Source organism: Apteryx mantelli, chromosome Z (assembly GCF_036417845.1).
Source record: "Apteryx mantelli isolate bAptMan1 chromosome Z, bAptMan1.hap1, whole genome shotgun sequence".
NCBI lineage: Eukaryota > Metazoa > Chordata > Aves > Apterygiformes > Apterygidae > Apteryx > Apteryx mantelli.
Window position 1 is genome coordinate 44,305,835 of NC_090020.1, and position 515,982 is coordinate 44,821,816.

The following is a 515,982-nucleotide window of genomic DNA, read 5'->3' on the forward strand; positions in this document are numbered from 1 at the left end:
GCATCACAAATAAATCACCTAATTAAACCCCCATTTTATTTATAACCTGGATCTCTAAGTGAATCACAAACTTGTTACGTTGTTAGAAGTCATGTCATCCTGCACATCTAGTAGCATCTGGGAACATGCAAGAAGGGAAGCACAAAGTCCTTGAGCATATTTCATTTGATTGTAACCTAACAGATGGATGTCACGGTAAGTCACCTCAGGGACCCTGATAACATTTACTCTTCCGCTTTACAAATGGCAGCAGAGCCCAAGAGTAAAATAACCATAACCAAGTTTCAAAAAGAAACACAACCAGCTATGCGCTTCGGGGTTGTTACTCATGAACAGACATGAAAAAAGGGGACAAATTCTGCTTCTGGATGGAAGCACAAGGCATCGTTCCCTTTGAAGTTTAAAAAGCCCATTTTTCATGCGGTATCAAACTTCCAGGAATATCTTCCCAAGGCAGGTCTCCATTGCAGCGTTCTTTAGGCAGCCCTTGAGAAAAAACAGCCTAGTATCTAGCTGTCTGGGAAACACATTCCAACAGAAATGCTTCCAATTTAAAGCATGCTGCATTCCAGGTTGTCTTCCAGCAAAATCACTGAGTTCTTACTGTATGTCATGGCATACGCTCATGGAAGTTTAGTTGCAAGCTACTCAAGACGCAGACACAAATATTACTACTATATCATAGTGCAGGCCAAAACATCCACAACAGTCATACCCCTCTATGTTAGGCATTGTGTTTTAATACGCTTGTACTAGTAAGAGCTTACAATTTAAAGGAAAACAGGTTGCAGTAAATGAGAACAGCAAGACAGCTGTAGGAGATTAAAAAGCAAGTATACAAATTAAGAACAGAAAAGAGTTACATATGTTAGCTTTACAGTTTACCTGTTTCAGTTCCTAGTTCTGGTGTTTCCAAGACAAAAGAAAAAAATATAATACAAATTAATCCTAGATGAAGACATAATACCAATGATCCTTCATGGCTTCCTGATCGCAATCCCACCAGCAGCATTCAATATTATGTTTCTTTACATACCCCATTACAGCTCCACTGTGGTCTCATATCACTTTCATAGTACAAAATGAATTCCAGTGCAGTGTCTGTGGCCAATGCAAATAATAAAATGATGACATTTCATCATACCTAGAAAGCCTTAAAACTGTCATCTGGCCTGCGAATATTGGGTCTTGCATATTGGTGGATAAACTTGTGGGAGGAGAAAATACGGTAAACTAGATGTGGATCAAACAAATCATATCTGGTAGGGAAGAAGAAATGAAGAAGGAAAATTTAACTTTAAACTGACACAAAGTGCTCTTCAACGCAAAACACAATGATTTCTCTAGGGGCTCCCTAAGCTTCTTGTTTCCTAGAGTGAATTTCCAAAAGAACAACCATTCTAAACTAAAAGAATAATGCCTCAGTTTTCAAAAAATTTCCAAAATTTTTATCCCAAACTTTTCATGGTTAAAATCAAACTGACTTAGCAAGTACTTCTTGCACCAAAACTGTTTTCATTAAGCTTACTCTTAGATAAAAACATTTTGCTTAGCTATAGTTACAATAAACCCTTAAAAGAGGTGTAGTGCTTTTCTTCACAGTAACGATACAGTAGTTAGGACAGGTACCTAGAAAGCTCAGCAGCAACCCCCTTAGGAATGTTCTTAAAGATCTACAGCTTCCAGGAGGAGAAAGTGCCAGAGGCAAGCAACCGATGATTTGCCATGAGAGACCTCCTGTAGTTGTAAGCACATGCCCATTTCCCCCCCAAGCCTGGTTTAAGAGCTGTCTAAATAATTACTGCACCAGCAGAGTACGGCCTGCAGAAACACAGATCTGCCTCCCACGGTGCTCGGTGCTGCCCACTGCGTACCACAGGTTGCAGGGGCGGGTTGTGTTTTGCTTTGGTTTTGTGTTATCTCTTGCCTAGAACAACACAAATCTGAAAATTGAGTCCAGCTTCCAAACCACAGTTATTACAGAAAAAGAATATATTACATTTGTTGTACCTCAAGTGTACTCTGGAGGAAACACGACTACAGAAAATGCCTAGCTATCTCTAGCAGCAGGATAAGCCTTCAGGTACAAATCAGGTCTATGTGTATCTTTTGTGCTAGGTCAAATTTAATGGTCTATACTGTACACAAGGTCAAACTGCACAATTTAATGGCCATTTCTGTCTTTAAAGATTGCATAAAGCCTGAGAATATCCTGAGAAGAATAAACCGGCAGTCTCTCTCAGAAAACAGGAGAGAGAAGGCAGCCCTGTGAAGGACCAGGAGTTATGTGAGCCTCTGCTGAAATTCAGAGAAAGGAGGAAGGTCAGGTAGAGGCAGTAGTGCATGACTTCCTCTGCTTTCCCTAACTCAACATTTTTTTCACTGGCCTTAAAACTCTCTCTCCTCACCTTGCACAATCAGGCAATAATTAATTGGCGCTGGGATTCTTTGGTAAGAGCATGCAATACCCGTCACAGGCAGAACAAATAAAACAGAAGCTAGAAGCAGCCGCACATTCCCAAATGCAACATTTTAGCAGGAAAACAGAACTTCTGGCAGTGACGAAAGTCAATTCTTTGCTAACAGAAAACACAACAAGCAAGATTTATACCTGAGCACTCAAACAAGATGTGTGGCAAGCACAGCCTAATCCTGGTAAGCAACAGCCAGGAGCTGACTGCTTGGACCGACTTCTAGAAGTTGCTCCCCAGTTGCATCTTGGCACATGTGTTCGTTTCTCCCCCTGGCACAGGCCCAAGGAACTTCAACCAGATATTCTCTAAGCTCTCACCACATGTCTCCAGGAAGGCCTATTTGTTTTCCTGCCTACTGTGGCTCCCTCCCCCGTTGCTCTGCAATTAGCTCTAAGATCACCACCAAAGGAGCCAGGTTGGGCAGCTGATTTTTTCCTTTGATTTTGGCATCTCCACAAGTGATGTATCAGCCAGAATCACCTCTGCCTGCGTTCAGTACTAATTACTTGCAATCCAGGCAACCAGGATTCCTCTGCCAAGAATGAAAGGGGCCCGACTGCAGCAGGGTTCACATATTATGCTTTAGTAAAGGGAAAGACAGAGGTATCCATTTCAACAAACACAGCAAAGCAGAAAGCATAGCGAAACTCTTGCTTCTCCGGGCTTGGTTCCATGCTGCACTTGTCTTCACCTAGCACTAAAACAAGCGCAGGTGAACAGATGGGAAGCCTTTCTCATGGCATGTCCAGCTTTAGGACTATTACCTTGTTCTAACTCTGCTGCTCAGCCCCTTTACCCAGTTAGCCAATACAAAAGGGAGCCTCAAAGTTTCCTGATTCCCTTAAACGACAGACAAAATGCAGGTATATTCTGCTTGCCTCACAGCCTGCTGAAGCAGTATTCCAGGACACTGCGGAACTTTTCATAAGGATTGCCTCAGGCCAGACCGATACGAAAACTTTCATCTATTGTTTCATTACACAATGCTTCATATAGCTTCCACTTTGACAGCATGAAGACAAAAAACAAACAAAAGGCTTAAGGCTGGAGATTAGTCAGAGACACCAATCCACAAAACCCACAGTTTATGTCACGCACGCAGTACATCGTGCAAGAGGAACACTCAGAGACTAAAACCAGGAACATTCAGAGATTAAAAACTTAGTTCAAGTTGTCTCTCTCCCCTTCAGTACATCAGCTGATTTCAGAGAAGAAAGCAGGATAAGGAAGAAACAAACACAATCCACTTTCTGCTCTTATGAAGATAATTTATTTGCATAGGGGACCTTGTATGCAGGTTTCCTCAAAGTGCCATGTTAATGTACAGGAGTGACTGTTTTGATCACACTGCAGAAGTACATTGCTTAGTTGCAGTCAGAGGAAACTCAGCTAGTACCTTATTTCTTCCACAGCAGAACTACACATCCAACATAGGCTCAGTCTCCTGGTTTGCCATGTACAAAGCTCAAGTTTGTAATTCCACCTTTTGATCTCAGTATTAGAGCTGATGCATCTCAAGATTCTTCAGCAAGACCACAGGGAAGAGAGTTATCCCCTACTAGTCCTCACTTCAAGGGCAAGAGCTCTTCCTCACCACATTCCTGCAGCCAGATCCAGACAAAACCACAGGTTATCTAAGCTAAAGCAGTTATGGAGATAGACAAAGTCTACCACAACAGACAATAATAACAACAGTCTGTTTCTGAAAAAATGCAAAATAACCATTCTCCATATAATAAGCTGCTCTCTCTGCCCCATTCCAACCCAGGGGATGAGAAGGCTTCTGAAATGCTGGTCAGAAACAGGTCCATTGTCTTCCCTCTCTCCCAATATCTAGTATGATTTTTCTTAATTACTGTTCTGCAGATGTCACATAGTGGCTTTCCCAGATGATAGGATTCATTATTCACCTTCAAAGAAAAAAGAAAAAAAGAGAGAAAGAGAGAGAAAAGAAAAAAAGAAAGAAATCTTTGGAGAGTCAAGCTGCTTCTGCCCTCAGAGAAGACAGGGTAACAGATGGTGGCATTCTGAATATTCATCGAAAGCCAAAAGCAATCGTATTTCCAGTGAAGTGGTGAAGAAGGAATGATGGAGGTCAAGGCTTCTGAGTCTTCAGAAGCAGCTGGGGAAGAGGGAAAAAAATCAAGAGCCCTCAACTGAGATGTTCACTGTCATATTCCTTCATCATAGCTGTTTTCTTTACCTACAGAGAGAGGATTAAATACCGGAAACTGTCCACTTTGTGAAAGCATCAAAGCCCCACAGTGCAGCAGTAGAGAAAGGCAAAGCCTTTCCAACTTTTTAAAAACACAATTCACAAGGATAATCTAAGGCTGGAAGCCAAAACTTGCAATAATTCCATAAAATGCACACTGTCAGGAGTCCACTAATGCTCCCATTAAACAGGCTCATGTGTGATTCAAAATAATGAAGAGGTTATGAGCAGTCCTGACAGGACTATGACGGTGGAGAACCAATACATCTTCTTTTGTACACAAAGTTCAAAGACATTTCATATGATAAGCCTCAAAAAATGGGTTCGGTTGATTTCTTACAGATTTTTTTTTTTTATAAAGCTGTCACAAAAAATCTCTTTTTGCACTCTCTTTTGCTAAAAACTAATAAAAATTTGGTATAATTAGTACTTAACGCTAAATTTTAGGGGCAGAACAGTAGGCCACATACTTCCTGATCTAGGGACTTTTTCGTTTATTTCTCATTCACATTAGCTGCTCATTTTCTGTTTTTAGCATTCTCAACAATTAACTCGCACTAAAAAAAAAAAAAAAAAAAAAACTTTGTTCAAACCAGTGACAGAAGACTGTCCCATTGAAAGAACCGATTTTCACCAATTTCAGAAATAATTGTTGCTGTGCAGAAGAAATGCCTTTCACTTTCAAACTATCTGCTGCCTCAGCTGAACAGTTCATTGGAGGACAACTTGCAGAGCTTCTTTATTGCTAAGGCTGTTTTTTGAAAGCATTAAAACTTGATTGGCTGAGAAAAGTAATAACATGCTCTGTCCAAGCTGTTCAAGTACAGTTAGGGTTCTTGTAGACTATCTTCACCACTCACTTCAATTAAATAGGCTGTTAATGTAATGATAAATCTATCCTGAGGGATAAAAAGGAGGGAGAGATGTTTTTAAACAACACTACTTGATGCAAATGAGAGTTCAGTTTGGGGTTCAAGTTTAAAAAACACACATTGCCTTGATCCCATCAGCATGCTTAAAACTTCCTTTTCTTTTAAAGCTTTAGAAATCTCTTCTTCCTCCCACTTTCTGATCCAGCAAGCCATTCATATCTCTGGTAGCCTTTTCAGCAACTGCAGCAGGTCCTGCAGTAACCTGTTTTAGGTCTTAGCTTTCTAACGATGCTGATGAGTTCACTGTTACTTGATTGTTTTCAAAGATCCCAAAAGAAAAATCCAGTGACATTGGTCTAAACCCTTTAAGCTTACGTATTTTACTTTTTTTGTTGTTTTACAGTTGCTACAAATAGTACCAGGGCATACTATTGCAAAGTCTCAAGTAAATAAAAGACTACAGAACTTTCTCATTTCTCTTCTGCCTATTTATAGCAATATTTGAGAACATACATTTTTCAATGCATGCAGAATGCATCTTCCCTCCTCCCAAAGACCTAGTCACTGGCTCCTTACAGGAATAACAGAAAAAAAGTGAAAGAGAAAACATTTTCCAAGGTTACAAACCCAAGTACAATAAAACAAAAATGCTCTGGAAAAACTCTGTTGCTTGCTATTTCTGTTGTCCTAGATTGCTAAGAGCAGAGCTCACGATTTTAAGCAGCCTAATGTTGGCACTTCAGCTGGACAAGGATTTGCATTCTCTGCATGCTGAGGGTCTGAGAGCTGACTTAGCTCAAGCATAAACAAACCTTAAACTGTACTTATACACGGTATTTCAGTAAAAGGCACTTAACAAGCATTCTCTAGAAAACTCCTGACAAGCAGTACGGATAAACACCTCACTGGCTGGGAAGTGATTCACTGAACAAATTATACATGGTCATGGAAAGAGGCCAGGTCAGGCCTGGGAGCTGGATCCTGAACTCTGACCAGAGCAGATCTTTTTACTTAGAAAACCATCCTGACATCAATCATTTCTTGGAGGTAAATAATGTTCTTACCCCAGCAGTGTTTACAGATAAACAGTATTATTTAAAGCCTTTAATAACTAACATGTCCATATTGCCCTAGTCTTGCACTGTCTGCTTGCCGTAGCAGGAAAAAAAATAATTAAAAAGGGACTTTTAAGATACATCCTTTAATATCTACCTATAGCCTAAAGGAAGTATCCCTTCTCCTCCTCTCCTCTATGGAAGTAAAAACTGATAGATAAGTGAGTCAGATATAAAGCAACAAGTTACTGTGCAATTTCCCCACATCCTGCTGCTTTTCTTGGGGTAAGGCCACTTCATTTGTATGCTCTCATAAATCTAGGTTTCGTTTTAAAATGTAAGTCCCCAGCAGAGAAAAGCTCATACACTAGCCAGCTGCACCACCTAGCTTCTCTCTGAAGCATCTTCAGCATCCTATTTTTCATGACAGCAGTGTTTATATTCCTTCAGGGTCAATGCTTCGTCCAATCTACCCCCTACTCATCCACCGTCTCGCACCACTGATTTTACAAACAATTCTCCAGCTGTGACGCTTGGAGATTTCAAGAAACCTTTCACCTAACCAAGGCACAGTATTGGTGGTCATAGGAGGGTAACGGAGCTGCTTTCATCTTCCCTTCTATTCTTTCATCTTACACAGAACCAATGTGACCTTTCAACCCAAGGTTACTTCCTATGACTACTGTGTCCACATTAACCAAAGCCTCACACCATCTTTTACTGGTTTGATTCATTATTGAGTGAAGAGTCATCAATTAAAACAAACATTGGAATGAGGGCCAAAGATCAGAATAACTCCCTTGATCCCCTTTCCAGCAGTATTTCCTTTCCTAAGAGTATTAAAACAGGGCACCTGTGATCTCTGACTTCAGTCAATTTTTCCTGCTTTTTTAAATGAAAACTGGCACATCCACACTAAGCCTCAGTTCTGACAAAAGCTCCTCCAAATCCCGTTTTTGAACTTGAGTGCTAGGAAACAAATATCAAAATAACAGACTCTGTTTATCCCCCTTGGGCAAATGCATTAAGACAGGGTCTTCAATTACTGTCTTGCCTCATCCATAAAAAAAATGCAACACTTACCTTCAAGGCTCTGAGCAGGAATGAAAACAGAAACAATGTCTCTACATGAGACAAAACTGCAATATAAACATGGCTACAGTGCTCTAACATCCACGCTGGATCATGGTCCCCTGTAATACATTTGCCTGGTGCCTATGAAGACACAAGGCCCAAAGATAAATTCACACGTGAAAGAGACGGATGATGCCTGCCACATACACATTAGGTTGATCAGTGCAATCCAGCCAACATAGGTAACTAGGAGAATAATCTAGAGCATCAGCTCATGAGTCTCTTGAAGCTTTACAGCCTACCTGTAACACTTCTGAAGGTCCTACAGCTCTTCTGCTCATCTCTTTTCTCTCCTTCCTAAATTGGTACTTCTCGTCAAGTCCCAGGGAGTCCCCTAGAGCAAAAGGTATGTCCCTCTTTTGTGTAAAGGCTGTGGATGGAGCATAGTAATTCTCTTACAGTGATAAAACCTCTTTTAATATCATCTTGTGACATGTCAAGACCTAGCAGTGCCTAAGCTGCTGAAAGCAGCAGCCACTGAAATGCTACCCTTGTGGAGTTGACAGAATTCTTCATTAATGACTGCATTTCAACTAGTAAAAAAGCATGTGTACAGAGAGTTTTTTAATTTGAATAGAACCACGAACTAGGGAAAAAAAAATAAATAAAAAAATGCAGAGTAAAATTTTGAAGCTCATATAAATAACAGAAGTCACACTTAAAATGATACTGTCATTTAACAATTTCTCCAAGCTCCTCAAAAGATATTTAAGATCTTAAGGCCTCCTGCTTTGTTGCAGAGTTATGCTCCTAAATCAAATCCTTGAGACATTTATTCATGTCTCAAAAAGAAATTCAGAAAAACTTACACCAAAATACGTCTACAGTTCATTGCATCTTGGTGCAATTTTATACAATTTGCTGATGAAGTTTATCACAAGGGAAGTTTGTTTATTTTACATAGGAAAGTATTGATGAAGATAAAGCAGACTACACTTGTTTCTTGGAAAGGCAGTTCAGGTTATTACCAGACCCTTGTACAAAGGAAGCTATGCAGTTACATTTACCAAAACTCCACTGAAGTCCAGTAATACATATTAACAAATGCTTATGCTAGCAAAAATTTTATAGAGCACCCAAAAGAGTTGGTAGTTTCTCATTACGCACCAACTAAAGAAAAAACTTCTATAAGCACGTAGTACCCTGGCAAAGCTCATTAAAAGCAAGGGAAACGGTATATATTTGCAGTTTTCCTTTCATTAGTTAAAACACTCCCACTCAACTGAAAAATTCCACAATGTCTGAAAGAGGAAAGTTAATTTTTTTCCTCCACAGGGAAAAAAAAAAAAAAACAAAACTGCCCACACAGCAGAATGCAATGCATTTTCAATTAAAAAATGGCAACATGCTTATTAGCACGTTGACTTCAAGAGCAGTATGCATTTTTTTGTTCTCTTTAGGAGAATAAATTTTTTTTAGACAATACGGTACATTGTGTCAAAGTACCATATTGACAGTAACAATTACTGCCATGAATAAACTAGTCAGTTCATGAATATCAACCAAATGTCTCATTTTCTGCCTATCTGCATCTCACTGGACTGAGCTGAGTATGTAGGAAGACAGAAAGTGCTCCAACTGGAAGTCTTCAAATGGTTTGCCTCCTGCAGATTTTTTCACAACTATCAAGGAGCAAGCTCAGGAAATCTAGAGGTTTTTAAACCACCTTTTGCCACAGAATTTATAAGGCCACTCCTCTAAGTTTAGTTAAAATTGGTGAACTGCTTCAAAAACTGCTGTGGAAGGAAGCATCATTCCTGCAGCAAAGCAGGAAGAAAGTAGCAAAAAACAATCAAAAAGTGAGGTCTGTGTTCTTACTTTGAGAGATAAGAAATAAAGGTGGTACACTGTAAACTAGAAAGGTCACAGTGAGTTTGCCGGCCCACAGAGAGCAGGAACTCTTCTCTACACAGCTTGCTTTTAAAAAGATTCTCAAGATACTTTACAAGAGCAGAAGATATTAAATCTATTTTACACATGTCACACAACTGCACGTTACTCTCGGTTTCTGCCAGCATCCAGAATATGCTCAGATAGAAGCAATTTTGACAATTGTGTTTTGTTCTGTAATCTTATTTGATTGCTGTTGGCCTTCACCAGATATTCCCTACAGAGAGAACAAAGAGGTAGGTACTTTAAGAGCCTCAAGCTACAACCTTTACTCATGCATCAGCAGTATCAAATACAACAGGCCTATGCACACAGGCAAAGTTACAAGATCAGGCTGCAAATCTGAAAGCTGTGCACCATACAACATAAGGCAAAAAACAGTTTAACATACACACACACACACACACACACACAGGGAGCAGCTTTAAAACTCCTTATGGGTTTGACATAAATAAAAACACAGCCTCCTTTCTGAGTTGCCCAATTCAATAATGTGCCATGTTTTTTAGTATTTTCAAGACTCCAACTTTGTATTCTGTAACATGATACAAGGTATTCCCTCAATTTGATTTCCTGAAAACTAATTTATCTTTAAACCAGGACATTTATTTTCATTTTAGGTACTGGCACCCTTTCAACAACAACTACAAAAAGAACTGTAACAATAAATAAAGCTTTCAGTTTGGAGAAGCACCTACTGCCTGTACTACACTGCCCACTAAAGCTGCAACAAGGAGAGCAGCAAGAGAGCACCAATGATGGCTGAAGACAATCGAGTAAAACCCACAGGAGAAAAAAATAATGCAGCTAAGTGACAGTAAAAGGATGTAGGGCAATAGGAAACAAACTAGTAATATTATTTAGATAGTAAAACCTAAGAGTGAATTCATCTAGAAAGTGACTGCTCTGGAAAAACCACTTCAGATCCACAAGGGGAAAAAAAAAAAAAGAGTAGCTGCACAAACCACACTTTAAAGATCAGGTACCTTAGGGGTAACTATGAACTGATCCAAACACAAGACACAGAAATTGGCCTACCAGGTCTGAGCCATGATTTCATTTTGACAACAGCCAATATCAAGCTTTTAAAAAGGAAGCTACAAGGAATCTCATAGTAGAAATAAAACCTGCAAGCACTAGAGGAACTGTCTTGAAATGACTTTGTAGATTTTGTGATCAAGGAGCAGAAATGGTATCAGGTCAGCAATGTGGAAAAAAAATGCAAAAAAGAAAATATTCAAAGAAACAATTGCAACAAATAACCAATTTCAGGCTACAAATTAACAAAGAACAGGTTTTTAGAGAAAGGAACCAAGTTCCATCTGTGGCAAAAGAGCTTGCCATTTTTACCTTATTTTCAGAAGCACATTATTGAGGAGACAGCACGCCTCAGCATTTTCTTACATGAGACAGTAGTATAGCTCTGATCTACTGTCTTGAGCAATATCACTAGAGTTAGCCAGAATCATCAGTGCTCAGATTAGCTTTGCTCATATACAAACACACTTTGCAAACATGTGGCTGTAATCCATAACCTCATTTCTTCCCTCCTCACTCTAATGTTTAGGCACAAATATGTAGCTTGCAAGAGGGCTGTATCTGAATCAGAGTAAATCCTGGCTGACAGCCTCCAAACTGGGATTCTTACTATTGCACAGAAACCGTCTGGGTGATGGGCCATTTGTCATAATAGGACAGAGCTTCTGCAAGTCACCTGCTGTTCCTACCCTGGAACAGCCCTGGGGCTCTTCCAGGGACTGATGATACTTCTAGTTGCTACACACAGCAACCAAGATAATCTCTTTAGAGACCAGGAAGATACAAGATGCAGAGTGAAAACAAAGAATGTCAATACACAGTCTCAGAAAATTGCAGTTTGCTCAATGGCTCAAAATAGCACTTATTTTCCAAAACATTCAACAAAGTAACATGATCCCTAAGGAGAGGACTTCAAAAAGAACCATCAGAAAGGTCACTGCTGCAGTGAAATAACCATACATTTTGCATGGATTCAACAAATTAACGTGTGTCCATAGACAGAATACACTTATTTCCACCGGATGAAACCTAGCAAAATTTAAATGGATGACAATGCAGAAAATTAAGGGAGATTATCTGAGAAAAGAAGAAGGTCACTTACCACCGAGTTTCAAGAGTGGAATCTTTTAATGTAGACATGCTTTTAGATTATATCAAAACAGCGTTTAAAAAGGAAATCCAAGAGAATCCCAGCTAGATTTATCCAAAAATAATTTACGCTAATGTATTACAAGTTACCATTCAGAAATGCATATTTCTATGGTACTACCAGAAAACAGCTGCTTAATTTAGATGTAAAAGGGACTGACAGCACACAGGGTTAATATGTCTTTCTTCTGTATTTTTATTTAGAAATAAAAGTATGTCTGCAAGTGACTTTGCACAGCAAAACAAGAGTACCATGCATCACATTGTTCAGTGTTTCTTAGTTCAAAATAACCTTAGTAATTTATTTCAAAAATAAAAAAGGAAAACATTTACATCTACTATACGATACTCCTTGCAGACTGTAGCATAGACAAGTTGTAGTATTGCTGTTTACAGAAAAAGCATTTACCTTCAGTTTTACAAACCATACGATATTGTTGCTGAATGTTGAAAGTCCACAGAATGAGCAGCAGCAATTCTAACTACAAACTTACTGGTTGATTCTGTCTTGTAAAGGTGGTCTCAAAAGTCAGTTGGAAGCACTGATACACCATAGCACTGAGCTTACAATTGTATAAATCAGAGGTAAATATTTTTTTTTTAAATCATCATTTAAAAGCTAGCATAAGCATCTCCTTACAGAGGACCTTTCTATGCCTCACCTAACGTCAAGACAGTTCCTTTGGATTTGTGCTCAAGACATTACTCATCTCTGATTTGGTCTTCCCTGAGTTCAGTTTTTACTCAGGCACTGACAGCAACAATCCTGAATGTTTATCCATGAAGATATGTGCAGCTTCATGGGAAGAAAGAGAGAAGGCAGAAAATACAAACAGTAAAGTAAGGTAAGTACAATGGAACAACAAATTGTCAGCTTATTGGAACCAGAAAATAACATGCAAGCATCCTCACCGTGAGCACTGATTTATCCTGTTCTGTCAGTATTAAAATTAGTAAAACAAGCAAAAACATGTGAACCTTGTTTTAAAATAATTGCTTATCTGGTAAACTGAAACCAACTGGAGGAGGTCTGATCACCATGAAAACATTCACAAAGAAAGAAAAGGAAAGTTTTAAGTGTACAGTTTTAAGTCTCAGTACATAATTAGCTCCTGCCTTCCCTCCTAGAGCTTTAAACTGAGTACAATATTACTTTTGTGTACAATACTGGATTTTAAGTGCTAACTCATTGCAGTCTGAGCATTGAATTTAGTGAAAACATTTTAAAAAGCTCATTTTGCAAAGCAACAATTTAAAACCAAAACTAAAACTGAAAACAACTTTATTAGAGGCTTTTGTATTTCAAAACGCTAAACAGTCAAATACAAAAATATGAATTCTAAAGTCATTGCCGGGAAAATTTAACAGGATAAAACATAAGCAATGATGCAGAATGGGACCCAATTGTTTATGACCTCAAATCATGTATTTGTCAAACTGAAACTTGAATTAATAAAAAAGAACACATAAAGTAAAAATCAGTAGATATCCTGAAAGTTTTAGTTGATGTAGATAATCAACATAAAGTTTTCCTGAAAAAAAAAAAGCATAAGGATACTTACAGTCTACTACTTCTTCCCTTACTGTTAAAGGCCACTCAAGACTTTTTGTCTCCATGTGTGTTTGAATGTAGGACTGCTGTCCCTTCCAGAATTTAAATCTCTCTCTCTCTTTCTCTCTTAAACAGTAATTATTAAATACTGAAAGGAGAGCACACCTAATCATGCTTTGATCATACTTCAAGTTCAGAGAAACATCTATAAATTCTTCTTCCTCCATCTGCCCAAAGTTCTAAGGAAACTTCCTGCATACATCCTTGAAAGCCATACAACACAGCAGCGAGCCCACCGCATACCAGAGAACGTATACGAGGTAGGGAAAAAACAAACAGAAGTGTAGCATCACTTGCTGGAAACCAAGGTTTTTAGGAGGACTCAGTTACTCTTACAAAGACAAAGCCTATTCTCTGTGTATGGAAGTCACTACACAGTAAACAAGAAAGAATACACAGCGTATCCTGAACTCCGTGTGAATATTCCTAGCAAACATTAAGAGCATAAGCCTGCTCACAAGCAGGAAAGCTCTCAGTTTATACTAAGAGTGACCACAAAAGTAAGTGCAGAAAGTGAGCAGAGTGAATTTATATCATCCTTACACTGCAGTAATTTAAACTCTAATGACAAGCCCAAGAAAATAATAATTAAAAAAAAGAAATAGTAGTATAGAAGAAGAAAAAAAATTGAAAGAGATATAGAAAGACTACATTATCCAGACTACATTAAAAGATGAAAAAAGTTCTACAGGTAATTTTTTTTTTTTTTGGGGGGGGGGGGAATCAAACTCTTCTTCTAACAATGTCCATGTTATTGATTTACTAGGATATCCCTTCACATAAGTCTTTTGAAAGGTTATTTCAGCTTACCAAAGTGAGACTACATTTTAAAGGAGATAAATAACAAACTGGAAACATGTGTTGGACCAACTTTCTCTCAAAGAAGTCTCACACTCCTTTTATGTACTGAATGGAGCTTTGATATTCTCCTTCTACCTAGCTGTCTGTCTGAATATATCTTGCTCTCTCACACTGAGCATATGAAAATTCAAAAAGTACTTCATGGAATCTTCAAATATATTTGGAAACATCTATTCTCATTTATTCATTTTAAGCAAAGTGCAAGACTAATTAATATTACACTGGTTTCTCTCATACTTTTTACTGTGTTGAGACTGTTTAAATGTAAACTGTGTATTTAAACTGTCTGCTGTGCGACTCTAAGTCCGTAATGAACTTATTGTGCTCCATTTTTTTTAAACTTCATTTGAACTTAACCCTGTTTTTAAAAGTCAACTGCACACTGCATATATCCTACTCTAAAAAAAATTGTCATTCAGTCAAAAACAGGCTGGTGAAAACTTATGACATTTGTTATCACAAGGAAATACTGAAACTAACAGAATTCCCCCTATTTTTCCAGTGCTAGTTGTAGAGCATCACCAGCAACTTCAAGAGCTTGTTGCACCAGCTTCTTCCTCATCTTTATATCGTAGGCATGCTGCTGGTTCTACTGGTTATAAAAGATGTTTTGACAACCATAGCTGAAAAATTAAGAGGAAGAAAAAATTTAAAATTAAGTAGACCTGTTCCTCACCAAACTGCAAAGGAAAAAACAAATACTGTAACAATACAATGTACATAGATAACTTTTCCTCTATCACTATCTATCAAAATAAACTGAATAATGCATGAAGTATCTACCTCTGGCACATTACTTTATATGGTCAATCAGTTGAATTTTTCTCTCCTAAAGGAATACGATCCCAAAGCTGTAGCAACTGCTCTCCAACTTGTGGTTCCAGCTCCTAGAAATGAGCAGGAAATTAGGAAAGTTATTTGCACTGCTAATGCAAAACATACAGAAACCAATTAAAAAAACCCAGGTAGATAAAGTTAACAGTGCTTGCTTTTAGTCTTTTGAAAGAATTAATCCCCTTTACTATTCATATATATATCAGAACTGGCTTACAATTTGTTTGGGCTCTCTTTCTTTCAGAGTAAGTTGTCAGTTCTGGAGAGAAAAAAAAAAAATCGAAGTGGACAAGACCATATGTGCCATGTATCTTGTACCTTCCATAGGCCACTTGCTTATGAACTAAGGATCATGACTCTCCACATCTTTTAAGCTTAATTCAGTTGAGTGTGGTGGAGAACCTGGAAAGGTGGTCACAGGTAACACAGCAGCTCTTAATGGAAGCATGGACAACATTAATATAAACCAGTTGCATAATGATCCTTAAGACTTTGTCTCTGAAGAAAAACTTATAGCAGAAGTACTGTTACACTCCATCACCATCACATGCTACTGGTATATTCCTTTCCTCAGCCATAAAACGACAGAAGTTTGGGGGAAGTGTAGAGAGAAGATGATACAAGAAATTTAGAACAAGTGTCTAACATTGAGGAGATATTTGTACCTTTTTTGAGGAAGTGGGGAGGTCACAGAAACTGCCATAGAGAGCTCCTGTGTTAATTCTCTTCCAGCTACTTGTAGCTACTTCTGGCTTTAGAGAATCTGTCCTAAACTCTACTCTACCTCAAATCTCAGGATTCTCTATAGATTTCAGAGGAAACTCAAAGGTGCAATTTTGAGCACTTATTTGGGTGTGACAGAATATCTTAGCAGCAAACAAAACTGAAGAGCTCCAGAAACAAGATTACAAATTCTGGAAAACTTTAGTTTTTGTGGACATATATTAAGCAAAAGGCTGCTTTGATTTTATGAGACTGTATGACCCTGACAAAAAACAAGCAATATTTCAGAAAAGCTGTTCATAACTTAAAGCAAAAAAGCCAGCACAGTTTCAATGCCTATCACACTACTTCCAAAAAAGAGAGTGGATGAATATACAAAGGCTTTGTATACTGACAGTAATTCAATCTCTGAAATGCCTCAGTTACTACAGGCAAATTTCCATATGTTCACTGTAACTAGTAAACCTGGAAGCTAAAGGAACAAAATCCTTTTACAAGAACTTTTAATTAAAACTACACAATTTTGTTAAAAGCATAGATATAATTTCTATATCTCTATCTATCTAGAAAGAGCAGTCAATTTCCATGGTTGGTGGGCAGCTTTAACTGCCTTCTAAATTTAATTCTGTATTATTCTCTTACAGTTTATCAAAGTCATACTTAACGATTTTTTCCCAATGAATTAACATGCTTGATTATAACATTTTAAAAGTTGCCTATAAATCTGTTTACAAATGGAAAAAACTAAAATTGGTATTTCTAATCCCCCCTCCCCCCCCCAAAAAAAAGAAGAGAGAGTATGAACGAAGTCTTCCACATCTTTTTAAACAACTGGGGCAGAATACACAAAGGGTGAAGAATCAATAGAGCTTCTATAGTTTGACCTATTGTTCCAAAGGTCTGGTTGCATCAAAACTCTAAGTAAGGCTCCTTCTGTCAAATATACATTTTCTTGTTCTACAGTAAATCCTCCGTTTCCTCAACAGTAACGCACAAGCGGCACACGGTGTGTGTGTCAATGAGCTGTGACTCAGATTAACAGATACATGAGGAGAGCTGACAGAAATGTCAAGTCTAAAGAAGCTAAAATAACACACAGTTCTGAGTAAAGGAGACTTTACAAGGGAATAACATTACCTGGCCATCTCTGCTTATTTGTACTTTCTTATTGTCATTCCAAGGGTTGAGCAAATGGTGCGCACAATGAAAAGGAAGACTTTCTTTTCGGATCCACTCCACCTTAAACACACCTCCTAAACCTGTAGATCCCCAGTCTTGACTTTTCTCACGTCCTATCTCTGAAGACATTCTAGCAAAACCCTGGAGTAAAAAATTGAAGTATGAAAGGAAGAAACACAGTTAGAGGACATCTGGTCCTGGTTTAATTTGGAATTAAATAAATGATTGGACTTCATACTAAACTTTCAAATTAGTTTCAAAGTGATTCACACACTTTTTCCCATGAGACAAGATACTTAAATAATTTTCTAGATGTAAACACTTCAAGAAGTGTCAGTCTTTTTTCCACTTGAAATATGCATTCGAGGGTTTGACCACTGAGAACATCTCTCAGTTAAACTCTGACAATTACCATTAAATTTTTTTTTAAACTTTGCAACAGAATCTTTCAAAAAAAAGTATAGTAAAAACATTTGAAGTGTAAAGAATCAAGATGAATGCCTTATTATGTCATACTCCATTATCTATTCCTTCTTAGCTGTAGGCTTTTTTTTTTAAGAGATCCATTCCCTTCTTCCCCTCTCCCCTCTAGTTTAACAACCTTTTACATAGTATTAAGAGAGTGTAGCTGTTCTTTCTGAAGAAAAGACAAGTTAAAGTTGCTGTTGTTTTCTTCTTCAAAGTGGGAAGAAATTCCAAGACAAATGTCCAGGAAGGGAGGGAGAGGGGGGAAACCACAAATTCAGGACTGCTTCTGACTCTTATTTAAGCAGGACACCCCTCCTGCAGGGGGAAGGGGGGGTGTCCAGCAAGTATTTCGGCAAATCTGTAAGACGCTGTTTCTGTTGGACTCCCTGGTTGCCAATCCGCACTACTGCTGTAAGATACGCAACCCTGGATAACTCAAGCCAGATTTAAAATGTAAATCAACAAAAAGGAAAAGAGGAAGAAAAACAAAAAGACGCACGATGGAAGAGCATGTTAACAGGAATGTAAGGCTCACATTCTCATGAATGGCCAGTGTACTGCCAAAACTGGAGGGCAAGGCAACATCAACCACCTACACTCCTGACTTCAGCAAACTAAAACCTTTCGCTCCCCTTCTTTTTCCTCTAAGTGCGCAACTAAAAGAGCCCATTTACCGTTTTCTTATTACAGAGCAGAAAACCACAACTGACAGGATGAAAATAACTTCCCAATATTCCATCTGTGTTTACCAAATCATCATATATATCTCCCACCATAATCTTGCAGTGGTATCACCAAGACTTCTGTATTTGAACTAGTTCATTATGTTTTAAGTTTAGCTGACTTTTATGAATAAGTTTATATAACAAGATGAGTTCAACTTTGTTTACTAGGAACAACCGAGTTTAGCCTTCTCTACGACACAGCTAACATGCAACTTCACACAACCAGCTAAAGCCTTTAATTTGAAATTGCCTGTTTTTTGTCAATGACTATCTTGCTAACTAGAATGTATTAAGTAAAATATTGTAGTAGGGTTTTTTTTTGTTTGTTTGTTTTCTTAAAACAGGTCACACTGATCACACTTTCTGGCCTAAACATCTGTGAAGTCATGACATCTCTGCAAAAAAGCATGGCCATGACTTTCCAGCCACCTGGCTTTTAGAAATTTCCTGTTCAGGAAAAGCAGATTTTACTGACGTTTATTACAAAGACATCTGGGAGTCTTCTGACTTTAGAAAGCTGCCATTTGATAGCTGCTTATTACTTTATAATATTAATTTTTGAATGCAAAAACAGAAGCAGCAATCCTCTGCTTTGCTTAAAAAAAATTTTTTTTTTGAGAAGATTAACTTAGGATATAAAACATTACTGAAGAAGCCTGGAGGCAGTTCAGTCTTAGCTTTGAGTGACAAACTGAGTTAGCTAAAAAGGTGTATTTCGGAGCAGAATGAAAGACATTTGCACCTTAGCAACCACATACACTTGCTTTCCTGCACTATTTTTTTAGATGGTCAGAAGTCATAACCAAAAACCTCCACACTATGCATAGTCATCTGTTGCACTCTCTTAAACCATTAGCCGAAGCTAACATTTAACGTTAAGGACTCACCTGAAAGTGTCCAGATCCTTGGACAGAAAATATTAAGTAAACCATGCTGCTCTCCCAAAAGGCTCTATTTAGTTTTCGCTCATTACTTGGCGTAGTAGACCATATACCTTTCTGCTGAGAAATATCAAGGTTTCGCAGGTTGCTACTTTTCATTATGAAGTACCGAACTGGCATATTTGGTCTTGGTGAAGGAGATTTGGAACCCTGGAAAAAATTAAATTAAAATACAGTACAATAAAATAAAGCAGATTTTAGTTCTAAAGTTTAGTTTTAAAGCATTCTAGTGCATGAAGATAAAAAAACCCTGAGTACACTCCTGCCTTCCTCTCCCAGGTTCTAACAGAAATACAGAAAATCTCAGCTGGTACTGTCTGCCTTGGTTTTTAAATGTATTTCAAATCTATTTTACATTTCTGAAACACCTTCCAAAATGATCAGTCATTTTGAAAAGAGGATCAGCAAAAAAGTACAGCAGAGTAGCAGTCTAGCAATTAAATATAATTCTTTCAAGTTTTACACACCTTCAGGTGAGACAAACTTAACTGCTCTAGACTGTAGCCTAAGATACACTGTTCACATTTCCCACCTTCAGAAAACACGCAAGTTCTCCCCCTTTTACATCACATAAACTTAAAATTTGAAAGATTTAAGAGGAATTATTAAAGCCTCCAAAGAGTCAGTGCCTAGAGGAACAAGAGGTTTTCTTCTCAGTGTTCTGTGGTTTACTTTTCAAATATGCAGGGAGAATTAAGCCAGCAACTTCAAAAAATGTGTGCTCTGTTAAAATAACTATCCTAAAAAAGCAAGCAGTCATAATAAGACAGATAACACAAATTTAAAGAGAATTAGCATCTTAATGTATACTATTAAAGAAACAGGGAAGCAGAATCCAGAGCAAAAAGGAGAATTCAGAGAAATGTGAGTTCTGCATATTAATTTAGCAAGAAAATGAATACACTTTCACTGGTGATTACACAGTTAAAAAGAAAAAACACAAAAAACACCACTACACAACAGATTGTTCTGTTCTAGATAGCTTTAACTCAGCACTCTGCAAAGAATAATATTTTACTGCATTCGACCAGCATAACAAGGGTATTTAGTCTGGATTTTAAGTTCCAAAAAGAAACAGGATTATGCAGGTTAAAAAAAATGAAAATCTATTTTAGGCTCCTAATTTATCAATGTAATATAAGACAGCTGCTGAAAGATATCATCTAATTTATTTCTGAAATACAATTAATATTGAAAAGTGGGGTAATTTATTTATGAAAACTCTACCTTTCCAGATAAAGGAGGAGAAGGACTGGCACATGGGCTAGGATAACTACTGCTGTCTGTAGACTTCACTGATGATTGATCTGACCTCTCATCTGAAGTTCGCTTGGAGTGCAAAATGCTTCTTTCTTTGTACTTCTGTGCCTGGTGAAACGCCGGAGGTGTAGATTTCATTAGAACCCTAAGAGGCAAGGGTGGATTTAGGAGAGTTTAACACGCTAAGAGTTTAATAAGCAGTCACAGTAGAACTGAGAGCTAAATCTCAGCCTGTTGCATGACTATACATATTACAATAATTACAAACCATATTAAGTACTTTAATTAAAAAAATTACTTATTATTCATTGTTTTTGAATGCTGGGGTTATAGCTCTTCCGCTACTTCTTTCCGGAGATCAGATTTCATGGAAAACATATTTCTGACTGACTGTCCCCTCAAACAGCAGGCTTATATATGAAATATTTAGCAATGAAATCACTACTATAACACAACATAGGACAGCAGCATTTCTTCCAACAGTATTGTCATCCTTCTGTTATGAAACACATGCAATTCCTATTCTTTTTTATTACTAGCAGAAATTCAAGTGCTGCTTTTACATCTACCAAAATTACCACTTATTATCTCTAGAAGGTTTCAAACAGCTTACTTTTCAGCATTAGAAGAGTCATCAGAGAATTCTGTTTCTGCTGAGCTTTTCCTGCTGTTACTTGACCTCCATGAAGATGCTAAAGGAAGTTCTTCAGAAGACATAGGTCTTGGTCTCTGCCCAATTCCTGAAGGCTGCTGCAAACCTACAGACTGTTCTTCAGTGCTTAGAACAGTTATAATTGCTCTTATAGTTGCTTCATCAACTTGAGACCACGGTTTAGAAGGAGCTCGCATACGACGCAGAAATAAGCTATGCCACTTCTGTCTGAGTTGCAACAGCAGACCAGCAGTCTGTAATGAATTTTAACTCTGTTAAAGACTAATCAAAATTAGATCAGCCAGATACAGGCTGCCTATGTCTCTCTTGAACAGAGAGTATCTGGCATTCTAAAACAAACAGGACCCAAACTGACTGGCAAGACTAAAATTGGGGGGGAGGGGGGAAGAGGGAGAGGGGTGGAAGGGGGTGGTCATTTGAAGAAAACTTTTAAGAGTTATTCTTTCTTCTCTGGGGTATCTAAAGTTATTTTTAAAACCTTCTATTTCATTTCACTCTGCACCAAACTCACAACCATACTGTAAACTTGCAGGATTTATTATTGCTCACTTTAAAATTCTCTTCATTCATACCTGAGGAAAAAAAGATCAGCCCTAAATGACATCTTTCTCCTAATGGAGCAGACTACCGCTCAAATGCAAGGACTGAATTTAGAACACTATGGTCTAATTTCCGTGCTATGAAAACAAGCTTTAGTTTTCAAAAACCCCACATTTGAACATCTCTACAAAAGATATTATTATTGTTGGATCTGAATGGTCTGAGCATTTCATAATTCATAAGCAACTTCTCTTCCTACAATGACCAGAGTTTCTCAATGACATGAAGATTTCTATCTTCAATGTATTATTTTCCTTTTATTAAATGTGGCCTTTCTTACATTATCTCCAACTTCAAGTGCTCCATCTTGAGTTAGCTTTAATTATTCTCTCAGAGGAGGAAATACACATTTCTTTTTAAAGGAAATTCTCTATTACCAGAACATTTAAGAAATTTTTATAAATATATAAAAAAAATTAAATAAGTAATAAATATATGATAAATACAAATATAAGTATTCTTTTTCAATAAAAAAAGCATTGAACAGATACATTACTTACTTCAGGATCCAGTTTGAAATGGAGCCATTCATCTAGCTTCAGTACCGCCAGATTAGCAGTTGTTTTGTCCTCCATCTCACTATCACTGCTATCATTAGGTAGCCCATCCACTAGATGAAACAAATATAAAGGGTGCATTAGCATTTCAATATTACTTCCACTTGCATATAAAATACTGAACATTATTGTATTGCCTGAAATAAACCCATTTCCCTTCTAAATTTCAATTCCACTTAATATTTCTCTCTTCATCTACTTCTAAACACAGAAATTTTATTATCTTTTTTATTTTTTTGTCAAAACATCTCAGTAATAAATCTGTTAATCTGCTTTTAATTCAGTAGCAGAACTCAAATATTCAGACCCACTGAGGGTCTTGTTATGTAAATCCCTGTGATCTGACTCACTCGTGTATCTCCAATAAACCATTAGCACACAAACTTATGCCTAAATCTATTTGCAAAACCATGTATTGCTCTGTGCTTTATTTCCTAGTAATGCAGCAGATTCAAGACCCATATAAAAAAATACATATGGCTATAAAGTAGGATTCCCATTTTTCATAAAAAAGGTTTGATTCCATCAGTATGAATACTGGTTTTAACAGTTAAACAGTAAGACAAGAAAGCTTCAGTAATTTAATATAGGTTCTTTCTTTGATTCTGAGATAATATTTCTAGTGAAAATGAACAGCAGGATAGATTTTTTTTTCTTCTATTCCTACAGCACTCTATTTAAATAACAAAACAGATTCCTTTATATTCCCAATTACTTCTAGTTTCTGGTATAGCTAACTGTCATTAAAAGTTATATGTAGAAGACAATAACTGATTATTTTTAAATCCATGTTTTGGCTGGAAGCAATACGAGTATATTGCAATATTGGTAGCTTCATTATTATTTGGTTTGAATAATCTGGTTCAAACAATATCAAATAAACTGGTCTCTAGAAAAAAAAAAAACTTTTCAGCATTATTATCATTAGACATCTCACTTTAATCAAATAAAAATGTATATGTTAAGAATTATACTCTGCTATAATTTGTGAGATTTCAGAACAATGCAAATATAATTTATGCATATGAGCCCATGAGGATTCATACGTATGAATTTAACTGATGTAATATGATAATACTGCTTGCATTTCTTTTGAAAAAAAGATTCACTATTGCTTGCTGTAGAAATATTAGATGGAAAAAGTTGCAAGTTATTCTTAGAATTTTATACCTAATACCAAACTAAATACTTCCAGAATAGGCACTGTGATATGATAATTATAGCCATTCCTAATGTTCCAGACAAGTTCTTTCCAGCCAAAAACATGCTTACCATTGCCATGAAGTTAAAAATAAACTTCGTGTTGGCCCTGCCTTCAGAGTGACCAGACAGACTGGCCTCTGCTCTTGGTTAGACCACTGAAGTTGTAGGTATAGTAAAAGAGGGAGGGAAGAAGTGAGGGTATTTGGAAGGAGCAAGAAAGGAACACAGCAGGAACAGAGGAACTGCTAGCGGCTTCTACAGTCTAGGGACAACTATCATAGACATAGTTCAGAAGAGCCTTCGATCTCCTCTAAAGCATGTTGGATAATTATATCTAGGGAAAGAGCAGGGGTCTGGTGTGCCAAATGTATAATCTTTGTTCAAAAGGAAATAAATTCCTTACTACAGTGGGTCTAGATCATCCAGTTACTCTTCTATATCAAAGCCTATCCTAATTAGGCTCTTCATGCCTCTAGGAGGCAGCAGTGAATCTGACCCACACATGGTATTTCAAATTAATTTCAGAGATTAAAAACAGCAGATCTTCAAGTTAAAAGCTACACAATCTACATATCCTCCAATAATTAACTAGAACTGCATTAGTCAAAAGTAATTTAGTATTAATTATAAATTCTAAGATTACGAATTAATTAGTAAAGTAGTCACATTACCTTATTCATCAACTAAGTATAAGGCTGTCTCAAGTCAGTACAAATTCACTCAACTTTAAGACAAAGTCACTTTGTCCTGGACAACACTCAGCGGTATATCTATTTCTCACTCATTTCTCTCTCATCTTGGAGAACAACCTTCTATAAATCTATTGCTTTATTTTTCATAACCCGACATGCTACTAGAAGGCTCTCAAATTAGGTATAACGCAGAATAATTATTTATATATTCTCCACGGGACTTCAACACCAATATATTTGTTCACAAATCCCTTATCTGGTTAGCTAACCTCAGATACATGAAAGCAAAACTGATTCTGTCCATTAAGGACCCTATGGTTTATTTGCTGCGTCTCCGCAAATAGATCAGGCAATAAGGAAGAAGGTGAAAGAAAAAAAAAAAAAAGAAAGAAAAGGAAAGAACAGAAGACCACTGTTATATTTCAACAACCTTATACTAGAGAAAGCTGAGACTTCAGGCCTTAATGCACTAATGATATCCACGTGAATCACACTTGGCTCAGGTAATAAAGATGGAGATAAAGGAAATAATACTTGAAGAAAAAAATTTTCACAGAAGATTATGATCATTGATGAAATGTAGGTACAACACAGGAACTAGCGCTCCCCTGGTGCAATCCACTAACATCTACACAGAAAATCAACTCTTCAACTCATACAGGTCTACTGTAGACTATGACTGTAGATCACTATCCCTGTCATAACTTCATAAGCTTTATATATGACAGAACACTAACAGAACACAAGATCAGGGATGGGGATCCTCTCTGATGATACTGTTGAAGAATTAAGCTCCTAATTTTGTATTTTTCATTATTTATCTTGTCAATAGTAAAAAGTTAAATTCAACAGAATCAAAATGCAATACTTAAAACTATTTGTATATAACTCTGAGACATTTACTACAGGGTCAGTAAGCTATTCAACAGCTACAAGAACTCTGGTGTTGTACCTTTGAGATTTAGCAAATATATTAGATATTCTCGAAAAATAAGCCTTCCATATCACATACTACTGCATATCAACAGATATATATACCTCGAAAGGATGAAGGCTCCTGCAAAGCATTACTTGGTAACCTAGCTGGTCCGCAGAAGAGTGACACCGTGACAGGTGTTACAACTGAACAGCATCTGATATTTGCTATCCTGTGAGCCCTTGTCATTTCATCATATATAAGCCAGTCTGTAGGGAGTGCCTGAATGGCTGCAGCTTGCCCATTTGCTGGAGGAATCTGTGCAAAAGCAATTAAGACTTTAGGTTGTTTTACCTTTTATTTGAAATTAAAAGAGTGAGTGTGTGAATAAAATACCTTGAAGACAAGTATTTTGCTTAAATTAAAAAAAAAAAAAAATCTAAAAATCACTGCTTCAGAGCAGAACCCCTTCTTGCTATCAGCAGGATCATTGTATCTTCAAAACAGTTTCATAACTTTTTTTTTTTTTTACCATTTTGTCTTATTCTACACAAGCAGAGGACCAACTGAAGTAAGTTCTGATGAAACAATACTGTAAAAATAAACTGACTCAATTCTTTATTTCAGCAATTGAAGGAAAAAATGTTTTGTAAAAAGCAGTGTTTACGCATGCACATGCTGCTTTTAAAATACTGACAACTATGAAGAGAAATTTTTAAAACTTTCATAAGCTTGTTAGACTCTGCTCTTGTTTGTGGACTATAAATTTGAAAAGATTTTACCTTTTTATACTGAGGTTGGCTAAGAACAGAGGTAGGATGAAACCGTACTTTCTTCTCCTTTGGTCCAGTCAAAATGAGGCTTTCTCTGTCCACATGCACTAGATTTGGATACATCCCAGCCACTAAAGCACCTTTAACTACAGCCCAGTTTTCAGAGTTAGTGTTAACATCTCTGATATCTCCTCCTCCTCTGGCTCTAACAAAACCTGAACAAGGAAGAAGACAAAGATGTATTATAGTGGACTTCATATTTTTTTTTTTTTTCCTTCTCAAAACCCTGTTGAGAAACAAAGTGAAATAAAGTACAAATTTGCTGCATTTTTCACACTGACAACCTTACTACCACCAAGAAAAAAACCATTAGATTGAGATCCTTCTAGATAATGAATTTTACTATCATAAAATAGTTATTTTTACAGCAGAAAGGCATTTCATGCAGAAATAATTTAACAGAACGTAAGAATCCAAGAAAACTAGTCTTGCACCACAAAAGCTAGCGAACTGTGGAACAATGAGGGTGCTTTCAGTTAGATCAGGATCTGACTCTGTTCCCCAGCAACACTTCTTCAGTCTAGAATTTGCACCCTGCCCAGAATGAATGGGTATCAGTCTCCTTCAAATTAAGGAAGGAACTGACACCAGTGAACACTATTCTTGTTAACTTTCATACTAGGCTGGACTCCAAACCTATGCTAAGGTTTTTTATGAGCTACTTGCCTGAAGCTCTGAGCTGACCAAGCAACTGTGTTCTCATTCCTATGATGATTTCCATCGTGGCTTGAGAAAGAAAGTTCTTTTCACAGAAGGCTCTCTCCCAGCCATCGCTTCGTGCCTTCTGCCATGCCTGTAAACAATGTTTTTACATTTGCCTATAAATTTGATCAACTGAAAAACAAAAATGCACTTTTTGTTTAAGTACAGTGAAATTTATGTCAATAAAGTGAAGACAAAACCCATATCTGAAAGGGGAGATACATACTGAGTCAGATTTATTCTGTCACGTAAAAGTTATCTTTATCCGTATCTTTAAATTAACATAAAGCATCTCCAAGTTATTTTATAGCCTATCATGCTGATAACTTAAAATGACATCTTGTTCTAACATTCAGAGTTTAACTAGGCTAGCAAGTAATATGAGAAAAATAAAAATAATCTGAAAAAATGTTTCCTACAGATAAAATTATTAGTGAGTCCAATAAACAGGAAAGCCACTAGGCAAAAACAAAGTTTCTTCACTGAAGAATTAATTATAGTTTATTCATTCTATATCCAACTCTGTAGGTACACCATTTCCTTTGATATGAAATCTATGGTGATTAGTACTCTTTCTGAAGATGAAACAATACCTGGAAAGCCCTGAGAAGCGCCATATGGTCACTAAATGTTCCTGCAGTAAAACGTTTTCTACACAGCATGGCTGCACGCTTTTGAGATGCCTGTGTAGGTAGGACAAAAGGGTCTCGATAGGCAAGAGTGCAAGCAATGGTAAGAATAGGATCCAGGCACTTCAAAACAACAGCACACAACACCATTTTACCAAGGTGTGGCTCTACTGGTAAATCAGCCAGATGATAACCAAGTTCGGTGAGATCTTCCCAAGTATCCATAGCATCTATTGTCTGATTTAAAAAGAGAGGGAAAGGGGGAAAAGTGAGTTTACAACAAAAGCAGAAAGGAAATCAATATGGGACATTAACTAGATTAGTTGCCAAACACTAAGAATGCAAGTCAAACCGTGTGAAATTTGAGATGAGAGTTTTAGGCAGTCTCTCTCCCCTTAACAAGGGGGCACCTGTCCACATTACAAAATTGAAACAAAAACCCAAAGCATCCCGAAGTGACTAAACAACAAAGTTTCTCTACACATAAAACTGAGAAAGACATATTGACACATCACAAATGGAAGCAAATACAATTTCCATATAAATCTACACCACTGCTGACCTTAAGCATTTGCACAGCATTTCTCACAATTAAAGCTGGTGGAGGATCTGGAGCTTTCATGAGAAAGTCAGCAATTGGGCAATTAATTGGAGCCAGCAATTTTGTGTGCAAACAAAGTTCCTGTAAGTTAAAAAACAAAGAATTTGTTAACATTGTGCAAAAATCAGTATTTTGTAGTTAATAATATGGTGTAGTGACACCACATAAAAAAGGTATGGTTTATAACCAAATGTGTACCTGAAGTGGCATTCTCAGAAGTTCTGGAGTCTGAAATTCCAACATATTCTGAAACCGGATCTTGCTGAAGAGACGGAAACAGACTCCAGGCCAACAGCGACCAGCCCTTGAAAATAAAATATTAAACATTGTTGATAACTACAAATAAGTTGTGAGGTTTTTTTGGTTTTATTTTAGGTTAAAAAAAAAAAAAAACATACTGGAACATAGCAGCAGGTCTAACACAAAGATAATTTTGTCATTAAGCAAAAGCCCCACACATGAAGTGAGATTTTTCCAGTAAATGGATTGTTTTTGATAATATGGAAGTTTGTTATTATAACTCTACCCAAACACCAGAAGATTTGGAGAAACAAAAAGAAGTCTTATTTAAACAGGTGTGGGGGTTTTGCTAACATAAGATCAATCCAAATCTCACTGTCCTTTCCTGTAAGGAATATAAGTAATAAACTTCATTTCTTCTGAATCTGGAACAGAATTTGGAACAGAATGAAGTTATTCCAGGAGTAAAAGGCAGACAACTTAAAAAGGGAAGGGACAGAGACAGCAAATGCTCACATGCACACCCAAATTCCTGCAGGTTAGTACTGATATTATATCAGCAAACATGGGTACTTGTCACTACATATCCTCTTAGCCCTCACCCAGGGTTGTTAAGAATATGATAAAGGACTATAAGATCAGAAGCGTGAATAAGGAATGACTGTTCAATATTTCTTCTAATATGGGGATGAAGAGGCATCAAAAAACTAGCAAAAGGCTGTAAAGCACAAAATTATCTTCTATTTTGGGTTCATAATCTTTTTGCTGCCTTCTATTACTAATGCAAGCAAAATATTGGGAAATGAGTAAACCACATCAATTATGAAATATTTTAAATTCTGACTTTTTTCATTACTGTATGGTAATGTATGTTACTTTTAGGGAGGATATTAACTGTTAACTGTTTGATGTCTCTTTCTCAAGATGATAAATCCAGTCCAGAGTTCTGACTGCAGAGTAGTTTTGACTGTAAGCCAAATTTTGTATCTCTCTCTTTAAATATTCAGAGAAATAAAGTCACAAAGACTTAAAAGCAGCAAACTAGTAATATTGTAAATCAAATCAAGCAATACTATATTCACAATAACAGTGAGTAAACAGACAGATAAGTTGTGTAACACCATCTAATCGGATATTGCAGGTGCTACACATGAGGAAGAGGAAAGTGAATATATTCATTTAAAAAAAATTTCAAGAAAACAGATCCAAATGGGGGGAAAAAGACATTTGTACATAAAACAAGGTTTGGAAAATCCTTGAATCACAGTTTTCTAGGACTTGGGAAATTCTGACAAAGTACATGCTGACCCTATCCTCTCATTCTCCCACAAAGAATCAGTATTGGCCATTGCCAGACAGGAAACTGATAGACAGGAAATAGATTAGTGATGTGATCCAGTGTGGCTGCTCTTACTTTGTGGACTTTATTTTAAGCTTGCAAGATGCTAGAGGTTTGCAAAATAAAATTCAGTATGAACCATTTATTACCTGCCTTTTCTCTGGATAGCACTGGCTTTTGAAATCCACACCATTTTTAACATAGTAACACAATTCAATGCATCAAAAGACTTCTATAACAGAAAAGTAAAGAACACAAAAATAAGATTTAATAAGGTATATGAAATAAGAGATACTAATGACTTAGCTCATCAAAACAAGTTCTCTAAAAATAAAAATAGCAGCAGCAGCTTCTGACACAAGGGTATGTTTTAAAGCAGTTCAGTTTCAAGTGAATTTGTGCTCTCTTCTTTGCAATATGTTTGTACTATACAGTTTTCTAAATCAGAAGTTTTCCAGTCACTAAGTAATTTGTAACATGGATTGTGTTTTGCACAATATCGCAAACCAAGCAAAAATATGTTATTATATGCAATAATGTTTTCTTCTTTGCCACACTTGGAAATTATTTCCCAGTTTTCCTAAATTTGGTGCAAAAATACAAAACACAATTGTATTACTATGAGAACTTGAAAAATTTGATGACCATACGTCCTCTGAAATTCAGTTTGATTTTCTAAGTCATACCCTAGGTCTTAAAAATGTCTCATTACTGTATGTTATCTCATGTTTCCTGTACAAATAATTAGGAAAGTGCCATTCAATATTGTTGTCAAAAAACAAGCTTAAAAGCTTAGCTATGGATTAGACCTGGTCTGGATACAGTAACAGGACAGAGAGAACTCCCAGCTTTCTCTGACTTAGAAAGATGGGAGGTCTAAACAGATGAACATTTCTTGAAATCGAACAGAAGATTGCATTTAAAAAAAAAATCAGCCTGCAGCAGCTTTTCCAGGGTTTTAAGAGCTGGCTGTTTACAGTATTTGTCATAAAACAAACGGATGTCAAAACTGCTCATGAAGTTTTGTTCTTGATATGTATTTCCAACATGTACTAGCACTAAGCCTACTAATAAAAAAAACCCTTCAAAGTTTATGTTTTCATATTAGTATTTTAAAATAATATTAATCAAAAGGAAGTTTAAGCCAACCATACCTCTTTCATCTTCCCTGAATCAATAACAAATACAACATCATTGACTGTGATGCTGGTTTCCGCAATATTAGTAGAAAGAATCTGTAATTAAAAAAAAATTGTAGTAACTGTAGAGGCAAAAGACTGTATAAATCAATATAATATTGGAAAAAGTCATATGATACTTGCTATTTTGCGAATGCCGGAAGGTGGACTTTTAAGCACCTTCTTCTGATCTGAAGTCTGCATATTTGAATGAAGCATGAAAACTTGGTATCTAATGCAAGACAGAAAGCACTTTTTAATCATCTTCACAAAAAACAATAAAAACTCAAGTCAACAATATAAACTAGAGTTTTTACCTGTGAACATTATCAGCAAATCTTTTGTCATCAAAAAGAATACGGTCTCGCAGGCTAACAATCTCATCATATCCTGGAAGAAATATTAAAATCGCTCCTAAGGGGGGGGGGGGGGAAAATTTGTATACAGAGTTAAATAACAAACTCACTTCAAGCACACAAAAATATACTTAAGAACCATGTATATCAGCACCCAAAAGGTTTTACCATTTTGGTATTACTGAACAGAAAGCACAATTTATCAGAAAAAGCTGAATCTACAGCAATTTATTAGAAGTGTGTATATATACTTACCAGCATCACAACTATGACAGATGTTGTAAAGTAAGTGCATAATCAGATCCAGATCCACTTTTTCATCATCAAAACTGTGATGATAAGCTTTCAACAATTCTCTGTCCTCTGCACTAAGGTCACTGCCACTTGTTTGGACCAAGGAACTTTCATCCAGATTTCCAAATTCCAGTGAAGCACTAAAATATGTAAATACACAGGCCAAATTTAGATCAAGACTAACATGACTACTATACCCAATTTTAATAAATATTTAAAACGTAGTAGCACAGCATCTCCACAATACTATTACTGCTCAGTGACTTAAGTGCTAACCCAGCAAAGCATGCAACTTGAATGTTTAGCATTAACTTTAATCATCTTATCCTTCATTAAAACACAACAGTAAGCAACCCCGAAAGAACTGAAAATATAAATGCCATTTGTTTTATTGCTTAAAAGGGAAAATCCTAAAAAGAAACATGTATTTTCTAACTACTTTCCTGCCATGGAAGTATAAGCAGGTACTATACTGACAGAAACTACACTAAGAGAAAGTATAACAAAATAGGGTTCTACAGAGCTGTAACTATTACCTGTAAGTTAATCAAAAAACAATTCTTGAATGTTTTAATGGATGTATCGCTTATCTGTAATGTTTCTTTCAGTATAGATACATCATGTATTGACAATACACACACCTAAAAAACCCACCCCACTACAGAAGACAGATTTGCTCCATTTTAATTACAGAGCCTTAATTTGGGAACATGGTAGCACTTTAACTATAGAACAGCTATCATCACCATACAGATAGGCTAAGTTAATATAACCACATCTTGTCTAGATGTGGATATTCCTGTCAGGGAAGAAGATCAACGTAAATGACATAAAAGAAGTCCTAACCATTAGAACTATATATATCCTAGGACCTATGCCATCATAATCACTACGATACTGAATATAAAACATACTGTTGAGTAATAATAGTATATTTTCAAAATGTTCCTATGCCCAAATAAATCTAGCTATTTAGATCAGATTTCAGAACCCACAAAACTACAAACTGTTCTGATTAAAAGAAGGCAAAACACAAACTGACATTCTCCATGTTATTCCCGCAGAGTAATTACAGCTTACCTGTAGGATTCCAAAAGGTCAATAACCTCTGTCTGTCCAAAGTGCTTAGCCCAATCCAAAGCCATCCTGAAAGAGTTACACAGTGATCTTTATTATTTCTCTCTTCAAAAGATGCATATGAATACGTTCTGTCAGTAGAAAACTGACAGAGTGCACTTTTTCTTATCAATTTCTGCATTATGGTTTAATCAGTACAGTTACTGCTGGACCTGAAACATCCTGCTTGCACATGCATAAATGAGTGTAATAAATAGCTACATGATTTTTAGGCAGCTACAATTCTCTACCAAGTAAGAATACCCATTCTATGCAGAAATACCTGCATGCATTTCTCCCCCTTCTCCCCCCACGCCCCCTGCAGGGGGAAAGGGCGGGGGGAGAAGGAATTTGCCAATTCCTTTGAAAAACCACACACCAATGAGCAAAAGTAAGCCGTGCCTTTTGCAGCACCCTTTCACTAGCACCCAGAAGTCATCCTGAAAAGTCACACCCCAGATGTTTTCTACAGTAACATGTGTTTCGGTTTGTTTGATGCCTTATGGACATTACCCCTTCAAAAGGCAGATCATTCTCTTCCCCTCTCTACTTGTATTCCTTTCCAAGTTTTTTTAAATAGTATTACCAAATATCACAGTCCTGGAATCCTAATTCTTATCTTTCCATATTACAATAATTTACAGTAATTCCACATTTATCTTTCTAAAGAAATAATTAATGGTCAGAAAAATCTGATACACAGATATTTTTACACGACATAACATATTTATAGCTATACTACTGCAAAGGTCCTTGCAATTGTAGTATATTATTTTTTCAGTTCTGTAGAGGTTACTTTCTTATACTACAAGTGGCCAAGCAATTTGGTTCTAATTCAGTGAACGCAGAAAGATTTCCATTTCTTTCCCAGTGTGTTAAATCGGATTCATTGAAAACAGAAGTGTATATCTGTATATTCAAGACTGTTCAACTAAGAATTTAATTAAGATTACAGAAAAGAATGATGAAACAAAAGTTAGAAACTGTTTAGCCTGTCAAAATGTATTACTGCTTACAGTACTCTGATAAATTGGTAAATTAATTCATTCAGAAAGTGTAATAGAAATCTTTCATTTTATATGAAAAAAAAAATTTTTAGTTTAGTTGTTTGGTTTTATTTATTTACTTATTTTATTTATTTTTTTTACCAGCCATTGGATGATTTGCAGTGGATATTTGCTCCCATACTGATCAGTTGCTCTACTTGACTCAAAAAGCCTCTCCCTGAAGCAATCATTAGTGCGGTCGCACTGGTTTCACTGTGCCTATAATCAACTGATAAGTACAAAGAAAAAAGCAAAACACAATGCAAATGTTATCATTTCATCTAAATGTAATACAAATATGACTTACAAAAGCCAGCCCAAACAGAATTTATTTCCTTACGCCATCCCACAGTCAGTTTATAAGATTTAACACTATTTTAGAAACATACTATAACACATCTGCCAATACTTCAGAACAAGTCCAGTAATGAGTAACTACACAATTCACTAATCCAAATCATCCTATTCAGTTTTTCCCATTAGCATTAGAAATAAGAAGTAACAAAAAATTTGAAACTGGAGATAATGACTTGAATTTCTGGGGCTTCTTTGACTAGTTTTTTTTCCTTTATAGAATTAAAAAAAAAAAAAAAAAGAGGAAAACATACCACTGACATTTTCAGTTAAAATGAGATGAAACACCTGAGCAAAGGCATCAACATCTTTATGCAACCAGATGTCAGAAAGACAAGAATCCATTTCTTTTACTAGCCACGGTTCAAGGCAATTTACATCTTTTTCAGTCTAAAGAGAAAAAACAGCATTGAAAAACGAATCTCTCTAAGTTCTTTTGTCCCTTTTCTCATCATATGCAGGTACCTAAAACAATAACTGTTGTTTAAATCAACCAACTGCTTTGTACAACTGACATCACCATCTAATAAACCATACCTTAGCTATATCCTGGAACAGTTAAACTAACAAAAAAAAAGAAACTAATATTTTAAAACATGTTAATACCCTCCTAGAAACTCAGCAGGAGTAATGTCTCTATAAACTAGTTTTTAATGTCTACTAATATAACGTAAATCTAAATTTTTCCAACAAAAGGAAATGCTTACCAGTTGATTGAATACTGTGTCACCACCATCATCTAATAGATCATACTCTTCAGCCACACTTGGCACAGGTCTTTGCCTCTGAGATTCTGGTTTGCTATTATTTTCTTGAGCAGAATACCACTCAGTAAGAGTGTTTTGCTGCTTTTCTTCTAGAATGCATATTTCCAAAAAAAGTTTTAAAGTGATTTTAGTCATCTGTTGCTTTCTGTTACAAAAAGTAGTTAGACTAAGCCAAAAGGTTTTACCTATTAAATCTTTTATTTAATCTAGAACACTGGTACCAGTCTAATATAAAGTTTCAGTGATTAAGGGCTCCCAAACTCCACCACTGCAAACCTCTGCTTTAAGAGCAAGGTAAAAATACCATTTTGGCATTAAAACCTCCTCCGCCTCCAGTATTCCAACTCAGTACATTTAAAAGTTTCCTAAGTAAATAGTTTCTGCAAAATTCTGAGTCCAGATCTTTTTCCAGAGGTGAAAACAAAAGGAATGAAATAGCTCCTGCATGTAACAACTGTTTTTTGTGTACAAGCAGATGAAAGAGTACAAGACATAGCAGTGCTTTAGCTGAACTTTTCCATCCACAATAATCAAAGCTGAGCAGCATGATAACCATACAGTTAGGACTGTATGTTATATACACTGGGATCATTTTGCAATAGCTCTTAATTTAAGAAGTATGCTTCTTATGTTGTAAATTAGGAATTCTTTTTCTCAAATAATATATCTACTTAATCAACCTAAAGACAACTGTACTAAGTTTAAGTAGATTAATGTTTCTACTAAACACATTCATGTCTGAGAAACACAGTGAAAAAATGTTACCACTAGGAACCACTTCTGTGTAATATGTTAAAAAAAAAAATCCTGCCTCTATAACAGCTGCAGTTTAAATTGCACCCAAAAGCCATCATATAATAGTTTCTGTTTCTACATCTTTCATGTGGACAAAACACAAAATTATATTTCATTCTGTTCCATAATAATTAGGAAAAATAAAACAATATTTATCAAAAGGAGACAAAAAATGTGCAGCTATCAAAAGAAAGTGAAAATATTTCATTTTTACCTAATCTACTTCAATAAGGTAAACATCAAGAGCTTAAAGATACTTGCTTTCATCTAATCTCGTCTCAGATAGTATCTTGTCTTTGGAATTTTACATACAGAATCACTATATTTAATTGTTCAATGAATCAATGAGCCTCATTCCCTACACACCTCCACTCCCCTCCAAAAAGTATACCAACCTCGCTGTTTCTCCTTTTTGTACTTTACCATCTCTTTATTTGTATATCCAGTGCTTCGTAAAATGTCCTCCAGAAACATCTCTTTAACTTCAAAAGGTCTTCCTTGTACTGAAAATATAAATGATTCATACTACATTAGATATTCCCTAGGTCCATTGATAATCTTAATTTAAAAAAACCCCACAATTTTGTAGACACGAGAAATCAATTAAAAGTTAAAACAATCTAGTTTAAGGAATAACTATTACTTTCCTTGAAAAATCTTGTAAGAGTATCTTTAGCAGGCATTTCTCTTCTTAACATTACTGGACTGCAAAGCAAATTAACATTTAAAAAGGCAAACACCAGGTGGGTACACTGACTTTCACTAACCTCTACTGAAGTACTATGGGAAGAGATGCACATGATTGACAGTTATTCATTGCTATTTTATTTAAAATAGCCATTTTTGTTTAAGGTTAAAGAAAAGAATTCACTGTCAGGTACCACTGTACAACTGACACTTAGGCTACAGATATAACAGTAATACAGCTTTTGTGCAAGATGCCACAAAAAAGCTGAGGCTTTTATATTAAAATACTTTCAAGAGAAGTGTACGAGGAGATGCTTGCTTTACTGAATACTTCCTAACAAAGGAGACATTCCAAGTGGTCTGCATCTCCTAACAATCTACCCTGATTTCTTTTTCAATATTGCTTGTTTCTAGACCACCTTTATGGACATTAAAGATTCTTCTGCACAGGAAAATTTAATCTCCAGATTTTAATTTCTGCTCCCTTAGTAGACTTCTGCCATAGCCCAGTTGAAATCACCCAGGACCTTTCTCTCCTTCAGACAGCCCCAGAAGGACCAGCTTTGGTTCAGGTAATTTAGGAAGCTGTAAAGTGGGAACTAGAATCTACTGGAATGAATTAATGACAATCAGACTCTTGTAGATCCTAGGATCTGTAACACACCGGAGATCAGGGCCTCCAGAACTTTTTCCTGCTCCTTGATCTGAACACCCACATGGGGGGAGGATTGGGGATCCCCACATTTACAGTACCTCCTGTGACAAAAACACTTCACTCTGGGTTTTTTTGTTTGTTTTTTAAACTATTTGCAAGTATTTCAAAGAGCAACATTGTTCTAACTCTGATTAACTTCATTCAATGTATTTACCATGTTCCCTTACTCAGAATGATTTGCTATGGTTTAGTAAGATTTATAAATCCTAGGCAGGTATAGTCAGACTTAAGAGCTGACATACATACTTACTGTGTATTATTGGACAACTTCCAAAATACCTAATAAAGAGATTTGCATCTAGAGCAGCACTAGAAAGAATTAGTTTTAAACCAGTCTGTTTCTGCAACACATCTCTCAGTTTTATTAACAAGAAATCACTGAATCTATCCCTCTCATGTACTTCATCCTGTTAAAAAAAAAAAAAAAGACAGAGAGAGAGAGACAGAAGCATCACAGATCCAGGATTACAACCTATTTTACTAAAATAAGTATTTTGTTGGTACATTACAGATATATTAAGTAGTAGATATCACTGACTTTAAATAAGGATTTTTTTTTTAAATACCCAGAAGTCAAACTGTTTCAAAAAGTATCATAAAGATATCAGAGCAGACTGTGCTGTTAATGCACAAGCCACATATAGCTTGATTTCAGAGGCTGAAGTGAGCTTCTGGAATTTTTCTAATACTTACATTTGAATGCATCTCATCTCCAAGACACTGACACAAACTGCAATCCTATGAAACTTACTTTAATAAACTCTCACTTCACACAAGCTATCCCACAATTAGAAAAAAAGTCAGATTGCTTAGATCCATTAGGTCATGTACAAGCTTAGCTCTCAATCATATGCCTTAATTGATGTGATCATCTTTGTTGCTGCATTCTTCTATTTCATTTTACATTATGAACTTAGAGTAGAGACCCAAATACAAGATTTTTAGACTGAAAGTATGAGAATGTTTCATGCATCCTTGCCTGTTTCATTTTGGTACTTAAGCGACTAAAATTATGCTGTCTTCAGCAGTGGAGATCTTAATTTGGCAAAGTGATAAATACTCTGGTTCCACTGACTTCTCAGACTCCACAGTGGGAGTATTCACACAATTGTAAACCAACACACTTAAGTAATTTTCTGAAAATCAGACCGCTCATTATCTTGAAGACATTTGTGCAAACCTGGACTTCAAAAATAAGTACAAGATACAAGAAATTCTGACACATTCACTTTGAATCGTATCTACAAGATCCTCCCTAACACACTTCTGCTTGCTGACAGAGGATGTTACAAACAATTTAGGGTTCTATTCTCCCCAACTGCACCATGACACCCAAAATCAATTATCAGCATGAACCTAAGGGAAATCAATAAAATTATTATTTTACCAAAAAAAAGAAGTGTACATGCTATAAGAGACACCAGGTAAGGACAAAAAAGCACCACTTGAATTCAGTTTCAGCCCAAACAAGAACATCTTAAACGCTCTGCAAATTAATAAGACCCCCTAGAATCTCCTCTTACAATTATCAGTATGGACCTGCTCCCCCTCACATGAAATATAAGATCCTTACCACAATAACATGTGTCACTGTTGATAGAGTGCTGTCTCCTGCCATTAGTGTGCGAAGTAGTACGCCATTAGTGCAAAATGTTAACAATGTCTTCGGAGAGACCCTATTAAACAGTTCATAAAGATATTTCAGTTTCTTGCACCATTTAACTGTGTAATGTTATCTTTGCTCTATTTATTAAAAATTAAAGGACTGAATAGCTGCTCACCAGAAGGGGGATTAGATTATAGTTCTTTTACCAAAAAATTCAGGCTCACTATGTGTTTTTAAAAAATGCCTATTCCCAGAAAGTTCCTAAAGAATCTTAGGGCTTATGCTCCAAAACTTAAGATAATGAATTCATTGACAAAGTCATATTCAAATTGAAATAAATAAACAAAAAAGAAAGTCTGGAGAGCCTGTGTTGTTTAATTTACTGGAAAAATCAGTGTGGACTGCTTTGCAAAAGCAGGCTCCTATTCTTCAACATATATTTCGACTGCAATATTTGCATTTGCCTATAATTGACTGGATGACATAAAAATCAGTTGATACATCATTTTTTTCTTCAAGAATTTCAATATCTGTAAAAGCTATTTCCATCTCTCCCATTTACTCTTCCAAATACTATCAAGAATCCTATTAATTCCTCTTAAGTAATATTTTCCACACTGCTTCTAGTAGCTCATCCACTTTGATCTGACTTTTACTGGGTTTTTCTTCAGCTATCATAATACTTCCACACATCATCCACCTCATTTGCAATTCATCTTTAGTACCTCTTTAAATCCCTTCATAGGCTTGTGAGCTTTTGTATGCATATTCAGATTCTTCCATAACTTGGCTTTACTGTTGCATTGTGTTTGTCTTCTTTAGCTACCTATTATCTTCATTCACACAAGCAACATAACCAGCCATACCCTTTGTTATCTTCTCACTCATCTCCACACTGCTGCCAATCGCTGGAAACCCCACCAACTACACAGCTCAATGAATCTAGAAATTCCACTCAGTTTCAGACTTTCATCCACTCCCATTTGCTTTAGGAAAATATTCCTAAAATGACCTAGAAATCTCTTTTTATATCACTTCATGCTTTAAAAATCAAAGATAAAGGTGAAAAATAAACCAAACCTAAACCAAACTAGATAGGTAGGTTATGCTCAACTTCATCGTTCACTTTCAGAGTTTTGTTTTTTTCCTGTTAGATCTCCTATTAACTCTCACTATATAGCTTTTGTTAGAGCATCCTGGTCCTCCTACCTATCTCCAAAAGTTGTAAAATTAGAACCTATGCATTTTAAAAGGAAAAAAAAAGGGGGAGGAGGGAGAAATAACAAAAAAAGAGGAAAAAGTAGGCTTGATCTGCAAGTAGTACAAGAATACCCCTTCCCACCCCTGCCAAAGCAAATTGAGTGAATGCTCCTGCAATTCACTTATGTAAGACAACCTACTACATGGAACTGCAAGTCTACAATAGTAAAACTGTTTTTCACCCTTAAATATTTCATTACCTGAAATAACATATACTATACTTTACAAAGGATGAACTCTTTACTCCTTTGAGTCTTTACTAGGCTATATCCCCAATATACTGTACTTTAAAATGCACACAAGATGGAAGATATCTACACAAGATCAGTTAACTTTAAGAAATACTGTTACTACCTGCTTTCTAATCGGATCTGATAACCAATTGTCTGGCCAATCTTTTCTCTTCTTTCTGCTGCCACTCTTTCAGCAACAGCAATAGCTGCCAAGCGTCTTGGCTGAGTGCAAAATATGCGACAGGGAATTCCATTTTTGTAACAGTCATCAAGAAGAAACTGAGGAATCTATAAAAAAAGTGTTTGAATTTATTTTTTAGTGTGATAAAGTTATAGCTTTCTACCATCATGAAGAAGTTTAATTGCATCTCAATATTACACAGGTTGCAAAAGAATTCACAATAGGATTACTGTGTCAAACACTTGAAGGGGCAGAAAGACAGCAAAAATACATTTCTAATGTCAAGTTTAAGCTCCCTCACAAACAGAAGTTGAAACTTTTCCCTCCCCTTTCAGAGAAATCTTTAAAAAAATACATTGAGAAGAAAACCAGAAGGAAAAGAGCTAAACAAAACGATAGCTATACTCCTTAAATACTCCTTAAATACTCCTTAAATACTCCTTAAATACTCCTTAAATTAAAATACTTTAAGTTATTTTAATGGAAAACTTATCAGAAAACTGTGCAGAACCATTTACTCTTTTAATAAGTATCTGCTGGCTTAGTAATTCAAAAGCAAGAAAGTGAGTTTTATTAAAAACCAAGACTTTCTACTACAGAAAAAAAAGCTAGAAAACTAGCATAAAAAAATCCTCTATTACAGAAATTAGATTAGTTTTGTATAAATACTGTTATTTTTTTTTATTTCATTAAAATAACATACTTGAGTAGTTTTTCCTGATCCTGTCTCTCCTACAATCAAAACAACTTTATTTTCCTTAATTATTTTGACAATTTCTTCCTGTTTTTCAAAGACTGGTAACGATTGCCTGAAGGAATCAAACTCCGATTCCCCTCTTTTCACTGGAACCTGAGGGATACCGTTGTTAAGCCGTCCACTAGTCTTGCTCATTTCTCTGTTTTCTGAGAAGAGAAGTTAACAATTCATGTGAACAAACAGATACAAAAGTCACTAAAATATTACTGAATAATCCTAAAGAAAAATGAACATTCCTGACTTTATATGCATCCCTGCAGAGTGACACACCCATTACACATTTAAAGAACACATTCATAGTAAGGTATCCTGTTACTATGCTTAAAATGAATATTTTTCAAAGGAGTTATTACTTTTATAGCTATTTTGAGAAAAAAAAAATTCTCAAAACATTGCTCAGGAAGTCTAAAAACATTTATTACACATCAAAAGCAAAAAGAGAGCTAGAAACTAAACCCGAGAAAAGCAGACTGGCATATTTTCTTGGCCTTCATATCACTTTTACACATTCACACTTACACAGTTTGCACAGAAATAGTCACTCCATAGTTAAATAAACGATTTTTAATTTATTCCAAACTGACAAATATGTCTCCTCAGAAAAAATAACTTTACTGTAATTCATACTCCTCCTTTCACATTATCTCTTATCTTCATTATCTCCTTTTAGTCTATCTTATATAGTCTGATGCTCTGGTCCAAATGATTTATCTTAAATAACACAAATTAATTATGCAGAATCTATTACCCCTAGACCCACAATGTACACCATCATGTATTAGAAAGTAATACATAAGTATTCAAAGAACCTGTAAATCTTCAGAACTAGAGACTACTTCAAATTCGGTGTTAGTAAATACTATCCTAAAATTGCTTAATAATTATTTTTTAGAAAAATGAAAAGCTTGCTGTAAATTCAATTATGTCTATGTAATGTGATTAACAGCTTAATATATTAAATTACAAGAAGCATTGTCTTGCCAAGAATGATGCAGATTAACACATTAAAAGGACCAAAAACCATAGAAGTAATATCCAGGAGTAGTAAAGAGATTAATTTTACATTCTTTATTAGTTTACACCTTCCCTTTCTAAGGAGCTGCTGTTAAGTACTTTTACTATTGTTTCCCTCCGTTTATTAAACAATCTGTTAACCTATTAAAATATCACCTAATGAAAATTAATAAAAGAAGCACTTAAAAGCATGAACCATCAAAAATCTGAAATACCCAATGAAACAACGCATATTGATGGAAGTATTTTTGTGCACTACACCTAGCTTTGTGCACAGGAACAGAATGCAACACTTACACACATAACTGTTAAAGCAATAGCCTTGTTAAAATCATTCTGTGTTAAAAAACGAACAAAAAACAACAACAAAAAAACACTGATATATCAAAAGTATGTCTTCCAGTGAATTCTTTCATGTTCTGGAGATGCAGTCTAGGTAAGTTTTTAGTTCAGAATCAAGTCCATTGTTAGAAGATGACAATACAAAAATAATTTTTTTGTTTTATCAAGAACATGAATAACTGTGAGCAGTAGCACAAACTCTGCCTGGTTTCCTAATAAAGGTGTTCTCACACAGCAGTCCTGAGAACCCTTCTCTCTTCACTTCCACCTCAGAACTTGTAGGAATTCATATCTTTGAAGAAATATACTTTTCCAGCCAAATTTTGTTGGAATTGGCCAAAAGATTCAGAAGCAACTTGGCAGAAAAGGAGACATCAGAATGTGGGTGACATGATCACTTAAATTATACTTCCTCAGGAAAACATGTTTACAAGACCTTTAACTAAAAATTAAAGGCCAAGAGAATTAACTGTTTGGTTTGGGGCACTTTTCCATTTGGGATGGGAGGAGAAACAGAAAGAAAAGTTTTTTGTTTTGTGGTTTGGGGTTTTTTTGTTCTGTTTTTTAAACAGTGTTGATTTGCAAGTTCATATCAGAACACACACTGAACATACCAGCTTCAACAGCAAATGCATTTCCTCGCTCAGTCTTTGGTAGAAGTTCTGTCCGTTCTTTATTTGTGACAGGAAACCTCTGAATTAAGCTCCGCACAGCATGTTTCGTATTGGGAGTCAAACAGCAAGACATTACTGCATGTGCCAGTTCTGATCCATCTTTCTTCCTTACAGTCAGATATCGATTTGCTCCCTTCCTGAGAGGAAAAGAAACTGTATGTTACAAATAAGTAACCTATTTACCTCTATGTAATGATATGTGACAAAAACTCTTTCTTGACTACTTTAATATTATTTTCAAATAAAAAGTCATATCTAGAAACTTCTAAGTACAATGCACTAAAACATCTACCACCAAAACCACACGCTATTAACATGAAGTAGTGCAGCGCAAACACTGGTGACTTCTGATGTCTAAATCCAGTATAGCTTTACAGTTAGGCCTCCATGTTTGGTTGTAACATTGTTTGGTTATACTTTCTTTTAAAGGACTATCATTGCATTTGTTTCCCAAAAGATAGTAGATAGCTCCATCACTCACTGTATCAATCAATAGTGACAGGTATTATACACAATGATTTCTAGACAAATTTAAGAGAGGTTGTTAAAAATCAACAAATAGAAGTAACAGAAAAATGACCTGCATTTGAGTAATATTTAAAGCCTTAAGCAAATCCAGTAAAACAAACAAAAGGCACCTACATTCCTATGATGTTCATTAGCAAAGTAAGTTTCACAATTTAGAATTAGAGCCAACACATTTAATCATAAAACTTCAGTGCAAACAGTTATTGCTTATTTGTTCTAAAACTGAACTCTGATATTGAAATGCAAAGAACTGTTGTAAATATGTCTGAAATCTAACCGTTTTGTGCCTGGGCTACAATAACCTGTCAACACACTTCGAACATGACTTATTAGGATAACAGCTAAGGTCATACCAAGAGCAAAATACCCTGCCTCTGACAGGGGTTAAAAGATGCACTGGTGGTAAAGTGGTGCACACAGCTGCTTTCTAAACTATTGGCTTGTGCTCAGCTCCTTGCCAATACAAGATTTAATTTCAGAATAACAAAAATACTGAAGTTGAAACAGTGATCAAAAGAGCACATCTAGGGAAAAGTTGTCCAAATAGAAAAGAAACATACAGCAATACTTCCCCTGAGTATGCTCCTAGCCTTCAGTAGCTTGCATCTCAGCAGCTTCTTGTACACAACTATATGTACACTAACTCAATGTTGAAAGAAAAACATACTAGAAACCTTATTGTAAACTCTTCATAGCTATAAGTAATTAATATACGCTTGGTCAACTCAAAGGAAAAAACTACGGACACAAAATACTGTCCTACAGTTCCTAAGAGTTTCTGTTATTTATTCACTCTATGCAACAAGTACAGGTATGGTAATGAATGTTAACATTAAAACTATACTCTGTCAAGAAACACAATGATGAAAATCAATCATGATCAAGCTTTTAAAGACTGAGCATTTCAAATGTTATTTCAAGAAAATTATTGAAGAAATTTGATGAGACTAAATCCAAGTAGAACAGAAACAAATTTCCTTTTTAAATCACGTGCAATGTATTATTATAGCCCAAAAAGATAAACTTTATATTTTCCTAGATGAACATTCCCTTTTTCCGAGTTGATTAAATTTTAGTTCAACTGTTTTCCAAGATTCCTGTCACCCTGAACACTCTGGATAATGGAAAAAACCTGCAAACAACATACCACAGAATCTACTAGGAAGCTGCTTACAGACACTTAAGTAACTCCATAAACAATCAATAAGGATTCAAACAGGTTTTTATCAGCTACAGTTCAGCACAGGCACTGCACAACCCAAGCATGTTTCTGCTGACCACATGGGTGTTTCTGACATGGCTTTCCAACACTCCTTGTTCCCAAAACATGATACAAAAGTTCAGCTAAACTTACTGGCTCAGGGATTCACAGCGAAATCAGCTGTAACACTCCTGAGATTGGAGCCAACGTAGAAGCAACATAGCTTCACTTGAACAGCACTGTGCTTGAATAAGCTCTTCTGAAACCAAGATATGCATCCAGCATGAACCCTACTGAATTGTGCTTACCCACTGAAAGTTGGCAGGTAATTATCGATCAGAGAATTAGTATTTTACACTACCTCTGCAAGAATCATGAAATTTCACCAAAATTGAAGAACAGCAAATGCTGCTACAGCTATACAACAGTTCACAGAAAACAAACAAACAAGAGAGTTTGACATGGCACTCCAGCTGTCTGGGTCTTTTTCTAACTTTTCCTTTCTTGTTGCTCTGCCACCTTACCTCCCAAGGGAAATGCATTCTCAGCTTTTATCTAAGCTCATCAGGTAAATAAACATGGATTTTCTCTTCAGCAAATCAGAGTGGGACAAGAGAAAGAAACATCATAATATCTGCATATGAACCCTTCTTGCCTGCACTTCTCAACAGACGCACTGTTTTGGAGGTGCTATTCTACATGCCATTTTACTCTGTCAAGTTCTCAGATGCTATGTAAAAACCTTGGGCATACAGTACTGCAGTTAAAGCAGAACTGAACTTGGTGAGGAGCCTTTTCTTAAATGAACGCATGAAAACCCCAAGAGAGTAAAAGGGCAAGCCATCCCAAACTAAGCATGCCACAAGTTTCTTTAGCTAGACCTAAAACAAAGCTAGAAAGCGCCTTATTTTGTCTTTCCTTTTAGCCTTTTCTCCCTAGTAAATCCCTTGTAAAAATGCAGGATACACGAGAAATACAGGTAATTTTACAGCTAATAATGAAATTCCATACATTTACAGCTAGTAATGAAATTTCATACATTTACTCTAAACTAAATCAGATTCCAACTTACCCTTTACTTTTAGAAATCAGACCAAGAGACTGACTGAGACGGTGAATAAAAGCTCTTTCAGTACTAGTCAAAGAAGAAGGAAACTCCATTTCTAGAAACGTGATAAAAAGAACAATATGACAACACAGTGTGTAATATTAACACCATCACCTAGATGTTATGAGCTTTTCAGTCCCCAAACCTAATATGCTTATATTTCCCTGAAAAGGGAGACAAATCCCATACGTGCAAAAATTCTCCGGTTAGCCGCAGAAGCAATGGCAGCGGTATGTCCTCACACCCGCAAAGCGGGAAGGTCTATGCAGGCACGGCGTTATTCTGACAAAAAGGAGCTGAAAAAAGGCTTCCATTCGGGGCTTAAACGCCTGTCATCTCCACCCCCCGGCCCTCGCCCTCCGCACCCGGAGGCAGGTACCGCGCGCGCGGGGCCGCCGCACCTGCGGGGCGGCGCGGAGCGGGGCGGCGCCCCCCCCAACGGCCCGCCCTGCCCCCCCCAACGGCCGGGCCGCCGCGGCCGCCGCGCACCTTTCTGCTCGCCGTAGCGGAACCGCTCCAGGGCGATGTTCACCGCGATCTTCACCTCCTCGTCGATGCGGATATCCTTCAGCCCCCTGGCGCGGCCGCGGCCCGCGGCGGAGGCGGCCGCGGCGGGGGTGGCGGAGCCACCACCCCCCGCGCCGGGCTGCCGCGGGGAGACGCTGCTGGGCCGCGACATGGCTGGGCGGCCCGAGGGGACGCGGCAGGCCGCGCTGGGGCGGCGCTCGCGCCCACCTGTGCGCACCGGGGCGGCGGGTGCCGGCGGTGCGGGGCCCACCAGGAAGCGACGGGGGAGGGGGGAGGTGCCGCCTGAGGGAGGGGGCGGGACCGGGCAGTGTCGTGACGCACGCGCGTGCGTAGGGCGGCGCGGGCGAGCGGAGCCGTCCCGGCGCCTGAGGACCCTCCCTCCCGCTCCCGCCCCAGGGTACCGCTGGGCGGAGGCCCCGCCCCCAAGGGGGCTCTGGGAGCGGGGCGAGGCCGAGGCCATGGCTCCCCCCGTTAGAGCGCGCGTCCGTTAGAGCGCGCGTCCGGCTGGCTGCTCCCTCGCGTTCCCCCCCTCAGGTCCCGCAGCCGCAGGCGGGCAGGCGGGCGGGCGGGCGCCGTGCCCTCCGGGCAGAGGGACGGGACGGGACGGGACGGCGGCAGGAGCCGGGCGTGATTCCCGGAGGTGATCCGGGAGCAGGCTGTGGCCCGGGGCAGCTGCGGTAGCTGGGCCGCGGAGTTGCCAGGAAACTTCGGATCCGCTGCAGAGCGCAGCTGCTGGGCGATGTGCAGGTGGGTAGTAAGCTCACCGCAGCCCTCAGCCTCTTCGTTGTGGAGTACTACTCGCTGTACATTTTGTACGAGTTGTTTAGTCACTGAGTCGTTTGGGTACTTCGCCGGTGTTCTGAGTATTCCTTAGGTCAGTAAATAACTCTTTGGGTAGAGTTATCGTCTTTTCTGCCATTTCTTTCGACTTTATGCCGAGGATGTGGAAAAAATAAAGTCTTAGACCTGGCACAGGATCAACAAGTGAAGCTTGCCTCTTTGGAATGAATCATCATTCAGTCTTCGACCACACTTTGAAATTTTGAGCGTACTTTGACCAAGAGCAAACTGATCCTCAGGTGTGAACTTCAGTGGAGAACTGAGTGGATGGCAAACACTCACTGTCTGATGTGGCTGCCTGAAAAATACCTTTTACGAGAGTTCTGCCAAAGTTGTATACAAAGCTCGCTTCAGCATAAATCTGCTCGGAGAAGTGGCATTGGAATTGAAGGTTTGCTTGGTCGTAGGGCTATTTAAATCTTCTCAGTTTTTTAGTCTGGCTTCATTCCTACACATCTTCAACAGAAGCATTTAATGCTATTTAGCTATAGATATTTCTGTGATATTCAGTAGTGTGATGTTTAGGCACATCACATTTATTAATGAATTAAACTTTATAACATCACAAGATAAGGATTCCTTTTCCTTACTGTTGACAGTAATAAATGAGAGATGATACTTGGTTTGAAAGAGTCACATTGGAAATCTATAATTATGAACATAGATGTGTTTCCAATTCCTGTGTCTTAACAGCATCGTCTTGCCTTCCTACAGTATATGAATATGATCCTGCAAAATGATTCTACAGGCCCTATGGTGACCTCAGATTTGCAATCCTGTGTATACAGCAGCTCATAGACATAATTCTTAGCTGTTATATTAAATTAATCTGTAAAGCTAAGAGCATGATGGGGCACAACTGGATCCTGCATAACAGATCTCTTAACACATACCTTGCTCCTTCCTTTGCTGTGTTGACTCTCCAAAGCTATTAAATGTGAAAAAGCAGGAAAATATTATTTTAGTAACTCAAATAAAAAGACATGATTCGAAACACACACAGCGAATATACACACTGAATAAGAAGGAACCATTTTTATGTAGTCCCTCTTGAAAATAAAGCTGCATTTTAAGGAATGTGGCCTGAATTCACAGCTAATGTAATTCCATTGGTAGCATTATACCAGGGGTTAATTTGTCTCCAGGAATTTAAGACAGGAACTCATAAAATATTAGTGAAATAAGGGGAAGCTTGACTCACTAAACTAATAATGTTTAAATTTCACACATTGTAAAGATGCATGGAGTGCTGGCACATTAAGCATGATTTAAACTATCAGTTTGCTATCGATTTTTCACTATAAATATGCCTAAAAAACCCTCAAACAGCCAGTAAGTCATGCTCCCCAAACTGATGATATAAATTGGAGGAGTCAGCATTTATGTAACAAAATCTCCTGAACACAGAGTGGTTCCATGCTACAGTGAAGCAGAAGGAGGGTTTTCTCAACGAGTAGTTATCCCTATATTGCATGCTACAACAAGTGCCTAGTCCTGCTAACTGGTTGATTACAATCTGTACGGAGTGCACAAAAAAGAGTGAAAACAGAAGTTTGCTGTAATGTAAGCCTGTGTGTTAGGGGGCGGTTGTGCAAACTGGCCTCCTGATTTTGAACACCTGTGAATATACTTCCAAAAAGTCACTAAGGGTGATTCTGGACCACCTCTGTGGCTGCCCTCCAGCCCAGACCTGCCTACATGCAGGCAGCCGGCCTGGGAAGGACAAGCAGCAAGCAGCACACTCTGCAGCACGTGGGATCCAAATGTGCCATATTATCGTGCCATAGAACATGCCCCCACAACCTGTCTGCCAGGCCAGAAGAGAGAAGCAGAAGACTGTGCATCATGCTTGCTGGTCTTTGAGAGGTGCTTTGTCACAGCCGCCTAAGTTTTCTGCTCTGTGAGGAGCGGCACAATCTTCCCTTTAGTAATGGACACATGGATCTGTGTGGTTAGGCTAACCAAAATATGGGACTTAACAGTCCTGTTTCTTTGTTGAAGTTAGAGATTGACTTGTTTTGTTTGTTATGATTAACCCTAGTAAAGCATTATGAGGTTTCAAAGTTTGTTTCAAATTTAAGTCTGTTATATGTGTTTTCCATTCAGGAGACAGTATGAAGAGAGGAGCAGATTAAACAACTCGTGAAAAATGAAACGGTAAGCAGCAAAACAAATAAGCAGACCATGACTAACAAGTCAAAGGTTTTACTGAGAAAAATTCTAATGAATATATATGTCTGGTACATGTTGTTTGTGTATGTGTAAATTGTGTATATATGTATACTACATGTCTAATCCCACCCAGCACGACCATGCCAGCACAAGGGCCCAGTTCTCTGCAGATGCTGCCATTGTTTTCACCACCACAGTTTATTATCTTTCTGTAGTCAAGAAAAGGTTGTAAGTGCAGTTCTGACAGCATATACTCTTTTCCCTATAGGAATGCTCTGTCATTTTAACATACTGGTTTCTCAGAATTACTTGCTGAGTAATGTGGTCTAACACTTAGGTCCAGCTTCTCATTAGTTGTCTTCTCTCAGGCATTTGCTAGAGAAAGGTCTATGTCTCTGAACAAAGGAAATGCTATACTGCATTTACTCATAACTTCATGCAGTTTGGTATTCTGTTTCCAGCTGAGGTCAGTATTAGATGTGGATTTGTAACAGGAAGATATAACAGACCATTCTGAACAATATATATACAAAACAGCTTTTGTCTTCGTTTCTAAGTTCTTAAACATTGTGGTTTATATATAGTCCTTAAATATTTTATACTAATAAAATTTACTAACTGCAGGTTTTCTTATTATAATTAATAAACCATAAGACTTTTTAAAACCTTATTTCATGGTTGGCCTCAGAAATACCTTCTGGCTGAGGAGTTCCACAGAGCAAATATTACTGGAATAAGAATTATTTCCTTCTATCACCATAGGTCCGAATGCCCGTATATATATTTATGAAGATTGGTAAGAGGCAGCAGAGTTTTATGCTAAACATATCTGCATGTTCAAATACAATTAAGTGTTCTTATTTTGCCCTCCTCAGAGGCACTTTTATTATGTAACAGTTTTTGCTGGTTTGTTTTTACTTTGCATAATATTCTCCTTCTCCTGAATACTGTAAAACTCCACAAAAGATGCCACTATAGCAAGAAAAAGAACTTTAAAGGGAATCTGTGAAACAAATTTAGCCATTATGTACTAATTGTGAATGTGTATTGTGTCAGAGTTGACTCCAGAATAGTTAATCTTTGTCATTTTTTAATGGTTTTAGTGGTTAGATCTGTAAAACTTGTTTTTTCCTTTGAAATATCATGCAAAGACCACTGATGATCTAATATTAATCTGCAAGATCAGGTTAGGCAAAGAGGAAAAGATTTCAGTTCTTCCATTATAAAAATGGTATTTTTATTTCAGGCATCATAGTAAATTTGTAACCAAATAGTTATTGGTTTATTAAAGTCCCATTAAAATGAGTTATGTATTTGTACATATTTAGGAGGGTATGGCTAATCTGAAATTATAATGAGAGATGTTCGTTTAAGAACTGGCATCTGGTGAAAATAGGCCTCTGGTGCTTTACTGCACAAAATTGTATGCACTGATAGTTCCCTAGGATTTTGCTGCTGCTGTGGGATATATATGGACGATTACCTCCTCCCCATTTATGTTATCACTTGTACCATGTATTGACACATTTGCCATAATTTTTCCTTCATTTGTCTCTTCATCTGCCCTTACTCACTTTAATTTCTATTTATTTTTAATTTATTATTTATTTTTTAGACATAAGGCAACAAGTGCATTGGTCAGTTTAATCAATAGTATATCAGTGTGTATGTAGATATATAAATGTATTTACATGTATGTTTTTGTCTGTCTGATCTCATTCCCTCCCTGAAATAATATTTGAACATCTTGACCAATTTAAACCAAATTTAAAGGGGGTGGGGTAGCAGGGTAGAAGTCTTAGATATTGAATACCTCAAAGTTTAATGAAAATAGGCAGCAGAGCAGAGGATAGAAATCCTGTTCATATTCAGCTGAATAGAAAGGTTGCAGCAATAGCTCAGTCCTTATGAGGTCATGTAGACATTTAAAAATACATGAAGTCAGGGAGAAATTTTAATCAAAGTTCATATCTTAGTAGACACCAGAGCATCCAACTAATCACACAGCTCTGTAGGGACAGCATGACTCATGGAACTGATTTTTTTATTCTTTCCTACTCTTTTACAGGTTCTCTCTGCCCTCATTCACTGCCAAAACCTGTTCTCACAAAGGGTTTCAGGACAAGGGATGTAGGAGGCTTCAGAGGCAGGGCAGTATCACCTGGTGACATCGAAATTTGCCGGCCATGAGGTAAAGAATAGGTGACAAGCTATAGTTTAAGCCTGCAGTCTTCATCCTTGAAAATTGCTCACTTGGCTACTTATATTAGAGTCCATTATGGGAAATGGAATGCCACTGAGTGATTCAACTCACCTTCTATAGGCACAGAAGGTATATGTGGGTGTCAAAATCATACTGTTGTTCTGAGCCAAGACCTGGGAACTGCAGGAGTTCTAGGGACCCTCCTTAGACACTCCCAACTCATCTCTGATTTCTGAATCATTTGGCTTTCACTTAAGTTCCATTTCACTTAGGTTCTAAGATAGGAATTCATTTTGATTTTTCTGAAAATACTCAGAAACAACAGCCTGAATCTAGAAGGTAAAGTCAGATTTTTTCTCTTCAGTGGAGGGAACTGCCAAGAGCTGGACTTAGCATCAACCTTAGCTGGTACATCTGTACAATACAGGGAAGCCTAATGCAAAGGTATTATCTCAGCATAGAAAGCAGTACAGTTGCACTAGCATGATGCCATGCCTGAACCAACTGAGGTCAAACTTAGTTTCAGTGTTATAGTGACAAACCTGATTCCAGAGCTAATATTCAGTTTCATTAAGTCAGTCTTTTACATTCTGAGGATGTATAAGCTAAAGAAAAGCTCACAAAAAAGGACAGGAAACTTTCAGAGTTTCTCTGTATATCATATTTTGTAATTTTTTAGTCTGCAGCAGGATTTTCTCTCCAGTGAATATACTGAACTGTTTGTCACTGTCTCCTGTGTCAATTTATGAAGGAGATTCTCTACCCTATTCTCTACCCTACTGTGGAGAGGGAAATTGCCTAGGTTTTGTTTGTTGTATTTTTTTTTTGTTGCTTGGGAAAAAAAGTTGCAAGACTGCATCACGTAGCAGAACTGCCTATGTCTTTCTTCTATAACAAGGTATTTGTTACACGGATTCACCATTTAAAATCTAATCATGGGTGTACATTTCTTAGATCTTAATGAGCTTTTCTTGCTCATAAATTAAGTATTCATTTGGTGCTTCTTTTTTTTTATGGTTTTCATTTCATATAATTTCCATTGTCAAATAATGTACATTTTGTCACAAAAGAGAACTCATATAACTGTTTCCTCACTGATGGGTTGCTGGTCTTCCATCCAAGATTAGTGCTTAGAAAGCAAGTTGTATATCCAGTGAGAAGTCATCATCTTTGGTTATAAATAGTCTCTGTTCCGTAATAATGATAGTTTTGTCTTTGATTTGGCTATGCATATCCTGTATCACTCTTTAACTATGTCTAACTTTTGCATAGTAAAATTATATCTACTATACTTAAGATTTAGCTTTAAAGTATAAAGGATTAAGCTTTAAATATAAAGGATATTTTCTACATGAGGCTTAGTTAGAGCAGAATCTGTTTCACTGTAGCTGATCCAAAATACTTCTCTGTTTAGATCTTCCAATGTGAAATAGAGTGACTTTATTGGGGATTTTTATTTTACAATTGAATTACCCCATAAAACCTGTAACACAAAATCACTTTCAATTCTGCATAAATTCTGCATGCTCAGTAATTTAAAGGCAGAAATCTACTACAGCTGCAGCAAAATGTGGACAATATTACACATCAGAATCCTTTTATTCTTTGTCATTTTCTATTTTAGTATCCCATGGAACTTGCAAATTCCATAAATACCGATGTTGAAGGTTATACTGATGTCTGATTTATTCAGTGGTTGTAGGATTACCCCTCTCAGGCCCCCACTTTGAGCAGTTCAGAACTTAGAGTGTTGAAGCTTCAGGGGAAAATAACAATCTCTTGTGGAGCCCAAGGCATCCAGTGAGTTCAGCAGTATATCCAAGGTGAGGGCTGGGAAGAGCATGGTTCCAAACAAGGTCAAATATGCCCCAGTTCTTCCAATAACTGTCTCCACTGCTACTCCCTCCTAAAATATGAAGCTGTAGTTCCTGGGTGAGCAAATGACAGAGGGCAGCAGTGAGAGTGGAAGGATCCTGTTTAGGAGTGTAAAGTGATGGAGAACATGGAGGATGGATAGAGCTGCCTGATCACTAGCAGGTTTATTATGTCTGAAATATTATAAAGGCAGTACAAAAATTGCAGGAATCACATATCTTATCAGGTCAAGAGGTGAACTGAAGGCAGAAAGATTTCATACCTGTCATTCATGTGCTTGTGTCTGTTGAAATTGGAATTCAGTGGAATTGATATGTTCCCTAGAGAAATTTAATTAGGCTGAATCAGCATTTCCTGACAGAACACTATTTCACTGAAATATTTTGACCAACATTATACTTGAGTTGCAAAAATTTTCTGGAGCACAGAACTTGTTTAACTATTGCAGCCATCAGCATTCTGCAGAAATAAAAAGTTATCAAGGTTACCTCATAGCCACAGTCTACTAGAAGACCATTTATCTTCAAAACTGTCCCTACTTTTTTCAACCAAAGTAGCATTCGGTTAACAGAGATATAGATTCAAAGAAAAAAACTTTGATAAAAAGCAATGAAACTGTTCAATATCTTTGTCTAAATATATATCAAAGAAATTCAGGAAATAAATGTTCTGTCATGTACACACATCCAAATTGTGGACTTGTATGCAAGATTCAGGACTGTGCCAGGTTGTATTTAGTAGGAGAGTGTTTTAGGACATTGCTTGGAAAAAGACAAACCTTTCCCCATTCACATTCATTATCATCAAGCAAAAGTACATCCTTTAAAACAGAACAGTTTTACAAGGTGGCTGAGCATTATAAAGGTGAAGAATGAATAGAAGGGTTGTCAGAAGAGTGGCATAGAGACCCCTAATATCATATCTAAATGAAAGTATTTTTATTTTTAAACAAAATATATCATTTTAGCCAATCATGTTTTGGAGCAGAAGATAAAAATCACAAAGTTTCGTCTAATCAAAAAAAATTGTTTTCCTTTGAAAATACTGCTTTGATGAAGAATTTTCAACTGGCTCTGCTTGATAGCAATTCCACAGTAAAGGCTGCATGAGATTTGCATTTCTAGCAGGAGTGAATTACTATGCCTGTGATGTGAGATGGATCTAAATGAAGTAATGTGAAAAGGATAATATAATGACTCTAGACATCAGGATTTTGGTGAGGATTTACATAGCAATTTCCTAGCTAAACCATGGCTCTGGTGGTGGCAAAGGCACTTTGCTGTATATGGGAATGTTTTAAATATTATTTATTTAAACTCACATTATATGTCTGCTACTTTTAATTTTGTTACAGTGAAGACCGATAAACAAAGATGGTCTTATTGAAGGCTACTGAAATCAAGGATAATCTTTCCTTTGATATCAGCAGCCACTGGTTTCAGTCCTTGCCTATGTTATAAACTTCAGTCTGAATACCTAGGCAGTTACAGAAATTTAAACAGCTAAAACCCCTGAAATGCATTACAGTAACATCAGAGTATGCATGTTTTAAGTTATTTGTTAGAAAATAAATAATATGTATTAATGCACACTTCCTTTATTGAAATTTGTTTACATGTAAAAATATTTACATAGATGTTACGCAGATCATTGCTAGGCGCAGATTTAGCTAAGGCCTATAGATGCTGGCATATCCTCCACCTCTTATTAGTGTGGTATACATGTGCCAGGTCATATGATGTGAAAGTGACTGGTGACTGCGCATATCCACTATACATATTGCAACTGGACCAAAATCCCTGCAAACCAGATTAACAGCCTCCATACCTCATTTTATTGCCTCTTCCTGGTGAGATTATGGCAGGGCCCCGAGGGCACCGCAAGCCTTCCCCCTCCCAGCCCAGGGCTGTCAGTCCCTGCCCCACAATGGCACCCTGCCCAGCCAGGGGCCCCCCCAACCCCCACCCCGGCCCCAATCCACAGGTGCCTGCCCAGCCTGGCCTCAGTCCTGCTCTGTCCCCGCTCCATCTCTATGGCGGTGCCCAACGCTCGGGCTGGGGCTGCCCCTGGTGCCCTGCTCCCTCGTGGGCGGTGGGACAGGCCCAGGCTGCCAGGCCCTGCCCTGCCATTGCTGGGAGCTGCTGGCCACATGGGGCCCTGACAGATTAAGTCATTCTCCATAGGAGTCCTGGATGTATCTCACCTTGTGTGCACAGACATGGTGGGCTCCAAAGGCACTTAATGCTCAAGTCTGGGAAAAGTAGCTCAAGATATAAAAGAAGGGAAGAGAAGCAGCTCAGATAGGTAGTTTTCACATCACTATTTTCTGTCTCTGGCTGCGCATTCTCCTTTTTCTGCATGGTAAGCAACCATGAGAAATTTAATGTTTCTTGAGTAGTATTAACATGGTTTCTGTCTCATTATATATATGTGTGTTCCTGTAAGTAAACAGGTAAATACAGAATTGCTGGCCAACAGCAGAGTGGACAGAGCCATGACCCCAAAGGAGGCAAAACTTCCACAAGTTGTAACTAAAACAGTGCTTGAGACGTCAAATGGTTGTCATTTATTAATTGCTTTAAAACTGTTTTCTGTAATATTTGTAATGTGTTCTTAAAGCATGGCATTTGCTGCTCTCTTGGCATTCAAAATCTTTTCTGCATTTGGCAGAAGTAGCAGTACATTAAACACAAAGACTTCAGGGATTTTGAAGATTTTGAGTGATCTGGACTAAGTGTGCTAAACTTGACGTTACCTACCGAGCGCTTTTCCTATATTCTCATTTCTCTGTCCTCATTCTATCCTTGCCTGAATAACTAGGTAATTGATTAACTCTTAAAATGTGCTATGTCTTTTAAAATTTGCTCATAAATGCGGCCTGAGGTGCTGGCATGCACAGGAAAAAAAATGGGTATCATAAAGCTACCTGTCCCTCTTGCCTCATTTCCATTTATTGACAGAAGCTAGGGCAGAACACTGGTGTCCCATCACTAAAGTGTAGTCTAGGGCTTAATTACTAAGTACAGCTAAAAAAAGTGGGTAGAAAGTTTGCTTAAGTTAGCTAGTAGCCTGCCAGTTTGCACTTTCTGTATAGTGGTGTCAGTCAGTTTACAGGGAAATATCGGTTACCTAAGAACCTCATGGAGAAACATGGAACTTGAGAAGGTAAGTGTGTCTGGCACAAATGAAAAAGGGTTTGGTGCAGAAATTATGAAAAGGTAAGGGCTGTTATTCTGGGGAATCACACTCCTGATGCTTTAAGAAAGTACTCCACTGCACACCCTGGCTATCTTGCTTAAAGGAGTATTACTAAATTAGAACTCTCACTTACTGCTTGAAATCTTAAGTTACTGGTTGTTTTGTTTGCTGGTTTGTGGGGAGGTTAATCTTAGAGTGCTGTGGCTGAAACGTGTGTAGCAGGAAACTTTTTTAGTCGGCTGACTTGGGTCATTTGGCAGCTTTCTATGTACAGAAAACAGTTTACCTGTTTTCTTATGTAAAACCAGCTGTAGCTAAATTTTGATATGTGTACAACAGTTTTCTTCTCCTATTGTTGGATACCTAACTTTAGATATTCTAGACCTGACTTTTAGAGATCACAAGGACTTAAATTTCCTGTTGATTTGGTGGAAGTCTTAGGAGTCCTGCATCTCAGGAAATCAAGTAGCTCATGCCTATCTTTGAGAACTCAGATTTTGTCTACATAAATATTGGAGAATAAATGCAACTAATATTGGTGTAGCATTGCTCTTCCTGCTTGTAATGGTTGTCAGGTATATTTTTGCATTTGAGTTTAGAAATCAGGATATTATGGACAGTTGACTGTAGAATAACCTAATGTTGAAAAAATTATGGGTTCATTTAACTTAAATGAAAAGATAAACAAAAATTGATTGACATTTAAGACCCTCAGTTTCAAAAAGAAAACCCACAAACTCTTTCCTTTTGAGAAATATCAAGCTTGTTTTCTGAGAGGGGATAGACTGAGGAGGATGGGCAGTGGTATGGACGTCTTACTGCTTGCCCTCCTTCCCTGTTCTCTTTCCACGTCTTCCTGGACACCACTCACGCTTCCCACCAGGGACAGTGAGAATCCACTTCAGGAAGGATAGTACCTTCTGCTGCAGAGCTTGTTCTCTGCTTTAAATAAGTTTTTTGCCATCTGAAATTCATATTTTTGGCTGCAGCAGTCGACTACCACATGAGTCATAGCAGGCAATGAGAAGTCTGGGGAACTACTGCTTAGACTGCTGCTTCCCAACTGATGTGATACGTCTTCTTTTTAAAGTTTGGATTTGGATCAAGATACCAGCCAGTAAGCTCAGATGGTTTTATTCTCTTTTGTTCCATATCACAGCTAGGATATCAGCTGTTCATATTGGCTAGATGAAAGTGTCTCCAGTGAGTTTTGTATAAGGAAAAGTTAGAAACTATTGTAGTAGGTTTAAAGAAGAGTCTTGGGGTTTACCTTGAAGATACAAAAACTAACTGCAACTTTCATCCCCCCCCCTGCCCCTCAAGGGGAAAAGCTGTTAGAAAAGACTCAACAGATATATATATTCGCTTATATTTGCTCTGGTCATTGCTGATGTCTTTCTGAAGTTGATTATTTACCCATTTCCTTTTAGGAAAATTTTCCTTTTAGTCCTTTTAGGACTGCTGTATGGTTAATAAGAAAATGTGTGCTATATTTGCAGAATGTACGCAAGAATTCTTGTGTGTGGTGTTGAACAGCTACAATCTCTGGGATGTGGCTGAAGAGCAGTGGTCTTGTGACTGTCCAGCTGATCCAGCAACATTCTGTTTTCAACAGAAGAGAAACAGCTGCAGTGAGCAACTGGACTCTCGCACTAAAAACATCCTTCACAGGATGGAGAAAGAGCAACTGTTGGTAAGACTAAGAAAGAGGTTAGATGTAAAAAATGGAACATGATGTAAATCTTCAAAGACTACAGACTGTATATATTCTGAAAGAAGAAGGATACTTGTAGGCATTCCCTGCTTCAGTTTTCTTGATGGAGTATGCAAACGTGTTGAACAGGAGCATGGTGCCATATCCCCATGCTTTAGCCATCCACCAAGCATTGCTCTGGATATTGGAAACTGGAAGACTGCAGAGACTGAGAATACATGTGTGAGTGTATATTTGTACTTGCAAGCAGTTTTATCCTATAAAAGCATAGAGGCTCTTTGCCTTGCAATGACTTAATCAAGATGCAATAAATATTAACAATAAGAACTATTGGCATCAGTTATTCTACTTGAAAGGAACTGTGTGCTAAGGGGAGTTTGATTACCTTGTTGATATTACAAATTCATGAGCCATTGTCAACAGCCAGGAAGATCAAGCTGTCATGTAGGAAGAACTGACTGTCTTCAAAGACTGCATAGGAGCAGGATAGTATTTGATAGTATGAACAGAAATGGTATGTCCTTAATAAGAAGAATTTCTTCCATATGCAGGAAATACGATAGGAGAAGACTTAGCTGACCTGATTAATCACAGGATGGCAGAATGACAAATGTAATGCTACTGTGAAACAGGCAAATACTGTTCTAGGCTGTTTCAAAATAGGTATTTCCAGTAGGTGTTGATAAGGGTGTCAAGGATACTAAAGGAAATGAAGAGGCTGTCCTGTATGGATGAGATGAAAAGGCTTGTTTAATCTGGAAACATGAAGACTGTAAAGGAAATTAGTTTTCTCGAAATGCAAAGGAGACAAAAAAATCGGGATGGCGGGGGAAGTCATAAATAAGTTTGGAAATTAAATGTTTTTTAAGCACCAGAGCAGGCACCATCATGCCTGATGATGAACTGTTGGAAGAGAAAAAAATTACCACCCTTTGAGGTAAAATTTGATCAATGTAGAGGAAATAATTTGTATCAATACCAACAGAGGCTGGTATTGTGTGCCCCAGGACACTCACCTGTTCTATCCACCATCAGAAAAGCTGAAGCTTGCACATAGTGCTACTGAAAAAGTTAATTTTTGTTGTGGTTTGTCTAAGCTCAGCTTTTACAGGCGAGCCAAAGTCAAAGAAGGCTGCAGCTCTCCTGAAGCAGGGAGCAGGGCCTGTGGGAATGCCAGGGCCTGCCAAGTGACATGGAAGGAAAACAAGGCCCCCAGACCCCCAGCTGCAGTGAGATTTGCCCAGCACTCGCTTGCTGGTCCCTCGTGGGCTGGCCTCTGAGATTACGAGTGCACCTAGCCCTGCTTTGGCTAGGCCACTCGCTCTCTCACGTGCCACAGTGGCTTTTGACACTGAGAGAGGCCGGAGGAAAGGTGGAGGAAGGATGGCCGTGCTCTCCCTTGGAGCGTGCACAGGAGGCGAGCGGCGAGGGCGAGCCGCCTCCCCCCGAGGCCCGGCCGGCTGTGCCGCTCCCGGAGGGTCCCGGCCGAGGCGGGAGCCGGGAGTCGGGCCGCGGCGCGCCCGGCCAGGCCGCTCGGCCTCGGCGCCCCGCAGCCCGCCCCCCGCGGGCGCGCCGGGGCTGCGCGGGGCGGTGACGCGCGCGCCGCGGAAGGTGCAGGGGGGCGGCGGCCGGCGCGCGCCGCGGGGCCGCGCGCCGGGGCTCCCCACCCCCGCGCCCGCATTGTGCTGCCGCTCGCACTTTGCAGGCGCGGAGGGACTGGGAATCCCGGGAGCCTCAGGCAGCCTCGCTGCTGCTGCTGCCGCCGCCTCCTCCTTCTCCGGAGCTGGGCGCATGATGGCGGCAGCCGCGGTAGTGGAGGTGAGCGCGAGCAGCGCCGGGAGTAGCAGCAGCGATACCTCCAGCACCGGCGAGGAGGAGAGGATGAGGCGCCTCTTCCAGACCTGCGACGGCGATGGGGACGGCTACATCAGCAGGTAGCGGGAGCGGGGAGGCGGTTCCCTCCTCCCCCCGAAGTGGCGTCTCAACTTCTCGGCAAGTTTGCCGCGGAGAGTTTCAGCAGTTTGCAAAGCGCAGCACCGCGCTGGGGGCGGGGGGGAGGGGGTCGGCGGCGCCTCCCTGTCCGCCGGCGCCAGGCCGGACCGTCCGCCCCCCCGAGCCGCGTGCGGGGCGCTGGGCTGCAGCCGGGGCGGCGGCGGGGAGCCCCAGGGCAGCGCCCGCCCTGCCCCGCTGGGGCCGTGAGGGACCGGCACTGCCCGAGCTGGCGTCCGACCCTGTGGCTGCAGAGTGTCCCCTGCAGCACTGCGCTGCCAGCGCGAGGCTGTAACGGCCGTTATCTCCTCGGGAGCGCGCGCAAGCCGGGGCGGCCGTGAGGAGGTGCCCTGCCTGGGAGCCCCTCCGCCCCCCCCCCCCCGGCAGCCGTTGGCGACCGTTGGCCCCCGCAGCGTTCCTCAGCGGCTGCCCGGCTGTGCTCGGCGCGAGGAGCGCGCGGCTGAGGGTGTGGGGTTGGAGATCCGCGCTTCGGTTGTGTGGTAGAATAGCTCTATGGTTTTACGGAAAGGCTTGATACGGAAAAATGTAAGACCTTTAACTTCCACTGGGTCTGGAAGTTCAAGTCTTCCAACCTAGATGTTTTTGATGACTTAATGCATTAGGCAGGTGATTTCTGTAAGTAAACAAAGTTGGTCAAAGATAAAACTGACGCAAGGCTTGGGGGAAGACGTTTCTATCAGAAACAGTTCTGTTAGATCAGCTGACATGCTTGGGAAAAAATGAATGTTCTTTTGGGCCCTTCCTCAGGTATGTCTACTTCTAAATATGTCAGTCTAAAAAGATAAGACTTACTACTATAATTCTTGCCATGCTTAAATCTGTGGTAGTGGGTGATGCCTTAGATATGATAGTCTAAGATAAAAGTCATACCAGTTTCTGAGAATATGTAATTTTCTTTTGTTTTTATTGTTGTTCTTATAACCTCATCTAAACTCCTATACCTATCCTTCCTCTTAGTTTCAGGATTGCGGCACTAGATGCTTGTACAATGCAGTAGATTGTAAATAAGCCATGATGAGATGTTCATATATCTGGAACTATTGGCAATATATTTTGATCAGGATGGGATTTGATGGAAGGTATTTCTGGAACTAGCCCTTTTCTCCCACACCATAATTTAAAAAATAATTGTACTTCTAAAGGCAAGATTTTTCTGAGATGCTGGGAACTTGCAGCTTCAGAACGAAGCCAGTGTTAGCTATAGTTATTAAGTGCCTCTAGAGAGCTGAGTCGAAGTGAGGGAAAGTTTCTAAGTTTGTCCTCTAACCTGAAACCTAAGAGTATGACCCTACAGAAGGGCTAAGTAAACTTCAGCCCACTCTGTCATCTCTTTGGAACTAGAAAATTGTTGAAAATCTCAAAGAGCTGGCAGTCACTAAAAAATAAAACTTCAAGGTCATGATATTTCTAATCTAAAGGGCTCCCATACACTACTTTTTCCTATTTAATCATTATTTTGACAGCTGTAGTTCTGAAATGAAAACTTTGAAAATACATGTTTTCCTACCAGTGTGCTAAGATGACTTCTCTTTTCACCTGTTAACCCTGTTTATGGAAGTTTTTCTCGAGTCTGAAAACTCAGGATGTTCACTCACAGCACACACTGCCTCCTATGAGCACGCTCTGTGATCTGTACTGTAGTGTTTTTCTGCAGCATAAACTGAATTAAAGCACTTACTAAAGGAATGTTAATGTTGTCGTGCTTCGTATGGACGGTTGAGAGATGCTACCACTACACAAGCCAGTCATGTTTTTGATGGAGTTTTCTACATTTTTTTATGTTTTGTTCCAAATTAGTACTCTGTGTATTTCAAAATGAATGTTTTTGAATGTTGCTTGAACTACACTGTTAAAAGTTTCCAAGACTCCATGACATATCCTAGGAAGGACCTTGGATTTCAGTAGGAAACAGAATTAAAGCTCAGGATAGTGGTTGAAAATCCTTTAGGATTTAGCGGGTCCATTGTTGGTGGTTGCTAATACCTTGCTTCATATGGGAATGTGCCTTCAAGGCAAATATTGGTATAGCCGTGATCAGAATATAGTATCATAACTTGTTGTTTTCCCTTAAACTTCCATATTTATGAAAAAGTGTTGAACAAATATTTGACAAGTGATCTTTGGCATCAAATGGAGTGATTTGCTTTTCTTGACTTCATTAACTCACCGAGGTAATCAGTCTGGTAAATGGAATGCATTCCTCACTTTGCTTTGCTTAGTGTCTCAATTTCCCTCATAATCCATTCTATAGCAATGGTTTATGCAGGAGCGGACTTGCCTAGCGGTTTTTGGATGCTTTTGTAATGCACGCACCACCTTGGTCTCAAGGCAGCTCCTTCTGATTCATGGGCACACAGTATACCTATGAAAAGTATAGCAACTGCTTTTTCATTGTTTACAGTCTCAGAACAGTGTTTGGGTAAATACACTTTTTTTAATGTACCAAATTAAAAAAAAAAAGCCAAAAAATTCACATCTGCTTTTGTGTTCAACTTAATCTTGCCATCGTGTGCATACTCTTTGTCTTGCTTCTGCTTTTTCTTTTTTCATAGAGGACAGTTGTTTGGCTTTCCTGTTCCCTCTTACCCTGCTTCATTGGGCTTTCCTTTCCTCCTGGGACCACTGGTGTTTTTGATCCTTGAGGGTAATGCTGCTTTCTTTGTTGCCTTTCCTGTAGCCCCAGTGGAGATGGTAGGCTGACTTCTCCACGTTCCTGCACCATCTACAGGAGGTTAAACATTGCAATAAATGCCTGGGCATTTGTATACAGAGCTGAAAACAGAGAAGCCGGCACTGTAAAACCAGCTGCTTCCTTATGGACTAGAAATGATCTATAGACTTTTATTAGTTTGAGCCTCTTTTCTGAACTTAATTTATTTTCCATGTAATAGAGTTGAAAATTGTTTGCAATTTTTCAGCTATTGCTCAGCATAAGTTGTCATATCTTTCAAAATGAATACCCCTTCTGCTCTGCTTACAGGGATGAAGCTTCATCAGTCTTTTGTTTGCATAGTGCATGCAGCAGTTTGTTCATAAGACTGCTTTTTCTCCAGCTCTAGCTCCATTGTGGAAGAGAATATCTTTATTCTTGCAGCAAAGGCAGGCATTTTGTATGCATGTTTATTTAGTTCATATTGCATGGGGAAAAGAACTATTTGCATTCCTAATGAAGTTATATGGTGTCTCAGCTGTGGAAATGCTTTGTTGTGCATCTAACTGTAAACCTCTTCAAATAATAGCAGGGAAGTAGAGGCACAGATGGAGAGGAGGAGCATGTCCTGAGATACTGATTAATTTTCAGGCTCTCAATAGTTGGGATGATATTAAAATGAAAAAGCGTAGGTACTAAGTGTGTGCTGTTGGTGGTTGTACTGGAGAAGAAATTGAATGATGGGGTGTGGAATGCTAGGCCTGTGTCTATCGCTGCGCATTATGTTTTGTAGTTGTATTAGAAACTTGCACGTTGAAATCTTGCTGCACCTAGCTAGATAAAACTATAAAGAGAACACAGGAGTTTTAATTTGTTGGTTTCTACAGAAATGGTTTTTGCTCCTTTGGGGAATGATAGTAGTTAATTATTTAGCATCTCATAAGGACTTGGCATGTTTGTGATATGTCATCAATAATGAGAGGTAATTACAAACAAATATATGCAAAGCAGTCCATGATTAAGGCTGGATCCTCAACTCTTAAGATCAGCTGGATCAGCCTCACTGGGAGGGGGAGTCAGCTTTAAACACTGTTTACATGAAAACTTAATTTTTGCAGCTGTAGCTGGATTGTGTTGTTATTAACAAAAAGCTGTTAACTGAAAAAGCACTGCATTCGTTTGTTTTCTTCTGTTTGTTTTGAGAAGCTTGAGAATCTGATGTTATGGTTATAACTGTGTTCAATTTCAGAGGGTCAGTGCATTGGGGAGTGTGCCTGCTGCTTTTGTGTGTGTGTGGGGGGGGTTGTTTTTGTTTTGTTTTTGTTTTAAATGAGGTCAACATATGTGGTCTTGGTGGATGTCAGTTAGGAAAGTGAGAACATGCTGGGTTTTTACAGGTGGCAGGCTAGATTAATGTCTCTAGAAACTTGATTGCCTTGTAGTTTTATTGTATTTTGACTGTACTGAAGTTCTAGTTACACACATAATGAATTTCACCTTTACTGCAGTAGTTGCTAAGTGGGTTTCCAGATTATTCTTTTGCAGCACTGCATGCTCTAAATAAGGTAATTTTGTATCTGCAGTAGATGCGTTCATTTACAAAAAAATGAAGCTATGAGTTATAGAGATGATCCATGAAGAAAATTCTAATTTCATTATTAAGTTACAAGTGTGTGATAGTTTTATAATTTTAACTTTTAAACGTGGATAAATACTTTTTAGGATTATGAAACAACGATGAAGTTAGTGTTGAGTACGTAAGGAGAAATTTCATCATGATATTTAGAATAACAAAATAAAGTTTTCTCTGTAGAGTTTGTTTGAAAATATTTTCTTCTGTATATGCTAGTATTTTTACATTGCAGTCAGTGTTGGTCATACTCTGCTTTTAGATGGTTGAAAAGCCACAAACCTGCTAATTTTTGCAGTGAGCTTGTACAGTCCATTAAAAGCACATGCTGAAAGAGTGCATCCTTTGACAGCCCTCCTCAGAAACAGTTAAAAGAAACTTGTTGGATTTGATCTATTACGTGAATGGTTTTAGGGGTATATAGCTTTGGGAACTCTCACCACCTTTGCAATGACAAGCTGATATTTCTTTTTTTTATTGGGCTGCAATAGTTTTGTAGCTAGGTAGTTGTAACCATGGAAGAAACTGTGAAAGTGTTTACTGTATTTCTTTAATCCAGGTTGCACACTAGTATTCTTGTAAATTCCTTCATTAACATGGTGGAGCTAGGTCTGTGTATTTACAGGATGCTTAATGTGTGTGTGTGTGTGTGTGTGTAATTTTCTGTAAGTAAGATAACTACTGTTGAGAAATTTAAATGCCCAAACTGACTGCCTTGGAATTTTTTTTAAATAAATGGGTAAATCAAATATTTTAAAATCAAATTTGTTTTTTTCCTAAAATGTTTTTTGTATTCTCCTTTTTTCCCTCTCCTCTTTAAAAATAGGTAATTATGGCAAAGTGTCTGGAGTGAATGTGGATGATGATGTTTCCCAGGATAGAAATCTGTTTTTTTTCCTTGCAGCTGACTGAGGAGGAGATTTTGCACTTTAGGGTATAGCTCCCTATGAGCTATAAACCAAATTCATTCAAGACATTGTCAGAGATCTTGACCAAGCATCATGTGGTTTAAAATTTATATACAAGTTGGAGGCAGTGATCTGGATGTCATAGAAGATGCGTAAGTAATGAGCTCAGCACTGTGCTTCAAACTATTGTTTTAGGGGGGGAATGGGTAAGATACCGGTGTAGGGTAAATCCTGATGAACTTGTGACAGATCTCATAAATAAAATAGGTAAATGTAACAAGAGAGAAGTACTTAACATAGATTTTAAGTAGTCCTAGGTTCCAAATTCATTGGTATGATAACTTAAGCTTTTAGTAGAATTAAAGACGATGGAAGTTTGGCCTTGTGTCGTCACTAGCCTATCTGTTACGCTACTCCTCAGTGTGCAGAGGAGAACCATGTTAATTTTGAGGTGAAAAGTTTGTTGTTCCCAGTGGAGCTGACTGCAGTACGTCAAGGTTATCAGCCATATAAAGAATATGCCCACATCATGGCTATGAGGTTCTTAAACTCCTACTTTGTGCTGTGTGTTTGAGTATTGCAATTCGTAACTCCAGTACTTGTGACAGTTGTAAAGCAGAGTACAAACAACTCTTTTGACAAGGAAAAAGGGTGTTTTTCTCACAGGTTGTACTTGCCAACATTTGTTAAAGGCTTATACGTTTCAAAGTTTGTGTTTGTTGCAATTAATACAAAGTCAGAAGAAGTTTAAACTTGAGCTTTCAGAACTATTCATATTTTAGAAGGTTTATTTTATTTTTTTCCTCTTTTTCTCTTTCTTGGGAGCTTAATGTCCAGATAAACTGTAACGTGGAAAAATTTGAGCAAATAATCAGTTACTTGAGAATACAATTGTCAAACTCTTTGTTCCCTTTGAATGCTACCATTCAGTTAACTTTTAAGTGCTGAAGCTCTTTCTTACCTTTAATCATTTTTAATAAATTTGTTGCTAATACCATGTTACTGGTATTATGACTGTGAGGAAATTTAAACCTCTGTATAAATTCAGTAATCTCCTTCTTGTGGCCTTGGGCGGGGCGGGGGTGAAGGTAGTTGCTCAACTTTTTCTTGTGATCTTCCAGAATGACCATCAAGAAGCCCAGAAAAACATAACTTTACCAATATGTTGGATGTCCCCCCTCCATTAGGTTATAGCATAAAGATTACTGGTGGCCATTTTCATGGTGTGACTGAGACTGCAGTAAATACTTGAATTTCTCTGATTCCATATGATTGCATTTTCTTCTGCTTATGACAAGGCAAGGTAGTTAGTATCCTCCATAACCACTGTTGCTTAGCTCACATTTCTTTACAAGCAGGAACTTTCTAGGGGTTTACAGAATTAAGTTGCCAAAACCTATACTTAGAGACTAATGGATAGGTTGACTGTTTTGGGAGGCTCTTGGATGAGAGAAAAATCCCACCACTAGGTGTGTAACCCATTATATTTTTTTATCTTCTATTGTTGTCTGTCCAGTTTGAGGATGCCCTGTGGAAATATTTAGCTGGCCATTGTGGGTGGATTCTAAAACAATTAAAAAAAATCTTTGTCTTAGATTTCTGATGTAGGATAGTCAGTGCCTGAACTTAATTCAGGCAACAGGTCATGGATGTTGTGGTTGGGAGCAGGGAGCCTCACAAGATACTTGTGCATCTGGCCTTTCTAGCAAATCCACAGCCCTGAGCTAGGTACCTGAACTTCTTATGAAATGAATTGTGAAAAGTAAAGTGGAGATTTCATGGCAGTTTGAAGTCAACCTAAGCGCAAGGTGTTGCTGAAAGAGTTGTTCAACCCTATGCAGTCTTGAAATCTCTTGTGGATGTACTAGAATTTGTTCAGTGAGCCAGATCAGAGAACTGAAAACTAGCTCGAGAAGAAACACTGGTTTTCAGCCTGGTTAGTTTGTGCTGCTGGTTCAGCGTATGCCTGGGGTTTAGCTGTGATCCTTCTGGTAATGTCTGATTTCTTATTTATTTATTTATTTATTTATTTGTAAATACAGTTTGCTTTAAATGCTCTGAACTAGGAAACATTCCTAAAAATTGATTTGTGACCATAAAAATGACGTTGTTTTAAAAAGTATAAAACCATAACAAAAGTTTTTTTAGACTCTTAGCACCTCTGTTAGTGAGTGAAAGATTAACAAGGACAGTGCTGTGCCTAATTGACTGTTGTCCAAAGGATGGACTGAGAATGGTGTTTGGAGAAAAATGGTTAGGGAAAAATGGCTAGGGATACATGGCTTTGGAAAACCACCTTGTCTTTACTGTGAATATTCACATACGTCTTTGAAAATAAATAGTACATGTGTGGAACTTATTCTACAGTGACTGTTCCCAAGCACTTAGCATGTTAACTAACATGGTTAGCTCTAATGAACACATTTAATGTCTCATTTCTTCCGAGAGGTTTTTGCAGCATTACTTTCTTAAATTTAATACTACATAAGTACTATTTTGTTTTATTAGCAGTAATTTAGCCAAGGAAATTCCTTCTGACATTTGTAAGGGTACGTTAGATCAGACTGCCCCTGAATGAAGACTAGGCTCCTGGTTGTTCCTACCATGTGGTAGAATCTGTTGGCTGAATTGATACTGTGTTTTAGTGAAACTTCAAACTGGTAAGCAGCACAAAGGAAAGCATAGAATGGCAGAGGTTCTGTTGACAAGCAATGCTTCTCTGTTGATAAACAGACCTTTGTTTGCCTGTAACAATTCTGTCTCCAGAGAAGACAGCCTTGGCCAAGAATGGATACACTGTTCTCCCAGGCTGTGAGATGCACTTTGTGTTAAGGGTTTGACATAATGTTCAGAGTACACCATTTAATTACTTTATTTCTAATGAGTAAAATGTGCATGCTTTATGCCTACTGTAAAATGAACATATCACTTCTGGAGGTTCATGCAACAGACTGTCAGTCTTGTCCATATCTAGTAGCAAATGGGGAGGGGTGATCCTGCTGGGAGGTACTGACTGTTGGAGGTAGCTTCCTACTGCTTTCCCAGGAGAAGGAGTGTCATTGAAGACTGTGCAGAACGTGCCTGGAATAGTGCTGTGAGAGTTAGCCAAGCTGGGGTAGAGCTCTGAAGTAAAAGCTTTGTTGGTTATGAATAAAGCCAACACCCTGAAACTGGAGTGAATCTTCAGCTGTGTTCAGCATGTGGAGTTTTTGAGCAGGTTGACTCTTTACCCTTCTTTTTCCTTGTTACTGCTCAGCATAGTGGAACTAGGTTGGGTTGCTGAGGTTAATTGTGAACTTACAGAGCAAGCATTGGAAAATGCAGGGCAGAAAATGAAACTAGCAGGGAGTTTCAAGAGTAAGAAGTTATTCCAGCGTGCATAAGCAGTAAGAGGAAAATCAAGGAAAGGGTACCTAAGGGAGGGAGGTAGTAAGCTCTTGATGGCCAATGCTGCGAATTGTGAAAAGCTTTGCCTTTCTTGTTTCTGACAAATTTCAGATCTGGTTAGATGGTTCCTGCAAATAGCATTGGTGACAAAGACCTTGGAAAGATGGGGAAAGAAAGAAATTGGAGAGTGCTTGGATTTATGTTTTAATTAGTTGTACTTGATGAAGTTGATGTAGGGTTCCTAAAGAACTCAGAACTATTTTGCAGTTTTTTTTCTGAGGTCTTTCAAAAGGTAGCAGGGGAAACGGTAAAAGATCAAATATGGTTATTCTCTTTAAAATTGTGGTAGGATGGGGAGAAGCAGGAAAATGGATCAGTCTGCATACAATCTGTCTGTAGTTACACATGAGATAACTAGCTGAATATTGTTTGTCAAGAATAAGTTTCATCAAACCCATTTGATTTTTCTGAAATGTAGTAAGAGCAGTTGTTGATAGAGGTGAAACAATAGATGCCTTTATTTTGTCTTTAGTAAAGCTTTTGATGTTGTTTTATGACATAGGCAAGCCAGAGAAGGAGAGTATTGGACAGATGATTGGGATTTTTTTGTTTGTTTGTTTGTTTTCCTTCCTAAACTATACTTGGAGATCATTGGATACTAACAGTTTGTTTTCCAAATAGAAGGTTGTATTAAATTGAAATTGGCAGGATGTCCTGGGCCAGATCAGTACTGTTCAGGATTAATGATTTGGGTGATGTGATAATGAATAAGCTTAACTAAATTTGAGATGACAGCAAACTAAGGAAGACTGCAGATATGCAGGAGAACAGGATTGGAATTAAAATTGGTGTTGACAGATTGAAGGTATGGCTTGAAAAAAATCAAGTAAGATAAAGTAGGGATAAGTGCACTATAGTACATTTAGTGGTGCACATACAGGATGTGTAATTGAGAAAATGATCTGAGATTTATAGCAGGTCTTAAGTTAAACATGAATTAATGATATCTTGCTATTTTAAGATAAGAATTTTGTTTTCAAATTTTCTGCTCTTTTCAGTGCCTTTAAGGCCTAAGATGATGTTCCAAGTCTAGTTTTGCATGCCACCATCCATCAGGTCTGTGGATCAACTGGAGAGAGCCCACAGCAATTCACAGAAAATGATCAGAGATGCAGAGATTTGAGTTCTTTACTCAAAAGATGAGACATCTGATAATGGTTTTAAATATGTAATGACTATTTTTGTCTTATCCACCATGATTATAGAAAACAGATTGTTACTTTCCTTTCTGAAATAAAGTGTTTTAAACTGCAACTGGGGAGATTCAGATTAGGAAACTGGGGGATAGTTAAGCATAGGATAGATCACCTGTGGAGGTTGTGGAGGCCTTAAGAACAGGTTAGACAGCCATCTGTCAGGAATGACATAGGTATATTTGTTCCTGCCTTTGGGCAGAGGGTAGGATAATTTTCTTTTGCAGTTCTTTCCACGGTCTTGTTGTGTGCTGTATTTCTATGGAATGACATCTTAATAATGTAAGACTTCTTCAGTCCACCTGTGCAGAACTCCATTCTCAGAATTGTACTACTCCTCTTTAGTTTTAAAACACAACCAAAACCTCCTTTTGTTCCTTGCTTTTCCTTCACCTTTTCATCCAATTTCCTAAAACAGACTCGAGTCTGCTTCCCTCCCTCTGTATGGAGTTTTGTCATGACTGGCTATTGGGAGGCATAGTATTTATCATGATGAACTGAGATTTTGGTTGCATATCTGATTTTGGAGACCATTGAATGGGGTTAGAAGGTTACTGCCAATAGGTCCATATTGCAGCCTGTTGCCATCCACTAAGATCTGGTAGCATAACTGTATGTGTAATTGCATCTGTAACCTCTTTCTGTCAAGACATTTGGCATCTGAATTGTTTTGTGTCTTAAAGCTATCAGTTTGACAAAACCAGGTTGGGAGTTACGGTTCTGAACCTTATTCTTTGGTTGTTAGAACAGGATGTCTGCCCACACCTTATGTACTGTTGAAATGTCATGCCTTTACTAAAAGATTCATATAAAAATATGTAAACATTGCTGAACCTACATCTAAGCACAATCTTTTCAGTCTTGTGAGTTCAAAAAGCTGTAACAGCACAGACCTGTCTACTAGATATCTTCTTAGTAAAGCAGTACCAAATATCAGAATGCTAAGTGGGGAAGTTAACTACTTTTTTACTGGTGTAAGTAAAGATGAGAACAATGCTTTAATGAAATCAGACCAGAATCAGGATTAGAGCTAGTATCTGCTAATGTGGATACTTGTCTAGTACTCTACCAGACAGCTCTACCTGCTGGCAGGCTTTCCTGCATTCTTTTTCTGTTCTGTAAGATCAAAACATCTATTAGGCCTTAGGTGGAATGCAAAACTAGATAGATTCTCCCTCTAGAGTCATATGTAGGTAAGGACTTTGTTTTAATTATATTTTACAGACAGAGAAATGGGCATAATCTTTAAGGCTGATAATTTTTAAAAGTAATATCTAAATTTGGGTGCTTACTTTGAGACACTTTGTGTCTAGTAAAAAAAAAAAACCTTAGGTGTGTGCAATTCCCATTAGCTACAGGTGAAGTTGTAGACGCGAAGTGGTAGACGCTGAGCACTTTTGAGGAATGGCTTGAATTGTCTCGGAGTGGACATTCAGTTAAGATGCTAAATTTTGAAGAGTTTGGGAAAGAATTTCAAACAAATCTTCTAGTTGCTTCTGAATATCTCTTCACTTGATCTGAGCAATTGTGAGAGTCAGCTTCTGTGTTTGCAAAATAGTTTTATAATACTTATCTGTTGTGAAGTCTTTTTGTGAAGGATTTTAGAGATACAAGTTAAAATTGCCTAGCAGTGATAGATGCAGAATGTGAACTGAAGATTTCTGGGTGCCCAGCCCTGAGTTTGTCATGCTAAACCAGTGTCTCTCAGGTTGGCAGGTTGTGGCCCACTGGAGAGCTGCAAAACTTTTCAAAGACTATCACAGACTGTTAGCAAATAGCCTGAGAAATACACTTAAGAGGTTCTGCCCATTGTTAAAGGCTACATGAGCCAAAAGGGGGTGGTTGTGCTTTTTACTGTTCTGTGTATAAGTTTTGTGTGCCCTTCCTGCTTCTGTGGATCTGAGAAGCAAGGAGTGTCCTCTCTTGGTCTTGTAGCAAAAGTTCACAGTGTAGTATGAGGACTTCTGTAATATATGTTCTGTGTTGCTTGTGGTTCTTAGAATGTCAGATGGCTTTGGAACTGTAAGGATCCTGTTAATTAACTTACTCCTGTTGGTACAGTTTGAGGGATAAGCATTTTATACAGCCTGCTTCCTGTGAAACATGGGGCATGTTATCTAGTAATTTCTTTCTTCATCTAAAATGCTGATGCCTAAGAATTTCTAAGCAAAAGGTGTCATTCTGTGAGCCTTCTGGAATTTTTCCTGAAGGTCTAGCTCAGTGGAAACCTAGATTTACTTTTCTTTTCTTTTTTTTTTTGCATTTTCTTTTTTTTTAATTTTTGGTGGCTCTTGCCCCTACTTCCCTTCTGAAATTTTACAGGAGGTAACTGGTCCATACAGTCTTTCTGTGGTGTCACAGTTTATCACCTGTGCATTTTTACCTGCTTAAAATAGTAAGAATGAGATGATGAGCTTTTACCTGAAGGTTTTTTCATTTCAGGCTACTAAAGCAAGTGAACTGGAGCACAGCTGTTCTTATAAGGTCTGATGATGGAAGAATTTGTGTAAAATTTGAGTGTTGATCAGTGTGATGGAACTATAGTGGCAGTTGAAGGTCTCCGCATGTATAGGAGTTGCCATAGCTCCTATGTCACAGGCAAAGATAGGCTTGCTTGCCCTGGTGGGGCAGCAAGTTGCAGAAGTTGAAGAGAATAAGGAGGAAGTCTGATACGGGTGAGCTGGGCTGACAGCTACTTTGCCTCTGAAGGGAGTGGTGCTGTTGCTGATCCAGTGCGGGCACTGATGCTTATCTGCCTCTGTAGTGAACTAGTGCAGGGAGCTAAGTCAAGAAAAACTATTCCCTTTAGTATGATGAGCTTTATGTTAGTTTAACTGCCTGCTGAGTCAGCCCTAGTAGAGGAAAATGGAAGGAGATGTGGGGAAATAGGACTGAGAGTGGGATCATCCCTTTTGGCAGCAGCAAGCTGACAAACTGTATCCTAAGCTCTTGCTTCTTTGTATGGAGGGAAAAGTAGAAAGCAGAGCAAAGAACTGTTGACAGACTGCTTTGGGGGGCCAGAATGATGAGCAGCAAAGAGAACCAGAAAGATACATTTTCACAGTAGAGAGCTGCTTCTCAGACAGAAAGAAGATGATATGCAGGGCAGAAAAAGGATCTGTGATTTGTAGGAAAGCTGTGGACAGCAGAAATGAATGAGGTACTCCTTGGAGGATTTTGATATGGCCTAGGTCTAAAGAAAGACTGGTGAAAAAACAGAGGCAAAAGGTATGTTTTTGGTTGGATCCATGCTTTTATGTGCTGTCTCAACTCAGAGCAGTTTGTTTTAGAATTCTGTGTGCAGCACATGTCTTACGGATTTATTACAAATGCTACAAGGTGAAATTCTTGGGGGAGTGTGTGCTTAAGCTGTGTGTGAGTCTTTGTGGTCTTGCTTGATGGTCTTGAAGCTTCACAAAGGCTGCAGCCAGTGTCAGCAGCTGGAATCTGCGGTGGCCACATGTCTGGAGCCCAGGCATAGCAGTTTGGTGAGTGCTCAGAGGTAACGGGCCTCTGTTAGCATTGTGTGTGACATGGCAGCATCCATTTACGCCAGACTGCCAGTGCAGAGAACTCTTCTTCCTTTTGCAAGGGTCTGCAGCTTCTTAAATGGAAAGCAAAAAGCAGATGTTTTAGGTAAGTAGCAAAAGGAGTAGCAAGTGTGAACAATATGAGGAAAAAAAACAGTTCTGAGATCATTCCCATGACTGTTTGCTTGCTGTTGCTCATAGAAAAGTGAAAGCTAGGGAACTGCTGTAACTCAGTGATTTAAGTAGTAAGGGGTTTGACTTACCGAGAACCAAGAGAGTGTCAGAGTGGACAGGCACCATGTGAGGCCTAGAAACACAGCAGTCTGGTAAGTGTCCAGCAGAGGGAACTCCAAAGATGGATAGTTGCACCAGAGAAATAGATTATGCACACTGCTACCAAGGTAAAAGTAAACAAACTCTAGTGATTCCGGGAAAATATTTTATATTGATAACCCCTTATTGCTTCATTTGCTGAGGGTATTACAGAATGCTCCATGAGAGAGACATTTTCAGTTTAGTCTTAGCCAGCAGTCCTACTGGCTGTCCACAGAATTGATCTTGAAGTGACTCATAATTATAACGCAACTATGTGGAACAGGTTTTCTTACAGTTTACTGTTCATTTACTCTGTCTGCCTGTAGGGAACTTGAGTGCATCTTTAATTTTAACCTTTCTTCTTCAAAGGAGTTTCTGCACCTAGACTGCAGGTTGCATAAGCAAAGAATAAATATTTCCTAGCAAAGTGCCCTTAAAATCTTTGTAGTAGCTGAAAACTTAAATAATTTTGAATGAATTTATAGTTGCTCTTGGTGTTAGGTAGTGACAGTAGAACCAGCATTCCTTTATAGATTTGGTATCTCCTCTTCATATCAGAAGAGATAAGAACAGAAAAATGACTTTACTCATTCAGTTAAGTCTCAGAGCAACCACTTGTAGGTACTGTGCAGCATGCATGCATGCTTACCTAGGGGGTTCCTCATCCTTACTAAAGCAGTAATGAGAACAAGGTAGAGTACAGCAGGAAGTATGGCTGTGCTAAGAAAGAAAAAGACTGTGTCGCTGATCCTGTTTTGTGGTCTAACAGAATTATCACCCTTTTAAAGTTTGATCTTCGAATTACAAAGAAAACTGATAATAAATATGAACACTTCTCTGTTGTAATTTTTAGTGTGTGCATATGTATGCTTGCTTCACATGTTTAGCTGGCCAGTATTACTATGCTGTGCAGTAGGCATACTATATTTGTATTTAATTTCTCTTGGGGGAGGAAATCTAAATGTTCCAAATTTATATCAAGTTACAAACTTTAATTGGACTCATTTTATAATTGTTACAGAAATTCTGTGCTTTTAAACTGAATTAGTAGGAATTAGGAAAATGGCGTGTGTAAGGCTTCTCGAAGGATCATTGTGGTAGATAGGTGGCTAAATAATTAAAGCGAATTATGGCAGAATAACCTGGATTCTGATGCCATCCTGTTAAAAGAACAGAGTTTCTTGTGGCAGCACGAGTTCAGCTTCAAAGCTTCTTTAGCTCTTTTTCCAGTTGTCTATAAAAGTCTTGCTTAGGTATCATTGGTATCATAGCCATTGTACTTAAAACCTATTATATGGTACTTTTTTGAGATTTTTTTTTCAGTGAAAGTAAAATTAATACAAGATGAAATTGAAAGAATCTCTTTAAGCATATGATTTTCTTCTCCAAGTATTGAGCTGCTTAATCTAAAAATATTCCAAATCATGTATTTCGGAGAAAAGGTTTATTTTGATATAGCAAGCTTGCTAAATCCAAAGTGGAAAATATCTTTCTGATTCTTGGAGTGAAAAATGACTTAGTAACTTTATTCTTGCACTGATGTCAGTAAACATTTTTATATGGAGTTTTTGATATGCTTGGTGTATAGTTTATTGAGACTATTAATTGAAACTGATGCTATGCAAAGTCCAGATTGGTTGATTTTGTATGTAAGCTACTGTATTCCCAATTTGGTTGTATTTTATGTTTCTTTGTTGCCCCAAGAAGCTAAACTTTAACCTAGATTGAAAAAATAAAACTGATGGACTAGATTCTGCTTTCCAGTTGGGTGTACTTTGAGTAAAAACAAGGAGAGTTACTAACGTGAAAATGGGGCACCAAAAGTGGAATGAAGCCTTACCAAGACTGAAAACTAAATGTTTAAAAATGTTATAAGTTATGGTACTCATAATCATTCTAACTACTCTTGTAACTCTGACTACTCCTCTAATCCGGTAGCTTTTTGAAAACTGTTCTCTGTCATCTAATTGTTTTTTCCAGTGCTCATCAGCACAATATGAGCAGAGATGGACTTGTCATAAGTCAGTGTTTAATAAAATAGTTATGTCACATGGTGATGTGTGTTTGTATGTTACATGTTAGCTAGTATTTTCAGAAAGTTTAAGAAGTTAAATGCCCAACCTTTTGGACTCTGAAAAATTCTTACCTGTGAACACAGGTAAGAATTCATTTGAAGTGTGTCTGGATGGTATGACTGGATTCTCCAAAATAGAAACTTCCTGTTACCAACTGTCCTGTGTGTCTGTTACCATAAAAAATGGATCCAAATTTTGTAGAAGTCAGTGAAAAGATGTCAGTTGACTCCAGCGGAATGAGGGTCAGTTTCAAGAGAAGAAATGTGATCATTTTTAGCTTTAAAATATGTTTTTTCTTTGGACACTCAGTTTGATTTGCAGTGTAGTATTTGCATAGGCTTCAGTTCTGCAAAGCACCTGAGAATATTTAAGAATACATGTACCGGAATTATGTACATTCGTCTGCCTTTAAGCTTTTGTGTGTGTGTGTATGTGTGTTGAATGAGTTCTCAGGAGCAACTTTGATACTCATCCTGACATTAAAAATCAGGTCAAAATAGCTGGCTGAATTATTCTATAAATAAAGATATTTTCATAAAAAAGGATTCTTTGTTTTTTGTTGTTAAGCAATAGAGCTAGATTGTTTCATCTCCAGTAGGATCCTCTGGTGTTGTAATTGCTCACTGTGGAATTTTATGTTCTCAAAATTTTTTCTGTTTCAGAATGTTTTTGAGATTCTTTTTTTTTTTTTAAAGCTACTAGAAGTTCCGATTAGTTGTGCTTCTCAACATGCAGATGTTTACATGGAGAAACTCCATGTAGATGTACAAGGGGATGTTTGTAGCATGTAAACAGAGAATGTTTTTCTTTATTGAAAACAAAAAGACTCCTTTTGATAATGTTTGTGGCTGGAGATTAGGAAAGCTGAAAGTCATTTCAGATTGGCTCACCCTGAGTAAATGGAATCTGTTTTCAGTAGTATTGGTAGTCCTGAGTTACTTCACTAGACTTTGATTTCATGTTTTTTGTAATTCATTACATCTTTCCTCATGCTTCTGTAGTTTGTTTCATGCTATGTCCTCAAACTGCAGAAGTTGCAAATGATATTTAGTTAATATTTGCATGATTGGAGGGAGCTCAGCTGAGCACAGCTCAGTACTGACAAACCTTTTGAACGTCAGGAAGCAAACATCAATTTGGAGATGTACTTTGTGAGCCTTATGGAGACAGTGGTGACGGAGACTTGCAGTTGTCAGTAACAGGCACCGTGTAAAGCACTCCACTAGTGCCATAGCCTCCTCCCACCTGTGTGTGGCAAAACGGCTCTTCTGAGACTAGGGCAGCAGGCCTTGGTCCTGGAAGCCCCTGACAGGTTCACTCCACACTGCTTTTGCTTTTTTTCCTTATTGCAAAGATTAGTCCTCCTCTGGGCAGTCCATCCCTCTGTTGTGCTACATCTGTTCTGATATAAGAACATATAACATTAAGTACATGAATAGCTCCTTTGTAAATAGGTGTTAAAACATTTGTTGCTATAGTTAAGTGAAGCCTAAAGCAGTTGCTGCCAATCTTACCACATCACTACTCTGCTTAAGGTTGAGGGTTAATTCAGATTTAACTGTTGGCACCTGATATGCAGGCTAGTTTGACTTTAAATTGCTAGTGTAGACATAGCTTAGTTGCATCTGTGGTTCCTCTTGTGAAAATTTGAATGCCTTGTGTTCCTTATTTTTCTTTACAATGACCTTGTGAGATTGCTCTGTATTATAATTCTTAAAAGCCAGGGAACTGAGCCATAGTAAGATTTCTTTATTTTTTTTTCCTTGACAAGATTAAAAGCTAATCAAAACTTTTACAAAAATTTTAACTACAATTATCAATCATTTAGATTTGGCACATATAATGAAGATTAAGTCTCTTATAATAAAGTCATTTCTTATCCTAAGTGGAGTGTTGTGGGTTTTTTTGGCTAAAATACATAGTCATAATGTGGCTTATTTATTTATTTATTGTATTCCAGTTTCACTGTAAACATCTCTGCCAAGATGTCTTTGGGGCAGCTGTTCTGGATTTACTGCATGGAACAGACTCCCAAAGCTCCATCCAATGTGTGACTTCTTTTCTATACAACAGATGGACATTGATTGCGATATTAAATAGCTTTAATGTAACATTTGATGCAAGACTTTTGGATACTTCGGTATTTACAGAAACCTTCTGAATGATGTTCAGATACTAGTACTGAAAGGCTAATAGTGCTAAAAATGAAAATAATTTATATAATACTAATTTTATTACACAGTTCCTCTTCCTTCTTCCTATGGAACAGTTTTGTACAACATAAAAATGAGTAACAGGCAAAAGAAGCCATGAAATAGTTGTACCATTTGTGGTATGAATCACTGTGGTAGTGTTGTGGCAGTCTAAAACAAAAAGTATTTAAGAAAAAGGTGAAGGAAAGAAATGGCAAAGTGTGAGAGTGTGCCAGTAGTGGGAATTTTTTAAACTTTGAAATCAGACAGAATGCAGCACCAAGGAAATCTTGATAGTATAGAGCAGCTATTGCTTCAGATGTAAATTGGGTCACCCATGTTTCTTTTTAGAATCTGACTAGTTGGCATTTGACAAATAATGTATCTGTCTTCCTTCAGTTGCTGGAGAAGAGGTTTCAACATTTTCTTTCCTGCTCTGCCCCCATACCCCTCGCTCTGTAAAATGGGATATTCCATGGGTGGGAGGGGAATAGAAAGAAAAAAGGAAGAAAGTGAGTGTTTGGCTCTCCCTTTTGTTGAGTAGATGACTCTTGTTTTAAGCAGCAGCGGAATGAGGCAGGCCTGAGTCTACCAAATCTGTCTCTGGCTATTTGGGAAAACTGAGCATCTGGAAAGGAAGAGATGCACTTTCTCTGTGTGCTCAGGAAGACAATGCAGTCTTGGCTTACAATTGCAGTGTTGTGTTTGCACAAGAACAGCATTTTGGGGTTTTTTTTGATGGTTTACATTTTGAAAAAGGCAATATGACTGTTTGCTGTTCAGAGAGAACCTCCCTTTTTTGAGGGGTTGATTTAGTCTTTGATGCAGCAAATTTATTTAAGCATTTCACTGAGCTGGACATGCATCATTATTGGAGAATATCAGATGTTTGTCTAATAGTCCACTTACAATACATTCTTTACTGTTGTTCCTTGACCAGACTTGTTAACGGTTATTCACCATTCTTTATTTAGTAATCAACTTCTAATTCATGCAGTGCTTTTTACCAACTGCTACTGTCGAGAATTCTTTCAAAACCTTCAGCTTATCTCAATTTTGAAAAGGAAAAAGGTGTAGAGAGTGGTGGGAAACAAACACCTCAGAATATTTTCTCCTCAGAATAATTGTCTCCCTCAGATTGAGTCTAAAGTATATTCCAGAAGTTCTTTTCAAACAAAATAGAAAATGGTATTGGTATCAGTGTTCTTGAATATCTTCCCCCCCCCCCCCCCCCCCGGCAGTATGTTTAGGGTTATTTGCATGCATCCATCCTAATAGCACTCTGTACAAATTTGTAAATGTATTGTATTTTGGAAGTATCTCTCATGTTGATTTGGTTGCAGCTCTCTTTTGGCCTCTGACACTTAGTGTCAGAGTACTTTTCAGAGAACTGCCTCCTCCCTCTTTTGTGACTCTCTTTAAACAGTTGGACCAAGCAAGCTTCTTAAAAGGCTTTGGTAGTCAGAACGTTTGGGAACAGGCTTGAAGCCAGTTATTCAAAGTATTATTTCCCTTTTGACTCTATTTTCTTTGTCCTTCTTGGGTTTTTCCTATTTAACTTACTGCTGTTTAGTGGCAAAAGAAAATTTTTTGGCCTGTCCTTAAGAAAATGGAAATTTAAGCTCTCATCTAGAAGATAATTATTTAAATTCTTATGATGTCACATTCTTCAGAAGACACTATGAAGATCAACAGCAAGTTTCAGCTCTCCCTTGTTGTGTATTTCTCTGCTAGTAGAAATGTTAATAATTATATGAAAATAGAGGTTAATGCTTAAAGAAAAATGTTTCCTGCCTTTCTGTGGTCTTTCTCTGTTGAACTCTGTTGCCATCCTCATGGTTTGGACAAAAATCATGGTTGACTCATTGAGTTTAACTGTCTGTGCGTTAATGCATTTCCAGATTAAACAGAGTTAGTGTTCCTTTTCTTCTAAACTAAATTGCTCTCTGTTTTTTCTTTTTTTCTCCTTCCCCCTCCCCCTTTTTACCTCCCTTTTCATCCTTCCCCTCCCCCTCATTCTCCCTCTAAAAATATCCTCAGGAATGACTTGCTGATGGTTTGCCGCCAGCTGAATATGGAGGAGTCTGTTGCTGAGATCATGCACCAGCTGGGAGCAGATGAAAATGGAAAAATTTCCTTTCAGGATTTTAGTCAGTGCCGCATGCAACTGGTGCGAGAAATCAGGAAGGAGGAAGTGGAGCTTTCTGTGAAATCAGATGACTCTTGTAAAAAGAAAAATTTAAGGGATAGGATGGCTTCCTGGCCGACTAGCAGCGATAACAGTTTAGGTAGGTATGACTTTTAAATGTTCTGCTGGTGTGATCTAAGAAGAGGTAAACTCCTGGGAGTTTTGCTATCATTTTTACTTGCATCAGGATTTTACCTGCAGGGTTTTGTGAATATGCTTTGGCATGATTTCCTCATACATTAGAGTGCTGTTATAACTGTTTTTGTCTAGTCATCCTTAATGTGAACTATGGTGTGTGCAGAACATACTCTTTTAAAAGCCCTAGTTGCTCAAGACAACAATCTTCCTTGAAAATACAGGAGTCGCAGAGCGCAGCTGGTAACTGAAGACCTATGAGCTCATCATTGGCTGGAAAGCCCGGACAGGTAGGTAGTTAGGTAGAAATATTAAAAACAAGGAGAGAAATAATCTTAGTCTCGTGTCTTTGAGATAATAATATACTGTAGGAATATGGGTGTGTCTGGGATGCTTTAGAAAATTTATCTAATTAGTTGGGGATCTGAGTGCTGGAAATTCTTTGAGATTTAGAGAATACTAACATTGTGCCTTCCTTTTGCCCTGCCTCCATGCAAAAAAGGCAACCAAAAAAACCTTCCTGTGCTATGTGCAGGAACACAGGGCATAGGAAGGGATTGTCTGTGTTATTGAGTCTGGTTGTCTCTAGCATTGTGATCAGCTGTCATTAGATTGGAAAGGTTAACACCTACAAAATGCTTCCTTTCACCCTATAACAAATGCAAGAAACCAGAAGACAACAGCTTCTGTGGCCAACACTGCAAGCGCAAAGTGCTGCAGAAAGGGCTGAGGACACTGTCAGTGCTCTGACAAAGGTGGGTATAGCTGAATATGACAGCTGGTTTGTGATCTAGTGACTGACCCATGCCTGTGCTTCAGAAGGTGGCCATCAACCTTTGACTGTATTTAGAGATTTCTGTATCCCCTCAACCTTTTTTGTTTGTTTAGACTACATGAGCCTAGATTTTTTTTAAATACTCTTTTAATGAGAGATCCTCCATTAATCATCACAGTAGACTTTCTTTGCATATGTCTCAATTTAAGTTAAGAGTATTCTTTACCATCAGATATACATCATACATCATACATCACAGAGAGCTTGCCTGTCTGTGTTCTGGTTCCTCTTGTAACTGACCTATCTTTCCTTTTTAGCAGTCAGTCTCCTAGGACTGAAAACCTGATGTGTGTGGCTTTTTTTTTTCCCCCTAGTTTCTTAGCATGGTTCATGTTGTTCTGTCTTCCAATACTTCTGTCTGCACATGTTGTTGGCTTGTCATCTCAGACACTTGAATTTTCCTTGTTTGCTTTGTATCCTTGACGAATTTCATATCTTCCTGCTTTTTAGGTTGACTGCACTTCTCCCTCAACATCCCATCATCTGATGCTTGTTGGTTTTCCATCTTGGCTTGTCAACACAGCAGATCTGTTTCACAACTTCATTTCTTATTTGCTATCTGGTCTCTTTTCCTGTCTTGGTTTCATAGTCGTATTTTGTTGTAGTCAGTATTTCTTCTGATTATCCTTTTATATATGTGTTTGTGTCTATGTATATGTATGAATATATATACACACATATATATGAGATACAAAAGGATTAACTCTTTAGTTATGAAACTCCTGTTCCCATTCTCCGTCACTGTCTACACTGCATCCTCAGAATCCTTGGCCTCAATTGCATATTCAGCCCATGAATCTTCTCCAGGAGCTGTATCAAACAACACTTCAAAACCAAGATGGCTCCTACTATCTTTTTTTATTGGATTAAGGATAATGCATGTTTCACAGCTCACATTTATAATTATATTTACTGCCCCTTTTATATTGACTTTTTTCAATACTGCCATAGATGATTTTTTTTGTCTTTTTGGAAAAGAAAAAAAAACTTCTGCCCTCAAACTGCCATACAAACTTCCCCTGTTTTCTGTCCTTCTCTGGCTGTCAGAGGCTTCTGGCAACTTCTGCTTTAAAACCTTCTTTCCTAGACTATCCTGCCTCATAATTAGGGATTGTAATAATGAAGGGTAAAAGACACATCCTAAACTTTACAGGAGGTGGCTGTATATTACGGTCTCCAAATGCATCCCACAAAGAAATCTTACTCTTACTAACTGCTGCTTAAAAAATACTGTCATATGATGAACATTCAAATTTGTTGATGTCCCCATTGCTACCAGGACAATCCATACTCTTTTTTTTTCCTCCTCCCCCTGTTTGCTAGTATCTTTTCGTTGTACAAGAGAAGTCTAATGCATATTTTTAAGTCTATGAGTTGTCCTATTTCTCTTGGTAATTTTTTTTTGAAAGTTGATTGACCTCAGGAATAGTTTTGAACATCCTGCCTTGGTATATTCTGTGCCATGCTCATGAAGCCTGACTTTGCCATACTGTAGATTTAAATCTATAGAGACTTCATGTTTTCCTTACTTGCCCTGGCTTGACTCTTGCAGATTCTGTAAGACTTGCTAATAATTGGAAAACATATGGACATGTTCCCCCACATAAACAAAAAACAGAGTGGGAGGAAATAAAAATAATAATGAACATCCAGAATGCAGCTGGTTTTTATATGGTTGTAAAAGAAAACCACTGTGGCAGCACTGTCCAAGATGTTCTACAGATCTACTCTTTAAAGAGGCCAGGAAACATCACTGTAATGGAACTCAGTGGTATAAACACTGCACAGAGCATGAACATAACAAGAGCTGAGGAATGATACCTGCAGTCAAGCTTGATTTATGAGCTGTGTATGCTTCCATGCCTTTCATGTCTTTGGGGGCTCATGCACTCTTGTTAGTGTTCAGAGAGTTGATTTTCTTATACTGGCCAGCTTGCTTTAGCTATTGTTTTAGACAGGAGACATCATAGTGTGCTAATACGTACCTATAAACTTGATGGATGGTCTTTGTTTTGTGTCTTTTTTTTTTTTTCTTCCAACAGGGTACACTGTTTTTAATAATGGTTATCTTCAAAGACTGTTTATAGGCCTTTTCTCAAGACTTGTTTCCATGTGATGTGTCAGCTGCTGCTATCCCTTGAAAGCTTTTATCATGTATCCATATGGAGTACATAAATTACAAAAGTTCCAAATTCATTTAATTGCCACTGAGCAGCAGGAATCCTGGTTATCTGAAGCAAAGGAATCCAGCTTTTCCGATGGGGCTTTTTACACCGCAAGTTTGTATGTGATTGTATGGAGATTACCAGTCAGACAGCATGTTGTGCAGGCTTTTCTTGTAGATGTTCACAGTTCCTTCACAGAGTGTGAAAATTGATGTGTATATCTAAAAAAAACCCAAGATTATCTTCGTTACATATAATTATTGCACTTCATTAGGAAGTAGAGTAATAACTGGAGAAGTCCTAATTACTTATTGAACTTTTTTCTCACCTGTCAATTTTTATCACTGATGAAAGGTTATTCTAATAATCTTGCCCTACAAATGTTTCTTCTCCTGTGTGCCCAGGTGGGATGCAGAAGTAAAGAGACTCAGTTTTAGTTAAGATACAGGACTCAAGTTTCTTAATACCCAGTCATATGTGTGCTCAGTAAGCTAAACCCACATCTGTTTCTGCCAGTTTGGCAATCAAATGAGAGAGTGTAAGACTAGATTTAAAAAATTAATCTTGTATTAAATTGCATGAATAAGGACACTTTTCATGTTATTAGAATGATGCTTTTGCTGCTTGAATATCAGCAACTCAAGGATATTAAAATATATTTTACTTCTTTTTCTGCGCCACTAAACTCAATGGGAAACTTAACATTAATTTCCAAGTACTAACTAGTGATTTTCATGCAAATGAAACTGAATGTGAACTCTGTTAATTTAATGTTCTTTTGGCATTATTTAAAATCTAATAAAAATGAATTAGATAACTTTTGAAAGTAGTCTTGCAATGACTGTATGCTAACCTGACTCCTTAATATTATCACTTCAGGAGAAAATACAGGGAGAATTTCAGTTGAATGAGATCTGTTGATACAGTTCCCGGTTTTGGAAACAGAGGCACTGTGATAGGCACATGAAATCTGTGTGTATAGTCTAGCCACTGATGGAAATGGATCACTCAGCAAATGCAGCCTTGTAATACAGCACAACCATACCTCTAATGATTTAAGGTAGGAAGTTAGCTGAATAGGTGTGGCTTCTGTCAGTTTTTTGTGTTGTATGGTTTTACATGTTTCATGTAAAAGCCAGAATTAGATTTGTTTGTTATATGTTGTATAGATTTGCCTAGCTCTTCACAGATAAATGACAATTTGCCTTTTTTTCCATGATAAAGGTAGCCTGTTTCCAGTATCTGTTGCTTTTGAGGGTGAACAAAATACGATAGCTTATCAGTAAATTCTTTCTTCAGGCAGGTGAGTAGTTTTCTGCACCTACTGATCTGATTTCATATGCTAGGTGATCAGTTATGAAAATAGGAATCCATAAGCAGTCTTTAGCTGTAGGATAGTGATTAGTAATTCGTAGCCAGCTCCCCTGTTCTCTTTACTAAAAGGAAGTTCCTTGAAAATCTGATACAGTAATTTACTTACATTATGTATCAGGCATGAGAATAAGAGATCGACAACTGATGGCGAGAGATGGGATCCACCTCACGAGGCGGGGCACACAGGTCTTTGCCAACAGGTTGGCCAACCTGGTAAGGAGGGCTTTAAACTAGGAAAGATGGGGGAAGGGGAGAGTTATAGTGCCAGGGTAGTTGGCAAAAGACTGCTCAAGTCAGGATGCCTCCAACAGGTGAATGCAGCCAGGGAAGTGCGCATGGGATGTGGCTATGGAGGACCCTCTTTTATCCCTCCTGGGAAACCTGCATGCTCGATCACCTCCCTGAAATGCCTGTACACCAATGCACGCAGCTTGGGGAACAAACAGGAAGAACTAGAGATATCTGTGCGGTCGCAGGGCCATGATCTCATTGCCATTACGGAGACATGGTGGGATAGCTCGCATGACTGGAGTGCTGTCATGGATGGCTACGTGCTTTTTAGGAAAGACAGGCCAGGAAAGCGAGGTGGTGGAGTTGCTCTTTATGTGAGAGAGCAACTGGAATGTATTGAGCTGTGCCTAGGGGTGGATGAAGAGCGAGTCGAGAGCTTATGGGTAAGGATCAAAGGGCAGGCTAATAGAGGTGACACTGTTGTGGGTGTTTACTACAGGCCACCTGATCAGGATGAGGAAGTTGATGAGGCCTTCTACAGACAGCTGGAAGTAGCCTCACGATCCCAGGCCCTGGTTCTCATGGGGGACTTCAACCACCCCGATATCTGCTGGAAAGACAACACAGCTAGGCACAAACAGTCCTGGAGATTCCTGCAGAGCATTGGTGACAACTTCTTGACACAGGTGGTGGAGGAGCCAACAAGGAGAGGTGTGCTGCTGGACCTCGTACTAACAAACAAAGAAGGACTGGTGGAAGATGTGAAGGTTGGGGGCTGCCTTGGCTGCAGTGACCATGAGATGGTGGAGTTCAGGATCCTGCGAGGAGGCAGCAGGGCACCAAGTAGGATCGCAACCCTGGACTTCAGGAGAGCAAACTTTGTCCTCTTCAGGGACCTACTTGGAGGAATCCCATGGGTGAGGGCCCTGGAAGGAAGGAGTGTTCAAAAGAGTTGGTTAATATTCAAACATCACCTCCTCCAGGCTCAAGAGCGGTGCATCCCTATGAGTAGGAAGTCAAGCAAAGGAGGTAGGAGACCTGCATGGATGAGCAAGGAGCTCCTGGCAAAACTCAACCAGAAGAAGGAAGTCTACAGAAAGTGGAAAGGGGGACAGGCCACTTGGGATGAATATAGGAATGTTGTCAGAGTATGCAGGGATGCGACGAGGAAGGCTAAGGCCCGTTTGGAATTAAATCTGGCTAGAGATGTCAAGGACAACAAGAAGGGCTTCTTCAAATACATCAGCAGCAAGAGGAAGACTAGGGAAAATGTGGGCCCTTTGCTGAATGGGGTGGGTGTCCTGGTGACGAAGGATGCAGAGAAGGCAGAGTTACTGAATGCCTTCTTTGCTTCAGTCTTTACTGCTCAGGCCAGCCCTCAGGAACCCCAGACCCTGGTGGCAAGAGAGAAAGTCTGGAGAGAGGAAGTCTTTCCCTTGGTGGAGGAGGAGTGGGTTAGAGATCATTTAAGCAAACTTGACACCCACAAATCCATGGGCCCTGATGGGATGCACCCACGAGTGCTGAGGGAGCTGGCGGACATTATTGCTAAGCCACTCTCCATCATCTTTGAAAGGTCATGGAGAACAGGAGAGGTGCCCGAGGACTGGAAGAAAGCCAATGTCACCCCAGTCTTTAAAAAGGGCAAGAAGGAGGACCCAGGGAACTACAGGCCAGTCAGCCTCACCTCCATCCCTGGAAAGGTGATGGAGCAGCTCATCCTGGAAGCCATCTCCACGCATGTGGAGGAAAAGAAGGTGATCAGGAGTAGTCAGCATGGCTTCACCAAGGGGAAATCATGCCTAACCAATCTGATAGCCTTCTATGATGGAATGACTGGCTGGGTAGATGAGGGGAGAGCAGTGGATGTTGTCTACCTAGACTTCAGCAAGGCTTTTGACACTGTCTCCCATAGCATCCTCATAGACAAGCTCAGGAAGTGTGGGTTAGATGAGTGGACAGTGAGGTGGATTGAGAACTGGCTGAATGGCAGAGCTCAGAGAGTTGTGCTCAGTGGCACAGAGTCTAGTTGGAGGCCTGTAGCTAGCGGTGTCCCCCAGGGGTCAGTCCTGGGTCCAGTCTTGTTCAACTTCTTCATCAATGACCTGGATGAAGGCACAGAGTGCACCCTCAGCAAGTTTGCTGACGATACAAAACTGGGAGGAGTGGCCGATACGCCAGAGGGCTGTGCTGCCATTCAAAGAGACTTGGACAGGCTGGAGAGGTGGGCAGAGAGGAACGTCATGAAATTCAACAAAGGGAAGTGCAGGGTCCTGCACCTGGGGAGGAATAACCCCATGCAGCAGTACAGGTTGGGGGTTGACCTGCTGGAAAGCAGCTCTGCTGAGAAGGACCTGGGAGTGCTGGTGGACACCAAGTTAAGCATGAGGCAGCAATGTGCCCTTGTGGCCAAGAAGGCCAATGGTATCCTGGGCTGCATCAGAAAGAGTGTTGCCAGCAGGTCGAGGGAGGTGATTCTCCCCCTCTACTCAGCCCTGGTGAGGCCACATCTAGAGTACTGCGTCCAGTTCTGGGCTCCCCAGTACAAGAGGGATGTGGCACTACTGGAGCAAGTCCAGCGAAGGGCCACAAAGATGATTAGGGGACTGGAGCATCTCTCTTATGAGGAAAGGCTGAGAGAGCTGGGCCTGTTTAGCTTGGAGAAGAGAAGGCTGAGAGGAGATCTTATCAATGTGTACAAGTATCTGAAGGGAGGGTGTCGAGAGGATGGGGCCAGACTCTTTTCAGTGGTGACGAGCGACAGGACGCGAGGCAATGGGCACAAACTGAAACACAGACACTTCCATCTTAACATGAGGAAAAACTTTTTCACTGTGAGGGTGACAGAGCACTGGAACAGGTTGCCCCGAGAGGTGGTGGAGTCTCCTTCTCTGGAGATATTCAAAATGCGCCTGGATGCAATCCTGTGCAATGTGCTCTAGGTGACCCTGCTTGAGCAGGGGGGTTGGACTAGATGATCTCCAGAGGTCCCTTCCAACCTCAGTGATTCTGTGATTCTGTGATAACTCAAAGGAATGGCAGACATTCAGTCTCAAATTAGGCTTATGGATAAGTATGAGAGGCAGGCCAGTTGGGGCAGAAAGTCGTTGCTTTTTGCCTTGCATTGACTCCATATTTGACTGTACTGCAAATAAATTGCTTCCAAGAAATTGATGCAGTGATTAGATTTATTTAGTCTATATTTAATTAAATGCTAGGGGGTTAGAGCTTGTACGGACCCATAGGTGTGCTGCAGTTTCTTCTGGAGGCTTCTGAGCAAAGTTTCACCCTAGAGTTGTTTGATGTGAAAAGCTGTTGTGAATGTCTCCTAGGCTGAATTTAACTACATGTGAACTTGCATTAATTTTAAGTGGTTCAGTTTATTGCTTTTAAATATTTCTTTGATATTGCTATCTCTGTGCTAAGCAGGAGAATATAGGGGTTTTTTTGTTTTTTTTTTTTGGTAAAAACTTAAAGCAGTTAGTTCTATGAGCAGCTGTACAAATGAAGCTGGATTTCCAAGGAATTTGTATCTGACAGTTGATTAATCTTCTTGCTAAAAATGGAGTACATAGTATACTAGGTATTAAATACCAATGAACCTACACAAAACAGAAGTCTTTCCTGAAGAATGAGTTCTTTGGTGTCTGATAGGACACAAACTTGAAGCTTTCTCATGGTTTGTGCATTCATATAAACATAACAGTTGTACTGCATCAGACCAAAGATTCTTCTGAAGTGGTATACTACCTCTTAGAGTGATAAAAAGCAAATGCTCTGAGAAGATTATAAGAACAGGGCAAGTGTTACTAAATTTCAGTTCAGGGGCTTTGAACCAGAGGCAGTTGCATGCATGTACATGCACTTGCTCACACACAGATGCCCTCCCATCCTCTCTTCTCCCTCCCCCGTGATATTGTCTTCTAGAAATGCATCTTTGAACCCATGCAGTTCTTTAACATTCACAAAGTCCTGCAGCCAAGAGTTCCACAACTTATCTTTATGTTGTATGAAGAATTAACTCCTTTTCCTTTGCGTGGCCATCTCCTTCTATGCTTTTTTTTTTTTTTCCCCTCCCCCCCTCGGCATATCTAATAAAGGTGGAGCTCACATTGCTTTTTTTTTTTTTTCTCACCAAGAGCACTAATAGGGTCTCTTGGTGTCTCTTTCCACGGAAATTGTAGGAATTTAGTGTCTTTGAGAAATTGATGCCACTATCAAATGTCTTTGAAAATACCAAATAGCTTAAAAAAAAAATTGGAGGGAAGGGGGAAGAATGTCTGGGGTCAAAGCATGCCTACAGAGGGAAACCTGAACCAGCTGGTGCAGCTGCTGCTACCAATAGCCAGTGCAAGTAAGGACTGGCTGAAACATGAGCATGCAGCTAGTGCTGGAGCCTTGGCCTTCTGCACACCACGCCGCTCTACAGAGCACCACAGCTCTGGCTTGTTCCAGAGTAATGTTCCTGCATGACCAAGTGCTGTCTATGCTTTTTAGGCAACTCCAGCAGTGAGACAGGGAGCTGTGGCTTGTCAAATGGAGTGTGGAACTGGGTTCCAGTGTCATTTGATAACTTTTGTCCCAGCTATGCTTTCTACACAAACTCTAATAAGTTTGAGTAACCAAAGGCTTTCAGAGAGAATGTGCTTCGTTTGGCTGGTGCTTTTTAGGGATGAGCCTGTTTGATGCATCCCCACTCTCCAGCTTCAGTAAAATAGGGATTGTCTTGCAGAACATTTCTGCTTCTCCTTTCCTGACTCAGGTAGTTACATGCTCTCCACCTTGCCTATCTCTAGCGTTACCAATGTAGATCTGAAATATTACAGTTCCTAGAACAGCAAGCAATAAAATGAGGATGTTTTGTTTGTTTGCTTTGGTACATGTGAATTAAGGTCAAATCCAAATTGAGAGCATCTTGAATGGAAGTTGGGGAGGCTCCTTCATATATAGAGAAAACTGTAATGTGAGAGAAAATAATACTGCTTCTTCAAAAGTACCTATCAGACTTGTGCATTGTGTTTTATGTTCATAGTGTTATTCATGGCATATAAAATGCTTTCAAAGTATTCTTGCTTGTCTTGGCATGATATGAAAGTATTTTGGGGATTTTGTTCTTTGAACTATTTAGAGAACGCTAAATCCAAGCAAAAATTATCAGAGGTGTCAGATGCATTTTTCTGAGAAGTCCAAGTCTTTTCTTTTCTAAAGCAAAAATGATTGACTTGGTTCATTTCTCCCCTTAGATAATTTCATGAAACAGATTTCTCCCATGGAGTAAGTTGCCTTATTTAGTCTGGTTGGGGTTTAGGTGTGGTTTCCTTCCTTTAGAGCTTGTTATCCTCACTTCCAATACTAAGGAGAAAAGGGCAGAAATAACATAGCCTAACATGGCATCTTCTGTGCAGTGTTCATCAAACCAGATATGGGTATGGTGGGAAGAAAAAGGTCTAGTAGTGATCCAACAGGCTAGTCTTAGAGGGATTCTCAAAATTTAGTGCATCTCCCATAACTGTTTCTCCCACAGCAAATTGTTTCCTTCTGGGGCATTATAGAAGTCTTCCGCAAAAGTTCTGATGAAAACTTTTTCTAGGACTGGATGCTGAGTTGAGAGTTCATTTACAAAACATATCTGTGTAGTCTTTTTCAAAAACAGAGAAGCTATTTTATTCTAAATTCTCCTAGAACTGGTAATGGATGTTTAGGAGAAAACTTTCTGTATTTTTGAATAAACATTCTCACCCACCTGTGCATGAGAGGTGATTTGTAGCTATATGGAATAACAATGATAAATAGAAATTATTTATAAGCTATAAATTCCACTGTAGTTAAAGTATTTTTATCTTGATGTCCTGAAATGCTTATTTGAAGGAAATGATGGGAATAGTCCAAGAAGATGTATGTTTTCCTGGCATGTAAGTAGTTGAGCAGTGTGTAGGAAGCTACTACATTCTCAGCAGAGAGAACTAAAGAGCACATTTCTCTGTTTTGCAGGTGGTAAGCAGTAGTCCTCCTGGGAATAAAAAAGCTGCTTTTCTGTTAGTCTAGAATATAAAGACAAGGGTTGCTCAAAAAGTTTTTGACCAACCTTTTTGTAGAAAAATTCCTGTTTGTGAAAACTGAGATATTTTGTGGAGATAGCTTTGGTGATGTGTGAGGTACTCTGACATTTGTCTTGCTTCTTGCTGTCTCAGGTGGTCTAGGCCCTTTGGCTTTCAGGGTCAATGTTGAGAAGTCAGACTGTGTGCACCTCCTCACAAATCCAAGGGATTTCAGGTCCCTGCAACAGTGTGAAGAATCTGGAAACCCAGGTGGTGGAAGTCTTGCAACTAGGACTGGAGTATGGAAAAACCTGTACTGCTGCATTCTTGATGGTGGGCAGCGTAGAAACAAGAAGTGTGTGTTTCATTGGGCATGCTTTCTTTTTCTTTTCTTTTTTAATCAGAAGTCTGTATGTTGGTATTCCAAACATGTACAGAATTTGTTTTTGTGAGGAGAGTAGATATTTGGCAGAAATTATGGACTAAAAAGCTCAGTTTTTGGCAGTCTTAAGTTTTGATCATTTTTATTTGCATATGTTCCTTGTTCTATTTTAAATACTTCTCCAAAAACAAAAGCTTGAGACAAATCAGTCATCATCATATATCTGCTGCCTTGTTATCCTTCGTACTGTTTTGTAATATGGTTTAACATAAATAAATAGATTTTAAAAGTGTATTTCCTGTTAAATAGGAAACATAGTTACTCTAAGTGATGAGAGGCTTAGGTCACATACAGTACAATAACCATTGACAGTGAAGCTGGAGCTTTTGGTCCTTGGTTCCTGCATGGGAGTGGGTTCCCTGACTTGCACAGAGCCTTTTGTGGTTATCTCCTTGTGGTTTCAAGTAGGTTTTATTTCCATTCCAGCTGCAAACAGTTCTGCCAGAAGGTTTTTGAGAACACAAAGGCACATTTATTCATTCATCCCGCCACCTTTTCTTGTTAGATTCTTATAGCTCTTCTGATAAAAATATCGCAGACAGCAGGATGTAAGAAAGTTTACATTCTGTTACAGAGAAAACAATAGAAATAGTTGTAGTTAGCTCCAAATATAACTTTCTAATTTTCACTTCTCTGGTTGGATTGGCATAGTATGAAATTGACCCTTCTGGACTTTGGAACACAGCTTATTTGCAGTTGTTTACTGTACCTCATGTGAGCAATTAGAAGTCTCTTCAAATCTTCAGTTTTCTTTAAAATGCATTTGGCGCTTGTAATTGAAAATGTGAAATTAAATGTCTGAATGTCCAAAGGCTTTTTCTCCATTCCTCTTTATTTCCTCCCCCCCTACTTTTATAGCTGAGCCGACTCCTTGACATCTTACCCAGCTGACTATTTAGTATGAAATGACCATTCTTTGTTAATTTTGTAAGTCTTTACCTTCATCCACTAGTGCCTTTATCTCCAAAACTGTGTGTATTATTGAAGTTAGTAGGGAACTTGGAAATGACTGGTGCTTTTCACAGATATCCCTGTTGCCTTCTTTGAATAGCAGAATAAGTGGTCAAAATTCCCACTGTTTTTAAGAGGTTGTCACATTTTAACTGTTGAATAAAAGTTTAGCTAAAAATAAAAAGATTTGTGTGCTGAAAAATAGTCGTTCTTATGGTAAGATTATGCTTTTGGGAATGCAGAAAACTGTCTTCAGTCAGTTAGTACCTAAATTTTGAATAGCGAGAGAAATGGAGGTAGAAAAAGAGGGCAAATGTCTGGCTCACCTTAGAAAACTACAGTCACTGATTACTTAAAGTTATTACCTGTTTATGCCAATTGAGTGATCTGGTGTGTGAAATAAGGTAGTGGAGTGAGGTGGAAAGTAGCTCCAGGAAGTGTTATATACTTGTGCTAAGACATGAAGGAAATGCTTATGATAATAAAATAAATAAAATATTTATTCAGCTGTTGATTAGAAAATCATGACTAACTGAAATAGGTTTTGAGACCAGAGGTTAGGACTGAACAGAGGAGTTAACTATCTGCCCACTCAGCAGTAAAACCATTAGACTCTAGAATGAAATTTCTGCCAGAAACTGAGTGCTCTGTGCTCTTATAAATTATTTTCTGTATTAAATGTAAGAGTTCCTCAAGTGAGTTCAAGTCAAGTCACTAAATGTCACTAGTACTTCCTGGAAAACAGTGATAGGACTTTGGATCCCTGTCCTCATTGAGTGAGGTGTAGCTATGGGACCTAGCAGTTGGTTGTGCTTGTCTCCTCTTAAATTGTGAACTGTCTTCATGTTTGCCATTCATAAGCCAGGCTCATTTGAAAAGTTGATACAAGGCTACTCTTACAATACCTGGCTTGCTCTGATATCCCAGATCCTTTCAGCAGCTAATGTGGCTTCAGTGCCTTACCATCCTGATGAATGATCTCTTCTACCTCATGAACAAAAATAAAATCACAGAATTCTGGGTCTGTCAATAAGGTCTGGTAAAGTTGACCTTCACCAAACCAAAAAGCCTGGCTGTATGGATAGACTTGCAGTCGTGGTTGGCATCTGCTTCTCTGTTGCAAAGTACAAGGTTTCTAGAAAGAATGTTAATTGTTCTAGAGAAGATGAAATACCATTTGCTTTCAGGTTAGCGGGATGAGATGACACCGGCACAAGAGCATCAGAATTCTGTGCCATTGCTGAGAGCTTTACAGGGAGCAAAGGAAGATTAACTAGCAAGAAGTCTCAGTGCAGATGTGCAGGGTATCCCATTAGAGTGACATTAGTCAAGGGAATTGCTTTAAATTACTTTAAACAACTTTATGGAATCTCATATTTGTATGTGTCATTTGCTGTGATCAGACTAAGCTGTTCTTTGTTTTTTATAAATGTGATGTTATAAAATGTGTAAAAGTTTAAATATAAACTGTAGGTAAATAATTAAGAGCAGGGGCTAACTAAATGAACAGCAAAACCTGCAAAAGAGGAATCCTAAATGTTTCAGATAAGCATTGGGTTTTCCCACTGTGTGATTGACCTTACTGCTACTAGTGTATACAGACGTATTCTAGACAGTCTACAAAACACTAGAAACAAAAACTTCCCCATGCATAATGAATGTTTGCTGTAACAGGAGATTTCTCATGAATCAATTGCAGGTCAAGACAGACAGTGCTAGTAATATTAGGAAATCAATTAAAAGAATATTTATGTAGAAGACACTCCTGGGTCAAAGTGTCATTTCCGAGGTTGACATTTACCCTTTAAATGTATAGGAGGCTCCACTGTATGCACTGCAATGTGTTTTCCAAATAGTTAAATTCAATCTTTTTTTGTTTTCCATTTGTGGATGTCAGAACTTCTCTTATTTTCTGGGGTTTGTACCAAGAGACAGAATAACTGACAAGTTACAGGTATATTAGCTAAACTGATTTTTATATCCTGTTCCAGGTTTTTGGGGAACTATTTTGTTTAGAAATTTTCTGTACTATGTTTGAAAATAAAAGATGCACTTGTGCTAATAATATGCCTTCATCTCCATACTTGCTAGATTTTTTCCTTTTCCTCTATTTGTAACTTTCCCCCTAAATTGTGAAAGACAGCAAATGGGACAGGAATTTTTTCTGGTTGATAATTTTTTTCTGTGAAATTGCCCTTAGGCCTTTGCAACCAACCACTGCCCACTTCCATGGACGTTAGCATATGGATTGGGCAATGTCTCAGGACTTGCCTAATCAGAAAATGATTTTTATACTGCATTTTTAGAGAAGTCTGGTGTATTCATTCAGTCCGTTAAGGATGTATTTGGCTGTCCTACTGCGTAATTGAAACTCTGATTATATAATTTAATAACAATGATGTGCCTTTCTGTTACTTGACTGATACAAATATTGTACAACTAAATAATTTTTTTTCGCACTTTGTAGTTGTAATATCATAATTTCTGCTGCATGCTTATTACCTGGGAAATTCCACAATGATTTTGTTTCTTTTCGGACAGAAATCTCATGTTTGGTGTGATCATATGTAAGTGTAGAACAACAAGGAAAACTACTATGGAATGTATGCATTTCTGTAAAGACTAGTTCTTAAACATAGATTTAAGAACTATTGATTCCTAGTTACCAGATCCACTGTCAGCTCTTGGTGTGGCACCATACCTAAAGATCCTTTCTTTCTGGCTACTACTGTAAGGAGCAAGAGCTAGGATCACGTGTATGTCAAATACAGTATACGTCCACACTGAATTATTACCTGTATTATGAAGTTCCAGTTTTGACAACCCTAGAATTTCTCCACTGAGCTAAGATTTAAAAGGTGCATATCCCATGAGGACGGGATTTTAAAAGCCATGAATTCTGGAATCTTTTAGGAAAATATTGGCCAAGTTTAGGATTAAGCCCAAAATAAAATACTGGAAATGTTTTCTTCCATAACAGTCATCTTCCTTGCACTTTTAGAATGTATATTTTATATTAGGAGTACAGAGTTGAACTTTTAAGAAAACTTCTTGAGTTAAAAATGGTTACATCTTTCCTGGAGGGCTTGTATTCATCTGTGACTGATAGGTGACTTCTGAGCCAGCACAACGTCAAAAGTGATTTTGGTATCATAGCAGATGGTTCAATCTATGAAAACCCCTTGGGTCTTTTGGGAAAAGCTGATGTTGTTAGCTTTAATGGTGGTGTGAGCTCTTTTGCAGACCAGTGTCTTTTGACCAATAGTCAGTTACAGTGCAGATACTCTGCTGAACATACATTTAGCTCTGTGAAAACAAGAGTATCTGTATGATATAACCTACTCTCTTAATTCTGTGGCTATGCCTGGGTAGATATCCTGGTTGTCTCCTGTGTTCTTGTCTAGCTGGCAGAAGGCAGAATTGATTCCTCAGCTCCTGAGACATCTCTGCTGCTTCAGCTCCCTTCCTTACAGGAATTTTTTTTTGTGATGCTGTAGCCACAAGAGGGCAGAGATACCTCATGCTGTGCATCGTCACTAGTAGCAGTACACAATACACACACTGTAATGTAGTCAGGCTTTGAATGGGAAACAGCTGTTAGTAATACCTTAGCTTGACTGTTTTGGAAAGCTTGCAGAATGTAGTTAGATTCAGTACACTGATGCATAGTCTTGATGTAAAAGTAACTGAATTAATCTCTAAGCATTACCTGTAACCGTGATAATGAATCATGTTAGTTATATTAGGACAAAATGTAGTTTTGTACTTAGTAATTAGTACAAGATAACTGTTTCCTGTTATTTTCTATCTACATTTTAAATGACTGGCGTATTCTCTTTGCCGTAAGTCAGGGAAAGCACCTTTGGGTTTAAGTCGATTTGTCATGCATAACTGCTTTACAAGGGAATTGATCTAAAGCTACAGATCAGTTGCTGTCATGCTTCTCTTCTGGCTGTTTTTCTCATTGCACATTTGCAGCTTTAATTTTCTTGGTGGGGGGAGGGAAAGCATTCTCCTAATTGTTCATTATATAGTAGATTACTGCTCTCTGGCATTTTACTGAATAAGTAATAATCACTGATTAGTAAACGCTCACTTAGAATGCTAGTGAATATTTCAGAGAGGGAAAATAGCTCATAAGAAGGGAAAACTTTTGAGCAATCATGGTAGCATTACTGCCAATTATGGTTTGCTGGTGGCGTGATAGATTTACGGTTTTGCTCTACCTGTAGATCTTGATTCTGTGTTGACTTTTCTATTAACTTAGAATGTGTTCTTGGACAAGTCAATTGTTTATAATCTTCGTTAGTCTACATATGAAATATTACAATGCTGCCAGAGTTATTAAATAATTTAGTGACTATCATGGAATGCTTTAGGAGATTGTTGAATATATAACATAGCAGCATTTTAAAAGGAGTCAGTTGTATGGAAAGCAGAAACACCTAAGGATGAAGTAGTTACCAATAAAACTTAAATTAATACCAAAAAAATAATACCAATAAAATTTAAATTTCTTGTTTTAGGGTTTAAGCCTGTCTTTGGCTATAGGGAGTTGAGAGTACTCTACATAGAGAAACAGTAACCCTAATCTTCATGATACAAAAACTTTCTGTGAAGCATTCGTTGTTTGTTACTAGATATATGATATCTATGATATATGGGAATATCTTGTGCTTATTTGTAATGAAACAGCTGGTGATTGATACTTTCTAGAAACTTGAACTATAGCAAGCAGTCCTGAGATAATCAATAAGAAGGGCAGCGCTAACATAAAAAGGTGATAAATTGCACATGCAGAAGATTAATTTATTGTGTTGATACTACTTCAGTGAACAAAAATAGGTGAATTATATTTTTCCTGTTTTGTACTTAGACTAATGCTGCCCTTTATTCTGAAATAATAATTGTCACTTTTTCTTTCTGTGGTTTGTAGCTGTTGTAAATTATTCCATTTTTACTCTTACTAAATAATGTATGCAAATGCTATTATTTTCCCTCCTGGGTATTGTAATTTGGTAAATGTCCTATGTGTTGCAAATGTTCTTAGTGTTTTTTTTTTGTTTTTTTTTCCTTCTGGATTTGCTAGCATGTGTAAGATGTGGAATAGCGGTAGGGAAGCTATTTGCTTTTGTTTTCTTTGTGGAAAGGCAAACAATCTCGTTTCTGTATTCTTTACACGCAGCCCATACTACGTTGTTTTTCCATTTATGCATTTTAGGTGCCCTGTCAGGAGCCAGAGAAAGCTGGGAGTATGATTCAGGAGCAAGAGACCTTCAGAGTCCTGACCTCCAGAGTCACTTCACCCTACAAAAGCTGTTGGAATGTGGCGGAAGCAATGTGATTCAACAGACTGCTCTGCAGAGACTTCTATCTCAGGCCTCAAATCTTAGCAACTCTGTTGGAGGAAGTTATTTAGAACTTGCCAACACTGTAAGTGCATTTTGCCTCTGCTTTTAAGTTCTCTAGAAATTTTTTTTCTTTTTTTTTCTCCAGATCAAGCTTCTTAATTCAACCTTTGAGCCTTTGTGGAAACAATATCAGGCTGCTTTTGTCTTTCATTTACCAGAATGCCATTTATGATTTCAGCAGTTGGTAGGTGTGTGTCAGCTCTGAGATAGGATAATTCTAGTTTGAAGGGAACCTCAAGAGGTCATCTAGTCCAGTGTCCTGTTCAAGAGTTAATGTCTAACAGAAGTGATTGCTGGCCACAGAGAGAAATTAACTTTGCTAAGCTGCTTTATTTAAATATCAACAATAACAACAAAAAATCTTCTAAAAGTGTTTTTAAAAGCCTTTTAAGGTTTACATTTGTGGACATGATCAGATCTAGAACCTAAAGTTTCCATGCGCAGAGTAAAAATTTGTAGGTATTAATACATATCTAAAGAAGAAAGGAGATCAGAAAAGTCGACGATTCCTTAAAGGAATTACGTTCTCTTTTTCCCTAGGAAGAATAGTAAGAGATCAACTGAGGTAAATCATAAGCTCTTTGATCTTCTAAGTTAGACAGAAACATATTAAACTAGAAAGAGCAGAAAATGAGTAGACAAAGTATATATATTATAAAGAGGATAAGATGGGAGGAACGGCGATTACAGGCCAGTTAGCTTCATTTATTGGTTCCAGTATTTTTCTGGAAATGTGAACAATTTTAAATGAGTAAGAACCAACATCTAGATCTGTAAAAGAGCAAATCATGTCCATCCAGCCAATCTAATATGTGTTTTAACAGAATAATAGACTTCAGAGATAGATAAGGAACAGTAGATGTCATGTATCTCTGGCAACACATTTGACTCTGCCTTGAATAACATTGTCATAATCAAGCTAGAGAAACATGGCCTAAATGAAACTACTAATAGGTGAATATGTAACTGGTTTGAAAATTGTGAGGCACAGGTTTTTGAATGTCTTTTCAAGCTCTCTTCTAGGCCTGTGTTCTCTGATATCTATAGAGACACTGCCAAACGCAAATCAAACTATGCTGGTAAAATCAATACTTAAAACTTCCCTACACTGAAAACTGTTGTGGTGGTCATTCATTTAAAAGGTACAAATCTAGTTCTAGGGAAGGCAGTGCTGCAATATACAATTTCCTATTCAGTTTTACACATTCCATAGCTTTGATTTGATTTGCTTAAAAATTACAATTTCGGAAAAACATGAGCTGTTTCCCATTTGAGTATTTTAAAGGATGCAAAATTCACTTTTACAGAAGCTTAAATGGAGCTGCTTAAGACCAACATAGCCGAGGAAAAAAAGTGGCTTGCACACTTTTGTTTGTGGTTTATAAACTGTGAGTTGCTATGTCCATATTGGATCTGGTAGTTCATTTAGGTTTCAAGGTGGGTATGTACTGATATTTTGTCTTTCTATATTCTCCTGACTGCTGATGATTCAGAAGCGATTGGCTTTGGTAACCTGCATTTGCAAATATGAAGACACAGGTGTGCAGTGTTATTCTAGAATGCAAAGCATGAATGCTGCTGCATTGATCTGAAAGTAGAAATCTTAAAAATGCTGAAGGCTCATAAGAAATAAAGGTCCTTAGGTATTATGGCTTTCTCTTTATTTTCATCTCTGAATTCCTTCTATATTTACTGCCGTGAAAAGCATGTGATCTTTGTTTTAACAAGCATCTGTCATGCTTCTGCTTTTAAATATTCTTCCTATGGTCTTTCAAACCATAATACAATAAGCAGTCTCTCATTTATATGTAGATGACTACAATAATGTCTCCATTTGACTCCTGCTAAGCATGGTGTCATGAGTCATATGTAAATTTTTGCTTTGGCTGTATTAAAATGGAGAGAGAAAGGAAATTATGGTTTATTTTGTTTTTCAGTGTATTTCAGTTTATTTCATTTACGCTGTTCTTAATACTGGGGGACATGCTCAGTGCAGTCCAAATTTAGACTCTTTAAAGAGACAGATGTAGCCTTCTTAGGGCTGCGATTTGTTATGGTACTTCCTTCTCTGTCTCTTTCTGAAATTGTTTTACCTAATTACATTTGCCACAATGACAAGCCTAAATGCTCTCCTGCATTCATCTTCAGAAATAACAGATCTCAGCTTTCCTATTTTTATGGGTTGAATCCAGGGGACTTTCCTGTTTGCAGATAAGGAGCTGGGCAGACCCCTTTGTACTGTAACTAGGGTTACTTCAAAAAAACTGATGGAGATTTAGTACCTCCATTTCTTCCTTTTGGGAGTTGAGTGTATTTCTTTTGGAAAACTGTGTAATAGAAGGATAAAGATTTTAAAATAGACAGTGCGGACATTTCTTTCTAGAACTTCAAATGCTCCTACAGTTAACCAGAGAGGTTTTTCTTCTTCAGAGTGCTTATGAAAAAGCAGAGCAGAGCCTCTCTGTGTCATCCTGCTCTGAGGAAACAGTTCTTGACAGCTGAACATCTTTTCCCAAATACATCTACACAGGCCATATGGATGCACTCTTGAGAGCAATGGTTTTTACATTTCTTTATACACTTTTAGACTTTAAACCCACATTTTTAACAAAGTAATTACTGTTTTGCTGAATATAAATCAGCTAAGTGCTTTCTGGTTAGCAGCCATGTAATTTTTTTTTTTCCTCTGGGCGCCTTGAAGTGTTTTTCCCTAGTGAAGTGTCATTTCTGGTTATTTAATTTCCTGGTTCGTTTTTCTAACGGCCTTCTTTTGATTTAAAACTATTCAGTCAGGCTAAAGACATCCCTGTGGTGATTGATTATATGCTTGTACAGCATAGATAATACTCATCAGTCAATACAGGGTGTCTCCATGCCCCTCTCAACGTTGATATAAGTTTTCCATGTGCAAAAGCTAAAGGAACATCAATCTACTACCACTTGGCTCAGTTTCTATAAAGGGGAAAAAACTGCATTTTTTAAATCCTGTGAACATACAACTCTGCAGAGCTTTATAAAAATATACCTGTTGTGAAGCATTATGCCTATTCCTTCAGTTGCTTTTGTCCCTGGTCCAATGTTGATTTATCCCAGCACGTGCAAATATCTCAACAAGAAACTTCAAACTATTTTTGGAAGTATGGAGTGCTGAATACTCAAAGGATCACATAATTAGTCTTATTATTCTGGCTTGGAATTTGGTTTCATGTGAAGTGAAAAAGATGCTTTACTTTGAGAAAGATTATTCTGATTGCCTAAAGGGAGTGATGCAAAAATGAAATTGAAATGTAATGATTCATACTCATCATTGCTTATGTTTTTATCTATTAATTTCATTTAGCTATGTTTTGATTTATTTACATGTGTTCAGATTCAGCTTTTGTTTTACCTGAATAAATTATCTGTAGTCTCTACAGGGTATGTAACTCTTCTAACATTTTTCAGATTAACTGTTGTTATGTTTAAATAGTAAGAAAACATTTCTCTTTATAGCTCTTCACTTGTATATCAGTATTTATGACTAACATATTAACCTTTAACTTGACATATCACTACTTAGTGATGATGTACTTGTTAATGCCAGTTGGTTAAATACTATTGTAAATATCTCTGATAGGAACCTTTGTATGTGCTCCAAATGTAATCGTTTATCAGCTTGGTTTTTATTTTGTCTGGTTATAAATAATCTAACTATTTTTCATGGATAGGAAAGAATTCCAATATTTCAAAGGAGTTCTGTCAGGAATTTGCATGTTTGGAATTTTTTATTTGTACTTGAAGCTTCAAAGTTGGACATGAATTACTAATTTGGATAGTCATGTAAATGTAGTGAAATAACCGATTTGTGCTGCCGCATCTGTTTACTTCCCAGGAGGCCATGCAATCTTGATTTGTTCCCTGTAGTGCTAGCAGGAGGAATAGCACTCATTTCTAGGAGATGAAGTATTGCTGTTCTCTGAAAACTTCACACAGGGCAGCATGTAGATACATATCTTTCACATTAGAATTCCAGTGAAGTTTAATAAGCTGAAGCAACGAGATTTGGATGTGTTTAATTCTCTTTCCCATTCTCCTTGCACATGGTTAAAATAGACTGATTAACTTGAGTTCTTTTTTACTTTTTGTTTTTGAGTAGAATGTGTGTGCTTTTGGTTTGTTTTTATGTAAGTGTTCATACACGTCTGTCTTCTTACTATTAGTTTCTGTTGTCATAATTCAGCATTGGTAAGATGATAGATTTATGCTTGTTGTCACAAGTAGCTACATTTACACATGTAAATCCAATTGGTATGGTTTGATTTGGCATGATGACATGATTTCATGCCTCTCTTCTGTCAGCTGTAAATAACTGTTTTGTTCAGAAAGTCTTGGCACATAGATCTTATATTTTAAAATATGGCCCCAAGTATCTCAATATGCATGTTTTTTAAACTGTCCCATCTCTGAACTGGTTTGGTGCAGGATCCTTTAATCTCTGATATTTCTTTCCAAAGACACTCTAGCTGTATTAGAAACTGTTGGACTAATTTCCTCATCCACTTTCTACAACTCTTTCTGACTGAAAACATTTAGGAATAGGTTTGATGAGGATATAATTGTCTTGGGAAGGGGAGGAGTACAGCTGTCTTTTTGACAAGAACGTGGGGTAGGATTTCTTCATGACCACTTACTTTTAGAAGCCTGTGTTGCTGTTTCATCTTTAAAGCTGTGGTGTGAGTGCCACAGATTTGCCTGTTATTACTAACTCAGAGAAAAGGGCATATTTACAGAGTTTCCAGCATCACTTCCTGCAGCAGCTCATTGTCCCGGCCAACAAATAAGGAGGCATATTCCTGCTTACTTTGTGCAGGGCTCTCAATGCAAGATGGATGTGTCTAGGTGGGAGACATTGGCCCAGATTGCTCCAGTTGCCAAATCTGTGCTCACTTCTCAACTTAAGGGAAGAAGATTGTGGACTGTCTCCATAGAGAAAAAAATAGAAAGCTAATGCAACAAGATTTCTAATGCATCTTCTTTTAACTATTCGGGAAAACAGGCTTCCTTAGCTATTGTTGTCTGATTTGCATGTAGGTTTACCTCATTTGGAAGTATTAAAGACTTCTAATGAGCTTAGGAATGGACTGTTTTGATCCTGTATCTATGTGTGACAAGGTTTGTTTTCTGTACGGTGAAATTAAGGTGACTAAACCAAATTTAGTTCTGACTGTGAAGATTCTCTGTGTGAAATACAGATATCATCTCAGTTGTGTACACAACTCAAAAGTTTATAAAAAACAAAAGCAAATGGAAAGTAGCAATTTCATAGCAAAGCAATATGTATATGCTTTGGCATTAGCTTCTCAGCATCATCACTAATAGATGAGAACTTTGTGCCTCTCTCTTAGGAAGTATCATGTTTTCTGAAAACAGATATTGTTACTGTGATACTTTTTGTTAGGCAGACTCAGCACATTGTTGATTTTTCCTCTTTAACACCATTGATCTGCAAGTTATGACAGACAGAACTGTTGATTTGAGAAAGCTATTCTTTTTAGTTGACATATATTATAGGGAACGATAATATGCTAGAAACCACTATTACATTTTTCAGAGACAGATGGCTTTTTCTTTCCCACCTAGAAGACCAGCCCCATAATCAGCCAAACTTAAATTGCAGTGGTCTATTTTATAACCAAAAGTTATTTATATAAATAGCACACTTAGGATTATCACTATTATGTTTATTTCAGACTGTAGTGCAGCTGATTTTGGATAACTGCCTGAAACAGCATTAATGGCCTGTTTTATGCTGAGTCATGAATAACCATTTGTGTGCTCAGAGGTGCATATAACTTTAGTACTGCTGTCGTAGTACTTGGATGTAAGACATAATAATTTCTTGCAATGCCTTAATGTGTTAAAATGTACTTAGTACTTTAGAAAGAGAATAATGTAGAGATGCTCTCTGCTTGGGGTTTATTCACACATGACATTCTGTTTTGATATTTAAAATGCTGAATTTAGTCTCTTTCTTCTTCCAGCCCTTTCTCTGGCACTTCAAACCATATCACATTACATCAGTTATTTTGTTACTTTATATCTTACCTCCCAGTTGCCCTCCTAGGTAAGAAAGCCTGAAGTTGAATATTAGTCTAGTCGTCTGGACAATGGAGCCTACTCTTTATAAAATATTTGTGCTCAAGATAACTTATCTTTTGTGCCTTTGCTTCCAAGCTAGGCATCATTTCCATTCTACCAGGCTTAAAATAGAATGTGAGGATTCCATTAAAGTGAAAATTGGTTATGGAAATATAGATTCAGCAGGCTTGGCTTGTCAGAAAGCAGGCATAAAGATGGTTTCGGTTGACAGGCATTTGTATGTTTGGGGATCTGGGAAACTGTTTCAGTCTTTGATTTCAAGGCAGCATTGTAATGGAGTTTATTTGTGTGAAGCAGGCATAAGGTGTAATAAGATTATACATTGTGTTTATGTGATCTTGGCTTAATATCCCTTTAATAGTGCTCATTTTATTCATTTCTCTTATATAAATTAAAAGTGGAAATTATAGATTAGATCTGCCAGGACTCATCAATGCTATATAAACTGTAGTTTTTCTGTTCTTTGAACTTACTACATCATAACATAACAACAGATGAAAAAGAGGAAAACAATAAACGTTCAAGAAAACTCCCTTCAGTAGCATATTGACACCGTTTCTTTCTCTGTGGTAAATTATTACTGTTTAGCCTCTCTCTAACAACTCTATGCTGGTTTTTGTGAAATTTTTTGAGAATCCTATTACTATCCATCTGCAGATGATCAGAGCACCAAGTGACAGGTGTCAGCATGGGACACATTTGTTCAGACAGCCTTTTAACAGGTGCTCTTGACTGAGGCTTTTAACTGGATCTTTTGTGTTACAGTCAAGCAGTATCCCTTACAAGCACATAACAATGGTGCAGTACACAGAATGATGGGTTTGGAACCATCTCTGCAGCTGTAATTGGGTATTGAGAACTGGCATGGGGCGATTGGGTGCTATAGGAAAGAGGCTGTGAAGCAGTGTGTGTAAGTAGACATGCTGAACGTCTAGGGAGCAAATTTCTTAACTTCTAATTTAACTTAATTGCAAGGACTTTATTCTCTGCCCCCAAGTTTGTCTACTGCTTAGAAACTGGCCTTATGCATCTCATTTTGTTTCTTTTAGCTAAGAGGAGAGCTCCAACTCCGATGCAGATGTTCAGATCTTTTTATTTTTCCACGTTTTTTTCCAGTTGTCTGAAATGAAGAGCAATTCACCTGGTATGCTGGGCCAGCGCCACTGCACACAACTATGTAGAATATAGTATTAATAGTGTGCCTCACTTGGCAATGGCAGACTGAATCCGAGGCCCAGGATCAATCTGTTGTAGCAGTGTTGACCTCCTGGATTCCCGTGTGCCAAAAAGATTTCTGCGTAGCTTTAGTCATGGGAATTTCTCTCTTAACCTGACATAGCTGCATTTGGCAATGCTGAGCTTCTGTGAATCCTCATCTATTAAAAAGATGAAAAGACTTTCTCCCCCTCCCCTTCTACACACATACTAAACCTTTATGTTTTGTTTACATGATACATAAGAATTGTGAGAATAAAGTGAAAATCTTTTCACAGTGGACAGTACAAAATGGACACTGGGTGTTTTCCAAGTCAGTGCTAGTTCTGTTATAATGGAGTAGCCAACCGTTATCCTGCCAACCAAGTGAGACAAGGCAGGTTTCCATAAAAGCCTATCAGTGCCATGATTAAATTAGTCAAGAGACTCCTGCTCTCTGGAATCATCTCTCTGCCACTGTCAGGTCTGGGACATTGACCTGAGCCAATGCAGAATACTGCCACCATCCAAACTCCCAGCTCCTCTTCATGTTTGGTATTTTTTAATGAGTGTATGGTTGGCAGCACAGCTGTTTTGGGGAACTATTTTGGTGCCAGTGCAGAGAGAATGGGAGATGAGCAGTTCTGCACATGCGCTCTCTAGCTTTCTCTCTTTCTCCATTTTGTGAAGAAATGTTTCAGCATGATTGCTTCATTTAGGACTACAAAAGTGTATTGTCCCTTCTCAGCTGGGAGACAGATTATGATAATAGCTATGTTGCAGTGTATTGGTAAACTCTGTTTTTCATCATGGTAGGAAGCAATCAAAATAAACTATTTGATTTTCAGGAAGGGCAATTTCTGTTCTGTGAAGAGTTCATAATGAAATAAGAACCCCACTGATGTACCCAAGCAAGGTCTGTGCCCTTAAGCTAAATAGCCAGCTCTAATTTCCTACACTGAATTTCCTATTACTTTACCTACTTGAAGCTATAATTTTAGGAAAGTGATTGGAGAAAAAGACATTGAATTTCTCTGCCCTATGCATTTTTAAAGAGATAGTAAGTGCCTGTTATTGGCTGAATCTAATTTTTATGTGAATATTGATTATCTGGCATGCATTGCAGAAAAAGAGAAAAAATCTTTGTTCTGTAGGGCCCACAAGGATGTCAGGTGTTTCCTTATACTGATGAAAGGTCTTGTGCCGTAATGATAGAACAAACACATTTTTTTTTAGAAGGAGGCTGTTGGATGGAGTTATTTCCTTTGTTTTAGTTCATTGATAGACCCTTATTTGAGCAACTAAATACTAGCAATATTTAGTAAGTCATTTTTAAACTGAATGAAGTAAGTGGCTGTTGAGGCCTGAAAGAAGATTTTAGCTTTGTAATCCTGCTGAAGAGTGGTATTTGCATGAACGTGAGTGGGATGAGAAAACTGTAAACAGATCTCAGGTTGTAGAACAAACAAACCATACAAGAAAGAGGCTTTGTAAATGACGAAGCAGGATTGTTCCCTGTCCCTCCCAACATAAAATGAAACTGTCAGATATGAAGGGCAAAGTAGAAATAAGTGAGGCAGAAGTAAGGTAGTCTTGAAGACTGTGATGAGAAGCTTGAATGTAGGAAAATGCATAGGGAGAGAGTCACTGGAAAAATTCAAAAGGTAAAAGAGTGCAGTTGGATGGGCAGGAAATTGCGTTTCATAGATCAGATGCGGGGGTTAGAATACAGAGCTTGGATTTTAAGTTTAGCCATCTGGGGAGCGAAAAAGGAGAGACCTTAGAAAAACAAAGAAACATAAATATTTACTAGATACTGAATATGTAGGGAGCTGAGAAGTGATCCAAAGACTAACTTGCAGATCTTCATAAGCAGCCACTAAACTATGTATCAAAGAAGATAGCAAGTAAGAAATTCAGATGAGAGCAGTAGGAATTCAATTGTAATAAGCTTAAAGTTGTTGATAGTAAAATAGATGTGGTTGAAAACTAGGGTTTTCAATTCAACAGAGGTTTTATTATAGATCATTTTAGCTTGTATAATGGTTGAAGTAATTTTTATTTGAATTTCTGCCAAACTGAAAGCTCCCCAAACCTCGTAAGTACTCAGAGAAGTTGACACTCTCTTATTTAAATGGTTATGCCAGCAAAAAATCTTGGAGGATGCTGATTTTAGGTCATATCTGTCAGCAACTTGCCAAAGTTTCAAGTAGGGTTCTGTCAGACACTTGCCTTGGATTTGGCAAAATTCATCTGATTTAAAATAGTTCATACAAAACACTTCAGTCTAAGTGAATCTGTATTTTGTAATGTATTTTATATACACGTAAAAAAAACAAAATATAAAAAATAACTATATTAAAATATAACATTAAAATATATTTTATACACACACACACACACATATATATGTAGTCAGAAAGTATCCATCGATTCATCTTTTAAATATTCTGCAGAGATATTGAGCACAGATGCTGAAACGTGATGTTTGGATAGATGGAGGAGGGAAGAGTGCAGGTATAGCTCTGATGTAAACCAGGGGGCCAGGTTCTCTTCCCCCTTCTTTGTGACACCACTGGCATTTATGTGGTCACTGATCCAGCTCAGGGAAGTGTTAGATTGATATGCTAGTGGTAATGGAAGTCAGAATGGAGAGAAATCTTGTTTTGATTAGAGAAAAGAATTAGACTGACTGCACATAGATGGCTTGAAAAGTCTTGGGGTAAAAGAGAAATGGGCAGCAGAGGAGTTGGATTGCTGAATGTTTGCAGAGAGAGCCAGAGCATGACTGTGGAATTGAGACTGGAACTGGAAATGAGGGAGAAGACAGAAAAGCTTTGAAGGAGAAGTACAAAAATAAGAGTTTAGGAATGAGGAGAGGATGCAAATGAGGAGATCTCACTATCAGGGACTGGGAAAAACAGGAGAGACTTAGAGGAGGAGTCCTGGCAAATCTTATTTAAGCAAGTGAGAAATTTTGAAAGAAACTCAGTTTGCAGCTGATGAAGGGATACCTAATTTCCCACTTCATCAGAAACTGTATCTTTAAGCTAGGGCATATTGCTAGGAATGGTCTTATTTTTAGTACAATAAGTATGCAAAACCACAGGGCTATTTCTAGGTGAGTTAAACGGGAATATGGGTACCAAGGTTCTAGAGACTGGGAATAAATTGGGTGAATTTACCTTGTGGTGAATAAGTGGAGGAGTGCATGACTGAACAGAGGGACGCTGGATGTTGAAGGGAAGCTAAGCAGAAATATGATGACCTGAACTGTAGCTTACAGACTGGCCTCACTTGTGTTTGTAAGCAAGGAGCAAATGAGCAGTGATGATAATTAGGTGGCTGCAAGACAAAAGGAACTTAGAAATTGCTACCATCTCTCCCAGTTGTCCTCTCAGATGAGTCTCATGAATAACAGGCACACATTGACTCCTTGGTCCTTTTCTCGTTCTGATCCTATGTTTATGGCTCCGTGAGGTGAGATGGAATCACAATGAATGTGATGGCTGTGGATGAAATGACAGAAAATGAGAGTGGTTGGTTGACAGCTTGGTGAGTGGCTTGGTGGCATAAAATACTGGAGGATGGAAAGAGGGATCAAATGTAAACTCCCAGGGAGACTGGTCAGGTCAAGGACGTGACATTTTAAGCGGATTAAGTATTTGGAGAGAGGCGAAGGGGTGAGAGTAGCTGACTGAAGTGCTATTTGGAAATTCCATTATTCTAGACATGTTATCTGTTTTAGACTAATCAAGATGGTGTGATTGAAGGAAAGAAGAGAAGTTTACTTGTGTTTTTCAGAGTGAGTGCTTCGTTCTTCAGTATAAGGTTACTTGCATTTGTTTCAAATGAGCCGGACTTTTTTCTCTCAACCTAGGTGCATAACCTTTAGTAGCATTAATGATAACTGTTTGCATCAAGAAGAAGAAACCATGCTTCTCAACCTCTCCCTTTTAAATCGTAGTGCATTAGTGCTATTGAATAAAGAACTGTCTGGAAACATTATCCAAGTATTGTATTGAATTTCCACTTCCAAGTTTAGCCTTCATGTTAACCTTCTGAGTGCTAGTACTTTGTCTGTGGAAATGCAGACCCTGGCACTACACCTGTGTACTTTGTGCCAAAGGGAGAACAAGAATGTGTTGTCCTCTAGCTGTGTGTAGTATATTTGTAATATTTGAGGGGGTAATTTATTTGCATGTGAGACTGTGCAGGGTACTATTCCAATTGCAGAGATGATGTTGAAATAAGCAAACATGAATTAAGTGCTTAATAGACTTCAGTTAGTGACATTTCCATCATAAAGCTAACTAAACAGAACAAACCAAAAATGCCTTATTTCATACATGCTTGAATTGTGATCAGCCAGTCATTCATGTTGTATGCGGAGTGAAATTGCTTGCCAGAGAATGGCACACACTATATACTGAAGAATGTGATATATACATATTTAACACATAGCTGCTTTTGTGGTGTAGTTTCACTCTGCAGCTGTCAAAACAAGACTGATGGAAAACTCATGCATGGTGATTGTGTCAAAACTGCTCCAGTAGCTGTTAGGAAATAGAGTATTGTAAATACTGAGAGAGATTGTGAGGGAGAGGCCTTGTAAAATTTCTACAGTGCTAATTTTTTTCCAAATTCTGTGGGAATTTCAAAAGTAAAGGTGAGAAGGGCAGCGAAGTTGTATCTTGTCCGAAAAGAATGCTGTTATGCCAGCTGATAGAGTAAGCCTTGCTGAATGATTGTCCAGAGACAACCAAAAGATAGACTCCTCAGTAAATATCTGATACTTTTCAATGATTCTTTTAACACAGGTTAAGAAAAAAACAGTAAGGAAATGGAATAGAGTGGCCATCAGATTATTAGAGCAACAGTGAGCAAACTGGCCACGCTAATGATTGTTACTGGATAATTCTGAAATTTTCTTGGGAAGAATCTGTCAGTGCAAATGCATATACCTACAGGCAGTATGCAGCTCGAGTGCTTTAGAGGTACAGAAAGCACCAGTTGGTCAGAATGCAGTGAGGTTGGCTGGAAGCTCAGCCCAGTCTTGACCGAATATGTTTGGCATATACTTTTTCTATCCACCTCAGTGACAGTCAGGTTCATCCAGTTTGTCATTCTTGTTTGTGTTATGGTAATACAGGCTGAGGCATCCACTGAGACTAGGCCCTCTTGGGCTAAGAAATGTACAAGTGTATATTAAGAGATTCCACCCCCAAAGGCTGTAGAGGCTAAATAAAGAAGGCAGACACAAGGTTGAGAGCAAGGGAGCGTTGTTATCCTAGATGAGGAACTGAGGAAGGGAGAGAGTAAATGAACAGTCAGCAGCCAAACAGAAATGGATAGGGATCGAGCCTAATAGGCACCTCTTTCTGTCTGGATCGCAGGGCTCTCCCTTCTCCTTCTGACAATACTAAATTGGCATTCTCAAGATTTTTCTTTGTTTTCCTTGAAGCCTGCCTGTGGCACAAGCCAGTGGAAAAATGCACTTGGGCTTCAACAAAGTTCTTAGTACCCCAGTACTGTATGAGATCACTTAGTGTATTTGAAAACAGTGAAACTGCCTAGAGACAATTGGTCAGACCTATCTGGGAATTTAATTCTGTGATACAATACGGTTCTTACTGAGTTAACAAATGGAATTGGAGAAATGCTAGATAACCTTAAATTTCACAGAGGAGCAAGATCTAAATCCTAAAATATTCAGAAGATGTTCAGATGGTATTGAGTCATGATTTAAAAGTTTTGATATAATGATAATTATTTTACAAGAGTGATTACATTTAGTCTTAGCTAACTCTCTGCAATGAAGAAGTGCCCACAAATCAGGTACCAGATTCTCATTTCACAATGGGAAAAACAAAGGCCTCTTGTAATTAAGATGAGCCTTGCTACCGGTTTATCTGTATATGTATCCTTTAAGGCTGTCTTGTAGCTTTTTTGTATGGTTACAGTTCAGGGGAGGAAAACAAACAATCAAGGGAGAGTGCTGTGCTTACACAAACACACAGTATCCTGTATCTGTTAAAATAGATGATTAGAACTAGAGCAGACCCACTGATCAGCAAGAACAGTGGCAAGTCCATAGACTCCCAGAAGTATCAATGCATGTGGGGATTCCTGCAAAAGTATCCAAAATAGAAATCCATGAACGGGTAAAAACTGCTCTTTATCACTCTAGAAGTATTGATTCAGGAGTTTCTAAGGACTTTAAACTAAATGGAAACTGGCAGTAGCAGTATCTGTGGGTTAGTTAAAGATAATGGTGGATGCTTTCCAACTCAGAAATGTGCGTGCCTGTACCATCTGGTATGAGCATGCAGCAATTGTAATGGGAGTTAGCTGGGATTAAAGTAAAATAATTTTTCGTCCCTGTTTGGTTTATCTGTTTCATTAATTTGCAAGTCAGTTACACCTCTTCTTAAATTTAAAATAAGTACTGCTCTGATAGTATCTGCATGTACCTGCTGTGTTCTTGTGTACATCTGAAATAATACAAATTCTGCTTTTGTTTTGCAGTCAATGACTCTCTTTCTACCATGTTAGTGTTTGGATTGGAAGGGAACAGAATAAAATCCTGTGTAACATCTGGGTGCAGTACTGTGTGGAGCTAGTTCAGATCCTCAGGTGTCCTGCACCCTTATGCTTGGGTGTCCATGCAGTGTCATGTGCCCTGTCTGTCCAGTAGCTAGTCTGCCAGGAGTTGACAGCAGTGGCGAGTGATGAAGGTGAATCAAAGCTATTCTAATTTCTGAGTGCCTGTTTTTAGTCAGGTAGGAACTATTTGCCAGTATAGGGGTATAATATGGAAAATGCAGTGGTTTAGAATCATAATTAATATGACCTTCCTTTAGATAAAGAAAACCTTACAACTTTATTCTTAAGCAATTCTAGGGCTCATCTGTGTTTTGGAGAACCTGTGTTGTGTGTGCTAGAATTGGGCAGAGATGAGATCAGAGATTTTAAGGAGTTGATAGAGAATATAGGAGTTGTTAGAGATACTGACCCAGAATGCAAGAAGTTTGTCATTCTTCTATTTGGGAAGGTGTAACCTGGAAAAGATAAAGCGTTTTTAAATGTACCGTGTCAGCTGCAGCAGGTTTTGAACCAAAGTTGTTCTTCCTCATTTATGAGAAATGAGGTAAGTCACTATTAAATATCTCTGTTTCTAGGAACAAAGCACTACTTATCCCATTGTAATGCACAGCAAAGCAGTGTGCAAAACTACTTTGTTCCAAAATTATACTGTTCTGTATGGCCATCTGTGGTCTACAGGACTCTGCATCATCCTGGCTCCCTACCACCTGGAGGCAGGTTTTGCTGTTTGCCCTGTGCTGTGTGTTTCTTTTGGCTGAGACAGCAGCAATCTGCCACAAGAGAGCAGTGCAGCCTGTTGCCGGTATTTGAGGGAAAGTAAATGTGAACATATGTCGGGAACAAAGCACATGAATAAGGACGATTACGGGGAAGCAACTGAACGTACAGACAGAACTGAATGTAAAGGTGAGACTGGGCAGATGCTCTCCAGGAAGAAAATCCTGAAAGATGGAGGCAATATAGGTGGACATGAAAAAAGAAGGGAAATTAAAAAAAAAAAAATTACTAGAAAGCAACCTGGAGAATGGGAAAAATACAGGAAAGAGAAAGAAAAGGCTGGAAAATAGAGCTGGAGGATGGAAGTAAAAAAATGCATGTAGAGACTGTGGCATTTCTCCTTACCCCCTGAGTTGGAAGGGAAAGCTGCAGTTTGTGATCCTGGTACTGAGGAAGGACTGGGGGCCTGAAGCTTAGACCCAGAAAGTAGTGCTAGTGCTTTTCAGTATAAGAAATTGATATACATATGTTTATCTTAGTCCTCGTTCTTAATCTATTTTCTATATTGTCATTTGGATGAATTATATTTATCTGCATACTGGTATTCATCTGTGATTAATATGATTAATAGAGGAGAAAAAAATTAAAATCACAGGGTGATTTTCAAAGTGTTACTCTTGGAGAGCATTGTTTGCCACGTAAACGTATTTGCTGGGGTGTGAGGATTGTGCCATGGCTTATATAGAATTTATTTCTGTTTCTTATTAAAAAAAATTAACTCTTAGCAGGATTTGATGCTTTAGTAATATATTGTATTAAACCAAGATGATCAGGTAAATTTCAGCTGCAGCGTGTGGTATTCCCAACTTCTAACTTCAGAAGTATATCATAACCCTGCAGCACAAAGCATGTAGGGCTACCACCATATTTTGGGGGATTGGTGGGGGGAAAAAGGAGGTTTCTTTTTGCAATGAGCACAACATGTCCACAAACCCATCGTGTTAAGGATTTTTCTGGATTATTAGTTGGATGTTGAAATCAAATGTTGGGTTTTTTTTCCTTTATTCTGGTAGCATCTTCCCATTTGTAAAACATCAGTGTGCTGTGTAAAATCTGTGGCTTTCTAATGGTGCTCTGGGGCTTCCTGTGACCTTTTGAAATCATTACAGTTCCCCCCCAGTCCCCCCCCCAACTCTTCTTTCTTAATTGTACATGGGAATAGGGAAATATGAATCCAACTTACTGTTATCCAAGTGGCTTTTCCTGTTAGTTACTTATCTTTATAGTTTTGAGTAATTAGTATACAGAAAGCTGGAAAGATGCCTGTAATTCCAAAATGAACTCTCTGTAGCTCTCCCTCCCATTTACACTCTCCTTTTAGTACCGCCCCTTCCATGCACCCTTTAGCCAGCAGCAAGACAGCTGTGTTTGATCATAAACCACTTAAACTCCATGCTCACTGGCAGGGGAAACTTTAGCGTGAAGTGCAGGATCGGTTTGTCTCTGGAGGTGGCGGTTTCCTCTCTGGTGCCTTCTCTCTCCCAACACGAAAGATCTTCACAGCGCTATTGTCATATTTTCACTGTGAGCTTGTATGAAGCTCACCAAATTGTTCCGAGTACGTTAAACGGCTTTGGGAGATGCCCTCAAACAGATTTGGGGAAGAGGGCAGCATAAAACGGACGGCAGAGATGAAGCACAGCTTACAGATGGACTAGGAGAGCCGTAGGATCCGGCGAGCAGTACTTTCCCTGCATTCTGCAAGCACTCCACAGTGTTAACAAGTCTTTTGCAGCAATGAGTTGCCTGTGAAGTGAAAACTAATTTGGCTCTTTTAGAAGATCTTGCATCATTAATTTGAACTGTATCAATGTGGAGTGAAAATGGCTGTCTAGAGCAAAATGTGCAAGACAGAAATCTTGGAAAAGAAGGAAGTATTGAATCTGTTAAACAAAGCTTGGAAGCATTAAAATCTGTAAAAATCGTCAAGCTCTGAAAAGTCTAATCATGAATTCTGGAGTTGCTATGAAATATGGAAATGACTCCCCTGCAGAGCTGAGTGAGGTAAGCAGTTTCAGTGTCCTTCTTTATGCTTAAAAAAAAAAAAAAATCCTCTCCCCTTTTGGGCTTTCAGACTACAAGCAATGCAATTAAAAATTAATAGAATGTGTATCTTGCTGTAACTTGCTGTGCCAGTCAGGAAATGACCTGTACTTGCTTGCTGCTTTAGTCTGAATAAGTGGTGAAAAGCAAATGGTTGTAACCATGTAAAGACATTTTTCTCCTGTAGTATGGCAGCACGGATTCCCTCACCTCCCAAGAGCTGTATTTATACCCAACATTCATCTTTGCAGTAGGTGAAATCTCAGCTGGAGATCTCAGCTGAGATTAAGTGTATGATGACTAATTTAGAAGGGAAGTGGGGTGAGCGGAAGGTGACAGATATTTATTGGTAAGACAACAACATTGGCAGAAGTTGTGTTTGATTGTGTTTAGCTAAGGTGATGTTGTTCCTTTGGATTAGATGAATATTTCCTTGCCTAAAAAGAGAGGAAATAAGCCATGGGAAACTTTTTGCTTTTCCCTTACAAACCAAAGTAAGGTGTTATTTCTTATAGTTGCAGGTTTATCTGTTTTTTTCTACAACATTGCTTGTTTTTAATTAATTTGAATTTAAGGCCACATCAGATACTATGTAAATGTTTAATAAATTTGTTAGAAGCAGTATCTTCTGACAGTTATTGAAATGTCTTAGATGTGCCACCTTAATGGGCTTATTTGTCCTGAGAACTGCTAATTTTAGTTGCTATGAAACCCTGAGCATCTTATTAAGGTCATTTTGTAGAAAATTGAATATGCAATCTATATTGCCCCAGTTTAAATGAAATCCTTCTCTTTCCCCTTGCCCATTTCTTTGATGTACCTTTTATTGTAATGTATCATTTACTTATTTTGTATGTTTGTTTTATTAGAAGCAGTATGATACGCTTGACAGAATGAAAAAGTTCACAATTTGTACAGGAGAAAGCAGAGTAGGTACTGAGCCAGTACAGTATGCTGCCATAAAGAGAAACAGTAGGTTTGTGACTGTGGAGTTTTAATGAAAGAAATTTCATAATGTTCCTACTTTAAGTAAAAAAAAAAAAAAAAAAAAAGTTCAGTTTAATTAACTTTGTGTTACTCTCACAAATGATTGCTTAAAAACAGTATATTGGCACCTCAGCCTAAATTAAGTTCATAAACTCAGCATAAAAGCCCAGGATATTTTTGGTAGGAGTCTGCCATGGTGTTTCTGGCTACAGCTGTATTAATGGCTTATTGATCACTGCTTTCTATCCCCTCAACATTTAATTTTCAGGACTGTGTAAGATCACATAAAACCTGGAGTGTCAGCGAGGTTGGATAGTTATTTGGAGCAGGCAGTGTTTACTGGTAACACGTCTACCTAACTGGACTAATTGAAATTTTACCAGTTCAAATTTACTGTACTCGTTCACAGTGTAAGACTTTTTTGTAACAAGATATTTCTTATCTTTTTCTTCTGACATTTTAACATGGGAAATATCAAAAGAAGGCTGTGACCATGCATCATGGCACATTTTTGTTTGTTTATTTAGTTTAAAAAAAAACCAAAAAACTTGGGTTATGTTTGTACTCCAGGGCAACTGATAGGCCCCCTGCTGACTGCAGACAAAGTGGTGAAGATCTTAAACTCTTAACTTCCCCAGCTGTTGTTCATCATCTTTACAGATGGTTTTCACCTTTGTGATTTGAGCTGCTGGTGTGAGCATGCTTTTAGCATGTTTCACTCAAAGGGCCAGGTTAGTTTCAGCATTGGTCTTTGATAAAGCAGCTCATTTTGAATGAAGTATGGAGGGCTTACAGTGGTATCATATCCTCCATGGGAGAGGAGCCGTGAGAAGATCTGTAAGTACTCTGAGATGCAGTTAGTTGTTCACCTCTAACCTTAAATTATTCAACCAACTTTTGTCTCCCTGTAGTTTGTGTGCTCATATTAGACTTTATAAGGTTGATTGTTGCTACAGAGTCTCTTCAAAATCTTTCTTTTCCTACTAGTGAATTGAACTGTTTTTTCTTGCTGTTATTGAAGATTAAGAAGCCCTGAGTAAAGGCTGTACATATATTATTTAACTCTGTTTCTCACCTCTTCTTCATGCTTTTCCCCTTTCCCTTTTTTCTGTCTGTATCTTCTTGTATGGCATGTTTGGTTTTGGTCACTGGAAGACAATAACAACACGTTCATTTAAACAACGGAAAAAGGTGGAATTGACAACAATGGGAATTTGACGAGACTAGTACAGTCTTAGTGAATTTTCACATGCACCTCTATCTCTACTGTCAGCTTGTATTTTCACATTACAGTGGGCTGTTACCAGTATATATGGCTGAACAGCAAATATGGTAACAGACCAAGAATGACCATCATAAGAACATGATGCACATTGGGGTTTGGTGTGGGTGCCTGGGTCTCTTTACCTGAGTACAGGGAGCTCTAGGCATGAAACTACTGTTATTAAAATCAACAGGAAGACTTCAAAGCTTTGGAGATATAATGCATTCTTCAATGGATGCATTAGACAAAATAGAAAATGAAATTGTTGCAGTGCTTTCCATTTGTATTGAAACTTCTTTTTGCTTGAGAGGTACATCTATCTTTGGAAAAAATGGGCCACAGCTGTAGTTGTAGAAATTGGTGTGTGGATATTTGCTATTCCTAAACTGTTGTCTACGTAAACATAGGTCTTGATAGTCTTTATTTACTCCTCACCACCCTTCCTCCCCCCCCGTCCAAGTTCATGCTGAAAGTAAAAAAAAACCCCAAACCTCAAAACAAAACAAAGAAAAACAAACAAAAAAACCCCCAACCTTGATTTCTTTCACTGGTCACTCATACTTCTACAAAACTCATGATTTGTTTTCAGTGGCCCCTAACTGCAGAGTTCAAGCTATTGTTATTGATACATGTATTAATAACTATTACCCTATTTCCTCTGCTTTCCCTTCAACCTACTCTTTTTTTGCTCTCCAAACAAGGAATGATTAGTCCATGTGCTCTTTTTATGGCAGATTCAGAGTGTTGCAGAGAGAGGTAGAAGAAGCGTTGTTCTCATTATACAGTAGCAAGGCTTGCAGTGGTGCTGTTAGCGTTTTTCTTTTTTTTAATATATGACACATTAGGAGAGGCAAATCTAAAATTTGCTGATGACTGTTGTACCCAATGAGAATGTAGGAGAGGTTTTGATACCTTTGAAAATACAAAATAATGTCCAACCAAGCTCTCTTTTACTTTTATGAAATGGGCTTTCAGTTGTCAATATTATGGCATAATATTATTTGCACACTTTGCTTTTTAAGGCTTGATTAAGAAAGAACGTGATTTTTATACAGTATATGACAGCCAAATTAGGTAAATACTCTGTGGATCCTCTGGATTCCCTAAAAAAAACCCCAAAAAACTGGGGTTTTTTTTTAGTCATATGATACTGTAAACCTTGAGTGCAATCACAGAGTATATTTTTAAGGCCAACACTATGAATGGTATTGAAAGCATGTACAGATATAGTTCAGTGCACAGAAACTGCAATTACAGATTTGTTTTTATGTAGTTAAAAATGAAACTATGTCAGAATTTATACACTTAGTACATATGCGGTTAGTTATTCTGCAGGGAGAGGTATTTGTATGGAAGGAGTTGGAGTGCTTAATCTGTATTTTCTTTGTTTTCCAAATTCAAAATACCACCTTTTGACTCAGCAATTCCCTGAGCCTCGAACTGCATGATGGTGAAACAGCGCTGCGGGGAGGTAGTGCTACATGCTTGCTCCCTAGTCACCTGCTGTTGATGTGGCATGCTGAGGTGGGGAGATCCGTGGTCTGACCTAGTACAACTGTAGGGCTAAATCTTGTCAGTAGTTATGCACGTGCCTAATTTTGGGACTATTCAAATTAGTAGTGTAGGAACAAGAAAGGAACCGAAGTACCGTGCTTCATAGTGTCCTTCTCAGTTGTATATTAAAGGGCTAATTATATCCTTGGATTGAGAGTGAAATTCTGTCCTTGGATATAATTTTCACTAAAGTGAGTCTCGTGAATTTGCTGATAGTAAAATTATGCCTAAGAGAACTTGTCATGGGCTAAGAGCTGATATCTTATTGCAATATATTCAGCACTTTCGATGCAGCTGTTTTTTCTTAATGTGATTGTTACTGTGTTCTTTTAGCACTTCTTGTGATGGTGTATAATTTTTGAAAAGGATGTATTCTTTTCTGCACAGCAAAATTAGAAGATAACCTGCTTGTTTAGGTGCATACTTTATACCTTCTGCCTCTTTCTTTGTGCCGGGAAGTCAGGTGTTTAGAAGGTAAATGTTGTTGTTTGCAATCTTAAATATAGCTGCGCTTTCTTTAACCATTTACATTGCCTGGAACAAACAGCTTGGCTCTTCATCTTTGAAAAAGGACCTTTTTTTTTTTTTTAACCAACAAGGTATTTAAAGTTTTGGGGAGGGGAAGGAAAGATAGGATTCAAAGTTTTTCTTTGGGTGGGAAACAGAATAGCGAGTTCATAAAAAGGGTTTCACCAAAATTTTGCATGTAATGCAAGATGTGAAGAGATAAAGGGATAGCCAAATTTTAGAGGCTTAAATTACAACTTTCTTTATAATTTTAGTGTAGGACAATATTGTGCTTTTTTTTAAGATTCATGTTGCACCATTGCTATACTTTCAGATTACACTTCAAGAAAAACAGAATGTAGAAGAAAAATTACAGAAAGAAAAGGGGCTGTGTTGCTCGAAGTTGTATTCGTGAGGCCAGTGAATGAGCTGGAGGTGGCCCTGGAGTGGAGGGGGTAGCCAGTGGGAGAGCAGCGTACTGGGGCAGAGCTGGCAAGGGAGGAATTCTGCAGTGGCAATCCCCACCTTGAGGTAGTTTTACATGTTCTTCTGTTCTTTTAGAACATGTGTCAGCTTGTGCTCATACTGTACATACATGTGAGGAAATAGCACTGAGGGAACGGTGAACAGGTTTTGTACGTATTTAAGGCTTGGAATAAAACTCAAACACTTGCTTTAGCTTCCTGAGTTTGGTAGTCTTATCATTAAAATGGTGAGTAAATGTCACACTAATATTGCATCTGCTTTCTGAATGGTCTCTGGCCATGCTGGTGTACTCTCAGTACCCCTTTTGTAAGCAGATGGATGCACCATTTCCCACTGGAATCCTCTCTCTGATACTGGACATAACTTTTGCCTTCAATATCAAAGATGTATGGAAATTGTAATGAAAAGGCAATGTGTACATCATCTTGCTACCAGAGAGGGTACAGTTTCCCCCAGTCAGAGGATGTTTTGGGGACCATGATAAATTGTTAATGTTGATTCTTTAAAATATTGTGGTCTTGCAGTGGAACAGAGTGGAGTGTGATTATCAAATACTAAACATGGCATATTTTTTAATTACTTTAACCTTGAAAAAGTTGCATAACGGATTTCTTTGGTAACAACAGACAAACCAAAACAGTTAACAGTTTGTGTGAACTGCTGACTAATGACTGATGTTAAACATATAAGTCTTAGGAAAGGGAATGCACCCCAGATGCTTGGATCAGAGTATCTTCGGGAGAGACTAAATGGGTTAAATGGGTTCTAGTAGAGATCTGAGTAAAAATTTTATTTGTTGGGTAGCAATAATACCCCTAGCCTTACAAGTGTGTTCTCGGCTTTGTTACTGCAGAGACACTGAGGTACGGTTTGCTGCACCTCTTTATAAATGTTTTCTTTGGGTAAACTCTGCCCAATCTCTTTCCTCTTTCCTGGTTTGCGTGGGCTTTGTGAAGTGCAAAGCAACCTTACAAAACTGACATTTTCCTATACTGTTGCCTTGTGGGATGTTGAGACAGTAAATGTAAAGTATAACTACAGAATTTAAAATGTTACTATGAATCTCAGTTACCTTGATGTAGCTATCTCATTTAAAGAGAAGATTTTAGTGGAGAATTTTAATGGGCAAGCTTCTGGATAGTAGCTATGAAGTCTGAATGTAACTTTTAGATTAGATAAACTTCTGTCCTATGCCATAAATCTACTACAGATTATTCATCTCTTTGAAAAATCTAATTTATTTTTATATTTGATTTTTGAAATTTTATGATGAATTATATAGGTGAAAGCATCCTTTAAAAGGGGAAAGTCGGCTTTTCCAGAGTTATTTGGACATCCACAGTTTATTAATGGACATACGGTTTAGTCAGGCGAGCTTGCTGTTATGTTATCAATGAGCTGAACTGCTGATTTGAGAAACATGGATTAGAACATGAACTTGGATCCATAGTCTAGCTGAGGGGGCTCTATTTCTGGCATGATCAACGTATGTAATTTCCAGTGTGACTGATGCATGGTATTTCCGGTGTAAAAAACATAGGGACTTCAAAGAAGGTTTATTTTCTGGATTTGTGTGAGCTGCTTATCAGACACAGAGTATGTTCCAGGCTAAGATGTTATTAAATTGAAGCACTATAGAAAGATTACTTGAAATGCCCAGACACTGTCAGCACAGATAATGCTCTTCTGCAGCCTCCTGTTGGCAAAAATAAAAAAAGGCAAAGGTTATGTAACATATCTGCCTGCCTGATATTTTAATATACCTAGCTATTGAAAAACACTTCTGAAAAATGCGCTATAGGCTGAGAATTTAATAAGGACAAATACATGTTATGAAAGTACCATTAGCAGTGTATTGGAATCTGTAAATCTTGGAGATTTGATGTTTTTATTCTTAGATCAAAAACCCAGAAGTTCATTCTTGGGAGAGTTTTGGAGGTGAAGGTGAAGTCACCCTTCCTCTAGTCTCCTTCCAAACTTTGTTGGAGTATTTCTTTGTCATTGATCAGTCTTGGACCTACCAGGACTTGTCTGTGGGTGCTGTGAGGCAACTGTTGCAAGACTCTCCTTCAGAAGCTTTTGTGTGCTCCTCTGCAATCTATGGATCTATGGTTTGTAAAGGGAAAACATGAGCAAAAGCTTGTGAAAGAGGAAGAATCCATAGATTGCAGAGTTGCTGTTTCCAAAGATAGAAGCGTCCATGTTGCATGTGTATGTGAAGGAGGAAGGGGCGCAGAGAGAGGTTTGTGATGAAATTGGACAGCTGTGGTAGGATATAATGAGATATTTTGTTCCGGTGCTCTGACTTCTGTTTTTTATTTGTGCTTCAGTTTTATTGTCTTTGTGACACCATATGGTATTTAAAGTCACAGGTTTTACTTGTGTGGCGACTGCTACTTTCTAAACCCTGTGGAAAAGCCTGTTGGAGCTCTTATGTTGCATGTAGCAATAATATGTCAACCTATGTACTCTGTAGGGAAACGTGGTGAGCCTCGAATTCAAAGATTCTTTGTGATAGATGGAGGGAGGTTTGGTGTGCAAGGTGGCATCTGGTGCTGGTAAAGAGACTGCCTTGACACTAATAGCAGTCTGTTAGCCCGGTGTCAGGATTTGCCGTATAAATGAACCTTCTGCATGAATGATTTGTATTTCCTGGAGATTCGAATTTCTACTTTGTAACAGTAGAGATATTCATGACTCTGGAAATTAGCTTACATCTTCCAACTCTGTTGTTATCATACATGAAAAATTTGTGATTGAAATTAAAATATTAAATGACATAAATCTCTTCAGTTGTGACAAATTCAAGAAATATGGAAAAAAGTTTTTTGTCTGTGTGTATAAACATACCCAACTTACCTATGTATAAATTTTTGCCGTAGATTGTAAAGCTGGCTAAATTGTATTGGCTTTTTTTTTTTGCAAGTGAAAGATTGTAAAGCTGACTAAATTGTACTGCCTTTTTTTTTTTGCAAGTGAAAGCTTCTGAAAGTGTGTAGTTGGTATCTAAAATTCTAGGAAAAAAATAACGTGGTTTATTTTCCCTTGCTTTTTCAGTATTACTGTTTGTGGTGCCCCCCCCCCCCCCCCAGATAAGGCATTAAACCAGCCCCAGGTTGGGAAGGGCGGCCTTTGCTGGTGGAATAGGGATGGTGCCAGAGCTGTGTGGGCTTTAGGCTGCGTCTCGTGTTGACTTTGAGTAAACCTCTGTGCTTCTTCATGCGCATCTCTTTTTTTGCCTTGTCTGCTTTGTAAGCTCTCTTGAGTTGGAGATTGTTTTTTGTTGATTGTTTGTATGGTGATGCTGTAAGGGAACTGCTGGCCATTATTTGAATGTGCATAATTAATAACGATTTGAGTCATTGAAAGATCCCAGGATACTTGTAATAAAAAGTGAGATTTTCACGTGGAGTTGTGGTAGAATTTTGGCATTACAGATAAGTTGCGTGAGCTGGAAACAATGAGGTAACAGCTAAAGGTTTCTACAGCTTCACTAAGGCCTCCACAGTCTACCTCTCTTTTCATGTTCTGAAATTGTGTTCAGAGTGCTGTGTGATCTTAAACTGCTGGCTTAATAAGCACATGGAAAAAGCTGCTTCTTTTAATGCAGGACTATATTATACAAAATATTTTTAAATAATATGTATGTAAATATTTAGATGTAGCAGGTGACCCAAAAAATTAAAGCAGAAATGCTTGTGGTGTTTAAATTTGTTTTATTTTTAAACAGGATTTAACCCTGTTCAGGTGTTTCTTTCTGCAGCAGCCAAATGTCTCTGTTTTAAAGTTAAATACATGTAAATGCAGATAAAAGTGTGGTCAGTGTGGGATGACTGAAGAATTACTTTTTTGTTGTTTTTTTGGTTTGAGTACATCATTGTTTGTACTTGTGTTGCTCCGTTATTTTTGATTAAATTCAAAGGTGTTGTGAAGAACAGTGGGCTATTAATGGCTGCTAATGTAATGATAAATACGATTTTATTATTAAAGTATAGAATGCTGAGCAATATAAAGTAGAAATAGATTACCCGTTAAAATATTAGGTTTGTTGTTCTGTGTTAAATATCTGTATTCATTAAGGAAATTCCAAACTTTTGGTCTTAAAATAAAATTTAAAAAAAAAAATGGTATTGTAATGCAATGACAGAGTTAAGCATTTATAGGTGGGACTGATATTGCCCTCTGTTAAGGTTCCTTCCTCATACGAATTCCTGTTGCATTTTAGCTTTGCCAGACTTTGGCCATTCAAACTGAAACTTTGGCCATAAGCTGAATTTATTGGGAAAATTATCAGGCAAAATATTGCATTTGTTTCCACAAACAAAGCTAGAGAAACAGACAAAGCTTTTTTTTGTTTAAAAAAAAAAAACCTGACAATTCTTTCTGCTGTCACCATGCTTTGAAACAGTACTTGAAATTTGCCAGTGTATTAGCATTTATATGATTTTTCTTTTAACTGATCCTGCAAAGATATTTGGGAAGGGGGCAAAAATGTTTGCAAGTCCTCAGTACAAGACTTGTCTGGATCACTGCAACTAAAACTTCTGAAGATTTCACTAAGCCTCCTTTATCTCAGAGGAGTTGGACTTGAAAATTAGAAAAAGGCACAAGGGAGAGTACAAAAGGAAAAGCTGGAAGGTGGGCTGGAAGGAGAGACCAGAACTTGGAGTGAGGAGATTGGGCGTGAAAGGAGAGGGGAGCTGAGGTCACAGGGGAAAGCTGGATGTGTTGCAAGATGCCCAGGCTGGGGCATGAGAAGGGGACCTGTGAGGCTGGGGAGAGAAGAGAGCTGAAAAGGGTGTGGGTGAGACCTGGATATGAGCTATGGAACACAGAGTTGAAGACAGAGGAGACTGGAAAAGAAGCCAAGATACGAGAGACTAGGACTGGATATGTGTGGGGACACGAAATACATGCACGCTTCCCATCTGTGCAGAGGAAAAACATCATGCAGTTTTAGTGTCTGTTTTAATACATTAGTGCAAAGGCTTTGAATTAGGTTTGCGCTAACACTGTAAATCTAGCCTTTCTAATTTTTGAGTGCTGGGCTTTGAACCATAATAATGCTGCTTTTTTTTTAAATGCTGGTTGTTTGCAGTATTATTGTGATTGCATGGTCAATTTTGTACATTACCATCACTAACCTTTGTGGAATTCTGGAAATGATGCAGCAGGTGGTGGCTGGATTTTATTGTAAATTACCAGGATTTCAGTAGAACGTGATACATCACAATGTAGAAATTTGCGTCAGGCTTATGGAAAATAGCCATCTGCTGATAACTCAAATGAGATACCATTTTAAAAATAGGCCAGTTAAGAGCTCAGAAATATGAGGATCTTTCAGTGTTAGCTAGAATCATAACAGCACCTCTAGTTTCTGGCCCACTAGAGCAACTTGTTGAAATTTGTTCCAAAAAGACTAAATTTTTTAATTGCGGTAACGGAATTATAACTGTCAACATGGAACCATGACACATGGTTGTGATGACATTCAAATACAAGATGATGACTGCAGTCCACTGCTGATAAGCCCAAAGTTATTTCATTGACATCTCAGTGAACTTCTGAACCCTGTTTATAGAGGTTTGGATGCAGTTCCTGGTTTGACTGGTGTTCCTGTAAAACTGAGCATGGGTGGCAGTCTTACTAAGTCAATCCTTTGCAGACAGTAAGCCCAAATGCTTGCAAATGAAGATATTGTGATAAGCTGGCCTTCATCTACAAGAAGCTGGGATGACCTTACCTCAAACTGTTTTCACTTGCTGCCAAGACTTGCTCTTCAGAGGTTTGAATGCATCTAGTTTGATAATCCTTTGCTCTTCTTTGCGTGGTATCTAAACTGTGCAGGTTGCTTACTCTTAGACTGTAGCCTGCTATTAAAAAATGGAATCTAGTTTGCTGTTAACAATAGCTAGCATTCGTATTAGCAGCTGGCTTGTCATAGGTATCAGCTGTATATATTATTAGATCTCCCTGATGTTACCTCATCAAGTGGTACTTCTGCTATACCATCCTTTCTTGGACCTGGCTGGGCTAATGTGCTTGAGATGTGTTTTGTAGCCAAGTACAGAAACCAAAGTGGTTATTATCCCAGCTGCACAAATGACCAAGTACCCACTTATGAATGGTCAGCACCTTTGATGCTGATAAATCTGCCTGAGATGCTTTCATTTTTTTCTGCCCCTTCATTTCTTTTTCCCTTTTGCCTGGATAGCATACAGCATAACTTTTGCTGGTTAGCGATGCTGCTGTTACATGATTTATCAGCTTATTTGGTTCTTTTTATTTGAACTGATTTGCAGGCTTATTGGTTCTTTTAATTTAAATTCATAATGGTCTACCTTTGTTTATCAGCTGGTTCTTTTTCTTTACTTATGTTGAGCAAATGATTACTTTGAGATCTGAATGGTTTGAAATTCTAGAAGCTGAAAAGATATGCCAAAAGTGTATACTCAGTTTTTGTCTTGTAATGTTTGGTATACATGAAGTCATGATCTGCCAGTTTTTACTAACCTTGTAGAAGGTCTGGCACTTGCTAAATAAGCCATGTTGTTGCTTTCAATGAAATGAGTAAATGAATTAAATCTTTGAGGGAAAATTTGTCTGTAGCTGTAACATGGTATGTCAGCCAACTGCTGTGAATATCAGTATGATAGTAATACTGAGCTGACTGCAGTATATGAAGGAAGGAATTTGTTACTTTATTTCCTCTGATGATTTTCATGTCATGTGCAAAAGTGGTTTTAAGAGTGGATAGAGTCTCTCTATTTCTTCTCCTCCAGTGATGGACATTTTCCCTGTGGTGTAAAGTAGAAAAATGTGTTGGCTCATAACAGTCAAGCCATTGTGGCATGGAGATCTGTATGAATTTAGTTATTCTATGATGGATCTCTGCAAAACTCAGAAAGTTTTTTATGCTTTTTTTAAATATGCAGACTCTGTCTCCCATACTGCAGTACTACAGATTTCACAGTAGCAAAGTTCAAATTTAAAATTTGTTTTTGTTATTAAAAAGCTTGCTCTCAACCTTGATTATTTCTTGTGTGAAACAAACAGAAGAGACCTTTAACAGTTGTATTAATGGTTGTAAACTGCAGTAGTAATGTGGAGTTACATAAAGTTTCTAATAATAAAATAGAATTCAAATTACTTTAAATCAGTTTATCATTTGTGAACATTTGCCATTATTGCTGATTCACAACTTTAAAGTGGTTTCAAAACATCATTCTGACAACTGAGTTAGTGTTCTTTTTATAAATCTAACAGTAGAGAATTTTTTCCCCTGCTGACTGTTCAAACTCAGACTGTGCCCTTATATTCAAATGAGTCCCTTTCTTTTTCACATGGCATCACCAGAGCTCTGTTTCACTTAATGTCTCTTAGTGTGTATATATATATGTGTGTGTGTGTGTGTGTGTGTGTGTGCATTGTTTACCCTTTTTATATATATATATTTTATTGAAAACTTGAGAAGCAGTATCTTTAGGAAGTTGCTGTAAAACAGTACAGTATCTGTGGTAGAACACACTATATCTATGTGAAGCTATGATATTATAACATATTTAAATAAATAAATATTCCCTCCTTACAAGAAACACATAAAGGCATAGAGGACATTCAAGAATTCTAAAACTATTTTTGAAAGGTTTTCTTTAGCTTTTTTTTTTTCTGCCTGTGGATTTCCCGTTCCTTTCTTTTACAACTGAAATACACAGTCGCAACCAGGTTTGCATCAAGAAAACATGCTTGTTTCAAAATATCTACTCAGAAAATCAGTGTTTCTGATAATTGTTAGAAGGAATGCTGAGAAATTAAAATGATGAATTATATGTTTTTTTAGAGTTAAGTCATTCACAATCTGGTAGCGTTCCAGTTTTAGATGTTTTCTAGATTACTTTCCTCCCATTCAACTGGGCTGTGGCTAAAGGTGCCCCTTTTATTTGGCAGAGCAGGAATTGCAAACAGTTGGTAACCTTAAATTGTCTATCTGACTTCTTATTTTAGATTGGCTAAAGGACCAAATTGCCAAGCATCAGTGGGTATTATTTAGGCCAAAGTGCAGTGGTCTTCTCCTTTGTACAGAAAAAGTTAATAAAGCAACTGATAGAATAAGCTTTGTATTAAATCTGAAATGGCAATAATATACAGTAATACTACAATGACAGCAAGGCTTTGTCCTTCTGTAGTGCTTTTCATTTGCAGATCTGAAATAAGTTGTATACCATTATTGATGCAATTATATCACTGTAGTATATGAGAACGTAGGTTTCAATTTGCTATTATGTTGCATTACATGCTTTATCTGAAATGTTATTAGTCAAACTGGTAACTCAATTCCAGTTGCCTGGCTTGGTCTTGCAGAGAGAAGTGTATCTTCTCAGATCATGGTTATGAAAATTATGCTTATAAACATTTTGGAGAAAGGGATATACAGAATTTTAATGATAGGCTGAGTTTGGGACCATTTCATATTGTAAGAATGACATGGTTGCAACCTTTAAGCAGACTTCATAGCATTGCTTGTGGAGGCATTGCGATTTAGTAATTTTGAGAAAATAGATTAAAAAAAAAAAGACCATGACATGTAGGATTTGTAGATGATGGTGCATCCTATTTGTGTGTTTAAGGAAGACTTGTTAGCAAAACCATTGGCAATCCTTTCCCTCCCACCTGACAGTGGTTGTCTCTGGAGCCCAGGGGCTCAAGCAGCAGATGCTTGTTGCGCTTTGCAGTTTGCATTTGGGTATGCTGTTCTGCTTGTCGTTTGTCTGTGCCCCCTGCTCGTTCTCTTCTGTCTTTTTGTCGCTCCCCTTTATTCCCTTGGTCTTACCTGTGTCCACTTCCCTTTTCCCCGGCTGTCTGTTTATACTACACTCACTGTTTCTGCAGGGAACTCCAGAGTCCCCACTAACAGTCTTTGTTAAAAGAAAAAAAGAACTCTGCCTCTTGCAGGGCTAATGGTATAAGGCTGCAATGCCTTTGGGAAGGGGGCTGATTCTTTGTTGGCATAATGGTATCTATCTGCTGTGTGAATAATAAGCATTATTTTGTACCAAATGAATAGTCATAATTAAACCAGTGTAATTATTAAATATAATGAGCAGTAGTGCTAAGGCTAGCCCAGACCTAGGCAGGGTGCTCCAGCCATAGTGCAATGCTGTGCTTTGACTGGAAACCGCTTGTGGCTGTGTAACCGTGGAGTTCAAGTTCTGGAGGATTACACAATACTTCACAGCGTAATGAAAAAAATAACGGTTTCTGGAGTACCTCTGGTAGAGAATTACTGAGAAGCAGATTGCCTTGAGACTTGCTTTTTATAGTGGAGCACTCTGAAAAGTCAAGACTGCCTAGCAAATTTTGTCATTGTAAGGAGTGATTTTCCTGGGGAACTCACAAGTGTTGATAGCCCAGGTCAGTTCTGCTGAAATTCCAGAGTGTCAGCCTAATATTTTTCACATTGCTGTTTTTTCAGATTTTATGCTGGGTTACAGCTCTGCTGACTGGAAGTGATAATAGGTCTTAGGAGGATCTCTCTACATTTTTAGTGCTTCAGTCAGTTTGAGCACTCTTATACTCTGCTGAAATATCTTCCCCCTCCTGATAACTTTTTCCCTGCTGTAGCATAAGAGAGCTGTCTGAATATAGTTGATTTTGGCCACGCTTAATCTGAACTGGATTCCCAGCAATAATTTGCAAATGTCTTATGTCTAGCCATTTCCTACCCCCAGTGCCACTACCAGTCCACAGCCAGTCTTTTGGCAGCTTAAAAGGGAAAACAAGTTATTTTAAACAGTGGAGAAAACATAACCAAGTCTTTTGATGTTATTTTACAAAATACTGTGCTCTTTATAAGAGTATAAATGGCTTTGTAGTTTAACTTAGTTCTGTTCAGTCCAGCAGTCTGCTGACTTCTCTTTGGCATTTTATTAGAAATTACAAAAAGCAGTTGACCTAGATAAACTGAGACCTTCATGACTGGAGTGAAGTCATTGACATTTTGGCACTGCTAAACTCATTAACAGTATTAACCCAAGTGTTTTGCTTTCAGCACTGCTGCATTTCATGCATAAAATTTTATATGCAGAAAGATAAAGACCTTACAACCTCCTCATTAGCAAATCTAATAAGTGGTATGCAATTTAGGGTTATGCGCCAAGTACATTGATTATGATTATGAAGTCATTGCAATTTAATAATGTAATTTGTCAATATCAGTCAAAATCTTGCTCATTATGAGAAAATTTTTACAAGCCAGAGGAAAATATAGTTTCTCATTAGGCTAAAATAAAATGAATGTGAAAGTAAAAGGAGAATGCCAAGGAGAGAAAATACAGTTCTTTGGTAGGCCAGGTTCCAAGGATACTTCTTGCAAGCCTGGCACTATGTTCAGATTTCGCTTGAAGCATACTTATTTATGATATGGCAAACATATGAATAATACCCTTCTTTTTGTTCACTCCTTTTGGTCTTGGCTTCACTCTGTTTTTGTCAAAGTACTTTAAAAAATAAAGTGTGGTCCTAAAGGATCTGAAAACTGCAGTTTCTATAGTACTGCTGAGATAGTTCTGTTTGGTTTTAGTAGATAGAATTCTTGTAGCCAAGACTGGATCACATGACAAAAAATTAATTCATTGACTGTTATTTGATCAATAAAAGATATTGATTGACTTAGTAGCCTAATAAAGATCAGATGATTTTATATCAGTTGACTGGATTGGGTTTCACAATCCTGTTTCCTTGGAACAGTTTTCTCTTTATTGCTCACTTTTATTTGAACTCTTATGCTTTCCCTGCATTCACGTTCATATGTTTGAAAGGGAACTCACTGCTTGTTTGCCTGCCTGACCCTTAAACCTATGCTTTGGGAAACGAACGAAGTGGTGCAGGAACCAGAAGCACCATAGAGAGCTTAAAAAATGCTGTGTGTAGGTTACTAGAACCACCTCAACAGCAGCAGGAGGGCTCACCATGTCTTCCAGTGTGCTGGTAAATATCATGCATTGAAAAAGATGCCATTGCAGACAGCAAAGGGAGTCCACCTCCGGGATAGCAGAGCCCTAATAGGCAATGGCTGAATTAGTGTTGCAATGCATTTCAGTTGGTACTTAGACTGCAGTTCAGTGACTCATTAAATCTAACTTTAGGAGGCCTAGTATTTGATGAAAAATAGTGTGGCCACCTGGTGGGAATCAGTGATCCAGTTAAAAGAAAGAGAGAAAGAGAAATTGCAGTCATTGTTTGGAGTTGTTCAAAATATTTTGACATGCTAATTTTGTACCAGCAGGCTTTATGACAGTTCAGGCATTGTCTGCCTGAACTACCTTACCTTTATGCCTGATTACCTGATGTCTGTCCTCCAGTAGTCAATACAAAGGCCCAAGCTGGTGTAAGTGCTGTTATCATGTCTTCTGGATTATTCGGCAGAAATACAGACATGTGTCGATGCCCAAACCAGATGGAATTTCTACTCTTAGGAGGTCTGGTAATGTTGAGAAACAGAATTAATAATTGTGGAACCGCAATCTAAGCTGTAGCTTTCAGATATCTACAAAATACAGAGGTAGAAAGAGGTATAGAGAGGCTTGAGTTCCAGTACCCAGCTTCGACTATTGCCCTCCTACTGCTACTAAAGGTTCAGTGCAAATTTTAGCATGGCATTTTCCAAGTGTTTTGCGTCTGGATGGAAACTGAACTGATCCAGTGTCGTGTGATTCTGCTGAAAAGTTTTTTATTTGAAGGTTGGGAAATGCTATACCGACATAGACTGGACCCAATTTTTTAACATTTTCAAAAGACAGATTTTGTTTTTAATTTGAAAAAAAATAAAAATGAGCTCATTTCCCATGTCAGTTTGTGATTCCAAATACAATGGGTGGAATTCATACAGAGAGCAAAATGTACATGTGTATTTTAAATTCTCTTAGGAAGAGGCAAATTGGTTTAATGAAGCTGAACATACATGGAAGATAACGTCCGTTCCTTTTGGGTCCCAGATGACAATGTAGATAATGTATTACAGAGCTTTCTGTTAGGGCAGCTGCAAGTCATGACCAAAAACACATGGTAATTGCATATCCCTGAGCCATCTGAAGTTGCAGTCTTGTCAACTGTTGTTCATGGCATATAGTTTACAAGAATTGCAACAGGATTATTTGGACCTGTTTTAATGTGCAAGGTCCTTAGCGTGAATTCCAGCCTAGGTGGAGCGGAAAGCCATTAGACACAGCAGAGATTCCAAATGGCTGATTGTTTTAAAAGGAAGAGCAGTAAGTGCCTGTAGTTTATTTGCCCCAGAACAAGGGGAAACTTGGTGATTCCTCCCTTCCCATGCTTAGTTTAAGCAGAAAAGAAATGAATCTTGTATGTATCTATTTATCTACCTTTGCAGAGTTGTTCTGAGCTTTAATTAGTATTTGTACAGTGTTTTGAAAACATGAAATACTGTGTATGTATTATATATTAATCTTACCCCTTTTAAATGTCAGTTATAATGGTAAAAAGCCAGTCATCTTTAAGTTAGAAGAAGGTCCTTGGTAGGAAAGGGATTTGCTGATGAAAAGAACCAACCATTTGGGTTTGGGTGTTTTTTTTTTTTTTTTTGGAAACTAAATTATTTGCAGAATCTTGTTCTTGGGAATGAGACTGACACTTTCTGCTCTGTAAGTATCTGGATTTCATCTTCTCCTTCTTTGCACAATTGATTTGAACGTTCAGGAGTCTGGCCATTTGTTTCTCATAAACTGTTGCTCAGTAATATTCTAACTTTTTCCTCATCTTGTTTTAGTTTAAATAGACTCCTGTACTATCATTTTTGGCTTTTGAAAATTTTTATTTTAGGCTTCATCAGCCTCTTTAGAATGTCTCTTTCCCCTCCATTGTGAATCTATGAGAAATTCAAGTTTTTGAGGAATACCAAGCTCTTTTTGGTTGCTATTTTACTGATATATTTTCTCTTGTTAACAGGGCAATATGAAATATGTTTTCTTCCCTGGTCGTCTTCATGTTTTCTTATTCCTTTGAGCCATGCTTTCTGTGGCAGTGTTCCAGAGGATGTTGTTTCCCTGAAAGATTACTTAAAAATATATATATAATTTTTAAAATGACAATCTCAAGGTCTGTTTCTTTAAATCAAAATACTGGTCTTTGTTAGACTGCGCACATTAGAGATGTGTCTGAAGTTTCACAGACACCATGATTGTGTATGAAAGTAGGTAGGATTCATTAAAAAAAAAAAAGAAGAAAAAAAAAAGTGCCATTTTTTTTGCCTTCTGGTTCTCATCCTGATTAGTTTTGGGTTGTTTTTGAAGGCTGATCATTTGACCTATTAAGTGAATCTGCTATTTTACTGTGCTATTAAAAATAATCAACACCCCCCCCCCAAAAAAAGAAAAATTACTTGGGCAGCTGTCTGAAAGGCTGTGGTATTTTGAAAACTGTATCTGCAATGAATCACAGAGCAGACTTAGCTGTTCTTGAAAATCCAGACTTCACAGTGTTCCAAAGTAATGTCCTCTTGGACATCTACTGAGCAGGGCATAGTTATCAGAGAAGCTGGAGAGAGGTGGCAATAATTAGGCAAAGTCCCTACCTCTCCTCTGGTAGCCAGCTAACAATAGAGGAGGTGGGAAGTAAAGGTATTCCTATTAATGCATCAATTTTTGAAATGGGTCTGTGCTTTAGAGCGGTACATGACAGTTTCCACTCTCTTAGTAGATTTTAGTTTTAAAGGATTTGCTTTTTCATAAACTCAGTACTTCTGTGTTTATCTCTGATTTAAATGATGCAATTTGATAATCATTTACTACTTTAGCTTTGGCTCAGGTTCTTAGGATGAGAATCTTCAACACTGGGGCACCTAATCTAACATTTCTCCTTAGCACTTGCTTCTCTCCAAAATTGTTAGTTGTATTGATGCCTGTTTAATCTCAATCAAGAATTTATTTTTGCATTTAATTTTCTTCATTTTTTTATCCATGCTTCATGGTTACATCGTGCTTTCTTGACTACAGCAAATTCAGTATCTTGGTATATCAAAGAGTTAAATGAGTTTCTCTCCCTTGATGATTCATCTCCTAAAGAATAAGAGAAAAGGGCTTGACATAAGAATAAATCATTCCTTAACAGACAGTGTTGGTCCTGATGAAGATGAAAACAGTGGAAGAAAGAAAATGAGAATGCCAAGCTCATTTTGTAAAAACTATCCTGGTGTAATCAGCAGGGTTTTCAGGGGTTTGTGCAAGTCATGAGGAATCATAACTTGCAAAATCCATGTCCTTTTTGTGCTGCTGACTGTATCTGGTCTTTCTAATGCTTTTAAGAGCCCTAGTTATGCAATGTAATTAATAGTCAAGGGAGTTTGTGTTTATGGTATATTCAAAGTAAACTTTTTTTAATTGCTGCAACTTTGTTTGTGTTGTATTCTCTGGGTAAGTGCAGTAATAAATGCTTAGCTTAAAGGGATGCTGTCAACTTGAAGCATAGTTTTTTTGGTTTTTTGGTTTTTGGAGCTTCAGAAACCATACCAATTCCCTTGCCAGTTTTATGATTTCATGGCCACTGTGTTTTTTTGGTTTCTTTCTCTCTGGTGCAGACAATGAGAAAATTGATTAGCTGTATAAGGAACTCTGTAAAATATATAAAATACATAAAATTAACTGTTTTTCCCAGGTAATAGTTCATCCTGTTATCTGGAGTTGTGTCCCTGTTAACTTTTTTATTTTTTATTTAAGGAAATTTTGAACCTTTTCAGCATTCAGATCCTTCATCTTTTTGTGATAGCAAACTATGTTCACTAGTTCCTTGAAATCTCAGAGTTTGGAATACAATATTTAAATATGACAGCGTTTGAAATACAGTATTAAAGGGGCTGACAGACAAGCTCAAGCAAAGCTTGCTACAGCAGTTTAAGAGACTAGCATTTTCCAGCTGTCTGCACCCCCTCTCTGCTGGAGGTTCCCATTCCAACAGTTGCGTATGATTTAACCAGCTCCTTTTAGTTTAAATCCCCCTTCATCAGAAGTGTTGCCCTGCCTTCAGCAACTGGTAAAGAAATCCATTAACTAGGGCATCCAGAAGTGTTTGGGCTCACCACTGCTGGGAATGTTTGTTCTGCTGTCCATGTCTGAGAAGTTATAGCTTCCCATGGCAATATGATTCCCCATATATAATACTATGGTTTCTGTTCATGCTCAAATCCAGTCTGGCTGGTCTGTTGTAAACTCCCAACTGTATCTTAGACTCTCATTCTTTCTAAAATGATTCTGACTCTCAGGTTTTATCTGTACTTTTCCTTCTTTATAGACTGGCACATAATTTACGTGCCATGTTGCTCTCTGCCACTTCCTTTCCTTCTTTCCGGAACAGTATGTGTCCTCCAACATCTACGTTCAGCTTGTTGTTTTCCTCAAGTGCCTGCTAGCTGTGTGCGCCATGGATGTGCAGACACATTAGTTGGTTCCACTGATCTCCTCCAAGTCCTGGCCTTGTATTGCTTCCAGTTGTGGGCACAGCTCAGCTGCTGTGGGGTCTTGCCACTCTGCACCATGCTTTTCTGTGTGTGGCAAGTGTGGCCACTGATGGGTAAGTTGGTGGCTGCCTGAGGTCAGAGGCCAACTCCTGTGGTTTTTGTTTGTTTTAAAAAGCGTATCCTAACACTGTAACTGCATTGAAATCAGGAGCAAGCTTTTCCTGCAGGATGGAACAAATTGTCACTAGCATCATCTAAGTATCACTGCAGCAGCTGATATTGATGCCATGACAAATTCTCTGAGCAAAATAATTCATCAGAAATTTATCTGCTATGTTACTCAGTACCTAAAAACACTTTAAAGATATTTTTGTTACCAGAATTTTTGTAATCTCTGGATTTTCTTAAGAAGTAATTTTTAATAATTTTGTGGGTTTCTATGCCTGTTAGTGTATTTGTAAATACTTTCAGGTAAGACATAAACAGTACTTTATTGTATTGTCCTGCAGCAAGATCTGTGTATATTGTATGTGTTTTTGTGGAGTTTGTGTAGTAACAGCAGGGTAACTCTTTACAGGACCTTGCAATATTTCTAAGAGCAGTATTATGTTTGTATTGCTTGCTGTGAACTTGCATTTTGGGAAATGTCCATTCCTTGCCTCTGCTAAGTACCTATTTGATCAGCTGTCTTAATAGTGATTTTGCAGTGGTCAATAGTATGATGATGATGCAGTTTGACAGTCAGAGATTGGGCAGCTGAACATTTTTTCCAAGTTCAGAGGAATCTTACCATAATTTTCCCTTTGCAGGTCACAGTGTGTATTGCTTCAAGGCTCCACAAGCTGTTCTACAGACTTTTATAACCATGCACAAATAGTGTTCTTTTGTCTGAGATTTTGGAAGTCTTGGCAAGACAAAACATTGTAATTTTATTTGAATGCGTTTAAGGTTATGGTAGATGATCATAAGGGGAATTCAGCATCTGTATGCCTCCCATTTACTGCACAAGTAGACTAATCTGAGATTTTTAGGACGTGGTATTGTGCCAGGTATCACCAGCATTTGCTGATGTCAAAGTTCACCATAAAATTTGATGTTTTGAAGGTTTGGAAGCTTAATTACCAGTTCTGAACTTGATTTTACATGACCTGCAGATCTAGGGCTAAATTCTAAGCTCTTAGCAGGGTGTGTAAAGCTCAGGCTGCTAGTGTTGAAAGCTTTGCAGAATATAGCACCTGAGCCAAGCCTACTTTTAAATAAGTGAGAATCTGTTCATTGATTTTAGTGAAGTGCATAGCACAGAAAGCACTAATGCTTTTAAGCTGCTGGTATCCACCTCTGTAGCCTTTGGTATTAAATCAACTCAGTTTTTTAACGATTATTTCTGAGGGGGGAGGTTAAAGATAGAAGTAAAAATACAATATGTAGAAGAAAATAGAGTTGACTTGCACATATGAAAAGTATGTTATTATGAGAGGTTATGTTAAAACATGCACCAGATTTATATGTGCTGACGAAGGAGCCCTGGTGTTCATTGCTGCAGCAGTACAAACTGTCTACTCATCTGTTGTCTCCTGCCTACTGTGCTGAAGAGAATGTGTGCTAATACCACTACAGCATAAAGCCTGTCATTTTGGTTTGAACGCGAGATAAACATGGGATTATATAAGACATCATGTTTTTTAAGGAAGTGACTGAGGCATTGGCATGCGACTTCTGCTGACTCTGCTGTAAGAATGGCAACCTGTGGCAGAAGGGATGTCCCAGCTGGAGGACAGTAGTGTTTTAAATTGCTTCCGTGGGACTTGTTACTTCTTTGTTACTTGGTCTCTGAGTGCTGTGAAGCCAAGTTCATCGCTAACATCTCTGTTCAGTTGTGTTACTCAGAACTGTAAATGCCACATTGAGGGACTGCATACTCTGTATATGTACATGCTTGGGGGGATACAGTGGTTACTGACACAAGTAAAGTACTCTTGTGTTACATTCTCTAGCTGTTACCCTTGATATGGAAAGCTGAATTCTGCTTGTCCTGCAGCCTTTGCTTGTGTCTTGTCTGTGAGTAAATGGATTTGCTGACTTTCTGAATAGATGTGTCATTCATGCTATGTATCCAGCATAACTAGTCTTTGTCATCTTGCCAATATAACTTCATCTATGTTAAGGCTTTTTTCAGCTCAGTTGTGATAGCTAGGAGCATGCATTCTTTTTGCTGTTGACTAATGTATGTGTGCTCTCAAAATTGCAAAAGTGTAGACCTGATGCAGAATTCCCATTTACTTCTGTGGGGCCTCTACCTGAATGAGGAATGTAAAGTTATGCTCTGACTACCTTTGGCTGTATGGTGTAGAAAAACTATGCAAATATATTGATACCAGGTGAAGAACCCCCCCAAAGCAGCATCAACCAGTCTCTGCAACAAAAATCACTCTTTTTTTTTTCCCCTCTCTTTTCAGTGTAAATTGTGCCAGGTTTTCTGGAAATATTTTCATGGGGATTGGATCTTCTGTGAAGGCTTAGTCTGTGCCAAATGCAGATTTCTCCTGATGTTTGAAGGTTTATGTTTACAGTACTTCTCAGCACCTAGAAAACTATGTGAAGGAAGCCTGATAATATGTTTGAGGAGGCTAATGGCAAACAGACTGCTAAAATAGCAATGCTTAGTTGCTTCCCCCCCCCCCCCCCCCCCGTTTCTTGTACATATTGGCATGCCTAGTACCTTAACATTAGGACAGAAAATGTTCTTTAAATGATGAAAGAAGTTCACAGCTTAGGGAGAGTTACGAGAAATGCCTAACAAGCACAAACTGAATGTGCTTAAAAGCAGTTGTGGAAACTATGAATTGATACCACAGTATCTGTAGTTACCTGTAGTAACTTTTAGCCTGTCAAATAAGAATCTCCATTTGCATTGAAGTGTAGCATCCCTAATATATTTGCAGTTTCCTAACCTATTGTCACTTGTTTTACAGTTCAGCTCATATCAACTGCTAGGTATTCTTTTATTGCAGTTTCCCCAAATCATAATAGAAACTTTTCTTGTTCACCTGATTTATTATTTTTCCAGTTAATCTGTGTGGGTGGCATAAGAGACAGCAATAAAAGTGACAGTCCATCTGAGTACCACATCCCTTGTACCACAAGGACCCTGATGTAACACCAAGTAGAGAGACTGTGTGAGAGTGCACATCAGACCCGATAATATGTGAGTCATGGTTTTTGTAGCCTTACTCTGGAAAATAAAACCTTCAGATCTCTTTCTGCAGAAATAAGTCTTGACACGAAGTGTCATGATTTCAAATGTACTTAATGCAAACTCTGTTCCAGATGGAAGTCCTTGAACTCTTCTCTGGAGCCTCTCAACCAGGTGGACTTTTTGTCTGTGTGTTAACTGGTGGATCTTTCCTTGTGCCATTTTACCCTTGCGACTAGAAACTTCTCAGATCTACTTGAATAAAACAAAAAAAATCTATTACAAGCTCATATTATTAAATAAAATATAGATAATAGAGCTCTCATAATTGCTGCAGAGAAATAATTTCCAAAACACATGAAACCATCTGCTTTAAGTAAGCTGTTTCCTATATAGGATAACTTTATTATGCCAACATTTAATAAAAAATTATGATTTGTTTTCTAACACACCAGTGACTACAGTTATTTACAGTATATTTCAGTAGAACAAGTTAAACTTATAGCCTTTCTTCGCTTACAGTTTACAGTCCAGACATTCCCTTTGAAAGTACGCAGCATTTCTGAAAATATGACCTTGTAGACTCCAACTGACTAATTTCAGACTGCTCTGATGTGGTATAACATCTGCCAGTCAGAAGTGGGCTGCTTACTGCACTAAACTAATTCCTGTCTACAGCAGATTCCTGAGGTTTAGAAGTTAATGGAATGAATAACTTTATTCTTTTCAGAGTAGTGTTAGTATTTTAGCCTTCTGAAGGTGGCAGGGGGGCTGAGTAGCAACTGAAGCATTGCCTTGAGAGTATCTTCTGACTAACGGTGAGCTTACTCTCCAGCATTGTTCTGTAGCTTACTCTTTTCGAAAGAAAGAACCATTTTCTTTACAAAAATATTGGGGGAGGGGACTTTTTTTCTCTTAATTGTTTTGATGAGAAGTCATTGCAAAGATAGTGAAATGTTCTGAAGGTTTCCAGTCATCTTGAAAACATCTTTAAGGAGGTTTAATACTACTGCTTGTACACTTAGGGTACTCTACCTAATAAAAAAAGTCATAAAAGTTACCTAGCTTTGGGCACTTTGCTGAGTCATTTCTTCCTTAAATGAACTTTCAACATATCCATTTTTTATAGGGGCTCATGTGTGTATAACTTTTTAGTATTGTATACCAATTTCCAGCTCTCCAGGTTTATATTTCAGTAAAGAGATCACTGAAAAAAAGGGGCGCACTTCAACAATTGCTGCCCTGAGTTGATATTAAGCTCTAGTATTGTACAGTGCCTTGTACATGGGGAGTGTATTTTCTCTGTCCTAAGGTGTTCATAATGTAAGAAGGAAAGCAAAAGTGCAAAAGAACCACATGATAAAAATAGTATTCTCCACTTATTTTCCATTTGGCATTTTAATTTAAAAGCAAATATTAAGAACTATTGCCTGCCTTGGGAGGAAAAAGTTACAGTTGCACATTTATATCCCTAAAATGGCTTGTTTTGTCTTACGGATAAATTTATTTCTATGAAAATAATATATATTTTAGGCATTTTAAAGCCAAATTTTACAGCTATGAATATATAATTCATTTTCAGATAAACCCTGAAGAATTGCTTATTTTACAAATAGTGAGACTGAGCCACAACATATGTCAGTTATGAAACTATTCCTACTTTTCTAATTTTTGCCTCTCTAAAGTTAAACACTGCTGCAGTGATATTCTATTGCCAGGTCTAACTACAGCTTTGCCGTTAATTCTGTAAGTAGTTTTAGTTAAACTGCTTAATTTCTGCTTCTGAATTCCCTCCTTTTTCATGGATGCAGATTTTTGACAGTTGGTATTTTTCAGGAGGTTCTTGCCTTTTCTGTTTAACCAAGATGCGCAAGCATCCATATGTGGGGGGGTTTTTTTTGATTTAAAAAGAAAAAGGAGCCACACATCTTAAAAACACTGAAGTGTAGAATGAATATTGAAAGTAGACTTTACCTTAAAATATGGGGAGTTCTCTCTTTTCTTTTTTTACCCTGCTGTTCCTTTAAGAGATTCCAGGTGAGATTTTCAAAATGAGTCTATAGAAGTTAAATAGCTAATTCCCATGGAAATCAGTTTGGAGTCTGAAACTCTTAGACTCCTTTCTGGAGGCAGGTTCCAAATTGTCTCTCTAAATCTTTGCAAGACTCTGATCCTAGTTCAGCTGAGCTGTCTTCACCAGTATCTATTCAGTTCAGGAAAAATCTGTTAAGTTTTCTTGAGATGTTTAAGGGAGATACCAGTACTGCCCGATGTCACCTTCCATATATAAACAATAGGGAGGGAGAGTTATTGGTGAGTTTGAGCTCTACATTTCTCAACATAGAAAGCAGAGATGTAGTAGTTACATCTACTGATATGTAGGTAGCCAGACTGCTAATTTGGAGACCTAAAGTCCCTGAAGTTAGATGGCTAAATAACCTTTTGATATATGTATTTAATGGCATTCACTAATGATAGTAAGCCAAGTCAGCGTCTATTCCTTTCTTAATTTACTTCTCCAGAAAGCAGTGTATCCTAATGCTCCACAGGAGAATTGTTATTCTTTCAGGAATTCTTTGATCCTTCCAAATCTGTTTTCCCGTTTGTCTACTTATAGAATATTTTAACTCTTGAGCCATTAGAAGGTTCAAAATGGTGCTGATTTACACTTGAGGTGGTCATCCTTATACTGGTTCAAGTTTATCTTCCTCTAAATGGGGCAGTAGTCAGTGTAACTGTTTGAATTGCTTTTTGTTTTTTGAATTTCTGCACGTTCCCTCAAGTTAGTATGTCAGATGATGATCAGAGAGGTGAGTACAACCTTTGCTCGGCAGTAAAAAGCACTTAGGCTTTAAAAATCCTCCAGTTAATTTCAAGCATTTTGGCCGCAGAGTTTTGCTGACTATGGTCTGCTCGTTTAACAAAAGATCACGGCAGACTGTTTCATAGTCTCTTGTCTGTGAAGCCAGTCGGGGGTTGCTGACTCCTTGGTAGTGTGCCAGCCTGCCTTTGGCGTGCCTGGGATGGTGGGAGCTGGGAATGTTCCAGGTGCAGCAGCAGCTATTTCAGTTACTTTGCGTGCCAAGTCACTTTCTTTAATGATCCTTCCAGGTGACTTAGGTGAACGACAACATCAATAATATATCCAGGCCAAGATACATCCTGCTCTTAGCTAAAGGGAAGAGCTGTTGTTTTGTGGAACTGTTAAAGCTGGTGTTTTTTGGAAAAGGGCTTAAGAAAGCACTCTGCTCTGAATAAAGTTGGTGAGATTTAATGTCCACGTTAAAAAAAAAAAAGAATAAAAAAGCGAACGTTCTGTTATCTAGAGTATTGTTATTAATGAACAACCTTGTGATGAAAGGGAGGAGAGATATTCACATATTATATGTGAGAAATCAGTAAGGGCTTGTCTACACAGGGATGTGTTTCAGTTGTGCTGTTAGCCAGTGCACTGTTGTGTTTAAACAGCTGTAATCATATTGGTAGAATTCCCTGTGCAGAGACTCCCCTCTGAGTATAAGCATGCCTTTTTCTAGTCCGAGAGGAATTGCTTTGGAAGCAGTTTGAACTAAGGCAGAAAAGAAAGAAAACTTTTTGGTTTAATACAAAAATAAGAGCAAATACACAGTGAGTTACACCAAGTGACTACAGTATTTTAAACTTGTCCCTCTTCCTCTATGGGTATCTTGGCTAGACAAGCCCTGGATAGGCCAGTAATGTGCTTGTGTTGCTGCTCATCTTGCTTATTAGTACTGTATTACTGTTTCCTAGTGTTCTCTGTCTTCTTCCTGTATCATAACTGTCCTTATTCTTTATATGTAGTTTGTAGATCTTTTGCATAGTGTTTGGCCTCAAGGGGTCCTTTTGCAGAAGAGTTCATAGGTACAACAGTAATTCAAAAACAGTAGAGCGGAAATCAGATCTGAGGGCAGTATTCTCACCTCTAGTACCCTTATTTATTTATTTGTATTATTTGTATTACTGTTGCATGTAAAAGACAATCCTATTAACATTTAGCTGAGATTAAAAATATATGTGTGGAAAGCTCTGCAGCTCAAGTCCAACCTATTAGATCATACCCACTCCCAGGAAGCTATGAAGTGTACTGCAGACCAAGCTAATTTTGGCTGATAAATAGAACTGGAGTAAAGTTAAAAAAACAGAAGACATTAACTGCAGCGGGAATTGTGTTTTAATATATTTTTCTGTATTCCTTTGGATCTTTTGATTATATGGTTAAGTGAAGTCACTTCAAAGGTATTCTTGGCCGTCTGGTATAGCTGGTATTTTTGTTTTTTGGTTGGAAGATGCAGGTAATTCTTTAAGATTTCTTGACGACCTTGGAAATCGTTATGTCAACTGAAAAAACTATACAAATTATGGATGTAAAGATCCTTGAAATCATCCATTCCATGTCTCTGCCAGCATAAGACTGTTTCCTGAAGTATGTTTTGTTATCCAATCTAGCTATACACTTTTCAAGTCATGGGGCTTTTAGCACTTCCCTTGGGAAGCTGTTATACAGCTCTTGCATCCCTTTTTTGGAAACTTCCTTGAGGTATTCTTAGTTTCACTCCAACAGTCTTATATCTACCTTTTCAGGCATTCTATCTGTATTTGTTTTTTCAATATTTTTAAACTCTTCTGCATTTCTGTATTGGCATGTGCATAAGAGAGTTGTGATATTTTTTATTGCCACAGCAGCAATGCTAATGCGAGTGTAGCAGACAAGTTTTCAAGTTAACACTCTGCTTCCAAGTAGTTCCTCCTGGACAATCATTCATTTTCAGTCTTAAGCTGTTGCACCTCTACTTCATTTCTTTCTTTCCTTCTTTCCACCATTAATATGGTTAAGTTCCATGGTTGTTTAGAAAGCTTCGTGCACCTAGTAAAACCTGCTAATAGTAAATTAGTATTAACTGAAGTACTTACTCAGTGGAGTAACCTTTGTCTCTGAAAACTGTAGTTATTATCTTGCATTTCAGTGTGATTTCATAGTGCTTGTAAATGCTTATGGTCATATTTTTCATCATCTTGTTTGGTTCTTCTTAAGTACTGCATCTTGAATGAATTGGCACAAGCCCATCACTGATAGAAAAATGAGCAAAGTGGTCTCTTCTCCTCCTAGCGAACGGAGGAACATGGAAATTACTTCTTTCAACTCTTAGGAAAGGCTTACCTCCTAGGGACAGGAGGGCAATGCAGAAGGTGTGTGCCATCGTCTGAAAAGAGAAGAACGGATTCAGAGAAGCAAAAGGAATGGGTCCAAGGGATCCTGCACTTTTCAAGATTAAGCTTCAGTGAATTTTTCTCTTTCAAAAAATGAATCCTAGTTTTGTATCTGTGCATGGCTGTGTACATCTTTACATCTGAGTGCTGTTGGAGAAGTCTTTAATAGTCTTGCAGTCACACTGTAAGAAGATAAGAGAGGGCATAGAAGCAAAAGTCTTTCTTGTGAAGTGCACTTCTCCCAACTCTTTAATTAAGGAACTTCACATGGTTACAGTTGCTTAATTAAAAACCATTAATTATAGAAGGAAGGGAAAATATTCTGCAAAACATTTTGTCCCAAATAAAATTAGGATGGATGCTGGAAAAGAAGGTACCTAAAGGTATGCATATTTGTTTCCCTACTGAAACCACAGTGGGAAAGTTGTTCCAGGATGCAAGTTAGAGAATATTTCATCTTTCACTATTTATTCTGTGTATTTTAGTTTCTTTTTTTTAAAACTAACTTCTCGTGACTGTCTTATCTCAGAAGAAGTAACTGGTATAAATGTTTGTCTATGATCATTTTAATATGGTATTTTTTGCCATTAATCATGTTGGCAGGTTGAAAGGAGAGAGGATAGAAAGATGTGTGTGTGTGGGGGGAAGTCTACTTGTTAATTTTGGACATGGATGAGCCAAGATTTTTGTTTGTTTTAAAAAAAAGCAAACAGTGAAAGAAAATCTGTGTTAGTACCCAGCATGCAGCTTGTTATTACTCACCAGTTTCTTGGCTTGTGCTGTCTGACTCATTGGTGAACGTTTCCAGTCTAAGATTGCAAAGAGTCATTGAATATTCCTGGTCCTTTCCAGAAAATAAGATCGTGAGTTGGTGCGTTCCAGAGCATTCTCTCTGTCTGAATATTATTATACTCTCGGGTAGCCACCACTGCAGACATAAGAGAAAAGATGTCAAAATGTTTGTTGGAGAATTTCGTAAGCAACCAGTCCTTATTGGAAACAGCCTTTGGGAATCGTCCCCTCTCACCACCCAGGTTACACCCCGTCATCTCCTCTTGACCCATACGGGACTTTCTGACTGAAGGTTAGGGCAGCAGAGTTGGCTGGTTGGTTGTGCTTTGATCAGCCTTTATGTAATCTTCAATTATGTGAAATTGCAACGCCTCAGATTTTTAAAAACTGTAACCAGAGCGTCCTTGTTTGAAGAGCTGCTTGTTTTTCTGAAGGTTAGAACTGTCTGTTCATTGGCTGATAACTGAGGAGTTAACTTTATGAATCAAACTACCTTTTCTTCGTTATTTTGCTGAGGCCAGAGACTGAAAACTACTTGTGATTTGTTTACATTGCCTGAGGGAGAAAATTGGCCTAGGATATCTTGAATTAAACCAATCTGATTATAGTTAATTTTCCTATTTTAGTGTTCAAATATATTGCATTTTATTATAAAACATAATGTATTGGAGAAGAGGAGGTATGTTCAATTTTGAACATGTAGCATGCCTAAAATTAGATTTAGTCTAATGAGATGAACACTTGTGCATGTAATTGATTTTGCTTCTTTGGCTTCATCGACACTAATTCCAGGTTTCAAAGATAAGCCTAATTCTTTATTTTGCTCATAGATACAAATTCTGACCTGTGTTATAGAAAGTTGGGCCTTTCATATCATTACTGAAAACTATCTACAGGTATTCAAAAGCAGGGTTTGATTCTAATCTTTATTGTGCTTACTGCTGTTTATAAGTATGTATGTATTGCTAGAGAGTCATGATACTGAAGCTTAAGAAATTGTCATTTTTGGGAAAGATTTCTGGAATGAGAGAACATAAACAACATGCCTTTGTCCAAAAAACAAAACCTATTTTCTTTCTTCTTTATTTTTATATCATTGTTAATATGTAAAAATTCGGGATGCATAGTAGAATATGATATCATTTTTATGTGCTGAAAAATTATTTTTTGCCTTTTACCCCTAAGGAGCATGCATATGTATGTTATCTTGACTAATGATAATCCCATGCAATGATTTAAGCAGAGCTTTCCTTTCTTGATGTCTGATATTAATCTAGTCAGAAATAGTTTAGTGCTGATTGTAGTGGAAAGGAAGAACAGGAAATACTGAGAGAGAATTTATTTTCCCATTTCATTTGATTTTCTTGCTATTGTTGAAGGATGTAATCCAGATAATTATTTCAGAAGCCCAGGACAACTGCAATAGGATTTCCATTTCACTTAACAGCATAAGAATTTTTCAGGTTTTTCTTTACTCTCTGGAAAAAAGTGGAACTTACAAAAGAAGCTGGGTTTGGGTGTTTTTTTGCTTGCAACCACAGTTTTTTGTTTAACTTGCCTAAATCAATATTTTTCATGGGTAAGGAAAGGTCAATGAGAGAAAATCATGTTTTTCTCAAATTATGAAATGCTCATATATGGCTGTGTTTGTATGCATATATGTTTAGGGCATAAACTGTTTTGTGCTGTTCCTTTTCTCAATGTCAAGTCTAAATGAGTCACTTTATTCAGTCTCTGATACCTATTTTGAGATCACAGTCTACAGTAATGTAACCCTGATGCAGTCATATATACAGACCTTAAAACCTGTTGTGCTTCTTTCCAGTATCCTAGGGTGGTACTGCATTATTTAAAGATCTAAAACCATTTTGCTAAGACATGAATTCTGCTCTGTCTGCTCCTTTTGTTCGGGCTCTCTTGAGCAGAACATAGAAGCTGGCCCTTTCTCTAAGATAAGGGATGTTATCAAAAATCACTTTTAATAGTTTTACAAGTAGTACACAAGGGATACAGTAAATAAAACTTACTCTGGCAATCCATAAATGTCTGATAATTCTGGGCTTATTTAATAAAATCTATTTACACAATATAGCTATTTTAAAATGTTTTTCGTTGGTCAGTTCAGTTGTTCATGAACATAAAATACTTTGTGATTGGCGGAAGATAATGTTTCAATTGAACAGCTGCAGAGTACGTGACAAATGCTCTTCTCGAACTAGGCGAAGGTGGAACATCAGCACCCACCGCTAGTGGGTCAGGTCTCTGGTATGGAGACAGGCTGCACATAGGCGGGCTTCTGGACACTTGACATACTGACATGGTTTCCCTGAGACCTGTGGAACTGTTGCAGTCCATACAGCAGCAGCGAGTCCCTGGGCCAAGAGTGCAGCAGTGCCTCCATATGTGAGCTGGACTGTGTAAATAAAGAACAGACAATTAGGAATATTAGGCTCCTGGCCTTGTGTTTGGACCATTTTCAGATTTCAGACTGCAGTGTTCTCAACTGTAGCCTCTACTGAGGGCTCATTGGCTTTCATGAATCCAGCCTGTGGTGGGGCTGGAAGTAGCTTCTACTTATCCCATACTTCTAAGCAAGACAGTTCAGATCCTTGTTAGGTGAAAAGTTTTTTTCAGTAAAATGTCTACTTTTGATGACCACATATAACCAAATAAAATAAATTGTCAATGACTCTGCCAAGTTTAAAGTAAAAAAAATAATAATAATAACAATTCAAAGTTTACTTTACTGCTATAAGACCAGAATAATCAAGCCTACTGCAGAAAAATGGGAAGTAGGAGTCCATTCAAAATGGTACAAAGGAAACTGTAAGGAATCCTGTTTTCATTTGTGTAATGGAAAAGAAGCATGTTCATATAAACTGTTGGATTGTCTGCATCTGGGCAATTTCCCCAGTGCTGCAAGGCTTTTACAACTTGGTTTAGTATGTCAGCTTTCCCTGCTGAAGGGGAGCTCTCTTGTCATTTTAAGAAATATCTTTATTATTCTTTCCATTTACTCCTCTGAAGGCTTTTGTAGTCAAATATATTTCAAGAGGAACAGGAAGTTGCCTTCTCTGTGCTCCCCTCCCTTTCCTCCTATCCTATGATTGTTATCTCCTATGATTGCTATCTCCAAGCATGTGGAGGAAAAGAAGGTGCTCAGGAGTAGTCAGCATGGCTTCACCAAGGGGAAATCATGCCTAACCAATCTGATAGCCTTCTCTGATGGAATGACTGGCTGGGTAGATGAGGGGAGAGTGGTGGATGCTGTCTACCTAGACTTCAGCAAGGCTTTTGACACCGTCTCCCATGACATCCTCATAGACAAGCTCAGGAAGTGTGAGCTAGATGAGTGGACAGTGAGGTGGATTGAGAACTGGCTGAATGGCAGAGCTCAGAGGGTTGTGATCAGCGGTGCAGAGTCTAGTTGGAGGCCTGTAGCTAGCGGTGTCCCCCAGGGGTCAGTACTGGGTCCAGTCTTGTTCAACTTCTTCATCAATGACCTGGATGAAGGGACAGAGTGCACCTTCAGCAAGTTTGCTGACGATACAAAACTGGGAGGAGTAGCGGATACACCAGAGGGCTGTGGTGCCATTCAGAGAGACCTGGACAGGCTGGAGAGGTGGGCGGAGAGGAACCTCCTGAAGTTCAACAAAGGCAAGTGCAGGGTCCTGCACCTGGGGAGGAATAACCCCATGCACCAGTACAGGTTGGGGGTTGACCTGCTGGAAAGCAGCTCTGCTGAGAAGGACCTGGGACAGGTCCTGGGTGGACACCAAGTTAAGCATGAGGCAGCAATGTGCCCTTGTGGCCAAGAAGGCCAATGGTATGCTGGGGTGCATCAGGAAGAGTGTTGCCAGCAGGTCGAGGGAGGTGATCCTCTCCCTCTACTCAGCCCTGGTGAGGCCCCATCTGGAGTACTGTGTCCAGTTCTGGGCTCCCCAGTACAAGAGGGATGTGGCACTACTGGAGCAAGTCCAGCGAAGGGCTACAAAGATGATTAGGGGACTGGAGCATCTCTCTTATGAGGAAAGGCTGAGAGAGCTTGGCCTGTTTAGCTTGGAGAAGAGAAGGCTGAGAGGAGATCTTATCAACGTGTACAAGTATCTGAAGGGAAGGTGTCAAGAGGATGGGACCAGACTCTTTTCAGTGGTGCCCAGCGACAGGACGCGAGGCAACGGGCACAAACTGAAACACAGACGCTTCCATCTGAACATGAGGAAAAACTTTTTCACTGTGAGGGTGACAGAGCACTGGCACAGGTTGCCCAGAGAGGTTGTGGAGTCTCCTTCTCTGGAGATATTCAAAACGCGCCTGGATGCAATCCTGTGCAATGTGCTCTAGGTGACCCTGCTTGAGCAGGGGGGTTGGACTAGATGATCTCCAGAGGTCCCTTCCAACCTCAGTGATTCAGTGATTCTGTTAATTCTGGCAAGTGTGTTTTTCTTAACTATCCTTTTTCCAACCACTCTTAAAGTGTTAAAAGTCAAAGCCAAAGACCCATTTAGCCCAGTATCCTGTCTCTGACAGTGACCAAAACCAGATGTCTGGAATAGGGTAAGAGTGGAGCAGACATCTTTGCTACTTCCCTCAGATATTTTTCCACTTTTCAGCCACGTGTGTCTCGGGGACTTCATGAGCCAGATATGTTTTCTGTTTTTAGTAATCCTCAGTATGTTTTCCTTCTGTGATCTTACCCAATCTCCCTTGAGCCTGTGTAAACTCTCAGTACCCATAACATACTCTGGCATGGAGTTCCACAGTTTAAAAACAGATTGAGAGAAGAGCTGTCTCCTTTTGTCTCTTTTGAGTGTTTCCTCCTAGTTCTAGTTCTTTCACTGGAAGAAAAAGGGAGCAGTTATCCTTTTCAATTCTTCCGTGCCATTCAGGGTTTTGAATACTTGCTTGAACAATGAAAGGAGTCTGATTATTTTCATTTTTGTTCTACAACTAAGACTGTTTTTTTCCTGTGCGTGTCAGTAAAGAGTGGCTCCATCTTCTTGATAACCTCTTTGTAGGTACTGGCATGCCGCTGTTAGGTTTTCCAAAGCTGTCTCGTCTCTAGGCTGAACAAGCTGAGTTCCCTCAGCCTCTCCTGAAGTGCTCCAGCCCCCTGACTGTCTTGTTGGCCTCCTGCTGGACTTGCTCAAGTTTATTAATGTCTTGCATGCACTGTAGAGCCCAAAACTGAACACACACTTCCAGAGGTGGTCTAAAGAGTGCTGAGTAAATGGGAATAATCACTTTCCTTGATTTACTGACTGCATTCCTGTTGATACAGCCCAGGATGCTGTTAGCCTTCATTGCTGCCATGGTGCACTGCTGACTTCTGTTTAGCTGACTCTCCGCCAGGACCCCAGACCCTTTTGAGCGTGCCTTGTTGCAGGGGTTAGTCCATCCCATATGCAGAACTTTGCATTTGTCCTTGTTGAATTTAATGAACTCAGTTGAGTTGCTGTTGGCCCGTTTCTCCAACTTGTTTATGTCCCTCTCAGTGTCAGCCTTGCCCTTAAGGGTATCATTGAAATGGAGATTGATAAAGTCCCTTAAATCCTGGAAACTTGTATTCTAAAAGTGGGCGTGAGGGAAGGAAGTTGTTAAAAGAACTTACAGATTCTGCAAAACAGATACATAGGGATATATCTCCTATAAATTGGTCTGTAGAGTAGTGCCAGTAGAGAAATGCTCCAGCATACTTAATTTTAAAATGTCATATAAATATCAATTAAATAGACACTGTTAATACTACTTCTGATGTTTGGAGATTAATAATAATGATGAATGAAGTTCTGGCACCTTTAATCAAAGAAGGAACAAAAGACCATAACTTTTATAGAATCCTTTCTCCATTAAAATATAGCCATTTTCTGGCACAGTGCTACAGTGTCCCAAACAGTCATGAATGATAAATTGGAGGGAAATTAATATACCTCTTTAAATTGAAAAGAGCACATAATTTTTGAAGAAGTAGAATATATTTGCTAGTATTGAATTTTGGGTAGCCACTTGGTTTCAGTTCTCTTTAAAAGATCTTTAATAATTGCAAATGGCATATCTAGTCATATGTCTTTGAATGAAACTGGTTTAAACTGGATGAACTGGAGTGTCGTCAGTGTAGCTTTGTCTGTTACAATCCCTTGGAGTTCTGGCTTTTTACTTCTAGCAGTCTTGGGACCAGTCATTTTAATTCTCTCTACTGAGAGAAAACATAGGCTTATGTTCAATGTAAATAAATGGATTCAGAAATACTCATTGTCACATAGTTTCTGTGTTATCCCTGAACATACTTTGTTTGCTGTTGCCTTCCATCGGTTACTGTTTTGTTTTCAGCCATCAATTTATACATATAAATTATACTGTTATGTAGGAGAAATTGAGTGGTATATTCCTACATTTTTCTTTATGAAATGGGCTAGAAGATAAGCTTTTTTTTAACTCCGAATTTCATACATATTTATGTATACATGAGTCACCAAAGCTTTATTTAATGTCTGTCTGTCTTGTCTGAAATAGGAAGTCACAAAATGTAGTGAGAAATCAAGAAAAGTAGAAAGAATGATTAGCTCTGTGATGGGCTGCATATAGGTTCTAGAGAAATGTTGTTACTAAATGCTAAACCACATTGTCAGAAGTAGATGGCTTGGTCATAAAGCACTGTGAAGGGAGTTGTCAGTACTCTTCTAAAGATTTGATAAACCTTTATAGATAATGAAATGGGAAACATTTATGGGACTACTTCTTCTAAGGATGAACCACTTGCACTATTGGGAACCTAAGATTAAAAAAAATATTTGAGGAAAAAATCTTTCTTTTTTACAGGCAGCCTGGATGTTTATAAAAATTTCTAAGAAAAAAGCATACTTGATAGTAAATGCTTTCAAATTACTTTGAAAGCAAAAACCTTGTTATGGCTGAAGTATTGAATTAGAAGAATTGTTTAAAGCAATTCCAAAACATAAGTAATGCCATGAAGATCAAAGCTGGTAACTGTCCTCAGTAAGTGCCTGTTAGATGCAGGTTATGAGCACGTACTTCAGCAGGGGGAGGTATCTGAGAGGTTTTTGTTGTTGCTGTTGCTTAAAGCTTTTGCTTAAAACGGCTTGCTTAGCCCCTTTTCAGTTTTCCCACTAATAGAAATAGAGCTGTGGAAACGAACAAGTTAGTGTCAATGGAAGGCACTGTGTAAGCTGTAAATATTATGGTGTTGGTTATTACCAATAAATAATAGGAAATATTTTATTGAAATGAGAAGGGAATCTTTTAGTTTGGGGCATTTCCAGCATAATGGGAAACTGTTTTTACTAGAGTTGCTGTCTGAGCTTTCTTAGTCTCCAGTAGCCACTCTAGATTGATCCTGATAGGATACCCCTTTCCTCCAGAGTTTTTTTTTAACTTTTGATTGAAAGATGCAGAGTCCTGAAATTATTTTGAGAAAGTGCTAGGCAGAATGCCTTTTGTAGAATACACTGATTTTGGCTGACTGAATTTAGGTTTAATTTAATAAAGATTTTGCCCAAATTAAAAAAAAAAAAAGCCACCTTTTCTGAGACTGATTATTTTATGGGTTTGAGTAGATTAGGGAGGTGTTCATCAACACGTAGGAAACAACTCATTAAAAAAAATCAACTGTGTCAGAGGTTGGATACCTATCCAATTAAAATCCCTGTTTGTCAAATGACAAGAAAAAATACTGAAGTTGAACCTCACTGAAGAGACAGGCTACTTGAGTATTATTTGAAATTAGTTGATTGGAGGCTTTATCACTATTGCAATTCCAGCAGTGCTGACTTTAGCTCAGATTAAGGGCTAATTTTGAAAGTACTGGAGTCATCTGGAGTTTGCTGGAGTAGTTGAACAGCTGGATACAATATTTGCTGCCATGAAGGAGAATATGGCAGAATACTGAAACTTGACTATGACTTTTCATGCTGGGATTCCTTTTTAAATTGTGTTATTTTACATGGTATCGTAAGCTTTTTCTTTATGATTTATAGGTTTTTTTGTTTGTTTGTTTGTTTCCTGAAAAGCGTGAGATATTGAAAAAGACATGTGGTTCCTGGTGCTACCAGTGAAAATATAACTTTCAGGCAATTATAGCTTAATAAACCACACAAAATGAATGAAGGATGGTCTCTTTAAATTCCAAATTTGTACAGGCTTTACAAGCCATAGTGCCAATTAATAAGTTGTTCAGCATAGTGAAGACCAAAAATTAGTACGAAGAGGGCTAACATGCATTGTAGTTAGTTATAGCTCGAACGTTTTTAAGATACACTGACCAGGTTAAATAATCTCAAAGTAAATTTAGAATACAATACATACTAAAAACTTCAGTTCTAAATCATAACCTCTCAAGCCGTTCCTTTCAGAATTACTGACAAATTGGCCAGAATAAACTGTGTTACACTGTTTAAAGTTTCACAGCTGTCAAGAAAATTTGCCTGAATTTAAACAGGATTTCCTTTTTTTTTTGGGGGGGGGGGAGTAACAAGGAAATAGCAAAAGTGGTTAAATGATGTTTTGTAACTTACTTGGCTTCACAGAAGGAATGTAACAGGTAAAAGGTCATATCCTGTAAATTAAGCTCTCATTTTGCACTTGCCAATAATCTATGAATTGTAACCAGATAAAATGTGCAGCGTGGTTGATCAGGGATTTCAAGAGGAGATTTTACTGGATAAATTGAATTCTGTGGTGCTTACACAAGCAACATTTAGAAGTCTTGGACTAGAGTAGGGAGACAAGAAGACTTTTCATCTCTTATGATTAGAAGAGACGGTGCTAGTCTTGATTGTGCCACATAATTTGTGCCTAACATGGTCAGGTCAATTCTTTTTTTTCTTGCAGCATCAGAAAATAAGGTGGAAATAAGCAAATAATAGCATAGCCTAAAAGACTTTGGAAGTTGCTATAGAAATCAAAGATGTGTTTCTAAAATAATTATAGTCTTCTCTTTGGCAGTAGTGCCCTAAGGTTGTTACAATCATGTGAATTTAGTGGATCCACAAGTGCTGCTTTTTTTTGTACCTGCTGTGTAACAGAATCACTCTATAATGAGAAGAACTGCACAGTGAAAAAATACAGGCTGTTTCACCTTTTCTGACTCGCTGGAAAGGTTGGGTAGAGAAGTGTGTTGTTGTTTGTTCCCTGATGCTTTGTGTAAGTGGAAGTCATATTTTCTTTTTGTTCCATATATACTAAATATTGGTTTTAATCAGTATTACAATTTTTTTTAATAGGAAGGAAAATCTCAGTATACTGCTTCATAGGACAATATTTAACTTTGTCTTTTGACAAGGGAAATTCAGTGATTTTTTTTTTTACCTCAAAAATAAAGCAAGAAATTTCATTAAACTGTTAATATGTAGATAGAAAAGTTCTCTTGAAAGTTAATTTAGAAGTTAAATTAGTTCATTTAGGTTTAATTTAGAATGCAGTTAATTCAGAATTGAGTTTTAAAAGATGAAATACTATACTGATGGACACTTTTCATATCCTGAATACAATGAGACAGATCAAATAAATGCAAATTTGCACAGAGTAGACAATAAACTTTTGATTTTGTAACTCCTTATTGTCTTTAATCCAATTTTTTACAGTTAGCCACTTTGGCAAAGCCAGATTATTTTCTCATTCTTTTAACGTAGGGGTGTAAGAGAATCCTACGGCATTTAGTTCTATTAGCCTGTGTCACTGCTGACAAATGGCATAGGCAATTGGAAAATGTCAGCCTGCTTCACAGAGAGGTCCCCAGAGGACCCAGCCAAGCCACCCTCTCCCAGGAGGGAAGAGATGAGCAGCTGCCCTGCCCTTTGCTAGTGCTAGCAATTGCTTGGCTGATACCTTCTCTGGGTTGGGGCTGTTAGGAGATTGCTGGCCAGAGTAGTTTGTGAACTGAAGTCTATTTACCCCTAAAAATCTCACACACAAAATCTGAAGGATAATAAAGCAAACAGCAATCATCTCCAAGGGAAGTAGGGTTTATGAAGGAAATATGCCTTTGAATTAAAAACAGATTCCCCCCCCCCCCCCCCGAGAATCCTTATGTTGTCACTTTATTTCTGCAGCCTTATACATCTTGTTTCAGTTACCTTTGTGTTTTTTCTTTTTGGCTCTCATGAGAAGGTTGATTCACAGATCATTTAAAGTTGAGTAGCGTTCTGTAGACCAGAACGAAAGCAAGCCTTGCAGGCCATACTCTCCAGGGCATGATCTTGGGAAAGTGGCCACCAGCAACAGTATTGCTCATCAGTATCAATAGAATAAAGTACAGATACTCTACTAAATGAGACTCAGAATGGCCCTTCTCTTTTGCTTTTAGAAATTTCTCAAGCAATACAGGTGTGTGTGCTCCCTTGGGTCTCTTCACGCTATCTCCCTCTAGGTGAGACTTTAAAGTAATGGCATGCACTGCTGCATATAAAGAAGAATGGGCTCCTTCCCCTTTCCAAAGGAGGAGAAAATAAATGTTGGTATGTGATGCTGCTTGCTTTCTGCTGCCCTGATTGATTGCCATTCCTAATGTACTGTGAAGACTGCTGATCATCTCCCACTTGAATAAGCAATGCAGGAGTTAATGATTTGCACTCTGCAAATTATGCTGTCACTAGCACCCAAGCTACTTCCTGTCTGAGATCAGTCATTCACATCTCTCAAAGCTGTTGATCTCGCCAGTCTCCAGACTTGCCTTTGCATCAATTATGCTCACATCGCATTTCACAGTTCTCTCTGTCATGGTTGCAGCTGAAGACCGGTTATTATTTTTAAAATTTGCAATCTAGGGGAAAGAAAGCAGCTTTGCAAAGGTACTGATGCAGCATTGGAGCTCAGCATGCCTGCTTATGAGCCTTGCTTTTCCTTTGCAGGATATAGCATCATGAAGTTATATTCTCTGAGTAGAAGTTGAGTGTAAAATTGAAGTCCCTAAGATAGCAGAGGAGCTTCTGAACTTCCCATTCTGTTAGAATTGCAACTTATGTATTTAATTTATTTTCATTGCCTAGTGTGGAAGAAGTATTACTATGTGCTAGAGAACCAGTAAAGGCTACGTAGCAATAGAGTACCAACTTACACCAGTGTGCCATGATCCTTTTTGTAACAGATAAATACAGAGGTTTTAGAATAGTAGGCAGATGAAGATATATGACAACTGAAGAATGGAAAATAGGGACTAGTATTCCTTTGCAGTATCTCAGTATAGCATGAAATGCTTTTATTGTTAAAAATCAGAAAAACTTCTGATATCCACCCAAGAAAAGAAAGGTGGATATGTGCTCCTCTGAGAAATGGGCTAATGACATATGTAGACCACTGCATCTATTAGACACTAACAGAAAAAGCTTGCAGATTACTCCATGTGTATAACTTATTATTCTTAAATGAAGCGTGTATATGTATTTAAAGGAGACTTCTCAGTGAATATTACTTTATCATAGCAGAGCGGTAGTCTTTGGATTTGAGTTTTACTAAAACAATAATAGTAATGGCATCTTCTCCAGATTTAGCTGAGGTTTTGTTGGTTTTTTTTTTTTTTTTTTGGTATGTTGCTGATCACTCTCTTAAAAATAAAGACCAAGTCAAACAGTACATTTATCTCAAAGGCCGTGATGGCACTGTTCAAATATATGCATACTTACAGAGCTACTCCCTGCTGTGTGTGATGAAGTAGTACTATTGTTTTTATAGCTTAGTTTTTTACTTTTTACTTTCTTTGATTCCATGCAATTGTGGAAAGCCTTTGCATAAAGAAAATTAATTCTTTTTGGTGCTCTCAGTGGCAGTGAGAATTGGTCAAAAGTAGTAATTAATTGTGGTTTTGGCTACTATTGAGATTGAAGATTAATAATTTAGGAGTGTTGTGTTTGGTTACAGACATATTCTGGGCTCTTGATCCCACTTTAATACAAGAATTGTTGACTGAAATGTTGTGCATATGTGCTTGCATGCATGCTTATTCACTTGCACTCCAACTATGGAAGCTGAAGAAATGCCTCGTGTGGGTATTGCTGTCAGAACTCTGTCCTTCTCCTCCCACTTTAACAAACAGTCCATTCCTTAAGAGGCGAAGAGAATAGGTGCTCTCCGCATATGAAAAATAAAGTAATTTAGAAGTTTGTCAGACGCAGTGCCAAGTATTCCTATTCCAGTAATCTTATTTTAAATGGACATTGAGAGTTGGAATAAGAAACTGCTTTTGTGAACCTGAAAACGTGATACCTCAAAAAGTATTTAAACAGAAATCTGGCAGGTTAATACTGCAAGACTTTTGGCTATTAGGAAAGGCCTTTTTTCTTTTAAAATATTTATTGTGGAAGATGGCTGACAGTATCTCTACTCCCACTTGCAGAATATCCTTCTCCTCCTGACACTTTAAACTTTGAAATCATCTGAACAAAATTAAGGAATAATACTATGTCAGGTACTTCAGTTAAATGGTGACTTGCATGCTTGCTTGTTTTTGGAACAGTAGTATTTTGTATTCAGAATGGGTATTATTTGGAATTGTTTATATATGTATAAGGTTAAGGTGAACCTGGCTGAAGGCTGGCTTGCTACAAGTTCAAAAGGTTTTAAACATACCTGGCACAGAGTTTCGGGATTGCTCAACATTCAGAGGAACCCTTCTGTTATTTTTATGCCTTCTTGTGATGGTTTTTCCTCAGATGATTTCCACAGTAGTTGCAAAATGTAAATACATGGGTAGCTTTCACAAAGCTCACACATGCACTGTTTTTTTCCTGTTCATGTAGATGTGTTATACACGTGGTCGTGTGCATAGCTTAAGTCAGAGAAAATGGTCTTAGTAATAATCCTAGTTATTTAGAAGAAATGGGGTGTGGGGGGGACTCTCTCCTAACTTTAGCCAAATTCATGTAGCTGTTATTTCCATAGAATGTTTCGGTTATGGGATATGGCTAGGAATTTTACTATTTAGCGTTTCTTTAATTAATATCAAAAAATATTCTTGTATTGCTCCATATGAGCGTTGTGATCTGTGTGGGTATGACCCCTCTCCTTTTGGATGACTGAAATGCAGACATCCCAATGGCCAAACAAGGCTACATCTCCCTGTTGATGAGGAGGAGGTATCATAGACTCTTGGGGCTTGGAGCGGGTTACCCCCTCCAGAACAGGTTGTCTTGCTTTATTCCCTGCTTGTATTTGAGAGGCCCTCAGGAAGAAGGGTAGCTAGAAACAGGCGGTGTGAATTGTTCTTGTGTCAGTCCTCTTTCTGATGCCAGAGAGATGGTCAGGAAATCTAGGTATACGCACCAAAACCTCCTCTGGGCTGTGCTGGATTTCCTGGGTATGCCCAGGCAGGCTGTGTGAGGCATGGGTGTGCCCATTTAGTGCCTGGACAGTGGATGGCTTTAGAGTGGCTTTGTAAGAGTCTTGAGATAGATAGCTTTCTGCTAATGGAAGGTCACTTCTGTGGGGTATTGGCCTCTGTTTCAGTATTCACAGGGAGTGCTGTGTTCCTTCATATCCTGAGAAACTCAGAAGTGATATGGCCTTGGTAAGGGAAGGATCATCAAGCTTGGGTTCACTGGAAGTGAGTTCTGTTCAGGTATGTGCTCAAATGTGTCATCTTTGATCTGCTGATACCTCAGTGCACAGATGATGACATTTTCGTATGCAAAATACCTTTGGAGTGTTAGTTATATTAAACTCATGAGCAAGTACGTCTGTGATCTTGGGTTCACACATCAGACCATCAGCAAATTCATTTTGAGTTAGCTCTCTCATGTTGACTTATTTCTTGAGCTTTAAGGACTATAATTATGGACAAGTATTTCCTTCTTTTGAAACATGGCTTGAAACACAACGAAGTCTCTGAAAACCTTCGTTATCAACAGAGGAATCTACCAGCATGTCTGGTTCAATCCTCCTCCCTATTTTGAATGTTTCCGAATAAAAATTGGTAGCATATTGTCTTTTTTGGGTCATTTTGAGCCATTGTCAGTTGCTTTATTAGGGAAGGAGAAGCGAAGAGAAAAATGGAAAAACAGAAACAAAGATATTCACACTTCCAGTGTCTCACGCTGCGAGGATCCTTCTACTTCTGTTCTCACTTCAGTGCTGTTGTTTATCACTAGTGGCATATTGCTGCTGTCACTGCGTGGCAGTTTTTTTAATGACACAGTTTTTGTGTGGTGTTTGAGCTCCTGCTGATGTGCTGCTAAACGTGCAAGGAAATTTCTTTTTTTTTTTGGTAAACGTAAGTTGCCTGGCTCTGGTGCATTTAACAGAGTTGTGATTTAGCTTTCCGTTGATCCAGTTTGGGCTGAACTTTGACAAGGGTGTAAATCTTCGTGAGGAAGCATCTGTTTTGCTGTTAGATTCACAGCGCTGTTACATAGTCTACCTGTCTTCCTGACCCCCTCTGTGCTAATCACGTCTGGCACTTCAGTTGCAATCCTGTCTCCAGTAGTACTTCTAACAGTATTAATCTCATCAGGGGACTTCTTAGAGTGAGAACAGCTAAAATGTTCCTGATAGCAGCAGCAGTATTCTCGGGGGCCTGGTTCATTTAATTGGGACTTCAGGGAATTTGAGAGGTGTAAAACTTTCACTTCCACTCTTATTCACCAGTTTCCATATCCATGTTTGTGTTGCTGAGCTGCTCGGGAGAAAGCCTTGAGCAAAATATGTCTTTTATTTCTCTTGTCTTTAGATTAGGTCTTCCCTGCCTTATCTGGCTGTGCAAAGAAGCTGTACTATGCTTAGCACACCAGTGAAAAGTTTCCTTCTGTAGGCACAAACCTGCCTCTTCTGTAATGTTTGCCAGATGGTTTCATTTGACATCACTGAAGTGGTAGCTGAGACAGTAGCTGGGTGGAAATACGCTTTCTGCTCATCTCTCCTCTCTTCGACTGTTCTCACAAGATTCTCTGCACTTCCTCAAACGCAGGTTGTTTAAAACCGAGCTGTCTGTAGTTTCTCCACATGCTGTGTTCTTGGGTGGTTTCATGTATGAAATCTGTATGGTGATGAGCATTCTCCCAACTGAAAACCCTCCTTTTAAAATTGCTTCTTTTCCATTCCCTGAGTGTTTGCTGCTAAACAACTGTGCTGTTTAGCTAGCTAAATCCCAGGTCAAACCTCAGTGTGGATGCTGTAAGTGCTCCTTTCCTACTTCGCTGATTTGTCACTGATCACATCTCCGGCTTCTTCACTTGTATTGGAGTTGCACTTCCATTCCTGAGCTCTAAATTTCTAAAAGAACTTCACCTTTTCTGTTTTCCTTCCCTCTTCCTCTTAGTGCTCCTCCAGACTCTTTTACCTACTAATATCACATCCCCTTGACTGGGGATATTCATTTACCCTAGTGAAAACAAACAGCACTGAATTTGAGGGAAAGGGGGGTAAAAAAAATTATTCTTGCCCACTGAGGCAGCAGCCAAACAAGCCGTTGATCTGGCATGTGTGAGGAGCTGGAGCGCTCAAGGCAGAAGGCAGGAGAGGGTGTCGGGGCTGGCGCTTTCCTGTTCTGAGGAATGTAGAATGTTGTTTTTAACAAGAAAGATCTAAAAAGGTGCAAAATGATTTGCTGCATCTACAATAATTTATGGTGATGGCTGAAAGCCTCTAATCAGGATCCTGTTATTAAAATTAGACCTTTTCATTTCTATTCCTTGATTTGTAGTAAGCTATGATATTACTGAGATAGGGCTTTGCAACACAGCATGTCTGTAGTTCACTGGAGATCATACTGCATCTCCTCAGGGTTCTTCCTAACAGATTTTTTTTAAAGGGCTAATGTTATGATGAAATATTACCTTTGACACATAATAATCTGGGAAGCTGCTTTTACCATTAATAAAGATTTTACCAGATACTACTGGGAATGGTGTAATTGAGAACTGCTTAGCAATAGAAGGAAAGGGCAATCGGGGTTAATTATGTCAAAGAGCTTTAGAAAAATTATTTGCTTTACAAATGCAAGATGTAAGGTTGTTACCTCAGATGAGTAATAGTGATAGGAGCTGGGCTTGATTCTGTAACTACTGGTTTATTAAAATATTCCAAAGTAAGGCTAATATGACTGTTGATATGAGGAAATGTGTTCAGGGTCCAGGGTGTCTATAAGTGTTCAGTTTAGTGCATGAGCAGACGGATCTTTGTACATGGATGGAAATACCGAAATAATTCTGGGAAATGACTGAAACACCACAGACAGAAAGTCAGGGTGGAAAGGTATCGCTAAAGCAGTAATTATTCTCACAAAGCAATATAAAAGGGAATAACTTTGTGATGCCAGTGAGAAGTTAACTGTAAAATGGGGCTATTTGTAATGGGAAAATATTTTTGCAATGATCGTTTTTGAGGGATAAACAACGGATTTATATTTGGTGCCTCTGTTTTTGATTTAGGTTTAAATTTAGTCTAGAATCATGTTCCTCTGAGTTGCTTATATGAATATAACTCATTTGAAGAAGGTACAGAAGCTATCAGGACCTTACTTTCCAGTATTTGGAGTAACTCAATATCGGATGTGATTCTCACATTCTTTAAAAATGCAAGTGTAAAATTTAGTAAATTACTATTTTATTAACTTACAGCTGAGTAAACCTTGTGATTTGCTCTTAATACATATGCATATAGTGGATATATATCTGTACACAGTGCATGTAAACGTCTTGGGGGAAAATCCAAAGCGTTTAAGAGAAATTATTTTGAGCTCTCACTCAGAGCTCTCTGGCACAGTTAGGTAGTATGGCAGACTCTGTCCAGCTGCTCTTACTGCCTTTCTGAGATTGCTGCTGTGTTTAAGAGGCCTGGCTCATCAGTGGGCCATGCATTGGGCTTCTCAACAATATCATTTGCCTTGTTAAACATTGATACAACCAGAAACTGGGAGTGATTTGCATTTGGTGGTGATGGCTGTGAACTGTGATGGCTCAGGAACAGGTACACATCCTTAAGGTGATCAGGGAGGTCTGGCAGGGGAAAGAACTGCTCCAACTAACTCTTTGGGGCAGTGTGAGTCAGAGACATTAGCCATATCCTGTGCTGTTTGAACAGTATGGGAAGAATACAGGGGTAGGTTTTGTTACAACAGGAAATGAGTTGTTGTATTTCATTATAAATTCCTAATGGTGAAGAGACATGGTTGTTTTCACAACAGTTGAGGTAAATCCCTATATTCACCTACTATAATCTACCTTACCTAGTTTATCCAGTTTATAAAAACTGCGGTGTCTTCCTTCTATGACAGTTATATGCTGAGTTTTCAGAATACTAGAACACATCTTTTTTGTGGTTAAGATGGTGATATTGTCTTCCATCCGACCTTGCTGTTTCAACCGTACATCTATTTTGTACTATTTCTCCATCTGAGTTGTGGGAAACAGTGTGATGTCAAGCACATATGGAGTCAGAGCAACTTAGCTGGATTAAAAAAATGAGAAGCTTCAGTAAATGAAAAATGAGAGCACTTCAGTAAATTTTTACAACTAAATCAGTGGCTTGTAATCAGAGCATTCTGCTGAGAACCTCTACCTCAAACCATATTGCTTGTTGGCTTATAAAACCACATCTCTGTTTGGTTAAGGATTCTTTTCTTTTCTTTTCTTTTCTTTTCTTTTCTTTTCTTTTCTTTTCTTTTCTTTTCTTTTCTACGTAAAAATTTAGGAGCTTGAAAATCATATTGCTGCATGAAATATATTATGATGACTCTTCCACTGTATTTGAAAAAGAATGAACACAGTTGTTTTCAGTATATATACTTGTGAATTGACAATGTCTGCGATAAACGCCAAAAACATTCGGCCAGAAGTTTTGATAAACCAAGTATGATACTGAGGAGGGATTAGACAGACGTGCCTCTAGAATACAGGGTCCTCAAATACCTTGTCCCTGAGTGTGATAACTGTGAAATTGGAGGCTGCCAAAAAGCCTATCTAAACATCAGCAAAATAGAGAAACCCTTATACTGTGTTAAGGATTTTGTCTTTGTTTTTGTGTCTGTATTCAAAATGTAACTTGAAAAGAAAACCTGGAATGCAAGAGGCCGACTGTGGTTTTGTTCCATGTCTTGAGCAAATAATTTTAGAACTTAACTGACAGTTTTGTTAGTGATAGATGAAGCAGAATAGGATTTAGTAACTACCTTATTAGTTCATATAACAACAGGAAAAAAATCATAAATGCATTTTAACAATGCAGTTCAGCAATTGTTACTGAATGGATGCAGAAGAAGACGCCGAGAGTTAAGTGGTAGTTTACAGCACTGTCAGTTTTCTCACGCTAATCACACTCCAGCTGTTTTACCTTCATATTCCAAGCAACTTGTAGCGCTGCGGCTCTCCCAGCCAGTTTTGATCGTGTGAAATGACTAGGAAGAGAGGTACAGTACGTGAAAGCTTTCTGCGTAATGTTTGGTCTTCTGCTGATTGGGGCAGGCGAGTTGGTTAACTTGAAGATAGATTTCTGAGGCTGACCACTTCAGTTGTCTTCTTTTGTTTTGACTTGTGATAAATATTGAAGGAGAGTGAGCATGTGTAGGTTGCAGTTAGAAGGCTAATGTTTTTCTGGGTTTTCTTGGTATTTAACTGAATGCCCATGGGTGTAAGGAATGTATTGAATTCAAGTTTTTCTAAAAGCTTTTTAAATCTTGCAGATTTGTAAAAGATAACAGTTGAGAGACATTAATCACTTGGAAAATCCTCTGTTCCAAGGAAAACAAGTGTTTAAAACACAATCTTATATACGTTTCTTTCTGTATATGTGTTCAGGCTGCCAAACAAATAGGTTAAAATAATCATACAAGAAGTTAGATATGTACAAAACCTAATTTAATGAAGAATATGAAAATTTGAAATAATTTTGTTTTCTAACTAATCAGATTAGTCTCTGGGATACAAAAATGTCTTGTATTTACAAAATATACTTGCAACATAAATCTTACTAAAATGTTTATATTGAAAGGGCAGATGTCAACTACTATATCTGAATAATTTGTTTATGCTTTCCAGGTATTAAGCCAAAAAAATTTAGAAGTTGAAGAAATGTTTTGCTCACGTTATTTCATGTAGGTGTTACAACCTTGGAACACCTTGATCTTAGGTGGCCTGTGGAAGCCCTCTGATGTCACGCTGAAGAGCTGCCCTGAGTCTTCCACGGGTTTTAATTGTAACCCAGGGGACGTCAGTCCTTGAGCTGAAACAGTGCTGTTGGTTTTATCTGCTGTGTAGAAAGCGCTGGCTTTACAGTTGCAACTGTTGCCATTATCCTATCCTGTAGCACAGTGCTACCACCTAGATGTTGCACTGAATTTGTGCACTTTATGAGGCACTAGACAGACATTTGCTCTGCTGGAGAGTGAGCTAATTTGGCTGACTGCTTTGTGCAAGCTAGCGAGTGTTCACAGGGCCTGCCCTGTCAGCACAGCTGTGGCCTGGTAGCTTGTGGGGCAGTCATACCTGGATTCAGAAGAGGGCATTGCTCCGTGGTCTGAGAAATGTGTTTGGGAGGCGCACAGTCTACCTGATACAGCAGGCTTCACAATTAGCGTTGTAGGTGAATGTTTCAAAATGGATCTGGCAAAACCAGTGTTGATGAGTTACCATATCAAACTTGTCACAAAGGCAAGTAATTGCTAGGTGGGGTTATATAGCCTATATTATGCAGGAGGTCAAATTAGATCATCACTATTTCTTCTGGTTTTAAATTCTATGACTCTAATGTAACCAGTTGTTCCATGCGATCGCTGTCCATACTTGTTTATCAGCGACACACCCCGATCAGCTTGCGTCCATATGTGGCTCACGGCGTAGCAGACCTCTCTGGTTTCCAGGGGATGAAGAGCTCTCCCATAGGTCAATGTGGTAAGGAGAATGAAACTTTAAAAATATACTAGTATGACATGGAGTTAATTTAGAGGGCTTGGGGGGTAGGGGGGGAATTGAAAATTACAAAATTTTCAATTAGGAACGGAATTCAGGTATTCTTGACTAACTTAAGCTAGATCAGTAGAACCTGTTTTAAACTGAAGCAGTACTTCACTTAGTTTAGTTTAGAAACAGGCATAATAAAAATACATTCCAAATTTTAACTGGTTTAAATTCAGTGTATACACAGTGGCTCTGCTCATTTGTTTCCTTGTCCAATTTTTTGATTGTAATCGCATATCTACTCATAGAATTATAACACACAAGATATTGCATCAGTTACTGGAATTGTCAGTTTTTCTATTTTTTTTCTCCAATCTTACTGCAAATTTTTTTCCTAGGTAATGCACTGAGAGTACACCTGTCAGAGATAGCCTTTGTTGAGAGTTGCAGAATTTTGTCCATAGAACCTGGAATAGGATAGTATTGAGCTTGTCAGCACAAATTTGAACTAGATATTTGGGGGGGGGGGATGGGGCAACACTAGTTCTGTGTAAATATTTAAAAATAATTAATGATATTTTATTGGAAAAGACCAAGATCATTCCATTTATTAGTATTAGGAATATGTTAAGAGGAAAATACTGCTTTCTTTAACTCAAAACATATTTTGTCTCTAAGCAGCAAGAATGTCAGCAATGCTGAAGTTTTGAATTAATTTGCAGCAAAAGTGTGTCAGTTCTGTTTATGCCAGGTACATGTGTTATGTAGAAGAATGAACAATGATGCAGGAAAAGGTTTGCTTGGACATTGCTCAGGTTTTTTTGAACTGTCAGTTCAGGATAGGTCATGCTTTCAGCTTGTGTTTCTGCATCATTAGAAAAAGATGCAGAACCAGTTTAAGTAACTATGAAGGGATTGAGCGTGCGAATGAAGTATTCAGTATTTACTTCCATTGAAAGCTTTCTAGTATTTGCACCCTGTTGGACACAGAATCAAAGTTTGATGTCCATGTTTATGTAATACATGGGTATTTTTCACATATATGAGGAGTTGACACTGATGCATAATTGCTGTATGAGCTTTATGGATGGGCAAAGAATCACTGTATTAACTCTCTCCTAAGCCCTTTCATAAAGAAAGGAGAAAGAGGAAAAATTAAAAACTCACTGTTTTGATTCATAGGCACAAAACTGAAGTAATGCAAAATTAAGGACAAAATAGATGGGTCACCTTGCAGCAAACCGTTGTTGCCTGAAAGCTTTCTGTGTTATCTTGACTGTGTTGGAATGAACATTTAATGGCAGCAGTGCAGAGTGTAGGTCAGGAAGTGAACAAATGATTGGTGGAATCAGATATATTTGGTATTTTGAAAATACGGCCTTTTGCAGTTCTGATGTGTGTAAGCAGCCCTATACTTGTTCTGATAAATCTTCAGCTCTCCTGTTGTGCTTGCAAGTGCTGGTTATAGGCATGAGTTTACCTGTGTGTGTGATTTTAGGCCAAATCTGAAGGCCTGAGTAGTGAAAGTTTAACCCTGTTGGCATAAAAACAGTCAGAATTACTGAGAGAGAGAGATTAAAGACTAAGTTTTCAGACAGAGTTTGTGTGCATGGAATACGTAATAGCTGTTACTTAAATATGCATATATAAAAACACAAAAGAAGGAATTAATTACTGAAAAAAGTTGTTGATTTGTTTTTTAGCTTACATGAATATGGGTTAATTTTTAGTTCTGCAGATTGAAATTTTTTGGTCATATTTAATGTGTCTGATTAATGTTACTGCTATGCTGTCTCCTGTATTCATGAGATATAATGCCCTTCTCTCTCTGAGTTCATTGCTTCCTGGAAATAATTGTTTTGCCAGGCACATTGCCTTTTGAGGGAGGGAAAGGAAGGCATGATTTTCAAAGAGGATAGGCTTGGAATGAACTGCTCACATTTTAACCAGGTTTGAGGTGAATGCAGCCAGGGAAGTGCGCATGGGATGTGGCTATGGAGGATCCTCTTTTACCCCTCCTGGGAAACCTGCATGCTTGATCACCTCTCTGAAATGCCTGTACACCAATGCACGCAGCTTGGGGAACAAACAGGAAGAACTAGAGATATGTGTGCGGTCGCAGGGCCATGATCTCATTGCCATTACAGAGACATGGTGGGATAGCTCGCATGACTGGAGTGCTGTCATGGATGGCTACGTGCTTTTCAGGAAAGATAGGCCAGAAAAGCGAGGTGGTGGGGTTGCTCTTTATGTGAGAGAGCAACTGGAATGTATTGAGCTGTGCCTGGGGGTGGATGAAGAGCGAGTCGAGAGCTTCTGGGTAAGGATTAAAGGGCAGGCTAGCATGGGTGACACTGTTGTGGGTGTTTACTACAGGCCACCTGATCAGGAAGAGGAAGTCGATGAGGCCTTCTACAGACAGCTGGAAGTAGCCTCACGATCCCAGGCCCTGGTTCTCATGGGGGACTTCAACCACCCTGATATCTGCTGGAGAGACAACACAGCTAGGCACAAAGAGTCCCGGAGGTTCCTGCAGAGCATTGGTGACAACTTCTTGACACAGGTGGTGGAGGAGCCAACAAGGAGAGGTGTGCTGCTGGACCTCATACTAACAAACAAAGAAGGACTGGTGGAAGATGTGAAGGTCGGGGGCGGCCTTGGCTGCAGTGACCACGAGATCGTGGAGTTCAGGATCCTGCAAGGAGGCGGCAGGGCACTAAGTAGGATCGCAACCCTGGACTTCAGGAGAGCAACCTTTGGCCTCTTCAGGGACCTACTTGGAGGAATCCCATGGGTTAGGGCCCTAGAAGGAAGGAGTGTTCAAGAGAGCTGATTAATATTCAAACATCACTTCCTCCAGGCTCAAGAGCAGTGCATCCCTATGAGTAGGAAGTCAAGCAAAGGAGGTAGGAGACCTGCATGGATGAGCAAGGAGCTCCTGGCAAAACTCAACCAGAAGAAGGAGGTATACAAAAAGTGGAAAGGGGGAGAGGCCACTTGGGAGGAATACAGGAACGTTGTCAGAGTATGCAGGGATGTGACGAGGAAGGCTAAGGCCCGTTTGGAATTAAATCTAGCTAGAGATGTCAAGGACAGCAAGAAGGGCTTCTTCAAATACATCAGCAGCAAGAGGAAGACTAGGGAAAATGTGGGGCCCTTTGCTGAATGGGGTGGGTGCCCTGGTGACAAAGGATGCAGAGAAGGCAGAGTTACTGAATGCCTTCTTTGCTTCAGTCTTTACTGCTCAGGCCAGCCCTCAGGAGCCCCAGACCCTGGAGGCAAGAGAGAAAGTCTGGAGAAAGGAAGACTTTCCCTTGGTGGAGGAGGAGTGGGTTAGAGATCACTTAAGCAAATTTGACACCCACAAATCCATGGGCCCCAATGGGATGCACCCACGAGTGCTGAGGGAGCTGGCGGACGTTATTGCTGAGCCACTCTCCATCATCTTTGAAAGGTCATGGAGAACAGGAAAGGTGCCTGAAGACTGGAAGAAAGCCAGTGTCACCCCAGTCTTCAAAAAGGGCAGGAAGGAGGACCCAGGGAACTACAGGCCAGTGAGCCTCACCTGCATCCCTGGAAAGGTGATGGAGCAGCTCATCCTGGAGGCCATCTCCAAGCATGTGGAGGACAAGAAGGTGCTCAGGAGTAGTCAGCATGGCTTCACCAAGGGGAAATCATGCCTAACCAATCTGATAGCCTTCTCTGATGGAATGACTGGCTGGGTAGATGAGGGGAGAGCAGTGGATGTTGTCTACCTAGACTTTAGCAAGGCTTTTGACACCGTCTCCCATAGCATCCTCATAGACAAGCTCAGGAAGTGTGGGCTAGATGAGTGGACAGTGAGGTGGATTGAGAACTGGCTGAATGGCAGAGCTCAGAGAGTTGTGATCAGCGGTGCAGAGTCTAGTTGGAGGCCTGTAGCTAGCGGTGTCCCCCAGGGGTCAGTACTGGGTCCAGTCTTGTTCAACTTCTTCATCAATGACCTGGATGAAGGGACAGAGTGCACCCTCAGCAAGTTTGCTGACGATACAAAACTGGGAGGAGTAGCGGATACACCAGAGAGATGTGGTGCCATTCAGAGAGACCTGGACAGGCTGGAGAGGTGGGCGGAGAGGAACCTCCTGAAGTTCAACAAAGGCAAGTGCAGGGTCCTGCACCTGGGGAGGAATAACCCCATGCACCAGTACAGGTTGGGGGTTGACCTGCTGGAAAGCAGCTCTGCTGAGAAGGACCTGGGAGTGCTGGTGGACACCAAGTTAAGCATGAGGCAGCAATGTGCCCTTGTGGCCAAGAAGGCCAATGGTATGCTGGGGTGCATCAGGAAGAGTGTTGCCAGCAGGTCGAGGGAGGTGATCCTCTCCCTCTACTCAGCCCTGGTGAGGCCCCATCTGGAGTACTGTGTCCAGTTCTGGGCTCCCCAGTACAAGAGGGATGTGGCACTACTGGAGCAAGTCCAGCGAAGGGCTACAAAGATGATTAGGGGACTGGAGCATCTCTCTTATGAGGAAAGGCTGAGAGAGCTTGGCCTGTTTAGCTTGGAGAAGAGAAGGCTGAGAGGAGATCTTATCAACGTGTACAAGTATCTGAAGGGAAGGTGTCAAGAGGATGGGACCAGACTCTTTTCAGTGGTGCCCAGCGACAGGACGCGAGGCAACGGGCACAAACTGAAACACAGACGCTTCCATCTGAACATGAGGAAAAACTTTTTCACTGTGAGGGTGACAGAGCACTGGCACAGGTTGCCCAGAGAGGTTGTGGAGTCTCCTTCTCTGGAGATATTCAAAACGCGCCTGGATGCAATCCTGTGCAATGTGCTCTAGGTGACCCTGCTTGAGCAGGGGGGTTGGACTAGATGATCTCCAGAGGTCCCTTCCAACCTCAGCGATTCTGTGATTCTGTGAGTCAACACTCTAAGTTCTGACGGCCCTGCCCTAATTCATCCCTCTGTGAGTACTGAGTTTTAGTTGGAGTGATTCAAATAAATTCATAAGAGCAAGTAAAGTTGCTGTGGGTAGACTTAGTGTCATGTGATAATAACTGGTGTGCTGGTAACTGTTTGCTAGGTTTCTCTCCTTCCTTTGCGGGGCCTGGGATAGGAGGATAAGTCTGTAGGTTGTTTTCTCTGTCAAACAAATACTGCTGCTGAGATGCTATGTAAACTTTACTCAACAAAGCTCATTAAAAGTTAGTAGGAAGGCTTATTTTTAATGGGGAAAAGATGTATGAACTCACAGTTGTCTTTGGTTGTTATGATGCAACTTTTTTTTTTTTTTTTTAATGTCTTGCTGACAGATGGTCTGCATAGCCTGTCCTTGAAATCAGCTATGCCCATTAAAGGAGGGAACATGGATAGGTCAGCTGAAGCTGTTAACTGTGTTGTAATGTATGAGAAGAGCAATTCCGTCATGACTTCAGGAGCACCGCACATAGCACAGGGTTTTGGTACAACAGCACATCTTTTGAGTTATTGTACCAGGAAAATGTTGCAACCTGTCCAAAAGAAAATTTGTGTACAGAACTGTTCCTTTTACTGTATTTCTCTCCGACACCCCTCACTGGTTTTCTTCATATGGTTTGGCTGGATATTTTGTGTGGTTTTGCTGGATATTTAGATTCTCTGGAACAAAAATACCAATTTAAAAATAATAATTAAAAAAATCTTTTTAAAATCCAGTTTGCCTTTAGAAGAACAGGAAATAGGTTTAAAGGCTGGAACTGAAAAATAAGATCTGCTACAGAGACTATTTTTGAGCTTCCCATTTGTGCAAGGTACCTAGGAATTACTCTGGTGTGATTATTTTGTTAACTGTAAGCAGATATATTTGGGTAGGTGGGAAGTTGGTTGTAGCTACTTGCATACAGCTTTCAGGGGTTACCGTTACTGGTTGGCAGGACGCCTCTCTGTATCTTATATTGAATGCATTCCAACTGCGAGTGCCCCAGAGGTTGGGCTGCTGTAACCCGCACGCTGGTGTGCTGCTTTGCTTTGGCCATTTTGCTGTTCAGTATATGTGAAGTTCTTATCCTTCTCCTTCAGAAATTCCTTCTGATAATAAGAATTTGTGGCTCCTAGTGGCATAAACCACTGTCAGAAGCACCCATCTCTTGTCTGATTGTTTCAAAACAGTTTTATTATTAAAATTTTTTGGTGATGGCAATGTACTGATCACAACAGTATTTTTTGGGGGGGATATATTTAAATATGAGGATACCAGACAGAGTTTTTCACTTAAGTTGTTAGGAGGCAGTTTTAGCAACTTTATTCAGCTGATTTGAATTGGTTTATTCATTTATTTATGTATAACACAAAAGGAAAAAAAAAACAGACAAAATGAGGCTTTTGAGCATGCAAGTCTCAGAAGTGAATAAATCCTGAGAACTTTCATGTCATTTAAATCATGTTTTAAAATATCAGCAAGCCCACTGGTGGAGCAGCTCCCAGGATTACAGAGGCTGGTGTCAGCTACGAGGAGGGGCATTGGGGCACAGCTTCACATTGATCACGAATGCACAGCTTGGCTGTGGTATGGCATTTGGGGCAGGGCAGAGTCCAAAACAGCCTTGGAACAGAGCAGTTACTGAGAAATTATTAAGAACAGAGTTAAGATTCCCATGTGCTTACTACTGGCATATTAAAACAGTAAAAGGACTAAGTGGATAACATTGTGTTTGTATATGTAGAAAAAAGAATATTGGTGTAATGGTGACAGTTTGCAAGGCAGGACGGTTTTAGAATGTGTGCAAAGGCAATGACTCAAAGAGGCAGAATTAGATTGGATAAACCCTGAATGATTACCACTTTCTTTCATCTGGTGGGTGAGCAACAGTAGCTTGGAAAACAGTCTGTGCAGGGAAGCTCCGTGTTGCTCAAGATGATTAAGAATCGTTACTGATGGAAACATATGATCCTGTGACTGAAGAGGAAAATAACTCAATAATGAGCTGGATTATATCATTCCAAGATAGAGAAATCCTGCTTTGGTTCATGTTTGTTTAAATATACTGGTAATCTCGAAGTAATAAACAAAATTTAGTTGCTTTAAAGTTTTCAGTCACGTTTCAAGTTTACTTGCTTTTAACAGGAACTTGTGTCTGTACAAAAGTATTCATGTATTACAGTGTTTAACTCCATGTGTGTGAGTGTATGTATTTAGGGAATTTTTTCAATTAAATACCTCAAAACTGAAATTTGTCATTCATATTCAAATCAAACTTGTGAGCATTATATCATGCTAAGCCATGTATTGCCAATTAACACTGGCTTTAAGTGCCATTTGAGGTTCAAGTTCTCATGTGACTGTTTTCCTAACTCGATGCTATCATTGATTTGAAAAGTACAATTATAAGCCAGTCAACCAAGCATGCCAGCTCTTCTCCCCCTGCCCATTAACTTAATTGCTACATGATATGATTCATGATAACATCTGACTAGCATATTTTAATTATTTTGAAAATTCAGAGAAAACTGCATTCAGACTAAACAGTTAAAGTGTGCTGCTGTTCCTGTACAGTTGGGAATGGTTAGCTGGACAGGCCATGTTTTTTGCTGCAAGGCAATCCAGGTAAAGTCTGATTTTTAGTTTTTGTTTTTTTTTTTTTTCTCTCTCTCTCTCTTTTTTTTTTTTTAATAGAAGTATGCGTATTCAAAATACTGTCTTTTTAGATAGTCTTTGGGTTGGCTGACTGAACCAAGGAGGTGCTCAGTCCCCGGCTAAGGTGTGCAAGTTTCAGAAGTGCATATTTCTGCAGTTATGAACTGCTCAGCGTCTCACTTGTTTTCACAGTACTAGATGTTAAAGTCCAGATGTCACTCAGTGGTAATTATACTGTTTAGTTGTTTAATATAACCTTAGTTTGTGAGCTGCTGTAGGTAGGCTCTGTGACGCTTGTTCAGTATAGCAGCAAATGCTGAGCGTGGATCATTATTGGGTTTAGTCCATGCTCAGTTTCAGCTAACTTTATGTAGCCTTAGAATTACATCTCAACAGAGCTACAGGTTCCTCAGTACCATTGTTCTGTTAAATTCTCTACATAAACAAATTCTCTACATATACAAAAAAAAGGAGTGTTTTGTTTCTCTTTTATTAATGCTTTTGCTGTGAGGATTTGTGCATGAGATGGGCATTCTCTTATGAGTGTTTGACTCTCTTATGAGTGGCTTCCTTCTGTAACAAAGTGCTTAGTAATGTGTGTGCACTAAACCATAGGGAAAGAGGCAGAAATATTAGTCTGACCAGTAATTAATTACCTTTGTAGAAAGACTTGCAAGCAGAAGTGACAAATACTTTCCGTTTGAAAATACAGATGTTATCATGTGCAGATAGTAACATAAGAGTCTACATTGCAGTGTACTGAAGATGGCTGTGTTCTTTGAGCCTGGAAACCAGAACTCTATTTGGAATGGATGTTAAGGTGGTGATGTTTGTAAGCCGAGTATTGATAGTGATATGTGTTCATGGTATCGGTCTTCAACTAAGCAGTGGCATCTGTATGCATCCTGTATGTGTGATGTTTTCATGATTTCTTATTTTTTCATTAATGATGATGACTGACAGATTGTGTAGTGTTTTTTTTTTTTTTTTTAAGAACTCAAATACTTTACCAAAAAAAGAAAGTCTTCCTGTATGTTTTTGTACTTCTAAGATGGGGGATGTTTAGGATGGATGTTTTTGATGCCTGTTGAATGGACAGAATCATGTCTCTTAATTTTCTTTATTAAATAATGTAGTATTAGTTTGCCAATGTGATGTTTAGCACTACAAAAATAGTATGTTTAAATGAATGTACGTGTCTTGTGATGAGATTGATAGTTTCCCTTTCTCCTCCTTTTCTAACCTGCGACTTCTAATGTTATATTGAACTGTAGAGCACTTTGTCGTCTGTTACTGTATGTGCATATTTATTATTGTAGGTTTGTTACTTTCAAATTTACTACAAACATGAGTACCTGAAAATAAATCTTTGCGTGTCACATTTCCAGATTAGCAAAAGTGAACACTCTCCAGTCTCCAGAGAAGGTCAGCAAAGTACCATTGAGACATAAAGTAATCTGTGGTCTGGGTCATGCTGAAAGCTCTTATTGATATGAGATTAGTCTCGATGGAGATGTCCGGCTGTCACATGTTCATCATACAGATTGAGAGCAGGGAGATCGACTCAGAGTTGGGTCAGAAGGAGAGAAGGCTGAAGCCGAGATGCATCCTATACTGCAGAGACTGAGAGTGTGAAGGGAGTTAATGCTTTATTAAGCTACGCTGAATAAAAATTGCAAGGCTTGTTAGGTGTAAGATACTCAGTTCACTGCTCATGGGACAAGGAAGCAGTTAATTAAGGTAAGGGTGTTGTTCTTCAGAAACAGATTTTGGAAGCTTTGTTTACTGTGTATGCTTTTTTATTTTTATTTTTTTAAGTGCAGTTTGTTGCTTTGCTGTTGGAAAAAGTTGGCTGCTGTGTAACATAGCATTGTCAGAAAAATAACTGGAATGCAGAAATGCCTTTGAACTCAGGATGGATTTGTTTTTGCTTCCCAGGCAGTCAGCATCAGTGTTTTTGAACAAAAGGGAGGAGGCTGATTACCAGAAGGTTTCCTGTTCTTGTGGATAAAAAGCTTTGAAAGAGAAACAGGAAAAAAGAAATTCTCACAAATAATTAGTATTCTGCTGTGTTTTGTGACATTCTGTACAAATTGTAAATGAAGCAGAAATAAGTGTCTGCAGAATACAGCGGGCTGGGCAGAATGTCTTGAAGCGCTTCCATGGGGGAAAGAGAACGGCTAAGAATGCAGAATTATGCAAAGTGCTTCTCCTGTGTTGGACTTGGGTGCTTGAAAGTACTGGATGTGGGATGTGTTAACGGGGGTACGTGCCAGTCCCTACAGAAGATCCAAGATAGGCTGAGGTTTATATATGAAAAAGCATATGTGTGTGTTTATGTTGGGCAGGGGGATGATTTTACTTAGGCTTAATATTTTGCATGTCTTCCCCTTGTTGGAGAAAGCAACTTTATTGCTGTTTGGGGAACGTGGCACGTATGCAGTGTGCCTGAAGGACTAGTTGCTGGACTAGCCTCTCCTCTCTTGCAAGGCATTTAGATCTCACCCCTTCCTCTCTCAAATACGTATACATGTACAGGCACACACTCATAAACAAGAAAGGCTTTTGCAGAGGAAGCAGCTGTGAACACACAGTTGCTCAAACAACTCATAGCTGTGGCTGGAATCTGTCTTGAAAGGATTAAAAAGGAAAGAATTGCCCTAGACAGACAGGAGACTAGCAGAGTAGTTCTGCTGGTTAGTGGGTTAGTAGATTACTATGCGCCTCCCGGGGGGTTTGAGTCATTCATCCCTCCGTTTCATGCTGCAGGCATGCAGGGGAGAGTGGAAAACTAGCAGCCAGAAGTACAACTCCAGGTAAAAAAAAATAAAACTATGTACTAGGTGAGTTTATTGATTTTTCTTTTTCTTTTTTTTTTTTCCCCCTTCCCCCCTCCCTAAAAATAGCATGGAGTGGTCGTTATTTCCTGTTGTGGCTCTGTAGGCATGAGGGCAGAACACTAAGGCATCTTTATTTTTAATTCTGCGTTTCCCTGTTCTTACTCCTACACCTTTATTTTGCTTAAATTGTATGCTACAGTCAACTCACCAGGATTTGCTACATTTTTCTTGACTCGCTGCCTTCCCTTTGTGGTACTGAGAAGTTTGGCAAGGTTGGCTGCTTGGGAAGAAGGGGGGAAGGGCAAGGCAGGGAAGGAGGTGGGGGTAGGGAAGGACAAGCTAGCAGAGGAGAGTCTTTGCAGTATTTCTGCTGTGTGGATAACTTGTGCTGTAAGGAGCTGTGTGCCGGGACAGCCCTTGTCACCGGCCATGAGTGCTGGCTACAGTGCTGAGAATGAGAGCTCCAGGTAAGGCAGTGAGAAAGCAGATGGTTGCTAGCTGGGTGGGATTTTTATGCCGTCCCTCTTCCACCCCAGCCATTACTTCCCCTTGTATTGTTGGGGGTCTTTCCCTGCTTTATAATGGACTCTAGGACAAATTTCTAGGGAGACTTCAGACAGATGCCAACCTGTGCGAACAGAACATAACTCTTTTTATAAATGTTAACATCTGCTGGATAATAATGTTTTCATCCTGCTTTTTTAGCCTCTGCATGATCTTAACTGGGAGAAGCAGCAACTTAAAGCATGATTCTGTTTTTTCACTGCGCTGTGTAACTACCTTATGTTTATATGAACATGAGAGTAAATAATTAGCTCAATGAATATCTCAGAAGGGCTTGGGAGCAGTCATAAAACTTGTAAATTCTCTCTCTGTTGTGTGTCGAGATTGCTAGATTTTATATCAGAGGTAAATGTAGAGTACATTGAGCGAGAAAGTTTTAGTATTGTTGGTGGCAGCGGGTGGTCATTAAGGGGCTTGGGAATAAAGATTTTGGACACTTGAGAGATTGGGATTGTGAGTGGAGCTTCACTGAAAGAGCCAAAAGAGATCTCATATTGGAAATGCAAGCAAGGTGAATTACATGGTTGAGCTGACCATTGTAAACCTTGAAAATAAGAAAGCATTTTGACTTACTGAGAAGGTTAAGTCAGTGAAGGACCGAGAGAGTTACAGGGGAACTTTGTGCTCTTAAAAAAATAAAAATAAACCAAACAAAAACTCATGTCATAGTAAATCTGTTCCCTTTGATCTGAAAGCTTTTCTGTAACTTTTAATTGCTACCATCCCCATAAGTAAGAAAAGACAGAAGCAATTATATAAAACATTCAGAAAAATTTTGCTGCAGTCATGTAGTGGAAATAAATTTAATATTTTGAATTCCTTATGTAAAAATGCCAATTCCTTTAAAGTAATTATTTACCAAATTCTGCACTTGAGTTTCAGTATCATTTGCAGTGAATGTGGTGTTCAGAGAACTTCAGAATGACTTTACTTTGCCTGAATTTAAAGATTTTATACCACCCTATTTTCATTGGGATTGTACTCGTATTACCAAGTGGAAATATGGAGAGGTGGTCAGGTGCAAGAATAGACCTGTTTTCAATTATCAATCCTTTTAATTCATATCACTACATTTATTGCAATGTCAAGTACAAGTGTTTTGTAGATAGTATTGTGATGTGAACCTACCTGGCAGCACAGAATAGCTAGAGACAAACCAAAAGTAAGAGGTAATACTTGATTACAGTAATCATTAGCATTTGGACCACCCATCTGAATATGCAATTTTTCGGTGAAACTTAATTTCTGCATGTTAATACCTATCTTGATTGTAAGGTTTTTTGGCCCAGACTGCATAGCTTGTTCTGTGGGCAGCAGGGCATATGCACACCAGTCTGTTGCAACAAGTAATGGTAGTAAAGGTTTCTGATAAAAAGCATATGATTTTTTTTTCAATAACCATTTTCTGTTTGATCTTAATCATTGTATAGTAGCTACCATTATAGCCTTAGCCTGCTTCCACATCTTTATATACATTAGATTCTCCTAGTAGGAAACAAAACAAATCTCAACATTCAGCTCTTGTGCCTGCTAATATAGGGAAGCCTCAGCAGCCTGTGATGCACTTGCTTTTTTCCCATACCATGAGAAAGGGTGCATAGGACAATGTTTAAGAAGCTGTCAAGACTCCTGGAACCGTCTGGTTCAGGGCTGCTCTGACAGCCACAGAGCTCACAAGGATTGCAGCAAGGGTGGGAAAGGGAGGAACAGTGAGTAGTTTGATCAAACAAAAGAAGTACTTACTACCAAGTGCAGAATCAAAAGGGTAGAGAAGGACTGTTCATTTCACCCTCTCTTTCCATCTGTGCTTTAGGAGCAATGAATTTCTGCAGTACATCCAGGATTGCTTCTAAACCTTGGTCTTCACTTTGAATTGGCCAGCTCTGCTGAAGATGCTGCGAACACTACCTGTGTTCTGCTGTATAGTTGTTATTTGCTTTGGGAGGCTGAGACAAGGCAGGAAGAATTTATGTTACAGGATCTTCTTCTCCATTTACTTTCCTGTGTCTTAGCTACCTTCCTGTTGCTGAGGAAGTCGGGAGCGAGCTATATCCAAAACATGCTCCTGGGAAATTCCAGGAATCTTTTCCTTTTTTTTTTTTCCTCCCAAAGACTGTATAGCAAATATTTGAAAAAGAAAATAAAAATAATTTTTTTTTTCCAGGCTAGTTCTCAGGTTTGAAGACTTTATAACAGTTATGATATGAGAGAGGTGTACAGCAGCCTTTCCTCTCACTGTGTGTTTCTTTGACATCATCTAGTCAACACAACAAACAACTGTTGATTTGTTTTATATCTAGCTTACTGCTTTGTTGGTGCAGCCTTTTCAAACCATGAGGGTTTTTCTTTTCCACTTCCTTTAGCTTTTGGAGGTGCCTGGGCTGGTTCAGATTAGCATCGCATCCATCCCATATGAATCAGCATATACCAAAACCTCACACCCAGGGAAAAAGCCACCATCTGTCTTTTTGTTATATTCCTTTTCCTCCTGTTAAAGGAGGCTCTTTCCTAACTTTGAATAACAATGAGAGTCATGATGGATGCAGGGCCTTTTGCTGCCCTGGACTTTGAGATGTCACATTCACCATTAATCACTTTATTATTAAGTCAGTTCTCCACCTGGCATCAGCAGTGACAGAAGTTCAAAACCATATTTCGCTTTCTTCATTGCTATCACAAGGGCAGCAGTAGCATAGACAGAACTCAGGTATTTTTATTTTTACCAGTACATTGTCTAATACTATTTACTCTTAGAAGATGATGTGGCACAGATTACTCCAGCCCAAATACAGTAGGGAATAAGGAATAATTTTATATTCCATGCAGAATATTTCATTGACTATGTGATCTTTTTTTCTGGCTTCTTCTGAAATGTTGGCTTTTAATCAAAACTGAAGACAGTACCCCAGACCTGATAGGTTGCTTTTCCGATCCAGTGTGGCAAACCCTCAATTTCTAGCCAAAATGTATGCATTATTGCTGTTTTTGCAGACCTCTTCTCCCATCCCTTTCTCACTGTGTAACACTATATGGCAAACCAAACGATGAGAGATAGTCTTTGAGGTCTAATTGTTCAGCCATGTCCACGGGCCTTCCTCTTGTGCATTCTTCCTCTTCCTTGTTTGAACTCATTGCATATTTTACAGCTGCCGTGGGGACACCTTGCTTGTAGCTGATGAAGCAGGCATAGACGCTCTTGCTTGCTCATGTGCTCTCTCTGTCTGTCATTACCATCCCCTACCCAGTTGTTCACACAGCCTCTCACTCAGAAGATAAATTTCACCTCCCTGTAGGCTGGATGCTGTAGGTAGCACAAGCTGTTAGATGCCAGGAATGTGAGGCCACCACCCAGCAGCACACTTGCTCCTTTCTCATTAGGGTCACTATTCTGCTTGTCAAAATTTGGATACTCTGTATTTATTTTTACACCATTAATTTTCAGGATTAAACTTGGGGAAATCTGTCACAGTCCTACCTATGTGACAGCTTTTTTTTTCCTCCTTGAGAGGATGGGTTCTGCAATAACAAAGGAGGGGCAAAAATAAGCCATTTGCCATGGAACTTCATAAAGACCCAAATAAAACACATGTGAAGACAAGGTCTTCAAGAACTTGCAAACCACATTTGATCTTTTTAAAACAATGTGACAGTTAAAATTCCCATAGGAGAAGTCATAGAGAGACCAGTATAGAAAGATCTTGCTGTTAAAATGAGACTTAGGGGAAGGGGGAAGAGAGCAACTTGACTCCTTGCAGCTGAGGGACTGTACCAGGTGAAGTGGGCCTGTAGGAAAGAAACTGGTGCGTATAACAAAAGAGAAATGGGGGTGTTCAGAAGTGTCATCCAGGAAATGAAAGTGGGGGAGTGTGTGGCTGAAGGAGAATGATGATACAAAAGAATGAAATTGAAGTCAGTTCTGTGCTATTAAGAGCCTGTACAGTGAGGGTAACTACATGTTATGGGTAAGGGAAACAGAGCCAGTGGAGAGGTTTGCAGCTGAGGGGTGCTATGGACTAGTATGTGAAGACAACAGCATTTTTCCATGATGTTTTAGGTATCCTGAGTCAAGATGACCAAAGCACAGAGCAGGTATTCAACAATAGAGAAGGGTGCTGGAGAGGAAGAAGTGACAAGCTGCAGGAGGAATCTCCCAGTGAAACAAGCAGAGTTAGCCCTTTGCTCCTGCTGAGAGATGTTGACAAAAGGATGGTGCTAGTTTTCTCACACCAGTGGAAATGGAGATCAGGCAAAGGGATAGATTACTGATGTGTTCCTCACTAGTGATGGGAGCCAGCCCAAAGAGGAGGCACAAATAGCACAGTGGGATGTGATGCAGGCTTCAAACACAATGCAGGTGGGAAGCAGCAGTAGAGATTTATGGGGGTGTATGAAGGCACAGGTATGCATTGAAAAGAAGGTGATAGCCATGAATTCAACTTAAAAGTAGGTGTGATCCATTGAGATTCTGGACGACTCCTGAAGGACAGTCTTCAGGATGAGAAAACAAAAGGTGTTTTCTTGAAGTACCTCAGTTGAGAGGGGGTTTTTTTTGTACTCTTAGAGAGTATTTCAGAAGAGTTTCTCTGATGCCGATGACAGTGTCTGTCCCCTTCATCTTTATGCTGCAACTTGTTTGATTGCTGCTGGTGATGTAACTTGATTAGTGTTGCATTTTGAAACTGAGAGCCTGCCCATGTGCACACACAAACACACACACACCATGTTTGCTAGGGGAGGGTGGGAAAGAGGGCATTTTCTGCCCACAAAAAAGGTTTCAACAGGGCAGCAAAAGGCCTGTCTTGGCAGCATTTGTCTGAGGCAGCTGCTGGTTTGTCCGTGGTGAAGGTTCTGTGGCTAATTCTTGTGGAAGACTGCTGCTAATCAGGAATTATAAATCATTAAAAAAGGAAAAAAAAAAAAGAAGTCTTTTTACACTCTTCTCTCCCTGCCGTTTTTGTCATTTAGAAGACAAAAGTTTTAGAAGTTAGTGAGGGTGGGCATATACTACCAGTTTTCTTAATATTCTGTTTCCTGAAGAAATGTGGTGATGTAAAGTTATTGGTGTATTCCTGGAACCCATTTGGTGTGCTTATGTTCAAGGCAGTTTGACATGATCAAAGTAATCAAGGTCCTGACTGGCCTAGGGGGGAAGTGTTCCAGCTTCAGTAGGAAATTCTGGCCTGAATGATTTTTCAGCCCTCAGTACCTCGAGGCGTCTCTGGGGATAGCATGGCATCTTGTAAGCCTTTGAAATTTGCTGTCTTCCAGCACTTTCTTTTGAACTCTGGTTTCTGTTTTGTTGTCACTTGCAGGTGTTAAGGCAGCCCTTCTGATAGCTGCTGCTCCGTACAGAAGTGCTTTGAGAACTTTAACCCATCCCTCTTCAAGGACCAAGGTTTTAGCCATAAAATCTCCTGGACTTGCTTCCTAAACAGAGTTAGCTTGGCTTCCTCTATGTTGTGACAGTTAGCTTTGCCATCATTTTTGTCCAGAGTTTTCTTCCATTAGAGCTTCCATAAAGAACAGAGGTTTCATCTTTCAGAATCTGGAAAAATTTTGATGGCCATGGCCTTTCTGTCAGTTTTCACTCCAGTAGAAGGAATCTTTTGGATGTGGTAAAACTGATTTCAGATGAGTTCTGAAAGGCTACAGTGCATGTGAACCCTTTGTGCAGTTATACTTGTAAGTCATTTTGTGTTATGGCCATTGTAAAATAAGAAACAGATTGGTATTTGATGATTTTTCAAGTTGCTTCTCGCTGAAATTAGTTGTGCAGTAGTCAGACCTGCAGAGGCAAACCTCATTTTTGCTGAGTTGGAATAGAGCCAGCATGAGAGCAGCAAAGTCAAAATCATTCATTCGAAAGCAAACTCCCTCGTTTTTTGTAAAGCTATTTTTAAGCGATTGTTGAAGTTTCCTCCTCTGGCACCGAGTGTTTTTCTGTGTTTCACTGAGTTACATAATCTCTCATTTATGTTGGAAACTTCATCAACATTGTTCTACTTTAACAAGCTGGATTCAAGCATCTCTTTAGATCTTAAATTTAGATAGATTTTTAAAAAATGTTGTTAGACTTTGTTACATCCCCCTTCTACTAACTCTGGCCTCTTTGTCATTCTTGTTGTTTTAATCATATATTGAAATGAGCCTTAAAAATATATTGGGAAGAATAGAGAGCGTCCAGATTTTGTAAATAAGATGTATTCTTTCACTTGTCAAAACATTGGATTGCTTAGTGCTATAGAGCATTCTGAGGATGTCTTCTGCAACGAGCCAGATACAATATCAACCCAAAGAAAGATTAGAATACCAATCAAAACTATCCTAGGTGATCCAATGGTTTTACATGCTTTCCAGAAGCATAACTGATTTATGACAGATATGCTGACATGAATTTAGGCATGTAGTGGCCTACGCATGAGAGGGTGTAATACAACAATAATGATCTGTGGGTATACATGTAATCATGCTGGTAAGTTTCGTTTGTTCTAAATGCAAGTTAAATTTTGTAGGGCTTTTAGGGAGAGAATAATTTCATACTTTCATTTTCTCTGGGCCTTTTCTCCTGTTTTCATATACACTTCTATGTGTCCTCTAAAGACAAGAGATCAAGAGGATTAAACGCAAGGACAGTTTTTAAAGGTATCATAAAATGCTAGCTGTGGTAAAGGGCTCATAGGTTATTTGCTCACCTGTTGCTGTTAGTACAGGATTGCTCTCTACAGTATATTTTAGGGCTTTTTCCAACTCTCCAGCGTGTTTTAAACAATGGAATTTCCAAAATGTCTCTTGGGTGACTGTTCAAACTGAAAGAAATCTTATAGTCAGACAAATTTCATGATATGCATCCCTTTCTTCCCTAACTAAATTCTTGTGGGCCAAAATGCGTTTCTCCTTGGGTCTGTGTCCTGGAATAGCCATGTCATTAGCCGCCCCTGTTGGTTGCCATTTATCCAGATTATGCCTTCAGCTTCACGTGTGTACCTCACAGATGCGCAGACCCTGTTGTGGTAAGCATGGCATTTGAGGGTAGGTAGACAGATACGCAAAGCAATCAGGTCAGTGATTTAATGCTTTTTATTGTGCTTTCTGAATTCTCCTCAGTATGTCAGTCCATCCTTGGTATTGAATTTCTCAGGACTGAAGGGATTATTCCAGAGGGCTTCTTACCTGAGCTGCACAAACAAGAGCTGTCACCTCCTTGACTCCCCAACAAGATCCCTTTCCACAAGGAGTTCAAGGCACGCTTCTTTCTGCGGCTGTTTCACTTCCCCTCTCTGCCTCCTTCAGGGCCCTCCTGCATGTTAACTCTTTGTGTAATATCCCCCCATCTTATATTATCTGGCCTTTTCCCAAATTCAATTTAATATCCAAACCATCTGTTGTAGATCTTTTGTATCATTTCTCCATCTTTACTGATGTTTCCAGCCCCACCCAGTTTGCTCTCTTTTGCAGATGTTGTTGCTTCATTGTTGGTTCCCTTTTACCTTTAATAGGAAGCCGGAGAAGATAGGCCCGGTCAGTTAATGCCTCTGCACAACTCAGTATCTTGTTTGTTTACTGTGCTGAGGTGGTGTTTGTGTCCAAGTTTAAGTTAGTTAAATTTAAATCAGTTTTTCTGAGACAATCTCTAATTAAATAGAAAATATCTACTGTGACTGCAACATCTAGAGGGGTTTTTGTAATAAAGTGGCAGTGGGGGGAATGGAATTGAAGGCACTTTCTCCTGTAGCCTTTTCCCATTTGTTCCTGGAGTTTGCATAAAGGTGATCAGGAAGAATTTTTTAGCGGTATGTTCTGATTATTTGTTCTTTTACCAGCTGGGTATTTTTGGTGAAGCTGTTTGGCTATAATGAAAGCCCTGGTGTTTTTAAATCCATTGTGCCTTGTATTCCACAGTGAGTGGAGGGCACTGAGATAGTAGGGACTGAAACACCTGCCCTGTGAGGAGAAGCTGAGAGATGGGGCTGTTCAAGCTGGAGCAGGGACAGCTCCAGGGTGACCTAACAGCAGCCCCCAGTGCCTCCAAGGTGCTTACTGGGGAGATGGAGCGAGGCTCTTCCTGAAGTGCATGGTGGGAGGATGAGAGACAACAGACATAGATTGAAGTGGAAGGTTCTAACTGAATATACGGGGAAAAAAAACTTTTCCTCATGTGGATGGTCAAGCAGGGGAGCAGATTGCCCAGAGAGGTTGTGTAGTCTCCATCCATGGAGATTTTCAAGCCCCAACTGGACAAAAAGCTCTGAGCAACCCGATTTTAATTCAGTGTTGACCCTGCTGTGAACAGGAGGTTGGACTAGAAACCTCCCATACTCCTTGAATGATTCCACAGTTCTGCGCCACTCATCAGCCATATACCACTGCTGACGTTGCAGATCGTTCATGCCTCAGTATTTGTTTCCCTGTTTAAATAAACATAAGTACATTGCATTAGCTGTAGTTTCATAAGTCTTTTAAAATCGAAGTTGCATCTCCAAATACTCTCCTTTTGTAAACTGATAGATGTATTTTTATCTGCTGATAGGTGTTTTGTGACAAACTAATTTGCTTTTCTTTTAAAATGAAGATAAGAATGCTGCTCATCAGCTGATCCTGTATTTCCATGATGTCCGACAACAGAGTTCATTACAATGATTAATTTATAACAGAAGACAGGGCATTCTGAAACATCCGCAGGGCTTGCATGAATTCTGAGCAAGTTGGAACTAACATAAGCTATATCTGTTATTTCAATTCCCATCTGACATCCTGCTTTCTTAACTATAAATAATGTACCCCTTTACATACTCTGTTCTGAGCATTACTGCTCTGTGTTGCTTGTGTATATCTTGGTTCTGTTTTCCATATCTTTAAATAATAGAATTGGGATGCAAACTTTATTTATTTATATTGTTCCTCTGCATTACAGCTGCTGCATTAAGATATTTAGGTTAGAGGATGGTGATCTACAGAGTGTTTTTCTTTCCTTTTTTTTTTTCTTCTTTTTGGTACAGTGGACCTGCACAAACTCTTGTTTCTCTATTCAGCACAGATTGAAATATCTTAACTGCAATACCTGCTATACAATTTCCAAAGTAAGTGTTAGCAAATTTTAATGTCTACAATAGAAAAGCTCACTTCCATATTCATCGTAGTGTAACAATAATAGCTTTTCTTTTGTTTCCTCCTCCTTTTGCTTTGAACAGATATAATCATTGGTGTGCTTGTGGTTTTATGTGAATGAAAGGTCTTTTCTCAATTACTGTTGCAGGACAATCATGTTAATTCTCATGTTCCTAATTTAAAGAACAGTATTTGTCACCAAATCCCTGGCAAATGTCACCTGACTTTTAATTAAAACAAAAAAGTGAGTACTGACTTGAGAGTTTATCAGTTTCTAAGAATTAATCATTTTAATATCAATATTGTAGTGCATAATTCATGCACAGCAGAATAAGATAGTAAGCAATATTAGCACTGTGCTGTGCTTGCCAAAATAAATTCATAAAATACATTGGGGGACAAGATGGCTGAATGATTAGAGCACTGGTCTGGGAAATGAAACACCTGGCTTCTAGCGCTAGGTCTGCCATTCTCTGTCTGATGTTGGCAAAAGAAATCTCATTTATTCTTGTCTGTGGAGAGAAATATCATTGCCATTTTTGTAAAGCATTTATATCGTGCTTCTCACCCAGATTTCCAAATATTACTGCTTTTGTTTTCTGACTCAGCCTAGGAAATCCCAGGGATCCTTACCCAGCAGCATATGGTGTTTGCAGGCTCTAATTCAGAAGAGTTGACTGTCTGTGATGAGCTTCCCCCCTCCTTGTTTAAACAGATACAGCAGTTTCTAGATGTAGTGCTATTGTCTGTGCTGGGTGGAAGGTCAGACTAAATGACCTGGCCTTCAAGTCTAAGAAATTATCTGGGGTTTATTGTATTTTATTTTGTTATGTAACATGGAAACTGCCTCAGTTAAATGCCACGACGCTATTTTGTTTTTACTTAGCTGAGCGACTTGGCTGAAGAGTGATTGAGGACTTTTTCTTAAAAGCTCTGCCTATATCATCATTTTAAAAAATGGTTTAAAAGGTTGTAATGTAATTCTGTTGTGTGGGGCCATGTGAGCCTTGTGCTGGACATGGAAGCCTCTCTGGCTGGTCGGTCGGTCTGTCTGCTTGCCTGCTTGGGGAGGAGGTGGATGGAACGGATTCAGAAGTGGGGGATTCAGAGCGTGCAAGAGAAACAGCTCTATCCCATGTGCAAGGATTAGAAACCCAAGATCAGCCCAGTTAGATATTAAGCTACAATGTGTAAGGCCTGCTGGGATTTCTGAGGGCTGGAATGTTCCCATCTGTGTACACTCTGTCTCTGGCTGTGGGGTGGGTTCAGCAGACTGTGTTTGATTCTCACAGCTTCCATAATTTTTTTTGGCAGTTCAAATCTGCCCATTGATAGTCACATAGCTGAGCATGTAAAACAAAACCTAATTTTCCATTGGCTGGTTCTGCAGCATTTATATCTCCTGCAGGATACAGTCACAGTTCTGGGATAGGGGATAAGGCTGAAGCTGTGGGAACCTTTAAGTCTGCCTGTCAGTAGCATCAGAAAAATGTGCATGAGTTGCACAGAAAGATGTTTACGTTTAAATGTAATGTTCTTGCCTAGAGCCATCTGGTTTATACTGTCCTTGAATTCTTTTCCAGATCTCTCTCTCATTTTCTGATTTTGTAAGAGAATGGAACATTTGCTATTAATTAGAAAAGAAAAGCCCTTAATGTCCCTACTCAAGGAAAACAGCTAGCTTAAATCTCAGGAAACTCAAGTATATTAACTCAGAGCAGGGTGGTCTAACTGGCAGCACAATTTACAGAACAAGTCCACGCAGCCTGCCATCATAACCTTGAGAGGAGGGGAAGTGGCTATAGGGGCAGCATGTGAAGCCCTGCAGCTGAATGTCTCCTTAGGTGCCTGTGCACAGGCAAATACGGAAGCTATGGGCTGCTGTTGCTGCTTCCTCACACAGCAGGGATGAGAAGGTAGAGCTGGAGATGACACAGTATGGCTGGTGAGCCGCACTCAAATACTGAATATATAGCCAGCTGCTTCTGCCTGCACAGGGGATCATAACACAGGTATTATGTAAACCTTCTGTCACCACTGGGTAGTTTGAACCACTGTGACTCAGAAAAGGCTCTGCTAGTCTCAATACACAAGTGTGCAATGTCTAGGGATTGCTCTGTGGGCTCTGGACACTGCAGGCGTGTTTCCTCCAACATGGAAATAGTAGACCCTCTGATGGGATTACATGGAAGAGGAAAAACAGTGATGCTCAGAGTCCGTTGCTAAAATGGAAAGACTTAAACCAAGCACAGGCTGCCTGTTCCGTGATTGTTCCCAGAGCGAGGAGGTGAGCGGGAGGAGAGGCACGTGCCTTTGATTGACTGGGTAGGCACTTTGAGCTTTGCTCCTTCTACTTAAATGAGAGCTGTGGGACTTGTTTCAAGCCTGGCAATTTTTTAATAGTTTTATGTATAATTCACTCTGAGTCCTTTTAATGACAAATTGAAACTTCAGAAAATCAGATGAGATACCTAAGGCTTAGCTATGTAGGACAAGTAGCCTGCGGTACCTTCTTGTGTCGATTCTGAGAACAGACAAAATGCTCTTTGGTTGCTTTTTGTTACTTGAAAATAGACTAAGCCAAGTGGCGGATGGGGACAGAGGAAGACTTCTTATTGCAAAGTAAGAATATCCACATAAAGAATTGTCAGTTTAATTAATGTTAGTTTTCCCAACCTGTCACTTTTTTTTGTATCTGATTTATCTCAGCACTATATTAAAAGTTTTGTTTCGCATCCTCTTCAGAGAAATGGGGATCAGAAAAAAACAGTTCTGTATTTTCTGAAATCTACTGGTATGTGATTTGGCTGTTAGGAGAGTTCCAGCTAAGCTGAATCATGGAGTGGTCTTGTATAGAAGACAGTCCAAAATTTTGAGCAAGTTTATTCAAGAAAACTGAAATGACAAGTTACTTTTTAATATTGTGCCTCTTTTCTAGCATTAACACATTTTAAACTTGGCCTTCAAGAAAAAAAATCCAGAGAATAAACATGATAATTCTCAGAATAATATTTTCATAAGTCACGTTATTGGAATCTTTGCAAGAGATCCATCTGTCTCTCAAGGACAAGATCTGTCTGTCTTGGTGAAAAGAAATGTTCAATAATAAAGTGCTCAGTGTGTTTTCTTTTGATTTAGGGTATGGAGCTGGGTGAAGTGCTTCTACTTAGGTTCCTTTAGAAAAAGACATAACCACAAGATTTTAAAACTATGCATGAAGCTAGCATTGATTGCAGTGGAAAATTGGCAAAAATTCAGTTATCTCTCTACTGCTGTAAATCTGATCCTTGTTACAAAGTTTTGTTTTGTGTTTGTTTTTTTTTAATGTCCATTACAGTTGATAACTTATATTTCTGGAGACAGGATTTGAGAGTTTGGGCAAGGTGTCCGGGGCTGCTGAGCATACTGCTCCTTGCTGCGTACTCAGCATTGCAGCCAAAATAGGCAAAAATGTTGCCTGCAAATTGAGGCCATATTAATTGTCACCTGCAATTAGGTAAATAGCTGCCTCTGCATGTAACAGCAGGAGGGAGAGGGTTAATGAGGGGCTAATTCTCTCCTTGGAGGGACCACAGAGCTGACTGGAAACAGCTGCTGGAGCTGCTGGGCCTAGACGGAGCAGGGGAGCAGGGTAGTGCAGGCACCGTGCCACTGTGGAGAGGCCTCAGAGCTACAGCCTTGCAGCCAGCTCAGTGAAGAGGAGACACAAGGAAAAGACCGATAAGGAAAGAAGGTAGGAAGCAATCCAGAAAAGAAACAAAAGGTAGAGAAAAGTGTCCTTGGCCTGGAGCCCCGAGGGATGACAAACAGTAACTGAGGCCAGATAGACTGATGGGAGTTCAGGCTGGAATTGTGGACCTGAGGAAAGGATGCAGCCCCAAATTACTCTTACCCTTTCTGTGTGAACATTAAGGCTTAAGATTATGTCAGCATCATATAGTGTAGGGGTAGCTTAGGCATTAAAACTGCATAGCTGTGTTAATGGGATGCTCAGCTGGGCTAGCTGGCCCTGTTGAAGTGCAGGGGAGTGTTACCCAGGATGGATGCTGAGTGCACGTGGCTGTGTTTCCCCAGAGCTGGGTGTTTCTGATGGTACTGGTCGAAATGTGGAGTTTGGTTCATTGGAGTCTGCAACACGAGAGTCAAGTTAGCCAAAGTTGTTTACGATACGAATAACTTGGATAATTGTCACCTCTGCTCTGTAATGTGGTGTTTTTACCTTACCTCTTGGCTGGCTTACCTCTCTTTCTACATCTGTCGTGCACTTAGATACACATTGTGTTCCTGCTTACATATTACTAGATGCTGTCAATATTCACAGACAAAACCTTGGAGCAGGTGCCTGCCTGTAGTTTGAACAGATGCTTGCTTCTGTGGCTGGGAATATTGGTTAAAGCTCAAGCAATGCTTTAGCTTAAGCTGGAGCCTACCCGCTCTGTAGAGGGGAAACTGCTAATGCCCTTCCCTTTGTGTTCTCCTAAAGACAAAGACTTTTTCCTTTTTTGATAGAGTCAGCTGAACAAAATAAAAACCTTGGAACTTCTCAGCACAAAGAACTATGGACTATGCCCCAGAGAGATACTTGGGAACACAGGGATTGCTTATATATGGGCTGGATTGACCCAAATGTTCATATAGCAGTTGCCAGTGATGTAATATATCCTTAGCTTTAGCTTGCCAACAGCAAAGAATGGTTAGCCCTGTCTGCTATGCAGTCAAGCACTGTCCCACAGGGCTGTAATATATATATCAAGCACTAGTACTGTAAAGCTAGAATGCTCCAAAGAAAGGCAAAAGGGAAAGAGTGCCTTCTGAACAAGGAGCTTGTAAATAGATTAGGGCCTTTCAGCCTGAGATGATAAGGGGGAGAAAGGGGTATGTGTTTTGAGAAAGCATTATAAATTCGTGAATGATACAGAGAAGGTCAGTAGGGAAACAGTTGTCCTTGAGTTGCAGAACACGGAAAGCATTACCAGGGAAGCATTGCAAATGTGTGCCCTGTTCTCATGCTTTTTCTTCCACTTTTGTTATTGAGCACTCTCAGAAACAGGATACTGGGCTGACAGCCTGTGGTCTGGCCTGATACAGAGCTGCTTAATATGCTGCTTGAACTGGGACACTACTTTAAGAGGGGGAAAAATGGGCTCCTGTTTTTTGACTGATGTTTCTTTGGTTAGATTGGAGTGGCTACTGCTTCACTATTAGAATTATTTTAAAGCTAATGCTTTTATTCTATCAAGATTTTAGAGCCCACAGAAGGTATTTTTGATAATGTAAATTAAAATAATACAGCAGTGTAACTCTCCACCTGAGTTGTGAAGTATCACATTGCAGAAATGATGAAACCATGGAATACCAAAAAGTAGACTTTCACTTTCATTCTGCCAAATTATTTGAGTAATATGCCATAAGCTAATGAATATACAAATGAGAATGCTATATAAGTGAGGAACACTCTCTGAAGAATTCTACATGGAGTAGGTGTAGCTTTGGTATCAGCAAGCATTTGGGCCTACATAGTGTACAGGGGTGAAAAATAAGCCATGTGTTAAATGGATTAATGCAGTGTTGATCCCTTTCTGTCAGGACAATTAACATGAGTAAAATGTTTGCCCTACTTTAAACAGATAAGGGAGTACTGTATTGTGTTCATCTGAAGATTAATGTTCCTATATGTGCAGCAGAGAGCACAAGATTTATTTCCTGAACATTATGTAGATTTATAGCTGTGCCAGTGATTGCTGGAAAGCTCTTTATGAACCATATTCACAGTGAGTCTTTTTTGGCGTATGTTTAGTGAAAGAGGTCATAAGAAGGATGCAGACGTTTTGAAGTGTTAAGTGGGATGTTTGTGACATGTACAATGCCTTTAAATTATAAATTTTGACTTGTCATGACCCCTGGTTTTTCTATATTTGTGCATGTGTGTGCATCTGTTATATAAACATAAAAAGTATATTTTATTAAATGCTTAAGCAGTACCTTCCTTTGCTGTCCTGACTTCCTTAGGGAATTAGTAATGTTTTTGCGTTATTATTTGATGATTTAAAACAAAGAATATTACTCTTAAGGAGAGAATGACAACCTCGGGACCATGCTCTTAGATGCATTTACATCTGTGCAACTCTTGTTTGTTTAATAGGATTGCATGGGTGAAATACAAAGTCAAATTTAGCATTCAAAGTCTAAGAAAAGGAATGAACCTGCCTTTGGCTTAGCAGAGCCAGAATGATGCAAATACTATGCATATAAAACTCAAAATGTTAGAGCAGTTTTTACTTTTAATTTTTGTTTGACTGAAACTTTGAGCTTCTCTAATTATAAGCTTCTGTAATTTAATTTATTAAGTGCAATTAAATTTTGAGAATATGTGTACCAATTGTAGTGAAGATGAATTGTTCATTAGGCACACCAAAACATTTAAATCTTAACTTCTATTCTTTTTCTGAGAAATTGCAGGGAAGAGGCCATAGAAAATGCCTAGCCTAGCCTTAAACAACATACATGGTAGTCTGGAATAGAGAAGATAAATTTTCTGTTTGCAGAAATTTGACATTAAAAAAATGTTCATCCTCTTTTCCATGATGAACAAGGGATTATTTTTACAGTAAAAAGGGAAAAAAAAAAAGAAAAAGCATCCTCACTTGAAGAACTATAACTCATCTGTCGCATCCCTACATCTGAATTTACAATACAAAAGGACAAAAAAGGGATCTTATTGTTGGAGAAGCAGTTATGAGAAACAGATTAAACCTTGTACTAGAATTTACAAGACACCTTTTCCCACCCCTGACTTGTGCAGACAGAGCTGTGAGCTCGACTGCAATGAGTCTGCAATGACTGCCCATGAGGTTTGGGAATGATGCTTCCCTTGATTAGCTTCAGGTTTGATTTCAGTTACTGGTTAATTGTACCTTTGAATGACTTCGGATGCTGTCTTTACAAATCACTGTTAGTAGTTGACTCAGAAGTTCTGGCATGACTTTGCCATGTTGTACAGACTCTGCAAATTTTACAGCAACTTGCTTTTAAATTTGGAGAAGCCCACAAAAAAAGTGGCAGAGGAAATACTAGGCCACCTGAACAAGACACTATGCCTGACACTAAATACCAAAATATCATGTTAGATTATTAGTCCGGTGCACAATGAAAGAAAATATTTCTCCCAAATAGAATAATACATCCAGGTGTTACTGAAATACAAAAAAAATATTTATGTAAATTCCTATTCACTGAACAGATTGGAGTGTGCCAGCTGTAGTCTCTGTGCGCTTGTCCATGCTAGTGCAATGGATAATAAACATTTAGTAATGTTTGTTTTTGACCTTTTCAGTTGTTTGTGCGCGGGAGGTTCCAGTGCTTAAAGTCTGAGTATTACAGAGACTGAAAAAGAAGAATACATTGATGCAGCTTTCAAAAAGCCTGGTTCACAACTGCTACAGTGCTCGGCCTCTTTCTGAAGGTAGTTGAGGCAGGAAAGGAGTCTGGGGCATCATGCAGAAATCTTGCATGAGATTTGCTGATAGTTAGCACCAGAGATGCGCATGCAAATAACTGGTATTAATTAGACAGAGACAAGGTGTTGGAGGGCATTTTCAGTTTCTCAGTTCTTCAACTCGTTGCTCTGGTCTGACAGAAAACCTACTGTTTTTCACTAATGCAATTTTTTTCATATTTTTCAAGAAAGAGAAAGAGATTTTAAGTGAAATACTTCAATGAGAAATTTATTTCAAATGGATTATACCATAGAGAGTAAAAACTTACTTGGATAGACCAATGGACTGTCTATCTTGAGAAGGAAGAAACTTTGTTAGGATAGAATTTAGGAATTGTACTTGATATTTTTCATAACTATTTAACATGCTGTTGTCTAGAATTAAGGATAGTTATTTCTGTAAATATAAAAACTAGTACCAGTTACTGACATACTAAAAACCAGCTAAGCAGTGCTTTTTGGTTTTTTTGTTTACAAGAAAACTTCTCTAGCAATATTGCAGTAACTCATGTTTTGAACCTCTTCTTTCTAACAAGCCCATCTCTCAAGCTAAATCATCATAGACTCTTATCAGTGCTGTATTGTGCAACAGTGATAATTTTCTATCCAATTTGTTCAAATTGTTGTTTTACTAATAACATCCAGTGCAGTAGATGTAAAACTCAACAGAAGAAACATGAACTCTCCCATAATTTGCCATCTAACTGTAAAGCTTTGGGTAAAATCAGTCAGCTTTTCCCTGGGTATTGACCAGGTAATAAGAAAAAGGAGGCAATGACAGATGCAGGACTTTGGAAGTCTGGAAATGCTGAAATATGTTGCATGTTGTTTACACATAGAATACTCAAGTATAACAACTTTTTACAAAGATTTGTTGTATGTGACTAGAGAGGAATTATAGAAGCTTCCTACAGGAACTAAGATTATAACACAGGTAATTTTCCTACCTAGGGATTTGCCTTAAACAAGTTTGAAGAAGTAAATTCCCCTTGGGGAAATTGCTCATCCAGGTTTGAACTGGTTGGTTGGTAAAGATTGCCAGACAAAACAACCGAGATCTGCCTAAAATGACACGACTGAGCTAGGGGATAGTACCTTGTGCCGAGAATTGACTAGAATAGCGAGACCCTGACCTGGGAATGCAGCATTGACAGGTCAGACATTTACTGCCAGGAGTGTGTATGGCCAGTGAATGAGACCTGGTAAACCTTATATAAGTTGAATATTGCTTATGGTATGTTACCTTTCTAACATGCATTAAAAAAAATACAGCTTTCTTTTAACTTGGGTGGTCACTGGTTAACTCTGTCACTCTGGAGAAAGTGTAAGCGGAGGACTGAACTGCAGGTGCCGGTAGTGCTGGCGAGAATTGCCCTCACAATTGCTGTGAAGGGCAGCAGGCTGGTGGCCTGAGCTCTATGGGGCAGCAATATGAACTGTTCAGAGATGCAGTTCACAATGAGAGTAGTTAAGAAGAAAAACTGAACTGAATGTAAATTGTTCTTTAAACGTGCATGCATGCTTGTCCAGAGGATTGTGCTGCCACATCTGGAGACTCTAAAATTGTTTAGTTCTGTTTGCGAAGAATTGCTTTAGTGTTGCGGCTTTGGAAGCTGTGGTATAGACAATCGGTAAAGCACTTCCGGGCATGAGCTGATCAAGAATCAAAGATGTTTTCTTCCTACAGATTTTGAATACTTGGGCAAGTACATTGTAGGGGGTTTAGCTCTTTGGATTTCTGTTTCGTTTGGGGAGGGGGGGAGTTTTGTTTTTTCCCTTTTTTTCTTCTGAAGCATCAGCTTTTGGCTTATGCCAGAAGCAAAGTGCTAGATTTGGTGGATCACTGATTTCACCTGGCATGACCTATTTTGTCTCCCTAAATTTACAGTGACAGCAGATCATATAGGTCATTCTGGAGACAAAGATCCTTATGTCACTGTAAATACAGCTTTGTTGCAAGTCCATAGTCTTGTCTTTGGAAATTGGACTTAATTTCCTGTTTGAGAGGTTTTGAAAAAAATACAAGCTCCATGGAATACTTCTTAAATTTTGTTATTATTAACATAATAAGTAGTATCTGTTTTTTGAGTGTCTTTCACATGAGTGGTAGTCTCTGTTTTAAAAGATCTGGATTGTCCTCAGTCTCAGACTGGAGGTGAAGGAGCAAGTTAATGTGGTGGATAAACAGTGGGACTGTTAAAAAACAAGTCCACGTGCATGAACTTATAGTCCATCTGTGACAGTTGCTGCATCCAGCAGTAGGATGTGGGTCACCTTAATGCTAAAAGCAGAGTGCTGCCTAGGGTTACGTTTTCTGCTCCTTTCTTTCCTGAGTGGTATGCCTGTCCCAGAGGTGGTCCTGGCAAACTGCAAGGAACAGAGAAAAGGCCTTTGGCATCCTGAGGTTTCCTAGGAATAAGGAGCTGCACTGAACCTCACAGTTCTCTCCCTTCATTTTCTTCAGCTGCTTTGAGCAGAAGGGAAGGATAGAAAGAAATAGATATTTCCTCTTTCCATCAATCCAAAGTGCTAAAAACAGAGAGGAAATTTGTCTTTCTTAAGTTGCATTGAGAACCCTCCCTGTCAGTAATTGTAAGAAGGGTGAGCATGTTAAATGTTAAATAAATTGATCAAATCCTGCTTAGCTAATAGTGTAGACATACCAAGCCCACCCCATCTCATAATGGTGTTTGAATAGCACTTTTTAAATTTTGAATTACAGAAAGGCTATCCTGCAGTTGCAGACTGTAAGTGTTGAGACCGAGGTGACGTGAAGACAGTATTTTGTGCTAGCGTGATCCCCCAAACCCCCATTTCCGTCCCCTGTATTATTTTTATCTTGCTCCCTCCTTCTCTGGAGGGCACAAGCAAGGCTGAGCCTTCATACGCGGTGCAAGAGCCTGGCAAGAGGGTGTCAGGGGGGCCATGTGGGCTGCCTTGCCATGGGCCAAGTAATGCTGTTAAGAATCTGGAAAAAGTTACCTTTGCAAAGTACGGTTGTTTCATGCTATCTCCAGATTCAGACACTTCTGTCTTGATTACTTTCAGGTCATGTTTTTAGGCTTTTCCTCACGTCGGCTAAAATTTTCTTTCCCATGAAGGTATGAGCATCTGTTGTAATAGAAATAGTCCTGAAGTCCTGTACTCAGATAGGGCCTAAGCATGAGTCTTGCCCTCAGGCAGACTCATGAATTACAAATTAGCACTATGCTCCATTCATCAAGTGTCATTGTCAAAGTAATTTTTCAAAGGAAGATACTTTCCATGACTATGTCCTTTTTGTCATTTTATGCTGTTCTAAAACAGATCCTACTCTCAGTAATGTCAGTGATAGCATTGGATTATCTGTTGCTTGACATTTTTGAACAACGTTGTAGTGTATTTTAAAGCAAATGCTGTATGTTTATCAAACACGTCACTGTGATTAAGGCAGGAGTTAATATTGTTTAGTTTTCTTTTTTTAAGAAATAGTTTGAAATAGTCATATGTATATGAAGTCTATGAAATGTTAATTTCTAGATAAAAAAAATCATTTAAAAATGTTTTTAAATAACAAACAGATTGAACATAGCTGCAGATTTTTCAAATTAAAACAAAGTATGCCGTATGAACACTTGTTCCTTGATTTGCTAGGATTTGGGAGACTCCATCCTGGCTTGTTTTGGCACATCATTTGTTTAACCCTGCACAAACATATGAAATAACTGTCTAATGCCTAATATGACCTACTTACTTTAGCAGAGTAGTTGCAAAATGTCCACTTCTTGAGTCATTTAAAAAATTGATAGCTTTTTATATTAGTACGTAACAATTGTTTCAAACATTCAGTTTTAGGGCATGTTTGTAGACACAGCCAGCAATTCAATGGTATTGCTTTTTTAGTCATTTGACTTTGCCTTGGGTAATTACTGAAAGGACAGTTGGCTGTGGTATTTCAGGGTTATGCTCTAGAGATGATACAACTGAAATTGTCTAGGGAATATCAAGCTATCCTGTCACTACTTCCGGGAGATGGTTGTTCTTCAAAGTTTTTTCCATTCCACCTTGCCAGTCCATTTACCAAAATGGACTTCAATTACGTTTATTTTGTCACTTGTACCATAAAAATGCACCTGTCATGGAGCATGGCCAAGAAAAGGAGGCATAAAAAGTGCAGGACTGAAAAGAAAAATAAATGGTTGAGAGTAGCTGTACATTTTGATATCAGTCACTTGCAAATCAACACATTTATTTAAAGTAGTGCTGTAGCTATTTGTGGTCCTGATAAAATGTGAACTTGACAACTCCCTTGAATTTTTATGTACAGCAAATGTCTGCAACACCAATTGCATATCCTAACTTGTTTCATATGAAAGTTATTTAAGCTTTGCCTAGGTTTTCTTTTGTCTTTAATATTTTTTCTTTAATATTTTTAATATTTTTGTTCTTTCTAAGTTTTTCCTCTTGTACCTTTATTGCACAAGTCTTAAGTATACATGCCACACGCTAAGTGACAGGTCTTCTTTCAGTTCAGCAGATTAGTGCTAGCCATGCCTAAGCTTTTACTGGGCTAGCCCGGCCATTGTTTTCTATTGCCATTAATGGAAATTAGCAATGCACAACACAATCACCTTCGTAAATACTGAGATTCCTGAATTCAAACTTCAGACGGTTCCCCCCCCATCTTAAAATGTGTTTTTCATTATAAACTTATATTACTGACCTTTTTATTTCCTTGCTAGTGATTATGGTTTTAGTCATTTTTGTCTCAGCTTGAGGAATAAGAAGGGTGTCAGAAAATACAGTACAATTTTTTTTAAATTGTCATTTATTGTTGTTTTGCCAAGCAGCTTGGGTTTTCAAATCCAGTGTAATGTCATTTGATAACAAAAAAAGGTTATGTTTTCAGAGATGAGGTGAGCTTCTGAACATTTGATCAGGTGTGTTTGCTTATACTGCCTGTCACTAAAATTGGTAGTAGTGAAACACAAAAAAAGTCGCTACTATGAGTTTTTTGCACTAAACCAGGCAAAACACAAGTGATAGACAAAATGGAAGAGCAGATGAGTAGAACAAACTGGTCATTTGGTGTTTGGCTGTTTTGCATTGGTACAAAAGGTTAATATCTTCTTGCCATGATTTTGATGCTTTTATGGCTCACTTGTTATATCAGAGGTTACATTTCTGAACAGCTGTTCCTGAGCTGCAGTACTGTAGCTGGGGAAGCAGGAAAGGAGATGGAGAAGGTAAGATCAGCTCTGTAATTTCTCAGAGAAAAGGATGTGCATAGGTCCCTTTTGTAATTGCTCTGTTGAAAATAGCAAAAATACGCCATGAGTGAGACTGGGTTTAGTTATATGATTTAATTTGGCTGGTTCCAGGTTGAGGAAGAGAAAAGTGTGGGTTAAATTCAGTGGTCAGGATGACAGTTCACAATGGCAGGAAAAATGCTGTGTATAATAGTAACTGTAATGCTTTGCAGTGCTTTTTACCTTAACCTGTCATTTTCTCAGTGCCCTCCTTCATCGCCCTTTAGATCTTTCTCTTACTTTGTTCGTGGCATCAAAACACTTGTAACAATATGTACTACAGGCCTGTTACCGGCTTCCTGCTTCCTTGTCGCTCAGCTCACATGCTGTCCCATCTGCTTCTGTATTTTTGTTTTCCCTAAAAATCTTGAGAAACCTGACTGCCAGCAAACATTGATTCTAATTGTACTTACATAGAAGCACCAAAAGCAGTGTTTAAAGCACTGTGCAAACAATACATCATTAAATCATGTTTGCCATACTTTATGAGATAACGTAGAAGCAGGTATAATTGGGAGGAGTAAGGCAAAGACATGAAGGCTGCGAAGGAGGCTGGAAGAGAGGTCAGAAGTTTGCTTCTCCTAAGACTGTGCTTATTTTTTGAATGTTTATATCTTTCAAGACTTAGCTCTATAGTGGTTTGCAATTTAAAAGACTGCATTCTGTGCATCAGTTGGTAATGATGATTTCCGTGAGTGAACGGGCAGAATAGTGTCAGGCACAGCATGCGGTATGTATGTGTTAGAGTAAGCAGCCTGCTGTGGTCCTTGCAGTAGATTTCATAGAAACTATAGCTTCTGATGTAAGATAGGTGATATATTAATCCCATGCCCCTCATTCCTTTACTGGAAGAATTCTGATTTCCTTGGATGATGGTAGAGGGACAAGTAAGGGGTTTTGTCTGAGCCCTCTTCATTCCTTACTTTCGCATGTGTTGACCTTGCCTGGTCTGTTGGACAGATTGGGTGCATTAGCATCATGTACTGTTTTTCTTTAGGTGGAACATGAGGATTCAATACTTGCTGTATTAGATCAATATGAAATGTATGAACGATGCAGGCTTTGTGAGTCAGCTGTTTTCCTTGGGCTCGCGTAGAGCTCCTTGGGAGCTGCTGCTCGAAGGCTCGGAACAGCGCCTAGTGCAGACAGAAATCTTCATGGTGCCTGACTTAACTGTTGCAAACTGCGGCATTTCTAATTTGCTCTATAATCTCAGGCCATTAAGAGGCAGCCCACCTTGAACTATAAATGTGTGATAGGAATGTATGTTAGTGATAGGAACTCTGCCTTGTCTCTCGTTGTTTGCTGAGGAAAAAAAAGCGGTTTGCCATATGGCTACTTCTGTTCTCTTCCCTTCCCTCAGTTCTCATATCATGTAACGCTCCAGTACTGCAGAATTGTAATAATGACTTGCTTATTGCCTTCCAGTTGAGGTTTTTAGATTGAGTCTTTTCACGTTTAATAGCTTGTATTATTAAATTTGAGTTCTATTTTTTTTTTTTCCCTGGAGTGACTTTTTTGTTGGCTATAGCTCTTTGCTCAGATGTTTGCTTGTTCGTGTTATAGCAACATCCAAAGATTCCTGTCCCAGTTCCCACCCTACCATGTGGTTTACAAACACACAGGGAAGCACAGTCTGTGGGAACTTTCACAGCATAACAGAAGATGCAACAATATTTTGTAACAACTTTTTTTAAAGAATCAGAGGAGGAGACCTTGGTACCGCCAAGAATACACTTATGCTAGCTGTGTTAACTGTGCTTATTTTTTATTGCAGTAGTATCTAGACGCTCCACTTGTGTATTACTTATTGCTCTGTGTGCCGGGAAAACATGTGAAACTGAAGATTATCCCAGACAGCCCTCCTCTATATGTGAAAACTTTGTATTATCTAGTCTGCCATTTCGTTACCTGTCATATGTGTTGTGTTATCCTGTTGGACTCCTCTTTTCCATTTTTCTGTTGTTTTAATAGCACTTAGAAAATGAGCTGGGCCAAAGCTATGAAAGTAAAGGATCATTTTGGATGGTAAAACAACTAACAAACTTTGTTTCTAATAATAAACCCCTTGGTTGCTTGGAGAAGAGAGACGTGTATTAAAAGGGAGGCTGGTGTAACTCGCCTGTTTGACACTCTCCTTGGCAGGAGTTGTCAGGCCAGGCAGCAGTGTCACTGCAAAACTAGACATGGTTCATGCTGTTTCTTGCCTAGTTTGGGGTGTGCTGGGGGCATGAAGACAAGCTCTGGCGACTGTAGTGTGGGAAGGGGACAAAGACACGAATCCGTAGGAAGTCGGCCTCATTAGTTCCACTGTTCAGAGGACAAATTGTTTTTCAGTTAAATTTTTAAATTAACGGTGTCCTTCTATGCTACATCTCCATGTCTATGAACATTATTGGTCTGGTATTTAATTAAAACCACAGCTGGTGATCATTTAATTTAATGTATGAAAGGGAATGATACTTACTTGGCTATGTAGCATGGGCTTATTCAATTTCGAGAATTGTAGCCATTTTTTGGTCTACTATTTGAAGGCTGTGGTGAAGGAAGCAAGATCTGATGAACAAGCTAGCGAGCTTCATTGCAATGCTTCACCTCCATAGAGGGAACAAAGTGAAACGGTGGCTTAGAAACTCACCAGTGTTCCTGAAGAGGGGACATGTATAAACGGATTGGTAAAACTAGGCTGGTTCTGGTTTGTCCATACTGTAAAACTAGTGCATATTTTCCTGTGGTAGGAAAAAATTATTCAAATGGCCAAGAATACTTCAAGATTCAAGGAATGTCTGGGTTTATTAAGCAATTTCAGCACACACATTTGAAAGAAGCAGGGCTGAATTATTGCTTTTTTACTTGAAAAATGAGGCTGCCTTGAGATTCTTAAACTTACTGCAACATAAAAATACATACATGCAGATTTACACTGACATGAATAACTCTGCTTGTGCGTATGACTTTTTTTTGCAGCTGACTTAATAAGAGTGTTTTAGGCTGAGCTGACAAATGAGGATGCCCAGAGCCTCTGGCCTAGCTGATTATACTGGTATTAACGCTGCAGAAAACACATCTAAAATCTTTATACAGTTACTGTTTTTGTCTTGAAGCCAGAATTGGCCTTTTCTATAACAATTGGAATACTCTATATGAAGGAACTGTTGCCAAATAACCTAGTCTCTTTGCTGTATTACAGCCACTTTCACATGTCGGTACATGAGAACACCTATGGTTTTGCTGGCTTCCAGTATTGTAAAGTGTTCCAGTATCGATATAAAAATTGGATTCATTAGCAGATTGACTGGAACTGGAACAAAAAAATAACTTAAGAGACCCACCCAATAAAATGTCAACCTGAGTGAAAAACTGAGGTAGTCTGGCTGGAAGACTAGAAATAGGGTTTCTGTTTCAGCCCGAGTCTTGGCAGCAGAGCCAAGTTTGCCTTGTTACTCAGTCCAGTGTGAAAGGTCATTTTTGTTTTCTCACCCAATATAACTTGGAATTGTTTCTTTACTACTACAAAGAAAGACTTCTGTATTACTGGCTGTTTTTTCCCCCCTGGACTTTTGAGTTGTAGCCGTCACTACGGAATATTGAATTATAACCCATGCGTTCGGTGTAACAGCAAATGGGGTATTCAGGAGAACAAGAGAGTGTGAATGAGTTTTGAGTGTTGGATTTTTTTAAGTAAAAATTGTAGATTATGCTAGTTATCCTGGTCTGATATATATTTCCACAAGTTATCTGTTAAGTACAGAATGAATCTTTCATCCAAATAAACTATTAACAGAAAGAAAAACAGTTCAAGGGTTTCATGTGCAGCTTCAGTAAATTAGAATCATTGAAACCCGCTGACATGAGACTCAGAAAAATGGCAAGTGTAAAGCAGTAGCTTGAAGTGGAATATGCATTAGCTGTAAAGTAAAACTGAATCTTATGAATGGAGTTATTCCCTCCACCCAACTGAAAACCTCTATATGTCTGAAGGCATTAAAATGTGATATACTTTTTTTTTTATAATGCAAATCTGAGTCAACATTTAATCTAAGGTTTTATAACACAAGGCTTAAACTACTTCCTATTAAACTAATGTTAGAACTAATGTACACATTTCCAGCTTCATTACACTTCATTGTATTTATCCTTGCAATGTGTTTTCTGAAAGAAGAATGTGTGCTGTCTAGACAGAGAATTCAGTTGTATGTGGATTACTTTTAGACTCTTTTGTTATATGAAAACTCCTATTAACCACTACAGAAAACCACCAACACTATAACTGCTATATAATATTCTCTCTCCTTTCAAATACTGCTGCTACATATGGTATAGAAGTTGATTGATTTGGTTATTCTTTCCCTTTTGTTTTCTAGCTCCATTTAGCAGCCCTGGCATCATTAAAGGGAGACATAGTGGAGCTTAATAAACGCCTACAACAAACCGAAAGGGAGCGTGACCTGTTGGAAAAGAAGTTGGCAAAAGCACAGGTGAGCAGCAGGTTCAGATTCTGAAAATGGTCCTTGGTTTTCTGTTGTCCTTGTTCTTCAGAGAGGAATGTGCTACTTGGCAAGGGGATGAAATATGACTTAGTCATGAGTGAAAGAAGATTTTAAGACTGTGTAAGAAAAATACTTGCAGTGATTTTAAGTTTTGTGTGCTGATGGCATTATTAAAAAAAAAAAGTCAAGAAATAATTAGATTAGTTTTGTTTTCAAGTCAACATAAACAACTTGTTTTAATAAAGAATGTTTTAAAATACCTTAGAAAAAAATTGCAGAATACTCTTACTGGCTTAGGTGACTGACCACAGAGTCTTTAGCTCATGGGTCAGATTCAAATACAGCACAAATTAACAGTAATAAAAAGTTACTGTCTATTGGCAGTGCTTTGGTGGTATATGAAAAGTGTTTTTGTGATCTCAGTTCAGCTTTCAGTAAGCCATTTTCTACACATCTGTTGGGAAAACACTCTCAGTGGAAAGCCAAGGGTTAAATAAGAATAAGGTCTGAACTATAATTCTTTCTCAGAAAAAAAAAAAAAAAGTCTTTTCAAAACTGAACTGTTCCTTGTCTTTATTTCTTCTGTAAATGAAACTTTTGTTTTTGGATACTGTCATTCTGGCAAATACCTTTTGTAAGTACTTTACAATTAAAAACATACACTTGAATTTATTGGGATTAGAAAGAGAAGGGAATGTCCGATCATCTAGTGAATCACAGACTGTTGTTTTTCAGTCATTTACACTTGCAGAGAGCCAGTCAAAGCATTTTGTCCAGTAAAGCATCCTATCTGATAGCATCAAGAAACTGTGACTGTTTCATTGTTAGATTTTTTTAAAGACATTAAAACATACTTAGATTGTTTCTTTTCAGCTTCCATTCACTGTTTTTTATTATACTTTTCCCATTACTTTAGAGTCTTTTAGTATTTGGCATGTTCTTGATGGGGGCTTGTATCTTTGTGAGTATATATATTGGGGCATTGCCTAGAAAAAACACAGGGGTTACTTGTACTCAAGCCAAATGTACAAATGTTTATGGAGCCTACATTTTAAATCTTTTATTTCAGTCCTTCAATCATATTTTGGCCCTCATCTGCATTTACTGTTTTGGTTTTTTTTTCTTTTTAGGCTACCTTTAGGGTTCACAGGCTTATAAGTAATATTCTTATTGCAGCTCATCAGTGCAACAGTTATACTCTTTATTTCCTTAGATATATGACCCAGAGTCACACTGGGAGTTCATATTGAATCATTTGTCAGCTATAATCCTGAGATCCTTTTTTAAATATATTGTTGTCTGAGATAGACTCCTCTATCCGAGGCACAGTTTGATAGGAGAGAGCATTTGGCAATCGTTAAACAGTCAGATGAGTCCACTGCACCCAAATAATCTACATCATCTTGTACAGCTACGCTGACCTTGTTGTTTATCACTCTGCTAGGCCTTGTGCTAACCACAAATCTTTATTAGTGTGCAATATGTATTTCCAGATATTTGTAAAAATGTGTGTGTGTGTGTATGTATGTATATATATATGTGTGTGTGTGCGCCTCAGTCTATAAGGAGTGCATTGCAGGTGCTCCCATGCGATGGCAATTCCCCGTTGGCAGTGACTTTAGGAGGTTTTTTTGGTTAATCAGCCCTTAGTCCCAGTGAACACAGGCTCTGGTGGTATTGCATGAGACTGGGGTTTTGTCTGATGGGTTTTCTTTGTTACCAAAGCATGCACGCGTGCAGTGCTGAGTTTGTAATGCTGAGTGAGGGTTTTCTCATGGTCATGTGCTGTGTGGTTGTGAACACCAGAGTAGTGATGACTGCTATCTGTACTATGGATATGACAAAACCAGAATATCTGGCTTCTCAGAATATCTGAAAGCTAGCGTGCTTTTGTCGTACATTTTCTCCAAGCTGAAATAAATACTTCTGGGGACACACCAAAAAGGGAAGATGCAAAGGGTGGGAGTGGAGCAGGAGAGGAAGGCTGATGGGAATAGAGAAACTTTAAGATGTTTCTGGACTGACTGAGCTTTGTAGTTATTCTGTGGTGGTTATTTAGGGCAGTCCATCATTGCTGTAAAGAGAAGGATAACTGGAATGCCTTAAGTGTTGTGTAATGGTAGGGTTGTGGCTGGTTACAAACTTTGTCACAGCGGGGGTTTTTTTGGGAAAAAAAAAGTTTTAATGAACAATTTCTATAAAGTTTTAATGTTTTAGTTCTCTTCAAATTCTTTTTTAAAAGCTCTGAAGTGGATAGAAAATCATTTGGGTGTGACTGAAGTTTTTAAATAAAATACAGTCCATCATAAGGAATAAGTCATTAAACAAGCACAGCTCAAACATTCAATATATTGGCTATGTTTAAGTGCTGAGACAGACTCTAGTGATACCACCTCATATTTTCTTATTTTTCTAACTGCGTCACTTCCTTTTTCAAGTAGATGCTCCATTTAACATTTTTTGAACTTTTCCTCCCACTCCACAGAGTACATCCAAATGCGTATCATATCATATGTCATTTTTTCTCTACTACCTAATGCATTTCTTCCTCACTAATGTGCATCAGGGGCTCAGAAGGCACAAATTAAGGGATGTTTGAGGTTCTGTGTAACCCATATTCAGGTGCTAGTGGATCAGTATTAAATCTCTCTTCTGCATCTGGACTTTACTTATGAAAGCAGCTCTTGTGTCCGCTCCGTTCACATGTTAAGCTCTCTCTGGAACAAACCACATTGTGGTAGCAACTTTCCTGTCATTTCGTGAGGCATATGAGACACCTTGGAAGAAAGGTTTAGTGATTTGCAGAACAGAGGTAACCTGGGGAGCTGTGGTAAAAGAGTTGGAGATGGCAAATGGTCAAGAAAGATGGCTGGAGAGCTCATGCTTAGAATTTTTGTGAAAGGAAGTAATTGCTGGTTTGGTGGAGTAGAGAGAAGGAGATCAAAGGTATGTGGTCATACCTGTGCTGTTTGTTGCTGCTACGCCACAGAGTCATGTGGGGATACTGGGCCTCGGTGGCTGCCCTGAGCGCACGTGGCAGTGGAGGCATGTTAGTGTGGCAACCTGCCGCCCCCCTTCTGCCCTCCGCTGCTCTTTATAAAGAGGAGCCCTTTGTCTGCTTCCCCTTCCCTGTGCTGGGGCTAACGTATTTCTGTTATGGCACCGTACCTTGCTGTTTTCCAGTTTTTCAGCTGCTTTTATGATTGGGACACATAAAAGCTTGTGTTCCCTACTTTTGCCCTGCTTGTGTTCCTGCTGATGCTAATGTAGATTATTTTCCTGATATCATTTAAGGGGGGTACTTTTATATGGTAAGGCCCTAACAGGAAACATAGAAACTGATAACCGTAGCCCTACCAGATGAGGCCAAGGCTTCATCTTGCTCAGTGTCCTGTTTCCCACAACAGTCAATAGTGAATTTCCTGGGCACAAGACAAGTAATAGATGCATCCCCAGACTGCCCACCTGACAGCCAGAGGTTGTTGACTTTGTGTGTAAATAACCTTTTTACATAGTAACCCAAAAGAGCATTTTATAATACGGCTGTGTTTGTCTAGCCATGTATAATGAATGTGTGTATGCCCAAGATGAACAGAAGATCCTGTTACTCTTGGTGATGAGATCCTTAATATTTGGATCCTTTCATGTGGTATTTCATGAAAGTATTGTCAAGTGAGGCTCATCAGAGAGGAAAGATGGTTATGGCTGCTGGGTGTCTTTCCCCCCCCCCCCCCCCACTGTCATTACTGTGATCTAAGGTGTATTTCATGGGTCAATAAAACACCATGTATTATTCTAGAGTGTGAGGCACCAGTGCACTGAAAGCAGCACAAACCAGGATTTCTGGTTATTGCACCATGGTAGAGTTGGTGTCCAAAGCTACAGTCTGTGGAGACCCTGCTGTAGCATTAGCCTATGCCCTTCTATTATTTCAGTATGACAGCAGACCTGCTTGTCTATGTGTTTGTACTGGGGTGCGGTTTGGCACTGACCTGATCTCTTGAATGTAGTATGCTGGAAAGTACTGGCCATCCGCAACTAATGTCTTTTTTCAAAATCTTTCTATGGTCATGAAGAGAAAAGTAGTGATTTCTACTAGTTCTGTCTGACCCTGTGTCCTGGCTCTGATAATGATAAATAGCAGATGTCTGAAGGGAAAGCATAAGACACACACACAGAAGGTTGTCCTCCTCCAGCATACTCCCTCATCTTTCAGCCCTCAACAGCATAGGAACTTCCTGAGCCAGAGGCTGCGTCATACTTCACAGTCCCCCATGGTCCTATCCTCCATGGATTTATCTAATCTTCTTTCTAATCCATTTATATTCTTGGCTTTTGCAACATCCTGTGTCATTGAATTGTAAAGTTTTATGGTAGAACACAAGATTTAACTACATGCTGGAAGTTTCAGCAAATACAACAGAAATAGATGCTTCACCTGCTACATTTTTCTTACCCTTACATCTCTCTCTTAAGGCACTTCTGTTCTCTTCACTCTTTCTGCTTTATTCCTAGTAATTTAGGAATTTAAAAATAACTCTAGACACAGAGTAGTGAATCCTGTGTCACAGTGGCAGTAAGTTCCATCAGTGCAATAATAATTCCTTACCATCCTCTTAATTAGTCAGAATTGAAGGCAGGTGGAAGAATTTCATTATAAGAATAAAACTAACACTGTGTAGGCATATAAGAACAGAAGACTTCACTGGAAGACTTCAATTTCTCATTTAACTAAGTAATTTTAAATAGAAATGCGTTGTCTTCAGATCAACATTGAAATTAGTAGTTCTGTTGTGTGATGCTCTTGCTTCACATGGATTAGTTCTGTTTACTTGTATTCTTCTTCCAAATCAAGTATACACAGAGTATACCATCAAACAATTGAATTCTGACCTTGTGTGTTTGCAGGATTGAGGCTTGGGCATGAGGGATGTGTGTTTATACATAAAGTTAGATGAGCTGATTGCCACTTTAAAATCTGCCACTCCTCTTAAATTAAAACACTGTGTTGAGCAAAGATTTTTAGCTTCTGTGAGCCTGTTAGACAGGTTTATCATTGTGATGACTTGAATTCTTCCTGCATGCCATGGCAGAGTTGTTTGTGCCTCCTGCAGGGCCCAAGGCACCGCGGGGTCTGTTACTGTAGCACTGCTGCTGGTGCTTCCTTGCTGTCCTCTGACTGAACACAGTAAAGGTAACACAGAAGACTGCAGCAGTAGTGTTTCTTGTGTTAGGGATTGTGTACGTTAATAGGCAGTAATATCACGTGCCAAGCCAGCATCCTCAGGTTGGAATACTTTCTCTTATCTTCTTTCTCCCTCACAATCTTTTTGCTCTTGTGGTTGTTTCCCAGCATCAAGAGGTCAGACCAAGGTGTTCCCAGGCATTGTTAATTTATTCAGCAATTTAAATAACCTTTTTAGTCTATCCCCAAAACCAACCTAAAGTCACTTCCGTTAAAAACTGTGCTGGAAACTTTTCTCTTAACCTCAACAATGGCTCATCTTTTGCAGCCTCTCAGTAGATTCTCCCTGTATTTGCTTTCCCAGTGAATTGGTGCCTGTGTATTTGTTGGAATTTAAGTATGAGGTTGGAAGGAGGATGAGGAAAAGGCTCTGAGGTATTTATCTTAAAAACTGTGTGATGTACACGGTTTAATTGCAAGAGCTAAGTATGTACACCTTGGAAAGAAACAGGAATTGGTGGCAGATAGTTGTTCTGAGACTCAAAAGATGCAGAAATTAAAGAGGATGATGAAGAGACTGAGTATCAGGAAAAAAGCACTTTAGTAATGTGTACCAAAACACACATGTTTCTTATCTCTTTTAAGCTTGCGATAAATGTGGCATAAGAAGGAGCAAACCTCTATAACCAGATGAATATTTCATTGCTGTATTTTGGGATTCATACTAAACTATATTTCCGTTGTTTGGATACTTTTGCCTTTTTTAGTTGAGACTTCTCCTAACTGATCAGAACTTACTAGAAGTAACCCTTTACCCTCCTCCAACCTACAACGGTCCTTCTCAGCTTCACTCCCTGCCTTTCCCAGAGGTTTTCTTTCTGCCTTTTCCAGTTAGTCTTGCCCCAGATAAGCGGAGAGCCCTTTTAAAAACAAAATGTGAAGCTGCTCTCTTTACATCTCCAGACTGCTGGTTGTTCACAATGTCTGTCTGTTACTAAATGACGGTTTTTCTGAAAAATGGTGACTGAGAAATGGCTGGAGAAAAGGGAAAGTAAGTCTGATAATGTGGCTGAGGTCCATTAGCAAGAGTCCATATATCTTCAGTCAAGATAAACAATATTCTGCTCTTCAGTGCACTGCTTAAAAAGATGAAATCTGTTGTGACAGGCTTTTTATTTATTGTCTGAAAATAATTGCAATGAAATTGCATTTGACTCAAATTGGCGATTTTGAACGTAGAACACCACAGAATGGGCTTTGGGGACAGTGTCCTTGAACTGTATAGTAGAGAGGAAATCTTTCAGAATTTAGTGCAGTCCAGATCTGATCTTGCGTGGAGAGAAAGATCCTATACTGTGGATTAAATGGTTTTAAGATTTCTGTTATTCTCTGATGATAAGCCTGTGTTTATATTTAAAACAATGTTATTTACTCTGTTTTTAAAGGGAGGGATGGATATCTCTTTCCTCTGCACCTTTTCCAAAAATAATGAAAACCAATTTAACGCCTTTATGCTACAAATCTTCATTATGGTATGTGAGGTAAATTCTTATGGTAGTTACCTATCACAAGATGTGTGCGTTACATTCATGGTGTGACAGTCACCGCATGTTCCCCTGAAGTTAGGAAGAAAAGACCCTTCCACAATAATCCTGAAACAAAGTATGAATAAGGAAAGATAGAAAAATTAAATATATAAAAGAGGTACTATTTTGTTTCAGCCTGTGGATGAGTGCTCTAATGCCTGGAACCACTATCTTTGAAAGTGTCTATTTCTGGAACTTAAATGTATCAAAATAAATTTCATTAAAAACATTAAAGAAAAATGTTATTGAAGTGCAGCATAGATTTCAAATTGAAGAAAAATCATGTAGATGATGTTCTCAAGTTGTGAATGTAATGGGCCCAAAAATCTAATGGCAAATGATGAAAATTCTGGCATACCTGTTAGTACAGGTATAAGTTTCATATGTATGACATAAAGGGTTGGGGGCATTACCCCTATAAAGAGTGTTTATTTAATTTGGAAAAACACATTTTGGTGCAACAATGTTAGAGGATTTCATATATTATTATGAGTTGTAGTTTTAAGAAATGCTGCTAAGGATCTTACATTGCAGGTCTTCAGTTAACAGATGTGGTTTTTATGCTGTTGGTTGGTTTGTGAGTTTTCTTTTATTCACAGCACAGTACATACCAGCGTGTGGTTGCAAGGAAGCTTGGCTGAAGCCTGCAGGGAGTCAGAAGCAGAGAGTTAGATGTCTTGTTCTTTCCAGTCTACTACCAAGCATAACTCCAATGAACATGCGCTGTCGAGTGGCTGTGGTTGTGGTACAGTGGCTGCTGGCATCAGGAGTATGCCAGAGAAGCTGGAATTAAAATTCTGTTGAAAAGAAAAAGGAGGATTTCGTGATACTTACGGAAGCCAAGCAGCAATCTAGTCATTTAAATGTGCAAATAATAAGTATTTTATTATAGAGGTATAAAGAATATACATGTAAGAAAAATATGATATGTTATTTTTAAAGGCTAATAAAAATAAATATTCCTAATGGCGAAGAAGAATTGTTTTCTGGGTTTTACCTGGCTTTAAATTCATTTGCCCAATCCTGCCTTTTCCCTCCAGAATGACAGGAAGAGAAGTGGCTATATTTTACAGTCTAGCATGAAATACTCAACTGAGATGAAAAATATGGGTGATCAAAGGTACTTTTTATGCTTTAATAATAGGCTGTTCTCGTTTGGAAGTGACATTGTGTTTCTGTGACAGTGTCCAATGTACCAGGTCTGACTGCTGTAACTTTATGAAATGATGTTAGCCTGTAACACTAATATACATGGTTTTTCTGTTTTGGTGGGTTTTGAAACCTAGGGCATAGGTAGTGAGAACTAGAGGACTATGCTGGTAGAACTGTTTTTGCAATAACAGAGGAAGAAAGATGACCAAGGAGAGGGGCATAAGGAATGATATATAGACAGCAGATAGTAAATCTTAGATGTCAGTCTGTGTGATGGTCAGGAATTGTGTCACAGGGCTGATTTTGTATGAAGGGTATGAGGACAGGGAAAGTTGTTTTTGAAAGCTGGTGGTGTGTCACAATCTCAAAGTCTGGTTACTTTTGTTTTTCCTAATGCAGTTTCTGCCTTGGGACTTTTTCTAATCCAGGCAATGTTGGGAAGATCCCTGAAGATTATTGATGCATCATGAACCTCACAGAGATTCCAGGCTGAGATATTTATAGCTGTTCTGAGTTGCAGATGAGGATTTTATTCAGGCAGGAAGGGCAGCTGTTTGATATGTTTAAAATAATAATAATAAAATTACATTGCATAGTCTTTCAGTTCCTAAAAACTTGCCAGTTTTATACCTTTGTGTATCAGTCAGTATTTTGCACCTGATATTTTTCTTGCTAAGGCAATGTCAGTTTGATGGGTAAGAAAGCCATTAATGGTGTGCAGTTTTGCTTTATATCGTCTCTCTGGAGTTATTCATAAGACTCTTCCTGTTCCTTTGTACCCTTGCTTCTCTGCTTTAGTGTGAACAATCCCACCTAATGAGAGAGCACGAAGACGTGCAGGAGCGAACAACACTACGCTACGAGGAACGAATCACAGAGCTGCACAGTATCATTGCTGAATTAAATAAGAAGATTGATCGACTGCAAGGAACAACAATAAGGTACTGTAGCTTCCTGGAAATTCTGGGCTAAATGCAGGAATGGTGCAAAATGCCGTGTGACGTATGTTTTAAATATAAGTTGATGATAATTTTAAGGTATTTAAACTTGTTATGACTGGTACTAAATAGCTATCCGTAGTTAGGGCGTGTGTCCTTGGCACAGTCCAGTGTTCTGTAAGGTACCCGTGTCATCCCAAGGATAAAAAGCCCTGTATTCTCCCTGGTAGAAATACACTCTGCTCAGTCTAGTGAGTCCTGTAAAGAACTGTACTGTGCCATCTAGATGTTCCTTTAGCTTAATATACATGCCGGGAGATTGGGTAAGCGATACCAATAGTGGAAAAAGAAAGATGTAGCCACCCAAACTGCACCTCTGTTTTTAACTTTCTTCTGTGGCAACCTACACACAGCCTAAGCCAAATCACTTCTGATGGGAAATACAGATCATATGGATTTTGATAGGTTTTGAACTTGTGCCAGCAGTTGTGATGAAACACAAAATGATATCACATTGTTGCCTGTACTTGGAACAGCAAAGCTTGGGACATTACATTAAGTCATGACTTGTTACTGTTTTAAAAGAAACTTTACATTTGACTACAGGAAAATACTTATTTTTCCTCCCATGTTTTTATCCATTATTCTCATCCTAGAGGAAGTCAGACTAGAAGAAGGAAGGAACTTTTTAAAGCTTAATTTTTGGGGATGCATGTAAGCCACTAGAACCTAGGAATTTTCCAGAGAATATCCAATTAGAGTTGACACTTTTGTAGGTGAAGTTTACATGATGCTCTTCCCATGTAGCAAAGTTTGAATTTTTTCTTGCTTATTAGCTGCTTGCTTTTAAGAAAAAACTGGTGTACCATGAATAATAGAAAATATCATTATGCATGTATACCATATAAAACTAGTGATAGAATCACATGGCATTAATCTTATTTAAAAAGATAAATACTGCAAACTCTACTGGTTATAACTGGTGATAGTCATGGCAGTATTTTTCAGGTAAAGATGTTCTAAATTGATTGTACTTCTCTGAAAAAATCGCTATGCCTCCATGTTTGTTCTTGCTTGATAACTCTATAGTCAAACCTTCCATTCATTTTGTGTAGTCACCTTTTGTTTCAGCATGGCACTGGCTACCCAACCCATCTTGCTTTCTGGTAAAGTTTTGGTTGAAAAGGTGGGCTGAAGAGCAAAATATGGGAAGTATCAGAGCTGCACTGATATTTTTTGGAAAGGCAGAAAAACTCTGTGGAAATTTAGAAAAATATTACATAACAACCACAAGAGATTTTTTGGATGGAGTCCTTGGGCCAAGCTAAATGCCAAATTATATGTCAATTATGAAGTACTGGAATTTGGTGGATGCTGTGAATGTTCTGCCACATCCATAAAAAAGTCAGCTCTGGCATGCAGCGTTAAAACTGAGTTTGATACCAAGTGCATGCTGCTTCTCGTGAAAGTGCAGTTGCTGCTGAGGGGTGCAGACCGTTGAAGGTGTTGGAACAATATTGCTGCAACAGATGCCAAGCCGCTCTTGTGCCCGACCATTTGGTCATGTCATATGAGAACTCATTTGCTCAGACTGCTGGGCGGCCTCCTCTTCTTATTTTTGTTCTGCTTTTGTTAGGAAGAACGAAAACATGTATGAAGTTTGTGGTTTTATTTCCTTTAATGATTGGCATAACTTGTTTTCTTTGACAGCCCAATACCTTGGTGTTTGGGGAATGGAGAAGGAAAATTCTTCCTAAAAATGGCAAACAGAGGTAGAATTGGAGAGATTCTATCCAGTTTATAAAATACAACTAAACAGAATTAATATTAATACTTCCTGCTGGGACTTTCTCTAAATTTACTTAGGATGTTCTTGCCTCACTCTTTGGAAGGTGTAACATCTCGCAGAACAAGGATGGTGTAATTGCTGTCTTTGCTGGGACAGGTGTGACTCATGGCACTCCATCCTTGGCTGTTGGGAATGTGAACTAGGGAGCTGGAACAAAACAGTTCTGCGAGAAAGAGTCCTGGGAACATGGCTGCTCTTCTAGGGCCTCAGTATTTATAGCTTTCTGCTAAATCAGAATGCAAGAGGGATTTTATTTTTAATTTTTTGGTATGACTCTTGGATATCTGCAAGTACGCATGCTGAGATAAGGCTTTGCTTGTAATATCAACAAAATTTAGGCTTTCTGAAAGCAGTTTCTTGAATGAACTTTAACTACAGAACAGAGAAGTGTCTCCCCAGCACTGACACAAAGATTGTTCAGTATTTTCATGTATAGTTTCTAGGCTGTAAAAATAAACTAACATGCAGCCAGATGTACTGCTACTTTATGACATTCTTAATGGTTCCTCCCAGTAAACAAAAATATTCTGGAAACAATTAGAAAAAGCCGGAGTTGCACAGAGAGAATTTGACTATCTACTTGAAACCGTAGTATCTTTAAATTGGTAACTATCAATTTGAGGGTAAGTAAGTACATAAGCAGCAATAGTATGTAAGTCTGAATAAGCTATTGCAACAGCTTGAGGAGTTTTGACAGATTGTATAAGCTAATTAATGTTCTCCATTCAGATTTTTTTAAAAAAAAACATTAGGTGATGTCAGGGGGATTTACACAGCTTGCAGTGTAATGGCTCTTGCTTGCATGGTTCGGTAAGTCCAGCTGTAGAAGAGAACTTAAGTCACATGCCCACATCTATGTCTCTTCCCAGGTATATTTGATAAGCTACTCTTAGTAACAATAACCCGATGGGAGTATTTTAGAAATTTCTGGTGATGTTCTAGTGATTTGCTAGGCATTTCTTAGGCACAACAAGTTACATGTGTGTGGCCACATGAAGTTAGCTGCTGCTCTTGCACTACGTTCTTCCAACATTCCCTAATGAAATGAGGTCACTATGGTTATGGGAGCAAGCCAACGTTCATCTGCAATTGTCTCATCTCCCTGCTGTTGCTCTGGACCCTTCAGCTGGTTTGGAAACTCAGCCTTGCTAAAAAAGTTGAAATACAGCTGTAACTGATTAGGGCTAAAAGAGAGTTTCCTATACTCATACAGTGTAAGTAGACTAGCTTGCTTACTTGCTCTTACTTGCTTAGGTCTTGAAGCCTGACAATGCAGAATTTACCCTCTATGAGTTCAAGAAGGTAGCAACTTGGGGGTGAAAGGATGCTGAAAAGTGGTCCGCTGGGATGAGGATAAAACTGAGTAATCTGAAGTCATAAACCTTGGTTCTGTTTGTTCTTGGAAAATTTTAATTGGATGACCATGTTTCACTGTTCTGGTCTACGTTATTGGGGAGGAGTTGGGAAGAGGTGGCTTGTATTTGGCTTAAGTTTGTTGTAAAACTCAAGTCACAGACCTTCAGTCAACTTCTGAGCAAGATGGTTGGACTGAAGAGTGTCTGATGTTTCTGCAGAGAAAGTGCAGGCTCTGAGCTCCTCTTAATGTATCAAAGGATGCAGGTGGTAATGTTATCCCTAGTTCTTCTGTTCCCAATTGCAGGAGAGAGTTTGGGGGGAGGGGGGTTGTTTTTGTTTTGTTTTGTTTTTGTTTTTTCCCCCCATTCAGTAATTCTCTGTCCTTTGACAAGATGTATGCCTACTTCCTCTTCCTCTCCAAGTGCGCACAACTTATAAGACAGGAAAACCAGTCAAATGGATCTTTCCAATTGCAGCAGTCCTATTGTAAATATTTGGATATAAAGGATACACCCTGATAACATAACTTTGAAACCCCCAAAAGATTTACAAACTACATAATAGTGTACTAACAGGGAATTATGTGTATATTAAAGGTGAATATTCCTGACTTTAGAAGCTTGGGGTATTGCTATAGATTGATTCAAGCTCAACTTCTTTTTTCTTAATCATGTAATTGGCTGGAAAAATTATCTGTAATCCAGTCACGCAAAATAACTTTGGCCTGTGACTGACAGTCTTCCTTAGATGTCATCTTGATATTCAGCAAAAGTAAAAAGGGAGAGAGATCAAACTGCTTTACATTCTAAAGCAGTTGTTGTTTGGTTACATCTGTGCAACTCTAAAAATAATAAGCAACAACACCAGAAGGACATAGTCTCTCTGGCTTATTGGTGCCTGCTAAGGATTATTTGAAACAGTTGCTGAGAATTTTGTAACCCTTTGCTACAAAACCATTAGTCTAGAATTACGGCTTTTGATCTGAAATAATACGTAGTCAGAAAGTAGGTTGTCTTGGGATTCATGAGGAAGAAGGAGAGTGAACAGACTACAGCATCAAAGAAATAACACGTGGCGCGCAGGCATATCTACACAGTGACCTAGAGGTGTGACTGTAGCTCCTGAAGACGTGCTAGGTTGAAGCTATTTGGATTCCATTCAAACAGCAGTGTGGGTGTGATAGTGTTGGCTTCAGCATACAGTGCCCAGCCCCACCTGTCTTCAGTGATTGATTCCCAAGCTGTCTCAAGTGTATTGCTCTTTGTTCGCAACTGGTTTAGAGAGATGTCGAGTATGTACGCACAGGGAGCAGCCCATCCGTGGGTTGCAGTGTACGAGTACCTGTAGTGTTCTCTATCTGAAGGTCTCAGAATGCTTCAAAAGTACTTGTTAAAGCAAAATGGTTGTTGAAAAACAGCTGGCCCCTGAAGTATGAAATCATCCAGTGTTTTAGACCTCGGTCTGTGCCCTAAGTGGCTGCAGGTGGAGGGACTAATTGACCTTGCTGTTGCTTACAGAAATGGATTTCTGATCCTTCTGGGCAGGTCTTTGAGACCTAGAAGCATGCATTCATCCAGAAACTGGCTTCTGAGTTGAGTCCACAGAAATGTGTGAGTGCTGCCACATAACGTACTTTTCAAATGCCCGAGTCCTTTAAACTGAAAAAAACAGCTTTAGTGCTAGCTAGACCAAGCTGTGTTGAGTTTTAAATGGAAAAGTTTCACAATAAGAGCCAAAAGGAGTGTGGTGAGAACCGATTACTGTGTGCGTACAACAGGCATCGTTTTATGATCAGTGCAGCCTCTCATCCATCTGCAGAGGTATTTTAGATTTTAAAATGTAGGACTAATTGTAGAGAAGGCTGATGTATAAATGAAAAAATGAATTACCTTCGGACCAAAAAAATGCAACTCTTTGAGTACACAGTAATTGTTTTTGTCTGAAGCTAATTATTGTTGGCTTGTGTTGTGGTTAATAATTAACTTATTCATAGAACATTAACTCATGCTTATGTGTCTTTGTTACTCTGTTTTGATTCCTGCTGTTCATGATTTAGTTCTCACACTTTCCTAAACATGTATTGCATAGCACCTTAAAGACCTTGCTTTGATCTAAATCTTAATTTTAACCAGTTCACCTGCATTTCTGTTTAATAATAGTCGCTAACTGCTTCTGAGAAAGTCTAACTTTCTTTGCACTAAAGCAAATGTAAGGGTTAGAAGAGCATAGTAGTTCCTAAAGAAATTGCGTTTCAGTAATTTCGAAAACCCTGCTTGGCAAGCAAGCTGAAATTCCCTTTTTTGCATTGTCCTGGTCAGTTGTCACCTCTGCCACTTTTGCAGAAGACTTTTCTTCAATTTGTGTTCCCTGTATGTATGGGCCATATTCTCTGCTAATTTGCCTGGCAAATCCAGTCAAACCTTCAGGCTAAAATCTGCAAGATTTCTGCATGAAATACTCATCACAGTATAGTGCACACACAGCAGACTTAGATTACAAATGCCCCTCCCAGAGGCAGATCCCCAGATAGCTCTTGCTGTTTCTTGCTGCCTCCGAATCCAGACAACTCCATTCTCACGCTGTGTTTCTTATCCACCCTTCTGCTGAAACTGCAGCAAAATGAACTTCACTTAATGTGTAACAAAATGAGGGCTGTTTGCTCACTTATCAGAGGGCCTTTGCAGCTGTATAAACTGATGTTTTTCTCATGTTCAAAATGTACACCTTACTGTCAAAATAATCATTATAGAGGTAAAATTTATTTTTCGAAGTTGAATCAGCAAGTGGATCAAAAGAAGAAAAATGTTTAGAAATGTTCTCAGGCAAAGCAATTATTCATTTACTTATCTTCTTTCCCAGTGCTTTGAACTCTTCATGTGAAGACAGGAGGGAAAAGCCCTAATTTTTTAAGCTCATTAGCTTTAGCTAAAGTCTTCTATGGCCTAAATTATTTTGGTAGAACCAGCTTGACAAATAACAGTTAGAACCCAGGTAACTGAGGCTTTTTGTTTCCCAGTAACTGCAGCAGTTTGATACTGTATTCGCTTCTCTGTTCCCTTCCTTTTGAAAAGGGAAATGAAAACCTGCCTGTCCCTGGGAGAATTCAGATGCACGTGTGTAGGTACATGCATGTGTACACTTGTGTCGTGCACGAGCCTACAGCAGGCTCAAACCGAGAGACACACCCAAACTGGTTATTGCTAGTCCCCTCTAGGGTCAAAAGCTGCCTGTGCAGATTAAGAATGGTCAGTTAGGGAGTTACTGCAAAGCATGTCCTTCTTGCACACGTCCTCACTTATAGATATGTGAAAAAAAGCCCTGAGTTCCACTCATTATTTAGTTGTATGGTGATCTGGAATAATAAAGACCTTGGGAATAAAGAAATTGAAGGCAGACACTGGCTACCACAAGTGGCTGTTATGGGTATAGCACAGGGGCAATTGCTTTGTGGTAAAGGATACAAATCCTTCTTGACTGGATGGACAAAACCCTGTTACCCTCTTGTGGATTGTATCCTGTCATTCTGATTACAAGTCTGAAATAAGTGCCATGGAGTTGCATATTTCAAAGGTTTTTATTTTTGCCTTTGCGCTCTCTCCCAGGGAGGAAGATGAGTATTCGGAGTTGCGGTCAGAGCTCAGCCAAAGCCAGCATGAGGTCAACGATGACTCGCGCAGCATGGACCAGAATTCTGTTTCAGTACCAGAGAATCAGTCTACCATGGTCACTGCAGACGTGGGTGAGTTATGCTTCTTAGTAGAGGTGATCACAGAATCACAGAATCGCTGAGGTTGGAAGGGACCTCTGGAGATCATCTAGTCCAACCCCCCTGCTCAAGCAGGGTCACCTAGAGCACATTGCACAGGATTGCATCCAGGCGCGTTTTGAATATCTCCAGAGAAGGAGACTCCACAACCTCTCTGGGCAACCTGTTCCAGTGCTCTGTCACCCTCACAGTGAAAAAGTTTTTCCTCATGTTCAGATGGAAGCGTCTGTGTTTCAGTTTGTGCCCGTTGCCTCGCGTCCTGTCGCTGGGCACCACTGAAAAGAATCTGGCTCCATCCCCTTGGCACCCTCCCTTCAGATATTTGTACACATTAATAAGATCCCCTCTCAGCCTTCTCTTCTCCAGGCTAAACAGGCCCAGCTCTCTCAGCCTTTCCTCATAAGAGAGATGCTCCAGTCCCCTAATCATCTTTGTAGCCCTTCGCTGGACTTGCTCCAGTAGTGCCACATCCCTCTTGTACTGGGGAGCCCAGAACTGGACGCAGTACTCCAGACGTGGCCTCAGCAGGGCTGAGTAGAGGGAGAGGATCACCTCCCTCGACCTGCTGGCAACACTCTTCCTGATGCACCCCAGCATACCATTGGCCTTCTTGGCCACAAGGGCACATTGCTGCCTCATGCTTAACTTGTTGTCCACCAGGACCTGTCCCAGGTCCTCCTCCACAGAGCTGCTTTCCAGCAGGTCAACCCCCTAGTGATGCTTTCTAGTAGTAAAGACAGCCTATCCTTTGAAATGCCAGTCAAACATTTGGTGAGGAAATAGATAAATATAGGCCGTGTTAATCAAAACAAATGTTGGAACTTCTCCACAGCTGTGAACTTGCATTTGAAGTAATCTCCATGCCTTTATGTGGAATAGCTATAGAGTCTAAAAGGGAATGACCTGTTCAGGAGAGCCTATGACTTTGGGGGAAGAAGGGGCTGGGGGAGCTATGCACATCCCTTACATGTACCAATGAAGTAGTCTAACCCTAGAAAAGAATTGTGGACTGAGTAAAAGTTGGGGGAAAAGGCCTGGGGATTGGAACTATCTATCTAGTTCTTCTGCAGTCTTGTTATAAAAGATGTCTTCAGTTTTTGAAAATTGAGAGCCCTTTTAAAGTATTATATAGAGATAAACTGTTCAATTGGATTTAGACCAGGGTAAATCTGACCTAAGCCTGTGAGTAATGTTTTGTGGTTAAGAACTAAGAGGACAAGTATCTTTTCTGCAGAATTTCATCTCTTTGGCCATCCAGGCACAATTAGTGATCATTTGAAGAACCTGCAAGTACAAAAAAGTTACTGTAATCCAAAAATGCACATGACTAATATAAGCATTAGGCCTTAAATAATGATGACATTCTAACTGTCTGGACACAACTGCAGCCATGGTTAACTGCAGGCTAACAGACCTCTGCTTTAATCCTCACTGTGACCAACTTCTAGAATTCTCTTCAGAACATTATTTCTCTTAATTTATATTTAAAAACAAATAGTTTGTCTTCCTTTTCTTCCCTAGGTAAACTACCTGTGTATGTGGGAGCTTCTTTGGGCTGACAACATACACAAGCAGTATTTTAAGAAATCATTGAAACAGCAGTCTTAATCCCTGTTGCAGAACTTGTGGTCCTTAAATATTAGACCATTAACTTGATGTGAGGCTTTGGTTATAATGCAACATGTAATATTTGCTTCCCTACATTTGATAAACTGTATTTAAACAGTTTCTATTTATTTAGAGCAGTGCACTTCATTAGTGAGAATTTTTTGCTGTTTTTTTTCCAAGACAGTACTTTCTAGAAGAATTGAACTGAGAACAGGCTGACCCTTGGGCATAGTATTTGCTGCCCTCAGGTGCAGTATAACAACTTAGAAAATATGTTACTATTGTAAGTAACCATATAAAATAGAGATTTTTCTGTATGACTTCATAAACTGAAATAAATGACACCAACTCCGGAACTGCATTTGCTCATAAGTGCAAGACCTGCTGCAACACACTTGTATTTCAGTGTCTTGAATTTCTAGAAGCACTGACAGAGCAATATTAATAATAATATAATAGCTAAGTATCCCATCTCTGGAGTTCAAAGAATTTTTAAATATTTAACAACGGATTGTATGCAGTCAACTGAACACTTTTGCTTTCAAAAGTAAATGCTTAATGTTAAGTTTCTAGTTGAACAGGTTCTAACATGAGTTCTGTTTTTCTTTTCTTTCTTTCTTTTTTCTTTGACAAAGTTTTCAAACTAATTTGCTTTTCGGCATTTATTCTGTGGTTGGGGCTTTGATTTTGTTGCTCATGGGGTAGGGTTTGTGTGCATTACCAATAAGTTGTCATTTTAAGTTTCTGCTAATGGTGGGAAACATGGAAATAAGATGAAATATAGCAACACAAAATAAAAAAGAATGTTAGCCCTAGGGTTTCTTTCATTTATCCATGTTTGCCTTCCATGTGTAGTCTCTGTTTGGGGGGGGGGGGGTGTTTCAATTTTCCTTTGAAAGTAAATCCTTTTGTGTGTGTGTGTGTTTTATTTTTATTCATACATACGTACATACATATACATACATACATATATATACATACATACGTGTGTGTGTATAATGTATGTATAAATGGTAAATAATCCTGATCTAATAACAGTATGTATGGCCCTGCTTATTGCACTAATGGAATGAGCATCAGTGACTTAGAAAATACATTAATATGTCATGATACACTAATGCATTTTAGATATGCTATTCTGCTCCTATAAGCAATAAAGCGTTAAGAGCTAAAATTATTAATCCTCTGTGGTAAATCTTGCAAAGCTCATGATTGGATTGTACTAGTTTTCTGAGAGAAATGTGTGTCTAACATTATTGTCAACCCTTACTTTTCAGGGGAAAAAATGATGCTGTAGGGCCAAAATTATTATATGTGGTCTTGTGTGAAGGTTATTTGTTAAAATGGGCAAAATGTGTATTATATAAGATGTTATGGAGATTAAGGAATTAAATAAAATTTTTTTTACAATTAAACATCCTCTGTGGTATACACCACTCATAAATGAGTTTTATTATTAAGGGGTATTTTTTATGTTAGTACAGCAAATGGGTGATTGTTAGTCAGGAGCTACATTCAAGAGTAATGTTCTGTATGTGTGTTGCCCATTCACATTTGTTATGTAATACTGTGACTTCATTATAAATTCTTTTTTTTTGTCAGCAATAGTTTCATATTTATGCATACTAGCTTGTGGAGTTAGATGTGTGGTAATGAGTTTACAGTTACTTACTTTCTGACCACCTCTTTCCTTCATTGCCTATCTCTTTCAGTCTTCTCTTGAGCTGAGGTTTTTCAAGGCAGTCTAACTTGTCTCATGCTTGTTAAGTTTTAGATTCAGTTCGATGCCAAACTCCTTTAGGCCACTTCAAGAACGCCAGCTATGAGGCTTGTATTTGGAAATTCTGACTGTAGTGAAACCCTCGGAGCAGTAGTGTAGAAATAACATCATGCAGCAAGAGTGCATGCCACTCTTCTTAATAAGCTATAGGAACTGATGACACACTGCTGTCGCATGATGCACCATTTGTGTACTGTGCAGTGAGCAGTTAATGTAAAAGTCCTCTTAATTAGTAACCTCAAAATAAATACCAACTAATGCATTTGAGAGACTGCACAAAAGTGAATTCTGCCATGTGTCTGCCTTGGGGACTACTGCTATGTATCACTAAACGTGAGCTTAAGAGAGATGAAAATAAAGTGGGCTCACAAGGTCAGGAGCCCCACTTGTTTTTTACAGAAATGAAGAGCACCATGGCAATGCACAAGGCACCAGAAAAACTTTGCCTAAGAACCACAGAGGAAGCAATTCTCTGCCACATTTTGTAATTCAGATAGTGTTCTTGTATATGTTGTTGTTAAACTGTAGTATGGAACAGCAAAAAACAAGGACTGCTCTTACAAGTCATTAATATTCTGCAGTTAAATCCGAAGAAAAAATAGGTGTAAAAACAAAACATGGGCTCTAAGATAGTTGCTATGGATCTCTTTTGTAAACACAAAGATTTTTGAAGTTGGGAGGTGTCTAAGTGCAACCGCAAAAATTTCCTTGAGAAACATCAAGTGATAATGTCATTGAATGGACTGGATGGAAGAACAGTTGAATTTCTGGAGAAAAACCTTTGAAGAAAATCAGGATAATAAGGACTGAAGAGCAGAAAGAGTAACAAAAAAGAAATTGCAATGTCTGTTAGCATGTGGTGCAAGTTTTGCCCCTCAGAAAAGAAAGCTTTCTGAAGTAAGAATGAGCACACTGGATAAGCAGGGGGAGTGTTATTTTTCAAGCTGGAAGTAACTTGTGATTTGAGTTGAGGTAGTTACGGTATTTAAGCCTGTTGGCTGGTGAGGAAAAAATGTCAGATTAGCTTTACAGGACATACCTTTAACAAAAGGAGGATTTAGCAGTTCTGCAACAGGTACTTTCTGGGTTAGAGTTTGTTGTTTCACTGAGTCACTCTGTTCCCATCAAATATGTGTTCTTTTTATTTTGTAGATAACTGTAGTGACTTGAATTCAGAACTGCAAAGAGTGCTGACAGGTCTGGAAAATGTTGTCTGCGGGAGAAAGAAGAGCAGCTGCAGTTTATCTGTAGCAGAAGTGGACAGACATATTGAACAACTCACCACTGCCAGCGAACATTGTGATCTAGCCATTAAGGTATCAATAACATTAAACACTAAATGCAGTGAGCACCTTGCATGAGATGTGATAATATTCTGCAGAAATAGCACTTTATTTACAAACATGTTGAAGTACTTTGCAAAAAATCAACTCTGGCTCATAGTATCTGTTGGATAGGTAGTCATACACCTGTTAATACACTAAATTCTCCAAAGCACAGGAGGAGCTACTAATAGATTTTTTTGGTCTCAAAACAGAGATGCGTTTTTCTCATCCTCACTTCAGAGATGAGAGAAACTGGAGCACTCAGCAGTTAATTTACTTTCTGAAGGTTATCCAGCAAATGAGTTGTCTCTTGCTGAAGGTCAGAGACTGGTAACTGAAACTACAGTGTGTAACACTTTCTAAAGTTTGAGGATGAAATGCCATAAACTACATATAAATTGTGGTTTTGCTGTCTTATAATATAAAGCTAGTATTTAACACAAAGCACAGAGCGACAGATTAATTCTAACAAGATAAGCCAGCCACAGAAACAGGTAATTCAGTCGATACTTGTATGTCTTGGTTTTATTGTGCATGTAACAGAACAGTAAAAGGAAAGCCTGGTAACATGCGTAATTAAGGGGTTGTAATTCAAAACCTTAAAGTAAGGGAATAGCAACGTATCCTACTATAGAAAGGGAAACAGGTGAACGAGTTTTTTTGCGTCAGATGGAAAAGCAGCAGTGACTCGTTTATCTAAGAGCAAGTGTATTGACACTTTGCCCTTGAAGTGGTGAGATCTGTGACCATTCTGAACTGCTCAGGCCTTTGGCATACTATGGAGAAAGGTCAGTTCTGTTCCTGGTGATGCCTGAAAAATATAATTGCCTGTAAAGAACTTAATGTCAGGTGGTAGGTTGGTGAATGTAAGTATGTAAGACAGAGAGACTCCTGAGTCTCTTGCGTTTTCTGGAGCTTTAGGATTACGTATTCCCAGTACTCAGTGTTCACAGAGAAGGAGATTGTGGATCTTAGAAAACAGATGGAGGTTGGTCTGTGCATAGTCCACAAAATCCCTGAAGTGAGAGGAGATGAGAATTTTTGCAGGAGGTGGATTCAGTAAAATCACAAAGTAGCTGCCAGAAGCTTAGTTCTCAAGCTTTTTGTTTTAACCCCACTGTTTACTGTTGATTCAAAGTAACTACAATCAAAGTTTTATCACTGTGAGTAACTGTCAGTAGCTTCTTCCCAATACAAGATACGATCCCTTTCCTTCCGTGTGATCTCTCCATGCACAGCTATTTTGTGGGCTGTGGAAAAGGGAGGTTTCCCCACTGCCTATGCAGTAGAGCCTGGGATTGTTTGTGTTGGACAAGTGATAGCACACAAAGGATATTAACCTTTCAAGAAGATAAGGAAACTCTCTGACGTGCTTGGATTATGAGTTGTAGAAGCATGTCACTGATGTGTTTAACGTAGCAAAAACATGCAGAGCTCCTCTGCAATTCCACCTATTGCTGCAGGTTGTTTCTGCTTTCCTGCTTCGGCAGAGAGAACTGAGTTCTTTAAAGTGCATAAAATCATGTATGGAAACCAGGCACGTTCTGATATTTAATCTTTTGCTTTTACTGTTGATGATTTTCTTCATTGGTGAACTAAGGTATTAGTGTTTTGGATATTTTGAATCCTCCTGCTTTGATGGTTAGATTTTATTATTGTTTTTAATGTAGTTTCTGGTAAATTTTTTGCTGACTTTTAAACAAATCAAGTGACTGTAGCTAGCTTAAGTGTTTCTGCCCTGCAAATAAGAAAAGACCTTGAAATGAGCAGAGCGTCTTGATAAACTGCAAAATTACAAAACTTCCCTTTGTTTGAGAAAATTTACACAGAATTGACTGGTTAATGCTTAGGATATTTCAAAGAGTAACTATTAAACCCAGTAACTGATACTTAACACTAGCAAACTCTAAAGATGAAAAAAGCTGTATATACTTCTCATCATTAACCATTTAGAACATGAGAACAGTTGCACTGGGTCAGACCAAAAGTCCATCTGTCCGGTGGCAGATGCTGATGGAAAGACCGTATTGATCAGGACACGCATAGTATATGTGGGGAGGGAGACAATAAGAAATATGATTTAAAGGAGTAGACCAAACCTCGCTGCAAAAGTTTTGTCCCTGCTTCTTCCACAGAGGCTTATGGAGTAATCTTCGACTAGTTGTCAAAACGATTTCTTTTCTTTTGTATGAGTGTTTTTCCATGCCCACTAAGGATGGGACTCTTGCTATGCTCCAAATTTGTTAAATAATATTAATTTATTAATTTATTGATAACAATAAATAACAACAATTCTGGACAAACAGTAAAACTTTATTGATACTTCAGTTTGAGTCACTGCATTGGGAAGATTTCTTGCAGAGAAAAGTGGAGTTGTATTTTCAGTGTGGCTTGGTTTGGCATTTTCAGCTATTCTCTAGTTGGTCTTTTTATTCCCTCCCAAATTAAGGGTACTCACCTAATTTAAATAATCACCTCTATTATATATGAAAAATTAAGTCCTTTTAGAAAAAAAAAGATAAAAAACGAATTAAACTATTTAAAACCTTGGAATATGAGTTATTTACCTCGCATATCAAACTTTAAAGTATGGGTGTTAGCTATAACTTGTTCTTGGGATATCCAGTGAAGTGAAACTTTCCAGATTTTCAGTTACATCATATACTCATTAATTTTCTGCCTTTCTTGCTACCATTTTAAGGTGGACTGCTTTAAGAGAGGTTCAAAAGCTTATTAGCAATAATCGGGGTTTTTGCTTGATGCAAAGGTCTTTGGATAAATTACATTTAGCACAGGTACAACTTATGTTAACTGCATAGTAGTAGAAGAGCTGCATGTAGTTACACAACACCTTGAGTGTTATGCTGCGTTTTAACATGTTGGAATGACCAGTCTCACTTCATGTTTAGCCATGGCAGTGTCTGTCCCCTTGCTGGTGGGGTGGGTGAGTGTGCGGGTGTGGGTGTGGGTGGTGGTGGTGTGGATTTTCAGTTTCACCTGGTGGAAGTTGCTCAATCTCTTCTGTGCGGGGTGGTGCCTACAAGGCACAGTTCTGAGCAAGGGAAGGGGGTGTGAAATGCTGAAAGGCGTTATGTCCCAGAGAACCCTAAGGGTTTTTTTAGGCATTAAAAAGGCTATAACATTTCTGACATAATGTAAGCCTAGCCATTGTGCGTTTTCTTTCTTTTATTTCTTCATCCCCTCTAGGAAAGAATATGTCCCCGGGGACAGAGAGAAGGAGAGTGTCCTCTTCTTTGCTCTTCCCACTCTTTTCCTTGCCCTTTTTGCAAAGTTGGTCCAACATGAAGAAAGGCCCCATGCCCTGCACATACAACCACAGGCACGGGCCTGTCTGTTACCCTGGCAGGGAAATGACATTGCTAGCCCATGGCAAGGAGTCATTAATTTGTTTTAAAGTGCTTTGAGAAGAAGTTGCTGGGATTACTGTCATTAATCATGTTTTATGAAAGTAAGACAGCTGGTTTGTATATAAAGGATCCCTCTGCTTTCATGTTAGACAGTATGAAAAATTTTAATAAAATGGCTGACTGTAATTTCAGACAAAAGAAGCAACCTAATGGTGTTGCAGGGGGAGGTGTATGCATATATTGCTATATTTGCCCTTTACACGTTTCTGTGCTGTGTACCATTAGTCTCATTTAATCACCTTGGTCTGGTTCTTTCTGTTTTATGGTGACTGTATTTTTGCAGACAGTAGAAGAAATTGAGGGCGTACTAGGACGGGACCTTTATCCAAATCTATCTGAAGAGAGATCTCGATGGGAAAAGGACCTAGCTGGCCTGCGGGAAGAGAATGAGAGCCTCACTGCCATGCTGTGTAGCAAAGAGGAAGAGCTGAACAGGACCAAGGCCACCATGAATGCTATTCGGGAAGAAAGGGACAGACTGCGCAGAAGGGTAAGGCCTGCCAACCATCTCAACACTGCATAGAAAAACACTTCTTGTTACAGAGGACAACTGAGTCCTCCTAGTCCATGTAATTTTGCCATCAGGACAGGCTTCTTTTTCATCTCTCTTCCTGTACTGTTTTTAGGGTTTTTGTTTTTAAAGCCAAGCTATGTGAATTACAGAGCTAGGACAAAACTGAACATAACTGAAAAAACGTATATGATGAACAGCCAAGGTGTACAACAGTCTTATGTCAGAGATCATGTGTTAACAGAAAACCTGTTATTCGTCTCCAAGGAAGCATATGTAGCTTGTCTATAGAGAAAGCAGATGTTCATTTAGTGAATTTTCCTGTGAGGCATGGTTTTTTCCTGTAAACCAGAAATATGTCTTTGTTTTTGAAGAGAATTCAATTTGTGATTAGGAGAAAGAAAATGAGCAGGAGTCCTGTCACTGGGTAATAATTCTCTGAACTGAACAATGAGTAGCCCCAGCCATGTCCTATTTCCCCATCTCCATTTTTTGACTCTGCTATGTCAGATAAAGGCCTTGTGTTTTGTGTGGAAATAAGAAAAATGAAAATTGTTTTAAAAAAGATGAAGGCTCAGGAGAATGTGAGCTCAATCCCTGTTACCTTTTAAATTAGTTAACCCCATCTCTGTTAAACCTATAGTGTTTTAGCTACATATCAAATAATTTCAGTTTTAAAGCATGGCTGTTTCAAGTTTGTGCTCAGCTTGGGTGACAGTTTAGAGGACCATATCTTGTTAAAAATTGTTGATAGTGTTACCCTTTACCTAATGACAGCAGAGCAACTTTTTATGCAAGCTCTGTGTTTCTAAAAGAGCATTATTCTTTAGCAGCTTTATCATTTTAGGATGAAGTTATACTGTTTGTCACCTCTAATCTTCAGATATCAAGCTGCGAATTATTTTGGCAGAACGCTCTAGCCTCCCTTAACCCTAAAAAAAAAAAAAAATTCTTTTGAAGGAAGAATTGTGATCTGCTGTCATATAAAACACAAACACTTCTCCGGCTTTTCTTTTGTAAAATTTCCTTCTATTATATGCCATAAGAGTAAGTAGTTTTCAGTCCTGATGATTTTGGACTGGCTTTGTACTGACTTTTCTCTTAAAGTAGAGTCACTACCACCCCTTGAACTACAGAAGTAGCGTTTAGTGACCTGGTGAGTTACTGTAGGATTTGGGAGGAGGGAGGAATAGAAGTGTGCACTTTGGAAATTTGCTTACACAAACTCAGATGATAGCAGTATTGGAACATCATACAAGAAAAATCAGATGACCTTGAGGACAGAATTAATAGAGGTAGAATTAAATTTTGAAAAGTATGGAGTCCAGGTTTGTGTACTTAAAAGACTTGTAACAAGAATTTATACTGACAGCCAGGAGCTGCACAGTTGAGAAAAGGGGAAAGAACTGGTGTTTGTACCCTCAGGTATCAGGATGACTGAGCAATTGATGCATGGTGGCAAACACAATCGGAGGATGTGCCCAATAAGGTATTTCCAGTAGAGAAAAGAAAGACTGTTGCAATTTATATAAAGAGTGGTGAGATCTGATCTGGAATGTTATATGTAGTTCTAATCCCTTGTGCTCAAAAAAGTTCAATTTGAATTGACAGCAAAAGATGTAGAAGTGGTCAGAGAAATGGGCAACATACTTGGAGAAGCGACCAAAAGAGATTGTCATGTTTAATCTGACAAAACAAAATCTGAATACAAATTTGATTTCTCTTAATGAATACCAGAGAAAGCAAACCAGAATGGGAGATAATGGCTGTTCAAGCTTAGGGACAAAACTGGAGCAAAACCAAATTAGTATATACTACCCATGACTACATTAGATTAGAAATTAGCCTATGAAGTTTCTAACAGACCAGAGGATTGCAGTTTTGAAGCAACAATAAGGTGTGATGTTAATGCCTAACTACTTTTAAAATGGAGCTTAAAATATTTAAAAGTATGTTTGAGTGCTATAATATATGACTATGTAGAGATACCCATCAAACCCAGAATTGTTACATTAGGACTGTATCTCATGCAAAGCAAAAACCCTCCTTTTAATTGGCCCAGTTAATACAGCTGTGATATTCCTAGAGCTAGCTGTAGTATCTCTACAAAACTGTATTGTTTTGTCTGCTTGCCTGTGATAGCAGAGGATTGGGTTAGATAATGAAGAAAATGCCATCTAGTCCTATGTATGTGGATAATGCTCGAATTGGTGAGTTTGCACTGGGATTTCCACAGGAATTCTCAGTGGAAGCATTTGTGGAGCCACACAGGTGCTGCTTATGTTATGAAATATGCATACAATTTCCTTAGTGCAGGCAGGGGCCTAGGCATGAAAGGACAGCATGTTAATCATGTTGATCTAGTAATGTTGGCCTCTCTGGAGCTGCTAACATGGATGCTGCACGCGTTACTGATGCGTCTCTGTTACGGAAGCAACTCGGGTGAAAACAGAATTGAGATCATCAATTTGTTTCATGTCAGTAACTAGAAGGATTGTCAGGTGAGAGCAGCAGTGCGACGTGACTGACCTGGATTTTGTTCAGACCAGAGACCCTAGAGATGACAGGTCTTGAATTGCTCTATAAAGATTGTGAGCTTCTTTCCTACAAAACAAGCCCGTTATGTAACGTCTGTTCACTCTTTTTTAATTAAGGAAACTCTTTTGGTAGAATGGATAGATATGTCTTGCCGTAACCTGCCGATGAGTGAATGACTAATGTTGGACTGGCACAGAGCATAACAAGATCAAATGGACTATATTGAGACAAAACTGGCAATTTTTTCCTTTTTCGTTTATTTTGCAGTTACAGAGGACTTTATTGAAATACAGTTTTTAATATCATCCTTAACTTGCAGAACAACTGGTTTATTTTCCCCACCAGAGAAGTCTGTTCATGGCCTATGACTGTGTCAGCAATACTGTGTAGTTTGTGCACTGGAAACCATATTTGCATTTGTAATGTAACTTTGTGTCCATAGTTGCAACAAAATAAATGTTTTCTTTGACTTATTAAATATTTTCTATATGCCACCTGAACTCAGAGTTACTTCAGATTATTTCCCTGGAGAGTGGAAAAGGAAATCCAGCTAAAATTTAGTTACTGTTCTTAAATTAAATTGGGTAAAGAGAATAAGCTGAAGTTGGCCAGATCAATAGGTGCGTTACTTTAGCCCAATGTCTGTAATCAAACAGAGTGCTCTCGATAGGTTTTTCTCAGGCTTGTTAGAGATTTAATTTAATTAGGTATTTAATGTGTTCAGTTAACAGATTGTGCTGCTTTCTAGAACAGTAGCTAAGAAACAACATGCATATGGAGTTTTGTTTCTCACAGGTCATTAGTAAATGAGGTAATCACTTATTTCTGTAGGGTGCCTGCAATGTAGCTGCTAATTTCATAACAGAGGTTTATTTTACCTCTGCATGACATTGTAATATTAAAAATAAATTTTATTTAAGTCTGGCCTAGTCAATACCCTAGAAAACTGCTTACCAGCATACATAGCTGAGTTTAACTCTGAATCCACTAATGCAAGTAAGAGGCTGGAGAACTTCTGTATCAGTGCATGCGATTAATATTAGAATAAGATCGGAATCAGAGCAGTACTATTTACAATTGTTAAATGTAGCAACACACTTACATAGTAGCAGAAAAGGTTTTGGTGTTCTCAGACAAAATCTTCTCTGTCCACCATGGGGAGTCGGATGAGCAATACCGGTATAGTGTATAAACTCCAGCATGACTGCAAAGTAAAAGATGTTTGGGGTTTGTAATTGCTGCCCATGAAGGCTACCAGATTAGTAGTGCCTTGGCACAGTCCCAAGCTGTGTGTTGGCCTACGAAGTGGTAGGTGCAGGCAATGTTCAGGCTTCCCTGGGGCTTTTCTGAAGAACTAAGTCTAAAATGAAAAGGCAGGTCCACCTTTGTGGAAGCCTGTTAAATCTTTAATTCTCTGCATAAGCCATATGTCACCATTACAACTTGTGCAGTTAATCAAATGCTGCTAGTTGTGATGTTTTTCTTGTATCTGTTCCTAACTCTGCTGAATTCACCAGACTGATCAGAAAAGCAAGAATGTTATATTTTAGCTATATTTTACTTATTGAGACCTTATTGAAATCATAACCTCGAGTGGAGTGGAAAAGCATGGTTTTAGTATGTGATCCCTACAGCTGCCCAGATTTCTCCCACTCCAAGAAATACAATTTTAGCATGAGGGCTCTCCCAAAATACGTCATTCTTGCAAGCAATTGAAACGGACCCGGACGACAGAAGGGATCAGATCCTTTGCTCCCAGGAGTTGCTGAGCCCGCGCTCTTCTCTCATGACACAAAGTTGTCATGAGCAGCTCGACTCTCCGCCTTTTGGCATCCTTCATGTTGGGGTCAGAAAGAATTGCTCCAGATTGCTATGTTATGGGTCTTTAGAGATTATTATAAGCTTGCACAGTTTAAAGTGATCCTTGAGTTCTTCTGTCTCCTTGTCTTTTGGTGTGCACCAGAGACCTGAGGTAGCAGCCAAAAGCTATTTCCATTCCCCTTCTCCTTCAGCTGCATAGTGTTTGCTTACACAGCTGTATTTCAGCTTAGCTGTTAAAGAACTAGAGTTTTGCTTCTATTTCCAAGCTTGTATGCAAATTATCAGTGATTAATCTGAAATTCAATGAAGGAAAGGCTGAGATAGGCTTACTGCCCTCATTTGTGTGTGTTTCTACCATGTGCTAGCCTGGTTCATAATACTTCAGCTTTGTTTGAAGCTTTCAGAGAATCCACACTTTGCATCCGATGTCACGTCCTGTCATGTCCTTGATTTTCCTTGCTTTGCATCTTTTATGGAGGTGCAGCACCCAGATCTTTCTGCACAGATCAGTAGGCAGCGCTTTGTGAGGGACTTCTGTCTGAAAGGTGGCAAAAGCTATAGAGCACTTGGTAACATACTTGTATCACCCAGTGAACTGTAGCTTTTCCTGATACTTAAAAACCCGTATGTATAAACCTGTATAGCATACCTGTTTTCCCATAGCTCTGTGTGTGTCTGCATTGTTCCCTTTCTCTGTCCCTCAGAATAATTTTCCAAGCTGTGGATTGATTTTCAGTTCTGTCAGAATAACGGAGCTCCCAAAGACAGTTAAATTATTTGGAGCTGCTTGAAACAACGCATCTGGGTAGAGGGGAGAGATTCTCTGAGTGCCTTAATTGAAGGAATGACTACAGACCTGAGCTGATCCAGCTCCAGAGCATTCAGTGAGGAGACGGGCCCTTATAAGTACCCAAAAAGCCTTCCCTCAGAGCATAGGCAGTTCAAGACCACCGCATTCAGTCGTCCACAACAGGCGGTCTCTGGGAAATCAGGCCTCCTTAGCTCTGGCGCTCAGGATTGTTTTAAACATTTGAGAGAGGTTACATCTGGCTGACAAGAATCACTGTGAGGCCTCACTGAAAGCTGCTCAGTGCTCAGAGGCTGGGAAAGGGCCTTGCCACTTAGAGCACCTTCAGTTACCACGTTAGTGCTTCATTTTCCATCCTCTTCCCCGCAGATTTGCAGTATGCGTAAGTAAAATAGAAAGTGGGAGAAGTATGTTCATCTCCTGTGGTTTGTTGTACTTCATCTTCCGTCTCTTTAATACCACTTCCAAATTGTTTTTGTTATAAAGTGCTGAAAAAAACCTTCATTGCTTAAAGAGTTAAAAGATACTGCATGATAAAACAGATCACAGACAGGGTAGAAAGAAAAGGATCACAGGCATGACCTTTATTTCAAAACAGGTTAAGAGCAAAAGCCACAGGTGTTCTTTGAATGTGAAAATCAGTGATAAAAACGGAGTTTGTAGTGGTGCGGTTTTTTTATTGAGAGAATGTTAAGAAATTGTATAGTTATGAGTATGCATGTGTAAAATACAAAGAGTAAAATGGATCAGTATGTTTCTTAGAGTCATGATTATAGATAACTTGAGCGTGTTCCACTGAAGTATTTTCTATGACCCGCTATTCATGTTTGCAAACATGTGCGTGGTGCCTGTTAATCACTTATGATGTCCTTTATAAATCCAACAGTACTGTAATTTGTCAGGCCCTTTTTGCTTCCACCCTGACTGTCTTTTTATTTAGTTCTTAAGGCACCCACAAGAAGTTACGCTTTTTTTTCCCTTGTTTTTCACTCCAATTCTCAACATTCAAGGAAAAAATTAGAAATGCAACTAAACAATTGGTCCATGTTGCTAAACATCAAATATTAATAAATAAAATGTCTATTTGCATCTGACTTGCTCAGTATCTAGGGTATCCTTTGCTCCCAAGTCTCATGGCTGTATTGCCCTGTGTATCGCTTAATCCCCCTGCTGTTGCTGTTTCCAAAGATCCAGCACATCTTTACTTCTGGGATTTCCACAGTTCTTCTGGCTTCCTCCAGGCATGTTAAAGATCTTTGCTCTTTCCTTTTTTTAATGTTGTCTTCCCAGGTGTTTCCACAGTTGTTTCCTTTATTCCTCTCTGTTCTTTCCTATGCCTTGTTTTATCTGATACTGTAATTTGGTCTGCTTGTCTGCCACTTTTCATCTCAATTGAGAGTTTTAGGACAGTAGTTTTGACATCCTGCTAGATGTTGCTTTCTTTAAACTAAACAGGAGGCAAAGGCTGAGGAAATATTTCTTTAAATCATTCCTCTCTATTCCTCACTGCCTCACAAATCTACTCCTCTGTGCCTTTCAGTGGAACTTTGGGTTTTTTTTCCTTTCTTTTCTTTTTTTTTCTTTTTTTCTCTTCATCCATAAGATTTTGCCAAATTTTTGCTGATTCCTGTAATATCTGCCCTTCCTTTCTCTCCCATTTCCAAATACTTACTGTGTCTCACGTTCAATACCGTAATCACCTTCTTTCTACTGGTAAACATAATTCTGAACAGAATAACAAAACAAGTTTGTCTTACCTGTTGAATCACTGATCTCCAAATGAAGGAAGACCATGCATTCACCAATACAGAGAAGCCACCTCTTCTAAACACTTTTTTTCATGATTTCTGTTCTTTGGTCTTCCTTTATTTTTCCTTTAGAATTACTGTTAGTTTGGAAAAGTGCTTTCTGAGGAGATGGTGCATACTGTCTTCTTTATGGAGGAAGCTTTGGTGGCCAGAAGTAGTGATCTGAGTTGTCTCCGGGCAGTCGGGTAGGTGGGCAACCCAGCTGGCTGGTGATTCTGCCTTGGTGAAGTGAGAATTTTGAGGTCAGTGATTCTACAGGTAAGACAGACTTGTCCTGTTATTCTGCTCCAGAGTTATCATCCGGTACTCACTGCTACTAAAGTTAGTGCAGTAATATATAGCAATTAATTCAGCCTGTAATTTCTCAAATGAAGGACTGAATTTGTAAATACATCAAGAAAACAGACAGCTTATTAATGCTTTTTTAAGTTGGGGTTGCCTCTCTGGTACAGTATTAAAGCAGTGACTAGCATAGATTGATAACTGTGCTGTGCTTTGAGTTTTCTTTTATAAATGCTTTCCTAAACAGAACTTTTCCTGGCTATGGTTTTAGTTGGGTTAATTTTTCTTTCTGTTGTGAATGTTGTTTTATGGACCCTTAAGAGTAATTGGCTTTGTAACTGTGGCCAATAATCACTGCTCAGTAATAAAACACAGATCAAAGGAAACCTATTGGTGTTAAAGTTTTATGTAATATTGTCCTTACATAAGGTGGTTTTAAAATTGGGAGTAAATGAATACACAGTATTTTAAACAATTTTAACATGCTGTTTCTTGGTTTACTTACCCTTAACTTTACAATGTTACTTACTTTTGTACTGAAATCTTTCAGGACTGGCTTCTGGGCATAGGTGTGTATTATAGTAATTTTTAAGTCAGACATTGAGACAGGGGTTTGATTTTTCTGATTAATAAATCCATAGTGTTTTTTCTGTTCGTTTGCTTTTAAACAGTATTATAACTTAAGTACTTGGGAAATTTATTTTTTTATACCAACAGCCTGGGTTAAGAAATAGTAATAAATGTGATTTCAATTTAACAAAAACCAGTCTGTTTTTTTTCCCAGTGTTAATGCAGCAATACAAATCCTGTCTACACTTGCACACCACATCCGCAAGCAGCAACATACATACATGGTTTATTTCAGTTTTAGACTTACCAGGAGGTTAAAATGATTGTTTTGCATCAATGCAGCACTTCTGTCCTTAAGGTTTGCATTGGTGCAGCTGTATCCATGTTGGAAATCGTATCTGAACAAAGGAATATCGTATGAACAAAGGAGGCCGCAGCTGTGAATATCTAGAAGATACGTGCTATGAATGTACTTTACACACATCTGCTCAGTTAACTTTTAATGGAATTACACTTAGAAAGATCTATAATTCTGGGGCAAATGCCCACATCCATTTTTCAGTAAGTTACTTTAAACACTGGGGATTTGGTTTAGAAGTTTTGTGTACTCCTCCTTTTTGTAACCATGGGCGATGTTTGGCTTCACTTTGGTTAAGGTGTAGCACTCCTCCACAAACAGGGAGTGAGCGTAGTTAGCCTTTTGTGCTCTTACTGTTGTTACCTACAACCTTTTATTAGTAACACATAATTGTTATGCTTTGTTTTGTGAAGCATGGGGTTTTTCTTCTTTTTATGGTTAGCACCTACCTACAAATTCTGATATTTGACAGTAAGTCTTCAGACAACCTGACCCTCAGTTTGCATAAAATCTGAAGCAGAAGCAGGAGGATTCTCCAGGGAAGTAGAAGCAGACTGTAGGGGATTGTAGGGATCATAAGATCCTGCTCTGGGGAGAGGGAAGAGTTCTAGCTCGAGCCCCTGCCTCAGTGCAGTACCTTGAAGGGATCTGTGTAAGTTGTGCAGAGAACATCCTGACTGCCACTTCTTCAAACACTGATCTCCAAAGCACTAACAGTGAGCTTATAGCTGAGGAAGGCCCAAAGCTTTAATGCCACTTTAATTTTGATCTCCGACTGAGAGTTTCAGCTTGCTTAATCAGTTCTTTGCATAAATGTATTATATTTAGTATAAGATCCCGCTTTGTTCTATAAAATAGATATCACAGCTGTATTTCATGCTACAAGGTGATACCAAGTGGGCTGAACTCTGTTCTCGTTTCACTGGACTTCTGGTGAAGTTTCACCATTTCTGTTCTGCAGTGTTCTAGCAAAATCCACACAGAAACTTTCATATTAACATAAACATTCTAGTGTTCAGGGAAATTGCCTCTGCAAATGGTTTCCTCTCCCTTCTCTCCCTCCTCATGCTTTTTATTTGATACCAGGACACTAGTTCTGTGGGAAAAATGAGTTCTGCAACTTTCCCTTGTGGCATAACTGTGGTGTTAAGCAGACAACTTATTCTCTGCTTATTAAGAATTATTTCAAGGTAAACACTGTAATTGCATACTCAGCAATACATTTTGGCTCCTGCAGGCCTTTTTTTCCCCCTCTAGTCCTGGAGCTCTTTTGACATCAGTTCTACAAGTATTTGATATATTATGAGTGCAGCATTCTGCAATGTATGGTTACAGAGACCTTCTGCAAACTTAGTTGGGCGCTTTCCTAGTGTTTTCTTGTCCATGTAGTACTCACTTTTTGGTAGCTCTACTTAACTGTAGTTTTGAAAGCATGATTAAAATTTCAGTGTATTTGGCCTTTAAATACGATGAAGTCATCCTGTGATATTTTTATGTCAGGTGTTTCTTCCACATTGGAGCTTTCCATTAAGAATTGGATCTTTGTCTGTTTTACTTAGGCATCATAATCTTAGACTAGAGCATTAGCTCCCCCCTCCCCCTGCCAAAAATATTTTTTATGCATATAGTATTGCTGCACTGAAGGGGTTATATAAAGCAAGCTGGAACTAATAGTAATTACTCTGCAGCATTGCATTTGCCTTTTTACAGATTGGAAATAGTTTAAAAAAAAATAAAAATAGGATTTTAAAACAGCCTCCCCATGTGAAAATTTTGCAGCCACCACAGGGCAAAATACAACTTCTGTGCTCAAGCCAGAAGCAATCAGGTTTGGCAAGACAATGAGAAAACTTCTGAAATATTTAAACCGTAAAAGTGGGAAAACAGAATATTGTGTTTTATTATAGGTTCGGGAACTGCAAACACGTTTACAAAGTGTGCAGGCAACAGGTCCATCCAGCCCAAGTCGTCTCACTTCTGCAAATCGACCCATTAACCCCAGTACTGGAGAACTGAGCACAAGCAGCAGTAGCAATGACATTCCTATAGCCAAGGTAAGCTGTTGTGTATTGCAGTAATGCTTCTTATTATCTGGGAGAAATGGGTTTCATTTTGCACAGCTGCTCTGCGGGCATGTGATTACTTGGGAAATATCGTCTAGAATCCCAGGAGAGTTTTCTGGGGTCATAAGCAGGCCCATGAACTTGACCTGCAGAAAGAGATAAGCAGTAATGATTTTACATCTCTCAGTTACAACACAGATATCAATCTATAGCAGTTTGCTTAAGGTTTCCAAAAGTAGCCAGTGAACAAATGTTGATGTATTTTGTATAATGTGCATGGAGTATGGGGTGTCCTGTGTAACTTGTGCAGCATTCTGACTTCTAGATTGCTGAAAGAGTGAAGTTGTCAAAGACAAGATCAGAGTCTTCATCGTCTGACAGACCTGTCCTAGGATCAGAAATCAGCAGCATAGGAGTAAGGACTAATAAACGTGTGCATGCATGCTACCTTCTAAATATGACTTGTGTTCTGTTAAAAGCAGCGTTGTTTTTCTAAAAATATGAGCTAACTTAAAGGCTATTTTGAGAAAATATTTGAACAGAGTATTTCACCCAGCATTAAGAACTCATGGTGGCTAGAAATCATACCTTGAATGACTTTAAGGGGGTAATAAACAGAGTCAATATTACTCACCAAGCAAAGGCTTTTCAGTTGCATTCCACAGTTTCTAAATCAACAGAGAACTGCATTCTGCTCTGAAATGCCAGTGTAAATTTAGGTACAGTGTTGCTACTTTAGGTTAATATTTATTTCACTGAAAGAACAACTTGGGTCTGACATTTGCTTAGCTTTCAAGGAAGTATATTAACATTTTTATATCTATGGTGAACTTCAACTTTTGGTTAGCTAGAATTTTGAATCAAAGTAACTTCTCAAAGCAGAAACCTGTAAATGTCCTATTCTTCTTAAAATTCATAGAGAAAACTGAATAATGAATATCTTGAAGTAAGTACATCCAAAAAAACTCAGCTGTCAATCCAATCTATGGGAGGAATCCAGTTGCTATCCATTCACAATGATCTATTAATTATCCTGTGCAGGTGTCTAGCAGTGTGGCTGAACACTTGGCACATTCCCTCCAAGACTGCTCAAATATCCAAGAAATCTTCCAAACTCTGTATTCACATGGATCTGCTATCTCCGAAAGTAAAATCCGAGAGTTTGAAGTGGAGACAGAGAGATTAAACAGGTAAGATGAAAAGTTAGATATGCTCAAATATATTGTCTGCTGTTAGCTTTGTTGAAGTTACTGCTTTTTGTACGGCTCGTAGTTGAGTCCCAGCTCAACTCTGACAGCTGCAAATAAACATAAAATGGAGTTGAGAAACAGGTGATTGAAGTACACGCTAAGGATTCTTTCCATCGGTATGACAATTTAGCCATATATTACTATTCAAGCGTGGCACCATCATCTGCACTGTGGAGTGTCCTTTGCTATGGCTGACCAAGTGGACATGACATCTTTTTTCATAAAGCACATCAGTGTTAAAAATAAGGTATCCTATAACTTATTATTCATCCTTCTAGAATTAGCTCACTTTTTTTTCTCTTGGAGAAACAGAATTCTAGCATTAACTGTATCAGTGAGTGCACACGGATATGTGTTGGTGTGGAATACATATATTTAGACTTCTGGCAGCAGAAGAAAGATTGTAGCTTTCTGGTTGTAGTTAAAATATTGCTGTTAATTGCTGAATAAGCTCTATCTTAGCCAAAGCTTCATATCCTGCTTAGCACAGAGGATCAAAACTGTGGATTAGGAACCCGAGAACTGTGTCTCAGCCTGCTTCCAAGTTCTCTCTTTTCCACTACTATCTCAAGTTTAGTCTAATCAATACAGTATCTCCTGATTTGTAGCTCATGTTTTTGTAATGCTGCAAAATGTGATCTTTTTTTTTCTTTCTTTTTGCACTGCACAATTTTGCATTGACAGCATGTATCCTTATATGAGGTGTCAAAGACAAGATAGGAAGTTGAAGCAGCTGTGAGTTTTAGCAACTAGAAAGATTGGGGGGTTATTCTGATCACTAAAGAAGTGGTATACTAGCCCTTCTCTTTTTCCTTGTGGTTGTTAAGAAGTTAGTGATTTTAGAGTTGTGGATGATACTGATTTCTTTGTTAGTTACTGTCCAGACTGTGAAATCATTTCCCTGCTTGCCCTCATTGTATGTCCAACCCTGATGATTAGGTATAGTCCATTGGTGTGTGTTGCAGTTACCAGCAATGATAATAGTCAGTAATACTGATATTTTGAAGCTTTGTTTTCAGGTCCATAGTTAACCTCATTGAGAAGAATATTGCAGCTAAGTTCTGATAGGAGCTGTTGTTTGACAGAATTGTTGGAGATTTCATTGCATCACTGAAACTCAGTTCATATTTTGGAAGTTGCCTCTGTAATCATGACTAAAATATTACTTTAAGCGAAACAGTCATTCTGGATGCCCCAAAGAGAGGGGGCATCTTTGCAGCCTCATGATCGCTCCACACCCCCACTTAAAACAAGAAGCAAATGTGGCAGCAGGTAGGGAGGAATGGAAGCAGAAAGATAAAGCAAAAAGTTAAGATAACTGCCCCATACATTCTTGTGGCTTCAAAAGAAGGCTACAGCTCTCTGATTGCTGCTCTTTCACAGAGAAATGTTATATTGATTGCATTTAATGGGAAGGAGAGGAGCAGAAGGAAGTAGGCTGTCCTAGAGAAATGAGTATCCTCTTGGCTCTTGCTGGGAGATATGGAACAGTTAGATTTTGCTGTAGTCATTTAAAAAAAATGTATAGACCAAATGGTCTTTGTTGTTTTAGATTATGATTGTTTTAGAGTTTTCAAGAGAGTGTCTGCAAGCTAAACTTGAAGGCTGTAAATTATTTTCTTTTCTACAGCCGCATTGAACACTTGAAATCCCAGAATGACTTGTTGACAATAACACTGGAGGAGTGCAAGAGCAACGCTGAGCGGATGAGCATGCTTGTTGGGAAGTATGAGTCCAATGCCACAGCCCTCAGGCTTGCACTGCAGTACAGGTATGTACTTACACAGAGAATGTCTTAGCCAGAGAAAGAGAGGGGGAAGACTTGACGGAGGTCTCAGAGAGTGAAATTGTTAGTGTGCTGTACTAAAACTCTTTAATTCCTCCCTGAAAAATGCCCCATTGGTTAAACTACTGGGCAAACTATGTAACTGAAGTTATTGGTACAAGTGTATCTCAACCCTAGTTCAGCAGCAACGGTGAACTCAATCCAGTCGTGAGACATAGGTTTTCTGCATTATTCAGGCACCTTTCACAAGGCCAGTGGACCAAGGAATACCATTTTACTCTAGATAATTTCAAGTGACTTTATATGCCATCGATGGGAATTGTGGGTGAATTGCTTGGTATTGGTTTCAAGTGTCTAAATTTGCTTTAATCTGTGTAAAAAGAGGGTGTCACTTGACTCCTGCTGCTGCAAGTATTTTGGAGCAGGCACTTCTGGCATTAGGACAAATTGTGTGCCTTTTAAGGAATGTATTCTGTTACTGTCAGCCTTGAGCAAATTATAAGGAAATGTAAATTACAAATAGGTGCGGTAATGTGTATATTTTTGAAAACATTAGACTGCAACAGGAACAAGTGACTCACAACTGTCTTTAGTAATTGTTGTCTTGTATGGAGGAAAATATTGTAGCCAGGACAGAGAAACAAGTATTTTTCTAAGGTTTCTTGGCATAGTAAGAAGGCTTGAAAAGACTGTTTCTCAAAGAAATAACATCTACCATCAGTCACATTACTGACTGTTTCACCAATGCTCCCGGAGCTCACCTCACACTAGATCATTCCCTCTCTTGCTTTTCGTTGTTACATTACTCAAGGCCAATCTGAGACCATCGTATGGAAGGAAAGACTTTTGAATGCTTGCAGTAGAAGCTATGTATGTTATGTCATTTAATATCCCTATTACCAGACAAGCAGTAGGGAATCATGTAGTTCATCAGCTACCTCTTTTTTGTTGCTGATTGCAGACATTCTTCCTGTCTAAATTGCAAATATTGTGTGATTTTTGTTTTCTGTGGTTTACTTTCTCTTTTAGTGAACAGTGCATAGAAGCATATGAGCTGCTGTTGGCATTGGCAGAAAGTGAGCAGAGTCTCATTCTTGGGCAATTCAGAGCTGCAGGTGTTGGTTCTGTTGGTAAGATGTCAATGAATCACTTTATTTAAATTTGATTCTGCATGTCAATTAGCATTCATGAGAGTTAGTTGCAATAGTGAATCATCTCATGACCCACCACTTAAGAATGCTCTCTGGTCTATTTTGTTTTCAACTGAATAAGTAAATCATTTTTGCACACCCAAAAAGGAGGGGGAGGAAGGGAGAGACGGGAAATAACTCATAAAATTTACCAGCAATTTCAATTAACCTATGTATGCCATTACAGGGAATGCCTATTCTGGCTATGGTGAGGCTGCTGCAGGCATTTTCGCCTGTACAGAGTGGAATGATTAAACTATACTCATGAGCAGTACGAGGCTCTAGTTTTTCACCCTACAGTTTAACTTTGCCCTGAAATTTTAAAACTTTCTACATGATGTTTTACTATGTTGTCTGGGATATCAACCTCCATATTCTGGGTTAATTTTATTTTGTGGATAGTTAATTTTGTGACTAAGTTTTTTGAGTATGTTGTTCTCCAAGTAATAGATTAAGCCACTTCTATAGGTGTAGTTCTAAATTGTGTGGAACTTCACATTACTGCTGGCTACATTTTACTAATAGAATGACACGTTTACACATTGAACATTAATCCGGTTTTTATAGTCTCATTCTTCTTCCTGATAGGAGGAGGTAGCAGCAGTAATCTTGGGTTAGGAAGTGGGGAAACCTTTGGAGAGGAAAGCTTAGCTTTTCATGCTGTGCTGAGACTTGGTAACAGCCTGATTGAGACAGTAATTTATAGCACTAGCTTCTCAGCAATCACTGAAATGTAAACTGAAAGCTTTTAGAGCCCAAATGACCATCTGGCATCAGAGGCACAGGGCTGGTGGGTTCAGCCTCTTGCTTCAGGAGGCTGGATGCACTCAGTCCACGGTCACTGTGGTGTTACCGTGCAGCTCGTTTTGCATCTCTTCTAGTGCTAGGGGCAAGCCTTTGCCTAGGTGAGTTTGCCCATGCACAGTGGGCCATGGAGTAAATGTCAGAGTGGATGTTTGGGGTTTTCACCCGCTTTTCTTCCAGAGGCTGGTCATTCCTTTCCAAAATGTGCTATAGAGCTTTTGCTGCTGGAAGAGATTGGTAGCTAGCAAAAATGAGTGTAATCTTAGATTTTCTCCTTACACAGGTGACAAAGAAATCTCAGAAAGGGGAAGTATATTGGGTATGAGCAGGACTTTATCCCACGTGCATTTTATGAAAGAGAGGATGTAATTTAATTCTATATAGGTGTCTGTCAACAGCTCTTAATTACAGTATTATCAGTTACAGACCTGTGATAATAATGGTGCCAACTTCCTGTTACATAACTTTGGGGGAAGTTGATGTTTGGTTTACATACCTTTACTTCACAGTGAATTTTGGTTAGAACCCTTAGATAAAATATCATATTTTTGGTTTGAAGATCAGTCAAGTTTTGTAGCAACGTATGTGAGTAGAAAATGCCTGGGAATTGCTTTTGCATCACTTGGAGCTGAGCACAACCGGCTGCTCTTAACAGAATATTCTCACTATCTTTCTTCTGCATTAATGTTATTTCTAATGCGTACAGTTTACTTAGCAAGTGCAAAGTATGGGTAAATAGTCTTTGATTTGAATAAGGATTAAATGAAAGTCTGGCATCGAGCAAACTGTCATTTGTTTATGCTCTCTGACACCTTTGCATTGTATTTAGTGAACTGTGAATATACTGTAGCTTTGTTCTGCCTTTCGGTGTAGCCACTAGTGTGTCTTACTGTACTGACTTTACTCCAGCTGGAGTCAGAGTTACAAGAATGGTAACTGTGGTGTTTTCTGCCTGGCCTCTGCTGAAGGGATGGCTCAGTAGCTGCACAGTCTCTGCAGAAACTCTGCAAGTTACAGCAAGTTAATTAATTAATTAATTAACCAGTGCTGGTTTTCTTTTGTTTTAGTATGCAGGACTGTAAACTCTGTAAGTTCAGCTGCTGCTTCTGAGCAGCAAAGCTGTCCTTACAGGTGGAAAGGTAACCAGTAAGAAGGTGTTCTGGCAAACTGTTAGGGCTGAGGTGAAGGTGTTTGTGAGCAAAGGCCCTGCAAGTGACCACACTGTAAAATATCACTGGACTGATGGAAGTAAGAGTTGTAATTTAGGTTGGTGCTTTCCCAGTACATTATTATCTTGAGCATCTTGGACTAATCTTAACCCACAGTGCATATCATTACAAACAGACAAGCTAGTTAAGGTAAAACATGACTTAAAACAAATACCTGGATCTTGTGGCTGGGAGGGAGATGCATTGTGGCCAGAAGCCCGATTATCACTGATGCTCACACAGCAGTGAAGCTGCTTTTACATCACAAATTGATAATTTATCATCATCTCTTGATATAAACTGAAAGCACATGGAAGCATGTCTATTCTTGCCTTAATTTTTATCCCCCTCCTCAAAGATCTGAAACAGATTGTTTACTTGCAAACTAGGGGACCAAACAGGTGATGAAAACGTTACCCAGATGCTTAAGAGAGCTCATGACTGCAGGAAGACAGCTGAGAATGCAGCAAAAGCCTTGCTGATGAAACTAGATGGGAGCTGCGGGGGAGCCTATGCAGTCACTGGCTGTAGTGTGCAGCCCTGGGAAAGCCTGTCGTCCAACAGCCACACGAGGTAACTGCGACTTATTTTCTTTCCTAATCCCCAAGCGTTTGATTTCAGACTGAAGGTTATGTTGCATTCCATCTGCTGAACTGCCTTCCTCACCTCAGTCTTCTGAGTACTCTTAACTACATTTTCTAAGTCACCATGCCTCAGTGCTCCAATTGTCTTTAGACTTTGAGCAACTCCAGGCGAGAAGGATCTTGTATAGATTTGTTGCAAATGGATGAGTCTGAACTTTGATCTTCATCATAAAGGGTAAAAACATTACATTTGTTTTACCCCAGTGACTCTCTTGCTGTCTCGCTGAAACTTGGAGCATGTACTTCTTGTTCACATCTATTGTATAAGGGCAGCACAAATCTACAGAGCCAGAGATCATAAGTGTGCTTCCATTAGGTTTTTGGAGTGTTCAAGTATTGTTTTCTAAATGTCACAAACCCAGCCATTTCATCTTGAACCATTTTCTCTCCTTTCTCCTTTCCCTTTGCACCCCTCAAAATTCTTCCTTCCCATGCTATTCTTTTTGCAAGAAGAATGGCAAACACGCATCATGAGGGACTGAGTGGATTCTTCCAGGAAAGGCCTGGATATTGCAGTATTTCTGAAGACCTGTAAAATAATAAAACTTAAATCAACTATTATTGCGGAAGTGTTCCAGTTCAAATACATCTGCCAGCAGCTTCATTTTGAGTCTTTGTCTGCCTGCAGTGTAATTGTACTCTGTGCGGGGAATATGTGTGGATACAAAATTGGCAAGCATCCTGGATAAATGTAGACAAACATTTTTCTGTGTAAAATTTATTTTGGTTTCTCAGATTCACTCTAAAACTTTGTTTTAATTCTGTCTTTGAGCCAGTTTTTATTCAAATGCTGTCATTTTTTTGACACTTTTAGAAGTTTATTTTAGTACTTTATCATTTCCTCTTCTTGCCACCGTCTCCTCCAAATGATCTTATTTCCTGCCTTGTTGACTAGCATGGAATAGCTTAAAAAAAAAATCAGGAAAAAAGATAATCCAAGGGAATGAGATTCGAATGGGAGATAAAATTTAAAAAAAAAATAGCCAAAGAAGTTTTAATACTGCACTGTCAGTCCGAGAAAGTAATATTTTTGTTCAGAAATTAATATGACACAATCTGCACTAGTAACACATCAGTCAGTCATGGTACCAAAGTACTGACTGGCCTAGGAAAAGGTTATACAAAGCTGTTTTGAATACTTGACTTGCCTTAGTGCGTGTACACTTATGCTGTGTGTGCACCTGCACATGAACATGTTGTAAGTGGCCATGCATGGCAACACCTCTGGCTAGGCTGAGCTTATTTACCCTTCTTCTATTTAAAAGCTTCATTTTCAGTTGTTTATAACTACCTCAGTGTTTTTCTTTCTTATGAGTTCTCTGGTACACAGTCAATGCATAATTTATTTTTCTTTAAAACAATTAAGTTAGTTGCCAGGATTGAACTGGGAAATATTGGAGTTTTTTTCTGGTTTGGGGGGTTTGTTTGGGGTTTTCAGCCTTTTTTTGAAAAGTATTTGGTGGGAATACAGTCTCTACAGTCCTTGATTTATTGACCCTCATTTTCATTTTGTTAAGGGGGAGGATGAGGGAAGTGTGTGGGTTTGGAGAGGAACATCGTCCCTCCTGCTCGTTGTTTACAGTGAACTTCTGGTGGTTGGCTGGCAATATGCGTATGTGTGCATGTAATACTTTGAGTAGATGAAGCTTCAGCAGAGTATGCTTAAAATGGGGTGGATTTCAAATTTCATCAGTATAAACTGTGGCATGTAAAAATGCAAAAGAAAATGCTTGCATATGCAAGAGAAATCTGTTAGCTTGAGTCATCATTGCAGGCTAAACTTTTCTGGCATGGAGCAAGACACTGTACTGAATATGGTAACCACTGCTATCTGCTTTGATATGTGTGGAACCTGAGAAGGAAAAGTTGCCCTTACTTATCCAAGGGACACCCAGCAAGTCAGAAGTTTGTCATATGGACCTCCTGATTTGATCATCCCTTATTCAACCCCCCAACCTCCCCAACAATGTAATTTTTCTTTGTCTAAGTCCACATACCAGGAAAAATACTTCTGAAACTTTAGCTTCTCCATATAATACAAACCTTCTTTTCTTTCCTTCTGTTGTGGTCAAATGATACATGATAGAGGTGTTTTCCCTGCTGTGAACCCTATCTCAAAAGAGAAGCATCCCCTCTTAAGCTCACAGACACATGATATCATTGTGTCAGTCCATAGATGGAAAGCTGTGCTGGTTCAAAAGGCACACACTCTTCTGTATTTACATCAGTAAGCGTTCTATCCCGGGTGTAAAAAAAAATTGAAGATTTTAACTCCTCTCCCTGTCGTTCTGGCCTTTGTTTCTTTCTTTGTTTTTGTCTCCAGGAGCCTACTCATGCTTTTTGTTGTTATCCTGCCTATGTTGCCAGCTCTCTCAGTCCATTCCCGCGTGCTCCCTTGTCAGCTGGCTCCCTGCTGCTCTGGACAGATCTCCCACTGCTGCAGATCTCTGGCCTTCTGTGATTCTTTGATGTTGGTGGCTTCCATTTCCCTTCCTCTGCCACCGCATTAGCAATACAAGCAGAGATAGGACGTCCGACTCTGGATTTCTAGCTGTTCCTGCAGGCTTCATGTTTTTCCTTTGTCTTAAAGAACTTGGCAGTTTATAAAACGGGAGCGAAGAGTGCTATGTGAGCCACCATTAGGGGACCACTGTACTTAAAACATTTTACGTTATGTGATTCAAACATACTCTGAATGTGCAAGGCTGGTCTTTTATCATAACTATTTTAGTGTGGGGGCTCTTGGTTGCAGATATGTATTGCTACATTTTTTCTTTGTAACCAGAGTGAGTAGAGAGGGAGGGAGGGAGGTGATGAAAGTTCTCCTTCACTGAGACTTGTGACAAATGAATAATTCTCCCTGCTGTTTGAAGCCCTGTAGAATAGGGGCTTATAATGGAAGTGTTGACCCATCTTTAGCTTTGGCATTTCAAATGAGATTCTGAATGTCAAATCACTGAACGCATTACTGAGAACAAATGCTCAGAGGGCCACCGGTGACAAGGGGTTAAAGACTGTAAAAGGGAGCAACTGAAATGAAATGAAAGAGCATCACAGAGGTTGTTACTAGTAAAGTGAATAAAAATAATAGCAAGCATCTCAACTCATTTGGCTGGCAGCAACAGCAGCAGCACAATAATGTTGCCAATTCAGTTTTGAAAATAAAAATAGCTCTGTGGTATAGTAGGAAGTCATAATTGTCTTAATGGACAGAAGCTAACCATGGAACATACATTGCCAACGAGGTTTGACTGATTGCACCTTGAAAAAGAAGGAAACAAAAGAGAAAGGCTGCAATTCTAGTTTTGACTGAAAATGGTGTTTTGTATTCACTGCAATGCTAGTAACGCCAACCTTATATCTGGATTCATGGAGGAAAAGTCTGGCCTCTTATATGCAAAGGGAATTCTTTTCAGTATTACTTAGGACCACTAAATAGCTAAACTCAATCAAACACAGGGCTAAATCTCCCAGTCAGAATCACCTCAGATTTCAGATAAGTAGCTGACATACAGGATTATCTTGGCTGAAGTGTGAAAATAAGTTATTTAGAAATATCCCAATAAATATCTTAATGTCATCTATGTAACACTTCATTGCTGGAGCAAATTATTCTCAGAAGGAAGAAGCGTGGTTTCACCAAGGTGTTCTGATTTTAGCTAAAAATACTGCTGTTTCTATTTTAGCTGGCTGGAGTATTTTTCAGTTTCTGTGGAAAAGCTTTTATCTTTTGGCACTGTGCTGTTTCAGATATTGAGCCATAAGACTCACCTAGAAGGGCCTATGTGTGCTTTGTATCAAATGCATTCCTTAAAGTGTGAGGTTGTATGCAGACACTCAAGCAAGTTGTGTGGATTTGGTACTGACAGCATTATTTTAGTTCTGTCAGCTTTGCATTATCTGCACCATTGCTGAATTGCAGATTTATTTATTGGCTTGATTTTTTTTTTTTTTTTAACAGATTAACCAAAGACTATGTAGGGTCATAAGGATAAAATTTTGTAGCATACGAAAAATGATACACTCAAAGACACTCTAGGAAGATTTGTTTATATCCATGCACTGCATATAAATATTTATGTGTGTGAGTGAATGTGTGTGTGTATATATACATGCATGCTCGCACACACACACACACACACACACGCACACACACACATATATATATGCTGGCAAATAAATCTGCCAACAGTACTATACCAGCCTGTGTTTTTCTATAGGCTGTATATGAAAATTAATTTGACATCATCCAGGCATGACATCATTGTGTCAGACTTGAGGAATGAAGCGAGTGGGCAGAACATTTCTCTTTGCTTGTTCTGAATACAGCAGCTGGGAGAAGGTGCAGACTGGTGTGTCCTCTCTTGCTGTGATGAAACTGTGACTCCTGCCTGTCCCTACCTACCTGCTTGAGAACTGAGAAACGCTGCACACTTATTGCAGCAGCTCCATGTATTTTCTGGATAGATGCATCACGCTACATATGCATTGGGTCAGTCTCTTCTCCTTTGCCCTGATGGCCATTAGAAGCAAGAGCAGTACCTGAAACTGTGGCTGATGTGCACACCAGCTGTGGGTACTTACCTGGAGCAGGAACGGGCCAGCATTATGGTTGCGGAGAGTCCTGGTGTCCAGGCTTTTGGGGGAATGCTGCCGCCAGGGCGCTGTGCTGTGGGAGCTCAGCAACACTGCAGCATATCTTAGTGGCTCCTCGCACAGCCTGGTTCTCGCAGCAGTTCAAAGGCAAGGAGGGCAAGTGCAGGGCTAGGCTCCCTGCCCCTGCTTGCTGCTGCCCAAACTGCTGCTTTGCTCCTTGGTTCCTCAGCGGGGGCTTGCTACAAAATGTGGGGGGAGAGGGAATGTGCTTGTCCCTTCTTGTTGGGCTGGCTAGCTGAGACCCCTTCTCCATTAAACTCCCCTCACCTTATTCAAAAAAAGAAGCAAACAAAAAAAGCATGCTAGCAATTCAGCAGAGGAGCCAGCTCAGCTGCAGACGGGCAGGCAGGCAGCCAGGACTGAAGTAAAAGCAGCCTGAGTATTGCTGGCAACCGCCCAGGCTGCCTTCCTCGGCTTGGGCTGCTCTCCACAAAAGGCTACGTGTATAGCCGTAGGTCTTCAAGGGCCAGACCTGTGAATATCCTGTGAGGATGAGGTTCAACAACACAACAATATACCACAATAATAGACTTCCAGCATTTGTGCTCAGGTTTCATTCCCAATGGGAGGGCTAGATTTTCTTTTCTTCATAAGTGGAAAACTAAGATGAGCTGCTTGTGTCCCAAAATTTGAAGCCTGTGTAGACTTTAAGGGCTATTCTTTCTCCAACAACAGCCGTTTTACATTTAGTCCAAAAAAACTCTGCGAAGTCTCTGGGTGCTGAGGAAACTTGCAATACCACTCAGTGTAGAATTAAGTATCTCTTATATCATCTATCCCCGTTTTTCCTTATCAGTATCTACTTCAGAAGGGTGCCGTTAGTCTCAGTAAAGCAATGTTTATAAAGTGTTTTGAGATTCTCTGATGAAGAACCAAATATGAACAAAAATTTCAACCTGGAAGAATTTCTAAGTATAGATACAGGGTGTTTTTAGCTTGACTGCAGATGGGAATGGATGAAAATGAAAGCAGAGACTGGTTTGCACTTCAGATAAATATGGCACCTATTATCCCGAAGAGAAGGAAGGAATAATATGAAATTAACAGAAAAATGTAGTAAAGACCTGTAATGTGATATTTCACAAGGGGGAAAGATTTTGAGAAATCTTTGTAGATCTGCCAATTCTCTTTCTCCTCCAAGACTGTGCTTGGAATTTGTGGAAAGATTCATTGGCAATTATCTGAGGCACTTTAAAATTAGCATAGCTTTAGCTGAGGTATAGCTGAAGGAAAAGAGAAAAATCAAGACTATCTTTTCTCACATGCATAATATATTTTAGGAGATTGTTCTGACTCTCACAGCATGTAGTGGGTGGGGCTTTTTCTTCCTCCAAAAATGTTGAACAACAGTGCAATTTGATACAGAAAGTGATTTATTCCCCTGCTGATAACTGAGATCATCTAGCATTCCAGACAAGCACAGTTAATGGATGACTTATCCCTCACCCAGCAGCTGATTACAGGTCCTCAGGAGACAGTAGGCAGCTTTGAATGAGGTTATAGAAACAGGGCATTTTATTTTCCTTTTAGTGTTATTGCAACTATATTCAGCCCTGGAATGCTTAGGGCTGTGTCGGTCTCAGCCCCCTACAGCACTGGCATGCATATAGGTGGGGATGCAGCACTGAGGCACTCGCGCTCTTACCAAGACATTGGTTTTCCCTTTGTAGAATTGCTTTGTAAACATTTGTGGCGCAGGCTAATGGGCAGTCGCTCGTTTGAAACCATGCCCTTAGAAAAGGAATGCTCCATCAAGCCTGATGACTTTTTATTAAAAATCCTGCTAAATTATGGGCTTGTTTTAAACCCCTGCAGGCCTGACGGGATTTTGGTGTTGTGTGAAATTAACCTTATCATGAATTGAAAGATGCTGTCGTCTGACATCTGCCAGTGGATTTTTCTCGGGTTGATTCCTACAGGTGTCCATTAAAAAATTCCCCAGATAATTGGTATTACCATCAGCAGATATAAATAAGGGTTGGGCTGATTCTCTTTTCTTAGCAGATGCTTCATAACAAAAAAGATGAAGAGACAGTAGCAAAGCAGCACCCAGAGGCTTTCCCTGCTAGGGTATTCCTGAGAAATCTTAAGTAGCATTTTTCTTTTTTTTTAATTAAAAAAAAAAAATGTTTCACAAGTCACTGTTCCAGGAAATCTAATTCAATTACATGTCGCTAAATATCTGGCTTTGCAGAGAAGTAGCCACTGACTTGATTTTCTCACACAGCTTGAAGAATTAAATTTCTTTTCTGCATTTGTCATACCTCTCTGCATCTTTTGAACATTGCAACATCCAGTCAACAGTACCTGTGTCCTTTCTGTGAACTTTATGCATGTGTTGATGAAAACAAATCCCAAGTATTGGGAAGGTATTTCATACAAAAACGTAGCTCTGATTCCCAGTGTATTTTAATGCTGTTCTTTCTCTTTCCAGTACTACCAGCTCAACTGCAAGCAGTTGTGATACAGAGTTTACAAAGGAGGATGAGCAGCGGTTGAAGGATTATATACAGCAGTTGAAGAATGACAGGGCAGCAGTGAAGCTAACAATGCTGGAGCTGGAAAGCATCCACATTGATCCCCTTAGTTATGATGTTAAACCTCGTGGAGACAGCCAGAGGCTAGACCTGGAAAATGCAGTCTTGATGCAGGAACTTATGGCAATGAAGGTATTTTTTTTATTTCTAACAGGCTAACTGTGCTGCTGGCAATCCCTCTGTGCTGCAAAACATGCTAAGAGAGTCACACTTATGGGAGGTTTATGATAGTGATCCCTGGGTGGTAAAGGGTTACTTTGTTGAAGCAAATAAGCAGGGCTGAAAATTGCTTTCCAGTAGTCAGAAAGTGACAGAAGGCAAAGCATTAGCAGTGACGAGATCTGTGTTTTGAATTAGGCAAAGACTTCATCCATGGCTCTAAACTTGGAATGTTCTCCTTGACAAACCAGATGCTCTCTCTAAGAGATAGGGCAGCCAAGTTGCTTGAGGGTGACCAAAAGTATGATACAGCACTTCCCATGAAACAGTTCATTACTTGACTTAGAAGCTTGCAAATGTGCATCTCCAGTATTTGTGAACTGAAGCAGAACAAATTCACCTCCTTTTAATATTGCCCTAGGAGGAAGAATGGTCTGTCAAAAGCTATCATCCTTAATGTTCTCAAGCGGTTACTAGTCTAGAGCTGCTCTTGATGCTTTGCTTCAATATGTAGCTCAGTTTAGAGTAGGGACAAAGGATATATGGTGATGAGTTGCAATAGCAGAGGTTTTAGGAGAATACACTGCTACCTCAGGCCTGCTTTATATGTCCAGTTGTAAAGTTGAGATCTGGACAGACCGACTTTTACCAACCAGGTATAGACCTTATATCATTTTAAACCTGGCTTCTGTATTGGCTTTGTAAATTTAGAGAGGTGAACTAAAACGTGGGAACATATTAAAGGCAATGCAAGTGTGCGTCTGCATTCAGAAATTGTCTGGTTTTAGTCCAATTTAAGTAAGTTTAACTCCTCTGTTTTCACAAGTCCTGCTGTAGTGAACTAATGGCAGATATGTTAGGTGATGGCATCATCTGGGACAGCAAATCCTAATAATTTTGAAAGCTCCTAAATGTATAGATTTTTGTTTAGATCTGATAGTGTTGGCTAGTTGGTAGCTTAGTACAGATAATGGTATTCTTAGTGGTGCTGCCTTTCCATCTGATGACAAACTTAATTTTGCATTACAGTGTTTAATATTTACAGGCCAGAGAAAAAGATTCCCTGGTAACTTAACACTCAGAAGTTTTAAAGTTATATTAGTTGTTTGAAAGACTCTTGCAAATTATTAGATGTGTATTTCAAACATCATACTTCTCATTCTCCTTCTTTGTCTCCAGATCTTCGCTGAAATGTCTTGTACACCATACTCACCTCTAGCTTTAAATTGATTGGTAAGGGCAAACTACAGAGCTATCCCTGTGATTAATGCCCAGGTGTTCCCTAACTTGGCAGGAACACAAATAGTTGCATATCATGATTTCTGGCACACTTTTGAGTGATAGCGATCCTTTCAGGCACTAAATGATCAACTGCCTTTTGACATGTGTTTTCCACTCATAACTAGACCTAGCACACTGGGTTTTCACTGCAGGAATTGTCCCCAGAAGATGATAATATCTTGATGGTTTGTGTGCAGTGCAGCCTGGAATAGATACACATTTTATGTAGGTGGCTGGAGTCAATGTCAGTCCTTTCAGACCTGGAGGAACTGACAGCAGTCTGTTGGTTGTCATTTGTTGTACTTTGTGGGAATTCACAGCTGCAGAAAATTTCTAAGTTTCTGAAAGGGACATGTGGTGAAAAGTCTCATGCTTGTCGAAGCTTGGAAAGCATTTGTTGATAACCACTCTCCTGCTACAGAAATTGAAGACTCCCACCTTTCTTCTCTGTGTGAAGCATTACAAAAGGCAAATAGGCAGAGCTGTGCTCTGCATACTTTGGGTCCAAGAAGAAGTGCTGCCTGATTATCATCCATGATTTCTGCTCAGGTCTGCTTTGCAAGCAACTCGTATGTTTGATGAGCTATAGCAGAGATGAACTGAAGGGCAGATCACAAGGATGCTTTCACCTCTGAGTTTATTATTCATGTCTATTATTTGGAACATGCAGCTCATATAAAATAGCATATTTATCTGCCTTCTTCTGAGATGATTGGAGAATTTCAATTTCCTTATGGTATTTTTTTTGTTTTACTTGAAGCAAATAGTCTCATCTGTGCTGTGGAGGACTTTGTCATGTAGTATCTCTTTAATGTGTTCACTCCCTTCCCTCCATTTTTAGCAAGGTCTGACTGGGCTACTCAAGGATTTTCTACATTTTTGGGTCTTCTGATCTGCTGCCGTGTTCTTGAAACATGCATCTGTGTTGGAACCTCTGCTGTGTCTTTCAGCACCTTTCATTTATGACTCCCATTAAAAACTGATCACCACATGAGTTATATTGCTTCTTGCATCTATGTGTTGTGCTGATGATGTTATACCATTCATTCTTTATTATTGATGAATCTGGTCCATAAAAAGATGGCTTAGGAGTAGTGTCAGGAAGCCTCATATTTTGTTCTCTTCCAGTGTGTAATGTTGCTGTGTTTATTCTCTTAGTGATCCAGTGTATAAAGCCTAGTAGGTCCACCAGTACTTCTATAAAATCCAATTCTGTGCTTCAAGCAATAATTAACCATGTTTCCAAAAATATTCTTGTCTGCTGTTTGTCATCATTCAGTGGGTCTTGCTTTGAGGTCGGTTGTTGTTGTCATGCCCCAGTTAGCAAGGAGATTACTTTTGATGGGTGTAAACAAGTCATAGTTTGCAGCCTTTTTCTGCATTTCAGTGGACTCGGAATCTAGATAAGAAGTCTCAGCTTTCTTCTCTGATATTTTTTTCCTCTTTTGTATACAGATGGTGATAATATTGCTTGTAATGTGCTTTGAGACTACAGTCTCTCTGCTGAAAATGTTAAGAGTCCTTTGTTAAAGCATTTTGTGCTCAAAGTAAAATATAGTTAACCAGAACTTCACGTGTCCTTTATCCGCTCTGGTATTTGTTTTACTTCTGAAAGATGATATATTCTACTGTGTGTATTGTGATCCTCTTGGAGCTCCTTTCCATGACTTTCTGGAACTTTTGCCATGTAAGAGTCCTTGCTGTTTTATTCTTCTGACATGAGTGCATCCAACACAAATTTTAATTTTGAGCATGCTCGTGTTAAGGAGTTCCTCACCATTGATCCTTGAATTAATTTTGAGCTAGAAAACGTGGTATAGATAAACATCTAGTCTTTAAGTTAAAACTTTGGATGATGAAGAACACAGTTCCATAGATTCATTGTTCCAGTGGTTAAATTCCCCTTTTTCTTTTAAAAAAATAAATGTTCCTTATTTTTAGACTGAATTTGCCTAGCTTCAGCTTTCAGCCTTCAAAGATCTTGTCATGCCTCTCCCATATAGGTAGACTATAGCCCCCTGTCAAGAAAATCTTTTCCTCACGTCGGTGCCAAAAAACTGCTCAAATTACTTCTCAGCCTTCACTAAGTAGATTAATGGCTTTATAAAGAGAGGCTTAAGAAGCTCAATGCCTATGCTTTAAGCATACCAGGCAATCCAGTTCAGCTCCTATAACTTAACTTTCTCCATCATTATTTAACAATATTATTTACATTTTTCCTGTTGACAAAGAAAATTGATGGTAGGTCTGCCTAACAACTGAATTTCTGTAAATCACACTGAATGAAACTGATTGTGCTTCCAGCCTTCAATTCATTTATAGGTAGATGAATAAAGGAATTAATTCAAAGCTCATATTAACCTTTCCAAGCCTGGAGGTTTTTTGGGATGTGTTTTTTATTTTTGCAAGGTTGGTATTGCTGAATAAGCCAATGATTACCTGTGATTGCTCTAACTGTACTACATCTGTGAGTACTTCCTGCACTTAATCTGGAGAGTCTTCTACAGAGAAAGTTAGTCTAAATATGTGCCAAGATTTTTGTTTATATGGTCTTTGTTAACAGTGGATATCATGCAAAGAGAATTATATTTGAAGGATAAGATAAGACACTTCTGAGACTTTCGTGACCTAGAATATGCTTTCTGGTTTAAAAAAAAAAAAGTGATTTGTTTATAGACTGGCCACATAACAAGGAACTTGTTTCTTTCAGAGATGTTTACAAAGTGAACAAGTCTAGAACTGAACTGTAATACAGAAAACAGCTGTGTGAACTCAGTGTTAGAGCCCATGAAGTGAACTAGTGTGTGACAAGCTCAAAAATGAGAACAAACTTCTGGGGCTTTTGGTTTGAGAGTTGGTTTGTTTGTTTGGTGGTGGGTTTTTAATATATAATATAGATTAAGTTTTAGGACTATTTCTCAAAGTATTTTGCAGATGCTGGTTTTTCATAGGTTCAGAAAATAACTAGACATTTCATAGAAGAAGCTTTTCTCAAGAGCTGTTAAACACAAAGAGCCCTCTGGTTCAGGAAGCCTGTCAGCTGCGATTCACAGGAGGCCGGGAGCATGGGCTGAAAGGCAGGCCGCTGTGCTCTTGCCTTGTTCTTATACTTCTGCCCAGGCAACTCTGTGAGCCGCTGTCAGAGAGCAGATGTTAAAGCAGAAGTCTGTCCCTGCATAGCTGTCGTTAGGTTGCAATAATTGACAGCCCTGTCATAACTATCAGAGTGGCAGAACACAAGAACCAGCTCTCAGAATTGAGCTTCTTTTCATGAAGTGCCACTTTCCGTCTTTCATGGATCATATTTAGGGAAGAATGTAAGCTAGTACAAATTTAATAGACCTGGAATTGTGTATAGTTGGGATTCTGACCATCTTGAGAAGGGAGGTTAAAATGGGACATCTGATAATGCCATACCCCTGTTGCCCTTTTGGGCTAATTCATTCTGCCACAGGAGCTGGCAGTATGGTCTGTATTTGCTCTGCTAGTCCCTCAAATTTCATTCCAGTGTAATGAGATAAACAGACACTGATTCTTATTTATCAATTGCCTGGAAACTGTGACACTTAGGGAGCTCTTTCACAGCAGATCAGACACTCCTGTTTGTGGGGCAACAGTCTCTGAAGGGTAAGGTGGAACCACAACAACTGCAGCAGCTGTGGCAATACTCTCAGATCCGTGATACTCTAATTTTGGCACATCAGCTGGTCTAGTGATTCTGTGTTTATTTCTGAGAGACTGACTAAGGGATGGCACAGCTCCTGATACTTCGTCTCAAGGTATAGTAGCCCTTTGAGTCTCAGCTTTGCAATGTTTTTCAGTTACTTTTGCTAACAAATATGCTATGTGGTCATATTCAATAAAAAAAAGCCTTCTAGATGTTGACGGTGTTCTTTGTTGAAAGAACACTCTTAAGTAATAGGAGTGAATGAATCCCTTGTTTGGATGTGCCTTCCTTTGGGTATGTAATCCTATGAAGCAGCATGCTGATAATTTTTCTTCCACAGGAGGAGATGGCAGAGCTGAAGGCTCAGCTTTATCTGCTAGAGAAAGAGAAGAAGGCATTGGAATTGAAACTGAGTACCCGAGAGGCCCAGGAACAGGCCTACCTCGTCCACATCGAGCACTTGAAGTCTGAAGTGGAAGAGCAAAAAGAGCAGAGAATGAGGTCTCTCAGCTCTACCAGCAGTGGCAGCAAAGACAAATTGGGCAAGGTCAGGAATTAAAGCAAGTCTCCAAAACCAGTGTAAACACAGTTTATTGTGCCCCTTCCTCTCTACAATATTTAGCATGTTAATCATTCTGCTCTTCTTCTATACGTGCACGTCTTTTCCTCCAGTTGTTAGATGGTTCCTTCCATCCTGTGATTTATGAGCACTTTGCAGAATTACTGTTAAACCTGGGAATAAAGTTGTCATTTGCGGGAGGAGTACAACAAAGCCATTCACAACTAACATACAAGCTGCTGTGGTTGAGCATGTTGTGTCTTGCTTGTTGCCTGCCCTTGGAAGCAGATAGTGGTTGAAGGTCTAAGCAAAACACCCTTCCCCTTCCCTCCCTCCAAGACTTCAAACCCAAAATGTGATAAATTGGAGGTCATTTTTCTATGAAGCAGCTAGAGCATTGTAATTATAATCTCTTTTTGCAAATCAGTCTGTAATGATTTGAGAATGAATATTTTTCCCCTTAATATAAAATAAACAGATTTCTGCATTTTCATTCATAATTTGCATGAAGAAATAGTGATACCTAAAAGAACCTAAAGAATCCTGTTTTTTTAGTGCTGTGTCCCCATAAAACCTCACTAATGTATATAAAAACGAAAACAGAACTGCTGTAAGACTGTGTCCTTCTTATTTAAGTGTTTTTGGCGAAGCATCATCTGAATTTTTTTGATCCTGTGCTGCTTTGCTTCAAGTGTGGTGTCAAAAGCATGTAAGGCACCAGGAATTAGCTATAATCAAATTCTGCAAATCAGTGCACTGTGGTGATTTGGAAGAGATATAGAAGGATCTTCAGAGTGTTAATCTGGTAGTCTCTTTCTTGGTATATTGATACACTGCCATGTTTTTGTGACACTGTGATGTTTATTGCACCTCCATTTTTAAAGTAGATGGGAATTTAGAGGTTTTCAGAGTTCTTCTGTTAAGATAATAAGTACCTTCAAATTAGATAATCTTGCCTCATTTCTCAGGAATGCAGCGATGGCACCTCAACACCGTTAACATTAGCTGAGCTGAGACCGTACAGTGAGAGTGAACTGACTGCCGAACTGACAAACGCTCTCAGGAGGTAAGCAATTCCCTTTACTGGAGGCATGACTTGTTCTGTAGGTCTCGGGCGAGATTTAGTTCTGAGCCTTAACTTGTACCCCGGAATGATTTTAAGAATTATCACAGATTTTTCCTTTGAGAAGGAAAAGGATCGAAGTTTGTTTTTCTAACCTTCCCCTTCCTTCTGCTATTGTTATTCAGTAGCTAAAGTCCTTCCATGGTGCTCATCTCCAGTGTCATAAAGCTTTTCTCAAATCCTTGATCCTTAAGAAACCTTTGAAATGTTGGGAATTATTGTTCCAAATTTAGGCAGGAGGAATATGAGGACAAAACCAGCAACATGGCTTTCTTGAGGGCATGCAGAAAGCCGATAGCAGAGACGGGATTTGAACTCTGATCTTTGTTTAAGAAGGTTGGTTGTAGATTAGAACTTGCATGGGAATTACAGTGATTTTGGTGAGTCAGAGACTGCATTCACTTCCCTGCGTATGTAAGCAGAGCCATGGCTCGATTACAAAGGAACACTGTTGTGTGAAACATTAGCTTTCTGACAAGAGAAAAAATTGATGTCTTGACAAACTGTTTTTATCAACAGCCAGGTTTTAAGGCAAAGCTTTCAGTACGGTTGTACATTAACTAGGTGTTTGTGCAGCAGTTTTCACTGCACCAGATACGCGGTAGCATTCATGACAAAGACACTGTTTCAGTAGTCATTTCAATGCATATTCCGCTTTTTGTAAGACATAACCATCTAATGTCTAACCTAGTTATTGTATTTTGAACCTATCTAAAATGCTGCTAAGGATTTTGGCTGGAAAGAGTGTGTTTTGCTTTTCTGGCCTTTGAGCCCTCTGTAATGGTGAAATGTCCTCTCCAACAGCTGTTGCGTTTCAGTCTTGAAGCACTTTTTGCACAGGTGCAGCCCGTAGTGTGCCTAGGGACACTTAAGCCTAAAAGGCATTATGTAAAAATGCGAGATCGTTACGGCTGCAAAATCAATACAGCTTATACCATTTGCTTAATAGTCTGGCAGTTGCTGAATATTTAGTTTGCCTGATGCAGGAAACAAAAATTCTGTGGTTAAAAAAATCAAAACTGTCATTTGTGTGTGGGTGGATAAAACCCAACAACAAAGTAATTTAAATAAACACTGCACAGAGCCATTGGCTTCCCCCACGCCCCCCCCAGGCTCCAGTCCTGGTGTGAGCAGCTCCGCTGGCATTTTCTATCTTCATTCACGCTGTAGCTTTTTCCTGTTGTTCTTATTTGCCTCTGGTTTCAAGAAGATGCCAGCGACCTTAGTTAGCAGAGACTTGAGTAAAGTCATGAAATGTGGTTTGCTGACTACACAGAGAAAAACTTTGCTTTATCTACTATGCCTTAAGTTGATTAGCATGGATTTCCAGCTAGGGGCCTAGCAAGTACAGTTTGTCAGGCAGAAATGGGAAAGAAAAATAATCAGATTAAACTGTACATAAATTTTGGAGTGAAGGCTCTCTGTGTAATGGAAATATGACTGTACTAAATGTGACTGCTGCTGCCAGCAGGGCCCAAGAACGGTTTCTGTGAGCTGTGTGAACAAGGCGTTTTTCTCTCCACTCGGTGTGCCAGCCAAGTCAGGCTGAATGCTTAGTTTCTTTACCCTGAAGTCTTCTGTCTGAAAACCAGTAGAAAGTTTGTCTAACGCTTGGGGAAACCATGCTGGGACCTGGTTAGCAACAGCTATGCTAAAAAATACCAGCAGTTCTTAATTGTGGTCCTGGTGTAAACGGACTCTCAGATATCTTAGTGAGATTTATATTATCACAGATTCACAAAAAGGAGTTTTAAAAATAATTGAGGTATATTTTACCCTGTGCAAGTGCTACAACACAGAACGGTCGGGAGTAACTGTGGCATCTTTAGGAACAAAGTGGATTTAACTCCCTGTACTTAGCAAATGCCAATTCCTCAACGCTGTTTCCACTTGTGTGGAAAGAGGAGTACCGGCACCCTGCATAATCCAGGAGGTCCTGGAGGCTTCCCCAGCACCCTCCTTCCCCACCAAAGGACTGGGGCCAGTATTTAAAATATAACATAATTTTTCCAGTTACTGTTTTTGTGGGGAGTCGGGGGGGGAGGTGTGAAACTAGTGAGTGCTTCCACACTGAATCTGAAACCTAGGGGCAGTATTTAAACATACACGCTTGGGAGTATTTCATTGCTGGTTCTAATTAGTGCACACATCCAGCCATTGGGCCTGTCTGTTGTAACTCCAGGCAGTAGATCCTGGTGCAGGGAACAGCAGTTGCTAGGACAGGGGGCTCAGACTTGACACCTCCCCAAAACCCAGTTGCTTTTGAATCTTTCCCCCAGAGTGTGATTTCCATCAGCAGCCCTGCTTGCTGCCCCTCTCCCCGTGCTGCCTTCCCAAAGGCAGAAGCCCTGGCAGCTCCCCCCTCGCCGCTTTGCCGCTCTTTCCTTCTGTTGCTGCAGGGCTGTCACATCTTTCTCAGTTAATTGAAACAGAGTGAAACCCAAATAAAACTGCAGGAGGCATTTATGGCCTGGGTTTTGGCATGGTTTGGAAGCATTCGTGTGTTCGTGGTCTGCAAATGGCTTTGCAGCAGAACGGTCTCGTCTGCCAAGGTTGCCTGTCTTCCCCCTGCAGACACAGATTTTCTCTTAGGCCTGGAGTCCACGTCTTGGAGCTCCCTGAGGTGTCACTGGTAGTGCCCGCGAGGGGAAATCCAAAGGAGGGGGAATTCAGCAATTCTTCATTTACTGTTTCATTACGTATTTCTAGCACTCAGGGTATCCCATAGCTGTGTTCAGCATCAAAACCAATCTTCAGGGTTTTCCACAGAAACTGCTCTTCTTTTCCATGGCCATCCATGTGTTAATTAACAGCAATATAAGTTATCTGCAAGTTGCACGTTGTAAAAGTTGTGTCTAGATTACCAAGTTTCCAGTGTTGCAGACTGGGACTATGGATTTGGGGACACATTCTGTTCCAGGCAAGTGCGAATATTTTCTGCCAAAGATTCTTCAGCAATTTTTTCCCCTCCCTCCTTTCTAACAGGCTGCTGGAATGTTTCAATGGATATGAAGCCTCTAAACTTCATTTTCTTGAGTCTGACACATTCATAAATGAGTTTTTTGGCAGGAAATACTTTATTCTTGGGAGAGTAAAAATGCATTCCCAGCAGCCTGATGGCCTGGCGCTGACGTCCTTGTGGGCTGTGCCAGAGGCTAGTTTTATGAGAGAGGATCTGGTTTGAATCTCCAAAAACCAGGAGTGTTACGCAGTCTCTGAGAGGAACCTTAAAATGACATGTTCTCTGCTGGCAAGTTCTGCTCTGCTGCTGCAGGGGAAAGGAGAACTGTAGATTACTTATTTAAGTTTCTGACTTAATAGGCACATATCAGGTTATAAATGCATTAGATAGGGCAGGGAGGAGGAAATAAGAAAACTTTCTGGAGGGAGCACTCTTGTTTTCGCAGGTGACACAGAGAGTCTCTCGCCCATCTCAGTTCTTTCAGTCTGTGCAAAATGGCCAAGCTGGCCAGGGCGAAGCTTCTCCCTCTCCCCAGGCTTGGCAGAAATGTTCTGATCATTGAGGTCCTCCCACAGTCTCTCATTGTATTTCCACTTGCTGATAGCTTTTGTGTCTGCACAGAGCTGTATTTTATTTATGTATTTAAAGAATCCTTTGCAACCATTAGAATATTTGGGCAGGAAGGACTGTGACAATAGCAGGTATAGGTCATGGCGGACACAGCGCTTCATATCTAGACTGGTCAGATCTCAGTTGGGTCATTTTTGGCACTAAATGATGATCTCTAATTGCTGTGCAGGGTTATATGAGCTAAGAGAATTTTGTCAGTTAGCTGTGTTTCAGTATCTACCTTGCAAAAGGGTGACTTTCCGTCTGGCATCACAGCAGAGAAGCTATACATTTACCATGCCTGATGACTTTTGAACCAAAAGAAAACTTGACAGTGATGCTACCAATGGGGAAGTAGCCATGTAGATAGAAAAGGGTAGTAATCAGTAGGACTGGCAGTTATCTTCTCTAAACAAAAATGTCCTGGGTATTATATTTTGCACAAAGCTATTGTGCTGCCTCTCCAGAAGTGGAAACTCCATTATCTTTCTAGTAGCGCACAGAAAAGTTGTCATACTGCAATAGCTTCTGTATTGAGGCACAGTAATGCTCTTTGTAGTCCCAGGCCCTTATGCCTGCCCCAGGACCACAATCTGTGTCGTGTCAACCTTCTTGGTTTGGGAGAACAACTGTTTCAACAGAAAGCTGTGCTAAGGCATGGCAGCAACTCTTTCTGGGCACAAAGCCAGTTGGAGGAGTATCAGGCCACTTTTTTATTTCAAACTTCTGCAGACTTCAAGGGTGTTGACATCTTAGTTTAACTTGGTTTTCAAGGCCCCCCTATTTTTGTGATAACAGGATCCAGGAGTAGGTAGAAGCATCTCTGAAATCCAGCCCCATCATGATCATCAACAGGGCTAGCTCTTGGAAATGAACACAGGAAGGCCTAAAGTCCGTCATATGATAATGTTTCAGACTTAAAATGTCTATTAGGAAGTGAATCAGTAAAATTCTCTTTCTGTTTGGCCAAAACAGAGGATGAACATACAGCAACTAAAGTGGGGGGGAACAATGGTATTTAGGAGCAACAGGTAAGTTTGTCTAATGCCTTGTCTGCTGCTTTTTGTCAGAGTTGCGTTATGTTTGCCTGTTTCTGTCCTATCACTATCATATCCATTAAACAGGGAGATGTGGAGCTCTGAAGTGTTTGCAGGCCTCACACTGGCACGGACCGCAGCCACAGCAGATTTCGGGGATCTGGGTTTTTTCATGACTGTGCAGCCTCCTGCTGTGGTTTCCCTTGGCCGCCTGAGGGGCTCAGGAGACGTGGGGTGTTTGTGGAAATTCCCGAGGAGCAGCTTCCCTGCGAGAAGGGAATGACTCATGGTGATACAAGGGACAGACTCCTCAGATGCCTTGGGTAGCTATTTTTTCTACATGCTTCCCAAATAACTGTCATTTTTCTTTTCCTCTATTTTTGACATGGAATAAGTAGTTCTCCTTACCACTGGGTGGTTATCTGAATTGCTGCACTGCTGTGCACTTTGACGTGGTTGTCACAGGGAGCTCCAAATAGCTCCAGGTCTGGAAAACTTCCAGGTCGGACTGGCAAAGCTGGACGGGAGCTTTGAGCACTGAGAGCGGCAGGCACTTGGCTGCTTTCCTCCAGGCCTGTCCTCCCTTTCTGCTCCCAGCCTGGGGTTTCCATGACCGCTGCTGGCCTGTCACCCTGCTGCCGAGGTAACACGTGTGTGTGATACCCACCAATTTCAGAGACCAGCTCCAAGCTTCTGACAATCAGGTAAAGAGTAATAAAACATTGTACACCAGCAAAGCGTGTTTTAAAGCATTCACCGTCTTCTGAAGAGGTTAATTTTAAGACTCTTTTGGCATTTGCGTAGTGTTGTTCTGTTGTTCCTTAGAAAATTTGTTATGTATTAGGTGTTTTCCTCAGTGGGCCAACCCAGAGCAGTGAGGCAAGCGTGCTCTTGAATTGGCTTGGGGATTCTGCATGCAAGTCTGACTTAAGATGTTAGTTTAAACTGCTGATGAAAAGAGGATTAATCTGCATTTGTTTTAAATGTCCAGCTGTGATCTCCTGAGAGAAGAGGAGTGGAACGCCTAGAAAAAACTGTGTGTCATCCTATTTAGCTGGAAGTGGAGGAGAGCTAAGTGAAGCAGGGTGCCGTATTTTTGACAACAGAAGGATATGGGGAGAGGGCCTGGGAGCAGAGTGGTGCGTGCCTCTCCCTCAAAGTGGCTTCGCAGCTTGGGGCCATGCAGGAGATGCTCCCCTCCTCCCCCAGTGCCGCGAGTGGGGGCTGGCCAGCCCCCGCTGTGCTCATGCTCGGGGGCAGCCTGGGTGCATGCACAACCATGGGGCCTCCAGCCCCTGGGCCGGCTGCTGCGACGTGGCCTTGTGTATGGGCCGCCGTGAGCTGAAGCTAGTGGTGCCCTTCTGGCGGGGGTGCCGGCCTGTGATGGGCTCTGCTGCTGGCAGGCAGCGCTTCCTGGTGGGGAAGAGAGGATGTTCCTGGGCACGGCACGATGGAGGGTAGTCAGGCCCCAAAGGCCCCCAACTCCCTAGGCCCTGCTGTAGAAACCTCTCTCACCTCCTGATTCGGAGAGACCTTGTTATTCCTCTTTTGCTGCAGGTTTGGCAGGAGCTGTGGGTGCTCTTGACCGCAGGCAGACAGTGCGGAGGGGTGATGGCTCATGCTTGTTCACCAGGCGAAGAGTTGGCTGGGCACAGGTGAAGGCGGGGGCAGAGCAACAAGCTGCCTGCGAGCCAGGGGAGAGCAGCTTCCTGTCTGCAACGTGGGGGAATTCTAGATAAAGTGAGCAAGGGCAGGAAGATCTGCCTGGGAAGAATTTTGGCATATAAAACCTGAACGTGGCTAGAAAAACCCAGAAGGAAAAGAACGCAGAATTCTGTCTTTGTTACCAGCATATCAGATGTTTCACTGAACCTACTGTTTTTTAGTGGATGTGAGTGTAAGCTGTAGGGCTCTGATTACACCTGTTCTGGGCTTTTCCTTGGGAACAGTGCAGTTGGGGATTTCCCCAGCTGACTTCTCAAGTGCCCTGCAGCAGGGAGCCCTTGTAGCGCAAGTGAACCATACTCTCTGATCATGAGCTTGCTCCCTGTTACTTGGGTTATGCACTCGTTTTCTCTGAGTGCATGAGGTGCCACTGTTGTGTTTTCCGCAACTCCAGCAGCCAGTCAAAAGAGGAACTGTTGAAAGCAAAAACTGTGCTGACTTCTGCAGTCCAAATGACTGAATTTGGGGATCCTAGAAATCATGTTCTTCTGGAAATGTTTGCCTCTCCCTCTCTTTTTCCCATCAAAGTGCAGACAAAAGTGCTTTCTCAGGATCCCTATTTGTCTGTGTCGCAGCCCAGGGGCACGGTAGCAGTGTGGATTTGGCACATGAGCTTCTGTGCTAGCTCGTTCCCTGGACTCTGGAAGATTGCCTGGCAGGGGGAGGCCGTGCCGCAGCCGCAGAGCTATTCCTATCAGGACGATGTTCGTATGGGCGCATGACATGCAGTTGCAGCCCGGGTTGGCAGTTCTGAGACGCTCTCATTCTGGAAAGATACTGCATTATGAATAGGACTATCATTTTTAAATGTTCCGTTTTATTAAGTCTGGGCTTGCTGATTCTTCATTGCCTGCTGATTTGTAAGAGCAATGAGGAAAGTGAAGCGGTGCTGGGGGCTCCATAAAGTCACCTAACCCTGTAATGCAGGCAGGGGGTACAAAGTGCACCACGAGATTCATTATCACTCCCATACATTGCCAAACTGAAGGATCAGTATTGGAAGGACACAAGGAGGATTCTCTCTGCCCAAACGGAGCTAATTAGAGGTAGAAATGGAAGTGAAAACAGTCAGCATTAGCAGGCATGGGATTTTATGAAGGGATGGAGCTTTTGCTGACTGCCCAGCAAGGTGCAGCTCTGAGGTCTCTGATCTGCTGCTAAAATAGAAGATGCAGCACTGTGGGAGAAAACCTTAGTTTTCATGTAATGGTCATTAAGCAAGTGTTTGCATCTCCATTTCCCAGACTAAAACAAGGTATTTACTGTCCCTTTGCTGTTGCTGATACAGGGTCCATATGCCTGGATGAAATGCCTCTTGAAGTGAGGACATATAGATAGATGTGTTTTTAGGCAGGAGTTGTAAGTCCGGAAGCGTTAGATTGCTATGTATTGTTTTTGCAATATTTGGGGAGGTTTATGTAGAGCTCCAGCACATGCTCTCAACCCGCTGCATTGCTTTCCGTGAGAGTAAGGTAAGAGCAGGCAGCTGTGCTCTTTTCACTGACTTCTTGACATCAAGACAAGGCAACAGAACTGTCTGGATCTTGCCGCTACAAATTGGGGAATACATATGCTTTACAGGTATAATGTACCTTTGAGGCCCCTAGCTCTGAGGCGTTACCCCTTTGTCCAAAACCTGTTTAGCTAGATGGCTCAGAACTGGCATGTGGAAGCTGTTTAACTAGCTTGGGGCAGCCAGCAGTGCGCTGGTCCTGCTTCTTTGGCAAGCAGCAAGACAAAGATATTACAGGCCAGATGTGAAGAAATATTGTAGATATTTCAGTTGAGTTGAGAGTGAACATTACTGTTTGAGAGGATTGTTTGCAGAAACAGAAACAAAAGGTGATGCAATTGTCTTATTGAATAGCACTCAGCAGCCAAATCTTTATCATGCGGGAAAATTTCCTCCAAGTCTTTGTTGTTTCTTTCCTGGTGCCTTGTCCACTAGGTTTTTGTTACAGCTGGGGTGTTATGAACTTCAGCTAAAATAAACTGTGGCTCCCACAGGACAGTGCATAGTGTTTTCAGGCCAATACCTTTTCTTGTACTTAATGTTAAATCAGCCTATGACTTTTAGTTTTCTTCTTCATTCCCCCTCCCCCCAAAACTACAAATGTTTGTTCTGGCCGAGCTGCAGTTCCTGCTGGGTGGCAGGGGAGGGTGCTGGGCTGCTGGGCCTCCTCCAGAGCCCCTGCTGCACAGGTCTTTGGGGCGGGCAAACACCACATTTATGCTGCTCGGTTCTGTTCTTACACGGCTCTTACCAGTGGTGTCACGCATACAGTAGATAATAGGTCTGACTTCTGCTGGGTCTGATCTGTTCTCATTTGACCTTATTTTGCAAGTAGAAACTCCTGGGTTTTTTAGTTTGTTTTCTTTGCAGAACACAAATTTCAACTATAGACTGTTCTAAGTCCTTCTATTAGCTAAAACAGGGTATGAGAAATAAAATTTATATTTGGAGTAGAAGATGGTGAGCTCTTAAAGGAAAAAAAAAAGTAACTCGAAAGTTAGTTACTTTAATGAAAGAATGCATTAAGAACACTGAGGATCCTTTATCAACAAGGGCTCTCTTATGTCCTTTTTAGTTTGTCTAGTAAAAAAGTGTTGGCAGTGCGCTGGGATAAATTGCTAGCTTGGAATATTTCCCTGATTTATTTTGTCAAAGCCCTTCTGCTGCTGAAGATGGGCACAGTGAAATGTGCCACAGGGGCTGCCTGTGTCTCTGGCTATAAAATGCTGCCGTTGCCAGGCCGGCCTTGGAACTGCAAGGCAGGGCAGCGGCGGCTTCGGAGTACGGTGTTAGCATGGTCTGAGTGGAACTTCGGCAGGTTTCACAAACTCTGGGGCAGTAAACTGGTGTCAGGCTCTGCAAATTCTAGAGAAAGTCTTTTGCTGTCTCAGCGTAGCTTGAGTTTGGAGAAGTGCTTTTCTCTAGTTTTCAATGATCACCTATAAAATGAAGTACGCTGACAAATCGGGGTGTTCATTTTGGTTTGGGTTGGTCTTTTTGCCCAGCTGGCAGCCTTGCAAATGCAGCCTTGGCTTGGAAAACTGTACGGAGCATTTTTCTTCTGGAGCATCCATTCGAGCAGTGAGGGTCTGCAAGCCAGATCATGCCTCAGTAATGGCTTTTTCCGCAGCTGCTGTTTTTGAAGTGAGCATCATCAGCGCAGAGCCCTCGTGTTGGGATTTTCCATCTCCGATGAGTGTCCGTTCCCAAGGGGCTCAGTGAGCTTGTGTGGGTGCTAGTGGTAGCCTTACCACTGAGATGAAATCCAATTTACTCTCTCAGCAACACTGACTTGTGCCAGGAAAACAGAAGGAAAAGCCTATCACAGCAAGGTGGTTCTAAGCAGCAAAGCACAGACGTGTGGCTCCATACATGCAAAGCTCCCAAATGTAAGGCTCGGCCTTACGAAATGTGACTTTGTTCCCCTTTTTTTCAAATCTCATAGTTTTGTCTCTGTGCTGCCCATGCCGTGAGGGTGAGTCACAGAGAAAGGCTCCTTGCTGTCCGCTCCAGAGCCCCTGGGCGCGAGCCGGGGCGGCCCGTCTGGGTGTGGGAGAGGCGCCAGCCCGGCGGCTGGGAGCTTCCCGGGGGGCTGCCCAGCTGGGCGCTGCCGCGCGGCAGGGGCCCAGGGCTGGGCCTCGCCGTCACGGACCCGCAGGCCACCCGCTTGCTCGCCTGGGCCGGGAGGTGCCTTTTAAAGATAGCTTAAACCCCAAGTGTTAATGCTCATTCCTCCCCAGAGCTTCTGCGCTGTTTTTTTTTTTCTTTGTCTCACAGATCACGAGGTACCTCACTTCCATTTCAGCACTCTTCATGCAATTTTTTGTTGGTTACCTCACTACTGTGGGTTATAGGAAGGAAAAAAAGAAGAGTATTTCATATAAGACAATTCCTGTGCGCTCATTTCTTCTGTATTTCTTGTGCTTGCCATTTATGTCTGTACTCCCTTCTCTTGTTGTTCTTAACCTTTTTTATGTCCTGCTGCCAAGTGCATTGGACTCACTGGCTCCTAATAAAAACTAGGGAGCTACAATCAGACTGTGGTATAAATTATTTAGGTAAATTTGAGGCAGTAACTGAAACTGATGGAATTTCTCTGGATTCTGGTAATTCATAAATAAATTTGATTAACTTTAATAGTAATCCTAGTGTGCTATTTTTAATTAAATTTTTTGTATGATTACCATTGTTTCATTTTTCTTCATAGTTTTCTTTACTATCTCATTCAAGATACAGGTGGTGGCAGATGCCAGGCATTACATCTTCACAATTATTTGTTAGTGTGATTCAGTACATACAAGACCATGATCCATCAGAGAAGGGGTTTTTTTGTTTTGTTTTTTTTTGTTTTTTTTACCTTTTCTGCCTACTGCAGCTCTGATCCTATATTCCAAAATGGTGACTTTTATAAAATCAATCTTTGGAAGAGTTGAACATAAGAACTAAAATCTTGTATCAAAGTAAATAAAAGAAAGAAAACTCTGTATTATCCAAGTAGTATTAAGGAAAATATTTTCAACCTGCCAATCTACCACAGGGAAACAACTTGTTGGCTGCCATGCATGCTCTTGCAAGTTTGAGTGTGATTTCTGTTTTGAAAATGATTTTCTCACTCCTTTTCTCCTGATCCAGGGAGAAGAAACTGAAGGCTAGAGTGCAAGAGTTAGTGAGTGCTTTGGAGAGGCTCACAAAGAGCAGTGAAATCAGGCATCAGCAGTCTGCAGAATTTGTTAATGACCTTAAAAGGGCAAACAGGTAAAGGATCTACTAGCAAATGGCTGCAACATTGATTGTTTTGCGGTGCTCTGGTAATGCACTGTAATCCCCTCCCTAGCTTAATAAGCAGCTTCTGGACCCTTGTCTTCACATTCATTGACTCCTGAAGGTTATAGTTAGACATGGGAGAGGGTATAAACCTCCCATGTAGGATACTGAAAACTACATAACTAAGAATAGAGTGGGGGAAGTAAGTTAATCTTAATTGAGTTGTTGTTATTAAATGTTTATTAAAAATATAAATTTCTCCATCTAGTCAGATTTATGCATTGCAGTTATTTTGTTTAAAACTGCTTCCTTTCCTTCGGCTCCAGCCTCCTTATTAACAAACTGGCTTCTATAAACCCTGTGTTATTGCTCACTGAGGTACAGCCGATACTGTAAGCTCTCAGTAGGCTTGTATTGGCAGTAACTTTGGATGGACTGAGAATATTATGGACTGTAGCTCCCCCTCCTGCAAAGAGCCTATAGCTCACAATGTAATTTTCACTAATTGTGTTTATGGGAGAGAAAGAAACACTAGTTTGCTTAATGGTGGGTTTTGTAAGCAGATACTGGCTGTGAGGGAATCTTTTTGTAAAACATTAGCTGATTGATGTTGTAGCGTACTGATTCCCAGATAGTGCTCTCCAAAGTCATCATAAGCAACCCGCTAGCTGGTTCTTTAAACCATGTTTAAAAAAGTGTTTTCAGTAACCCGTTTACTGGTAAAGGTGCATGCTTGCCCAAAAGAAATAGATTAGCACTGATATGAATTTGGAAGCGAGTTTTAAAATACAGTTAAATTTTAGGAAGAGGATCAGCACCCAAATTTTGGAGTGCCCTCATGGCTTTTTTTTGGTAACGTTTGCTGTGAGCAAACTTTGTTGAATGGTCTTGTATTGTCTTGTATTTCTAACAGTAACTTGGTAGCCGCTTATGAAAAAGCAAAGAAAAAGCATCAAAACAAGCTGAAGAAACTGGAGTCACAAATGATGGCCATGGTGGAGAGACATGAAACACAAGTAAGGATGCTCAAACAAAGAATAGCGTTGCTAGAAGAGGAGAACTCTAGACCGCACACCAATGAAACTTCTCTTTGAATGCATCTCTTTCAAGGATGGTTAGTGCCATTACAAATCTGTTTCTTTTGGAGGCTGGTTTTTAGGTAGCTTCAAACTCTAAAAGCTCTGACCCTCAACACAGACACAGTTCATCACCATCTCTAGGATTGCAGGTCTCCAGCCAGGAGCCATGGGGAGAACCTAAGCATTAAGCAAGGACTCTTTAATAATGTAAATGGACAGTGCCTGAATTATCATGCCATGAGTATGTACATTGTCTGTGTCATTAGCTCTGTACTCATACAGGTTCTCTTCCATCTTATGCCTCAAGGGCAACAGTGTCATGTAACAAAATAATACATGTTAAGAGATTTTATTTGAGGCAGTTTGGAGATAACTGGAGAGTTCTCCCAATCCCCAAGCTCCCTCTGCACACACCTTCTCTCTGTATTGTACTCGAGCCTTGCTGCTGCTATCAACTAAATAGGCAGACTGGGGGTGGGGGGGGGAGTCTCTTTAAGCTGATTGGCTGGTTTGCTGTTTGCACCACACCTGCAGTACTACTGCTCACTGAGCAGAGAGAGTAGGAAAAACTGTTGTTTGGCAAAAAACAAGAAACCCTGGGCATCTCGGGAAACTAAGATAATGATATATTTCTTAGTTTGTAAGAGGGCTAAAGGCTGTGAGTTTCACCACGCCAGATAGTCTGTGCCAAGGTTGGGTAAGAAAGAAATTATAGGAAATCTCCTGATATTGCATGTTGTAAGCAATTATTTTCTGAGACGGATGGATTTTCTTATTAATACATTATAGCCAAGGTTTTCTTTAAGAGGCTGGGCCATCTTTGTCATGTGTATAGTTTTATTACATCTTTCTATGATCAAGAGGTAGAATGTCTTTTTTTTATATACTTTTGACCAAAAAAGGTACTTATTTATTAGGAATGTACCTGTTCAATATTAAATACATATGCACAAGACTAGAAATGTGTATCTGTATGGATGTACAACCACAAACAGAATGTGAGTGGTTATGTCTTCATTTAGCTTCTTAGGCTAACTTTGTTACTGTTAACATTCTTTTCTTTTGTTTAAGTAAGTCACATCATTCTAATATATTATCCAAGTAAATGAATTGAAAATTTTGGCCTGTAATAGTCATGAAGGCTATGCAGAGCATGGAGATGAGGTTGATGTCTCTAGGGAGCAAAAAATGGGAGTCTGACATAAGAGCAGTTTCATATAGAATTTTCTTCTTTTCAACGTAGCCATGACCAGGCACATAAAACACAACTGCCAGTTTGGCATTGTTAAAACAAGCACGGAGCCCGATAACTTTGTTCAGCTGTTACTGTGTTACTTCTCTCCTTTGTATTTTTCAAACCTTGTTTTCTCCAGGAAATCCAATATCAGGAGTCAGCTATCCTTTCCGTTCAAGATATGACTTGTTTTACGTTGCACTGAACCTCAAGTTTGATTAGTGTGTTTAGAGCAATAAGAAATTCTTTCATCTGTTACTGCAATTTCTAGTACTAAAGAAGTATTTGTAAGAGGACTTGAACTGGTTTTGTCTATTCGTGGGTTAGGCCAGGCAGCCAAAGCAGTTCTCGGACTTTGTGTTTAGAATATGGTATTATTGTTAAGTCTTGTCTACAACTGAAACTCTCATGGTTGGTGCTCATGCCATCTCTCTTATTACTGTTGCTGCTGTTTTCTTCTTTCCTTACAATATAACTTCTTGATACTTCTTTAGAGTCTGATACATCCAGCTACAAAGTCAACACTGGAAGTGGTTCATTGCAGTAGTGTATGTTAAGACAATGCTGACTTCCAAATTAAGTTGTAGGTGGTATGATGCCTTTGGGTTGGTTTTGGTCAGTCCTCTTTATTAAGATAACTGCACAATTCCCACTTAATTCTTTAAAATGCAAATGGAAATTTTTGCAAATCAGACTGTTGAGGCAATAGCTACATTGATTTCTTACTGTCTTTATGGTTTTGCCAAGTATCCATTATGTTTCTTTTTTGGCCAACTTTGTCAACAACAGAAACATGTGTTTTGCCATATGTGTGCTTTAGTAGTAGCTGTTCACACTTGTTTCTGAAGAAACATGAAGAAAATAATCCACTGTGTACTCTGGTAAAAATGTAATTACAGTTTTGTCTGCTTGTATCTGAAACAAGTAACTGGAAGTCATCTCAAATTGTCAATGTGAAATACCTTTCACCTAAGGTAGCTAGTAACCATTGTTGCACTGGATTTCCTTTTTGGCTCTATTTTTTTTTCAATTTGTTAGTACCTAAAGAAATTGTTAAGCCAATTAGGCTTGAAGCATTTGAATTGAAACGCATCTTTATAGGCAAGATTGTACATTAAGAAAACATGAAATGTACCTGGATTTAAAAATATAAAGCTGCAGTGTCCTTCAGTGGACTTTAAATAGGCAATGATTTGCTGACTCTGTACAAAGTGCTGTTTACTACACTTACTGCACATCTCCCTGGCCAACTGTGCTCCGAGAGTGTTTTAGATAAATCACGTCATCATTAAAGGTAAGTCGCTCTCCATTTCTTCCCATGGGGCTTATAGATAGAACAGCAAGACTGGTATCGCACAACCTCTGCAGTAGCTTATCTGTTTGCCAAACCAACAAGGCAGCTTGCCTCAGCAAGTAGCTACTGCTTCATTTGCTGGCACACTGGAAAAGGCTGGTAGGAGAGCGGTGAAAGCTTTACTGGTATCATGTTTCATATTTTAGCAGTTAGCTGCAGTTCCAGCATATCTATTAAAATGGCACTAATCCTGAGAGTAAATGCCAAAAACCTAATTCCTTTTATGCAAATTTGAAACACCAGCCTATAGACAAGTGTGCATTTTAACTTTACAGTTGATGCAAGTCATCTCAAATCACTGCAACTTAGCTCACTTAACACTTGTTGCAGAAATAGTACATTTGCAAAGCAGGAAAAATAGTTGTTGACTGATTAATTAATCTTAGTTTGTATTTTATTTTTTGACTTTCTAAATTGCCGGAGTGCATGAGACCTTATTTTGCATTGCGTTCAGAAAAAAAAAGTACTTTTTCTAATTAAGTGTATAAATCTTCACCAGCTTGAATGTACTGTTAGCTATTAAAAAGCACATGCGACTAAGTTTGCATTAATGTCAGTATTGTTCTACTGTTTTAAGAGTTTCTCATTTAAAAACTCATTTAATACTGTACCATACGTTGTAAGTTTAGAAACTTTTCAGCTTACTGAATTAGTTTTAAATGTGTTGCTGCTTTTTAGTTTCCTAGACGCTGTAAAATAGCTATTTTGTGTTTATTTGATATAGAATTGTAAAAACTGCATTTATTTATACAGAGACATTTATAATACTTTTATTTTACAAATGTTCTTATATTCTGAATAAATTTCTAATGCTATGTCTTTTTCGGGTATTTCTTCAACATACCTGTCATCTTGTTGCTGAATGGTTCTGCTAAAAGGTAACACAATCCCATAATCCTTCTCCGCTAGAAGTTGGTAAGGGAGATGTTACGACACTGCAAGGAGTTACTATAATGGGGGCACGAGGTGCTGAGGTCAGCGAGATCCAGTCAGTGATTTTAACTGAGCTCAAGAACATTAACACTTGCCACAAACCCTCTACAGTTTCAATGAAAACTTTACAGAAATGGAAAAGCACATATGAAACTGTTTCCACACATCCAGTTCTTTTAATGACAAGTTATATGGACCAAAACCTCTCATTTCATAAATACTTTAAAAGCACTGATTAAGCTTGACATACTTCCTTTCTTCAACACATGAGACACCTTTTAAAATAAATTTTGCTTCCCATTGTTTGATGGGCCCCTGTCCACCTTCACAATTGGCTTTAAAAAAGCCTTCTTTTACTGGCACATACATATAAATCAGTGCTGCTAATTGGCTTAAGGCAATATTAGTTTAAACATTCTATCATGAAAGAATACACTGTACCAGCAGCACAGGCTTTACATTTCACACTGCAAACAGTAATGTTCATATTCATATTTCATAACTACAGTAAGTTATAAAGTCATTTACTTTAACTTTACAGAGAAATTACAGTAGAAAAGAAAATGTCAGTTTAGTCATAGCCTCTTAAATGACGTGCTTCAGTTTCTGAATCAGTGAATAACAATTAAAACCACAGCCATTAGTACAAGATGTTACAGGTAGTCACAGATTTTACCTACTAAAATTGAAGAACTGACCAATGCAACTGCTCTTCAAGATAACATAATGGAAGTTGAATAAAATCTGCAGCTTTCCATGGGGTTTAACTCACAATTAGCTGTACATACTCTCTACTAAGCTAGTACCGATACACACCAGATACAGACCAGTGAGGAAAATGGATTAAGTTCTTGAGCTTTAAACAATCAAGAGGAAGACAGGTCCCCCTTCATGCATGAGCCATATAATAAAACAGTGGCCCCCTATTTTTCTGCAAGGCATGCAGAGCTGCACAGGAAGTGTCGTCTTTGGACAGCAGTACCTGAGCCGGTCTGGATCCTAGAACACGTACAGCAATATAGCATCACACCAAAAATCAATAAACAAAAATCCACCTCTCTCTGCTAGGTCTGTTTTGTTTTTTAATGTTACTGTGCTGCAGTAACCCAGCTGCACTGATGCTCGTTTGAAGTAGTGCTTCCAAATACTGCAGTGCTGTGCAGCCATACCAGCTCACTTAAGGATCATGCTGCAAGTACAGGCTTGAGAAATATTTGCTAAGAACTTTTAATCATGCGATTTTATATACTTTCCTGCATAACATAAATGTGTACCCAACGAGTAGGAATAAATGGATCATCTTCCTCATTTACTAGTTTTACTTAAACATGCTTAAAACATTTTATTCAAAGTAAAGTTTTCTCATAGTGGAACATGTGTTGTAGGGAACTGAGGTTGTAGGATCTGTGTCTTTAAAAGGTATAAATACTTGTTTTAAAAACAACTAACACTTCATGAGCTATAACTATTTTCTTAAGCATATTGAACCCATAATGGAAACAAAATGAAAAATAGTTCTGATCAACAATTGAAGTGTTTAAGAATGACAAAATACTTATCTTTTGAACAAATATACAGATAAAGTTCATGGTGGACCTATTCAAATTTAAATATTCTGTACCCTGTGAAGCTTTCTGACAATTACTTTTAAGTAACTGTAGGTCAGCATGCTTCCTTTTATTCTGCTAGTATTGAAGAATGAATTGCAGTCACTTATACTTCCTTCCCAGAAGTACCCACAGGTGAGAACTCTAAGCATGAGAATAGGTGTTTCTGTAAAGTCAAATCTATACAATAGTCTACTTTAACCTAACATTTCCAATAAAAAGACAAGTTAAAACCCAAGCATTTAATTTTAATGTACTCCTACTAATCCAGATCCTTCCTCTTGGTATGATCCTGAATATGGCCAGTGTAATTGCTACATGTACTGTCTTGCTTTAGGTTCACAACCTACTTGAAACAGTGAAAATGCACACACAGCACAAATCCTACTACTGCATCCCCTATCAGTGCGTATGTACAGTATTAAGAACAGTGCAAATCCTAGCAGTTAGTTAGCCCACTACTTTCATTCTTGAACTAGACTATTGCTACAAATGCATAAGAACAAAAACAAGAGTATGCAAGAGTAGTGACATTTCCAGGCCTAATTTACTGTAAAAGCACCTTCAGTTAGTTTGTAGAAACTTACCACATCTTAAATAATTTTGGTTGTTTCAAAAGCTGAAATACTGTAATAACAAAGGCAATCTTAAATTAGTATGAAGTCATGTATAAGCACCAGATTCTTTAACATTTACAGTGCAAGTCTTAATTTCTTTAAGTAGAGAAAGTACTTTTAAATCAATGAGAGGCTATTCTACCAGTTTTCAATAGTTTTGAGCTTCCTAAAATGTGTATAGAGTAACCTCCTAATTTACAAGATGAAGGCACCTGATTTTAACTTCTGAAAAAAACTGTTGTTCAGAATTTATAAAAAAACAGGTAGCTGAAAATTAAAAAGCCCACGGACCCAACAACTGGAAAGCCAGTCACCCACAGACCAGCAGTACTATTCTGTACCACAGGATATTAGAGCTGGGATTCTTAATGTAGACTCTTGCTCTTCACACCAGAGGGATATGAGTGCTGCTATATACTACAAATCACCAAGAGCAAGCTTACTATGTTGAGTAAGTACAAGAGTTGGAAAAATAATTTCCTCTATGAACTCACAATCTGAGTAGCCAGGTTGCAAAGCCTGCTTTGTTTTTAAAAGGAACTATTACATATTTAACAGCCACAAGCATGTAAAAGCAAGACCACAGCAAACATATTGTTCTCAACTCTGCAAAATAAATCACAGGAACTTTGGAGCACAGCAAAGAAGCCTGGAACAGTGATGAGGCCCAAAATTTTAATAAACACTATTTATGTAAGTTTGGTCTAAAAAAAAATTTACATTATGTTAAAAAAATACTTTGATTGTGCAATAAATAAAGCTATTTCCCTGCTTCTTCCTAGTACCACTTTCTTCCAGACTTCAGACCATACAAGACAGCTGCTTTCAAAAGCATGCACACACATCAAGGAGTTGAAGTTAATATTTCAGCACAGACCGTACATAACATGATCAGGCAGATCACTCTTCAGAGTTCAAAGCATTCTGGAAAAGAGAGATGCTAGAAATCTTGCACTACTAACACAGGGAGGTTACGTGGTACTAGAAACTGCAACCTAATAGTCTGGACTCTCAGGACCCACGTTTGTTGGTTTTTTTTTGTTAAACATTTAGTCATTTTATTAATTCTTTAATTTCAAGGAGACTGACTGATAGATGACCATTCACAATTTGAATAACCCCCTTACAGGCAAGCATTCTGACTTGTTTTAGCTCCAAGCATAAATAGAGCAATGTTTATGCTTCAAGTATCTTGAGATCAGCTCTAACATGCAAACAGTGACCCTTGTTTCTCTGTATCTATCCCCCACACCTATGAAATTAAAAAAAAAACACAAAAACCAAATTTAATTCCATTACCCACTTATTTTTTCCACTGTTTTACAGAAATTCATGTAAAATGTACTCCTAAACTTGGAACTACACTTCACTTACTTAATTATAAAATGATGGTGAAATAAGAACATAAACTAGTGAGAGTAGACAATCCAAAACATTCACAGTGCAGCACACCATGGAGCCTAAGGTAGATCACATGACACCACCACACTTGCATTGCTTTAGAAACCTTACAGAGACAGCAGAAAGCAATGCTAACACAAGAAACTGTACCCTTACACAAAGTAGTAAAAGTTATTGCATATTTAATCATCACATTTATTTGCAATTCACGTTAAGGCTGGATTTACTAAAACCATGACATATCTATAAGCCCCACTTTGGGCTTAATGAAGCAACCAGTTTCTTTTATACTGACCCAAACCTTCATTAAGAAGAAAAGAAAGACCCAGTGAATGCAGAGGAGAGCCAGCATCTCCTATTCATAGGACACATTTGCTTCATTTTAAAGACTGCCTCCATCTGTGACATGATTTAATATGTCAATAGTTCAGTTGAAGTTACAAGTTCAAAGTTTACACAGTTTCATCAACTGTCTCCTTATTTCACAGAGCATGAGATAACAGTAATTTATCTGAAAAGTCAACTTACTTATTAAAGATTTCCACAGTTTGCTATTTAATTATGCCTTAGGAGAGGCTTGTTAACTCCATAGGCAGCAGCAGCAGCCTAGAGATATGAATACAAACTTCTGCCTTGCCATGAGTAAAGGCACTTTTGCTGGGAAATCAACTACTTGCACTAAAAAAGAAACTAAAAGTTAGTTTTCACCTGGAGCTGAATAACATAACATCCTCCAGCATTATCTCACCCTCTCAGTTGCTCTACTTACTTACCCATTTACTGTTTTGAACAGCCTTTGAATACTATTCTTTTTACAAGGTAAAACAAAGCTAAAATGAGCTATTTCACAACTTACTCTTGAACAACAAGGCCCTCAGGACTCTTGTTCTCCAGGGGGAGGAAATGCCGCAATCTGTTTCTCCTGTTAACTGATACAGAAGTTCAGGCTTCCCACAGCCAAAAGTGCTACAGCATTAAAAGTCCCAAATCAGCTGGTGCCAAGCAGATAAATAAACCAGAAGCTAGTTCTAAAGCCATTTTTTGAGAGAAAAAAAAAAAACTAGGCAATAGATGATGTAGGGTAGTTGAAGGAAGACCAGGATTGTGAGATTTTTTTGGATACCCCATGAGCTGTGTAAAGACTCAATGCATGAACATACACTCTGATGAGAGAAGAGGGCTCAGTTCATTCAACCTGTCAAATTATCATTTGCTCACTCACCCTTATTTTATAGAAAAGTCCATTTTAAGATCTGGGACAAGACGCTTTTGTTACAAGCTGCTGTGACAAATGAGGAGCACATTTTTCCCAACTGCAAAGCATGTATTCAAAACGCCTTAATTTGAATCATGAAGAACAGATTTAATACTTACAGTTTGTCACCTCAACTCCTACTGCTACTTTTTTTTCCCCTCACATCTTTGATACTGTTATTAAGAAAGTGTTGTAGCTGAAAATGACTGAGGCTACATCATTCAAATGCTAGTTGCAAGTGCAATTCAATACTATTGGATATATACAGAACACACGCTACACTAGAGATCTAGAAGGACAACAGCATAGAATATAATAATCGGCATTCTTAGAATAGTTATTGCAAGCCTGATTAAAAGCCATTTAGTGTCACACAGTGTTTCTATTGTCCATGCACCTGCCTTCTTCCTCTCTCAGCAAGATCCACAGAGGCTTATTTACATTCGATACAAATGCTACACAAGTAACCTCCCCCAGGAAAAAAAAGTTTAAACTTTCCTTTTTTGAAAGCAGCTGTAATTAGGTAACACAAAACTTTGTAACTTCTCCCCAGCTGGGGACAGTTCTTAGAACTGAGGCTAGACATTTCAAAAGGCCAAGTTCTACCCAGTTTGTGCATCCTCACCGAAGACAGAAGCAGAGTAGGTACAAGAAGGCAAAACGCTATAGATTTGACTGCAAGGGTTACCAATTGCTGGCCAATGAAAAGTAACTTTCACTGTGAAGGAGGGAAGATATTTTGGGGCAAAAAAACAGAAAAGAAAAAGAATGAAGGGTTGAAGCTATGTTTGAAATGTGCAACTCAGGGTTTCGAAACTACTAGGACAGACATAGGAATCCTCTGAGATTCAGTTTCATTGCCACTGCCATAATATTGCAATGTACTAGAAAATGAAGACTTAACAATTCCAACAACTTTACAATAGACCAGTTAAAAGTTTAGCAAGCTGGTATACTGTCAACAGTTTAAAAAAAAAAAATCTAAAAAACACAGAGCAGGTTAAAAAAAACAAGGAAAAAAAAGAATGCCCTCTAATGCACAGCTAGGAACTAGTGAACTGAACACTGGAAAGGTACTTTTGTGGACAAAGGCAATACTGCATTTAAAGTGCAACATTTCACTATGCCACTCCCATACTGCAAAGAGAACAGACCCTTCCAAGCCATCAGTCAGTCCCTGCATTGCATTAAAAAAAAAAGACAAAACGTGCGTGCACACACACACACACACGCAAATCATTTCTCCTTCCCTCCCCTGCCCCCCCCCCCCAAAAAAAACCTCCTGAGAAAGAGTAAGGCTGGATTAGAAACCCACTCAATTGCAACAGGCAAGGCTGATTTTTGTTCTTAACAAGTTTGCTGTCAGAGGTCAAAACTTTTCATTATGGCATCATGGTCAAACTTGAAGCTCAAGAAAGCTCTTGATGAGAACGCAAATTTGTAATGGCCATTGCATGCCACAGAGTGTCCCTCTCCATGTTCTAGCAGTGGGTCTTCACTGGAGCAACACATCTCATATGCTGCATCTGCTTAAAGAGAGAGAAAAAAAAAAAGGCATGGAACAAATTTTAAACAGCTAGTTAGCAATAAGTGGATCAATGACAGTATTTAAGTCTACAAAGCTATACATGAAATGCATATTCAATTAACATTTACAACAAAGTCTGTGTCTGGTCATAAGCTGAAAAGGTAAGTCAAACAGCCATATTTACCAGGCATCTAGTGGCTAGAACAAAACTCATGGCAATCTGGAGACACTTTCCATAGCCAATTTTACCCACAGGTTTCTGATTTGCAAATCACATCTTAGTAAGAAGGAAATAAATGTGGCTCTATTTCCCGAACAGAAGTAAAAAACTCTGAAAACACTCAAGAAGCCCTGGTTAATCCAGACTAGTCCAAGAGCAACTGCAGAGGGCAGGAAGTATTATGACTAGCAGGACAGAAAGCCTTGAACTAATACTTAATTACCAGCATTGTGTTGATTCAGATGCTATTTTCTGAATCAACCCTCAGTTATTTTTGCCCAGCAACATGGTGAAATTGGACAGGTTTCACAATTAAAGAGAAGAATTGCAAAACCACACAAAGTTGATAAAAAAACAAAAAACAAAAAAAGACTTCCTTGGAAAAATAAGGCTTCATAACATTTGGCAGGCTGTCATACAAGGGGGAAAAAAAACAAAAACAAAAAACAACAAAGAACAAACATCATCTAGTGTCTTCAGCCCTAAATGCATGACACTGGATGGAAATTCAGAGTGTACTTGCCTGTTTCAAAGTTATCTTGAAGTCTTCTTGGATTAAGCCTTTTTTCACATTTCTAGTTAAGAGAATGACCACACATTACACACTTAATTAGAAAATTGCATTTATGTTCTTGGGGGTATTGTTGAAGTGTCAGCTAAGAGGCATGCTGGTTACATTTGCTTTGACACGCTTCCTGATGTGGGAATTATGTCACTTATAATGCAGAACATGAGTTCTGTGATGCTGCTTTATCTAATAAGCACACTCCAATTCCACCCGAGTGTTTCAGAAGCACACAGTCTTGTGAGTCAGCCAACCATTTTTAAGATGCAGGCTTTTAAGGAGAAATTTTGAGCATTTTCTAAATGTTTTAAGCCAGAAAGGGCTTACATATGATGATGTGGAAGCAAAATGGCACATGCATATGCCTATTCTTAAATCTGCCTGCCCTGAAAAGCTGGGGGTAGAGTGTTTGCAAACAGGCAGCTACTGCCACTTAGATTACAATGCATTAAAGACAGAAACTTAAACATCTCCAAGAAAGAATTATGTGCTAGCCCCAGGTGTGCCTCCATAGGTATACAAACAAAAGTATGACCCTGTGCACTCCATTAAAATTAAGAGCTTCCCGGCCTCCAAATTATGTTAGAAAATATTCCTGGGAAATGAAGTGTTTAAACTAAAAGATCAATAATCATGAAAACACAAACAAAACAACACAGAAATATTTAGCCAAGTCTATAAAGAGCTTGCACAGTAACTGTGGAGTATTAACAGTTCTACTCGTTTCTATAAAGATCCTACAGACTCCCACCATCATAAAATACAGCCTTTTCTATAAGGCCACAACATTTCTGGGAAGTCAATCCTCCAGCTTTTCATTCTTCTACTCTCAGACCCAAATGCAGCTTAACCGTTGCTTTCTACAAAAATGATTTCACAAGGATGAGAGTTTATGGTTTCTGCATTTTTACATGAAAATGAGAAAGAAGGTAAGAATTACCAGCCAGAATAAGAAGAGTCTAGCTTACAGCCAACAAATAAGAAAAGTTAAACCCTGGACAAGCAGTTCTCCATGCAGTTGAGCTTGGGGCTCAGTTGCTGCACAAAAGCCAATTGAGCAGAATTAGAGAACTATAAAGAACAGTGGGGGAGGAATCAAAGATATTAAAAAAGCAACTCAGTGAGTTCTCCCAGGCAGCAGAACTTTGGGGGCAAGGCCAGTTACAACAAACAAGAGGTAAGAAAACAAGAATGTCATACTGGAATTCACAAATTGCTGAATAAAGCCTATGAGATTCTGGCATACAAGTCAAAAGTCTAGTTTGTATCTCAAAACTCATGCCAGAGAGGAGGGAAATAACTAAGCATATGCTTTATAGTTTCTTAGCTAACTGTTGCATAAAAAAACCTTGATACTTAAGATAATACATGTCTGACATATTAATGTATTATATAATGTATACATTGACTTATTGTGACATACTATAGTAAGCTATTACCTGACAGGAACATGGAAAGCTGCAGAAGGATTGTCTACTGAAAGGGCTGATGAAATTCTCATCTACTAAAATAAGCCTTATTTCCAAACTGCTAACTTAATAAGGTTTAGTATGCTCACCTATAGATGTATATGCATATAAGTTAAGAAATGTCATATTCCTACAACATACCTACTGAATATTCTGTTCAAATATACTTTTGATAGATATGCACTCTAGCTATTACTGGAACCTGATAAATGAGACAGCCACTACACATTTCTTACCAAGGTGTGGTTTTGCTTAGCTGGTTGACTGTGGACTCCATTTGTTCGCTTCTTTTGGCTGGGAGTGTCTTGATATTGCTTTCTGCCATTGCCCCTCAAGTTCTGACTCAGTCATTACATCCAAAAAGTAGTAGAGACAAGAGTTTAAATGGCAGCATTGAGCATCACTGCACTGTGACACTTCCTACTTATTAACTTAACTTACCTCCCAAGACCTCAAAACATTTAAACAATATTTTTGTAGACAAACTGAAGCACACAGAAATTAACAAAGCAACATGCACCCAGGTTACAAAAAGTTATCAGCTTTTACGCAGTCTCTTGCACTATTACAGACACATCGCTATACAATAAATACAATGCAGTAAGTTCCCACACACTGATACGCACATACTAGTGGTATGCAAACAACTTCAAAGAGGTATGTGAAGGACACCCAAAGGGTGACTGCCAACTGCTGCGCATATCTGAAACACCACAGCTACTGCCTGATACCCACCCCCTCCAATGTCAATACCAAGCAAGTCTGAGAATTCCCTGCAGGTTTTTTTTTTTTTTTTGCATGTTTTTGTTTTGCATGTTATGGAGACAAAATTCTTTAGTTCCAAGGTGGAATGATGAGCCAAGACATCTATTTTAAATAGTCCAGATAACATGTTTGCCTGGAAAATGTAACATACCTTTATTTTTAAAACTTCAGACATCTCAGGATGATTATATGGCTTCTGCAGCTGTTTTGGCTTTACCCACTGCTCTCCTGAAAAGCCATCTGCAAACACCTGCTGACTACAGCGAAGTTTGGATCTAGCACATGAAAAGAAAAAGAATTTACAACACAACTTCAAGGGCATTAGTAGAAGAACAGAAATATATTAAAGTTTTCTGCCCCTCCAGAACAACCTGGAAAACAAGCTGAAGTGTTAAAACCATAATGATGCTCACTTCATTCACCCAACTTTAATTTGCCTGCTGGCAGGATGCCCGTGCTCTGTGCAGACAGTAGGCTGTACCCACCTTAGCATCTTTAATACATCAGTGGTCAGTGCTCAACTCACCCGAATTACTGGAGCGTAGCCTCCCCCATAGGAATCCAGGTTTGAAGACGTGCTCTACATTTTTAGCTTGGCTGAGACAAGAAAACAGTAGCACTTGTTCCCCTACCGACCCCTTCCAGTATTCTTGAAAGGTTTCACTCTGATTGATTTTAGACTGTTTTTCAATACTCCTCTCATTTTAATGTAGGTTTTATCTAGCTACTTCTGAAATTACTTTACAGTACTACTACCTCTTTCAAAAGCCTTATTTCTCTTATGGAAGTGCCAAAGCATTGAACAAAGTTATCTACTCATTCTAGCTTGTTTTTTGGATTCCTATAGATAGGACTCAATAAATTATCTCAGTTCTGGCACGATTGAGAATTCACACACCGCCTCCCCAAAAAGGCACATCAAGACAGTAATTAACCTTCTAACCTATCTAGAATCCTCTGAGATATTCCTGTAATCTTATTAACCCATTCTATTCCTGAAACAGGAATACTCAGAAAGAAAGGATGATCAGCTTTGTATAACCAATGTTTGATAGAAAGGCTATAGATAGGGGTGTTAAACTGACCTGGATCTTACCTCGCTTTTTCCATGTTAAGCTTAGAGGGTGTGCTCCCAGCAGATGAAAATCCATTGTCGCTATCCGAGGAATCTCCATTCCTTTGAGAAAGCCATTCCCTCAATGGCCTGTGACCAAGCAGAAGGTCAACAAGATTCACTTACTAAAACAAGTCTAAAGAAATTAAAGTCTTCTGAAAGGTACTGCCCTAGTATTTGGCTCATCTTGAACATACCTGATGAAGGGAATGGCCATAAAAAATTTGTTAGGTGCCAAACCTAGCTTGGACTTTGGGGTCATGTCATTCCTGTGGCATGGTAATTTGTCGATGGAAAACCATTCGATATTCTAAAAAACAGAAAAAAAACACCACACTGTTGTAGCATTAGAAAATTTTACAAGTGCACACCATCCACAATTATTTTCTTTAATTAAAAACTGTAACAAAAGACTTGAATTAACAGACTAAAACCAAGTTTTCCACATAAGGCTGATTAATGACAAGTTATTCTTCTGACTGCAACTACACAATAATGGTTGCTACAGCAGATATTCATTGTAAGATATATCATCTAAAATACAAAATGTATTTTCCAATAATGAAATTTTGAATAAGGTTTTCAAAAAAAAAAAACCCCAAAACCATAACAAATCACCATGCACTCGCCACAATAATCAGGCAGAAACTTTAAGTAACTTTCAAAGCCACTACTGTTCTTGCAATTTGTAAAGTGCAGCCAAAAACAGATAACCAATACTAGTTCAAAAAACATCAAAAACAAGAGAACTTAGTTTGCAGAATACATTTCAGCTTCTGTTACAAAAGAAAAAAAAAAACACGGGACGAGGACAGAATCTGTGTTAGAAGGATTTTTACATTACAGTTTTAACTAGCATTATACTTTGTGGAATACGGGGAGAAATCAAGAATTCTGAAAATGCATAAAAATCCATATAAGCTTTTATATTAATGAAGCTAGCCCCAAAACCCAGCTCCAGGTAAGATAAATAAATTCAAAAGAAGTTACAAGCTGAATGAGTTTCTAGAACAATTCTACAAGAATTAAAAAAAAAATGACATGCCAGGTTGAATTAGATCAGATGAAGAAAGTGCTTCAGCATGGAGACAACAACCCATTGTGGTAAGAACTCTACATAACATTGACCATGTGCATAGGGGTGAAGAGAAATGGAGAAAGTTACTGTACTTTTTAAAAAAATTAGCAGTTCCCACTCTTTCATTTGGTATTAAAATTGTATTACTGGAGTTCAGAGTTGCATGCTACCCTACTACTGTAAAACAAGTCTTTAATGCCAAAAAATGAGATTCCTGTCCAGTCAACCACTAGCACCTTTTCCCATTTTGAAGCCTGATACCCTGTTCAGTGGCACCATGTGCATAAAAATATGGGGATCGTTGTTTTAAAGCGAATTGCAGCCCTAGAAGAATATCCAGATTTCAAAGGTGATGTGGGTCACTCACAGTAACAAACTTTCCAGCAATTCTGACACTTGAGTATTTGCTTCTCCCTTTCACAATACCTTTTAAAAGCCTAATGGTACAAAGACCACCGCAAATAGGTCACTCCCATCATGTGCCCCCTCCCCAACCTCCTCTTTCACACATCACATTCACTAAGTCCAGACTGTATTAGCTATGAGAGAAAGCACACAATACTTAGTTCCCTCTTCTAATATGTAGGGGTTTGCATAGCATCAATAAATAATTTTATCTTCAGAAGAACATGAACAGTTATATATGCAGTTATAGATAGGAATAACATGAAAAGATTAATGCATACACCACTTAGGTGAAAAGAAAGGGAGAATTATTGTTTGCCTGCATGTTCTAATGTTGTTTTCACAAGGAATGGAGATGTCGGATAAGTGGTCAAGTATCAGTCTTTGAATCAGAGTTGCAAGAAGTTGGTAAGACCCTACGGTGATGAGTTGCCATTTATTTGAAACATTCATCACATCTGGTAGTGACAAAACACACCCAACCTCCACAACAAAGCACCCTCACAATTAAACAAACCAATACATACCCGAATTTCCCTTCTAGTTTTGGGGTTGAATTTTGTGTTCTTTGGAACTCCTGGAATGATGTACAGCCGTGCTAACTGATCATTAATTCGCAGCTCAATGTATTCTTCCTTGCAGATATAATCTTTTATGTCAAACCCAGTTTCTTCAAACACCTGAGAGGTATATAGACGATACGAGTGTGTACATAAAGATTTATCGTTTCAAAACCTATCATGAGGGAAGGCATGACTAGTTTTCAGATCTACCCAGGAAAGCAGGCCATGGCTGACAAAAACCAAACTTTTACACAGACATACATCTATTAATTGAAAGGATATTTAAGATCCTATGCACTTCACATTTCTTTAAGACAGAAAGACCTGTAATAATAAATAAATAAATAAATAATTGAAACAACCTTATCACACTTTCATGTATCAATTCACTAATATGAATGGTGAGTCTCTAGCTGGTCCTTCATGCTGCTGGATGCATGGAAGTCTAATTCCCAGCAAAAGCTAATATATTAGATCTAAAATACAAACATCTGCAAATTCTAGTAAGTTTTATTTACAGCTCAATTTTTCTCTTCATTCAAATGATCTTTCTACCTTATGAACCTCCTACCCTCAAGATATATAACCCTTTTCAAGTTCAGAATAAAACCCAGCAATAGGGTAGAATTACTTTGACTACTAAATTCAAGCCGGACATTAACACTGATAACAGTCATATTTAAAACTGCATTGTCTGCTAATCTCAAGAAAACACGGAAGTGTTATACCTGCGGGAGATTACTAGAAAGACAATGATGTTTCAAAAGAACATTTTTTAGAATATTTTATGGTCTATGTTTGCAGCAAAAGATGGTTACAAGTTTCATTTCCAAAATGGAGAGGAAATTAAGCACAAATAAGAAAAAGATACCATTAATAAAAAGCAAATAATTGATTAGTTAGTCTTCAAATTAGTACATACAACCCCTCTCATAAAAACAGAAAACAAACCATCCTCCCATATAACTACATTAAAAGCAGTTTAAAAAAAAAAAAAGAAAAAACACAAGAAACCCACAAAAAACATGCTTCTTCAATTAAGAGAAGATACACTTTTCCTCTCATACTTAATCTTATTACTATAACCAGTGTTTTCCCTTCCTAAAGGATCTTTCCAGATGGTTCAATTGAATTCAGTGTAGATATTCATCTCACCAAGAGAATAATCCATTCATTGTTGCTTTGCCCTCAACATCTGAAATACTACTGAACCGTGTTCGTACTGCCCAGTGAAGTTGTCTTAAATTAGACCATGTACAGTGTCACACAGATGCAGTTTGTGGTTTCAGACATGTGCCGACTCGAGTGGAAGCAGTTAAAAGACTTAAGCACAGATATTATGGTCATGCCAATTTCTAGCAGTATCTAAGCTTAGAAGAATTTGCCAGGTTTGCCACAGTAGCAGTCTGTCTTGGAGGAGACAGTTCATAGCAAGAGTGTTGTTCATTCGTGTAATTTAAAGCAATTCTCCAAATGAAAAACACCATCAAAAGGGTTTTTGCCAGTATCACTGTGCCTACATTAAGGCTGTTGCTAGCATGACACAAAGTAAAGGGAAAGGGATATTTCACATTATCCCTTCCCAAACTAGTTATGGCAGCTTTCAATAAGCCCCTGTCCACTGTGTTGCGGTCCACATTTTTATGGTCTCCTCTCCCTTCATGCTGCAGTCCTTCAGACCAAACCTAATAGCACCTGCCTAGTAAAAGCTGAACTCAATACGCTCTTTTATGGGTGAAGGAAAGATATGCACTGAATAATAAAGTTAACTTTATTGACTTTCTGCTCATCTTTCCCAACCCTTGAGTTATGCAATGACAGTCCACTGTATCTATAGCTCAGGTATTTTACTCTTTGGTGAGTCATACAATACTATATAAACAATGTTCTACACTCTGAAATCAGTAAGGGATCACAGGAAAGTTCACTTCACATCTGACTACTGCATGTTATAATGCACTGTTAAGATGAAATACTTGATTTTGCTTTTCCAAGTCCCTATTAAATAGCTGAAGGCTGTAGAAAGCATCCTCAGGAAGTCAGAAATAAGGAATTTTTCATTCATGTATTTTCAACACATACACACTGGAAGAAAACCCATGACTTCTCAGATGCTCACTCAGTCCAGTCAAGAAGAAAAATAACACATCTTACTACTTTCCTTCATCAACTTAATTCTTTCTCAATTCTAGGTGTATTATGAGACTTTCAGTTACAGGAACACTGAGTTTATAACCAGTAACATTCTGGTTATATATCAGACTGTGTCGAAGAAAAGAATGGTTTTCTTCTGTCTTAAGTGAGTTTTCATTTTAATGTGATAGGGCTTGAATTGTGCATAGTTTTTTGGAAGAAAAAAAAAGGACTCAATCTGGGGTCTCCAGGCTTTGGTTGGAAAATGTAAATTCTCTCTTTGTTCATAAGCAGGAATAAAATGGCAGAGTTAGATGGAAACAGTTACAAAGTTGATTGTTGTAGAACAGTAAGTCCAGATCTAGAGTCCAGCTCTTTTCTGTGCCTAGGCTCTTGAATTTACAGTTTCCTTTCAGAAGATGCCATCCCAGTTGCATATGCTGTTCATGGACTCTTGAAATGTAAAAGTGATGAATGATAAAAATATTTCAGTCGTGACTTCGGTGGGCAGATGGGGGAGGAGGGATGGAAAAGTGGTAGGCCTGATCTTTGCCCAGCCATGCAGTTTAACTGTGGTCTTCATTGCCTTCTGGCTCTGTCCCAGCTCCCATCCTAAAATAGACTGTATATAAGAATATACAGTCTATTTTTTAGTATACAATTCTAGTATAAATTTCAGGTTTCCTGCAGCAATAAATCCCATAGATTATTTTAAATTGTTCAGTGATACAGGAACAAGAATCACTGTATATGGCAAGTAGACTATAAAAATAAAATAAAGTTCTTTGCAGGTTTTACATAACCTTCTACAACCTCCATCAACTTCACATAGCCCATCTTACCTAGGCTCAATTCCCACTCTTCTAGTATCTTATAGTTCTGGTGGCTCTTGCAATTAACATTCCAAAAGGCACAGAGCAGCCAAATGTTCACAAACACCAAAAATAATACTTAAAAGTTGACTGATATAGAATAGAACTTTAAAACTAGTGTTCACTTAACTTAGCAAGTCAGTGCAAGGCAATCAAAAACATCAAAGTCCTGTGATTTTAAACCAGATAAAGAAAACCTTGATAATCATAACTAGCAAATCAGAAAACAACTAAAAGTTACAGCAGAAGAGTCCATCAAGAATAGACAAGTTATTTTACCTTTCATATACAGATACCTAACTAAAACGTCTTATTATCTAACAAATATATATCCTGCTCTCAGCAAGATTTCATTTATCTTAAAAGAAAATTTCAATTTAAGAGAATCAAACAGAACTTACCTCTCTAGCAGCACAGTCATGAGGAGCCTCTTCTTTATTTACCTTCCCTTTTGGAAATCCCCAACCAGACTTTGCTAAATAGCCCTGGACCAAAAGAACCTGCAGAATACAAGGAATGCAACTGTCAAACACCCACTATTCTAATCAATTTCTAGGAAACCTCTTTCCTTTAACCCCACAAAGAAATTTTTCACTGGAGGAAGGAACCAATCCTTAAGTTTCATTACCACTACAGCTTTCTGATAAAGTTTTCTGTGTTCTAGAGGAAAAAAAAAATGAGTAGGAAAGAAAGCAAAAGCGTACCCCGTCTCCCATATTTTACTCACATATTATATTCCTGTACACACTTCAACAGAGTCATATTTGTCAGGTTTTTGTGAATCTGAATTGCCTCAATTTTTTTTAAGATGACAAAAGTGAATTACAAAAAGATTACTTTCGCCAGCACACACTCCATGTGTCCCGCTAGTCCCTCACCATTATTTTCCTACTTACATTTTCAAGTGTCTCATCAAGAATAATTGCACCATAGGTTGGCACTCCCATTTTATATTCCTTCCACTCATCTAAAACCTTTTGTACATCTTCACCTTGAGGCAGTAAAAAAGGGCAGTGATTGAAGAGTAGAGCAGCATGTTAAGGATGCTAAATTTATTTATCCAGTTTCCAATCACATGCAGTCATACAAAGATACCCACTCAACATTTACAATAACCACTTCCTCCCCAGAGTGCTTTTCAGATACATTCTCTCTGAAGTAAAGAGTATTACAGATTCTCACCACGCAGAGAAAACACAAACAACATTTATAACTCCAGAACTTTGAAAGCAAATCTACAAGTCCTTAAAAAAAATCTTATCAAAACACCAAAGATGATACCAATAAAAATTACTCTTCAGTACTATATTTAAAAACAAACACTACAGCAGAAACAACACTTCTGGCAAATGTAAGCCAGAAAGGAAAAGATGTAATGAACAAGTATCATCTATTACACTATTTTTCCTGTGCTGCCTACAAGCACTAGAGGAACTGCTTTGGTCTGAAAAATACTGTTATAATTTAAAAGTCTACCTCAAATTAATTAAAAAACCTACATAGTATCCACTGACAGAAAAAAAACATTTTTACAGTTTTTTGCTAAAATAAATACTGTCACCCTTCCAAACTAAGTCTCTGATATTCAAACTGACATGGAATTATTTTGGATAGTGAAACCACAGATGATATTATTATGAAGGTTAGAACCAATACTCCAGTTCCATGTCAAAAATGTATGGGAAAAGGTTAAACAAAAACACTGGCTGGATGTTGGTATGAAATTTACTTGACAAGTTTTTCTCCAACAAGGCATAGATCATGTAAGTTCTGCTTTTTTTCATTAAGCGTCAGGCCTGGCAGAAGACAGCCATATGAGTACAGTAAAAATGCATCCTCTCCTCTATCAACAGAATGGCTTCTAGAAGAATCCTGCAGCAACTGCCAGAACTCCCAACAAATACATACCATTTCCCATCAGGGAACGCGCATCATCTCTAGCTACACTCACACCAGGGGTTGCAATGAAAGACTTTAAATAAGTAGAGCGCATACCCTGAAGAGTTCTAACAGCTCATGTGAAACCCACTCAGTCTGCCAACCTGCAGCCATGAGGAAAAATGAAAAATCTTCCTTGCTTTCCGTAGTTCCTAAGCAGCAAGAGAAACATCTCTTTTGCAGAAGCCACAAAATTATGGGAGTACTGAAAAGTTAAAAATCATGTCTAGCAGATAATCACTAGGACAGGAACAGCCATTTTCCTGTTGCAAGTACAAGATACAAAGTTTCACTAACAATATGCAGTTTGCACTTTATCCACAGAGTCTGAAAACATTTACAGTAATAAAAAGGATATCAGCTTTAGCGAAGTCTCTTATCCCACACTGAGGTAATCCTGGTGTGTTTTGCATGTAGAAATCCAAGTAAAACCAATGGGCGAGTTCAATCTGAAAACATACTCTGATTGCATTGTCTCTCTCTTCACTTGGAATGTGCAAAATAAATCGGCTGCCAGGAAAGAAAGAAAAATAAGATTAGACAAATCTATCGATTTAAATAAACCTAACAATGAAAATGTACTACAGCTGCAGTTTTCCTAATCTACAAGTGCAGAGCAACAGATCTTCCTGGTGTCTGCACAGCAAAAAGTTTTCATGTGAAAGATACAGCTTTTAAAGTTAGTAAGGAAAATGGGTCATGAGGTTCTTTCTCTCCCAAAACTTGATTACAAGAAACTAAGAAATTTAACTGTTGTGAAAACAAAAAAGGTGAAGACAGTCTATGTAAATGTCTATATTACAAAAACGAAACAATTTTTAAATGCCCAGTAAAAAAATTTCTGTGAATTCCAATATATTTCTTCCGGGCACAAGTTAAAACACATCCATGTATTTTTTCCACTTAACACCACAGTAAAATATTAATTTCCATAAAATTTAAAGTTTATTTAATTCTGGCAATATGATCTTATTCATTTCCTCAGTCTGAAGTAGCAAGTGGAAAACTGGTTTATTTTTCAAGTCTATTTTATGCTTCTTGCCCACTACTTCAGATATGAACACAAAAAGGTGAGACTTCCAGAGATGTATATTTGAGAAGTAGCACTGTATAATAGTTCTTTTTATTCAAGTTTTTTTTTTTTTTTTTTTTTTTTTTTAAGATCAACAGTGCTTTTTTTTAGAAGTGTAAAGGTCATCCACCCTATTGAACTTAAACCATTTGCCAGAGCTCTTCTAACTTCAGCAAGTCCCACAAGTGCATAATATTGTTGCTGGAAATAGAACCATTTAAGATGTCTTTAGTTAAAATTTTACAAGTATAAATAACCTTATTCACTTTCACAAGTAACTTTTCCTACTTGCCAATTTTCAATAAGCAATACCCCCCACACTGCTTCCCATTTTTAAGGCTCTATTACTACTCGAAGCAACCCTTATATATAAGGCTGCTGTACCTCAAAGGTATAAAAATATATTTTTTTATATATTTTATAACTAGCTGACAATGCTTCCTTGTCCCAGCACTGCAGGTGATCAAGAAGTTGAAGATGTAGTATGCAGAAGCAGTACCAAAGAAGAACAAGAGCATGCCAGCATTAGGCTTAAGAATAATATGAACAAAACCAATTAAGAATGCTACTTATGAATCAAAAAGTTAACTTTTAAGTCACTTGTGGTACCTGAATCTCAAAAGAGGGACTGAATTGCTAATAACAGGTACCTCCAGTTTGTACTTCCTAAAGTTAAAAGATGAGGCAAGAGTAAGAAAGTAAGGGAAAGAAAAGAGAAAGTAGGGTCAAGCAGCCCAAATCCTAAATTAAGACTCTGCAATAAGATGCTACATTAAGACTCTGCAGCTCCACTTATTTATTTAGCAGTCACAGAGTATAATTCAGCAGCAAGACAGCATGATGAAAAATTACTGTGCGCATAAGACTTGTTAGTTAACAAAAGGGGTCAGAGCAGTCCTGCTATTGAAGCATACATACAAATTGGCCAAAACTAGAATTATCTTAGCCTTCTGTAATTCTAAAACAGCCTAAGAGGAACTCTACAGCCACTCAAAGACATTCTATACCTGGCTTTAGCTCGTGACTTGTTTTTACAACCTGACAAGTAACATTTCACCCTCTGAATAAGAATTAAGGTGCAGAAATGTCTTATTTTAGTTTACTAGCAGGTAAAAGCTGTGATATAGCTTTAAAAAGTTTCATTGCAAGTGACATTAGACTAGTGTTTTTTAATCTTATTTTTGTTATCCTTCAGAGAATGGCTTTGCAATTAAAACATTTAACAATAGTCACCACCACCTATACTCGATTCTCACACAGATCTCTGAAATGGAATATAAAAGACTACTTATTACTTCCTACAGTTGAAAAATGTTTATTTTTAGGAGCTAGCTTATACTGGTTCCTTGTTATGGGCCTCAATGCAATATAATTTCAGTACTAGATTTTGTGAACTCACAGCTATGAATGTTTGACTCAGAACTTAGCATAAATGTTACCTACAGTAACGGGTAAGTTCCACATGGGAAACAAAGCCTAGAGTCTGAAAGCCCTTCATCTGATCTACTTGATTTAATAAGCCCAACATGCAAGAGAACTTTCAGTAACATGCAATAAGAATCCCACCACATTTAAGCTTAACTATAACCTGCATGAAATTATTATATATTCCACTGCTGACAGCCTGGGCAAACACTGATGGTAATTAATATCAGAGAGAACATCCACAGGTACACATTGAGCCTGAGATATCGTTTTCTTCTACACAAGAAATCAGTGTAATAATTTCCCTTTTTCAATTAAACACTTAGTTTGGTGCTAAATGCTATAGTTGCTACTAAATTGCCAACCTTTACCCCCAGCAAAAAACATCATCACAGAAATGCTGCAAACCACACCTTATAAATACAGTAGCCTAATTAGTAACGTTAGGCCATAAACCCTGCCTAAGAACATAATTTAGGCCTTCCTACAGAGTAAGTTTATATATTTCAAAATTAATTTGCTTCAAGCCACTTCAGAGAATAAAAAGTTGGAGATTTGGCCCAATTAACCATACAATTTAATGGTATTTGGTAATTTGAGACCAAAATTGTTTGATACGAGAAGAAATTCACAGTCATCCTGCACAGCGCACAAGAACTTAGAATCTATAACCCACAATAATAAAAATAAAATAATAAAAATATATCACACCCACCCCTCAGGTCATACAAAATTAAAGAATCAGCTGAGGTGCCTTTGGTGCTGGCAACAGCCACAAGAATTACCTGCAGGCACTAAACTAGCTGTAGCTGCCCTGCCCTGAACAGTGGAATTATTATTTAGACTAATTGGCTGAATTAGGTGGCACAGGTGCAAATGATCTGAGGACCTGTACATGAACCTCTTTGACTGGCCTCTGTGTGGGATCAAAGGAAAGTGATTTGGCTTAAAAAAAAAAAAATCTAAATGCATTTTAATTCAGCAGTGTGTTACATTGACTACCTCTACAACAGCTCACAGTGGTCTTTTTGTCACAGGGAAAAGTATCAGATGCCAAGCAGGTCAACAGCAAATATAGGCAAAGGTACTTAAGTTGATGGCATCTCTTGACACAATAGTGCTCTGCATTTAACAAATAGACACTTTTCTACAGAAAATCCAAGCCTTTTGCTTCAGATGAAAGGAAAATATTCCTGTCCAAAGACAGCACAAGTCTGAAAGATACTCTGACACTCTCAAGATACACAAAGAGAGTGGCTGTGTTTTGTGTTTTTATATATATATATATATATATATATATATATATATATATTCACACACACACAAAATCCTAAACTACTGGGCAAGCTTGACTTGAGAGCAAAAATTTTTCTCTTTTTAGCTTGATAGAAGAAATATACATTTTTGCCACTCCTAAACATTCAACAAGTTATTCAGATTTTTAGTTGACACACTGGTACAGTCCATATAGAAATAGCAGAGATTTTCTAAGGGTCCTGTAACCTTCCAAAGCTTTTATTCCACTGAAATTATCATAATACTTTAAATATTGAAGGTTCATTTGCCAGCAGGATTAACAACAAAAATCACCGTGGGTTGTGTTAAAAATGATGTTAAGTCTAATGTAAGCTCAATAACTAAGGACGAAAACTTGCAAAGCTCCTTCTACTAAAATTTCCACATCATACAAAGCCTGAAGAATGCAGAAGTAACAGATCTTCTAATATTCCATTTACAGTCAACCACCCCAAGTGCACCAGCACTGGTCTTCCACTTCCTTAATTACTCATCTCCCTTGAGCCAAGGCCTATAAGGTCCTCTGACTTCTCCACTTTCTCTCCTTGCCAAAGCATCAAAGGCCAATTGTGCCACTCCTTTCAGTTGCTCTGTCCATGTCCAAAGCAGGGTAATTAATACAACTGATACAGGGCTGATCTGTCAGCACTAATGAAAGTCAAGCCCCTAACCTACCACTCTGTGGCTTTTTTTTTTTTTTTTAATTAAAGTCACACCAGTAGATTCATGCAATTACAAGACAAAACAGCAATTTAAAGGTAGAATATGACAGCAGTTCAAAGAAACACCATTACATAGACAGTGGGACCAAGCCTGGTCCTTCCACCAGCTTCTCCACAGAAGTCACACTAATAGGCTGGCTATTTCAGTTCTAGAAGTATTGGAATTCCTCCTCCTGATTCTCTGGAATAGTCTTAATTCATTCTTCATATGCAAGCAGGCATCTAAAAGAAAAGCCCCATCTCTGGGGGGTCTCTTTAGGGAGCTCAAAGAAACACAATAGATTCACAAACATGTTTCAGTGGCCAGATTTACAGAACTAAAATTAATACTCATGTACTACAAACTCTGACTCTTGCATTAGACACAAAATGAAACAGTAATGTGCTGAACAGTTCTAGTTTTCTGTGGTATTCTCAATTGTAAGCACTCTCATTCATCTGAAACTGGTAATTCCAGGTAAGTGGACTATCCTTCATCTCTGGCAACCATTTTCCATTGCACATAAATACTTCAGAGAGGTCCTTTCCATGTAATAAGACACAATGATTATTTTGTGTGATATACCACATCCAGTTTTAGGCATCAAATTCCGGGGATGATACAGATGAATTAGAAAGTCCAAAAGACAGCATTAATGATGATCAGAGATTGAGATCATAAGAAAAAAAAAAAAGCCCTGTTACGGAAAATTAAGCTCACCGGTCACCATAACAGGGTCCGAGCCTAGGTTCCCGCAGAAGTTTGAAGTCAGATCGGAATGAAATAAGTTTTAATGACATGCATGCAATAATTACAGCTCAGGCTGGGGGCCTCCGGAGAGGGACCCTGAACAAAGAAATTCCTGGGCAATTATACCCTTACAATCTAAGTTCCCCACCCCTCATGCAATAGTTCAGACCAACAGTAATATTTAGATCTGGGGTCTTCCCCGTCTTCATAGGGCTCCTTCACTGTCTCTAGCGGGCTGCTTCTTATCCTATTTTCAAGGCTGCAGCTTTTACTCTCGGTTGCAACTTCTTTATCTTTCCAGCTTGAACCAGCTCTGGGGCCCTCTTTTAAATAACTAGGTAATAGCTAGGAGAGAGTTCACAGCTTGTGGCCTAAGGCTTCAGCAAATTTAGCTACTAATGCTAAGCAAGTTATGCTAAGCTATCAACTCTAGACAGCTTCAGTCCAACATTCTTTAACATCCCCCCAAAAAACAAAGCTTCTGTGTCTTAGGGCACTATGAAAACTTAAATGTGTAGCCTTTAGGATGAGAAAAACTGACTATTCATTCTAAAAGGATCAGCAAACGAGAGAAAACAATTTTGGAGTGATGGGTGTTCCCTGACCCCTTTTTTCCATCTCACCCGAGCACTCTTTCCTAGCAGAGGTAAATCAGCAGAAAGGACTCCCCACCAACCCCTATCAACCAAACCAAACTTTTGAACTATACACATGACATTAACTCACCACAACACGCACCGTATCAACCTTGCACTTACAACTCTCCTCTCACTCACACAAACGTTGCCGATGCAGTTTTACTTCCCTGGCCAAACAGCGTAAACTTGAACCTCGAAACACTGGAAGAAAAACATGAAGCATCCTCTGCCACTCCAACCCTTTCCTCTGCCCCCGATTTCTTCCGCACTGCTAATTTAGCCCTACATCGCTTTTCGACTACGGTGCAGACTACAAAGAAGCAGGTACCTTCTCCGCCCTGCCAGGATAGCTTTCAACAGGCTTCTTACGCGGCGGCACCTTGTGCCAAGAAGCCGTGCGGGGCACCGACACGGCCCGCGAGCACAGCGAGAGGCTGCTCCGGCAGCACCGACGCCGCTTCCACCTCGCGGCCGCCGCAGGAGCCCCAACGCCCCTTCCTTCTCGGGGCTCCCGGACCGCCTCCCTCCACGTCCAGTCTCATCCAAGAAGAGCTCCAAAAAGCCCCGAACAACCTGAGCCGGCCGCGCTGCCGCCGCGGGGAAGGGGTGGTTGGCGCGCGCACGCCCCCTCCTCCCGCAACGGCCGCGCGCCCGGGGCACCATGGGAGGGGGCGCCGCCGCCGCGGGGAGAGGGGGAGGGGAGGAGGCGCTGCCCCGCCGGGGCTGCCCGGTGGGAGGCGGGCCCGGTTCTGCCCGCGCGGGGCGGCCCAGAGCTACCTGCACAGGTCGTCCAAGACGCTGCTGGGGATCTCGGCCCGTTTGGTCTCCATGGGGAAACGAGGCTCATCCCGACGCGACGGAGCCCGATCCACAGCGCGGCGACGGCGGGACTACGCGGTGCCCGCCCAGTGCGGAGCGAGTCGAGGAGAGGGGAGAGCGACAGCCCGCTGCACCAATCCCCGCGTGCGCGCAGCACCGGGGGGGGGGGCCCCCATGGGGGGCAACGCGGCTCCAAAAGCAGAGCCAATCAGCTCAGGAGTTATTGGGGTACAGGACCAATCAGGCGATGGTGGGAGCGAGCCAATCGGCGCCGCAGTGCTCCTAATGCGCCTTGCGCGCGGGGGCGGCAACCCCGGGTAGCCGCGTCGCTGCCACCTCGGCCCCGCTGGGCGGGGAGGAGGCTTTCGGGGCCGCTCAGGCAGGCCCCGCGCCGGCTGCGCCCCCGGGGCTCGTCCTTCACCTTCCCAGGGGCTTTGTGCAGGGCCGCAGCTTTTGCGTTGGGTGCCCGGGCTGCTGCGCCGAGCACCAAACTCTCCTCATTAAACGGTTTTACCTCCTCGGGCCCCTCTGTGAGTTCCGCAGCTGTGCATGGAGAAGTAAACTTCTTTGAAGCCTGCCTTTGCTTCACTCTTCTCATCTCAAATTCACTTTGGATGGGGGAAAAAAAAGCATTTGACAACTTACGGGCTTTAAACAGATGATGCAAAACATCAAGTATTGCATTTCTAATATTTATTTTCATTACCATAAAGACTTTATGCTAAAGTCATAAAGTTTAATGATTGGAGATGTTTAAACCTTACACTGTAAATAACCATAAGCACAGCAAGTATTTTTAACTCTAGTCAAGACCAGAGGACAAGAAATACATACCAAACAAAAACGTCTCTCAGTTTACATTCATGGAAAATGATTTCTGTTGCAGTTACCGCCACCAGAGGGTGTCCGCTGCGCTTTTCAGAGAAGTTGCATGAATGGTAATGAGGATACAGCCCTCTCTTAGGGAGCCACTTCAGCTGCAGCAGCTGTAAGCCAATAGCTGTTGTTGCCTTTGATTTCAATTAAAAGTGTATATTTAAAGCTTATTTCCCAGCCTTGCTCCCTTGGCGGCCATGGTACTCCTGTCTCTAAACATTCCCCTTTGAAAAAGCTGCATCCATCTGTGCGTCCCTGTGATGCTCCCACCCCACTCCGTTCCTCAAAGTGCCCAAGTGCTCTCAGACTCTGCTTCCACACCAATCTAATTAACACTGCTGCTGCTGCATTTCCTTCCTGGCAGGAAACCCGCTGTAAGAAACGGTGAATAGTTTTCTACTAGTTTAGCTACCTGAACTAGCAGAATCAGATATGTTGAGATTAGCAGAGGAGAGAGGATAAGAATGGACAACCAGGAGGAAGATGGGAAGCTGGCAGCACCAGCCCAGAGTGGCTTAATTGTTTGGGTGAATTTACTTTTATGACTTACTAAGATTACCTCCAGAAGGGGGAAGTCTGACTTTATCCTTCCCTCTGCTGCTCTATCTCTGGCATTCCACCAGGCCTTATACTAAGCCAATTCAACTCCCCAATTCATCTTTCAATCTTTTCAGAAGAAAACTAACCTAGCAAAGAAAAAAAAAAATCCCAGAAAATGCAACTTTCCAAAGTTGAAAGAAGGAAAAAGAATCCATGATACCCCCACAAGTACAAGAGAAGGGCATTCAAATACGTATGGAAGGAGCAGTATCGCAAGAATACTTTGGAGCACAATCCTAGTAGAAGAAGCAGATTTGCATATATTGGTGCCTCTCTTCGGCAAACACCGCACAACAGTATGACACACAATGACATTTGCCCCACTCTTTTGCTGCAGTATTTGAGATGACGGGTGGCTCACACTACTCACACAAGTACTTTGACAGAGGAAGGGAAGTCAAGCACTAATAAAACCCTAATACTGCTAGACACAGGGACAGATAGGAAGGTCTGAGTGCAAACTGATAAATACAAAGAGATACAACGTACTATAAGAGATACATGATTTGTATTACTTTCAAGGTATCTACTTCAAGGTACCCACTTTTGTTAATTGATAAAAACAAAAGCTGGTCCATAAGTCAATGAGCAGAGGCCCAAACCCAGTTATATACTGTAAGAATCACTCTGCTGGAGTCCATTTCCTTTTCTCTACCTTTTTCTTCTCTTGTATGCCCATTTTCCACTTCTTGATTACCTGTCATTGCTGGGGACATATATAATTATAACACAGAATACAAACATGAAATATATCTTAAGCTTTTCCTACAGAAATTGTTGTACTTACAAGTGCTTACATGAAAAAGGCTGAAACTCCAAACTGCAGTTTCCCTGGTGGAGTAGAACCTATCCTGAAGCAGGGATTGGGGAAAATCAGCTCTTCCTGATAATGCTTTTCCCTGATTTATTACTTTTTTTTTTTTTTTTTAATGCATATATGGTACCAGGAACCCCCCTTGTTAAAGGGAGAAAAAATATTTTAGAAAATGCACTTTGACACCGTAGCCATCACCTATGCTACTATTAGCCCATTCATGGTTTCTGCAAAAAAATTGAAATGTGGCAGATAAAGTAAATGTGTCTAATATTATATAAGTTATGAAACACTGTTTGATAATAAGCTGCTTACTAACTGAAGAACATAATGAAAATTTAAACACAGTACTGCCAAGCCCCTAGGACAGGGGAGCTGGAAGAGGGCCCACTTGCACATTTCTGCTTGCTGCATTTTTGAGACATGTCTGAAAAGATTAGCTAGAGCAGAAATCTAAGAAAAAATCTGTTGTTAAGTAGAATTTGGAACAGCGTATCACTGGGTTTTTTGGGTTTTTTTTCCCCCCCTCATTTATAACCTTGTTGTCAATGTTATCCTGTCAAGCTACAAGGGCAGTTGGGTATTAGGATGTCCAGGTACAGAGCTGGGAAATTTTCCCTAGTACCCACAGTGCCTCACAGCTCCAGGCAACCTGCAGAATAACCCAATGATGTAGTCAAACAGGTTTTTAATTTTTGCTTATCAGTCAGTCCTGATTCCACAGCAAGGCTATAATAAAAAATTTGGAAATGAATGTTTGTTTGCTTTTTGCATTGCGACAAGGAAAGAAGGTAGCAGAAAGTAAAAACAGGTAAGCAGTTTGTGCAGTTAGAAGGGAAGCTCAGAACAGGAGCTACATTGCCCAGGAAAAGCAACAGTTGTGGGTGGAGATAGTTTTGCCTGGAGAAACTGGCCAAGGGGGAGGATAGGATTGTGTTGAATAGGAGGAAACTCTCAGAAGCTAAGAACCAGCCAAACCCAGATCTCAACAATATGCGTTCACAGCTCAAGTTAACTAGAACCAAGACTATGGTAGCACCTGGAAAGTCTGCAACCAAGTGACTTGGTCTGAGGCTTGCCTAGGTTATCAGAAAAATCCATCCTTCCCAATCAACACTCCAATAAACTGTTCCTATACCAAAATCTCCAATAAGGGATAGCTAACGGAAGTAGCAAGGGGGCTGAGAAGCACTGACTTACTTTTGTAAGCAACAAGTTAATGCAAAAGTCTTCTGTTAGAGGAATGTATGTAAACCAAATGGTATCTAAACTAAAAAGCCCAGATTAGTACATTCAGTATTGAGAGTGGGCATCCACAAAGGGCCAGTGTTATCAGAGAGCTGTGAGCTCAGCACTCCCAGTTGCCCAAGCTGATACTCTGAGTCATATTTGCTTAAAAGTTAAACGATGACAATGTGACTCTACTCCCCTGCTCTGCTCAGTTAGTGGGTGTTACATGGCACACAGTGCGAGTGGGAGGGCTGACACCATCATGCACCTCTGATGGACAACAGGAATCAACCAGTGCTATACAACCCATGCTGAGAAACAAATGGTTAAATATTTTGAAATGAGGTTTAGGTATGGCAAATCAGCCACCCAAAGTTAATGAAAATGTAGGCCTAAATCCATGGATGTCTCAGTTCCCTGTTTCTAAGGAAAAATAACCACAAAGATCTGAAAACAATATAGCAGGGTTTGTGATTTTTTTAAAATGAGAAACATCACAGAAAATGCCACACATGGTGTGAAATGCAAGAAATTATAATAATTAATAAGATGTATTCAGTAGAATATTTGGATGAAGTATGGTAACTAAATCCTGGTGAGATTCCCTGAACCCTGCAGAGGAGGTCAGAAACCTGTGGAAGTCTGTGATCATGTAGTTACTGGATATATAAAGAGCTGCCATAAGTCTGCACAGAAAATCTGCATTTAGGCTTTTCTTAATATTACAGTACTTTACTCAAATAATCTTCTGGTTAAGTCTTTGCATGTAACCATTCATTTAATTAGAATAACATGTATAATGTTATATATACAAACAAGCATGCAGTAAAGCACAGTGCATGCTTATAGGGCATGTCTACATGATTTACTTAAGGCAACGCTGAGCTCACACAGGCTTAACTGGCTGATCCAAATAACAATTTACACATCCCTTGGGCAGGATCATCCACTCAAAGTCCAAGTTAAGCAGATTGTTGGAGGAAGTATGCACCTGTGCTAAAGCCAGAGGCTAACCTTTAATTCTTACTGGGCGGATGACAGGAGTGGACCATAGCTCAGGGTGAAGACATAAACAAGAAAACAGAGTAAGTAGTTGGTGAGCACATCTCATCTCTAGGCCTTTCTGATCATAAAATCAGACTAGATAGTTTAAACCACCAAAGTGGAGAAGCAGAGGAGAGGCATGAATTTGTATTAATTAAAGAATAAAAGTAGAAGAAGAAATAGTGTAAAAAGGGAAACAGAAGAATGGAGGAAGACCATAGAAAGGAAATAACACTGCTGTGTGCCATTTTCTTTCATTTCCTCTTTAAAAGCAACCCTCAGGGGAAGAGGAGACAGCCTCTTAAGTATGTGGCTTAAGGGTGAAATTCTCCCAGCCCAGGTGTCTCCGGTAGCCCATGACTTTAGATGTCAGAGTTTGGCATGTCAGGGTAACCTACTGCTAAAGGCACAGTACCCTGGACAAATTGGCTACCATTGCATGCACTTTTATTCTGAGGACACATCTAGGTCACAGATACCTTCCAAACTTACAAGGTAGGAAGGTTCTCTTGGCCCTCCCAGAGATTGTCTTGTTCCTTTTTTTGTTTCTCCTCATCTCCAGTGAAGGTTCCTTAAACAGTTCACTAAATCCCTCCTATAGTTTTCCCCTCTAGGCTAGCACCCTTCAGGCTGCAGTATCCTTCTTTGATCTTAGTATCAGGCTTTGCTGGGAACATGAAGGAGCACTACTCAGTATGTTCTCCGTATTGTGCTGGAAGAGCTTTGGTATTCTCTAGTACAGCACCCTTTGTTTCTGTTTGCCTTTCAGTTTGATTGTTTTAATAACCCATTTTGCTCTTGCTCCATAGCAAATAATTCATTATAAACACAGGAGTCATACACATTATTGTTAGAAGTAATTTTCTCAACACATTGTAATACACAAAAACCTCTTGTTTAGCACAGATCAAGTGGAGGAGATATTAGTTCTGTGTCGAAAAGCATGTCTTTTCAATCTCGTGTATTCGGTTCCCTTTTCTATAACAGTTTGTGTCTCGTGCCCTTCTCCATAGTCCTTCAGTTTTACAAATATGATGAGATAGAACAGAATTTTACAGGGAGCCTAGAAAGTGTGAGAAAAGAGAAAGAGGGTGCATGAGAGAAAGCATGAAGGAGGGAGAGACTCTAACAAACAAAGACTGAAGGAAGTTTCCCTGGGACTTTTTGCACTCCTGCAAAATGTAATCTAACTCAGCAAACCCTTCCTCAGTTTGAGAAATGCTGATTTAGAACTTAGCAAGTCCATTAATTTTTCCACACCTCAACTTACCCATAAGCAAAATAAGAATATTACTGCTTTCTGCAGTATTATTTTATGCAGTATTGCAGTATTATTTTATGCAGTATTGCAGTATTATTATGCAGTATTATAGTATTTCTGATGCTTACCTTATGTCACTTTTAAGCCCCTGGGCACATCAGAATAGCAATGTATTCTTACACAACTGGGGAGTCTTCATACCTGGCAAAAAAAGAGAATCTCAGTGAAGTTGCTAACATTTCTAATACTACCATATTTTAAATTCAGGTATAGAGTTTTATTCTGTCTGAAGCTGAGAATGAAATCTCTTGACAAAGCTTGTTAATGACCATTTCTTAAGGATATCGAGATATTCATCATTATTGATTTCACTGCAGCAGCACCCCTTCACGCTACATAATACATATGCCAGCAGTCCTCTACATTCTCCATAAAAGCCAAGAAACATCAGGTGGATATTGCAAACAAAGAGAAGGAAATGAGGGGGTCTGGAGCACATGATATATGAGAAGATGCTGAGGGATGTGGATTTGTTGTGCTCGTTCTCAGAAGAGAAGACTAAGTGTGGGTATCTAATTGCTATCTTCAGCTACCTACAGGGAGGTTGTAGAGAAACAGATTCTCCTCAGCGGTACAAAGGGCCAGGACAAAGGACAAGAGGAAACGATCACAAGTTTCATCAAGAGAAATTTCAATTTCAAGCATAAGGAAGTCTCCTCTGTGTGTGCAGTTAAGCACAGGAACAGGCAGCCCAGAGAAGGTGCAGAATTTCCACCCTTGAAGATTTTCACACGCTGCTGACCAAAGCCCTGGGCATCCTGGTCTTTGACCTTAGGCCTGCTTTGAGTAGAAGACTGGGTTACATGACATCCATAGATCCTTTCCAAATTAAAGTATTTTATGATTCCATTAAATAAGATGAAAACTTTTACCCCAATAAAGTAGAAATTACAGGATGAACCTTTGACCTGGGGTTAGAGAGTAGACATTACTCTCTCTCTCTCCTCCACACCTCTGCCCTACTAAGAGAGCTACTTGAAAGAAGAAAAGGATTTTCAACAATTAGGCAAGTTTGTCTTCAATTCCTTGCAAGATGCATTCCCCAAAGACAATGAGAGATTGAAAGGATGATATGCCACTTAGGTTTAATTTTTTCTTAGGTGAAGATAAGAAAAAGAAACTTTTGAAGACAAATCAGGATTTTCCTGCATGCTTATGAGTGACACAGATTTGAAGGAGGCATAAAGAGTCTACATTACAAGCTATAAAGCCGAGTCAGATGCAGAGGAGTTACTGGGAAGGGTCAGCCCAGCCAAGGCTGCTTGCAAGACTATCTCATAGCCAGTAGTTATATTTTCTTGGTAAAAACACTATGCATAGCATGAATCCTAGGGTACAGTTACAGATATCCACTGCTGCCCTCAGTGTGGTCACTCACTTTTTGGGTAACAGCATAATCACATTATCATAACCTTTCTTCTAATTTATTTCAATTCCTACCTTTCTGTCTCTGACTTTTTCTCATCACTCGGCATCCAAAATTTGCAATAGCACATACCATATTTTTGCCTCTTGCTCTGCAGTGCCTCACACAATTTTAGGGGATTAGAGGTGGCTACCTGAGGGTCGCAGATGGAGGGTCCGGAGGGTCCCCTCCGGGCCTGGCTGGACGACCGGGCACTGGCCAAACCGAGGCCCCAGCTCCGCTGGGCGCCCTGCTAACCACCATCCTGTGCCCTGCCAAAAACACCTGGGGACAGACACCTTACTGAGGGCGACCCAGAGGGATGACTGAAGCTTATTTACACAGGAGATTAACAAACTTCTGTTGTGCCCAGAAAGGGGCTGGCTGCTCATTTACACAACGGGCACGTTCACCACAGAGATGCCCGCGGTCGCCCACCTCGCGGCGGGAGCTGGCACCGCCGCAGCAACGTCCCCGGCCTAGGCCGCCGCGCAGACACAGCGGCGGCACCCGGGGGCGCGCCACACCCCGGCCTCCATTTCGCGGACCGGAGGAAGATGGCTCCCGCCCCCCGCCGCGGCGGCGGCTCCCCGCGGCCGCGGTGCCGCCTCCCGCGGCGGCGCGGCGGGGCGGGGCGGGCGGCGCCAGGAGCGGAGCCCGTCCCCCGGCCGCCGCGTGCCCGCGGGCTGTGCGCGCTGCCGCGGGCCAGGGCTGAGGCGCTGCAGCGGGCGCCCGCACCGGTCTCGCCATGACTGCGGCGATGCGGCAGCGGTTTGACAGGTTCCTGCACGAGAAGAACTGCATGACCGCCGTGCTGGAGAAAATCGAGAGCAAGACGGGCGTCAGCCGCACCTACATCGCTATCGGTGGGTGCCCGCCGCCGCCCCGCGCGGCCCCGGCCCGCCTCCCCCCGCTCCCGTGGCTGCGCGGCCCTGCCGGGTGCCGCTGGCGCTGCGGCTGCCCCCGCCGGGCGGCTCGGCCGGGAGCCCGGGGCGCCGGTTAGGGCGGCCGCGCCCTGCCCGCGCCGCCGCCGGCCGCGCTGCGCTGCGCCCCCCCGGTGGCCGGCGCCGCCCTCTCCGCCCTGGGTAGCGCCTGCCTCCGTCCGGGCCGCGGCGCGGGGGGGGCCCGGCGGCGGCGGCGCAGGCATGTACCCCTTCAGCGCCGCAGGTGAGGGCGGGCGGGCGCCCCGCGGGCCGCTGCCCCCCTCCCCCCGCTAACGGCTCTCCGCTCTCTCCCGCGCAGCTGTCGTCGGGGCGGTGGCCGTGTACCTGGTGATCGGCTACGGCGCCTCGCTGCTCTGCAACCTCATCGGCTTCGCCTACCCCGCGTACATCTCGTGAGTGGGCCCGGCGGCGGGGGCGGGCGGGGGGCGCCCCCTGCGGGCCCGGGGGCGCCGCCGCGGCGCGGAGCTCGGCCGCGGCGGGGAGATGGGTCAGCGTGAGCCAGCTTGGCGTTAGGATCGCTCCCCTGCCCTCTGCCCCGTCTACGTGGCTGCCGCCTGCGGGGCGCTGGTGGAGGGAAACCGTGTTGCCCACTCGCGGCCCGTTCGTGGCCCAGGCCCGAGCACCCAGCGCTGCTCCTTTGCCTGTTTCCCTCCTTGTTGTTCCCTCCCACACCCGTTTCTGTAGCTTTTACAGCCCCTGGGCACTAAGTAAAGAACAAGCTCTCTTCCCATCTGGCGAACGCAACGTAATAAATCGCAGATGGCAGATGTTCAGTAATTTTCATACTGGAAAATCTGTTCCCATAGCGCATTATGCTTCAGCTTTGACTTTGTTGCTTCGCCATCTTTAATAGGAAGTTGGATCACTGTATCCTATTTGCTGCGGTAATGGCATTTGATAAAATACATACTGATATTTTTAGTTGAGTCCACTCTCAGATGTGGCAGGAGGGCACTGATGCAGCGTCAGCATATGTTTAATGCAAAGCGCTGTGTAAGGGTCCTGAGACAGTGCCGCATTAAGGAATGGCATTCACTCCAAAATAGCCTAGCTGATGAGTGGGTGGAAATGAAGACATTAAAGCACCTTTGGGGAGTAAAAGACTTCAAAATATTTCATTTTTCAAAGGATGGCACAGGAAAGCCTCCTTAGAAGTTTTTTTTTTAAGAATATCTGATATCTTTCATGGCCATTAGATTTTCAAGTTATTATAGTAAAACGGATTTCCTGTTAGGTAAAACCACAGTGGAGTATGCTGCAAAAGACTTTGGAAATGTACTGTATAAAAACTTCTGTGTAGCCAAATATGTTCATAAAATGGGAGTCCTTCCCACCTGTACCAATAGATTATTAAAACACAGTGTTTGCTTTTAAATAACGGTGCATAAATGCAGTCAGCAACTTTAAAAAATATGTTCTTTGTACTTAGCTCCCGGGCAAAACAAAATATACTGCTTTGCTTGTTCCTTCTATTGTGTTTTTTCAGATATATTGAAGATTGACTTAGTTTTAGACTCTGGCAAGATTAAAACTACCTCTTTAAACATCTTATGATTGCAGTGTTTAGAACTATAAAACTTTTTTCTACAAGCTGTCACTGGTGGGCACTAAGTTAGAAGATTATAGGCCAAGAACAACTCCAGAGAAACTTAGATTTTAATTTTTATAAAGCAATTTATAATTTTTTTTCATTAAAACCTGAAAGTAAAAATACAGTTTATCAACCTATAAGGCTTCAAAACCTTAAAATATTTGCATAGGAATTATATTTATGTAATAATTTATGTCTGAGGTAATTTTTACATAAATACTTCATAAAATATATATCTAAGTTGTTAAATTTATTTGAAAACTTGGTTTTGGGACTATATTTTATACTTAAAATCTGCCTTTATACTGTCTGTCTTTGCATATATCTTCTGATTATGTGAATATACAAATGAGCACAGAGAATAGTTGCATACTGACAGCTTTGTTGAATAAACTGATAAAAGCTCTTAGAGCTGTGAAGGCAAGATAGTACCAAGTAAAATGCAGATAATGGGTTTTCTTCTCCAATTTCCTTCTGCTTCCAAATCTGGAAAATTTATTTTACTTTGAGTTTATCTTTGTGTAATATGTCTACCATTCTACATGTAGGAAGATGTTTTAAATTTATCTTAATATAAAAAGTTACCTCTTTGATGTTAGTACTGTGTTTTCTGTAGTGGCGGGTGCATGTGGCATTGTCCTTGGCTACAAATTTTACTTAAAAAATTTATGCGAATAACATGCACATGAATACAATGCCATTTCTGTCTTTTCCACTTATTGCTCTCACTTTAGGTATCTTTTTAATGCTAAAACATTTTTAGGAGAAAATTAGTTATAATCTTAAATACTTTTTAAATTAGATTTTAATGTAATCCATCACTATGGGTTTGGAACTATGTATCTTTTTAGCCATTTAATAGCATTATTTATGTGTTAATAACATGTACTTCTTAACTACTTTTTTCCATATCAAAATTAGATTAAATATATCTTTACTGCTTGAAATCAAACCTGGAGCATTATTAGTATTTCTTACTGAACAAAGTTAAAGTAGGAATTACACTGCTGAGTGTGCCTTATGCCAGGGTCTTTCAGTGGCAGCCTGCGGATGTGGTAGCCTGCTGACAACGCAGGTGGGCTTACTCCCCCTGTCCTCATTCCCAAATGCAGAGCTGGTATGTAGCATTTTGCCATCTGCGCTCGTCTGCCCCAAACCTGCTGGCAGTCCAGCACGGGTGCAGAGGAGACACAGGAACGAGTGCTAATGTGCACATATTTTCATGGTCCCATTCTGCTTCCCTTTTTTGGGGGGGTAAGGTGCGTGAACTTGGGATAGGAAGTACTGCCGTTGCCAGTCTGTACAGGGTTAGCCTGGCAGCAGGGGGAGACGGCCTTCAGTCTCCTCTATACCATGGGCTGCTTCACTGTGAACAAGAATCCTCTTTGGTGCTTGCTCTTATACTGGGCTAAACCATGATGGGATAAAGCTGAATTACTGGAGAGATTCCTGCTTCCTTTTCCACTGCTCCAGATCCTGTACGGGAGTTAGGGTGCTGCTGAGTGCTGTTCCCCATGCTTCTGGACCCAAAGCATGAAGAGTGCTACTTGGGATGGTTTGCTTATTCCTCACTTCTATTAAGTCTGGCCCTCTTGAAAAGACAGCTGAAGAGCCTGCTATGCGCTTTGACAACAGTAGTGAGATTTGCTTCCTAACTTTGGGCAGAACATCAGCTCAACTGAAAACACTCTCAAGTGACTCTTCCTGTAAGTAAAACTAAGCGCTGTGGCTCCTAGAAGAGGTCAGGCAACAGAGGCATAGACTGAACGTATTACGCAGAGTGTTAATTTGATGTTTACACGGGCATTTCAACAATTGGACCAACTGTGAAACATCTCGGGAGAAGGTACCAAAGGGAAAAACAGGTTACTTTTTCCCAGTTAACTTACTGTCTTTTATTATGAAATAGATCAGTGTATCATTTCTGTATTGCGGTTGACTGAATTGTTTAATATGAGAAATAACTAAATACTTTGTCAGGTTTCTGTCTTTTTCAGAAGAACAGACACTCATTAAATGGTGGGAGAGGTGTCTGTGTTCTGCAAAAGCTGTGAGAGAAATCACACTCTATCCTTGCTGTTGGGCTAAAATACCAAACAGGCCACTGAATGAGTGACCCATTACGCATGTTCCAAGTCTAACTGTTAGTTTAGGATTTCAGTTTTGGATTACATTGGTCATAATAGTTACTGTCCCTCCTCTTTGCTTGCCCAAAAGAAAGAATAGTAGATTAAAAACAAACCCAGAAGGATGCTCAGATCAGAATTCAGTCTGTTCATACATGAAACATGAACCATTTTATGGATATGCAGGTTTGTGCCCACCACACCCTGTATAATTAGGCAGTTTACTTTCTTTGAACAAATACTGTTCTTTGTATTCATTGTGTGTGTGTGTGTGTGTGCAGCAGGTGCAAACTTCAGTGGAGAAGTGCTGGGGACTGCAGCCCCTTCGTTAGGCCTAGCTGATAAGGTGCGCGTGACCTTCAGCGATATGTGACACCGCTGCAGCTTTGCAGCTGCCCGATTTCACATCAGCCAGTGCTGCATCCGCCCCAGGAGTGCTAATGAATGCACAAAGCCAACCCAAGGCTGGGGGGGGGGTGGACTCCCTGGTTAATACTTGTAACTGTTTCATGCAGGCACAGCTGTTCCCCCTCCCCCCCCCCATCACCCTTGGTGTTCACATTTAGCTTTGCTGTGTGCAAGTCTATGGTGGTTTTATACATGGAGTTTTTTTCCTCCAGTGATTAAAAAAATCTTCCAAAAATCCCGGTCTTTTATGCCATGTCATCATCAAGGGCCCACCCATGAGGCTCTTACATAGGCAAAATTGAAAAGTTTCTTTTTCAAGTAAAGATTATCTGGCTACGTCCCAGAAAGTCAGACAATCAGGATTAAAGTTTGTCATAAAATTCGGATCCTATTCCAGCTAATTCTGTTCAGTGCTCTGTAAAGAAACAAAGTAACTTGTCTTAAACTGAAATCTAATATTCATTTGCAGGCTTTTCTGTCTGCAGTAGACCAGCATTTAAAACTTTGCCACAAATGATAGAAGCAACTTTTTATATGTTTGCTGAGCTTTAACTGCACAAGGGAATAGTCAGCCTAGATGGAAGAAATGAGTGTTGGCAGTTATTTAAAAACTGCCAATATTTTCATTGCTTCTCTAAACTTTCCAGAGTTAGCCTGTTTAAATGTAGCTCTACCCATAGCCAGTGGTGGTTAGCAGCCACCACCAAGAAAAAAAGAGAGAGCGGGCAGGAAGGGAGTCTTTGATGACTAAGAAATGCATGCAAAGGATTTGCTGAAGTTTCGCAAGTGCTGTCACGTTAGTTTAAAAATTGCCAAGATGAAAATGGCTTTAGGCAGTAAAAATGCCTGAACTTATTACTGGTGTCTTAAGGGGAGAAAAGCAATATAGCACAGTCATACCTCTGCTTTGGCTAATTTTATGTTGTTGCTTCAATTTAGCTGTTTTTGCTATGTAAGTGCTGCTCATGTCATTGTACATAAGACTTAATCTAGACTGAGTGTGGAGAGGTAGAAACATACAATTCAAGTCTTTGAGTGTTCTTGTGGTCTTGAGTCCCCTTCCTAGCTCCTTTGCCTCTTCCATGCCTCTAAAATAGGAATGGTGATTTTTCTTTGGTCAAGGATGCTTTGAACATGTAAAATCATTCATCTATTTGTTGAGAGATAGGGCAGCAAACTTGTTTTCTCCTAAAAAACTTAGGAGAAGGCTTTATTTTTTTCCTACATGGAAAATGCTGCATGGTATGTTAATGTTCTTGAATAATGTTCCATTGCTGCTTTATAAAGATGATTTGAGCAAGATGATGTAGGTAACCATATTCACAATGCTCAGTTTAAATAAGAGCAGAAAGTTTCCAAATCTATCTTCATTTATACTCTTTTTCCCATCCAGTGCTCTTTTAATGAGGCTTCAAACACTAAAAAGTATTTTAACTTTTGTATATGTTCTGCCAGTCACTTCCCCCAAACCTGTTTGCTTTTTGTCTTTTAGGTTTAAGAGTGATGTGTTTAAAATAAAAGCTCTGTATCTGTTGGTTGAAAGGAAAGCACATGATTTGTCCAAAAGATAGCAAGTGATCACATACTGGAGACAGCATCTAATATAACAATAACTGTAGGAAAATTAGAATTGCTTTTCCATATATTAAATTTAGTTTAAAAAGATAAAGATCTTTGTGCTACAGGTCTACAATCAGAATTAAACTAATTGGAAGATTTCCAGGTTGTAACTGATCTAGATACTGTTTTTAGGGAATGAAGATATGTTTGAGACATAATAAACGCAGGCACTTCACAAGACCTTCTGAGTCAAGATACGCTGCAGTACTGCACTCTGCATGCACTATTCTCTCTTCTTGAAGTGATCTCTGGATACCTGGCTGATGCAGGCCTACAGAGGTTAATGGAACAGTTTGATTTACACAAGCTGGAGTTTGCTGGAGTATATTTCTAAGCTACCCTTCCTCATGGAGAATCACAATACTTCTAAAATTTCATGTGTAGCATTGTGAATTCTAAATGCTGGAAAAATTGAGCTGGACTCAAAAATGAGATTAGAAAAAATAGTGGATTATTGTTAGTTGCAGTTCTTATTTTCTTGTTTGTTTTGTTTTGGTCATGTATTTTGGTTACATTTTAGAGGTTTTTCTCCACAGCTATGAAACTCTTAAACATAGGAGAGCTGGCAACATCTTGCTGTCCCAAAAGGAAGGGCACCTACTGTCTTTGTGCATACAATGATACAAATTTATATTTAGGGAATTTTTGGATGAGAATAATGAGGCTGCCTTCTGCTTTTAGGAAAACAAATATTCCATGAGATCTTGTGTGTGAGGGTCTGTGAACATTAGATAAAACTTAAATTTAGAATTTAAATAAAGCTGAAAAACAGTATTAGAGCTGTAATAAAATTACACTTGAATATAGTCTCCACCATGCAACATAGGTTGACAGGAAAACCTAACTTCTTTCTGTATTGCTAGAAGAATATAGCAGAGGCCCAGTCCTTCTCTACTCAGTAAACAATAGTACTGTGTTTCATCTCTGGGCTTACATCCTAAGCAATACCAGCTGTGGAGAGGCAGTCACTGAAGGTGACATTTTTTTTCTTCAAACAAAACTGTCTGTCACAAATACAGAGGAAGCCCGAAGTGTTGTGTCTCAGACTGTTAGCATGTGGCTTCCTCTTGTGGAAATGCAGCGTGTCTGTACCACAAAGGTAGGATTTATTTTTTTTCTAAACTCCCTGACTGCATGCTGCTTGTCTTTCCTGTCAGCACCTTGAGGGAAGACAATCTGAGACTTCTGTAATATAAACAAAATTAGACGTTACCAAAACAGGGCTAGCAGACAGTGTAGCAGTGCTGGTCTGACTGCTAGTGCAGACAAGTACAGCCAATAGTAAAGCTGGTGAAGCTTAGTGGGAGGCTGCAAGCACAGGTGAGCTCCATGAAAGCCAGCAGTGACTTTCCTTGCCTGTGTTAAGGATGGACGTGCAGCAAATTCCCTTTCTAGAGAAGGTACACCAATAGCTTTTAGGGGAGCGGCGAACTGAACTGTGCTGGTGCCACTGCTGTGCAGCACTGCCTGCATTGCCTGGCCAGTGTGCTGGAACAAGCAGTTACCTGTTTGGCAGATGGCCTGGGGAACTGACAAAGGTTAATCTATCCTGGCAAAAAAGTCGGGGGGCAGGGGAGGAGAGGCTAGTTTTAACCTGAGTTAAAACTGGGGAACTGATCTATCACGTGACCCTTGTTCCAGCACAAGAAAGGGAGTAAGAATAAGCAGAGAACAATGAGGTGACAGGACTGCTGCTTTTGTGGGAATCTGGCTTTGTGCTGACTTAACATGTAGTTTGTAGAACTCGCTTCACTGGTAGACAGAGTGCCCTGTGCTCCCCTTGCTAGCTCAGTCTCCATTCTTTGAAGAAATGAAGCTGGAAGCCTTTGTACCACTGTTGTATTATTTGGTGTTGCCTCCTACTAATATCTGGCTCTCCATGGACAATGAATCCCCTTGTTGTCCCTTCATGAGTTCATCTGCTGCCATCTTCTGGATACATGAGAATTATGAGAATGGGGAGATGGCAGGCTTGCAAATCTACAAATATTGTAGAGTATTTGGCAGAAAGATGTTTTTGGGATTTGGAAATGCATAGCTCTGCTAGTGGATACAGTAAGGAGAAAGAAAGATGGAAGACATGAGGCTTTTAATTGCTGGATGAAAAAGAAGAAGTAAAAAGGCAAATACAAATAAACAGGTACTTCCTTCACTGAAGTGATGCCAGATGTCACAGAGGCAGCCTGCCAAGATGGGTCTGAAATGAGGATGACAGGGAGGTGCCATAATTAGGAGGTCTGTGTTACAGCTGAGTGTTGATCCCACAGGGATGACTGGAGAGCTAAAAGTAAATTACTTTTGAATACCAACAAACTGCTACAAAGAGTTGAGATGCACTGGTAAGTATAAGATCTAGAAATACAGGGAATTTCATTTTTTTCAAGTTAAAAAAAGTGCCATGCACAACTAGGAGGGTCAAAAATATGCCTGCCTACTCATGCAGTGTATCACTGACTAGAAAACTGAAGGAAGGATGAACAAAATGGTTTCTCTTCTTTAACTACAGCATGAGCACTGGGTTTAGTATAAGCACTGCAGTGTGGTATGAAATACATAGGTTGATGCATGGGTGGCTTACTGTGCACCAAAGATTTCTTGGCTTATACTGGAGGCTCCTGTTATATCTTTTGTATTAAATTGTGTATTTGTACCTTTATAAGAGTCATCAGGTATGCCTTGTAGATTGCAGGGTTCTGAGTGATCGCTTTACATGACACTAGACTAATAGATTTTGGTATGTCTTTCTTGGTCTCTGGCTTCCACATCTTATTAACTGGACTCAGCTCAAAAAAGCCCAGCCTCCAAACCAGTGAAATTACAATAAACTTTCTCTGTGAGTACTGTATGTGTGAATTAACACTAACAATAACTTGTTATGCTGGAGCTAATTTAGGAATGTGTAACAGTCTCTTCCTGGAAAAGATCTTATTTTTGTCAAAAGGAGCCAGATGCTTTACGTGAATGAACTGAACTTGGCAACTTACTAAAATTAGACCAGTATGTATTATTATCAGGTAACAGGAAAAAATAACCACACTCAATCTAGAATTCAGTTTGACTGATTCTGAGACACACACAATCAAAATTGAACTGGTATTCTGAGACTGTAGTTACATAAATGAATGTACCTACATAAAGCCCTGGACTGACAGAGAAAATGGCAGCCTCAGCACTTCTTCTTTGGCCTCAGCAGTTAGCAGGTTATCAGGGAAGAGATCTTGCCAGAAATGAACCCAGCCAAGAAGTTTTCAATTGGGTCACCATCTGCTTGTACAAGTGGCAGTGCTGGCCCATGGCAGGTCATTTTCTCTACTGGACAAACATCTGTTTTTAAAATAACTGAGCTGGAAAATTCACTATCCAGTCTCCTGGAAGGTGTTCACAATGACTACTGTTACCTCCGACGTGCTACTGTAAATAGTTGTTAGAGGCTTTAAATAAAGTCCTCTACAGTTAGTGTATAAACACTATATAAAATCCTTTGCAGTGATAAAAAACTGACAGTGTATTTCTTCTTTTCTTTTTTAAATTTGAAACTCTAGGTTTTGGATGTTCTGTTTTTTTTTGTTAGGAGATTGTAATGTTATGCGCTACTGGGACTGACTTATTTGTTCTTATGATGTACAAATAACCATTACAAGAAGGCTGTTCTAAATTTGACTCTAGTGCCAGTGTCTCATGATCTGCATTCCTCTCTGATCTCTATGCTTTCACTTACTAATGGAGATTGCATTTAGAGTATTACACTGATCGATTCATGATTTAACATGGGGGGAAAAAAAAATTCTTGGCTTGAAGTAGTGCACACATTGTCTCCTAAAGTTAGTTGCACAGAACATTACAGAGGTCCAATAGTTTCTTACAGAATAAGTTACTAAAGTTCGGTCTAATTATAGTGAGATTCAGATGTTGAAAAGAAAATAGTTACAAATGACAAAAAACATTTCGGATATTTTATAGAACTACATTGTACTTGCTGATTCTTGAATATGAATTGAATATTCTGTGACTTACTCTTGAAATACTGTATAAGTAGGGAAGGATGGAGATAACTTTTTTCCTTTTATTTTTAAATAGAGAAGAGCTAGAATATGGATTCACACTGGCACGCTCAGCTGAAGGACATATTCTTCCCCTTTCTGAGGCAGAACATTCATCAGATACTTGCCTTTCCTTGACTGCAGTTAAAACTTTTAGTCACTGATGGCCCTGCTTCATCTATTCTTCCCCACCCCCTCCTCCCGCCGCCAGCTAAGTGGGATTAGGGCTGGAGACATCGCTAACAGATGCAATTTGTACTTTTCTGAGCTGACATTGCTGGCTGATACCTTAGTGGGTGTGGTGGTGTCTGCCCGGTGAACTTGTCCTATGATATCTAGATCAGACCATTACAGGAGGAAGATTGGCTTGTGCATTGGATTCCACAGCATGCAAGAAAACAGCATCTGGATGGTGTTGGATTTAATGCCACACATCAGATGGTTAAACCAGACAATTTTTTGTCCACTTGCAGAACTACTTTTTGTGAGCATTTGACCATAAAAGTGTCTTGTTCATAATTTCCTTATCATTGATAAAAGCAATCCTTATTTTTTAGAATTCTGAGCACCTCCAGGAGGAAGAATGAGAAAACTGTAGGATACCATGTATAGCACACAAGCTGCAATGAAAATAACAGTTCTCAAGATCAAGTAATAATTTGACTTTTGCTTGGCTGGGCTACAGGGCAGCCTTTCTCTCCCCCAGTTTAGTGGTCCTGTGATTCCTAAGCTTAAAGGACAGGATTTTGGGGGTGGCTCATTTTCTGTGTTGCCAGCATTCATATCATTAGAGTTGCTTTAATTTTTTTTAAATTAATTATTCTAGTGCTATGTCCTTGGGGTTAGTGTTTTCAAATGTTTTTCTCTAATGCCATCAGGGCTAGTAATTCATAGTTATAAAAAAAATAGTTTCTATTTGCATTTATTGCTTCAGCACTTGAGGATTCACAGCATTACAGTTTGACTGAAATTTGCAAGATTGGCAGTGCTGCCTGGTAGGTGCTATCAGGACTTATTCAGAGATCATGAATACTTTGGAGCAAAGGATGCCATATCTTGAGATTTTTGGATGAGTGGATATGTTGTAGACATAAGCATATGTTGAACAGGTATACCTATGAAGCTAAAGTACTTTAAAAGTCAATGAATGCCTGACAGACAAGAAAAAATGTCTATCTGCCTAACTTCTTAAATCTGATACTTTTTTTTTATTATTTGTTTATTATTAGGGATCTTTGTTTAAGGTCCATATAGAGGCAGTCAGTTCCAATTCTCTGATTTGACTAGGCTGGACATCAGCTTAAGGAAGTACAGCAGCAGATGGTGAAAATTCAGATGGGGCACACCTATAGCACTGCACTTATGGAGCTCTTAAAGGTCATTCATTTTTGTAAGAGAGAAAATAAGTTAATAAAATATGTCTTATTAGCACTGCGATATCATGTCATCTGCCCTTTGCTACAGCAGTGGAGATTCTAAGCTTTTTGATGAAAATTTCTAATTTTCATGATTTCTAAGATGGCTTTAATAATGTCAACAAAAATTAAACAATGTCTCCTTAATCTGTGGATGGCTTCAAACAATGACTGGAAAATAGCAAGACTGTTAGCTGTTTCACCGCTGAGCATTCTCTCACAAACATGCATGTTATGAAATCTGAAATATCCATCAATATAAATGCCTCTAATGGAGGCAGAACCAGAATAATTCATGCACATAAGGCCTGCTGCAAGTTTTCTGTAACACTGAGAAACTTTGCAGTTAATTCACTTCTCTCCTTTATTTGTCCCTTTGTTCAACACTGTAACTTCCCTACTAGTTACTTGTACTTTTTTCTTTCCTTCCAGAAGTGTAGTTTCACACTTTGAAAACAGCTCAGACCAGTAACCCTCTCCCTCACCTCCTGTTTGTTGTAGAGCTCCCTATCCAGTGATACTAGAACAACTGAAAGAGAGGTGCAGGCCTAGGAAAAAATGTGGTTTAGAGTGGGAGGGCAGGAGGTAGTGAAGTTGGCACTGCCTTTGAGAAAAGTGCCTGGAACTGCTGTTTCCTAATGCTGTGTTGTTAGGAACAGCAGTAAGCAGACCTGCTGCTGTCCACCTGTGGCAAACCTGTTTTTCCAGCTGGGCTGATGTGGTATGTTAACAACCACACCTTGTTGTGCTTAATAGTGTGGGGCAAGGGCTGTTACGGAGGACCTTGCTGACAGCCATAGGCTCTAACTGAAATAATACATAAGTATAATGCAAGTGCAAAATCATCATATGGTGTTTCAAAGTAATTCAGTCCAGTAGCTAAGCCAATTAAGAGTGTGTGTGTGTGTGTGCGCATGTTTGTGTGGTGGGTATGCCAGTACTTCTTCTAAAACATGCCACATGATTGATTTTTTTTCTCTTAACTTATAGAACTAGGAAGGGACACACTCCAAAGGGTTTGTGAATTCACAAAGCAGGAAGTGTACTCACAGATAGCTCTCTCTCTGTAGTTTCCACTCTCTAAATCTCCCTAACTGTCAATCTTTATTACAGATTTTAAAAGAAAACTTTACACTTCTGGCACATCCCACAGATGTTGCTTCAGCAGCAACATGTTTAATATTAAGGGAATAAAAGTATAAGAGAATTGAAATGAAATTCATTAAACAGAGTATACAAATTTTAATCCTATGGCATGAGTGGAGAGGATAAATGCTTTTTAATACTCTCAAGTTTCATATTATCAAATTCACCCTTGCTAGCATTTTCTTCTAAAACCCCATGCACCAGTACAGGTTGGGGGCTGACCTGCTGGAAAGCAGCTCTGCTGAGAAGGACCTGGGAGGGCTGGTGGACACCAAGTTAAGCATGAGGCAGCAATGTGCCCTTGTGGCCAAGAAGGCCAATGGTATCCTGGGGTGCAGCAGGAAGAGTGTTGCCAGCAGGTTGAGGGAGGTGATTCTCCCCCTCTACTCAGCCCTGGTGAGGCCACATCTGGAGTGCTGTGTCCAGTTCTGGGCTCCCCAGTACAAGAGGGATGTGGCACTACTGGAGCAAGTCCAGCGAAGGGCTACAAAGATGATTAGGGGACTGGAGCATCTCTCTTATGAGGAAAGGCTGAGAGAGCTGGGCCTGTTTAGCCTGGAGAAGAGAAGGCTGAGAGGGGATCTTATTAATGTGTACAAATATCTGAAGGGAGGGTGCCAAGGGGATGGAGCCAGATTCTTTTCAGTGGTGCCCAGCGACAGGACGCGAGGCAACGGGCACAAACTGAAACACAGATGCTTCCATCTGAACATGAGAAAAAACTTTTTCACTGTGAGGGTGACAGAGCACTGGAACAGGTTGCCCCGAGAGGTGGTGGAGTCTCCACCCTTGGAGATATTCAGAAGCTGTCTGGACAGGGTCCTGTGCAACATGCTCTAGGTGACCCTGCTTGAGCAGGGGGGTTGGACTAGATGATCTCCAGAGGTCCCTTCCAACCTCAACCATTCTGTGAACTTTTTATGGTAGTAGTCTAGGACTTAGCAAGTATAGAATCTCTGCTTTACTTCTTTTACTAAAGAAAACTCATGTGCATTTTTACTCAAGCTATTTTATTGTTAAAACTGTATAAACCTGAACTACATTCTCCTAGAAGTTGGAGAACAAAAAGGCATTTAGTCATTAAATAGGAACCCCAAGACTTTACTAGGGATTGTTCTGCACTGTTCTTGCTAACATAGGCTACATCTTAATTTGCAAGTTCTATAGTAGCGGATTTATAGAGCAAAGCAGTCGCTGCTGCAGATCTGCAGTCCACACTACCCATGTTTGGGGGAGGTTACTTTGCACAAGCTCTATTTTCCTTCTGTGGAAGCGAAGTGGAAATGCTTGTTAGTAGTTAGAGCACATCTTCTGGTTTATCTTTTCAAAAAGGAATCTAGCTCACATATATGATAAGTAAAGATATTTAAGATTCACTTCAAAATCCTGAACTAAATTTAAAATGTTAATGTAGATGCATGCAGAACTGACCAAATACTTTCCCCTCTTCCTTTCTCCAACTAATTGATAGGTGAGGAGGCTTGCTTTTTTTTATTTTTTTTTTAACCACAGAGCTAGGAATAGCTCAAGTATCTTTTCTCTTTTGAGCCTTACATGTAGAAAAAGGCTTTGCTATTCAAAGATCATGGGCCCACTGTCTGTATGATAGATACTGTTTAAGTCTCTTTTGTACAGCATATAGAGAAATTAAATCATGGGAATTCATGGGTAACAACCAATCTAAGACATAAAAACCTCACCATTGTAGATAAAACCGGCACTACTGACCTGCTCGCTTGTTTTGTTTTCTTCACAGAATCAAAGCTATTGAAAGCCCCAACAAAGATGATGACACACAGTGGCTGACTTACTGGGTTGTGTATGGTATTTTCAGCATATCAGAATTCTTCTCTGATATCTTTCTGTCCTGGTTCCCTTTCTACTACATGCTAAAGGTAGGTTAATTCATTTCCTTCTCCCCTAAAACAAGACTTCTGATGTACCTGGTTTAATGTTTTCAGAACAAATAGATGACAACAAATTTCCCTGGAATCATTCACAGTCACACCTTATTTTTAGATGCTGATTACATGTAATTTGTTACTCTAGTACTGTGAAAATGATCTGCCTAAGGCTGATACTTTGGTGAAGCAAGAGGGGAAGCTGGGGTGGATGGCAAGGAAAGAACTGTGGTGTTTTAGGAAAGAAGAGGCTATTGCAGATGTACAGCTGAAAGCCAGTATATGTATGTATATGATGTATACTCACATTAACAGTTCTGAATTCATACAGTGCATTTTTAGATCTTCTTTCCTAATGTCTTGGTGATAAAAAAGGTGTCAAGGATTTCTTCATGCCAGCACAACACCCTTTCTGAAGAGCATGCAATTGAAATTCAAGCTGACCTAGCAAGTGAAGACCAAACACAGATGGCTTTGATAATACTGTACCAGAAATACCACATTTACATGTAGTGGTGGCATGAACAGTAAGATACTTTTCTCAGTTCAGCATAAAGCAAAATAACTGAAGGAAGCATTTAAGATAAATGCACGGCTTTCTAGGGTAGCCACAGAAGGGACATGTACATAAAAGTATTTGCTGTCAGTAGTGGAGAGAAGGAGAGATTTGCTTTTGTGATGCAAAGGCAGGCGGAAGGCTTTGGCTGAGAATCAGAAAGCATTGCTAACTGGGTGGAAGGATGGGAGAGCTTGCTTGTGGAAAAAAGGGGAAAGCCCACAGCTCGGCACTTTCAATCCAGCTGTGACTAAAACCTCTTGTAGTATAGTTCGTGGTGTCTCTAGGTTTCCTTTATGATCTTATGAAATGGAAACCCAGATATGTCATACATGCAAATTTCAAAGTCTCTTTCATGTTTCAAATATGCTAAATTTGCATACTGACATTCATTTTGTACATCTTGTAGCTTGTACTCTGGACTGAGTCTTGGCTACTTGCAGTTTCTGTATACTTTGATACGCAGGACTGAAACTCTGATCTTAGGTGTTCCCATATTTCTGCAATTCAGAGCTTAAGCTCTGCAACCTTAAAATTTTAAGTGCACTAGGAGTTTTTACAGATGGATACAAGGCATGCTGAAGCACTCCTTTGAAAATATGTTACTATGTTTGCATATACTTTTGTTCTCCAGCTGAGAACTATTTTGGGTTTTCTTGTGTTTTATTTTTTTAGTAATGCCTATTTTCTATTTATCTTCATTGTTCTCTAAAGCACAGGAAATGTGTACAACTCAAGAAAAAAAAATTTTGTGAGTATGTAATCTGCTTCCCTCTTTTTCAGTATATCTCTTGATTATTTAATGATTTCTTTGGCATTAACATAGTGTAGTCAAAGAAAGTAGCAGAGGTTATTCTAGGAGTATTCTTGAAAGTGGAAGGGGAAGAGACTCCAGAGCCTACTAATAGTTCTTTCTTCAAATACTAAAATACTATTTCAGAACAGAATTCCAGCAGATACTTCATACTGGTTATATTATGTAAAGTGCTACTAAGAGGCACTCAGTCAAATGAAGTAGGAGTTTTCATTGTGAGGGCAGTAGCACTTCAAATGTAGCAGACTGACTTCAGGGCTTTTGACTTGAAGACAGGGGTTCTCTCCTCTCACCCCTGCCCCCTATGCACTTAATTACTGATTTCCATTAAAAAGCTATTTCACTTTTATGAAAACAAACACCTTGTTTTAATGACTAAAGTAGTCAGTTGAGTTCACATCTGCAGTCATGTAAGGCATGTTTTGGGTTTTGATAGTATTCTATCTGTAGAAGCACGGAACTGGTCATGGGATCATACACCATGTTTCCTAGCTGCAATCACTTCATCTGTTGTAGCGCAGAAACTAGTTGAACACTGTTTTGTGCTGCCAGGGCAAGAACAGGTATTAGCACCAGATCCAAGTGTTTTAAATCTAGCTCAGGTAACTGCATAATGGAAGTAACTCTGTTCCATGAACACCATTCCTTCCTGTGGCTGAACTGCAGGCACCCAAAGAGTATAATACCTTTTTTCCCCCCAGTTAAAACTTTTCATAGTCTGAGTTTTCTCAGCCTCTTTTTACAAACCATATTAGGTTTGATGATCTATGTAATTTTAAAATTTCATAAAAGATTAGGGAAGAATAAACTAGGTTTAGCAGTCTGACACTCTCAAGTTTTGAAAAGACTGAGATTTGCAACTTTGGTACATATTCTCTTGAAAATATGTTTAATCGTCTGTTTCAGTAAATTTCAAAAGTAATAGGTTTGTTTGAGAAAAAATCTGTAACTGGAAAAGATTTAATTTTTCCTTGACTAGATTGGGACAAGACTGTAAAATCAAAATGACTAATTTTGTTCCTAGGCAAGTAAAGGTAACTTTGAGTTCTTTTAATTTCAGGGGAAGTTGGACTTATAGCTGAGGGATTTCCTAAAAGAAAGGAGAGCTAAATAACATCTATCTATATTGGGACAAGTAAAATAACTTGTAGTGGTTAGCCAGTTATTCTTTCCAGGAAATAAAATCAATATAATTCTCAGCTTTTAATGAAAGATAACAGCACAATATACTTTATGCTATATACTTTATGCTATATTATGTCCCAAATAAATAGAAGCTTTTGAAAATAAGTATTCCATCACTTCTTGCTTTTATTTTCTCTGAACATGCTTAATGAGACTACAGCAACTGCTACTTACTAATGCCATATTTTATTGTGTGCTGAATTATTTCTTTTAATTAATTGAAATGCCCCTTGAGTTGAATGCTAGGCATTCTCATTGGTAGGCACTTTACTTTGAAAAACTCTATTTTAAAAAACCTTTCTTTCTCTTCTGGGAAAACATCTACTTTTAAGTCATTCTGATACATTCTGTGACAACCACATACTTGAAAGAAAAAGCTTAAAGCTTACCTAAAAGGATGTTAAATTGGTTTAGCAAAATCTTCCATAGAATGCAGTTGTTCTCCCCAGGAAAGAGCTGTACTTTCTGAAGAGACATCCTGTCAAGATACCTCTCCAGCTCCAAATATATCATAAATGGTTTTATCTAGGGGAAGGAAAAATGGCCTTAAAAAAAAAAAGAAAAAAAGAAAAGAGTAGCAATCTCTTCCAGAAGCAGGAGGTTAAAGATCTTTACTTCAAGAGATGGGCATAACAGAGAGAAATTTTATCTTGATGTGCATTGCAGTGAAAACTAGGCCAAAATTTCACATGTCTGAACAGCAGAACATGTAGGATTTTCAATCTCAATATCCCTTATCTGAGGAAGAACAGAGGGAAGATAATCCAAAATATTTGGAAGGCTTATCTGAAGAAGACTATGTGGTTTTCATAATTCAAAAGAATTTTTATTCTTTTTGTTAAACTCACATCAGAACCTTCCTTTTAAGATAACCTCTACTGACTTAGTCACCTTGTAATGGTCAAATTGTTGTTCAGAAGTTTCTTATGTGACAAAGTAATATTTGGGTGTGGCTTTGTCTTTGCAGTTTTCCAGTGGAAAATCAAAAGTATGAGGAGAAGGAAGGAGCCAGAAATGTCTAGCTAGACACAGTGGATTTCTGAAAGGATACTGTAATCAGATCAATTTCTAGGAAATGCTTTTATGTTATGCAGTATACTGGAAACCTCATAAATAAGTAAAAAGCTTTGCTTTCTCTCAGAAGCCCTGGTGCATTCATTGAAACATGCCTTCGCTATCTCTTTGTCTGCTGGAGATACTGTTATGTGAAGATATGTATACTGGAAAACTTTTGAAATCTGAGCTATTAAAAGAAGTGCCATTTGCCAACAGTATTAAAAGGTGGCATTATCACTTTAATTTAAATGCAAAATTTAAGTTGCTTACACTTTTACTGTAGTTTAAATGATTAGTTTGATATTTTGTATTTTTAGTGTCTACCCTACGTATTTGGGTGTGTTTTTTTCCAGGAGGAAAAGTTCAGATTTTGTTTTTTTTCTTCTCTCTCTCCCCTCACAAAAAGATGTTGAAATCCTCAAATGCTTAATCATGTCTAAAGCAAAGCATATTTTGTCTGAGGCTGTGGTGGTTTTGATTTGTCTTTTAAGAAAATCTCAAGTGGTCTTCTCTGAGAAGCTGTTCTGCCTTTATTCGCTGGAGAGGGTTGTGACATCCGATAATAGTGTACTCTTTGTGTCTAGAAGGAACCGTACTATTGTTGAGAAAATCTGCCTAATTTTGTTGAAGTTTTATCACTGCAAAACATTTTTGTATATACTTGCAGAGCAGAAGCAAATTTAGTTGAGGGACTTGCCATTCTTGGAGTATTTTGATCTTGTTTGCATAGCTAACTTTTTATTTTATGTAACAGTGGAACAGACGCCAAATAAAAGGTGCTCCAGTGGTGAAGACAGATATTTGTAATACACGGAATAGCTGTCTTTTCACTCCCCTTTTTAAGATGCAAAAATAGTACCTTTCTTTTCTCTCCCCACTTCCCCCAGCAGATGGTGGTATAAAAGCTATACCTAAATTGTGCAATCTGAAAGTGTTTCCCATGTCTATGCTCTATGCATAGTTTGGTTCTACCCTATCTTCGTGTCAGTTTTAACATTGGGGTGCACACCATCCCATTCATCCCCCTACGGCATTTTCAAAGTAAGGAAGTAGAAAGGACAGGAATATGTTTTGGCTGCATTTAAGTGATTGAGGGATCTACACCTTCAGTCATGCCTAGCTAGAGAGACTAATGTTTTGTCTAATTAGATTTTATACTACTAAACTAAAAAAAAAAAAAAAGCTTTTTTTTTTTTTTAACAGATTAGCTTTATCACTACAGCCCTCCTCCTTTATCCTATCAATATGAAATTATTCCGATGTAAGGTTCATTATATGAAACAATACTGATAGGTATACTTATTAGGCTGTGACCATGCAAAATGAAGGTCACGTACTGCTTTAAATATACTCAAATCTGTGACAGAGTTAAGATGACTGGCTACACCTTCTGTCTCCTACCTCCTTTCCTGTACTAATGCAGATGTCCTTGTTCCATGTAGTGTGGCTTCTTGTTGTGGTGCATGTCTCCAAGTCCTTCTAATGGGGCAGAGTTTCTCTATCATCGAATTATCCGCCCTTTCTTCCTGAAGCACGAAGCTCAGCTGGACAGTGTTGTTAAAGACCTGAAAGACAAGGCTGCAGAAACTGCAGATACCATCACTAAAGAAGGTGAGGAAAAGACCATTCACTAATCACATCAATTAGAAAGAGTTCACCTTTGCAACTCTAATATTAAAGTTCATATTTATCGGCTCTGGAAGAAAATTTTGTAAGATTATATAAATTTTAATGGAGAAGTTAAATTTGGATGAAGGTACCAAGAAAAGAGGATTGCAGTCAATTTTAGCTTCTAGAAGTGCAGTTATGCTTGATGAAAGCAAGCTATTAATTGTATGAAATAGCTAATTAGCTCATGTGTCTTTCCAACATACATATCCATATAAATACTCTCTCTGTAGAGAGACAGGTCAGCACATCCTCACAAGATACCTTCTGTAAATACAGTTATTGTTTCAGTGCATTCTTGCATCTCCTGAAATACCATCTTGAATACCTGGTACTATGAAAGAACTGCCAAACATCTAGTAAAGCAAATCCTTGAACTCCCAACAAACAGCAACATGTGAAGTTAAGTTTTCCTGTCTATATAAGTATTTGTACTTTTCCCTCCTCTGGAAATCAAAGGATTCTGAGCCAACTTTTAAATAAATTAAAATTTTAATTTTTTTTAAATGGCTTAATTGTGTAATTTCTGCTTTTATTTCTTTGCAATCTAAACTGGACCCTTATGCTCTAAAATGTCTGATGATAATTTTACAAGTAAGAAAAGGAATTGTATTAAGTAGCTGTAGTAGCTGAAGTAAAGGTTTATTTAAATTTAATTTGAAATTTTTTGAGAAGAAACTTCAGAGCACCTTAAATCTCCTTTCCCCCAAACACCACATGCAGCGTGATTTCCTCTTACCTAACTTGCCATTTTTCCTATCAGTATTTCAATGATCTGCCTTTCTCTGGTATTCTTGGAATTTTTGCTGTACGAGCCTCACTGAGTCATTATTGTTAGGGAGATATCTTAAAGAATATTTTTCCATCTCGCACATAGGATTCTTCTGTCTTCATTCCATCACTTACTCCTCTTTCCTATTTTTAGATACAAAAATTTGCACATATGTATATATTTTTTAAGAAAACATTATTTCATCAGCTTGGTAGTAACTTCTTGCTGTGAATCTGGATGTCCTAAAGATTGTGAGTAGCCCTATTTTCTCCTTAAAATAGTAGTAAGACAGTCTGTGCTGTTTATTGTGCTGCTCCTCATGTATGGTTTAGGTTCACTGCACAATTTATTCTTGAAAAGCCTTACATTATCAGTATCATCTATGCATACACACACACACACACATATATATATATGCATGCATGCACGCACACACTCTAAAACTATTATGTTTATTTTGTAACTTAAGAGGAAGATAAAATTTTTATGCAGCTCAAGAACACTGCATAGGCCACTTGGTTTGTAGGCCACTAAAATTAAACTTTTTTTTTTTCCTGCAGCCAAAAAAGCAACAGTGAACTTGCTGGGTGAAGAGAAGAAGAGCACTTAAACTATTAACTGGATAAAGAACGTTTCCCTACCACCTCCTTTATAGAGCTTGATGTTACTGGGGACTGTGGTATAACTTTAATAATGTTGCCTTGGAAACATTTTGATATTAAAGGAATGTGTTGCAAGTTTGCTTACTACTTTGCTGTTGTCTGTATAGAAAGTAAGCATTTTTATTTAAAAACAATGCAGTGGGCAGCATCTGAAGCTTATTGAAAGTATTTTATTCATCTTCATGCAGAAGAAATCTTTCAGTAATCACCTTCTGCAATAACATAAATAAAAAATATATATCCCACAGGCTCTGCACTTTAGTTGTCTCTTTGTGCATGTAATTACTCTTAACACTTCAACTGTGGTGTGTCTGGTAACATAAAATTTTTGTATGAGGAAAATATAGCCTGAAAGGATTTTCTTGAATATGCAGGGAATTATTGAGAAGTGGCATAATGGATGTATTCCCCACTAATGAAGTTGTAAATGATGAAACTGTTCTAGGCACCTGATAATAGAGATTATTCACTGTTGCATGTTTCATTGTAACTTACAGTATTTGGTACAGTGTGTGAATTCTTAAATGGATAGATACTAAATATAGGAAAGAGTAACTTCATTCAAGCGATCCAGCTTACATAAGTGTGAAGTAATTTGCCAGAAATGGATGCATTAAATTGAGAGCACAAGATTACTAAAGTACAACTCCCTGCCTTTTCTTGCTAAAAGTTGTCATCTAAAATTGAAAATAGAGTGCCTTGCAAGATCACACTCAAAAGCACAAACCACTTTTCACTAAGGAGTGATACTATTACAAGCACTTTTTTCTAAAGTCCTGTTGAAATAGTTACTGCCCTGGATGTCAGTCCCCAGAACTACATCAATAATTAGCACCACAACCTCTGTGAGCTTTTTCTGCTCATAAAAAATCTGCAGTCTGTTCTGATTGTGCTAGGAACAACTCTGTATGAGCACTGACCCTTTTTGAAGAAAAGGGATGCTGTTGTCTAGATTACTTGATCTATTCCTGACCAATCAGTATGAGTGCAAGCAAAGTTGTTACAAAAATACATTGTTTTTCAATTCATGGAATAGAATTGAACTCAGAATATGGAGAAGTGTAAGCCTAAATTTTTGATATGATAAAAAGTGATTTCTAGGTCCACTATCCTAAATTGATTAGGTTGTAACCGTAAGATAGGCACTGAAGGTTCTTGGCTTTCCACAAGTTGATATATAAACATTCCCTCTAAATTTTCAGGGACTAGAACTGTAAAAGAATGAAGCATGCACTATTATTTAGCAGATCAGTTTTAAATTTGAGAGATACCTATTATAAGAACAGAGGTAATAGTGTCGTAAGAGTAAGCTCTTTAGACTAAGCTGGAAAACACAGCACTGACTCGGTAAGACAGCACCTACAGCTGTCAAAGAGCAACTACAGTAGGGAAGTAGGAGATCCACCGTGCATTGTTTTCTGTCCTACAGCATACACGGTTTGTCATTTGAAGGAAGAATACAGAATACTGCAGTATGTAAATGAATACATTTGGCTGATTATTCAATGGCAGCTTTTTGTTATGAATGGATGTACTGCAAAGAGTAAAGTTTACAGCAAAGCTGTAGATGTGAGCAAGTAGTAAATGCTAAGTGACTCACAATTTAAGTAATCTGATTTCTTGTACTAGTTTCCTCTGTCTTTAGCCCACTGAACTTTGCAATCCATACTAAATCCTAATGTTGTATTTTAAACATTACATGCATAGCAGTCATACGTGGTCAGTGTAATTTAGTTTCACCTCATAAAATAAATGATCTTAAATAATGATACTTACACTTAATACTGTATTTGATTTAGGTACAAAGAACTACTCAAACTGCTTTTCTAAAAGCTGTTTGTAAGTCTGAGACTTTCCAAGACTATCCAAGTTTGTAGCAGAGACAAAACTTAATTCTCAAACAGATCATCAGTTCTTTAAAATTCCACCATTATCAATGAGATAAAACACTTTTAGGTAAGTAAGTGTTAGAGTGAACATTCATTTACATTTCTCAGAGAACTTAACAGTTGGGCTTTAGATCAACTTCCTATATTTACAACCCAGTATTTCTTGATCCAACAGCTAAGTTTGTACTCCTTATCAGATTTCTACTTGAAGGTAGAACTACCACCTGTTTGCAAGTTGTTAATATAACTTGATCTCGTTTGCACTGTTGCAAACAAGAAATGATCACCTGCAACATTCATGGGCTTCTACAACGATTTAATTCTGAGAACTAAGCATATCATGTCCTCAAAGAAAGGGTGATTCTTTTCTGAAAGACTGAGAAACTTCTGGGAAGACTTTAGTTAAAAGTAAAGATGCAGTACTAACTAACTGTGCTGTCTTAAGAAAAACAGTATTTTCTGCAGCAAGTTACCCTTTCCTGCAAATAACTCCACTGGGCTGGCCCCTCGTATCAGTGCTCTTCTCAAAGTCGTCTTCACAACATTTATAGGACAATGTTAATAGACACTTCTACTCAATGTCTGTGCTGAAATTGTATATGCTAAATAAAAATGGATACAAATAAAGAGATTCTGACAGGACTGGTAAATTGCTTCAGTATTTCTTAAGAATCTTATACCTCAACAAATGGAGAAACCTAATTAGTTTAAAAGGCAGAATGTCTTTACAGGATACTCACTTTTCTACCCAAACTTCATTACTGTGGAACTAGTAGGAACTCTTATAAAAGCATGATGGAAGTACTTCCACTTTATTTTATTTATCTAGTCTATTATGACTAGATCTCATGGTGCAATGTAGCTGTTCTAGAGCATCAGACCTTAACAGAACAGTTTGGAATACAGACCTGAACAGTGAGCACCATAACAGACTGCCAGCGCAACACAGCTTTCCAGGCTTCATAGCCTTGCTTTCCTGAGGAATTACAAAGGGCTAGGTCCCAGGAATACAGGGTCCTTTAGAAATGTATACAAGAAACAGTATAAACTACAGGTATTTCAGACTGTTTTTTCCTCTCCTATTAATTTTCTAGTCTTCCATAAGTGTTATAGACAAAAAAATACCGCAGTTATTGACAGGTAGGAGTGGTTACACTTACAGTTCTTTCTGCTTGAAGTTTAAGTAGGACATTTCTTCCAGTTTATCCCATACATTTCCAAATTCATCAGGCAGAACAAAAGTTCTTAGGCAGAGAAAAGCAATAAAAACCTCACAATGATGCAAACACCACTAATGATACTAAAATAAAACTGAAATTATCAAAACAAAGCAAGATAGTTCACAAAGAATATACCTTCTTGTAAGTAGCAGAAGACATAACTAATATTTGCCAGGTCAAAACCTCACAGCTTTTTTAATTTGACAAACTTAAGAAAGTGTCTTGAGTTTGCATTCCAGTCTTGTCAATTTTGTACAATCAATTGTACTTTGTACAAAAATCCTGAGAATCAATGTAAAAATATTATGACTAATTCCTTAATCTTCCCCCCATTTCAAACTCAACCAACCATAACTTCCTTATGCACACAAGGAAGAACAGGATTTAAAAAAAATAAATGACAAATTCTTCTAGGTCATGCTACTATACAGAATTATGTTAAATAGTATATTTAGGCTAAACAATCATTTGACTACAGAGAAAAGACAATAATTTCAAATAAGTTGCCACTACTGCTAAGAATATAATAAATATATTCTTTCCTGTAGCAAATCTTAGTGGGAAAATTATGTTGATAGATGTGTGATTATTCAGAGACACATAAGTATTTCCTGTACACCGCATGTTCTGCAAGCATGCAAGTAGAGTGAACCTCAGTCTTTCATTTCCAGAGAAATTCTACAGCCAGTGTGAGGGTATGAAGCAGTACTTGGGGAGTAACAACCTGAAAACCACTAAGATAATCCTCAGTTGTACAACCACACTGACATAGCCTTGTGAAGGACAGATCTCTCTTCATGGTCCGTAAAATAGTAAGAAGTGCCTGAGCAAGAAACTCAGGTGACTTTGTGAACTCAAGAAATAGTAAAGTAAAAATAACTGAAGAGGAACTTCTTTGAATTTAGCAACTTGTCAGAAGGATGCGTTTGCTGTAGGCAATGGAATTTCACAAAACAAAACCACCTTATATGCCTACCGCTTATTCTTGCATCCTTGGAGGAGAATACTGAAAGCCTAAAGACTTCAATTAAACATTTCAAGTTCTGCTATCTGGAAAAAAAAAAACCTTGATAGAGAAGATAACAGCACATGCTGTTTCATAAGAAAAAGAACTTCATTGCATTCTACTCAGTTCCTACCTGGAGTTTGCTCACTCCCACATCATTGCATCATTTCAACCAAATCTATCAACAGACTCAAAAGTTATAAAGGGACAGATGAAGTCAGCATTTGTATTAAGCCTTTTTTTCTTGAAAACAGGCAAAAAAGCCCTCTCTAAAAACCTATACCAAGAGATAAAATAGCCTAATGAAAGCCAGCCTGTAACAGGAGGAATTACATTAAGACATAGCTATATCTGCAGTTACAGACAGAGAACTAAACAAGTGAGCCACTCCCATCTTTCATGCTCTCAGTACAGCACACACAAACACCACAGATAGGTATACATAGGCTGCCCCAAAAGAAAGCATTGGCTAAAAGGCGCCAATCATTAAGCATACAGACAACAAGAACAGAATATATATACAGAGATGTTTAAGAACAGCTATTTTCTCAAATCTTGGCCTTTGTGAAATCTACTTCATGACTGAAGGTGAAAAATTATATATGGTAATATGTTATCACTTCCCAAATTAAAATACGTTTCAAAATACAATTTGAAACCTACTTTACATCCAGAATTGAATGATGGTGGTTGTGATTCTGCTAATCAGCTACTTGCTCCCTTCCATAAATCTGAAAGAAGCACCTACCTCACAACAGTGCTAAATTCTCATTTTTACAGTTATTCCTTTCATTGTTGTTTGCCTGCATGTTCAAATCTGCTACTTAACGCCTCTTGTCAGTTTTCCTATCTGCTGCTGCCATAGAAATTGTTAGAGACACTGATTTTGAGCTCACATGTCTGTTTCAAAAATTTAATCTTTCTCTAGGTACTGAAATACCAACACAGAAACATAACAAGTATGTATATTTAAATATCTACACTAGTATATTCAAGAGAGAGATTAGCTTTAATATCCATATTGCTCATCTCAGAGATACAGAGTAAATTCCCACCCAGCAATGCATGTCTGTCTTTGTTAATATTGCCACCTAGAGGAAACCATAGTTCTCCTTAGTGCTATTTTAATAATTCCACTTTTCTAGGCAAATTCTCAGAGAAGACAGTAAAAGCTAGACAGACTAAACAACAAGATTGCCAGATACCAAACACCTTAAAGGGATGTCCATTACCAGCCAATTTTTGAAATAGGCTGGTTTTCTATTGATAGAATTGAGATCAAGAATTCCAGTGTTTTTGTAGTGCCCTTCTCCCTACCTCCATTTCTGCCAGTCCCCAAATAGACTATGTATAATGCGGAACTGTCCTACTGTCTCATTTTCCACAACTAAAAGGCCAGAAGACACTTTCCTTGCAACACTAGAAATGGTCTGAAGACACCAATATGTTCACAACTGTAATGCCATAGATATCAGGGTACTGAACAAACTGATCCATCTTTCTAAACAAAGAGAAAAAAAAAGACTGAAGAAACACATTCAAGTTCTGAGAAATCCTGTAGGGCTTAACATTTTTTATAAATATGAGTTACTAACAATAAAAAGAGGGAACAAAATTGCACCAAACACAGCTTAGATCAGCTGTATCTATGTCAATTCCATTCTATTTTATGATATTGTATTCAAATTTTTAAAGGGAAATGATAATGTTGAAGTGTACAAGTAAGACTTCCATTTCACCGATCAGACTTGAACAATCTTTTCTTGTTCCTGTTCTCTTTTTTCTTGGGTGGGGGGGGGGGGCAGTTATAAAAGAAAAGAGAGCAGGAAATGGAACTGGTAGACCTGCACAAGAATCTGACTTAGTATCACGACCCACTTGTTTTTATCATTTAAGTAACTCAGTTTGTCAAAAAAAAAAAAAAAAAAAAAAGACACCCCCCCCCCCCAAAAAAAAAGAAAGAAAAAAACCCAGACATGAAAGACGGGCTTGTAAACTTAGCTAAGGCAGGAAAAGGGGAGTTGTGTTTAACATTCTGATCCTTCATTTATAGAACTTGTACTGCTCACACAAGAGTACTTACTGAAGTCAACTAGAAAGCAAAATAAGCTCACTGTAGGGAGGTGGCAAAAAAACCCACGCAGACTTTAGATCCTTAATGGCAGCAGTTATTTGATTTCCTAGTAGAGTGCAATTTGTTAAAAAAAAAAAAAACAAAAAAAAACCAGCAACCCCCCCCAGCTTTACCCCAAATACCCTGACAGCTTTCGTTGTTCATTTGATTAAATCACAGTTTAAGATGGTGTTAATATTACTCTTTGCAGAAATCTTTCCCAGTTTCTTTATAAGATCCTTATGTTTTAAAATAACTTCACTAGTTTTGTTTCTTTGATGAGGTAACTTGGCAAGCAATGCAACTAAGATCCTTCCTTAATCCACATAGCATAGCACAGAAATTTTTCAGATGTTCAATTTATGACTGCTGCAAACAGATACCCAATGATTTGACCTCCATATTTTTCAAATGTCAATGGCCTAAAGCTGTGACTTGCAATACTTATGCATAACTATCATAACTTCGTAAGAGTCCATTTACCATTTAACATTATGGAGTTGAGTTATTCTCTCTTATGAAGTAATTTTCAGAGAGCTCTCACTTTTCTGAAAAATAAAGTTTCAGAGAAGTTACTGGACTATCAGGAGGAGCCAGGAATAATTTAAGCCCCCAAATCTGTGAGGAATTATGGTCATTTATATACTGACTATACTTTCCAGTCTTTCTTGAATACATCACTTACTATTTTTTCCCAATTTGCAAATAACCGTTAACACTTTCCTAATTGTTTAGAGTGTAAGTAGCTAAGTAACAGTCTCCGGCCAATGTCCACTTGTTTTCTAATACGCCAACTCTTCCTACCACATGGCATTGCATTAGCCCATGGAAAAATGCCAGTTAACTAGCTTCCTGGAATTTAGGTGTGTTTTCAAGGATAGATTCTCCAAAGGTAGTATGTGTAAACTGTTAAGGGTGCAGAAACAACTAAACTTGTTTATATGTTACCATGCTAGATCACAAGATATCTTCTCCCAAATCATTCTATTACACATAGCCTATATATTTTTATTCCCACACTGTAAAGGGGTTTGATCTGAGGAACTTTTTCATGACAGCTTTCGTATTTTGCACAACTGCAGTGAGAATGAGACCACAGCATTCTTCTTCATTAAATAATGCAATACAAGAATTGCTCTTACAAAATATTACAGACAGAAAATACAACCAACTTTGAGCTATTCACAACTAGAGGGCTCTATGTAGTTGCACTATCAGCACCTATCAATATCAACTTCAAGGGGCACTAGTAACTTACCAAGCTATTAAAAAAATTTAAAAAGGCAAAAAAAGCCAAAAAGTTAATTAGAACAAGAAATAAGAGTATTATAAGAAAACCCAAACTACAAGCACTAGCAATTTGAGCAAGGATATCCAGTAAGACCCTTTATCAAGTTTCATTACTTTAGTAAATTCTGACTATTCTAGTAAAAATAGTCATTAAATGTCTAGATGAGTTTTGGATGCTGCTCATCTTTAAAATAGGGGGGAAAAAGGTGGTGCCATAGGATAGCATACCTGATAAATAAAGATAAGACAAACCCTAAGAGAGAACATCCCCACATAGAGAATTTATCAAAATAATCTGGTAACTTTCCTCTAGTACTCATTTATGAAAGCATTCAGCTCACTTTTTTTTCATATAGTAAGGATTAGAAAAACTCATGCAGGAAATTTTTAACTGAGAACAGGTATTGCTGTTTCCTTTTCAGTCTCCTTATACTAAAATCATCCCTCACTTAACTTACACAGTGTATTTCTTGATTTCTTCTATAAGGCTCCTTGTTGCTGACAGCTGTTCTGACCAACTCAGCTTCTCCAAATGGCTGACCTTTTGCCCCTGTCCATAGGCTACACATCTATAAAACATAATATTTTATTTTACATTAGCAGATATTGCGAACCTCAGATGTTTGAAATAATATTTTAGAGATTAAAGGTAGAAAGTACATTTCATAAGCTCTCAAACAACCTGAAATGTAATATGGTATCTTACATTACAAAGGACAAAAAAGAGCAGCTATTTTGTTCAACTAACTTAAAATGTTAAAATATTATCCCTATAGTATGTCACAGGCATCATTAAGCAGGCTGGGGGGGGGGAGAGGGAAATCAATGCTTTTGACAAAAGTATTTTATACACTTAGATTTTTCAAAATTAACTTGTTGCCTTTATTAGTACACTTGACAGTTGTGACAGAGAATTAGCAAGGGAAGCTTACAGAGTCAATTTCACTCATGTGCATTTTTCTGTTTGCAATACAGACCATGCAGAATTAAGATAATCACTTAACTAGCATAGAGAAATGGTATACTAAGGCAATTAGTTTTCTGGTATCTAGTCTGCATAAGATTTTTTTTAAGCTGAATAACACTGCATATTTCTTCTGGAAAGAATAATTCTCCCACCCACCCCATTTGCTTATGTTCTTCCACTTTCAGAACTGGATGTTAGCTTTAGACTTGCAGGTTGTGTGTGAAGATAGACAGATTTTCTGTGACACAGAGATGAGGCAGTTACATGCATTCCAGTTCTGGAAAAAGCAGGCAGTTCTATTCAGCTTCACCTGTTCTTCCCCCCCCCCCCCCCCCCATATCTTTCACTTCAAAGTTGCAATCAGTAATGCATCCATCCGTATCTGTAGTAAGTACACCTATGTAAAGTAATGATTATTACAGTCGTGGGCTCATTTCTTTTTCTTCCCTTTGCCTTTCTTGCCTCCCTCTCCTTGCTGGAGACTTTGTTCGCTACCTCCCATTTTTTGTGTTCTTGTTTTCAGTTTGGGAATGGTTTCTGCAGCATACAGCATCACTGATTTACCTAAAAATAAAGAGAGAAACAGTGCACAATGCATATGTCATATGTTAAGAACATTCACATCATTTTGAAAGCTAGAATCTTCAGTCCCAGCTCAGATTTTTGTTAAAACAGATACAAAATGCAGAGTTCCTTCTTACTTTCTGCATGTAGCTGGAAGCTTGGGCAAAGCTTTAGTCAGATTTTTCTTAAGCACAGGACTGACAAAGTGTCACAGCTCACTAGAACCTTGTCATTATTTAAACCAGATTATAACCTCTCTTGCACAGCCATCAAGACTGAGGTATCCCCTCTTTGATTGCCTGCATCAGTGGCACACGACCTCACAGCCTCCAAAGCATCTACACCCTTCCTATGACTCTCTCCCTCACTTTCCAACAGCCAAAAGTAGTTGGCACAGAGTAACCAGACAACACGTACAAGCATCTTTAGAAAGACACTACCATCTCCCACCAGGAACACAGCTTTAAATATTCTCCTTACCAACAGCATTCTTAGGCCATTCTAAATTCAGCATTCTACTTGCTGTCTTTCATATATATTTCTTCAGATATTTATTTGCTTCCCTTTTACATTCTGATTACTTACCAAGAAAAAAAAAAGCAGAAGCTGCCACATTTATTTGTTTACTAACTAATTAATAAGAATAGCTCATCTTGCATGACAAGTAAATTAGGGAACTTTCAGGGTCCCTCCCAATTTATTTTTAATTTATGAAAATAAATACACACTCAGTGTTGTAATTTATCAGTTTGTCACCTGTACTGATGTTTAACTAATGCAGGTAACCTAAGAAAAAGGTGGAATTTAGCCATTTTAATACCAACACCCGTTTTGAAAAATGACGCCCTTCTCCCCCACCCCCACAAAAACAAACAAACAAAACTGAATGGTTGTTTTGTTCACTATAGCAATCATGCAACTTTCCTCCAAATCCTTTTCAACTTTCATTTCAAGCATGAAGAAAAAAAGCAGGATCAAAGACAACAGCACTTTACAGATTCCACTCCCTTGCTTTATTTGATTGACTTAAACAAGTGAATTTATTTGATATTAAGTTCCAAAATTTGTAATAATAAAACTCATTGAACAAGCCAATAATACAAGAAAAACAAAGCCTTCCTGTTTTAGTAACAGTTAAAGCATCTAACCCAGATGCTCTACTCACGTGTTGGAAACTGAGGTAAACATGGGTTGCCATCATCTTGTTTGAGCTGAATTCGTACTCTACCCCTGTACTGCACATCACGATTCCACTCTCTAGGATACATCTTATTTTTCTGTCATATGAAAAGAGAAACTTATTTTACTAGGAATATGAAGTACTGGAATGATTTTCTCTGCAAGTTTTCCAGGCAAGCTATGAAAGTCACAGCAGCCTGCATGGAATTCTTCTGAGCAGATCAAAACCAGAACCACAACTCTGCATCAGCGTCATCCATCATTTAGCCAGTGCAGTAAAATCCAAAGTAATAGTTTAACTTTTCCAGAAGCACTGTTACAGCCAATTTACTGAATAACTTGCTACAGAGACTGTTGTACTGTTCCACCAATCTGGATCACAGTGACACAGGTTTTGTTTCATCTCCATGTCATGAACCTTTCTGGAACATCTTGAGACAATACATCAATGGGTCAGAGGCTGAGGCCCACTGATTTTGGATACTTGTATCTTTCATTTTTGTTAGAACAATGTTACAGGCTTCTTGCTTGTGCTGGCTATTTTACAGGCTGGGTGCAATAACAGGAATATATTAGTCTTCTTCTGAAAAGCAAAGTGATTTTGTACAGACTTTTGGATGCCAGCCATTAAATTCTTTGATGAAGACCTAATTTCTTTAATAAAATGTAATAGAAAATTCAGAAACATTTTATATTAATAATTAATTCTGAAAAGAATAAACTGTGAAAGAAGTTCCCTCTCTAGAAACACAGACTCATTCCCTAAGAAAGACAGGTGACTAAGTTAAACTGTTTAAAGACCAAGGAGTATTGAGTTGATTACTGCAGTACTGAAAACCTAACATTCTTAGGCTAAAACATGACTTCCACAGAGGTTTCAAAAGACCCTGAAGATTTCATGCAGCAGAATCCTATTCCTATAGGACATTCTTTCCAAAAATTAATAATCTTTCACTAGAAGTGAGCTACTTTTTAATATTTAATTTGTATAGTTCCAGGTTGCAAAATATATACACACATAAAATATATGTATATATTTTACAGTTTTTTTTATAGGCTAAAAGCATCATTATCTTTGAGATATGTGATTCTTGCCTTGTATACAGTTTTCCAACATCTATTTAAGCATTATGTTCAGTTATTGCTCAAAGAAAACAAGCATCTTGGCTGATGACCAAAGCTTTTCAATTACAGTTTGTCCTTGCTTGTAAGAAAAGACATAATGAAAGAAAAACTGAGACCCATATCAAGTTTTTTTTTTTTATTACCTCTACAAGCACATTGAATCCAACTGCTGCACACACATCTTGGATTTCTGTAGATGTCGGATTTTCAACAGCCTATTGAAACATGTTACAGTTATTCATTTTTAAATGCTGAATTACCTACATAGCAATAGTTTGATTCAAGGTTTCCCACCCTACACTCTGCAACTACAAAAAGTGGATGGGGAAAGGCAAGGCACTTCAAGTTATGACATATCTGCTGTAGAGTCATTTATGAGCCCTTCTACAGTCTAGGAAACATCAAAAAGAAGAAAGAAAAAGTAAAGATGACATCAGAAAAAAACAGGAAAGAGATGACACAGAATTATTTAGGACAGGGGAGAAGGTAACAGAATTGCCTAAGATAAAATAAGTGAAATGAAGTAACATCTATAATACTAATAAAAAACCAAGAATGATGAATCAATAATGGTAAACATATAGCAAGGACTGAGAAGAAAAGAACAGAAGTTCTCCAGGTACAAGATAGCAGATCCCTCCCATAGAGACAATTTTGATTGGAACTTATCTTAATATACCCATATTCTGTGCTTTGTCCCTTTGCTGCTGTCAAGGACAGAATTTAAAATGCACGTGGTACATAGATTTAGTAGATGTTGCTTTTAATGTGTCCAGAAATAGTTATAATAATCTCACTCCCTTATAGTATTTAGAATAGAATAGTATAGAATTCTGGGAATATAAAAGGCTTCTTTCACTGCTTAGGATTGTTTTTTCTGATAGTAGTAAAAAAACAATAATAAAAAAACATAATCTGCTTCTTGATCAGATAAGTCAGATCACCAATCACACAAGCATTAGCTTACTACTGCTGTCTGTATCACTTCTAAATTCAGCAAGTAAGTTCTGTAGTAGATTATCAAGCGTATTAGTTTTCAGTACTTCATCTTCCTGCCAAAGGTATTGCTCACATGAAAGCAGAGACTTCAACCCAGTGCTCTTCTAACAAGTTCACATGCTGACACTAAATTATCTTCAAATGCATTATAATTTCCAGTTATCAGTCTACTTGCTGAGAGGGATAGGTAAGATGAACAGCTCTGTCTGAGATTTAGCTTTATTTTCCAACTCCCTACATACTACTGCAAAGCAAAACATTGTATTTTCCTGCCACCCACAAATTACTTTGTCTATAGGTATCCTTCTTCCTTCTGCTATTGTCTTCTTGTTATTTAAATATGCTGGATAAATGCAGATGAATCTAGAAGAGAAAACATTGCAAGATTAAGTAATATCAACTCCTTAAACTGTTTTTGCAATTGTAAAACAAAGACAGCCCATTTCTATAACACAGAAGTTTCCACAGCAGTTTAGAACAGCCAGTTATTTTTCCTTGACTAATTAGCAAGACATTGCAAAATCCCATTTTCAGTTATTCAAGAGACTATGCAACCATTTGGCTGAAACCATCTTTGCAAGACACCAGTTTCAGGAGCAGGATGCGGACAAAGGAAGGGGCTATCTCCTAGGCTTTTGAGAAAAAAAATGAGGTTGAAAGACCATGTTTCCACCCACAGCATCTCAAAAGCTAAAATCTAATATATACATTTCACTCAGAAGAATTATGGAAGCTTTCCTTGAAAGGTTATAATACCCTCACTGCTGAATAATTTCAAGTTCTTGATAAAAGCAAAAAAAGCATTTTTATCATGGATTTGTTTTTCCCTATTCCCATAAAGAACTATCCAAATTTAGTCAGGTTACAAAGCCTTTGAAAAACTATGCCTAGAAACCTGGCAGAGTTAAGATTTTTCAAAAGATTCAACCCTTTTCAAGCATATGTAAGGACCAGAGTGACTGAACCTCACTCTTACTTCTCATCAGGCAGAAATACTAGCAGAGTAGAGATTAAGGAAGCAGAAAGCAAGCAAATTATCTAGAGCAGATTGGTATTCAGTGAGCTGCAGACCGACAAGGAGTCACTGATGGGGATTAAAAGGAAACATCTCTGAGGAGAAAGTCTGCCTCAAGAAAACATCTCTTTCTGACCCTGAAATCAGCCTCAGTCATCTCAACTCTCATTACTCTTCTACTCCCAAATACCCTTGAACTGATATTTTCTCTTATTACTTACAACCCTTTTTACAGAACAGCTACTGCTTTTATGCAAGTGGCAGAGATCTGCACAAGAAAATTCTAACCTCATTATTGAAATTCACAACCATCAACACACTGCACTGACCACCATCTCCTCCTCAGTTTACTTCTTCTGAGGTTTAAATGCATTACGTTAAAAGAATAATAAGGTAGTGCAACATCAAGCATTCCAGCATCAGGAAAGGCTAAATTTTCACTTCCTACATCAACAAATAAATGAGTTATTATAATCTCCCCCATATCACCCTTATACAAGCTGAACCTTCTCTGCAATGAATCACAGGTGAGTGATACCTGTAGGTTCCTCGATTTGCTGCAGAGCATGTGGGCTGCACACCTGAATGCTGCCCCTGGAAAACAGAGTTCTAGTCACCCCTATAAAAAGTGCTTGGGGAGACTAAGCATTTCAGCAACACTAAATTCAATACGTGGCCGTTAGCCATATTATATTTGTAACTAATCTTTGAAGACACGCAAAATAGAAATATTAACAACAAAATACAATTCTCCAAGTCCGCAGCACCTCACGCAGAACATCTAGAATACCTGTTCACTTTTACATACGGAAACCTGTCACAGGCAGCTAAAATATTCCTCATACGAATAGCTTAAAGGTAAGCGCAACCCCCCCCCCCCCCCCCAACAAAAGACAGCGGAAACAAGCCCATCGCGCACTACGCTCCGAACCGGCAGCCCCCAAAGCAGCCCGACGGCTCGGAGGCGCGGCCGACGCAGCGCCGAGGGAGAGCACGGGAGGGCGCCTGACCCCCCGCTCCCGCTGCCCCCCCGCCCCTTAGGCCCCTTCCCGACTGCCGCCACCAGCACAGCGCCCTGGGCTCGCACAGCCACTCGCCCCCGGCTACGGCCCAACGTACCCCCCACCCTCGGCCCGCTTCAAGCAAACGGGGTAGAGCGGGCCGACAGCCCTCCGAAACGAGGGCCGCAGCGGAGCAGGACCGGAGGACACAATCCGCGTTACCTCTCCTTATCAACCGGGGACGTGGTGGCGGCAGCGGCCATAATAACGGCAGCAACAGCACTCCCAGCCGTTACTACCGTCGGTCTGGCCGCGTCACCCCGCCCCCCACACCAGAAATCCCGCCCCCTCCTGTCCTCCGACGGGAACTCCCGGCATCCGATTGGGCGGCGTTGCTGTCCCTAAAGCGCGCCAGCCTGTAGGAGAGCGCAACGTAACTCGCGGCAGAGCGCGCGTGCGTCCTCCGCTGCGCAGGCGCCTCTGCTGAGGGGCGCGAGGCGGCGGCAGCGGCGGCCTCCCGCCGCGGGGGGGAGCCGAAGCGCTTGTTGGAAACGGGAACAAACCAAAGGTTTCTGGTGGAGAACAGGCTCAGCACGATGACCGTTGAGCAGAAACTGGAAGTGAAACACTGGGGGTCGCCTCAGCTCGATGGCTGCGTTCTTATCAACGGCAAAAGCGAAGTGAAGAACCCTACCAGCAGGTCGACGTTTCATTGCGAGGGGCTTCATTAAAAATGGCGCCCGGCCGCCAGGAGGAGTGTGCGGCCTTCTGCATGTGGGTTTTGGGGGTAATACTGTGCAGCAGTTCTGAGTGTGGAGACTTAAAGACTCGCAAAGCACGGAAAGCTCAGCATCTCACCTGCAAAATGCTGTTTCACTGCAACTTCCTGGAAAAGCCAATGCCGTTCACACATGTTGGTGTGAAATTCAGTGACATGACCAAAATGTTGATAAGAATGGGACACATTATCAAAGATTGTTTCAGTGCTAAAACTGTGGCTCATGCAGCCTATGTACCCAAGGGCATGACAGCTGATCCAGATCTTTGAAGCCAGAAACTTTTTGGTCAATATTTTAAATGTTATGTGAGGATGATCTAGTACTAAGAAACCTTTACAATAATTTGCCAGCATTTCAGGACACTTCAGTTATACCAAATGAACTATTCTGCACATGTTAAGTTTCCAGAGACCATATCAAGGGTGACATTCAAAGAGCAAACTTAAGTTTCAGTTCAAGCTGACAAAATGATTACTATGTTTTGTGATCACAGGTAGTAACAGTATTATGCTGTCTATTAGAGGGTGATGTTCCTGTTGAATGTTTTGTGCAGTCTCAGTAGTGAAAGACCACCCAGAGGTTTGGCAACAGCGATCAACTCTGTCCTTCATGAACATGAAGTGTACAAACCTACTGCTTGTAGGACAGTGCAGCAGTGATGATGGGTAGACTGAATGGAGTGCAAGCCCTAACGAAAAAGAAATTCCACAGGGTACATTTTGTGCACTGTTACACTCACCAATTAAACCTTTTCATGCAGCAGCTATGCTCCAGAACACACAAAGAACTGAAAGTATTTTTGCACGTTTTTCTGCATTCTCCTATTTTTTTCTGCCTCAAAAAGGCATACGGCTGTCCAAGATGAAGTACTGAATAGGAGGATGCTGAGACCGAGTGCAACACAATGGAATTTCCAGGGAAGAACTGTAAGGACAGTTCATGAAAACTTGGAAGAGTTATGGAAACGCTTCAGAAAGAATCAAGGTGGCATTTAGCACCCAGTCATGAGTTATTTGGGCCACTGATTCTTTTGAATGGTGAGCAGTTTTGTTGTCTTCTTTCTTTCCATCTTTCCTCTCATTATGCCAGATGTGAATATACTGTTCAAACTACTACAGAAGAGAAATACAACTGTGTGGTCTCTGCAATAGCAGCTTTCAAAGATGTGATTGCAGCTATATGAGATCAGGGCAAAGCTTTGGCAGCTCTTTAGAAAGATAAGCTGATAACAAAAAGAAAAGTTACACAAACCGAGCTGAGTCAAGTTATGAAGGAAGCTTTTGATCCAATAGTTGTCCATGCTGAAGACCGATTTCCAGAGAGTGATCCCTGATTACCATCAAGCTGGCTGATATGGAGTTCTTTAAAAAATACGTGTGTTATTTTTCTGAAGGGGGATAAAACACAGCAATTGACTATTTTCTGTTTTCAAGAAAAAAAAAGACACAGCTTGTTATTTTCTACTGATGCATAGATCTCATAAGTGGTATAAAATTCACTACATCACTGTTTTACAAAACAATATAGAAGAAATTTTCAGTGAAATGATGAACTCCTTTAAATTATAATCATGATATCTTTGACGACATCAGAACTGAAAAAAGATTTTCTTGACACTGAAATGTATGGAAGACCTGCTTGAGGAACATGAAAAGCACAGAATAACAGGATGCTTTAGCAGTGCTGTTGATAGAGAATAACCTAGTGAAGTCATGGAGCATTTGGCAAGGCTGAAGAACAGACAGGCACAGTCTTTTTGTGTGATGCTGTCAGATGCTGGGAAGAAAAACATACCTCTCTAAAAGGTAATTATTAAAAATAATTATGTATTTAAACACATGGCCATTTTTTGTTAATTTATAACAACAAAACATTCTCATCTTGTTAGCTTGATAAAGAATTACCAGCATTGTTTAGTACAATACTATTCTTTCAAGTCTCTGTTGCATACACACACGCGTGTCTATTATGGGACTTTTGTTGAGATCCCCACCAACTAAACAGTGTCAGAAGTACCACTACTTTGGGAGCTGTTGTCCAACTTGTCAGTGCTTAACCTGTGCCTCAGTCAGGGTGGCAGAAGCAGGCTGGGCCAGCTGCTGTGACCTCCGTTCAGCAAAACAAGCAGTAGGGCAGGGAAGGAGGGAGGTGGGCAGGTCAGCACCGTTTGCTCCGCATTCGCTGCCTGCATGCGTGCTGCATGGCAATGAGACCCTGCAGTGCCAGGGTTGTGCTTCCCTAACAGCAGGCTGCAGGCTGTTACTTGTGCTCAGGGAGAAGGTGGGTTGTTTTACAATTGTTTACAACATTTAACCCTCCATGACTGTATATACAATATAAGCTGTGGACAGAGTAGATTTCATTGTACTCATTGTGTCCTAGTACCAATATCTATGCATGGCATACTCATCGTCTGATCTCTAAATTAAACATGTTCATCACTAAACCATGTTATGCATCAAGCTCGTTGCAGTTTATTTTTGTTCTTCAAATAACAATATGCATAACCTGGGACACACGGTCTTGAATCCCCCAAAAGGGTATAAACCTAGATCTCCTTCTGAAAAACAATGCTCTAGCAGAGTTTAAATAAAAGAACTACCTAATGCTTTTAGGGAAAAAAAATATATTTATTTGGTATTTCCACAGTTTCAAATACAATTAATAAAAATTAGGCTAAAACTTAATGAACAAATACTAAAAGTTATTTCTCCATTGTGCCATTTTTTTCTCTTAGATTTTTGCAACGTTTTTAATTTCTCTGTTACTTTGTAGACCACTTTCTGGTGCATAATGGACTGCTATTAGACAACAGATTGAGAAACTGCTATGACATTAGATAAAAAATGGCAGCAAACACAGCTGCAATTTGTGAGTGGCCTGATACTGTTACTGCATATTAAGTTTGCTCTCAGTCTGCCCACTTATTTCAGGATCCTGAGAAAGCTTTTATATGTTTGTTTGTTTAATGTTGCTATATTTGATAACTGCATGGTATTTTTTCCTTTGTTTGAATTTATATAGTTTCTTAACATTAACATATGTGGATTAATGATTTCTCTTCTAAAATAATATTTAAACTTACTTTTACATAGCACAGAAGCTACTTAGCCGATATAAGTATTTGTGGTGATGACATAAAGGATTTTTCACGTCTATTTCAGATGGAAAAAATTATAAACAATTCTTGGAAATTGAGTTTGTCGAGTTACAGATTGAATTATATCGCATACATGGCTGACCACAACAAGGGAAGCATGTCTTCTTTTCTGTATATCCTATTCTTACATACCAATCTCATGTCTTGGTGCTAGAATTCACAGTATCTTGAAACTAACATGCCTAAAATGAAGCATTAGATACAAACATGTCAGTTTAATCCCCACCATCACTATAAAACCATCACATTGAGTATATGGCATCCAGCCACTACATTTGTTCTAGTGTCACAAGAAATTTATTTTAAACTTAAATTCTGCATATTTCCAGCCTGAAGAATTCAAAGACATAAGTAGGTCACAAAACACACCAACTCAGGCATATAAAAGGAGCAGGCACTCTCCAAATATCTATTGTCCCTGACATCAGAAATTCAGTAATTAAGCAATAAAGTTCAAAACCTGGCAGCTCTTAAACATTCAAATCAATGTGAGGATAAGGTGTAATTGCTCTTGAGGACAGGACCCATGTATGTCTGAAGCAAAACTTCACAATTCCAAATAATGCCTTTGCTTAGTACCAGGGATACTGGTCTCTGAAAGCTGCTTATAACTTCATTCCGTATGTCTCAACTACGCAGTGGAAATGGAAATAGCAGGGAATGAACATTGCACTACGCGCACTTCAAACAGAAATCTGTCATAGCACACATGGCAGCGAGTAAGGTGTGCTCAGGCAAACCCTGTTTTATGACTGCGGCAGGGAAAAAAAACTATCAAAAAATTATAATCAAGGGCCTGTAAAATTATGAAACAGAAATTCAGCAGTGGTTGTGATACAGCCTGGTACATTTCACCTGGGATAAATCCAGATGCCCTAACTGAAAGTGGCTGCCCATGCAAAAGCATCTGGATTGAGCCAAAACAATACTTCTGCGTATTACTGGAAGTGATGTACAGGTATCAGCTCATTCAGGCCTAGCTTAGGTGTTCAGTTTTCTCTGACCTGGTGTTACACTGTATAGTCTAAATAGGCTAGAAATGTGTATATAACATACAGATTAGTGGCATCATTCAAGAGGAGGTATGTTTTCAGCTAGATTGGTGCAACACCTCTGTAGTGGACTGCTGATACAATGCAGAACAAAGAAAAGGGATGCAGGGTGAAATCTTGGTTGGTTCAATAGACATTGAAAGGAAGTGTTGAGCAGAGAAGGATTTTCCCACAGTCTTTATAAGCAAGGATTCAAAAAAATGTATTTTAAAATAAAATATAGGGAAAATAAATGGAAATAAAAGAAACCATTTAAATAGAAACACTTCATGAAATATGACACTAAGATGGAAGTGTAGGCAGTTGTAAACTAGCTCTGTCTGAAAGATAACTTTGAAGAGTATAGAGAAGAAAAAAAAAGAATGCTGTGCTTCATTTAGATTCACAAAAGTGGTGTTTACATATCATGAAACTTCAGTATGCAGACTGAACCATAGCATCTTGGTATATTGTACTTTTAGAATGCTGTGTACACCACTTTCCCAAAAGAAGTGATTATTTTAAATCCATGGACTACTACAGTTCTTTCTATCTTAGTAAGCCAAAATCCTGTCCTTTACCATAGGGGGTCTCTGGAGAAGCACCACCTCATGGCTATCCTACAATTTAAGAGACAATTGCACCACTTACTCTCTTTAGTACTCAGCAGAAAAGTCCCTTCTGTTCATCAGTATGATAGAGTCCTAGAAATAATCCTGATAGCACATGCATCCTTAAAAAGGCATAAACATCCACAAGATTTCTAAAGCTATTTTGGGCTTACTTGTTTCAATCTGCTTAACTGCTGCACCATAACAGCAGCAGTCCCATAGCTGCCTTGAAACAGCACTCCGGAATGGTACTTAATGCAGAACTAAAAGTCTTTTAGAATATCTTACCTAGACTCAACCCTTGACTTCAGAAAATACTGCAGACACCGTATACAGTATTTCTCTGAGATATGGGGGAAAACTGGCATGCACCACATTGCCGATGGACTCTATCCAATTTCTATTTAGCTGGCAACAAAAGAATTGGCAAAATGCAAATACAGAAAATAAGGATTTCTACCCATCTCTAATTCCTTGCTATTTGCAAAGAAAATGTGACTGGGAAAAAAAGTATAGTCTCAGTTTTACATCCAATTGTTCCTTGGCCTTTCTTTTTTGCCTTGTGGAACAGCTGACAGCTGTGCAAAGTCACAACTGTGCAAAGTCAGTTTGTAAGACCAAAAGGAACCATCAGTCATCCACACGTGACACAATAATACACTATTTACTCTGAACTCATAGCTTTCATTTAAACTAGGGGATTTCTGTCTGAAAGGCTTCCAAATGACTTAAAACGCTTAAAGGGTGTCAAATTATCCATCACAATTGGTCAACTGTTCAATTACTCTAAGAATAAAGGTGACAACTCCCTTTCCTCACCTGATGGAAAAAATCAGATAAAAATGGGAAATTTCTAGCCATTCATATTATGGCTTAATCTTTACATCTACCTTCCTGCTCTTCCATGGCTACTTCCATATAAAGTGTCTGCCACCACAGACCTTAGTAACAATCTAGTTAAGATGCACAAGCAAATCTGAATTCTGTTTATTGTATATCCACACTGCATCCCACCCCACCCCCCCAGTATGCTCTTCTGTACAGAGGATTTTTAGGAGAAGGGACAGAATTAGGCATAAGCTACCTTCATTCGGTATTAAATGTAATCACTCAAAATATCCCAGTTTTCTTGATCCTTACTTTAAACTGCAGGTGATAGTAATAATGCTTTTTTCTATATTCTGGCTATAAAATGTTATCTGGCTTTTTAAAAATTGCTAGTAAGGGAATTTCCTTTTCTATTTATAAATTAAAACTAAAAAGTATATTTTTCTCTAGAACACTTCAAAAATAAAGTACCAAAGTACCAAATCAGCCAACCAAACTCATTAATCCTGAAATCAGAACTCATCTTCTAAACTATGAACAGAGAGCTACAAATACTAGAAAACACAGTATCTTACTAACTCAGCAACAGTGCATCTTTTTAGTTTAAATGCTTCTGATCTAACTATATGTTAAAGCCTAAAGTGAACAGAAGGGTGCAAAATATGCATGTGTATGTGTGCATAAATGTGTGTGTTTGTATGTTGGGAATTCAACTAATCCAGGTCCTTTAATAGTCTCTAATCAGGGACTAAAGAATGCATTCATTATGGAAAAGAAAGACTTGAAGTTAACCGAGTCTCTACTGTGCTTAAAAGTCAAAATGAAATAAGCTCTTTTGTGAACCTCTGGTAAATAATGGAGGGAGGTAATGGAATTATGTTGTGGCAGAAGTAGATTTTGTTCTGTGGAATTCATTTTAAAATGAAACATGCAAGAAAACAGAGCTCCACTGGTAAATTCCCTGTCTCTGAGCTTATTTCCCATTTTTGTTTATATGAAACGTGACTACCAACAAAATCAATTTGAATGTTTTTAAGGCATTAGTTCTGATATACTCTGTCATTGTCCAAGTGTCTTAAGAGCAACTTCCTTTTAAATTAAATTATATTTCTAATACAGCAAACAGACACCTAACTTTTAGTAGTAGCCAAGAAAAGAATTCCACTCTGACAAGATGCAATCAAGAGGAAATTTTATGTAACACTGCAAGTAATAAGTTATGCATAGCAAGCCTAAATTCAGAATTAGTATACTGTGAAACAAAATACATTAGAATAGTTGAAGGAAGAATTAATTACAGAGTTAGGATATAAACAGTAATGCATCTCAGGCAGAAGCAAACAAAACTGAAGGAAAGATAATTGTGGGCTGAGTTTGTTAAGGAGAAACAGTATTTACAGGTGGGAAAATGCATCCTATCTCAGAGGATGACAATTCTTTGCAGAGAACCAGCACAAGCTTTATGCATCTTAAATCCCACCAAAAAGTACGGCATAAGAAATAAGCAGTTTGTACATCAGTCCTGGGCTCTTACTCTGGTCAGAAGTGCGTTTCACTGAGTGAACAAGTCCCCTCTACATCTTCATGATATCCTAATTGCAGTTTCACAGCCACTCAAGCAAAGGATGTTTTCACAAACAGCAAAATTAGAAGACTTTTCTCAAATCTTACAGTGGCAGAAATTTGTAAATACATAAAGCCAGAACTGTTTGGAAATTTCACGAGGAATAGATCACTTGCAAATCTGTGCTAGGGAGGCGTTACTCAGTCTTCCAGTAAGCAAACAACACATCTGGTAGACTGAAAGTTGACAGCAGAAAACTGAGGTATTAAATACACACTTTATATTCATCTAGATATTACCAATTCATTCCGACGCCTCCATTACTGTTGTGAACTCTTAAGCTCCTTCAGCCCCACACCAAATCCCCTTGCACTTCTAATATGTAACCAAACACAACACATAACCAGCCAACTTACTGTTCTGACTAAAAACTCAACCTTAACTACATTACCATTCTCTATAAACACATTTACAGATACAATCTGTTATTCTGCATACAGGAAACTATGAAGCTTAAGTGAAGTTTTTGTATGTGATTTGAAATGAAAAAAGAGTGTGGGCATTTTTACTGTTTTACTTAAAAGTGCAAAGGAGATGGCTGTGGAAGCAAAGGGTGAACACATTTGGGTGATCTGGGCTCAAGAAATTCCTCAAAGTTTTAAGCGTGTGGAGGAAGTCATGCTTCTTACTGACTGACAATTTGCTTCTGATTCACAGCTTCATCCAGATCACAGTCTTGTCAAGAACAAAGCTGCCCGGCAGGTGGATGAAATTTTGCAAGGCATTACAGTAGGTAAATGAGGTTATGTTTAGGTGGAAGATTGTTAGAGACACTCTTACAGCAGTTCATACTATTTAATAAGAGAGCAAGGTGAGAAGACAGTTTGGGAGGCATCTAGCAAGAAGAGAATACAGGAGCTTGTAAGAGTCCACCTAAACAATTTCCAAATCATCCCTATAAGTAATACTGTCTTCATTAGGGAAGGGATGTGTTCTCTTCCCCTTCAAGCCTCTCCCAGAAAACTAGCTGCAGTAAATATATTTACTGGATGGATTTACTGCATTGAGTTTAACATTGAAAATTTAAAAACTGTCACCTTGATGTTTATGTATGACACAAAAACTGTTTTGGAAAAGTGCTGATGAAGAAAAATATCTTCCACAAACATAAACTACAGATTAATGTAGAAACTTGTCAGAGTTTCCAGGATAAAGGGCTTGTCTGGAACATAATGTATTTAAATGCCATGTGCTAGGGGGCTATTAGGCAGAAGTTCAGAGTGAACAACAGTGGAAGAGTCCAAAACCTTGCTTTTGCAAAAATTTTGCAAAAATTTGCTTTTGCTGTCTCAAAACCTAGGGTGAAGAACAGTTCTGAACTGTGCATGTCAGGTTGAAATTGCATGTAATGGTTTGATCTAATATAACACTCAGCACCCACAGAAGGAAGCTATCCCAGCCTTTCCTCTCACTAGCCCTTGCTGTTTTCAACCTACTCTTCCTTTTTGCTACCTTTGGCACTTGTCTGACCCTGCATTGACCCATTCAAATGGGGGCACTAATCCTACTTCTCCACCAATTCTGCCAGGTAAGAGTTGAATTAGCCAAATGAACTGTCAGATGAGTGCCAGAGGACTGCACAGCCAGGAGCATGGGAAGGGAGAAAGAAACTTCTTTCAACAGTGCAAACTGTTACTTCAGTTCAGAAATAACATGCGACTTTACCCTTAAAAAGAATGAAGAAACCTATTAACAAAACTTCATTGTCTTCTTGGTAATGTCCATTTCCCTTACCTCTAATGGGGGTGTGGTGGGGAGGGGGAAGAAACAGCTAGGAAATATTCCAAAGTGAATATCAAAGAATTCGACTGTCAGATTAACAGGCAAAAGTTTTGCATTTTCATGGCCTGCTTGCATACTTGCAAAATAAAATCTCATTAATTTGTGGGCATTGTTCTCCCTATGTAGTTTATGCAATTTATTGGGAAATACATGAAAGTACATCCCTGGGGAAAGACGGCTGAGAGTCTGAGAGTCTCTGAAATCTTTCCTTTTCTCCCCTTTGCCCAAGACACAGCAACCAACTTCCCCAAAGCCATCACAGATACTTGTCCACATTGAAGAATACAGCGTAAACGATGTTTGCACTTTGAAGCCAAGTCTTGCTTGAAACAATATTCCAGGCATGTCAGGAAATCCTGGCAAGGCTTTCAATTCTTAAGCTGGCATCTCTGACAAAGAGTTTTGAGAATTATCTTTAAGCTTTCAGGGGAAAATACTCTGATGGAGAACTTCAAATGAAAAATAAAAACAGATTAGCTCCCTTTTAAAGTTTGAAATATTTAGTCAGAAGAACTTTCACAGAAAGTGAGCAATAACCTTAACTGTGGCACACATGTAGCTTATAGCAAGAAACTAAAATGAATGTATATTTAAGAAAGTGAATTAGAATTTGCAAGGTGGTCATGTTTCCACTTTTCACATCAAGACGACAAAGCTGTAAGTCAGTCTGAAATCAGCGTTATGAGTATTTTCAGAGTAAATTGATTTTCAGTACTAGTTTGATATGTACCGGAAATGGTAAGCTAATTCAAGGACAACTAAAGGTCTGCATGCAAATCACAAAAGTTCTGCCAAAATCTGGAGAAGGATAGGTAATGCATTTTAGAAGAACAGTGAAATGAGTCTTGGTTCCCTCTTACTCCTTACTTTTCTTCTTTTTGACTTGATATAAATAATTTCCTGTTACCTACTGTGGTGACTTCATAGAAATAAAACAAAGGAATAAGCAGAAATCTTTAGCAGCGTAAACCAAATCTGGCTATCATTAATCTAGACATCGTTACAAAACCAGAAAAATGGAAAATGGCTTTAAAACGTATAATGTGGGTGCTGGATTTTATCTCCAGCATCCATTTTTATAGTTAAGCTTAAACATATCTTTGTATCCTAATCGCTAACGTAAATCAAACATCATGGATATTCTTAAATATGCTATAAAGGGTCTTAATGGATGCTGAACATTTTAGATGTAGTATCTGAGAGATGTAGGTCTGAAAGGGATTTCTAAAGGTCACCTAAGCCCATCTCTCTGCACAGAGGCAGTATGAAATACACTAAAGCCCATCCCTAAGAGATGTTTGCTAAACCTCTTCTTAAAACTTCTATAATGGAAAGTTAACAACTCCCATGGGAAGCATATTTCAGTTCAGTTCAGTTTCATTTCACTACCCTTACAGTTGGGAAGTTTATCTTATCTATATCATTTTTGCTACAAATATAGGCTAGTTATAAGGATATTAAGAGAAACTTCCCAATTATAATGATCATGAAATACCTCCAAGACTATCCACAGAGGCCATTGCAATTTTCAAAGACATTCTAGTGCATGATACACATACAGTTATTTATTATTTCACCTCATCTTTTTTTTTTTTTAATAGCTCAGTTATAAAACTGCAATCAGAATTTCTTTATCTGGATTCAGTTTAACTTTAAACACCTAGCAGGATGTAGATGTAAAGCTGATGCCAACTGACCATCCTGGATTACACAGTATACCTACATGTTAACAGTTAAAAGCCCAACACAAAAAAAGTATCACATAATTTATATGAAAGATAGTCTTGCATTTTAAACACAGGGATGGAGTTCTGTATTTTACTCCAATAGGAAGCCCTGACTTTGAACAAATCACAATCTTTCTCCATCTCTAGTTCTTCATCTTTAAAAGGACAGTAATATTCCTATTAAAGGTTTTTGTGATGACTACTGTATGCAAATATATTAAATGAAGAGTGCTGCTTGTTAAAGATTCACCAGATGAGAAAGATCTATAGCATGTCTATAAGCAAATTAGATGGGAGACAAAGTATAAATGAGGAAATAAGATACCACTTCTTCCAACATGATATTTTGGTATTGGCTTTTAATTTAATCTTAGTTGACTTCTGGTGATAGTATCTCATTTCTGTTATAAAAAGTGCATTTCATATGCAGAATTTAAGATAAAAATAGATTAATTTCAATGTCAAATGAAGTACAATAGCCACAGATATGATACACTCTACAACTGCATTAAAGCTACCATAAAATTATATTGCTCTATTTCAGGGAATCCTGAAATCAGGGCATTTTGAATCATGAATACCAATTATTTAAAATGCTAATGTTAGAATAGTCGAGTCGAGATACACAACAAACTGAAATGCTATATCATGATTTGGTCAATCATACACACAATGGTTACTATTATATTCTTTTATAAGTGTTTCTACTTTAAACCAAATCTCATCTAAATTCAGACCATATATATATTTTAAGCACAGATTTCTCTTTTCAGCACTGTTTACACACAAACCATATTCACATCAAAAAGGCTTGAGGCAGCAAATGTCCTGGTTTGTGTATAAAATTGTTCTACTATAGTAACAAATTTCTTATCATGGTATTTTTGCAATATTTTTCCCTTGATCATTTTTAAAAAATAAATAAAAAAATGCATGAAGATTTCAAATAGAATTAAAATTTCATCTTACAGTCACTATTTCACATTCTACATTATTTTTCCCAATTAAAAAAAATCTTTTGTTTTATAAATATTACTTTTATACATACAATATTGTTTCAGGCTTGCAGTCATGAAAACAATTATACTGCTTGGCTTCTGGAAATACCCTGCCTTTAGCCTTGTTATGCACCTGAGATGTGTGAAACCGTCTCAATTACAAATATAGTACAGAAGACCTAGGGCCTGATCCTGCAACTGTTATAAGCATCCTACAACAGCCATTGTCAGGGATAAAGGGCGAAGAGTGGAGGTGCAAGATTCTGCTGGACCAGGCCTTAAGTGTAAGTGCATTATACAACACATTATAAGGTGACATCTCAAAATAAAATACCGTCCTTTTACGTAATGCAGAAGTAACACACACAATTTACATATAGTAATAATTTATTCTGAAATGTTCATTTTAGTCTCTGTTGAGACATCACCCATGTCTCATTAATAAAAGAGCAGCCATCTCACCTCAAATACCAGAATATACAACAAGTTACAGCATAGCAAAAAAATTCTACCTACTTTAAGATAAAATCTAGTTCAGGTAAAATAATTTTGTTCAAGGTTTTACAGTTACACAGTTTTCTTTTTGTTGCAGAGCACAAAAAGTGTAAATCGTTACACCATAGCTATCTATGCACATTATGTGACCACAGAAATGTTAATCATTACTTCGGAAAATGAACCATCAGTTCCATTCATGCAGAAAAGCAGGCTGGGAAAGCTTGTTCAGCAGAAACCATATTACTGTGAATTTCACAGCCACATGATTAATTATCGGGTTAGATGGACTCACAAATACTAAAACTGAGTATACTGTTTTTGCATAAATAATACCAATTCTTCCCTGATGTAGTTTAGTCAGTCTGTAATCTAGAAGTGATTGATAAAGCAATATGACTGTATCGTCTCTATCTGTAATGTTCATGATTTCAAGACAAGCAATATTTAAAGGATTATGGGATGGGATGCTAATTAAGTACATGTTAAACATACTGTACAAATATAATTGCGTTAGCAATTTTACTGCAAACTGTCAAGCAGGCATCCCTCCAAAATATTACCAGTGAAGACAAAGTATACTATCAAATATGGCTTCCAGAACAAGGACCCTCTAACAAGAATCAAACCTATTTACAAAAAATAAAAACAACAAATAAAACCAATCCCCAGTCTTTTAAAGTTTCATTTGAAACAAAATTTTTCTCCATAGCTGCTGTAAATAATACATCAGTTTTACTTTTTTATTTTTATTTTTTGATGCATTTAGACAGAAGTCACCAGGTAAGAGCCTGAATGGCGTTTAGGGCTCTGAGTTCCACTGGAGTCTGTATTTTCTGTCTTCGAGTCACGTTTCTTTGTGCTGTTATTTACCGGTGTTGGTATTTGTGATGGCCGAGCAGAACTGTTGTCAGCACTACTTTTCCTGGGGCTTGGATTGTAGTTGAAAGGAGTCACTCTTGCTGCAACAGCGCCACTGGGGGAGCTATGTTTGCTGGAGCTGCTGGAACTGAATGGTGTACGCTCACTAACAGTATTTTCATTATTTTCTGGTGCAGGAACGGGATTATTCTGCACAGGTTTTGCTTCAGTTCCTTTCTTGTCTGGACTGTCTATTTGAATAAATGAGTTCAGGCGATTTTCTAAACCAATGGTACGAACAGGAACGTTTCCATTCCCTGCATTTTGTTTTTCTTGACTCTCTTTAGAATCTTTACCATTCACACCCTCTTTCTCTGAAACACTGTCAATAACAGGGGGAGTATTTCCAGTTGGGGACCTTCCAGATCGAGGATTATTAATTGGGCAGTCTTCTATCCTCACCCACACATCCTCTGTCTTAGAGACAGCTGGTGCCATCTGATAAATTAGAGTTTTGGAATCAGAGACATTTGCTGCACCTGAGGAAGAATGCTGAGGATCATTCATTATTTGAGGAATTTCGTTTTCTTTTATTTTTCTCCAAGTACCTTTTGTTGGTGCTTGACTTTCTTTACTTTGCTTGGGTCCAGAAACAGAACTTCCATGTTGCTTTTCATCTTCACTTTTTGCCTTTTCACTGGATTCAGAAGAAGCTGACAGAATTGAGGAAGAACTTCCAGTTCTTCGCCAAGTGCTGACACGAGGAAGCGATGAGGAATGCTTACTATGCTCACGCTTCCATGTTCCTGATCTATTGACTGGCAATCTAGATGGACTCTCAGAATGAGAACGAGCTATATCATGACGTTTCACTGGTCTCCCATCATATTCCACAGAAGGGCTCAGATTAGGGGGTAATTTTCGCCAACCACTAGTCTGGGCAGTTGAATGAGTGGATAAAGACATATCAGGAAGAGATGGACTTAAAACTGGCGTCTGTATTTGGGATCTAGTGGGAGAATCTGGCCTGGAAGGAGACAGAGATTCAAATGAAGCAGACTCTTCTAATTTCCGTCTTAGAGTTGGACTTGGAGCTTCTTTAATAAAAGTTGACTGACGAACCAGAACAGGTCTCTCAGATCTGTCAGATTCACTTCCACTAGATTTTGTGGATGACATTCTGGACAGTTCAGTCTTTTTGTTGGATCCACCACTACTGAGAATCTGGTTTAATCCTTTTGAAGCAGACTCACTTCTGGGAATGCCACTGTTACTCTTAGGTAAGGCAGTTTGCTTTGTAAGGTTTTGCTGGCTCATCTGCCTGCCCGGTGATGTATATGACATTCTTCCCGAACTTGAAGATTTAGTTGAAGCTGTACTAGGAGACGACGTCCTTGGCAACTGAGACAGTTTGTTGGGAGGACTTATACCATTTCTTCCCGGGGAAATTGAGTTTCGACCTGGAGACTGCAGAGGCCTGCTTAATGGCTGCTGTTGAGGTCTGGAAGGAGTGGAGTCTCTAGATCCTGATCTAGAAGGTCCTTTACTTGATCCACCCTGTTGAGAGGGTTGCCTAGTTACAGGAGCTGGCTCAGGTTTCACTGATGACTTGACTCCTCTTGGAGAACTAGTGCAACTTTGGCCTTCACTGGGACTCTTGGAGTTTGTGTTTTTCAGTGGGGGACCTTTCTTGGAAACAGGACTAGTACTTGAGGAACTATTTCGAACTCCTGGAATATGAATCATTGTCCTACCACGTGAAATTGAAGGCATACTTGTTTGTTGTGGTTGCTTTAGCTGGTTTGAAACTTCTGAACTGGAGCGAGCTTTTCCTGTAATTATACTTTTATATACTTTTTTTCCTCCTTTGATTCCCTTATTTTCAGATTCTACTTTTTTAGACTCCAATGTGCTCTTCTCCCCTGGTTTAAGAATTCTTGGACCTTTATTACTAGTAAAAGGCTTTTCTTCTTGGTCTGGGGTAAGATGAAATGGTGACCCTAGAGAAATACCAGATTTTAATGAAAGGATAGAATCAGAGTCTGATGAAGCTTGTCTAGACAGTGATGCAGCAGCTGCAGCTTGATGCAAGCTACTAACTATAGAATTTGCACCTTCTTGTATAGCTTTCCAATCAAAGTTCTCTGAATCAGGTGAGAAACCATGTTCCGAATCCGGCCTCTGTATATCTCTCAAATCCAGTGTTAAATCTTCTGCCAGTATACCACCCATATTTCTGGAATTATTTTTTTCACTTTCACTCTTTACTCTTGAAGGCTTTTTCTTTTTAGGCATAGCAGAACTAATGCATTCCTGCAAAAGATCATCTTCCGAGTCAATACTAAGAGAACTCAGGGAGCTGTTTCTAGAGAAACATACAGGTGTATCTTCAACGTGAAACGACTTAGGTGCATAACCGGAAGTCTGAGGTCTACTTGATTCTATCTGTGAATCAGGAGCCTCAGTTCGTTTTGCAGGTTCACTTTCTTTGTTGTTATTGTTTTCTTGATCAATATCACTGAGGGAACTAAGAGATGAATTGCGAGAAAAACAAACAGGTGTGTTTTCAATAGCAAAATTCTGCATTTTCTCATCTGTAGCTGCTCCTCTGTCTGGAATATCTTTAGTTGACTGAGAGAAAGTTTTAGGCTGGCTTCTGCCTGGTGGGTGTTTTTGACAGACTTGTGTCCTATTACTTGGTTGCTGATTTGAAGACTGCTCGGTATTAGTGCAGTCTTTGGTTTCTGTTTCCTTTGCTTCTTTTCCTTTTCTTAATTCCGCTTTTTCCCTTGAAAGGTCAACATCATCATCATCAAAATCTAAAGAACTTAGGGAATCATTCCGTGAAAAACAGTATGGAGTTCCCTCAATAGGCGTGTAATGATGAGGGGAATCAAACGCAAAGCTTCCTCTTACACGCTCTTCATTATTTGGAAGTTTGTCATTAAAATCTCTTGAATTATTTTTAAGATGTTTCTTCATGTCCCTGTTTTCTGAATAGCTTCTTTCATTATTAATGGTGCTTTTAGGCTCTGTGTTTTTTCTTATACGTGCTCTGTATTCATTATTTTGGGGAGTGGGCTTTACTGGTGATGTTGGCTTCTTTTTCTCACCTTCTGATTGGTTTTTGTTACTTAGAGATGAAGATGCTTGTTGAATTTGATCCATTATCTTCTTCACTCTGAAAGGTTTGTGACTTTTTCCTTTTGGCATAGCTGAGTTAATACACTCAGCCAGAATATCACCCTCTTCCGTTTTGTCATCATCCAGTCCTGGGGCAGTCACAGTTGAGCTTTTCTCTCTCTGAGAGTCATCTGTACTTCTGCCTTCTGTAGGAATGGTATCTCTCTTTTCAAATTCCCCTGAGTCTGTCCCAGTACCCACATTCTCTACATTGGCCAACTCATTTGGTGGTGATTCTATTGTGAGATCACTCAAAGATGTAGCTGTTGAAAAATTTATTGGTGTACCCTCAACACAATATACCCGCGGCATATCATCTCCAGGCGTAAAACTCACGTGCTTTTGGGATTGCAGCCTGCTTTGTGAAGGCAAAAGTTTGTAAACTGGCAGCTGGCTTGGCTTCCTGGCTACAGGAGGAGGTATTTTTGAGGCACATGCTTGAGAAGGCTTTTTGGCTTTACGTGAAGATTTTGTTGGCATTGCAGAAATAATACATTCTTCCAGAATTTCAATATCGTCATCATCAGAATCATCCAGAATGTCTTTTTCTGCTTCAGTAGGCTTCTCTGCTTTCTTCTCTTGGTTATCCTTTGCATCATCTGGCTGTTCAGGTTCTGCTTCGTTTCCATGTTCATTTTCATGTACAGGAGGCATTATTCTTAACTCTACATCTTTCTGTATAAATGGTTCATCAAGACTCAGAGCACTTAGGCTAGAAGAGCAAGAAAATCCATCTGGTGTACTTTCTGTGGCAAAATGTAGTAACGTATCAGCATCTGGCAAAACCTGAACTCTTTGAACAGCTGCATTCACAGCTGCCTGTCTAGGACCAGGTTCTCTCTTTTCTGCATTAGATACTTTACCTTTAGTTGCTTCTCTCTTTACTTGAGCTCCTTGAGCAGGGGGTGGAGTTTTACTTCTGCTCGGAGGCATTGTTTGTCCAGGGCTGTCTGGAAGATCACTGGGACTTATAATACCACTTACCATTCCACTGCAAGGCTCACTTTGAACCGAACTAGCAATTGAACGGCTTTCAAAACTATCTAGGGAACTTACAGAAGTACATCTGCTGAACATGAGTGGAGTCTCTTGCACATAATGTTCTGGTGGACTTTTAGGAGTCTGTGCACCACTCTTTGAGGGAGATTTGGCACCTGAAGAAAATTCAACAGCTTTATGTCTAGAGGAATCAGAAGGAGATAAACTAGAAGTCTGAAGTCTGCTGGATTTTGTTCTAATGTGTTGTGATGTTGATGCGACTTCACTTACTGCACCTTCTGTAGACAAAATCCCACTGTTCTCTTTTAGTTCTGCTATCTGTAGTGTGTTATTAGCATCTGTCACACGGGGGGATTGATCACGCCCCATTTCATCTTCAGCTGATGACAAAGATGACAAAGAGCTACATCTTGAAAAACATATCGGTGTATCTTCCACACAGTAAGTTTGCATAGTTTCCTGATTAATAGAGGGAGTCTTACAGGAGGCAGTCTTTTGAGCATGACTGCCTCTGCCCTGTGCAGAACTTGGGTGAAGTTGGTTCTGTCTCTTTGAACCAACTGAAGGGGCTGATGCGTTCCCACTGCTTGAGGAAATAAGGTCAGTTTTAGTGCTTTGAACTGACGAACTCTTTGAAAAAGTAAAAGATGGCTTCTGAGAAGGCGGAGGAACTTCTGTTGAATATTTTAGACTATAATCAATAGGCTGATCTACATGATGTTCCCCTTCATTGTACTTTATGCTATAATTGGTTGGTCTGTCTTCTTCCTCTTCATGTTGTTCCTCCTCAGAATAGCGTTCACTGTAGTTTGTTGGCTTATCATCATCGTAATCATCAACCTGGCACAAGGACTGGCTCACTTTCTGATTCATTCCAAGAGTTGAGCCTACTCTGTTCTGATCTGAACCGCTGGATCCTCTTGATCTAAAAGAAGAAACGCACTCTTGTTGTCCAAAAGGCGACTGATATTTCATGTGTTTATCATCTCCGCTTTCAGTATATATGGGGTAAGTTGCATTTTGGCTCCTTGACGGCCTTTGTTCATTTTGTTTTATTTCATCATCTATTATGTGCTTAGGCCTTGCCCATCTTTCATTCTGAGAGGGACTCTGCCTTCCAGAATTTAACTGTTCATCCGAATATTTAAGACTATAATTAATAGGAGTGTCCAGCTCTCCATCATTGTCATCCATATGATTTGCACTATGTATCTTATGTGCCAAGTCAGCTGGGTATTGACCATAACTACAAAATTTACTTTCATCATCTTCTGAGTATGATTCAATGGAAGGTTTCATTTGGCCTCTTTTACCATAGCCATCACTGCTGCTGACGCTATTTAAGCTATCATTTGAAGCTCTCTTGTATTCCATTTTTGTGTAAGGCACAGGACATGTCCTGTTGGAATTTTCAGATTTAGGAAAGTACGTATTTGAGTGAGTATGGGCAGTGGCTGTTCTTCTTGGGCCATTTCTGTCTTCTGTCAAACAGTGCATTTCAGAAGTGGAACCAGAACTTCTGTCTTCTTGTGGAATATGCATGCTTGTTACTTCTTCCATAACTTTGGCAATCTGAGCTGCAGCAGTAGAAATCTGCATTCCCATTCTCTTAGAGGAGTTCCCAGTATTCTCTGTAGCTGGATGATAGCTATTTAAACCCACTGCGCGATCCCTATCAAGACTTCTGTCTTTCTCAGATCGAGAACTTTCTGTATTTCCTCTGCTGGAGGAAGAAGAGCCAGGCAATACTGTAGTACTTAAATATGGCGAAAGCACAGTCACATTACCAGTATTAAAACTCTCTGATCTGCAAATCCCATCATCATGCCGATTGGAGTCCAAGACATACTCACTGTATATATTTTGCTTATGCCTCTGCTTATTACGGTGAGAAGCTTTTGGGCTTAAATTATCAATGTTGTCAAAAGTCTCTGATAAATGCTGAGCATCTAATTCTGCTTCTAGTGCCTTTTGCTTTCTAACATGAAGAGATGGTAAGCTTGATCCTGGAGACATAATATTGGCATCCTTATATTTTGCTGGCCTATTTGCCATCAGGTTTCTCAGAGCTGCAGCACTGCCCATTGCTATCATTTTGTGTTTTGAGTGAATGAGATTTTTGAGCATGCTTACTGCTCCCATGTCCCACAGTGCCTCCTGATCCTTTGCATTTCGTGCAGAAAGATTCCACAGGGTCCCACATGCATTACTGACTATTGTCAAACTGTGCGACTTCAGGTGCTGTAACAAGGTTTGTAAGCAGCTGTTCTCTCTCAAGATTTGCCTGATGTTGAGCAATTGAAAACAAGAATTAGTAAGTGGCACTTCAAAAGGACAAAACAAACCAAAAACCTACTACACTATAAAGCAAGTTTAGTCCTAGTAAAGATAAAATATGCTTTCTCCCAGGCAAATATACCTTATTTTTCCTCAGTTTTAATCTGAATGCTAATCAAATTCTGCTACGGATATGAATAATTTGCTCCCACACAACACTCTCTATATGAAACAATTTTCCATTTCAGGTGGTTTCCTATGACTGATATAACTAATGAATTTCTCTTTCCAGGAAAAGCTTTTAGTACAATTCATCATTTAACAAGCAGCAAATACATTAATCCTTTTACATAGTCCTGTTATCTAAATGGAATACCTGCCTTATCAAATCTATTAAAAAAGTTAATCCTTAATTACTCTACTCAATATGTGCATTCATATTAGAACTCAGTCATACAAACTGTCTAGTAAATATACATTTGGTATCACTACAGATTTTCAGAAAACAAGAAAATATATTCACCTGTGGTCCTCATTAGTAGCAATTAAGCTAGAAACATTTCTTAATATTCCTCCTCCACTTTCAATGATGGCTAAAGTGTTTGTTTGGCTCCGGTATGTCAGTGTGCCAACTAGAAATGCAAGAGCACCATCAACAGCACATATATCAGCTTTGTTCTCAGTGCAGTGTGCTGACAAATTCCATAAGGCACTCAAAACACTTTTTAAGGTGGATTCCTGGGAAGATAATAAAATGACAGAATTAGAGAATTTTCAACTATTGATCATAATCCCTCAGCAATATGTGAGTCAGCTTCGATGAGATTTTAACAAACTTGTTTTTCTAGCTCCCATAGATGCAAAGATAGCTTTGAAAATGTGAACCAAGAATAAATGAAAACAGTAATTCCTGCTGAGCCTGTACACAGCCTGAAAATACAGCTTGGAGAAACAAACTGCTTCACTGATTCTATCCCAGACTTGCAAACAACAAAATTCATTGACGATGGAATCTGGCTTCTTTCCAGTTAACTACAGAATTTAATTTTTGCTTGGCATGAAATCTCTACACATTGTATACTGATGCCCGATATTTTGCTTTCTGTTTTCCTGCATATGCCACTATTTCTCTAGTTTTCCTCACAACTATGAATTAAGTAGGTTTCAGTTTCTGCTTCCTGTGCACATAAACTAGAGGCAGGCGGCACTGCACACAGAACTACTTTTGTTTGCTTATCTCTCCTTCCCTCATCTATGAATTTGTTATTGCTTGCCAGAAACTTTGAGCCACAATACTTGTCAGTTGCCGTAATAGTAAAAAGGGTCTGTAGATTACCAGGCAATGGACTCTGGGACAGAATATAATCCTATCTGGTTACCAAATATACATCTATAGAATGGCAAAGTGGAAGTTTATTTAATCACAAAATCAGAAGATGGTTTTATTAAATGGCAAATTATAAAAAATGCTATTGGAATGTGCCATTAGAACAGTACAGCTCATGAAACAGAACAGTGAAAGCTATCAACCCTCATAAATAAAATTCCAGAAACATTAGTGGTTCTCAGATGTCATTGCTACATTGTGATCAGCTGCTGCCCAGTTAACTCAAAGCAGTTCTCCTCTTCAAAGGAAACTACCTGAAACACCTCAAATATTTGACCAACTGCTAATGTCAAAAAGGATAATATCTGTATTCTGTGTAAAATTAATACAATCTCTTCAAAACTTATCACATAAAAGATACCTTCTTAACTTCTAAAGCACATTCCATCAATGCTTTCACACTTCCAACTTCACGTAGAGTCTTTTTACTGTTTACATCTGCTCTCCAGGACAAGTTTCTCAACACACTTGCAATGACCTGCAAAACAAGAAATAAAAATAATGCATCTCAATACAGCTATTTCTTTAGTAGCTTATCAGCACATCCTCCTGGATTTCTGGAATCCATTAACAATGGTAATGTTCAGCTACTGAACTAGCCTTTTGCTGAAATTTGTTTTTCATTCTATTCCTAGATAGATTGTCCCAACATTTCAGTATGAAGTTTGATCAAAGGTACTGGCTTTTGTGTGTGAGTACGTAAAACAAAGATTTGAAAGCAGGTTCCTTGCTTTCCACACTGGCTGAAAAATTGGACCAAAAATTCACATTCATGCTCTATTCTGATGTCTGTTGTAGACTTTTTATGTAATCTCAGGAGAGAGATTTATATTATCTTTTTCTCAGCTTTTCCAGTTATAAAACAGGGCAATGATATTGAAAACACACAATCAGACCAGGAAGGATGGTGCATATTTAAAAGAGCCTCATTCAAAAAAAAGACAAGAGTCACAGCACACTAGAGACTCCATGAAAGAAGATATGGATTCAAACATAAAATTAACCTGTGGAGAGGCAAAATGAGTAGAATTAAAGTAAATATTAGGAAAGGAGAGCAGAGATACAATAATTCAGTATAACACAATGAAATGGAAGAGATGCAAGATGATGGAAATGTCTAAGCTAAGGGAATATTTAATTGCAAAAGGAAGTTACCTGTTGCAAATCTTCACTTTCAGATTTTAATTGGGCTACAAGAGCTCTCATGCAGCCCTTCATAGAACATAACGTAGCCTGTTAGGAATCAGGAGGAAAAAAAAAAAGAGAGAATTAAATGGCAGATTAGGCAGCTTGATTGTGCATAATGCTTTTATATTTTAAGCTAATCATCTCTGAAGTTTAACAAAGCATAGTAAAATAAGCTGCCAACAACAGATATTTGGTCTACAACTAATAAAAAGTTAAGCATAAGTATCAGTTTCTATTCTGGAAAATACTTGCATGCTAAAGATGTGCTAAATTTTGTATTTTTGACAACAAGTCTATGACCAAATCTGAAACACTACTAATTTACATCTTTACTATGTCCTAGATAGCACACTGGACACTCACCTGTAAGTTGGTAATGCATTGTTACTGGTTGCCTATGAGTTTCACAATCATACTTTTTCTTTCAGATAAACTTTGTGAATCTTATATCAGACAGTAGTATGAACGTTTAAAACTTACACAAATACATCAACATTCCTGACATTTGAAGAACAAATTGCCTTTTTAAGTAACTGAAAAACTGTAAGGCTTACATGAGAAATTGTTACAAAGCACAACTAAATTAAATTAAATTAATTCTTCAAAAACAAAAAGTAAAACTGATACTCATCAATTGCGCAACACTTTTATATCACTGAGTAGCTTTGTTCATGCTACAAACCCAATAGCTTCAGCCTTGCAGCAATTACTAATCAGATGATTTAAAGAGCCAATGTTTTGTGAAGACTTCATTTGTAGCAGGGATTTATGCTTTACCGTGTTTAAGCTTGAAGCAAAAAGTGAGTAATAGGAAACATGGTTTTATTTCCATTCACTCTTGAAATGTCTTCTGTTAGAGTAGAAAGATAAAAGTCTTGCCCAAATGAAATTATTTTAAGATTCATATCTTGGAAAACTCTGAGACAAGAAATTATTAATTTTTTTTATCATTTGAAAGCAAGATCCTTATTAGAAATCAGGGAATCTATTTTCTCCTCCAGTTATTTGAAGTAGTGCCCATTATAAGCCAGACATACTCCAAACATTTAAGAAAGATGATCCAGACTGAAGATGATTGCAAAAATTCATCAGACAGTAATATCATGCAGTAACAACTCTACAAAATTTGACTCAACTAACAGTTTTAGTTCCCAATTCTCAGAAAAACCAATCATTATCCATAATCATTGGTCCATAATCATCTGATGCTAGACATTATGGAAAGACCTAGTGTATTGTTTATACAGAAATAAAACCAGTAGATAAAATCCTGAGTTTCAGTGACAAATTAAAAATAACTTGTTGATATTATACTTGTGTGATATAACATTCAATTTGTGGCGTTCTCCGTTAGGAACAGGATGGAATGGCGCAATTCTTTGGGAATTTCTGTTGTGAACCCAAATGCAAGTAATATCCTATCCTAGAGATTTTCATCACACACAATTCAGAACAACAATTCACACACAGCTATGAACTGAAATTACTGTATGCTTGAAATTCTACTCTTACCTTGTTGGCCACATCTCCAAAAGTCAAGTTTGTCAGAGCCATTCCAGCATACCTTCTTAATGTAACACTATAGTGGTCATTTGTAAGTCCATACATTTCACAATCCACCTGCAACAGCTCTGCAATGGCCTGCAAACCTCCTTTAAAAAGGAATACAAAAAAAAAAATTCAAGCTTAATATAAGAATACAGTACACACACCCAGGAGCAAATTACACTCATATGTACAGAAAAAAACCTCAAACATCTGAAACCCTAAAGGCTCAGAAAGATAAATAATAATTTCTTAAACATACTGTTAAATACTGCCTCTGGATCTTGAGTCCTGTGCTTAGTACAGACTGAAAAGCTTGGTAGCATGATGTTGAGATGATGGGGGACAGGTGGGAATAGGAACATTTTTGAAAAGGTAAAAAGCACACTCATCTTTTAACTTCACCCAGTGAAAAATTACATTTGGCTGATGAACTCACACCAATTACATAAAAGGCTATTCAGAAAATCTGGTAATTATTAATTTAATAATTATTACTGAATTTTATTTTCACAGAAAAAAATACATAGAATATTTTCACTGATAGTAAAGAGTAGCACAGAATTAACAGAGGATGGACTACAAAGTTCAGCCTGTTACATAGGAACCTATCAATATGCTTGTGACACCCCCCCCCCCCAGCAAAGTAGTCTCCATTTTAAGTCTAATACATCTAAAATCACAAATGTTTCCATGATAGTAATACTCTTCCAAAATCCACAGGTCATGCTAACTTGCATAATAACCTGTCAAGTGGGAAAGGGTCTAGCTGTAAGTTCATTTAAATTGCATCAGTCGCTGACAGGGCAACTACTGATACAAATGAACTGATGATTGTTTAAATGAGTGGTAAAAAAGCTTATATTCAGTGAAAGTTACAAGAAAGGAATGTCAGCATTCCCAGCAAGCTTTTCAAAAGAAGCTAGAGAAAAACATTTGGTCTTACCAAGCTCATTCATTGCATGCCTGTGTTCTTCATCAAATGAAAGTTTCATCAAAACACACACTGCAGGACAGATCTGATGATCAACTGGAGCTGGCACTGATACAGAAAGAGGTAACAATTAGTATTTCCTAGGTGTATTATTTTGTCTAGATCATAAGCTTTCCAAAGAGAATCTAATCTTAAAATAAATGAATTGCTATTTATTTCAGGGTTTGGATTACTCGGAAGATACAAGAACAGACAACTAATTAGGAACACTAATAATAAACGTTTATACACAGAGGCCCAAGATTACATCTATGTACTAGAAATAAGTACACTTGATGCTGAAAGACTCTTCATGAAAAAGAATTTAGGGAGAATTCTGAATATATATATTGGTAAGAAATATGACTTCAAGTACAAAAAATTATCTAATTAATTTGGAAAAATAATAAACTTAGTGACACAAATCAATACATTTAAAATTTCTGGAGGCATTAAATAATACAACACCTAAGCTGAAGCTGTTTCTTTGAGTCTCTTTCTTCATGCCCTTATGGATGGTTAATTAAATCCTTTGTTTCATAACTGAGAACTTTTAGAGTTCATAATTTCGTAACTAGACTGTCTAAAGCACAAATTGTATTGGTACAACTTATTCAGATCCCCACTTCTGCAAAATGATTCTTGCACTAAACTCCAACATGCATGACAGAGCCCAATGATTTCAGTAGTATTACTGACATAGAGGTCTACAGCATATATTTACAAAATGGCAACTCTAAACCTCCCTTAATTCAGAAAAAGCAGTTAGGTAATCCAGAAGGATGTATCTCTCTCTCCTTTTTTTTTTTTTCCATTACTCATTAAAATGTAAAATAGCAATGAGTGTAAAATTTAATATTAATTTGTAGATTATAAATATAAAACCCTAAAATAGTGCCTGGAAACCATACCAAAGCCTATGATTTAAAGACCAAATTTATAAATGGGATGTCATATCTGTAATAGATACTATTTCCTAATCCTTCCTCAACTTCAAGTATATTCATATTTATTTAAAAGAAACCTAGCATATATTCAACAAAAAGTCAGATTAAAGTTGATTTTTTTTGTAAACTCACTGTTTTCAAAGTATCTTTTAAACATTCGTGTACCGTTCACAGAACTTACTTGGGTTTTTGTCCTGGTCCATGCCTTGTTCATGCGCCTCCTGCCACTCCCAGCACGTTTCGCAGTAAGCCCGGATCTGCTCCAAAAGGTGGAGCACACGGATTTCCCGCCTGCCTCGCTTGTCGTCGGGCTGCGAGTGAATGATGTTGTGCAGCGCGGCACTGGCCCTGGCCCGGGCCTCTTTGCTACCGCGAGAGTTTCCTAACAGCACCGAGTCTTTATCGTTGCCATGTAAGAGCTGGATGAGGAGGGGAAGGCATCCAGACTGACGCATGGCTATGCAGCTGTCTTGGGAGCTGGACATGGCCAGCAAAGTTCGCGACATGTCATCCTTATCATGCGTACCAAGCATTGACAACAATGAATACACCATTTCCACCTGCGGGTCAAATGATTTTAGAAATACAGTTACCTTTAAAAAATACATATTGAATTAGATTAAAATGAAGTTCTGAATGGTATGCACAAACAAAAAAGAAAATGTACTTCTATAATGGTGCCAGAATTTGTACCACTTAGAAATAATTAAATAAGTACTATCAGTTCTTCACCATTTATAATGTTAATGAATCTCACTTAGTGGTTAAATGGCTGGAGTAATGGGGTGGTAACTATATGTAACTATATTAATCTACAAGACTAATCATGAAGACTTCTTACTTTCCATTGTACAAGGGGCTAAAGAAACATACTGATGAAAATGCTTTAGTTTGGAAATGCTAGAATATACTTAAAATGAATTTTATCTCAAAAAGAATGTTCCATATGAATCACACTTTCAGTTAACAATGCTCTTCAGTGAAAAATTATTTGCTCTGTGGAATTAATACACTTATCCTAGACAAAGGATAAGACTGATTACATTAATTTTTAATTTACATGGAACTAAAAAAAAATCTTATATACACACACGAAAAAAATTTCCTTTAAAACTATTTCAATTAACCAATCATTTTTTGTTAGGATAAACAACTTGCATATGGGTCAGATTATTTACAGCCAACGCAAAACTGACTAGGGCAGTTAAGCTTGCTTCAAGTTTACATGGATAAAAGAAGCAGAACAAACAAATGCTCGTTTTATAGATACAACATAAAGTACTAAGCATTTGTCAAACTAAAGCAAGCCACTAGAAAACCAGCATTACACATTGAACTCAGAGCAACCAAATTTCAATTCAAAAATAGCAATTTTTGAGGGGTTCCCTTGGTTGTCATATAATACAGTGGCCAATGCACTCTCAGGTTTGTCTTTCCCACTCCATTTTCTTCAATAACTTTAGATTGAGAAATGTATTTGGTTTTTAACGAACTTTTAATAGAAACAATATGATGTACAAGATAACATTAGATACTATCTAGATACCCAAAGCTCCTAAAGCCAACAAAAACAGTAACGTACTAACACACAGCACAACATATAGATACTATCAAAGGGAATTATCAAGTAGCAGTGGGTGCATTTCTTTAGAATACACCCACTCAGCAAGAAATGAAACTTGTGAACTGTTGGACAAAGTTTCCTAATAACAACTACATTATTGCACTGGTTACCAGATCAATGACTGATTTGATTTTGTTTCTTCAGAGACAATTCTTATGTCTCTGAAGACGAGTTACACAAAAATTGGATGGCAGCAGGTAGAATAAACAGTGAGTCTGTTAAAATGTATTTTTCTAAACATTGTAGAATTGCTGAAACAATGCAAATCTTAAAATTTGTAAAATTGTATGATGACATGCAAAATCCACTGAAATAGTCTTGGAACCAATTTTATGGCAATCTAGCATCCCAGTTTGGAGATCCTGATGTCCTAGACTGGAAAAATCCAATACTGTATTAAGACAATCCACTTGGATTCTTGAAAGAGAGGGAATTTAATCTGCTTTATGCATGCCTCTTGACAGACATTTTAAGCAGCAGTTTTAATCCACAGTAATTTAGATTTGGAAGGTAAATTTTTCTAAGAGACTAAAGCTGTAGAAGCCATCAAAATCTGGCCTCCAGACTTGTGGCACATATAATACAGGAGAAGCCATATTTTATATTGATAAAGATATAGGGGTGTGTGTGTGCGTGTTCTTTATATATATTACACACAGAGGCATCTCTTTCTGCATCTGTAAATGTAATCCCTCTACTTAAAATCTCTACTGCTTTCCCTTCTTCTCATGCATTAATTTCAATCTTTTCTTACCCTTCAGCACAATGAACCTACTGATTTGCTTGTTTCCTTCCCCACAGTCCCTTTCCCTGCATTCAGGGCTCCCCCGCATCTGCACCTTTGGGGAATTCTACATTTTGTAATGGAAAGTTGCAAACAGACACTCCAGCTAATGTTACCTCCATTTGGTGCATGCATACGGTGCAGGACAGAAATTACAACGTTATAACACTGTTTTAAGGCCAAATGTAACTTAATACTATGTCAAGGTAATACGCCTTGCTTCCCAGGAGATTGGGCTCAGCCCCACAATGATAATATGTCTGGCTGCTGATGCCGAAGTAGTATAAACTCCAGTGGTTCAGGAACTCAATTGTGTTACAGATTTGCCCTTTTTTCCTCTCTTTTCATGCTGCTCATATATTTTGAGGACACTCCCTATTGTGTATCATGCTTCATCTTTAATTTTTCAGTAACTTTGGAATATACTGCAAGCATGTAAAAGGTTGCTTCAAAAAACAAAAAGTGTATCTTATTTCCACTGATAACAGGGAAAGTGCAGCTAAGGAGATTTAGGTTAGACATTTAAAAAATTTAATGGTAGAAAGAGTGAAAAATTGACGGAGACTGCTTATCATTAGTTTTTACTAATAGATTAGATAGCTGTCATGTGCTGTCAAGAATTGGCAGTAAAGAATTAATGCTTTACTGGGGAGCAGAGATGTATTAGATGACCTCTTCAGTGTCCCTTCACTTTTTCTACTTTCTAAGAACATTCAGTTCAGTTTTTTTGGTTACAATGACCAATTTGTATTTTTTTTCTGTTATTTGATATCATATTATCTGAATTATTATAGAGCGAATGAACAGACATTTATCACCATGAAGGGCTTACATATATATATATATTTTTTTTCTTAGCAATGGCATCTGTTTCAAGGATTCAGACTTTGGAAAAGTATTCCAAGGACTACTCTTAAAAGGGCTAGTTTACATAACGGATCATACATCAACATCACAAGTAATTCGTAATTCTTGCAATCACATTTTCCTTATTGTAATAATTCTGTTAATCATCAGCAACCAAAAGACAAAAAGAATTTCTGTGCATATATTTTAAAAGTTGAAAAAAATATTTAAAAATTTTAACTCCATAAATTTAGTATGTGTGGACAGAGCATTCAGCTAATATTAGTACTACTGGCAAAAACAATGAGGTTATTGTATTAGTAGAAATGTAACATTAGCGACCTGTGGTTTGTAATCTTCGGTTACCTTGGTACCCAGATGACTTGTCAGTCTGCGAGGAACAGAGTAGTTGTTACTAGAGCTCATAACACTGGCTGTCTCATGGTCCATTCGAGCAGCAGAACCCTACAAATTTAAACAACAATTCAGTATAAGACAGAGTCTAACTAGAACACCAGCTATTGCCTGATTCAGTTTCAGCATTGTATAACAGAATCATATTTATAATAATGAACTGATAGCATGTATTTTGGTTAAGATAGGTATCCCCCACCATCCCCCAATGCAATTTAGATGTTATGGTTAAACTGGTTTTATTATCCATTTTGCCTAAATTCAGTATCAGAAGAGTTGTATTTTTCAATGACAGTTTTTGTAATTACTATTTTCACCAAGAAAAAAAGGAGGACTTGGCAAAAAACTGAATTATGTTTTTTACAGACAGAAAAAAGCAGCTTCTAGTTTTACCTCTTGACAAGAAGTAACTACTTGAATTTGTCCATATCAAAAGCAAACTACAGGTGGGTGAATCTGTTTTATTTCTAATGAAAAGCTATAAAGTAATGCTGACACTATTTGCTGTAATTTCTCTAGAAACTATTGGAGATAGCATGCTCCTACCTACCTACTATATCCAAGGCCCAGCTATAAGCATTTTTGCTTTTTAAAATCATTTTGTGTACTTATATTTTTCCTTATTTTTTCCTCTATCTTTTATCCTCTCTTCTTTGGGCCCCCCCCCCTTTTTTTTTTAAGCTCTTTCTTTTTCTCTGCTTCCCATCTGTGACGTTTCCCTTCCTATATCCCTCCCTCACAAGAAGACTCCATTCAGTTTGGGGCACTTAAAAACACGTCTGACGAGTGAGCACTGCAAGGGGATACTGTTGTGTTTGTTTCATCGCTCTGCCGGGTGAGCTTGCATCTCGTCTCCCAGCTGAGCCAAGTGCCTTACGATACAGAAGTCTGCCCGGTTGTCCTGAGCCCACTCTCTGCTCGTGCTGACTTTTTCCTGTACCAGCTCAGATAGGGAGAAGACAACTTCCAAGAGTTCTTGAGCCTTTTATATACGTCTAGGTAAATATGTTACCCACAGTGATCAAGATAGGTGCTAATATAATAAATGTTTATCTGGAAGCATATGTTTGTCCTCTCGATGTAACAGCCCAAATAAAAAATGAACTCCAAAAATTGAAAGATTGCTTCATATTCTTAACTGTTTTCAAAACATTGCCAACTGTGAAGAAATCACAGGAGCAAACTCCTGCAAAAATCATAAATATTACTGGACCGTATCAGTGGCATTTAAAAAGTCATGGGCAAAATAATGTAAACTATTCTAAAGAGACAGGTCTTTTAATCTACTGATTTGTAATTTGCTGATCTAAAATACAAGTCAACTATGAAATTAAAAGCAATCAGTAGCTTATTGACGATGGAACCAGGGCAAAATTTTCCAAGGGAGTGCCTGCATACCTAATTTAGAAAACCTGAGCACATAAGTTGAAATCAGTGATAAGAACTGTAAATGCTCAGTCACTTTTAGTATCAAAACATCATTTTACTGAGGTAGTCACCAATCCTATGTTGATCCAGTACAAAAGCTAAAAAACTATTCATGAAGTATTAGCTTAATTTACAAAACAACATTGTCAGGCTATTTGAACCACTGAATATGATTTTTTCAATAAAAATATATCTCAAATTGAAAAACAATATAAAAGACACTATGAAATAACTTCTGTGATTTTTTTAGGTGCACCAGAAACAAAAATGAACATTTCTTCTCACAGTATTTGCTATTCATTCAACGTTCTAAATTTGAAGCTGAAAGAGACTAAAATAAAAGGTAGAAATAGCTTCATGTAGAGTTTGTCTAGACAGAAAAAAATTCTAGTTATGCTGGAATATGTAAACTGACATCATTATACTCATTTCATTCTCCATGTGAGCCCAGAATATTTCATCCATATTCCAGAGTAAGTATTAGCACAGGATGCTAAATAGGTATAACTAGAATGCTTTAAATTCACACATTATTTTATTCTAATATATATTTTCTATGTAAACAAACACTTATTTTCTCTGTTGAGGCTAGAAAAAATTGAAAAACTTAAAGTTTAGAATGAAAACTATATTGGTCTTTCTAAATTATTTCTCTTTAATAACCTGTAATGCTATGAATATGGAAAAGAAACATGAGATTTTTACACTAACTGATATTATCTTGTCCTCAAACAACGTTCAGAGGATTACAGGTTCTGTATATGTATGTGCCAAAATTCTCCACTGTTAAGTTCAGTATGTTCATTTTATCCAAGCAGGTAAAAAAGACACAAGTTTGGGGCACTAGCTATTACAGTCCAGCACAGTATAGACAGAAATAGCATACTTCTCCAGTTGTTTCCCCCCAAACTGTATCAACTTTGATCCAGGTAACTACTTCCTTCAGCGCCATCATTTGGCCTTACTACTTGGAGGATGCCAGGAGGCCCAAATGAAACGTAATCCTCTTTCTTACTGGCTCCTAAAGACTGATCTGAAAGGACTAGTATCAGAGAGGTGCAACCATTCATCTGAGAAACTGAAAAATAACAAAGAGATGTAACAAGGACCCTTCTTGTGTAGATCCTTCTCTTTCTAAGCCTTCTCCTATCCCACTTCATTTCTTCTCCTTTTATACTTTCCTGTCTTTCACTGTTAAGATGACACAGAAAAGGACATGACTGAATCCTGAAAACCCTCGTCTTCAACTGGCAAATTTTCAATTAACATTGTTCATATGACAAAACCAATTAAAGGCACATTATTCAGTTAAAGCTTTCTACACTCCACTTAATACTGAATGCTCAAAAAATCAAAATATATTGAGCTGGTTTATCAGAAATAAATGCTATGCCCAATCCATTAAGCCTACTCTCTCTGGGCTTGCACTAAAAGTGAATAATCCCCAGCTGTCTCCTAGAGCACAGATTCAGAGTCCTGGATCTATCAACCTCCAGGAGAAAAGAATACCAATATTTTAAACATTTTTATGACACAAAGTTCAAAATTGCTTAAATCCTAAACATAAAACTGTGAATGAATGAACGAATCCTCCACTTGCATAAGTCTGCCAAGACATAAGACAATCCCTTCTTCCATGTAAAATATCTGTTGTCCAAAATAACTCCTGATTCATACGATGAAGACAGAAAATACAGCTACAATACATCAATTATTTAAATACATTATGCTTTTAACCCCAAAGCAGTGCTGAACTATTTTTTTCCCAAACAATAAAGCCGTCATAAGAATTAGAGTGAGAGCCTCAAGCAATTGCTCAGATATAACAGAGGGAACTTAATCCCAAATGGTGATCAAATATATTTCAAAAGCAAAATTATGGGCTGCGCTTTATGTTTAATCAAATGAAATATTCAAGCCAAACCACAATTTATATCTCCTTTTTGATAAATCTTCCCATATGAGATACTTTCAGAAGGATTTAAATAATTCTGCTTCCCTAAAGTAGCAGAAGTATTTTGCATATGAATTGAATTATCAAATTTATAGTGCAAAGTTTTAAGAACCCAAATTACTAATGTGAATATTTCAGCTACAGTTGGCGATTATTAAAGGAACGAACATTACTGCATGGTAAATAAATCGAAGCATTTTTTAGCCAAAAAAAGAAGCCCCAAACTTGAATAAATATTAATTTTAAGGAATAAGTAAAGAAGAATTTAATGCATGTCTCTAAAGTACCCCCCTGCTAATATATTTCATTAATAAAGGAACAGCAATGAAAGATTATTTAAAAGCAATTTTATTATCCTTCAGCACACTTCCAGGAGATTATCTCATTGATACTACTGTTTCAGATAGTATCTAAAATAGTATTACATAAATATTAATGATAAACTTACTATCTGATTCTTTTCTTTTTTAAATCACTGATATTTTAGTGATAATATCTAAAGTGAAATTTTGAAAATTTTCACATAATTAAAATCATACTCCTAATATTACAGTTCACTCAGAATAAAATATATTTTCTGTAGTTATTCTTGTTATCTCCTTTTTAGGATTAGGCTCATTACTCATTTAAATGAAAGAAAACTGTTGCCTGCCTTTTGGAATGTTTACACTTCATCCTATTAAAACAATTCTTTCTAATAAATATAAGAAATTTCTCACTTCCAGAAGGAATGAAGAAAAATGTCAATCTTTTAAAAATGAACAGGTATAAAAACACAATAAAGTATATACCAAAATGTAAGCATTGTACATTTCAAGCACATAATTATACTTTAATTATATATAGATAGATATAGATATACTATATATATATATAAATAAAAAAAATAACTGATTTACCTGACCAGTACCAGTAGTTGCCATGCTGATTTCTGCTGCTCCTTGACCTTCATTCTGCCTCTCTGTATCATGGGAGCCTGTATCATGCTTGTTTTGAGGTGCCCTCTGTTAATACGGGAGTTTATGAAATTATATACAGAAATGAAGTGCACATTACCATTCAAAGCTCTCTAAACTCTAAACGCATCGATGCTGTATCTTCACAAAGCCACTGAACAGTGCTTTGTATTTCATAACCCTTAGCCTCAATAATTAACTGCTGAGACTGAGCGTCTTAGAAAAATTGCAGGATGAAAGTGAAGCATGTCCTCGGAGGATTATAGCCCTGCAAGACAAAGGATTTGCAGGGAGACACAGCAACACCCTTCTCCACCAGCTGTGCTCACACCGCTAGCAGAAATGTAACAGAATTGGAGCAAACAACTGTCTGCTCTGCAATGTCACATGATCTATGCATTTACTGGAGACTAAGGCTAGCACGGTTACATTAAGCTTCACATTCAAGCACAAATGCTTTCCGGGTGGGCAGAAGGATACCTGTATAGTAAGAATCCTCCTACATTTTAATGGCAAACAGTGCAGGAGTAACCCCTTTACCACAAATTAAACAATCTGCTATTGATCAGTCTAATCATATTTTCAGAATGAAGGCAAATGATACAGCAACCTGGTGCAGGCACATTACAGTTCCTGAAGGAGCTCCAATTCTCTGTACAGCCACATGAAAACTAAACTGTTGTCACCACCACTCAGATCAAAAAGGGAGCACATAGATCATGCTCTTTACAAAAGACCATTCGTAACCCCTTCCCCAAATATACCAGTGCAAAAAATATTCAACATAACATATTTATAACTACAGAGCAATTCTTAGCAGATCCTATCAGGGCTTATCTCCCCTGAAATGCGTGTGTGCACTCACAACCCGTACAAACACACACACGCTTTACCACCACTTGAGTCAGCAGCAGCGCTTCAATGTGAAACCTTCGAGTTCACAGCAAAGACTTTTACACTTTAGCTACTGGAACCATTTAAAGTGAGAAGTGCAAGCTCTTCTCTTTGTGCAGCCCAGTCCAAAGGAGTTAATGATAACACGCAGCCAGCAGGTAACTGGTATTTATTGAAGCTGATTGTTTTTTTTATACACACACACACATGTATGATTAAATATTTTTATATATGTATAACTTATTTTTTATTGTAAACAAATGTTTATTGTAAATAAATTAATATTCCTCTCTGACAGACTGTGGGTTAGTGGTTATAAAGACAGTATAACCACAACAGGGATGACCCCTCTTTGCATCATCTTTACCACTGAAGGTAGGACCTGTGGATGAAAACGTGCAAGCTATCAACCACATCAGCTAAAGAACTGGAGCATGTAAACTACAGCAGATGCCGTTACGCCTGCAGGTGGTACAGCAGCTAGAGATGGGCACACACATCCTCTGTGCTAAACAGGACCACATACTCTGCGACATGATTTCTGAAGAACTGTGGAGCGAAGTGAATTGTGTTATTTCAGCAGCCAGTTTCTGATGTACCTTGTCTTAGGTAGCCTTATAAAAGTTCTCATTAAATTGTCCATGAAATGGATGAATAACAAAATCTCTTTTATGCAATGCATGATGGCTGTAAAGTGCACGAGAAATACTAACACTTATTTCTGAAAAGCCTCCACTTGAGCTTATAGTCTCTGAGCCACGTATCTAGTTCATACTATAGTGTATCTTTTCCTCTAAGAAAGGTCATTCTGGTTTTTTTTTCTCCTGAATTTGCCCCTTGAAAGCTCCAGGCCAGATGCAGGCAGGAAAACTGTTTCTCATGATTTATCTGCAAGGTCTTGGTAAAACTGAAATACTGCAAATCTAAATACGATTTCCCTTTCTCTCTGCTTTCTGAAGAAACCTCCTCTGCAGCTGTTCATTTAAAATCCAAGAGTGTTCATTCTCAGGAGGCATTAGCTGGGTTTGGAGGCCTCCGTCATTTCTGAATTCTGGTATCAGACTACGAAAGTAACTTTAAGTTTGGAAGTTACTGACTATGCCCCTTCACTTTTGTAGCAAAATGGTGACAGACTGCAAGCGCCTATTCCAGGCAGATAGAGAGGCTCCCTCCATCTTGTCACTGTACTCTAAATGCTTCTGAAGTGAACAGTAGCTATCACTTGTCAATTAATTTCTCTGTATTTACTAGTAGAAAAAAGACAAATCTCTGGGTAATTTGCGAAGTTTGCAAGAATAGCAGGCCTTGATCCTTGATGCTAAGATAACCTATTACACATAATTTTACTGAGTGCTTTGAAAAAATGAGTTGCAAAAGTAGTCCCTTGTGTAGTTATTAGGAATAATGACTTTTCTAGGCATAAGACACTAATTCTTTCACAATACTCATCTATCACATTAATTTCTGTGTATTAAAAACTAGAGATAAGTTATTATTTTCTAGATACAAAAAAAAGTTTATTTTACCATAACTGCATAGTAGATCCAAAAGCTATATACATACAAACATATGTAAGAATGTAAAACCAAGAATAATGCAACCAACAAAGCCAAGAAACCATAAGATTGAAACTATTTTATTACAATTTAATCATAAAGGAAAAAAAAAATGGTAGTGAGTCAAATCCTTAATGGAACTCCTAACCATCACGGTGCATTATAAAAATAGTTTAGAGCTTGCTGAGCATAATCTCTGCACAAAATAAAACCTTTACCTTTTATCTACAGCACCATTGTTAAATGGAAACACTTCATATATTTCAAATGACAGATATTATGACAGAAGGGTCTGTGCCACTATAACAAATTAAAAACACCATATGAAATACTTGCAAAGAAATTGCTTTTTTTTTCTTTTAAATGCAATGTCAGATTTGTACCTGACAACCAACATTCTATTTTTGGAGGGTCTAACTTGAAAGTGGATTACAAACCTAAAAATCTCACGAACTATACAATAGAAGTCTCAAGAAACTGGAAGGTAACATCATTCACAGGCAAATTACCTCAGTTTTCTAATTTACAGGCATTAGTAACTTTGCCAAACATTAAAAATGTGCTAAAAGGTGAGCTAAAATTTTCTCTGCTGCTTTATCTCCCAAAGTTATTTTCTAGGGAACATTATTATATTTGGTCATATACTACAATATATATTGCATTTAGATTCTACATTGACTGGCATCACCACAGGGGACAAGGAAATCAGTAGACAAGCCATGGAATTTATTATTGCTGTTATTAATTCTTTATAGACTTAAAGAGCACATTCAAGATGGGTATTACCATATCAGGCACAGTGTAAGAATATAGTAAATGCCTCAGGTTTATATTTTTCAGTTATACAGACTTTGAAATTTGACCGCTACTACCTTTTTACTTGCCACCAGGCAATTTCTGTATGGAAGAGAAAGCACTGGTGACAGAGCAGTCACTTATTTAAGGCTCTTCAGACCAAGTTCATACCTCTTGTACAATATCGCACATATTTAACTAATTCTGAACATTAGTAAAATTCTTTTAAATAAAGAGTATGACATCTTGTATTACTTCTCTGCCCATAAATTGACCTCCACCTAAGACCGTGTACTTCCTCAGTCTGCTGATCCAACTTACTCTTCCCCTTTCAGCACTACCCTACAACTTTCAAGTGCTTGTATACAGGTCCCCAGCAGACTGCCCTTCACAACATATCCCCATCCCTTTTCTGAAACTAGTCAACAGACTTGTCTTACAATGTATTATATTTACTCTTCTCTGCCAAACATGTTACTTGCAGAACTGCATCCACACTACTGGCTTGCAGTCAGGAGCAGTCAAGGGAGCAGACATGAATGAGGTGGTGTTGGTTGCACACTCAAACGCAGCTACGGGGAGGTTGTCAGGCAGCATGTGGTAGGGCACAGAGAAATGACTTCCAGCTACTGAACTGCTCAGCTGCCCCACTAAGGAAGCTGACAGCTGCTAGATATGGTGATAGCACCCTGCTTTCACCCTGGTGTGTGTGCACACATGCCTCGTTTTATGATGTTACCCCCAAAAGTTGTCAGTGTCATTTTAGTCAACTGTGACCTCCTTATACATTGACTGAAGCACTTTGTCAGGAGGTAAAAGAGCATAATATAACACCCAGAGCAACTACTATGGGTGAGAGTTGATTTCCTTCTCCCTGTGATCCCACTGATTTCAAGCCCAACTTTTCCTCAAAACTTAAGAGTAAATAAATACAAATCAGATCACTAAAAATAAACTGCATTTGTTGTTCAGAAGCATTTTGATAGCTTTCATAACACATTTTTTGAAAATGCCCTCAAATTATTTTTAAAACGATACTAATTATATCTGTCCAATAACAAGCTAGACATTTTTTTCAGAGAAAATCTTTTCATTAGAATGGTAAATTTTGTGCTTCCCTCTCACATTACTGAAAAGTGGTATCGATTTGATATTGAATGAGAGAATGTAAGAAGTGAAATGAAATGTATTCCCATCCTGAAATAAAAAGGAATGACGGGCACCCCTCTCACATAAGAGTACCACCAATTATGTCATGCAAAGAAACTTCTTGTAAAACTGTATGAAAATAAAATTATGCTGTAGTAACATGACTCAGTGAAAGTCTATGGCAGAACATAGATAAGTACCTGACCTTCCTGGACTATAGCTCTGGGCCTCGAAGACAGAAGAGCATCTTCTCTCTTCTTATCACTGTCTTGTTCACCTTCTGTTCTATGCCCTGAAGCTAGCCAAGTCCTACAAACTATCTAGTAAAGCCTAAGTGTAATTAAGAAGTGTATCATATTTACACAAAAGGAAGCCACACTGTTTCACACTGCTAACTTTTCAGTATTAAGCAATTTTATTATTTTTAACATGTTTCTGTTTTATTTAAAAATTAGTATGTTGCATGCCATCTGGGAAAACAGAAATACCATCATAGGGAAACCTTACCAACCCTCAAGGCTCACTGGTGAGGTCTATACCAAATACCTTTAGATTCAAAGCACTAATCACAGATATTTGCATTAAAAGAACATCTGGTAACTAGAAGAGCCTATTATGTGAGATACGGAGGCAAACAGCTCAGTAAAGAGGATGTTAAAACTTTTTGTAAACTGCTGACAAAGCCTGTGTTAGATAGCTAATGAGTGCTGGAGACCAAGAATTCTAATTTCTTTTTCTGGCTGAAGAACAAAGTTGCCTCCAGACTACAGATTTCACAATCAAGTATATTAATTCAAAAAAGGTTTATGGTTAATAGAGGAGCTTGCTACTTTGAAAACAAGCTCCAAATAGATGTGACCTGCTGCATCTGCTCAATTATGGTAACTTGTGAAAGGAAGGGAAGATATGTCATTTTGCTCAAAATAAGAGTTATGAAGCTTAACTTCATAACAAAACTAGAGATTAGAACTTCTAATTGGCTCTTCCTGACACCTGCCAGATTGCACCTTCCTTGTGGTTGCTATATTCCTCTGTGACAACTTCTATTCGTACAAAATAAAAGTCTGATTAGGAGACTGAAAGCCCAGTGCTATTGTCATTTAATTCAATTGCTTAAACACTTAATGCAGCTGTGCAAGTCTGCTAGTCAGATTCTGGGAGACTTATATAAGCCAAACTGGGAAACTTATTACTATGAAAGCAAAAGTCACTTCCTCCAAAAATCCAATCCCTCTTTTAGTATGGCGTGCTGACAGAATTAAATGAAAAAGTTAGGAACTGAACTGAAGGAAGATGGGAAGAGGCCAGAGAGAAAATACTATCAATTTTTATGATAACTGAATTCTCTAAAATGTCTACCAACTTTTAAAAGCAGCAATCTATGGCATAAATCAAACAAAACCGTAGCTGGATTGGCTAAAGTGTCAAAACACTAGACAACTTTAATTATAGTCACTACAGTCAGTTTCCCTTGTAATACCGGATTTCCCCCTGCAATTCTGGAATTATGAAATCATTTACTTTTTACACTGGGAAAATCTACATCCTCTTAATAATTTAAAGCTGCCCTGAACTTTCACAGTAGTTACTCTGGGGGAAGACAAACCTTAAAACATTCAGGTTCAACATACAATTTATAGTTAAGTTACAGGTATTAGAAATGGAGTTGAGTTTGCAAGTTAATTTCCACTGTGAGTGTAGTTTTTACTAATGGCAGTCACTACTACAAACTTTGTCATTTACAGGAAATATTATTTCGTACTTCTTAATATAGAACCCAATAATTAAACACTAAAAAATGCAAGGTTTCTATAATGAAGTCTGACAGAAACTGCATTCAGCTTTTTTGTTATCTTCTCTCAAAAGATAAGCAAACCATGAAGCTGCTTATCAGAGATTCATATGTAGAAAGAAAAGTACTACTAATTTATATAATTATTTGCTAAAACCAAGACTCAGCCTTTATGATATATTGAAATTACTGATATATCAATATTGATGAAAATACAAGAGTAGCACAGAGAATAGTCAAAGTATCCCACCCTCAGTTCATTGGTAACAGTAACATACTGCCAAATTTTATTCCCAAAACAGTTACAGTCTACCTACTTACATTGACTAATTCATGAACAGTGTCAGCACTTGCTGATGCAAATAAGGCTGTCCACAAGTTAAAAAAAAAACAAAAAAACCCTACTTAAATGAGTAAAGATACATGCCCTAGTCAAAAGAAGGTAAGTAACTGCTCACTAACCTCTGCTTCAGCTGCTTGTGACTGCAGGAGCTGTCGTATACGAAGGATGTCCTTCTCTATCTGCTGAATCCTTGTCACCCTCACCTGAAATGAATGTATTTTCGTGTTTGATTTTTATTAAAAAACTCCTTATAGTTACTGTATAGAATGACAATATGAAGAGTTCATTGCAACTATAGTTGGCTACAAAACAAAACTACTTCATTCATGTGGTAATTGCACGAATGGCAATAAAACATAGGCACGATGGTAAACATTTTCAAAATAGAATGGGTGGTTGGGTTTTTAATATAATTGACACTAATTTGGATATAAGATTAGATTGTCACACAGTACAAGCCCAGGTATAGAAAAACACTTCAGTAAACTCGCACAATTTTGGGGTTTCTGAAATTGATGTTCTGTGCAGATTTTTAACAAATTATTTCACTTTCACTTCAGTGTTAGAATTCTACTTGCCTTACACAAATATGAGAGAGATTTATATTTGCAGAGTACTTTGAAGGTATAAAATGCTGACTGACTTCTATTATTTTCAGTTATTATGATGCTTTAGTAGATCTGCCTATGCACAGCCTCTGAATATCTTCTGTTCTTAAAAATCGCAAAGAATTTAGAGGGTTAGTAAAAAGAAAACTGCATACTACTTTTTTGGCTTGTCTGGGATTTTATAGATATCTCTGAATTAATTTGTGTTTTTTATAGCCATATTACCACTCGCTTCCCACTGCAATCATTCTGTGGTTAGTAAATGGACCGTGGAAAAAACAAACTTTACAGGATACATGTACTCCATGTAAGTTAGACTGTGCACAGGATGCATTATGATTCTGTGAAACAACAAGCGAATACAGTAAGTGATACATCCCTGTATCAGCTTGATGATAAATTGGCATTATTTGACTAAAAAATTTGGCGGAAAATAAATACCCCAGTAATATAGCAGAATACAAACTGAACACTGAACTGATTAAATACAATTTTCTTGGATAACAGATAGGTTAAAAATGGATGCATAGTTAAAACAAAACCAGAAAAGATCCTGATCATTTTACCTGAATAACAGTTACAATGCTACACTAAAAAAGGAAAGGCTTTGTGCATCTCGTGGGCACTGCAAGGATTAGCATTATGACTAGCCTTATTTAATGTTTTTATGATATGAAAGGGGAAATAAATTGAACTTTAAAAAAGCTGCAAATGCCAAAGCATACACTTGGAATAGAAACACAACAGAATCTAGAGATTTTAGAAATGCAGGAGAAAATATAATCATCAAATAGAAGTAATTCTTGAAACACGCAGAATAATAAGCTGTGGGAAAAGCATCCTAAACATCAACAGTTAGTGGAAATGCAAAATTACAAATAGTAACCTATAAACTAGATTTGAATTTGTAAAGCAAAATATCAGAAAAAAGGTCAGTAACATTTTAAACTGCACACACAGAGGCCTCACCACAGCATGAGGCAAACCAATAATCCATCACCCTTCTCTCTTGGATCAGGAAATTCTTAAGTATAAGAAAGATAATAAAAATATATTACTGGGAATAACTGTACATTGGTGAGATGATGCATGACTGACAGAACACATCTCTTCCTTGTCTTTAAGCAAGATTTAATTTTTCACCAAACTGAGTTTCTTTCTATGTAACCAGCAATTTATTTCATAAAGGGATCAAGAGAAACCAAGTATGTGTATGCATATATGTACAACCTAAAAGTGGGGAAGGTTTTTTTTTTTGTTGGTTTTTTTTTGCAGAAGGAAGAAATGCAAAGATTACATGATTTATCCAGTATCAATGGTGAAGTCCTCAAAAAGGCCAAGAATTCAATCAACATATCCCAAATTTTAGTTCAGAGATATAAAGATCGGACCATTCCTTCTTTCTGCATATTCATTATTTGTATTGCAGGGGACCTAAGGAGTTCAGCCAACCAGGAGGATATTTTGTACCAAATGCTATACAAGCAGGAAAAAGAACAGACTGGCTATTGCATGAATTTATTGGGCAACAGCAGGTTATCCACTCTTACAGAATAAATATTATAGATATTATAGATCTATAATACAGAGCTGTCTGCAATGCCAGCCTTTATATAGCCAAATTGGTGTCTTCCTTCAAATTACATTTTACATTGTGTTCCATATCACAAACGATCATGGAAAAATGAAAATACAGAGCAAAAGAAAAGCTGAAAAACAAGCAAGTTCACCACACTTGCCAGATACGATTGGTTCAGTTTATACATTTGAACACCACAGTGGAGTAACCTAGAATTTGCTCTTATGTATTTACACATCAATTAAGTTCTACACAGTTTTGGCACCTATCCTTGGTATAATGAAACCTGGGGGAATTACCAGCCAAATTCAAGAGATGAGCATATGAGGATATAGTGATTTCCTCTTCCAATTTTATAATCTTATGGAAATTACAGTGTCTATTAGGATCACATATAGGTGTTATACATATGTATTGGGAATAAAACAGTTGTGATAACTGCCAACAGGATGGAAGATTATGGTTTTCTGAATTAATGTATGCCTATGGGTTCCTCCTCCCCCACCCCAAAATTAAAAAAGAATGTAGGGAAGTAGCTACTTTAGGGAGACTTTCATAGTGATATAACTACAATCAAACTGTTTCTTAGAGAGATCGCATTTATTCTCCTGCTTGAATGCACTTAAAATTTGGCCAGTAGCCTACCACTTCCATTTAGCTTACTTCGCCTTCTACTTGAAGCTTGGTGAAGGACTTGCTCAGAAGCTCTAGTGTTGCTTAAGTAGTACTTTCTTTTACAACAGGGCAAACCCGGCATACACACACAGTCCCAGCTCTGCTCTGCCTTCACTTGGAACGGGCTGCACACAAGTCACACAGCCGCAGCAGTGCAGGGCAGCTGACAAACCTCACTAACACAGTCATATGGCGTCCTGATCAGGGCCAGGTACTACTCAGCAGCTTAAAACAGGCAAGAGTGAACTTGGGTGCGAGTGCTTCCATACAGATAGACCCTTACACAACCTTTATGTACATACCTGATAGAGTGAGCTCTACAGTTAGAGTATATATATTTTGCTAAAAAAATATATCCATGGACTAACCATTTTTCAGAATTTTCTCAAAAATACCCACTAAATTATTCTGCTTTAAAGCTGCTTTAAGTTTTAATTACGAACAGAATTAATTAGAAATATTACATATGTAGCAAAATTTTGCGCTGAGGTAAATTTAGTGAAGAAAATAAAACCTAAAGAGACTATTTGTATTCAAATGACTTATTTTTGTAAACACTCTAGGAAAAAGCAGGTTATTTTACCTATCTGGTTACTTAACATCCATGGAAATAGCTGGTAATAAATAATTCAAATTGTCAGTCTGCTGCTGTGGGGGAATAGCTTTCATAACCAGCCAACAACTGATAATTTCATTTACTGAGTTCCACACAATTACATGCTGAGTTATACTTCCAAATGTGTGTGACATGACTTGTGTACAGAACTATACATATACTGATCACAAATGCAAAACCACCCTTGGTTAGAGCAAACAGTTTACAAGTATGGATGTGAATGACATTTTCCTAGTACACCTTATTTTCAAAGATTATTCCTTAACACATGCTTTCTGGCTAAGGAAACTTAATACTAGCTGAATTTTACTGTAAACTTAAAAGCACAAAGTTAAAAAAACAACATTACACAAACAAAATAAAGCAGATGCAAATACACATTTGTTTGAAGCTAAAATTGTAATAAATTACAGTCTAATGATCAAATTTTTTACCTCTCCCAACTACTCACAAAGTCTTCTTTTAAACAGGCAGAGAAGGTACTTTTTGAGTAGTATTTTTCTACGTTTTGATTCCAGTTTTTTTTGTATTTAAAAGGCTAACTACATGCTCTAAGGTATCACTGCGTTTGCACACAGTTTAAAGATACATGAATAATTTAATGACACCACTGGAAAACTTTTTCCATTCCTTTCAATAATGAAAGAAAAACTATACCTGTGCCCGCTTCTCCATGTCCTGACAAGTACCTAGTTGTTCTTCCATTGCAGCTCTGATTTGCCTTGCCTCATACTCTAACTGCCTTCTGGTCATATCTGTTTGCAAGGAGAACTGCAATTGAAGTGCAGAGAAAGCATTTTAACAAATGAAGTTGATGCAAACTATGTATTTCTCTGAACGGAAGCAGAACAATTACTTTTCCACACGAAACTTCATAAATGAACAAACAGACCTTTAAAATACGACTACATTCTTAAAAATAAGAACACAATACTGTTCAAGTCAAAGGCTACCTGCAAGTCTTGTCAAATGACTAAATACAACATATAAACATTGACACTGTATCATTACAAGCATGGAACATTTGGTTGCTAATGTATGTCAGCACACCAACAAAAATTGTTACGTTTTCCATCTAAATCAGTATTGGATAAAACATTCATAGGTGTCAAACTACTGCACCTAGTGATGGTGTTCATACTACTGCTATCAATCCTATTTTTTAACTGTCTTGTTTTTTTTTAAAAAAAGCATAGCTATTCAATTCATAACCTACAAAAAAAGGTAGGTACTCCAATCAATATACTTTTCAAAGCACCTGCAAGGCTGGTTTATAATATTAACGCAGATTTTTAAAAAATAGGTCTTTGCAATTAATGGAGAAAACTAAAAATTAGCAAGAAAGTTGATTTAAATGCAACTCTCTCAAGCTTTATTTTAAAAGATCACAGAAGCATAGAAAAGTCTAGGCTGGCAGCAACTCCTGGATATCTCCTGGTCCCACCCTCTGTTGAAAGCTGGGCTTTAGATCGGGTTAGGGCCTTTTCAGGCTAAATTTTGAATATTTCTAGCATGGCAGATTCCACCACTTCTCTATGCAATCTATTCCAATGTTCAAATTGTCCTCACAGTGAAGATTTTTTTCATATATTTGGACAGAATTCCCCCTGAAACAACTGGTGCCCTCTTGTCCTGTCACCATGTGAAGAGAGTACCTCCATCTTCTCTACAGCTATCTTTTCAGTATTGGAAGACTGTCATCAGATCCCTTCTAGGCCTTCTCTTCTCTAGGCTGAACGAGATAATTTTTTAAGCTGAAAGTTTACTACTCATACATACACAGGTAATTTATTCAAACACATGGAAAATAGTACCAGGTCCAGTAAACACGTTTGCTCAAAAAGAGCATTAGTTAATATCATCTTTCAATACGCGATTACTTTCCTCTCTGTTCTTAACAGATGAATATGATATGAATTTAGTTTTTCTTAGAAAACTCAATTATGGCTGTTATATCTTTTCATTATTCCTAGAAGTCAACACTTCACTGTTTTTGGACAATTACTGTTTGCAAATAAACAAGTTTCCAACAGCAACTGCTTCCAGAAGACTTCACCAAGGTCAAGTCAGAGAGCCAGCAAGAGATATATAGTCTATAAATATGTAAAATGCTACTAAAAAGAAAGGGATAATCTGTTGGTCCATTGTGGATGGAATAAGAAGTAATGGACATAAATTGCCACAAAAAAGATTTAGCATATATATTAAGTAAAACATTCTAATAATAAGAGCTAAGTTAACTGATTACCTATGAAGCTGGGGAGACTTCATCTTAAAAGCTACAGTACATTTAAGAGTGACACAGATGCAGCTGACTGTCTTTGAGAATAGATTGCATTTCCTCAAGGTCCATTTCAGTCTCCCCCGCCTTCCCCTGGTTTTCTGATCAACTTGGCTGTGACTTAGTGTTAGATTTGCTGAATTCCAGCTGTTTTACCCCAATCATTGAAGTGTTTCCACATTGTATTTCCATTTCCAGGAGGCTGATTAGCTCTGGCAGTACTGCATAAATACAGCTAATCGGTTCCTGTCCAGATATGCCTCTATAAGGCTGGGCAACCAAGCCTTCACAGAACTGTACGTACCAAGGAATGCACTGCAAATGCATGCAACTTGCTGAGGTCTGACAGCAGAAAAGCCTGTGTTATCTGGGATATCAGAGATCTTCATTATCCCAGATAATGTTGATGACTATAACTAGTTTGGAGACGCCAAGGTAAAAGCTTGGAGGATCGTTAGAATCTGCATAGGCTATAGCACCATTTTACTCACTGTTCTGAATTAAGAGCTCCTGTGTAAATTGTCTCTTAGGCTAATATTGCTCTCAAAACTAAAAGTCAAATAATGGAGCTGATAGAAAAAAGCCTTGGGGGGGGAGGGGGACACAGTCAAAGAAGAAACCTACTGACATGTAATTCATTTGTCATAACGACTTTTCAAGTGCTCCTGTCTAGCACTGACATTCATACTGATGTGATGTAAAATAATACCTGAAAATCAGGGAACTGCAAAGAAAAAATGCATTACTTCGAGTGAGTAACTTTACACAGTAAACAAAAAAATGCCTTAAACCAAAATGATATTAGAGAACTTCCCCAAATTTGTAAAATAAGCACGGCATCTAAACAGAGATCATAGCACCAGATACATAAATAAGCATGCTGAAGTTGCTTACGTTTTCAGTAAGGGGGAGACTATCAATCCTTTTAGTAAGGTTCTGAAGCTGAGCATAATACCAGTCCTTTTCTTTCTCTTCCTTCTCAAGCTCCGCAAGCAACAGAGATCTATTAAAAACAGAAGCAGGAAATGTCTCACTAGTAAGTCTTCATTACCAATGTAAGTGCAGCAATAAGCATTGATACCAATACCAAAGGTCATATAAGAAAAGAGGTTTGTTGAAGGGGGCACTGAACAAGAAGTTTGAGCAGGGGTTCTGTCCCCTGGCCCTAGCGAAACAAACTATACACTACACTGTGCTAAGCAAGTCAGTGTAACTTCTCGTATATCAGGTCCACATCTGTAAAAGAGATAATAGCTATCCTTCATTATAAATCACTTGGAAAACTGCAGCTGAGAGGCATTTTGTGAAAGCTAAGTACAGGTTATTAGTCCTGTGCTAACTTGCACCCTGCTTTTTTATGACAGTATGCTTTGTACAATGCAGCAAACTACAACTGCTATTTAAGAAAAGGCTTGGATATTGTGGTAAATACATCTCAGAATACCATTACTAAATTCAGTTATCTTTGCTGTCTCTGTAGTGCCTTCTCAGTAAACTCTGTCATCCATGCCAAAACAATGCATAAAGCAAACAAGTTATTTGCATGATTATTAAAAATATTTTAGAAGAGTAGCTTGCATTGAATGTTATAGTCAGGATACATTTACAGCTGCTTAACACATTTTAAATACGTAACATAAGCATATTGCAAACCTGGGTAGTATGTGCTAAAGGTATTGGAACATCAACATAAGGAGCTGAATACACTTATATGCAAACTATGAGAACATATCTATTAAAACAGTTTTACATACTTTTTTATCAATCCTTTATAAACTACATGCATATAGTTGTAAAATCTATCAAAATAGTTACATACTATTTATTATTACACTTCTCTTTTTAAAATACATTTTAAAATGTTATGGCCAAAATCGTGCTAGTACAGGTATATAGACAAGCCACTTTTACAAAAAAGTTTTTTAGTTTCTTACAAGTGCTTTATGCAAGCACTCTTCTCCCTTCTGACACTTTAATATTGTTCATTAGCATTAGAGGAAATGCTAAAACCATATTAGATTACAGATGATATAAAGATGGGGTACTTCATTAAAAAAAATTAAATGAGCATAGTATTCATAAACAAAATTGGACTGATAATGCTTAAGACTGAACTCAAATATTCAGCCATAATACAGAAAGCTGTGTACAAGTTTGCCCAGTATTATTTCCTATCCCTTAACTTCTGCATCCTTTTCCCTTTAAACTGAGGTTGTGATCTTTCTGACAAGAGACACATGAATCTTTCTAACAAACACACACACATTATGGATAATTACCATAAACATTTTGTTAAGGAAGAAAAACAAAGCATACAACAAAAACAAAAATCCCCCCGACTACTTTGTTAATGTATTTCAATCATGATTTGGTAAGAAGATAATCAAGCTTCCAAATGAGTGAACTTCATGTAAAACAAAGGTTTTAAAAATACATGTTTTAAAGTATCTGCTTGACTTAGGTTTCTCTTTAAAAATGTTTCAAATAAAGAAGCTTTGATGACTTAAGTTTATTATTCCATACTCAAAGCAGGTGACCTGAATAGTGCTCAAAGTGGAAAATGAAACATTTACAGGATCTAGTTTATGTTAGTAAATGCTAAACTAATAGCCCTAATTTTTTTTCATTTACACATGGGCAGAACTGAGAATAATACTGAAAAGATTCCATACATCTCAGATATTAAAAAAAATAGTATTCTTGTAACAGTTTAGATGTATAAAGAAATAACTGGTATTGCCTAATCTAATGTAAAACTATGAAAGAAAGGAATCATAATCTTAACGACAGTTACATTCCCTTTGAAAGAGATTAAGGAAAACCATACCGTTATACTAACCACTCAGTTGTTGGGCTGTTCTCCCTCACTTCAGGCACAAGACACTGAAAAACTACACCCATCTAAGAGTGCTGAACGTTTTTAAAGACGACCAGATTAACATAACTTTCCTGATTTGATTCCAAAGTTAGGTTGAAACAGGACTGTTTAAGATAAAGAATGTCAAGACCAAACATTAAGCCATTTATTGGGCCAACTTCTCTACTAAATGGTCTTACAATTAAAATTAGTGAAAGAAAGCAACAAATGACAATTACGCTACTGTTGCGGGTAACTGTAGCAGGATGACAGGACAACTGTAATTCCTCAGTGACAAGGATGGGTCTGGGCAGGAATTCCCCCGGGCAAGGACTGTAGCCCTGTTGTTGGGACACTTTAGGTGGACTGAACAAAATGCTAATAGATTCTGCTTAGGGAAAGCCTGTGGGAAAGGGTTACTCTTTTCACCTCCCACCTGCCCATGGTCTAATACTCGCCCCGTCTGCTGGCCTCTGTGCACGCAGCCATTCGGCAGGGCATCCCCTTCTCCCCATGGGTGTCACTGCGCTGAGCGTGTCCAGTTTGTGAAGTGAAAGTTACAGAGGTATAATTAATTCAATCCTTATGAAAAGCCTTTTTATTTGTAAATGCTTTTCTAATGGTATGAATCAGATTATTCTCATCTGCTGCTGATCAAAACTACATAAGGACTTGCAGATGTCAAAGGACTGACTAATTTTGTCTCTGGATGTCAAAGAACTGGTAGTAAAAAGAGGAGGGATTGTTTTCAGCTAACCAACAGAAGTCCTTTTTAGAAAGCAGGTAAGTGAATAAGTGATTAAGTTTCTCTTGTAAAATGCAGGGTATTCGGTTTGGGAGTGAGACTTTGTGCCATTCAATCTGTTTTGACAGGCAGAAAGGATGCAAGAAGCAAGAAAAGAACTTAAGAACCATCCCTGCACCATAAACACCCTAATGCATGACCTGGGGGGACACCTTAACAGTGCCATTTTTGCTTCTAAGCAAAGCTTTATTTGGGCTTCGCAGGTTGGTATTACTGCTCCAGGAGAAGGTTTAACAGTGACTTTAGGTCTCTCGGCCCCCAGCCTGAAGGAGCCTGGTACAATCGTAGCAGGTTCTACTTCCATTTCCTTGAAAATAAGCAGAGCGAGACTCTGCAGATGCATCTGATAGGCTGCTCCTTGCACTGACATTTGTAGCAGGTATTACACCATCCACAAGTAAAGCTCCTTTGCAGCCACCTGGAACTTTTTGAGGCCAGGAGTGAGTTTAAGGTGGAAGAGCTGTTACTGATCAAAGAAAAAATCTGATGGAAAAACCCAGTGCAGTTATTCCATCTTTTTACACCCCAAGATTGTTTATATCTGTACTTTCACAGTATCAGAGAATATTCTGTTCTCTGTCAACCACTGTCAAGTTCAGTGAGAATGCAGCAAGGCAAATCAAGCAAACTCTTTGAACTTTATAGTGCTTTTTATCAATAAAAAAAAGTTTCCCGTTTGAACTGCTTTTCTAAAGGATGTGCGTTTCAAAAGGCTTCTCTAATGTGTTTTTTTTGAAGCTCCCAACAATAAGTGAAGCTGAATGAATGCAGGATCAGACAAAAGCAGTTTCTTGTTTCCGATTTTTTGTATAAATATGTCAATCTTATTCCCAGTTAAAAGGGAGAAGGGAAACAGAATATATGCTACTCTACTTACATCATGTAATTTCAATTATAATTAATTCTTTGACTTCTATTAGTAAGCCATAAAATGACAAAACCTTAAAATGGTACAAATTCCTGAGGATTACTCTCTGAAAACAACCAGTATTTCAAATAGTAGCTTTTGCTCAACACCAAAGGTAAAACAGGTACAAATGCCTTCCAACGAAGTGATGCATAAAACATGGAAAATGAAACAAAATTTTCTGCAGAAAAAACAATTATTGAGTGAGACAACAAATTTTGAGGACACATTAGCTGTTTCTAGCTGTTTTTTAGCTACCCACTTCAGTAAGTCGGCATTTTTTGTGCAATTGCAGAAACACTGTAACATCCTCCGCCTTAGGCTGGACACAAACTTTCCAACATCTGATACAAGCAAACACTGCTGACGGACACTGGAAAGACTGCGGTAAGTAGCCCACTCAGCCACCAGGAGACAAGAGTTGGGAGAGAGAAGTCATGAGACAAAGAAAATGCTCAAAATCAACATTAAAAAAGAGTGGAATAAAACAGGAAATAAAGCAGGAAAACAATTTTCATAGAAAATTCATGATTTTAAGCACTTCTTCAAGATCATCAGCCTACGTGGTAAATTATAGAACTGACAAAATGAAATTACTAAACTCACTAAATTGCAAAAGGCAAACTGACACAAAAAGTAACCTGCAAGGCACTTTGAAAAGTTTTGTTTTTGAGATAGTGTCTTATCAAATACACCTGGAACTAGCCAAGGAGAATGCAGTGGGCATTTAACAGGTAATGTGTCTTAAACTGATGACAGAAACACACCCCTCCCCCCCCCTTTTCAGGGGAGCTTTGAAACTAGAGGGGAGCTGAGCAAATGAAAAATATGTAGACAATTTTACCTTCATTCTGGTAACTGAACTAATTTATTAATTTCTTTCCCTTAGAATATCATTTTTGGACAAGCTAAATGTTCAGTACAAAGCAAATTTTAGCACTTTTTTCTAGTCCCCCCCCTTTTTTTAATTAATGAAAAACATTTATTGAATTTCGCAAATTTGCAGCCTGGTTAATAAATGATTTGCTCCTCCCCCAAAACTGTTGCTCACAAGCAGCATATACTGTGCCAGTGTATTTGATTATTGGGTGGAAATGTTCCCTTATTTTGGGTTTCCAAAAAATGTTAGTTTTCTTTCCACATTGCTTTAACTTTCTGAGGCCTGTTAAATTCCATGAGTTCTTTAAAAATCTGTTTAAATACAAACAACAAATTCGTCTAGCAAATACTTGTTAAATATATGTTTAGAAATACAGAAACTTAATAAATATGCCAAACAAACTCAAACACAGAACACAGGAAAATAAGCAGTTACTTTCCTTTCAGAAATTGTAGTGATTTCAGATGTACTGTCCTATATCTCCCACCCCCAACTTCTGATTTTTGGGCTATCCAGGCTCCGTGTTGATACTCTAACATTCTTACATGTCCCCTCAAAGAGCGTAATAAACAGGCATTTTTGATTATCCGTCATTTCACTAATAATGAAGCTAGACATTATCTGGTCGTGCTTCTGCAGATCATTTTCTCAGCAGCATAAATCTCTACTCCCTCAATTGTGATAGTAACACTGCTTGCGTGGCGTTTCATAACCAGATCAGTGAACTCATCTGAAATTAAAATATCCCTCCTTCCTTTATTCCAGGGTTATAATAAACAAGGATCAGTTCACTGCTTAAGCTGTCTTTATCATTGAGGAAAATTTCCAAAGAACTATCACCTGAGAATCCACAACAGATCATAAAACAGGTGTATTGAACACCCTGAAGAATGCTGGTTGCTACGCATGAACACTTCTTGTTCTGAGTGGCCTGGAATTCATTTGAAGCACAACTGAAAGCCCCAAATACACTCAAAGATTTCAGTATCACATGCAGTAGAATACAACATTGGAAAAAATATGAACAAGATGAACAAAGATTCTTACTCTGAGTAAGAACCAAGGTGCTGTCCATATAAAATATCGTACACAGAAAGCTCTGTTTCATCAATCTTACCAAACTAGAGGCACTAGGAAGGAAGACCCTTTGCACAAAAATATCGTGTTGCAATTTACATGGTTTTGCAGCCCCCCAGCCTGACATCCCGTCCATTAAGTAGCTTTCAAAGACCAAATCTTTAGAAAGCCCTGTCTTAAAGAGGCCTCTGAAACCATCTGGGATTTTAGTCAAATTCATTTTAGGATATCAAGAAGCCTTCAACAGAAACAGCTGCCTGTCTCTTCCTTTGCATTTCTTTCACAAGTGCATTTCCTTTGATATGTGGTACATCTCTGTAATATGCCCTGGAAGTATGTTCTTCACATTAAATGGATACCACTACTGCACAAGCAAAAACAACTTCATTATTTTGCCAACAGGCTTGACATCATATAGCGATGGCGTCTTGAAGACAGAATAAATACCTTTGTTTGGCAGTTATTTTTGTTAAGAGAAAGGAATCACTAGGTACATGACTACTAACATCAAGTAAGTCATTAACAACCTGTCGTAGCTATTAGCATTTAAACAAGACAAAGAGATTGCACCTTCACATTGCTACACTTTCAGCACTTATTAATAGTGGTGAGGAGATAAAGAGGTGTTTGGGATGCTTCATTTCTCTCACTATAAAAATATTTAAGATGCTAACACTCTGCTGATGAAAATAAAATTAACTTCAGCAAACGACCAGCAACAATGAAATATATGTATGAAGAAGCAGTAAAAACTACATTGGTGTGCTTGAGGATGTGTATTTGTTTCTGTGTGTGTCTGTGTATTTAAATCTAACGTAGATTTCTAGTTTCCTTAACTCTTAGGATAATTCGGAGTATACCACTTATCAAAATCATATGCATCATAACTAATATTAAGTGTAAGATCTTAAATGTTTCAGTAAATTTGCATGTTAAAATTAAAAGAAGTCAATGCACACTGAAAGAATAAACGAAGAAGTTTACCTCTCTTTTTCTAGCTCTTCTAAATAACCAGTGCTTTCTCTGCTTCCATTCATAAAACCTCTTCTTGGAAATGATCCCATGGGAACAGGACTGCACTCTCCTGAACGGCTTGACACAGACCCTTCCCGGCTCCCATAGGAACGCATGGGCACCTTTGGCCTTAACTTCACTCCAGGGAAGTTACTACTTTCCAAGTTCAGTTCTGGATAATAAAGAACAAATGTTTTCAGGGCTGACATTCAGCAGCACAAATCTTAAAGATCATTCCTATCTTCATGTCATACTTCATGAACAAATCTATGATTTTTTTAATGGAAACAGTTAAAACATTGTGCTTTGGGATCCACAGAAGAGCATAATATGAACAAAAACAAACTTGATGGTACAGTCAGAGCGTACTAATCCTCTAAATGAGATGATGCCCAAACTACAGTCCTGCCAGCCAGAACAGTATCTCCAAACCAGTCTGCTCGCCTCTTTCCCAGAGAGCTCAGAAACAGGCAGAGTGTAGCATAAATGCCAGCTGAGTTGTTCTTGTGGCCCACTTCCTAACAGCCTCTTTCTCAGGGATCTTGCAGATGCTGCACCATCATATAAACAATGAGAAGTGTCCACCATAGGGACCTAAATGTGGACATCCTGTACAATATTTCTGGTGCTGTGACAGAGAGAATGGATGTATGGCAGGGAGTCACTGACCTGGGTTTGCTCTGCACATCCCATATAATGGCCTGGGTGCACATTCCACCATGTTTCAGGGAAGGGGGCACCAATTTTCAGCATGACAGATACAGTTCCAGTAATGTGACAGGGAGAAGGCGGGCATGTAAACGAGTTTAGAAGATTGATGGAACTAACATACCACTAATTTAAACAATTAAATCCTTTTTTTCCAAAGAAGCGAATAAAGTGCAAGTTATATTACATGCAATTGTATGTAATTGTAAAATTATATGTATGTAAATGCTTCATATGAAGCTCTACAGTAACAGCAGCAAAAGTACAAAAGCAACACAGGAACACATTCTTTTTAGAAAATGTGTCTTAAAATACTTAGTAAAAGAGTAACAGGCACTAAGACTGTGCCTAACTGTCAAAGTTAACAATGGAAAAAAAAAATGCAGCTGAGCTGGAAAATTTTATTCCAGAGCAACTATAACTAAGAAACAAATGAACCTATTTAAAACATAATTCTAAATTTACCTTTAAGTCGTTCCAGTAAATCAATTTGTCCAGAAGACGCCATTGCTTCATCTTCAATACTTCCTTGTAGCTGTTTCAGTACCTCCTATAAGAAATCAGCATAATTAAGAAATTCTTACAATAAGCCACAAGGTAAAAGCATCTTATCCTGCCCTCAATTATACATTTATGTAACAGCTACTGTAACACCAATATAAACTATCTTTCATGTGAGCAGTGATCAAGTACCAGATTTTTAATTTCTGTCAAATAAATTCTACATTATTTTCCCAAACACTGTCAATGTAAAGTCTATTCTGAATAATTCATCTTCTCTGACAGTACAATTTATTAGATTATTTAAAGATTCTTCTCAAAATTAATGTGCACTTCTCTCTAATTTACAGACGGAGAAACGGAAGCAGAGGGAAATTAAGAGTCAAATTTCTCAATGTGTGTACCTGAAGTATGTCTTACAAGTACAAAATTTGGATACACAACTAAAAGTTACTACAGTATCTTGAATACTACATTTTTTGAACCTCAGAGACAGCAGCAGAAATAATCTCCAGGGTTTTTTTCTGCGAGGCCTCATCACCTTATAAGCCAGAAAGGACAGTCACATTATTCTGCTTACTACTACTACCACCATGCCTAAGAGGAAAAGATTTAGGACTCCTTCATGCAGCTGAAGCTTCAAAGACCATCCCTGCATGCTATCAAAATGACATATGATCAAATTATACAGCTGAAGGAAAATACTTCTAATGCACAAAAAGATTCATAGCAAACAATGACTACTAGATTAAAAGGGGCTTGTGCCTAGGGTTCTAATGCTCGGTGGCCTAAATTCAGGTGGAAACTTAAATGGAAGTTAGTAAAAGCCTTTTCCACACCGTAATAGTGGATACATCAATAGCAAAAATAAATCAAAAAGACTGGCCACAAGGCAAAAAGCCCTTATCGGAAATTAAAATATGATTTTCCTATTATGCTATAGAAAATATTTCTTAGAAGAAGCAAGAGTCAGAAAAAACTCAGAGTGATGAGAAGTGATCCATACTTCCCATATACAGCTTCTGGACCTAGAATTGTACTTCTTCTGTTCAGTACCTTAGATCTAATGAATTTTAAATAACAGTTATAAAAATCTCCACATCACTATTTTGCTATTTTAAGAAACTAGCATGCCTTACTATCAATGTTAATGATTCTTGCAACTTTTACAGAAGGTACATTAAATGCATTTTGCTCTGTTTGAAAGGAACATAAACAGCCTCTACAAAAAGTCGTGTTTATTCTGTTCTGCAGAAATAACTCCCAAGATGAAGTTGAGGCCAAATTTCCTGAATCATCATGATGCCTGACCCATGGAGTACCCCAAGAGTGTTCCTACATTCGTGTTTTAGTTTGGATCAGTTTGAAGTCAGTCTCCCAACTGCTCCCACTAATGGGACTTCATTTCACACTGCAGAGCGACCCCAGAGCATGAACTAAAGTTCTTTCAGATCCAGCGAAGCCAGCAGTTACCATCCTCAGACCATTAATGGACGTTCACTCCATGGGACCAGGCTATAGCTAGTCCAAAGTAAAGCCCCTTGAAATGCATACAGTCCTTGACATCAACTGAGCCACAGATCTGCTCTTGCTACACTACCTGTTAATACTTACACAGACTTTAGGATCAAGTCTGGTGTGATAAAATTACTACTCTCAGAAAGAAAATCTCAGCTGTGCTTGTGCTTTTATGCACATTTAAGGGCATCCTTGTTAGCCATATGGCCCAGCCAACTCTATACATAACATCTGCCCTGTCAGCAAAGTCAGACAAACAAGTAATCTGGTGTTTTTCAAAGAACGGCTCCTACATTATCTGACACAAGGGCAGAAAACATTTGCAGACAGCAGCCTTAGCTTAAAAGCCTAAAAGGGCAATGTGGCTACGTGGAGTGGTCTTGGGAGTATTTCAGGCTTCTGTCTTCTCCCAAGACCTGTCAACTCAGATAAATTTAGAAACAGCTGATGAACTCCCTTCTCCTGAGAACAGCACCTTGGTGCAGGAAAAAAACCCAAACCTCCAACCTCTTCTTAGAAGTCTCTTTCTTACCTCTCTGCATGGTAGTTCTGCTATGTCAGAGATCATATGTTCAGGACACTTTGCTACATTAGGAGTCCTCTTGCTTCAAGATCCAATATGAACAGCTAAGTGGAAACACTATCACCATGCTACTGAATCACATGACTGAATGGTGTCCAGGTAGCCAAGGACTGCTGTCTGTCTCTGAATATCAGGTATTGGCAACTGCTTAGCATCAGCATCCTGGATCACATTTCTCAATTTTCTCTGCCACAATCCATTAGCTTAGGTTTTAACTTTTATTTTTCGAACTATCCTTTTGCTTCTTTTTTCAGCAGTGCACTCATTTTTTCAGTTAAGAGGAAAAGCTACCCGTTATTTCTTTTCTATAAAATCACTGCTTAAGTAACAATGCCTTTGAAACTGCTGTTATAGCCTAATAAACTCAGTCACAGCACACTTTAAAGTCTAAACTGACAAAATGGACAGAGGTTAGAGAGAGGGAGATGCAGCCCTGGGGCCAGATACTGGTCGAAAATGAGACTGTGCTAAAATGACAAATTGGGACTTCAGAATTTCATCTGAGTAGAGGGACCAAGCAGTTGTCTGCAATAACCAACTTGCAGGTCATGGAGAAAGCATGGCAAATTATCGATTATTGTGATATTTATTCACTTACTATAACTCTAGGATTCAAAACTCCTGCCTTTCTTGAGTTCTCCCATTTCCCCCCCAAGATTTGTAAAGTGTTTTGAAATAGTACTTTTCCGCAAATAATAGTTTTGTATTTCTTTTGATATCTTGTCTGTTAGATAGGGTAGAATCTTTTCTACATATAAACTTGAACCACTTTAGCTAAAGCTATATTAATATTCTGCTTGGTCATGCAAGTTTGAATACATACACTAGTAATGGTTTATAGCATTATTCTAAGGAAGTTCTTTACTGACTTACTAGTGACTTACTGATAAAACAGGCACACAACCTTAAATATCTATAAAGAAGGCTGCAAAAGTTTTGCTCTATTCTTTTAAAGAATGAGTCTATATATAACCAAGTTTGCCTTGTCTTGTTGGAGGCTCCAAGAAGACTCATGGAGGACATGGAGCTGTCCCTCTGACTCATCACTGACAGCTCAGATCAGGGCTGTCACACCCATGTGAAGGAATGAATCACTTAGAGGCAATAAAGGGAAGATTCACCATAAGCCAACAGCTGACAGTAAATTCATATATTTTTCATGGGAAATTATTTTGGAAACCTTATAGAAAGTGATCAACTTCAATCTGTAAAAGAAATCTGCACACATTTTACTTTCCTGGGGTACAAGGCTAAACTTTGGCTTACTAGCTTAAACGGTTTTGCTACCTATAGAGAGAAGTCTGATATTTAAAAAGGCTTAAAGAAAAGTATGGGAATATAAAATGGGAAAGTAGCATAGATGTTGTGAGTGCCTTCTGGACTGTGAATTAAAGAAATAATGTCAATTCATTGTTTGGGCTCTACGAATATATTTCTGAGCTTACAACTAGTTTATGGCTAATTAAACAAACAAGATCAGATATGTCAGCAACTAACTGGAAAATTAATGGGAAGGAAAGTCTATACAAGTACCTTAACTAACAGCAAGTGCACCCAGTTAAACAGTAAGGGTCATAAATAAAATTGCTTAAGAGCTCTGAATTTACTCAAGCTGCTATAAAGAAAGGAACCACAGAGGAACAATTCTAATAATGCCAGAATTCAAATCCCAATGAGCTGATATTTAAAAGTATGTTTAATTTTGAAAAAGTGTAAGTGTGTATATATATATATATATCTCCATATTTATAAACATTTAAAAATAGGATTTCTGTATAACAGCATTCTGGTTTAGGCATATACCTCTTCTCTGGCAGGATAGTGAGCATCTGTGGCACTTAATTTTTTCCATGGCATATTCCAAATTACATTGAATAACAAATTTCACTGTGAGAAATTTTTTGAAATTTGTCCCTTTCTGCTGAGCCCAGCAGAAATTCTGTCAAATGGGTTTGGTCTTTTGTAAACATTACTTTTTTCCCCCCTCTTTTAAATAGAATAAGGCTTTTTTATTATTATTTGTTTTCTCTTTTCTGAGACTTCTGTGTATCCATTGAATGCCAAATGAAAATCATGATGAAGACCAAATATAAGAAATCAATAGTTGTACTGAATTACAACCACTGGCAGCAGTGTGCCAGATACAGTTCAGTATCAGCTGGAGTAGGAGACAAACAAGATGTTTTGAATTTACTGGATCTTTTAAAGGTAAGCATGAACCTACATTTAAAAATACTTGCCACAAAAGCTATTCTGTCAATCAAGTTTTAGTAAGATGAGTGCCTGTTCCTCCCTCTTATCTAATAACTATACTTGGTCCTGAGCAAAGAGACATTCCTGTCATCTACATGTGTGATTCTTTTCATGTTTGTAAACAAAACCAAAGATTCAGTTACCCTTTGCTTTAGGTTACATATATCTTGGTTACCACTACATTTGCAACATTTGTGTGTAAAAACAGGTTTAACTGCAAAAATTTCAGATAGCATTTGAACATTTGTCCTAGCACCATCCAGGATAAGAATAATGCATGCTGAATGACTGAAAACTATTATGCTAAATCAAATCAACAGCGTTTCTAAATGACACCATTCGTACTCATGTTTTTAATCTAATATGCTGAAAACAACATACAATTGCATACTGAGCTGAATGTGATTTTGAAAGTTCAACCAAAAGCTTTGCACATTGTTTCAATTATATTTGTTTAAAAGGGCAACAAAAAGATGAAATACACTAAAATCATATCCATCGCTCAAATTCAACAACAGCATTAGAAGATGTCAAAACAGTGGGGAAAAACAGAACATTGCTTTCTGTGCAGTTATGGAGAGCGTAAATCTAAAGTTAAAGGTCTTACATGACCCTCCATAGTTATCTGAACTTGACAGTTCATTAATACTATCACATATGGTAGCTATGACACTCATAGGGGCTTAGTGAGAGTTATGGAACAAGCCCCTTACTCCTATATGTTTTGGTGATTTACACTATGACTTAATCAGGCTTGGTGGAAGCCCTCCTGATTGCCTGAAGTGTCAGGCAATTGCCCTGGTTGCTCAACCCTATAACCAAGTCCAAATGATGACAGCAGTGATAATAGTATCTCTGGCTGTGAAGAAACACTCAACTTTTAACCTTATAAAAAGAGTAAAAGCATTTGTTATGGGAAATGATGTTATTCATTTTCATTGAGTTTTCTAAACAATGACATTTTTATAAGAAAATTATTCATTTTATGCCACCAGGCTCAAGAGCTGTCACTTGCTGTAATCATGTACTGTATTCTCTTATGTTTTTAGTGCAAGTTCACTGTCAGATCAACTTAAGTATCTTATTTTATGCTCAGGAAGAATACTGTCTGAAGTCATGCCAGTAACTATAAATATCACCAGCTCAGTTTTACCTAAAATTCCTCTAAAAAATAAATAAATAATAATAAAAAAAATCTCTGATTCAATTTTCCAAGCAATTTGTATTCTGGTAGAATCCTTAGAACAAAGACTAAGCTAAAAATAATAATTATCGTGAAATCATCAGCCAACAAGCTGAAAAAGACACAGTATAATGCCCTGGCTGCCTCTTTCCTGGCCAAATACAGACAATCGCTGATACTTAAAATGTCTGTTTTGTAACATATTTAATATTTTTCATAACAATTAGTGCATTTTTACACAAACTTAAAAAGTGATTTGCAAATGTTCAACTGCATTCTTGTGCAGTCACAGAACAGAAATATTCCTCAGAATTTGTTATTTGATTCAGTTTCTAAAAATCCACTCAGCTTAAAGGAGTTTCTATCACTGACACATTAGAATTTATCAAATGATCAATGTACACGAATTAATATCTTCAAGTTCAGTGTTAACCAACTCTTTTGAGAGGATGTCTCTAAGATACTATCACTTGCACGTCTACTGCACAAACAGCATTTTTCTTCCCTGTGTCACAATTCGGTTGTGACAGTCTCCTTTATGAGCTTTAAGTCTGACATCACCTCTTCACCCCTGAAAAGCATGGGTGCATAGGACTCAACAAAACACTCTACATGTGAAAAAATCCAATTTCGGGTAATGGAATTTGAGAAGGAAGGTGAAAGCCCACATTAGACAAAACAGCATACAATGTTTCCTATGCTAGCCAAGATTACTGTTCTTCCTTGAAACATTTTAAAAATTCAAATGCTTACAAGTTTGCAAAGTTTACAATGTGCAAACTGAAATAAAATGGAAACCAAGCATATGCTGGAAAGAAAAATACCAAATGAATTAATACAGCACAAGGCGTAGAAGCTCAGAATTTAGTACCTATGCCACAAATATTTATGTGGGCAAGGAATGTTACTGCTGAATCAATGGCTTTCCTCCCCAGCTGTTCATCAAGCAAAGCGTTAACAATTTCAGTGATATGTTTATGAGTCAAAATCTTTTGGAAATTTAGCCTTAAAGTAGGCATTGCAACAGAGGCATTGTCAATGCGAGGCTATTAGGAGGCAAAAAGATTGTAGCTAGTACTCTGTCAGCTTGCACCTAAGAATTAATTCCCCACATGAACAGCCTTTATGTTCAAGATTATACTCAGTTAGCTCAATTCACTTTCAAACTAGAGCAGCTAACTAATACCATGCACAGTAAGTCTGTTCATACAGGCAGTTAAATAAAGTAAATACCAAGGCTCCAGGAAAAAAATGGAAAGCTAATATCACTATGCAAAGAACTTAACGAAGTAAGGAGTCATCATGTTATACCCATGCCTGGATATTTATATCATGCCTGTTGTGCAGAATAGGATGAATGTAAAGCTAAGAAAGGTTTTCATTAAAGGATGGGTATATGCATTTATGCTGTGCAAATGTCCATATAGCCAATCATCTGGAAGAGAAGCTAACTTTCAAAGCATCATATCCTGTGCTACTATCACACTTTATGTAAAAAGTTCTCACCAACTAAATGGCTGTAACATGGCATTTCTACAGCTAGCTCATTCATTACTGTGCACAACCACAAAGTGAATTATCTTGTAGTGCATTTTTAAAAAACATATTATTTTAGAATACAAAACATAACCCAGTTACACTGAAAGCAAAAAATATCATTATGATCCAATTAAAGTATTTTGGTGTGCTGAGTTGACTATAATAATTTGATTTTGAACACTGCCTGTCTAGGACACTACAGCGCCACGTGAGATCTGTCTCGTGGGATTCTCACTGGATTCTTTCCTTCTAGCTCAACTTTCGGCACACAGTACGTTTTTCACAGTGCACTGGAGTCACTACTCAATTGCCAGGATGCATACCACCCACTCATAGTGAGACCACAGCCCTTCAAGGAGGTATAGTCTGGCTAAGAAAGCCAGCTGACAGAGGAGCTTGGAGTTTTAGTTTAATTTTAATATGGTAAATCAACAATGGATTTTTTGATCAGAATTTATGTTTTCTGTAAGTTTAATTTTTTCCTGCAGACTGTATTTCTGCCAAAAAGTAACTTTGAAAAGAGATTCCTGACTCACTACAGATCATTATATACATGAAAATCTGCATTTAAAGACTTCATTTGCAGAGGTAAATTAGAAAATACCACATTATTGTATACAAAGGTATACTTTCACCCTTATTGTGACCATCACATGTGCTAACTTCGGAAAGTGGTTTTGCAGAATATGTAGAATTGTATCATAGCGTGTACAAACCTGGCAACAAGATCAGAGGTGCATCCCCTACCTTAAGACTGGCATTTCCTGTATGTTTTAATGTCCAAAGTCAAGTAAAATGCCTTTTAGCTCTTTTTTGTGGTATTTTATATGTTCATTTAACAAGAAAGAAAATAAATTCTGTTGTATAAAAATACTACTTCTTTATAGTTAGCTTGTTTCAATCTCAAGATTTTTAGTATTTAAAAAACCAAACAAAACCAAACAAAACAAACCCACAGCTGTGGATGTCTGATTCTTTGCAACATCCTCATCATTCAAATCTGACACAAGCTAAGCTTCACAAAAATTTTCTTAATTTTTCATTTCAATTCATTGATTCTCTCCCCAAAATGCCTTCTCAAAAGCAGGAAACATATTACACAAACTTCTCTTGTTTGCTACTGCACCTTGAGCTGGTCTTCAAAACACTTTTAGTCCCTTCTACATTTCTCTTTATCGTCTGCTGTAATTTATGTTTCTGATTAAAGCTCCCCTAAAGCTGGACCACATCACAATTCAGTGAAGTATCAAAGAAATCAAGACAAAGCCTCCACTGTGCACCAGATGGAAAATGCATCAAAACAAGCCCTTAAAATGGAAGTTGGGAGAAGAAAAACAAGCTCTGTCAAGCCAGCAGAGCACACGGTACCATATAAATAACTCCAAAAAGTCAGGAGTACGAAATACAAAAATCCTTTAACTTCGGCCACATAAGCCAGAAGGTTGAAAAATCAGTCAGAGAAAACAAAGTTGATTCATTAGAGTTGGCTGGAAGGTGCATGGAAACAATGTCAGGACGAAGGCAGATCCAATGCGAGCACCGCTTCCAGCAGTACACTACTTGCATGACAATGAGCAGATGCCGAGCGTGCTAGAAGGTTCAAGCTAATTAAAGGGGGAAAGCATACATTCAGCCACTGCTAATAGCAAGCAAGAAAGCTTCCGGCACTCACATCTGTATGGAGGTAAACGGGGTTCCCGGCCAAAACATGGCAAGCCAAACACATGCAGGCAGAACCGCCATGATGCAAACGCACAAACTGACCCAAGCGCTGGGCTAAGGTAAAGCATGCCGGATGTCGGCGGTCTCACAGTAGCACAGTTGCTGACGTCGCAGCGGGATCACAATGCTGCCACTGCTTTATAAACCGCGAGCAAGCTACTCTGTCATACTGGCACTTAACACTGCTCAAATACTCTGGCCCTTTATACAACAAGCTAATTACTCTGGTTTCCTAAAATAAACTCTTCTTGATGTGCCAAAGTTATTGTAGTGAAACCTTATGTAAAATTTTCAAAGTTACACTGCCACCAGCTTTAGTCCCAATAAACATAATTTAGAGTTCAATTTTTCACACCACAAATATTTTCCTGAAATTCTTTGCAAAAGTGTTCTCCACAAACATAAAAACTAATACACTGGGTGCCGTGGTACTCTTAGACAGCCAGCGCTTTGTGGTGGATCTGCTTAGACCTTCTCATTATCTCCTTTGACTGAGCTCCCCAAAGACGACTGAAAATTTTTTAAACCAACAAAGCTAAACTATAAATGAGGATAATAAGCTAACCCTAAGCAAAAAAAATATTAACCATTTAAATGAAGAAAACTCAAAGTGGCTTGAAAAGATGTTTCAATTTCAGTTCGAGGGTTTCTCCACAACTCTCCCCCGATGGCCTACTGCCTCCTGGCTGGGCAGCTTGGGACAGCAGTGTGCTCCATCGAGGGCTACCTGTGCCAAGGAAGGCTCCTTCCATGGCCCGCCTGGCCCAGCTCTCCGCTTCCTGCTCCTGCCTACAGCCTCTTGGACTCTCCTCAGCTGCAGGCGGCCCATCCACCACCGCTCCCTCCCTCCCCAGCCCCCCAAGAGCATTGCCCCCCCCCCCCCACCAGGCACCCCCCACTTCCAGAAAGAAGGGGAATTCTCTGCTCCTCCTCCAGCCACTCTGCTCCCACCACTCAGCCCAAGGGAACAAACAGACCTGGGAAAAAAGCAAGCTCTCCTTCACCCGTGTCAGACCAAACATCCAGCCACACCAGTGTCTTATCCCCAACAGCAGAAATCTAGGGAAGGTGCAAGAACAGAACAGAAAATACTATTCATTCCTCATTATCCCTCTCCCCAACTTAACTTTCCAATATCCCACCTCTGGGCGTACTAACTCCCGATCAATTCTTTTGACATCCAAATGCTCCCGAGTTACACAGAAAAGTACCCGCCAAGTCATTCTTATTGCACCCACACTAGTTCTGCTATGTTCTTTCTGAGAGGGTTCATCAGAATACACTGTTCAATGTGTGGATGCAGCACATATTTCTGCCCTGACACAATTATAGTTTTTTATTATCTATGCCTGTTCTATTAATTCCCCAAATCAGACTGACTTTTTTGATCCAAACCAAGCAATAAACTGACAACTTGGGCGGAGGGGGGAGTTGACATTTTTAGAGATTTGTGATAACTGCAAGACCTCTCCCTATGTCACACTGTTGCCATGCTAATTCAGAACCCCTTATTACGTACATAAAGTTAGGACTGTTTTCCCTCATGAATTATTTTACACTCGGGAGCACTGAATTTTATCTGCCATGTATTCATCCAGTCATGCAATATCATGAGATCCTTCTGCAGCTCTTCACATTCAGGCTTCATTTTTACCCCACTGAAAATCATTAGTCAGACTTTTTCACCTCATTCTTAAATAACTTATGAATATGTTGAAAAACACAGGTTACAGCAGAGATCTCACTAGGACACTATTGGTAACACTAAAAAACCCTAACCATTTATTCTGCTCTTCAATTTTTACCTTTTAATCAGGTAGTAATCCAAGACAGAAACTTCCCACTCTTTATGAGTCTTTGATGAGAGAGAGACATTGCTAAAATCCTTTCAGAAATCCAAGCAGATTCATCCATGCTAATACTGCTTTCCTCCTACTCAATGACTCCTTCAAAGAACTCTCAGAGATTTGTGAGCCACGAGCCTCTCTAAGAAAACAATGTTAACTCTTTGCCAACTAATAGCCTAAGTCTATTCTTTACTCTGCTTTCTGACAACGCACCTATTATGAACATCAGGCTTGCTGGTTTGTAGAGCTCCAATTTTTCCTAGAAAATCTTCTTAAAACATGGCATCACGCTTGCCACCTTCCATAACTCTTGTACCGAGGCAATTTTAAACATAGAATATGGAGCTTTATCTTCATCTGACAAGAAGAAGTGGTTGTAAATATGTAAAAGATCTTGCAGGAAAATTACATGTGCATAAATTGGTTAAGTAATGCAGATGTCTGTTTGGTGGAATGGAAAAATAAGAAAATGAATACTAAACCTTCTTCAGTTTGGATTCTATAGTTAGACAGTATATCATTGTCCTTATGTTTAACAGATAACAAATATAGATAGATATGTATGGAAGCCAGTGAAAACTTGTCAAGGAAGAAGTTCAGGGGCTAAGGGGGTACCTAACTAACAGTTAGAGGATATCTCTTAAGCAATAAGGTTGGCAAACTGGAGATTACATAGAAAAGATGCACTGACCAAGAAGTCATATTTACTTGAATTGCTGCAAGGAGGAAACCTATCACAGAAGGAAATTCACAATTCATGATCAAACAAGAAATGACTGGCTGACAAACTGATGAGACTGCTGACAGAAGGGAAATAATTTGAGTGACTACAGTTTTCACTATCCAGATCTCATGATTATTCTAGTAAATGAATTCTCCTCTTTCTTAGGCTGTAATCTGCTCTTTTTTAAAGCCGAAGAGATCATACCTAGATCTTCCCAATCGCTTAAGAGGAGAGGGTGGAATAGGTCATATATTAGAGTTAACAGTTCAGCAATTTCATACTTAAGTTCATTTAGAACTCTTGGGTAAATGTCATTTACTTCTGACACTTCACTCTAGCTGTTTTACCCCTGCATCTTAACATCATTCTTCAAAAATTTTATTTCTCTATGCCTTGCTGTCATGTCAGCCAAAATGTTTTCTCCAGACATAAAAAGAAAAAAGTGAAAAGGCAAGATAAAGCTAAAAGTAGTCTCCTTTTGGAAACAGATGGGAAAGTCTTGTTATCTGACACAGTAAGTATCCCAAGCAAACTGTTCAAGCTTCTGGTACCCTGATGTAAAAACTGCTGTTACATTACTGAAGATGGGATTACAAGTGTGGGTCTCCATTAAATGTATGTATCCACCATCTACTAGAGGAATCTTACGTATAAATATATAGATATACACATATATACACATTCATAGCTTATGAATTTTGTCATGTACTGGGGGATCTCTGTGAAAATGTTAGGCTTCAAATTCTAATTTGCAAGCACATGGCTTACTAGATGCTGTGTTTTACCATGATATATGGAACTAAGAAGTATTATACTAGATACTAAAATATCTCCTGTCGTCTGTGCATTACAATGAGGATCATTAAACACTGCTGATCAGAAAAAAGCAGCTTTTCAAGACTGAATACCAAGAAATGGTGGACAAGCAGGACCTTGACCATAAAACAGGGAAGCTGAGTTGAGGGGAAAAAAAACAAAAACAAACAAAGCAAACAAACAAAAACACACAAAAAACACCTGCCTACATGATTTGATAAAAGAGGTCACAAGTTCTGAAAGGGAAACTCTCTCAGCAGTCATTTTAAAGTAAACTTTAAAGCTTGGGCAAGAGGAATAAAGAGCACTAATAATATCTGAAATCTTGTGTACCTACAAGGGTAAACTTCTAGAAATGATGCAATTCAGCCACTGGGAAACCTGGTGTTACAGATCAGCTTTGGTGGGGTTTTTTTGCTTGTTTGGCTGGTTCGTTGGTTTTCTTTTTTAACTCTTAAGCCATATAGACCACAAAATCCTACCTCTACACAAGGTTAACAAAGAACTCACATCCAAAAAGCATAAGACAATACCTACACACTGCAAGTCAGTGTACTTCTGAAACATTCTGAACATCAATCTTTTGTTTTATAAACAAACTTATGCTAAAATATTCAAAGCTAAAAAGTATTACCTTTTTAAGATTCCCTCTTTTTCTTTTTTTTAATAAAACAACCAAGCTATCATAACCATTTTGTTAAGTTGCTAACTTGCTAGTCAGTCTGTTATTCCTGTTAGGATTTGTATGTTCATCCCTTTAAATAGTCATAAAAAGATATGATAGGAAGTTAAAGTTGCACAAAAAATATAAGATGCTTACTATTTTATGATAAAATCAAACTCAGATCTAATAAGAAATAAGCTTTGTCATATTCTCATTTCAGCACGACAGAAACCAGATGAAAGTCAGGCACCATGACATCTTCTTTAGCACACATCTTCCCTTCAATTCAGCTAATTTAAGTATTGATCAATCAACCATAGGAAGTACGCATAGAATCACAATACATCTGGGATATTATATTTTATTGGCTTAAAATAATTTCTTTTGCAACCACATTAAATTGTCCTCGTTTAACCTTGCACAAACACTTTTAAAATCAAAATGAAATTCCTCAAAATATCTTAGCAATTGTTTTTCTATGTAGGCAAAATCCATTCCAATCCAAAGTAAAGCATCACAAGATTTATTACCCTACTTTCTAGGTAGCAGAAGAAAAACCCACAAACAATATCAATGTCAAAAATAAACCACTCTTTGACCTGCACTGGACATCAAAGGAACTAGCTCTCTAGGACTTTGTCAATTAAATCTGAATTCCTTAAAAACAAGACCCCAGAAAATTATTAAAACTAAAACCTTTATATGAAGGCAATGATCTGCTAAAAAAGAACTCTATAAACCAAGTAAGTATAAAAAAACATGAATAAGCAGCTCAGGATTTCCCTAGAACAAAAGTTTAACCATTGATTTGTTTCTTTTCAGTGTGTATTTAGGTAAAGTTTTTGTCATTTTTGCATCTTTTCTGTTGACCTTTTTCATCTATTCAACCTGCGCAAGACAATAACAAATTGCATCTGAAAGGAAAAAGCAAAATATACTATATAAATTGAATCACTGGTTCCCACAATGCTTGGGCCAGAAAGACAGAGAACTGACCTATCTTATGAACCAACATGAACTTTTAACATTAAAAACTGAAAACATTATTGAAAATACGGATACAATGACCAGTTAAAACACTGAACTAAGGGTTTTTAGAATTTAAGACTACAGGTGACCAAACTTGTCCTAGAATCACAGAATAGCTGGGGTTGGCAGGGACCTGTGGAGATTGCCTAGTTCAATCCCCTGCTCCAGCAGGCTCAGCTGCAACAGGTTGCCCAGGACCACGTCCAGTCAGGTTTTGAGTATCTCCCAAGCATGGAGACTCCACAATCTCTCTGGGCAGCCTGTGCCAGTGTTCAACCACCCTCACAGTGAAGAAGGGTTTTCTTACGTTCAAACGCAATTTCCTGTGTTTTGGTTTGTACCCCTCGCCTTTCGTCTTGTCACCAGGCACCACCAAAAAGAGTCTGGCCCCATCTACTTTACGTCCTGCCTTCAGGTATTTATAAATATTGAAAGATCACCCCAAGCCTTTCCTTCTCCAGGCTAAAAAGCCTTGAGAAAACTTGTCATCTTCTTAACAACAAAATTTAAAGATGTATTTTTTTTAATCTAATGCATTCTAAAGAAGAAGGAGAAATGAACCAGACAACTATTAGACAGTTCACGTTGAACTGACCTTATCACAAGCAAACTGCAAAATGTAAATTAGCTTCAAAATTACACAAAATTAGATTTACTTTAAAATATCTGCCACAAAAAATAAGTATGTGTTGCATTAAAATCTAATATTTTCCTTTGAATTTGAGATTAAAGTGCTAGTTTGTGATAAGTATCTGAAAATACTCTTTTTCACTCTGCCAACTAGCATAACATATGCTAAAGCTCTTCTAGACCACTAAGAGTAATATAATTTAACATTAATATGGTATTATTAACATCACGCTGCTTTAACGGAAATAACTGAATATGACTAGCACAGCGGACTCACTGAAGGGATACCATATGTTCTTTAATCTCAACTACTGACATTTACTCAGCAATTGTTGTTTTAGTCATGATTTTGAACACATTTTCTTCTTCAAAAACTGTATTCTGATGCTGAAAAAACCTGGCTTAACCTTTTTCTGGTGAAGTTTGGCTTTCCTAAATTTTCAGGAGGAATTTATATAGCTGCACAAAATTCACAACAGATTTTATTCAACCTGGCTTCTTTAATTTAAATATTTTTCCTGTTATCTAACACCAACGCTACCAAAAGTTCTTCATCTCAGCTGTTTTTGTTTAACACTGAATCATGAAGAAAATGAGAACGTTAATTTGCATCTGGCAAAAAAGAAAAATAAAGAAGTATTCTCTCCAGGAGTACTCTCCAAAGTATTAGTTTTAAGTTGTCCAAACAGCAATAGTGATAAGGTACTTTAACACGTTCTCTTGAAGAATACACTAAACAAAAGAATCACTAGGGTTTAGATTACACAGTAAGAAATATCACCATAGAAATACAGTGGTCAAGATTTTTCTTCTAATAGAGTTATTCCAAACATACTTCAGCAGAAGAGCAAAATTTGAACTTGATCTTAACTCTTACAGGGAAAATAAATGAATGAACATATGCAAGAGTTAAACACATAAACCTCTCTGCACTGGGCAGAAAATGCAGCTTGTGCTTGCGTGTTTTTATTCTCTATAGGACATACATTAGAATGCTCTCAAAAAAAATTTAAGAAATCAAAATGCATTCTGGTGAAATTCTTTCTGTTTTATTATTGCTACACATTGACACAAGATAAGGGCAACGAAATGAGTTGGAAAATAGAATGTAACTTTACCTGTACTATATAAAGATGAAATGCAGAGCTTTTTTATCCACAGAGCATTATGTATAATAAAGATGGATTTCTTACACAAGACAACACACATTACTCATTTTACTGTAAAATCCAAGTAGAGACAAAGTGAGTGCGGAAATCAAGGATGACATAAGTTATTGCTTTGCTATTTCTTGAATACTTAAAGTCAAATTACTTGTACTTATTCTCATCAAGATTTTACATAGGGAAGGATACTAACATGAATTAGTATTATATGAAAAAAATTTAAAAAATTCCTTGGCAGAGAAAAACTTGTCATTTATACAAACTAAGCAGAACTGTGTTCACTTGCAATATATATCTAGAAAATGGAGGCCTTTTTCTGACATGAAGAGTTCTACATTTATAGAGAGAAAGTAGATACAACTAACACTGGACTGTTTTTTTCATTTCTTTATGAATTGTACAGATTTTCAACAAGAATAAAACTGCAGTCTCTTTTTTTTCCTAAATTTTTCCATAGTCTCTTTTTTATATAGTTACTCCTATTTTCTATATCTAGAGACTTTAACTATTCTTCTATATGCATTGGGCTAATTCTTCATTATTGCATTGACCATCAAACAGCATATTTGTTTTTTTAGAGAGAACATTTTATCATACTGAATTGCTGTATTTCATCTGACAGTAAGCCAATAGTAACAACTGAATTTCCCAAGTTAGTCATAATACTCTGACGGATTTCTTTTGTTTGAACAGTTAATCCCCAAGACAACACAAATTAAAAAACAAAGTGAACACTGTTTTATTAATCATTTTGGCACTCCTGATATCGTATCCATCTTTATTTACAACTAAAATTCTTTTCTGGTCTGCAAATGGACTGTTTTCCCTTTTAAACATGAAACTGAGCTTTAAACATGAAGCATACAGACACTGTACTTTACTATATAGGTCAGCAGTAGTTTATAAAAAATGTATCTGCAAGATGAACTTATGTTAAGCTTTTAATTCTAGTATGATTACCTTACATTTCTGAAATGGAGAGATTACAAAAACGAGGTACGTTTGCACAACATTTTAACACTACTGCTTTCAAAATCAGTTTCTTTAAAAATATTCAATACCCTCTTTAAAATGCCCTCCCAAAGTATTTTCTTCAACAATAATGCAGAAAAGTAGATATAAGTAAACATATTAAACGTCCAAAGAATTACTATGAGATGATTCTACCTTATCACAGATCTAAATAAATGGTGTAAGAATGACAATGTTGCCATAAAAATGTCATAGAACCATAGCTCATTTCCCCCTCTACCAATCCCTTTCTCCCATTTATACTTGGGATTTTATTTGGTGGTAGGGGCTGCTAGGTCTCTGTTTCATTACAAAGAAGCTACTGATGTGCTATCCCAAAGGATTAGTTTCTCAAAGTAGCTGGAGTTTTAATTATTTATATGGTAGCTACAGGACTTTCAACCCTCCACTTCTCTGGTTCTTCTAATTACTTTCCTTGTAATTATCCCTAATCATGGCACTGGAACCACACAAACTGTGAAGCAAGCAGTTTCCTTCAGTGGAACAAAGCCAGCATGTACTTTCTCCTGAAGCTTGTAAAACTGAAATCATCTCCTGACTAAACACAATCCTGCGCTGATCTCCACCAAATTTTTTCACCCACAGATGGCAATTCCCCACATCATTCCCATACCATCTTCCAAATTCAAGGTAAGTCAAAGCAAGATTTGGACACTTTTCAAATACATCTGAAATAAACAAGGGAAAGAAACAGTGGCTTGCTTCAGGTCCAAGAGCCAACGCTCATGAGGAACAGAACTGGCTGGGATTTTTTGGTAGAATACGGATGAAAATTCAGATTAATCAAAACAATCCCCTCCCCCAAATGAAAAGAAACATACTGAGTTTGGTGGAGTTTTGGAGGGATAAATTCACTCAGATCCAGGATGGCATTTCAGGGAGAGCAAATACGAGATATCTGCTCAGAACATACTAATAAAGACTCTTCAGTGGAGTGTGATAGAATCACTTTCAGCTTGGTGCTCTGCCAAATTTGAAGCAAGGATATAAAGCTGTCCCACATCCCAAATTAATGCCCTAGACTCCAGCTTATACAGCTGGTCTGTCTCCAGGTCATTGAAAATTTAATTATGTACACAGAAGTCAAAAGAAAAAAAAAAAAACATAGGGGGACAAAGAAGGGAAAAGAGACTTTTCCTCTATCCCTTTTTCAAACCACAGGAAAGATCATCTCTCCTATTCTTCACTCCCTTATTTTAGATCGAAACGACAGGGAGAGAGGTGGAATTATTGATGAATTTGTGATAATATTATCCACAAAAATGACAGACCTAGCCCAAGCTTTCTGACTGGTACTTAAGCAAAAAATTATTTTCAGAGTTGTTAATGCCAAACATAGTTTCAAGTAGCTGGCATAAAGGGCTATAATTTCATTTTAATTCCAGGAAGCAGAGACATTTTCATTTTATAGCAAAATGCAAGGATTAAATATAACTGAAAAATATGTAGTTCTTTCAAGTTTCATCACATCTACCAAAAGTGATTCAGAACACAAGAAAAATTTTCTTCTTAGAGTGAATACATAGCTCACAATCTAGATGCTGGAGGAAAAGAAAGTTCAGTTAAAAGTATTTTTATAATTGCTACATTCATCAAACGAGCATATTTTGAAAAATTAAAATTATAAAATAACTGTAAATTTATCAGATGAACATGGAAAGCAAGGAGATGGGGACACAAATGTAGCTGAATGTTTAGAGCTGTATAGGAGTATATGCAGAGATTCCGACTACTTCTGCGCCATGTTAGGTTAGGCACCAAAAACAGTTCAGTTTTGCCAGCTGTTAGCACCAAGAAGCCAGATTTGTCAGCTCAGAAACAGCACTACGTTAATGCAGCTATATTGCTTGTGAAAGTCTGCCTTGTTCAGTGCCACGTACCACACACATACAGCTGTACATATATCTTCCTACTGATCAAAATCCACCCAAATCTCATCCAAGCCTAGTGTTTCTTCTTGGACAGGTGTCTCTGAAGGCCTACACCTAGCCAATAAACACTACATAGGCAGTTTTGGACGAAACTAAAAAGTCTGAATTTAGACCTTGGGAGAGGCTGGAGACTTGTGGTTTTATTTTAAAAATGAACTTTTATTTTTGGGATGTTAATTAAACATTGCAATTGTAGCAAAACCAAAAAATTTTAAACTTACATTAAAGCATTGTGAAAATCTCCAGTCTCTCCCATGTTTTCAAAAGCTGAGCAATACTGGTTTTGTCATAAACTATGTCAGCAGACTGGACTTCCTGCTGGGAAGTACAGCAGTGGTAAAATGGTAGTGCTTATCATGACACACCAAAAGAGGAGATACAAAAACAGGAAGGTGTTTCTAAAAACCATTTGAAGTGTTGTTTTAATTTTCAAATTTCAAAAAAAAAGGTGCATTATTAGGTAGATTTGTTTAATATAGTATTCCCTTATACAACCTGGAAAAGAATTTTTGTCTAGAAGCACACAACACTTGTTAAGCAACTACCAGTCCATTAAAACACTTGTATACAATCAAAAAGGCAATAACAGGAAAGGTGATGCACACAGAAATTTAGCTTGTAATACCTTCATGTTAGATGCCTCAGTTTCCAGTTTTGTTAGGTGATTTGAGTTGTCCTCGAGCTCTTGTCGAAGGTTGGAGTTTTCCATCTTTAATGCCTCAACTTGCTTTAACAACTGATCATATGAAGCTGCAGCCATCCTGGGCTACCCTCAACCCTAGAAAAATAACAGACAATACTAAAATTAAACATTTTAGGAAAAAACTTATCTAAACATGAAGTTACATCTTACTCTTTTCCATTAACCACTCAACATTCTAAACATTTAATTCAAATCCATTAAATCAAGCTATTAAGGCCTAGAACTAATGCCATTTCAAAGGCATTTTTTGGTGGGCTTCTGTTTGATACACATGATTCAGCAAAGGAAAGAAGTTGAGAACAATTGCTTCAGGTATTAGGAAAAGCCAGAATTCATGAGGGAAAAATCATACCATCACCCAAAAGCATCATTAGTATTAGCACTTCAGTTATAACAATAAAAAACTAAGGAGATAATAGACCATATTTAATCATTTTTGAATAGTCAACAAGCACTGTCAACCATATCTACAAGCTGCTGACTGACTGCCCACATATTTTATGAAGTGGAAGATAGTCACAGATGCCCAGCACTCCTTAGAATAACACACACTAATGGAAATGTTGTATGAAAGGAGAACAACAGTGAGTACTGAGCAATTTTAACAGAACAAAAGCATCAAATGTAGTAGTAATCAATCTTTAGGACTAGGAGTTCTGCAAAAGACTTAAAATAAATATTCAATGTATTTCCAACACAAGAAGCGGTTATATTGCACAGCAGAAAAAACAGGGCTTTTCTTAGTATCAAGGATACTCCACATTGAAAATACAAAAAAAAAGAGTAGGAAAGGTATGTTATATAAACTATGAAATAAAAAGATCCAATATATTATTATAGTGATTTTGTCAATAAGTCATACCTGCATTTTCAGTGATATTTATTTTGGTAATATTGTAACACAGTCCTAAAACACCACCACAATTATTCAGCCATTACAAAGTAGCAAGAAACAAATATTCTAATTTAAAGGATAAAATTTAAATTATTTTGCATTTATCAAATCAACAAGCCGTCAGAGTTTTCATCTAAGAAACAATATGCAAGATAACGAAAACTTGGCTAACCACATTTGAAGCACTTTACAGTTGAAGCTATCAATTTCTTAGTCTCTTGCATGACTGATGAATAACAGGAAGCCCAGAAAATTTCATTGTAGGAATTTACTACGCAAGTATAGGACCGGTAACTCAAAGGAGAAAAATACAAAAAAGCTTACAGGACAACATTCCTTCTTCATCACTACTACAGGACTTTGGAAAAGATCAAGAATGTAAAGTCAGATCACAGTCAGAATTGCTTTGGTTCTTCCGGACCATGTCACAACGGCCGCCAGCTGCCTGCCGAAGGGTGCTCGCAGAAGGGCAGTTCCTGCGCACCCGCTCCCGGCGCCTCCCACCTTGGCCATTACAAGGCAAGGAAGTGCCTGCATAAGCAATTTCACTCTCCCAGACACCTCTTAATTGAGTTATCATCAAGCTAATTAAAATGTAGGTAAAATTAGCCCAACAGTTGGACTGATTTTTCCTATATAAAATCTGAAAATTATGTTTAATCTCTTAAACGTTAAATATAAACAAAAAAATACATAGTTAAAGATGGGAACAATAACAAAAGCTACTGCTTTTTGATGCTGCTAGTTTACCTCCTTTTCAAGAAACAGATCTTCATGTCCTAAACATCTCTCATCATGAAAGAAAGATCAAGAAGCTGCCATTTGTGGAACAGTGACTTCAATGACAGTACAAATGAGCCGAAGAAAAAAAAAATCACTAATAAATTTTTATTTTACATAATATGGTCATGCTGGACTGGAGACCTCAATTTCAGAGAAATAACGGCAATCTGAGACAACTATTCTGTTCCATGGATTCTGTGCTTTTATCATCAGCCAGTTCCACCTAACTGGTGGAGAGCTGTCAAAGCGCGTTGTAACAAAAAAAAGAAAAAAATAAAGTGCACTGTTTGTGTTCCATTTCATGCCTGTATTTATTTGTAAGTACTAATTTGCCACTCTAATAAAACCAACAGCTGTAGTTTACATTTCTTTTCAGAACAAAAAGTACAGGGACAATCCTGCACAAGCCCAAGCAAAGGTATGTAACTTTAAAACATTTTTACTTCAAATTGCTGTAAATTAGTATCATACAGTATTATTCATAGCATCTGTGGTTTTATATGAGGCTCTGGGATTGCACTGTGGAGGTAATTAACTTAAACATTCATTTGTTGCACCTCTGACATGTTAGAAATACACCTCAATTATATCACACATTTATTCACTTACATCTAATTGCAGAGGCTGCTGTGTGCCATGTGTTTGACATGCATGTCGGTTCCAGCTAAAATAACTTTGTCTTGCATTAGGTTAACCAGTGGTAAATATAAAAGGACAGGTAATGATTAAAATATCAGATTCTTCCATTTTCTGTCCAACCTGAGAAATTCTCACTCATGCATTTGGAAGTCAAAATAATTTGCCACATTACCAAGATGCATAAACGCAAAGAAGAAAATGGAGAAAAATGATTGAGGAGAGGACCTGCAGTAGAGGAACAGCAATTGAGTGGCTCCGATCTTTTAAATGAAAACAAGCTTAAATGTAGTTATGTTAAATGACTAAGATTCTACTTATGGAAGGGGGAGGAGTTAAAGTTTTAAGCAGTGCATCTTGCATAAAGTGTCTGCCAACTCTTGACAAAACCAACTTTAAGGCAGTATTAAAAAAAAAATTTTTACTCATCATGTATCCAGTAATAATGATTCACTTATTTTTCCCTTAAAGAAGTGAGCTCTGCCCCCCTCCCCCAAATCCACCAAAATTCTCTTAGCTGAAGCACTAAATATGGAATGGTTTCAAATAAGTAAAATAAAAGGCACATTCACCGAATTGTTAATTTCAATTGATGTGATAAGACTCAGAGCAGAATTCAAGATTGGCTTTAGGCAAGCCCATCTGTTGCTATCACTCACTTAACATATGAAAACTGGAAGCAGGATCTCAAAAATCTGAAGAAAAATACATTAAAAAAATAGCAATTTTGTTATCATCTTCTTCTCCTGATCTTAGTTCCTAAAATCTCCTTCCTTTTGTGGAATATATTATTTTTTCACAGTATGGGAGTGAGACCATGTTCTACCTTAGACTAGAAGCCACTCACCAATTTATTCAGATGTCCAATACTACTATGCAGGTTTTCAGATAAAAAATTATTGGGATTAGCTCATTGCTAGAAGCTAGATAATCCAAAAACATATTCAATTTTTATTTAATAACAGATGTTGTTCACAATGACAATAAGTTACATTTTTCACAGTTAGAAAGGAAACTTGCTCATCAAAAATATTTTGAGCTTGGCTCAAGGACAGCATTTTATTTTACTCTCCATTAGCATTTAATCCAATTTTCTTGTGTACTCTTGGTACAGAAGAAACCCAAAAGATAAGAAGAACCCACAAATGTTTGTTCGTGGAATCACTCATTAAGAACAATGCCTTTATATCACAAAATAAAGACTTTACATCACAAAATAACCTGTATATCCCCAAAAGTTAAATAATGAATCTTTTGGCAATCCAAAATATCCAATCCAAAAAGAGGACTAGTTTGAATGCCTTAGGCTGAATTTAGAATTCAGAAAACAAATACTAACAAGTCAGATATCTCATTTCTACTCTTTGAACCACTCATAAGCTGCAGAAACAAAAGGAAAGATAAACGAGGAAGATTAACGAAGCCATTTGGGAGAATTCAGCAAAGTGTTTCAGAACTCTGTATGGTGGTACAAGCTATTAAAGAGAAATCCTTATAGACTTCAGTACGGTCAGCATTTCTCCAAAAACACATGACAATTTTAGTAACAGATAAAAATGCTGTATAAAAAAGTTTCCAAGCCTGGTGATGACCCAAATTGAAGCGCAGCTGAACACCCAGTACTGGCACAGAACCCACTTACTGGGACAGGAGCCCTATTTCTAATTTTTTTTGGCATTCTCGGTGCCCCATAGCTCTGGCACTTGCTGCGCATGTCCCAGCTCCAAGCACCATCTGACAGCCCGCAACAGCACTGAAAACTGGCCTGAGGGGAAGAGGTCTAACGTTCCCCATGTGCTATGGGCCAGGCAGGCATTGCATTGCTCTCAGTGATGCCAGCCACTCCCCCAGCGAAGGCTAGCGGCTAGATGCTTGAAGGGTTTACACTCCACCACAGCACAGCCTCCACCTCGGGAGCAAATGGACACAGACCTCCTCAACCCTCCAAGGTGATTGTTGGTTTTCCCCCCTGTAAAGGAAGGACTACCAAATATTTTAGGCTACCCTATAACTCAGGCCGACACAGTAAACTACTTTGTAGAAATGACAGATCTAATCTACCTCAATTGCAGCACAGCATTTGAAATGGTGCCACGTGTAAAATCAGCTACGGTTATGATAGAGATTAGTGGAAAACTGTAAATAGGTAAGGAATAATTTAAAGACAAGATGACACTAGGCTGTGCCAAAAGCAGAATTGTTGGGCTGGAGACAAACTATTAGTCAAGCTCCCCAAGAACTAGTTTGTGACAGGTATTATTCCATATTTCATTATTGACCTTGGCACAAGAAGTGGCTGAGTAGCAACAAAGCTTGATGTCATAAATTCAAGAAACTTCCTGAAATCAGAGGACTGGAACACAATATATAAAGAATTTGATGACCTGAGGAAGGGAACAGTAGAAATAGGATGAAATTAAATAACATAAAATGCAAGGTCATTGATTTAGGAATCACTAACAAGAGCTACCGCTATTAGCTGGGATCTTGTCACTTGGAAGTAATGAACAGGGAGAAGACTAACTTGAACCTTACCAGTCAGCCAACTGAAAGCCAGAGCACTACCAATATGATACTAGCACAAGGAAAACAAACATAACCCCTGGAGTTACCAGGTCATTTTATGAGAAATAAGTAACATTTGAACAAGGACACTATGCACAGTTTCAGTCAACTATACTAAGAAAAGTGAATGTAAGTGGGTGCATAGGAAGATGCTAAGTGATCAGGAGACTAGAGGGTCTCTTATATGAGAAGAGACAAGCTGAGCAAGACTTTGCTGCTTCAGCAAAACAAAGGCTGGAAGGACACAGCTGCATCTTATAAATATTATTAGGGAAGAAAAAACACTTAAGGAGAAAAATATTTATGTTAAAACGCAGTACTGACACAGAACAAATGGGTATGAATTGGTCATTAATGAATGTAGACTGGAAACTTCCATTAGAAGTTGTAAATTCAGAAATATCCTTGCCTAGCTGACTGCACAGGAAGGAACTAGACTTAACAACTCAGAAATCCAATCTTATATTCCTAAACATATATACAGAATACTGTACCTATTTTCATTCCTACAATCCATTATATCAGCACTATTCAATGAAAATTAAATTGCATCTCTATATTCATTTGTATCTTTTTCTCCACCATCCCATCTTTCAGTGTCTTTTATAATAATGAAATGTCAAAGTATTTCACAAAAGACATGGTTATTTCATTTTAAAATCGGAGAAACTGAGCCATATGTAATGCATGACCTCAAAGCAGGTTAGGCTTTCTGATGCTGAACATCGTGACACCTTTCAGCACTTAGCTTGCACAGTGGAATCACAAGGTTCAATTAAATACTCGCTAGCTGTTCCACATATTTTGAGTAGAGTCCTAATAAACTTATTTCAACAATCATTTTGAGCATTCACTTAGGTATCCAACTATGTAAATGCTGTTAAGAATACATACCCCAAAATCTGCTTCTCCTCTGGAAATAGATACCTACCAATAACCCCAGACTAAAACTCTCATCAGATTGGAGTTCAGATCCCACGATTGGATTTACCCTCCAAAATTATCCCCCTGGCTACAAAAATGACTTGATTTTTTTAAACACAGAAGTGGGGGCAGCAGCAAAGGAAGAGAAATTGATAGCATCTCCCTACCCATTTCTTGTCATTTCTTAGTGCTCAGAACACTTGCCATGGGGAAAGACTCAAACTCGGGGCCCTCTTCAGCCAGACAGGGATCACACGCCCCTATTCCCTCCCTCGCTCTAGAGCCCAGAGTAAAGCAAGAAACAGTTTACACTTGGCCCTTTGGGCTGAAGCCGCACCACTGCATACATACACAGAAGCATATTCAAAATTCACAGGGCCAAAATCAGCTTAATCAAGAAAAAATATGGCTCTTCAGGTATGAAGCCGCTACACTGGGGAGTTGAGGGGAAAAGCAAGAAGATGAATTCTGGGTTCTTATACCTATTTTATACTGTACCTGACCCAAAGCAAAATGTGTGATACATGAAATGGCCCAGCGTTGGGAAGTTAACTATTCTGCTTCAGAGTCAGGCCCCCTTTTACACTCTCTGCGTTTCGTTTTGCAGAGTTTCAGAAACAAATGGAAGAACGCAGATACCCCTATTACTAGATTTACTCCAAGAAATAACTCTCCTGGGACGTAGGCTTAAACTTGCCTGATAAGAAACATCCAGAATCTAGGTCTCCTAGTTCCCTGACCTGTATTCACATCATTAAGAGATTTCTCCTCTTCCATCTCCTATCAAATTAAGGTGAAAATATGACAAGAAATTTCACTATGCTCTACTGAATCAGCAGCTTACATGAATACACATATCAAAGGAGAAATTCAAGTTGGATACTCTTTCACATACTCAAACCAAAATTAATCAGCAGCCTAAATTTATGCAAATGCACTGTTCAGATTTAGATATGCATTATTATATATAAAGAAAATTATACAAGTAACAATTATCCAGGAATCGGGAATTTTGATGGGTTCTTTTTAGTCTGGAATCCCAATAGAGACAAGCAAAAATACCAACATTCTTTGAAAACTTATTTTTATATTAATCAGAGCCTTTTTTTGTATTTGATATCAATAAGCATATACACTCAGGATGCCCTGAAGAGGTTCTGCTCAAGAACCTCAAGCTCAACAATTTGAGATATATTAATTAAATCTCCTTATGAACTCCACTCAGACTCCATTACTGTTTTTCAGCCATAAAAGCTATTATTATTACCAGAGCTTTCTATTTTTATAAAACAACTTTTGTAGAACAGAAGTCTAGTCTTAGCAAAACCCTAACATGTCTTTTCTTAACCACGTGGTAAAAGCAGAGCATGCTAATGTGCTCTATAGCAACTGAAAATTTTTCACAGTGCAATTTCTTTTCTTAAAAATTGTAATCCTTGCACCTTACGTTCATGAATATCTCTATTATAATTTAGTATGGTTAGAAAGGACTATCAATTCTGATTTCTTTCAATAGCCACAGATTTTATCCAACTACCCTACGCTAAGCCAAATATCTTGTTCTTGTTTTTTTTTTTTTTTTTTTTTTTAACCATTCTGCTGATTTTTGTCATTCTCTCCCAGGTGACTGATGGAGAATTGTTCTTCAAGAGCATATCACATTGAATTCAGGAAAAAAAGAAACATATGTAGTGGTAGACCATACTGTCATTAAAGCATATTTTTTTATGTTTTCCAATTAGTTACTTATTCATCCTTTCAATACATTTCAAAAGAGACTTTTTTGAAGTTCCAAGCCTCAGGCTTCTGACTTGCAAGAGTGCCAAGGCTGGGCAGGCTGCAAGGGGGCCTGCCCCAGCTGTCTGCCCTGCCCATCTCCACCAGAGTCCCACCCAGGGAAGAGGGGAGAGCTCAGCTGCTCAGGCAGCAGCTGCCGAACCACTGCAGATTACCGCTTGACATAGTAAGGTAATCTGAAATAGGTGTCGGTTTAACTAAATATGCTGGGCCATTAACCACAACGCTTCAGCAGCTGTTACACAAGCAGTTCCAAAAGAGGGGCAGGGCTGACAGACAGGGGCAAAACGCAGCCCAGCTGTTCCAAGGTAAGCCAGCCCCACTTGTTAATTTTAGCTCTAAATGTACAACTTCATATAGTTACCTTTATCAATACACTTGAAACCTCAGAGAGAATGAAGTGAGGTTTATTTGGACATGCTTATTTTGAAAATATCAAACCATGCTGATTTGCATTAATTCAGTTTCTCTGTTGACTGAATCCTTTGTCAGCTTTTCCACTATGTTGACTGGAGCTTGACTTCAGGTTAAATGTTCAAAGGTTTATATATAGATGTCTTTCTGCTTCTCCTTTTTTAACTCTAGCAAAGTATCAGCACTCTTCTAAGTCTGTTTTGCTGTTTTAATAATTTATCAAACAAAGAGTATCCATGGGCCAGAGACTGATTTACTCAGTTCAGTCTGGGGCAAGTTTTCCAGGCCTGCTAATTTTAAAATGCTTAGCCTTCATAGGTGTTGTTTAATACTTTCCTTGGGTTCTCACTGACAAATACTCCATCCCCTGCAGGTGATTAAAGTCCCTTATCCTGATTCTTTCCAGAGAGCACAAAAAATCATATTTCTGCCTTTTCCAGCATCACTGTGAACAACTTTGTTACTTCCACCTGGTGGCAAGCCTATGCCTTACTAAAATGGCTTTTGTTGCTAATGTATTTAATCCTCCTACCTCTCTTTGCATCAAAGAACAAACCCCAAAACTTCTGGGCACTAGCAGTTGGAGAGGAAGTTGTTTTGTTTTTCATCTGGGCTACGTGGGCACACAAACATAATGAGGAGAATGTCCATGAAGGGAACAGCAGTGTTACAGACCTGGTACCTTCAGTTCATATGCTCATTCATTCTGTGTTAATGTGCCCAGGTACACCAGCCAGAGGGATGCAGGAAGGAGTGGGAAACAGCCATTGCTGAAAAATTTTTCAGTTGTTCATGAGCTTGTTTTAGCAACGAGGACTTTGATGTCAGAAAGCGGCTTGCAATGTATGCAATGGTATTCCTTTTAATAATGTCTGAAATACTGAAATTTAAAAGTTGTTCATGAAATGATATCAAAAGATAATCCCTAGATTAGGTGCCCTCCGAATTCCCTACTTTAGGGAAGTTGTTGGGTTTTTTTTTTGGCCATGTAGGAAAAACAAGGCCCAGATTAAAAGCCATTACTATTATCAGTTTCCTAACAAAATGTATGAAAAGGTCAATTCCTTTAAAAGGAGGCCATGCTCAACTTTCCCTACCTAAACCTCAGCTGCATCAAGAGGATTTTCTTCCTAGTTTTTCTGTCTACTTCTGCATGAAGGTTAGCTCTGTACAGTGGAATAAAGTATTTAGCTGTTAATATACCTGACCTTCCTAAATACTTTCAACTGTGGGCAAAGGTGGGGGTTATGCCTCCCCCTCTTTTTTTCCTTAAATGAATTTGTAGTTTGGCAAGAGCTTTAGAGACACTGGTAGACTTTGGACACTGTTCCTTAAGTTCAGTAACACAGGAAGCATGCTGCAAAACCTGTGGTGCACCAACTTTGGAAAGACAACCCGAATTTTGATAATCACAAGTCAACACGCAACACCCTGGAGCACAGATATTGCAGAATTTCATACACTTTGTCCTAGCAATGACTGTCTTCACAGCTGAAATTCTTGCCCTGTACTCACCAACCATCATAACAAGCAAACACATTATCTGTTTTTCCTAACCAAAACGTAACTTGGCACATAAAGATCCAAAAATAATAAATGATCCATGTTCTCTGCACTCTGTAAGAGCAGGAGGAGGAGGACAATTATGATGGCAGTCTCATCTGAACTCTGAATTGCCTTGCTTGTTATAGGTCAAGTAGGAAGGGTTTTGTGTTTTTTTTTTTTTTTTTCCTAAACTAGAAACAACCCCACATTTAGGATTTTACTAGAAAATGCTAACAATCCAAAAAACATTCATAATAACACCAAAGACAAGATGAAAACCTGTAAGTCATACATTTCAGGTTATGAACAGTCAACTTGAGTTTTTACCACACTGTCAAGGAAAAAAAAAAAAAAAAAAAAAACCAAAACACTTCTTCCTTTAGAATTCTGGGTTGGGAAGTTCCCTAGCTTGTTAGTCATGCTGCATTCAGAATACGACTGTGAAAATACAAAACATGATTTGCATTTAAATACTATATTGAACACAAAGCAGTTCAGACACCATTTGAATCATAACTTATATTGGACCAAGGATGATTCACAAGCCTGCATACTCATTCTTCATGATGATCATCTTCGCTATTCATGGCCAATTGTGTATGCCCTCAATACATATGACTTGCTGCTTACTTTTTATTTCCTCCTAATCTTCTAATGGTCCAATTCCAGAAAGTGTAAGCTATTAAAATTCTGAGAGGTCTCTTATTCTAGTTGAAAATACAAACTAAAACCATTAACATGAAATAAATTGATTTTAATTAAAAAAGAAAATGAAAAATATGTTAAAATAAGAAAATATGGAAATATCTTTCCACATTGGGTGATCTATCAGGGTCATCTTCAGGGTTTGCTTCAGCACCTGAAGCAAACAGAAGACCATTTGTCTTACAGGAAATACATCAGCATCTGTTCACACAGATCCTGTTTGAATTTTGGAAAACAACCAGCTGAAATTCAAGTTTTCACTGGCAATAATTCACTGTCACAGCATATCGCCAGCACCATAGCCTGTTTTTAACACAATTTCATTACATTTGTGAAAAAGTAATAAATTACATTTCATCAACATAAATATTCTACCAACTGAATTGAGATACATACATAAATCCTATATAGTAATTTGTAAACCAAAGGAACCAATTTTAGACATATATTTCTAACATATGCTATATCATGATGATAATATACTAATAATTATAGTGTCCTGCGACAGCACATAACAGAACACATATCATAACCCAACAGTTTGCACAAATATTTTGGCAAATATGATTATGTGAATTTCAGGGACGATGTTTAGGAAAGTCTGCAATTATGAATTATTTAAAGAATTTAAAAGCTACCTTTTATTCATGCTGCTGTTTTAAAGAGTGAGATTGCTGCTTCTCATAGCAACTACTTAGCTTGTTACACAAAATAATACCAAGACTGTCTCTTTGAAGGTCTAAAAAAGTAAAGGAAGAAGCATCACCATAATAATCATCGCAATCACTATCATGCTTTGTCATTCTCTTTCTTTTCAGGAAAAAGAAGCCAAAGTGCCTTTGCCATCTTTTGCATTTTCTAATATTTGAGCAACTATAATAAACATTCAAAACATTATAGGACAAACATCCAGTATCACCAACTTACCTTCTGACCCCAAGTACTCCAACCGGTAAGTCCTCAACTAATGTTTTAAGATTTAATGTTGTCCAGAGACTGTCTCACTGACAGACATCTATGGAATCCATTCTAGAACAAGTGTATGGCCTACATGGCAAATGATTTGAGGGGATGTTTAATATAAAACAGAATTTCAATATCTGTATTTCAGAGTTTTCTTCACCAAAGCTTTTTCAAACATTATTGTATTTAACAGAACTAAGGAGGAGGAAAAATATTTTACCAGTTTCTTGTAGTTTCCTTAAAAATACAGAAGAGTCTGCTTCCAGGAAACTCCTTTCAGTGCTTATATTTATAGGTATTTCCCAGAACTGTAGTTTTGATAAGATAATCAGAAATCTATTAACTGCATTAGAACTAATCAAAAATTGACTAAATATTAAAAATATTTAGTAGAAAGAACGTTAAGGAGCACTTCCCATGCAACAACAGAAGGAGAAAAAAAATATTTTAAAACTGAAATTAACCTATACTGTATTATTCACATATGCACAGCAATTTACTGAAGATACTGCCACACCAGTGAAAAAGCTGCACATTTCCTGCTACACCTTTAGAAGGCATCTTTCAGTGTACGACTATCCAAATCAAACTAGTCAAAACTGGGTTTTGCTGATGCCTTGCAGAAAATTCTGTCAAATGAAAAATGCTTCCTATGGTTCACAGTCAGAGTCCTAGACCTATGTGGATGGAAAGCATCTTAAATTTTGACTCAAATAATAAATACAACCAAATCATTTGGCAGCACATTTCTCCTCCAAAAAAAAAAAAAAACCCCAACCAAAAAACCTATCTCACGTCTTGGCAGAACCGGCGCGTTTTGCTGGCAATGACCTAATTACTAGAATAAAAAGCTGCATATCTGACAAAGAGAAAGGAAGGACCCACTGCTTCATACATAATTTATTAAGATTTCCCAGAGCATTCAGGTTAAATCACAGATCCCGGCATCTCTTTGTGACGTTAAATGAATTTTTGAGGAGCCGGGGGATCCTCGGGCGGGCGGCACCTCCGGCCCGGCCCGGCCGCGGCCCCTCCGCAGCGGCCCCTCCGCAGCGCTCCCGCCGCCGGCGCGGGGACGCGCTGCCGCAGCGCGGCGGCCCCGCCGCGGCCCGCGCAGCCCCGCGCTACCTGCCGCCGCCGCCGCTTTGTGCCCCCGCGGCCGCCGGGCCCGGCTCCCGCTCCGCGCCGGCTCCCTTCTTTGTTATGCGGCACCCGTTGCCTTAGATACCGCGTTCCCCCTTTTCTAGGTCAACAAGCCCCTTTTTTAAGCCTGCTTTTAGCCACAAAAGCCGCTTTCTTCTCCCTTTCCGGCGCTGCCGCCTCCCTGTCAAAGGCACAGCGGAGAGCCGCAGGCACCCCCGGCTCTGGCGCGGCGCAGCGGGTCGGGATGGGGCGGGCGGCCGCGTCCCCGCCCGCTCCCCGCGGCCTGTCAGGCGCCCCCGGCCCCGGCCGCCCCGCGCCGCCGCCGCCGCACTCACCCCATCGCCGCGGCCGGCTGCGCCTCCATCCCGCCGCCAGCGCCCCGGCCCGCCCGGCCCCGCCCGCGCCCACCGGCTGCGCCGCGCCGCGGCCAATACGGCCCCGCCGGTCACGTGCCGGTCGGCCCCGCCCGCCCGGCCAATGGGGCGGCGCGCCCGGAGGAGCCCCCCGCCCCCCCCCCAGCGCCACCGCCTCCGCGGGGGGAACAGCTGCTCCCTCCCCCCCCGTACGGGGGCGGGGCCTCGGCCGCTCTCTGAACCCGCGCGCCGGGCTGGGGCGGGGCGGGGCCGAGTCGCTCGGCGCAGCCCCGCGCGGGCCGCGCGCGCGCCCTGCCCCGCCCCCCCCGCGCCGCCCCCACTGCCGCGCTGTGCGGCGCAGCGCGGCCGCAGAGGCACCGCGGGCGCGAGGGGAGGGCAGGGCACACGGCAGCGCCCGCTGCACCACCCCCCGCAAGGACGCTCTTGCTCCGCACTACCGCAACGCTAAGGGAGGAACACGCTGCCCAACAGCCACCCGGCTAAAAGCTGCTGCCGCTGTGAACACACCCACTAGGCACACAGCGCAGACTATGATGTCTGTAACGCATTGTATGCTCATATTCTAACTTTTGGGTAGGTGTAAAATCACTGAGAAGGCAGGCAGGATCTTGACATAAATGCAAAAATCAACCCCAAATCTATATTGCAGCATTAAACTCACTCCTCCATAGCAATGGGTATGACACTTACATTCTTCCTGTGGGAAATAATCTCATAAGTATCTGCATCACTTCGCTTGTGAAGATCATCATTCTATTATCTCTCCTTCCAGTAAAGAGAGAGGCACTGAATACTATGTAAGACTACAAGCTTTTGCATTTATATAAGGATTGATAATAGTTGTTTTTAGAAGAAAGGTTCCACATATACTAGAACTAGAGCTAATATACATTGTATGTTTTCTTTAGAAACTATACAGATACTGCTTATTAAAAAGAACTATAAGTGTCTTACAATGCTATCTCTATTGTATTTACAGTTCAGTAAAACATCATTTTCATGCACTTTTCAGACACAAATTTTTGTCATTACTACTGGGTAGTTTTATAATAGAGATGTATGCATTTAAGCTACACCAAATTAGAACAGTAAGTACAAGTTCAGTGATGAGTGCTGGAGAAAAATCCAGAAGATGGATGCACAAACAAATCAATTCAGGACTTATTTTAGAATCTCCTTCCAGAACTGACCCCTCTCTCCAAGGGCAAAGACATAAGGAGCTATTAACGAAGAAGATGCAAGACCCTAAAAAAGCATGCTACTGAATGCAACAGACAGCAGAAAGCCTGCCATATTTCAGCTGTTTGAGTTTGTGGTCTGTATTTACTCTTTATAACAAGTTTTATAGATACCAGGTAATATGTGGGATGTTGTTTAAAAAAAATCCAGTTCTTTTATAAAAAGCAGCTTTGTTAAGAAAAAAAGAAAAAAACACAGTATTAGTCTTTTTCATTCTCTGGAAGAAGTGTTCTAGAATAAATCTATGAGCACTGCAGTCCAACATCTCAACAAAATACAAGACTTAAATTGCAACAGTTTATGAACTAAGCAAGTGAATGCCCTTCCCTGCGTCATGTTATTACATAATTTATGGCAATATTTGCTCATGTAAGTGGATATAAGGACGTATGTGTTTTTAATGAGCTATCTACCCTTACATGCCTGAGGAAGTTTCATTCTTCCTATAATCCTTTCTTTGATTCATATGGAACCAGCTGACTTGTGATAGCTCGTGGTTGGGACCAAGTGAAATTAAAGGCACTACAGGCCTATGTAGGGAAGGTGAGCAATTGCACCACAGATACTTAAATACAACTACTTCCTTTCCGGCTGCGTTTTCATGGCTCATTTTTCCAGTCAATACAAGACACTACTCCAGACTCAGGAAAGATGCTCTTTGTCAGCTAACCTTTCATCAAAGGTCTTCAGGAATAAGGAGATGGTGTAACATTATGTAGTGTGTTACCTTCAACATGGTATCACACTAAATCTCCTTCAAGTGGTAAACCATTTTAAACAAAGTAAACTGGGGTAGTATGCAAGGACTCTCTAGGATGAGAATGATGAAAGTGTCTCGTGCTATATGTTTGTTACACAGCTTCCATTCATTACAGCCATATTTGATGTCTTCATGATTTCTGATACCCAATTTCAGACTTGCACATACCACAGACTGCACTAGTGAGTTAATAATCCTTCAGCTGTAAGAGACTATCATATTACTCCTGACAGTCTTAGAAGTTTAGAACCTAGTTTTGCATTAGATCTACAGCCATCCCACCCTGATAATACACCACTGCTTCTCCCCTCAAAAAAGCAAAACTAAATGCTCCTAGATGTTGTGCAGCTCTCTATCCTAAAATTATTTAAGTCAGTATAGCTCAAATAAGTGCACATACAGCTCACATTTATGTTACCAGTTGGCAAGCTGCTGTAACATGAGTTGTGGCTTATATTCCAATCAGATCAGGCAAATTGAGAATTGTAATCATTTTAAATCATGTTCATAATTTGGAAGTGCAATACAGTCTAGAATGGCAATTTTAAGTGTTCAAAGCCACACTAAATGCCAGAGAAATTGAAATCCTATATACTTGAAAGCTAAAATACATACTTCAAGTTAAAAACTAAGCTTGAGAAGTAGACTTAATTTTCATAGATCTCTTTCTAGAATCCAAACTGGGAATATCAGAGCTCAAAAGCTTCATAATGTATTCCATTCATTTATCCACATTACAGCGCACTTCCTGTAACTCTGAAAAGCTGTAAGCTGTAGTTCTCGGTCTGTGAAAAGATTCTGGTTAGTCCTGACCTATTGCTTTATGAACCTGGTACTCACAAGTTGGCATAGATTTAAGTAAATTCAGTGCTGATGAAAGATGATAGATTCACTGCTCTATAGCCTGAAGTTCTGTATTTATTCACAGAACACGCAGAGCAGAAGCAGCAGCGCAGATTCTCCGATACCTCCTGCCAACATGACAGCTGAGTGGGAGGCAGAAAGCTTTCCCCTCCTTGCTCGTAGTAATGCCCATTCCGTTATGATTTCCATAAAAAATGGCAGCTTATGTTTTGTGTCTGTCACATGCACTTGCCTCTGAAGAAAAATTCAATTTTAAATGAAATTCAGTTTAATATACAGTATGTTACTAGTAATAAGATGACCTTTTTCATATTGTCTGTTTCAGTGGTGTTAAAGCACTGACATACAACCAAACAGGTGAATGGTATTATGATAGAAACTCCATTTATTTCTTTCAAAACTGCTTTCTAGATGCAGTACTGTCACCTGTTGACCCTGGTATTAATGAAGCAGCATTTGATTTAAAAAATAAATTAAAAAGTGTCTCTTGGGAAAAAGAGGAGCACAGAACGAAATTTTACAGAGACAAAAAAAGTCTTGTTTAGACTTAATTTTACTTTTGGCTAGTTACTTTCTAATCTGACAGAAAGAACAAACTGGCCTTTTCATTTTCTGAAGAATACTATTGCCAAAACCTAGGCCAGGTCTAGGAATACCTACTACATATGTGTATTACATAAAAACTTAAAAATCCATTAAGAGAACTAAATCTTTGCAGGTAAGCTATGAACTCCCAGGGACACAAAATTTTAGTATTTGAAAACATCAGCTCTGTTTCAGTACTCACAATTCGACTATTTGTATTATTTTGGCCCAGATCCCTGTAGTCTGCCCAGTACAGCATTCTCAAACAGCTAAATGAGATTTTTTGCTGTAGAAGAGGAGTTGGCAATCTTTTCATAGAATACTTGATGCAAGTCAGGTACTGTTTCCCAATCTCTTACTGCACTTATTAAAATCCAGTCTGAGACCAAATAAAATTAAGCCATAATCCTGTTTTTTTTTTTTAAACTACCATACTTGTCTCTCTCATCTACAAAGTAGTGCTAAATAGAAGCTCTCAGCAGATTAAGGTCCATGTGTTTCTGAAAACAAAGGATGTTCCCCCAAACATTTATTTGCTTTATAAGATTAAGAATATTACAACAGAAAATGCAAAAGACTTTTTTAAGATAGCTTGACCATAAATGGGACAGTTTTCTGTGCCTTCACAACCTCACCCTCTGCAGCAGCACCCTTCTCCCTTGAGGCCTTTCACCACTTCATATATTTAAAGTGATTGATATTTCATTACTAGTCATTGTGCATGCACAGTACTAACTACCTCAGAGACTCTGGGCATAGCAAGTGGGTTGGATAATGAGTTAAATTCTCTCTGTTGCCAGGCTCTATGCTTGGTATTACTTGCAAATGTGAAATGTAGTATTGGCAACTTAGGATCTTATCTTCAGAACTTCACTTACTAATGTAAAATGCAAATTTTACACAATGATTTACATCAGGCTGCATCTTGGGGGTGGGGGGGCAAATAAGTGGCATAAAAAGATTTTATTAACAGAAAACAGTGTGTCCTTTCACAGGGTCAGTTAGCTACAGGAAAGACCTGCAACATAAGCTGAATGAGAAAAGCAGAGAAATGCATGCTGTTTAATTATTTCCTAAATAAGTCAGATTTACACAATGCTATCATCTGCTCTTTAAATCCATTATTATGTAATGCTCTCTGTTGTTTGCAGTTCTGCAGTTTTGCCTGAAAGTACTGTACTCTCTGGGACATCTCCCACTCATGCTTTCTTCCCTCTTACTAAATTTTTCCATCTCCATACAGGTTTCTTGCTGCAAGTTAAATAAGTGAAGATCTTGTGCAGGGAGAAGGAGCACATCCCTCCTCACAACAGTTAGAGCTAATAACACGTCATGGACCAATTTGCAGCATTAGCCATATACATTCTAAAAACAGTACAAGAGCAATAACGGAAGGAGTTTTTGCAGCAAGCCAGTAATCCAGCAAACTTCACCATCCATTTACCCATTCTTTTATCTCCACTGCATAATGAACCCCATCTGACACTAACTTCATGTTACATTAACTATGGTTTCCTCATCCTCTAATTAAGAGTATCACAGTATCCTTCTATTGTATTGCTTTGTTTCCTCTGCCACAGCTCTTGTCATGCATGCAAGTAGTTTACTATATCTGTGCTGTAATTACTTCTTAATCTAGCCATGCCATGCATTTTCTTTCCCTCCTAAACAGCTGCATATTTTTATTACATTTCCAGCTTTCCCTTTACTTCCAATGCTTTTTTTCCACCTCCCTTTAATACTATTGCAAAGTAAGGAGTAACACTTGCCAGGCCTCATTTCTAGTGTACTTATTCAGAGTATAGGTCTTTATCTAGGAATATTTCTGTTCAAATATCAACAAACTGAGTTGTTACTTATCCTGGGCCTCACCTCTGTAAGATGTCAGGAGGCAGCAAGTCAGATCAGTGTTGTGCTATACTTTAAGGTCTTCTGATGAAATACAACAGAGAAACAGTCAATACAAAAATATATCAGCTCTTTCCTTCTCAGACTAACTGCAGATGTCTGTCTTACCCAATACTAACATTCTGCATTAATTTTCATAAAAACCTCTGTTTTTAAAATGGAAAAAAACCCAGTCCTCCTTTCTAAAAAGCTCTGTTGCAACAACATAAAAGGAAGAAAAAAAAATTTAAAAGGTAGAAGAAAATGAAAGTGGATTATGCTCATTCAATCCATTAGAAAGGTGGACTTCTACAGAAATTCGGAAAACTTTTTCACAGATGTGAGCTAGAAAACTGTCATTTGTCTATACTGCTCACTGAAAGAGAGTCTACAGTGACCAGCTAAACAGAGAGCTGACTTTCAAGGTTAGGTTTTTTTACTCCACAGACTCATGTATTTGCCCACCCACTTATTCCAGAACTCCAGCAAAGTAAAGGCTTATTCAGCCCCTTTGGAAACCTGTAATTGCACATTCTCTCCCATCTTTAATTCAGTTTCAGTAATCAGTTAACTTTACTGAAGGCAGCATATAGTGCTGAACATCTTTCATGTAAAAAATAGTGTCCAGTGTACCTCAGCAATTCTCTGGAAAGTTTTTCACAGTAAAAGCTCTTCCTACAGGAATTTGTTTATTCATACAGATGTCTTCTCTCTCTCTCCACTCCATCTTGGCCATAGAATAGCAAAAGATGGAATGCTTAGAGAAAGACTGAGGATTTGATGTTTCTCAGTGTTTCCCCCAGACTGCCATGCTCTGGATTTGTCCAAGCTGCCCTAGAGTTACCTTCTGTTATCTCAGACTACTTCATCCTTAGCTGTAACACAGCTCTTGGCTTTTCACACAGGGTTGCACAGCTGTCAGTTGCTCAGAGACTGAATCAGAGTCAGACCCAGTGGAAGAAACTGAGCACATGCCTAGAATACCTATAGTGGCCTGAGTTACAAAGACAAAGACATATTTTGCTTATTCTTAATATTTAGCAGACACAAGAAGTTACAACATTCACACCTGTTCATGGCAAATGGATGACTACACATGCAAATGGATGATCAGATTCAGTTTCTTGGTAAGCTGAGGTTGAAAAGTCACTGCTAGAAAAAAAATGCATGCTACCTGGTTGTGTGAGCTTTATAGAGAACCTGTGAGCATCCAAAACTCCCCAACACTTTGACAAATGGAAGCTCTATTATTTCAGTGGAATATTTACCTTTCTCTTGACAATCTTCTTTTCAGTCTTCCCTTTGTTTAGGCTGAACCAGATGTTCTTCATCCAAAAGTTGATTTCTTGTAAGCATTCTGACATTTTAGTAGTGATAAATCAGTTAATCTATTTAGCTGAAGGTCATCAACATGTGTGTTTTGCCTAGGATACTGAAAAGGGAGGGCCAATTTTTGTGGGACCCTGTAAACAAAGACCTTTTTTAAAAAAAGAAGAAAAAAAGAATGCTGGCCACCACCATTCTCCAAGTGTGCTAAGAGGGAAAAAAAATCCAGCTGCTAATTTTGCTATACCATATTGATGATAGCTTTTTAACATCCACCACAGCAAAGGCTGTGGCAACATCTAGAAACACAACACAATCATGGCTGAGAGTCCCTTTAGTGGCATTAGAATCTCTTAAACACTTAAATTAGGACCTGAGCCTCAGACTCTTGTCTAGAGGAAAATGTTCATATCAAACCAATCTAGAAAATTCTCCTTTCCAAGATAAATTGTTGACATGAACTATGAGCATATGTGCGTCTTCATTAAAATCTCAAAGAAAAAAAAAAAAAAAACAAACAAGTTCCAGCACATAACAGTAAACGCTAAAGAGTTCAAAGAAGTACCTCAAAAATGGCTCAGAGGTTGTTAAGATTTATACTGTATGGCTTAAGGAGGCTGACTTTTATTACAAAAATACTGAAAATACTTGATTTTTTCAAAAGCTTAACAAGACCCAGTAGCTGGAAATTAGACAAATTTGAATTAAATTCCCTAGTATCACTATGGCTAATTGAATCACAAAAGCCCAGTATGAACTGAGTCTATAAGGTGAGACAAGATATTTAAGATAATTTGATTTTGAATGTTCTGCATCTTTTATATAGGGGTCATACTGAATGGCATGGGGCTTCATTCAGAGCTTGAAAGGCATTAGAGTTCACAACTCACTTGATCCCTCAAGAACTGTAATTCTTTGCAGTGTATGTACACTCATAACACACTACAATGATTATAATCAAGTCTTACACTACAGAGATTCAGCAGATTGCTTGTTAAGGTCAGGACAAAAAGTCCTCCAGCTCTTCTTCCCAGGACCAGTGCAGACGTCACTTTGCCATCGTTTCTTCTACGAATGCAGAGGTGAGCTGGTGCTGAAGGTGGCACTCTCCCAGCACAGACTGGTGCTCCCAGGTAGGGCAAAGCAGCCTCACAGATGCCTAGCCAGCATGCAGTTTTCCTGCTTATAGCCATATTAATCAAGTGTAACAATTCATGTCAGATTTTTGGTTTAGCTTTTATTTTGGAAGTGTTCTTGCTTTTTTCATCTTATTTTTTCACCATAAAATGCTTCCTTGGATGATCTGCCTCTCACTTCTCTAGGGAGTTTGCTGTTACACAAGCCTTTAGGCACTGGTGGCATCCAGTTTCTTCTCCCCTCCTCCTGTGGCACACAGTTTAGTGGGTTATTTGAAAGTTAAAATCCATAGTCCAATTTTAAAATATGGGTTTTTACAGTTTGGGGGGGAGCATTAGGAGTTTTACTGTTTTTGTTTTGGGGGTTTGAGTGAACGGTATCTTCAGTTCTTAATTTCTTCAATGCTGGTGGCGATGCTAAAAGAATAGATTTTTTTGCTTCTCTTTTTGGGCGGTTTGTTTTTGTAAAACCTGAGCAGTCCAGAATATCCTAGAATATTTACTCCCAATAATGAAGCTTCATCTTACTGGATAGTCAGTAAGAAATAAAAATTCAAATATAAGCTAGGGTGGGTTTGAGAGCCTGCCCTGTCCAGTGCTGAGCCAGTATGAACACTTTCTGAAATCAACCCCCCTGCTCACTGGAAGGAGAATGCAAAATTCAAACCCTCAGCACATCTCTAGGCAGGCTGCTTCCCACAGCAAGCTCTACCCAGGCAGCACCAGTGCTCAGTACTTCCACAGCTTACACAAAGCTGCCCTCCCTGCGGCCCCTTCTTCACCTTGGCAATCAACAAGCAACTTCAGAGTAACAAAAAAGCATCTGAGGCCCTAACTGCTAAACATTTTACCACTGTCCAAGTTACTTTAGGAAAGTACTGAGAAAAAGCAATTAAAGAAGTAGAGAAGCAACAGCCATGCCCAGAACAAAGTGTCAATGGAATAATCTAGAAGAAAAACACACTGTAGTCTGTCTGAATTGGGAAAGCAGGAGTGCTTTCAAATTCCTTGTTTTAGAGGACAGATATTTGAGTGGCACCCTGGCAGACACCAGCTTCCCTTCTCCAGCTTGGATGCAGGGCCACCAGCTACTCAGTTCAGACTGAATCGAAATACCTAAGTTGCCTGCACTAAATCTTAGACCCATATGGCACAACTGAGTAATTAAGGTGTATAAGGTGTTGCAACTCTCCTGAAAATATAAGCTTCTCAGACTAGAAGTACAATCAAAAAAATATCATGGAGAGGAAAAACGTCCTACCATCTACAGCTACATTTTGTATCTCAGATTCCAACCTCTATGGACACAGGAAGGGAAAATTTTAAGTCATCACAACCATATTTAGAAAAGCTCTCTGTATTGCTAAGCCTTCTAAAAGAACATTTTCCTTTTTTGTCCTACACAACCCCAATACTTCAATTGTAAATGAAGAAAAGATGTACTTTCAAAGATCCCCAAGGCAAGTCAGCTACAATGCCAGGCCTAACTAGCTGAGATTTAGAAGCAACAATACTTGACAGTCATAAGTTCCTCCTCAGCATGGAATTGTATTTTATTGATTCATTACTCTCTTAGAGTTGTTTTGTATTTTTTAATCAAGTACTGAACCCCTTACTAGAAATAATTTGTATTGTTTTAATGTTAAAACAAACCATTTAAGTTTAAGCTTGCCTGGTATTGAGCGATCTTGAGTAAACTCTGGCAAGCATAAGATGTATTGTTTCTATACAAATAAAATCTCCAAATAAAGTAGTCTGGCAGACAAACTTGGTGTCTGCAAATCAAGATAAGCCGAGCTCAAGAATTTTTAAGTTTCCCGCAAGGTTGAAAGGGTCTGTTTTGCAAGCTAATTACCTCAGGTGTCAAGACGACAACAGAAATCTTCATGGTGGATGTCATTTATTTTGGCAAGGAAGAAGTAATAAGAGAGATTGCATGACACTGGCAAAATCCCTGCTGTCACATGAAAAGAAAACCAAAGCTCTCCTCCAACAACAGAACTGGCAGTAATTGAAATGCTCTTATTTAAGATTATGGATGAATTGTTCCTCAGCCTCACTTTCTACTACTTCTGCTGTCCCTGAACTTTCTGTCTCATCTTGTGACCAAACATGTCTTATCACACGAAAATTTCAGGTGACAGTCATGTTATGGCACTTGCTCATCATGTGATCAGATGTGTAGCTGACTAAAGGCATCTGGATGAGTGATTTGACTGGAACTATGTGTGTGTCCAGATGTGCACTCACCACATAAAAGGGCACATCTATGATTCAGGCACATGCTAGAGCATGACCGCATCTATGGAGTCCAAGTACTTCCACAAAAGGTTGTATAGCATGGCTTCACTAGAAGATAAAACAAGTGCAAGAGTACATGCTTTCTACTCTATGCCTGGTTGATACTTTCCTGATGTTCTTTTAGTTTACAGTTTATTACCTTACATTTCCCCAAAAGTAAGTGCTAGGAAGTGCTAGAAGCGTGCTTCATGAAATCTTACCCCCCAGTTCAGCTGCCTGGTAACAACCTACACCACAGGCTCGGAGCAGTGTAATTGCTTCAGTACAGGAATTGCGTCTTTTTATGGATTTGAGGTTTGCCTAATCCAAAGTGATTCAGATGCTTAATGGGTTTCTAGAATTCCCGCAATATAATTGTATAACAACTTAGGGAATGCAGTATAGAAGCAAGAATGATAAAGAGCACTATCCATCCATGTTTACAAACCGTTCAATAAACTTGAAAATATGAATTCAATAAAATGGACAATTCTCCTTCAAACAATGAACTAGGTGGCAAATTGCCCACAACGACCATTGCTAGCATCTATAAAAAACTCCCTGTCCCTTAAAAGTCACAAGTCACAAAATTTTCAGGCAATAAAAACTGCAACAGAGCACAGAAATTCTTACATTCCTATGCTACCTATATTTAGAGAAGATGACTTTTAAGGCAAAGATTAATATATTAGCAGAAACCAAATGCAAAACTTAGCCATGGTAGCCAGTATGCTGAAGTAAGTTGTTTTTCCATCATTCTCCGAAGACATTAAAGCATTCTAAAACATGCGAGACTTCTACAATATAAAATAGTATAGCAAATTACAAGCAGGCTCTGTTGTTGCAGAGGGTTTCAGATCTTTATTGCCGCACGCATACTAGACTGTCACATGGAATCTTCAGTGCCGTTATATCATTTTAAGCACCATTTCAGTCGTAAAGAAAAGATCTGCACATTTTGCTCATGAGTAAGACAGAGATAGATTTGGAACAGTATAAAGGCAGTCATGTACAGAAACCTACTTTTTCATGCAAATAAAGCAATACACAAATCCAATGGTTTGAGAGGAAGACAAGAATTCCTTTGCTCCATTCAATTTATTCTTTTCAGCTTCGTGCACTTGAAACAGTTTTTGGAAAACGCTTTATAAATTAAGTCTAGTTCTCAAGGTCTTAACAATGACATTTAGACATTTAATTAGGAAGCCATCACTTGGACTGGCATCTAAACCTTTTGTCAGAGACCTAATTCCACACCAATTTAAACATACCATTAGTCTTATATTAACTAATAAGACTCATAACATTCTGGCTACTGGATTGCACTGGCAAGCATTAATATAACAGTGAAGTGAGTCTACATGAACACCAGCGTACAGTTTTACAGTGTACACATTGAGCTAGTAACAATAATCTAAGCAAGACAAAAATATAATAACCACATTCGATTATGAACCAGTACTCAGGCATACCCTGTGCTTCCTGGCACTTTGGATACAATTATATGAGACTGACAGCCAAATGAAAGAAGATTTGATCAAACAAATTGTTTCATTGATTCCCAGCTGAATCCAGACCTTAAACCTTTCTGGAGGTCATTCTGAATCACGTTTAGAGACCTACACATGTAAATTCAGTACCATCACCTTGTTTCAGCATTTCAATCCGCAGCCATATTCAGCATATGGAATTTTAAAAAGTCACAAACATATATAACAATACTTACAAACAAATAACCTATATTTGGAACTGATGGGAAAAAAAATGACATTAGCTAATGCCATTTTTCAGCTTGTATTTCTGACTTAGATCTGTGGTTTTCACTGAAATAACAAGAAGATCCAAAATGAAGAAAAAAAGCTAGAGCAAAGTGCAGGAACTCTATTCTGTGTGTTTTTTCTTACTCTTGTGGAAACTGGAATATTACAGAAGTTTGAGTCATCACTCTGCTACACTTGGCTAAAATTAGAGTCCTATACAATGAAGGGCTTGTAGTTGAACAATTTGGACACTGGGGAACAAATTACAAATACAGTAATTCTGCTGAAATTTGGGAGGGAGAGAGACGGATACTAACAAAATCAAAAATTGGATCTATAAGGGAATTGGTTGTGCTTAATCCCACTATTGATTAAAAAAAAAAAGGCAAACAAGCTTTGGGGGATTTTTGCTACATTTTGTAATGAAAAGCACTCAGTTTAGTTTTGTGTTAAAAACCAGCAACGTGGAAGGAATATGGCCACATAGCAGATTCTGCTAACCCCGGAGCCTCATTTATCTCAACGTTGCCCACTGACACCGTCTTCTTGGCAGTGATAGGTGCCAATTATATTGTCAAGGTTACTGGCACTGAAGCTTTCCACCGCAGAATTGCTGACATCGAAGTTATTGATGCCAAGAGTTAAAAAATAAAAAATAAAAAAAAAAAATCACAACGCACCCAACAAACTTAACATAATCAGTATTCTTTTTTCTGCTGGGTCTAGATTTCAGTGTGTAGTGCCTGCTGACAGGCAACACCTTTCCCCAAACTCATTCCACATCCAAGCCCTAAATGATTAATATGGAATAATCAAGGATATTTAATATAAGTCCTTAAATATGCAAATTTTGGACTGGAGCCCTTGGATTTTCAAAGGGAGCAGAGATCTTGTATACAGTTCCTTCTGGGCAGAAAACACAGAAGTTGCAAACAATCACAGTGAGACAAGGTGGGAATTTAACTCAAGAAATCCCATTATTCAGGGCATGTACAGTGTTCCTTTTGTGGAATGTCCAGCTCAAATACCGGAATCTGTTTTTTCCACAAAACACATAGATGAAGTCTTAAAACACCAACAAGAAAAAAAAAACCACCAAAGAGTCTGGGTTCAACACAAGTTCAGTCTTGCATCCCTTTTACCAAAAAAAAAAAAAAAAAAAGAGGAGGGGGGGAGATAGTGAGAGAGAATCACAGCTACTTATCCTTTTATGACCTATATGCTTTGTCCATCATAAATGGGGATTTTCTACTCTAGGAAGTCCTAAACATGAGCAGAAGAGACAGTGCTTCCTTCTGGCAAGTATTAAGCTGGAGAGGCAGTACAGCAGTACCAATAAAATCCAAACTGCTCTTTTGGAATGGAAGTTGACTTCTCTTTCTCATGAAAGTAAAGTGCCTTCCTAGCTATTTGGAGAATGTTATTGAACAGCAGAACAATAAAATGGCCAAAATTTTCAGTCAAACAAGCAGGACAACACGATACTGTAAGGTTCAGGCCAGATGATAGCTCAACTACGGGAAAGGTATTTTCTACTGAATAGGCAAGAATTCTGCAAAGGTCACCCACTTCTTTAGGCCCTTTCAAGGCATTAAGCAAATTCCTCACAGAATGTTTCAAAGCTGTGGGAACCTGAAGTCAGCATTTATTTCCACAAAAAAGTTCACAAATGAAAGCGTGCCAAACTGCTGCTCTTAAGAATAAGCCTGCTAGAATTCTAGAACTTAACTAAACTGTACCTAATTTTTATTGAACTGTCTGCAACTGCTAGTGATTCAAAGTTGTTACAGCCACTCTCTTTGCAGCCATCAACACCAATGTGAGGACCAAAAGACTATTAAAAAAAAAAAAAGAGAGAGAGAGAATTATAATATCAGATGCATTTTGAAAATAAGACAGTGATTTGAAAACAAGTAACCACAGAAACATGTTATTTATTCCGATTAGCACAAACCAAGGCAAATAAAACAGTAGTCTACAGTGACATCAGCAGTCTGACACAAAGCAGAAATTTTGTGCAAGGTTCTCATTGGAATTTAAATCTATTAAGATAGCCCTATGACCAGTGTCCAAAAAGCAACCACTGATGAATTCACTTTGGTATGTTTAATCAGATACTGTAAACAAAAAATACAACATCAGATGGTTATGAACTTTTTGATCAATCTACTTTGCTCCATCTTCAGTGTCTTGTTTCACAGTCTGATGACTTCTACCCTGTTCCAAAGGATGCTATAACATACACAAAGCAACAGAAGTAACTGTTGACTGACAAAAGTGCCAATTAACATTGCTGCAGTTAAAAAAAAGTTATGCTTTCTAATACTCTCTTTTCGGATGGTTCAACAGTAGTCAGCAAGGAATGGATTGTATTATTCAATAAATCAGAAATTATACCTTTTTGGTTCTAGAATTTTTTTTGAAATAAAGAAGCATTTTCTGCATTTCAAGAAGCCCAAGAGCAATTATCATTCAAATAATAATAAAAGCTGTTATCCCACACTATTAGAAGAAGCTGTAATCATTAAAACATCTGCTAGGATAACAAATCACACGATTGGTAATTGTACAACATGAACATATCTGCTTCAATTCTTATGCCACAACCCTCAGAAAAGCCTCAGTCCTAGAATAAGTCAGTTACTACAGTCCAGGACAGTACTGCTACCATGTCTGAAGTAAGTTTTCTGAAAAACATATAAAAAAATTATCAACTGTAAGAGTCTGCTCTCCAAACTACTAAACTCCAAGGCAACTAAGTGGGATCAACATGATAAATTTATCTCCCAAGACATCTTTCAAATTCCCTCACAAATATCCAAAGGAAGGTACATTGGTGTTAACTACACAATAAGGAATTCCTAGAATTTGCATTTAGCATGTAAATAGTTTTTTTATATATATAAAAGATACTACCGAAGTTCTATGAAATAAATGATTATCCAATTGCGTAACACAGAACCAATATGCATGTGAATAGAGACATTTTAATATGTAGTCCTTTTATAATAGCATGTACTATTGCCCCTCCCCCCCAAAAAACACTGTATGGGTAAATTTGGTCTTCAGGTCTATCCTACGAGTAAGGAGCAACTAACTCCCCCCCTAAAACCAAAAATATGTAAGTACAGCTGCATACATCCCCTCAGTTTCTCAGTATAAGTTGTTCTGCAACACACTCCTTGTTTCTGTTGATTACAACATAACTACTCTTTCACCATCAACAGCTTTCCATATATTCTCCTCCAAATACAGGCACAACTGGTATGAAAAGTAACAGTACTCAAACAGCACAAGCTTGGCAAATCAATCAGTTCTCTGAAAACATAGATCAGCTGCAAGATAAGACACTGTAAGCAAGAGCTTTACACCCACAATGCAGTAACAGCTACCTGTAACAAACAGGAAAAGTGTAGTTACAATTGTTGAATTATAGAGAAGAAGGAATATTATCTATTCTAAATAGAGAAGGTCACAAATTTATTATGAAGACTGGTACAAAAAAAAATTAGTTATAGAAATCCCAATACAAGAAACACTCTTTGCAATATTTCTGGCAAAACAAAACAATTCTGCTCATACATACTGTATTTCCTTGTTTTTCTTACTACCCTACAATTTCTAGGGGAAAGGAAAAGCCTAATGTGTCATATCCACTAGAGCTACAGGGATATGTTCAATGTTACAGTACTTTCGATTTTCAGCATCATGCTTGAACCTCAGTTCTTGTTTACATAACCAGAGAGCCTCAGTCCATGTCATATTTTTATTTCTATCAATATTTATCTTTCTGTTCCCAAAAATCAGTGAAGAAAAACACTCCTATATAATGAAAATCACAAGAGACAAACCAAAACAAGGAAGAGGAAACCATTTCAGTGTATACAGTAACAGCTCTAAGTCTTGTACTGACACATTTATTCAGGCATTCAAGTAACTTAATTAGATAAAAGTCATCTCCCAACCTAAACAGGAACTTTGCAATCCAAAAGCAAACTCTAGCAGAACCTGCAACAACATAAACCAGAGGGAGCCGGAGGGAAATGCTTGTCATTGATCAACTGAATTAAATTTACAGTATATCCCCCCAAAAGTTGCAAAATCTTATTCCAAGAAACAGCAGCTAAGCACAAGAAAGTCATAAAATTCTTAATATATGGTTGACTTAGTTTGAAGTGAAAGAGCAATGAGGGCAGGCACGTGTGAGAGATTATAACTGTCTATATAAAATTTACATAAGCAAGCTTGGGATTTCTGCATAATATACATATAAAACCATTATGCTATATGGGAATAACATTGCTTAGTTCTGAACAGATTCTTTGTTAAAGCCCTTTGAGTGGAAGAACAGCAGCTATGTGAGATCTCCATAGCAGGGGTTTTAGAGAGGAGAAAAAGCTCATGTGATCCTGAGAACTTCTTCTATTAATAAAAGGAGAGTCAACTCACACAATTTATGCTTTCACAACTTCTTTGCGCTCTTGTCACACGACAATGGGAAGTTCTAGTTTCCTTTCAGTTCCCCCCTGCGTGCCAGTTGCTACAAGAAGGCCAGTCTACTAACAGCCAAATTCTGTTTTGTACAACTCGGCACCTTTCAGAATCTATTTAAAGCAAGTGACACTCAGCATCAATCACACAAATAAGACAACTTTCTATTGGTGTCTGATTTCCAGAAAAAGGGTGCAACTTTCACACAAACAATTTAATCTCATGAACTAAGCCTTAAGTGATGCTTGGATGACCAGAGTTCAGAGAAAAACAGAATGGTTGAGGTTCAAAGGGACCTTTAGAGATCAACTAGTACAATCCCTCTGCTCAAACAAGGTCACTTAGAGCATATTGGCCAGGACTGTGTCCAGACAGCTTTTGAATATCTCCCAAGGATGGAGACTCCACAACCTCCCTGGGCAACCTGTTCCAGTGCTCTGTCACCCTCACAGTGAAGAAGTTTTTCCTCATGTTCAGATGGAAGCGTCTCTGTTTCAGTTTGTGCCCGTTGCCTCGCGTCCTGTCTCTGGGCACCACTGAAAAGAGTCTGGTCCCATCCACTCAACACCCTCCCTTCAGATACTTGTACACATTAATAAGATCTCCTCTCAGCCTTCTCTTCTCCAGGCTAAACAGGCCCAGCTCTCTCAGCCTTTCCTCATAAGAGAGATGCTCCAGTCCCCTAATCATCTTTGTAGCCCTTCGCTGGACTTGCTCCAGTAGTGCCACATCCCTCTTGTACTGGGGAGCCCAGAACTGGACGCAGTACTCCAGACGTGGCCTCACCAGGGCTGAGTAGAGGGGGAGGATCACCTCCCTCCACCTGCTGGCAACACTCTTCCTGATGCACCCCAGGATACCATTGGCCTTCTTGGCCACAAGGGCACATTGCTGCCTCATGCTTAACTTTGTGTCCACCCAGGACCTGTCCCAGGTCCTTCTCAGCAGAGCTGCTTTCCAGCAGGTCAACCCCCAGCCTGCTCTGGTGCATGGGGTTATTCCTCCCCAGGTGCAGGACCCTGCACTTGCCTTTGTTGAACTTCAGGAGGTTCCTCTCCGCCCACCTCTCCAGCCTGTCCAGGTCTCTCTGAATGGCAGCACAGCCCTCTGGCGTATCAGCCACTCCTCCCAGTTTTGTATCATCAGCAAACTTGCTGAGGGTGCGCTCTGTCCCTTCATCCAGGTCACTGATGAACAACTTGAACAATAAGGGACCCAGTATTGACCCCTGGAGGACACCACTAGCTACAGGCCTCCAACTAGACTTTGTGCCACTGATCACAACCCTCTGAGCTCTGCTCTTCAGCCAGTTCTACTAAAGAACAAGAATAAAGAGTTCAAAACTCACAGTCTTAAGAGAAGCATCATTATATTATTTTACACAAGCCTAAATTGTTTTGCTGAATTATGAAGTCCACTTAAGCATGATCTGTTCTTCTATAAGAGATTAATAGTTCTATCAGTTTGTGAGTAAACTGCATCTCTAAAGAATAGCTTTACACTTACAAAAGATACTTCAAAATGCTATTGATCCTTAAATTTTATTTTTTTAGTTTACCATTTCTACAGAGGAGTCAAACTATTCGTGCTCTACTACAACTCAAAAGATGTTCTTGCTTGCTGAATTTTACTCCTCAAGGTAAAGGCAAAGTAAATTCTCTGCAGTCTCACAGAGTGTTCATATTTTTTAAATTTATTTCCACTAGTGATAAGCATTAAAATCAATCACCATCTAATAGACACAAATGAACATAATCATGGAACCCTATTAATCTTTTACTGCCAAGTCAAACTAGCATAGACTAACCTTGTGATTATGCTCCAAAAAACAGTATCAAAAGTACAGTTATAATAGCACATGCAGATAACAAAATCAAGCTGACATTTCTTATTCTTTCTAATTTTTCTTCCCAACTACCTCTCCCATAAGCTTCAATGGGAAATAGCACACCCACTCAACATCAGCTTCTGACATTTGGAGTGAATGCTTACTGACGTGGGGCTTCATCCTCCGGCTGCACCTGATGCAACAAGACACAAGCTTTCAACTAAAAATGAATGATTATCATCCAATAATCAAAATAAAGTTATATAACAGCACAGCATCAGCTACTGTTGAAATCACCGGCACAGATTATTTTAATGCTATTTAGCAAACTGGTACTTACAATCATAATCCAGGTTAATTAGGATCAAAAAATCCAGCAGAACTTCTAGTGTTTTGGTATTCAAACAGGAGAAGTCAAACCTAAGAGCTTACAGTAGAAGTGCTTTTGCTTTGCTAACATTGGTAATAAAGGGAACCTTGTCTGATGAAGATAATACGAATTTGAAACTACTAGTTTTCCAGTAAACTACTGGAAAATCCATCTAAAGATGAGTTTCAACTACTGGATTGCCACTTCCAAGCAGAGTCCATGTATATTTATTTAGTACAGTCAGGTTGCTTTTTAAAACCTACAATGGAGACTTCCTTAAAAATTAAACTTAAAAAATAATCCTATAACACATTTATCATTCACAGCATTGACATCCTCATTAAAATGTGAAAAGTTAGTGGTGTATGTTTTGCTCATCAAGCTCTCTAGCTGCCTTGCTTCAGTGTATTCATTCATTGCTCATTCCATCACTGTCATACAAGTTACTAAAAATCACCCTGTGAAAACATGGCAACTTGATACAAAGAAAAGACAACGGCACATTGCTTTCCACTGTCCAAACTCAATGGAGACAAATTGAAGGAGAATATTGTGAGACCTAACCACAATAAAAAGTAGATTTGCTGAGTTTCAGATGTGGTGAGAGAAGATCCTGAAATTCGTGAATTTCTACTGCATAGCGCTATGAAACAACTTCTATAGCATAGTTTGAAAGTAAAAAATGATAACATGCATCATATCCTAAACCAATTCTATGCTCTCACATAACATTCATGATACTTCAGAACAACTTGCTACTACAAAATATTTCAAAAAGCACATATTTAACAATTGCATTAATAATTTTATTTATCATTCCTGAGCTGCTTGAAACAAACAGGAAAAGTTAACTACTATAAAAAAAATAAAAATCCAAACTATCTTGTTTTTAATCAAGGTAAGAATTTTCAAAATCTAGCCAAAAATCAACTTAGCCAAATCTAACTTTTTCCCATTTGACCATTACAGTATTAAGAAAGTTTTATTATGAAATATGTTAATATTTAGTATTAAATGTGATCATGGAAGGACATAATTCCCTAACCCAAAAGATTACCTAGCTATAAGAAAGTTCTAGAAATAAAAGTTACAAAAGTAAAAATATATAAAAATATATATGTGTACTGGGGCTAAGAGCTATTAGTTAAAAACTAAAGCTGACCAAAACAGTATGCGAAACTACGTGCACAGTAGCACAGTGCACTGTCGAGAGCGTTACAGTTTGATATTGCAAAGAAACTGCAATTGTGATGTTAGTTACTTGACATTTTCTACAACAGATGTAGGTATCAAAACTTCACATACTTGAGCACATATTTCATTACACTTGCTAAAACATGTTCTTATGCACAACAGTGTTTGCTTCTGGGCTATTTAGAAAACATTTTGTGTACCATCCCTGCTACCTCAAACCCTAAGGGCAAAATTAAAAATACTTCATCAACTATATTGCCATTTGGATTTCCCAAGTTTTGGATTTTTTTTTCCTTTATACCACTAAGTATAAATAAACTTTGCCAAATTATATGTTTATATTTACTTTGGAACCTAAAATATCCAAGGAGAGCAAGTACTTGCAATTGCAAGGTCTTTTTCATTGGACAGAACTATTCTATAAACAGTCTTTATCATAAGGAGAGGAAAAGAAACATATCGAGGAAATTGAAGCATAACAATGATCTCATGGCATTCACTTTAACAAGTCTAGTATTTCTTGAGTGCTTAGGATTGGATGAAACCATTTGGCATACAGTTTTTGCCAAACCCAGTTTAAAAATATAAGATTACAGCACTTGAAGACAACAGAAAAAAAAGTTGTCATTTCAGTTAGAATGACATAATCTTAATTAACTCCTGCCTAGTTCGAGCCTACCAAAATGCTGTTTCTAGTAGTCCTATTAACTGGGACATAACCTCCTGAAAAAAAGTTTTCAAATCTGTGCTTCTCTGCTGGAGCACAGAAATCTTCTCTTGTTGATTAGCAGTTGGTAGAAGTACACAAAATTAGCTTCTGCAGAACTTCATTTTATTTTTAGGAAAGTTAAAAGTTTCTATGACAGCTTTACCAAAAGGCCTGCTTTCCCACTTTTACAGGCTACAACTATCATATAGTTTATAGTAATTATTGAGGGGGGGGGGAAGACAAACAAATTAGTTATATAGTTTAGTTGCATCCTTGCTTCTCCTCTCTTCCGCAGTTGTACAATGAAACCGATGTTTTCAGAAATTTGAACTATTCTGCTTTACATTCAACCACTTCTGCCGCTCCAAAGGGCAGCTGAGGCTACAGTGACTTCAGACACGGGGCTGCAGTCAAACCGACCTGTGCAGATCCAGCCCTGAGGCAAGAGGTCAGCGAGGAAGCACAGCAGAGGACACAGCGCCTGCTGATAGAGAGCGCTGAAGTCCGTTTAGTTGACAGCCAGAGGGAGGTTCTGCAGGTGAAGGACTTGACTTTTAAACACCTTTTCACGGAAGAGAAGAGCTGAGAACTAGTCTCTGGGGCCTTGCTACCACTGCAGCGTTTCAGCTATCAGACACCTCGACACTCGTGCCAGGTTTCAAAGCGTAAGAGCACGAACGCCAGAGCACGTTATAGCACCGCTAAGGGCTGCTATGGCTCTACCAGGCGAGCGACACCTGCAAGGGGACGGAGCGCCCCTGTCGCGGGGCGCCGCCACTGCCCCCTCCCCGGGGCGACCGCGCGGCTCCGCTCCCGCCCACGGGCACTCACCTGCCCGCCAGCGCCGCCGCGGCTCCTCCGACGCCTGCCGCCGCCGAGCCGAGGGCGGCGCCCCGGGGCGGCGAGAAGGGGCAGCCGACGGGGCTGGGCGCATACGGGGCGCGGGCCCGGCGGCCGCCCGCCCCGCTCACCGGCGAGGGCCGGCCCCTGCCCCGTGCCCCCAGCTCCGCATGCCGCCAGCGGGCCCCGGGGCGGCCCCGGCCTCCTGCCCGGCTCGGCCCCCGCCTGCCTCGAGCGCGCCCAGCCGCGGGGCCGGGGGTCTCTGCCCCGCGCGCCCGCCCCCAGCCGCCCCCTCACTCGCTCCCGCCGACTGGTCTCCCCGCCGCCATCTTGCCCGAGGGCCGAGCGGGGCGCGCAGGCGCGGCCGAGGGAATCCCGGCCTCGGCGGCGGCGGTGCAGACACCCGCGCGCGGCGGCGCGCATGCGCGAGGGCGGGAGCTTATCCGCCCCCTCCCCATGGCACACACCTGCCGCGCGCAGCGGGGGTGGTGGAGAGAGGGGGTGCGTGGAGCGGCCGTTAACCGCCAGCCGCTGCCTTTTTGGCCCCTCCTGCGGTGCCAGGCTGGAGCGGGTGCAGAGCGCCGCAGGCCCCTTCCCTTTTCCCTCACACGGAGACCTGGAGCGCGACAGGGTGGGCTGTTTTGACAGAGCAAAGCCGCCGGACAGTGAAAGCCCGAAACAGGGCTCAAATAGTAACTGCAAAACAGAAACAATCCCTGAAGGGCCACCTGCTGTGGTTTGGAGAATAAGTACCGTCACGTGTAGAAAAGACAGGCTACAGAAAGGCCACTCGCTCTGGCGGAAAGAGGCACGTGCAACGAGGTATGGAAGCTGAAAGCAAAAGTTGAGAGTGTATCTCCTTCTCCACGTGTTTCTTGTTACTCTTCTCCAGCAGTCAATCCAGCAGGTCAGTGAGACAGTTTCCCTTCATAGAAGAGGTACAGTCTTTCCTATCAGTCTGTGTTTATCCATGTGTTCAGGGATCTTTATAAAAAACCCTACCCCTTTACTGCGAGTGAAAATCAGCCTCTTGGGTGTCTCCCTCCCAAGGTCCGCTCCAGCAGGCCATGGGTAGGCAGAGGTGCTCTGGTAACTCGCCAGCCCCCATCCCCTTATAACAATGGGTTATGCACAATGACCAGCAGGTCTGCAGTTTGATACCAAGGCCCTTCATCACTTCTGGCTGAGTGCCACCAGGTCCTGATGACTTACCTGTTTGGGCTTATACTTCCTATAAAGTTACTTCAAACTGATCTGTTTCCTCTGACCTTCCCATTTTGAAGCAGGTGTAGGGTTGAAACTCACCTCAGCATCCCCAGTTGCAGTCTAATGCAGACGATTCTTTGAGCCTTTGTGCTGTAGCTTTGACATCCTTGAGCCCTTCTCTCAGACCTCTGTCACTAGCAGTCTCACTGATTTCCTGACTACCTACTGGCTTTCGATGTATTTAAAGACCTTTTTACTGCCACTTTGAGCATCATTTGCAAGGTTCTCTTCGAATTCTTTTTTAGCCCTAAACATGTTTAGCCTAAACATTTCTTGTTTAGATTTGACCTGCCATGTTTTACAGTCTTTCTGTTCTCCTCATTTGTGCCTGGGCAAGCTCTGCCCCCTCATTAGGATCAAAGAAATCACCTTACTAAGCCCATTCACACTCCTCTTCGGAGCCTGTCATCAGAGGTAATAGTAGCCTGTGTCACAACCTCCTGTTAAACTGGATGTGGTTTTGAGTGTTAAACAGATATTTAGAAAAATCTGGAACTTGCTGATGAGTAGCTGAACCTGTGCATTTTATGTTTTGGTATTGTTTACATTGTTGATTTTACTAATGAAATTTTCCCAGGATTAATATCATTGGAATAAAATACACTTATCAACAGTTATACACAGTTCAGCACAAGTTAACTTAGTAACATTTCATTTTTATTGGTAAATATTATTAATTTTTCTCTTCCTTTTACAATAAACTGAGTCAACTATCAGGGTTACAAAAAAGATTATACACAAAAGTAATAAATACTTATACTCTGGTGCTTCTAAAAATAAAGAAAAATCCTTTCATACCTGGGAGATAACTTATTTGAATATCATTTTTAGCTGCAGTTTCTGTCACTGCTGTCTTCTGATTTCCACTTTTACATTTCAAGGGCTGTAAACTTGTATTCTACAAACCATGGTCACAAATAACTAACTACATATGAACTGATACTAGTTTGACTAATATAATGAAAATTAGCTTGGGTGAACTAATGTTAGCTGCTCCAAATGCTATATTTTATCTAATCAAATGATGTGTCAGACTGGATGTTTGAAAGCTAATAGTTCTTGGTAAATGTTTTTGGAAGTTCAGTCCACCTTAAATGCCCTTGCCTAAAAGCTAGATGATGACAATCATAAGTTAATTGCCTAAGGAATTTGGAAGAAATCAAAGAGTGTCTCATTGTCTGACAGTCTGAATAAAAACATTTTGAAATGTCTCTGTAAAAGCACGCAGTAACCTTCCTGTTCATTAAAAAAGAGAAGCTTTCAAAATGTTTTGAATCCAGTTTATGAATGTCTGTCTTCAAGTAAACTGCATTTGTGTGTCAGGTGGAGAGCTCTAACAATGAAAGCAACTAATGTTAAAAGGGAATTCATCTTACAGTGCACCTCATTCAGGAAGACTGAAAACATAAGAAAGATATAAGGTAGCTTTTTTTTGTTTTTATTTTCATATTTATTATTTTCCAAAGTGGGAAATCATGAAGAAAGAAATCATGAAAAAGAAGAAAGAAATCATGAAAAAGAAATCAAGGAATCATAAAAGAAAGAAAAAAACAAAGAAATCATAAAAAGAAAATCAAAGAAATCACAAAAAAGCCAGATCAAAACAATTTTAGGAAAATGGATCAATGGCAGTAGTGGTATACAGTTTGCAGTCCCTTGGTTCCTTGAGGGCTGTCTAAGCGAATAAGATGAACAGTTGGATTTAACTATGAGCTACACCTTATGATTATTGAGGTGAAGTGCTGGAATCAGGCCTGTCTCCACAGGAAGAAAGTAGAGTATCTGTCCTGGTGGTAAGGCTGACAGGCTATGAGGTATGCTGAGAGCATTTCAAGCAGCAGCTGCAGTGCTTTTCCAGCTATAGCTCCTCCCTGGCCCCTGTGGCTGAACACCTGCTGTATTGCTAGGGAGGAAAGTAACTTTGGCTGATACACCATCTGCCTCCATGAAAGGGACAGCAAGTCACTGTATCAGACTCTTGAGCTCATCTGCCTTGTACAAAATAAAGAAATACAAAAGAGGTGGAAAAACAATAACTAGTTATGATTCTCAAGAGACCTGGCCTTAGTTGCTCTAAATTGTGCCGTAACGAAGCATGTGTTATTCAAAATTAGCAGGAATTTGCCCTGGGAATTTGACCTCTCCTTTCCTTCCCATTGCTCCCTGTCCTGCTGCCACTACTCTTTCAGGAAGGGGACATAGGGTTTGTCTATAGGCCTGCTGGGGAGTCCATTACAAAAATGTGTGCGTGGTGTACCCAAGTATCACAGAAAGAGCAGACTGGAACATGTTTCTTAATATACCTTTGGAATAGTCTGCTTTCTTGTCTTTCCAGCCTGCTAGCCAGTCACTCATCTGGAGATTATTATTATTTATGGTTTTGTTTTTCGGAGCACTTTCAGATGATCAGATTAGAATTCCATTGTGCTAGGTGTTTGACAGATGTTCGTAAGTCAATTTCTGCCTGAACAATTTAATCAGTAAACTTAAGGCAATATGCCAGAAACAGATTAAAAAACCTAATGGGAGATGGAAAATGACAGTACCACTAATTAGGTAGATTGACAAATGAACAAGCTGATCATACTGAAGATAGCATTCTGAAAAGTTACAGACTGTTCTAAGGTAACTGTACCCACCCAGAAAAGCTCTCTAGCCATCACTTGATATCTTCAGATGTTAGTTATAAGATGGACCATTTTCAGAAGTGTTGTCCCAGGGACATTTTGTCAGCTTATTCTAAAAAGCTTTCCTATTGGTCTAGGTTTTAAATAAATGTATGAAAAATAAATTATTTATCAAGTATGTTAACTGTATTATAAAATGAAATTATATTCTCCACACTCTACACAGGAAAGTATTTCTCACAATTGGTAGTTGGCAGTATTGTAGTGCGAAATCCGCATAGTGAATTTAAAATCTTGTAGGAGCCATTTTGGCAACAATTACCTTGCAGAATGAAGGCCACCCCAAAGGACTCTCAACATGTAAAACTATAGAAAGAGTCATTTAGGTAGTGGTTTTACAGATTCCTGCTCTTGATGGCCTATCCTTCTCTATTCAAGGATTGCCAATCCTATAGGCAAATGACCCTCAACAAGAAGGACTTTCCTTTTTTATGCTTCGTTTAAGCAATTAATGGTCTAATACTAAAATGTCACTGATAATGCACTTAGCCTTGTGCTAGACAAAAGAAGATTAAAAATAAGTCGTATGTGAGATTTAGATACTTATTTGCTGGATTTTTTTTTCTCTTATATGGTTCTTAAATTTGGGAGGCAGTGTAATTCAGTGGCTATAGTACTGATCTGCGATTTAGGAAACACAAATTGTCTTCCTGTCTCTGTCTATGAACTCTGCTGTAACACTGAGCAAATCATTTCACTTCTCTGTGAACGGTTAGCCATCAAAACCTTCCCCTGTCATGTCTGTTTAGACTGTAATTCTCTCAGGGAAGTAGAAGTTAGGTGTCTGTGCAGTGCCAGCACTGCAGAGTCATCCTCATTTTGGTCACATATATAATATAGAGGAAAGCAGAAATAATTTTACAGCTCTGAAAATAAGTTGTCAAAAAATCCCAGAATTAGACAGTGTTGTATTTCCTGAATTAACTCATTTTATTCAAAGGAACACAGAATCAAGGAAGAAAAACAAGTGAATTTTCTATAGGTTAATGTAAAAAATAGAAAAATATTACCTGAGTGATTTCTACTATGAATGATTTACAGTTAACAGAAAGCAATGGGAAAATGAGAACCCATAACACTATACTCCTGGGGTTCCAAACTATAACAAAGGAAAAAAAAAAGATGATTTTCAGGAGAAATAGTCCTGAATTTAGATATTCTGTAACCCCAGAATCCTAGGGGTATATTTAGAACTGTAAAATTTGTGTTTTTAAATTAATCTTTAATGTAGTTAAATAAGCAGCATGGATCCATCACATAATTAGGTCAGAGAACCCAGAGCAACGAAGCATGTTTTGAATTGTTGGTGGTTTATCTGGCTCGTGTTAAGGTTCACATATTTAAAGGAAACCAAAGAAAAAAGCACTAGACGCTAGTGCTAGAAAAGAAAATTGATCTCAGGGTTAAAGGATTAAAAATAGAGGTGGCTTCTTAAAGCTGCCTAATTTTTAGTATCATAGCATTAATTTTATCCTGTCAGTTCTAAGGGAAAGTGGTAGTTGTATGGAATATGTCCAAGTTTTCCATACTAGAGTTGAAGAGGGAAAGAAAATAAGAGACAAGGGTCTTAAATATTTATGAAAAATGACTTTGAGTTTAGTCCAGAGAATGAGTCATTTTGAGTTACATACAAGTCCAGACATCTGAAGAGGTCTGAACTTGCACCCTAAATCTTTAGCTTTCTGAAAGAGTGCTTGTGAAATCTGGGTGTTTGCATCCTTAAATAATGCTGTTATCTGGCCTGAGAGATAGAAGGACAGAGAGATCCTAAAGACCAAATTCAGTTCAGGTGCTTGTCCCGTTGAAATCTATAAGCCTGGAAGATTTTGTCACAGTGCTTGCTTCACAATAAGAGGAGACAACCACAATAGGCAAGGAGGCAGAGTCAGAGTGCAAGCCTCAGAAATTACCCTCTTGGATTACCATATCTACCAAAGGCCAGGACACAAGTGATTGATAGATTTTTGGGGGGAATTAGAACCCAATTTTTACATCAAAAACATTGCGCATGATCAACAGAAAAATTACACATGGTTGCCAAAGCTACTAAATGCATATTAACAAAAATGTGTTGTGAGAAAAGACAAAGTTAGAAATATTATCCAGAATATTACAGTCAGGAAAGAAATGTTTACAAACTTTTTTCAAGACAGAAGTTGTATCTGCATTACTGTAGAAAAAACACAATGTAAACAAAATTTGAATATCCCAGAATATATTTCAGTAGCTGTGACATCTAAGCAAGCTGGAAAGGAACCCTGCCATGGAGTTGAGGACTACAGGACGGTGTCTGTTTTAGAAAAGTGACTAAATTTGGCTAACAAATAAGAAAATACCTGGAAAGAAATGTAGTGAATGACCAGCTGTTTAACCAGTGTTCATGGAATTAGAGGCTAACTATCCTCATTCAGACCACATCAGCACAACACTACTTCATGTCTTCTAGGATGTGGAGTTTTTTCTCTCAAAAAACCCCCAAAGTTTTAATTTACTGTATGTTGATGCCACTGAGATTTTCAACAAAATGAGGCATTTTTCCTTGAGTGTCCTCTTTTCCAAAAAGTTATTCTGAGTAAAGCTTACTATTCCTTATACATTTCCAACTTCATACTTGTGGCTAGAAATTGATATATAAACACAGGCTGACAGTTTTTAACAGAATTGACTGGGGAAGCCTAGCTGTGAAAAATCAATATATTTTGTGAAATGTGGGCGGTAGCTTATTTAAAAAAATGTAGTTGATTTAAGAAAAACATAATAACATTTACAGCAAGGGAATAAAGTATATTAATCATCAAAGCACTAACTCCTAAAAAGGTTTTTACATTAGTATTATGTAGGAAAAGCTATCTGTTCCGATAATGTTGTTCATGAAATATTTTTTTGTTTGAGCCATTCCTTATCATAAATTTTTCACACATAGGAAATTAATAAGGAATCAAAATACTTGTATGACTATTTATCCCTGAATGGTTGTCAGTGGCTAATAATATCATGGTCTATTTTGTGCGTATAGGGTAGGATCAGTAATAGAGCTAAATACCTACAGCTCCACTCAAGTCAGAAGAGAGAGAACATTAATCATGCTGCAGGATCACAAAAAAAGAGGATGACAAGCAGGCCACACATATATATGATAAAATGATACATACTGCTAAACATATATTATTCTTAAGTCTTGTTTTACATTTTTTTCTTTCTTAACAAAATAAAAAAGAAGTGAAAAACAGAGTCGAACACCAAATGTGCGTAATAATGTCTGGCATGATTTGTCCAGTCAGAAATAAACATTTAAAAGTGACTTCCTCAGTAAGAATTACACAAGGTTGGGTTGTTAAATCTTCATAATTATTTACAAATGTTTTACATGAAGAGCTTTAGATGTGCTTTATTTCAGTAATTGCTCTAAAAGATTTTGCAGTTCAGCTCAGTTTTCAAATAAAACGTCTTACAAAGATCTTTAGCAGGGAAAAAAACTAGAACTTCCAGTAGTGTGGACTCAACATATTTTTCCTCTCAAATGGTTGTTTCTAGAAAAAATGAACTAACACTGCTGATACCTGCATTTTCAGAGTTCTCTGGGGAGAAAAGTTTTAAAATATAGGAATTGTAGGAGGGGAATGAGGAGATACTTTTCAGTCTTTTCCAAAATATGATATTATTTATGCAAGTCTTCATATTTCATCCCAGCATGCTTATACTCCAGTATGTGGTGTAATCATTATTTAATAGTAAGTCTTAACATCTGTGAAATTCAAGTAAATATAGCAGACAATAGAGTGTGCTGATTGGCTAGGACATGGTTTTGAACACTCTGGTAAGATTCATCTCAGGCATCTGAAGTCTTCTCAAGGATAGCCTAGGGGGGCAATTCATCTAACTTATTTTAGCCACTTAAGGTAAATTACCTGTTAGAATTACCTGTTTAACTCCACTGTTTATAAAGGGAGTCTAGATGATCAACTTAGTCTTAAATGTCTAACTTTTATATTCTTAAATGAAAATGCATGATTCTTATATGCTGAGACAGGACTTATTCAATACAATAATGCAAGAAATTAATGCAAATTATACAGTAAAAACAGTTAAATTCTTTTAGCAAGCTATACAAGCATCTACACAAGTAGATGATTTTGTGTAAAGGACATAAATTTTGTTCTTGGACCTTATCAAGGCATCTTTCCTTTACATTTCCGATTGTTACTCGCATCAGCATATTATCAGTAATATTATCTTTATCTGAGATGCTGCTACTGTTTCTCTGCGAAAGAAAAAGCTCTGGGGCCTGAATTACCAGATCTAAGTCAAATATAAAACTCCTAAAAAAATGTGTCAGTATTAGGGAAATCAAATATCTATATGCATGAACATCTCTACAGTAGGTATTATTTCTTTCTAAAAGTCTATCATTATTTACTAGTCCACTGGTAGTAGCAGTTTTTACAATACTGATGTAGACTTCCAGATAACCACTATCTCTTTGAAAACTGCCTAAACTAAAACCCTGTGAATATAACCACATCACATACAGGTGGCAAATTCTGACAAAAAATATATGGTTAGAGAGTCAAGATGTTCCTTGGTAAGTCTGGAGAAAGCTTGGTAAAAAGTTTTGTGTAGTAGCAAAGCTTCTTTCATTTCCTTGATTCATTTACTTAAGTTCATATAATAATCAGTAATTTACAGTGGTCATTTATGATAGAAGAGTGTATTAGGAAGTAAAGTGTATTTATTTATCTTTGATTTGATCATTGTATCACAACATTTGAAACTTTGAAAGAAAGACACTAACCTACTGCAGGTCACATTGGTTTGAACACTTGGCATTGTCAGGGTGTAGTGAGGGCCTGCTGCTCCCCAGGCGATGGGGAGCTGGGAGCTCTGGGGGGGTTCCAGGGCCAGCAGGGCAGGGCCTCACCAGCTGGGGCCGTCCCACCACCCCCAAGTGAGAGAGCACAGCAGGCCTGGGGGTGGCAGCTGGGGTCAACTGAGAGTCTAGATCACCAGGCAAGTCCATGGTGACAAGGCAGGCCTGATGTCAAGCTGAGAACATGAGTTAGGGCCAGGATGAGGCCCAGTGTAACCAGGGTCAGACACAGTCCCATGATGGCTGGGCAGGGGCACGGCGACGAGGCAGGGCCGGGTCAGGCCAGGACGTCAGCCTGCAGATCCATGTCCGGGTCCAGATCAACAGGGCCCACGGCCGGGCTCAGGCAGGGCTGCGACGCAGCAGGAGCTGGAGCTCAGGCGGGGACCGAGCACTAGCGCCTCGCAGGGAGCAGCTCCCGCAGCACGGGGCGGCCCTGGCTGGGGCCTCCCCGCAGCTCTGCCGGGACCCTCGCTCCCAGGTCACCAGTGGGCAGGGGGCAGCCCCAGCTGCACCGGCCCTGCTGTGGTCCTCAGCCCCAGCAGCCAAACCGCCCACAGGGCAATGCTCTCAGGCATATGTTACAAATTGAGAAATGTGTTTTGAGAAAAATTTATGGTTTCTGTTTAGGCCATGCCCAAAAAACTGTGCCAGCATCTAGGGGACAAACATGCCAGCTGAGTTACCAGTTTTCTAAGAAAAAATCATTAAAAATGTTTTGCTAGAGATAACCTATAGCTATCAGTATTACTGAATTCATCATTGTGGAAAAGTCCTTACAAAAGACAATGATAAACATCTATGATAACTTTCAAAATTCCCAGTATGTCACTAGAACTATACATCATAAACCTATTTTGAAAGTATGACATAAGATTTTTTAATACACTGGAGAGAGGATATTTCTGCTCAGCTGAAAAAGAAATAAAATGTATTTTTAGTGCCATGCTTTCATATGTTTCATGTTTTTATGTAAGATAAACTTCAAGACTTCTAGTCACGATTCAGTAAATAAATGCTTGCATGTAGCTAAAGTAATAATTCTTATTATCAGTCAGTTACTTGAAAAACAAAGCTGTTCTGACATGCATGTTAAGTCCAGACCATAAAATGGAGCCAATATTTCACATTCACAGGTGTTACTACAATATAGATTTTTTGACGGATGTTAATACCAAATAATAAGAGTCATATAAGCAATGAGAATTGATAGGAAAAAGGTCAAACCAAAGATAAATCTTCAAATGCATTCTGTCAGAAGGCGAGATAAGGAACAGTTAAAACTGGAGGTTTGGGGGTTTGTTTTCTTTCCAGTTGGGAAGGAACAAAGTGAAATGGCCACTGGAAGTTAAATTTTCATTTTTTATTAGAAGTTTGTGTAATTTTATAGTGGGCATTTCTACAGACTGCTTCTACTTTCTTTTAAGATAGGGGCGAAGCTGTCATGAGACCAAATTATTCCCCTGGCTTACCAGATAGTATCAATGAATTGTCCGGGGTTAGAACATAATCTCATCTTTTGACTGTAGAAGGAGAGTGCCTTCATAGTTGAACCTGATCACAAACTGCATGGCAGCTAGCATCAGTAAGATGTATCAAAACCTCATCAAATCATAACCTTTTTCTTCTGTTTTGTCATCTCACTGTTAATGATCGTTTAGCAAACATCCACACAAAAGAAAAACAAGCCTAGTGTGATTTTTTCCAACAACCAAGCAGCAGGCCAGGGCCACTGCTGGGTCACAAATACTGCTGATCAACTCAGAAATTCTAGCAGCAGTACAGAATGAAAGTCACAAATGCAATCAGGGTTGTGAAACAGATGAAAACTGTGCAGTAGGATGCTGCCTGACCAGAGCAGAGATCTTGAGAAAATATTTTGGTATGGACAGAATGTAAAAGTCAGATCTATGAAGAGGAAACAGGCCACATTTCAAATTGTGTCATAACCTTTCCAGAAGTTAGGAGAGGGATGTATAAAGAAATTGAAATTTTAAGAAAGAGAGAGAAAGAGAACGAAAGAGCAAGGAGTATCAGAGATATATATGTCTGATGCAACAGAATGCCATCATTTGCCATCCTTTCTGGGTCAGTGTGTACCACTTCATGGAGTGGTAGAGCTACTAGGCATAATATGTACAGACTGCCTTAAAAGAGATTACTTGTAATGTCAAGCACTTAAACATTAAGAAATCTGAAGGTGAAGGTTGCCTTAATTAATTTAATTTGTATGTATATACTGTGAAGCAGTAATTGCTCATACAATCAGATATTTTTTACAGGAATCTAGTTAGTGACCACATCTACTAAGAACATAAGAATGTGGTGTGGCTTAGTTATGCACCATGTAAAGAGCTCCTTGTTCTGTTTACTCTGAACTGAAACTACTAGTTTCATTTGAAGCCCCTTAGTTCATGTAATGGGGGAGACAGTGAAGAGTTCTTCCCTATTAACCCTTTCTTCTATGAAATGTCCTATCAGTCATCTTTTTTCCAGGCTGAACTATCCTAACTGAGCTAGTCAATCCTAGTATGGAAGGCATACCAAATCCTGGACACCCTTCTCTCTACGTCTTCCAGTTTTACTCTATACATTTTGAGACAGAGGTACTAGAACTGTACCTAACATTCAAATTACAGGGGCAGCATGGATGATACACAGTGACATCTTTTTGAAATCAAAATAGACTACATCAGCAGGACCTTTCTTATGCACATGGTTACTGACTCCTTCAAGGAAAGCCGATGAATTCATGTGTAAAGAGAAATCATGCAATAAAACATATTTATTCATGCTCCCACTAATTTTATTTCTCATAATGGCTTCCACCAACTTGCCTAATGCAGAAGTCATTTTATTACTCTTTAGTTCCTCTTCTGCATCTGCTCTGGAAGCTTTTTAAAAAGTCAGTGTTGGACTAGCCAGGGTCATACTGGCCACAGTCCTCTGATACTTGGGCCCACTGAAAAGTTGTTGTGTAGTTAGTCGCTCAGCAATACCATCCTTCAGTTCCTTTAGAGACCTTGAATGATTGTCATCGGTTCCTGGTGATCTGATACTATTCGTTTTTGTCTTTTTCCTTAGCATGTTTTACTAACACTTGGATTTAAAGCAGGTTCTCTGACACATTACCTGTAAGGAAGGGTTTACATTCTTGTCCTTCTTGTCCTCTTTTGTAATTCAGTAAGTTTGATTCTCACAGACAAGCTCAATGTATGTTATGTTTCCAGCAAGTGGGGTACTAATGAATCATATTCTGTATTGAGAAATATCCTTGTGAGGGGACAAAGGTATTGTTAAACTGATGAAAACTGATAATTTTAAAAAAGGATTGGTTACCTTTCTGAAAGTATTCATCACTTTTCATATATTGACTGTAATTATACTAAAAATAATTACGTTAATAGGGAATCTTTCATCAATAAATATAAAAATATGAAAAATAGTCTCTTTTACATCCAAGAATGTTGCCATCAGGAGAGAAGAAATGCTAAGGATTTCTGAAATACAAAAAAGTTATTGAGCCAAATCCTGCAGGACTTGATAGGATGAATATAATTTCACATTAGTAATGCTGGAAACATTGTAGAAGTTACAATGGATTTTTTAGTGTAGTAGGACATAGTTAATAAGTATATACTTCAAGTACATTTGAAAAATTGAATGTGCTTGTGTGTAACTGCTGAATTTGAATATTTGTAACTTTTAGCAGGCTGAAACAATTTTGTTCTAACGTGGCTTAATACTCATCTAATTTTCCAAATAATCCAAATCTGAGATTTCTGTTCTTGTTAATTTTTAGTTATTTAGGCACAAATAGCTGGATAATTACAGTTTTGAATATTTTACCAGAATTCTCTGTAAAATTAGATAAAAACACCTACTGACTAGTATTAAGCATGTATATTTTCAGACCCAGAAGATAAGTAAAAATCTTCAAGTTCAAAAAAAGATAAAATTGAATGGACTGAGATTTAACTACAAAATTAGGATTGTTATTTACAGGTGAAGCAGAAAGAGTATTCAGTGTGAACGTTTTTTGGTAAAAACTTGTTTTATAGTTCTCAGTGTTTACAGCCTAAAAGTTCCATGGAAAGTAACTCCAAATATTGGCTGATATAAATATTGTTTGCACACTACAAACTATAGGGCAAGCAAAGTGTCCCCAGTTCTGAATGAAGCTTTTGCATATGTAGAAACAAACAAACAAACAGAAACCAAGAGGCTGCTAACCTACAGAGGTAACATGAGTGAGAAAATTGGCTTCTCCTCCCTGAATGACTGACAGTTGACACCCGTGGCATTATATAATAGGTAACACCATTCTAAAACCAATATAGAAGCTGAAAGCCAGATTTTGAAAGGTTTAACCATATATGAAAACCTTTGCAGAAGCAAGGCATATGTTTGTCAACTGAATCTTTGTTACTGATAGGTATATGTGATAGGAAGATTCCAGTCTAAGCGTCAGTGACCAGGATAAATTTGCATAATTAGCATCTGGAAGAAAAATCAAACATGTGATACATCACCATGCATTTCTTTTTATTTTTAGAACCGCAGTTTAATTACCTCCGGCACTGTCACAGCTGCTACATGATACTTAAATATTTTCACTGAGTAGTTTGCATCTTAATAGAGAGATTGCCTCCTGTACGTTCTCTCCTGGTTGCGATTTCATGAAATAATCTAACTGCCTGAACTATAAATACCCTGTGAAAAGATTCTGTACTTCGCTTCTTATGAAATTTATTAGTTGGGGAAAATAAGGAAGGACAGAACAGTACAGGGGCCCATCTTCTTACCTGTATCTGTGTAGCTGCTATAGGACATTTAAATAAATAACTAGAATATATAGATTAGTAGTGTTACCTGTCTGAAAGGTGAGCAAATAACTATGCCCCCAATTCTGATAAGGTGAAACTTAATCTGATACTTTATTTAACAGCTATGAAAAATGTTTGCATCTAGCAATCTAGAAATTCACATCTAATGTTTTATACTTTCTGATTTCTCAAAATGTATATGATCTGTGGAAATAGTATTCAATCAAGCTTAATATGATTATCTTAGGAATTCTGCCAGTTCCTGAAATTAATGTATTACCATATGTTATTCAAAATTTCTCATAATCTGCTGCTTCATTAAAAAGCAGCCTAAATTTCCATACATGAGTTCTCAAGACAGAATTAAAGCAATGAACAAAGAATTAGTAACACTAACAAATAATAATTAATAATTGAAACTAGGACTGAGTGAAGTCCTTCTTTTGAGACCTTGAAAACATTTGTCTCCAAGTTTACTTTTTGCAAATCAGACAGGTCCGTAAAATAACAGTATTTGAAATTCACATTTTCATCATGTTAAAGATGAAATATTTACAGTGATTTCTTATACCTTGACTAAAATAAGCATAGACTTAAAGTAGTTCCTGCATACAAATGCATTTATATTACTGTAAAGCCTCCACCATAACCTTATCTCCTCTCAGTTATTCCCTAATGTCTTTCTGATTTTCTCTGATTGATAACCATGCTTATCTAATATTATAGATCAGTAAACAGAGATTCAAGAAAGAGAAGTTAACAGATTTTCCATAATTCAAGCATCAAATATATAATACTGCAAGAAATTCATAGACCTCAATCATGGAAATGTTTGAGCATTTACTTATGTTCATTTCATTGAAATAACGATTCTGTGTCAAATTATGGGTTTACATAAGCATTTGTATGATTAGAGCCTATGGATTATTGATGAGAAACCTGGATGAAAGAAGCAATAGATTTCATTTCTCTAGGTTCTTCTGAGATCTGATCTTGAAACTGTTTTTGTCAGGTTTGCTGAGGATGCCAAATACATACAGACTTTCCTATGCAAACAATAATATTTAAAAGATCAAATGCAGACGATAAACAGTGCAAGCATTCCTATGTTCTCATGCCAGGTGCCTGCCTAGGAGGAACAGTCATGCCTTCTTAGAGAGTTCAGTGTGAGTAAATCTTTCTTTGTTTTAAACAGTTCATTCATGTCCACTTTGTTGGGGAGGGGAATGGGAAGGAAAATATTATATTCACCTTCCGGATGAAATACATGGTATTTGTATGTTTGTAACTGATAATAAAAAATCCAGCAGTGTTTGAGTTCACAAAATGTTACAAATGAGGATAAATTGCATGTATGAAAAGTAAAGAGAGTATTTACAGATGAGTGCTCCCACCTCTCTCAATTGCTTATTTGATATATTTCTGCAAGGCAAGCATGATGCAAAGATGGCCAAAGTTCACTGAATGGATTGAGCATTGAAAGAGGTACTTGTGTTTTTAAGTCTATAAAAGTACACCTGCTTCTGCTGAGGGGTGTTGTATCGCAGTATTGTGTAAGGAAAGGAAGGAGGAACAGATAGGCTGTGTAAAATAAACACACATTTTCAAATGAAATCTCACCACCTAACACCTTATAAAGCCATTTGTGATCAAGAAATGAACCATTTATTAAACAAAAGGAATTATTTTCAAATGGTATGGTACAGCCACTTATACGTATGTATTCTAACAAAAATGTTTTCTGTCTCAAAAATGAACCACTATTTGGAAGCAAGCGATGCTTCTCCTATCTGGTAGGATGTGCAATATACAGCTCCTTCATCAGCTCCTAGTGGTTTGAATTATGTAGTATATTTCAATGTATCACAAAATCTTACGCATTATGCTATTTTCTAGTTTACTATTGCATTTTCTTGCAAATTAAAGAAAAAAAAGTAGTTAAATAGAACCTATCTCTGCATTCTTTCCTTTGAAAATGAATGGCAATGAGATATCAGTAGCCTTACTTGACTCTGGCTCAGGTATGTCTGGAGATTTCCAACTCCAAGCTTGCACATATGATTACATTTCTTATTTTTGCCTTTGCTTTTTGTTAGTTTTTCCATTCAAGAGCTTTTTTTTCTCTCCGTGCAATACTAACTTGCTCTACTTTTTACAGATTAGCAACACACATCTGTTTACTTCAGAGCTAGGGTAACACGCAGACTTCTGTCTGATGTACAGGCTTACTAGAGTGTCAGCATGATTGTCAACATAATTTCTTGTGTAGGTAATCATTAGTGACCACAGGTTAGAAATATAATGTGCAACTCTGTTTCCAAACGTACAAATCCATGCTTCTGAAAAGCACTCCCTCAATTGCTCCTCTCCACTACTTATGCACTGTCATTGTACCTTAATTTCTAGAGTTGATAGTTATTTTGGGAGATTTTTTGGCAGTAAGCAATTGGTGTTTATTGGTCATGTTTTCACATTTTTAATCAAACAATATAGAATGTTCAGTTCAGCTGATGTCACTGGAGTTAGAGAAAAACTGGAGCCGTGCAGAAGTAAGCTGGGATGGCTCTTGAGTCTGGTTTCAGTAGATTTTCTTGCTTTTTCTTGTCAACTTTCATAGAATAACTCCTGAGAGAGGCTTAGCATAAAAACACATTAATAGCACTGCTTTTACTTTTCTGCTGTTGCTGAAATGCTACAAACCCATTAGTATATGGCAGCTGCTTTATTGATATGAAGGGGAAAAAAAAGAATAGTAGGGCTATATTTGCTTCCATATTGGGGTTAAACTGAAACAATGATTTCAGTTAAAAAATAAAAACACATTTTTATCTGAAATAATTATATAGTAATGGTAAAAACAACAACAATGAAACCATGTGCTTAAACCAAACATGATCAGGATAGAACCAGACTCATATCCTAAAAAGTGATTAGCCCTCATATATTTCTGTGCTTAACACTTTTTCCCAACTGTGTTGCTTTGTACTAGTAACACTTTTAAAGAAAAGTGTCTGCTTATAACTAATGTAAGAAAAGTATCTGCTTATAACAAATGTGTATACTGTTGGAAACTTTTTGGTTGCACTTTATCAGTATAAGCCAGAAATTCTAAAAATCTTCCCTTACAGGATGCAAATGGTAATGATAGTAAAGCTAATAAAAAAGATCAAGTTGACATAAGGCTTATTTTCACTTAGGAGTTGTTTCAATTTTTGTCTGTCTCAAATCTAAGAATTTATGTAGAATTAATTCTTTTGTTGTTATCCCAAAATAATTGCTGAAAACTACCAGGCTAATTTGTATCATATTTTTCCTTCTTTCCTGTATTTTTTTGTGCTAAATGGAAAGGAAAGACTCCAGCAATTACATTTGTATGCATTCCCTATTTCTCTTCTATAAATAGCCATCTTCAGTTGCCTTTGTGTAGTAACCACTGCTGTTACAGAATGTGAAACAGAGTAAAAATGACAGCTGTCACATTTCTACTGGTCTCTTTTAAGCTTTTAGACTGAAATTCGGTGATCATCAAGTGATTCACAAGCCACTTCATCCACATTCTATCTAATAGATATTACGTTGAATTTAATGTGTCAGAAGGGTGAGCGCTAGTCTCAAACAGGTCAAGCTGGAGGTTATGAGACAAGATGGGTTTTACGCACACATGGGGGTACTGATCTAAGCCGAGAAGACTGTGGAAGCTCACAAAAGAGAAAATTGTTTCTGCCATATTCCAATTATTATATCAACTACTCTTCAGTTGTTGTGTACCAGTAGGGTGGGGGCAACACAATATGTGAAAAATGAAGGGAGGTCTGGATATATGACATTTCTTCTAAAAAGCAGGTTGCTTTTTTCTAGCAAAGGGAAATGATGTTTTAATTTCCCATGATCATCATATTGGTTGCTTCAAACTTATTTTCCAGTACATTGCCTCAGGGAACTTAGTTGTTTTTGAGAAAATCAGTGCCAGCCTAGGTATACTTTCTGGGATGTTGCTGATTGCTGTGTCAATACAGCTTGTATATACATGCATATGCCCTGACAGCTTCTCCTCATGTACACACCTTCTGCTTAGTCTACATTGCCACTCCTTCCAGATAATTCTGAAAGAATGATCTCTTTTGTAATGGCTAAGTTTTTCCAGTAAGTACTTTCCCCCTCTGTGTATATTTTACAGAGAAAATATGCCCTTATGCATTGCCCCTTACATTTTCCAATTTCCGATCATCTCCTAATGTGCTGAATGCTCTAATGAGCACTGAATATGCAGCTAGGCATCACTTTTAAATATTAACATTAAGAAAAAGCATTCAAACTAGTATCACTATACTACTGCAGTAAGGGTGATTTATATAGAAATTGGTGCTAGTGTCTCCTTGCCTCGGTAAGATGAAGATTGAACGTGGAAATATCTGCCATAAGATCTTTATCTTGGATACTTCCTGAATAACACTTTGCAGTGTTACTGCATCTAAGGAATCTCTTCAGCCCTTTGTGCTGTCAAGTAAATACTGTATAGCAACTTTTGCTTACAAAGGAGACAGGAATGAAAAAGATAGGAAAGAAACTGGCATGGAATACATCAGCTAGCTTTGTGGCAGATGAAACCTTCTGGTTTAGTCACAATAAGACAGTATTTATCTGTAGCCTTCCTCTTCCAGAGAAGCAGCATTGGAAAAGAATTGTAACAAATTTATTCAAACCCACTTGTTCTATGCACCTACTTTGCGAAATTAGGGGCATAGAGTCAGCCTCTGAAGTAGCCCTATTTCTTGACTTTTACTAAAGGAGTCTGAAGCAATTAGCAGCCAAGTAGGTGGCATCAGTGTCTCAGTCCTGGTTCTTCCTCTGCTTTCTTCTTGACCAAGGCTCATTCATTGCATCCTTCTTAAGGGGCAGCCTACTTCCTCCTCTGCAATCAGCCAGATCAGCAGACTTGTGTGGAGGACTGTCAAAGAAAAAGGACCCTAGCTCTGTCAAGTGAACACCTCCTCTCACACCCATACTGCTCGCAAGTAGAGCAGCAGCCCAGGGGCTGAACTCCTCTCAGAGCCTGATCTGTGATGTGAGCAGTCTGAATACACTCACCAGGAGGGAGAGGCTTTTTTCCCCACTGTTTGGTCATGTTAGTGTATTAGTGAAAATCCATCCTTTGTAATTAGTCATTTCCCAAAGGAAGTGTGGGTTTTTTTCTGGTATATCCTCTTCATTGAGTTGATGAGGAAAAACATGTTTGAATATTATTTTCAATGGGAAAAACAATAAGGAGGAGGTTAGGTAAATGAAAAGGAGGAAGGATAGACTGAGGAAAGGGAAAAAACAGGGAAAAGGACAGAGAAATGGAGAAACCTGTATCCTGACAAAAAAGGCACCAAAGCAGCATTTTGTTATCTTGTATTTTTCTGTTAGTCTCTAAATATTGGCAGTCACTCTATTGCCCTTCTCTATCATTGATATATTGCAGCCTCTAAAAATATAAAGTGAACTTGGCTACTTTACATAAGAAAGTAAAATAGGAGACAACCAGATCTGCATTATGAGGGAAACTGTTTTATTCAGTAAGTGAATGAAGGAAGAGGATGACAACAGCTTCATGACTTTTAATTCACGCCTTGTGAGCTACATCCATCTTTGAGTTTTGCCTTCAATAGAGGTGGCTCCAAGGGGGCGGCAAGGGGACTGTTACTGTCCTATGTATTCTAGAGATAACAGATCTGTTTCCTTTTCATGGGGTGCTGAGATCCATTTTTAGAAATCATGGTAGAAATATTTTCTTTCATGTGTAATTCAGAAATACAGAAGACAAGCTTGATATAGAGACTGTTTAAAACACTCTCACATATTCTCATATATTCCTATAATTTCAAATCAAAATGGAGTAGCTAAGGAAAACTTGAGAAAAATCGGTTAAAGTTTTGTTTCAAGGCTAAAAGATTCAATACATACCTTGCTTACAGCAATATTTTGCCCACAACTTTGAGCTGGATCAATCTGTCAGGGAGGGGACTGTTAATAGGCTGAATAGGTCAGGAATGAAGCTGGCTTATTTGTGGCATAAGGGCACTTAAAATGTTATCGATAAAAAACGATTCTAAACCAAAATGGCACTTATTAATAGCCAAAAGGATTATGACCAGTATCTAGTCATATTTCATAGACATCTGGAACGATCACAGCAAAGAAAGATCTTCAGCTGAAGAACCCTGATGTTGTTTGCTTGCAGCATTGACAGAGGTTGGAGATTCAAATCTTTGACTGTGTGAGCATCCCCACTAGAAAAATGTTTAACACTTGGATCCAGATGTATAAGTTAATAGCCTGAGTGGCCAGAAGGGATCACTGTGATCATCTAGTCTGAACCTCTTTTGGGGATTATTTCTGTTTTATGCTGAATGAGTCTTCATCATAAAACACAAACAATCTTGAGAGAATGAGCTAAGAGTACTAACCAGTAGGCTACACAGAATACATCTGCATGATGCTTAGCAGCAACTATAAACTCTTTTTGCCTGTTTAACCAAGCAGTCATGTAGCCATGATTAGTGCAATTTTGAGGTTAATGTAACAATGGTAATGCCAGAGGGAACAAAAATTACAGCTAGGTGACTGAAGTGGGTTGATTGGAAATTGTATGATGAATGTAGAATTAAATAATACCTCAGCTTCCTTAAGGGAAGGTTCCAAACAGCATCCTGACACTATGTGCTGAGTGCTGCAAAGTTACATACTTTTCAGCTAATACACAGATGTATGATTAACTTAAAAATAAACACAAAAAAATTCTTTAAAAACAAGTATTTTAAATTTTACCTGCTTGTCTTGTCTTGTTTCTTTTTAAATCTCTGTCATAAGGGCTCTCAGTTTTGGGGTCCTGTCTATTAATCACTCATTCTAATCGCTGTTGTGTTTTTTACTCTGAATAAAAATGATTTCTCCCCATAGGCTAGTATTGATTGACAGCTCTCTAGTTATTAGATGTTCAAGTTCTATAGCCACATACACTTCATGCAGTCCCATGTTGCTCTGTTAATGTGTTGCATATATTTATAGTATCAATGTGTCTAACTGCTTTGCCAAATAATTCTTTGCTCTGTATAAGTGACTTTGAACAAAATTCATGATATTAAGTAATAAGTCTATATGAATTTTTTGGCAATGCATTTTGGAGTTTACTGCATCTGTAGAGGCATCTGTCTTTAAAAAATGAAAATTCTACTTCTATATTAAAATACTGAGAGTTTGAAGGCTGACTCAAAAGGCATGAATTATGTATCATATCTGACTACCGCTTGTCTGTGCCAGATTAGAAAAGAATGTTTTTAATTTGATTTGATTGCTCATAACTGGAGCACTAAATGGATGCAAAATTTGACACTTTATTATGTTTTAAAAATCCAACCACAGACTAATTTCTAAGACTGAAGGAAGTATACAGGGGTATTTCTCCTCATAGACAGTTGTGATTTTTAGGACTTCATGAGTCTTGTAACTGGATATCAGTGTTCAGAAGCCGTGGATAGATTTTTCTTCCACAAATTCTTTGAATATTTGTGTTTTTGATGTCCATATCATCCTGTATCAACAAATTCTACAGTTTAACATTTGTAGTTTGAAAAATTACTTCCTACTGTTTTTGTTAAATACTTTGTAGTACAGCTCAATATGCCCTCAAATTACAATATTAAAATAAGATTTTGTGGGGAAAAATTGTCACAGGTAAGTTAAAGTACTGCTAATGTGGCATATATTTTATTTAGTTACTATTGAGGGAAAACTGTCTGGGAGACAGCCTTTGTCAAAACATTGTCCAAACTTTTTAATTTTGTGGGCTGCTTGGATAATAGATTTGATACTGCTTTGAGCACATTACAGTAGATGTATTTTCTGTATATTGATATCTGAAACTTTCAGAGTCATTACTCAATCTCCACCTTTTCTCCTTTCTAGAAAAGTAAGTAGAATGCTTCTTTTTAAATGGTTTATCTCATGCGAAAAAATGTGGCCAGATGTGGGAGTCAAAAATTCATTGGAGAACTGTTGCTTTAGGGTGATCTTCATGAAGCCCCATTGATTTCAATTACTTACACTTTTAAAATATTTTAAAATTTATATCTAAATGTTCTTTAGCCTGTTTCTTTCTGCTTCTGAAAGATGCATTCCTACTGACTTGTTATTAAATTTTGTGTGTATGAAGAATTGAGTCAGAATATTTTTTGGTGGCAGGATGAAAGAGCCATTGAATATTTCTAATTTCTAATTTGTCCTTACATACTCCAGCTATTACCTTGTACTCTTCCCTAGCAATGTATCCTTGCTTTCAATTTTGTGTGACTCTTCTTTGATTTTCAGAGTATTAACAAGCTTCTGATATAACCATTTTAGTCTTGTAGTATACTTCCTGTTTTTCTTCCTTTTTGGAATAATTCAATACTGTTTTTAATGTTATCTCTTTTAACTGCTAGTTTGCTGGACCTTTTATTCCCCTTTAGATTTTGTTCTCATAGGAATTATCCACCACTTCCCTGACTTTGTTGAAGCCTGTTTCTGAGTGTGCTCTGAAGCGTAAAAAAGAAAAATGAAAAAATCAATTAATGTTTTTTTAAATATTGTATTTTAAAGCCAGTGTTACACATTTTGGGACTGAAGTTTTGAATTCTCTGAATTGGCAGTACCCTAGTATAGTATTATCTAACAACACAAAGCTTGTTGATGTGAGATACTTTTATGGGTAATTTGGTTTCTTCAACAATTTTGTCCTCCTTGTTTACATTCATTCTGCTACAAATTTGTTGCAGTTTGAAACAAACAATTTACTAATTGTTTGTAAAAACATCTGCCATAGAGCTCCTAAAGAAGTTGGTAACACAAAGAATCGAAATTACTTATATTAATCTTTTATCATTGTATCACATCATTTGGTAAAATAGTAGCACTTATTTTACCAAGGAAGAAATCAAGAAAAGATGTTAAATGGCCTGGCAAAAGTTAGACAGGGAATATAGGTCATGCATGTCATAAGACTTAAAAGAATTCCTTGTTTACAGGTCCCCACTTATGCCTGAATGTAGATGTAAAAAGGAAGGAAAGCATATAGTCTCCTCAGAAAAGACAGATGTAAAAATCAAAAGCAAAACAGGCCATGGAGGTCACATGATCAACAACAAAGTTTGCTCATGGTTTTAATATTTGGAACTGCTGTGCACATAACACTTGAACTTGTGGGTCAGCTGTGGGTCTGTATCTACAAAAACTGCAGCCCACAGATACTCCTTTAACTACGGAAGCAGTAAAAGTTGTTGTGTCTGTATTAATTGTTTTATGGAAAAAAATGAGGGATGCCTTCAGCTTATAAATGCATAAATATTTCTCCATCGATTCTCTAAGACTCTCTTATTATTCCTGGAAACCCATCTACTCCTATATCTAGTTAATGTTGCCTGACTGGTACTCTTTATTTACAAAATAAATACAAATGCTCATGAAAAAAATCTTCCAGAGAAGTTGCTGATACATAAGAAATTAGATACAGTATGCGATCTTTTTCCAATAACAACCAGAGTCAATAAATGTTTGTACAATTGTCTTTCAGAATAAATAGACTATTCAATTATTAGTTTTTGTACAGATCAAATTTATAACTGATCATTTTGTACCAATGAGTGTTCTAAGGAAGATGACCTTCATCTCTCTTTTCCTGTTAGGAAAATAAAGTGGCAGGAACTAATTGTCTGCGTGAATATCTATGCCCTGTTTTAATAACAGTCCACCCAGCTAACTGTTGAGAGCCAAACATTACTCTGTCATCATGGCTTGCAAATAGCAACTAGTTCATTTATAATTCAATATAGGCAGGGAGTAAAACGTACTGGTACCATGAGCTATTATGAGCTACTGTTTACAGTGAACTGTATAACCAGAAACAAGTAATACTGATTCTGCGCTGCACTGTGTTATTTAAAGGTAAATTTTCAGTCTAGAAATAGATGAGGGAAGTACAGTCACAATTCTGCAAAGTTATCCAGTCTAGAAATCCCATAGTAATAATCAACTGTACTTTGGATTCATTGAGTTACATGTGGATGACAGTCATGTGGCAAATCTGTTTTGAGATGATATGACTGTGGTTATTCCAAATGAGGTTGAAATGAGACTATATTCAATATAGACAAGTAACAGTCTTTTGAAATGAATGGCTGTTCAATAGCTAATGTAAAGTACTGTAATATGACTTCAGTAAGGCTGCCCACTTTTTAAGCATGATTCTGTCTGTTAATATTCTTCAGAGGACAAAATCTTTCTTGATCTTCATGTGACACTGTCGTCAGTCTTTGATTTCCAAGCAGTTTTGAAATCTCAACAGTGCACATTCAGTTCTGAAGATGTAAAGGAAGAACTAGGTAAGTAGCTTAACATTTTAAATCTCATTTACCCCCTGATAACTTCAATGACACTACTTAATATACAGGGGCAAAGAGGATTACAGTTCCACTGGGGTGTAAACATTCAGCATAGATCCCAAACTCTGATAGCTGACTGCATAAATATTTCTGTTTATTATCTGTCTAAATACTGTTCAGATCAAGACATATACACAATGAAAATGGTGCACCTTTGAGCTAAAAGCCATGTTTAAAGCTGGAATTTTTAGCTCTGAAAAATAACATAAGTGTTTTGAATTAAGGAGTTAAGCTCTCCAAGTAGGGACAGTAAATTCCTGAATATCAGTCAGTCAGTCACTAAGAGAGAAGACATATCAAAGGTTTAAACTTGTGTGCAGAGGAGTTTGATAGTATTTTTACCTCAGCACACCCTGATATTATGAAGAGGCAGTTACAAGATATCATTCCCTCCTTTTAAACTCGGTGTAACAGAACCTATGCTTTTCAGAGCTTTCCTGCCCCCTCAAAGGAAATACTATTTTTTTCTTCACTGTGGTTATAAATGAAACCTTGAGGCTTTTCTAAAGCTTATCTGATCCAAAAATATTTCACACATAAAAAATCAAGCTTAAAAGAACTGTTTAACTACAGAAAGGTTTGATATCTCTGAAATAGCTCTCTCTACTTATGATCAGAAAACATATAGTGTTCAGATAGAATAGGCTCCTTCTCAAAAGGTCTTTTCCAAGTGCATAGTCTGAGTTTTGATAAGTTCAAAGCCTGCTGGGATAGCTTTCTGAATTATTGGGAGATGACAAGTTTCATCACAGACTGCTGATTCTGCTCCTTTGCTTCCACAGAGTTCAGAAAATCAGCAGAATTGCATATGAGCTTTTGTCCTACAGAGCTCCTCAGCACTCATTCTGCAGTGTTTAGTTGCTTAGCAGGACTCCTCTAGCTGCAGTGCTGCTGCATTCTCAGATTTTTGAGAGCTGGAGTGCTATAGAATTAGATCTCTCTGCATGACTGGCTCTTTCTTCAGTCACAGAGATGACATCTGTCTTTATCCCAAAGAATTTTTAAGTAAAGAAAGCATGGATATTCTTATTTTGGCTTGGTTGTATCAAAAAAATGACCCCAATGTTAGCTTAAAAATAAAATAACATGTATAAGCAATTAATTATCTACATAACAGTGGTAGTTCAAGAGCACCAGTGAATGAAGTTCATCAGATGTTTTGAGAGCCCGCAATGAGAAATTGCACTAGCATAGCTAGTATCTATATTTTTTTATTTATATATGTTGTTCATAGCACAAGATTTTAAGGTAACCGTAATCACCTTTATGATTCAGAAGGTGCGGCTGTCAGACGTCTGTGCAACTCATAAAGAATGGGCAGATGACAATAGTACCCTTGACAGCAGTCCTGCATGAGAGGCCCCGATCAAGTCAGTGACCTAGGCAGAAGGTTTATGCAATGGTTGTTCAGTAGCATAAGGAAAGTTTAATAATAATAATTGTAAATGGAACCTATCACATCTGGTGTGACAGTAGGAACTCTAAACTGATGGAAGCCTGTAGGGAGGGAAAAGAAGTTTAGAGAAAGGCCTCTAAAGACCTATCACCTTTATTATTGGTATGCCATACAGGTCTCTAGAGGAAAAATAAAAGGCAAGCTAGGAGTTAATCAAATGTATGTACAGTGAATACTTCTCATAGTATATTATTTGTAAAGTATTTGGTAGCCTTGAAAATATTAGTGACTTGTAGGAAGGCTAGAAAAATAAGGTAAAGAAGGAATACGAGAGGGCAGGGCTGCTCCCTGGAATGGAGTTGGGTCTGCATTTGCATTGAATATATCGGTGCTCAAATTCAAGCACAGACACCTTTGATTCCTTATTGAGGTAAGTCAGGAGCTCTGGCTACCAAAGTTAACCTCTATTGGAAAAAAAAATTCAAAGAAGAAACAAGAGGACAGCAGCGACTACTTATCTATTTTAAGGGGTATCACTTATTTCCTTCATTTGTCATGTGATTAAAGGGGATGAAACAGTCAAGTTTTTTGCAGGGTAGAGCTAGATGATGTAAGTGATCAAGTCTTTAGACTAGATAATTGTTCTGTTGCTAGGAAATGTGATAATTCAGAAAGAAATCTGCTGTGGAAAGAACAGGAGTGTACCATAGTAATCTCCACATTTATTCATAAATGTCACTTGATTGTGACAGCAAATAAAGTAGTGGTGTTTTCCAAGGTGGAGTGCTACATCTTGGCAGAATTAAAATACCTTTAAGTGTTGCCAACAATATATTAGTTCCTCTTTCAATTGAGAAAACAATTAGAGATTTGGCTAAAAACAACATATTTTTATATGTGATCGCTGACGATTTGAACTATGGAAACCAAAAATTGATTTCAGTGGCTGTTTGCTACTTGGGTTGTTGAAAGAGAAATACCCCAATGTCTGTTCTGTTATTTTCAAGACAGAAATGAAAATGCTTTAGGAAAACTGAGACTAGAAAAGTGGCCTGCAACCAAGTGGTTTGATTGTTGATAATGAGTGATCATTTGCAGACAGCAGTACTAATGTTAACTTTGGGAGACACTACCCTGTTACAAAGTAATGTAAAAGGAAAATGAACTTTTGCTTCCAGTTAATTGTCCAGCTCATATATTGCATAATACATTAAAATACACTATGGGTAAGTACAACCTGATTTTGAAGATTGTGTAAGAAATTTTTTTAAACATTTTTCCATACCTATCAAAAGAATTTCAGAATCTCAAGCAATATTTCAGTTTATCATCCTTGACACATGTATCTGGCTAGGCATATCCCATAAACTAGTTATTTCCATATATTTTAGTTAGAATGATCTTAACTATGTTTTGCAAATTTTAGAAAATATTAGATGAGGTTTGCCCATTTGCAGTTTTTAATTTTTTAAGACAAATGTTATAGAGAAAGACAAATTATTTATTTTTTATGAATTGCTAAACTACTTTTATAATACAGTCTTAAAAATAAGATTTTCTAGGTGCTAAAGTTTATGACATAATGTACTAACTGAAAAATAAGCTAAAGAACTGCTGACAATTTCCTAGGTCATGGATTTCCAAAACATATTTTAGCAAAGCAGAAAAAAATAGAAAGCATTTTCATTCAGTGAAATACATTATCTCTCAAACACCTAACCTCACATGTTTGTTTCTCACTGTATTTCAATGAAATTTGATGAGATTTAACTCCTTTTTTGTGATAACGGAAAGTTGACCTTTTAGGAAACAGTGAGCCTTAGTGAAGCATCTACTAGACATGTAGAGTTAGCGTCCAAGCCTGGTGTGGCCATCATGAAAGAAGAGTGATATATGGTAAAACACTGCTTAGCTGGCCTACTGGATTTCACTTCTTGTGTTACATCAGTTGCAGCTAAAAAAGCAGCTAAAAGTTTGATTTCGGACACGTTTAAGTTTACATCTTTTTGCTTAAATAGATTTCCATTTGTAGTTGAGTTTCCAACTTGACAATGAAGAACTCAACCCTTTCCTTTGATAGCAGAAACTTACATCCTTCTTTAAGCTTGTCTAGTATTAAGCGTAGTCTCAGGAGACACCAACAAGCACAAGATATATTGCTTTTATTAAAAAAAAAGAATCCAAACAAAATGTTGTTGTAGACACTTGGCACCTGCAACCCAAGACAAGTTTGGGAATACAGGCTTCACAGCATGTTTCTTGCTGTGTTGCCAGGGCCAATTTGGAGGCTGGCATGCCTTCACACTTCCATTTGCAGTCGTATGCCTAACCCATCAGATCCTACCAGATCATCTTTGAAAAAGGCATAATTTTTTATTATGATTGTTGCCATTATACTCAATGGCAAAATGAAAGTCCTTAACGATTTAAACCATCTAACCAGCATTAAAGAGATATGATAAACTTTAGGCTAAGGACAGTTTCTGCAGAAAAGGGAAATGTGAACAAACACTATACTTGCGTGAAGTAATCTGAGGGACACCTTTTGTCACTGGAATTCATAGACCCTGCTTGCACCTAGATTTTATACTGCTGTGAAGTTTAGCTAGCAGTGTATTTTCCTACCATTAATGGGGTGTAGACACACATTGTGTGTACAAGGAGTAGTGTTGGTGAAGAAGATTGCTGCCTATCAACCTCTCCCAATTTGTTAGCTCAATCTGTCAGATCTGATGGATGAGCTACTCACTGTAAGTGTTTCCTAACATGACTCAGGCAAAGAAAACTGGGCTAATAAAATCTGCTTAAGCAAACCTGCAGGCAGAGCTGAAGCACAGGGGTAGCACACTGCTGGGGGCACACCAGTGTACGAGTTCTGGGAAAAGCTGTCCAATTGCAGCCTTGCTGCTGCCTTACAACTTCTAATGAGAACACTGCTATGCCAGCATACATAAGCTTCTACTGCTAAAGCATATGCTTCAGCACAGAAACAGAATACATTGATTTAGAATAATGTAACTGAATTCTCTCAAGAAAGATGGTGTACTTGAACTGTGCTGTTATTAAAGCAGTGCAACTAGAGTGGCACATGAATATAAAGAAGTAACATGAGGCTGTAACAGTAAATTAGGAAGACTAAAGCACAAAGTGAGTTTCAGTGTGTTGGGGGCTGAAAAAATGTGAGAAGTTGTGTAAACTCATAGTGTATGGGGGGAGGGGCAACAAAAGAAAATGTAAATCAATGATGAAACACGGGGGAAGGAACTAATGGAGGAAGCGGAGAAGGCCGAAGTGTTGAGCTGTCTCTTTTGCTTCTCTCTTCATAGGAAGACCATTATAGCTTATTTATGACCATTGCCTGAACAAAATATAGTTCTAACTAAGGGTTAAAAGAACAGGCCAAAAAAATGGAAAGAATAGGCTTGAAAGAATATAGACATAACTTGCATGTATTTAAATCAGCACTCTGAACCTCTGCAATTATTTTCAAGAACTCTTCAAAGAAAGAATAAGGGCAGGAGAAAGACAACTGTGATACTTACCTTTAAAAAAGGCAAGGGGAAGGTGTAACATAAAGAATTACAAACCAGTCCTACTTGATTCTTGGGAAGATACTGGGACAAATTATATGCAACCAGTTTCTAAGCATTTGGATAATGAAGCAATAATACATAGCCAATGTGGATTTCTCAAGAGCAAATCATGTCAAATCAATCTAATTTCCTTCTTGACATTGTGACAGCAATAGTAGATGAAGTGGGAAGCAGCTGCTATATGTATTGACTTTATGAAAAGCTCTGCCGCTGTCCCCTATGACATTTTGTAAAGCAAACTATTAAAATGTATTCTGGATTAAATTATTAGTATGTTCATATACCACTGGCTGAAAAGCTGCTCTCCAAAATTAGTTATCAATGAGTTGCTGTTATAGAGAGAATTTCAGGCTGGTCCACAGGTTACTGTCCTGAATCCTTTGCTAAACAATATTTCCGTTCATAGCTGAGTACGTACTGTACCTGTACATTTTCCAGATAACATCATGATAGGAAAGGTTGCAGTCACTCTGAGGGGCAGAATCAGAATTCAAACCATTTTGAAATGTTTTTTGCATAGACAAAGTGAATTCCACTTTCTCTGTTTTAGTTCAAACAATAGGCTGAAAAAAACCCAAGCCTCCCCCTCACTAGTGTGGGAGTTGTTCAGAAGAAGGCTGTAGTTCAAATAAATTAACAACTGTTACTATCTTTTGTATGAATCCTTATTTTATAAGCACAGACAGTAAGGTGCTTCTCACCCTTGGAACGCATCTATGCTGATCCTTTCCATTTAAAATATGAAGTGGTGGGAACATGGGTGCAGATGAGGCTTTACTACATTTCAGTGAAGGCCCAAATAATAATGGCAGTTAGAAAGCTGTCAGTTGCAGGTAGTTGTTAGTATTTCTAACAGTTGTTGGTACTGATGGTTATTAGTATTTCAGCTTGTTGTTATCAGCAGTGGAGCTGTACATGGAAGTAAGAGCAGAGATCCAAAGAAAAAATGTAAATTTAAAAGCAGACCTAGAGGAGGTAGTTCATGGTAAAGTCATTTGCTCTGTCTCGGTGTTGATTCCTTTGCTTTTATGTCACCTTATTAGTTTTTTGTTTTGTCTCAAAACAAAACTGGCAAAATGAATCTAAATCTTCTCATGTTGCACCCAGCATTCAAGAACTGAAACATATGAAAAGATTGCTCCGTATTTTTTCCCAGTAATTTGTTTTCTGGGATATCAAAAAAGCCCACAAAGTAAAGCCGGACTTCTTTTAACATTGAAGCTAACACAGCAGGCTCAGCACTTTTCTCACACATTCTCAGCACATTCTCAGCACTTTTCATGCATGCTGAACTTACTATAAAAAGCAGAAATAAAACAGAAATAGGAATCTAGATTGGGATTTTCTGACAGAGACAAGCTCAGTCAAAAACTCAAAGCAATGCCATTTCAAAATCAGTCTGTTTTAAGATACTAAGCCTGTGGATTATATAGGAAACTGCTTGAATAATGTTTCAAGTGACTTGAGAAACAAGTGGTTACTGTTTGTTTCTACCAGAAGGGAATAGATAGAAGAAAATGATAGCACAGTAGGGAGAAAATTGCAGTGCTCTGAATGCAGCCTGATAAGCAGCAAGGTCAGTACCTTAGCTGTCTTGATTTGCTGCTGTTAAAATATCTAGGGATTCTATAAGGGTAGTTTTGCTTTTCACAACAAAAGTTTTATGCTCAGACACACAAATGTTTCTAAGCCACTGCTGCTATTGTAAAGAAACACATTTCATTGGAGTATGGCATATGTTAGAAAAATAAAATATCTGATATTAAGTTCTCTGAGGTTTTTTTTCCTTTTTAGCTTCCCTTTATCTTTCTCGATGGTACTAGTGGCATATTAACATGCTTTAAAGCTCATGTCTTGCCTTGTCATTGTATTGCTTTGTTGGTGTATTTTCTTTTTCTGAACTTCTCTGCCTTTTCCTTTCTTTTGGTCTTTTTTTTTTTAATTTAAAGATAAACTATCTTATAACTGAGTCAGAAAAAACACCCCCAAAATACTAAAGAAGTGACTGAACTATCCCATCTAACCTAAGCGGAGGGACACAGGTTCCAAGTTCTCTTAGGACATTTGGAACAGGTGTTTGCTACCTATAGTCTCACGGCTCAAAGAGCCACTCCATCCATGTGAGTGTAGCTGAAAATTTTAGAAGCTTTGGGCAGGGTTGAGTAGGAGGACCACTGTTAAGGTATGTGTATCACCAATAGAAAGCAAACTAAGACCAGGCATGCATGAGCACCTTTCTTCATATGGCTGTACTAGCCCATTTCCAAAGGGAAAGTACTCCTCTGGAGTCAGATATCACAGCTCTTTCTTGTGTTACTGACAGCAAAATAAACTCAGTTTATTTGTGCCTTTTGCCAAGGCCTGTTTGGCTGGGTCCAAGAAAAAACTACATAACTTGAATTAAACACAAAAAGTGGAGCTGTGTGCAATTGTATATACTGATAGTGCTGTAAAACATGTTCCCATGTGGGAGCCACATCTATACTGAACAGAATCACAGTAATATAGTAACATGGGAATCTAGATCAGAGAAGGTCTGTCAAGTCAGGCTTCCTTTCCATCCCCTCCCTTCTCTGTCCCCTGCTCCAAAGATGCCATTCAAAATAAAAGACCTGTTGCCAGGCATCCTCTTCCCATATCTTGAAGTCATTTTGTCATATGGCTACTAGATGCTGGATGGATATATTAGACACAAGATACTTCTTGAGCTGTTATGAAATGAAAAATAATCATACCTTTCCTAATTACATATACATGAGATAAGGATCAGACTTATTAGTTATTAACTGCCTTTCCAATCAACTTTATCATTAATCTTCATAGAATGTGAGTTTAAATGTAACAAATGAAATACACTTTGTACTAACAAGAGGTCAGGTGACTGTTCTACTGTATAATTAGAAAAGAACAGCATTATAACTGAGATTCGTCACTGTAATCTACAGTCCTCCTGCTGTTTGATTATCAACTCATTAGTATTTAAATATGCTTATAAATATTTCCCTTGAAATGTACAGTTTAAACTAGATAGTTATTATAGTGCTATGGATTTATTTCTTAATTTAAATTTTTCATTTAGCTCAATATTTTGTTGTAACTCAGCTCTCTAGTTCCAGGTGGGAAATAGGAACTAGTCCATGTAATTTCATTTTGTTCTTAATGATGAGGAGTAGAGGGAGAAGAGAGTAGGGAAGTCTAATTGATCACCCAGGGAGAATGAGACTGTACTTCATTTCCTTTTTCCTAATTAAGTAATGCAATAGTGGATGAGTTAAACATGCATATAGTGGGGATGGTCCTATTATCAGTGCAATGTCAGCATAAAATGAATGTTTTCCTTTAGTTCAATTGCAAAATTGTGATGAGCACAGGAAGCATTTATTAGAACATATATTAGGTTGATCACATTTGAAATAGCATTTTCCATGTCTATAAGTAGTCTTGCATTTCACATTTAGACTTTGTTTTTTAAGGTTAAAAACTGATAGTGACTGTTATCTAAAAGGGATCATTTAACCAAGCTCTACAGACTAAAGGTAGAATACATGGGAAAAGTCTACCTCTGAGAATACAGTATAGTTTAGTTGCGTGGATATTCTATTCTATTAACATTTCTATTTTGGAAACAGAAATGGAAAAAAAAAGATCAGAGCTATCACTGCATTGCCCAAAACCACCTACTTTTGTTGTCCCTTAAGACCTTGTGTAAAGAAATGAAAGGGATATTTAACTGGTCAGGAAGAAAAATATGCAGAATTTTGTGAATTATAAGGAAGACAGCTTAATTTTTTCTTTTTCCTTGTATGAGCAGCACTGAGACAGCAAAAATAATGACCTGTTTTGAACAGCATTAAATTGCAAGCTGATTCTCCTTCTCACTTGTTCATTCTCTTCTGACCTCAAAACTCATATTCCTGGCTATGCAGTTACACACTTTCTGCAAAGAGGATGGAGGGTAACTTTCTCAGGCCCCTGTGCAGTACAGTCTAATCTTTAGCCTGGGGACCCAGACGCCAGTTTAAAATATAGCTGCATGAGATGGATTTAGCTAATATGAAGGCTCATTGGCACCAAAGGAAGAGAAGGTTCTGCTCCTGACTACTGTGGTTATACCACTTGCCTCTGATGCTAATTAGACTTCTCTTTAAGCTGTTTTAATTCACTGAAATGGCAGAAATTACCCCAGAAAAAGGAGAGGGGTTTTTGTTTGGTCTGTTTGTTGCTTTTGCCATTGCAGTCAGTTGAGTTATTTCAGTGAAGGGTCTGACAAGTGCCAGAGCAGAAAAAAAGGGCATGAGCAAGACCATGTGGCAGGGGGAGGGAAAAGAAAGGGAGAAGGGTGGCAGAGGGGATTTCACCTGCAGGTGGCATAAGAACTTCTGTAAAATCGCTGATAAAAAATTGGGAGATACGGTTTCGAATTCCCTTGCATTGTGGAGGGCCACAAAGCCAAACCTCCTGCTTTCTGGATAGCTGATCTAACAATTAGGCTATTGTGCATAAGCTGACATCTTCTACCTCTTCTCTGACTCTGCACACAGGTGTTGCTGTGATCTTGGCATACCAACCAACTCGGGCTCTGGATCACTATACATTTAGCAAGAGGATTATTAAGAAGTGCTATTTAGTCATAAATAAATTCTAAAGTGTAAAATACACATTTGAGCTCCTTTCTCATCTCAAATATGGAGAAAAACTTCTAAGCATTTAATATCTATGCACTGTTTTATTTTATACACTGTAATTGATTGTCTTGGAAAAAGGATAGTAAAACAAATACATGCTGCATGCTAAAATACCAGTTAGATTTAGATTGAATTAGAAAATATTTAACACCTTTAAATCCCTGTTACCTGGTATTGTCAATACTTGGAATAATACCATGTTATAGAATGGCCAGTAATATGACTTTAAAATACACAAGTTCATCTCCAGTAGGTAAGAATCAACCTTGGAAGTCATGCTATCCACTTCAGATAGCTAACTAGGTACATTATAGCACAACTGTCTTCCAGGCTGCACTAGACCTGAGGGTATGACTATGTAAACAAGCAAAGGGGAAACAAAGTAAGGTGTGAGCAGGCAGCTACTCACTAGTAATTGAACTTGCATGCAGCTCTTCTCCACAGCACACATGAGATAGCTTACACACATGAGATAGCTTACTCTGCATTTCACAGGGGCAGCTACACAGACCAGCTAAAACACTGTAAGTCCATAGTTCTTTTTTTTTCACACTGAAGTATTCATATGGCAATACCTTTAATATAAATGAGTGCTGGATAAACTTGGTACAGGGCAGGACTCTGATTTTTTTTCATATATTCCTGGAAAACACTGAGGTACGTGTTAATGTGTGGCCTGCTGAAGGTATTTGAATGGCCTTTTTGGAACTAGGCAGGCAAAAGGTTTGCCATTCCAGGCGAGAATTCTGTAGTCAGTTAAATGCTTCACTGATTTAATTACTGTGTCATCTTCCTTTGATCCAAACAAGGCTATTTGGCAAGACAACTAAAATAGCTTGAGCAGCTGCTTGTGTTGCACACCCAAGTTGCTAACACCAGTGGAACCAAACAGGAAATATTTGTGATGTTTCCTTTCGTTGCCTTTATGTCTTTCTTCACATCTTTTCCATCTGGTATAGAAGGCTCAGGCATCTCTTTTAATCCTGTATATTTGTAAAACATTTCTATTTGCCTTTAGTGTTCACCTATATTTTTATCTGGTTTTCAGTTCTCCTGGTATCCAGTGAATTGGAGGGGACAAACATGCTTTGCACGCCTTCCATAGGCACATGTATTTTATGTATCTGCAGAACATGCACCCTCCATTTGTCACAGTAGAGAAATCAGAGTGGGATCGAGCTTTAGCTGTCATTAGTAATGCACATCTACTCCTTTCTGCAACTGACATTGCAATGCATTGATCCAAAGGACACTTGCTTTTTTTAGCTCTTTGCAGGGAGCGGTGATAAAGTACACCTTAGAAAGGACTGAAAAATACAAAAGTACATTGAACTGCTTTAGCTCTAAAAGGCTTGCCTTTTAGGTTGCTCACTGGCCCTGAAAATCAAGTTTAAGTCACAACATTCTGAGATATCTTATTATTTACGTGTTTCATTATAGGCACTCCAAACCATATTACCTAACGAAGTTATCCTAAGGCCATAAGGAGAGCCATAACAAAGGTGGGGTACAAGGATTATACTACTTTTGATAAGGATATAGCCCTCATTTGTTTTGTGAAGAGGACTGTATTCAGATAACTTCCATCCCACCAAAGCGCTAGGGCTTAGTGTTTCTTGGTGGCCAGCTGCCCTGCAAGCTGGTCAGTACAAGTGAGTCAATGGGAAGCAATAGGCAGAGGAGCATAAGTAGAATCTTGGCCCACAGTATGATGTTAATAAACAAAAAATAATGGCTGCAAAATATCTTACTTCAAGTATTGTGGAGATGGAGATCAGGATCAAACCAGAAGCTCTTTTAAGCATTTGTTGGTGTAGATACATCAATCTCCAAATAAAGCCCTTTTTTTTCTGAGTCAGCCTCTGGAGTTTAATAGTTTTCTGTGTAGTTGTTTACAAATTCACTTGTGCTGTGGTATTCTTGCTTTGTTTGATGTAAACTATATTCTTGGCAGTTCTTCCACAGAAGTTCCACTTTCAAAAAACAGATGCACAAAACAGAAAATGAACACATCTGTATGTGCTTAATGGTTTTCTTTAATCTTCTAAGGCTATCCCAGAAAGATACAGGGAGGAATTAAAAAAATGTTCTGTACATCTGTTTGCTTTTAATGTGTGTAAGACCAGCTAAGCTTCCCTTTTAAAGGTTTTATTTTAAGCAATGGGGGTGGCAGAAGAAAGGTTAGCAGCAGAAAAGAAATAACGTCTCTTCAAGTGAACTGGCGGTAGAAAACATGATATATTGAAATGCTATCACAACTAGGCATAACTTCACAAGTGATACACACACAAACGTCTGCTTCTGGATTTACTGATGCATCAGTAAAATGTAGCATGTTTCATGGGAGATACCGAATGTTATAAAACAGAAATATGACAATCTTACAATGAGCTTAGGAAACAAATGTTAGTGACAAAACAAAGAAAATCCAGAGAAGCAGAACATATTCAGGCATTGCCCTGTCTTTTCATCTGTATCTTTGCAGTGGTGGTGAGACAGATGGGGAGTCTTCATAGGAGCTTGATTCCGCCTCTATAGAAATCTCAGGATGAGTGGGAATCATCTCTCCTCTTCCATTAAGAGGACAAAGATATCCTGTCCTATGTTATTTCAGTGCTCCCTTTTTCACTGGTGATACACATCTAGACTCCACAGGCTAGGTGTCTTGACATTGCTGAGTTCCCCCGCCAAGATAATATTTCCCTGTGGAAGTCCGAGTGCAGGCACAGAATCATTCTGTGGGGAATGGGCCTGCCTTGCTCTGTCTCCGACAGTCCATGATGCCCTCACTTCCCTCAGCACTGACTGGGAGAAGGGAGGCCACTGCCTGTACCACGACTGAACAGGCAGTGCTGCAGAGGAGGCACACTTTTTTTTTAATATTAATATGAACATAGATCACCAGGAAACAATTGGAGCTTTCAGAGTTTAATTACACACTGTTACAAATATTAAAAACTAAATACACAGACAGCTACAGGTGAAGAAATGGAATCTTTTAAGAGAGTCATCCCTTGGTCAGCTAGATACATATTTCCCCTTTAAGGAATGAAAATGCAGTTTCCATTTTGTGCCTGCCTTTTTCTTGTTCAAAGCGCTTTAACTCCTTCCCTCTTATCATTCAATTTAATTCACCATCTGTTCACCCAGGACTTAGTATTTTCTGCTGAGATATCAAAGGAAGAGCACATTAATCAAATATTAGTACTTTTGAAGCAAGTAGGATCTAGAAGCAACAGACATATAAATCATGACACCTAATTACATCTCATATTTTTATTTAGCGCTGTCTGTAGGAATGTGTGCACTTCATAGGTTGCTGCTTTATCCTGAAGTTTAAGGCTGCAGAGACAGGCCTATTAAATTTTCTTCATGACATTAAGAGGACTCAGGTGTAAGTCCTGCTACAACTAATAAACAGAAACCAGACTTAGTGCTGTGCCAGCATATTTGCCACATATCAAAATAAGGTTAATAAATACACACAGGAAATAAGCAAAATAAGGTCAGAAAAGACATCATTAGAAGTCAAGTTCTTGAACAAAAAAATGGTGATTTGAGAAAGTGTTTAGACAATAGAGCCAACTGTTGTCAAAAAGGACATTGTAAGAGCTATGAATAGGTAGGAATAGGTGAAGTATAAGAAATACTAAACTGCAGTTGAAAGAGAGAGGTTATTGCCTTAAGACTGTTTTCCATTCTACTTAACACAATTATAATTTCTATGACCTCTATTTTTTGCTTGTTACCAAGCATTCAGAATCTTTTCTCGATAAAATGTCAAATCCTAGAATTTTTATCATTTAGTTTTCTTCTGACTGGTTTCTTTAATCAGGTCTCTAATCTAGAGATCATCTAGATTTCATATAAATTTAATATAATTTTTTATTGCCCGCATAATTTTTCTTTTCATAAGATGTTATCCCTCTATTTTGGGACAGCCCCCAACCTTTTCTTTTGAAAGTGTTCTTCTCTCTAATGTTGCAGCTAGTTAGATGTTCATACTGCAGAACTGCAGTCACCTGTCTGAAGGACTTTGTTGAAGGATCACAAAAACCATAAGTAAAAAGTTCTGGCCAACAGCCGGAACTATATGGTATATTCTAGATCTCTCCTCACACATTTTAAGAGCTCCATAATATATTAATATTGCAGTATGAATGGAGGTTTTGTCATATGAGTTTTTGATTGTGTACCGAGAGAATGTGTAAAGAAGATATCATCTACTATTAGTCTGCCTCTATTTACACTGGAAGAGATCTGAATTTCTGATAAATTGCAGCTTCATTTGCCTTTACACAACTTTTGACATCTGCATGACTTAGGCATGTGAGGAGCTGCTTTGCTGTTCACCACATCCTGAGTGCCCCCACGCCCTGCGTCTGATTCTGTTTCTCTTGAGTTTTGCTATTGCAACCATTAAGCTTTGTATGAATTTACTTAGAGCACTCAGCTCTCACAGGGTCAGGGGCAGAGGTCAGGATGGAGGAAGACTCTTTGGCTCTAGATGGTGGTGCTTCTATATTTACACACTAGAAAACTGTAAGTACAGTCACTGAAAAGGGACTTTTCTGTCCTTTTTCAAATGTTGTGACCTCTAGGACCTTAGTCTGTTTTTGTATGTACTACAGCTCAGTTAATTTCAATGGGCTTGTTCCAGATTTATGTTGCCGTCGGACAGTGATCAATTATTTTGTCTGTCATCAGGACTGATCCTGGCTCTTCCACATTTTGTAAGTACAGTTCTAGGAAATAGATTCACTATGCCCGTTTTGCTGATAGGTTGTTACTGTCCCCTGACATTAAGGTAATAGCTGGAATCTGAGAGTTTATTTCAAACATAAGGAATATATTATCATTTGAATAACAAACCCTTTCGTTTCTAGGGTCTAGCTGGAGTTCATGGCTCACAGGATGTGCAGGCTGCCCAAATATTTGCCTTTTATTCAGACCTATTATCAGAAATATATAATGCTTTCTGAACTGATAGCTGTCAAGCAACAACTTCAAACTGCATATTTTTTAGAACAAATTCAAAGGTGTATAATGCGTACAGAAACTTCAAGGAAGTCCTTGGCATGTGGCAGTATTACTTTGGCACCACATTTAAATTCTGGACTAGTTAATTCCAGAAAAAATATAAAATACATACAACTGTTCCCTAGTATGGGAACCCAAAACTTCTCAACCAAAGCTGGGCCATGCAGAAACCTCAGTCATGCAAAGGTCAGTTCTGGGCTGAGGCTCTTTGCAACATGATGCAATGTAATATGACAGATTCATCTCTTTGGGAGATGTTGATTATGAAGGGAAATGTGTAAGATTTTTATGTCTGTAAAGGTCATGCATAGGCCATTTGAAACAGCAGAAAAATGTCTTTTGTTCTGATGCAGTAAGAAACATATTTGTTCAGACCTGCAAGTAGCTGCAAATCCCACAGAGCAACTATGCATTTGACACTCATCAACGGGTTAATTTATTAAAAAAAAGGCTACTCTCACTAGTTGCTAGGTAACAGTGTAGTTCCCTCAGGCTTGTGATCAGCAAATGAATTTTTCTGACGGTGCAATGCTGGTAACTGTTTATCTTGCTGCTGATGCCTGCATAAAGGAGGACTTTTTCTGAAGCTCCTTAAAAATGTAATTAGTTATGGTTGCCCAGTTTACTCATATAATTTTAGTTGACCTTGTAACTTGCAGTGCTACTAAAAAGCTCATTGACATACTTTGCATGTAAATACAGTTGTTCACCATTGCACCTTAAAATGTACACTTGCAGTTTTAAATTGTAATTGGTATGAAAGCTGAAGCTTTAAATTTCTTACCCCTTCTACATTTTAAATTTGTTTGTAACATTAGGTCTGTGTGTTCTCCAATTAGCTTTTAGCCAAAGGAAGTAAAAAAAATAGGAGGAAAGTTACAAAGAAAATTGAGTGGCAAAGAGAGAAAACAGTTGTAGTCTATGGATTTCATTTTCTTTGCAGTAGACATTACACTGGAACACAGGTTTCAAGGCTTCCTACTAGGGTTCTTTTTCTGAAGAAGTTGTGTAGAAAGGATTTCATTAAGGTCGAAGGAGTTCCTACTGTGTCACTGAATAAATTCTTCATGAAAAAAAGCCATAGCATGAAATAGTAAAAGCAGTTTCACTGCAAGTCAGTGCTGTGCAGATTCCTTATTTTTTTGCATATTATTGGAGCAAACTAGTGCTTCATGGGAAAAAGGCTGTCAGTTTTGTTCATGTGTGAATTATTGCCTGTCTTGCAACTAGCAATCCCATTCTCTAAAAGAGCTGCTGTCAACTAAAAGAAAATATTTCTCCATGAACAGACACTGTGGAACAGTAGGTAATATGGTAATATTACTGTTGATGACAGCTAGGAGCAGTTCTAGAAGTCATTTTGAGGCTCTTGCAATGTCATGGCTCTCTGTTAATAAAAAGTTACTTCTGTCTAGTGCAGAACATAGTGGCACTTTGACTGTATTCCTATGTAAGTGCAGCTGGGATCCAGTTATGGGATGAATCAAGGTGACATATATGCTGTGCATTGGGGCTGCAAGTAAGATTGTGCTGAGATTAGAGATTCAATAAAAGGATAATCTGCAATAAGATTATTCTGTGATGTGTATCAGTCTGGGGTATTACTGTAAGGGGGTAATTCATCTCTAAGAATTTCTATTGAACAAAAGAGAAAAATGACACTAACTAGGAAGAGGATATATTCAAAATATCTTTTGTCAGTTTGGATAAAAAGAAAAACATTTAACTCAAAGAGAAAAGACCTGAATTTGTCTTATCCATGCAACCAGTGCATATTGGACAGAAGGAAAAAACCCAAGCCTATTGAACAGCAATAGCAGTAGAAAGCTTTTAAATGAAACACTTCATTAGATGGATCTTGTGCAACTAGCAACTAGGTCATACTGAAACAATTCTGCAAGAGAAAGATTTTTCTTGATGCTCTGGTTTGAGATTAAATTGGCAGGAAACCTCAGTAGGTCAGTAGGATACCCTGAGGGGGAATGCTGACCATCTGAAATTTTGATGGTCAACCTGATTTCCTAGAACTGTGGAAAATAAATATCAAGGGATACTGCTTGAGAAAAGTGGAAGAATGGAGGTGACCAGAAGGATGACTTCTATGTATAGTTTTAAGTAACAGAAAATATTCTTTTATTGTTATTCTTTTATTGGGATTAATGGCAGGGCACCTTATTCCTCCATACATAAACAGTCTGTCAAAAGCCTCTAACTTTTTAATGGAAATTGAGGAACTTTTATTCAAAAAGTGGCTGCAAACTGTGATTTTTGTTTTATGGGATTTCCAAGGTTTGGAAATTTATTTTCATTCTAATTAAGTCCAACATTTTAAGTTTTTATTAAGACCTGATTTTTAAGCAAATATTTTAAAACAAAAAATGGTCAGAATGTTCTGTTTTAATATAAGCAAAACATTTTGTTCTGCATTTGACTTTTTCATTTTATAATTGGAAGCATATTTCAGTATGTTGGTAGATTGGCATTTTTTAAGGAGAAACATGATTCATTGTAGAAATGCTGACTTGAAAGCAATTGGTTATGGAATAAACACTCTATTTGCATTACCTGAAGTGAAAGTCACTTGGACAAGTTCCTTTCTTGTTTCTGTCAGCTCCTGCTCTGGCTGTCTCATCCACAGTACTGAAGACTGGCCAGGATGTAAAAGACACATCACCTTTTTTTAATGAAATTATGATCATTCCTTATCGCAGCTGATTAAATAAGGCACTCTGTTATTCTACTGAAAAGAACTCTGCTATTACCATCAAAACCCATTGTTAAAGAAAGACATTTATTTATTAAATCTTTCTGTATTATTTTTACATCTTCCTCTAATGAAGAGCACATGAGCTGGGTATCTTCTTTATCTTCCTCTTCCTCTACCAGCTTCTGTGCTTACAAGATGTTTTAACTTTTTAACATTTTAAAAACTGAAGTTGACAGGAGACCAGAGTATGACACAGCCCATGATATGCAGCCTCTTAATATTGTTGATCTTCGTATGGCAGAGATTGGGGCTACTGCTGTGAACAGCATGAGAATCTCCAAGAACCTGTCACTCAACTGCTTTGCTCAAACCATGACCTGTTGGTAGATGCCTATGTTGGTGCCCGTCTGGCCCCATAACTGCCTATGTGCTGTATCAGCCCAGATACTGAGAAAGAGAAAATTAGCAAGTAATGTATTAATAAGGAGTGTGCTGACCTTTATCTGCAGAGCTCTAAATTTACATAGTTTGTCAGATCAACCTGAAGGTACATGTAATAGTGTTTGTTCCTAAAATGATTCTCCTCCAGGGTTATCCTACTTTAATCGCCTAAGAAAAAGCTTCCTTCTTCTCTATTCATTCTTCCAACTATATTTTCATCTGATCCTTTGCCTTTGACACCTTGTCCTTTATTTTCTTATCTAGCTGCACTATTGCATCCAAAATCAGAGTAATGCTTGTTAGCTTCTTCCTACAATTGCAAAAGTATGAAAAACAAAGGCATTGGTTGGGTCAGAGAATTTGCTAATGAGTACAAAGGCATTTGCCACAGGAACACTGCTTGGAGTTTGGTCCTGACTGGGTAACAGGCAAATCTCTTTGGCATCTGGTGATTGCACATTGCTGTGGGAAATTAACTGGACAATCTCTGTCACATTCCCACTAGGCTGCAGCTTCTGGCCTTTTACATTGATAAATATATTCTCAAAACTGGCACTGTTGTGGGGTAGGCAGCTTGAGCCTAGAAGCTGTGGCCCAAAAAGCCATAGAGATGCAGGGATAGACTCCTTGCTGCTCCCAAGCATCTCATCATGTCCAGAATCACTTATATCTCCTTGATACTGTGGCTGATTCTGTGTCAAACCCAGTCCTAGACTCAGGATGTTTTAGATTAAATTCCACAAAAAACGGACAGAGTCAGAAGCGAGTCAGAACAAAGACCATCCTGTAACCCATTTCTGGCAGTATCCTTTAGTGGATAACTTAAGAAATTATATAATAATATAGAAAGCATGAAGTATTGGAGTATGGAGTATCCAGCAATCAGTAATTGAAGAACTTCCTGAACTGGGGGTTGAATTCTAACCAGTGTGTTTAGTAGCCAGCATTGGATTTGTCTGCTGTGAATTTTTTTAATCTCATTACTACTTTAACCCCCTAACTTCTGAGGACAATGAATTCCATGGCTTAACTGTGTATTATGTTCCTTTTACTTGGTTTAAACTTGCTGCCTGGTAACTTCATGCTGTGCCCTCTGTTCTTGAACTGTGAGAAACAGTAAGCCACTGTTTCCTGTTCAGCTTCCCCTTACCTTGTTCAACTTCTCTTCAGCTTTTCCACACTGAAGAGTCGTGGTCTATTTAGACTATCCTCATATGGAAAACAAAGCTGTTCTATGCTTTTGGTCATCTCTGTTGCCAAATCCTCTGCCTTTTTTACTTCCACTACATCCTTTTTAGTAGGATGGTCAGAGCTGCATGTTGTTTTCAAGATGTGGGAACAGCAGAGTTTTTACAGTGATATAATGATAATTTCCAATTTATCTCCATTCCTTTCTTAACAGTGCTTAATTTCTTTTCCTCTAGCATCCTATATACCTTTTTAAGCACAACTAAGCACTGTGCTGACATTTTCAGAGAATAATGATTCAAAATTCTCTTTCATCTAGACATCCCAATTTGGAGCCCATTCCTGAGTATGTGTAGTCAGATCTGTTTTTTTCTAGGTGATTCAACTTCCATTTATTGGCACTAAATTTCACATAACATTTTATCACCCAGTCACTCAGTGGTAGATGATCTCTCCTTGCAGTTCTTTGCAGGCAGCTTTAGATTAGACTATCCTGAGTACCTCAGTATTGTCAGCAAGCTTTCTTGCCTTTCTGTTCACCTCCTTTTTCAAGTCCCTTTTGGGTATATTTGACAACATAGTCATCAGTGCTCAGTATTGGGGACCCTACTCATAATTTCCTTCCATTGTGAAGCTTCATCACTTGTAACTGAGCTACATTTTTAGAAAATGCAAGAAAGCAATGAATTAGACCCATTATATGCAGTTTGAATAGCTTCTGCTTGAGCCACTCCCTTTTTACTTAAAAGCTGGAATCTGGCTCTCTACAGTTATTAACCTAGCGTATTTAGAGCATACTAAATTTGTACATATAGTGACAAAAATAGCTTTGAAGATTTTCTTTATGCTTATTATCTGAAATGAGAATATTTGAGAAAGGAACAGGTAAGAAGGAAGTGCCTGAAGCATTTTCATTATGACTGATATTGCAGCAATACCGCTACAGCATATCACATTTATTTATGGATTTGCAGCTATCTTTTCATGTTAGAGAGGGGAGAATCAGCTAAGTTTGGGGAATTTGTTCTTCACTTCCTGAATCAGATGCAAATGAAATACATGCAGTTCCTTCCAAATAGCCTTCTAAAAAGTCCTTTTGATGTTCTCTTAGTATGTATGAAAAATTATATTGTTATGACCATAATATACTTACAACAACACTGATATTTAAGGTACTCTCTGTCTTTTAATGGGTTTTTTAATGTTTTAAGTGGGAAACATCAGGCAAAAGGGATGTGATAAGCTCCTTCACAACACTTCAAGGATTGAAACAGCAATCTTTGAAATAAATATCTTAAGCAAATTGAAGAAACTAGCCTAGAATAGACTAGTTGCCAATAATAGACTGTATGCAGGTAAAAGTAAGAAGACTGAACTGGATTAGATTTTTCAGAAAATACACATCATTCTGAATGTAGTAATCCTATTAGTGCAAACAGTAAAGGAAAAGACTTCTATAATGATAATCTTTTTGAATTTTCATCATCCAGTGTAAGGTAATGCAACTCAACAGCATTTTATGAGAGAATGGAGAAAAAATAATGTCAGTTTGAGAAAATCAAGTGTCGTATTTTTAGAAAGAAACTTCTGAAGAAGATGAACAGAGTTGATGCAAATTACTTTTGCCTGTGGACTTGAAACTCACATTGCATGAATCTGACTGATATGATGTATTTTGCTACTTCTCTTGATAACTTCAGAACTGCTCTCCTAAGACAGGACTATTAAAGAAGGTGCCCTTTAGCGTGTCCTAGTCTTTAAAGATGCTGAAATCTCATAACTCTCTGTGAATTAGCAGAGGCTTATAGATGCTGTTTGCCTCGTTAGTCTTTAAATGCAGCCAGTGCAACAGAACCACTCACATAACTGTATGTATTAGAATTTTTTATCTGTGCCTCATTGCAGATGAATAAATATAGCATTTTATGGAAAGGTCTAGAGAAGGCTAGAGAGTTTCTTCTTATTCTAAAAGTACTGCTAAGTAAAACCAGGTAATGAGATCACCTATTCTTTACTGTGACAGGTGTTGAACTCCATTGAATTGATATGCAGGGAAACTGTCATGTTCCTACACAATGTTAAGGGTATAGGATGCTTTTTGATACCCACTTCAAATATCACTGTTCCCTTTACAGTATAGAAGGTATCCCAATGCCATAATTAATTAGGAACATACAAGATAAGCACAGAAAATGTGAGGTAAACAAACTTAATGCTGAACTTCTCCTCCCATTCTTTACTGCTAAGGAATTGGTCTTCAATAGGAAAACTTCAAAAAGCATCTGCATGATTTGGGACCTGAACTCATTTTAAAAATTGATGTAGGTATGAAAGAAACTGACTCGCTATTAGAATCAAACCTGGAGACTTAGAGTCCTTTTGAAAATGAGAGATAAGTATTATATAATTTGGCTACTTTTGAAAGTTCCACTTATGATCTTCTAAAAACTCATTTTTCTCTTCAGCTCATAATAATCTCCATATAGAATATGACTTTAAAACTCTCCTTTAGGAATATCATATAAAATTAAATGGTATACTCGTGTGTTTGACAGAGACTGTAACTGAATATGTTCTATGTCAAACAGAAGATCTTGATTAGGAAAGCATTTGCAACTAATTGTGTACAGATATCAAATAATCCTGTTTGGCTTTAAAGCTAGAGACCATGCCATCAATCTGTTTGGGAGTGCCCCTCTCTAGCTCTTTATTTTTTAACTTGTTAGTCTAAAACATTTAGATGCCAGTGGTAGTTTGATCTGTAAATCTTTGGTAATATGTTATTTCACTTGATAGCTCTGTATTACTATGGTAACTACTATATGCACATATTTTAGGGAAATGTTTGTTCACTGTGGCCAATGCTGCTCTTATGTGGTCTAGAAAACAGTGAACATGGAATGAATGCAGTGGAAACACAGTAGCAGCAGAGTGGGATTTTTAGCTCTTTTTCCCTCAGGATCATCAGCTTTAGAAAGCAGCCCTTCATTTCACCTTTAAAATACATTTTATAGTGAGTACTAAGAGGAATCTTTGAAATATTACACATCAAATAAACCATGGAAATCAGTAGTTTTGGAGAAATATAGGGAAAAGATTAATAAGGATTTTTTAATAGCAGTTGGGCTGGTCATTTCGATGGCAGGAAAGATCACTTTGTCCACAGAGGCTGGACACCTTCACATCCCATAGAAAAAAGGGAAATTTTACAAGATTGATTTCTTACATCCCAGTATTGTAAAAGCTCATGCCTGTGCTTATGCTGAACTAGCCAGTTAGGGACACTTTTTATTTGCTTGAAATTGAGCCTAAACACGATTTCCACAGTGTTGAGGCTACAGGTGGTATATTTTATTGTAGTCGAAGAGGAAGCGTTTGGAAGTGAGCTTTCTAGAACTGTTTAACAAGAAAAGGTAATACTGTTGCTTTGTGTTGGAAATGGGAATGGGGAAAAAACTGATTTCAAGGTAAATAGCTTTGATTTATCCCTAACACATAGCTTTGCACCATCTGATTTTAATATATTTAATGAAATTCTTACTTATATGTGGATTTGTTATGAAGGGGAGGAATGAAAAGTCATTTATATATGGATTTTATTGTCATGAAAAAGGTTTTAAATAATTTCTCAGATGATGAGTAACAAATTCTGAAAGACTGGAGAAACAGGTGTAACTTTCAGTACCTATGAGAACGTTGGTGACAGATCTGGTCATTCAGATTAAAATTATATGCAATTATAATTTATAATAAAAATGGGGCAGGGGCAAAGATTGAAGTGTCATTGCTGCAAAACTATCTCTCTCAAGCTTAGCTGTTAGAGGAAACAAAACAAAGCCTAAACAAGCAACTGATAAAATTGAGTCTACGTATTATCTTGAAGTACACCAGTCCCAAGCTTTGAATGTAAAGAAAGCACACAAGTGAGCTGGATAACAGAATAAGTATAAGCTTATTAAAATTGCAATAGCATGAAGTTGGGAGGGATGGTAGTAGCTTGGAGGATGGGTATAGAAATCAAAATTATTTTGGCAAATAGAAAAATTAGGATGACATTCAGAAGGAACAAGGGCAAGATAGGTAGGACTTATCATAATATAATAAAGAATGGAGAACAGCTGATGAGACGGCAGTCATTTGGAAAGGAAATTGGGGGAACACTGGATTATAAGATAGACATCAATAAAAAAAGTAATACCATTGCAAAACAGGGAAACATCAATCAAAGGTGTATAAATAGGTATAGTTGTGGGTAATAAATATGAGTAGATGAGCAGTCAGTGACTGAGACAGATTCTGCCCCCTAACACACGGACTTTACTGGGGACAGACGCAACTGTGCAGCACTAAGCTGTTGGCCACACAGCCTGGAAACCTGGAGAGGGCACATGCCAGAAATCCATGAACAACTTAAAGGAGCTTCTTTAAGTTCATGAGTCCAAGCATTCACAGGTTCTTGGCTCAGTTCACTTTTTGTAATTTTGCAATTCTTTGTCTGAGGCTGGTATTACCTTCACTTACCTCAGCTGTTCCTTTATCCTGAAATACTCTTTTCTGTGTCATTCCACAGACATTTTCCTCACTCTTCCTTACCTCCTTCAATTCTGCTTAGGAAGTCTTAAATCACACAATGGCAGATACTGTTCTCATGAATGGAAGGGGGTTCAGTCACTGGTTACTCCTGCTAGCTGTTGCTCATGGCAACTACAGGCTGTTTGGCCTATAATACAGCCTGGAAGACATGTGCATTATTTTGTCTGCTGTACTCAGCTTTGGTAAATCTCAACTGGAGTCTGTGCCCAGACTTGGGTATTGCCCTTAAGAAAGATGTAAGTAACTGGAGAGAGTCTAGAGAAGATACTGAAGATGATCAATATGGCCTGTAAGGAAAGATTAGAGGAATGGGTGTTCTTTGGCTTAAAGAAGATTAACATGGAACATGATAATTATCTTCAACTGAGTAAAAGGCTGCCATAAATTCAGAGGTAATAAGCTACCTGTGAAGTGTGGAAAGGACAAGAAGTAATGAGCTTAAATCATAGCAAGAGAGATTTTAGGTAGGTGTTGGGGAACATGTTCTAATGGGAAGTGAAGTACTGGAAGAACTGCCTAGGGAGACTGGAGTAGCCTTAAGAGTAGTCTGGACAGACATTTGTAACAGGAATTGCGATGGATAAGATGATCTCTCAAGGTCCCTTCCAGTTCTGCTTTCTTTGATTCTGTAACTCCACTATTTTTGTTCCTCTCCTTATTTTATTTTATTCTAGTGTAATAGCTGTTATTCTAATATCTTAAAGCTTTAGGAGATTTTTTAAATTAATGTATGTGTATTCATCAGGTTCCACAGGAAAGTTATTTTCCCATGGTCACTGTCTGGTGACACATCCTTTAAATAATGGAGACACCTGCTCTCAGGGCATCTTTCTTGCTGGAAAGTAAGAGGGGTGATAGTGTAATTCACAGCCAGCAAGAACACAAAAAAGTGTTTGTGGCCTGCAGTTAATGCTTCATTCTAAATAGAGAGAAGCATGTTAGCCTGAAGCCCTTTGGATGAAACAGATGAGCCAAGAGTGGCACCTGGTGTTCAGAATTTCTTACAAAATTTAGTCAGGGAGTCATCTCTATTTCTGTCAGCCAGTTAACCCTTAGTTTCTTGGAAAAAGACTTGTTTCTCAGTGTTAATGACACTTTGTTTGGAAGTTCTAGTATCCCCTGACCCTGGAGTTTGATATACTAGGAAGAAGTCAGGGTCTACCCAATGATACAGGCATTTACCTATTGCCATACACAGGAAAACCTGTCAAAATCTGGTCAACATAGATCTTTGAAAAAAATCATGACCTGCACATGCTCAGGAAGTATCTGATTGAAGTTTAGAGGTGCATTCTTTGTACCTTGCCATTCTCAGGGTCTTATATGTTACTTGATGTCACCTCACAGAGACCCAGACTGTCTCCACCAGCCCTGAGCTTTGTAGGTGAAGCCCTCCCTTTAGCTTCTTCTCCCACAAGGCCCAAGCCAGGGTTGAGAAGAGAATAGATGACTGAGAATTTCAGCACTGAGAGCCTGTCTTTCCTGCTCTTTCACCCCGATGGTGCTCTGAGTAAAAGAACAATCTCTGACTCAAGTATGGGCAGGCCTTTTCCTTTGCAGAGGAGAGCCAGAAGACTGAGCCAAGTGCAGGGGATGAACACTGCAGCTGCCCAGGCATGAGGCTAGTCTGGGGCCTAGAGAGGGAAACAGGAATATTAGAAGTAAGAAAGGTAAGAGGAATAAAAATTGGAGGTCAGAGGTAGAGAGATAAGTAAATCAGGGTACGGGGAGGTAACTGAGACTGTCTGGGCAAGGTAGTTGGGAGATACTGCAGCTGGCACTCAACATCTGGAGAAGTGAGACAAGGACAGGTGGGCAAAACTGCTGGGACAAGGGTCGGAAGCTTGAGCAGGGAAGGTGAGTACTAAGCAGGGGAAGAGGACAGGAGCAGGACAAAGAGCAAAAAATTGTTTAGAAACACCCCTGGGAGGGACATAACAGAGGGAACTGTGCAGAGGAAGTTAAGCCTGAGGAATAATGAGCAGGAGAATCTTCGTTTCCGAGTCCCTGGCTCTGCCTGGTGCAATACAGTTCCACCTCAGACAAATATGAGCTTGTTCTGACTGGACTGGCACCCCAATGAGCTGTAGTGCAGCTCTGTGCAGAAGTACTAGCTTGGATCCCAGAAGAAAAGTAGCCATTTTAGTGTGGTGATGTTCCTGGGCTGGTAAGCGCTGCATCGATGCAGTTAGTCCTGGGAATAGGTTAGCTCCAGTGGCAGAGGTCTGTGCAATGGACCAAGAGCCTCCAAAAGTGCTCTGTGGATTATCAGCAGGATGCCAATCATCTAACAAGAGCTTAATTAGTTTGTTAGTATTTATGAAGTAGTTGGATATTGTTGTGAGGGGTGTCATAGAAAAGCCCATAATAATTCCCTTCAAAGCAGGGAAAAAACAGCTTGCAAAAAAGCAGGCTCAGGACTACAATCAAAACTTTGAACAGCGAGGAATAAAAATGGCAATTAATTGAATGCTGCCCTTTCTGTACATTGACTCAGGCATGGGCTCCAAAGAAAGAAGGGGATGAGCAGATGTGATTAAAGGCTGTCTCAGGCTGTATATGCACAAGTTGCATCAATTCTGGCATCTTCTGACTCTGAAAAATATGAAACCTCAATATATAGAGATAGAGCTAACTCAAGGCAATTACCAAGGACAGCAGACTACTGGGAGAAACAAAATGCCTTAACTTTTCTGCCTATGCCACAGCCCAAAAAAGCTAAACTGACTGTTTGTTGGTGCTGCTTGGGCAGTGGCAGTGTGTGGCAACACCTACGCCCGGTCATAGCTGGCTACTCTAGCTGTAGCAGTAACCATCACCCTTGCCAGTTTCCTTGGCAGGAGGAGAGCAGCAAGTCTGGTTCCCCAGGTACTGCCTGGCCCTTCCCTCCCTCCTGCTTCTCATGGCAGACACAGCAAACATCTTTCCAGTCTCTTGCCCCACATCCTCAATTTCGCCCACACTGTGTAGAGGAACAGTGAATTTCAACTTTGATAAACATCTCTCCCTAACCTTCTCTGCAATTTACAAACAACCAAAGCCCAATCATGCGAAAGTATCAGAGCATGATCTTGCTTGCAGTGTTTTGAGGCTGAAGAGAACAAACTCCTTCCCCCTCACTGCGCCCAAGCTGCAAAAGCACCAGTACAACCACCTGCAACTGCTGGCATGACTTGGGGTTGTAAGTGCGGCTGCTGCTTGGGCAGTGGTCACCCCCACCACCAATTAATCAGAAGATGGTGCATGTTCAAGCTTGTTATACCTCTCATGAATGTCTTGAAGAGCCAGGGTGTATGGAGATGTGAAGAGGGGAGAGAGTACTTAAGAAAAAAAGAAGAAATGTTGGAGCAAGGGAAACTCAGAGCATATAGATAAGGCTGAAAGTAGAGAGGTTAAACTTGGAAGGGAGCAAGGGAACAGAGGTTCTCATTGTCCATTTTAAGAAAGGAAAGCATAGCTACTGATTATGAAGTAAAAAATAACCTTGTTAATAGACACATTCAGCAGCCTCCTCTGAATCTGTTAACTTATAAACTCAGTTTTGTAAGCCACGAAGAATGACTCTGAGCTTTTTGATTCCATACAGCTTGAATGATAGTATCTCTGAAACTTGGATGTAGTGTGCAGTGGGACTTGGAACCTGTGCTGTGGATTATGCCTTACACACCTGATAGTAGACAAAGCAAGAGGTAGTGAGGACTGTGTGGTTTCAAGAAAGAATTTTATGTTGCACAAAAAGGCTAGAAACAAATGCTGGTGAGATAGCAAGTATGACAGCTATTACTGTTCCCTCAGCCCTGGAGTGTATTTATGGATTGATCAAATAATTAAAAAAAAATCTGGATTGATTAAGTGAGTGTAAACTTCTTTTATAAAGCTCAATTTTTAATCTGTAGTAAGATACTTCATGAATGGGTGGAAATAAGTTAGGCAGATCCTACCAGATCTATTCCAGATTGCTAATCTACTCTTGCACTTGTAGGGAAATGATAAGCGTTTTCAATTTAGATTGAAAAAATGAAGTAGGAGTAGGTTTCTATGTATTGCATGGCGCTCCTTATGAAATAGCTGAGTGGCTTTTCTTTTATAACCACCATGGTTTGCTATGACAGTTCTACTCCTGCTAATCTATTTGAAGTAAAAATACATCACACCTTACTGCCTTTTTCATTTTACTGAAGTAACTGCAGCATTCCAGTATAATTGCATATGCCCCTGTAGCTAATGAGCAAAGGTGATATAAATGGTGTATTACAAAGACCACTGTATTACATTCTGCAGTACTGAATATTTCATCTATACTTTTTCAACACATCATTTCCAAAGACATCTGAAGATTTCCATGATGAAGAATAGCCCAGGTAGTTCAAAGAGGAATCCACACAGCGAAAATAGGCCTCTGGCATTTGTAAAATTATTAGCATAATAAACTTCTTGGAATGCAGTACTCAGATTAGTCACTGCTTATGAAATATCAGAATGATTTACATATCTTGGTCACTGTCTGTCATAATGTAACAAACTTTTGTGCAGTCTTTCAAATAGGTCATACAATATAAATTGTGTTGTTGATTTTTGTGGCAGAGTGTGTGCCACAGTGAAGAGTCAGACTTTTAAGGGAAACACTGAGAACTCACAGTCATTTCAAGCATTTGCCTTTGAAGTCCTTCATGTGGTAGAGAAATCAAAACCTTTGAAATACCAAACAAGAGAGATTCTGGCTTCCTTATTGATTGAAATCCTGCTCCTTGTCTGATTCTCCTACAAACCCCAGAAAGTGATATGTACCTACCAACCTGTGACTCCATCCTTCTTTTCTGTTCACCTCCTAACGATCTGGCTTTTATCCTCTGTGACCAGTCAAGATTGCTCTGAACAAAGTAACAAATGGCCTCCGGCCAACTGGAAAATGTAATGACCATTGTCATGTGTTCATTCTCCTTCAGATACATGTGCCTATGCTCTTTTTTGTGCCTTGTCTTGTTTGGGATTTTTGAATATTGGCATTATTTTATTTGTGTTCTCTGACTACTCCATCAGGAACTACTGTAAGTATATGGTATCTTTCTCTCAGGCAGTTCCCTATAACATTGTCTTTGTCAGTCTGTCATCTTTTATCTACTGATTTTGCAGATGTATTTGATTATTCTCTGTGACTGCCAATTTTTATTACTATTATGATTATTTGTTTGTTCTGGGGTAGCACAAACCAAAGAGGAAGTCTCTCTCCACAAGTTTTTAGTAGAAGTAATTCATTACTTGCTCCTAGAAAACAGAGAACTACATACTTTACATGCAAGTCTCTTAATCATCTTCTATGTATCAAAATTTTTTCCTGTAAAAGTAACTTCTCGTACTTGTTGACTGACAAAAAAAAAATTACCTAATGAAAATCCAGAATGGTTCTGGGTAACAGACAAGTTTCTATTTTGCTTACAGCTAATTCCAATCTATTATTGGTCTATGTTTCCGTTACACTAACACTATTACAACATGAAGGCTGTAAAGCTTCTGTAATTGGTCACATTCAAAATCTGTTCTTCTCCAGACCCTGTAAGAGTTGGCAGAAAGATCCTCTCCCTCTTCCACATTCTCTTGGCATACGCTGAAATGAGGATATTCTTGGGAAATGGGAGTGAGGGGAGCTCTCCCTCTCTGTTTTTGCCAGGACACTGTTAGGTCTTTTAAGAAATGCACAAGGGTGACATAAAGGTACTTCTGACCACATCTTTCATGCATTTTCTCTAAAAAAATAATAATAGATGTGTGTGTTTATATGTGTATGATCCTGAAAGAGAGAGGCAGAAGGAAGGTATGACAAGAGATAGAAAGCTGATCAGACGTTTTTCTGCATTGCACCATAATTAAGAACTTAAAATGTTCCCCCCCCCCTTTTAAACTGTGGCAGCTATATTTTAAAATAAACTTTCCTTACTGTGTGAATTGATCAAGTAGTTTCAGATAGATGAGAAGGATTTGCATTCGGGATTTCTGGCCTGATTTGTTCAGAGACTAGAATATCAATTCTTGGCCATGTCAAGAGACAGGTGTAGGGATAAGATGTGTATACGTGCTGTGTGTATGCAGGGGCCTGCTTCCATCTCCATAGAATTCTACTTTTCTTGCCCTATTTATGATTTATTTTAGCTCATGGGAACATTTCTGAGGTATACCATATGATATTCCTCTGCAAGGGTCATACTCTCTTCTGTACAGAAATTCCTGCTTTTTTCAGTACTATAGAGAGAATTGCTCATTAGCTAGGTAACTTTAGTGCTTCTCTCTTTCAAGATTCCCTTGAGGCAACAATATCATTATTTAAGATTTCGTTCAATAAAATATCATGGTCTTCTGGGCACATAACGGCATCTCTTAATTTATGACTAACAAGTTTAAGGAAATCCTGACACTACTGCAGTAGTATTTATGGCTTTGAATGTTTTTGAATGCCATCTAGCGGTAGAATGATTTATACAGCTCCCACAGTGCTAAAGGGGAAGAAAGCATCTCATACTACTGTGCCTGCAGACCTTGACCACAAGGGAAGAATACCTGTGACAGACAGAAATAAATAATGTGCAACGGATTGTTAGCGTTAGTGGAAGATGACTAACTGGTCCTGGGACAACTAGGAATTAAACTTGAACTGACTGTTCTTTATTCATTTCCTGTATGCATTCAAGAGACTGCAGGAATATTAATGGTTTCTAAGCTTACTACAATGCTTTGTGGAAAAGATTGCACAGCTAATCCTTCTTCATGTACTTTACAGTGCACATAGAACGTTGTCCATCTTTTTTAACTAATTTGCAAAATGTAGTAGTTCACAAAAATAAGAGTAAATCACCAACATTTTTGTGGTTTTATTTACAACAGGTGAGACTATGTGTTGATTTGCATAGCTGTGAAAGACAGCTTGCTGTCCCCTAAACGCTTTGCACTGGCTATCTAGATTTGGGTAGCAAGGCAAACCAGAAAATAGCATGTGCTTGACTGCTAGTCTTTGCCACCTTGATCCTTCTCTCAAATAAATAAGTGAAACTCAGTCTGCAAAAAGTGAGTGCAGCCCTAACTCCTCTTCAGCTGCTCCAGTCTGCCTGACTTGGCTTACCTGTAAAGAGGTATTGCCTGACTGCTCATCAGTGGCTGCTGAACTCATGGGGTGTAGACTTCATGCCACACAAAGCTCTCTTGCTAGCAAGCAGGACAAAGAGTTTTTGAAGATTTCTGGCTTCTGTTGTAGCTGTGCCCTGTACCTTTCTTCCTACCCTGATTCAGCCTTCAGTTCTGAGTTCTTGTTCCTGCTCTTGTTTTTTTGCCCTCTTGTCCTGTTTCCTGTTACTGGCTTGTCTGTTTGACTGTGCTCAGATCTTGGTCCTGCTTCCAAAATGTGCTACCTTGGATCCTGGGCTGATGTGTTTCTGACTGTTTCTGTGCTCAGCCTGTTCTGAATATGACCTCCCTTTTCTAGGTCTATTTGCATGTCCAGTGATGTAGTGATGCAAGCAGAAGGTTTTTTTTGCTGCAGAGGAAGTGCAGAGAGGGTGACCCTGTTTTTCCAGGTGGCTCTCAGAAAAGTGCAACAGCATGCTTCTTGCTAGAGGCACATAAAAAAGGCATGTCTCAGCCATGAAGTATGAACATGCTGTAATCAAATGATGGCATCATTGCGGTACACAGTTACTGTGCCACAGGTAAGGACTTTTTCCCTAGTTTTTCTCTGAACTTTTGTACTTTAATATTGAATTATGTTCCCCTTCTTCATATAACCAAAGATGAGGATTGCCTTCTCCACTAGCCTCTTGACTATGTGCTTCTATGAAGTATATTTTGAAGTCTTCAAACAGGTTGTGAATTCTATATCGTGTTCTAGGACTTTTGAAAGAGAATTAAAAAGAAAACTAGTACTGCACTAACTTTTAAAAGGAAAGGCATGATTTTACTTTGAACATTTTAGCCAACTTTAGTTTTGATTGATCAAATATAGAGGATGAGTTTACAGTCCATGGAGATTCAATTTGGAGCAAAATTTTGTCTTAATGAGAGAAGTCTTTCAACCACAGATTCAAAAAATGATTCTGTGCATTGCTTTGGTAGTACTTCTTATCTCCTAAAATTAAACATCCTTTCCTGTCTATGATCCGCCTACCAAAATGTTACTAGACCAAAATCAGAGATTGCAGTAAGGGTGGAGAATCTTACAAATGATAATTGACCCAAACATTATATCCTTGCTGAAACATGCTGCCTTATTCTATATATACCAAATAAATCCATCTGTGTCACACAAATCAGCTGGATAGCTTAGACCTATTTTTAGTATTTCAAGGTTGCACATCTGTATTTGACTTTTTTTTTTAACCAAGTAGTTATTTTTCTTCAGTATTTAAACCGAACACAATAGACTTATGTTTGTGTTAGTGCAAGAGAATGAGCGGAATGCTGTGAAACTCACCAACTTGGTTTAATGACTGAGCTTTGTTAAGAGCACATACTAAAGCAGAATAAATTATAGGGGAAATTCAAGCTAGAAAAAAAAAATCATATTTTCAGTGACCCAATGTGGTGCTAACATGACAAGGAAAGGAAAAATCACATTTGAAATCAGATTTTTATCTTGGTAATGTCCCTTCAGCTGGGAGATGGGGGGAAACATTGGCTCCTTGTCAGTTGCTTTTGGCAATAAACTCTGCAGTGATGGATCATCATTATTTCATCCTGATATTTGGCTGCACAACCAATTTTAATCAACTTCAAAATAATGCCTCTTTGTCTACCACAAAACAAATAGTGCCAGTAGTTGGAGCCATCACTTGTCTGACTAGTTTTGCTTGTGAGGATTGTCAGCAAGCACGGAATAAAATTGAGCTGGGTGTTCATGGAAAACTTAATGAACTCAGCTTCCTCATAATTTAAGAGGTGACCCCCATCTCCCCAGCTGTCTGATAAGCCTAGCCATTAAATAGCAACTTGTGTATTTCTTTAGTGACATATTCCAGCTTTCTTGGAAAAGGAGGACAATATATAATTCCTTGTTATTTTCTTGTTTAATAGCATAAAGCATGGTGGTATTCTCTCTATTTTTATTATAGTGGTATTGTTCAGTAGAAAGAACTGGGTACAATACATGGAGCTTCAGAGGGCTTCGTTAGACGTGCAATAAGCACTGTTAGGAAGCTATCTTCATGAAAACTGCTTCCAGAATTATTACATATTGTTTCTAAGTATTTGCCATTCAATCGTCGTCTTTGGCATCTCTGACTTTGGAATTCTCTTTGACATTCTTTCAGGACAATATGTTTAAAAACTTTTTACAAGAAGTTTTATTCCCATGAATCCTTGCTGGGTTTTGTATGATAGATTTTTGGTGGCATAATGTGCCTGATAATCCAATAGTGTTTTGTATCCTATTTATTTTTGTTCATTTTGTGCACCCATATTTTGGGGTCCCTAGAGGGGGGGAAAAAAAAAGAAAGGTGGGGGGGAAAGAAGGAAACCACATCAGCATTATCATACCCAGTAATGTGACTTTGGCTCTCATTGTGGATGTACAACTTCACCACCAAACAGTGAAAAATGGCCTATTCATCTGCAAAGAGGAGTAGCAGTATAATAAATTATGACTGTGTTATTCATTTGAGGAAGTGCACACTTCTGGTACTTCAATAGGAAGTAGTTATTTTAAGGCTGTCTTTAAATTATCAATTTGGAAGTGGTTAGACAGAAGCCAGGAGGCCGGGTGTGGGCTGGCTGTTTTTCCATTGTTAGGGAGCATGCAAGACTTTGCTGTGGGCTCTGCACTTCTCACGGCCCTATCAAAGCAATGTCGTAGCTGGGAGCAAAGGGGAGGGGAGAGAAAAAAAAAAGAAAAAGCCCAATTCTTAACAAAAATGATGCTATTGGGAATGTGGGTTGTATGGCAGAGTGAAGTAGCTAGACACTAGTGCTATTTGCAGAAGGCTGAGATCCATGAGAATAATAGGCATGCCCCTACTCCCAACTGGTTTCTTGCAACAGTGTCAGCAATGCTCTTAAATATGCTGCTTTGTTGTTGACTAGGCTAAGTCAGTTCACATGTCCTACCTTCACTCTGTACTCTAATGCCACAGAAGACAAATTCCAGACACTAAGGGCACAAGATATAAAGTATATAAATTGCATGAGCTAAAGCTCGATCTTGTGCTCTGCTGTTTTCATTCCCATTAGCTTCACTGGAGGACAGACAGTTGTTTGTGATACAGCTGAACTACTCCTGAGTCTGCTGAAGCAAGACTGTCTTTCTGCTTGATAGACTTTCTCCTGCAGTCTTCAGAGGTTTGTTTGTTTGTTTGTTTCCTCAGTCCTGTAGACTACCATTATCTATAAGAAACACAAACTATCACATGCAACTTCTCTGCAGTGAGATGAACAAGTCTCAATCCACTTCTGTGGCAGTTTTATTTACTGAACTCACTATTTAAAAAGTGTCTAGAGATATGGAAAAATTGGAATTGTACACAAGAAAGCAAGAATATTCTGTTCTGTCTTGTGTAAGATGGCAAGTTAATTTTTTCCATTTCTCATCTTCTATTGTACAGAAAACCAGATTTGTTCACACACAATCTCACCATGACTTCTTCCATGTTGAAAGAATCAAAGTTCAAGGCTAAATTATAGTTCTATAAACCTGCTTTCCTGAGGGAAAAATTGCAGTGATGTTATTTCTGTGGACCTGTGGGACTAGGAATTTAAATATTATCGTAGGACACATATAAGATCTTTTTAGTACATGAAAACCAAAATAAAACTAAAAATAACGGAACAGCAACATTTCAGAACAAAGTTCAACACACTAAGTTTTAATAGTTTTTGTTACTGATAATTTGGGATTTGAAATCTGCCTTTTTAAAAACATGGTTTAACATATGTATCCTTTTAATTCTCTGAGCCTGTTGACATAACATTTCTACTCTCTTCAGAAGTCAAGAGTTATCATGTTCACTAACATTTTTAACCACAGCTATTTCTGATGGAGGAGATGAGAAATGGCATGTCAACAGACAACAGTTGACTTGTTTACATAAATGGGACTGGCATTTGAGATGTAATCCCTGCTCTTTCACTGACTCAGTGCAAGTCCTTGGTGAAATTACTTAACCTTTCTATGCGCCAGTTCTCTTGGCTATAGAGTAAGCCTAATGACCTTTGCCTATCTTGCCTGCTGCTCTTTGTGAGGATCAGTCACTTATTTTTATGTTTGCTCAGTGCTTTGAAATAGTAAAGTTTAGGTTTTATTATTCCTCCTACTGATATTTTTTGAATAATGTGCTTGTCATTGTTATCATTATGAGCAGATGTTAGTTTCCTATCATAGAGGGTCAGAGTTTGATCTCCTTTAAGTTAATGTTATAATGGGAAATAATAAGTATTTAAAGAAAAAGAAAGTTGAAGGCAAATTAGTGTCCAGCAGATGCTGGCTCTGGAGGCAGCAGTGACAGATGCTGGATGTCAGAAGAAAATGGTCCTGTGGGAAACTCATCCTGTGAAGAGGACAACTGTTTTTAAGGGCCATAGCTCAAGGACTTTGCAGTGCAAATCAGTTAATCGCTCTTCTAGCCAGTCACACAAGTTGCTGGAGAGGGAAAAAGAACAAAAGTCACCTTGCTACTGTTATGGTCTTTTCTGTCAGCTGATTAACAACACGTCAGAAAAAGAAAGACTCTCTGGCAGATGAAGAATAAAACCCAGTGGTTCCCTTTTTAGACTGCAGATAAATAAACCGCCTCAGGGGACTGCTGAGAGAGAAGATGCTTTGTTTGGAGATTATATTTTTATAATGATTTTTTTGTGTCCAGCAGTAAGTGTCGTCCTCCTCCTGCTCCAGGTAGCATAGTTAGCAGAGCACACTCCTACTGAATCCCTCTTACTAGGAGGGATAAACACAGGAATAGAAATGATCATTGATCCTAATCCGCTATTGTATTACTGACACTGTGTCATATCATGCCCTCTGTAAACTGATTAACTGCTGTGTTAATTGTAGTAAGGTATTGAGCACCCACTGCTCTTTGGGAGACTTAGTAATGAAACATCAGGAAGTGCAGCAAGAGCTCACACAAGATCAGCTGCAGACATTAGGAACAACCTTAGATGTTACTAACCAAAACTGCCATTCTGCAGATAAAGAACCATCTGCTTCTCTGGCCATAAGTTTAAAGCCTCAACTCATCAGGCTTGGACCTGATGACTGTCTACAGCCTTATTTAAATACCTTCAGGGAATGGATTGTGGTGTTGGGCTGGCCTCAGGGATCACGTCTTCTGGCTAGCTCTCCTCCAGATAGGAGTGGTCCTGGCAATGTATCCAGCCCTTGATAAAGAGCAAAACCCAAATGACTCTTCATTAAAGAACACTGTCCTGAGCAAGCTGATACTGTGGAGAAAACATCCTGGAAGAAACTCGCAGGGAGGAATTTCTCTAGGTGTTGCCAGTAAGCTGGTGAGCCTGACTAACCAGCACTCAAAACCTGAACAAGGTTAATGATATAATTATCACTGAATAAGGATTCTTTTACCAGGTTTGTCTCTGCCTATGAAGAAATATACAGGATAACCCCACAAATACTGTGCAGATAGTGGAGGACTCTGTAGGTATTTGAATTACCTCAAAACCCAGCAACTGTTCAGTTGTTTGAACTGTCGTCATGAATTGAAAGCTCATGCTTTCATAGAAGGCAAAATGAAAACTCACACTGTTAATAAGTCTTCTTCATGATTATGGCCAAATTACTAATCCTGTATGAGACATGTCTAAAAGGCATCAGGAATATCTGAGTTGAAAAAGCTTATGAAGGGAATGCCATGTGGTCTGAGAACCCCGATATGTTCAAACACCCATGCAACCTAACATGGTGCCTGATTTGGTGGCTGTCTTGCATGTGTTTATACAGATGCAAACAGTATTCCCCCATGATGGCTGTCACTTGTGCATGAGTATAAAGTTGTGCAGTCTCCATCCTTGGAGGTTTACAGAACTGGACTGGATGAAGCCCTAAGGTAACCTGGCTGGGTGTCAAAGCTGACCCTGCTTTGAGCAGGAGGTTGAACTAGAGATCTCCTGAAGCCCTTTCCACCTGAATTATCCTATGATCCTAGGGTTTTGCTTTATTTAGCATCTGCTGAAATATCATCAGTTCTGATCAACAGTCTCCTAGACTTGGTTGTTCTGAGGCAAGAAGGATTACACAGGAAGGAGCAGGAAGCAGGTGAGCTGCTTAAATTTATCGCTGAAATGGAGTCCTGTTCCTGGAAGCTTCTTGCTACAGGTTGAAACCAGATTGAGTAGTGTCATGCTTTCTTTCAAGGTATGAAGATATGAGATGAAACAATCAGTTTAGAAGACCCAAGTATTCTTTTGGAAGAAAAAAAAAAAAAGATTGGTTAAAACTGTTTCAACCAGCTCTCTACCAACTCCTTATACCTTTCACAAAAAACTGAGGTGCTAGTAATAACTGTTATACAGTCAATATTGCCTTCTTGGGTTTCTTAACTCCTCTATAAAGACAGCTGTATAAATAAAAGACTTCTACTTAGCTTTTAATGATTTATTAAATGATTTTTGACACTACAAGCAGAAGCAAGCAAAAATAAACTTAAATTGTGAACTCAGTAACATAGTCTGTGCAAACACATGCCTATACATATGCAAGGAATGATGTAGAACTTGGTTATAAGCGTTTATTGGGGTTAACAGGCTGAAGGGTATAAATAAGCAATCATTCAAAATGGTTTTTCGAGTATGCTATCCTGACAAAGTAGTAAGATGCCAGGAAATCTAGCTCCTATCAAAATGGCGTAAGCATGATATAAAATGCATGCACAAGCAAATCAAGAATTCATTGTGATGTTGTGCTAGCAGCAATGGAAACTTTGTGAGTGAACTTGGTATTATGAATATGGAATAATAGTAGATAGTGAAGAATAAACTTTTCTATAAAAATATTAGTTGGGAAGGAAAGGCTTAATTTCATTTATCTTCTGCTCACAGATGCCGTGCACAGAGCTTTTACAACCTTGGAGCATCGCTATATCAATTCTTGGCAATCTGTGCTATTCTGTAATGTGGTGGGTTTGAAAATGTGCATATATTAGAATACTAATACATTTTACATTATCTGAGAAACATAGCTAGTTTGGTGTCCTAGAAAATATAAAAATATCCATACTATAGTCAATTTCTATGTGACCTATATAGTGTTCTATATGTAGGTATATGCTTTAACATCAGATATTCAGGCTCATCTATCAGCATCTAGCATAGGATGCTTTGTTCTCAAAGATTGTGATAAAATTCATTTTTGTTTTTGAGGAATAGAAACATATTTTGCTTCATTAACAGTTGCTTCATTTTGTATGCTTACTTGCAAAAACAAGGTAAGCCTTGAAAGTGCCAACAAACTTGACATGAGCTACTAGTTATACGGCTAGCTGTTTACCCTAAATGGCTAGAAGGAGTTGCCATCAGGCACATCATTAGCTCCCTAACTCAAATGCCAGAAGCTGGTGTTTAGAAACTGTGTTATACTTACAGCAAAGTAAAATGCCAGGAGAGGAAGGCAGCTTGGGACTGTGGTGAACACAGAAGGGCTGTGGGAGCAGGTAATAGAGAGGAACACCCATGGTGCTAGACCACACTCCACTTGCCTTCAAGGCAAAATGTTACATTTGAGGATAAGCCCTGTGCAAGCAGTATTTGCACTTCAGTTCCATCAGAGCTGTTTATGTTTCCATGACCCAGTCTAATCCTGTCTTTCTATACCTGTTTGGCAGGCCCAGCTCCTACAGAAACATCTTCTGCCCAGAGTCCTTTTACTATACTTTCTTCCTTTGTCAGTTTTTCAGTTTATATGCGTTTTTTTCACTTTTCTTCCTTTTGTGTCTCTTCTCTGATGTACCTCTCATTGTTTCTTTTCTTTCTTCTAGATTTCACCTCTCTCCTGTACACTTTCTGTGTAGTTTTGTCATCTGAACCTCAAACAGATCTGTTTTTCCTCCTCCCCTTTCTTTTGTTCTTTCCTTGTATTTTCCTCTCCCCTCTCCTCTACTGGAAGTAGAGTTTCTTTTCAGCCAGCTGAATGTTATCATGACAAAGTAACTTGAACTCAAAATATGATGTGGCAAAAAGTTAGACTGTTAGGTATACAGAGTAATGATGGGTAATTAGTATTGCTATTCTCTTAAAGGCTGTGTGAAATTTATACTAAGACAATATGAAAAGTTGCAGTACCAGTAGTTTAAAAATGTTATGAGAATCTCTAATTTTCCTTGTCTTTCTTAAATAACTTAGGACTTGGGCAAGCGGAGTTCTTTAATTTCTTTGGTTTATTAAGTGACTTCTTGCCCCATGCAGTTCTCATTTACTTTTTTTGTGTTGTGAAGAAAGAATCAAAGACTATCAAATGATGCACACACAAACATGTCAGTTGGGTGTAACCACATTTAGGAACACACTCCCAGGAAAAGGGCAAGCTTTCCAGATCTTTCTGTTTAGCTTGATTTGATATTTCCAGAAAATATGCTTTGTCATAGTGAATTTGGGGGACCTATAGCAGGAAACAAGACCATGTTCAAAGGGCTGATAAATGAGAAATCAGTTAGGTGGTTTAGTGGTCCAGTCCAGCCTTCAACTCTGAATGTGAACTGGAGCAGTCCCTCTGTGAGCTCAGCCTCACTCAAATGTGGAGACTGGCATAGCAGCTTGAGGGAATTCTTTCCATCCTCTGACTACAGAAGGGAAACTGGAGAGAAAGTCAAGGCAGGCAACATGTGACATGCTTCAGGGTGTATTTTCACTTATCTGGTATCTGAGTCTACAAGATATATGACAAACTGGTTATTTCCTAAATCAGTCGCAGGGAGCTACTGAAATCCTGTTGTTTATGAAATCACCATTGATATGTATAGATACTGGAGAAATGTCGTCTTCTGCTTACCTACAATTCCTCTGTCACTGTAGCTCTCGACTGATGTTCTCCAGACAATTATTGCTTACTACATTTTCTACATCCAAGCTACAGCTAGAGAGGGCTGTTCTTTCAGGAGGGGCAATCCTCAGTACAAATTGCACTAGAAAGTTTTGGGATTTATAGATAAGACAAAATTTGACAGCTAACTGCATTCTACAGCTGATCTTACTATTTTAGTACAGATCTCACAATATTAGAAATCAAGTTAGCTATTGGAGAACTATAGCTCTAATTTAGAAACTATATTTAAGGTTAGCACTGAAGAGCTTAAATCCAAATGCAGCTGTAATATTTGGACATCAGAAGACAAATGGAATAAAGACTCAATACCTGTTAAAAAAAAAAGTATATAATAAAAATAATAATAAAAAAAATTTGGACCTGACTTTTTTAAAATTGAGATTCACAGCAATGAGTTTAATAAACTTTATAACAGTAGTTTTCTCATTCTGTCAGCATGCACGCTATCTTTCACTCATGGGTGGGAGATACTCCCTGTACTGATCTTAATTGGTATCTGTATCACTTTAATTAGCTCCTGACTGGTTGCCTCCCTTAATTGGCTTAGAGTTCTGGCTGGGGGAATCCTTTCAGCCTATGTTTGGCTTGTCTAAGTCATAGTTTAGATTTAGTGTGTCCCTGGGTTTATTTCCAAGGTGTGTGGAGGTCTGGTGTGGTTGTATTTCCCTCTGGGAAACAGAACTGAGCATCTCTTGGCAATGATGCCCCCAAATACTTGCAGTCAGAATGTGGGGGAGAGCAGAGGAAAAGAAGAGATGGTAGTTGCAGATGCATATGATTTCAGTTGTGTTTGAGCAGCATGGGCTCATAATCAGTCAGTCTGCTGTTGTCTGAGTCCCCTGTAATTTGCCAGTTAGCATGGCCAGTCTATCACTGGAATGAAAGGTGCTTCAATAAGTGTATTCAGAACAACTATCTTTTGCAATAATATCAAAGTATATCTAATATCTTGTAAGAGGTATAGCACTTCCTCCCTGAGCATGAAGGTTTTGGCACATCATTGCTCATTGACTTACCCAAAGATGCACTTCTGGAGCTTCTCTAGTGTGGTAAGAAAGAGCTCAGTCGTTCAAAGTCAATACTCTTTCCTTTTCTGCACTTTGAGCGGGGATCTACTCAGTCCCTTGTTACCAACAAAGGTGATCGTTTATTCTTTGGGTAGTAGTCACTGAAAAAGATGTGTTTTTCTCCATAGGAAGCTCATCTCCTGAATGTCCATGGATCTTTATAGCCTCTATTTTTCCGCTGATTGGTACCACAAGGTACCAATCTAAACTGTTATGGCATGAATTCAAGACCTGGAGAGAATGTATTTCTTTCTCTTGGTAACTTTCATGGTTATGTCTTGTCACTCAATTATCTTTACTATTAAAACATATTTAAGCTCTGCCAAGGAAGCTGAGCATAAGCAAAATAAAACAGGATAATCTGGTTCTTCTTTGCATAGGGGTAACTTGTCAAAATCTTAACAGAAACTCTGTAAAACCACATCACACACAAAATTAGGTTGAACAAACAGTAGCTCATTCTTTTTTTTTCTAAAGACAGGAATTTTTTTTTTTTGCTTTGATAGAAGTATATGTATTTTTCAGTTGCTAATTTCAGCTCTATAGTTTACCATACACATTCTAAAAGCTTTCTCTTATTCTTGGGGTGAGAAAGTACATTTAATATCATATTCTGTCTGTTCAAAAATTTCATAGACATGACATCTAAAAACTGTTCTACATTTTTCCTTCTCTTTCAGTCAGAAAGTGAGGGATTTCAAAAAATCTTAATGATTTACTTAATGATTAAGTGTATGTTAGCAGTGCTGCAATCTCCTAGGGTTTTGTTAAACAAACAAACAAACAAAAAAAAGGATTTTTACTCAATGCCATGTTAATTCAGAGCTCCCAAAGGTGTTTATTGCCATAGCAGTGCAAGTAAATTTAATCAACTGTTCAAGAGTAATTTTGGGCCTTCTAATTTGTTTTTGATTATTGCTGCTTTATAGATCTGAATTGTTGTCCTTAATTCAATTTTTTCTCATATTTAAGTGGTCTTGACTGGTATTTCTTTCTTTAGGGGCTCTCTAAGTGTATTAAGTACAATCTAAGGTCAAATCGCTGTGTTTTTGGAGGAAATATAAAACTGGCTAACATATGAACAAGTTTATTTTTAGTATGCCTTGGACCATGTGTTGTTATTGCCCAGTGGATGCTGACATGTCTGATGTGTAGTAGTAACACATAGTTCAAAGAAATCCTTAGATGACAGCATCCATGAGTGTTTTTAAAGTAAAACTTATACTAGTGAAATGAGAAGTGTGAATTCATGCACATTTGTAACATACTTAAGCTTCAGGTTCCAAATGCTGAAAAGTGGTATGTGGAAATGATCCTTGTTCCATTGTCTGCTTCAGTCCTCCTTTTGGGTGGAAGGGGCACAAATAAGTATTCCTCTGAATGGGATGTTAAACATCTTCTGGAGAACCTCTCTTGAAGGACTGTAAATGTCTGAGAGCAATTATGAGGCAGTGATGTATGGGCAGGTGAGTGTGCTGAACCAGAGCAGTGCAATGCTGCTGAAAGAGTTGCACCTTTTTTTTTTCCTTCCTGTGAAGACCCCAATCCCTTCTGTAGAGTAACTGTTGAACAGTATTCTTCATAGGAATCTTTTCTTCAGTGGAAGATGGAAAGCATTCAGGGTTGTATATTTAGCCCAGGGTGTATGTGCTGCTGTTTTCTGTTTTCATTTTACATTTCTTGCATTAGAACTCAATGCTTTGTTCTGCTCTGTGTGTGAGCAGGAAGCTAAATGTGTGTCTTGCTTTAACTTTTCAATAGTCCCCTGGAAGCCCACATGGGTGTGATATATGAATTGCTTTTCTACAGATTGGGAAATAACAGTGATAGGGAAGTGATAGTGATAAGTGATAATGTCTCAAAAAAGGCCATCATGCCTTTTGCTACATGTTCAACCACTGGCAGCAAATGTTTATGAGCAAAACTGTTAAG

The 515,982-nt window shown here is 38.5% G+C and overlaps 6 protein-coding genes and 2 long non-coding RNA genes across 11 annotated transcripts; 3 read left to right on the forward strand and 5 right to left on the reverse strand.

The window, feature by feature from the left end:
- Positions 1-3,732: 3,732 nt before the first annotated feature.
- On the reverse strand, positions 3,733-46,306 carry YTHDC2 (YTH N6-methyladenosine RNA binding protein C2). Its single transcript, XM_067316736.1, has 31 exons — positions 46,117-46,306; positions 45,592-45,682; positions 42,731-42,927; positions 40,707-40,906; positions 39,944-40,110; positions 38,297-38,399; positions 36,974-37,130; positions 35,717-35,824; positions 34,467-34,615; positions 34,014-34,149; positions 33,508-33,634; positions 32,324-32,389; positions 31,205-31,383; positions 30,911-31,007; positions 30,738-30,825; positions 30,570-30,650; positions 29,565-29,647; positions 28,035-28,140; positions 27,798-27,917; positions 27,200-27,472; positions 26,571-26,697; positions 25,854-26,059; positions 25,194-25,389; positions 22,204-22,313; positions 21,044-21,336; positions 20,398-20,575; positions 19,117-19,320; positions 16,995-17,177; positions 15,084-15,187; positions 14,781-14,923; positions 3,733-4,075 (listed from the first exon to the last, which is right to left on the reverse strand). The coding sequence occupies exons 1-29, from the start codon at positions 46,304-46,306 to the stop codon at positions 15,107-15,109; spliced, it is 4,296 nt and encodes a 1,431-aa protein (XP_067172837.1). The 3' UTR covers positions 3,733-4,075; positions 14,781-14,923; positions 15,084-15,106.
- A 257-nt stretch (positions 46,307-46,563) lies between these two features.
- Positions 46,564-58,484, forward strand: LOC106487481 (uncharacterized). Its single transcript, XR_010886918.1, has 4 exons — positions 46,564-46,902; positions 49,102-49,152; positions 51,236-51,358; positions 57,943-58,484. It is a non-coding gene; the product is annotated as an uncharacterized lncRNA (long non-coding RNA).
- Positions 58,485-80,291: 21,807 nt separating this feature from the next.
- Positions 80,292-273,426, forward strand: MCC (MCC regulator of WNT signaling pathway). Its single transcript, XM_067316540.1, has 18 exons — positions 80,292-80,395; positions 97,688-97,899; positions 201,197-201,310; positions 210,044-210,186; positions 216,991-217,127; positions 221,695-221,858; positions 225,579-225,785; positions 235,899-236,045; positions 236,380-236,469; positions 237,096-237,244; positions 238,935-239,075; positions 240,120-240,220; positions 242,682-242,865; positions 250,027-250,261; positions 255,577-255,783; positions 256,764-256,861; positions 267,897-268,019; positions 268,942-273,426. Exons 1-18 carry the CDS (start codon positions 80,359-80,361, stop codon positions 269,120-269,122), a joined length of 2,670 nt encoding a protein of 889 aa, XP_067172641.1. The 5' UTR covers positions 80,292-80,358; the 3' UTR covers positions 269,123-273,426.
- Positions 273,427-278,781: 5,355 nt separating this feature from the next.
- On the reverse strand, positions 278,782-296,933 carry DCP2 (decapping mRNA 2). The gene is made up of 11 exons (XM_067315164.1): positions 296,819-296,933; positions 290,517-290,668; positions 289,117-289,244; positions 288,622-288,720; positions 285,180-285,332; positions 283,367-283,479; positions 283,152-283,259; positions 282,207-282,330; positions 281,527-281,628; positions 279,780-279,831; positions 278,782-279,034 (listed from the first exon to the last, which is right to left on the reverse strand). Exons 1-11 carry the CDS (start codon positions 296,869-296,871, stop codon positions 278,871-278,873), a joined length of 1,248 nt encoding a protein of 415 aa, XP_067171265.1. The 5' UTR covers positions 296,872-296,933; the 3' UTR covers positions 278,782-278,870.
- A 7,883-nt stretch (positions 296,934-304,816) lies between these two features.
- Positions 304,817-328,585, forward strand: REEP5 (receptor accessory protein 5). Its single transcript, XM_067315165.1, has 5 exons — positions 304,817-305,016; positions 305,393-305,486; positions 319,197-319,335; positions 324,395-324,563; positions 325,953-328,585. Exons 1-5 carry the CDS (start codon positions 304,899-304,901, stop codon positions 326,000-326,002), a joined length of 570 nt encoding a protein of 189 aa, XP_067171266.1. The 5' UTR covers positions 304,817-304,898; the 3' UTR covers positions 326,003-328,585.
- Positions 312,815-324,436, reverse strand: LOC136995268 (uncharacterized). Of its 3 annotated transcripts, none has more exons than XR_010886802.1 (4): positions 324,354-324,436; positions 322,286-322,421; positions 319,649-319,785; positions 312,815-313,036 (listed from the first exon to the last, which is right to left on the reverse strand). It is a non-coding gene; the product is annotated as an uncharacterized lncRNA (long non-coding RNA). The 3 variants fall into 3 exon arrangements; XR_010886801.1 differs by lacking the exon at positions 312,815-313,036 and adding an exon at positions 313,043-313,120; XR_010886800.1 differs by lacking the exon at positions 312,815-313,036 and having other exon boundaries at positions 319,345-319,785.
- Positions 328,586-334,860: 6,275 nt separating the features above from the next.
- SRP19 (signal recognition particle 19) lies at positions 334,861-340,760 on the reverse strand. Its single transcript, XM_067315166.1, has 5 exons — positions 340,645-340,760; positions 338,694-338,769; positions 337,551-337,622; positions 336,269-336,380; positions 334,861-335,103 (listed from the first exon to the last, which is right to left on the reverse strand). Exons 1-5 carry the CDS (start codon positions 340,683-340,685, stop codon positions 334,970-334,972), a joined length of 435 nt encoding a protein of 144 aa, XP_067171267.1. The 5' UTR covers positions 340,686-340,760; the 3' UTR covers positions 334,861-334,969.
- An 11,560-nt stretch (positions 340,761-352,320) lies between these two features.
- Positions 352,321-449,262, reverse strand: APC (APC regulator of WNT signaling pathway). Of its 2 annotated transcripts, none has more exons than XM_067316657.1 (16): positions 449,205-449,262; positions 415,123-415,275; positions 395,825-395,909; positions 394,622-394,823; positions 388,006-388,114; positions 385,488-385,601; positions 381,472-381,555; positions 374,767-374,871; positions 370,438-370,536; positions 366,999-367,377; positions 365,844-365,939; positions 364,865-365,004; positions 363,320-363,397; positions 362,526-362,642; positions 361,301-361,515; positions 352,321-360,784 (listed from the first exon to the last, which is right to left on the reverse strand). In XM_067316657.1, the coding sequence occupies exons 2-16, from the start codon at positions 415,255-415,257 to the stop codon at positions 354,223-354,225; spliced, it is 8,520 nt and encodes a 2,839-aa protein (XP_067172758.1). In that variant the 5' UTR covers positions 415,258-415,275; positions 449,205-449,262; the 3' UTR covers positions 352,321-354,222. The 2 variants fall into 2 exon arrangements, with proteins under 2 accessions (XP_067172758.1, XP_067172759.1); XM_067316658.1 differs by lacking the exon at positions 449,205-449,262 and adding an exon at positions 427,906-427,941.
- Between the last annotated feature and the right edge of the window lie 66,720 nt (positions 449,263-515,982).

What these genes read in the sequence shown, in the direction of transcription:
- YTHDC2 (XM_067316736.1), bottom strand. Translation starts at nt 46,306, where the DNA reads ATGTCGCGGCCCAGCAGCGTCTCCCCGCGGCAGCCCGGCGCGGGGGGT. An exon ending in CAAAAAGGAGAAACAGCGAG is followed by an intron (nt 34,616 to 35,716) that starts GTTGGTATACTT and finishes TATGCATTCTAG; the next exon opens with AAGAAAAGCAGCAAAACACT. An exon ending in TTCTGAGAATGCCACTTCAG is followed by an intron (nt 27,918 to 28,034) that starts GTACACATTTGG and finishes TTTAACTTACAG; the next exon opens with GAACTTTGTTTGCACACAAA.
- MCC (XM_067316540.1), top strand. Translation starts at nt 80,359, where the DNA reads ATGGCTTCCTGGCCGACTAGCAGCGATAACAGTTTAG. An exon ending in ATGACATTCCTATAGCCAAG is followed by an intron (nt 236,046 to 236,379) that starts GTAAGCTGTTGT and finishes TCTGACTTCTAG; the next exon opens with ATTGCTGAAAGAGTGAAGTT. An exon ending in TCGTCCAACAGCCACACGAG is followed by an intron (nt 242,866 to 250,026) that starts GTAACTGCGACT and finishes TTCTCTTTCCAG; the next exon opens with TACTACCAGCTCAACTGCAA.
- DCP2 (XM_067315164.1), bottom strand. Translation starts at nt 296,871, where the DNA reads ATGGAGACCAAACGGGCCGAGATCCCCAGCAGCGTCTTGGACGACCTG. An exon ending in AAACTAGAAGGGAAATTCGG is followed by an intron (nt 283,480 to 285,179) that starts GTATGTATTGGT and finishes TCTGTTTTTTAG; the next exon opens with AATATCGAATGGTTTTCCAT. An exon ending in CTTAACATGGAAAAAGCGAG is followed by an intron (nt 282,331 to 283,151) that starts GTAAGATCCAGG and finishes TTCATGTGCTAG; the next exon opens with ATCCAAACTTCGCTGTAGTC.
- REEP5 (XM_067315165.1), top strand. Translation starts at nt 304,899, where the DNA reads ATGACTGCGGCGATGCGGCAGCGGTTTGACAGGTTCCTGCACGAGAAG. An exon ending in GCCTACCCCGCGTACATCTC is followed by an intron (nt 305,487 to 319,196) that starts GTGAGTGGGCCC and finishes TTTTCTTCACAG; the next exon opens with AATCAAAGCTATTGAAAGCC. An exon ending in AGATACCATCACTAAAGAAG is followed by an intron (nt 324,564 to 325,952) that starts GTGAGGAAAAGA and finishes TTTTTCCTGCAG; the next exon opens with CCAAAAAAGCAACAGTGAAC.
- SRP19 (XM_067315166.1), bottom strand. Translation starts at nt 340,685, where the DNA reads ATGGCCGCTGCCGCCACCACGTCCCCGGTTGATAAGGAGAG. An exon ending in GAAGGATACCTATAGACAAA is followed by an intron (nt 337,623 to 338,693) that starts GTAATTTGTGGG and finishes ATGTTTCAATAG; the next exon opens with GCTGTTGAAAATCCGACATC. An exon ending in GATTCAATGTGCTTGTAGAG is followed by an intron (nt 336,381 to 337,550) that starts GTAATAAAAAAA and finishes TTCATATGACAG; the next exon opens with AAAAATAAGATGTATCCTAG.
- APC (XM_067316657.1), bottom strand. Translation starts at nt 415,257, where the DNA reads ATGGCTGCAGCTTCATATGATCAGTTGTTAAAGCAAGTTGAGGCATTA. An exon ending in AAAGTGAAGATTTGCAACAG is followed by an intron (nt 362,643 to 363,319) that starts GTAACTTCCTTT and finishes CTTGTTTTGCAG; the next exon opens with GTCATTGCAAGTGTGTTGAG. An exon ending in GTGCTTTAGAAGTTAAGAAG is followed by an intron (nt 361,516 to 362,525) that starts GTATCTTTTATG and finishes TTATCTTCCCAG; the next exon opens with GAATCCACCTTAAAAAGTGT.